The sequence below is a fragment of the Argiope bruennichi genome, chromosome 8 (assembly GCF_947563725.1).
Source record: "Argiope bruennichi chromosome 8, qqArgBrue1.1, whole genome shotgun sequence".
Lineage (NCBI taxonomy): Eukaryota > Metazoa > Arthropoda > Arachnida > Araneae > Araneidae > Argiope > Argiope bruennichi.
Genome location: NC_079158.1, coordinates 46,027,689 through 46,509,763, shown reverse-complemented (window position 1 = coordinate 46,509,763; position 482,075 = coordinate 46,027,689). Strand labels below are relative to the sequence as shown.

At 29.9% G+C, this 482,075-nt stretch overlaps 1 protein-coding gene across 2 annotated transcripts; it reads right to left on the bottom strand.

Annotated features, from left to right (window-relative positions):
* Window positions 1-152,339: 152,339 nt before the first annotated feature.
* LOC129981589 (LIM/homeobox protein Lhx5-like) lies at window positions 152,340-404,298 on the bottom strand. 2 transcript variants are annotated; one of them, XM_056092491.1, is made up of 6 exons: window positions 403,146-404,298; window positions 335,249-335,454; window positions 268,958-269,397; window positions 213,081-213,270; window positions 162,832-163,005; window positions 152,340-155,840 (listed from the first exon to the last, which is right to left on the bottom strand). In XM_056092491.1, exons 1-6 carry the CDS (start codon window positions 403,319-403,321, stop codon window positions 155,632-155,634), a joined length of 1,395 nt encoding a protein of 464 aa, XP_055948466.1. In that variant the 5' UTR covers window positions 403,322-404,298; the 3' UTR covers window positions 152,340-155,631. The 2 variants fall into 2 exon arrangements, with proteins under 2 accessions (XP_055948466.1, XP_055948467.1); XM_056092492.1 differs by having other exon boundaries at window positions 152,340-155,810.
* Between the last annotated feature and the right edge of the window lie 77,777 nt (window positions 404,299-482,075).

Here is a 482,075-nt window from a genome sequence, read left to right as displayed (position 1 = left end):
TAGTCACAAACTCGACTTAAATCGATGACTTCGTCAGCGGGTTTTCTATGACAAGTGCCATAAGTAACAACAACAAATTGTAAAGGCATGAGATTCACAGGGAAAAAATTATAGCTTATTCTGGAAAGCAAAAATGCATTAGAATTTTATGAATCAAAAACTTAAGCAGATAGATTTTTTTTCTTTAATTCTGTTTAGAATAGGAAGCGAGCTAACCAAGATCCTGGTTAGATTTTTTTTTCTATTATGATATAAAAAGACCATAATCCATAAATTAGAAATAAGCAGCTTTACTTTTAGTTTTGGTAATGAAAGAGCTGCTACAGGATGATAAGCTAACACTCCTTGAACCTCGCGTGAAATTTTAACGACCAATAGAGCGAACCATTTAATCAGAGATGACGAAAAAATACGTTATAAAACACTCATAAATAAGAAGACATTTTCAAAACATATTTACAATTGTAACATTTTTACCTTACAGAGTGGATGCTGGTTCTGTTACTGCACCTGCAACAATAACGATATCCAGAGGCATAACTTCATGTATGGCATAAAGACACACAGTAACGACAAGTATATATACTCTACTAATATTCAGTAGATATACATATCAGCTATGGTTGTCGTATGGTCAGAATTATATAGTTCCAATAGTTATGAATTTAATCAAGGGAAGAAACTAGCTTTAAACCCTTTTAAAGGCTATTTTTTTTCTAGTTGTGGTATATTAAAATATATTTAGGATTGGCTTAAGAAAGCATTCATGCCTTGAAATGCTTGGAGAATGGTTTAAGAAAAATGATTAATGTAGCTTATTAGATAAATTTAATTTGATTTATTATTTAATTTGATTAATTACTAACTAAGTAACAAATCAAGACACATCATTTTGTTTGAGATAAGAAATTGAAAGGTCCAGGATTCTGTCTTATATTTCGAAATTTGTGAGAATTTATACAACACGCATGGTTTTATTCAGTTTGATGAATTTCGTGGTAAGCTTACATCCGATGATCCTAGAAAGAGTTGGGGCCGCTGTGACCTGGTGGTAAGGTCTCGGTTTCGGAACCGGAGGGTTTCAAGTTTGTGACCCGATTCTACCGAAGCAACATCGTGTAAGCGGGTCTGGTACACGCTAAATCCGTCCGGGCCACACGTCTTCCCTCTGGTGTGGTGTGGAGAGGGAAGTGCCAGCTCAGGTGTCGTCCTCGACATCTGACAGCGGTTCAAAATTACGAGGTCCGTCCCAAAATAGCCCTAATGTTGTTTTAAAACGGGACGTTAATATAACGAAACCAAACCAAACCAAACCAAACCAAGTCGTCTTTGGTATATCTCCAGCCTAAGTTTGCATCGTGAAAAAGAATTCAATCTTTAAAAAATCTAGTTTCGTACATTTAAATTGTACTTCAAGGAAAATGTATCTAAGCTTGGAAGTATGAGTTTCTTGGAATGCGCCTTTGATATGCGTTTTGACATATTTGTTGAATAAATATTTTCCTTGAAACCAGTTCGTTCACACGTGATACAAGTCAAAATGCGCCACTCCAATTCTATTTTGGAATCTTTTATATAACTTGCTGGAGGAAAAAATCATAACCTGACAGCAGAGTCTAAGATAACGTGCAATAAAATATCAGAGCACATGCGCAGTTCCATTTGACACTTGGGAGGCAAACGTCCTCCCGCTGGTGTGGCGTGGAAGTTAAAGAGGGGATGTCAGCTCAAGTGTCGTCTTCGTCATCTGATCGCATTTCAAAATTACGAGGTCCGTCCCAAAACAGCCCTAGTGTTACTTTAAAACGGAACGTTAATATAAATAAACTGAAACTGAACCTAGAAAGAGTTAAGATGATGTAAAATTTCAAGGAAAGATTGCTTTAAATTATTGTAGAATCAACATGAATTAGGAAAGAATGCAGATTATTTTATAAGTTAAATACAATATTTCCTAACAAATCCGACTTATTATTCTCATTTAATATAAATTCTTATTTTATATATAGAAAATTGATCTATAATTTAATATCAGAAAAAAAAAAGATTAATCGAACAAATTGTGTTTCGAGAAAAAATTTAGCATAACTGGTGACAGGATATTAATCCACATGATAAAATACTTGAAAAATATTACTTAACAAATATATAAAACGAATGTTTTCCTATCTAGTGTATTAGAAAAATATTCTCTAATATTTTTTCAAAAACAGTTGTCCAAAATTTGTTTCAAAATTTAAAAAATATGTATATATTTGTGAATGAACAAATAAGCCCTCCAAACATCGTAAGAAAGTATTTTGTTTGCATTCAAGATGATGAAAACCGTACTTTCTTGTGTAAAAAAATGGATACGTATCACGCGATTGTAAAACGTCAACCATGTATATTAATGAGTTATATGTTTTTTCGACAAGAAAAAATAAATATATCTTTGAACGCAGATGTGAGGTATTCATTTTAGGCAGTTGTATATTCTGGAAACTGATTTAGTTGAAGGATTTCAAGTTCATTGTTGTGATTGTTTCTTGTATGGGTAGCTTCTATACAATTTGAATACATTTTTTATTTTGCACATATATTAGCTGTAATACGATAATTAAATTTGTAAATACGAAGCAATAGAAATTTTTCGATAGCATTTTTTGACAAATTTAGGCATTTTGATGGCATAACAAGATATTTGAAAAAGTGTTATTATTATTATATTTTATGAAGGTATTTACATTTTTTACAAATTTATTTACTACCAAGTTTAATAATTTTTTTTAACAGACCTGCCTGTGGTCCACATCAACCAAGCCGTTCTAGGCTTGGTTGATGGTTGTTTGAGACCAAACTAGTTTGCATAGCGGGAAATCCGAATTATGTAAAAGCGGTTATATCACAAGATGGGAATTTTCAGACACAATGAAGCCCCCATCAAACGCATTTCCATTTAATGAAGTTTTCAATTTTCTGCAGAATTCTCATTTTGAGTGAAATTTAAATGTTATTTACTTTTCACATGATAATTCATGTATAACTAAGTCCTAAAGCTTAAAATTTTTTGAATTACTTTTCTTGAAAATTTTTGTTTTTTATTTATTTATTATTATTTTTTAGGACATTTCGCGACGTACAAACAAAATCAACTAAATCGGCTCCTGCAAGATGACAGCATCTGAAAGACGAATAAGATGTTGAAAAAAAGTGTAGAGCTTTCCAATTTTCTCTATAGTGATAGACTTTATCATTGCTGCATATTATAATAGCAGGGTATATATATATTGAAAAATATCATGAAATGCAATGAAGACATAAGAATAAAGGATGAGGAAGATAAGGACAAGTTTATATAACCAAATTTTCAGAAAAATATGTGATAACAACGTTTGATACAGTAGGAAGGGATTTATAATTTCAAGAAAATGTTACAGATTATGTGCAACATTTTCTTTGCAAAAATGTGAAAAGTTTTATGAAAGACGTGTTCTGGAAAATGCAGGATTATAGCCTATTTTACAGTTTAGCATCTGTTTTAAACTCAATAAAATGAATATGTGGGTTTCAATCTTTTATTATTCTTTTGATATTAATTTGTAAATTTAGATTTAAGGAATTTTCTATGCAACAAAGCTTTTAAATGAAACAATAGGAAGTTAAATAAGACTCAATTGTATTTTTAATTAATAAGTGTTATAAGAAAAAAAAATTCCATTCAGTGAGGTTTATACCCTGAAATACGGTTTCTCTTATATTTCAATTAAAGAATCAGACATCACAATTACGAAACTCACATCGCCATATATGCCATCGAAAAGCATTTAATTTTATTCTGCATTATAATAACATATCTAACTTTATTTATTTTTTTTGCAAATGCGTACCAAATCGGACTTGATAGGACAGTTTGAATCCATTATACTTTTTTAATATTCAAATAAAGAAATAAAAGATGCATCTGACAAATTTTATAGAAAATAATTATATGTGTCAAGAATGAAATCAGTTAATATATATATATATAAATAAAAACTGCATGTTGTTGTTTCTTATGGCACTTGCCATGGACAAGCCAGCTGTTACGAAGACAGCGATTTAAGCCGGAGGGGGGAGCGTCTCTTGTTTTTATAGTAGCGCTAACTAGGGCCAAGAGTACGATTTTGCTACTCACGCATCACTCATTCGCTTGCACAATCACTTTTTACAGGAGGGCACATTCACACATCTCACAGATAGAACAACGGAAGAACAACCATGCCCAAACCGGGACTCGAACCCAGGACGAGTCCCGGTTTGGGCATGGTTGTTCTTCCTGGCATAGGGAAGGCGCGCTACCCCTATGCCAGGACGCCGGTACAAAACTGCATAATCATTTTACTGCTAAAAGTACTATGCATTACTTCCAAGCCATACCAATGGAGTGGCGGTACTTCACATCGGCTTCATTCCATCCCCTCGTTGAACGCATAGCTAAAATATACTGCAGCACTTTCCAAGCATCCCAAGCCATTTACTCAATACTCAACATTCAGCTTACGCATATTTTAAATGGCAATATATTGAGAGGAAATTAGAATAGGTTGAATATCCAAACTTCCAATCAAATTCTGGCAAATTTTTCTTACTTACAATAGATTTTGGAGGGCCCCACTCTATTATCGTGGAGTGGATTGATCATTAATATCGAGTTTTATGATGAGAATGTTCATGTTCTTTTTCCTTCTGCAAAATGGTAAATGGATAAAGTCACACTTACTCAAGCATTAAAACAACCTTAACAGGTGGTCAGGTACTCTGAGGGGAGGGTATTGGTGTTGGCCAATGGATTCCAAAATCATTTGATGTCATTGCATACCTTTATTCTAAGAAAAAAAAATAGAAGAAACATTTTATCATTTTATAAAGAATCAACTGTTTCGATATTTATGATTTTATATCCCTAGTGGATTGAATTTTTCATTTAAAGATATTTCATCTATCAGTTATGATTAATTTAACATTTTTATATAGATTATTTTTATGCTTCTTATATAAATGGAAAATATTCGATTGTATCACCTTTGAAGCATGAGAATGCTTTAAAAGTTTGAAGAACAGCATTTATTACGATACAGAGACACTAAATGCTTTATTTTTTGTGGAAGCAGTAAACACAGGCGTTTATACTAATGTTGTATTGTTTTTAAATTAAATTCTCATGCAAAGCGTTTCTCAAAACTCTGGTTTAATTTTCTGCTTCATATCGCCACCCAAATCTCACACTTCATAATTCCAATCGATTGTTACTTAGTGTTCCAGATTATTTGTATCGGATTATTGTTTTATCTGTAAAGCAATTTGGTCCAAGCTTATGCTTAATTGATAAGCAATATTTCGATGCGTATTGCTGTTTTATTGTGCCATTGATCACAAGATTGGAAGCAAATGCCGATTCAATCCTTTGGAAATCTGCTGTTTAATATACTTATTGAATGGAAAGTTAAATCCACTTCAGAGAAATGAGTAAGTTTTATCGGATGGTTTTATCAATAAGCAGGAAAATATTGCTACTAGTATGGTGAAACGTTAATATTTATTTTCTGGCTCTTTACTGTCTCGCTGAAGATTAATGAGTGGGCTTTAAGGAATTTAGATATTTGTGTTTAAAAAAGTTTTGATAGTATGTTCGATAAAAGAAACGATTGTTTGGTTCAATTTTATTCGAAACTGAATTATTTCGTTGAAATATTCAAGCATATGAAACTATGCAGTCGTTTGTTTTCGAACAATGTGAATGTTAATTTTTCTCATAGATTAAAAACAGTTAAATGAGCTATTTCTTGTGACGTCATAGTCAGATGACAAACGTAATTCTGCAAGTCTTCTGACATCTAACTGCACTATGACATATTCTGTGTTGCAAAAACACGACATTTTTTTTTGTTTTATTTGAACTTTTATGAAACGCAGTAAACCAATTTTTCTTTCTAATGAGGTTAAAATAAAACTTTTAGATCGTCACATGAAAATGTTATCTGGAATCTGTAGAATTTTATTCTAAAACAGAAGCTAAGAGTAATGTACGATCCATTAGCAAGTGGTTAACGGTTTCTAAGAATTTCTATTGTTCTAAAAAAAGACGAAATCGTTTATTTTTGTATTTAATTTAGATCCTCTCTTATGAGCAAAATCTATCTTTACTTTTGAACTCCAGTAGGTATGTATACATTTTTTGTGTCAACAATTTTTTCATCATTTGTTTAACAAAAACATTTTGTTCAATATACAGAAATTTTAATCGATATACAAAAACTGGTATTAAATTAAAAATTCAAGATTTCTGAAAAAGTTCGATGTGCAGGAATTTTCTATGTATAAAAGTTTGATGTATGAGATTATGTTGCATTTTTTCTTTTCTTTCCTTCTTCTTCTTCTTCTTTTTTTTTTTTTTGCTTTTCTTACTTTGAATGGGCATATACTACTTAACTTTCTACTAATTGGATTTTTTTAATAAACTTTTTTTCTTAATCATGTATGATAACATTTTTTATTGATTATTTTATCGTTTCCACATTTTCGTATTATATTTGTGTAAATTTCAATTTTTCACGGAAATTTTAGTGTATGAAAATTTAATGTAAGAGGCTGTATCGTATTCTTTGCATTTTTTTTTTCGCTCTGAAATAACATAAATCATTTTCCTTTATATCTAACTATATATTTCAGTAAAGTTTTTTTCTTTATCAGGTATGACAGCATTTTTTTATTGAATATTTTAACATTTTCTTACTTTTATATTATATTTTTAGTAAACTTTAATTTTCTCGAATTTTTAAATTTAAAATAAAATTAAAAATATTTTTTGGCACATTAAAAAAATTTCTCTGAAATTTTTATATCTACTACCGAAATTTTTTTAAGAATAAATCCCAGTGCCCCTCTGAATTGTTTTCTTTATTTGGTGGGAGATTTTCTATATTTCATTAAGAATTATTTTTTCATCAGTGCCAAGTAAAAAAAATATTTCAAGGGATTAAATTAAATTGTTCTATTTTATAATTCAGCACATTAAATTATTGTGTTATTCTGTAAATTAATTAAAATTATATAAACACTCAACTGGAACATTTTATTTAAAATTTCTGGGATTTAGTAGGACAGCGTCCAATAAAAAATATATTAATATTGAATTTAAATGCATATGCACAAAAAATACACTGAAAATTGTACTCTGAACAGTCTTAATTGTATTTGAAATCGCATAAAACTTTGATTTATGATTTAATAATTAATGTAAATGTAAGAAAAACAAGTAACTATTCGGAAAATATTGAACTCTAAGAAAACGTATTTAGATAATTGAGTAGTTTCAGTGTCAACATTTCAAGAGCTCTTTGGAGCTTAAAAGATGTGTGTGAATTGATTAAGTTTGAATAGACAGTAGATTAGAACATTTTATTTAAATTTATGAGCTTTAGAAGGCGAGCTTCCAATAAAAAAATATATTCATGCCTTTTTAAATGTATATGCACAAAAAAATACATTTAAAATTGTATACTGAACAGCCATAATTGTATTTTTTCATAGTATCATTTATAAAAGTATTAATTGTATTTGAACTCTAGATTGTAAAAGACTGTGAAGATTAAGAAAAATAACAGAAATAAAGTTTTATAAATCTGTAGTAATAATAAACCTTATATTCGAATATTATATCCGTCATCATATCTATAGACTATAACTTTCAGTCTAGAACTACTAAAAGGGTCATAAATATACTTTGAAAAACAGAAATACGCACCTAGGAGTAATTTGTTTTGAAATTTTGGTTAAATAAAAATTAATGGAGATGTAGGCGTTTTTCCGTGATAAATTTCAAAATATTATTGCATAAAAATTATGTTTACATTCTTTTCTCATTTGATAAGTAAAATATAACTTGCTGAGAGAATCATGGAACATGATGTTGTTTTTGAGACTCAATTTAAATATAATCAATTTTTCCGAAAGCATTTTAATTAATTAAATGAATGGAAGTTGTTTTAAAATATTTTCTTGAGAAAGTTCTCTTTTTTTTCTTTCTTTCTTTGTTTTTTGCAAAAACTGTGGCAATTTAAAGCTTAGTTGTGTTAATTTTAAGAGTTATTGATCGAATGTTGCTTTTCTGAGTTGCCACATTCTCATACAGATATACAGAATTCTAGAAAGTTTTTCTGAAGAAGGAAGCTTTAAGCGTAAATATAGACCCAAATTTATCTTAATAAACATTTTTTTGACAATAACAAAATTTGTTCCTGGATGCTACCTAAATAAGAAAGTAACAAGTTAATTTATAAGCAACTCGTAAAAATTTAATGAATAAAACTGAAAGTTTTAGGGGAAAGAAACTAAAACACAAAGTAATTAGATAATATTTTTAACATATAATAGAGCCTCCATTTAGAGAATTTTCATTTCATTAAATTTTCTAATAAGCGAAATTTTTTATGGAGATTTGAATTTGAATGACATTTGCATGTTATTTATTCTTCATTTTATGAAAAATAAATTTTACATAATGGCACCGTTCCATTTTTTTCCTGAAAAGTTTTGAATATTTCTTGGAACGTTCCATGATTTATTATTTACCAAATTTCCGACAAAATCAACCAAATCAATAACTTGGAAAAATGGCAAAGTTCATGTGAATTGTTGAAAGTATACAGATATTATAATTTCCTCTATATTCATGAAAACATGATTCCTGAACGTTCTATGGAGACTATATGTAATGAAGACTCTATAGTGAGTATTGAAGTGATTATTAAAAAAATATTCATAAATAAAAGTGCCGAAAGCGTTTGATAAAATTTGATAGATATTGCAGTTTCAAAAAAGCGTACAGAATACATATTTTTATCTTTATAAAAAATGTTACAAAAAGTTTCATTAAAAAATATTCTTTATGAATTATTTATGCAAGTTAAGATTGCAGTCATTTTTGCAGTTTAGGGCATGTATTAAAGTAATAAAGTGAATAGATAAGTTTAAAACTTTGCTTTTTCCCCCTCGTATTTATTATTTAATCAAAGAATTTCATTTTAATGAATTTTGTTTACAACGAAATTTCTAATCAGAGAGTTGATACTTCATTAAATATAAAATCTTCAGTATGATATCCTATTTCTAGTTCTAAATTTTTAAAATAATTGCCCATCTATAAGAAATAACCTGAATTCTATTGCTTTTAAAAAGCATATATTAAATACCCTTCAACAATCATATTTTTCCAACAAAAATGGACCCTTGTTTAAAGCTATCAAATCAATGCTGTTCAATTTTCGCATAAATCACTGCAGAAAATGAAACGCAAATCAACGAACTAAACATGCGCAATAACAATACTTCACCGGCAGCTCATTTACAGAAACAATGTAATAGATATACTTCAGACAACAATATGATTTTACATTCTACAGCCCAAATGCTATAATCATGAATAAAATTACCATGCTCAGTAAAAAAAATTGCTGGTAAAACACTGGATATTCGCAAAATTTGATTACGAATGATTTGAAATAGCGTGACACTCTAGTTATGATGGAAGCGAAACTCGCGTCTTGTTTTCGCAACGGCGTGACATAAAAAAGTCATGAGAATAGCTGGAAAATGGGAAAATAATTGTCAGTCTGGGCTTGTAAGATTATTTTGATATGACTTTCTGTAGTTCACAGACAGCTTAATGGTTAAAACTAAGAAAAAAAAAATAAAAAAAAATCGGTGAATGTATAAAGCATCAGATTCAGCAATCTTTTCGTTTCGGACACGTTGTTCGATTCTAAATATATTACAGTTCGAAACATGGCAGAAATGTTGATTAATCGTTTTCAGATTGTAAACGCCATTTTGAGATGAAATGAAAACATTGCTAGAAATCAAAATAACGTGACTGAATTTGCATTGCAATTGATGACATTCTGCGCCAAAAGTTTTCCCAAGTGTTTATAAATTCATAATTCAGTGATTGTGCGAGTAATAATATTAAAGAACTTTTGAAATTTGGGTAGCAGATAGAAAAGATATAATATAATTCCACAAATTGCTCGATATAAATGCGTATATTAAAGAAATTGCCTAGTTTTTTTAGAATATTTTCATTTGTGTAATTTTGTTTCAAAAATATGCTTATTCAAAATTTAATTTGGACTCAGATATATATTAAGGAACCATCTCTAAAAATATGCAAACCCTTATTGAAAATAAGGCTAATATTACAATTTAATTATTACTCAACTCAAATATTATACTCTTAGCTATCTCAGAAGCAATGAATTAGAATTGGTTCAATTTTGAATGAAAAATTACTGATTTGGGCACAGTTTTCAATATCTAATTCGCAATTCAGCGTCTCGATTAATTTTTGATAAGTTTGTCATCAAAAATAAACGAATTAAATATTAATCTTTATCTATCTATTTCTTTTCTGTTCCTTGTGCACAATTATTATTTTTCCATTTTCTATCTTAAAAATAAACCAGTATATTAAGCAATATTAATCCACTTTTATATTTTTCAAAAAAGCAGAGGAATAGTATTTTCAATGGCGGTAAGGCATAAATTGTGGGAAATAATTTATATTGACCAAGAAGGCTCAGAAAAAAAAATAATTTTCTAACAAAAGAATTTCTCTGCTACTTATAAAAAAAGAATATGTTTGTGCTAGCTCTTTATTAGACCATTAGATCTAGAGCTAACAAATTTGATACAAACATAGTTTGGAGGGTGAGAATGTTCAGTTCAAATTATTTTTTTTGAAATTTTAATTAGAATTTTAATTTATATAAAATTAATCGAGATGACATTTTCCCACAATAACTTTCGAAGGAATTTTTGAACAAAAATTATTTTTTACATGGTTTAAGAATTAAAGTTTTTCTTTTTAATTAAACCAATTTGTTTGAAGTTGTTCAAATCAATTTGTTTGTCGATATTATAAATTTTAACATTTTTTTTAATTATTTTTTTTTGAAAAAATATTTTCAAAATATTTCATTGTTGCAGTGAAATTCAAACTGTTTTAATTTATTCATTAGATATTAAAAAAAATGACTCCGTTTAATATTTGTCAGAGTGCATGAGGCAGAAAAAAAGTGAAACTATAATATAGCTAAATTTAAAAGACAGATGAACCGGGTAGCTATATATTAAATAACATTATGATGGCGCGGGATTTGGCTTTGTTTTGCAGGTTCAATTACACAATAAACAGAACAAATGTAAGGCTGTTAAAGTATGTGGGCTTCAACGTAAATTGAAGTTTAAAATAATTTTTTGTGGGAATCATGGGATGTAAAGCTATGCCTAAGAAATTTAAGGAAAATAAAACACAATCAATATTCCCAGAGAAACCAAACGGTCACCGAGGCCATCTAGATGTTTGATATTACAGAATGTTTCTTTCTAATTCTTTGTTCGTTGCTTCAAATAAATGTTCATTGTTAAATAATTATATATACTAACCTGCCTCTGCTCTACTTCTTACTTGCTGACTAGGAGAAGGATAGTTAAAATACTTTCTTTTTTTTTCTTTTGATTTGGTTATTAACAGTATGGGCAAGGAATTTCTTAAGATGTAATAAAAGCTCTTTATGCATAAAATATTACAATTTTTATAATTAATATTGAATTAACAATATTAATAAATACTTATTCCGGAGCGAAAATGTAATTATTGTAACTTTTCGGAATATGTAATCCAAGATGAATTTATGTTTGGGTCTCTTATTTCTTATGCCTTTTATTTGCTTTTCAAATTTATAAAAATTATAGAAATAACTTTCATATAAAAAGTATCACAAATTGCATCATGGGTAATTTTAAAAAAAATTCATTGGTGGTAACCAATTCACTTTGATTTTTTTTTCTCACTTGTTGTGCCTGACATAGTGTAAACGGCCAGAAGCGTAAATTTCATAAACTTAAATTTGAGAATTTCATTTCACAGTGAACGTATGTAATCTGAGGAGTCCAACAAAAAGTGTTCCAAGTGAGGTGAAAAGACTATAGATGAGAGAATAAAAGCAAGATCATACTGCATAAAATGAAAAGAAATAAAAAATGACGGTTATATTTTTTCTTTCTATACCTTTTCATATTTTAATAGCTGAATGAAAAACAGTATAACATGAGTTTTACAAATAAAAATGAGTAGCAAGCTATGAATAAAAGATAATGATTTTACTAGAAAATACTGAAATACAAATAGCATTGTAATGCTATATTTGATTTCATTATCTCTTAATTTAATATTTTGAAAATATTTAATAGCAGCTAGGGTTTCCATTTGATTCAACTTAACAATGGTTTTTGATATAGAATCAATCCATGGTCATGTGACTTTTGAGAAATACGGCCATCCAATTTAATTTTCGAATCCACATTTCATCTCTTTAGATAAGAAAATGAATGTGAATAGGGTTAGATGATGTCCAAATTTATCATCCTGTTATATCATCCGTGAGAAATCTATATTTTTGATATATCAATATATTATTATTTATTTTTTGGAATTATATGACTTACAAAACTTTTCAGAGCGCTGATTTAAAAAAAAAATTAATTTGAATTAGAATAATTTTAATTCCTCTTTCTTAGATTCATTTAATTTGACAAATCATTTCAGATTTTTTTCATTAAAATAAAAAATAATAAATTAATACTTCTAATAAGATGGACAAAATTGAAATTACATTTTATCTAAGGAAAGTCAGTACTTCAAAATTTACCAAAACTTTAAAATAGTATGTAAACTTTTAAAAACTTTTGCCATTACTTATGTCTTTATGTAAACTTTTGCCCTTATTTCTGAGAATGCTAACTTGAATTATAGGTATATGTAAAATTGCTGGTAAAATTAAAGAACAATACCCCAATTCCAACTACCAGACTGACTTGGCAACAGCAAACAAATCAAAATGATTTTTGCTCATTAAGCAGATATAATTTAAAATAATACTTTAACTTGTTATGTAAGACGTAATTTATCAAATATAGTTAATATGATTGAATTAATATTATAACTATAATGGGCGAAGGTAGATAATGAGATTTTGTTAGACAATATAAGTTTTTCTTATAATCAAAATGATCTTATTATAATTTTTTGTGAATATTTGATGAATCAAATCCTCTTCAGCCAATTTTGTTTCATATAAACTTATATTATTTATTGAAATACTTCAGTTATCACCGATAGATAATATTTGACAGATATGAACTCAATGAATTATAATACTTATAAGAAACACAATTGAAGTATCTTATGAATGACAAATGATTGTGAATTCATTATGAATTAACAAATTTGAACTAATGTGTAAACATTTTTCTTTTGCTATTAAATTTTTTAGGATCATTCGAATAAAATTCGTGCCTTTCAAATTGCTTCTAAGCTTTTTTTGGAATAGTGAAAGTGTAGCCATTCTGTTTTATTGAAGCTATACCGAAAAGTTTTCTATTTGAAGAAAACATTTTTATATGCTAAATGAAAAAATATTTTAATCAACCACTGTAATCAAGATGGTTTTTTTTTTCTCTCTCTCATCTTCTTTTTCCAACTTCATCAGTTAAGATATTCCTAAGTCATTAACGAAAATCAGATGGTCGAGATAGCTGAAAGGCAAGTGAAAATGCCGATTTTCTCTTCCAAGTTTCATAAAAAAAATTCTTTTAAATACCTCCTGTGTCTAAGGAAAGATTAAAAAAAATATATAAATAAAAAAAAAGATAAGATGAGAGAAAAGAAAGAGACAGAGAGAGAGGACGATAGAACGTTAAAGAAGATCTAACAAAAGAATTAAGAAAAAAAATTCCTTTTTCTTTAGAATGAGAAAAAAAGTAGAAAAAAAAAAGTAAAAGACAAACGATTTCCAAGTGAGTTTTACGTCTTCGTTCCGTTACACGCTGTTCCTCTTCTTCTCCAACGAAACGTATTAAAACTTTCACCACTGATCTTTAAGTAAAACGCCTTCTTCTTCTCTCTTCGCTTTTTACCTCACTTCGCTTCGCTTTACTCCTCACAAAAGCAGACGATAGAAAGAAAAGCGCGGGCTATTTTCTTTCGAAAGCCCGTTTAATTACGCAACTTTAATCAAGCGTGCTTGGTGGAGGATTCCGTTTATCTGTTTTTGAAACCGATCGCTTCTCCGTGGAACACAAACACACGCACACGTACATATCACGATTAAAAAGACATGAGAATATAAAGGGCTTCTTCTTTTTCTTCTTTATTTTTTTCTCTCTTTTCATTTTCTTTTTCTTCCTCGAGTTTGGGTTCTTTACGCTCTCCATCTTCGTTTGCAGCAGAGAAACATACAAAGGAATTAGAAAGCAGGAGGGAATATATATGTATAAACACACAGGCACACCGGTATTCTTCGTTTTCTTCTTTAAAAAACACTTTTTATCCGGAGGTAGGAGAAAAAAATATTGTGAGGTTTAATTTATGCAAGGGGTTGTTTTTCTCTCACCTGCAGCTGTGTGTATGCATTACAGCGCGCTAAATATTTGCATATCTAAAGATGGTATTTTCTGGTACCTAAATCTGTTGGAGAACTTTCCAAGGAAGTGTTCTTAGCAGAATGCTGGACTAAATGTTAATTTTAACCTTATTTTTTTTATCTCACATAGTAAATAAAAATAACTTACATTTGCATTTCGTGAACGTGGTTCGGAAACTTTTTGTTGGCATCTAAAAGAAGTATTTTTAATCAATTCTTTTACAACTGAGATGTTTTGGTCTAGAGACTGCATTTAATCAAAATATTGTTGAGTTGAAAACTGCTGTTACTTGAGGATAGAAGATGTTTGTCTGAAGTAAAATGAGTGAATTTTTTTTGAAAATAATTAAAATTGATTTTAATTGAAATTTTATATAAGGAATGAAATGATTCCACATTAAAAATTCTAAAGTCTAAAGAAAAAAAAAATAAAACGATTTTGGGGGTGCAAAATATGAGATGATTCAAAATTAATATTTTATTCAATTAAATTCAGATTTAAATCAATATTAATTGCAATGATTCGGATAATAATTTGACAAGATTATTTTCTATTTCTTGTATCTATAACTTTACAGATATAAAGAATTTTTTAATTTCAAGAATAGGATCATCTGTAGATCCACAAACTCCATTATATTAAAACAGGGAAAAAATATTTTTTTACTTTTCAAAATTACAATAAAATTGAACCAAACAAGCATTATTCAAATTCATTGTGATTATAAACGTCGAACAATCGTACACAATATATAGTGATGATTTTCCTGTTCGGTGAATTTTTTACTATCAAACTTGGTGAATTTAATCATTCATCATTTTTAAGTTTTCAACATATAGCGGAAGAAATTTTCCATCCTCATGTTTCAAAATTTTGAAAATCCATTGAGATTTCTTTAAACAAAATATTCTCAGATTCTTAATTTAACACAAATTATTTTTTTGGAATTCACATATTTTTTAAAAAAATCAGATTTACTTTATCTTAAGGATTTCTTAAACTTTACATTTAACTTTTGATAAATGTTTTCTGCGGCAAAATCAGAGCTGATTTTTGTGTCAAAATATTTTTTCTTGGAATAGTAAAGCAGAATGACAAGGCACAGACTAAATTATCTCAATAAAGGAATATAGGAACAGTAATTGTTATTTGAATATGATAGACTATTAAGAAAAGAAGAAAAAAATAATAGAAAGGAAAAAAAAAATAATTGTGGTATTTTTTTCTGTTTTATGAACAACAAATTCTTTTATTTCAGATTCAAAATAAATAAAAAATAATTTAATTTAATTCCAAAGTAAACTTTTTACGAAGTTTCATTGATTGGATCAAAGTCTCTTTAATTTTAGATAACTGATTTAACGAAATATATATATAAAAAAATATTACAAGATTTTGATTTGAAAAACAAATTCTTTCTCTTCTTTTTAAATAATCAAAATGTGAGATGTATAATATCTTTCGTATGGTAGTGAGGTTATCTTCTCTGAATAAGTACAATTGCACATTGATCAGAGGAAAGAAAGATTAGTTCCATTAATCAGGAGACGGAGTGAAATTCTAATTATTTTATGGTATAATAGCTTTATCAGCCCCTACTCATGAAGAAACTTTTTCTTGATTTATTCCGCATAATATAATCGATTAAATTACGGTTTCTGATTCCCAGTTGAACGACATATATAAATGTTTTTTCTCAGAAAAACACTAATATTTTATATTTTAAAGATATTTTATAATATAATACAAACTATCATGAACTGATATGCGTTATTGAAACTTTCTAATTAAATAAGTTGAAAACCTTTCTTGATTATTATGTATCATTTATTTGTATATTTTCTTACTGATATGTGTTCTTGAAATCATTTTGAAAAAAATTTCCTGAAAAAGGTTGCTGCGAATTTTTGAATCGGAAAACAGAATGCAAATGGAATATTTGAGAAAGCTATGACGTAAAAATCGTATGTTGTAAAAGAATTTTAGAAGAGTGATTTCTATTGTTATACGGGATGGCTTGTTAACCTAAAACACTCACATTTTCATTGTGTTTTCTCGTGAAAGTCGATTTTACTGTTAGGTTGCAGCGATTGCCGTGAAATATATCTTACAGTTTGGTAAAATAGGATTTATCTTCATTTTGAAGCATTTCAAGTCACTGGACTAAACTGCTTCGAAACGTTATTGTCAAAACATCTGCGCCACACCAACATGGAATATTTGAGAGCAGATTCAGAATTAATTCTACTCATATATAAGGTAAAGATTTGACAGAATCTCATCTTGAACCAACAGTCATCAGATTTCTAATTTGAATTTTTTATATCAACTGACCGTAGTTCAGCAGTAGTAGAGCAGCAATTGTGAGTAATAGATTGTAGAATAGTATATAATAAAATAATAACTGGAATAATTAGGGGGTTGGTAATTAGTAGATATTAGACCCAAAACATTTGACAGCAATGATAATAGTAAGTTAATTGAATTTAATAAGTGAGATAAATTGCGGATGTCAAATCAAGTGCCAATTATTCAATTCGATAGGTAATTCAGTGGCAGGCATCGAATATGAGATTAAACATAATGGACTAAATGTTTTGTCTTTCATTCTTATGCTTGACAATATCAATGATAAACTTTTGTTAACCCTTTAAAGGGCCATTTTTTTCTAGATAAAGCCATAGATAATTTAATTTCATTAATTAGTTATATTAGATAAATTTAATTTGTTTAATTAATTAATTTGGTTAATTAATAATTAAGTGACAAATCAAGACACATTATTTTGTGTGAGATAAAGAACTGAAGCATCGAAGTTTCTCTTTTTCTAAAAAAAAATTATCAGAATTTATACTAACCTACATAATTTCATACAAAGATTGATAAATTTGGGGGGGAAGCATACTTCCCACGGCCCTAGAAAGGAGTACATTTCATGATTAAATATACATTTCATGACAAATTTCTTTTCATTCGTTAATTAAAATGCTATGATTTCTGTAAAGGAAATGATTGTTTGATATACCAAAGTTAAAAGTTGTAGCATATTGAATAAAAAAATTTAGAAGATATTTAAGAGAAGAAGAAAAAAAATTTAGAAGAAGAAGAGGAAGTATATTTTCTAGTCCAGAACTTTTCAGCATGTTAGAGTTTTAGTCTCAAATCGTCAATCTTTATTTTATTTTTAAAATTTGCTCTTCATTTTATAGTAGCTGTAGTGTGCACAAAAATATATTTATTACTATTAAGTACCAAAATATAATTAATAATTAAACATTATTTTAAAAATTTACATTGGAGAAACAATTGAATTTTAAATTTTTATTTTTTTTGATAAAATTTTAAATTTTAAAATGATATAAGAAGGGTTTTTATGCAATAGTACGCTTTCGAGTTCATTAGAGAGAAAACTTCAAGGCTCCCCTTTATATTTAATTAAAAATGTATTTAAAATCTAATTGCTCATTATAAAAATATTTTTTTAGTGAGAAATCAGCATTTTTAAGAAATAACCCAGATACGCTGCAAAGCCTTATGAGAAATTTTTTTCGTCATGCCTGCCACATGACGTAGTTTGCAGATAATGTGTGCATCAGGTGCCTTGATACAAGTGATCACATTTTTTTTTGATAACACAAGTTTATTGCATCTTATGGATTAAATTATTGATGACAATTTACATATGTACAATTAAATTTCGATTTAAATCTAAAGTAATTTCTCGGAGTTCCCATTGGAGCTCCTACCAATACACACTCTTACCGGTGTCAGCCACACTCTTCCGCACAACTCTCCCACCGTCTCTTCACTTCATCTCCTTTAAGCCGCGGGGCCTGAACAGCTATGTGGAGGTTAGAGGTATGACAATGCTAATCTATTTATCATTTTAAAATGCAATTTATTCAATAATGCCATCAATTTTTTTAAAATTTCCATAATTTCCTTTAGTTTTTTTTCTTTTTTGATTATAACCAGGCTAACGCGCACTTTAATAAACGGAATAAATAAGATGAACAGCATTTTCCTCTGGATGTGATTGACAACAGGCAGATCAGTAATATAAACATAACTAAAATATTCTTTTAATATAAATGACAGTGAGTATGTTAGAATTTTTTTAGAAATAGGGTTCTTCCTAAAAAAAAATTGACACTAACTATAGTTCAGGTATAAGAATTACCAGCAAAATTATATAAATTTAATTGGTTGCCATTCGAATGAACATGATCAATTCACGTGGATCAGATATAAATTCAAACATGTCTGATTTTTTGGATACAGGTAGATGTAAAACTCGGAAATTCAAGAAAATCTTATATTCTTATTTTTTAGCAATTGTGATGTTTATTACGCAAATAAAAAATGAATTTGCTTTGGAAATGAAAGATAAGTTGTATAAGAGATTCTTTCAGACATCTGACAAAGAACTTTGATTAAGAATTAGAATTTGAGTAACACAAGAATATTCTTCGCTGCGTTCTTCTTCATACAATTCATGCCTATTCCAAAATATAGAAGCAAATCGTGGATGACTTCTGATGTTACCGAATGTTTTGTCTACCTCTCTTGAAATTTCGGAAAACGACGAAATTTCAGCAACACCTTTCGGAAGACTGAAGCAGCAGTGACTTACAACTTTCAAAAGAATGGCCGAGGAGCTGATCCACTCACTTCACTTTATCAAAACAGACGCCCCGAAAAAACAATGGGAGGAGTATTTATTGTGCAGTAATACGGTACAATATTCCGCCTTTCCTGTCTCTTTTATTGTTTTTTCATCTCACCTTCCTTCGCATCCGGGCCTTTCCATCCCCCCTACCCATCCCCGACCACCTTGCTCCACCCCAGCTCACTCCTGATCTTGACAGAGCCGAAATGAGGACCCGAGGGAGACAAGGTATTTTTCTTTTTCTTTTTTTTATTCCTTCTTTTTCTATTTTTTTATTATTATTTCCCTCTCTCCATCCTTTTTTCCCGCCTAGCTTCGGGCTTAAGCAATTCTATTGAGAATCTCCACCCCCTCCCTTGTTCCTCTCTCCATCCCCCCCAGAGAACTTTCCTAAGCCCATGGGTATTTTGTATTTGTATTTTTTTTCCTTCCCATTCTACCCTCTTCCCTTATCAAGCAACTTTTTATTTCAATCGTTTTTACTCGATCGTTTCCCTGTGCTTTTTGTTTAAATAGATTATTATTGGAATTCCCTTTTATTTCTGCCCCCCGGGTAATTATTGGTAATTAAAATTGTATATGCATGGAGAGAGATTACAACATTGTGTACGACGACGCCCTTTGCGAGTTTAATAATAATTATTCTCCTATAGGACGGGTGGTTTTTTTTTCTTCTTTATAATTCGTTTTTTTATCCGTCCGTCGGTGGTGTTTTGTAATTCCGAGAAATTTTTAAACGATTTTCTATACATTCGTTTAATTACCCTATTTCTGCTTTTACCGTCGAACAAAAGGCTCCCTTCTAGTCTTTGCTTTTTGAGAAGGTTCGATGCTTTCGATCGTTTTAATTATTTGCAATGAATGAAAAATGTTTTTGAGATTTAATTCGTCGGTGGAAGAAAAATGGCTGGAACTGAAGTAATTTCTTCTTTGTCTTTGAGTGGATTCCTTGGGACCTTCAAGACGACAAGCTTCAAAGTTTATTGTAATCCCTAAATTATAAAAAGGGAGAATTAATCGGATAAGGATTTAAAAAGGCGTTCTGCTTCGTTAACAAATATATATTAGCTTATACTGATTTCATCGCACACTGCATGATGTTGTGCGAAGGTAATCAAAAATTAGCTTTGAAGATTTTACGAAAATAATACTTTTGCCCAAATTTGTTAAACGCTTTTGTTTCATCATCCTTTTATTAACAAAAAATATTATAGTTATGCCATTCATTATAATGGATGAGTGTTTGAAAAACTATTTTCTCCCCTTATGAATTAAAACGAATAAAAAAAAACACCGTTCTTTGAGGCACATTATTTTGGGATACAATAATCAGAGTCAAAGTACATATTGTTAGTTTTATACAAAATCCACTAAGAAATGCTTGGAAACCTTGATATTTAACTATTAGCTGAAGTGGCTTTTGTATTTGAAAAGAAAAACGAAATTTTAAGGAAGGCTAAAACTCATAAAGAAATATACTATCACAATGATAAAATTCTAAATATATTAAAATAAAATTCCTAGTGTAGATATATTTTTCTTAATATAATGTTTCATTTAGTAGATAGATTATATGAAAACTAAACCCAATCTATAAACCAAAAGATTGGGGATTTTTATTTGAAAACTTTTTTAAATTTTGAACCGTGAAAGTGAACGGAAAAGTTTACCACTTGGCTGGTGTTTAGCCTGGATTGAGACTTACTTGCAGAGAATAAATTATACAGGAAAAGCCACTTTTAAAGAGCTGCTTCCCTTTGGTGTATGTTTAACAAAGGCGGCACATAACGAAGTGATAGGCAAACTCACAACTCATTTGTTAATTTTAATGAAAGATTAGTTTTATATTTATTATATATAAAGAGGGAATGAGAAGTTGATTGGAAATAGATGATTGCTTAAATATTTTCAACAATACATGAGGCTTTTATTTCGCCGAAAGCGACGCATAGAAAGAGAAACTATTGTGATTATCAAACACAAATGATGGAAATATTTTGATGAATCTAGCATTTCAGATTTTCCAGAATTTGAAAAATACATTTTTCAAAATATATTTCTTTGTCTGTGAATACAATAACTCGATGATGCTTTGAGGTTGGAGGATGAGATAAGGTAGATTTCTGTCAAATTTTGAACGAAATCCAATCAGAGGAAGATCATTTGTCTGGTTGTTAGAGTGCAGATGAATATGATAACTGCAAAATTTAAAGAGCTAGATATATAAGATTTGCGAGCTTAGCATATAAATTGTTTTAAGTTTCTAGCCAGTTTTGTTGAAAGTTTTAATGTCTATCGGTTTGTACTTTCTCATGCATTTAAACACAGCAACTCAAATATGGTTTCTTGACTAAATTTGCAATTTTGCGTCAGATTTTGTTTTCAGTCGAATGAGAAAAAGATGTACACAATACAGATTCAATTTCCGGATATTTGCTTACTAATCACATGCCAGAGATGAATCACCAAAGATAGAAAGATAGATTCAGTAAAAATGTTAGATTCACTACAAAGATTTCATATTGTTATTTCGTAACTATTGTTCGCCAATGCCATGAAAGGCATTAGCGTTGATTATCCACATGCCAATCATTCATAGCAAAATAAATAAATAAATAATTTTCAATGATCGCCCATTAGATCCATGCAAAAGATAGAGCTTACGTAATTATTATTCGCAAATGCCCAGTAATTGATACACAAGTATTAAATTTCTTTACTATGCTAAGAAGTATACAACTCTCGCAGGGAGGGGGAGGGTAAGCGACTGTAACACTTTTAACAGAAAGTATGCGAGAAAATTTCGGCGATATCTTTCCAATTGGTCATATTTTATTATAGCTTATAGAGTCCCTTTGTGCGGGGACCACAAGCATGCAGATGGGAAGTTAATGAATAAGTAAGCAGATTTCTGCTTCCAAACAGGATATAACAATGGTAATAAATCGTAGTGACCGCAGTTTGGAGACAAATCATGACTCCTTTGGAAAGGCTGGTGCAATGAGTGCCATTTGTTCCTTTTCCAAATACTTATTTGGAAGATTCTGTTAATTTGAGGAGTTATAAAATTCTTTTTTTTTTTTTTTTAGGCTCATGCACTTTTGGATGCCACTGATTATGCAGGCAAAATGGCATCAGACTGGCTGAGTAAGTTTAAGATTCAAAATTATTAAAAGTCGGTAATAAATTAATACAAAATAATATGTAAAAATTTATTTAATAAACTATAAATAATGAAACCAACCGGCATGATCTCCGTGAAACCTTCTCGAACACGCCTTAATACAGATATTTTTCTCTTATTTTTCATATAAAAATGGTATAACTTAGGTAAACTCGTACATAAGCTTTTTGTGCTTCAACGTACAGAGAAGAAAATTGAATACGTCTTTTGGACATCTTTTTTTGTAGTTTGATTGAAACCAAAATTTGTTACAAAAATACAGTTTTAGACAAATAATATACCAAATTTAATTTATCTAAGACGTTGCGTTTTTCAGTTATTGAGTTAGAATACATGCGAATTTAGAGACTATCAAATGGTCAACCCCTTGTCAGAATATAGATGACAGATGACAACCCCTTGAATTTAATATAGATCTACATTTTAGATGCTACAACTGTGTACCAAATGTTTTTGTTTCATTTTTTGAATTTGGTACTTATCGTGTGCACTTATACTCCTAATAAATAGAAAAATTTCATCTCTATGGATTTCGTCCAAAATTTAATAAAAATATACAAATTTCGATGTAAAGATCAAATATACTAGAAAGCAAAATGTATACAATTATTAAAATGATTTGTTGTAAAATACAGAAAAAATATTACGGCATTATTCAAGTTGAATGAACTGAAAAAGTTACCAAATTCGTGAGAATTCTTTAGCATATGAACCAAATTCACAATCAATTTAGCAAATAATTTTAATAAAGTTTTCACTTTTTAGTGACGGCTTTAACCTTTCACAGAATCAATTGCTTATTTAATTTCAAGTGTATATTAGATGCTTTAATATCAGCTTGTTAAAGTAGAAAAAATGAAGTTATTAATATAGAGTAAGAAAAATTACGTATTAAAATATACTCTCATAGATATATCAAGCTTAATATATTTCACTTTCTACATGATTAATATTTGTATGCAGATTTACACCCTTTGTAAAGGGCAGAATTCAGTTCTTTTCTGAAATTACATGTCCTATTTTTACATGCATATGGAAATATGGAAGGAAAAAAATGGAAAGGATAGGTAATTGACTTGTTTGCTTTAAAAAGTGTTATTCTGCAAATCACTATTTGATAATTCATACTATAATCAATATTTTATAAATAGCTTAAACTGTTGTAAAAAATCGTGACGAAAGAAATATGTTTTATTTAAATGCAGTGTAAATTGTTCCAAGAAAGTTTTTCATATATTTAAATACAAAAAATGCATTTCGTAGCATCTTTACCCTATTATCTTTTAACTTTGTGTCTCCTTTTGGTTTTTGATTCCCATGTTTACATGTTCTCCAAAGCGCATCCTTTACGCAATATGCTATACTAAATGCTTAATGTTTCCAATTTAATGTATTTTTCGTAAATTTATATTTAAAATTATATTATATTAATCAGAATCAAAATTACCCGCTTGAGAGTCTTTATCAGGATTTACAGTAACAGGATTAAATACATTTTTTATGTATTGTGAAGCAACATAATGGCTATCATCGGTTAGATCAAATAAGTTTGATCTTTGATCAGATAAGTTTGAACTTTGATCAGATGATACCTCAGTCGAGATTCGTGTCTCCGAACTCCGACTTGATATCAGACCCAGCATTAGGAGAATATTTGGAACGGACGATTTTTGCCTCAGATCCTGTTATTAGATAGTGGTTCACTGGTATAAATGGGTTTCGAATCTGCAACCCTCTAACACAGAAGCCGATATCTCAAAACCAAACCATCATGAGTTAAATAGTTGAAGCAAAAAAAAAGTGTATATTTTATTCACTATTTTATTATTTACATTTATATAAAAAAGTTTCTAAGCATTCATGAAAATAGCAAACTTACTTTTATTACTATGCCATAATGTAGAAACTATTTTTATTTTGATTATTTCTTAATCCATTATCATAAAATTTATGAAATCTTGAAATCAATTTTTCTGAAATTTACAAGCACGTGATGCCTCTCATACGGAAACAAATTCCCTTAAAACTGATCTATTAAATAATTTAGACTTGAAAATATTAGATTGGTGTGCCGTCGTCAAAAATGTACAAAATTACAAAACTCGAGTGCATCAGGAATGAAAAATCTGTTAGGAAATTCCCTGTTCGCACAAATGAAACAAGACAAAATTAAGAAAATCTAAGGAAAACAACTGCGAAAAACTCATTATTTAAAACTATTTTCCTTTCATTTGATATTGAGAAACAAAAAGCAATGTGTTTTTGAATTTTACTTCAAATTATAATTTTTATTAATTTCATAAACACTAATTAATATTTTTCTGATAATGAGTCATTTCAGTAAAGATAAATTATTTTCCAAACAACATTCATATTACAACTGGATTTTTTTTTTATTAAGTGGTACTATAAAGAGAGTTCTATCTTCCTGCCTTTTTTTAACGTTTATTTTTGGTCATCTTAAAAGAAATAAATTTCAAATTCATCAGGAAATTTTAAAATTAAAAATGTATTTTTTCCTAAAGATTTTTTTCCTGCATTTTTAACAAGAATGATAATCCGTACATTCAATTGAGCATTCTGCCATCAAAATAATTTTTTCTAAGAAATCATTAATAATATTTACTTTTTATGATGATAATAATATTATTTTACCTATAGAGATGGTATTCTTCCAAGATTTGAAATAGTAAATAATATTATTAAATAGTAAAATAGTAAATAATAGTAAATAATATTTAATTTTTATGTTATTGCTTTCTAGTAAATTATTTGAATTATTGATATCTGTGCAAGAATATATTTAAAGAAACTACTATAAATATATTCCAATACCGCTAATATAAAGATTTGATCTTTACATTTTTGCAAAAGGGGGTGTGAAGAGAAAGTATTTTGGAAAAAAAAATGCTATTATCTACAGGTCATAAACATGTTAATTAGTACATGTGATATATTATCAAAACTTTCTAGCATACTCTATAATAAACGTGTAATTCTTCTTTCTCTTCATAAAATTGTGGATCTTGATTCAAAACCATGAAGACTCAAAGTTATATTTTCAGAGTACCGCACATGAAAGTTCTATGCTTCAAATTATAGAAAAGAAAAATGATGCTTGTTAATTGCTTGCCATTGGCGACAAATATAATGAAAGCAACTTTTAGCAAGCAATCACCGTCAATTTTTTGGCGATTGATCTTTGGTATGTATGTAATACATAAGCACCATAAAATCAAATGCTTATTTCGGACACGAATTCATGATCACATTCCACATTTCATTTATTAGTCATTGTATTTTTATAGTTATTTCGTTTACATAATGTGAAAATACAAACCAACAGACGATTGACCCCTTTGACTATTTAATTCTAAATTTTATTAGATTCTACATTTTGGATGCTAAACCCTCTGATTAAATTTCATCTATCTAGCTTTTTAGATTTTGCAAATATTGTGTTCGCTTATGTTTGAACAACATGACAGTCAGATTTCCTTTGAATGAATTTTACACTAAATATCATAAGAATCTATAAATTTGGTGTAAAGACTACATATTGAATTTATCGTTTTTAGTGAACCTGTTCACAGATAGACAGACATAATTCCGAAAATGTTTTCAGATTTATGTCTGAAATGTGGAGATCGTCAAATTCTCGAGCTTGAATTCTTTGATGATTACAGTATTTTCTTTGTAAGTTTCATGTAAGAGAAAATAAGAAGACACCAAGCTGTGCTAAATTAGTGTAATGACATTTCTTAATTTTTGCTTGTCTTTCGGAGTAATTATTCTTATTTTGATCTCATAAGTTCACCCTTCTTTCATGAACTGAAGTAATGTAATTTCCTAGAACATCTGAAATGAATTTTAATGTAATTCTGTAATATGTAATTACATTCTTCAAAATTGTTAAGTTTTTTATACGAATTACAAGGTATTCATGATATTATCCGTACAGAAATAAGGCTATTAGTGGCTGTGATATCTTTATATTATTATCCTTCAAAATTTATGGGCATTTTTTTAATATAAATTCATATTCTTATCCATTTAAAGTGTTTTAACGATGGCTTCAACATTTTTATCCTTTTGAATTTTTTGATGATTTTGATTCTCGATTTAAAAGCTATGAATTTGTGTCTTTTTATCATCGATTTTTTGATTGATTAAATAAAATAATACAATAAAATACGGAATAGATTTATTAAGATAAAATAAGAAATAATGAATTACTTTTACTAAATACGTTATTATTATTTTTAAAAGGAATTTTGAGAAATTTTAAATTTTGAGTTGAAAATCTGAAGCAAAAATGAATATTCATTTAAAATACTTAAGAGGCTAGGCAGTGCTAATAACCACATGTTTTCTAGTTTTTAATTTCTCTTTTACATAGTATAAAGAAAATATAATAATCGTCAAAAAATTCGAATTGGACATTTTGAAGAATCTTTACTTTTTTTTTATCTCTCTGAGTTCCAAAAGCAGCTAGAAAATGTCCGTCTGTCTGTCTGTGACAAATATAACTCAAAACCGCTTTGAGCTAGATGGATGAAATTTGGTATATGGCTTTTAAATCAAATTTGCAGGTATCTATCAAATTTTGAGCGAAATCTGTTCAGAGGAAGTCCGTCTGTTCGAATATAAGTTAACAGGATAATTACAAAACGAAGAGAGCTAGATAAATGAAATTCGGTTCACAGATGTTAGCATCTATAGTGTAGACATCCATCATATTTTGAACGAAATCCGACAAGAGATTGATTGTCTCTCTGTCTGTATTTTCAGAAACTTATAAACGCATTAATTCAAAAACTCAATGACTTAAATATATTAAATTTGGTGTAGGATTTTGTTACTACAAGTGCCATTTTGTGTCAAATTTTTGTTTCAATCGGTCAAAAAAAACCCGCTTCTAAAGCATAAATTCGTTTTTTGAATACTATTAATGCATGGCAGGGATTAATCGCCAAATAATTCGCCAAGGGTGATATTACAGATTCAGTAAAAATGTTAAATTCAAGACAAAAGTTAGCTTCGTAACTAACACATGAACAGCATTTCAAACGGCATCCTGGCATAGGGGTAGCGCGTCTTCCCCATGATTTGGGCGTCTCGGGTTCGATTCCCGGTTTGTGCATGGTTGTTCTTCCATTGGTCTCTCTATGAGATGTGTGAATGTGCCCTCCTGTAAAAAGGGGTTGTGCAAGCGAATGAGTGATGTGTGCGTAGCAAATTCGTACTCTTGGTCCTAGTTGGCGCTACTACAAAAAGAAGAGACGCTCCCCTACAGGCTTAAATCGCTGTCTTTGTAACAGCGGGCTTGTCCATGGCAAGTGCTATAAGAAACAACAAGAACACAAACACGGCATTTCCCTGTAAGTCGTTCTCTGGCATGACAAGTTAATTAGAGAGTATGCGAGAAACTTTTGGAGAGACTATTCTCACTAGTTAGTATTACTACAAAACCATAATTTTAGTCTGAAATAAAAATAATTATACAACTCTCTCCTACCTTAATCGTAAAACAATTAGTTATATGAGAATTATACATTAATTTTTGAAATTATAGATAGAAAAAACCAAAATTACAAAATCCAAAAATAATTCTGGCAAAATATTAAAAGTAAAAGCAATTGCGAATATTATAGAGAATTTTTATGATGCTTTCGAGAATATTTAGAATGAATAACGCATTAACTTAATCATTTTTTTTACCTTTCTTTATTAAGGACATCATTATCTGGAATCGTACAAACATGTCGGATGGGAACACATCAGATATTTATATTTATTAGTTTAATCAAAATTAAAAGTAAGAATTTTTATGTATACCTTTAAATTTCTATCTATAATAATTTTAACTATATATAAATGGAAATGGATAGCAATTTATCGGTTGTCTATCATCAATGATTCTATTCAGAAAATAGAATATGCCTAATTTTGTTCTCCGATATATTCTGATGTATAATTTTCAGTAATTTTTGAGGTTCTCTAAAATTCATTGGGCGAAAATGTGATGCTTTATGTATCTGTAAATGAAATGAAATTAAGTTTTGAAATTATTATTATATAAATTTTATGGTCTCATTCATGAATTTTTAAAGAAACTATTTTATGTAATAAATAAAAATGATGTTTTTTGGTGATCATTTTTTCTCTGATTGCTCAAGGAAAATTTTCGTTTCAGAAACATGCTTTCATTTTAGATGAAAAATGTAGCAGTTTTATAATCATAATTTGAACCACTTTGCTTGTTTTTTCATTACAAGAAGGGAGTTGGTTAAAATACATATTTTGTTTTTAATGCGTTTTCGTAGATGGAGTTTGAAATCGGAGAATAAAATTACATATTGTTGAAATTCGAAAGCATTAAAAGCAATGAATATAAAGAATTTATTGGTCATTTTTTGTAATGGCAGTAGTAATGGATGCATTTTGAAAATATTAATCCATCGGGAAAATAAAATTATTCATAATATGTCTTTTCATTATTTAAGGACTCTAAATTGAACAAAATATTTAGAAATTTCAAATGATTTGGTAAGACAAAAAATATTCGTTTTATTTAAAGTCAAATACCGAATCGGCCATTTTGTTGACCAATTGTATGCAATTCTCTTTTAGATGCTAATAAAATGAAATAGGATTAGGAAATTTTTTTTAAAGTAAGCAGTTAAATTATAGAAACGAAATTAGATAATGTCAGCTGAAAAAAAATCCTAAATAGAAAAAGTAAGTTTTAAGGGCTTTATATGCGTGTTCCGTTCTAATAAAATATGATTAATAATCTCTGAATGTTGAAAACATTTGGTTAGGAAACATTTTGGTTAGGGAAAAATATTTTTTTTTTTGGAAGAAGCTTGGAATAAATAAATTTTAAATTATCAGAAAAGATTTTAATCATTTCATGAATAGTAAAATTTTCTATGCAGTTAGGTTACAGAGTAGTCATAACGTAAACTCTTTTAAGAATCAGTACAACAAAATTGTCTGTTAGAAAGACGAAAATCGAAAAACTAAGAATTATAAGATCGGGTGCAAGCGTTCGGCTTTTAAAAATTTTAGAGCAAAAGATTTTTGTTTAAAAAATGGCAACATAGTTATGCTACTGATATAAATATTGTAAACATAATTTTAGCTTTTAAAAACCTTTGAGTTATATCCTGAAATAGCTTTACATTTTAATAGGTGGCAAAATTTTCTAGTCACAGCTCATGAGAAACAAATTCGTCTACTTCCGAAATGACTAAAATATTAATCTAAAATATTTACCATGAAAAAAAATCTTCTTTTAATTCAAAATAAAAAATTTTCTTTTACATTAAGAAATACACTTACTTACAAATTACACTTTGCTGTTATATTCATATAATCGCGTAATAAGTAATTTTTAATCTAAACACATGAATGCTTTTCCTTATTTCTTATCTATTTATATTCAGTATTTTGATTTATTTCCATTGGAAATAAGTTTAATTGTGAGTTTCCTTTAATCAAAAGATATAAAAATATTCTTTCTAGTTTCGAAATTCAAATATTATTCCTATTGACATTTTTGGTACATACTTAAAATTTTTTTAAACTTTTTTTTAGTACCTGATTTTTTATTGAAAAAACTTTTACGTAAAGTATTAATGAAAAGATTTTAAAATATGGATCACAGCTTCTACAAGAAAAGTATTAAAAACAAATTTTTAAAGAAATTTTAGTTCCGGCATGCATATTTAGTTTCAGATATCTGTCTGTCATTTAACGTCAATACCATTCCATAGTTTTGAAAACAAAAGTAAATTGATATTTGTACATATTGCAGTGGGATGCGTTAGTTCAAAGGCCTACTGAGATAGCCGAACTTTTAGTATGCATAATAATTATAATAATAAACAAATATATTACAATATTTATAAACTATACAAAAATGACAGAAAAAACCGAAAGTAAGAATAATAAAAAGATTTACAAATAAATTCAGTTACCACTTGATATAAAAAGGTTTAACATGATGCAAAGTCACTCATAAGTAAATAACAATTAATGTTTAAAAAAATCGAATTGGTAAAAATCGTCATCCGCAATGCAAAAATATGTATGCTTCGAAACGACATGTAATTAAAGTGAATGAAAAAATGAAATAAAGAGCTTGAACTCAATAGAACAAATCATAAAGAGCTCAATAATGAAGTATTTCTCACTAGCTCACTCTCAATACGCATTTTTTTTTTTTTTTTTGCATACACTGGTACTCTGCTAGAAAGCTAGAAATACCGGAACAGTCCGAAGAGTTGTGCACTCTGTGTGGGAGTGGAAGAGTATTCTGTAATGATCATGAGTTCAACAAACCAATATCGATTGTCGAGATAAAACACAAATCAATTGCTTATTTTAAATACATATTTTTGTATATTGCACCTGCGATCGGCTAGAAAGCCATATATGCCGAAATGAAAAGAATCTAGTACGAAATCATTCTGCCACTAGTGTTGGGATGCAATCGTGCTTCTAAAAAGTTTCAGAGGAAAAATATTAAACACCAATAAGTGAAGGCTGCATAACTGGAAAGTTTCTGGCGAAACAAATTCCTTACTAAAGTACTGTTCCATTTGCTTTTGTTGAATGCAAATCACTATCGATTGAATGAGTAGACTGTCAAACATAACATTAGCTGACACATGGACCTTCTTAATATCACTTATAACGTTAAAATTTAGAAGAGAGAACTTTAGATTTCATCTTCCGCAAAATATAGCATAAAGTAAACTTTCAGAATAGGAAGCCTTGTTTTTTTCATCACATACAAAATATGCTACTGACAGCGCCTGGTTAGTAATTTGATTGTTTATCTATGATAAATCCAGATATTCTCAATTTACAACAAGTAAAATTCTCTAAAAAATCTAAAATGTGCAGTAGGAATTTGTCATTGACTTTTATTTCATAATTTTGATATTTAGAGGAGGATAAATTCGCCTCATTTTATCCACAATTTGTTAAAATCTCTTTAATTTAATTATTCGTTCTAATTTTATATTTTATTGAAGTTTCAAAGTTTGCGGATAACAATTTCTTTCATTAAATAAGAAACGAACTTTTTTTATTGATTACGGAATAGTTATTTTTCTTAGCGATATATTTTTAAAAAAATTTCATGAGAAGAAATTTATTAAACTAAATGTTCCAAAGGCTTTATATTAAACAGGAACTAGTATAATTTTAATACATTTAAATCCTACGAAATACACAGCAATTATTATCAAGTTACGGTAGAACAAATGTAAAAGAATAAGTAGTTTCAAATTTCGTCAATAGATGGCAGTACATACACTAGAAAGATTTTTCATGTCGAGCACATTGTTCCAGGCGATTAAAGGCACGGAAACTTTCAATCAAAAAATTTGAGAAAGCTTACTACTATAACCTATTATAAACAAGAATGCGGTTTTAGAATTTAAACAATTTTACAAATTTTAAAAAAAAATTATTTATACTTTTTCTGACTTTCTATGATATTTACAAGAAAAATAAATGAAAATTTGTTCCCCGTTAAAAAAAGTAATTTTGAAAAATAAATAGATTTATCAATAAAAGAAAAATCTTTTTAAACATTAGATATAAATTTTTTCGTATCAAATATCAGTGGCAAGAAATTTATACTTTCGGATAAGACAGAAATAATTTTGATGATAAATAATTAATATATAACGTTTCTGTTAATTGGTAGCGTTATTGATTAGTATTAAATTTTCTCTTTTCTCAAATTATTATTTTTATTTCATCCATTTATTCATCGAAACGATTATTGTCTCATTAATCAAATGAAATTATAATAGTAATTCGTATTCTAGAAATGTTTTGAATAACATTACAACTTAATAAGAGATTTCGAATTAGAAAAATGATGGTATTTTTGTATTTCAAAAGATACTATTTCATTTTCTCTCCGGAAAAGTTTCGACGCTTCATAGTAGGATTTTTTTTATAGAAGAAATCCGAGTTATCTTCTGTCATACAAAGGCGAAAATTTGGGGTTTTCCATAGAAAATTAAAATGAAACCATCCTACGCAGTAACGGGTACTTATCAATGCCACTTATTAAGATAATGAATATTTTTTATCAAAAATATTTTAACCTAAGCAGGGCTTCTTATATTATGAGTAGCGATTCTTAATGAGCAACGCAAAATAATGTCGGGGTCCCTCGCGTCCTCCAAATAAAGCAGGAGGCGATGATGTGATTGTGTTTGTCTGTGATACCAGACAAATTGATTCTGATCATCCTGTTTGAATTTGCGATTATGAGGCACTTAGTATAGAAGTAGATTTCCTGGCAACTACTTGTTAAGGTAAGCTTTCTTATTCATAATTGAAACAAATATTGAAACTATATTTTTGTATTAGAACAGGAAAAGTTGTGATAATTCAACTTAAAAATTGCCTTAAAAATTTAAAGAGTCTTTAAAGCGTTTTAAAAAGCTTCTATGTTTTACGATAAAAGATAAAGGGGAAATATTTTAATAGTGCATACAAGATCATGGATGTTTAATATTCAAACTTTCCAATTAAACATGTCGTTAAATTTTAAAAGAAATCTGCTCCTTTTGGTCTCAAACACTTCAAATAAAGGCTTTTAAAATATAAAAATATCTAAAAATTTGAAATATTTTTCGATAGGGTATACTTTATAAATTATTTAACTTTCAAATTGTTAAACCAATGAAGAAATAACTTTTAAATATTGAATAGCAAAAATTGATTTATGGCATAAAATCAGTCCGTTATCTTATTAAAGGTAGCATGCAGTGTCTTTTTTTATTTTCCAAATATATAATATGCAATGATTTAAAATATTGTGATTTCATTTTAAAAAACTTCAATCATTTACCTTGTTTGAAACTTTTAAATAAGGTTAATCACCATTAGTAAAGCTGTTTGTATTTAATTCATCAGAAAATCCTGCGCATGCATCAAGTTGCCTGAAAAATTAGACACTTTTTATTTATATATCAATATTGTTATGTTTCGTGTAAAGTATAAAAATATTTAGTTTTCCTGCTCTCCTCTAACAAAGGGAAAAAAAATTCCTAATTCGGGAAATTTTTTAGATAGTATATGATGTTTAATATGTATTAAAAAATGAAAAAAAAAACACCTCTCCATCTATTTTTAAATTTTTAAAAATGTCAGGTAATTAGATTCTAATATTGCCATTTAAATAATTTTGGTCATAGATTGAATGGTACTTAAAATACGGGTTCAAGTTTTAGAAAAGTTAGGGGTATTTTTTTGTATTGGTCATTATGCTATTTTCTGCATATACGTCATTAATTTAAACAAGAAACTAAATTATAATTTCTTATTTCAGTTTAGGGTAGCGGTGGCCTGGTGGTAAGGTCTCGGCTGCGGAACCGGAGGGTTTAGGACCGAGATCCGATTGTACCGAAGAACCATCGTGAAAGCAGGTCTGATGCAGAGCACACTTAATCCGTCGCGGCCAAACGTCCTCCCGCTGGTGTGGTGAGAAACTTTTGGAGAGGAAGGGGATGCCAGATCAGGTATCGCCCTCGTCATCTGACCCTTGTTCACAATTACGAGGTCTGTCCCAAAATAGCCCTAGTGTTGCTTTAAAATGGGACGTTAATAAAATGAAACTAAGCTAAACTTATTTCAGTTACCCCTAACTTTCATAAATTTCTGTTTAAATTACTGTTAGTAATAGCTCAAGTTGTTAACACAACAGAATTTCGATAATTTGGATTTCTATCAGCCCTCTGTTAAATCTATTTCTGGAAATTTTTATTAAAAAAATAGGTATTAGAAAATCGGATTTTTTTTTCAATCAAATCAAATAGTTTTCGAGAAAAGATGTCTAAGTTGGCAGTAAAGCAAATTTTTATGAAGAAAAATTTGTAAAAGACTTTTATCGGGAGGTGATCTTTTATAACTCAGGTAGTTTCTAGAGCTGAGGAAAGGAAACTCCATTCTTAAACACTTCAATACTGAGATGAGCGAATTCCATACATTTTCAAGGGGAAGAAATGGAACTGTAAATGAATTGGGTACATATTATTAGGCAAACTATATGTATCCGCAATATCCGTAGGATTATATCCATAAAGTAGAGAGTGTTTTTCATTTTCATTACATTTAAATTGTTGTTGTTGTTGTTTATAATGACACTTGCCATGGACAAGCTCGCTGAAGAAGTCAGCGATTTTAAGCCAAGGGAGCGTCTCTTGTTTTAGTAGCGCCAACTAGGGCCAAGAGTACGTCTTAGCTACTCACGCATCACATTCGTCTGCACAACCCCTTTTTACAGGGGGGCACATTCACACATCTCACAGATAGTACAGCTGAAAAACAACCATGCCCGAACCGGGATTCGAACCCAGGACGTCCACGTCACGGGGAAGACACGCTACCCTTATGCCAGGACGCCAGCACACTTAAATTGTTCTCTTATCAAGGATTCCGCATCTAGATTATTATTAATATGATAAGTGCTTAAGAACTATTCATATTGTCACGTAGGTTCTTTAGTGTAGAACTCAATGATCCACACACAAGAAGTAGAGCTAAACGATTTTATTAACTCAACTCTGAACTGAGAACACAATAACTGACACATCTCCTGCTTTTATACTAGCAGGGAAAGTTCCAGAACATTTTTCAGGAGACAATAAGAAAAGTCCAGAACACTTGTCTGGTAAACTAAAGAAATGTCCAGCATCTTCTGGAACATGAAATAAAGGAATACATAAAATCAAGAAATTAGATATTTAGACAGACTGTCATTCGCATTGTCTCCAGCGAGATACAAACTTACGATCTCTTGATTAAGAGACCATTGCTATGACCATTCGGCCATGGAGAGTCGACTGCCTGTTTTCAAGGCGGCAATATGGACGTTATATCATTTTAAAAAAATCCTAAATAGAATATTTTGGGGAGTCTTGTAGAACAAAGAGAAGTCATTAATTAAAATTTATGCTTTATTAATCGAGTTTTCGATAATCCGAGGAGATTACAGTCGCATTAAACTAGGTTAACATATATTTTATTATATAATTGTTGAGAGTGCATCATTATACTTAGTTAAATAAGCTTAGATAGAGCCCTAATATAATATTTAAAATAAATTTATGTATTCACAAGAATTTAAATCTATGTAACAGCAATCGATACCCAATCTAAGGAAAGTACATTCGAAACTAGATGCCTTAGCTGACCATTTGGTTCTGCTGGAATATTTATTCAATTTATTGAATTTTAATTAAATATGCTAATATTTTAATTTTTAAATATTTTAATTTGATATTCCTGATTCATTCAACAAAGTATTTTTGGTGTGAAAGAATTGTGGTAGACTTTAAAGTTGCATAATTTTTATAGCCTTACACTTGTTTTGTTTATTGGGGTTATTTTATTATGTTATTTTATTTGGGCTTGTTTTGTTACGTGGGCCGTTTTAATTGGGTCAAGTTCTATAACGTTCCAAGGCCATTAAAATTGTAACTTTTTTGGATGATCTGTCTTCTAATTACAATATTCTGTTTCGCAGTTTGCAACTTCACTTTCTGATTCCTCAAGTAACTCAGCAGATATTTGAAAAGAATATTTTCTTTTCTTTAGTCTTTTCAACTTAGACATCTTTTCTCAAAAATTACTTGATTTGGTTTATAAAAAAATAAAGATATATGTACACACACACACACACACACACACACACACACACACACACACACACACACACACACACACACACACACGATATTAAGCCTTTTAAATCCCTACAGCATATAGCAAAGAAAGTAACGTGTATATGTAGCAAAGTGGCTATGCTGAATTTATTGAGACAGTTTACAGAGCCTTTAGCGGCGACATAAGGAAACAGACACACCATTTTCTTCATTATCAGTAGAGATGACAATTGTCTAATTTCATATAATTCTTCTTACCGTTCAATGCCTCTTATAAATAAACAATACTTCGCTGCTGAATCAGTCAGTCACTCTGGCTTGTTAGGTTCTGTCAAATGAATTGACGATAAAGATCCGTTTATAGTCAGCAAAACTTTGATTGAAACGAAGAATTTTCATATCAGATGATTCATTCTAACGATATCAGTTCGGAAAAATAAGCGCAGTAAAACTTCGAACCTCAGGGCATTCAACTGGATATTCGAAAACTGCTAAGCAAATCGATATAAAAGAGGGAAATCTTTTTCTTTTTTTAAAAATATGGTAGCGATATTAGTATAAGTACGTTTGTGTTTGAAAATTTTTCTGAATAATTAGCTGTAAAAATTATCAGGTAATTAAAAAATATTATCCTAATATTAAGTATTATATAAATTTATTTAAGAACAATAAAAATGTCCATTACATGTTTCATACTATTCATTATGAGAGGCGTTTTATAAAATATTTGGGAAAATCATTAAAATTTAGGTTATAGAAAAAGAACTCAGACCAGTCACTACTTTTTTCCCAGCTTCTGTTAAAACAACTTACATACAGTAAAACGATTTATTTCGTTATAATATAATCAATACACGCAGACACGATGCCTAATAGGCATGAATTTTAGTTTAGATATACTAACAAACCGTTTGAAAGCAACTCTAAACTTATATTGGGGCGTAACTCGCAAATTTATCCCTCGTCAGATGATGAGGACGGCGCTTTGGCTGGCTCGCTCTTCTTCAAGTTTTTCTTCAACAGGAGGGCGTTTGGCCTATAATTTCGGATTTAGCGTGCAGCCTTATGTCCGAATGCATGCCGTAAACGGGTTTCGAATCTGGGGCCATAAAGGCTAGAAGGCGAGACTTTACCTTTAAGCAACTGCAAGTCTGAATTTAATTTAAGAATTTATTGCTGTTAAAACAACTAAGCCAACTAATTTATTGCTGTTAACTAACTTATCTAATAAGAGGGGAAAGGATATGATGTGACGGCTCAGCAAGACGCAAGGTTCAGTCATATGTTAGATATTATGTGTAATAAGGATTCGCATATAATTGTAAAGTGCAAACATAGAGGGGAGTTTTTCAAGTAAATTTAAGTATATTAACAAAGTAACATTGCATTTGCACTTATCTATTATATATATCTAAAATCATTTCAATAAACAAAAAAAAACAATAACAATTATGATTAGTTATATTGTCACATTGCGTATTCTCCTGTTTTTTTTAAATGACAGAAAAAAATCGTAAGTTTTTTAATATGTAAATTATGCATAATTACCTGTAAAAATTGTGATTACCTAAAAAGAGGGGGGGGGGGGGGTAAAAACACAACAAAATAAAAAAAAAACGTGCAACAAATTATGCCATGATGATTTGAAGGCTTCTATTACAGTTCAGAATGCACTAATGGCAGAAGATAAATGCTTTCATAGTGTTTTTTTCCAAAGAAAAAGCCTTGATGGGTATGAATTTAGGTGAGGTAGTTTCAGTCTACGGACAATTTATGACCGCACGGAAATAATTGATGAGTTAAAGTAGAGAATGAGGGGAAAAGAAAGGGGTCAAAAGTTTTTATTTTTTATTTTCCTTCTATTTATTACAAAAATAACAAACAGTCGTTTAGCTAAGGACTGTGAAAATGCTTGGATTTCTGAGAAGGCATCTATTTTAATATTATTATTTTTTCCTTAGTTGGAAAGTAGGCGCAGCTGTTTTAATTAGAATTGATTTCAAGCGACACGATTTGAGATCTGGTCAGGTTTGCTAATCATAACAAAGAATATTATATTTCTGGATCCTTTTTAATTTAGATATTGAATCATAAATAGGCTGTTTTCAATGAATTAGAGTTAGTTGGATTTTACATGACAGATCACACTCATTTAGTAACAATTTGCACCTCTGACCCCCCCCCCCCTCCTAGGACCAATAAGTGATTCCCTATAGAAAATATGTGTCTAATTCATATACTTAATACTACTATTACCCATTTAATATGTGATTCTCTAATTCTGTATTTTTAAAACATTTTTAACAATGATTTCGGTGGGGTGCAAATACGGTTTCCACACTTTTTTCTAAACAAAAAAAACTTCTCGGAACACAAAAAGTGAGGTACAAATAAATAATAAAAAGAAGAAACATTAAATGTAGCAATTTTCATGAAACTTGAAAATAATGATGATTTCCTTTTTATTGATTCGTTAATTACAATACAATTATTTATTCGTGTGAATGCTATCCTAATATTAATCGGGGTTACGATCGACGTTTCATTTCATTTCAGTACTAAAACATCAATTTTTTTTTCATTTGATGGAACTTAATAAGTGTTTCTAGATTCGAATACCTATGCTTTAAAATGATTTCTTAACATTCCCCATATAATGAATCTCTGTAGAGTATAATCTCCAAAGATTTTCCATTTCATCCGCTATGTAATTCATTTAGCGAAATTTTAAACAGTATCTTGATTCTCAGCTTTTATATATTATTTATACTTCATAATACAATGGATAAATTTCTATATAAATATGCTTTACCCACATCTTTGTTTCTCGCATATGAAGTATACAACGAGAAAACATAAGTTTTAAAAAAAATCGATTTCGAGATTTTGACGAATCGCCATGTTTGTAATCTTCCTGAGTCTGAAAAACACATTTTTGGAATTTTGTCAATCCATCCGTCTGTCTTTGAATACGATAACTCAAAACCGTTTTGAGCAAGACAGATGAAATTTAGTATGTGGAGTAATAAATCTATTCTGAAGATGTCTGTCCGTTTGAGTACCTGAATATAAGTAAATTCGATATTTTCATAATATAAAAAGCCAGATAAATAAAAGTTTGTGGATAGACTTAGGTTCTAAAATGTAAATTCTTATAAAATTTGAAACCAAATCTGTGAAAAGAGTTAACCGTCTGCTGATTTGTATTTTTTCGTACATGCACAGGAAATAACTCAAAAACACGATGACTTAAATGAATGAAATTCATTATATAATCTTGTGACTACAGCAGTAATTTTGTGCCAAATTTTGATTTCAGTTGCTGGAAAAAGAAGTGTTCAAAATGCATGCTCAATTTTCAGGAACTTGTATACTAAGCACATCCTAAGATTAAACGAAAAAAAAAGTCACTTAATGTTGCAAAATAGATCAATAAAAATTCTAGATACACGCCATTAGTTCTCATCAAAAATGTTGAGAGGTCATACCCATTGTTTCTTTTTTTTTCCAATTTTTTCCTCAGAAGTTTTGCGAATTTCTGTTCACCGTAATTCCAACAAAATCACCCAAATTGACAGCAGCAAAAATGGAAACATTCTGAAAGGCAGGGGAGGTCTGAGGGAAGGTACAGACATCCTAATATTCTTCATGCGGTCTAGATAATGTGACTATTAAATACTGAAAGTATCAGGCCGTACTGTGTACTATAACGAAGAGAACTTTCATGGAAGAAACGATAACAACATTTAATATTACACAAAAGAAAAGTAGATTTGCGTCAATATACTTCAATGTGACCTTCCTTTATAGATTGAACGATATCATGGAGGAAATCCAATTCTCGCCAAGTATTGTCCAGCATTTTTGCAAACACAAAAGACGCATCTGTGATCCTAACTTCGAGTGTATCAATATTTTCAACTGGTGTTGCAAACACTTTGTTTTTTATGTCACCCTATAATCGGCCTTGAAGAGTAAAGGGTCATTTGAATTCCGGGAATCAACGAATACATTGAATTTTTTTCCTCCGTTTTGATAACGATCGAATGTAAAATCATAAATGTTGCGCTATTTGTAGGATTACAAAAATTTAAAAACAAGACTATTCCTCATTGGAAATATTACAATATTATACTTAATGATTTTTTTGTAATAATATATTTTTAATCAGGGAAAGACTTTATCTCCACCATCTGTACAAAAATTTGAAAATTTTTAAGAATAACAAGTTTCTTAAATTAATTCTATATGGCGTAACACAGCAGAATTTCTCACATATGAAGTGGATAGGTTCGTTTCATTTCTTTCTCCTCATTTTTATAACTTAATTTGACAATTTTTACTTAATGAATTCTCTTTATGATGATGGTTTTAAATGGCGTCTGTACATTTACTGTCTGTCTATCACAAGAATAGCTCCCGCCAAGAAGTCTATCTAGTGGCGGTCGCTGTAGTAACAAGACTAGTTCATTTCTAATGGGGATTAAGCGTATAGGGAATTGGCGGAATTAAAGGTTACATCACGTCATTCGTCTTCTCGGATTTGAAAGAGTTGCACTCGTTACCTTACCCTTGTGTTTATTTTGGTTTTGCTTTTAAAATTATTTGTTCCTTACTGGTTTAATTGATTTTGCTATTTTGTTAAACCTGCAAGATGGTCTTTAAGTTAAGGAAGGGTGAAATTTTGAAATCGCAGGCACGTAAAATTGTATATAATGTTGCGGAATTTTGTTCCAATGAAGCTTCATCGAAATCTGCTTTAATTTCACTCCCACAAGCTCTGAAAAGGGCTTCTCAAGCAACTGGAATTTCTGAAGCTACAATAAAAAAAATAAGAAAGGAAGTTTCATCATCGGGCTCATCGACAGTTTTAAAATCACCCGGTAAATACCGTAAAAGACCTAGTGAGCGAAACTGTGAAATAGACGACTTTGACAAGTGTGTTATACCACAAACAATTCAAGACTTTTACATAAAAGAAAGGAAAGTACCATCCCTCAGAAAATTACTACCCGTGTTGAAAGAAAAAATTGGATTTTCGTGGCAAAAAGACACGTTGTGCAAAGTCTTACATTCAATGAATTTCCGATGGAAGAAGTGCTTGAATAATAGAAAAGTACTCATGGAAAGACCAGATATTGTTTTTGGAGACACAGATATTTGAGAGAAATGAGATGTCACAGGAAAGCTGGACGACCGATTGTCTATATTGATGAAACTTGGGTAGACAGCAATTTGACATTTAAGAAATGCTGGCAAGATGATACAGTTTTGGGAGCTACAGCAAATGTTAATTCGAAAAATAGACTTATAGTTGTTCATGCTGGGTCATCAATGGGTTTCCTTATGGGTGCTTTACTAGTATATAAAGCATCAACAAAAAGCGGCGACTATCACGGGCAAATAAACTATGAAAACTTTAAAAAATGGGTGTTGGAAAAACTTCTTCCAAATTTGCAACCAAACAGTGTCGTATGCATGGATAATGCATCGTATCATCCGACTATCGAAAACCCCACTCCAACGAAGTATTCTACAAAAAAAGTTATGATAGACTGGTTGAAAAACAACGGAATTACCCTGCGATCAAAAAATGCGAAAAGCGGAACTGTTCTCTCTTATAGACAGTAATCGTCCAAAGAAAATTGTCTATAAAATTGATAATTTAATAGAGAAAGAAGGACATGAAGTTATCCGACTACCCCCTTATCATTGCGATTTGAACGCAATCGAATTTGTGTGATCCTCTGTAAAAAGAATAATAAAGGAACGAAATGTTACTGGCGATTTAAGTTTGAACAATCTGAAATCTCTTCTTCAAACAGCTATCACTGAAGTTACTTCGGCAGAATGGGTAGCGCATTGCAAACACGTAGAAAAGCTTGAAAATAATTATTGGGAGAAAGATGGACTGTTAGAAGATTTAGTGGACGAACTGTCATTTCAAATTGATACCAATGATGATTCTGATTCAGAAGAAGCCGAAACTTGTGAGAGTGATTTAGAGGATTTTGAAATGCTTGAATGAACATTATTTTCGAAATATAGACGGTATTTTATTTTATTTTATTTTTAAAACTGTTTTGCCTTAGAAATTGTTGGAAAATACATGCTGAAAATTTAATAATCAACGAAGTTCTGTCATTTTATTAATAATCTAAAGTCCTTGATAATTATTAATAGTTATGAAAATATTAAACAATTATTAAAAAGTTAAATAATTACTTTTTTATTGTAATAATTTTCATCTTTATTGCATATTCATTAATATTTCATTTTTATGTCTAAAAGTTTAAATATTATTATATAATTAATATATTAAACAATTTTTTTTTCATTCTTTATAAATCAATTAAAAAAATCTCCAATACGTCATCAAGGCGATCAGTAAGCCAAAATGGATGCCTTTCTTTTTAAATCCCCTATTGAAAATAGAGTAGGTCTTGTTTCCACGGCAACAGACTATCGTAGACATATTGGCGGGAGCTATTCTTGAGGTAGACAAACAGTATTCTAAAAAACTTTTGAAAGGTTAATAAATCCATATTTTGTTAACCCAAAAATTTCCGATTTGAAATATTTATATTTCAATGGCATTTCAAGCGTATCCAATAGAAAACCATCCATCAGAAAACTGGACTTTTGTTATTCAAAATAAATACAGAGTGGACTTTAGCAAATCAGTTTAAATGAAAATGAATAAAAATTTTAACCTTTCGATGTATCATGTAGCCATTTGGCCACACCTTTTGATTTCCATTTATAAGTTTCATATGATTGTTTCAAAGGGCAAAAGAGTGATTGGAATTTTTTTTAAATTCGTTTTGATAAACATTTACAGATAACACAGATATATGGCAAAAACGGAATTTGAATTGGATTCTGTTATTCCCTTTTTTCTCCCCGTCACATTGATAATTCTATCATGAAAAATACAATATTATCAAAATATTTTATTTCCATTGTAAAAAATATATTGGTAAAAAGAGACTCATTTTTATTGCAGAATTGTTATAACGAGATTTATGTCACTGGGATATTGTTTAATTCATAATGTTGCCGATTGGCATGTTTTAATTGTTTTGTTAAAATTTCACCAGAAAAAATTAATTAAGTTTTTAAATAATTTTCCTAATTTATATGCAACTATTCAACACGTGTATTTTTTTTCGTAAAAAAATTTAAAGTTATGTATTCTAGGGTTAATTGCTAAAAATATGGAGATTTTTTTTAAAATTCTTAAGTTATGCTTCAGTTTAAATATCTTTTTCTTCCTTTTTTTTCAATGAATATAGCTAAATTTAGAACGAAATTTATCCAAGTAAACGAAATCAATGAGTCATAAAAATGAAGTTGGGAATGAGATCTGAAATGATGCGTGATTTAATATTTTTTCTCCGCGTCTACTTTTTTTTAATATTCTTTTCGAGACATTTTATGCAGTTTTAAAGTAAGCAAATCTTAATTAAAATCGTTTTGCATTAAAAACGGATAAAGTTTTAATTAAAAACTACTACTACTATCTTATTTCTCGCCATGCTGATGTAACTTCACTTAATCATTTAAAAATTCAAAAGTTGATACTTTCTTAAGAACTAATCGGGTTTAAAATTTCAATTGGTTATGAATGTAATTGTCTCCGAAAAAAATAAATTTACCTTTTTTTTTATACTCATTTACAGAGAAATAAATATAATATATATTTATTCTAGAACAATTTAGAAATAAATATAATATTTCAGAATGTCAAATTGTATGCTCAAGAAATTTTTTCTACGTGACTATCTTATTACATTTGAATTATTTTAGATTGTTTATTTTTATTATTCCTTATTTTCCGTTTCTTAATATCAGCAAGTTTGTTTTTAGATAATATTTTAATTTTTAATTTTAGTTTTCAAAGGAGACTTACTTTTTTATTAGAGAATAACAACAATTTCATTCTCGAATCAAACAAGAAATATAATCAATCATTCGAAAAATAATATTATTAGTTTTCGAAAAATAATAGGTTAAAGTCAATATTCAATAAGAAAAAATTTTATATTTCGCAATAAAATATAAATATTTAAAAGTTAGGATCGAGAAAAGTAATTGAGAATTAGAAATATTTGGAACTGTGTTTATAGATCGGACAAGCGAGATCTTAGCGAGTTGGGAAATGCATACTTTCTTTAACGCACTTCAAAAGAAGATATAAAAAATGTTTCCGCTTTTTTTATTTTCTCGTATACGTAGAAAAAAGTATAGAACTTGTCAAAAAATTCGAATTCGAGAACTTTACGAATATCCACGTTTTAGACCTAACTTAGTTCAAAAAACACATTTTTGAAAATGTCCGTCTGTCTTTCTGTAACAAAGATAACTCAAAAACGATTTGAGCTAGACAATTGAAATTTAGTATACGGTCTCAATACTAAATTTTCAGACTTCTATGGAATTTTGAGTAAAATATGTTCAGAAGAAGTCTGTCTGTTCGGTTGTTCGAATACAAGTTAACACGATAACGACAAAAAGATGAAAAATACATAGATAAGATTAGGTACACAGATTTAACATCTATAGTGTAGACGTCAAATTTTCAGTCAGATCTAACTACGGGTTGACTGTCTGTTGGTCTGCATTTTCAGAAATAAGTAAAACCGATAATTAAAAAACGCAATGACATTTGTGCAGTTCTATGTCCAATTTTTAGTTTCAGTCGATTGAGAAACACATGTCTAAACACAAATTTGACTTTTGTATATTATTAATGTATGCCAGGGATTAATCGCCAAATAACTCGCCAAGTATCATACGATAGATTCAGCAAAAAGGCAGAGTAAAATTCATGCCCAAAGTGAATATTTCTTAACTATTGTACTCCAGTGCTATGTAAGGCCGTTCTCTGGCATGACATATTTATTAGAGAATATGCAAGACAGTTTTGAGGAGCTGGTTTAAATAGTACTTCTTAACACTTTCTTATTTCAGTTGCAACCATATTTTAAAAAATGAGAAATCAAGACTTTGTTCATATCTTACTTTGCAAGTAAGTTATATGTTTCTTGGATATGTAGGATATATCATGGTTACTAGTAAATTCAACTTTATTTTTTGGATTTTCTGCTAAGAAATAGGATGGTGTTTTTAATCACCTTTGACAATTTTCATCTTGAATTAATTAGGAACATGCTTTTATTGCTTAAAAAAACTTCAATTTTTTCACTACGTAAATTTTTTCACGTAGTTGTAATAATTTATTGCACGAGTGGAAATCATATTAAATCTAATAACGCAGTAGTAACCGCCTTGCCAATAATGTTCATTATTTTATGCCAAATTAGCAACTGGAATTTTTAAAAAATATTCCACGTAACTTCCATACATACAACTTTTCATGCATGAAAATTTATTATTGTTATTAATTTGATGTTGTTTGATGATAAGTACGAAAAAGCAAGGAAAGCAGTCGTCGTAGAAAATACACGGTGCTGTGTAAGAAATCTGAAAACGATGAGTGTGGCTCGTTTTTTACACGAAATGGAAAGTGTGGCGATATAGGAGGTAATCTGTGATCCTCCATGGTGGACTTTAAACAAACGTTAATTTTGATCGATTATGTTGAATGCACCCAATTGAAAACCCATTATTCCTACGCCTGAGAGATTGATCTTGTTGAAAGTAGTTGAATGTTACGGGTTTGTTGAGCACCAATTTGACTAAATAAAAATCAGCTTCGATCGTTTATTATTGTTTGCAATTTTTGAAAGACAGACAAAAGTTATGCAACTAGATTCTATAAATGATGTATATTATTTCAGGTATCGTAAATGTATCAGGGAAGTAAGTTGAATAAAGGATTGAATTTTCTATTTGGAGTAGAGATTCTACTTTTTAATTCTAAACTGAACTACTTCTCTTTACTTATTTTAAAGTGTATTTACAAACCCTAGATATTTTTAACGTCTCATAATATTCCCTCATTGATGGTTTTATAAAGATTCGTTTTCAGATTCCCACCCCTCCAAAAAATATGAATAGGATATAAATTACATCAAAATGAAAGTATTAAATTATTGTCATAACTTACATGCATTAGTCTATGAAATAGAAAATATTTTTATAGAAAAACAATTAAAAATACTTTGGTGCTCTTGTAATGGCCAATAAAATAAATTTTTAACCAATAAACAATATTTTTTTTAATCATTTCAAACATATTGTTTTTAAATCCTTTCGTTTCTACAATATAACTAAAAGTCAAAACATGTGTTCCCCATTACCTCATACTCCCACATAGCCTGTGGGATAGCTAGAAAATTATGAATGCTGCGTAGCTGAGGCAAGCTAATTAATAAGTTAGTTTGGAAAGAAAGCACTGATTAATGAACCCTCTAGGACATGATTATGCAATCATATTAATTATATACTTAATTTTCATTTCATATGATCATTTTAAGCCGAAGAAAATGACTAGGTTTGAAAATTCGTACCCAGTGACCCTAACATTCTGTACTTAAATTAATCACAGACAATATTTTAATAATTGATATTTTTTCTTGTCCTTTATTGTAAATTATAGTTAAATGTGTATTTGAAAAATCTTAATTTTAAATAATTCATTGTCATAAAAGTTCATAAATTACTCATTTTCTACATTAGTCTAATAGTAAAAAAAGCAGATGTTATCTCTCCAGATAATTAATGTATATAATCCCTAATAAAAATGTAAACCTCTCTCATGAAATTTTGAAACTTTGACAAAGTTGTGAAGATCACCGGTGCTCAAGATTTTATTTTCAAAATTACATTTTCTTTATATTCGTAAGGAAATAGAATTTTTTAAAAAACGAGGAAACATTTTGGACGCGTTTTCTTTTTCATGATGTGAGAACATGATGTATTTTGAGGTTTTTGAAGCTTCAAAATGCGTAGGCAGACTATAAAGGGCATAGGTTGTAAGAAGTTATCGCCCGAAGAAGCACAAAGAAGAAAACGGGAATCAACACGAAACTGCGAGGAATTAAAAGGTATATATATATATATATATATATATATATATATATATATATATATATATATATATATATATATATATATATATAATGATGATAGAAATATAATTTTTTTTTCATTTTCAATTTTTCAAGCAAATTTTTCAATTTTTATCCAAAAAAAATGTTTGTTCTCGACACAGATTTTAAGAAGAAAAAAACCCCCATCGTTTTTCTAAATATCGATGCATGCGTAATCTGATAGTCCCGTGATTATTTCGAACCGGCTTAAACAGGTTAATGACTTAAATGAATTTAAATAAACAATTACTTAAAAATTAATAATGTTTTCACATAATAACTTGAAATTTGCGATAGCAGATTTCAATTTTATATTTTCACTTTCTAATAACAATAAAAGCGAAAGATTTATGCCCCAAAAGCGATAAATCACCAAATTTTCTCCTGTTATATATACAGGGTGTGTCAAAAACCTTGAAGGCTTTTATTCCTTAAATACTGATCGTAGACATACACTGTCAATGACAAAGTTGCTTAAAAAAAAGGATCAAAATGTTATGAAATCGATTACAGTTTTCAGGGGATTAAACATTAAAAAATACAAAATTTAAATTTTTATATGGACCCCGTACATAAAATTCCTAGTGAGAAAAATGTGCGCCATCCTCTAATAAAGTCATGTACAAAATTTCAGAATTTTATCATGCAAATTCTCAAAGATATGTTGAAACAAAGTTGGAGAAGGATCAATCACAAATTAAAATGTAAATGTTTACAGCTTTAGTGCAGATGAAGCGACGCAAGAATGCATTATAATAAAATTAAATATGTTTGATATCTTCTGTTTTAAATACAAATTTTAAGATCTATGCTTCCTGAAAAATACTTTAAAATTTTATATCATGAATTACAGAATATAACTTAAAAATAACACAGTCAGTGACCTTGCAAAAAATCTTATGTAATCTTTCGTTAAAGTAATCTTCTCTTATGTAATCTTTCCTTTAAGTTATTATTTCTACACAATTTCAATACTTTTGAACCAATAAATAGTAAAATTATTATTTATTTATTCAATCTTTTTTCATTTGTGTACGATCCCTAAAATACAAACATTCGACACGACTTTTTCTCTTTGCGAACTCATATTCAGGCATCAAAAAGTGATTTAAGTCAGCATTTATGTAGTTTCATATCTTTGAGACTTTTTGTGATAAAATGCTGAAATTTCGTACATGACCTTATTAGAGGATGCGGCATATTTTACTCACTGGGAATTTTTTGTACGGGACCCGTATAAAAATTTAAATTTTGTATTTTTTAAAGTTTAATCCTCTGAAAAATTTAATTGATTTCATAGCAATTTGCACCTTTTTTTACGCAACTTTGTAATTTACAGTATATATATCTACGATCAATATTTCAGGAATAAAAGTTGCGGTCATGGTTTTTGAGACACCCTGTATACATATATATATTGAATGAATGAAATCAAAATTTTACACAAAAATATGATGTTAACAAAAAAGATCACATAGAAAATTTTATTTTCTTAAATAATCGATTTTTTGAGTTATTGCGTTTACATACATGTGGGAATGTAAGGTGAGAGAGTCAATACCTTTCGGATTTGGTAGATGATATAGATCTCCACTCTAGATTTTATACTTCATACCTAATATTGTATGTATGTTGTAGTCTCTGTATTTTGTAGTCATTGTTTGCATTTGTATTCGAACAGCCAGCTTGGCTTTCTCTAACTGGATTTCGTTCAAAATCTGATAGATCGACAAATTTACTATAAAGACCACATACCAAATTTCAACCGACTAGATCAAAGCGGTTTTAAGTTATTGTATTCATAGATAGAGAGATAAAGTTCCAAAAATGATTTTTTCGAAGTCTGGAAACTCCACTGGAGTCCATTTGCTTCTGCTTTACACGCCTGTGCGTTACAGATCATACGTAATTGTAAAAAAACATCTATCTTATTAGATGAAACCTTCTCTACTATAGTTAAGATATAGAAAGAAGGGGTCATCTATCTATTAAACATCTATCTTATTAGATGAAACCTTCTCTACTATACATCTATCTTATTAGATGAAACCTTCTCTACATCTATCTTATTAGATGAATCTATCTATCTTATGAATACATCTATCTTATTAGATGAAACATCTATCTTATTAGATGAAACCTTCTCTACTATACATCTACCTTATTAGATGAAACCTTCTCTACATCTATCTTATTAGATGAATCTATCTATCTTATGAATACATCTATCTTATTAGATGAAACATCTATCTTATTAGATGAAACCTTCTCTACTATACATCTACCTTATTAGATGAAACCTTCTCTACATCTATCTTATTAGATGAATCTATCTATCTTATGAATACATCTATCTTATTAGATAAACATCTATCTTATTAGATGAAACCTTCTCTACTATACATCTATCTTATTAGATGAAACCTTCTCTACTATACATCTATCTTATTAGATGAAACCTTCTCTACATCTATCTTATTAGATGAATCTATTAACTATAGTAGAGAAGGTTTCATCTAATAAGATAGATTACATCTATCTTATTAGATGAAACCTTCTCTACTATAGTTAAGATATAGAAAGAAGGGGTCATCTAGCTATATAGATGGCCCGAATATCAAGCATGAGTCGTGGCAGAAAATGCGTTAAGAAGATCCTAGGCCAGAGTACTGCGTATTCTTGGACCAGTTCAGTGACTTAACTAAGATGTGGTGGTTAAAGCAAGTTCTCTGAGAATCGTAATCAGGTTAAATGAGAGATTGCATAATACTCTAATCGCTAACATTTTTGACTAGGAGATTTTGATGAATTTCCTCGTTTCATAGTTTTTTAAAATACCTTTTTAGAGTTGTATCAGATTGCCTATGAATGTAACAACTGAAAAAGGCAAAGGATATTTAATAGAAGATAACATCAAAACTGCTTCAAAAATTCCTTATCGAAATGCATATTTAAAAAGTCTTTCAATCTTTTTTTTTTTCGAGAGCATATATAATAACACAAAAATTCAAAGAATTGGTTTGATAATATTTAGAATATTATTTCATCATCCAATTTGCAGTAGCACAACAAATTTTGGGCAAATCTATCAGGACATGACTCATATTGGTTGGTCTATTCGAGGGTATATAACTACAAACTGGCTACTCTGACCCACTGGAAGGCACACAAAAAATCTGAATGACCTGGCCGCCGCAACAGCAACATTGGCGGAAACTATAGTTGTGTCCTAATGGCCATGACCAGCCATGGTACAACCCTTCCCTAAAGAAGTGCGTCCCGTCATCGATGGGAGGAGCTAGACCCCCCCCCTTTTTGTGTACCCACCAAGGTGGCGAGAATCAACCACCATACCGGAAGCTTCTTATCCTCAATAACGAGGTAACCTCCGTAGGACATTCGAGGGTATATAAATTCTATGACTCAAAGAAAAGCTACAAGATAGATAAATAAAATCTGGTACTTAATAGTATAACCAAAATTATAGATGGATTTCAATTTTAAAAAAAGGTTAAGGAAAACATATGAAATAGATGTTCTGCTTTCTTCTCTACAACTATGACACAAAGTCGCGTAATATTGTGCTTTGCAAAAAAATCGAAGGGAGAGCATTAACCTTGATTTAATTAGCTTATGTTTTTACATTTTTAAAAATTAAAAGAATAATGATAAGTGTTGTCACACTTCTCAATCGGTGTCAGAAAATGGAAATATTTCATTCGATCTACTGTTTTCTCATATTTTGTACTACCCCAGTTATATGATATTTATAATAAGACAATGGATTTAATGTACAAAATAGTCAGTGGCAATTCAAGCTAATGTACTTGCACATCAAACATAGTGGGTGCATTATTATGTTTAATTAAATATTTTTGAATATGATTAAAACTGATTTATTTACTAGAATAGAACTAATATATTAAATAACGATATTACTTTTTTCTCTAATACATTTCGATATTGCATGTTAAAGTTATTTGATTTCATTCAGTTTTTTTTTACAGGTACAAAAAGTGTAGAAACTGTAAAAGTGTAGAAAGAACGGGTTCAAAAAGTGCAGTGACGTCAGCTTGTATTGTCATCTACTATAAAAGGTCTTTAGTAATGCCAAACTGCATCAATGCTTTTTTTTATTTGGAAATGAACTTTACGAAATTTCACATACAATAATGATATTTTATAAAAAAAAATCCTAGTTTGGTTCGTTTAGAAAAAAGATCGTCTTCATGCTAAAAGTTTTAACGAATTAGTGATTGAAGATGCTTTAACGCTTAAGAAACAGTATAAGCCACCTTAATTGTGATTAGAGAAGCACTTGAGAATCATCTAAAAATAACTTGAATTGTGATCAATGCTTGAAAATTTTTAAGAATACATACAAGTGTTATCCATTTTAATCGTAAACAAATAGCTGATTTCCAAATCAATGGAGATAAAGAACCCTTAGAATTTTATCTCTAAAACATTAAATATAAAACTCCAACTGCTAAAATGTTTTTAATAATGAAAAGAATTATAATTTATGTGTTTCAGTTAATAAATGTACTGGTGGAAACATAATAAGATCTAGATTTTTTTTATAGTATCCAAGATTTATCTTAATATAAGTGAAAGTCATTGTGACTATCTATGTATGTTATATACCAAATGTATGTAACAAACCTATGTATGTTATATACCATATATACCAAATTTTGCTCACTTTTTATATAAGATAAGGGAAAAAATAATGTCAACTGAATAATGTTAAATGAATTAGAAAGTAACTGTAATTTTGTCTTTCTCGAAAGTGACTTTAAGGGAAATTATTTCAGAAGAATCATTTTTAGGTCATCGTAAAATTCAAAATTTTATCATTTCAATGATATCAGTTTCCTTTCTGTATAATATTTCTATCAACTGTTATTATTTTCTCAAAAAATTAAGCGCATCAAAATGAATGCTAATTTTGAACCATTTTAAGTCTATTATTTCTTTTATTTTAAAATTTCGCTCTTAAAAATGTAATTTAAATTTTTATTTTAATACATATCTTTTCCCCATGCTTTAATTTATTTCAAATTAGTGATTTAACAGTGCCTATAAACAGGAACAAGTCAATCTCTCAAATGGAGAAAGGAAAAGTAAAGTGCTTCAAAGCAAATGAAACAGATATTCGACAACAGCAGCGTTTTCAGATATTGAAAATTAAACCAATGTTTTATTTGTTTTCCACTGAAACCTAGTAAAATTTATTTTGACAAAAATTTAACTTGACAAATCTGACTTTTAAAAATTACATCAACTTAAAATGAAAAACATCACTTTTCCCACAAAATCGAATTTCATTTTTGTGTAATTTTTCTATCAATTGCTATTGACTCCTCAAATAATTTAATACAAATTATTTTGAAGTATGGAAATTTATAAGTGCTCCTTTGTTGTTCAATGTTAAGATTTTGAATTACTTTACTATTATTTTTAAATATTTTTTTATTTCAGTTCATGTCTTAAAAAGTGTGCTGTATATTGTGATATTTTATACAAAAGTAGTTTTTTTCATTAAGAAAATTAAGCATAAAACTATTCTTATCCTGAACAATGCTAAGTATATTATCTAGTTAGTCACATTTGTTAAATTATTCACCCTGACATTTTAAAAAAAGAAGTTCAAACAATTCTCTTTATAAATTCAAATCTTTATAAATTGGTTTCAAATTAAACCAATTTATAAAGATTTGAATTCATTAATTTAGATAAATCAATTTTTGTCACAGGAGGTGTCCATTGACGATATGGTCTTTTTTGAGCCAGCTGTTGAAATGGTGTAAATTAGTCTAAAATAGAGGTTTTAATATTTTACTATATATGACTTATAAGACTTGGTTACTATGTAAATAAAATTATTTCGAATCTTAGGTTTAAAATTACGGTTAAAGAATCAAGTTATTAGAATCCAATGAAATATATCATATGACGATAGTTTTTATTCAAAAAGCTAGCTTAACTATTAGTTTGTAAAAATATTCAATTATTTCTGAATTAATACAATATTTCAATGCCACAATAACACTGGTTGACTGCTGTTGATTTTAATGGGAAATGAGAAAAAAAATTAATTTTCATCGTGTTCTTTTTTTTTTTTTTTTTAATTCTCATAAAGAAATAAAAATTGATGTGAGTTTTGAAATTCATCATGCACATGGATAAGATACATTGAGTTTATGGTGTTCTTTTATATAATAACTTTAAAAGAATAGTTAATCAAATTTCTTTAAAGGAAAATTCTAAGCTCGTTTTTCAACCATATGTTGATAGTTGAAAAGTGAATTTTGAGTTTATAAAGCGAGGAGTTTAAAAAAGTTCGTTATTGGAATTCCATTTAAAATGAAGAAATGCAGTGGTCATAGCATATTGCAAAACAATTAAAAATAATATATTTTAAAAATTCGAAGGATAACTGGCATTAAAAAAATAGATTGTTTTCCATAACATCAATTAAAAAGATTTTTAACTAAAAGTAATGAACTTACAGAAGCAGAATTTGGAGGTCTTCAAAATTAGATTATGATGAATTTTATGCTTTAGGAATTTTTACCTTCTTCAAATCTGCTCTGTTAAAAAAATAACAATACTAAATAAAACAATAAAAAAAATATACTGGATTTACAAATCCCTTAGATATCATGTTTTTCCGTGATAACAGAAGATCATGTACATGCTTAATGATTCGTAAGAAAATTATTGGCATGGAATTGGGAAAAGATGTTACATTTCACACGATCCCCGATTTGGCACAGTCAGATTATCAGTTTATGCCATCGCACAACTGTTTAAATGGTAAAAGTTCCAATACACTGAAATTGCATTTGATTCAGTATTTTGCTCTTAAGTCTCGGTTATAAAGTTGATAAAAAAGATGAAAAACTATTATTACTTAAAATAAAAATGTTATTGTTAATAAATTTTTATTTATTGTTTCAAAATTAGCTCTATAGTAACACAAGGAGGAGGGAAGGAATACATTTTTAAGCAAATTTAATAATTCCAAAGCATTAGGATGTGAAAAAATATATTTGACTAGAAGTATATATATATATTTGTCGTTTATCTATGAAGTTTTGTTGTTTATCTATGAAAAATATAAGTATCCATATGAGCGGTATAATCTTGTAAAGGAATTCTGGTGATGAATTTCTTATAGATATATATAAGTCCTCATATTTTTGAGTTTTTTGTCATACTTTTAAAAATAATATTTAAAATACTTTTAATCATTGTAGTTATATTTTTAACAATAATGACTGTATACTATTTAATATTTATAATCCCTAATAAAAATTGTAATTAATTAAACTAGTTAAAAATTAATTTAAATAATAATTGTTTATAATTAAGAAGCTTTTAAATCATTAATTTTATTTTTATATCTTAAATCTGCGTATAGCAAAAAATTTGAATGGTTGCCTATATGAGAGAAAATTTAATTGATTCTGTCTTAACAAAAATATATAGCACGCTAATGTTGAATAAATAAACATTACTTTCTATAAAGCATTTAATGGTTGATAAAGCACAAATAAAGATATTATTGAATATGGAATATAGAAATATGAGAAAACATGAATGATTAAGAAAAGATAAATATTTTTGAAAATTCATTTCTTAGCCCTCTTTCAGTCCGATATCTCTGGTATGACTCAGTGCTCAATACTATCTTGTGTATACTCTATAACCCCGCCAAAAATGTTAATGGAACTAAACAATATATATTTTAAGGATAGTACTTGATTACAAAGAATTTTGATTATTGGTTTTTCAACTAACTTTTGCTCAAATTTGTCAATTATATTTAAGTATATAAGTATTAGGGATATTCAGGATTAAGAAACTAAGTCATGTCTCTCGTACTTGCCATTGATCATTGTCTGTCTTGATAGCAAATTAAAACAGACAGAATATTCTTCCCTCAAACTTCTTATATGTTTTCGCACTAAGGCATATTTGTGCTTATTTTCATCTTATGGGAAAAGAACCGAGTAAGCATTCCGAATCCCCCCCCCCTTTCAATGACTAGATGTAAAATGTGATGCAGATCTACAATTTTAGACAGCTTTATTTATTTAATGTTTTTTTTTTCTTCAAATAAACATAGCTAGACCAATAAAATTTGCCCTTTCATGGATTTCATCCGCAATAAGACAACTATCTATAAATTTGATGTAAAAATCACAATTCACCCAACTAGCTTGTTGCTTTTTTATGTAATAGTATCCATACATACATTTATAGACAGTTCAATAGGCAAAAATGAGTTGTTTAATGATTCTTGATCACAGTTTCGGTACAAAGATTAATCGTTTATCTGACATTGCGTTTATATGCATAGCGCCAAGGGCAGTTTTTCCGATAAAGAGTTAAATGGATAAAATTTGGTACATATATTTTAAGTCTATACTGTAGACACCAGTCAAATTCGATGCAAATCACTAATTTTGGTATAAAAATAACATTTGAAAATTCATTTGCCTAAATATTTGCGCATTTCAATATTTGCTTTTATAAAGAGATATGGACAGAGATAGCCTGGTTGGTAGGGTTTTGGATTCACGTCCCTTAGGTTGCGCGTTCAAACCCCGCCGGCCAAAGACTCTCGGTGGGTGTGGTGGCTGGTGCAAGTATTAATCTGTCGTGGTCACAGATTCCTCTATGTCGAGAGTAATACCACTGGGGGCACTGGATCAGAGGGGATTGTTTTCTGATTTAGGTTTAAATTACGATCTGTGGATGAGAGAATCAAAAGCATGAATGAAATCCGCCCCGTAAAAAGGACCGTAGCTAAGTCGTACACTTAACCCTAGATGGCACTGCTGAAAATCCGAGAGACGCACCCTTGGCTTAAAATCAATGACTTCTAAAGTCAGTGGGCTTGTCTGTGACAAGTGACATTAGAAACAACAACATAAACATATCTTGTCTATTTTTACATACAGGGAAGTCATAAACTTATATGTATAAAGCCATTTGTCGATTATAAGAGAATAGTCACAATTTTCTCTTCATTAAGTTTGAATTATTAAGCACATATCTCATATGATTGTGCTTACGAAATTCATTAAAATAATCTGACTCACAAATCAGCCGGAAGTCATTCACTAATTTTTCGAGAACAGAGAACTAAAAATACAAGAGTTAAACTTAACTAAGTCAGAATGACGGGTTAAAAGATCAGCTCGAATAGAAAGCGCCGCTCTTCATCACCCAAATTCCATCGCATTTTGTTACAAGAATCTCAGAACTGTGAAAGAAGGGGAAAAAAATAATAATAAAAGAAGGGAAAAAAAAAGAATCGAGGCTTTAATCTGTAATGCTTTTGCAGGGCCTTCTTCCGCCATGGTTGCCGCCCTCAGCTATGCGAGTTGAGAGAAAGACCCGAAGCTGCGAGAATGGTAAATATTTCATGAACTCAACGCAGCATTCGCTGTTCGGGCCTGTAAGAGAGAAAGAGAGAGAGAGAGTGGCGGAGGGGTGCTCGAACACTTCCATTCCTCCCCCCTCCCTTTCCTTCACCCCTGACGAGTGCTGGAGTGTCGTGTGCAGGTGACACGGGCTTTTGTCTCCCCTGATTGGCTGGCTGAACTCTCGGGTTTGTATTCTGTACATTCCGTGTTCATTTCGTCTAAGGACATATACAGCTGTCCTTCGCTAGATGGGGTTTGGGGGAGTGAGGAGGGGGGGAGGAAACCACTTCCCCCTTCCATCCAGAACATGTACCTTCCATCGGGTAGAGTAAAATGCATAAAGAAGAATAAAGATGGGGGTATAAAAAAAGAACAGAGAATAAAAATGAAGGAGAGAGAAAGAAAGAAAGAAAAAAATTCCCGCTGCCTCTTTGCATGAATAATATCGTCCTGGACCTATATCTGAGATAGGTCTGTCTGTTTCTGCAATAATGTGGTGCAAAGACAAAAGGGGGGAGGGGGATAAATATGTGCCTGGATGGAAGGTTGAGGGGGTAAAGGGGGGGGTGTTGTTCTCTAAGAAGGAGAAAGCGCGCCAAAAGAGAAAATAGAAGGCAAAAAATGAAAAAAAAAAAGTTTATATTTTAAGCAAAAGAACACCATAGCTTGTCATTGTTTTTGACACGTTCTTGCTTTCGCTCGTATGGAAATGGAGAAAGCGAGGTCTGTACGGAATAAAAGACAAGAAAGCGAAAAAAATATATCAAAAGAAACTGTACCCATGACGTTATGTTTCGCTTGTTTTTCTTGAATTCGTAATTCACGTTGTTAGTTTTTCTGCTCTGTGACTTCTGCTAGAATCACGTGTTTTTAAATGCGAAAACGTGACTTTTCTTTTTAGGATGAATAACCAAAATGGTTTTCACGTCCTCGTGTTTTGCTGTCTTATTTTATGTTGAAATATATTCTTAAGGCTTTATTTTATTTATTTTTATGGCTGTTTTAATATATGATAGGATAAACAGTCAGAACTATAAATTGCAATAAGATAATGCGACTATTATTTTGAAACTATTACGATTAGTCCGTTTTATGAAGTACAAAATGTCTCGACATATGATACAGATGGTGAAGTCGTTTCTACCATTTTTCATATCGAGCTAAATCAGTGCTCGCGACTTTGTAATATAATAAAATATTAAAGCAAATATCTATGTCATAAAATAATATTTTCAATTTGCTTAAAATGATGAACATTTAATTTTAAATATTTCAATTTATTCTTACAATTTTAACAGTTAAAGCTGAATGTGCTGTGAATTGAATTCTGAACAATTCAAAAACGTCTTGTAAATTATCCATGTAAAAAAGAAAATTAAGATTTTACAGTAGCATATCGAATTAAATTAGTTTAATAAACTTTCCTGTAATTGTAAAAATCTGCATTTTCTTATCTTCCAAAGTAGTAGTATCTCATTTTGATTGAGTAAATATACGCTTTTTTAATGTAGTTATTGGATTGAAGAAATGTTATGTATCCTTGAATTTGATTGGATTATGATGGTTTTTGAATAATATGCATGAATTTTTTTCAAAATATTTATGAGTTCTTGTATGAATTATAAAAGATTTTATCGATTAAAATGTAGAGAAATAAGGTATCCAGTCTTTTTAGTACCTAAATGTTCTTATTCTTTCAAAATCAATTAAAAAAATATTTATTTTTCTATTTTCTGTTGCATTTGATAGCTTGTATTCTTTTTCAAAATATTGGAATGTTTCAGTTTTTTTAAAAATTCTTTTTATTTATGTTTCAGCTTTTACAAATAGAAATAAATGAATTCTTTTCATGAAATTAAGGAATCGTTTTATCATTGCTTCTTTTGCTTTCAACATTGCACTTAAAAACAGCAACATGATTTTGGAATACGAGCGGCTATATCATCCTTGGATGCCTAATTAAAAATTCTAAGATGATGCGAAAAATAATTATATGTTCTGTTGAAAAACTGTATCAGTTTTCACGAAAATGTGATATCACTGCAATGACGATCATCCATCCACTTTTTTTATTTTAAAGTTTTATATTTTACATGAAGAAGATTTTTTCTAAACATGTTGAATTATTTTTTCTCATATTGGCATTTTGGAACATGAATTTACTGACAACGTAGCTGATATACATCCACTAACTCTCTAAATTTTTCTGCTTCTTTGAATGAATTTCCTTTATATATTAACATATAACTTGATAAGTGGCTTGTTTTTTACAGACAATATGAAGCTCCACAGATACATCTCTAAATAAATGATCAGATGAGGTGCAAAACATGTGATAACTTTTAATGTCCATTTTCTTGAATAGGCACCAGAGCTTGATGAATGCTGATTTACAATACAAAATTCAGTGCAAAACAAGAATATCTTATCATGAGATATTGCAGACAAACATCAGACAATGCGAGTGAGCCGTGTCTTGACAACAACAAATTCACTTGTCGACTACTACTAAACAGAAAAAAATATCGGCTTCAGATATTACGCAATTATTTGTAGAGAATGCACCAATACTGCTGAAACTTTATGCTTATTTCTGATACGAGTTAATTCTATCTCTTAGGGTCGGGCATTCACGATCCTTTCACGCCACTGAAGTGGAGCCATTCCGGACGCTCTATTTTTTCGTCCATCCATATAGGCCAGTCATTCATAAACACTCTACATCAATCTAATTCGTGAAAGTCCCGCTAAAGTATATTAGAAGCTGTCTCTACTACCCTACCTCTAAGTTACCTTAAACCTCTTTTCCCATCTGTAATCAATAAATATCGTTTCCATATAGCAGTTAAGATAGATTGGATATTCAACCTCCCATTCTACGTCATGCCAATTATGTCTGGTTTTTCACAATGACTACCGATTTTCGAGTGACATCATTCCACTGGAATGACATAAAATGATCAGAAAATCTTATTTCCTGTTACACGGCTATTCTAAGAGAAACTTCGAATTTCAATTAGGGTGATAAGGACGATCCCTGAGGCAGCACACCATCTTCAAATTTCTTCGTCATACCAGTGGGACAGCGTTAATCTTGGACGGTTTTCTCCATCAAGCCTGCTAACTGTGTGATTTCTTTGAGAAATGGGTGTTGTAATGTATACCCTTAATCCTTCGATACCGAAGATCAAATTACTTTACCTGACCACAGCATTAGTCTACATATTGAGACTAATGCTGTAAAAAAGCTAGTGAAAATATTAATAAAATGTTCTTTTTGTTCTTCGTCTGCTAGAAAGAAAAATAAAATTCCTCCCCATATAACTATCAAGAATTGTTAATCGAAATACTCTAATCAAGTCATTACATATTTCAACCCATTAATAACGCTTCTGGAAAAAAATATCCTAATAGAGTTATTGGAAAATCTTGTTACTAGCTGTACTCGCACTGCTTTTAATGAAAGAGAGCAGAACAACTAAATTGGTTGTTAATAGTTTTTATCCCTATTAACAACTTGACTGACTCTCTGCGGCTAAGCCGAAGGAATTACAACCCGTATCACGCAATCCTAGAAATTCACGGTTATCATCAACACAAAAAGTGCCTTTAGCCCCCCCCCTTACCTTCCTACCTCCCCCAAAAGAGTCTTCACGAAACGATACCTGTAAAAAATAAATAAAAGAAATAAAGCAACTCCGCTTTTCTTGAAGCCGTTGACTAAGATTGAATGGGTGCTTTGTGACCTCAACGGAATTTTTTTTTCTCGTTTTCTTTTTCCGTTTCTTCTATTAGACAGATAAATTACCACTGTTCTTGGGTCCTTTTTTTCATTAGGGACCTGACTGACTCGGGGCGTGAACACTGTTGTAAAACACTGGTACAGGAATTCCTAGCTTTGCTGCTTTTATTGATTTTTTTTTTCTTGGTCGAGATTCTTTCTCTTTATTTTTCTTTTCCTAGCGGTTTTTAAAATCCTTGGTTTAATGGTTTGACATATTCAGTTAATAACAACAATGCCTAGAAATGACTAATAATTATGATAATTATATTTCCCCGAAAGACTTAATGGAACGAGTAGAATGGTGATGGGCGATAAAGATAATTAATTGTTCGTTCATTACTTCGTAAACGCGTAAAATTTATTTCGAAGGAACCTGTCCGCATGATTTCACAATCATATGCCAAACGGAATGGGAATATCATTAATATTCAACTAAGCGTTATCTTATTCAATGCTTTGTCCTTCTGTGAGATATGTATTTCAACACTAACTTCCCGAGGTACTTTTGTTATTATTTCCATATAAGCACGGATTTAAATAATCTTAGCTATATTAATCTCCTCTTTTTGTTGAGAAACACAAGGTATTCAGAAGAATCCTTTAATTTAGAGTTGTGAACTGATGAAGAGGACGACTCTGAGCTGAAATCTCCGCCTTGAAAACTTCACGTCCTCTGCCAGCTGAAGGATACTTGATCGTCACTGTCAAATTTAACGTTCATCTGACCCACATATACGATGAAGCTTTGGCAGAATAGAGTTTCGAACCTGATTAAAGTAGGACGAACCTAAAATCAAATGTTTTCTTATTGGTGTAAATCGCAAGTTTTCATACATGTCACCTTCGTCATCTAGTCATGGGATTCGTCTCGAAACCAATCTCTAGGTGATTAATAGCATGATTTGAATAATATTTAATAAAACTAAGCTAAATATGCAATGATTGTAAACAGATACAAATACCTTTCTATCAAAATAAATTACTGTTTATTTTAGCTATAGTAATGTAATTCAATTCTTTAATATAATGATAATCTTCTAAGCAAATCCATAATAAAACTGCTCATAAAACAGTACTTATTAATTGAGAAGCTATTTCTAAGTTCATTGAAAAAGTGTTAAAATAGAATGGGAAAAATTTTAAAATTTTCTCCTTATGAGAAATTAGTTATATTTGCGTTGCTATAAAATATCATCAGTGCGCTTACAAGAATAAACAGGCAAACGAATGAATCAGTTTTCAGAATTCCAATCATTGGTCAGAAGCTCTAACAATTTTAATCATATTTTTGTCCAACATTGCTAATAAAAATAGAAAATTGAGGGCGTAAATGGATAATTTTTTTATTGTTTAATTAGTTAGATTAACATTCAATGCAACTATATCATACATCCGTACGTCAGACAGAGAAAAAAAATTGAAATACCAGTTTTTCGTGGTTAAAGGATTGGATTTAAGAGGCAAACAGAAAAATTTTAGTAATAGCTATTAAACAAAAAAAGAAAAAAGGCCGTAAGGGGTTAAGATAGCTTTATTAAGTAAGGAATATATATTTAAAAAAAATGCACATTTTGAAAATTTAATTACATAAGTATTATCAAGCAGAATTGCATTATTTAATGGATTTTATTAAAAATTATATGAGCAAAAAGTCTCTAATTTCTTTAAAGTATATGCTATATTGTAACGTATATATGATAAAAGTTTCAGATCAATATTTGCACTTCTAAAAAAGATAACTTTTCTAGATTAAAGAAAAGTCGACGAAAGATGCCGATAAATATAGTTCAATCTCGTGGAAAGGGGTGGAACGGAAAAAAAATCCTATTCTAAAATGTTGATTGACAGTTACAAACTGTGGTCGACTTCTATATGGTTGTTATTCTGGGAGAAAGTGATAAAAATTAACAATAATGTTTTTCTATATAGGCCAGTCTATGGTTTGTTTAAGTATACTGATAGAAAATAAACAAATAAACAAGAAAGAAAGAATCATAAAAATAATAAAGGTTTTAAAAATACGTGCTATTAGTGTATTACAAGTAGTAAAATGTTTATCAAAAATATGGATAAATTTATGTTAGAATGTTAGATTCGTTTTCAGTATTAATAATCCAATGCTTCCTATCAAAGTGTTTATATTATCTTATATACTAATTAAAAGTAAAGTTTTTGATTAAAAAATGCCTCATTTAGACTTCACTCATCTAGCATTCTGATTTGCAAATAGTGTTCGCAACTCTTAGAGGAGAAAATACCTAAATATTATTTAGTGACCTCTATTTGTGAGAAAAAAAATATTTCATTAAACATGAGTAATCAACAAGAACTGAAGTTTTTGACTATTGTTGAAGTAACAAAGTTATCCTTCTGTTAATCATGTTCAAGTCATAATTATGCTCATTACCATTAATGAACATCAAAGATAATTAATTATTATTATTATTATTTCATTGAGTTCATAGGCAAGTTCATTTCATTAAGATCATTAGGCATGCAAAGCATCAGCTGACATTGAAACCACTAAAGACTTTATGGTTCTTGCGTACCCTCTTCGATTATTTTCCTGCAGCGGGATAGGATCTAAACGATTTTAGTTCCACCCATTCTCCAATGGCGAAACCCATCCCATATTTTTGAAACAAAGAAATTTAGAGGAGATAAATTTCTTGAATGCACTTCAAAAACAGAAACAAAAGCTGTTAAATACAATATCCTGGAGGGCGGACACCTCCCTCCAGAAGCCAATTTCGCAATTCTTATCGCAAATCCTGAGTTATTAACATCGAAAAGCAAGACTCTAGGATGTGCCTCAACACACCCTGGGACGGTATTTAGACACTGGAGAGCACATTTCGAGGAAATTAAATTCCTCACATGGACCGACCAAACCCAGAGACGGGGCTAAAAAAATTCGCCTCACCCATTTCTTCAGATTCGTATAAATTACACGATAAAGCGATTTTATAGTCCACACAGCCGAATCGTTGGTTCGATAGAAACCCACCTGTTGGTTGGCAAAGGTTGGGTTCTACCGTGTCTTAGAACCGCCTACTATTAAGAAAAAATCCACCTTGGCATTTCTTCCCGACGAATGATTAGTGGATCTTTCAGGGTCGGCAGAAAGAACAAAACAAAAGCAACGGTGGAAGTTAAATAATGAAACTGGGTAGGGGGAACTGGTCTTCATTACATAAGGAGGCGTAGCTAAACCGTGCCCACACGTAATAAGCTGTGGGATGGTAAAAATGTGGGAATTGAAGGCGGGTGGGTGGGGGTGAGTGCATTGTGGCCGAAGAAGGGGCCAAAGGTAAGAGGAGGCTTAAAAGATAAGAATGAAGAATAACATTTCATGCTGTAGATTCGTGCTCACCGATTGTATTGTTTATTTACATTCAAAGGAATGCGTCTTGGCAAAGAATATTATGCATGCAATGATTTTAACAGCAATAATATTGCTTATTCTTTCACAATTAGAATTACGAAGTTATTTCCGTTCTTTAATTTTTATATTAATATTGGTCAATGGAATAGAAAGAAAAAAAATTGTAATCGCCAAAAAAATTCCAGATTTTGATTATTATCTATGCTTTAAATATTCTTGAATTCAAATTCAGTTAGATTTCTTGTATTTGAATTATGTTCGACTCTCTTTCAACCTGTGCGTTTATAAAAGCGATAACTCAAAAAAAAAAAAAAAAAAAAAAAGAACGAAGTATGTTGATGAAGTTCTGAATCTAGAATTATCACAAGAACTGGAGATATTTTTTAAAAATTGAAAGCAAAATTATTACTTTAAAGGGAAAATTATTAGTTCATCCATATATATTTTTATGGTTCATAAATACAACTATTTAGATAAATGATATTTCGATGTGTTCGTTATATAGAAAATGAAGATTTGTGCCAATTTCCGGACTCAATCGGCCAAAAGGGAGAAAAAATGTATGCTAAATTATCTTTATTGTATAACGAAGCTAACCATAAAATGCCCATATTGTGTGGTGGGGGGCACAATCTTAGTTATGACATCAAACTATAAAACGTAGAATTTTTTTAAAATTTGGAATATATATGTATTAGACAGCTTAAAAACCTATATAAATAAATAAATAATATAAATGCAAGAATATGATGCAACCAGGACTTTACTCTTTTTTGCTTGACAAATTTCTGGGAAAAAGAAGTAAACTATTGAGGAGATGCACAAAATCTTGCCATGTTAAAAAAAAATTGTTGAATTCACCAGAAATGTTGTAGGGTTTACTAACTGGGGATTCACTCAAATAAAAAAATCCTACCACAAGCATTTAAAGGAATCTAATTCGATTTTAGCTTCTGTTTTCATAGGAATAGAAATTAAGTCTTTTCCTGCAACGGGCCCAAATTGATATAGGACAGTGTATTAATTACTTAAAATTTAGAAATTGCAAAAGAGGGAAACAAATATGCTTTTCTTCTGCCTTTTAAAAAAAGATAGACAAATTGATAAAGAAATCATAGATATTTCTTTTTGTCACAGTGCGAAAACAGATTGTTCAATTAAGAACGGAAAAAGGGGCTTTTCCTACTCAACGAAAAAAAAATTACTATTGAAAAAATGTCAAGTTTCTTTGTGTCTGGCCTGTATCCAAGATTTTTACTAACATTTATTCAACACTCTGTATGGTATCTATGAGACATAACGGAATTCGAAATATTTTTATATATATCAAAGGACTTAAAATAGGGAAAATTTTGATGGGACGATTCTGTTGCAGTTATATTGATGTTGTTGTCAACAATGGCCTTAAATTAAGGATTCTTATAACTTTTATTCTCATTTTATTCAAATTTTATTATTTTTATGCCTGTTTTCTTTCTCAAAATTTTAGGTGAACTAAAAGATAAGTAATTAAATTCCCATTAGCAGTCCTCTGATTTGTGCCATTTTCGCTTTGAACCGGCTTGGAAAAATAAAATAAAAAATATTATTTAATTATTTGCAATATTTGATTCCAGTTTTTTTAAAAAATTCTGTAAGTAATGAATATGGTAATTGCAGCTGGGAAAGGTAATGGTATGTCACCTCATTCCACTATTCCCGTGCATTTACTATATTCTTTCTTCTATGATGCTATCCATATTATGCATTCCAAGGATGCGCTGACTTTCCTGATGGGTGAATTCTCACTAGAGTGTTTTTTAAATGTTATTAACTTGATTTTCATAAGGTGAATTTTTTTATAGGAACATTTTTAAAGCGCAAATTTTTCAATGATTTCATAAGAATGTGAGTCTAACAATTACATTTCCTTGCAAATGTCTCATGTTGAAAATTTTCACGTATTTGTATTTTTAACTTTTATAAAAAGAATACTAAAAGAAAAGAAAAGTAGAAATCTTTTTATTTTAATCATTAATGTTAGTTTTACAACCATGAATTGCTTTCTGTTGGAAAATCTCTTTTACAGAATCGATCTTTTCGACACTTGGGATAATTTACTGGAATGAAGGAGCAACAATTGGCTGAATAATTAAAAACAAAGAAATTTCATAGTTTAATCATTATGTCGAACTCTTAAGGAGAAAGATAAAAAGATTCTCATCTTTCAGAGATACTTCGATTCTAACTTCGAACGATAGGTATGAATAGATTCTGACTATTTAATATGTTTTTTTAAAGAAATATTAATTTTCTTTAAAATATTTGTAATGCAATAACTTAATTTTTGACATTTAAGTATCTGGGTCCCATGTTTCATAATATTTTCAATTTGTCACTTTTGAATGATTTTTATTCAAAAATAATTTTAGAATTTTATATCTGTTCGAAAATTTAATGTAAAGTTTCAGATATTGTCAGGTATCTCTTTTCAAGTATTTTTGAAGAATTTTTAAATTTCAAAGTAAGATTTTTTGACGAATTTTCAAATAGCAATAGAAAGCAATTAGACATTCAATGTACTACTAAATTCTTATAACTTTAGATGAGAAATTCTTGCATATATGTAAATTTATTTCGTGTATCTCAGTAACGTCTCTAACGATTTGGATCAAATTTTATATTTAGATAAGGTTTTGCTTTATAAGTAGGTGTATCTTTATCTATATAGGTGTGTTGCCAGACAAAAATTCGATTTTACATACACAAACACAAAATTTTTTATAACTGTTAGAATGAATAGATTCAACTTCCGCGTCAAAATGTGGGCAGTGCAGTGTAATAGTCCGAACATAAACGATGCGTGTACAATGGTATTTATTTTTAATATTTTGGCCTTTTCGGTTTATCTACATATCTATCTTTCCTAAACAAACGCTAAGTTACCCTCCCCCCCCCCAAAAAAAAATCACCTTTTTTTTAAAACTATTAGAGCCTTTTTTTTATCCTGTTGACAATGCTATATAACACTATCTCGGACCCGAATACAGCATGGTAAAATTGAACGTAAAATCAAAATATAAGTGATGATAGATGAACTGTAAAATGCATACTGTAATATAGCAGATTGTTTCGAATAACATTTAAACTAAGTGCATTCATGATTTTTTTTCTATTTAAATGACCAGTTTGCATGTAGGTAAGATTGAAATATATTAATATGTAATCAGTATGTGATTTGAATCTAAATATTTCCTCCAAACAAATTATTTTATAGATATAAAAAAAGTTCCGAGACAAGCTTGATCTTCGAGATTGGATATCAAGCTTGCTAAAAAAAATGTTACAAAGGATAATTATAAAGATAAACAAATGTAATGTAATTGTATTAAAAGAAAGACATTTTGATTTGAAGCATTTCTTTGTATTAGATAATTATGTTTGAAGTTTACTGGATTATTTAATCATCTGGTTATTAAATTTAAATAAAAATAATTTAATTCCCTATGATGAAATATATAAATATATTTCAACTATTCAGCGAACAAAGGAGGGGTTATTAAAAAAGCATGCAAATGAAAAAAAGAATACAAGAACAACGAAGAATAGTAGAAATAACTTAAAGAAGAGACACTTATTGATTAAAGCAATGCTGTGGTTTCACACCTGTTCAGGAAAAAATAAAACTAACTCACCATCTATTGAACAATATATATTCTCTCAGGATAACGAGAAATTTTTTCAGGCACATATCCGGCGCCGGAAGAAATTTTGAGAGGAAAGTTGATGTGTTTTGGATGCTTTAAATACTAGAGGAAGAAAAATTGGAATTTAGTTTCATTTTCTGGATTATGATAATACACTATCAAATTTTAATGCACAATTGTTTTCGTATTGAAGATGCACGTATCTTTCTATATCATCGAGATTAGTTATGGTATGATTTTGTGGCAGAAAAAATAGTTTTTCTGATCAAGTTATTTATCTCAATAATTCCGCGGATTTTTAAAATTTGTTCTTTATAAAAGAACCGTTTCTGTTATCAGTTTTCAGTTAGATATTTCAGTTTATTACAAAACGGAACAGGTGGCAGATCAAATCCCAGTCTCTCTCTCTCTCTCTCTCTCTTTGCGTGCGCGTGCACGCACGTACACACACACACACACACACACACACACACACACACACACACACACACACACACACACACACACACACACGATATTAAGCTTTTTAAATCCCCACAGCATATAGCAAAACGTGTATATATAGCAAAGTGACTATGCTGAATTTATTGAGACAGTTTATAGAGCCTTTAGCGGCGATATAAGGAAGTTAGAACAATATTGGAAAAATATAGGATATTGGCTGAAATGCTGATTTAGAATAATAAATGCATTCAATACTGTAATAAGAACACAAGAAAAAGCTTCTATCTATAAAATTGATATTTAAAGTTTAAAAAATTACGAACTTTCCATGATTTAAAAACGAGTTCATCCTAAAATTGAAAAATGCTTCCTCAGATCCCCCTCCGTATGCATTTTCAGATTCCTTTGCATTATTTTTGTTTACTTTCCACGTTGCTTAAATTTCTCTTTGCCGTTGCTTACTTCGGAAGAACAATACGAAATTAAGAAGAATTATCGGTCGATCTTCTTAATTATTTTGGATTTTTTTTTTTTGTAAATTTTTTATTACAACGCTAGATGCATTATAGCCTGTCTCAATAAATTCAGCATAGTCATTTTACTGCAAGTACATGTTATTTCCCTGACTATATGAGACTCCTTTTTGAATTTTACCTATGATCCTGTAAAAATGCATGTATATTATAATAGACTCATGTAAGCATGGAAAGGGATCGATAAATAAAACAAAGTACTTTAATATTTATTCAAATTTGTGAGAAATGAAAAGAAAGAAAATTTGTATTGTTTATTTAAAGTCAATCAAAATTTTGTCAGATATTTTTTTACAGACCTCCAATATACAAAGTCTTCAGAATTTACTTCTAATTTGTGTGATTTGAAAAGAAGTAATTTAATTTGTTGACTTTAAGTCAGCGAGCCCAATGAAAGAAAACAAATGGTTCTGCCGTTTAGGAATGAAAAGAAATTTTTCCCTTGGCAAAAACACAAGCATTAGAGAAAGAAGAAATAATAATCCTCCTGAATAAGAACAAAGAAGAAATCCATTTCCTCTTACCGGGTGAATCCAGATAATTAATTATTTCGAGCTGTTTTTGACACGGACAGTTTTATGCAAATCATGAAAGAGGAGAAATTCACATGAATATTTTTGTTTGGGTTGAATTTTTAATTCTGGAGGAACAGCTTGAAAAATAACAGTGTGATAGCTTTCTTTTGTAAATGCTTAAGAGATGTAGATGGAGTATTACTAAGTAAGGGGAATTTTTACTAAGCTTTGCCTTTAGATGCTTAAAACACGGTTCGAATACTTTTTTTTATTTTTAAAATCGATTTTTTTTTATTTTGAAATATTCACCAAGTAAAATAATTAAATTATTCAAGAAAATAAAACTGGTCCATTTTTTATGTACTGCTTTATAAAGTGATTTTGTTTGATTGTTTGGATTTCCCAATTTGTTTCTTTTCAAAAAGGCAAAATAGTAATAACCCAGTACGAAAATGGTGCCTCATTCATCATGCAGATAGGAAATATAAATTTAAAGATTTGTCACAATTCCCTTTATTTGAAATAATTTTTGCAAGGGTTCTCGAAATACATTTCAAACCAGCAGGAATGGTTTCCCCGAAACTTTCTCGCATACTCTCTAATGAACTTTCATGCACAGAGTGCCTTACATGGCATTGGCATACAATAGGTACGAAATATTAACTTTTGGCCAGAACTTAGCATTTCTACTAAATCTATCGTGTCACCCTTGACCTGTTGATTGGAAATTTATCCCTGGCAAGTGATTAAAAGCATCCGAAAAACAAATTTGTGTTTTTGATGTGTTTTTCTCAACCAATAAAAAAAACAAAACTTTTACACAAAATTACAGTAGTAGTCACAAAACCCCGTATACCAAATATGTTGTTGTTTTTTATGGCACTTGCCATGGACAAGACCGCTGTTCGAAAACAGCCGATTTAAGTTTGAGGGGGAGCGCCTCTTGTTTCAATAATAGCGCCATCTAGGGCCAAGAGTACGACTTAGCTACACACATGTCACAATCCTTTTTAGGGGCAGGACTTCAATTATGCATTTCATTCACTCAACCACAGATCGTAATTTAGACCTGAATCAGAGAACGATCCCCCCTGATCCAGTACCCCCAGTGGTATTACTCTCGACATGGAGGACCTTGTGACCACCACAGATTTAACAAGCGTCAACCGCAAGGCACGCGGGGAATCTTCGGCCGGCGGGGTTTGAACTTGCAACCTAAGGGACGTGAATCCGACGCTCTACCAAACAGGCTATCCGGGCTACCTATAGTAGTACTAATACCAAGTATAATATATTTAAGCCATTTCATTTTTGAATTACAGCGTTTACATGTTTTTGAAAGTACAGATAAATAGACAGTCAACCTATAGTAGTATTTGGCTCAAAATCTGTCAAGTGTCTACACTATAGAGCTTTAAATCTGTGCACCGAATTTCATCGATCAAGCTTTCTTCACTTTGCAGTTATTGTGTTAATTTATATTTGTACGGCCGAGCAATTGAATTTCTTCTATATAGATTTTACTCAAGATTTGATATAAATCTACAAATTTGGTATAAATATCATATATCAAATTTTTGACGATTACTATACTTTCTCTTATACATAGTATAAGGTACAGGGTTGTTATAACTAAACTTCCCCTATAAACGCACCCTACAATGCAAATGGATGAACAGAGTACAACGAAATTCGGTGTATGGACTATACAGGAGATGCGCTCACGAAAAATTGGAAAAAAAAAAGAAGTTCCAAAATGTCCACCAGAGCGCGCTTTTTTCAGAAAACATTAAATTTAACACAAAAAAAAATGACCCAAAAGGAATACGGAAACAATATTAACAATCCAAAACAAGAATTAAGAGCAATAAAATGTAAAACCAAGAAAAGCTAGCAATTCTAGGGGGAATGAATGTCGAGATTTGCATGCTTGCGAAGAAGAGGAACCTTTATGTAAAACAGATTAGAGTAAGGAACGTTTGCAGTCGTTGTCAGGTTTTATGTCGATGTTTCCGGCTGTAATGAGGACGTTATCTTGTTGCGAAGTTGAATGACCATAACGCTTCATGTGCGAAGCATCACAACTAATCAATTACGATCTGCTGTTGAACACATTGTCCATCGACTTCAAATTTTGTAGGTGAATGAGGGTGGTCACATGCAGCACCTTTCCTTACTTCATCGTGGACACTATTAACAACTGCTACTCTTATGCAATTACGTCCTAATCTGTTCTTGTTTTTGCAAACTGAATTTTTTTTTTTTCTCAAACAGCGTACTGTTATTTTTTCCTTATCTTTATTTAATGTGGTTCCATGACAAGGTGATCAGAAACTAGTCAATAAATGTTAATATTGTTTTCTGTATTCCGTTTTGTTCGTCTATTGTGATAAAATTAATGTTTTTCCGGAAAACACTCCCTCTAGTGGACATTTTGGAACTAATTTTTTTTTCAGAATTCCATGAGCGCATCTTCTGTATAGTCTATATACCAAATTCCGTTGCAATCCTTTCATTCGTTAGCGTGGTATGATGCTGTTTATAGGGGAAGTTTAATTATAACCATCCTGTATACTATACTTTCTCTACACAACGTATGTGAAAAAGTAAGAATGTTTTATGATTCAATGTTAAAGCTATTTTTACAACAAATGCATTCGCAGTATTATTTACCATGTTGGCAATTTTATGAATGACGAGCGTTCATATCAGAGATATCCCACCAGGTGGTTTAGAGATATATATCGTCAACGTGTAAAGCTTTGCATTTATCAATGCACTTTTCAATGATGGTTGAGTAATATCTGATTTTTTTTGTGAGATGACAGTCGACAGATAATTAATCACAGTATTGACTGATACTATAATGGGATGTGGTAAAATATTCTTGTAAAGTATTGGGTGATTGAAGCTTTGATTTCTATCAGTCATTGTACTATGATATCCATTTAAATAGAAAGTTAGTTTCATGCGTCTCGTATCGCCTCGTATCACCTTTTGCGATGAGCTACTAGTAGTTCATATTGCCTGATAGTAGGCTTTGCTATGAATTACCAGTTTTTCATGTCGCCACTTGGTTTTATTGAAAGGAGCTTGTTAATGTTTGATCATTATAAATTTATTTCGATTTGGGAGGGGTCACATTCGACAGCAAATTTTTGCAATAAAAAAAATCCCAAAACTTAATCTCCATAGCAAATAAAAAAAAACTCATTTCCGTCTCTTTCCTTGAAAGAAAAGGCTTTTCTTTTCAATCAGGTATGTTTTTGGGATTACATAGTTTGTTAAATCAATTTGTAAATATAAAAGTCTTAAATCTGCAGATGTAATCGTATGTGACTACTCCAATCCATCCTGAAGCATATTGAAAAAATGAATGACCGATGCGTCAGACCAGAATAAGTGGGAACTATGGTCGAGTCCTAAAGATCATCACCGGCCATAGTATAGCCCTTTCCACAAAAGGCACGCCCTCTCATTTATATCACACCACTTCTGTAACCACCAGGGTGGTAAGAACAAATCACCATGACGGAAGCTCCTCGTCTCCAAATCTGAGGGGCACTTGGGAAGGGAAGAGTTACTGCAACAATCATTGCTCGTTATTACCTATACTAACAAAACTTGAATTAATTTTCTTTTAGTATTGCCCAACCATTGAATGTTTTGGTTTTCCAGAACTCATGAATTTTGTAGTATTTTCTCCTGACATAGCTTTATGAATCATGAATGAAAGAATAAGCTTCGTCCTTTATCTGTAAATTTGAGGGAGGGTGAATAGAGTGCTTGAACTCAAGGGTTTCAACTTCCGGGTTTTAGAATTGAATGGATATATAACTTGGGAGTAATATTACTTAATAAAGGTGTTAATTCCTATGTTAGATAAAAAATTTCTACGCGAGGTATTGATAAAAGTCTTCATCTAAACTTATTCGAGAAAAACCATTTTTGAATAATTTACGGCATAATTTCTTACAACAGTAGGAAATTAATTATAATTTAACGATATTTTGTGAAAAAAGAAAACTGTACAGTTTATCATTCATTATCATGATAACCAATTTTATATTATATTATTTATATGATATATGATTATCTGTACCGAAAGTCCATAGATGAAACAATTTCGATGAGTCAGCTATATTGAAACATGCACAAATCAGAAGACTATTTACAGAGCAGTTATTGCTAAATAAGCTAAAAATATCTGCTATTTAGCAATAACTAAACAATTAATTAGTTAAGCTTGTTTTAGTATTTTCAATTTTTTCATTGCCAAATTTCCGAAGCATTTTATTCTGTTTAATGATCTTTCATCAAGAATTTCATTAAATTCAAATTAATTACCCGAAAAATTAAATGTCCAATCGAATTTCTTATGTTTCTTAAGAAACATTACTTTAATATAGTACGAAATTTTTGTAAACAGTTTATATTTGAATACCAAAAAGATTATAAATAGCAATTATTGCAAAGTTGTGCTAGTATTTTTGATATAACGAGAGATCAGAGATTTCTTACCTCTCTGATTACTAAATAACAACAAGAATTGTTGATTATGATTGGATTCCAGTCTTTAAAAGTGTTGTCATTAAAAGAGATCAAGTCATTAAAGAGATCCAGTCTTTAAAAGTGTGGTCTTTAAAAGAGATCAAGAAATATTTAATTCAGAAGAGAATATAATTTTTTGGAAAAACTATTATGAAAAGGGTAAGAAGACTCATGAAGTCAACCTTATACTTCTGCAAAACCATTCAAAAAATAGATATTATGTTTGTATTACATTAATATTCATCTGCATCAAAACTATAATAATAAGAATAATCTATTCCTGCTTTCATACACATTGCTTACAGGTTGTATCTAAACTGATTGGTAATTTTTCGTTAATATTTCCCCTGATATTCATATTAGATATTGAACATCATTATTAGATGAAATACTATCTCAGAAATGGAATCTTACCCATTCTAGAGGTTCATTTTGCAATTTTTATGACATGAATGCGTTCTAGCAATTTTGATCTCTACTCAGCTTCTGTATCATAACTTGAGAGATTTCGAATAAATCAATGGTTTTATCTCCCAGTATTGTCTTTATTTTTATTATTTGTTTATTCAGACTAGTTTTGTGATAATATTCTGATACCTCCTTTAGCCATTTAGACAAACGACTTTATTCTAGTCCTACGTTCTCTTTTACCCCCCAATATCCTCGATTGCCCACAACCATTTCTCAACATGCATCTCACTTTAGAGGCAAATCTTTAACCTCGCATTTCCGCTCCAACACATTCCCCATACATTATCCACGCTTATTCCCTTTTTTTGTTTTCACATTTCTTCTAAACACTCTAAAAAGGAAAAAAAAAAAAAGTCAGGCAAAGCAAGCAGCAGCAGTTGGTGTTCATTTCTCGGGAGCCCCCGTCGTTTGGCCCATCATCGCCGGCAGGGATCCCGCCCGGGACTCCCAACTGAGATCCATTCATCGACTGACAGACTACTGCTGGAAAATGAATCTCTCTGGTCCAGAAAGCGAAAACTCTACCTGCCCCATTCCGTTGGTAGTCATTTGCTTACCTTTATTTATTATTTTTTTCTTCAAACTTTTCACTGGACGTATTCGGTAATCATTAGAAGCAGTTGCTTAAACGGGATGATTTATTCGGAATGGTTTAAAGACAGAATGATATAGTGGTAAAAAATGAATCTGCTGAATGGAAAGTGCTGGGGTGCCGAAGGTGTGGGCTCGAAGGAAGATATTGGAGCTATAGAGGATCATTGGTTGTGGTTTTGGCATAAATTTTGTCCGGTGTTTAATTTGAACGTAAATTTGTTGCCAAAAACGCCCACTCGGTCTTTTTATGTGATAGAATGAATTAGGAGGAAATATATCAATTTAGTTATTTATTTCTGTAATTTTACTGGATTTTTTTATGGTGAAATTTGAGCTTATTGATCAGCTATAAAAAGGCAGAATGTTTCTTTCGTGAATTCAAGAATCAAAGAAAAATTATAGATGCTTTTCTTCTTTTACTTTTTCATTGAAATTAATATTTAAAAATATATACTGGCTGTCAAAAACTGTGACTAATGCTCGAAATATCTAATGTGTTTAGATGGAAAAATTAGTAATAAATTAGTGTCCACAAAAAAGCTCTTTAACTATTATTTTACTAACTATATTTTTATTTATTTCATTTGTAGAATTTCAAAGCAAGTTTTTTAAAACGTCATATCAACATCTTTCTTCATATTCTTTAAGTTAATTAAAAATTTTCTTCACATTTTTTTTTAAAATTAGGATTAAAAAAAACTTTGTACCACGTCTATAATTTGTACAATTACTCCTATCCTATTATTTCAAAAACCGAGTTTATTCAGTACCGGCATTATTCAACTCATAGATTTGAGAAAATGAAACAACTTTAATAGCTCTGAAATTAGCATAGATGAAAATATTTTCAGAAAATTCGACGTCGTACTAAATCTGCTAAGAAAATTAATTTTTTACAAAGGAGCAGAAAAATTAATTTTCATGACGTAGTAAATTCAATGTAGTAAATTCATGCACTCGTGGCAAGCAAAATGTACTGGAATGTATTCTGAAATCCATTTCACAACTTGCAATAGAGGAAAATTCCTAAATAGTCCAAATTTTTAAAAGAAGAAGTTTACTGATTTAATTGAGTTGGATTTGATATCCTTTTTAATTCATGAACCTTCATTCATCTATTAAGCCAACATTGGAATATTTTATTCAGGATTCCTTTTTTTATAAGTACACAACTTATTCATTATCTCATCACATTTTTTAATCTGCTGTAAAGGTGCAAATGCCTTTAAAAAACAATTTTTTATGCTGTCTTATAATAAAAACTGTTCGTTATTTCCGTTTATACAAAGTTTTAAGTTAGATATAATATTTATTTGAAAGAAATATTCTTTATTTTTATTATCCAAATGCAGGTGATTTTTCAGTATCGAGAGCGTCTCAATGCCTTGAAAAGAAGAATAATTTTTAAAAACAGATTGTGAATTATTTAATAATATTATAATTGATTTATTTTTCTCAAGAAAATTACTAGCCTTACTCTAAAACTAAGAAAATTGTGCATTTAGTGCAGGCGTTTAATCCCTTTTTAAACAATCAAATTACTATTAATGTCATCTTTTCTAATTTAATTTATGCTAATGTAAGAAAAACCATATAGTAAACTTTCAACTTTGCCCATATAATTTAAGTAATTTATATGAATAGACCTGAAGTATAGAAAGTAGCAATAAAACATTCTGGAAGATTTATAGAGTTTTTGAACAAAAAATTGCGGCGAAATGTTTTGACGGATAAATGGTTCAGTAAAATTTATGGGAATTTTATTTCTTTTGCTAATCAGAAGAGTAAAATAATGATAAATTATCCTTTTTTTCAGAAGTGAGATAATATCGTATTACTGTTCAGCCTTTAGCTGTCGGCAGTCATTGTGTATTCATGAGAGCAGGCGAATTTTTCAGACTAATTCTGTAAAGAGGTAGAAAACTGAAGCATGACTTAAACGAAAAGACTGGTTTTCGGAGTGGAGGATGCTTATCAGGACGAAATTGATTTAGTGATGATTTGTCGTTAAAGCTGTGATTATTGTCAGAAAAATTAATTATTCAGTAAAACGTCTTAAAAAGCACTAATTTGGGAAAAAATTTATACAGATTTTGAATATATTGCAAATATTAGTTTCATTAATATCAGTGCATGAAATAAAATAGGACGGCATAGATTTCATGTAATTGTCCTTATCATTTTAGCCGAAAAAGTCCATAGCCTCATTTATATAAGCGCAAAAAAGTAAAAATTATTTATTAGCCAGCAGCAGCAACAACAGCAACAAAAAATTGCTGAATATGTTTATTTTATAAATTGTTTCAAATTAGAACGATTTTCTAAGCCATTATATATATATATATATATATATATATATATATATATATATATATATATATTTAATTTTTACATAATAAAGACTCATATTGGTGCGAGTGTTTTCAACGTTTCTTGGTCTCCAACAATCAATTATTAGGTGCTTCATTAAATATCCGTTTGAAATAATAAATAGATAGTTTTATTTAAGAGTTGGAAAAAAACTAATTCAGGTAAGAAGTTGCAGAATGTATCAAACTAAATAATTGAAGTGTCTAGATGCAAATCAAAAATACCATAGAAAGTGAATGTAAATTGTCTACTTATTATAATAATTTCAGCATTTTATATTTGCTGTACACGACTTATATACTGTATAACTTTTTCTACAAACAACCTCAGAACGTATTTATATTTTAAACATCAATATAAACAATCCATCAATATGAGGCATTTTTAACGAAAAATAATTCCCTTGAGGATTGAACTCTTATGAATATTCAATTCAACAGAATGAAAAACTTCAAAGCACCATGGAATGTTTTAAAATTTCTTAAATTTTTCTTGTGTCAGTTTTAAAAACGGTTCAGTTAAAGATCTTGGAAAACACTTAGATAACGCATACCGCCACCATAACTCCCCCTTAATTGTTTAAGATTGAAATCACGTATACTCTTGAAAACATACAGTTCGGGAAAAAGGTCTAAATGAACTGTTCAGTCTTTTTTCAAAAAATATCTCGTTATATATATATATATATATATATATATATATATATATATATATATATATATATATATATATATATATATATATATATATATTGATTTTTAAACTTTTAATTTAAACCAAATTAATTTCCAAAGCTTATCTTAATTTAGGCCATAGTAATTTCATTCTCTTATTTCTTGATACAATTCCGCTTTCGGTTTAATTAATTCAACTAAAGCTGTGTAAAAAGTGCTGCACCATCAGTCTACGTATCGAGTGAAAGTGATACTTCCGTTGCCCTTCTCAAAGGTCAACACGTGTATTGAATTGGCGCGTGGCCAGAAATCCCATGTTATATAAGACTAGTGATCATTTGTTTCGTCCCTTCTCCGCTCTTTCTTACTTCTGCTTTTGTGCCGCGCTGCGTCTGCTTGTAAATTAATTGCTTTCCCGAGATGGATATTAAAGAGAGAATAAAACGAAATTAAAAATACAACGTCTTGTCTATGTCTTCAAACTTGCATTCTGCTGCAACCAAAATAATGTTACATATATATAAGAAATGAAATATATATTTTTTATATCATGAACATTTCAGAAAATCTACGGTTTTTAACACTGATTTCTCCACAAAAGTTTTATACTTTATCTTCTCGCTTCATATCAAATAATATTAAATATATTTCACTGATTTCTGAAGTATAATATCGATTACATAATTTTTCAGTTTGATTTTACTTCTTTACATAAAACTTCTTCCCCTCATAAAGAAGATTTTTGAACCCAAGTTTTATTTCTTTCAATGAAAGAGGTGCTTATTTTTGAAAGCTACTTTCAGAAATTATTCTTTTTATTAACATAATTTTGAAGATTTTAAAACATCCCTTTACAGTCACTGAAAGAAAAATAATGCCTTCAAAAATTTTATGCTTTTTTTTGATATATTATATCTGCTACACAATTTTGCTAGTCAAAGCAAACTAATTTAATCTAAACTAAAACCACCTTTACACGATTTATATACTTATCAAAGATTTTCTGAATATTCTTAGGGAGAGCATATAAATCATCATGGATCCTTAGGAAGAAAATGAAAATTATATAATATTATGGAGTTTCAGGTTTTCAGGCTTTACATAATATGAAACGGAGTATCTATGCATTCGATTCGTATAAATAAACAATCTTCAAAATCTCGAAACGCGCATAATGGGCTCCAAACATATGCTATCATACAGACACTCATTGTTAACTGTGAAAAAGGAATCAAAACCCCTAAGTAAATCAACAATGTAAAGAAACCATACAAGAGTTGATTAAAGAAAATGTGAAAAATAATGTTTTTCCAGTAAGGAAACATTTTTTGGATTAGTTCCTTATCTGAAATTTCTGAGTAAACTTAACTGTTAGCTATGAATGACTTTCTTACATCATTCGAATTTTCAAAAAGAATTTTTTTGTTTTGTTTTATTGCTCAATAATAAAATAAAATTTTAAATCACTGGCTGTCTATAATATTACAGGATATATCTAATGGCATGATCAATGGCCTCTTTTTACACTTCATCTTAAAATATCTACTATAGTGGCGCTCTATTTTTTTTTCTTTCTTATTTTGGGAGAGGAAATAAAAAAAAACATTGCGATGAAATATTGACATATAGCTTATAAAAATATAATAAAACATTATTGTTTTTCTTATAAAAATTATTGCTAGTTTTGCTCTCCTAAATAGCAAAATAGCAGCCTCAATTCCAGTATTTTACACTGTCTACACTTTATTATAAACATTTTTTAGAATTAAGTCTTATTTATTTATATAAAATAAATACTTCTGAAAAATTTGTAAATAAGTAATAAAAATTTCTAATTCCGCTGAAAAATGCTTTAAAATCTTTTATTTTCTATCAAAATTACTATTTTTCTGTGAAATAAATTTCTTATTTTACTCTTTTACTCTTCTGGTTCTACTTACATATAATTTTGTTTTTCACTTCCTTTTGATTTTAATTCAATAATATGCAATTCATACATGAAACAAAGAACACCAAGGATTTAACAGAAAATTCTTTATATACATGATCATCACCCCTTTTAATCTATTGCATAAATGAAAAAAAAAATATTCTAATTGAACAGAAGAACAAACAAACCCACGGATATTTCATCAGTTTTACTAGCTTCTGAAGACTAGGAAGGACGGGAAACTTAGATATTTGGATGATTGTAACTTTTATTTTATTTTAAAAGAAAAATAATGAAAATATGAAATGTTGAAAAAAAATGGGCCTGGTTATTTGCTAGGCAATTAGGTTCTAGTGCTGCTAAGACAATATAGTCACTATGCTAAAATGAGATGTTAATAGCGTTGTGAAAAAGGGATACTTTAGAGACTGGACAAGTAATTTGAACATAAATGAAACACAATTTTTTATTTGTTTACAATTTGTATCCTAAAAACATCTCCCAATTCAAAAACTATACAGTATATTAATATTTAATGGTCTTTCATAATCTATTGACATTTTTTTCACAATCAATATATGTAAAAAACTTGCAGTTCCATAGTAATATTTTACACAATCAAAAAGAGAATTGAAATCCGATTTTTATGAATTGGAAACTTTACATTAAATAAAGATTCTTCAAGTATGTTAGTACTATTAATAATTCTAAAGCACAAAGTTTCGTTACTAACTAGAATATTGGAATCAAAATTATATTAGTTTAAAAAAATGGAATAAGGCATTTCATAATCTAGGTAAAAAATTTCCAGTTTTTAAAAGTTTATTCTATACTGAGTGGGAATAATTGCGAAAGAAATTTCAAAATTAATCATATCATTCAAAATTAATCAATCATGTCGTTATATTAACGATATTTTTAACAAAGTAATTTTTAAGCAATAGTATTAATAAGTGTTTTTATTTCTGCTTTCTCAGCTTAATGAAAGTTATTTTTGTAAAAATTTGTCTGCTGATGAGTTTTTAAACAAATATTAAACATTTTGTATTCATAAATATTCTGTTTTTAAAAAAATCTGCTATAGATTAAAAAAATCTGCTATCTATAAATTATTTCGGAATAGGGTTTTAAGTTAAATTTTCAGCATAAAAACAGCTTTTAAATTAATTTGAGGGAAATTTTAAGCAAAAGCATAATTAGAATACTGAATGCTTTCTTCCCGTTTGGTATATAAATATTATTAGCAGCTATTCTTTTGGTATCAATGATAGGAAGTAGACTAATAAACAAAGCTTTGTTTTCTAACATTTTTGTTATATTTTTTATTGAATATATAATACTATTAAAATGATGAAAAGAAAAGGCGGCAAGATAAATTAATGAATACAGGGAGATAAATGCTATAACATTTGTTCCAAAAGAGAGTATTGCATTTATTCAACATTAGCAAAGAAAAATATTGGCTACATACGATTAAATATTGACTTAATACCATTCTTAAAAATTTTTATTGAGTCGATTTAGATAATAATTCAATGTATCTTCAGCTCTTTCTCTTCAAAATAAAAAAAAAAAGTTGAAACAATTAGACAAAAGATCTGAGGTGGAGAAAAACGGGCTTTTAAACTATATTATTTTCATTCCCAAATATAATAGACTGTTTAAGCACTTTCGCCCGTAATTCAAACCCCAATCCCTGCAGCACACAGCGGCTCTACCTCCATCTATCGCATAACATTCATTTCACCATCCTCCCTGCACATTTCCCCAACCACAAAACCCCAGCGCACCTCCTTCATCCACGAGGCAAAGTATAAATCAAGTAATAATTATCAAAACTTTCTCATGAGCGACAGTAACGTAATGAGCACTCCATACCTGAAACAATTCCATTTCGCTGGAACCCACATCATCTCGCTTCTCCCCCCCCCTCTCCGCAAAACTCTTCTTTCCTCCCCCCTCCCCTCAGACGTCGCTGACCTCCTTTCTGGGTCCGAAACTGGCCGGCAGATTTCCAACTCATTAGAAATCTGCCACAGTGATGAATGAGTCGACTATTCACACGTGTTTTGGTGTACGCCTCCCTGCAAATGACATGCTTCTTTGGCAGATATGGATGTCATGACCCCTGAACCAGCGCGCCTTTTCTCCATGCACCCCCCCCCCTTACCTTTTCCACAAAACATTCTGCTGCTGCACCCCCTCCCCCCCCCCCTTGTATTTTTCGTGTTTCATCATTTTTTTTTATCCCTTATCTTCCTTCATACATGTTTTCTCATTCGTGAACATGATTTTTTTCAGTTGGTTTGTGCGTGTGGCATCGTTTCTGTAAACTAAAAGAGGTATTACTTTGAAGTTGAAAGTGGGAGGGGTCCGTCATTTGAAATTTTAGAACAAATAAAAAATAAAATCTGTGGGGAGGGAGAAGAAAAAAAGAAAGAAATGTATTTTTTGAAGGTTGGGACACTCCCCATCGATTTGTTCAAGCTGAGAGAAGGTCAAGTGATTGTTGGATCTTAGTATCACTGATGAGTATGGTCAAGGCAAATTATCTGTGAAAATGGATTTAATCAGGGGGTGCAGCTTATTTTATTGAAAATTTTGTAAAATCATAATCTATAGTGAAGCCCATTTAGTTACTACGTGAAATATACTTAAGATTAGAAAGGCACACTTGTGCCAGATTTTTCATTCCTTGTAACAATACCCATCATCCAGTGTTTGTTAGTTTTCTTTTAGTCAGGAGAACAATTTTTCTAGGTTTGATATTAATTTTTAAAAGCTTCGCCCTTATTTAATGTTTCAAACAATGCTTGTCAGAGTAAAAATGATATGCATCATGTCGTAAAAGGAATACATCAGAAGCTCTATAGTAGTCATTGTTCGCAGCAAATTCAGATTATTATTAAATATTGGCAGAAAAAAAATCAATTGTTTAAGAAAAATGAAGGGAAAAAAACTTTATTAATTCCACCTTACTCGAGTAGCGGCTAAAATATACCACTAAATGCGAATATTATTTAATAAGGTTCTGATTAATGTTCAAAATAGAGAAATCATCTTTGCAAGTTAGAGAATAACGCAGTTTCCTATGAGAAGGGAACTGTTTCAAATTAAGAGGATTAACATATAATACATTTTTGTTTTTAAAGTCATTTAATTAAGAATTTTACTCTTTATTTCTGCAGTTTTCACTCCTTTTACTTTTAATTGTTGAAAATAAAATCAAAAATTGAATGAGATATTTTATGGTGTATTGAAAAACTTCCTTAAGTATTGATTTAGGACAAATATCTCTTTTGTTAAGATTCAATTTCCTGGTATTAACTTTTAAAAATAGGGCCCTGCTGCTTGCGTCAACAATTATAACATGTAATTTTACTAATGAACGCAAATTTGCATGCACAATAATGGAAAGAAGTTGAATTATCATCACTACTGAAACGTAGCACTGATTGACAGTAAGAAATGTTCCAATACATAGTGGGAAATTTTCAAAGGCTCTTCAGAAAGTACAGCCACTTCTACAATTCTACTGAATTCTCCCGTAATACTCAAAGATACTAGACGTTTGAAAGAACTGTGAGTAGAATTTCACCTCACAAGTTCCTAATCTGTTAGAAAAATTTTCAAATTATTGTCACGTAGGTACTTTAGTATGGAACTCAATGACACACACAAGAAGTAGAACTGAACCAATTTATTATCTCAACTCTGAACTCAGAACACAGTGACTGACACATCTTCTGCTTTTATACTAGCAGGGAAAGTTCCAGAATACTTTTCTGGAGACAGTAAGAAAAGTCCAGAACACTTGTCTGATAAACTAAAAAAATGTCCAGTATCTTCTGGAACATGAAATAAAGTAAAACATAAAATCAAGGGATTAAACATTTACACATACTATGAATCGCATTGTCTCCATCGGGATTTGAACCCACGGTCTCTCAATTATGAGATCAGTGCTATGAACATTCGGCCATGGAGATTCGACTGTTTATTTTCAATGTGACATTATTATCAAAGTTAATGTCTTGCGCCATACACTGGTTAATGCAAATGTAGATAAATATTTCCAGCATTTTCGTAGAAAATAAGGCATATTTAAAAGTTTTCATTGCAAAAAAAGATAATGGCCTAATAGTATAGAAAAATGAAATTTGCAATAAGATTAGTATATATATTTTTCTTTAGCTTTTTATATATTTTTATTTTTTCTATTTTTTTTTCCTTTAGCTTTCTTTATTCTTTTTATACAATATTTTTCTTTAGCTGCATAGATTATTTTCATAGTACGCCAATATTATTAACAAAGTAAAGAAAAAAAACTTTGTTTTAAACATCATTAACACTTACTCAGGTAAACTTCAAGTAATCAAATTTTTGATCAAAATAATCAACAGAATTGAATCTCACAAGAGAAGAATGCTGTACGGATTCATCTTTCCTTCAAACATCCCAGATGATTCGCCACAAAGCGTGCATTGTGTCTACGAGCGGCAGATTCGAATATTTTGACACCTCTCGTCGCATACTTGTCGATTCTCTCTCCGAACAAAAGCGGAGCGGGATTCGCGTGGAATGTGTCGTGGAACGCGTGTCTCGCGGGAACACACGTCACGTCCTCCCCAAGGATGGGTGCCCCCCCCCCGGCTAATCATTTCTACCTCTATCATTTCGAATAAAAGACCGCGGCTTTCTGAAGCGAGCGGTTGTGGTGGTTTTGGTTGAAGTGACTCATAAAATACCAATGAGGATTTTTCTCTTGAATTAAAGAAAGGGAGGAAAAGTTAATATAATGTAAGCAATATTTCATTAATTTTAACATACTTTAATGTAACAGATAAAAGTATTTACTAATCCAGATGAAAGTATTTCTTACTGTAAATCATATCAAGAAAATGGTATGAAGTTAAAACTTCTCAGATCCCTAGAATAATTATGGCATACATCGAGTACATAAATAATAGTATACATTGAGTTTTCATAGTTCAAATTAATTAATTATCATTGCTATTTATGAATTCATTAATAAAAATTATGAATACATTTTAAATTTATCTTGGAGGAATTCTGACGAGCACTTAGCAGACGAAGAGAAAGGAGCCAATTTCTCTCACTCTCCGGAAATGTTTCGGGAAGAATAAGCATTTTTAGGACTTGCTAATACCCTACTGGAAAGCACCTCAAAAATGATGAGAAGTTTCCGGTATGGTGGCTGGTTCTCACCCTGGTTAGGATAGAAAAAGATGGGGGATCGGGGGTTGGCTACCTCCCACATACTTCCCAACGGAAGGACCGGAAATTAAACTTTCTGGAGAATAATTCTCGAAATTACGAACGTAGATTTTCAAAAATGAATGCTACATACATACATATATACACGCACAGACACACACACACAAACACACGCATACATTCACACAACAGTTTTTGAGTAACATTCGTAAAAGGAAGCAACAAATAACAAATGCAAAAAACAAACCAAAGGGCGAAGTAACCCAATTTTTTTTGCATACTCTTCAATAAAGAACTTCTTCTCTTTCTGCGGCTTAAAATTGTGGATCCCTGGTAAGGACGTAATTACTTTGCACAGCATTGTCGTAAAGTTTTCGAGATATATTGTTTGATGTTAATCACTGTTACTGAATTTATCATGAGATTTTTGGCATCAACTACTTTGGCATTCTAATCGGGATCCAAAAGCTTATTTCTAAACTGTTAGTATTGGGCATATATACATATATATTATAAAAAGGAAGATGGTCTGACTGACAAGTATTATATTTTATGCAGCCAATAAACGTTGTGGTGAATTACGAATTTTAAATTTTCATACAGACTCAGTATGAATAAATTAATTTTAAGTCACTTACATTTTAAATTTAAAAAAAATATTTCACTCTTTTATAACTAAAACTGTCCTAGTTATGAACATTTGAATATTTTGTAAAAATGCAGTCCCCAATTGTCTCGTAAAAAAATCGTCAGTCAGTGTTCCGTTTTTTTTTTTTTTTTTTTTTTTTTTTTTGACTGCCGATTAGCCTAAAATAATGGTATTCAATGCTGCAGAACCAGGTCAGATTCGGTTGTAGTAGATTAAAACTTTTTTTTTATTTAAAAGTTGTAATACCAAGAATATTTTACTGAATATGATTTATAAGGCCAAAGAACCGTCTAAAATTTGTTCCTAATTCTTTCAGAAGTAAATGCATTGAATGAAACAAAATAAAATATTTTTATATACATCGTTTAGAGCGGGTTAGTGAATTTAAGTGAAATTTAAAAACAGAGATTGAATATTTCTTATATAAAGCAACTCAACTGAAATTAACATGCATTGGCATGATTAGAATATTAGTGCTGACGCGTCAATCTAGCGTTGTTTAAAGATATCCTCCCCCCCCCCTCCCGATTTTATTTCCACCCAAGAATTGTGAAACTTTCGCTTAAGCTACAACATGACTTATTTGTATTTAGATAAAGAGTTTTTTTTTTAACAGATAAGCGATGAATGTCAGAGTGAAAAAAAATTGTCTATAAATTAAATCTCTGCAAAGCAAGATTAAAGACTAATCATTATAACACAAAATGGTTTTTACATCATCTTAAAATTCAAAAGATTTTCATTTCAATAATTCTATTTAATTGTAGCTTAAAATTTTTAATCATTTTTTTAATTTAAAGAATATTTGAAAAGTATATAACTGCAATACACTATATATATATATATATATATATATATATATATATATATACAAAAGTATTAGAATCAAGTTAATAGGAAAAACAAAAATCAAATAAAAATTAAACCAAAAAAATTATTAAAAAATATTAAAAAAGAATCCGGCCTGAAGACTTTTTCAAGGGTCACCCTCAGGCAGGGATTCAAATAAAGGGATTTTTTCTGTGAGGACATACAGACATTAAGTCTAATAATGATTCCTCGTGACCCGAAAATCCCCCGAAATTATGCTCAAGAGACATACCATTTTAACAGAAAGGAAATACAAAATAACAAATTAGAAAAAACCACAAAGTAAAAATACAATAAAAACAAAAACAGCATTAAAATTAAAATTAAAATTAAAAACGAAAAGGCCAGAACATACCATCCAACAGTGAATGAAACTTTAAACAATCGATTGTGATTTCCTGTTTTTGAAAGTTAACGGTAAATTATGTAAACAGAGGTAGGCACCCAGCGCCATCTATTGAGTGATCCAATATGCAAGTAAATTTCTATTTTTATTTAAGCCAAAAGATTAATCCCAAACCATACCTTGTTTAATTAAAAAATTGACATTACAGTAATTTCTAGGAAAATCATTTTTAATTAAATTTTTAAGGAGGATATTTGATGCTTCAATATAAGAATTTTTATTATTGCAAACCCTTTTGATCCTGTTAACTTGTGAGAAAATTAGATTTTTGAAAATTTTAGAGTTTAGATTGGAATGGTAGTTACATAGTTTTGTTATTTTAAAGTTGAAATCATCCCTTTTATCGTATATACCAACTATTGTTTTATCATTAGCAATTTCGATTTTTAAATCCAGAAAGGTAGCCTCAAGTTGATTTATATTTGTATCTTTTAGAATTAAATCTTTTGGATAGCAGTTAGTAATAATATTAGTATTGTCGAAGTTAATCAAAAGTAGGTCATCAATATATCTCCACCCGTTTATTAAATTATATTTAATTATTTTTTTCTCATAGTAATGCAGGAAAATATTAGCTAAAGCACTTGAGAAAGCTGTCCCCATTGGAATGCCCTTGACTTGTTTATAAAAATTAATACCATTAAACACGTAATTTTCAGTAATATTATATATTATATATTCAGTAATATATATATATATATATATATATATATATATATATATGTTTAGTTCTTGTAAGAAATTAAATCATTTTCATTGTTGATACAAGTATTTCATCTTGGAGTTATCTTTCATGTTCAATATGAAAGTATCCAAGGTACAGAAATCCGACCAGAAGACATGGCTTATTATTTCATAATGAATAAGTTTCTGCTTAAATTCTCTTAATACCCTTTTTAAAATTTTGTTGCAATTACATCCTCAGTTTAATTTTACAAGTAAGCAATGAAGAAATGTTTTTAAAGTGCGTTCCTTATAAAAATTTTCTGTTCTATCCTGTAAAATAATTGGATGAATGAGAATATATTATTGTCCTTATAATTTGAAAATTGCTTTTTTACTGTAGCAAACTAAATATTAAGTTTGATAAGAGAAATTTTTATTGAATAATCATCTGATAAATTGCATAAATTGTAAACAAATAATCTGCAGTTCACATAAAACTTCAATGCTGAATGATTCTTTTTTTTTTGTTTTGTTTTTATATTAAAAAAAAGTTTGGTTTCAGCAGAAGAAAGCTTTTATATGGTTTGAATTTTAAACAATTAAAGTTCACATTTCAGGGGATATGACAGAAAATTAAGGAAATGCATGGTACAATGTACAGAAGAGCGGAAGGTTTCTAGAAAAGTCTGAAATGTATGACTACCAAAATCTGAAGTTTAAAAACTTTTACATAGGAAGTCATTAAAACCAAATTATATAAATTATTTAGAAAAAAGCCGAAAAGTTTAGCGGTCACTGATTTCAATGAACTAATCGATCTATCTCCGCTTCATATTCATTAAAAAAAGAAATAAAATATCTTGAACTTTATACCTTGCCTCCCACATTTTTAAAGTAAACTCTTAACCGGTCTTCATTTGAATTCTTCTCGTAACTTATACGAAAGAAATGGGAGTTACTAAGTATTTGTATTTTTAAATGATTCTCTTGAAGGCCTCATACACTTCAACGTAACCAGAATAACCTTGAGAAAAGCCAAAAACGGCTGCCACATTTAAACATCATTAGCACTTTAATGACTGAAAAAAATTTCATAAAAAATAAAAATACCTGAAGTAAAAAAAAAAAAATATCTTCTGAATTCTAGCCCAAAAACACCCTCTCTTCTCTAAATTCCATTGTAACTCAATGAAGCCAAAGCGACAATGAACATATTCGCCTTCAACAATAGGGCTAGAAGCGAACACCAACATATCTCTAAAGAATGCTTCTACAAGCTTTGAGTCTACTCTTTCCCATAGGTTTTATTTATTTACTTTTTGTCTGCCCCTTTATTGTTATTTTCTCCTCTCTTCCCCTTTGTGTCAGCTTTAGCCAAAAAAAAAAAAAAAAAAAAAAAAAAAAAAACACTGCTAGGAAGGCGATTGTAGAGGGGAGGGATCTGGATTCCAGAGCGTTTCCGGAACGCCTTCTGTTTAATGAAGTGTATCGTCTGATGGAAAGGCGCTTGGAACGATCTGCAAAGAATGTCCCGTCGCACAGAGGAACGTGCGGCCTCATCGTTTGAATATTTTACCGACGATTAGACTCACATTACATGCTAGTCACCTCTTTGTGTGAGGAGTTAAACTAACATTATTCTTGGATGGGAGGTTGGGGGAGGTATGTCGAATCGCCTTTCTCTTGTGAGGGGGACTTGTTTCGGAAGGTCTCTATATACCATTTGCCACTATGGGTTATGGGAAAGTTTATTTTGTTTTGTTCGAGAGTCTTGATGTCTTGATGAAGAGACAAGTTGTGAAAATTGAGGTGGAAATCAAATGCAAGATAAGATTTGAAACAAATGCCTTTCCCAGATGTCCTTAAAATCCATGTAGGATATGTTAAAAATGGCTGGAAATAAACTTTGAATTTAAATAAATCAAGATTCTGTCAAATGAAATTAATTTACAATTTATTTTTATTAATGGTTTTCAAGGGAAAAACTAATTACCTGAAGTTAAATGTATTGTAGCACTTTACTCTAATATTTATTTTGAAATTATTTGTTTAAGAGCATTGATAAGTTCAAATATGGTTATGGCAACGATTTAAGCGAAAGATATTTTGATATTAAATATTTTTAAAAATTAATTCCTAAATTCAATGAAGGAGAAATTCAACAAAGTCGATAGCGCTAGTGAAATTGATATAAAGATTTGTATCTTAGGATTAAAACTTTTGGGATCGCTGAATGGAACCAATCCATTTTAAATCATTGTCATGTGACAAATGTGACTGGATATGTCATCTAACACCTGTCTGCATGATATATTCTTCTTTTTTTTTCTAGACACATACACAAAGGATTCAAAAATTAAATGAATTATTATGGAGTATTTAACGCGCATGTTCCAGCTATAATTAATTATAATAAGCAGCAAATTATATAAGTACGGTGATTTTTATATTGCTGTATGGAAACAAAAAGTATTTTGCATTGAAAATTTATAAAGATTATTAGGAGCAGATTAAATAAGTTTGAATCATAATCATATGATCTGGAAAACAATTGCCATTTACCAGTTTGGGAGTGCTTAGCGACATATGCCTCACGCATTTGCTCCGGAAACATGGCAGAATTGACCTCAAAGTTGAAATTCCGTCATTAAGATATTTATATTTTTAGAAATAAACAGAATTGATTAGGATGGAATATCAGTATCACTATTAGCATTGTATTTGTTTCATTGGAAAAAAGGAGAAAAAAAGAACCACTGTGAAATTGAAAGAATAGGTGAAACACTTTAATGATGAAACTGAAAGAAAGAAAAAGATTTTTGCTATTGATGAAATGAAAATTTCCATGAACCATATTTATTTTTATTAAACGCATAGCTTGTATTATTCATTAAACGACTACATAAACTTTAAGCAAATTTTCTATGAGTGAGCAACTGCCATCATTAAGAAGAAATTGTGCAACTTTGTATAAATCATAATAAATATAAGGAGTTAATAATTATTACAAAATTACAACTAAATAATTATCATTGTTTAATTTAGACTTTTAATTATATTTCATCTACTTTAGTAAGTAAAACTTTAACAAATACATTCAAATTTAATATATTTCAGATACCAACTGGTTTTCTAAAATTTTGATGAATTAATTTATTTAATTAAATCAGTAATTTTTCTCTATGTGATACAGTTCTTAGAAAGACATAACACAGCAGAAAAAAATTGTAACAAATTTGAAAGAATTAATTATTTAATTGGAAACATGAGCAAATACATTCTATAATATTAAAATACAATTTCATCTTAAAAAATTGGTAAATGCAACCAAGTATCATATGCATATACAAAAAGTTTTTTTTTATATTAAATTCATTACAAACTCAATTTATGCTGAAAAGTCATTATACATCTAACTTTCCTTTTAGGAATTTTGGATTTTCAATAAACAGTTTCTGCACATTGAATCAAATTTCTATAGATCAAAAAGAAACTTTTGCATAAAAAAAATTAGGCATAATTATTGTAACTAAAGTGTGACAGCAGATTTTGTTTATAAGGAATATAAATAAAAAAAGAACACTTTAATTGATTTTTGCTGCAATAGCAATTTTTAGAATAAAAAATGAAAAACTTACGAAAAAGTAAAAAAACATTTTCCTATAAATCTTATGGCATAACAGGATTCGTAAAATAGAAGTTAATAAATACTTAGCTTCTATTTTACGAATTCCTGTTATATTTACCTTCTTATGAATATTTCTTTCACTCCTAACTTGATTTGAAAATTTGGTTTTGAAGTTAATGAAGCCTTATTTTTTTGTTGTAAGTATGGCTTCTTAACTGGAATCTTCACTTATTAAACAGAAGCTCAGCTTAATAAAAGACATAGAAAGCAATATAAAAATGTTATTATGGCAAAATTAAATAAAAAATAAAATTTCAACACGTATAATATCGATAACTTTCATAAGATATGATTAATTATTAGTTAAGTATGTTCAAGAATATATTTCATGGATAACTTAATACTTGAAAGGTTTCCTTTATCCTATAATATTAACGACTGTTAATTAATTTTATTAGAAAAATGATAGAAAATTTGTACAATATATTACATATATTGAAATTCCTATATATGGTGTCCTCCATTCCTCAAGAATTTTCAAGTTAGGTAAACAAATGTTCGACTATGTTTAATTCTTTTGCTCATTGAAGTAGAAAATGCAAAATTCAATAGAAGGCACTACAAAGGACACATTTTTACAATTTAAATAGAAAATTGAAAAGCTAAAACGAATGAGGTCAATCTGCGATGTACCAGAGACACATAACAAATGTGGCTGGACATTTCATTTATAGAGCATGCACTTTCTTCCGGATAAAGACAAAGAAAATACCAAAATCCAAATATTTGTGGGGTTCATCCCTTGACTTAAACATTAATTGTCTTCTTTAAATACATGGTACATGGGTTCGCTATTGATTCAAAATAATAACTAATCAGCCTGTGATTTTTATTCGATCTTCACACTGATATACAGTAAGCTAATAATGTTTCTCACTTCACTTCTTTCACAAAGTTCATAGGCGACTCTCGACCCAATAACAAGCATCCATTCCTCATATCTCTTGATCAAAAAGATAATTTCTCTTTTAACTCGCGCTTTCGGCACAGTCAAAACTCATTTCAAATAACTCTAGAATTGGCTTTCAGCGTTCTTCATGGATGCGTAAGAAGGCGAAAAAGCTTCAAATGAGTGTAATGTTTTTGATCTATTTGCGAGCGAAAAGACAAAAATAAAATTAAAAAAAAGTTTTCCATGGATTTCTAATTAGTATGGCGAACGCAGCGAAAAGAAAACATTAGAGAAAGTAGACCACTGAATGCTTGCTTCTAAAAGAGGTGGATAAAGGAAGAGGAGATGAAAAAAATAATCGTTTAAAATTTTCATTCCAAGCCAAAGCACATTTTTAAAGAGTCTTCGGCCCACATTTCTCAATTTCCTTTTCCTACCATTTTTCTTTGCCTATAACTTTCTCTCTCTTTCTCTTTCGCCTTGTTTTGAATTAATTACTCGTACCCCCCAACTTTTCGGACTCAATAACATCTGTGCGGAGATTGCTAAATTAAGATCTGCAGTAAAAGAGGGGAGGGAGCAGCAGAGGCAGAGAAAACTTCTGTAGCAAAACTGCAAAGAGAGAAAAGCGGCAAAAGAAAAAAGAGTAAAAAAATAAAAAAAAATGTATAAATAGAGCCGGACCATTTAAGAAACGATGATAATAATAAATCGAGAAAAAGCGGAAGGACTTTTCGAAGATATAAAAATAAAATGTATAAGACGGATAAAAAGAAATTGCCGCTGCTTTCTTATCGCTGATATATAGATAAACGCTCAGACACCGATGCAGTACGTTTATTTGAAAAGTGGTGTACAATTTTGTTCTGCTAGTTTTAGTGATGAATGATTTAAAATTCGCCCACAATTAGAAAATGGAAATTAGGCTGTCAAAAAAATTTATTTATTGGTTAACGACCGTTTTGAAAGAAAACAAAGACAATTTTAGAATGGACTTAGTAATATTAAGGCAGTTAGGTGCCGAAGACGATACCTGAGTTGGTAATCCATTCTCCAACTTCTACTTCAAATAAAGTGAAGTTATATGATCCGTGATTACAGACTTAACTCATAGCAGGTCTTCGTATTTAGTGAATTTGGACTTTAAATATTGATCCTGTTGTTCTAAAGGTCTGAAGATTTTAACTTCAGACCTTTACGAATTTATTAATTGGATTTTAAATGTTATTTTCACACATTTACAACGAATGAGGCCATAAAGTGATTCATATTGTATCGTGAAATTATATATCTTGATCTTATTATTTTTCAGTTTATTTAACCAATATAAACAATGAACGCCGATGTCTTATAAAAGAAAATAATATAATATCAGATAATAAGCATGAAAGAGATGAAACACTATCTGTAACATTATATCTATCTTCTTCTTTGACTTTACTTATAAGAAAGATGAATGTGTGTGTTGCTCTACAAGCTTGAGTACTGAAAATTTTAATACCATTATAACTGCACTTTTGACTGTTCCATTGATCATACACTAGTTATACACTAGATAACGCCCGATACACTAGAAGTGACGGGAGTTTCCCAAGGCTGATTGTCCTATATTCTGATTTTCTTCCTGAACACCGTCAAAATTGGTAGCAAAAAAATTTTAACCATTATTATTTTTTTTTTAAATTTGAAGTATTTAAAATAGTATTTCGCTGAATATAATTCATTTTCGAAGGATGTATAAACTATAGACATCATAATTTTTAGACTAAATTATTTTTAGACTAATTATTTTTAGACTAATTTTGGACTATTTATTGACTAAAAAAATAAAACACAGTCAAACCTCTTATAACAAGTGATTCACATAACAAAAACAAGCAAAAATGTTAAAAAAGTGACTTTCTAAAAGAGCCATGTTTCGCAGAACGAGAAGCAAGGAAACACCGTGATGTCATATTGGATCAGTCAGTGTCGAGCGCTTGTTTAAGAGATCCTTTATTTCTACCTCATGAGGTTATTTGACTTAATATGACTTACTTTTCACATTTAATTCAGATTTTTTTCCTATTAAGGTTCCAGAATATTCCAGACTAAGTAAAAGTGCACATGCACTGACATTCAAGAGAATGATCTAAGAGAGATTCACTCGAAACGTTTATTTCTACAGGAAAGAAATAAAGGTTTTGATCAAATAACGTTGTCGAAAGCGACTCAGTAGGCGATTCTGTGCACAGTACAAAGCTACGGAAGAGAGTTGGCTAGGAGAGGCGAAAATAAAGCTACAACTCTCCAGTGAAATAATCGAATTTATCGCATTATATGTCTAGAAGCATCATCGTAATTAGGCAGTAACGATTCAGAAATTCATTTTACATTAATGCCGTGATTCGTTTTCACCAAATTTTGAAGTGTCACAAAAAAAACTTTTTTTAGTCATTTTCCATTGTAATAAAAGTATGCATTATAAATAATAAATTACATTATTAAATCACTTTTGTGTACTTATTCGAAATGAAACGCATTGTCCTATTTTACATGGATACGTGAAAAATTGTTTCATTTAACGAATGTTTCGCATTACACGATTTGGGAATGAACTATGCAGTGAAGCGAGATTCCATTTTATTATTATATACACCGTTTGAATTCTTTTGAAAGTAAAACTTAATTTTATGATGAATCACTAAATTTTTTATTGAATAGTCCATTGAGTATTGCATGCATTATAAAAAATATTCTAATTTAGCACATATAAAAAGTCAATCTAATTTATTTAATTAATATTTTCTGATCTCGGAATTTTAAAGACATGTTTGGTTTCCAACAAAAAAATGTTTTCGTGTTAGTTAAAGATGAATCCTTTCCATTGCAAATTAAAGTACAAATTTTAGGGAAGATGACAGAAAATTAGGAAAATGCAAAGCACAATGTACAGAATGGTTTAAGGTTTTAGTACGAGTTATTTGACTATCGAAATTTGGAACTTAAAAATATTTTGCTGAAAGATCCATGAAGGCAAGTTACATAAAATATTTTATTTGAAATTTTTACGCCCTACAAATAAAGTTACGTTGTCAACCCATGATTCATATGACTTTGAAATTAAACTGTTCGCATCGTTTTTTAGACTACAGTAGCTAAATTATATAAGAATATTCAGAGGTACTTATAATTCTTTAATTGATAGCATTGGGATATAAACTGATAATGTTGATGCTTTGAGTTTCTGAAGTAAATTATTCCAAATATATGTAAAAACAGAAACATCACAGCATAGAAACTTGCATTTTCAATTTCTAATAAGGTATTTCATAACAAACGAGGTAAAAAATTAGATTGAAATTTTTAACAACTAAATCTTTTAATCTGTGGATATCTATTAATATTTAACAACACTTCGTCTTATGTTACTTTGTGATTGAAGCCTTTTCCCCCATCTAAGTGCCATACAATAGATTCTAAAATTGCATTGGCATGGCAGATTTGTTTTTGAGTATTTGAAAACTAAATCTCTCCAATCTTTCTTAATTTTTTTAAGAAAGATTTTTTTTCCCTTAAATCTTTAAGGAAAAAAATCTTTAAATCTTTCCTTAAAATTTTATTTTTAACCGTCAAAACAAGCTGCATATTCAATTGCAATATCATTTTTATTTGCAATTGAAGAAAATTTTTGTGGAAATAATTTACTTAACAACCTTTGCTGCATTTGTTCACAAATGAACAGATATTCTTTTAAGTTTCTGCTGGAAGAGGTAAACTGTCGAAAACCGTAAAAAAAAAAATAGCACAAAAATGTGTTTTTAAAATTAAAGGAGTTAGTTCGCTCATAATTTTTCTGGTAAAATCCTTAAATATGTTTTTATTGGTAAAACAATATTGACAATGGTTATTCAAATGTATATATCTCGTTGAATATTCAAGAACGTGTGTGGGTTGGCAGGCAAAGCGAGTAGAGGGCGGAATCTTCTAGTTTCCATGAAACTTCGTCATTTATTTCAATCTAAATGTACAAAGTGAAGCGAAAGTGTATACAGAATTACAAGAAATATCTTATATTCTTGAACAGAACTAACCGAGCAGTTGTCATACGTTGTGAGTAATGACTTCGCTTTTCGAAGAATTTTTTTTTGAAAAGTTTGCTTCCGAAGAAACGAAGAAGATTTGTTTGCTTTCAACCGCAATGGAAAATTAAAAAGAAGCGGCCGTCATTTCCGCGTAAATAATGTTCTTTCTCTTTCATTCAGAGGGAAATTCCTTTTATTGTTAAAGGAGTTGCAGACAGAAGATAGGGAATGTTGCGCAGTGGTTTTTACTACGCATCTATGAATTTACACGACTTTACACGTGTCACAAAATTAGAGATATAAATTTTTAATAGAATTATGGAAGTCGGTGTTTATATTTATTGGGCTGCTCCAATAAATGAAAAGAATCAATTCATATAGGTGATGTAGGTAAAATATGGTCGGGTTTTTTTGGGGGGGGGGGGCGGGGGGGGGGAGGATCCAATGGACATTTTGTAAGGATGTGTCGCATAGCAATTCATTTGTTCTTCGACATGCGAATTCACTTTTCACTTATCAAATTCTCATTGGCCGTGGTGTTTTTCAAAGTTCATTAATTCAAAATTTTTTGACAAATGTATACAAAATATGTATTTCTGTTCTCACTTCCCGAAATAGTGCATAAAGAGAAACCAAAAGAAATACCTTTAAAACAGATTACCTGATTAGAAAGGATATTTTTTGCTGCAATCATGTGAAACTTGCAGATGGGTTCATAAAATAATTGCGTGCATTATGATGACATTATCGTTGCTAATATTTCTCTCTCTCTTCATCTTTATTGAGTTTAAATACAAAAAAAAAGAAGAACATATACGTTTGTATGTGCGCGTGTGTTTATCTAGAATTAGACCAACCGAGTTTAATTGCTAAATTTATGCGATTTTCAATCCATAAAAGAGCAACATGAATATAGGATACAAAGCTAAAGTAAGAAATCACATTTCACCCAGAAATTGCAAGCATAAAGTAACTGGATAAATCAGCAATTATTTTGTTTGCTGTTTAGCGTGTTATAGTACCAATCTATCCAATGTACAACAAATGTATCTTGGAATAGTCACATAGCATAATCTTTTAAACTTAAGAATCTTTTAAAACGATTAAAGTCTATGGTGACTAGTTGAAAAATGATTCCTAAAAAAATTTATTAAATATTTTGAAATCCTTTTAATAGCTTCCTCTGCAAAGAAGTTTTTAACTTCAAATTTTAGTACTCATATAACTTACGCTATTTTTGAAGTATTAGGTCATTACGGTTATGATGCTCTGCATTTCTTTAATTTCTCTCTGTATCTTTTTGTACATTCAATTACGTCACAAGAAAGAATAGTAAATTTAATCTTAGTTTTAAATATCAAAAGTTTTCTTAGAATCATATTTTACATTGAAACTACTCAGCGCAAAAAACTCAATCTTATCTTCATATCTTGATCATCAGCAATGAAAAAAAAATTAGAATGAAATATGAATAGCAACACCGAAGTTGAGTTTGAGTTTCACTTTAATAATGAAATTATTGTTGTAAAGTACACTTAAAATAGTTTTTAGAATTTTGATTTAAAATAGAAAAAAATTATATGGCGAAACACATTGATATATTTAAAAGATAAATTTTGAATTTTAAGAAGATGTAAAAAAATATTTGTGCACAATAATATTTTCAAAAGTTTCCGCTGATAAATACCAACATTTCCTTCAATTTTTAATAAATAAAAATTTTAGAAAAAAAAATGCTTTTAAGCAGACATTCCTACTTTTCAAAGTTTGTGTCAAGCAAATTTGGCTTCTACAGATCATACGGTCGTGCTTGTAGAGTGAACAAACACACACACATTTGTCTCTATTATTAGTAGAGATTTTAAGTACAATATATACCTTGAAAGAAAAAAAGGATAAACAAAAAGGAAGTGGAGGGTGGAGCAATTACCATTGACTTGGAAAATACAATAAGTGTTTAAATAAGCCTGTAATTTATTGTTCGCTCTGAAATTTGTAATATGGACTATGTTTTCCAATTCCATTCTTCAGAATCATGCCAACCTCATCTAAAAAGCTATCTAAATGTGTTCGATTGAAAAATTTCGAGTATTTAAAATAAGTGATATTTACAAATACACCTGGTTTACAATACACCTGGCTACTCTTAATACCAGAGACGTTCTGAATGTTTCGTAACATGCAAATAACAGAAAGCACGTTATGAATAACTTTTTCCACTCAGGATTTCACTGCAGTTAAATGCGATATAACTATCCTATAATTTTTGATTAATTATAAGTATATTTCTTAGAATCTTAAATAAAGTAATAAAATCTTTTGAAATAATTTTAATGGAATATTTTAAGCATTGAATTATTATGCACACACACACACACACACACACACACACACACACACACACACACACACACACACACACACACACACACACACACACACATGTTCACAAGGTTTAGTTTATTGTGTTGAAAAATAGCTTAGCTTTCGGAAATTCTGAGTTAGGCGCCAGCAAGTCAGAACTTACTTTCGAAATGACATATCAAGTGAATCTAACCAGAACTTTGCATCTGTTCAAAGCTCTGAATTTTTAAGAATTTTTACAAAACTTGCGATTTTTATTTGGAATATTTTTCTAATATTTCTCTCAGACCCAATTTACTCATACTTTCAAATGGCGACTTAATTTCTTTCTCTTTAGAAGCGGTAAAAGAAAAAGCATTTCCACATCATCTGTTTGCTACCATTCAAATCCTTTTTCGCGGCAGACCGGTGTCAACAAATGAGGATATTATGCATGAAACCCCCAACAAATCTGGATTCGTTTCACTGTGCGTCTGAAGAGGAATATGTGGGATATCTCTAACCATCTTTCTATCTCTCTTTGCGACGACTTCAAAAAGAGAGAGCGAGGGAGAGAGAGAAAATTTGCGCTCAGCCCCCCCCCCCCTCCTTAGTCCTGTACAGAGGAAATAGAACCAAAAGGGGGGTATGATCAGAGACGAGTCGGCTTCAGATGAGAGAGAGAGAGGGAGGGAGTTAACGCTGGGGAGGGAGGAAGGCACTGGAAGAAGGTTCGGTTGCCATTCCGGGTGGCTAAGTTTTCTTTCGGTGCGGCTCGTTCCTCATTACTTTGACCAATGATGCGTGGATGTCAATTCCATTCGGCGGTGGCAACAGTCGGGACGTCACGTGCAAGGCGCGTACAGATGCCGTGTGCGCCCGCACACGCATCGATGCACGCACGAAAAGCTGGTAAAAGGGGGTCTTCGAGGGAAGTGGTGGGGGAGTTACTGACTTCGAATCTTCTCCTTCAGTCAATGCCTTCTCCTTCGCATCGACGACCTGTTGGAATTTACTTTCTTAGTTTGAGGGAATTATGGTTAAGGATGTAGTTATGAATCACCGAATATTGAAAGTCAATAATTTTTAGCTTCGTTGCAAGTGAGACACTGTAAGCTGGAAATAATGTCCAGGTTTTAGAGAGAGGTACAAAATGTTTATCCCAGAGTTTAGAGAACTTGATGGACTGGAAACTTGAAAAGAGAAGTAATAACTGATACTTCTTGCTTTTAAGTAAACAAACAAACAAACAAACAAAAAGATGAATGGTTGTAATGGATGTTTATAAAGGAAAGAATTGCAAACAAAAAGCAAATAAGTTTGAAAATATAAAGTATTGGCTCAGCTTTATTCATTGATAATACAGTGTTCGTTTACAGAAGCTTTTTATCATGCATAAATATATGACTTTTTTGAGATAAAGTTTATTTTGATGTATTTTATCAAACTGTGGATAGAAACTCTTAAAATAAATAAATTCAGTTGAAATTCATTTCAACGAACTTTGTTCAAACTGATGCTTTACAGCGATGAATAAGGATTTCTTGCCATTAACCATTAAATGGGCTATAATTGACTCATTCAGAATGTTTTTAATCTAGGTGTTAACTAATTCAGTGGCATTCGATTAAGCAAACAATATGTGAATGATTAAATTTTCATTTATTGTTACAAATGCTATATATAATACGAATTTATGAAAAATCCTGAAAAAAATTTGTATGTCAGAAATTTGGTACGAATCTGAGAATGAAATTTTGCAAATTATTTAAGTAATGATTTCAAAGATATTTGGAGATTTGTTTTTCACATAAATACATTCGTTTATACTTTTTGGAAAGGGAACTCATTAGAATTTGATTTATTCACTTTCATTTGATACATATCAAATAAGTGAAGTTATTCCATTTTGGATTTCATTTTGTATTTTGAAAGTTTGAAAAAGGACATGGTGTTGCAGCTTAAAGTAAGAAAAAGTGCAGTAAGATATTAGGTGGCACGTGCACATGTTTGATTCTTCCTGAATTGTTCATTTTAAACCAAATGATGCTAAATAACGATAATGCACTAGACAATACTAGATACATTGATATACCAAAAAAAATACTAGATAATAGTGGTTTTCACTTTTTAAGATTTTTTATTTAATTTTTTTTTTCAATTTTGGATTACGTGCTTGAAATCCGCAACAAAATTTTCAATAGTATTTCTAAAATTATGATATTTTGTATTGTTAAATGACATAGAAATTCTGAAGTTTCTTAAAGATGGAGAAAGAATATGAACATACTTTTCGAGTGACTTTTAACACGAATGTCAGAGATTTCTATAAATAATTAACAATTCTTTTTCTTTTAGTTCTTAAATCACATTTAAAAAGCCTTAAAGCGAAATTATAGTTTGTGTAACCTAGTGACCAAATAGTCATCTTTTGAACATTGGTCTTAAAATAATCATAAGTACTTTTGCGACCATCCATCGCTGTTATTCTTGTTATTGAAAAAAAAATATGAGAAAATCAACCAAAATTTTATGTTTCACATATGGCATATATAAATTTGAACTCTTACAGTACTGTAGTAAAAAAAACCTTTCCTGCTGTAAAAGATAAATGAGAAATTAATTTCTGAAGGTATCAAATTTTTTCTCTGTTGTTTTCATTTTCTTATAATTCCGAACAAAATTAATTTATTTTTGCTGAAAGACTCTCAAGCAGGAATGACTTTTCTTATTTTGCATGCAGTATAACTGGATGACATTGGAGCAAAATTTATGGTAAATAAAAACAGTTAACATTGACCAAATAAACAACTTTAATTTAGATTTTTCGCCCTTTCCACCTCTCATTTCATCAGGATTTAAGCATTGTGGATGAAAAAGGGTGACAGGGAAAGCAAAGGATGAGAGAATACAAGAGGTTGCTATAGTTTTAGGTTAAACAGTAAAAGAAGTTCAGAACTGAGAGTCACTTTTTAATCCTTTACTTCTAAGGAGTTACAGCTGTTAAAAAACGTCCGTTACATGATAATTTTTGACTTGAATTTTCTTTCTACTTTCAATCGTAATAGACTTACGGGAAAATGAAAATCTCACCATCCCATTATGTCCATTATCTTTCACCTGGACAACCCAATCTTGGAACTCAGCAGATATTTTCATTCCCCTTGTCACATATTACTCACCAGTTTCTTTCGAATCAAAATTATTCTAGTTATCTTGTTAAAAAGTATAGAACAGATGGCTATATGGCACCTCAAAGTATTTCACTGGTAAAATTCCAATATTTTTGATTATATGTCAATTTTTGTTAATTTAACAATACTATATCACAATATATGTACGACAAATTTTGAAACATCCTGCATAATTTAACTTAATGCATCAGAGCATTACATATTTAGCATTTACGTAAACGTAACTTTTGGATTTTATATAGTCAAATTATTAAATCAAAGTTATCTATGTAATCCAGGTTATTAACACTAACATGATTAGTTACATGAGTCGTTATCTATGTAATATATTTTCAAATAAAAGTATAAATAAGGAGACTAATTCTTTAAATGATAGCTTTATTCTTCTTCATCATGATTATAGAAAAGGTTCAATTTTTAGATACCTTTGAAAGATTTTTGTCAGTACCATGAACAGCTAATATCATTGCAACACATTGCAAGCCGAAAGCAAGAAACGAGAGTGTAGAAATGCATTTAAAGCTTACATTCCTTCAAAAGAAATTTTTCCATAATTCCAGCTATGTAAGTATTTTAGACGTTATTTTTTTCACATAATATTGCAGCTTCTTGCAATATAGAAGTTAGACCCGGAGAAACGCGGGAAAGCTCGATGCTTGTGCATCTCAAGCATTAAAGTCAAAGAAAAATTAGAATACAATTGATTATAGGGGAGATTGATAGGGAGATTTTATTGAAAATAAATCGATTGTTTTTTTTATAGTCAGCTCTGATTTTATTTTCATATTCTTTGTAACTAAAAATAGTTATGGAATTTGCAAAAGTAACGAAAATAATGTTTTTTTCGAAAATAGGTGTCCAGAAAAATTATCAGAAAAATATATATACCTCTTTATTCTAAAGTTTCAATCGATATTAATACAAATATTTTCATTGTACAGTACCTCTTATTTACAAATAAACAATTTATCGAAACTAGTTTATACAGCTGTGAAAAAAAAAAGCAAACGACTCCATGCCAGCATTTTTCTACAGAATAAAATCTATTTATCTATTTATACATTCGATACAATCCGAGAAAAGCTGTATAAAAATTACTGAAAAAAAAAGTAAAGGGGAACTTTACCACGCGGGAAAACACCCCTCTATTGTACTTCGAATCGGCTTATTTTGAGAGGATTAAAAAATAAATAAATGAATGGAAACTAAAAAAAAAAGAGCAGGCAAAGACTGCGCGGTCTGAATTTTAGATCGTTTTACAGCAGCAGACCTCTTTTGTTGGGGCAGCTTACAAAACCCAATACCATCGAGGAAGATTAACCAGCACAGAAAGGTCCGAGGAACTTTGTCCTGTTTTTGTAATTAAAGGTTCTTTTCCGAAGTTCTCTGCAAGAGAGGGAGGAGGGAGAGGATTACTGCTCAAAACTTTGGCAATAGTGAGGTCAAGTTTTCGAACTCGGTTTGCTTTTGTTGTACTCGGCTCTCCCCCCTTCTACGCTTTGTTGGACTAGTAGTTCTTAATGCTGCGGCTGGGGAATTGAAAATCCCTTTGGGATTTCTACGGGGCCAATTTTAATTCCATCAAAGTACTTTATACTGTTAAAATTTCATCGGGAAAAGACATCGAAGATTTTATTCTGCTGTGGTCTTCGTCTTCAATCTTGCGGATTCTTTTTCAATGATTCAGTATTACTTATTGAGTTTTAATTAATATCTAAGGTCTTAGGCTTTTTTGTTATTTATGAAGGAATACGAGCGTAATTAATTCGATAGAATTACAAAAGAGAGGAAGTGAAAGAAAGACAAAAACCCTTTTTTCTGAAACTGAATAAACCTATGGATTATTCTTCTGTTTTATACGAATTTTGGTAGTCTTTACAGATATAAAATAAAAGTATTAATTTTTGTTTTTAATTGAAATTACATTTTGATGGTACAATGTTTTGTTAAATATAATGTTCCTTTTTCAAAAAAATTGAAGAACGATTTTTCATACTGTTTCATTTTTTTGTAAGAGAGAATCGTTGAATAATCTGAATTTAATGAAATGAAAATTTTTCTTAATTGTATATAATTCTTAAAGTTGAAACGATTTTAGAATTATTACAGTGGTAATAATTTTAAAATCGTTTATATTAAAGCATAATAGTTATAAGTTTATGCTTTATAATAGTTTTCAATTTTGAAGATTGAAGCAAGCATTGTAAACAACGGTATATATATATATAATAATAATAATTGTAATAGGTAATCTTCCTATAATAATCACTCTGAAATAGAGAGAAATCAAGAAAATTGTGCCATGTTTTATTGAAGTCAATTTTCAGGTATAGAGATGCAGATAATCCCAATTAGAGACTGCTTCAAATAAGTATAGCAGTACAACTGAGAATTTAAAAAAAGATATAACATACTTTTCTTATAGTAATAATGCCTAAAATAAGTTTAATCCCAGAATATCAAAGATTATTATAAGTAACGGTAATCAATTGCTGGAAATTTAATTGCTTTTAAACGGTTTCACTGGTAGCAAAATAGCATTTCAAATTGAAAAAAAAAATGTTGAAAAAAAGAATATCGAGATTTTGAGACTAGCTTTTCAACAAAAATAATATTTTTTTTAATGCAAGGTTTCTGAAGTCTAAGAACTATTAAAAATTGCTTGGTGAAAATCAACGATTAATATATGTTCTGGAAAAAAGATACTACTGTTGTTAATAATTTATTGATTCAGATGACAATTTTTCAGCCCCTTTAATTTGAATACTATATAACATTTTAAATCTGACAATTTGAAAAATTGAAACAATTTTCATTAAATTATCATGGAATTATGCACATTATATGTTATTTGTCGTTAATAACTTTCAAAAAATTGCTTCATTTATCCGTTGTTCAGTAGGTTTATATTGATCTAATTTCAAATTGATAAATAAAGCAAATTACAGGATTCAACTATTTTATATAGTCTTATTAAACAAATTTGACACAATAATTTTTTTTAGAACCTTTAATTAATAGCAACTTGATTTTGTTTTATATAAAAATCATTCATTTAGCAAAATTATGTATCTATGTCTAATCACTAAATAAATTTAAATTTGTAATTGAATAATTAATTTAAAAAATAATTTTAAAGTTGCGTATTTGAAGATAATTAAATTTTTATTAAATTTTAACATTGATAAACATTTTATTTAAGAACATTGTAATTAATAATAAATTTATGGCGCTGATTGGTGCAATTTTAAAATTTATAAGGTTTACATTACACATAGATAAATTTTCTTTCTTTGCATATGCAATAAATTTTGATTCTATGAAAATAAATTCCATTGTTTTGAGTAGATTGATCAGCGCAGGCGCTACTTCACTACTTTTCACTTGCATAAACATTCTAAGAACTTGCTGCTCTGTGTAAATTCGATACGCAGCAGCCTTCTGGATAAGAAATCTCTATATTTTTTTAGTCAAATGTCTCTAGCCATCCTTAAAAAAAAGCTTTTACAAAATGTGAAAAGCGGAGGAAAAAAATATATCGTCCAAAGTTCTCTTCTTACACATTGAAGAAGTGCGTATTCAAAATGGACCTTCTATGAGGATTAGCTTGAATATATCTATATTGATTTTGCTTCTTTTTATTTGCCTTGGATCAACCTGTTTTGTCGCACTGGGTTATTTTTTTTTACTCTACTGGTTCCAATTTTTTTTTCTATCACCACGTGCCTCCGCTATCTAGCCTTGCACCCTTTTTCAAATAAAAAAAAAATTCTTCAGTTGACTAAAATCGTCTAAATTCACCCCCTTTTTTATTATTATTCTCTTTTTCGCATATATTCCATCAGCACCTTATTTCTGAGAGCTTTAACTCTTGTGAAAGCTTGCATATATTCAAGGGGGCCGTTCTATGAGAAGAAAGATCCGGTAGGCCCCACTGTGCAAAGTTTTATATGAAATATATATTTTTTTTTCTCACTCTTCTTTCGTCATCATCTTTTCCTCCTTCCCTTTTGCTTCAAAATTCCCTATTCAAAGTAGGGAAAAACTCTATTTCGCATAGACGTTATCCCCCCCTCCCATTTCAGACCCCCTCCCCTCTTATCTCATTTTGGGAAGCATTCGGAAAGGATAGAGACCCAGTTTACTTTTTTTTTCCTTTCGAACACAGAGAGGGGTAAGAAGAAACTTCGAATTTCCGAAATCTTCAGGGACCCAAAAAAGTGAGAAAAAATCGTTTTCTGTAGAATTTATATATATATAATATTACTTTTCTGGAGATATGGTTATATGCTTTATATTTCGTTCACACCTGACTTTAGGTAGCTGTCTGTGCATAAACATATACATATGTGTGATTTCTTGGTACAGTTAATGGATTTTTCTTCCGCATTTTATTCTGCCAGATTGAAGAGGTTTAAGAATGGAAAAATTTCACTATATATATTTTTTTACATTTTTATTTTCATACTCTTCTTTTAACTATATGCGTTGTGCATTTTGGGGATAACGGAAGTGACTATCCAATTTCTCATAGAAATTTATTTATTTGCTCAACTAAGATTTAAGATGGACAACTGAAAATTTTTTCATTTTATTTTGAAACTTTCTGAAATGGCATTTGAAGAGTGAAGAGAAACTGCACGGAATTATTTTTCTTTTCGTTTTCCATATTTATATTGGCAATCATTTCAGGTTATTGCATGTGTTTATCCTGGTAACTTTGCTCCAAAACCTTAACTAGAATTGAGTTTATAGGAAAGAATATTTTCGATTTAGATTTAACGGTTCGAAAATTTATATTTCATTTCTTAGCAATGATTGGATGCGTTCAATGAAAAGTAACTAAGTATCAAATCAAAACTTATCAAGGGCAGAATGTATTTCATTACTTCTTGACATTAGTGAGCAAAAATATTCATCTTATAGGGAGGTATGTTACAAAATAACTGGACTTTTTTTTTTCATAAGGGAGAAATGTTTTCATGAATTTCTTTAAATACAAATATTTAGATTCAAAACAACTGTGAAATATATTAGAAAAAAAATTTGATTTCGGGCTATTTCCTATATATCCAATACTAGAGTAGCCAATAAAATATGAACCTGTTGATATCAGAATTCATTAGTCTAAATACAGAATAGGGCTAAGAATGAACGTGAAATAGTTTTACTGAAATCAGATTTCCTTAAATTGTAGATATCTCTGACAGATGGAAAGCAAAAACCTGACAATGTTAATTTTTGTTAGAATATGAAATGATAATAAACACTGCTGAACACGAAAACTCAATATAAAACATTTAATTAGCTTATATATTTTAGTAATTTCCTGCATTTTTTATTAATTTCTTGCTTTGGATTGCACAAGTATAATGTTTGAAATATCCCACCAAGTTGGTTGGATTACGCTATTATGTACTGATTTCAATGATTTGCATTTTATTATTAATGATATGAATTACGATATGCATTTATAGCACTACATATAAATAACTATTCGTTTTATTTCAAAAGCATTTGTACATATTTGCGAATGTTTTATATAAATAATGATTCAAAATAGCTCTATGCTGGAGGGAATAAATACTATGTCTTTTTATTGGAAATCAACATGCATAGTTGGCATCATGATAACATTGTAAATGTGATTATGAAATTTTCAGAAGAAAAAACGAAGCTGTGGCATTGAAAAAATTAGTTCTATGATATAATGCTTGGCTTTTTTTTTAATCTTTTAGCAAATAGTGAATAAATCCATTTAAATTATTATACGAAGTTTTGAAGAATCACTTTTAAAAGTTCTTATTGTATTAAAAGACTTTATTTTTTAAAAAATAATTCAAATTATTCCTTAGAAATTTATTCAAATTCAAATTTATTAGAACTGATTCATTAAAGTTTTTTCTTTTAAGTGTAAAATGTAATAAGTACTTTCATCAATGAATTATTAAATTATTTAAATTTAACTAGAAAAAGTAATATATATATATAATAGGAATTTGAATTAAATTAATCGATAATTAAATAAATCAATGCAAAAAAATTAGAATAGTAGACGACAGGAAATTTCTTTTTTAAAGTTGCGTTGTTGGCGGAATTTTTTGTAAAATATTGGTATAAGAGTAAAAAGGAACTAAAAAAAAATAATATAATTTTTTTTAAAAGTCAATTCTTACTTTCGCAAGAATTGAACTCGCATTTTTCATTTTCACGCGAAAAATACTAAAATCTTTGCATTTTACCGATTGAGCTACAGCCTGTTGATATCAATTTTCCTTACAAACTGCTAAAACTGTATTTAAAGTATTAAAAATCAATTGAATTTAATCATTAATGAATTAATATTTGAAAAACTATATTAATATCAAGTGTCATCCCCTGCAAGTTTAAAAAAAATGCATTTGAACTTGATTGGATGAATAAAAAGTATTTTATTAACGATTGAAAATTTGAACAAGATATATAAATATATATGGGGAGAGTATGAACTAATGGTAGAAATTGAAAAAAGTCTGCTCAGTTTGAAATTCACTTAATGCTGATGTAAAAGCTGAAGAGAAAAGTTTTCCTATTTGAAACTAAATGAAATGTTTTGTTTTAAAAAAATGGTCCGTCTCGGCATCTATATTAATCGTTGTAAAAACACCTTCATTCACAAGTTGTAAAATTTGTGGATTCCTTTATTTACTTACTTAAGATGAGCATATTTTCTTTTTAAAGTATATATTTAATGAAAATAAAAATAAGGAAGTGTTAAGTTGAAGTTTTTCAAAGTTTTAATTATTTTTATACTTCCAGTAATTTTTAAATTAATTTTGTTATGATGCTAAGTAGTTTTTTATTTGGGATCTGCTTTAACTTTTGAAATTCAAGTAAAACGTTGTTAAGAAATTCTCACCGACCACATATTATGCCATGAATAAAACAAACAGAAAATTTTAAAAAGAATCTATTGTCGTAATAAGTCAATGATATCGATTAGGACTGGGAGTAGAACAGGATTTTAATAGTAATAGTTATTTCGAGCATTCTCAGATTTTTTTTAAATTAAAAAGTGACTAGAAGCTAGCAACAGTATCGAGCGAAATACAATATTTTTAATACAACAATTAACGAAAGGAATTATTGCATATAAAGACTGGATTTCGTTTAAGAGTGAAAAAATCTCAGAAACCTTAATCTTTTCGGATCGTATACAAATTTGGTGACCGTAATACCATCCTATGAAATAAAAAGAAGTTCACTATTGCTAAAAGCTTCGGCATCAGAGAGCTCTGCATTTATAAATGACACGCCTGGATTAAGAAACATTTTGTTTCTATTTCTTTTGAAGGCTTAAAGGAAAAACTTATGGGATAAAATAAATTAAACTAAGTGGGCAGAATCTATATATATATATTTTAGAAATAAAAAGTTATTCACTTTAAAGCTACAAGTATATCAAAGAATAAACTTTTTAAAACTTTTAATGTGGTCAATGCACTAACACAGGAAAAAAAAAATCTAAAAAATTTGAGATATTAAATTTGCAATTAGTGTAGAAGAAGAAACAATGCAAAATTTGTTAAATCCACAGTTTTTGAAGAGTTCATATAAGATAGGAGTAGACATTGCGTTCATCCTTTCGCAAAAGAGAGGAGCCTTCCACTATTAATCTTTTGAAACCAACCAGTCCACTCTCAAGGCAGTCTCCATTTCAAAATCTCAGCATAGGCAAGTCGGTAGCACTTAAAACTCCCGAATCCCGGATAGATATGATATCCCGATGCTTTCTCCCGGAGAAGCGATTCTAAATGGGAAAATGATAGCCAACAGTCTCGGAGGCGCCCTTAAAGCCCCGGCGCGTCCCCGGGGAACGGTGGGGCGGCGCCAGACAGATTCTGGGGAAAGCATTACGCCCTAAGTATTTACCTAATACTCCTTTCTGAAGGCAAGTAGGCCGTCAGAGCCGTGTCCTTTTATGCAAAATATTTCTTCTGGAAAGCTGTCAGCATTAGCTGATGGCATAAGCCTTCGCACATTGGATATGCATTTTGATACCGACGGATCTTTCTCCGGCTCGCTTGTCGAAATGAAACGATCTCGCTTAATCCCGTTTTTCCCCCCACGGAGGACCCGCTGGCTCATAACAGGAATTAGAAGGAAGAGGGGGAGGGATGACAGTCAGTCTTTGAAAAGCTAATACGGGACGCTAGTTCTGAAGCATGGCGCCGTGGACCGTCCCTGGCTTTAATAGATCCAGGCGCCCGGTGGACTTTGAGTTTGAAGAGTGGATTTCGAAGCTGAGATTTCGGTTGGAGGTGGAATTGGACGAATATTGTGTGTGACACGCGCGTGAAAGTAAAAACCCGGTATCTCAGCAGATATGTGGGTCTGAAAGGAGGAAGGAAAACATTTTGGAAGTACTTTCGTGCGGTGTCTGCTTCGCAAGAGTAGAGTTGGGTGAGAGGGAGTTAAGCTGCTCGAGAAGAGTGACCACAAAATGAATCCGTTTTCAAACCGTTTTCTGTTTGTTAAATTTATAAAGTATGAGTTTCCTGTGAGTTATGATTAATAACCACGAATAAATAAATTGATTAATTTTATAGAAATGTATAAATTATTAATGTACTTAAATTATTAAACGTCTTTTACAAAATTGCTATTAAAATTTCTCTTTTAAAGTTTCTTTTTCCTTTCAGGGCCTTTGATTTCACTTTTCCATCTAAAAAATGTTAAGTCATAGTGCATTTTGATTAGTAAAATATAAATTGTAGCTGCTGAATAATATTTAATTTTCTTACTGGTGAGATATTTTGTTGCAGGATAACTAAATAAATAGTTTTGAACAAAAATAGAATTCCTACCATGAGTTTTTTGCAGATGTGGAATTATTTCAATCACGTCTTTCTGTCGCATAGGATATTGCAATATACTATCACTCATGCTTGAAACTGTTACAGCTCCAAAAAATTTATTCAATCTTTCGAACCAAAATAATTAAATCGCTCTTTAATGATATGTTAAGCATTATATTCATTCTAACCTTAGCCATTATTGTTCAATTTAAAAACAATTAAGCAAGGAAATTCCGAAAATTCAATAAAATGTGTTCTTTTTTTTTTCGGGGGAGGGGTAAAATTTCTTTAAATTTTTTTCTCTTTTATATGTATTTAATTTGAAGAAGGTGGAGGTACCTTTCTGCATGTTTCGATTCTTCCTATTTTAGTTCTTAAAATTTACTGATTAAAAAACAGCAGAATAATGTAACAGCATGGCTGATAAGGATAATAATAAGGTTACAATTATCTGTTACAAAATAGAATATGATATTAACTCTAGAGTATCAAAGCTTTATTCGTCAACTAAAGTTTTTAACTATAAAGTTTTTAATATCTTGATATTCATAATTCTTTTTTTTTTCCCCTCAGACATTTCCAGATTTTTAGTGTGTGTATTGACTTTACAATTTGTTTTATCGCGGAACTGAAAATGTCAGTTGAAAATAAAAGTAATTAAACCACTCATTAGTTTCCGTAACAGCAGACATGCCTTATGAAATCGATACTAATTTCCAATAGGTCCTAAAGGTTGGGTCGAGAGGGGTCCCACTGTAACGTTGGTAACAATAGCCGTAACAAAGTCTCAAGCTCATATGCGCTGAATGGTAGAAGTGGAAAAAGCGAAGGGAAGTTCCGAAATCAAATATTTACGAATGTGGAAGGGAAAAAAAAAGCCAAGCGTCGAAAGAAAATCTCATGAAATATGCAGCACCGCCGCTGTGAAGCTCTCATTGCCAATTCATAGAAGACAGTCATCAGCAGTGAGGATGGATACCCCTTTTGTGGAGGCAAAGAAAGTGAGCTCTGGATTCACCGCAGCTCGTATTCGTTTTGAACTTTGTGTTTTGCCAAATTTGAGAATTCTCGAGGAATGGAGAGGACTTTAAGTGAGCGATGTTAATCACTAGAAATGTAAAAGTCTGAAACTAATCTCAATTCTTATACCTACAATATGATGTCTCTAGTGCAGTAATTGTCGCCTTTTAGGCTATCTGGGGTAAGTGAGAAAGAGGGAAGGGTGGTAATATAAGGGCAACATAAAGAAGAATGGTATAAAGGCTTTCTCCTAAAAATAAACAGACCTATTGTTCGAAATATTGTGGCCTAATAATGTTTGAGACTTTGATCATCTGTGGTTCTGTCCTCTCTTTAATTTGTTGTCTTATGAGTAATGATTTTTTTATATCATACAAGTTAACGAAGTTCTGCTATTTCTTTAAAGTATTTTTTTTTTCAGCAAATGATTTAGCATTACGCAAGTTACTGATGACATGGCCGCTTAAAAGCCTCATTTTTCTTATAGCTTAGATTATGTTCAAATTCGTACATTAGTTAATTGATTCCGATAAAAAAATAATGGGCAGTTGTTCGCTTAGAATTTAAATGACATCTTTAAAAAGCAGCAACATTTATCTGTATCACAAAAGGTATTTTTATATTAATCTTAATTTTTCATAATAGTTTAGCTATACTGAAGAAAGGATGCGGTTACAACTGGCACAAATATTTAGATCCTAAATACAAAATGATGGAGAAACGCTACTCTAGTGAACACAAAGTAAAATTTCCTTTTCCTTGCTAGGTTTCCATTTTTTTAAAAAAAGGAAGAATGAAATTTTAATTCGCATACATAATTTCAATAATTATAAAAAATGATTGTAACAAAATGAATGTTTGATTTATAAAAAAATAAGATTTGCATAAAAAAAATTATTTTATGGAACACTATTTAGAAAAATAGTTCCAAATGATGTGAATAAATGTTTTTGAATTGTTTTTGTTGATCCCTCAAAATTAATATGAATCCAACATATAAAAATAATAACTTTTGATTCATGCACTTTTTTCGGTTCATGAGAATAGAATAGTAGAAAAAAGACAAAAAATTACTCTAATAACTATTTTGTTCCCCAGTTTCACTAAATAAATGCAATATTTATTTATCTTTTCTTTAACTTCCCCTTAAAAAGACTTACGAAAAATTCAAATATCTATCCAGAAATATCATTGCGTTATAAAGTTAAATTTTGGTTGGTCGATATTTTATCCTTAAAATTGAATCACAATAATATAGGGATGTGAGGCAACTTGAACACACACGCACGCACACACACACGCACACGCACACACACACAAAGTTCGGAATTATAACTCCAATAACTAAAATAATGAAAATATTATTGTAAAATATATTTAAAAAATAGTTAATAGATTTTAACTGATTTAATTTTTTTAATCAGATTGAAATTGTACAGAAATAATATTGATATCACTGAAAAGCTTATTTTTGAATTTTATAATAAAGAAAAAAAAATGTTCAATAATATACTTCGACACTACTGTGGTAAATTGCTAAAATTTTTAATACCTGTAAATAAAATATCAACTGCATTTTGAGAAACCTTTCCATAGATTCTTTTCATCTATTCAAGAAATAACTGTATGCTAAATTTGGTTACTATTGGCTCTCAATGGGCCGATCTGTATAGCTTTTTGAATGCTTTTTTTTTTTTCTTTTACAAAGTATGTCGCTCCAAGCAATTTACAGACCCTTTAAAGGGCCATTTTTTTCTACTCATATTATGTTAAAATATTTTTAGAGTTGAAATTAGAAAAAGGAAAGGGATTCATTTAGCTTATTAGATAAATTTAATTTGATTAATTCATTAATTTAGTTAATTAATAATTAAGTAACAAATCAAGACACATCATTTTGTCTGAGATAAAGAACTGAAGCATCTAAGTTTCTGACTTACTAAAAAAATTTGCCAGAACTGATGCCAACCTACATAATTTCATACAAAGATTGATAAATTTGGTGGTAAGCATACTTCCCACTGCCCTAGAAAGGGTTAATTTGAAAACAGAACAAAAAGTTGGATAACAATATTTTAATTTCTTATTTATTTTTATTTGTTATATAAGTTTTAACGGGTTAAAGGGTTAAAACGCTACAGTATTACGATACGATTAACGCTACGATATACTAAAGGCATGCATGAAATATATCTGAGAAATGAGCTGGGGATGATTTCTTTAAATGACAGCTTTATTTTATACATGATTAATTAAATACAAAGCTTCAATTTTTAGACGCTTTTAGAAATTTTTGTTAAATCCGTGACCAAGATGGAAAGCACATACCACAGTAAAGAAGAAGAAAGAGGATAGAGGGAAAGTAAATAGCTTCAAAAGAAAATTTTCCCTAAATGTAGCTGAATATGCATCTATTTTAATCACGTGTGTTTTACTCGATATTGCAGCTTTATGCAAGATAATTAATGCTACAGAATTTAAACTCTCTGAAGCCTGGCAAAGACAAAGTGCGCGCGTCTCGGAAATTGAACTGAAGTTTGAATTCGAGTGATTAAAAAATGATTTATTTTAGGAATCAGAGAAATTAAATTTATTGCACCCATACAGTTAGAGTCGTTCTTAATAATGGTTTAAAATTTTAAAAATAAATATAGAATTTCAGGATCAGCTTCAAGTTGATGGTTTAAATGATGATCATTCGATTAGATGTTTTTTATGTTGCCATTTAAAAATGATCATATAGGTATTTAGCGTATTATTACCAACATAATAATTCAATTAAATATCATCAAAAATTCATGTTGGCACATGATAGCTTGAATTTGTATATGGTATATTTGTTTTAAATACTAACGATTAAATAAAATGGGTGATTAATGATTAAACATGATAAGTGAAATTTAAATGGAAAAATTTAAGAATTAAACTCTTTTAAATTTTTCCCCCAATTCAAAAATGAGTAAACATTTCCTGAAATTCATTAAATGTTTACTTAAATGATCCTAGCAGTTTCAATTGCAACTTTTCAAAGAAAGTTATGATGACTTTTTATTAAATTCTCGAAATATTCATTCAGATCAATCATCTGATATAGCCGATTGCATTCTATCAACGACGATCCATTTTGTCGATTTGGATGCATAATAGAAAGAATTAAAGATAATAATTAATCAATAAAATAGTAGAATTGAAATTTTAAGATGTTCTTGTTCAAAAACTAGAGAAAAAAAATAAGGAAACTGACAACCTTTAATGCACAACATCCTGATTTGTAAATGGATTAATTTAGATTCCAAAAACTTTGACTGATTGTGAAAAAAACAAGAGGTATTGAGTGTGATCCTGATTTGTAACATCCTGATTTGTAAATGGATTAATTTAGATTCCAAAAACTTTGACTGATTGTGAAAAAAAAAAGAGGTATTGAGTGTGAAGGGAAAAAACACTTTTGAAAATATCTATAAGATCTATATTTATAAAAGCCGAAAAATTTACTTACATGACACTAAGGCATAATTATTTTTAACCATTGGTTTAAAGTATGTAAGAAAATCTAGAGGAGAATATTCGTTATTTTTTTATTCCACTTCTTTGATGCTTTGATGATATTAATCGATTAATTGATATCATTCTATACTGAATAAGAGTTACATAAAAAAAAAATTAATGTACTTAATCTTTATCCACCGATAATAGATTTTAAAAGGAAAGAGACAAAGATCCCTTATAAGTAAGAAAGCGAAGTATTCTTTTCAAAAGTTAGCTGGAGTATACGGGTTCTCCGTCAAGACGGAGTTCGTTAAAACAGTTTTTGGATTGCATACGCCATGAAGAATCACATAGATCAAATAAGGGAGGGATTCTTTGTGTGCGGGTGAATAATTCTTATGACCACAAAGAATCAAATTTTTCTTCATTTTATTGCATCCGTGGGAAAAAGAATTTAGGTAGGTTTAATTTCATGAAGAAAGAGATTGTATCTATTGAGAAGTAAAAATGTGGAATGAATGTGAGATTATTACTTCAGAATGTGAGATTTAAACAAAAATGAGAGATAAATGTGAGAGTTTTACTAAAATAATGATTAAAATGTGAGATTTGTGAGATATTTACTAAATGTGTGATTTTTACTTCAGAATGAAATTTAAGAAATGATACCAAATCAAAATACGTAAATAAAAAAAAGTAAATAAATAAATCAAAATACGTAAAGAGAAAAAAGCATTCTCCAAAGATGACATAAATTTATTTGACTTTGAAAAAAATGTGTTTTGTCTGTTTCGGGAATTTTATCGACTAATTTCTTACACTGTCAATTCAGAAATTTATATGAGGAATAATTCTAATAATAATTTTATATATATATATATGGTTAGAATAATCCATTATTTTGATATCTGAAATTTTTCAAATAAATAAATATATATTTTTTTATTCTAATAATTAGATTTCCTTGTGAGAATAGCTTAAGCTTCAAAGGATCTTCCATGTTTCGAACTCGTTGTATTATGTTGCCGAAGCTTAGGTGGTCGCCACCTTACCACGGTCTCACATAACAAGATATGGAGGTGAATGAAATATTAAATTATTTCTTTTTTCCTTTATTTATTCTTTTTGTTTACTCATTAAGGTACAAGTCAGGTGTCTGATTAACATTGACATGTTGACTGCCTTTCGGAATTTCTCACGATGTATTTAATATGGCCCCGCTGGTCTCTGGTGACCCCCACGGAACTCAACATGCTAAAGTTCAAATACTCCTTTAAATATACTAATTGTAATAAACTCTTTCGACATTTAATGTTTGTATTTCTAATTTGATAATACATTCTATTGAAAATATTGTCATTTCAATCCATAAAAGAATATAAAGAATATCTGAGATATTCTAGTATATCTAAAAGAAATTGAACATTTTTCGGGACTTTGATTTAATTGAAATTTTATTTATCGAAAATTTTCTAAAAATTTTCTAGCAATAGATGCATTACAGGAAATGACAGGGTTAATTTATAAAAAAAAAAAATCATGAAATGTTTATGCTCACCACTTTTAACAATCTTAGTAACAGCAGCAAAATTCTTGTTCTATTCCCGCACAAAAACAAAAACTAGCGGAAACTGAAACTTTATTAAACAACATGGAAAGATATAACTCCGACATGGGAAAACTGAAAGTGAAGGTGTTAAAACAGTAAAAAAAAGAAGGGGAAAACCGCTTACATATGATGAAGGGTACAATATATAGATAAGCAAAATCGAATGAATAAAAAAAAGTATCGGAACTTTGCTGGTATCTCCCTTCAACCCTATCTTCACTTGACACGACCAACACAATGAACCCCATGCAAAGATGAAATAGGTGCTTTTCTAAATCATCGAACGCAAAACCCAATGACTTAATTACTACAAGCCTCGTTAAGAAGCGTCGGTACATAGGGCAGGTCGTAAATTTTTATGCTCCCTCCCGTTGCCATAGAAACCCGGCTGTCCCAGATCGTTTTCCAACAGTAAAAGTTGCAGTTTTTATCCTGAAAAAGGTGTTCTTTCTCAGATACGGACGAACGCCAAACAAAGTTTCTCTGCTGGAAAAAGAATGATGCCATTCGAAAGAAAACACAAAACTTCTATAAAAATATTTCTTGACCTACCCCTCTCTAATATATCGGGAACTGCATTAGACCCTCTTCCCTCTCACCCAGCTGCTTACCCCCTTTTCCCTAAACTGCTTAACGGTGGTATCGTAAAAGCTAGTGGTTTCTGGTGTTAAAATTATTACTCTTTCCAGCCGAAGATAAAGGAGTATTGGCAACCTAGAGAACTTAAAACTTTGGTAATGGCGAGATATTGACGGGGAATTTGCCGACATTTTTTTGTTCCTCTTTCCTTTAAGGTTTCCCCCTGTTTCACTTTATTTACTTATTTATGAAGCACACGTTTTCTAAAGTTTGGCAACGAAAATTAAACTTCGACGAAAACTCTTTATTTTTAATTCCGGCTGCTCCAGTTATTATAGTCTAATCTTGTTTATCAAGAACTTAGTTAAGGGAATAAAAAAAATTGGGGCGAAGTAATGGTCTATAGACTTGTCTCGTTGACTTTGTCTTTTCTTATCAGTTAAAACACGAATTCAGTGTCGTTTTAAAAATTCAAATACTGCTTTGCTGCCTTTGCTAAGCTTGCGACGTAAATGGAAAGTTAAGTTTATGAAACTATCAATAGAGTTCAGGAAAGTGACACTTTTCAAGGCTCAGGTGTGTCTTCCTTATGGGATATTTTATCGTGATAATGAGACATTAAAAGTGTTATAAATGATGAATAATGAAGTATTTTTCAGAATTATCTAAAACTAAGCATATAAGTCTTTCTATCGAATGAGGAAAGTATCAAAGAAAATTCTAATAGCACTAATGTATAAATAACATGAACATTCCAGCTATTTTCCATCAGTAAATTTTCAATTAAGAGGAATTCGAGGGAAATAATTTCGCTTATCGGCGCTTCATTATGAGATAAATTATTGAAAAAAATTAACTTTTATATGAAAGAATTAAAAAAATATATTCAAAATCCATAAAGGAAAACATTTCGATTTTGTGAATATCTAACCTGATACATCTGATTGTAATATGGCCAACCATGTTTGAAATTAAAATTTTGACGATTGTGATTGCATTGAATAAAACAAAAAACCTTACTATAATCTATTTTCTTTCTTAAGTATTTAAGAGCTTTTATTATTTATTTATATATTTTTATTCATTTATCTTCGTTCTTTCACTTAATTTTAAAATGCTTTAAAAAACTGACTTTTTTTCAGGTAATATGATCAGTAAAAAAAAATTCTGTTACTTTTTGGTTTTACTCATTCTATTTTTATTGTCTTTTTTTTCATCGAATCTGAGCAAAGCAAAGATAAAATGGCGTCATTATTTATTTGAAATAATTCAGATGCAAATGAAAAGAAGTGTCTGAAATTTCCCAAAAATGCAGAAAAATTCAAACTGCTTGAAATCATTATCAAGAGCAGCGTTAATCTGCATTGAGACAGAATAAGGGTTTAGATTAAAGTATCTTAAATTTTGAAGGAAAAAAAGCATGCATGTTCTTCAGCTCTTTTATAATTCATGCAAAGAATATAAAATTTTTTAAAAAATAATTGCACTTTATTGAAACCTATTAAACATTAAAAGCTTATCAAAACCCTTAAATTTAATAACTGTACGGAAAAAAAGAGTAAAAAAATTGAATTAAAAGTGACAAATCTAGAAGGTAAATATAGATTTCTTCATCCATCGGACAGATTTTACAACTAATTCAACTCGATCCCTTACTATAGCATTTTCTTAGCTTTCTTTTCAGAAGTGATATTTTTTTTTATTTTTTTTTGTAAAAGCTTAACTTAGTGTTAAAATCTCCTAAACCTCCAAGTGGTCGTATCAACCTGAGACCTCTTATATGAGATTATTATTTTTTTGTTTGTTCACAGGCATAGAAATACATATAAAAAAAAGTTAAATTGTTAAAACTTATCATATGCGTTTTTTTTAGACCCCCAATATTTTTCGTGTTTCCCCAATGTATTTCGTAAAACTTCAAAACTAATTTAATAACCTTAACGTAATAGGTAATAGTCTTAATGAGGATAGATACAGAAGCAGATAGATAAGAAATCTCTCAGATAAAATGCGATTGAAAGCAAAAATGTTTGTCGTCAGACTGTTTTTTTTTTTTTTTTTTCGTTTGATTTCCAAGCTAAAAGAAAAAATGTACACGTAGAATACATCACATCAATTTTATCTGGAATCTCATACAATCGGAAAAGAATAAAAGAAACGTGCATCTCACCACAGTGCAACAGATACACATATACACATGTTTGCCATGTGACCTTGAATTCGAATAAATTGACATCATGCTACAGAAGTTAAACGAAATAGCCCTAAGCCTTTGATATTAACTTGCCTCAAAGAAAAATCAAATTAAAAATCATTTCTTCATATTAATGTTTATTACTGATTTAATATATCTGGATTAAAAACTAAAAAATTAACATCACGTATAAAATATTGCACCCAAAGGGCAATATTGGTGAAATTAATACATTTACTATGAACTAATCCTTTGGTAGTAGCAACCTTTTCTTCAGCAAATCCTTTAGCAGTAGCAACCTTTTCTTTTGGGAGTGATCTCTCCGAAACTTTTTTCCCCTTCACCCCTTCGTCCCCGCATAAAATTGTGGACATTGGGGACCGTGAACACTACGAGTGCATGAATCTTATTTTCAAAGTCCTGCGCATAAGAGTTTTGTAATTTTAGTATAGTAAAGATAATCGATTGTATATTTTGGAAGGTCTTCTTTCGACTGACTGAAGCTAAAGTGAACATACAATTTCAATTTTAGTAACAAGAACACCTGCCATATTTCATTTATCTAAAACTTTGCGTTTTTGAATTATTGCATTTATATGCAAGCTAAAGCACAGACCGAAGTCGGTAAAACCCTTTGACGGATTTAATTCAAAATGTTACACACCCTTACATTTAAGATACTATATGATTGTATCAAATTTGTGTCCTTGAGTTATCATATTAAATGCATGAGAAAATATAAAATGGTACTCGTCAATTCCTTAATGGATTTGATTCAAAATTTGAAAAGGATTTAAATTTTTTTATTCTAAAACTGTGTGTCATATTTCATCTATTTAAGTCATTCCGTTTTATTATGCACAAGAAATACAAACAGACAAAGGACAGCCATTTGACAGATTTGGTTCATATTTTGATACAGATCCGCATGTCAAATATTCAATCTGTTAGTCAAAATTTATCGATAACTTTTTTTATATTTAGTAATTATCGGTTTTTTCCCCCCTTTTACACAGATCGACCGATAGATAGACTTTCTGTGAATGAATTTCTCTCAAAGTTTGATAGAAACTGCAAATCTGATGCGAAAACAACATACGAAATTTCATCTGTCTAGCTTAAAGCGTTTGTTAATAGTCAGACATGATTCCAAAAATGTTTTTATCAAAATTGGGGGGGGGGGTCAGAACAAAAACTTGAATATTTGTCAAAATCTCTATTCAAAATTTTTGACGATTAAAATGCTTTCGCTTTGTATACTTCATATATAAAAGACGGATTGCATGAATTTCAATTGTTTTCAAGATCAACAGTTCATGACACTAAGACGCAGTATGAAATATATTAAAATGAAGTAATGATTAAAGCTGTTCTCATGCGATTTTCATGACAACTATAGTTTATGTTTTATGCATTTTATGGTTTTGATTCAATGGTTAAAATGACTTTAGTTCAAATTTGGTAAAATACAGTTGATAGTAAATTTTGATTTACTTAGTAAATATGAGAGAATTTTATTTTAAAATAAACATTTCAACAAAAAGAAATCGATATATTCTGAAATGAGTTCACCTACAAGGGATGCAATGTTCTTTTGAGTGTATTTGATTATAGAATAATTACTTGTTTGACATATCATTACTTACATCAGCAAGGTTAAAAAATTATATGAACTCAGTATCAGTTATTTTAACAGCTTTGAAATAACAATAAGCTCTGTGAAAAAATTCCTCAAAGGTATATGCTGCTTTTTTAATAAAAATATGAATAAATGTACCATCTATAAAACCTATCCTAAGTTAAAATCACATTGGTTAATTCGATGAACAATTATTTCTACAACAACCTGCCTATCGTTCGAGTGAATTATATAATATCCCGATCTACTAGAATTCAGGCAATGTGGATTTATAATATCAACAAGAACAACAACAAAAAAAGCCTTCAGAACACCTTTAATTTCCTCAATTGTTTTTACTTAAGTCTAAGATAAGAACAAACATCAAGAGCACACACATATAAAAAATATAATATAAAATATAAAAGCTATAAAAAAATTTCGATCTCCCCCCCTCTTCTTTTAACCAATTCTTCCAGTTTTTTTTTTTTTTTTTTTTAATCTCCAAATACTTTTATCTCAAATTTAAAATATGTGTTAATTTAGTGTATTAAAATAAATGGAAAACAAGTGAAATCTTTAAAAATCAAAGTGAATTCAGTGTGTTCCATTTGCGCTTCAAGGAAAAAATTAAAAATTAGATCTTACAATATACACATAAAACTGGTTAATAGTCATTATAAAAATGTGTAAGTTAAATAATACGTATTAATTCTATCAATACAGTGAAAACAACTTGGAACGTTGCTATATAATTGCATGTTAAATAATAAAATGTATATTAGATTTTTAAATGTTGCTATAACTTAATAATGCTTTAATTATCAAATAACGGAACATGTGAGAGAATTTTCTTTCTCTTCCTTTCTTTCCATCAAAACTCTGACAAAATATGAACTATATTCATGTTTTGTCAGAGTTTGGATGATTCTTTAGACGAAATACATTAATAAATTGGGCACAAACTTTTAAAAATAAATTTCAAATATATATATACATAATATATGATACTTCTTAACATGAGGTAAAAAAAGAATGAGTAAAAGTTTTTAAAAAAAAGCACCGAATTTTGTTACCTATTTATAGAATAATATCAAATGCTTCAAAAATATACAACAGAATAAAATATTTTCATAATGTATACACAGCAAGTGATGTAATTTGAAGATCATTGCCTATTAGAAAAGTCACAGCAGACAATTTTAAAAAACTTTACAAAAAAAAAAGTATTATTATAGATGCAAGAATATTGGAAAACGAAATCATTTTTCATTCATAAAATTGTAACAAAATATAAATAAAGAGAAAATGAGGTTACTCTTTAAATTGATCTTTCCCAGTAATATCAAAATATATAATTAAAATAAAAATGCACATTTCAAGAGTATAAAAAGAGAAACAGAATTAACTGTTCCTTGCCGCACTATGAATGTGCGTAATAAAGAGTGCGTGGGTGAGTCGAAAGCGATAAGCAAAAGATTTTCGGCCACAGAGAGGGGGTAACAGCCCCCAAGTGGGCTGGGCGGTCACTTGAAGGCCCTCCCCAAAAGTACCGCTTCGAGACCGCAAACTCCCGTCCCACGTCGCTCGTCCCTTCACTCGCAACCTCACATAACTCGCGGGTTGCTGCAACCTTACTTTGGCGAAGCGTCTGCAACGCCAATAAGCGCCAAGAAAAGTTTCTAACTATATGGCGCCAATAATATAAATGTTCGTCGCTAAGAAAGCAATTATTCAAGCATTATCAGTAATCTAACATAAAAACATCAAGTTCTTTAAAATATGGTTTGAAGAATTTAATGAGAGGAAGAAACGTGTTTTTTCTGCATTTATAAAAAAATATGAAATTGGCCTTAATAACATTTTCTGCTTTGACTTATAAGTTCCACAATCAATTAAACAATTTATAATTTATGCATTTTTTTAATATTCAGATTATTTTAAAGTCATTGCAAAGCGCTTACGTGGCAGCTAACCTTTCTGCACAATTAGCTGTGTTAAAGTTTATATTATCTGTACTTCGAAAATTGTAAAACATAAATGGCTTTCGTTTCTTATTTAATGAAAGAAATGCGCTTATAGCAAAAGTTCGTGCGTTATATTTCTGAGATACGTTTTTCCATAGTTATCTTTGAATATTGCTGAGATCTTTAAGATAATTCCAAAAGAAGCGATTTGCATAGAGAAATAAGGCAACTGGGTGGTCATTTAAAATCGTTCAGTTATAATTATTAATTTTTTGTAACTTTTCATACTTTTTTGACTTTTATGAATTCTGAGAATGCAAATTCAACATTTTTGAAATGAACAATCACTAGCATTTGCCTATTTTACTACTAAGTCATGTGTTAAATATTGAATGACAGAAGTGCCACAGATAACGAAGTCGAGACACATGCAATATACGTAGATATCATTATTCAGGAGGTACATCCCGTTACTGAAGATAAGACTGAAGGGAACCAAGAATCTCATTATTTATTTGACAATCCATGAGCAAGTTCAACGCGCCCCCTCTCCCGGCAAATGAGAAAAATAATCATTAATTTGTTACTGATTAATGAAATGGTATTGGTACTTTATAGAACACTAGGATGTGTTCTGCTGGTAGTAGGAGTTTAACTATGAAGGGCAACACTAATTTTCTTCTTATGTAGATAATGTTTCAAAACACATTATAAAAGTGGTATACTTAAATTAACTATAAATAATCCGATTGTAACTCAAAATATGGAGCTTTATGAATTGGGGAAAATAATATTAGGCATAAATATAAACATTTTTTTATTAAAAGACGGATGCTAATGCCTGGCTGCTTTAGAGAAATTTAATTTATTGTTTTATAAATGAGATAAAGTAAAAATAATTTGAATAAATTAGACAGAAATACATGAAGTATTTTATTGTATTGCAAAACATCAGATATCAATTTCAATTCTAAGTAATATGAGACCTCTGAAAATAAAAATCTTAGGTTCTTTATGGCATTTAACTGACCATTGCAATCAGTTAGTATGTAACAATATATTTACAAATAGTTGATAATATAATAATATAATAGTTAGTAATATATAATAGTTGATAATATAATAGTTACAAATTACAATGAACGTTATCTACTATTAAGGTTTTGAATGTAAAACAAAAGTAGTTATACAATTAATACATAATATAACTTTGAGAATTCCGGATTTGTCAAGATATCTCTACTAAATTTACTGTTATTGTTGAGACTTTTGGCACTTCACAAATCCGCTAACCGTTATCTGTCAGCGATTTAAGCCAAGTCAGTGTCTCTTGTTTTTTCAGTAACGCCAACTAGGGCCAAGAGTACGACTTAGCTACTTCATGCTGACGCATTTGCTTGTACAACACCTTTTTACAGAGGGGCACATTCACACATCTCACAGATAGAACACAGAAGAAAAACAACCATGCCCGAACCGGGAGTCGAACCCGGGAAGCCCAGTTCACGGGAATCAAGCGACTAAATTTACTTTCAGTACTTGATTTATTATTCAAAGTCGAATCAAAATCTGTTTCAGAACCAATTACCAAGAAAATTGATTAATATTGGAAAAATAGACTCATTTTTTTCTGATATATTTTATAAAAGTAGCTATCAAGTTTCATAGAATCATGTGCTTGAATTAGTTAATTATTGCATTATTAAATCTTATACTGTTATTTTACAAATACACTTTTGATGATTCGATTTCATTTCGGAAATTCTTCAATTAAAAAGAATCTTACCTTTCGCTATCTTCTGCAAACTACGTCAATTGGGATGGTTTTAAAGTTATTTAGCAAGCCAGGAAGCTTTTTCATCGATAAACAAAGAATAATATTTTCTTCGTTCAAAATTTCAGAACGAATTTATTAGTTTATCAATAGAGAAACGATTAAGTGAGAATATCGTTGCAAATTCAAATTGCAGAAAATAAATTTTAACATTTTTTCAGTGGAGTTGAGATGTTCTCAATTGCTTTTAAAAGTGTGAAATAAGCAGGTATTTGAATGCTTTCAAAAGCGTAAATTCTCTTATGGTATTTGTTATGATTTTTTTAATATTAATAGTATTATACTGGTCGATAAAATTAATGTACCCTACTCTCGGGGAAAAAAGTTCGCTTCTTATTAAAAAAAAAGTTGTAAATGGAAACATCAGCTTTTATAGAAACTTAAATAACTTTAAAAATAAAAACTTTTGCTTCTTCTGTTATATCAATTCTTCATTAAAAGCAAACGATTATTGTATTTTATTTTCTTCTTCAGCATAAGGAATTTGAAAATTATTTTGTCATATCGATTCATTATAAAAATATATAATTTTCAGATAAAAAATTCTTAAAAATAATAAAAAATTTAGCAAACGATTTTTTTTTAACAAATAAAGTACAATTTTTTTTTTTTATTTCTAAAAAAAAAACTTCAAGGAAAGAATATTTATTTGTTTAGGTTAATTTTTTAAATTGATTTACTAAAATATATCATATTTGTTAAATTGTTAGAACAATTAATTTCAGATTACCGATTAATGAATTAAAAGACAAAATTTTGTGCAATCAAAAAAATTGGAAAAATTTATTTAACTGGTATGTTGGATTATTTTTCAGTTCTTTTTCTGTTGTAAGATTACCTTGAATTTTATTACCTTATAAATGTTCATTTCGAAAAGTTTCTATGATAATTTTTTATAGATTTAATTTTTGATACTTGAAGAAATAAAGAACTGTATTTAAATAAAGTGTAAAATATTGACGTATTTATCTCTGCATAACACACTAATATGCGTTCATATAATTCACGATTGTAGGATGTTTAATTAATTTTGAAAAAACTCATTGTTTAATCATTAAAATAGTTTATTTGTCAGTTAATAGTTTATAACCGATGAGACAAAAGTTAAATGAAAAATTTATTCCTTTCAGTAAATTAATAAGTCTTAGAAATCTGAACTGTAACTTAATTTTTAAAACTAATTTTACAGTATTTGTTTACATAAATATATATACATATATACATTAAATGTATAAATATATTTATTTATATAAATCTATATATTACTGCAATTGAAAAATGGAAAAATGCAATGTAGGATAAACATATATAGCAACTAAAACCTCGTTATTTCCTTTTTTTTTAATTACCGCTACAGCTCTTCAGGAAAAATATTGTTAATTAATTTCATGCATTTTAAAGTGCAGATGCAAAAGATTTATTACATAAATATTTATGTGTAATAAATTCTGATGTTGTAGTACAATATTGTAGAAATTCTTGAGAAATGTTTTCAAAGTTAAGAATTATACTTAGAGGAAACTAACTGTGCTGAATACTAAATAAAATCTTATTAAAACTGCTCAAATTAATAGGCCTAAATAAGAATTATAACTTTATTTGCAGAATAATAAAACAAGATTTTTCAATCAAGAAAAACATAAATACTTCAGTATGCTTTCTTTAATTGCATCAATTTATTAAATTCTTTGAGAAGTAAAATAATTTTGTTTCTTTATCTCCTGTGTTATTTATTTAATTTTCTTCTACTTTCACCATCAGGAATTATTGAAATTTTCAGGGTCCTGGAATATTTTTTAGACAAAAAGAAACGAATTTCTACAGTTTAAGAACCCTTTTTAAAAATTTATTTATAAATTTATGCAGAAAATTAAATTATTCACGAAAATTTCTGACATTTTACAAAATTGTTTGGATTTTTCTTTAATAAGTATATAAGTTAACTTAACTCTGTACCTAACTGTTATCTTCGTACACTCTATATTAATATTTGGTCGTCATAGAAAAAAAAATTCTTAAACTGCTATCAAGCTCTCTATTATTATATAACTAACGGATATTGAATAGTTATTTATTTTGCACAATAAAGTTTTTAAACTACTAATTTTTGATAGATTCCCTTAGATGTCTGTATAAGTATCGCTAATTGCAGATTTTCTTGTCAAATTTTAAAAAAATGTCGATAAAAAAAAGTAAATTTTGAACAAGTTATGCCCTTTTCTTTTCAATTATTATTATTTTTTTATATTTCAGCTGAAATAATTTCGATTTGCATATAAATAAGTCAAAGGAGTATTATAAAGATTTCAGCAGTTAGAATTAATATTCTCAATTTTAAAATAAAATGCATCGTTTAACAATTCAGTATCAGAACTTTTATTACTAGTTTGGCCACTGAAGATTTTAAGGGAAATTAAGGTGTATTATCATTCCTTTTTCAAAACAACATGGCTATTTTCTGGATAGAAATTGTTAATTTTTACACCTTGGTTGCTTGAAAAGGACGACACCTGAATGTTCACTCCCTGTCTTAAAACTTTACAGCAGGACTTTTCCTCTATATTTTAGATTTAGCTTGCAACATGCCTTTATAAATGATAGATCTTTTGGTGGAAACAGATATGGAATTCGGTTACCTTATCATCAGATTTTGTTTTCTTTGCCAGTCCTTCGGATTTAAAAAGTATGTTAAAGAATCCAAAACTTATTAATTAATCGATATTATGGCATTTAAAAAAGGATTTAGTCTTAAATAAAATTAAATAAATTGCAAACAAAGTTAGAACATTCTTTTTATTAAAAAAATATCAGTTATTGAAGACATGATCATATAGATGATACAAAAATATTTATTTTCATCTGTCCCGTTTTGCAATGCGTTTATCATTACTGTTTCTTTCTTGCTATTTCGGACTGTTTTCTACACTGAATTACTTTCAAGTAGTTGTAAAGAGTTTCACCGCATCAAGAGTTATAGCTTCATAAGAACCATGAATGTGAGTCTGCTGCTCTTGAAGTTGGTTGTTAGTCTCAATATTATAAGTAAATGGAATTACTTCGTAAAAACGAATTATATTTTTAAACCTTCAGAGCTACGGATGGAATTTTATGTCGGCCAGAAATATTCATTAACGACGATTCATTCTCTTATTATATTGTTACTGATTTTTAAAATCGTTATTGCAAAAGTTGTCAAAGACCTGGTATAGTGGCAATGAATGTGCTGAAATTAAGGTTTAGCATTATATTATTTATTCAAACTTTATTATTCGAGTGAAAAAAAAAAAAGAGTAAATACTTTTAAGGGGAAAAAAAAAAGCTTTTGGGGTGGAAGGAGAGGTCAGCGACAGAATCTTTTTCTTTGATCAAATATGTAGAATTCAACATTCTCAAAAAATGCAAATGGTTCTTAAATATATAATGCCCCCTGTGGCCTCCAAACAATGTCAAAATTTCCAAAAATGATTTTCAACATCTGATTATTCTACAATGATGTAGAATGACCAGACTTCGTATGTAATTAAAAGAGAGACTCTTTAGTCATCTTCTGCCGTCAGTGAACAATACAAATTAATAGTTGAATATCTTACCAAAACCTTAGAAATGACACTTGAGTCTTTTATATTTCTTAGTAAAAAAGTGTAAGAGACAAGGAGAGGAGAAACTCCAAGTAAAGCCGTGTTCCTACGACCTGTCTCCTGTAAACGGGGCACGTGTTCCCCCCTTTGACCCTCTCTTGCGGTTTTCTGGGGTGCTTTGATGTTTGTCCAGTTAACCGACATTTACTTCGAATTTTTCCTCTCCTTGTCTCTTACACTTTTTTACTAAGAAATATAAACACCTAAAAGCTTGCCCCGTCTGAAGAATCACGGGTCGTTGGAACACGGCTTAAGATTGACGAGTTAGGAAGTTGTGGACACAGGAAGAGGGTATGATCGAGCAATTTATTTTGAAAAGATGAGTTCGAATTAGAAATTAAATATGACCGAGTAATTTATTTTGAAAGGATGAGTTCGTATTAGAAAGTAAATATGTTGTATTTGTAAATAAGAGTAATAATATTGTGCTTAAAAATTTTAATATTAAAAAGTGTCCTGCCCTTTCGTGTTTTGTTCGCTATATTAACTATAGTTAATTTTACGAAAGAAATATACTAAGCCGCAGCCTCGCATTAGAAAAGCCTCAAAGTTTCAACAAGGTGCCCTTGGGCGAGAAGTCGCCAAAGGCAAGGCGCCCCTTTCTGCTCAAGATATTCTCCTCGACAAGCTCCCGCCAAGTAATTATTCCCAATCCGCATCCCGTTTTTCCTTTTACCCCTATATCCGCTACATTTTAATGCCCTCCGCACAGACAAGGAAGTATATGAGTGTTTGTTAACCAACCCGGGTTATGGGCTTCCCCCAGGAATCAAGCGGACCCCCAGGAATAGAGTAAATTTTACACCACCGACTCCTTGTTAGGCAGTCTAACTTTATTGCCCGCAGAGAAAAGGGATAGTACATCCTCAGCACTCGGGATATCTGGATTAGGAAATATTAAATGGAAATCGAGCCCCTTTCTGCACCATGGGCGGTAATGGAGGTTTAATGGAAATCGTAGCGAACGACAATGCAAATAACGCTGTCACTAGAGGTGTATATGGATTGCTTTTCGGCTACCAGGTGTTTGAAAGCAACTATTCCTTTGATTTATGACGAAACACTGTGGAAACTTGTCCACTCATAAGAGAACACTGTTTATAAATACTATATATATATATATATATATATATATATATATATATATATATATATATATATATATATATATATATATATATATATATATATATATATATATATATATATATATATATATATATATATATATATATATATATATATATATATATATATATATATATATATATATATATATATATAATTTCATTTCCTACATTCTGAATTCATATATTACGAATCTTCATAGAATTAAATGAGTTGATTTTAAGATCGGCTATTTTATTTACTCCGTTCCGGGTTTATGAACGAATACGGTTTGATAATTTATTAAATTATGTTTATTTTATTATTTGAGAATAGTTTTCTTTATCTGGAAGACTTATAAATAAATATAGATAAACTTGAAAAAAAGAAAAATTTAAATAATACATATTAAAAAGAATAAATTTTCTCCCCACTGAAATCGATTAACAATAACAAAAATTAATAACTAAAAAGTTTTGGATAAGAAATTAGAGGAAGCAATAGAAAATAAATCACTCAATTAAATAAAAAATAGAAAAATTGCTAATTTTTAATTTTTTCTGTAATAAGTAATGGGCGCCAAAGTTTTAAAAGTGACAATTTCTAATTTTCCTTTTGATAAGGTACATATCTATAAAGCTCTGCATTTCCTATTTGAACAACAAAATAGCGTTTCTTTTTGACTATACATCCATTCACCATGTACACTAACATGCGATTTCAGCTCAGGATCTAATAATTCAAATTTACAGCAACCTGAATGTGGTTGTTTTTTGAAATTTTTTGAAGTTGAAATTTTAAGGAACAGTAGCAACTTTGGCATTCAAATCACAGACTTGTAAACTAGAAATTTGATAGAAATTATATCCTTAATTACAGAAAGCCATCAAATCTTAGTAAGGAAAATAAATAAATGAGTTTTGATTACATGAAAACAGTCAATAATAACTGCAATGTCCGAGTTGCTATAAGTTAAGGTATAAATGATAGGCATTGGCACAGAATGCATCAGATATTGATACCATCTATAAAAATCTGCAAAATTCATTTTTAAGCTTTTAAACTTTTTCCAAGAAAAATAGATCAGCCATTTGATATTTTTATTTAATATATTCTGTTTTAAATCAAAGCTTGACCTTTTAATGATATTCATTGTAGTTTTCTCAACAGTTAGTTCAATTTTTCTGGGAAATTTTTTAGTAACCTTTATTTTAATTTTAAGAACAGAAATGGAATCCTTTGGAAGTCTACTTTCCGTGAATAAAAATGCAATTTTATGTTTTGCTTTATTTTTTCAATGTAATGTTTGTCAGTGTTTGCTTCAATGTCAAGGTTTGTTGTTAACTCAAATTACGGAATAACTCCAATTTCAGTACAAATAATTTTTTCTGTCTCCAGGTTACTACAGCAGTTAACTATTATTAGTATCAAAACATCAAAATAAGATTTTCAGATCCTGCACATATTTAATGCATCTGACGGTTTGATTTACGATACGTTCATACGGAGAATATTGGGATAGTTTAACACCCAGATACTGTCAATAATCAAACTGAATAATAAATATTTGAGCATTTTTTCTAGATTAAACGCCTGGCAAATGTTAAACAAAAGGAATTTGATGATGTAGATGATATTTCAGTTTATACTTTATCGCCTCTCTTCAGAAATTAAAACATCTTTCGATTTAATAACAACCTAGAAGAAGAGAAATAGTGGATAAAATTAATTGTGACCTTTAATTTTTAAGAAACTGTCTTATTTTTTATTCAATCGTAGTTTCCCTTTTTATTTGATTATTGAATTTTCCTTTGCAGCAATAATCCAGTTTTAAGTTTCACTTTATCTATATATACTAGGGTTCTTCTTCAGAGTTAATGATACTTATAGTGGTAGAAAAAACAAGTCAGCTCTTGCGTTAGTAAGAATATAAATGTTGTAATTATGTATTTCCAGAAGTATTATATCATTGCATTTCATTTTGCATGTTTCATACAAAAACATATACCACATAACTTTGGCTTTAGCATTAACCATTACCGAGAGAATTGAGTTGTATGTGAAACCACTAATGGTTGCAGAAAAACACAGCTTCCTTCACTCGAAACCTACAGAATAACATTCCACAATTAGGGAAACTGCTGCTCCAGAAGGTCGGGACCTTGCGTTTTCTTTTGCAACTTTTTTCCTCCCACAAAACCCCAAACTAAATGACTCTTTTTCGCTCCATTAAGCAAAGCGACCACTCAAAGGAGGGGGCAGGCAGGGCAAAAGAAAAATTCGAAGGACCAGTAGTCATCCAACCATATCCAAGACCACCGTACTCTTCTGTCTGAACTATTTATGAAAGAAGGTGGTTCTTAAACGGTCCATGACCAAAATCTGAAAAATGAAGACCCGTTCCTCGGGAAAAGAAAAAAGACGCGAAGGTCGCCTACTTCTTTAGGTCATCTTTCTTTTTGGTCATCTGTTTCTGATTAGGGAGTTTTCTTGTGAAACTTCATATCTCATTCTAAGAAAACACAAATGTTTGTCTAAAGTAATAATCGTACCCCTCCAACCCCATTTTTTTGTAGTTGGAAAGTGAATTGGTCTGAAAACAGCTTAAAGAAAGTATCTTGTGAAGCTCGATTTGATGATAACTATAACGGAAACTATAATTGTTTAAACGATTTCATTTCATGTTCCTGAGAAAGTAATTATAAACATAAATTAAACTCTGTTTAATTCTCCACTGCCATTAGGACGTATATTCTATCGAGATTTTATCCTGATAAAATCTGGTATACAACATTTATATTGTGGCATAAAAGGTAAGCAAAAAACAAAGAAACATTAAATTCCTTTACATGATATACTGTTGGATATACGGCCTTCAGATTTGGATGTATGACTATGAATTCTCACTAAAAATAGGAGACATCTTTTCTTAAATAATTTGGTTAAATTCGTTCACTCAGTTTTTCTTAAAAAATTTCGTCGTATACATTTACACAGAGATTTTTTTTATGTACTATTTTCAGTTTCAGAAAAACATGATTGGACATAACATTGGACACATAACTACAGTTTCAGATTCAAAATCCTGTATCAAAATTCACCCATTTAGATCGCTTTGCTTTTTAATTATGGCTTCATTATTTTTCAATAAATAGTATGACAGATAATTAACTCATTAACGAATCTGGTCAAAAATTTGATACATGTATGAAAATTTTAATGTAATGACCATGCTTCAAATTTTGTCTCATTCATTCAACTTTTGAATTATTGTATCCATAAACAATTATTTACAAGTCCAAATGATATATATATATATATTATGTATGTATATACATAATGTATATGTAACATAATTTTGGCAGATGCGTGGCAGAAAACAAAACAAATTTGGAATTCATTTTATTTTCCCATGGGAGAGCATGACACAAGTGGAAATTGTGTGAAGTTGTTCCCTCTGTGTTTTTACTAAGAGGTTCTGATAGGGATTTCTTTGACACATGTCGATTAGGAAAGAAAATTTTACGTATTTTTCAAAAGAATGCATTGATATTAAGTTTTTTTTTTTTTTTTTTATCTTTTCAGTTGTAAATGCTAACCAAAGAGTTAACATTTTTTTATAACGCCTCTTGTAAATAATTAAATAATAAAAGTAAGATTTGCTTTAAAAAAATGAGAGATTATTTTAGAATAAAGTAACATGGGCTAATTTAACATAAAAGTCAAGAAATTAATCAAGATATAAGTTAAGAGATACAATTCTTTGTACATTTAGCATTAAAAAAGTTTTAAAAAATCCTGAATTAAATTATACAAAAATGTAAGTTAGAAAATTCGAATAAGAAAATTTACTTCAATTAGAGCTTATATCTAATTCCTTTCTAGTCCCTTATATTTCCTATACATGATGTTAAAATATCATTTAAATTTCATTTTAAATAATTCTGCGTCAAGCCTAAAAATTGTAAAGAAGAAATTATTTATTTCTGAATTGTCTCCGGCAATTAAATATGTCTATATGTTGTACCCATAACAACTTTTTCATTTTTTGGCGTCAATCGAATAAATATTTATTTTTAAACTGTTGTATTCGTAATATTTCAAGTTGTTTATTTGTTAAACTAACTTATTCATGTATTAAATTATCCTTTTTTATAAAAAAATCTTTTTATTTTTTGTAACTATAATTTTATTTGTTAAAATGATTGATTACTTACTTACCAACAACACATAATTGATTAAAATGATCAAAGCTTAGTTAATAAATCTTTGTTACAATTCTTAAATTAAAAATTATCATATTTTCTTGTAATTCATAAACAATATAGATTTATTAATTGAGATAAAACAAGTTTTTAGTGTGATTCCAACAACCACAAATAACCCAAGCTCCATTGTACGTTAACAGTTAATAATGGAATCCATATAAGTAGCTTTCAAAAATTTAATGTAAATATTTTACTGTAAAAAATAAACTGACTTTTTCATTAACAACAGAGCTGAACTTTACCTTATAAATACTTTTGCTATTTTACAGTGAAATTTCCTTCGCAAATCAACCATCTAATTTTAAAAAAGGCAGGTCTATGTAGATAATAAGTATTTGAAAAAAAGAAAAAAGTGGCGACAGAACATGGCAAAACATTCCACTTTCCTGCCCCCTCTCTCTGCTATATCTAAACTAACCGGGCGACATGAAACCAAAACAAATGACGACTCATATTCAGGGTCGAGGGAGATAGAAGCTTGCAAGACGCAGGGGGGGTAAGAGGGGATCTTCTCCCCTTTCCCGAAACGGGAAAGCCTTATCTAGTAAAGGATCGGGAGAGGCTGAGGCCTTCCGGATTTTCCGGAAATAGGTACGTCGGAGGGACGGAAGAGAGGCGGGTGGAGTGGAGGGATCATGAATGGACTATAGGGCACCGTGTATCGTATGATGGAGCGGCACTGGAAATTTGTGAGGTGATAATGTGATGATGTATGCGCTTGGCAACACACTCCTCTGGAAGGTTTTCACACAGAAAATGACCCATGTTCAAGAATGTACACCGTTTAGATTTGGTTTCGCTTGATTCGAGAGCTCTACAAAGAAAACATTTTTGGATTTCATCTTTCCTTGGGTTCCTTTTTTTTTTCTTTTCAAGTATTTCTTTGCCTCTCATTGAATTTTAAGTTTATTTTTTTCACAATCAATATAAATTTTATTTCCTTTATTCGGTACATGAAAATTGAAATTTCATTACCTCTCTTTTTTCTTTGATTGGTTTTCCTTATGCAGACTAAGTATTGTCACCGTAGTAAATAATGGACAATTATTTGCAAATTGTATTCAATAAATAGTAAAATCATAAAAATTAACTACAGGCACAAAAACTAGAAACTTAAGGCAAAGTGAAGTTTCTTAAGAGTTAAGAAGGGAGTATTTGTTGTTTGATTGATTTAATTAAATTAACATTTCTTTTGAAGCTATGTAGAGATGCTCTCACCCAAACTTAGTTTTTCTGAACTATGACTTAATGAAAAAATGTAAGATTAACCAAGCACATCATGTTAACAATTTAAAATAGTAGAAACTCATTATGTGAATAAGGTATACATTTCAACATAAATAATTGAACTAAACTAACCGGGCGACATGAAACCAAAACAAATGACGACTCATATAACGAAATGTTTAAAATAATTTAGGAAATATTTCTAAAAATATGAAAATGCTGTATTCCAAAAGACTGCTGAAATAAAATCTTAGAGAGTCATTAAGTCTTTCCCTGATTGCAAAAAATTATTATAAAAGAGCAACTGAATATAATACTGCAGAATTTTTTTTATCATATAATTGTTGTGTTCTTAAATTTTTCTTTTACCTTTTGGTTTTGATAAATCTTGTAGAATTTTATAAAATTTTGAACTAAATCCATTCTCAGGATATCTGACTGTTCGAGTGCAATTGAACTCGATAACTTTAAAATGAACTCTTGGATAAAATTTGATACACTGGTTTAACATCTAAAATGTAAACACTTATCAAATTTGGACCAAATCTTTCAAAGGATTGACCATCTTTACTTTCATGCACTTTCGGTACTTTTTAGTATACCATCCGTACTTTCGCATGCATATAAACTCAATAAATCATAAACTCAACAATTTAAATCAATGCAACTCGATCTGTTAACTTGTGACTACAACTGTAATTTTGTATCAAAATTTCATGCCATTCCTCTTTCAAAAACGCTACCAAGATAAACATTTTAGCAATAGATTTTATAAAAATGCTAGATTTACACCCAACACTATATTTTTTAACTAATGTTCACCAATGCCGTGCAAAGTATTAGCGGCCTTTTTATACAGAGGAAAGGGAATAAGATTTTTATTAGAGAATATGCGAGAAAATTTTGGATTCCACTGGTTACAACAATATTTTTTTTAAATTAGGGAAAGATCTTGTGACCAACCTATATATATCAAAACTAAGATGAAACTATACATAAAATTTTTAAGAACGTAATGAATTATATGTATTGAACCAACAAGTTATAACAGTTTTTTATGCAAGTAATGAGATGGGCTAATTATTAACTTCTGAATTTCGCAGTAGCTGTAGTGAAATGCAAATGATTGCAGTTGAAGTCTAACTATTCAAATTACTTGAGATCAGAACCGTGCGGATAATCGAATGCCTAAATAATTGGATAATTGAAGAAAAAGTTATTTTTCGGAATAATATCGAAATTTAATTATAGTGGATTAATTTAATGATTTCAGTAACAATGTTGTTCATATTTTGAATAACTGATACTAGATTAAAATATTTCTGTTTGAATGCATCAATATTTTTTTTGAACTTTAATAACTCGATTTTATCCTCGTAAATTTTTGCTTCGGATTTCCTTTTTTCCCCATTTTCTCAGCAGGGACCGAGTAATTGGATTCGGATAACTGAATTTATATTGTAAGTACAAAGGAGTATAAATATGTAACGCACACCATTTTTCATACAATAATAAAAGATGATATGCATAGCAATATGAAATGGAATGAAATATTACTAATTTATTACTTTTCAGTGTAACTACAATCATGTAATACTTTCAATTCCATTTCATGTTGTCATACATATCATTTTTTATTATAGTGTGCATAATTAAGTGCATTTCTTATTGATATTCCTTCGTATATGTAATCTCCTATTCAAAAATGAATCAACTTCAACTCGTTACATAAAAGACTATACAAGTAATTGTGTTTTAAAGAACGCACAATCAGAATTTTATGCTGTTTGCTTACTTTGCTGTTTCAACAAATGCTGTTTCAAAAGGCTTACATTCAGGATTGTTGATTGCGTTGAATTTTCTTTTGAAACTAGAAATAAAAGAACAAAAATATCAACTTAAAATATTCTTTTATTATTTCCGGATAACAGACAAAATTATTTTTATGAATACACCATGATGAATTTTACGTCTACAAAAAAAATCATGAATTAAAATCTTTTTGTGTTTACAGTCAACAAGACTATCACCTAATTAGATATACGTTTGATTTTCACCTGCTAAATTTTTTTTTTTCGAAATTCCTCAGAAAATCTAATATTTTCTAAATAAAGTTTAATGGAAATTTGTATCAATTTTATGGTTCAACTTAAAAGTGTTTCATTATTTCATCTTTACTACTGATAAATTGAGATTGAGTCTGGAAGATGATAAAAAAGCTCAAAAGACTAATTATAAAGTTATAAATGAAAAAACGTAAAATCTATTTGCATAAAAAAGAAATTGAGTAATAAGGGGGAAAACTAGTCCACATGTACGGCTCGGCAATCTTTTTCTCTTAATAAAAAAGAGATTTTAAAAATATCTTTCTGGGAGAAAATCCAGGAAGTCCATCCTTTATTTTTTATAGAAATTTTTCATCAATCTCTACTATACAAACATGAGTTTTAACTCAAGTGCGATTGAATTCTGATTTTTAGTATTTGTTTAATTATAATTTTAAAGTTCTAAAGCAAAGAACTTACCGTTTTGTTAATTTCTTCTATGCATATCAGTTTCAAGCTGCAAGATGTTTTGTAAAATCTTTTCTCACTACCATAAAATCGTGAGTTTATCTCCACGTCGAAGGATATTTTATGTAATTTCTTTTCTGGTAAACTATATGTAATCATTTTCATAATTATTTTTCTACTGATATTGAATATGAAAGTATATATGATATTAACTGAAAGGGTAAATTTCTCTGTGAAATAATAATAAAAGCTCATTAACTACAGAAATAAAAGCATATTTGAGCTAAAGTGAACCAAATTAGCATTTTCATTGAACGGAGTTAGGCACCGTATTTTATAAACATTGGAGAAGCATTTAACAAGGGCTTCCATATATTAGAGGACAACTAAAAGTCTTAATTCGTTCTTGTTTGGAAAAAAAAAGTATACTTTTCCTTCAAGTATGATGATGGAAATAGTGGATTGGTACATTCAGACACTTAAAGCATCATTTACAAGTTTTAAATCTCAAGGATTTCAATGTATTATTTTATTTGAGAGATTTAATCATTGATTAAGTGCTTTTTTTATTGTTGAAGAATAAATGTCATTTAAAAAAATAAATAGCTAATTTTATAATTAAATTTTATTGTTCAGATCAGATAATCGTTCTGAGCTTTTGATATTTTATTTAACATATTTAGATTTCTGTGATAATTTTTAAAAATTATTAATTCTTTTAATGAATTTCTCCTTATTAATTTTTGGCACATGCAGGTTATTATACATTCTTTTTTGTGAAATAATATTATAATTTTCAGAAAATGTTACCTCGAGATTCTGTTAAATTTTAATGCTTTGTTTAATGACATCTATCTCTCTGTATTTTTTTTACTTGAGTTGAATTTTGAAATTCCATTTATCTAAAAAAAATTTAATTATAGTAAACCTAAAATAATCCATTAATTTCTATATAGAGAAAACAGCTTCATGAACTATGCTTTCTCGTCTGGATCACGGTCCTACAACATTTTAATTACAGTTAACGAGTCATCATTCAACCGATTGTCCTGATTTGGAGTTGCATGTATACATCATAGAAACATGCAAGATATAACATGATTTCTAGCACGCATAGACAATAAGAAAATCATAGTACCTTTCATAAGACGATGGAGAAACGATATGTTGTATTACTGGAATGAAGATTGTATTTCTGGGCATAATAATTTTAGATCAGAGAGAGAAATAGTAATTGTTTTCATAACTGGTATCTAAATTGACTTAAAGAGCGATGCTGGTCGACTTTCGAGAGAATAAAGAATTTATTGACAGTTCCGATGAAAAACTTTTCCTCAATTGATATGTTAACATTTAGAAACATATTTAAATAAATATTATGCTTCATTAATTATTATTCTTATAATTTTTTTAACTTTATCGCTATTTGCTTTTTCAATTCCATAATGCCCTTATGCTTTTTTACTTTCTCATATACGAAGTAGTGAGAAAATATTGTAACTGTCAAAAAATTCGAACTCGATATTTTTGCCAAATTTGCAAGTTTCTGTTCCTCGCTTAGTTAAAATAAACACATTTTTAATATTATATCTGTCTGAGAACACGACATTCAAAGACACTTTGAACTAGACAGATGAAATTTGGTGCAGGAATTCAAAAACTAAATTTGCTGATTAAAAAAAATATGAACAAAATTTCTTCAGTGGAAATCTGTCTGGTTGTTCGAATGCAAGTGAAATCAAAAACCACTAAATTTAAAAAGCCAAAAGTTTTAAAAACTGGTTTAACATCTAAAATGTAGATTTTTACCAAATTTCGAGCTAAATCTATCGAAAGGTTAACTATCTGTCGATCTTCTCTTTCGTATTCATGTAGACGCAATAACTTATAAATACAATGATTTAAATTAATGATATTCAGTACATGAAGTTGCGCTTCAAATATAGATCCTTATCACATTTTTGTTCCTATCACTCTGAAAAAAAAGCATTTAAAAATACATTTTCGAGCTATAGATTCAGTAAAAATTCTAGATTATCACCAATCATTCATATTTTGTAACTATTGTTAGATATATTATGCAAAGTGTTCACGGTCTTATCTAAGGTCCATAATTTTTTGCAAGGAAAAAGGAATAAGATCTTTATTTGAGAATATGTGAGATTCAGGGAGATCCTTCACATTGGTTTTCGTCATATTGCGACGTACATTTATAGAACATTTCTATTAGCTAAGGCAAATTCATTGAAATGAATTGGAACGCATACGTAACAATCTTTTAGTGTTTTAGTTTATCTTGTACCAATGTTTCTTGTCATTCACAAACCGGCTGAGAAAATTTAACCATAATAAAAAAATAGAAAAAAAGCATTTAGAATGAGATTGAGCTTGTTAGTATTAGTAACTAGGTGTTACTAATACTAACTAAGCTTCGACATGTAAAATGTAAATTTAGAAACGCAAGGTTTTAAAATACATTTCTTTGCCGAATTATCAAAACGGATTCTAAAGATTTATCATACTGTAACTGTTTTAAGACATGTTGATCACTATATTATTATATTAGAGAAAATAAATACGAAATTATTCTTGAAATTTGTTTAAACAGTTTTAAAATGGTAGAAAATGTTCTACTAATAATTTCATTTAAGGGGGTCTGGGACACAAAAATCGTCAAATTTTCGAAATTATTTTTTTAGCTGAAAAAATTCTGCATGCTTTTCTGCTTAAAATAACATTTAAATCATGTTTCTGCCTTAATTAGAACGAGAGATATCATAATTTTTGTTGACCACTGCTTTGAAATTCCAACTGTCAAACAGGTGTTGCCATGGCAACTTCATCTCTTTAAATGTAAACAGACATTTCCCGGCACTGTTTTAGCTTAATTCTTGATTTTTTTTTAAATAAATTTTTAAAGAATTTATTTTAAATCCTAGACTTAGTTTGTATACAACTCAACTCCTTCAATAATGAAGTGAAACGAAGAGATTCAGTGTTTATTAGAACCTCTATGTTTACATTTTATGAAACAACGTGCTTTTTAATTTTCTGCTCTAAAGTTTGTTTTCTTAATTGTAAATGTAAAATTAAATTAAAATAAACACTTGTGAGGAAAGGATGCGTCTCTTATGCATCTGGAAGCTTTTAAATGTATTTAAATAGTCTTAATTCTTATAAATTTTATTTTTAAACTTTAAACGCATTTTTAACCATGTTGCGTTTTTTCATTATTTGTTGTGATCAAATTGATATAAGTCCAGATCATATAAAGATAGAGGTCCGAAATTTGAAACACATACTTTTCAAACTGTTTGCCTTAATTTTGATTCAGCAAATTAAAAAAAAATTTTTACTTTTCAAGATATGAATTTTTTTTAAAAAAGTACCCAAGATTTTTTCAAAATTTTCATTCAAATATTTTTAATTTTTTTAAAAATTAATATTTTTTAAATTGCCGAATCAAAATGAAAGAATATATATTTGTGTTTGATTTAATGAAAAAATTTTGAAAATTGATCAAAAATATTTTGAGTTATATCGATTAAAAACAACGCCACTTTTTTAAAAAAAATTTAAATTTTAAGTTTTAAAAAAAAGTTTGAAAACTTTTGTGTTGTGATTTTGCTTATTAATAAGATGGTTGATTAGTACAAAAAATTTCAAAATTTTATATTAATTAATAAAAAAATTTTCAAAATGTGTCCCGGACCCCCTTAATATAGGAGGAAAAGTCCTCTGAACTGATAATGGGGTGAAATATTTAAGTATCTCATCTTACATTCAGTGTAAACAGCTAAATACGATAGAGTTAACTATTTTGAAGTGGACGGGCTTCACAATAAAAATAAGTACAGCTAAACGAAATGATAATTTTGAAGTTTAAAATGGCAGCAAAGATTTGATTTTACTATATAACATTTTTAATAAATAACTCGTAATTAAAAATACGCAACAAATAATTTTAACGCAGTTTAACCATTCAAAAATCATATCTAGCATCAATAATTTTTATTACGAGTAATTTTCATGAAGAAATTTTATGCAGCATTTTGAATACTATAGGCGCATAGTAAAACTTATTTATAAATATTTCAATTTACGTCTAACGTATTCACTTTTCATAAAGATGAAATTATTTTCGTTGCTGTTTTATTTGAATTAATTATTCGACTTATAGACGATATTTATGCCAATTAAAAAATTAAAATACAGAAAAACTCGAATCATCAAATAACTCAGATTTAGAATATTCGAATTTGTAATGATCTCCTATAATTAGCATTTGATTTTAACTGAAAATGCAAGCATATGTATACTATTACTCCTAAGGCCTTCCTCTCTTGCAACTAAATTTCTTAATTATTTCAATGAAATCACGGAGATTTGTTTGTACTATCTCATTTTTGAGACCCCTTTCTAGCGAAGAATTTCTATTTCTCTTTGAAGACCCAAGAATCTATTGTATATTGAATTTGTGGATTGGTAATATCGATAGTAACTTAGACGCTATTCTTTTTATACAATAACAATTCAAAATCAGGGTTCGTATAGAAATAATAATTAATAGTATTCATTGGCTCTCTAAAAATTATTAAATTTGTCGCATATATGTTTTGAAGGGTAGGGATGGGCACTTGGATCATTTTTAGGGACCTGATATAATTTAAATTAGATAGAAATCAAGTTAAATATTGCCGTTTTCTAATGGTTATCTTGTGGAAATAATATGTCACAGATTTTTGCCCCAACTTAAAATTTTAAAAATATATTCTTTTAACGATAACAAATCAATTATCGTATAATTTTTCTTTCTGAAATCTTTGCGTTTTACCTTAGATTTAAGAAAGTAATAGCATCGCATCAAATAACCTAAGTTAGATTATAGTGAAACTAGCATGGTTACGTTTCCTATGCAAATATTACGTCATTCAGTTGGACATTTTTTAGGGAATTTCATATATGTGCATATGAAATAACTAAATAAATGAGTTACTAAAATACTATTTTCTTAATGTCTATCACAACCTGAAGTATAAAAATACATTATTTTAGGTAGTAATGAATTTCTGATTAGGTATAACAGATGTAGTTGAAATCGAAAAATCTGATCAGTTTTTCCTAGGAAATCAGTTGATCCTTATAATTATATAACCCTATACTTCCAGTTTAGTAGATTGGAAAACAAATAAAATATATTTCACAAGTTAATAGGAATGACGCAAGTATTAATTAGAAAATCGCAGACCCGAAAGAAATACTTGTACTAGAGAACAACAATATTTGAAATAAAGAACGTTCTGCAACATATTGTGTGAAGATAGACGTGAAGTTGTCTAAAAAAGGTGACAACAAAGGTCATATATTTATGTATTCAAAATAGTATAGCTTGATATCGGATTATTGCTATAGACATTAGAAAAAAGGAATTTGTCAAGAATTATCTTAGGTATCTCTAATTTTGCTAGACACCGTAGTGGGCACAGCAGATTTTATTTTCTAGGACTTAGATTTTATGTTTCTACGTCAAGAAAATCATTTTTCTAAGGGAAAATGGGCTTTACAATGGTTAAATGCATCTGAAAAATTTGGGCCTACTAATATCCTGGTTTTGACGTCAAATTTGGAGAAAAATTACCAAATTTCAACTATCTTTGTCTCAGTTTTAGAAGATTTATACTAAATAAACCAATTAAGTCTTTGTTAGATCATAAAATCATTGTTTTTTTAGCTGGGTATTTCATAAAATTGTTTATCTGGTAAGGATTTTGCTTTGCGTTGCATTTGTAAAGAGATTCTTTAAAAACATTTCAATACAATTAATAAATAGAATCGATGAATCCAATTAATTAAGTAACATAAGAAAAATATTAAACACGTGAAGATACATTTCCTTGTTCTTTTATATTATAAGAAGTAAAATTTAATGATATTATGCTAATCTGAATTTCACTCTTACGTTGCTTACATAAAAAGTTATTAATAACATTGTTATCGTGACAAGACTAAAGACTTTTCACACAATGCAAGTACAGAATCAAAATTGAAATCCTCTGTATTTCCTGCCAACACCCAAATTTCCTCATTAAGTTTTTATCTACTCGGCAGGGATGCAGATTTTCATCGTCAAATTAATTATCACATACTACATTTTATTTCTATCACAAACATATAATTTCTAGTACTACTAACCTTGCCTTCATCAGGAATTATGATTTCTCTAGTCATTGTGCAAAAGAAAACCATATACATACTTCCTATGCCGCCCAAATCAAATTAGAAGATCCATAAAGGCCTGATATGTTTCATGGGCAGAATAATTACCATACCACATATTAACAAAATGTAGATCGTGGCTTTCTCACGATGTATTTCAAAGTTTAACATCACTGCTATTATCATTTTTACGGGGTCTTAAGTTCTTTTGTGTGAACTATTTAACAATGAAGCGTTGTATTAACGTTCATTATTCCTTTTTATTGAAATATAATTTGATTTCCAAACCAAACCCCAACTTAATCATGCTACTACAAATATTACAGCAGTATTTTGAAGTTTCTCAGTCTGTTCATAAATGAAATGCAAATAAGTGCTTGCCACGGTGGCAGTTTTATGAAATGAGAACGTTAGATTAATGATTGTGTTTAATACACACGTTATATCTTTTTAATTTTAAATTAACGCAAAGGATATGAAGAATACCAAATATTTGTTGTGTTTAATTTCCATGTATTCTAATTGACTATGTAATCTTTTGACCACAGCGTGATTCAATTTCATCTTCCTCTGTAGTTTATTTAAAAGCCTTGATAGGAGGGACCCTGATTTAGCTGCTGAGTAGGTCATTCAAAACAATAAAGTTAACCACTTCATCAGATGATTTGCATTTTCATTTAAAACTCATAATATTATCATGATTTTCCTATGCACTTCAGAACTTTTACGTTCTCACAGAATAAAGTGTGTATAGCGTTAAGGTATTAGAGATTTTAGACCCAAATGTACAATGTAAAGCTCTGAGTTCAAAGAAAACAGTTTTGGAACTATATTTGAGTGTTTACATACCTATATTAGAATACGATTGCTCAAAAATGCAATTTACTAGATCAATAAAATTCTGTATATCCTTACATCCAAATTGTAATTCTCAACAAATTTGAGATCATCTCTATTAACATTTAAAATAGTTAATTTCTAAACCCATTTATGATTTTCTTTTTTATATTTTGAACAAACAAACCATGGAAATGGTCTCCTCGAGACTTTTTTTACATAGACCTTAATAAAGTTGTTATTTCCCTTTTCTTCGCTTAAAAATTGTGGACGTTAGGCAAAGTAATGATCGCCAAAGGGCACAGGATTTTTATTTTCAAAGAGCGTTTCTTGCTTCAATAGTATAGAAAAGAAGACCGGGAATGCATTTTGGAAGACTCTTTTCCGACAAATTGAAATCAAATTCGGACAAAGAACTACAATTTTAGCACTATGATCAAATGCCAAATTTCATATATATTTAAAATATTAGATTTTTGAAAAATGGCGTTTAAACCATTGGAATGTACACACCAATAGATAGTCATCTCTTTGAATGATTTGTTTCAAAATGTAATACGGATCTATACTTTGATGGTAAATAGTGATAAATAGTGACACAAAACTTATCCATCCAGCTGTCTTAGTTTTGTAGTTCAAATTCATTTGTATTCGGACAGACAGATAGGCAAATTTCCTTCATATAGATACCGTTTACAATCTAATAGAAATCAGCAGATTTGGTCTAAAGATCACAGACTAAATTTTACCCTTCTTACTTGAAGCGATTTTTAGTAATGATGTTCACAGACATCAGAAATGTATTTTTCGGACTCGTTACTTCTTGAACATGCAAATTCATCAATATCTCCAGTTCGAGTTTTTTGACAATTACTATGTTTCTCTTTGTATTCCTCATGTGCTAAAGAGTAAAAAGTAGTATATTTGGAATCTTTTGTTTTGTTTTGTTTTGCTGTCCAAGTACAAGTGAACAGGACAATTAGAAATATAAAGACATATAAAATTTGATACCCAGGTTAAGCATCTAAAATGTAGATCTATATCAAATAAAAGACCGACTTCTTCAAAGAATCGACCTTTCGTCTTTTGTATTTATACATGTATATATAACACGATAACTCAAGAAAGTAATAGCTTAGGCTAATGAAATTTAGTTCACAGTTTTAGCATCAAAAGTTTTATAAAATGTTGTGCCGAATCTCTCAAAAGTCGACTCCTGTACTTCGTATGCATGTAAAAAGCAGTCACTCAAAACCACAATGACTTTTAAGTAAATGAAATTTGGTATGATCTAATGGCTACAACTGTTGCTCTATGTGAAATTTTGGTTTCAATCACTTCTGAAACAGGCGTCCAAAACACATTTGAAAAATACTTTATGGTACTTGTGTATTAATCCCCTGCTAGAGATTAATTGTCCCACAATTCGTCGATGATTAAAATTTCCTTATTATTGTTCCCCAGTGTTATCCATTTTATCCCAAGTGCAGATTTTCTGTACTATACCGAAGCACACAACTATATGTCAGCGTCTTTGAAAATAAATATCTGAGGAATCGTGCATAATTTTAAACGGGGACGACGGATAACACCTTTATTTTAGGAGTTTTAAATAAATTATAGTGAGATAACTCCCACTAATGCCTTTTTTTTACATGCGTATTATTAGTAAAGTTAAAAGGAAAATATATTATTTATTCATAAATTCTGCTATTATTTACTTCGCCATTTACACTCCATTCGTGTACATTTATGTTTTTATTGATATCTTCATAAATAGAAAATTTATTAAAATGTAATTTCTTATCATTTAAGCCTTTTTAAGTAAGAAAAATGTAAGATACTTTGGCAATTAGATGCTACATGTCTGGTGATGGTCTTTATTTGATCTAGCACATCTGGCCGAGTACTTGAGACAATGTTATATGTTCGCTATCATGAGTTAAAGTATGGCATCGCTTGTTCACTACAACGGCGTTGTGGCAACAAGATGTACCAGAGATAAAAGTTTGAATTCAATACAACTTGAGATAAAGCTGCATATCGAGAACTTCGGATTAAAAGTGCTCTGTTTCGAGTTTCGATTAGTGGAAAGTTAGAAAAGTTCGATAGCATTGAGTATTCCATTGTTAAAACACATCGGTCATTTATTTTAATAGTACCAGTTATAATAATCGGTTATTTTATTTTAATAATAACAATACCAGTTGAGAGAATTCAAAACACTGTTTCTCTGATTCCTGCCTCTCTGCCATGCGATGCTTCTATGTCTGTTACAAGCTCACTGTTAGGTTTGATGACATTATAATAGCATTTTTTTTATGTATTTTTGTCATTATAAATATCAATACCTTTTTAAAAAAGGAAAAAAAATACCATAACGATAAAATTGGCATCATTAATGAGGTAACTTTTAAATTATAATAAAATTACGGTTTTATTGAAAAATTGTTACGTAATCGGGAAACATTATAATTACGAAATCAAGAAAACAGCAGGTAAAAAATTATTATTGAAAAATGTTAATTTCGGTATATTAAAAAAATATGTATTTATACTCTTCGAGAAGGTTTGCATGCGTAATACATGAGTAAGATTTTTATTTCGGTTAAAATGACACTTTATTATCGAAATAAATGTATTAAAAGTTCAAAATTAAGTATAATTAAATTTAATCTTTTAGTTCCTTTACTGTTTTGATTCTTTGATTTGATTTTTAGTTTAGAATGTTTGTTTTTGTAAAGATTCAAGCTTACTTTAATTAATAACTTAAATTTTGAGCAACTCTTATTTTTTAAATGCAAGATGGAGAGTTTTATGCTTCTCATAAAATTCTCCCTTTTTTCGTTTATATTAATTTAAATTTAATTAAATTTTCCATTCTTTTGCTTTAATTTAATTTTGAAATCTATACTATGTTTTGCAAAAGATAAAGCAAAGAGAGCTTTCATTTTGATATAGATAGACGGTTTCTTTCGTAATGTGTCAATGATTTCATATGAATTGATTATTGTGTCTTACATTTTACTACTAATGATTAATGCTATAATTTTTAATAACATAATAATAATAATTTGGCTAGAAACTATTAGATTCATTCATTTTTAGGATTTTTGTACAATAGTGAAGATGCATTTATAAATTGCAAGCATATTTTTTAAAAATGGCTATATATTCTTTGAAATTTTAAATAAATCACAAATGTTACAATCTGTGATCAAAAATATATAATTTGGTTTCGAGCTTTTTGAGATTTAGAAATGTATTAGATATCAGTGTGGAATTTCAATTTTATTTCCAAAAGGAAATTCAATGCTTACCCCTTTAATTACCTATTTAACTATTTTTAGTTTATATTATTGGTATAGATACGTTGAATAGTTTTGAATATCTTGCAAAACCCAAGAAGTTTTTAACTGTTTAGTTGAGTGGCTTCTTTTAATATTTTTGCTTGAGTTCGTGAGTCTGAAATACCGAAAATCATCCCATTACATAATAAATGATTAAGTAAAAAATCATTTTTACAACTTAGAAGAGCCATGTTGGCAAATATTGAATGCATTTACCTTGAAAAGGCTATCTTATTTAGTGATATTAAATTATTTACAATCAAAATTATAAAAAAAAGGAAATAAAAATGAAATTCTTATGGCCCTTTTTTGCTTATCATTATTATATACTAAAGATTTTATATATAGTGCATTAAATTTAATTATTCAAAGTGATGAAAAAAGAGATGTGTGACAAATAATGATGGAAAAAGGTTTAAAAATTAATGGGAAAAGAAGAACAATTCTTAGCATGAATCTGTTTTATTTGCCGTCGCGTAAGAATTAAAGCAAAGTCGTGATGCATATTTTTGACAAAATTAAATGATTGAAAACGAACTATTGTCCTAAACACTCACATATCATTATCTAGCAATGTCATAAGTTCTTAAGCAAAAAACTGTGCTTTTTCATAATACGTTTTTTTTATTATTTTTTTATTATATTTTAACATATTTTTTGTGTTTCTTTAATTTTCCAATATTTCAAAAAGAAATATATCAGTGAAATTAGATGCTCATTTGACCATTAGTTTGTGTACAATAGCAAATAGGAGTATTTCATTCATGTAGTATAAAAAAATAAATATTAATAATGCATTTCGGGAAATGAATCATGTTGAATAGAAAATGTCAATCCGAATATAAAGTTCGCAGTCAAGCTGACAAATTTAGAATAAATGCTACTTTGATGCGTACTATTTTCTATGGTCACTGCTTCATTACTCAGTTCAGTTATATTGAGAACAAGATAAGCTATACTGGAAACTTCCGTTGTATGGAGGAACACGATGAATTGATTAAGAAGAATACGCTCACGATTGTTACCATTTAAAAGAAAACATTGATAGATGTTCTTACTGATTTATATCATTATCTTTCGTAAAATATGAACATCTTCCAATTATAATTTACAGAAATTTTAGAAGATGCACCATACTGGAATGTTTGTTTGACATTTTATATTGATTTTTTATTTGAATTCTTTCTTAAAAATTTTATAAAAAATGAGTGGAAGCTGTTCTCAATCATAAGTTTCTAGTGAGAGGCAGATGATATTAATTTGCCCAAATCATTTATTATATTATTAAGTTTTTTGGATATCCGAAACAAAAAGCTTAGTAATCAGTAAATAGCTAGTAGAAATGGTTTGTAATTATTTTACTTACTTAAAATAAAATGAAAATTACAATATGCATACTAAACATTTGACTAGATGCATCGAGTATTGATATCAAAAGAGTATGTTAATTCATCCTTTATTTTTTTTAATTTTTAATTATACTTATCTTGTTTAACCTTGAAGCAAAACGTATTTTGGGATCGTAATTCTGAATCATGATCGGATGACGATTTCTCAGCTGAAGCCAGGTTAGTGGCATTTGGGTAATTGCAATAAAAAAAAATAATATTTCTGTGAAATATTGGAAAATGTTTACCTTTGCATAACATTGATAATTAAAATTATAAAGAATTTCCATTTTTGACTGATTAGAATTATTTCACATATTTTAATGAAATTACATATGTATACTGATTGATATAATAGAAAAATTAATCAAGTCTTTATGTGTAAGATCCTTTAGTAAATGAGCGTATGGAAGATTCATTAATACAAATCTAAAACAGGAGCATTTGCTAAAAAACGGTTCATAGAGTATATACTGATTTCTAAAGTTCTCATATTTTGAATTCATAGATGAAAAGAGACAGTTTATTATGAGTGCTAGTACTACTCGGCTCCCTTTTTGGATGAATTTAAGGAAGGCGAAATGTGTATGATCCTTTAGTAAATGCCTGAGCGTATGGAAGATTCATTAATACAAATCTAAAACAGGAGCATTTGCTAAAAAACGGTTCATAGAGTATATACTGATTTCTAAAGTTCTCATATTTTGAATTCATAGATGAAAAGAGACAGTTTATTATGAGTTCTAGTACTACTCGGCTCCCTTTTTGGATGAATTTAAGGAAGGCGAAATGTGTATGATCCTTTAGTAAATGCCTGAGCGTATGGAAGATTCATTAATACAAATCTAAAACAGGAGCATTTGCTAAAAAACGGTTCATAGAGTATATACTGATTTCTAAAGTTCTCATATTTTGAATTCATAGATGAAAAGAGACAGTTTATTATGAGTTCTAGTACTACTCGGCTCCCTTTTTGGATGAATTTAAGGAAGGCGAAATGTGTATGATCCTTTAGTAAATGCCTGAGCGTATGGAAGATTCATTAATACAAATCTAAAACAGGAGCATTTGCTAAAAAACGGTTCATAGAGTATATACTGATTTCTAAAGTTCTCATATTTTGAATTCATAGATGAAAAGAGACAGTTTATTATGAGTTCTAGTACTACTCGGCTTCCTTTTTGGATGAATTTAAGGAAGGCGAAATGTGTGTGATCCTTTAGTAAATGCCTGAGCGTATGGAAGATTCATTAATACAAATCTAAAACAGGAGCATTTGCTAAAAAACGGTTCATAGAGTATATACTGATTTCTAAAGTTCTCATATTTTGAATTCATAGGTGAATAGAGACAGTTTATTATGAGTTCTAGTACTACTCGGTTCCCTTTTTGGATGAATTTAAGGAAGGTGAAATGAAACAGTCTTCGCAAAAGTTTATCATAATAGTATATGCTGAATAGGGCTTGGATTTAAAACTTAGGTTTAGGACTGGTGGCACTTTCTTTTTCCTGAAATATGTCGACTAAATTATCTATATGTTGTTTAGGCAGTATTTCATAATAAGAATAAAATAAAAATTAGGGTCAATATCATCTTTGAAAAGTGGACTTCAGTATGAAATATCGCATTGGGATGTAGGTATGATTTCAAAATTCTATACTTTCATCTCACAGCATCCACAAGTGTCCGAAAAAGACGGATTTCTGCGGGTTTACCACTTTTTAAAGATCGTTAATCTTTTCATTTATAATGTACTTTTTAAATGTTGGATAAGAAGTGTTTTAATAAATTAATCTGATCTCTATGAAGATCCATGAGAAAAGCAGAATAATTGTGAGTTCTGTTTTAGACTTTCCTTTGCTGATGAATCTTATGTATGATCAAACGAATCATGGTAATGTTGTATGATGGTTTTTATATTATATCCATCTATCTAGACCGCATATTTGCTTGGGAGTTTTTCTTATTAGATATTATATCAGTCTATGAATTCGCCAAATTTCATAAAAATATATTGTATTCATGAAAATATACTGTACTATCCAAAATAAAAGTTTGATTTTGTTATTAAGATTAACATAGTGCATCATCATTTCAACATTTTTTTTTTTTTTTTGCATTATTAGCGAATTTAGTAAATATGCATAAATATCTTGTTGATAATTACGCCGAAATAACATTTCTTTTTTAAATTTTAATTTGTCTCTTATTTGCTTATAATTTGCCTTATTTTCATTGTGGGATATTGATTCCAATCTATGGATCCTTCAACTTTGTTGTTGTTATATGTTTGATTTACTTATGAAAATGTAATGCTCAATGCTATATTGGAAATGATTTGGTGATATTCTTGACATTTATGAAAAAAACTATGATAAATTTCAGAATTTGCTGCTATAAAAATTTTATTTGGTTAATTAAATCAAAAATATTTCATTGATTTTTTAAAGTACTAATGAGTGTTGATTATAAGTGTTATATCGTTACATTATCTCCTCCAAAAAATAAATTAAAAATGTAATGAATAAAATCTACTTGTATATGGGAAAATAATCTGGTAAAGATAGTTTTCAATGAAATCTTACTATTCAATTTAATTCTTTGCTTCAAAATGCTGATGAACGCAAAAGAAAATATAGTGAATGATATGGTGATTATCAATGATAGTTCAAGATGACAGTACTTAAAATGCAAAGGGCGATTTTCTTTGTGTTTTATATTTGCAAGAAGATTTACTTGAAATTATAAAATTTAAATTATTGAATTTTCTTACATCGATAATGTTTAAATTGTAGAATATTATTAGCATCGATTCTATAATTTAAAAATATGTTGAATGAACTTAAAAAAATTATTACCTCGCTTATGTTTAAATTATAGAATTTTATTAACATGGATTGAGAATTTTTAAAATCAAATTTTTCTAAAATATATCAGTTATTTTTAAATACATGAAGCTAAATTCATATATATTTAACTGGATATAAATATGAATTTTAGAATTTTCACTGCATCACCACTTGAGTTGACACTGATTATAATGTATGTCATGATTAATGATTTGTTTCTATGTCATTCAGATAGTGCATGTATGTGTTACAAAACAAGGGACACAGATTCTTATATTGCATTATCATTTCAATATATTTGCACCAATAAAATTTACATAACTCTCAGAAACAACCATTACACTGCAGGATGGCAGGCAAAAACAGAAATGAGAGGGGAGAGAATAGAAAAAAAGAAAAAGAATATCCTTTTCTTCCATAGTTTAAAAATAATAACCAATGCACAAAGAGCCGTCGTGTCTTCTTCCTCCAAAGTTCTCTTTATAAATACATAACACCCAGGTCTCCTATTGGACGACGATAACACATTCATGGCAACGAAAAGGACTTTTTTCTTCATATATACAAAGGGGCAAGCAACTGTGCCACTTTTTAAATTCTTCTTTCACTTTGAACTGTCGAAGCACGAGAAGTTGCTTGAAAAATTGCACTAAAAAGTATCTGTGCTTGATTTTGTTTTTGTTTTTTTATGTTATCTCTTGTTTGCTGTGTTTCTTCAGGTTCATGTTTTTCTGAAACATAGGAAATGACTACTAGCAAGCAGTGAGGAGTAGTTCTGCATCGTGTGTAATATGTATCATGCCTTTCCAAGGTATAAATTTCAATAAAATGGTGTGTATTCATTGATTATGTGTCTTATGACAGCTTTGCTGTTTTCTGCCGGTAACTTATAAAAGTATAAAATACACTATGCAAGCGCTTTTTTTGGAGTTGGTTTTCATAAGCTCGCTCCTCCCCATTTAAAGCGAATGTCTTACAGATGTTATATTTATTTTCAAACTTTAAAAAAAAATCTTTAGTAATGGATTAAACACAAGACTGCACAGATAATGCTATTATCATAAATTATTTTTTGCTATATGGCAGTTATGCTATCAAATAATTTTCATGTTCTCACTGTTTTTATCTGATGTTAGAGATATTTCTGATACATAAGAATAAGTAATAACTTATAATAGTAGTATGAAAGGTGACGTGAATTTTATCTTTTTTTATCCTTAAATATAAATACACATAAATGGTTTCTTGTGAAATAAATTATTGAACAATTATGAAACAAATATTTTTGAGCATAGCATCAAAGATAGAATTTCCTGCTTAGTAGAAATAATTCTACCATCTAAAAATGCCTGATGGTGCATAATTTTTTATAATTTTTAGATTCTGACTCTAATTTTGATTCTTTTCTGTAATTCTGACTGCATTCGAATTAATTAGGATATTTTAATCATTTTATGTCATTTCAAATCATAATCTTAAAAATTTTTAATAATAACTCATTAAAATGTTAAATAAACGGATATTTTCCATGGCAAATTCATGTCTGCATGTTTAGTATCATATTAAGAAATTTCTAATTGTTTGTCTTTTAAGCTCCAATAGTTATGGAATGGCATTTCGTGATCACCTAATGAGATATAGAAGGCATGAAGAACGATTGGGGAAAAAATAAAAAAATAACTTAAAACGTTAACCGTTAAATAAGAGCGTGTGCATCAAATGCTCTTATAGAGTTTCGAGTCTTAGGGCCCATTTTTTTTCCTTCCTTTTTTTATTTATTTTTGAACGGCTAAAGGAACCATTATCAGAAACGTAAAATAAATAGAAAGAGAAGAGTAAAACAACAGTTAAAAGATAAAAAAAAAGAAGAAGGAACCACTCAAAAACTGAGAAAACAAAATAGAATAACTGGTGAAAATGAACTTTTTGAAATAAAATGGAACAAACCGAAGAAGTAGAAAAGGGGAAGGGGAGTGAAGGGGGTATGGAATCCACACGCACTTCTACTTACTTCCAACCCAAACTCCATCAATAGAAACGATGGGTAAATTTTATATGAACCGCAGGTGTACCCTTATTTCCTCTCTCTCTCTCTCTTTCTTGCAGATAAACCAAAAATGAGTGAAACAAAATCATAAAACACAACAGCAGCAGAAAAAAAAAGAAACCTTTTTTAAAAAAATAAAGAGAGAAAAAGACTTCTCTCCAGCGCTGCCTAGTTAGAAATCGGAACAGATGGTAAATATTTCCCTGCCATATCCTACAGTGCTGTACACCTACTCCCACAACGTACTGTACTGAATCTATATAAATGTATAGAGCATCCAAGTACTACAAAGTGGTAGGTTGTGAGGGTGTTTGTACAAATATAGATATATATAAGCCTGCGTGCACGCACCGACACACTGCCTCAGGTCAGCACCATTGGTACACCTGTTCTTTTTCTCATCCTTGATGAGCTATGCAGAGAGAGAATAATTTCGAACAGGGGGCCCTCTCCCACCCTCTTATTTTTCTCGTATCGCCTTTTGTTTTTCCAGGTTCGTCTGCCTTTGTTGCTTCAGCCTCCAACCTCTATCCCCCCCCCCATCTTCGTTTTAAAGCAGGAGGAAAATTTTCATTTGGTACAATCCGCCATTTTTCGCTGGAGAATGGTCCAGAGCCTCAGAAGGTTTGAACAAAAATAAGTAAAAAAAATGGAATAGAGGTAAATAAATAAATAATTAAAATAATTAGTAACTGAAGTTTAAGACCATTTGTCAAAGTTTTTTTTTATTTGATAAAAAAAAAAGGAGGGGAAGTTTGCCTTCTTATTACTATTGTTTCAGTGATGTTAGCCGGTTTTTGAAGCATGTCGTTAATTGTAATAGATAGAATAGATGATATTCGACAAATGTGAGCTAAAGAAAATAAATTAAAAAAAATTATAAATATTTTATTTTGACCTTAAAGTATAGTGTCGATATTTTTGGTTTTTTGAAATCGTGCATAGATTTAAGAATTTCGAAATATTATCATAAAAATAAATACATTTAAATGTTAGAAGAAAGCATTTATATGTATTCTGTGCGTTTTAATTTTCATCCTAAAATAAAGGATTTGCCTTTCATACTACTAGCGGGAAATAAGATTTTAAAGAACGAATTTATTAAAGAAAAAAAAGATTTGTTAAATGATATTAAGCGATCAGCATATCTTAACATTATGACTGTTCCAGAAAGTTTGAATTTTTCAAAATTGATAATTTTTTTCGCTAGATTTACTTTTTTTATATAAATCAACACTGACAAAAAGAGTTGCTCAAAAAAATGTAGAAATGTTGTCTGTAAAATCCTTTCAATTTTTCATCAGATTTATGTGTAGCATTTACAAACATGGTTTACAACGTTGAAAAATTTCTCCAAACGGATCGTGCTCTAGTGTGGATGCAGAATGCGTGTATTTGTGAATTGCACAGTTTGCCTCTCTGCCTGCTAGCTATTTCGAACTTAGTTTTCACCTTCTTCTGTCTTTTGTATACACATTGTTCCATGGTCACTGCGATTCGGAACCTATTGACACAGGGGGTGCCAAGTATGCGTGACGTCACCACACGGGAGTTTCGGACATAGGATGTCCTCCCGGGAACCCGGCGGATGATGACCGTGGCGGTCCGTAGGCGTCCGATGCAAGACTGAGGACACTGTCAGGACTGGACCTCTGAGACAGCAGGTGGTCACCGTGACTCGTCAGGTAGGGAGCGTCTGCCCCTAGGCTCACCGGACCTGGAAGGAGACAGGTGGTCAGAAGATGTCCTTTTGGAGGAAAAAGAAAGAACAGAGCATTTACACGCATGTCATAACGAACAGAAAAATATTTGCGTTCTTAATTAGATTATTTAATAAACTATTTCTAATCTAGGTGTAGTACTTTAACCTTTTCTTTACAAGCAGCTTGTTTGCTGGGCCCGACGATCCCCCCCCCCTACTTTACATACATCTTACTACAAAAGCGGGAATGATTTTATTTCCTTCTTAAAACTAACGTTTTGGAAGCTATAATAACTCTGTAGGAGAATTTTTTCTTGAATGTTTCTTTAACCGTAATTTTTAAGTTAATATTTATGACTGTACCATTCAGTCCACTATGTTTTAGTGATTTTACTGCATACGTTTTCAAAAATGATAACCCATATTTCAAAATCAGGTTTTTTTTTTATTTGGATTTCAGTCTTATAGTATCTATTCATAGTAAACAGAAGGTACTCGTTTTTTCATGATAGAATGGTTTCATAAATTCGCAGATTGTGCGCTAATTTTTAAATGAAACACATAAAATATTTAAAAAAGATGATTAATGCAAAAAAATATGAAAATTAAATAGATTTTTTTCCTTATCCATTATGCAATACACATACCCTCTTTATCTACACTCTCTTTTATCCAAGGTAGCCTCTTTAATTGAGTTCAATTGATACTTTTTTAAACCGTTATAGATAAGCATTTAGTTTTCGATTTGGAATAATGCTTTAAATAACCGAAATAATATAGTTGTTGCTCCAGTCGTACTCTTGGCCCACTAACATTTCAAAGGAAAAAACTTCCACAATTCTGCGAAAAATAAACCGAGTTTTTAATATCCTTATTTTACATAGTTTCAGAGGCAGCTTCAAGGAATATTATGCAATCAATAAATTCTGTTTCCTCGCGCTGACCGTTGACTGGACAAACATAATAAAATTTCAAGCTTTGTAACTTGGTCATTTTTGACTTCAGAAGAAGGGTTTTTTTTAACGTTAGTACCTAGAATATTCTTTTAAATATCATTGATTAATTCTATCAAGAAACTCATAAAAATTTAGTTTTTGTAATTTTTACCGAAATACATAAATTGCCTCTAGCAACATAAAATATAATTTTTTAAGTTATTTAAAGCATTTTTTTTATTTGGATGTAGCTGCCTATTTTAAAATTAACTAATAGATCACAATCATACCGGGCATTCTGTTCATCTGTATGCAAGGTTAATTTAAAAAAAAGATTCATTTGCTTGTATTTATTTTTGGATCATAACGCCTCGCTTGTAATTAATAATATGAGTTACTGTTAATTATATTTCATATAATTCTAAATGATCATAATCATTGACATTTCAACTTAAAAGCAGAGTAAATGGATCTTTATATGGTTCAAATATATATTAATAGACTATCTTTTGAATTGAACATAATTTTAATTAGGATATCGCTATTTTGCGCTAAAGCGTCTTAGGATTGAAAAGAAAGTATTATAATTCCACGGAGCTATTTTATAATTCTGAATATGTACTTTTTCACTTCTAATGTACCTACTCACAAATTTAATTTCCATTTCTATTGATTTCCGTAATGGTTTTTATTATTCTCAAATAAAATTTTCATTCTTAGATCTACTTTTTACTATTTCACTTCACTCCTACATATAGAAATCTGGTTATGAGTAATATGCTGAATAATATAATAGATTCCCTTCAAAGAACTTCTATTCAACGAAACTTTCTACAGAATAAAATTTTCGACTTCTTATTTATAAACTTATAACGAAATATACAATCGTAACCACAAGCGCCTTTATTCTATTTACAAAATGTAGAATTGGCAATTTTATCCACCTTGATGAAGTGTTTGTGACTGGGTATCTTAGGATACTCTACTACCGTAAAGTGTTAAGAAAAGTAATGAAGACAATTCAGCGAGTGATGAAGACAGTAATGAAGAGATTTTTAAAAAAATTATTAGAAGAAGGAATATTAATAAACAAAGCGAAGGAATAACAGTTTTAATAAAATTTTACAGATAAGGTGTTTTAATTTTTTCAGAAGTATAAAAAAATGCTACGGAAAATGTACAAGGTAGTTATAATTAAACTTCCCCTATAAACAGAATCCTACAACACAAGCGGATGAATGGATTGCAGTGAAATTTGATATATACACTATACACGAGAGGTGCTCACGGAATTTTGAAAACAAAAAAGTTCCAAAATGTCCACCAGAGGGAGCTTTTTCCGGAAAAACATTAAATTTAACACAAGAAACGATCAAAATGAAATACAGAAACAATATCAACAATCTAGAACAAGAAATGAGTAATTAAATGTTAAACCAGAAAAATCTGTCAGTTTTAGAAAAAAAATGTCGAGATTTGCATGTTTACGAAGCAGAGGAAGCTTTATGCGAAAAAGGTTAAGGTTAGAAACTTTTGCAGTCGTTGTCATGTTTTATGTCGATGTTTCCGGCTTAATTATGACGGTATCTTGTTGCGATGTTGAATGAATTAAAGAATTACATAACGCTTCATGTGTGGAGCATCACAATTGATCAATTACGATCTGCTATTGAACCCACTGTCCATCGATTTGAAATTTTGCAGGTGAATGAGGTAGTCATATAGAGCACCTTTCCCTATATCATCCTGGGCATGATTAACAACTGTTACTCTTGTGCAATTTCGTCCTAATCTATTCTTGTTTCAGCAAACTGAACTGCCCCGCCCCCCCTCAAACAGCGTATCGTTATTTTTTCCTAACCTTTATTTTGTGTGGTTCCATGACAAGGTGATTAAAAATTAGTCAATAAATGTTAATATTGTTTTTATATTCAATTTTGGTCATTTATTGTGTTAAAATTAATGTTTTTCCGGAAAAGGCGCCCTCTGGTGGACATTTTGGAACTTTTTTTTTTTTTTTTCGAAATTAAGTGAGCGCATCTCGTGTATAGTCTATATACCAAATTTCGTTGTAATCCGTTCACCCGTTTGTGCTGTTTGATGTTGTTTATAGAAGAAGTTTAATTATGACCACCTGTATTTCTTATATTAAACATTTAAAAGACAGGATTACAGATTTTTTCCCCCGCTTCGGATATATGTTAAAGGAAATAAAGAAGATAGGGTAACTTTAAAGTTTTGTTTTTTACTTATTTCGATAATTCTATTTTACGAATTTCCTTTATAGAGAAGTCTTAAGTGGAACAATGTAAGTTCGTTGAGTAAAGACTCAATTATATGCCCCAAAGTAATTCAGTTTGTTGAGAGTGATTCCATGTTAAAAAAAGAGTTGCTTTTTGTATCATGTATCTGGAGTTTCCGTATTAAACTAAGGCTTATGTAAAGAACGTAATTTTGTTTACCATTTACTAAGTTTTCTCGTATTTATTATTCTCATATAAATGTTTCATTAATTTTTCAGAAGTATAAAAAGGTTCATTCCTAAAACTCGAGGACAACTACAGCATAAAAAAGCAAGGATATTGCTATATCTATATTCTAAATTTTACTAAGCAGTCTTGGTATAAAATAAACTAGTCTTCAGAATCTCTCAATACTTGTTAAACTTATTTTTTACATAAGTCATACAGAAAGAAGATTCAAAATGAGAGAGAAAAGATAAATATAATATTCGATTAAATTCATATGCAATGTGGAGTCAAAATTCAAACTCGTAAGTCTATAGGAATATTTTATATATTTCGGAAGGGAAAAAAAACTATTTCATTTTTTTATATAGTTTTTTCATAACCGGCTTTGTTTACTTAAGTTTTTAATAGAACAAACTTCGAGGAACACTGTAAATTAAAAAGCAGAATAAGTTAAAAGTTTTGGTTACTTAGAGTTTTCTTAAAATCTTTGTTAAAGAAATGAAATTGGAGATAGCACCAAGAAAAGATCTGCCAGAAGAAAAATTCTGAAAATTATGAATTATATTCTTAGACAAATTAAAGAATATTCTCCAACATTCTAAATTAGTTTCACATTTCCTCACTTACAAATTATCATTTTAAGTTTCTGCATAATGAAGTCGGAAGGGAATGTTGTGATGTTCAATAAAAATTAGTTTTACTTACAAATCTCTGAATATATTTTTTTATGAATGTTCTTATCTCAAATTCTAATTATGTAATCATAATAAGATTGGTTGAAGAAATTGTTTCTTTCAGAAGATGAGTAATAGAAAAAAAACTTTGGAACTTTTCGAAAACTAATTTTAAAGTCGAAATACCATCTGCTAATATTAAATGACTTTTAAAAATTAAAGCAGCATCTTAAATTATTGAAGTTCATCGGAGAATTCTTCTTCTCTTGTATTAAGATTATCAAAGAGTTCTGATGTTAATAAGAGTTCCTTTGAAGTGATCTATAAAAAAAAAAGTATATAAAAAAATGAACGAAAAAGAAGGGGAAAAAAATTAAAAGTCATTTCGAGAAACGGCTCGTGTGACGATACCAGGTTGCTTTTTTCTCTCTCTCTCTCTCTTCCTTTCTTTTCTTCTTCCTTTTTTTTATTTTTTTAAAGAAAAATTTCGAATGTATTTTTCTTCTTCAGAAACAGAGCGCTAGTTTCAAATCACTGATAAAAAAATTCAATAATTCTTCGTTCTTGCTCAAAAAGGGAGAAGGGGAAAAAAAGAAGTCAGACGAGAATAATAAAAATGTAGGTATATGGAAGAGACATTTTCTGCAGAAATGAAATTTTTCCATATCTTCGAAACTATTTCATAGACGTTCAGGAAATATTCCAACTTAAGAAAAATGGGTAGCATACGCATTTGAATTAAAATCCTTCCTTCCTGTTCTTCGTCTTTCCTTGTATGTGAGAAAATTACTTTTTGGTTTCTGTTTAATTAAAAGATGCTAACCTCAGCCCCTGCACAAAAAAAAAAAAAAAAGTGCACGAAGATCTCTGTTACAATTTGGTGCTTTTATTATTTAGTGATAATGACAAAATAGCCATCTGGATATTTTGTGAGAAAAAAGAAATAAATATGCATTTCTGAAATTTTCAGATAGAATAGAAGAAATAATAATAAAAAAAAAGCACAAGCTCTCGTGAAACAATAGTCATGTTTTTCTTTTGAAACTGATGCTGCTCTGTATTGAAAATCAAGGCAGGGGGAAATTTTTCGATAATTACTGATCGATCAGAACTTGCATAAAAAACGAGGTGTCATTTGCACATTGATCAAAGCGAAGCACAGATTTAAAAAAAAATCCCTTCATAGACTTTTTCTAACTCATTTCTTAGGTGCTTCTTTTCGTTTTTCCGATATTGAGCGATTTTTCGATATCGGAATAGGCAGATGGGAGATATTTTTAGTTTAATTAAACTTGGTGACAAATTAGGGACTTTGGATTGAAGGACGTAGCGTTAAAAAGAAGTTTTTTTTCACCCTCTTCATCGACAATATGAATGCGAGTTTAGAGTTTCGCTTAAGTTGCTATTATTTTTTGCGTCTTACGCTTCTGTCGTCAAATTGACTTCGACGCGATGCCAGACAATAAAGTGACTTCTTAGAGAAGAACTTTGGTTCCTTTTACGTAGTTATTTGTAAATTCAGAGGGGGCGACAACATTGAGATTCAGTTTTGCAATAGAACATGTAGTAGCCTTTTTTGTGTGTCAGAAATGTACATTGCATAAAGCTGATAGGATATTTTACTTTATTAAGTTATATTTTTGCTTCAAATTGCTATTTTTTAAAGCTATATTTTTTATATAGAATTGAATTTCATTGTCACTTTATTTTATATAATAAATGCACTCATGAAACAAAAGTGGAAAATATACACAAATCCGATATATATTAAAATTTTACAATAAATTTTTGAAGGGATATAGTATTATTTCGTTATTTTAGCTGAATCAGTTAGCTATTTCATCGTTACATAATTTTACACAATGCATAAATGTTCCTCTTTTAAATTTATTTCATGTAATGGTGCAATGTACATCCCAAAGTTACTGAGGTGAATTTATGTATTATTATCTATATTTTTGAGCATATACATAGAACTAAATTTAAAGTCTTAATCTTAACAGAATTATTTAACTCTAATGCGCAAATGGAATTTTAGCCTAACATCGAGAAATAATTCATATTTGCAGCACTATTCTTAAAATATTTTTCATTGAAATTTAAATAATAAATGGTTGATATATAGAACTATTTGGTTGATATATAGAACTATCTCACCTTTTTTTTAGCTCTAAAATGTTTTTATCTAACATAAAATGTTCATAAGAAATTAATGTTTTTTTAAAATTAATGTTTATGTATTGCCAGTATTATTTATATATGTACAGTTTTTCTTACTTATGTAAAGTTTTCACAACTTTTGTAGAACATTTAAAATGCCATGTGAAATCAATTAAATAAAAATTGTTAGATCTAGTTACAGAAAAGAAAAACAGAATCCAGACTTATATACTTAAGTTCATTTATCCCAAAATAATAATATATTTTATAATTTGTTGAATCTTTTGTAATAAATATCTATAACTGAAACGATATTTTCAAAAACAGAGATCAACGTTCACAAAAAAAGGCAACATTAAAGAAAATCTCCATTTGTGTGGAGGTCAATTTCTGCTTAAAGTATTGTGATGTGAATAAATATTCTTAATTTTTAAATATTTCTGCACTATTATCTTTCATTCATCATAAATATGAAAAAAGGAAACATAAGTGCTTGTTTCTTAACAACAACATTAAAATGCGTTACCCTTCTCTGAAAGTAGGAAGTTTCATAATTCCGATAACGTTCAACAGGATGGCAGGTCATGTTACAACAATAAAAAGCAATAAAAACAAACATCAGCACATTTTATTTGGACTTTGAAGCTTACATAAATAATTAAGACTGTTGCAAATACGATAATGTATGATTTTAGGCATTAAAAGTTAATTTTATCAGTGAGCAATAACTGCTGGATGTGTTTTCAGATTCAGTAACTTCTACATGATGTGAAGCCGATTGCGGACGGATACTCACCAGGTCCTACAACTGCATTGAGGGGCTGCTCCATGCTAGTCGGAGGGGGAGGAACATTTTGACCAGGGCCGAGGACCCCGTGGTAGGCCATTCCATCCGGTGGGGGCTGCCCGGGAAAAAAGTCGTAGAACCCGGGCTGCGCTCCGTATCCAAAGTCACCGGGGCTGCCGGAATCTGCAAAAGAATAATGCAACTTTAAAAAGAGAAAGGACTCAGAAGTACTAATTCCTAGCATTTTTGAATGAAGTAAGATTTTATGTGGAGATTTCGAATATGTCTTTTGATATTCATTAATATGATTGATATACCGTGCAGTGACAAGTTGACAGTGTTGAAAAAGGTAGGAATGGTATGGAGGAAGGTATAGAATTTCTTCCAATGACCAGCAAAATAATCCATAAAGTTATTTTGAAAATTTCAAATTTATGTATATTTATATAATTTCATGTTAAGCGCGATATCAAATTACAGGAAGTCGATTCATTTTGAGGAGGTCTTTCTTTAAAGACAAAAAAACATGCATTGCTTTATATATTTTCAATTTTGGGCATAATTCACATTTTATGCATTGCCAATTAGTTTTGTCACTACTTTAAAATGCCTTTCCCGAGGTTCATATTTCTTCTCTGATTAAATTTATACTTATTACTTGGAATCACTAAATCAGCTTCTAATAAAACCTGAAGTTAAAAATCATCTCTTAAATCTAAGAAATCAAATATATTAAATTTATAAAAGAATTATTTGCAATATTTTTCTGCATTGTTTATTTCATTAGTTGATGATTACGATACAGAAATTTTATCATTGTGCCTAATTTGAACGTTCATTTACATTTAATAAAAAACAATATATTTAATATAATATAAAAAATTGTGTAAAAAAATTTCCAAATGAAATTTTTTAAAAATATATTGAGAATGATATAGTAATCTTTAGTTTTCATATAAAATTCAAATTTGAACAAATTCAATTATAAATTTTTAAAAAATATATTATCAATGATGTAGTAATCTTTAGTTTTCATATAAAATTCTAATTTGAACAAATTCAATTATAAATTTTTAAAAAATATATTATCAATGATGTAGTAATCTTTAGTTTTCATATAAAATTCTAATTTGAACAAGTTCAGTGGCTAAAAAAATTACTTGTAATAATTGAGTTATCCATTAATTTTTTTTATCTCTTTACTTTTAGTAAGGAATTCCCTAATAAATAAAGAAAAACAAGACTTGGATGGGAAAAGTGTAAAAGAGCAATAAAATGAATGATTTGGAACTTCATACTAAATTCATACAATAGATATAACAGAATTCTCTATTTTTCATTCATATTATATACACAAGGGTTTTTTGTATTTGAAGAGTATTTTAGTTAGATTTTTGCTCTTTATTTAACCTTCAGTAAATTTTTAGATTTCAGTTTTGAACAATAACTCATCTTAAATCACCATGCATGTCGACAACCTCGTTTCTGTTGCCTCGAAAAGAAATAAAGTTTTCGAGGCAACAGGGTCAGATAAAATGGCATTTCATCACTACTTTACAGATCAATATAATCTAAATCACTTTCGAAATTTACAATAATTGGAATGACGGATGGTTAAAAGAATTTGTGATAACACTGTGTGAGTAATTGAACATTTCATGAATATATTATTTTGATAGGATTTTGAACTAATCTTTAAATGGTTTTGTATCATTTATAAGAAATAAAACTGATTTCAAAGAGACAAAAATTCTTCCAGCTGAAACTTCAAACCTAAAATAAAACTCCATCTTGAATTCTAAATCACTGCTTAGGGCCTTTTCTAGATATTTTAAAAAGCAAAAAAAAAAAAAAAAAAATGATTTTGCAGGGTTTTTTTTTTCATAGAAAAATAATAACTGCCCTGCGTTGTAATATTTCCTTTCATAGCGCTACAAGAAAGGCGAAGAGATTTTGTTATTGCGAGTGACAGACGCTTAACCCTAACCGCCACAAAATAACGGCGCATCGAGTTACCCATTCCCGTCGTCATGACAACAAAAGGATCGAGGCCGGTATAGTTTAGGCTTCGAATATCCGCGAAATTCTATTCCAGATTAAATCGGAAGAGCTTTGGGTAAAACTTATAATCCTGCCTTCGCCTTATCGAAGACGGATGCATTTTGCGTGGCGATGGCCTTTTCAGCACTCGCCACTGAAACATCCATCATTTCCTCCCTTCCCTGCTTTGCCAATGATTTGTTTAATTTTGCAAATGAAGTGGCCGGTTGATAGCTATTTTACCTATCTTTCTGAATTCATTCTCTTTATACTTCGATGATTCTCCGGCAGTTTAATGTACGTCTTGGCAGAGGAAAGCAGTTTCTGATTATAAACTTAGGTAGATAAATTGGAAAACTCGAGGGCTGCGGGTATGTAGGATTCCTAACTTCTGATATTTTATAAGTGGATGAATTATTGAAAGAGGAAAAGACTTTACAGAATGGAAGTATTGAGAAGGAAATATGGAATTATAATGGGATTCTCAATGAAATCTGGCGAAGAAAATAATAAATTATGCGAAATGCACCTAAAAGAAACGAAAAAAGTTTAATAGAATGAAGTCTATTCAACTTTTTTTTCTATCGGGATACAGTTGAAAACATTTATGCGCGCTTCCCATCCTTTGACGTACAAATTAATTTGCATACATTTTTTTTTTTAGAAATGTGAGATGCGTAACTATGACCATTTAGCATCATAGCTATGTATTGTTTGTTTTCACTGTTATCCAATATGGCACATAATTAAGGAAAAAATCATGCTTGAAGCTCACCAAGTATGGCTCCATTTTCACGAAACATAAATTAATAGTAAAATAAAAGAAATTGAATATTGAATTGAATTGAAAAGAGATGAGTGTATATATATATATATATATAGAGAGAGAGAGAGAGAGAGAGAGAGAAATGCGAAAGATTAAACATTCAAACTTTATATTTTTGCAATCCAGCATTCATATTCAGCAGACACAAGAGAATAGATGCAAAGTTTTATAATACAGGTAGTGATTAATTTTTTTAAAGTATTCGTTAGTATTTTCTATGAACATAGGAGTTATAATAAAAAGCTTTCAAAACAGTATGAAATCACAATTTTGAAATAATCTATATTTTGTTTAAATGGGTACTTCAGTACAATAAAGATGCTACTGACTAATTATCATTATGTGTGAATGGTAAATAGATAAAATGAAAATGAGTATTAATTTTGCAAAGTTTTGATATTTGTCCATTTTCATCTGTCTTAAGGCTTGTATGGATTTAAAAATGTTTCAGCATTTATAGCAAGACAAATGAAGTGTGCTGCTAGTTTTATGTACGTGTGTAATCTAGCAAATATAAGTTAAATGATATACACAAATCACCCACTGTATTGAGTTCCGTTGCTATGGACTTCAGCATAAGTTTTCCTGAATTATGTTGGAAATAGATCGTTAATAAATAAACGGGGGGGAGGGGGTTAAAACAGGTTTTCAGCCATTCATAATTAAATGGCAGGTTTTAAGACAGAGCTGCGTACCAAATTGTATTAGAATAAGAACTAATATCATGAACATCGAAAGAGATAAATTATATCTATATATATATATATATATATATATATATATATATATATATATATATATATATATATATATATATATATATTTATATATATATATATATATATATATATATATATATATATATATATATATATATATATATATATATATATATATATATATATATATATATATATATATATATATATATAGTGCCTGCAGTAAAAAAGTTATTTCGATCAAATACTTTTATTTATTTCAAAGGGTGAAGTTATTTAAGATTTTCAGGAATATAAGAGTGCGGAATCAAACCAAAACATATTCGTTTTTATTCATGCCTTTAAGCATCCATTACTGAAATTGAAATATTATATAAACGATTGTTTATTCACGGTGACATTCTTATGTGGATAATGTATTTGATTTTTCTTTATAAACTTTTAACTCTGCTATTACAACTTTATAATGAAAATTTTCTCTTGAGTACAGGATTAAAATTTGTGAGAAAAAGGGAAACAGAAGTGATATCCGATTATTCATTTTCTGTCTGTGTGTGCGTAATAATGTATTTAAAAGATCATGTATAAACATCAAGTATAAAATTCATCACATGCGTCAAATGTGTTTTCTAATAGAATAGTTCACATTGCTTTGAATAATTTTGTATCTTTAATAAATTTTGAAGCTTACCTCTTTTACTGCTATTATATGGAAAATGAGTGCATTGTAAAAACTAAAAATATTTTTCAATGCACATTAATTTAATGTGTGAGAACACTACAAGCACGAAAATGATACATTACATGCCATAAGCCGCAAAAGATAAGGAGACCGAAATGAAGGCGTAAACTCCTGACAGGAATATGAAGAAACGTGAAATGCCCTTAAATAGCAGAAAGGCATCGACTTCGCCTTGTCGGAGATCGTGAATCGCACCGCATTACCAACTACTTCAGGAGCACATGTTGCATTCGGAAAAACAACACTCTACGCTCCAGAGAACTCACCCCCCCCTTCCCGTATTCTGTAGCAACATCATCCCCCCCCTCGAATCTACAAAACCTAATACACCGCGAGTTAGAGCACGCTCCTGCTCTCTCCATCCCCACTTCCCTCCTCGTTACCCCTGGGTCCCAAGTTGATGGCGAGAAGCTCTGGAGCGCGAAATTAAACGAGGCGTCCCGTCGTCCCTAGCGGCTCATCCAGCAGGCCCCTCGGCCACGTGACCCATGATGGACTACCCCCAACGTTTCGCACCCCAGCTGACATTCACCCAGGAGGGGGGGGGGCTCGGTTTCGCAAAATATCACCCGTCTACAAAAGCGCCCAGGAAAACCCCTTTTGCTGCATTTTGCACCATGTAAATGTGCTGGTGTCGAGGGTCGAACATCCCAATGATGTGTTCTGCTGCCTGATGCGTGTTCGTAATGTTGAGCGTTACAAACATGCAGGTGACCTAATTATTATGGTAACTTAATTAGGAAAGGACTGTATATGAGAGGGGTCTTAATAGTTTACAGAAGGGAAAGGGGAAATTGTTCTGAGGGCATTAGACAATGAAAATTCCGCTGATTTTTTTTGGTAGTGTGTAATCTGTACCTGTATGCTTTTGAGACCTTCCTTATCCGCAGATTTTAGATTAAATAAGTTTTAAGAATAAAAACGCTCAAGAAAATTATACGTTATCCAAATGTAATATAAATTTATGTAACGGATTCATACTATGATATGAATCCGTAATAAAAAAAAAAAAAAAAAAAAAATGAGCATTTGGGAAAAGAATTCAAGAAATTTATGACGATAAATAAGTGTTATGTATGATTAGCAATTATATGAAATAATAGGCTGTCAAAGTAACAATGTGCTTGCTATTCGAGAAAAATTGCTATTCGTGATTGATTCCAACAATTCGATGAAAAATTTGATGTAATTTTTAATTATCAAATAATAACACCATTCGAGATTTTTTTTGTATAATACCTTTTTCTGTAAAGATAAAAATAGCTATATGTTTCTGTATTCTATCAATAAAAGCACTATTGCATTATTTACTTTGTGAGAGGATACATATTCATAATCGAATTTTGTACCAAAATGTTTACATTTATTTTTATATTTGTTTTGCCAGAAATTGATATGACTTGATTTAAATTAAAATTATAGAAATAAACAGGAACATTGAATAAAAGCAAAAATATAAAATAGTCAGAATTAAAAATATTTCATTATTTATTTTTCAATACTCCAGAATAAAAAATCTACGAATTGAGAATTAAAGCAACTGCGCTTTTCTCCAGAATCTCCAGAAGAATATTTTCCACTACCTATACCACTGCGCTTCATTGCCACTTTCCTTCTAACACTACTTTATAAAAGTAATGATTGAAAGATATTACCAGAGTATCAAAGATAATCTATATGCTCTATTTGGCAATTCTTTTTCTGTAAATGTGTTTTTACAACAGCGCTAAACACATTGTTAAGAAGTTGTCTAGTTAAAATTTGTATGAATATCTGCCACAATTCAGTCTAACATTTGTAGAAGAAACTCCGCCATCATTATCTTACAATATGATGAATATGATTAAAACGAAAATGTATATTGTTACACTTGAATAAAATTATTAGCAGAATGAGCGAATATCCTGCGTTTTATTTTAAAAATTTCTGTTCTAAATAAAATTTATAAAAATATGCGTGATAAATTAATATAAATAATATTTATCCTTTTGGAATGGAAACTCGAGTGGAGAAGGTATATTTAGATGGATGAATAAATATGTGTATCTTCATTCACTTCATGGACAGCTAGTTTTCAGTTCTTTGATGAACCCCTACAAAATAATTATTGCTTACAATTTCATGTATTTCTACATTAATGAAAAGCATATGTACGGTTGCGAATCTAATAAGGAATACAAGTTTGATTTTAAGTCAAATGTATGCATCGATCATGCTACAAATTTGTGTCACTTGAAGATATTGGGAAAATAAATGTTCAAGAATCTTTTAAGATCGAAAAGTTTCTGAATCAAATAGCAAATGCTTCAGTTAAACTTATTCTGTCTAGTATTTCTTTGAAATTGAAACAAATTTCTTAGTTTGGAAAGTCTTAAAAATAAATTTATCCGTTTAAAATATTATTAATCGTTTTTAAGAAATAAGAAATAAATTTCTTAGTCCGTTTTAAAATCATAAACATTTATATTGCACAAATATTTACAAGAGCAGTTTAACCACAAAAATACATCAACGTCTTTTTCTATTTCTATTTCATGTCTTTTTTCCACTAAAAATAATTTCGAGTCTCTTTCCAATGGATAAAACATTACATGCGTATATTTTAACATAGTGAAACAGAGACTGGTTCTCTTCGATTAAGTTTCACACAAGTTTGATAGTGGTGCTCTATAAAGTGTCATTTTTTATTTATTTATTTTTTATTCATTGAGGTGTAATTTATCCCCAAAACATACGGCATAGGACGAAAATGGTATATTATTAAACAAAATTAGATTTGTGTTTATTCTTTAATGGGGAGAAAATCTGAAAAAGAGGAAATACAAAATAGTCTTCTGTAAATTTAAAAGCATAATCAGTTGAGGAACATTATGCACAATGATACAATATGGCATCGAATTCGTACTTGACTAGATGTTGGTGAAATGTTTCAAGACTTTTTTTCTTAAACCAAACATTTAAAATTTTGCAAATCAAAATTAAAACTGGTGATTTATTTAAAAATGTGAAGCTATCTCTAGTAACCTTATAAGTTTTTACTTCCTTTTTTTTTTCAAATTCACCTATTTTGATAGAAACTTATTGTAAACGAGTTTCCAAGGCTGTAAAAAATACAAGGAAATACTGCCTTTTCTATTTACATTTAGTAAAAGACCCGTATCCATCTGCTGCTGGTGAAGTTTCAAAGGGAAGGAAGTTCAACGTCAACAATTCATCAATATTTGCGAGTGAATTGCACTTTCCCATTTTCTCTCCGCGTTAGAAAATTGGCTAGTCAAAGAACATTAAAAGCTGGTGAATATTTAAGGCACAGCGGCGGTTGCAGTTAGTTGAAATTTGATTGATGATTAACCGAATACTTCTTTGTTGGGAATCGGTCCATCTGAGCCAAAACTAATGGCAAACTCGGCCGCAGCCATTGGTTTGTGTTGCTGCTGCCGGATTCAAATCGGAGGGCGCTTCGCATAAAGAGAGAAAATAATTGATTGCACACCATTAGAAGAGCATTTTTGCGCGTTTAAGCACCGAGGAGGATTTGTTGTTCGAAACCGACCGATGGATTAGTTTCGATGCAATGTTGTGGAAAATAACATTGTATTACGAGATGAGTATCCGGAGATGCTTTTTGCATCTGAATAATTATTTAAATAAGCTGTTTATGTAGAATTAGAATCTATTTATAAATTTAATAAAAATGAAAAGAATTAATAATAAGGAGTTGTTAAAATATTTTTAAAAAATGAATCAAAATACTCATCGTCTGGTGAAACGTCTGATTACAAATAATTTAGCTATACTAAAAATAATTGATAATCTTGACAGAATTTATTTTAAAAACAGGCAAATCGAAGTCCTTTACTGCTGTAATAAAACAAATAATTATGTCCAGGAAAAATTATTAAAGATATCGACAACTTTATTAAACAAAATAATTTTCTTTTCACAATATAAAGTTCTTTTCATCCCGTTTATAAAGTGTAATCAATTAACAACATCCTTTGAAATTAAAAATAACTATGTTCCATCGCTGTTTCTTCCGTAGCAAGTATAAAAACATCCAGATATAGCTCTACACACCATTTCTCAAAAGTGGATTATAAGTTAATCAAGAAGCATGTCGGACAGTAAATATAATTCCGAATGAATTATTTTAAAACAACGTCTTAAGGAATAACCAGCAAATAATAGAATTATATTTATATGTTTCCCATGAAAATATATGTCCTTTCATACTTATTTCAGAAAAGATCACCATTAAAAAATATATTTGCCCAGTTTACAAGTGACATAGGAAATATACAATGAACATACGCAGGCATTTTTCATTGAATATAACAATTTTATTTATTTATACAAATTCACCTAAAATTTTAGAGTTAGTTAAATTTCCATATTTAGCAATCAAGAAAAATATATTTTTTCTCATACATTGATTAAATTTTTTTTTTTAATTCTAATGTGCTTCATGTCGAAATAGTTTTTAATTGTCACAGTAATATAGTATAGAAAAATTAAAAGTAATAGTTTTTTAGTAAACAATTTTATATATTACTGCTGTTAATTTACTTTAAAATATTTCATTTTTGAAACTGAGTCCATAGTAAATACGTATAAATAAAAGTCTTTATTTTTCATTTTAAGTAGTTCTCGATTTTGGAAACATGAGTAATCAAATATATCTTATAAAACTAAATATATCTTAAAGTTTAGCGAATCAAAAAATTAAATAGAACTATTCCTAAATAGTTATTAGTTTATAAATATGTTGCTAAAAATTAGATCATTACTATAAATGACATTCAGACATAAAGTATTTCAGCGAAAAATTCACATAATATCTGGTGTGTTTCATATTTAGGATTTATGCTAAAAATCGTCCTTTACTTTACTCTTTGGGTAATTCAATTTTCGATTTTTATTATAGTGATTGAAACATTAAATTTATTCTTAGCATTAAGGCATTTTTCTATAAAGATTAATTTATGAACTGAAATCTGAATATTCTAAATTATGAAAAGAAAAATGTTATAAATTACGAAAAAAAAGAGTTTTACCCTCATTTTTTCATAATTTAAGGAAAGATGATTTTCAAATACTTATACGCTGAAAACAAAATTGCTAACAATTTTCCTTTAGAGAAGATAGATGGTCCAATATTGCAATTCATTCTCAAATCAAGTAATAATAAATGGGATTTCATAAATAACATCAAATTTCTACTTGTTCAAGTATTTTATTTTTATACTATAAAATATGTTATAGCTAATCTTTCAGTATTTCCGTACCGTGGCATACGTAGGGGTAAAATCCGCTTGTTTCTTCATACTTTTCTTTACAAAATGAAATTAATTCGCAGCATCCCTTAAGAATAGTACCTAGAACGTGTACATTCCCTTCCTTTCCGTATTCTCCGGTCTCTATGTCGTTGTTTTAAAAGGAATAATTTTATTATGATGAATCTAAGAATATTTTATCATCCATTTCTGAAACCATCAATGTCATAAGTAATCAGTGATTAATCACGTCGTACACTACAAATGATTTAAAACAGATCAAAACTCATTCGAAACCGATACCAAAATCACAGTTAAGTACCCAAAACATTCTTTGGCACGAACGTGGATAAAATATCAGAAAACCCCATTCCATCTGGGGCAATACACAACAACAGACGCACCAGCGCCAAGCCTATTCGCCTCCTCCTTCCCCCTATCCTTTGAAAAATTACTCTTCCATCTTTTAAAAGTACGAATGATAAATTCCTTACACTTAATGATCTTCTTCTCTTTGCCGGGGCATTTGCATACACACACACATACCCCTAATGTAAGTATGTCCGACAACTCGGCGGGCATCTGCGAATGTCGTACGCATTCCCACAAACTTTAAAGACGGGCGGCGAGGGAGGGGACCAGCGAGGGGTGCTTCTCTTAAACGCGTTTTTGATGAAGTTAATTCTGGAGAAAAGTTCCCGCTAATGGTTCGATTACAGTAATGAGGAATTCTTTCAATTTGCCTTAAATGAACTGAGAGAAGTGGTTTAAATAGATTTCCATTCTGGTAAGGGTTGCTTGTGAGAAGAAGGGATTGTGTGGCAGTCCTTTTAAAGTCTTAATATATCCCGTCGCCCTCGGACCCATGTCCTCCTCTTATTTTAAAGAAGAGATTGAGATTTTCGTCTTCCACCCTCCTCTTTCTCTGTGAATGATGTATGGCAATTCATTGCTAACGACGGTTTCTTTTAATTAATCGGTCGGAGGGACGAATATTTTATGCGCTGCTTTTGGTTTCCCTTGATGGGGTTTCGGGAAGACTTTAGCCTCTTAATGAAAGACTGTCTGGTTTCAGAGTTGTTTGAAGTTTTGTCTAAACAATCAAATGGAGGGATTGGAAGGTCCAATCATTTTGCTAGTGCTCACTAGTTCGTTTATTTTACTTTTGTATCTATTTGTTTAAAATAGATTTTATGATTTTGAAATAACTAGCCATCATGCACACAAAATAATTTATTCATTGTTTTCGATAGTTGAAACAGTTTAACTCTACTAGAAGAGCATTCACTACAGAAAATATTTGGTTCGAATAAATGAACAGTGAATGATTTCAGCTCACTAAAAAGAAACAAAGATTGTATTTATTTGGAGTCATTTATCTTCCAAACCTAAAAATATACATTTTTAATCAAATATTCAAACCATATTCAATGTCATTTTGTTAAATCGGTACCTCGACCATTTTTGAAAGATCTTTCACCCTAAAAGAAACATTAAGTAATTCTTGATGAAATATGCTAATATTCTATTTTTATTGTGCATCCTAATAGACTTATATGATGAAACATGTTATAAGTCTATTAGGATGTACACTAATATCGATACATCCAGCACTTCCAGTACAGTAAACTCCAGTACACTTTATTTTACTTTACTCCAGTCCAGTAAAGTAAAATAAAGTGTTATGATCCTCTATTGAATATTTAGATTTTAGGATGGATATTCGTTTAGGTTTTCTCTAAGAGTAACGAGTATAAGTCAGAACATCCGCTAAATTTTTATTTTCATTAGAATCTGAAATAGAATTCTTAAATTATGGAATCATTTATGTTCACGAAAATTGATAATAGGCCAAATATTTGACACAACGCCAGCTTCTGCAAAAACAGCTGCTCAAAACGAGTGGTGGCGATTCTTAGAAAAGTGGTCGGTCTTTTTTGTGTGCGAGAATGAAATCGTCATTTTATTTTAATCGCTTAAAGTTAAGATAAGCAGAAATTTTCTTCCTCAGTTTGCACAGACAGCATCCAAAATTTACCATTTTGCACATAAATTTTATTTTTTAATATCATCCATACTTTCCATTACTTCGCTCACATTTCCAATCATCACTATTGGCGGAAGCACAGAAAATCATTCTAATATAAAAAAAATTCAGCTGAAATTTCAGAAATAAATATTTATTTCCTGCTGTTTATCACTTACTAATACTTCCATTTTTTTCTTCATATTTGTATATATTTTTAAGAAGACTTTTTGTAAATGTAAACGCCAAAATGTGTGGTTGCGCAATTGGAATAAAGATTGGATGAAGTTTATGAAATCCTGATTTATCAGACTAATTCAAGTAAATAATGTTATCTTTAATAATATTTGTGTAATCATAAATTTTCTCTGGTTTTATACATAAAAAAAGTTACATAAATAATGCTTTTTGTTCTCTAAAATTGTTAAACGCTGAATGCGAATATTATTTGGAACATCGCGAAGTTATTTCTTCACTGCAGAGAAAGCAAAAAAGAAGGGGAAAAAAAAGAAAGTGGAAATAATTTAGGTTACTAACATTTCTCAATCAATCACGGCGTAGCTTCGCGTTTGTGTTAAAGAACCTTAATAATTTTTTTTTCTTCCATGTGTCATTAGATAAATGTCTTCATTCCGCAGAGAAAATTCTCTGAGAAAAGCTTGCGTTAAATTTATTTATTAATTTCATCTCTGCGCGATTTTAATCTCGCCGCTTTTTGCGCTATGCAATGTAATGAGGCACGTCTGAAAATAAATGAATTTTTTACCCGCTCCATCCCATACGCTGTTTTCCACGTGGAGAAAAATTAGTTGCATTTAGCGTTCGGGGTGAAAGAAAGCATTGGGCACGAAAAAAAAAATCCACTCTCTTCTTTAATAGCGTTTTATACCAATTTTTCTTCATATACAGTGGGAAAGTTTTTTTCCTGCCACCGAACTATTTGCTTATGAGTTAAGCTCTTTTTGCACTGTAATTTCTCCTCTCTGTATTTACGTGTTTATTAAGAAGAAATACATTTTTTCACCCCAAAGAAGCCACAAAGAACAAATTCGAGCGGAGCAAAGGTGCCACAACGCACATATACATTCCATTCCCCTTTTTGAAGGCACCGCCGTCGTACATAAAAATTCTACTACTTGAAAGAAAACGTAATAATCTTTGAGGGAAAACACGAGGGAGGGTGGAAAAAAAAATCAGCGCCTCTGTCCCATTCTTTATTTAATCAGTGGGTTTTGACTCTCAGTTCGAATAAGACATCAACACTTTTGGTAATTTCCATGTAAATTGCGCCGGTTATGAAACCATCAAGGCATGAAATTACACCTGGACTCTGCAAAAAACGTACCCCGCCTTGAAGAAAGGGAGGGTAAAAAAAAAGTTCGTATAAATAAGTGTGAAGTAATAATGAAAACGGTGGCAAACCAAATTAAATCTTTTAGAGTAAACGGAAAACCTCCAGAAGAGGAATCATCATCTTTAGTTTCCTAATCACCACGCTTGAAAAAGTGAATCATAAATAGCATTAATTTCTCTAAGGTGGGCCTCGTATTATGCAGTTCTCATTTACGCACTTTTCCTTTTTATTCTCTTTCCTCTTCTTCTTCTTTTTTTTCTTTCCTGTTTCTTTCTTAACTATTTCCGAGAGAGATTCCTCTTTCCATAGAATTCTTCACGTGTGAATCTTTTGGCACCAAGGATCTTAAGGTTCTTGGGGAAAAAAATTGTAATGAAGGAGCTTCACGTAATTGGAAAGTAGAAGAAGACGTGATTTCATGCGTAGGGATGAATGAGACTTTTCATTGGTCCCCTAACTTCACACATCAGGAAATACTGCTGGCGCATTTTTCTGAAAATTCCTTCTATTTTACCAGAGCATTATTTTAAAATAAATATGTTAGTAATATGCAACTATTTTTATTTTTAACATCTATTGAAACGTTAAAATGGATTAATCGAAACGTTGCTTTCCATAATTTTCTAAGCAGTTAATAAAGTATTTAAATAGATTTTTTCACAATCACAAACAAATTATATCATTAATAATAAATAGTTTATTATTTAAAATTTGACGCCTATATATTTATAACTGCTTTACAGATTTCCAAAAGTAGGCAAACGCATAAAAATGGTTTTGGTTAATCCCTTGTCGAATTTTTAATGTAACAAAGAAACGATTTGAATCAAACTTTTATTGCTACACAGATCAAATAAAATCTTTTTCAATCAGTACGATGAAATTTACATAAATTCTCTTAAGTTCATCGTTTGTCTGGAAGGAAATTCAACCAGAATGGCTTCCGATTCAATTCACATATTTTGATGTGTTCCCGATTCATAATCAAGGAACAAATATTTTATAATAATCCTTTAAGATGATAGTTATTTGAAGTAACAGATTAAATGCAAAAGTGTCTATGCAAAATGATATTATTTCATTTAGTACCGCTTCTTAAAATATATTTTGAATAAGCAGGTTTTATAAATCTACTTAATAGTATCGATAACTATTTCAACCTCAGCTTAACTAATTTTATTTAGTTTCTCATTAAGGCATTTGATTCAGCCGCTGCAACATCTCAGAAAGTCTTCAAAAACAATTAAATCAAGAGAACTACGCTATTTACTAACAACATTCAGAAATGAACTTTCTTATTTCTTAGCAAACTAACAGTTTTTCTTAGCGATTTCTTTTCATTTGTATGATATGACGAATTTATTTTCACGGTGTAGTTAATTTGAGAAAATTCAAAATAACTCTGTCGATTATTTGATTTGCTGGTGGCATCACATTGCCACATATGTTATAAACATATTTATTAGAACTGATCAATAACAGGAAAGTGATCGAAGGAAAGGGATTTTTTTTTCTCCGAATATCTTGAAAATGACGAATATGATAGTCTCTTGAAAAGAGCACTTCATTGCTTTCTCGTTGAAATCTCCGTTTAGATAGGATATTTGAAGATATCGTGCAGCCTTCAAACTAAGGTTAAATCTTGCAATTATAAACTAGAGAAAATCGCATGAATCATCTTAATATGGTGTTTTGATTAAGGTTCACTCCTTCTTATCAAGTAAAAAGGAAAAAGAAAAATCTATAGATTTCTCAATCACTATGGAATTATTATTCTCTTATTCAATTAATAACAATAAATCTAGCGAGCAACATATGACAATTGAACAGACCTTGGGAGTAAAACAATTAACTGTGTTATTAAAACAAGGACAGCTTTACACTACAGGGGAAAATAAATGTGAATCATTTAATTGCGTTGCAAATGCTCCATCTCGTAAGGGAAGATAAAATATATGCTGGTATAACTTTACTATCATTAAAGGAAAAGTTAATATATCCGCATTTGTAGCTTGAAATATGAAATAGGAGCTGCTCGAAAAATATGTAGTGTTCCAAAACCGCTTTAACATATTTAAAATGAAATCATTATGAATTAAGTATACAATATTCTTGGAAATATTTCAGAAACTAATATTTGATCCTTCTCTTGGCGCAGGCTTCCTTGGCAGGGTCTCTTGGCGCGAATTTCCTGTATCCATAGAGCAAGTTCATGATGAACCTGCCTTAACATTAGCGAGCCATTGCTTATTCACAAAAGCGCTACTCCTCCCGGTCGCTTGTAAACCATTATAGTCATCGAGGGGGGCTCCGACCCCCTGAAGAGATGGCTCACCCACCCACCCTCTTGGCTAGATTTACGAGCCGTGTTTTACGGTATAGGAAAGAGTTGTAAGGACGGGGGGAGGGAGAGAGGACCCCTTTTGATTTACGGGACAGTTCTGAAGCTGCAGAATTTCGAGGGCGTGTTTATGGTACCACATGAGACAAACGAAACCAATAAACAAGTCCTTTTTAACGCTACCGCTCCGTTTAGAGTTCTCAGGTGCCATCCTGGCTACTATTTTCATGATATACTTCCAGCGAGGAAAGTTTTAGTGCGATTTAGGTTGCGCAGCACGGAACAGTTGGAATCAGATGTTGAAATAGTAGCGAGAGAGTGGGTGGAATGTTATAAGGCCCGGATTTTTACTGTTTTATGTGCGTGCGTGTATTTATCTGGAAATTCTTCGAGTTGTTGTGTGTGCGTAAAATAAAGCTTGATAAAATGCATCGTGTTAAAGCAAGCGCGTGGGTCCAAAACAATGTTGTGTTTCTTTTGTTTTTCAGATTTGTGAATCTTCAGAAAAAACCCTTTTTGACAAAAGATATTTCGTATGTAAGTAAAAACTGGCAATGAGAATCCGATTTTTATTTCATTCTTATGTGAGAATTATACATTATTTCAGGAATTTGGTAAATAGCCTGGTCGATACCTAAAATATATTTGCTGTTATCATCAAAATATCAGTAGAGGGGGCGAATGAGAGAAAAGGCTACTAGGCTGCTTGCTCTGGAATATAAAAAGCCTTTACAGGCGATGAAGAGTTAGCGATCTTTTGTCAATTTTTAAAAGCAAACATTACGAAGGAGGGAATAAATATAATTTCCCAAGCACCATTTCTGTTTACTAAGATAATTAATAGAAATTAGAGAAAAATAAATAATCCTTGAACCTTGCTATACCACTGATTTTCATTATGTATATCATTTTCTATTTATTTAATTCGACTTTTTTTTATCGGTGAATAAATATTAGAAGTATAAATTGAAGCATTTTGCAAGGTCGCTTCAAAATTGAATTTTTATATTAGCTTCATTGTTTTTATTTTATTAAGATATGGCAAGGACTTCTGACGCTAGGAACAGCCGGTTTCATGTAGTTTACTTCATTTATTCAATTTAATATTTTCATATATAGCTATATAATATAGACAAGCATAGCATAAAAGTGAAAAGATTGCTTTGAGCAATATTATCAACTATACGATACGAATTTGAACGGAAACACTACAAGATTAAACAAATCAAGTTGACTGAAAGATAAAATAATTTTATAGACAATTCTAGTGCTGAAACAAAAAATCTTGACTTTTAAAACTATCAGATGAATGGAACTAATTTTGAGTCAATAAAACATCTGTGTTGACTGAGGATAACCTTAAATCCTTCCATTTCTACCCATTTATATAGCATTACAAGTTACTATTATCTAAAACGGACATAGAAATTTTTAAAGACAAATAAATGAGTAAAAACAAAGATATTATCAATCTTTATAATATTCTAAAAAAAGAAGAAAAAAGGGAGGAAAAAGCTACCATTAGATAGATAATATTGACATGTGTAAAGCAAATTTCAAGCATGGCCTTTGGATTTCTTCATGAACCGAGGATAATGTTTTAAAATAGATTGAATAAAGAGAAAAAATTAGAAAAATTGAATTTCATTGAATCTTGAAAAGTGAGAATAATCCTAAACAAAGGATTCTAATAAGCCAACTCACATACCAGCTTTAGGAATTTATTATAAATATCTTCCAAATGAGAATTGCGCATTCATTTTTGCCACCATTGTGATGTTTTGATCTTTCACTACAGTTTCTTTGAACGTGCTGTCTTTGAAATGAACATTCCTAAAACTCTGTTATTTAGATTAGGAGTACGGAATTGCTTTCATTTTAGAGGTTCTGAATGTCCATTAAAAATTCTGAATTAAATTTCAAAGAGGTATATATTACTTGTAAAATATCTGATTTTGACTCCTTTTCACAAACGTTTCAATAATTGTTTGTAAAATACAATGTTTCATATTTTGTTCTAAGCCTTTTTTCATTTCTCATAATTTAAAAGTAGGAAAGAAGTGTATACAATTTAATTATTTATACTATTACATTATTTTATGTTTTTCAAGGGAAGAAAAATAGCAACAATTATTTTCTATTCAAACGTTATAGAAAAGTACACGATTATTGACTCTCTTTCAGGGGAAAGAAAAGAACTATTCGTACGAATAAATAACGTCCACAGCACATACTGAGTGTTTGAAATCTCGCGGAGTATAATTTTTTAACACGAATTATCTTTTATTTTTCCAAAATTTTCTATGAGCACACTAATAGCCGAATCCCCCACCCCCATCATGTTAGGCAAACGCCATTTCTCCCCCACCTGAACGTGAGGAAGGCCAAAGCGTTTTGTCCCAACCAACCAATCAAATCCTTCCCCAAAGTTATGAAGGATGAGGAGGGGGGATGTTTTGTTCGGGCAAAGTGGCCCGACAGTGACCGATGATCGTCCGGGGCTATCGCTGACCGTCTGTCGGTCTTCTCCTCCCTTGCGGTAAGGAAAGGGCTTTTGTTCCAGAGGGGGTGTGGGGAATGCGGATGTGATCCTTTCCTCCCTCCCTCCCACTTTCGAAATGCAACAACTTGTTTTTGTGTTTCTAAAAAGATAAACAATCAACAACATCATTAACCGAGATTTCGCCATTCTTTGAAAGTTCTGAGAGAGATGCACAAAATGGGCAGGAGGCCAAAAATATGCGATGTTATGTAATATGAAAGATATCTTACGTATGCGGAAAAGTTGATGTAATTTATTCAAAAATCTGAGTAAGGGAGAAGTAAGAAAAAGAATGCTACAAATGAAGAAAGTTTAGATATTTTCAATACAAAAGAATATATTCTGTTATGAAAATTTAAAGGAAAATGCATAATATATATATAAATAAATATATATATATATCTTTAATTACAGTTTTAAAATTTGTTTATTTAAATTTTGTACAATATTTTCTTTCATAAACTTTCACTGCTGTTTTAAATATGAACAGTCTGCATCTCTGCTAAAAAATAATATAGGATAGGGATAGTTGTCAATTAATATTTTGTTTTACTTAAAAATAAAAAAATATTCCCGAATAAGTCTCTTAAAAATATTTTTTGAAGTTATATACATACATTGTTTGCAAGAAATTAGACCTTAAATGTTTGATTTGTATACCTTCATACTTTTGTTCCAAATTACATAAAAAAAGAATATCATATTTCTAAACTTTAATTTAAAAAATTAAACTACATTGCTTAAAATTTCACTAAAATGCTACCAAGATTTAGTTTTTGTTAATGCTGAAATAAATAATCTATTAAATATTACTTCTCAGTTTATATTAGAATCCAAGTTAAATAATTACAGAGACTAACAAAAAGATTTTCTTGTTCAGTATATGTTTTTTTAAATTGATTTTGACTATTATAAGGAATGTTTTGTTTAAACTATGAAAACAGGTTTTTTTTTTTTTTTTTTTCCTATCAGCTGCATCTTTTTGAGATCCAGTGTAGCTAAATTATGAAACATTTAAAACATAGATAAATTACTAAAAATTTTAAAAGAAAATAAAGACTATTGAATCTAATTGTATACAACAAACCATATAATAATAATAATAAATATGATATCATAGCTATGATCATGGCAAAGAATATTTTTCAAGATTCTGTTAGTGGGCAGTTTGCGTGGACTTGGAAATAACTCTTTTTCAGCTAGAAGAAGTGGAGGTGGGGTATACGAAATGCCTTTGCTTTTGATACCTATGGCCTAGCTGAATTAAGGCATGATGGCATCGTAGAAGAAATGGCGATGATAGTCTCCCAGATAGGTAAATCAGTTATGTTTAAGGTAATATTTATAAGTAAAATATAATGTTTATTTTAAATTAAAATGGTTAATTTCCAAACCTTTTATATAAAGTTATTTTAAAATTAATATTTTGGGAATTCGTTTCGCATGCAAATTAGGTAGTGAATAATTTCTGTAAATTTTTAGCTATTTTCTGGTATTATGATATCTAAAAAAAAACGTGTAGTAAGAAATTTTAAACATTACATAAGAGCAATTTATTATATAAAAAATTAATGTATATATCCATTGAATGTTGCAAAATAATTTATTTCACATTTTTCATATTTAACAGCGAATTTAATGTTTTAGAGTGCAAAAAAAGACATGAAAAAATTATTAATATCACTCATTCTAAATTCAAAAATGAGAATAAAACCAATTGAAACACCGGCAAAAAAAATTTCCACACAAGTACCATTTTCCGTTAAAGTTATTAATTTAACGGCAGAAACTTCCATAGCACAGTCAAGAGGGGTAGGTGACGATAATAACAATAAAAAAAGGGGACACCCTTTTCCCAAATCGCCCAAAATTAAACGTTAAGATAAAACTGATGGACGAATCATTATTTTGACGATTCCCTAATTTCATTGCTGCATCCTCCTCCCCAGCTCTTAAAAAAATACAGAAAACATCAATATAATCTCCGCCACAGATATATAAAAAAGAAGACTATCTTTCCAGCGGAAAAATAACCATAAGGCGCAAACAGATAAAAAAAATAATGCAAACTGCTTCAAAAACGGCTACCATGGAGCTGCTCCGATGCCGTAATGATAGTGAGGTTGTAAAGACCCAATGATTTAGATGCTAAACGCGTTAAATTGTTCGGTTTCTAACTTCCACCGTGGATCCCCCTCATCAGCTGAGCGAGGAGGACTCCTTTTTGCTGCAACCTGTAATCATCTTGTTGGGATTCTAACTGATGTGGCAGATAGAGACAGCAGGGAAAGTACACATTCATAGATGGATATTTTCCTTCCAATAAGTAAGTTCTCAAACACGAGAGACCGTTTTCAGGTTGCGATCTCAAACCTGTGATTTAAAGGGAGCGAGTTAAATTTAAGAGCCGTTGGATTGTTTGTTAGATTACATGGTTGGTTGATCTCTGAATCCTTGAGGGGAAAGGGGGGGGGAGTCACAAGTGGGGACGAGTGACATGTCAATAGGATATGAACATTTTAAACGGAGTAACAGAATAGATATTGAGCAAGAAAATTATTGATACATTGCGATTTTTATTAGTATTGGCTTAAATGACTCGCTTAAAGGAGAAGAGTAGATAATGTGGGTGCCTTAGTAAAGGAAAATAACATGAGTGTCTTAAAGATAAAATTCTTAATAATTTTCAAATTCTAAATAATTTTTTGCATTCCTAACATAAATTTATATACATTTGCAAGATTATTATTATTATTTAAATTGTGCTAAATAGGATTAATAATTTGATTTTGGAATATTTATCGGTTTGGCATATAATAAACATAAAAATTGTGAGTAAAAAAATTCATTTTTTGTCTGTTTAAAATGATTTTGAATATCTGCTATTACATTGTTTAATGTGTAGACTCTTAAATAAAACAGTGATGCCAACAGTTTTTTCAATCGTTATCAGGAATATCCTACGCATCTATATCAAGATTTCACGAATAGACAGCATTTAATGTCGTCTCACTGTTTGAAATTCATTCCCTTGACAAAAGAAATTTTACGTTTCAAGTGCACGTAGAGAAAAAAAAATAATTCCATAACTGAAATACAATTACTTGAGAAGATATCGCAATTATATCCTTATTACGAGTTACAATTATCCTTATTACGAGTCCTCAAATGTGATGAATGCTTATTTTTGCAATTCTTAAGTTATCAATTAAATTTTGTATAGTTTTGCAGAACCCATTTTTAATTAGCAATTTTTTAATTAACTTGCGCGAGTGCGATTGATAAAATTTATATACTGTCTCCCTTTCAAGAAATTTGGCTTGTATTAAATAAAATGGAATTCATAAAATTTCAATTCTTAATAAAGTTAGATTATTTAAAGTTTACTATTATAATAATTTAGTATTTTCTACTGTGGGTATTTTGTATATACAGAAAAAAAATTGACAGGAAAGAAGCGGTATGGTTTACACATAAACATATAGAAAACACATGAAATACGAAATATTTGATTTTTCCTACATTCTTTTTAAAAAGTTTATTTCACTAATTTTAGAGATTTTTCATTTACTTGCATGCACTTTACAATTATGAACAAAAACAAACAAAAAAAAATAGGTATGAAGGAAATATCAAAATGCATTTTTATTTACTTTTACAAAACACGTAGCAGCCAAATGTAGATGGAAATTCCTTTCCAATAAAAAAATAATATAAAAGGAAAATAAAAAAAAAGCGAAGTGCTAAATAAAAAAAAGAACCTGTAACTTCATTCAACAAAAACAGCAAAATAAAAAAAAACACTAAAAAGTAGCAAATATTTAAATTCACAGACATGCCACGTTTTAAGCATTCGTAGCAACCAAGTGCAAAATATTCCATTCCTTTAGTAAAAAAAAAAAAAAAAAAAAAATCTTTAAAAGAAAATTATATAAATACATAAATCTTACTAAAACCTTTCAAGATGAAAAGCTTTGAAAAGGGTTTATAAAAGTAAAAAAAGAAGAGGAAGTTGAAATAAATAAAGCATTCGCTCACACACTCTTACGTTTGGACACGAGCACACTATTTTTCTAATGCTATTTACGTTCCAATTGCCTCGAAACAGGGCATGGGAAGTTTTGCTTCGATTTTGTCATAAAGGGAAGGGGGAGAAAATATTTTTAATGCGTTTAAAAGAGGGGGAGGGAGAGCGATGGAAGTGAAAAAAGGGAAGGATAAAAGAGAAATTGAGAGATGGTGTGTAGTGGAATGGAACAACATTAAGCTACAGTTTCCACCGAGGGAAACTTTCTTCGAAGGTGGAGGGGGAAAAAAATAATAAGTTTGTAGAAGCTGTTTGAACTTAGCCGCTGTAGTAAACGTTTCGGAAAGCTCGAAGATGTTTACTCGCTGTAGTTATTTTACACTGAAAAAGTTTATTTTGTAGCTCATAACGGTGTAGAGGAATTTGCCGCTATTTCATAACTGCAGATATTCTAAAAAACGAATTTTTTTTATGTTCATTAATTTAAATTTTTGTCTGAGTTTGTTTATTAGTAAATATAGCAGCCTTACTGGTAATTTCTTTCGTAAAATCGCACTAAAACTGAATGGACCAAAGAAATATTTAATCAATAATCAAATTATTTTTTTAAAAAAAAGATTCCAAATTTGAATGACTAAATAAACTTTATTTGCTGAAAATATTTCTTATTTTAATGCACCTCACTTTTAAAAATATGCATAAAACAGAAAAAGAAATGCACTTGATATAAATTGACAAAGAATTAAGATTTCGTCAACGAATTGTTTCTGAATATTGTAGATCAATTCAGAGACTTCCGTTGCTATTTTCGCTAACTAAATTTCATTCATTTGTTTCATATTTATGTTATAATAATTTACAATAAATTATTGTGTTTTTTAAAGGATTTTTATACAGGTAAATCTTTAAAATTTTATACGAGTAACCATTAATTTGCTTTTAACATAATATATAATTTTAAGCGGTTAGTCTTTGAAATAAATTTTGACATTAAAATGCGTTTTAATAATTACTCTCTCTTGTTCTTTCACAATTCTAAAGAAATGCATGCGCGAATGAATATGCAGAGAATAAAATTTTGGAAGATATAAATTGATGAGATTCCTGGAAGAAATAATTTGTTTAAGATATTAAGTACAGATTTTAGTTCCTATATTTCTTATATACAGATAAATACTCTGAAAGATGTATCGATCAGATATGAAAATATAAATTGGGAATTTTTATAGAATTGTATTCCCAAATTGGAATATTTCAAGATTTGCCTTTTACATGTATCAAAAATCGTAGGTATGAGAATTTGTGATAAATAACCTTTTTGTGTATTAAGAGTATTGATTTAAGAGTAAAGATTCTAAGAGATTTAAGTCACAGTTCAAAGCAAAGACAGCGTCAAGGCCATTGATTACTTTCTTAGTTTCATTTCTTCACATTAGATGGCACCACGAAAACTTATTTGACCATTTTAAAAGCCAGTCTAAGAAATAAACTTTCTAAGATTTTATATCAACTGTGAAACTGTTCGTTCGCCTGCTACGAAAAATAATGATAGAAATATTATTATTTTGATATATTGCCATACATGCAATATCAATACATTAAATAATAAAATAAACATGGGGACTTTCAAGAAACGAAAGGCATTCTAAAAATTAATTATGTATTCCAGGATTAGAATTTTATAAAATGATGAAAAAATAGCAAAGAAAATGCCATGGTTGCATTAATATATTACTAGAATAAAATGTAACTAAAATATGTAAAATTATGAAATGAATAAATGAAATTTAGAGAATTCAGCTACATTTCAATATTTTTCTACTTTTCTTCGTTTGATAATTTTCAACCCAATTAAGTTTAACTTCAATGCAACAGCTTTTTTTTTTAATAATTATAAAGTCACCACAAAAGAAACAAGCAAAAAGACTGGTCTTGTGGTTGCTCACTTTCGCGTATGCCGTTCAACAAACAGACGATCATGTCACGTGCTGTTCGATGTGATCGACGATAAAAGACCCCCCTGTCGGTTCATTAGGCAGTACTTGGGGTCGTCCCGGCACCACCGGCAGTCAGCACTTCCGGAGATCACGTGCCGCGCGCGATTTCCGTGTCACGCAAAAACCCGAGGACCGGGAATCCCGCCCGAACACGGGGGGCTTTCCTCACCGCAGGATACCTCTATTTCAAGGTCAAGAAGCCTTTAAGACACATTCAGCTTTCGATATAGGTGACATAGAAAAAGCTCTCATGAAAGTTACATAAAGTAATGTAAAATTTAAATTTACGATTATTTTGTTAATGGATAGGAGTAAATCCTATTAAGAGAAATATAAGACATTTATATTCTTCTCAAAGCAAGATTCTTATATGAAGCTTAGTCAAAATTTATTATGTAGAGCTCACATAAAGACATTATTACTGTTTTAATTATTTCATTAATTCTATTTTTTCTAAAGAGAAGATTTTAGTAATAACATAATTTTGTGAATTCAAATCAGATGTCTCTTTCGCTTTATAAAGCATCTTAATTTTTCAACCTCACCAAGAGGTTTCAACTGAAGCGCATTAATCAATTGCTCTTATTATTACTAAGTATATATTTCTGAAGCGCATTACTCTCTTGAAGTGTGACAAATTTACTCATAATAAAAACGTATTCGCTAGTTTAGATTGGGATGTAAACTTTTAACTGACACCAATTCTAAATATTTCAAAGGTAAATTTTTATTTTAATTGTGATTCCGATAAGAATTTTACGAATGAAAAGATAATATGCATTTAATGATCTGATTTCCTTGTGCTACAATAAAAAATATTAATAAAAAGAAAAACTGCAAAATGAAATGTTGATGCAGATTCTTTTTCTAATCGTCTAAGAGAAATCATTGCTGCGATTTATTTTATTTTAATCTTTTGTGAGGTGTTTGAAAGTAATGACAAAGAACACTAGCAGATTTCGTAAGCATTTTTTTTTTTTTTTTTGTAAATTACTTAAAATGAGTAAATAAAATCTAATAACTAGAAACTATGAAATAATATATATCAGAACAATGTCACAATAAGAAATTGCCATTGAATGAATTTATATTAAATAAGATGATAGCCTTTCTATCTTTAAAACCCTCTCCCAGAATATTTTTCATTTGCTTATCTTATTTTTCCATATGGGTGCACGATTTTATTTTTGCGCATTTGTGCCCGTATATCTTAATAAAACTCGAATTTTTATAGCGGGAAAAGATCAGATTTTTAGAAAATTTTAGAAGTAATTCTGTCGTATAGAACTTCTAAATCTTCTGATCCTTCCACCGGTGATTATTGTATGAAGAAATTTACTGAATGAAAAAATAGGAATAGCTTCTGCAACCGTCTAAATTTATTACAATGTTAGATAAAAAATTTTAAATAATATTTCCTTAATTCTTTTAATACAATTTTACAAATAAATATAGTTAACTAAATTTCTTTTTGAGCATTATCCATTAATATTTCATTTTCCTGTTTCGGTTTTATATCCATATTCACCATGAAGAAGATGTTCGTTTAAAAATGATTTAGAGCAATATTTTTGCCCCCGAAATAGAGATAACAGTAGAAGATGTAGGAAAATTCTTGTCCTAATAGATACACTGCTTTAACGATAATGCTATCAACATGCATTGCGTTAATGATATGAAACAAATTTGCAGCTTGTGTTAAAACAGTTCAGAAAATAACTAATGGAAAAATTTTCCTCTTAGTGCCAAAAAAGGATCTATCGAACACTAAACACCCATTACATTCACGCTTCCGAGGTACTTTTTTTTTACATAACCAAATTCCATGGATGGCCCCTGATGTTTGATGGGTCCACGGGGTGACGTTATAATGAAAGACTCACACACAAGCCCCTCCCTAATGAATACGGCTCCCAAAGATTTGCCCCGTGCTTGTGTTCTTTATTTTAGCTAGTTACTTTTTTCCTTTTCCCCCCCTCGTCTGGTATCCGGGTTAAGGGGTGGAGAGAAGGGTGGGCGAGGGAGGCGCTCGCTCTCGTACCAGAGCATGTGTTCTTCTAATTGCTCCCGTTTCGCGCTCGGCAGAAAAAGCGATTGCGAATACTTTTGCGAAAGGGACGATTTCGAATGTCGGGGTGGGAAGAGGGAGGGTTGTGAAACCTCGTCTGGTTTTTGTTAGTATTTCTAGAGCCAAGTTGGCATGAGGTGTTTATCATAAATCCTTCATAAAATCTGGTATTATATTTGTTTTATTGCCAGCTTTTTTTGTTGTTTTTTTCTACACAATTTTGAAAAAAAAATTCTTGTTTTTTATATATAATAAATATCTTGTGATATTTTTCACTTATTCTATGGTGCTCGGAAAGTTCAAAATAGTCATAAAAAAATCTGAATCAGATAAGTTATTTTAACACGTTTTGGTGCAAAATAGTAAAGAGAAACTTTTAAAAACTTTATAGAAAAACGGTAAATGCGAAAAAAAAATTATTTTTAGCCTTGCTTCAAAATATTGCTGAAAGTATTTTGCATTCCATATATATATATATATATATATATATATATATATATATATATATATATTCATCATCGAGGAGAGAGGAAATAAGAATTTTTATTTTATTTTCAGTTACTGTTCGATAAATTTGATATATTATTATTCATTTGGTCTTCTTTTTAAATGTGTCCATTATATGTCACATTTAAAATGTAGTGTAATGATTATATCACAGTATAATTATTATGATATAATTATTACACTGTTACATTTTTTTTAATTAAAAAAAACTATTTTGAAACTGAGGCGTTTTATATTCAGAATACGAATAGAGAAAAGATATATATGATTATGAATGACGAAATAAAAAAAAAATATTTTTATGCTAATTTATAGACAAATACTCGTGCCAAAATCATAAAATATTCATTGTTTGAAAAAAAAAAAAGTTTTATTTTTTTTATTTTCCAAAGAATATTTTGGAATAAGAATTAAAGATTTTATCGACATTTTCTCTCAAATTTCCATTACGAATTCTGAAGTATTGCATTTTTGTATAGAATATAGAGTTTCCTTAATCCTGCATAAACATGCACTTGAAATATTTTTAAATTTGAAAGATAAATTCCTTCTTTTAAGGATTTCATGTGCAAAAAAGTTCAATATGTTGAGTACTTGAAACAGTTTATGCTGAAAAAAAGTAATATCTTGAAGCTTGTGAATAGGGATTGCAATACCGGTATACCGGGACACCGAATACCGGTATTTTGAGCCATTTGCACAATTTTGTAATACCGGTATTCACAAGTTTAAATACCGGTTTTTCGGTATTTACTAGAAATTTTTAAAATTTCTCCACTATATGTTCAGGGATCGCGCACATAGCAAAATAGTATACGTTTTTGTTTTTATGTCTCCATAACGGGCGAAATTAATTAACTAATTAACGGCTTAATTAATTGCTTAAATCTAAATTAGAGAAACATGGATTATACCTGAAAGAAAATATTGTATCCTTAACGACTGATGAAGCAACAATTATGAAAAAAGTTGGAAAGTTGATTGGTGCAAATCAGCAGTTGTTCTATGCACATGGAATTCAATTAGGAGTAATAGATGTATTATACCAAAAAAATAAAGAACAGAAGAATCCAAATACTGTGGATATAGAAATTTCGGATTCCAACTTTGAAAAGAGTAAGAGTGAGAGTGATATTGACAATTAAGATAATGACAATGTAATTGTTGAAGAAGATATTGCCAATGAGGATGAAATATTAACCTATCAAGAATTGCTTCCTATAATTTATAAAGTTCGAAAAATTGTTAAGATATTTAAACGTTCCCCTATAAAAAGGATATTTTACTAAAATATATACTAACTGAAAATAAAACAGAATATATGTTAATATTAGATTCTAAAACACGTTGGAATAGTTTACTCCTAATGATGGAACGATTTTTGAAACTGAGAAATCCAATCCAAAAAGCAATAATCGACTTAAACCTGTAAATTAATTTCTCAGATAGTGAATTCGACTTAATATCCAGAACTATATCGGCTCTACTTCCAATAAAACTGACTATTGAGGCATTATGTCGGAGAGATTTTAACTTATTAACAGCTAATGCAACAATAAATTTCATGTTGCAGTCACTGAAAGAACAGCACACATCAGTATCTGAAGAATTATATATTACATTGAAAAATCGCACAGAAGAAAGGCATACCGAAATAGAAAATGTCTTATGGTATTTACATAATTCTAATGATTTTAAAAATGAAAATTAAAAGAAGAAAAGAAAATAACCAATTCAAATGTGATTAAGTTAGAGTAAAGTTTCTTAAAAAATTTTTCCCACAAACCTATCCACATTCAGAATTCGGTTCAATTATTGAATATGATGTCACTACTGTTGATAGTGAAAAGGAATTGTCTCTTGAACAAAAATTAGAATTAGCGATAAATAAGAAAATTTCAACGAATCAAAATACAATACAGAAATCAGCTATATCCAAAACCATCTGACGAGAAATCAATTTATTTGAAGATGAGGGATTTAGAGGTAAATACATGGAAAAAATATATTGCGCATTGCTAACAGTACCACCAACTAGCGTAGATGCTGAAAGAGCGTTTTCGACAGCTGGTCATTTTTACACAAAATTACTTTTAAGGCTTAATGACAGTACAATCGATGCATTATGTTTTTTAAGATCACATTTCAAAAAGTTGTAATTTGTACCCCAGACTGAATAGTGATATTTACACTTTTTTGTGATTTAAATAAATAAGATGTTTCTTTACTTTTTTTGTGATTATATACTATTATAATTTATAAGTGACAAATTATTTTTTGTAATATTTACACTCTCTAACAAAACTGGCAAATAAAACAAAGAAACACCTGTGTTTTCTTTCTTTTTCTAAAATTTCTAATACCGGTATTAAAACCGGTATCCCGGTATTGAGATTTAAAAAATACCGAATACCGGTATTGAACTTTTGGTCCGGTATTGCAATCCCTACTTGTGAACAAAAGCTCATTTCGTATTTTTTTAAAAATAATTTTATAGCGTTTGAGAAAAAAGTTTACGCATTTGTAAAATACATCTAACCACTTCTGGAAATTCGTATTTAATTTTCAACTTTCAGGCTGATATAATAGATGTCGAAAAAAACCCAAATACTTATTTTCAAACTTTAATACATCTAACATCAATGTTTCTGTTTAAGGTAGAAAGAACTAAGATAAGTATCAAGAAAATTAATTAGATATATTAAAGTTTACCCAAAAACAATTATCTACATTACTAACACTTCTCATATCTTTCCTTCTGTAAATTTTAGGGAAAAAAAATTGAAAGAGCATTGTTTCATGAATTTACACGAGACAATATTAGAAATATATATATATATATATATATATATAAAGCTCTGACAACTTATTGTCACTCGTATAGTTCTTTAAATTCTATCGCTTAATTTAATGAAGTAAACAAAAATGAAATGAATATTTTATTTTTGATAAAATGTCTATTATTGCAAAAAATATCCATTTAAACATTGTATAAAAATCCTATTTTCTACCATAAAATTTGAAACTGAACGGAATGTGGAGAAAATATATATTTCTTATGTTTATATTAACAATAATATATAAAATTATGACTTTTATTTAAATTATGGATGACAAACTGAAACATGAATACTGAAGCAATGTAGAAATAGAAATTCATTTAGATTAATTATTTTAATACGATTTTCCAAATTTTATGTATGTCTACGCAATCAGGCATATTTTAGCAATTTGTAGATTTTTCAGTACTGCCTCACAGATAATAAATTTTTTTTTTAACGCAAGATTCAAAAGTATATTAAGAATTTGAAATCAATTGATATTGAAACTTACAGAATTACTTAAGCATTCAGAAAAATAATTCGATTTCTCGTCTAGCATTGAATTTAGCTTCATTTTATCTAGCTAATGTCAAACATAATATAATTGATAGCTATAATGATGAATGCTGCTAAACCGAATTTGATAAACAATAAAACTCCAACAATTTTTCAAAGTTTAACTTTTTTTCATTTTCAGATATTAAAATTATTATATTTTTATAATTGTATCTGACCCTTCAATCGTTAGGTAAAAGTATCCGGATCAAAAGTAAAAATATAAAGGCTCACGTACAAGAAGAGAAATATATATATATGTATAAAATCGGAAAGCTCACACCTATAAATAAAGCAAAAAAGAAAGCAAGGGAAAAAAAGATTTTATAGTTCGGCAGTCGTGGTCTGGAGCCCAGAGGTATAAAAGTACCTCGTAGCACATCCCTCCACACCAGTATAATCCTGAACACCCGTGGGAAAATATTTATACCGTAGGGTAGAATAGAAACTGGCAGGAGTAAGGCGAGAGAGAGGGGGGAGGGAAAGCAAAATAATCCACTGTGCCGTCCCTCCCTCCTCCCGAGCGAGCCACCAATCGGAAATCGATGTTTCTGGTTGGGAAGGGGAAAAGCGACCTGAGACAAGGATTGGAGAAAACTCCAGAATAGGAAGAACGATGAAGAAACCTGAAGAGAGGTAGGGTAGCCGACATTTGGCGACTTATCGGCTTCGAAAAGAATTTTTTTTATTCCACTTTTCTTTTTTTATTCTCTCTCTTTCCGCCCACTTCCCCTATGGCTTTTCAGTTGGCAGACTCGCCCAGTGGAACGCTGAGCTTTTCAAAATGTGCAAGGAGGAAGAATGGGGTTCGATGAAGTTAAAGCGAAATTGGGCGAACGTCTAAGTATCTGCTGTTATTGAAAAATAGTTCTTAAAATGTCTTCTATGCTCCTCAACTTTCTTTTCAACGAAAACTAATTTTTGCCCTTCTCCCTCTGTGCAGGTGTTAGATACCCCTTTTAGCGCCATCAATCATTGTGTTTTCTTGCTTAATTGGAATCACGGAGCTTCGGAAGTCAACTTCTTCTATATAGAGTAGACTAGGTATTTAAAAGACCGAAAATGACTTAAAAAGATGTCAAGCATTGGTCGTAATGCTCATACTCGTTGCTTGAAAGAAACATAAGGCAAAATAACGCGCTGTGCTTAATAACGCACGTGCTATTAATAATTCATTTATTCCCTTCTCTTCTTTTTTCAGTACTTTGTTGTGACTAATAAAATAGAAAAGCAATCATTTTTATGAAATATTTTTTTTCCCCCAACCTTCCTCTTCTCTCCAAACAAAAGCATATGTGCTGCATTCTGCGTCGCAGAAAGCTCTATTGAAAATTTTATACGCACATTCTATTTCTTCAAAATGCTTTAATCGTCAGTATTTCGTATTCTATTCTAATTTTTTTATGGTGAAATAAAACTGTTCCAATCTACAAAATTATCGAAACTATAAAGCATCAAAATTAAAGCATTATTAAATCATTTATTTTATAAAGGAACTTGTCTAATTTCTCGTAATTTTCTTGAGGATTTTTTTAGAAGTTTTAGGTACCACATTCATTTCCAAAATTTGCTTATTATTTTATTTTTATGATATCAATATGAATTAAAAATTATGTGTATGATTTGCATACATATTACTAGCAAATATATTTATCTGTAAATAATATTATGGGGATTTTCAATAGTTTTCCAAACAATCATATTGCCAACATTGTTTTGCTATAAACTTTCCAAAAGATAAAAGAACAGATGATTTATTAAGGAGAAAAAGTAAATTATTATGCATAAAGTCTCATCTAACAAATCACTTAGGATAACGCCATTTTATAAGTAATCACATTAGATACATGTGTCAGAAGTTATTAAGCTGTGAATGTCATCTTGTAAGGTCACCAGAAACGAAAATTTTTCAATACATGCCATGTGAAATAATAACAAATACCAAATTTCCAAAAGTCTTTGGCTGGTTCTCGACAAGTTTATTTTATTTATTTATTTTTATGCATTATCCATATTTTCTAAACGTTCCAATATTTAATTATCGAATTCCTTCTCATATTAACAACAACAACAAAATGCCAGAGCAGAACTATCATGCTAAGAACTGTGGATGCAGAATTATATAATTTATAAATCAGAGCATCGTGATGTTTTTACTTCAGTGGATCCCTTTAGAACCGAAAACAAGAATTATCCCTCACTTAGTTTCAGAAAATGTTTTGTCTAAAAGTAGGAAACTAAGCGGGTAAGTAAAATATTAATAATTTTTAAGTGGGAATTCTTAAAAGATGATAACAATAAACTGTAATAAAAGGAATTTTAAAAAATTAAGAAACGGTGATGATTTTCGTCATCGTTTTTTTATTGTAAATACTGAAAAATCTGACAGAAAAGAATGTGGGTTTTTCGCGATGGTAATCGCACTTTAACACGTTGATGGACAAAAACGCCCTTAAGTGTAAAGCTCATGAAAATGATACGACAGAACACCTTATGACGTAAACAAACTTATTCCGTTCTGTCATGTCATATAATTTTATAATTATGCGCTACGCCTATAATCAATGTATGATATTTAGTAGTGTCTCATCAAGCACTGCTACCAAGGTTGTACTGTCCATCAAAGTGTTAAGAAGCTCTGATAGAATTGAGAGCACTCACTTGACTTCTAAAAAGAAAAATTTTACATTTTGCAATTCGAAATCAAACTTGCGACAAAACTTTTGAATGAACATTTCATTATTATCTCATAAAATTTAAAGTTTCAAAATTAATTTCTTCATTATTTTCTATCTTATTTTCTGAAATTCTTTTCTGATTATGTTAGGAAATTCTTAATATCTAACTAGCAATTTCACGGGCTGACATAACTGGCAGGCAGCCTCTTTTACCTCTCAGATCACTGAAAAATCTATACCCATCCGAAGCAAAAGTGCTGATACGCAGTGATTAGTTCCCACAATAATTACTGCTCCCCAACATTTAGAAAGAGAGAACTTGAGGGGAGGGGGCGAGAATTCCTTTTCGAAGCATGGATATTAGGAAGTAATTAAATTACCGATATATGTGCGGACATGTTATTTGCAACCGTAACGGGTGTCACTGAACGTGGGAGCTGTTTAAGTAAGGAAGGCGAGGCGGATGAAGACGTTACCAAAATCCGGGCGAAGAAAACATCCGTTAATGAAGATTAAAGGAGCCGTCAAGTTCGAGGGCCCATCATCTTCAGAGATGGATGAAGTTCCAACATCGAGGAAATTCCGCACGGACGAAAAGAGCGGGACTTCGATGGAATTGAATGGAGGTAAAATAAATTTAAGTTATTTGAGAGATGCCGCCCGCTTCGAATCGGATCATTTGGTCCGTCTCGATAGAGAGAAATGTGTTACGACAGAAAACGTATATCATTGTTTCTGATTTCCGTAAGAGGAATTTTAAAATAAGATGCCCATTGGAAGTTCGGCTAAAAGGACAGTAATGAAACAGGGAGATATTTAGGACACGAGATGATATTCAATTGAAAAGTTGTAATGATGTTGAGTTAAATTAGATTGAGTCATATTACATTAAACACACTCTGAAAAGATAAGTTTTAAGTTAATCTCATTTTATACAAGTGATCAATGTCTCATTAGGATGGACCTTTTTGTTTGTTATCCCAAAACTATCATAGTGAATATTGCAAACTTTTGCAACAAGCGAAAAGGAGAACATTTAATTCACGATGCAGATTTAACGTGCCTCAAACTCTAGTACAAACGCGGATAAACTATCGAACCCACCATCTTACTGTTAGATCATCAAAGCTCAATTGCAGCAGAGTTGAATAGTATATTTAATAGAGTTTGTAAATAGATGAAATATTAATACCTTAATAGAAGATAACTTATAGTAGAACAGTAAATAGAAAAGTTTTTAGTGATAAAAGAAGGGTAGAAGTAGCGATAAATACAAGAATTTGCTGATTTTTTTTTTAATTCGATATAAACTAATAAAGATTTTACACTAATTATGTTGTGTTCTCCTATGTCTTGGTAATAACATACTTATATTGTTGTACTATTTGAAGCAGTTTTTTATTGCAAAACTGACTTTAATTTTAAAGCACAGTGGGATTGGAACTCCGTTCAGCAGTCTTATTTATGCCAATTTCAGTTGGGTTATAAAATCAAAGCAGAAATTTGCATAGATTTTAAAGATAACTTCTGACTAGTAATATATCCGATTTCCTGACTGTTAAATTTGCCTTCGTAAAGCAGGTCGAATTATAGACGAGAAATCACTTTCTACAATGTAATATTTGAGAACAGTATTAAAAATATCGCTTTTATGGAATGTAAAGTATTTGCTGAAGATAAGCAATAGCAATAAATATTTAGCCATTTTTCTCCCAAAACATTTTTGAAACAATTATTTTAAGATATTAGATACAGCGAAATAAGAAAATATGTACTAAGTTTTACTGGCCAAAGTTACTCGTGCGGCTGAGGGAGAAAGGTCTTGAAGACATTTCATTAGGTTTATAGAAGAGAATTTTTAACAAATTAAAAATAAATTAATAAAGTTTCGTTACTTCGTCCACTGATTGTGTTTTTCAAAATTTCATACATTATTCCATGCAAGCCAAATCAAAGATTTTTCATGAGTTCATTTCGCGACTTAATCTTATAATTCTTTTTTTTTTTTTTTTGTCTTATTCCAGTCTCCAAATGAGGTTTAATTCAGAAGAGGTTCTTAATTTTATCAGATTTAAGAAAACTTTCATTTAAAAAAATGAATTAAAAAGGAAGATTTAACGAAAAAAATTTATCAGTCATGGCAATTAAATATGATTTTTATTCTGCTTAGTCGAAATCTAAACAATTTTTGCTGATCAAAAATCAAAATTTTAGAACTAATCCTACAGTTAAACTTTATCTCTTACCTATCAAAGTAGGAAATCATATTTGACTTCCTCATTATTTTGTGTAAACACTTGTGGCTGCATGGTACAGTATTCTGAGAAAAAGTACTCATGGTCTTTTCTGCATTTGCGAAAATTTATAATTGCAACAAGCCAAAAAGAAATAAATCATCTAGTGTTCCTTCAAATTTGGTTACCAATTACCATGAAAAATCCAAATTTTCATTTTGGAGTTATAAAACGTATTCTTTTCAATGATAAAAGAAATGAAATATATTTTATCTCAATCTAAAACCCATTGACAAAAGTATGCAATCTAAGGGGTGAAAAAACATAATGGGTTACTTTATCTCGAACTAAAATGTAATTATGGAATATTGTGAAAAAACCTGTTTAATGCATTTATCATAGAACAAATATGAATGATATGTTAAGAATGAATATTCAAAAGAAATCTTTATGATAAATGAGTTACTTTCAAGGTTTTCCACACAGTGGATCGTATGCTTGCCATACCAGAAAAGAAGTATAACTTTTCGTTTTAAAAAGCTCCATTTACTTAAAATAAGTGACTGCATTAAAAAGCTGATTTTTTTTTTTTTTTTTTTGGAAAAAATATCGAAAATATTTTTAATCTTTTAAAAGTTTTCTTTATAAAACCATTTGAGTTTTGATTCTAAATTCAATCTTTGGAAAGTTTACATTTTAGATGCTATTTATTCAAATTTTAAATTTTGGTAATATCTTCGTGCGAGAAACCTCATCAATTCAAATTTCATGCTTATTTTTGTTTAAATTTTGTATACGATTTTCTTTAGTTCCTGAACTATTAAAAAAATATTTTGCAGTTTTTTTAATGCTTCATGATATAGAAAAAAAAAATAGTGATTTTTTTTTTCTTGTTTATCATTTGAACTCCAATATGTAAAGAATGGTTAAAAATGCGGCCTATTTCTTAATTCAGGAACTAGATAATACGTATTTTAAGATATTTGAAAGGTTTAGAATAAATCTTTTTAACACCTCTTTTTTTAGCAAAAAAAAAAAAAAAAAAGTATTTCTTTTAATTTCTAAAACCTTTTTGGCATTTTAATAATAATTTTTTTTTTTTGTTGATTCACAGATTTTTTTTCTTTGCAATTTTTCAGAAGTAAAGTATTTTACAAGACTTTTTCAAAAATATATCTCAAACATTGTCACATATCTTAAGAGACTTTATCGTAGAGCCATATCTTAAGAAGCCATATAAAAAGAGATGTGATAATGCATTAATATTTTGCTATGAATAGCTACAATAAATATTACAATTTGATACTAATATTCATAAAGAAAAAAATATGAACTATCAGTATTTTCAGAAATAAAAAAAAAGAGATTTTTTTATACATTACTATTTGTTAGAAGCTCAACAGTAGACTGATTATAAATATCATCCTCTTAAATTATTGTTAATGAATCAACAACTATTAATTTGAAACAAAAAAATTACATCAGCTGCGGGAGAGCAGAGATGTATTGGCGAAAAAAAAATAAATAACAATACCTTAACCACTTCTTAACCCCGAACAGAAAACCTTTAATGAGGTCAAGAAGCTGTATATTAAGTCCCAATAACAGTAAGGAGGGGGAAAGCTTCTCACCAAGCCGAATGGAAAGTCCTCAATTACCCGCAATGAATTCTTTTTTGTCACCATAAATTACCTACGGAGGAGTCAACACCTCTGTAAAATGAAGAAAGGTTGGCGACACCGGTTCTCATATTTCATGCAGATAACGGCCAACAGGAGCGTCCAACTGTGCCAGATTTGTCAATGGCGAACCGATTGCAAATGGTTCTTGGCGGGGTGGCCACCGGCATAACAAGCAGGTTCAAAGGGGCCCACTGAATAGGCGTTTTATGAGTGCCCAATGTAAACAGAGTTTTTTACGCCGCCGTAAAACGTCTGCCCCGTTCGAGAAAAGATGGGAGTAGCTCGCAGCGCAAGGAAGATTTGTGGTCGGAAAGTCTCGACGGTTCCCAGACCTCATGGGGTTCTCGAGAAATTTGTTCTTTGGCGTGTAAGCGAGAATGTTGGGATTTCATTCATTGAGCATTTATTTATTTTTTATTCCTTGCTTTCTTTCTTATGCATTAGTAAAAACAGGTAGGACATTAAATGTTCTATCCCCCTCCTTCCCGTATAAACTAACCCTCGGGATCTGAAACCTTACTTTGATTCAAGATCGCTTCTGCAAAATAATTTTTGGATATAAATTATTTAGAGAAAATTATTTGTACCTTTTTGTGAGTAATAAAGGGGGGGGAGGACATTAATCTACAGGGTGTCTCAAAAATTCCTTTAAAAACTTCAAATGTTCGACAAGCATGCAGGGACATACAATTTTCATAGTAGGTCATGGGAAATGAAACACAAAGGGAACAGTTGTCAGCGTATTTAATGAAATAAAAAGATACACAAGATAAAATGCATAACACAAATTTAAGGAAATAAAAATTTAAAATAGCTTAACAATTGACTTGTATAAATAATGAGAAACAATGCACGTATCGTTTCGAAAGACAAGTCCTTTGAACAGTTACTTAAAATACTCCAAAGATTCGTTCTTGATATTAAGTCTTATTTGCCATTATTCTAGCAACTGGTTTATTGTGCAATAGTAAGCTTTTGTTTCATTTATATTTATGTAATATATTTTATCTGGAGTTTCCTTTTCTTCCATTTAATTCATTGACAATGAACATCCTACAGCAAGACTCAATTTGAGTCCCCCCCCCCCCAATACAATGGCAAAAATGAATTGTCTCAGTATGTCGTACTTACAAGCATTAACCTACTGTCAAAAATTAATCTCAGTATGTCTTACATACAAATAATTAAAACAAATTACATAGATCCTTTGGAAATGACATTTTGAAAGCCCTTTTATAGAATAAAATATGATGATCATGGATTAGTCTGTCACAAGAATTCCGTTGAAATGGTAAAAATATTCATAGATTTCATAGTAAGTTGTAATTTTATTTTATAACTTTTCTTTTATCAGAATATATATATATATATTAATGAACATTTTAATCGTCATTTAGCACTTGATCGAATAAGATTAAAATGAGCTAAGGTGCATACTTTGTAAACTGAATCTTCTATTAGCGATTATTTTGCCTTTAGTATTTTATTAAAATGTTCGCATTTTTAAGTTAAGAAACTTCTGAAAGACATTTTAAAATTTTATCTCCGATTTTTAATAATTCAGCAAAATAATTATAAGAAACTACATTTTGCAAAAATACGGAAAAAAAAATCACATGTTTGAAGACTCATCATTTTGTCTTTCATGGAAATTGGCGTTAAATGATTTCCGATGTCATTAACCCTTTCGCCGTCCTCTTCTGTGCGCGAAAATATCTGTTTTTCCTCTGTTTTCCGCCGCATTAGAACAAACAAAAATAAAAACTCAAACAAGTATACATTTACAAAGCGTTTTAAATGTTTAAAACTTTTAAAATGTAGAAAAAGCACTTGGAGCATTTTACGGCTGACAAAGAGGTTAAATTAAAAAGCTGAATTTTACTATACCATTTTTTCTCCGCTTTGTGTTTCCAGATTCCTACTAAAATATGAAATAAGGACATACGAGGTACTTTAAGAGAATTTTTCAAAGTATCTGATAATATATTCGAGTCGGAAGCTTTTCGTATACTCTCATCGCGTAGTAGGCTAAGCGAATATATACATTTTATTTCTGAAATAAAAATATGATTAAAAAACAAACAAACAAACTCCCTATTATAGATGGTACAAAACAAGAGGTTGATGAGAAACGCTTTACAAATAGCAAACTGCTAAACCACCATTCCTTATCCACTTGATCGAAATTAAGGCCATGACATTTATTCACTCATACAAAATAATTCATTATTAAAATTATCTTTATATGCAAATTTTTCAATATCCTCTTGAGTTAATTTTACGCATATCATTAATTATAATATTGAAATGCAGGAAGAAGAGGAACAATTACGAGGAAGAAAACAAAGCTTGACTCTGAAGGCAAGGTAAAACCCAAACCCATTCATATATCTCTGGTTGGTCATCACTCCACACAAAGAATTTCAGCACTATTAAATATTACAATAACACTAGAAACACCATAGATTAATTAAAAAACTCTATCATGGAAGTAATCAACAACACATTTTTAGTCTGTTGATTTGTTTATACGTAAGAATGCGTAGATACATTTGCATGCATATTAAGATTGCCAAATAAGGTCGACTTTAATGAAGTGGGAGGTAAGCATAGGAGAAATTTATGATCTTCAAATTGAGCAAAACGAGAGATTATTAAGTCTACTTCATTCGGGCATAAAACACACATATGTATATACTTGAAATAGATAGATATACTTAAAATTAGATACTGTAGATATAATTGAAAGAAATATCAATCTTTATAAATATATAATTTAAATAAATTAAATACGTTCATTTAATTATAAAGTTCCCTTTATTCTAAAATGTTTCAAAGTATCTGTTTTCAATCAAACAGTTTTAAATTAGAGTATATAAGCACTTTGATACAATAAAATATGATTCTGAGAAGACGAAAAACTTCTTGATAAGATTTTACGCATATCATTAATTATAATATTGAAGAAATAAAGAAATAAAATAAGAAATAAAGTAAATAAATTTATATGAAAGCATTCTAATAAATCTTCTTAGATATTTAAAGCGCAAGTAAAAATTTCTTATTTAAATTGCAATTAAATATTTGAATATCATCACTGTTTATTATAGTAACGCAAGTTAACACTTTCGCCGTCCTCTCCGTCCGCGAATTTTTCCCCCCTCTGTTTTTCGCCGCATTAGAACAAACAAAAATAAAACCTCAAAAAAGTAAACATTTACAAAGCGTTTTAAATGTTTAAAAGTTTTAAAACGTAGAAGAAGCACTTGAAGCATGTTACGACCGCCCTGCAAGAATTTCACTTAAACGCGCTAGACGCTTTACGGACGACGAAGAGGTTAATGACATGATATTTAAAAATATTTTCCTGCCAAACAACGACAAAGCAAATCACAGTTTAGAATTAGAGAACCCATCAGATTAAATCTTTCTTTGAAGTTGTTTTATAAATGATACATTTGCATATAGTCTTTCAATTATAGATTCAATTTCTGCAGTGGCGGAAATCACGATCACATGCGCGAAAAAATATATATATTTTGATAAAAAAATATTTTATTAATAAACAAATTATTTTAGTACGCTAATGATGTCTACATTCAATATTCTAATATTGTTTGATTTGTTTAATTTTTATTATTTTATACTTTTTTATCTTTATTATTGTTTTCAAGATAGTACCTATCATGTGGAATTAAAATTTTCTGATTAGTTGTTAATTAATCTATTAAATAACAACTAATCAGTTTTTAAAATCTTGAAATATAGTGTAATCATCAGGAATATGCAAGAGCAAATAAAACTTTCAGAATAGTACGTCAAGAAAGAAGAGAAAAATCGATTACAAAATTCCATCATTACAAAGCTAAATGCAAATGAAGTAGCATATAATACAAACATATGACTGAATCTATAGTTTTAACATTCTAAAGCAGCGATAATAAATACAAATAGAAATAATTTGGATGAAGATACCAGAATGCCATTTTCAAAGATGGGATATAATTATTTCTACTTAAATTTTGAATATTCTTCGTCTCGTAATTCTTTATTTATAATCTCCATTAAGAAGATATCCTGCTTTAGTTAGCGAGTTTGTCCAGAATCTTGGCCAAAATGACCGCTGAAATGAATGAATGAAGCCTCACCATTTTCAGAAACCGATTCAGGCTATTACAGCATCCGAATCTTTTCCCTCTTTACACTGCGATCATCCTGTTGGGAGGAGGGGGAGAGAGTCGTGGAGGAAAATTCTCCGGCGATCAGGATAAAATAGAACCCTCTGGGGGTGCTTGGAGTGCGGTCGAACCTAACCTCCCAAGCGTATTCGAACGCTGGCGGGGGCGGCGGAAGATTAATGCATTGTGTTGAGAAAGGGATTAATCTGCATGAGCATATAACTATCCGATTGGAAACACTTGTGTGTCTTAGGGGGTGACGGCCGGGTGACAACGGCAGCAGCGTTTTGTCCCCCACCCTGGCCCGGTGGGGTCCATGAATATGCATGGGGAAGAGGTTTTATTCGGATGGGATGGTAAAAATCGGAATGCCTCCTGGCGAAACGCAGATAGGAGGGAGCGGGCCGTGAATGTGTCAGATTGTGGCCGCGATACTAAATTCAGGACGTCCATCGTCGTGGTGATATCATATTTAACACGATTGCTGAGCGTAGAACAGGATGTCAAAATTTCCAAAGCTAAACGTTGTTATGACCTCAGATGAGGTACTCCTATGCAAAATTCTAGTTGTTATTCATGATGCAAAAGAAGAAAGCGAACGTTATCTGCATGAAAATTGGAATTCATATTCAGGAAACTTAAACAATTCCATACTATATTAACGGCTAATATTATTTCAATGGTGCAGATGTATGTAAAATTGCATAATCTGAAGATAAATAATCTATTGTGTCGGTAATATTTCAGAAAGCTGTAGTACAAGGTTTCTAAAATTGAATGAAAGCAAATACATAATTATAATATTTGTAAAAAAAACCAAATAATAAATTCAATTTGATATACCAGTGCATTAGTAGACAGCGCATTCGCCAGCCCGATTAAATGATCATGAAGAAGACGCATTTACTCGGACAATAGGCTTCGCTAGAATTTAATTGTATACACCAATAATAAGTACTCCGTGCAGTAAAGTTTTATATTTAAAGCAAAATTTTGTTTAATTACATTAAGGATTTCTGCAGCTCTACATTCGTCGAAACACATACTACATAATTCACGAAAGTAGCAGTCGATCGAAATTTTTTTCAAATATTAGCCTGAATGATCCTTTACCGTAATTCAACAAGATTAAGAAAAGAGAAGATGGCAGCACAAATATGCTCGGACTTATTCAGTACATAATTTGTTTGGTAATAATTTTTTTCCCTTTTTTTTTAGTTTAGTAGATGTCATTTTTCCATTTTTTTAAAAATTCTATGTAAGGAAAAAACAACAAAAAAAAATTAAATTTAATCTCTTATTAAATTATTTTTTTGTATAAAAATATCTATTTCGTAACAACCAATTGCGGTCATTTATTATTTTCTAAAAAAGCTCTGTATTGCCTTTTTCTTGTACTGAGTATTTAAAGCAAATATTTCTAAAAAATAAATTCTGAAAAGTTAGAAATTTATTCCGTTTTGTTAATAGTTCCGAAATTCGGTAACAATTACATAGAAAATAATGAACCGAGAGATATGTCCACTGACAACTCAGAGTTACGTTAATGAGACCGAAAATTAATTATATTTTTTAAAAAATGTGTAAAAATAAGTTCACGCAAAGATTGTTTAAATTTCGAAACATTAAATAAAAAGGGAAAATAATATCTTTTTTTTACCTATAGAATTAAATAAAAGTATTTGTAAATATTTTTGCAAATTCTTGAAGAAAACTATATAATTAAAGTTCATTACATTTAATATGTACAATTGTGATGAATGGTTATTATAATCAGCAAACGTTTTAATTTATATATATTTTGAAAAATGTAGAGATAAACAGTAAGCATTCCATTATTAAAAAAGGCGAATCTATTTTGCGATGTATTTTATATTTCAAAAGATCCTAATATTAATTTCATGCAGCATTATATGAAAAAACAATTAATTTTTAAAAATATGCAATAGAAAGTGTATTAAAATTCTGAACAGGAATAGATCTTACATGTAAAAATTAAATTGTTCTTGAAATATAAAATTTTAAAAAATATTATCACTAAAACTAATAGCCAAATATTTACAAAATAATATCTTGAAGTAAACTAAATGCTTTACAAATATTTTTTTAGTAATATGTAATGTAACATAAATTTTGGCACATTTTTAAAAATAGTAAATTCAAAACCAGCACGGAATGTTATTCAAAGCTGGCTTTCTTAATAGGAGTTAATAAAACAGAAATACAATAAAAGGAAGTTTGCTACGATATTGAATTGCAAGAAAAAAAATTTAAGAATGTAAGTAAATATTTTAAAAAAAGAACAACTTTATCCCCAATATTTCAATCATAAAAATAACACATAAATTAAAAGTTGAATATTGTTCCTGAAAATATATTTATTTTCATGAAGAGCAACTAACATATATATCTGAAGAATCCTTTATTTTGAGTTGGTATATTTTCGATATCGATAACTATACTTTTCATCGTACCGACTCTATTTCCAAGCTGCTCTTAATAGTTCGACTAGGCCAGGCAGCCATCAGATTCACATGACGGGTAGATCGAGTCCAAAATCGTTCTAAAAACTATTAAAACTGCCCGCTGAAACCCAGCAGAGCTATTTTCAAAGATCGCTCTTAACTCAAACTGATTAATAATACCCAGTTCTTCTAATCGAAAGAGACAATCACGGCTTCGAATCTGTGCCGGCATACTTCACGATTAACTTTCAATTAAAAAACGATTTGTCGGTTAATCGTTTAATCGATGGTGGGGTTTGGGAGCGCTCTAATCGATTTATCGCTGCCTTTCTGTAATCGGTTAATTGCTTCCAGTTTACTGGGAGAATCGTCGGAAGCTATACGAGGATGAAAGGTAACTTTTAATATGCGGATCATTATAAAGCACTTAAATTCTTAAGAATTTTCCTGGATCAAATGATTCGAACACAAAGAAGGGGATGTCATTGTGTTCCAAGAAGGAATACACTCTAATGGAGGTGTTATGAAAGATTTTGTTCAATAATAATTAATAAACTCGATGAATTGTTGTCTTCTCTTTGTAAATTAGATGGGAACTTTGCGTAGCAAAATTTATTTTGCTTCAGTTCTGTAAATCCCAAGGAAATGCGATGTAGATCTGACGATGAGCAGTCGTTAATTTGTAAGGCTTCTTTTTGTTTTAATTGCTCTGTAAGCAGTTTGCATATCAATTAATTTTTCTAATTTTCAGTTATTAGAATGCAAAATCGTCTCTCTCTCTTATATAAACATTGAATTTAATCTCTATCAATGAAGAAGAGATAAAGGATAGTATAATTTGAGCAAAACATTTCTAAAAGGATTGGCGAATACTGGTTGAACAATTTGTGATACCTCACAGCAAATGATCCATAAATATCATATCATAAGGTGAATAGGGTTTTTAAGATTTTTTCCCCTTGAAAAATTTAAAAGTCATTTCAATGTTCGTCATCCATTGTTCCAATTCATAAATTCAATGACTAATTGAAGATTAACAATTCCTAATTAGTATAAACAATTCACTTCACAGCAAAACCAAAATGTCCACAATTGGGCTTTAATGGCTGCTTCTGGCTTGGTAAAAAATATTCTTTTGTTTGTTCTAATGATATAAAATATTAATATAGACTTTACGTACAAACACTTTATGCAAAGCATTTGTGCTACAAAGTAAGGAACCTGGAAAAATCACATAGAATATTTGTTATTTGAAACTAGTTACGTAATTAAAATAGTTTATAGATAGTTTAGTTTAAAAATTCTTTAATAAATTTAATTTATGTTTAAAATTCCCAATAATTAAAAACAAACATCATTCCCATAATTAAAACAAAATTAATCTAGCCTCAGAGTCCTTATATAACCTTGAGTATACTTTTCAGATTAAATTTCTTTCTTTCTTTTTAAAATAATTCTTGTAATTTAAATGTTGGTCTGAAACGCCAATGACTGAATTACAACTTAGGCACTAAGCAACTGAAATAATATTGATAGTATTTTCCCCATCGAAATCCAAGAATCATAGATAGAAAAGAATACTATGGAATCATAAAAATTTTGTTGAATTTATTAAATTTAACATGTTTGTATGCTAAATGTAAACGAGAATTTTCATCGATGCCAAACTTAATTTCTAAAACTGTCTAGATATGGTTGCATATCTAGATACGGCTGGAAGGAAGACGATCAGAGAACTCGAGCACTCAGTTGCCCTACCCTTAGTTTTTATAGAAGCAGTGGGAGGTGGAGAGCGAATCGATGTTCGAAAATATAAGAGGCCACTCTTCTGGGTTATACAGAGAGGGGATCTGAGCGTTTACACACACACCGGGGGGTACAGTTGTGTAGTGTTTTTGCATGTAGTCCGATATTTCTCTTAACCTTCCCTTCCACCTCCTCCCCTCCACTTTTCTCCAATGTCTCCTCCTTTTAAAACGCCCAGATCGGAGGTTCACCGCTCGGTCATATGACCCACCCCCATCACTTAACTTGTAATGAAGCGAAATATGTAGTACATTAATGGCTTTTAAGGGAGTCACCGTGTTTGTCTTGTGCGCGTGATATGTTTGATTTGCAATGTGTTGCGCCATTGTGTGGACCTTCCCCTCCAACCCCCGCGCCTTTGTTGCGAGTGAGAAAAGTGCTGAGTACGGTCTTTTCTTCTCCCGAAAGCAGAGTTCAGTTCTTTTCAGCGGAAATTTTCTAATGTTTTTTGACGCTCTTTCATACACAAGATATTGTTTTTGAATCTTTTCCGAGCGGAGAACAAAAGATCCTCCGAAGCGAGGATATGGATCAGATCAGAACTTTTATTTCAAATATTTTTCGGAAAATTCTGAGCCGCTGAGGGGTTCTGATATGCTTGAGAAATTACAAAAACTGTCTGTGAGAGAATAAAATTTCTTCTTTATAATTAGTTAAGTTTTGAGAAGAGGTTATCACTCGATAAAAATATTAACTAGCTAAATATCGATTAGTATCGATTTGTTTACAGATGGAGAAGCATGACACAGTTCCGGTTACGAAGAGATAATATTAATCAACTTTTAATTGACTTTATATTATAAATTACTATAAAACAGAACAATGAACTCGAATTTGTTATAAAATAATAAATATTCTTAGTTGGAAACATTTGCAAGTATGTTTGAAATTGTGGTTGTTTTTAAGTTAGTGTAACCATCGGTGGTTTGATGGGGCAAGGCATGGCGAGGTGGAGGAACATGAAAGTTAACTTAATTAGAAATTTTCCATTCCAAATGAAGATGGGTTATAGGCTTTATCTACTAGCTTTGCTTTTGATCATCATCTTTCAATATGGTAGTAATGAAGTTGTTTCTGCTGTCTAATTTGCTTCCAGTGATCTTAATTGGAACAAAAAACAAATGTGGATTAATTTTTTCTAAAAGGTCTTCTAAAAATACCATGACTTTTTATAAAGAGGAGCAAAGTAAACCTCAGTTTTTGAAAATGTGATACTTCCGTTTTATCGTGAATCCTAGATCAATAAATTTAGCTATAAATGTTAGATCAAATATGATTACAAGCACTAAGTCTTAACCTTATGAAGGATTGTGTTATTCAAACATTTCCTCTTTATTTAAAATTAGAATTCACAGTTCAAGAAATCTTGGTCTAGTTAACAATATTTATATTTTCTGGATTGTATTAACAATATTTATATTTTGTTGATTATGATCTCATTTTAGAATTCATTCGCTATATCAATGATAAAGAAAAATATCTACCAACTTGTTTTATATTAATTATCTTTAATATAAAAGATTAATTGTAACAAATTCAATAAACAGTAAGATGTTGTTAAGACGTGAAATTCAATATATGCCTTCATATTAAACTCACTAAAGTGATTTGGATTTTAACATATTCCATTCTTTCTTTTTAATATTATTAGAATAAAAATGAAGTAAAAGATATATGCAGATTTCTTTTGTTTTAAGCTTATTGAGCAGAATTTCTGTATAAATATCATAGATGCACAAAGAGAGATTAAAGATATTATTAAGTCAAAAGTGTTTAAGAAATTAACTTAAATACTAAATTCAAGTTAAAAGAATTAACTCAGCATTTATTTAAATAGTTTGCATATGTTTTATAAAAGAATTTCATATCAGAGCTTTGCTGTTATACACTATTCATTGTTCTCCTGAAACAAGAATAAAGTCTTAAATAACAGATGAAATTATTTTTTGAAACTGAGAAAAAAGTTTTTGTAACATAATTTTATTTTTCGTTTTAAACGACGTTATTTTAGTCTTCCACTATAAAAAAATACTCTGAAATTTATGGCTTAATGCTATAAGAAACGGCCATAACTAAATAATATTAATTAAATATCAAATTACGTTTATTTTTAAAATTTTCTTTTGGTTTTGGTAAATTGCAATCTTAATTATGTCATGATCAGATATATTCGTCATATCATCGGACAGAAAAAAAGAACTTTCCGATGCTTTGATACAGTCGAGAGATGAACAGAAAGAAGACATTTACTTAAATGAGATACGCATCGTCTTTTGAAGCTTTAAGATGCCTTTTGGAAAAGACGAGGGTTGTATTTGATCCAGCGCACTTTCCAAACTTCCATTCCACATCAATAACGAAGAGTACGCTCGGTTTAAAGCCTCCAAATCATGGGTTGTTTTTAAGAGGGGAATTTGAAACTATCAGATGACTGTGAACAATGGGCTGCATAAATAAAATTAATGTCCCCTAAAATTTATTATTATAATATGTTTATTTCCATGAATTATAAGCATTATTTTCAAATTTTATCTACTTGCTATGTGGAAATAATTTTTAGAATCATAATCCCCCCCCCCTTTTTTTTCTTTCTCTTTTACAAAGATAGAGGAAGTAATGCAATCGTCAAAAAATTAGAATACAATAATTTGAAGAATCTCCATGTTTCAGACCACTCTGAGTTCGAATAACGCATTTTTGGCATGACACGATAATTCAGAAATGCTCAGCTAGGATGAAAAAATTTGGTATATGGTCTTGCGACCAAATTTGTAGATTTCTTTCAAAGTTTGAACGAAAATAGGAAATTTATATATATGGCTGTTTCAACAGAAGTGAAATCGATAACCACAAAACGCAAAGAATTAAACAGATAAAATTTGGCAGCACTGATTTAGTATCTAAAATATATAATTTTGAACAAATCTGCCAAAGAGCTTTCTGTCGGTCTTTATTTTCACATGCATGTAAATACAAGGATTTAAATCAATGAATTTCGATATATTATCTGTATCTGGCTACAACTGTAGTTACGTACCAAATTTTGGTTTCAATCGATTGGCAAAAAAGGCTTCCAAAATATATATTCGAGGATTCACTAAAAATTCTATATCCTGGCCAACGCTATATATATCGTAATTATGGTTCACCAATGCCATTTGCAAGGCATTCGCGTCCTATCCCACAATTTTATGCGGAGAAAAAGGGATAAGACCTTTATTGAAGAGCAAATTTATGCGGAGAAAAATTGATAAGACCTTTATTGAAAAGCAAATTTATGCGGAGAAAAAGGGATAAGACCTTTATTGAAGGGCAAATTTATGCGGAGAAAAAGGGATAAGGCCTTTATTGAAGAGCAAATTTTATGCGGAGAAAAAGGGATAAGACCTTTATTGAAGAGCAAATTTCTGGGGAGTTCACTCTAATGCCGTCAAAAATAAAGTTTTATCAGTGCATTTTGCGCGATTTTGTTATATTTCGCATTTGCTGCGTTAAAAATTAACTCGAAACTCCACCTACTTAAGATACATGCGAACATGTAATACTATAAATTTATTCCAATCGATTTCAATGTCATAATTTTTAATCTGACATGCCATTTATGTTCATAACATGAACTCGGTTAAGATTTAGCATTCAGGAAATATTCTATCTATAGATTTAAAAAAAGTGAAGACTTCCTTCTACTATAAGTGTTTTTCTTTCAAAGTGAGCAAAAGAAAAGCAGAACTGACGTTTGGCTATCATGAACCTTAATAATAATAATAAACGAAGAACTAAATCCTGAAACCAAGAAAGAAACGTCTTCTTACTGTTAACAAGGCAAACAAACACAAAACCCGGGTCTCACGCATGATGTCCCGTGCGCCACCCAACACTTAGATTCGGAAGCTTAGGGTGGCCCACTCGAGGAGGGGGCTTCCAGTGGAAGAAATTAATGACTAGTGACTCACAAAAGGGATTCCTGGCTGGAAGATAACCTTCCGTTTAAAAAGACAATGCTTGGCTTTTTCTTCGCGAGGAATAAGTCAATTGCTTGTGTTTATCTTGCCCACGGAGCGTGAAACGTCGACAACCGTAATTAACGATCCTAACGACCGTTTTGTCATCGCTCTTTTGATCACGTGAGTGACAATTCACCAAATAGACGACAATTTCGGGGGTGTGGCGGCCGAAAATGGATCTTGGCTCTGTTTTGTCTTGTATGGCTTTGGATAATATCGTAAATATTTCTGTTCAGCGGCTACCTGCTTTTTCTTTTAAAAAATTTTTTGAACGGTATTCATGCACAGGAAATTTGCTTTTTTTTTCTATCAGTTCGAATGCAAAACTAAAGATTTAAATGAATAAAATATGGTACACAATTTAAGTATCTAAAAAAAAATCTCATCATATTTTGAATCCAACCTGTTAAAGGGTTGACTATTTTCAGTTTGTAAATTTTTATGGTAAAAGAGATAATTAAAAAAAGAAGCATTTGTTGTATTTTTTCATCAAGAAGCTGGAATTTATCATATGTATTATTATTTTTATAAATAATTTTAAGCCTCGTAGTCGAATATAAAGCTACCAAAATCAAAATTAATCTAAATGCATCATCATTTATTACTTTTAAAAGAGTTTCATTAAAAAAACAAAACAAAAAAAACTTTTTAAAAATAAAATTTAGTTGAAATTAACAAACTAGTCTCGATAATTTCTCCAGTTTCTTTAAAAAAGTTGATTAAAAATAATCTTAGGGTTATTTCCTAAGTACCAAAGCAGGTGTCAGTATCAATGTAAAATTAAAACGCATTATTGCTTTTAAAAAGCATTAACAACAAAAATATCTGGATTCCCGATGTATTGTGCTTTATTAAAAACATTTTTTAATAATAAATCTGAGTTGAATACCTTTTAGGAAAACACAGAATCTATATTTTTATAAATAACTTCATCCGGAAGCACTTGATAATGTTAAATAAAAGTGTTATCAAAATTTGTTTTAATGAGAAAATAACGTCCATTAAATCAATTTTTGTGCATTGAACCAAAAATGGAATAAAATCAGCGACTTCTTTTTGGCTGTAAACATTCTCTTTTTCATAACTTATTATTTTTAATATCTATGGATCTTTGAAATAGGATACGTATCGTCTTTCAGTTTGATGTATCTATATTAATTTTTAATTCACTGAATGAGTTCAGACTATGTAGAGTGGACTCAACCAAACTGTAGACTTATGTAGACACGAATCATGTATAGTGGACTCAACCAAACTGTAGACTTATGTAGACAGGAATCATGTATGGTGGACTCAACCAAACTGTATGTAGACTTATGTAAACAGGAATCATGTATGGTGGACTCAACCGAATGCGAAAGAAATGTCTTACCTGAGAAATAGGTGTATCCGGAATTGGGACCGGATACCATATCCGGGCTGTCGTCGAGGCCGTCTGGAGACATGCCCGGCCTGAGGGGTCGCATCGCTCTTCTGGGGCTGCGGAAAAAATGCCTCCTCGCACCCATCGAGCTCAGCTGCTTCATCCTCCTTTCTTTAGATCGCCGGTTCTGGAACCACACCTATAGAAATAAACAAAAGTAATTAGCCATGTTCAGATGTAAAAACCACAACTGAGGAATCTGAAAGTGTGAAGGACGAATTGAGCTCGTTCCCAATCCCATCCAATGGTTTTATTGCCACATGGAATCCTCCGGTTTTTTTTCCAATTTTTTGATCAACAAGGTGCTATGTTGCGATACTCTTCGCCCTTATTTCCCTTCATGAAAAATGTAACTTAAAGTAGACTGATTTTCATTTCTTGAATTGAAGAAATAGCTTGGATAACAAAATAATGACTCCAGACTAATGAAGAACTTTAAACGAATGTTAAGGCCATCTCACATTATTGTAGTCATCGCCTTTTGAAGGAGAGATAGGGAAACGGATCTACCAATGTAACAAATGCTTAAATAATTATTTTAGGTAAAAAAAATTTAACTATGATTGTATATACTTTTGGGTAAAAAAGTTTATTTTAATTTTAACTATTTCTTATGGTCCATAGGAGTTTGACAGGGAAAAAAATGGTCTTCGTATTTAACTAATATTCTGAGTTTCATGTAATTTCTAATATTACATGAAAGCCTGTTAAGTCTTTTTTTAGGGGGGGGGGGGAAGAGGAGGTTGTAACAGAAAAACGAATCGCATCTTTCAAGTAAAGACATTATTTCGTTTATCCTTTTTGGTCTGTTGTTCTAACGATGAAAAAAAAAAAAAAAAAAAAAAAAACCTTTGAAAACGTGATTATAGAGAGTATATGTGCGCTTTATGAAATCATAAATTTTCGAATTCGCTATGAATTCTGAATGCACGGCAATGGTTTTATTTTACATTTTATGAAGTGTATGTGAAAAAAGTGAGAAAATTGATTTTAAAATGAAACATTCAGTAAAATCTGCTTGCTTTGAGAGTATAAATACTTGAATTCCATCATGCTTTAAAGATATTTTGATGACTGATATGTTCGGATTATTTCAAATATCTTTTATCAGTTTTTTTCCCTGTAGATGTATCTAGTAATACGGTCGGAATAAAATCGATGTAAACAAATTTACAGGGAGCAAAATAGGAGAAAAAATAAAAACAAAATTAAAAATCTATTTTAAAATTAATTAATTTTTTTCAATGAAATATCTTGCTGTCTAAAAATCATACTAAGCAACTAATTCTTACAAAAAAATATTTTGTAATAATCATCATAACTTATACATTAGTGGAATTATTTTATTATTCAAATCATTGACAAATACACAGAGTCTGAAAAATATTCACTTAAGAGACATATTCACTGTATTGAAATGGAGTGATCTAAGTATAAAATCAACTGATAAATTTTTTCAGTTTTGATTACAAAAGAGCTACTGTGCTTTAAATTTTTTCAAAAAAACTGTTCTTATTTATGCAGCAATGAATTTAAGACAAATTCTTAAAAAAAATCTAAATAATACAAAAAATATTTTCTATTAAGAAAAATTCCACACAAGGCTTTAAAAGTGAACGCATAAATAACATTCGTTATTTTTTTCAGTTATCTCCTGAATTTTGAATAACAGAAATATATTTTTTAAAAAGGGAAATATAGAATAGAGGTAGAAAAAAAAAATGTAAGCACGGGAAAAATAAAAATTGAAAAGAAATCCCAGGATTACTCATGATATTAAAAGCTACCTTCTTGCCCCTACCCGATAAATAAATAAATCACCGGATTTACAATCTAAGCTCTTTAATGGCTTAAAGTAAACATTTAAATCTCTAGAACAGCAGGAGAAAAAAATTCCTTCAATTTCTTTTCAAGCTTCCACATACAACAAAAAAGACATCCTTAGAAAATTCTTTTTCTTGATTTTTATACCAAACTTTTCCACTGATAAAAAAAAAAAAATCCAAAAAACGCGTTTCCAAACTGTGGTTTACCGTTTCAAACCAAATGGCGACAGAACTAAGGAAAAAGTGCGACGTTCACACCGTGGTAGAGTCCTGCAAGACAGAACAGGGCCACTGTATGTGTGTGTGTATGTATATATCTATGTGTACCGAAGTCTTATCAGAGTAGAGCAGGCATGAGAGGAACTCCAGCTTGTGGTATTAATCCACGGAAAGCCCTACTCTTAGTCCCTTTATCAGAGGAGCTACGCACAAAATTCGCGCATAAAAACTCCCGCTCTCGCCAAACCCCTCTTCTTTCCCCTTTCAACCATTCTTCCTCCTCCTCCGCCTTTGGAGGCAGTAGCCGGGATCCTTTGCGGGAAAACAATCCCTCCTCCGCCTCCTGTAAAAGTTTCCCAATCCTCTGGCATCACTTTTCACCGCTGATACTTTCTGGCCACTACCTTCTGTCTATTCGCATTGTTTCCAACTCTTCTTTTGTTCTTAAGTTTTGCCGCCAAAACCTTTTCCTTCTGAAATCCTTAAAACTTTGGGAGGAGATTACCAAAGCCACTGACAAGTTTTCTGTGGATGGGGTTATGGGAGTGAAGATTTTTTTTCTTCTTCTTTTCTCTTTTCTTTCTCTTTCCTTCTTATTCTTTAAGTTCGTCGTCTTCTCTCTGCTGTCGTCGTCGCCGTCTTCTCTCTCTGCTTCTGTTTGTTGTTCAGCTGCTGAAAACGCTGCGCTAATATTTTTAGTTTTTATTTTCGGTTGTTCAGTGAGTGAGTTTACGCACAGTTCTCACAGCCGGGATATATCTCGGACTTAAATGAAATCTGTGCGTAAAAGAATTGACGCTGGGATGATAAGGAGTTAGTGAAAGAGCGAAAGAGTGAGAGAGAAGGGATTTAAAACGTACAAAACGCGCGGATATTTCTTAAATAAAAGTTTGAAAAGGAAAATTTAGTTCTGCCGTAGCAGTTTGAGGTACAAACCTTAGATAAATGGATAAATTCTTAGACCACTTTCTTAATTATTGTTGCAGGGATCTTAGCAGGAAGGAACTTAGGAAACTTATTTTTAATTGAAGGAGGGATCACAAACAGGTTGTCTTTATAGAATATTACGTATACTTTGAATAACAAACAAATACTTCAGTTTGAGAAGAGGGGGAAATGCATTTTTCTAGCTAAGGAGTGACATACAACATTTTATTGCAGTTTAATGGTCTTCTGCATAATATCTAACGTTTCGATTGTTACTGAGTAAAAAGTTATATTTCGTCTCTGAAAGTGTAATTTGTTGCAAATTTGCTTAAATTCAGAAAAAGATCATGATATTTCTATAATATATGGAGTCCACTTTAATCGGAGACCAATAGCTAATTTATAATGATTAGAGCTATGTATGTAATTACCATTAGAAAATAATGTTTTACATAATTTAATGAGTTATGTTCTTGTTGTTTCACTCAGCTAATGTTGAAAAAAAAAATTTCAAATTCAAATTATTTTACAGTCCACAGGTTCTGTTTGTTTTATTTAGTAAAATTCTTGGCACTCTAACATTTTCATTTCAAAACCCACTCTTCTGTAGCAAGCACTCACCAAGTTATGAAGTTTTCATTATCTCTAGATCAGTGAGGAAAATAACACGACTAATAGAATCCCTTTCTTCAAAAAAGTCATTAATTGGTTTAAAATAATGAATTTCATAGTTTCGTGACTAGGTGAAAAGCCTAGACCGAGAAAAATAATTTTTAGTTATAAAATTTTTTAGAAATTATAATTGAAGAATCTTTAAATTGTAACAAAATTCTGATTTGGTAATTTTTCCAACAATTAATTTAATGACTCAAACAACATAAAAAGTAGGTTTTTTTAAGCAATAATTAAAGCATTACCAATCTGAACTATACACTTTCTTCTTATAGTTTAGATACAAAGGGGTATCAATAGGAACACAATAATAATAACAAAAAAAAAGCAATTCGTGACAATACAAAATGGGAAGAAAGTATTACTAATTTATTACTTTTCAAGTAATTACCATTCCATGTTGAGGATTTGTCTCAGGTCTGGTTGAGAATCTCGTCCTCAGTGAATATTGTCGACCCATTCGTGAAAATTTGTGAGGATTCGTCTGGTTGGAAAGTTTTGGAGTACCTACCACACGGCATTAGATTTGATGTTTTTAAATTTGCATCTGTTTGGATCCATGAATTCTTCGTAGGTCAAAATTTTGGTTTTTAAAACAACTTCATACGGGCCGGGCCTACTGTGTTCTATGCGACCGGAATTTTCAAACTGACCCGTGAATGGGACAAATGTTTCAACATGAATGACAGTTATGCCGGAAAGTAATAAATTGGCAATACTTTTAAATAGTTATGCATTGCATTTTCATTATTGTGCTCAAAAATACGTGCCTTTATTGACTGATACTTCCTCGTATTAATTATTGTTCCAAGATTAGAGGAGATATCCTACATATAAAAAAAGTAAAAATCGTAATTTTTAAAAAAAAATTTTTTTTCATCTTAATTTTGATCTCATTATTCAAAGAAATAAATTCTGTAATTATACTCATAAAGCTATACTGATATTGTGTAATATTTACATATGTCTACTCATCTTCAACTTACAAAAGATTCGCATGCTTACGCCAACGTCTAAACATTTTATATACTTATTAATTATTCGCGTAATTTATAAAATGCGAATTATATTCAATATCATGTAACTGACTATGAACCATCGAAGAAATGGGCTTTACAAGAGACATGCATAGCAACGAGAATAATTGTTTCTCGTGATTATTCCAAATGAAATAAAAATCTTTGTTTGATAAAGTAAATAGTTACTTTGCTACTCGCTGCTTTTCTATAGTCTTCTACTGTTAAATATTACTTTTAAAAATCATATATGCCTTATTATATAATTTTCTTGATGTGTTGATGACTTCTTTGGTCCATATAAGGATAGGGAAAACTTTATTCGGTTTTCCAAATATACGAGAGAACGAAGACTGAACGAGTTCCTTTGCTTCAATGACTTGTTATTCGGAAGTAAAGTTAAGGCAATTAACTCTATAAAGAATTGATATAATTTGCAATCATTCATTAAGTCAAACAGAAATCTTGACAACGAGGTATGATTTTAGGAGTATTATTTTTCAACATTTTATAATAATAAAATTAACAGTTAATTAATTGGAAAAAATACAAAAAATAACCACAATATGTTAAATTTATACTAATATTACCTTCTTCGTAAAAGGATCTAGAAAACAGCAAAGTAAATTAGAGATAGAAATTTCAGCTTGAAGCAATAAAATTTATAAAGATTGTTCAAAGAATTCCCGTAAAAAATAAAATCACTTCTATTCGTAATTGTAGAAGTTTTTTTTTTTTTTTTTTTTTTTTTTTTTTTTTTTTTATCTGAGTGGATTTTTTCCCCCAGCAAATACAAAAATTCAAATCTGCCACTTCAATAGAAAACATGGTTGTATTCCAGAAATACAAAACTATACGAAATTTAAAATTAGCCTCGCCACCAACAACAAAGGACAATTTAACAGCAGAAAGAAGAAAAGAAGTTGCATCATCGACCTAAAATAATTCATAAATCTTTCGATGCATTAAAACAGTTTGATGAAAGGAACCAAAAATATTTCAACAAGAAATAAAATCATTTCTATTCGCAAATGTAGAATAATTATTACCTTAGTGATGCTTGTCAGCAAATACAAAAATTGAAAGCTGTTATTTGAATAGAAGTCACATTTGCGTTCAAGAAATACTAAACATATAAGAAATTCAAAATTTGCCTTAAATAACTCCAACAGCAAGCAATTTAATGGCAATAAGAAGAAAATAAGATGCCTTACCGATTTGAAATATTTCATAGACCCTACAATACAAGACACATTATAGATTCTTTTCATTGGCCTCCTTCGTAAATTTTTAAAGAGATCCCTTTATATCAATTCTTTTCTTATCAGATATTATAACGCAGGTCTCCGGATGACAGTAAGGAGGTAACGGAAACAGGAAACTGGTTAGTGAGTTGCGAACAGTGAAAGCTGGGCAACAAAGAGTTAAAAAAATCGCTTAAAATGTGCACATTGGTAGACCGTAGAAAAAAAGAGAAAGAAAAGAGAAGAGAGAGTTAAAAAAAAAGAAGAAGAAAAAAGAAGGGGCACACAGAATAAAGAAGAGAAAATTCCGCAAGAAAAGGAGGAGCGAGAGCGTACGGTCGGTTGGAGAAAAGAAGCGCAAGAGCATCAAGGATCGGGAGAGGCAGGGAACCGCGAGAAAAGACCACTCAGCCTTCAAATGCGCTTCTGCTGCCAGATAAGGTCGTTTCTGTGATTGTTGTGTTTACATGGCCTTAAGGCTGCTCGTCGGTCTGCGCTCGAGAAAAATATTACCATTATGTAACCCCCTTTCCAACAATGAGGACGCTTGTGGTTGAATAAAGAGTTTTTACGCGAACATCCTGTGTAAAAGAAAGTTTATTTGTTAAGTAAATAGCGGTATCGGTTCAATAGAGTATGAAGTGAGCGGCAACGTCTTTTTTTCTTTCTTTCTTTGCTCCGAGTGAAGCCGAAATTAAATAAGAGCAAATCATTAGAGGTCTTCGGGAGTTTTGAATTTTATTGTTTGGAATGACTCTTTCTATGTCCTAGAGCGTTGGAATTTTTTGGCCCTAGCTTTCAGAGATGTCCGTGCTTTTTACAAGAAAGAATTCAGTAGCAAGACAATAGCACTTGTTTGTTCATCAATTAATATGATTTGAATTGACCATTATTTCCAGTTTAATGCAAAGAAAATTCATTATCTGTTTAATTATAATATTTATAATTGTTTTAACTTATACTTTTGAGAATGAACTGGTGTGAAATTTTTTACATGAAAGGAAATGAGTTACTTAGATATATTTGTTGATACTTTAGTTTCGCTTAGTTGTCATAATGAAATAAAAAATATTTACATAGAAATCGTAGATATCGAATCATAAATAATAAAATTGTATAATCATAATCGTAGAATCATAGATATTGAAATTTTAGTAGGGTATCTCATGAACTTGTCTACATGCAAGTGTTTTAAATTTTGTTTGTTTAAACATTTTAAGAAATAATATTTTTTTAAGATAATACTTCTTTTTTGCATACAACATTTCCAGATATTTTAATCTGTGATAAAATATTTTTTTTGTAAAATTATCTACCAAATCAACAAATAATACTATTATAAAAAAATGGATAAAATCGGATATAGTAAAATTTTGTGAATTTCAATATATTTTCCATATTTTTTTAACATATTTATATAATTTTACACATTTTAAGAAATATTTTATTATTTCGCATGTTTTTATTACAAAAATATAAATGATTTTATTAGAATAGAATGAATACTAACTAAAACTTTCTTACGAATGATCTTATAATCGAAGTCATGTTAAGAATTAGCTAAATCACCCCTCCCAAGACAACTTCAAAATTTTTTTATCCAGAATAAGAGAAAGAAAAAAGATAACAATTAAAAAAATCAGTGCATCAATTTATCCTGAAATTTTTTATTCAAACAAAAGAGCTAATAAAATTTTAGAATAAACCTTTTTTATTTCTACAATTTTAACTCATCTATTGCTTAAAAACGATTGCATTCCAGAAATTGTTTTGATAGAAAAAATTAAAAACCATATTGACTATAATGCTGATGTTAATTTTCGAAAAGAGAGTTGGAACACTGCAGGGAAAAAAGATGAAAAGGAAAACAGAAGAATAAGAAAAGATTTAAGAAGTCACTATGCAATGAAGACCGAATAATTTAGTTTTAAAAAGCAATACTTCGATATCTGTGTGAGGCGGAGGGGGGGGGATTGTGTGCGAATGTGTGTAAATATATATATAGTTAACTTTTACAAAAAAGTGCTAACAATATTTTCCAGTTTTTAAAAATAAACTTTCCCTTTATTAATTCTAAAAATAAGCCACGTTAATAGATTATCAGATCTACAAATTATCAGAAATAAATACTTATTAATCATAATATAGATAATCATTAGAGAATGTTACCAGGAGACATGATTATATTAATTTGTTAAACAACTAATTATAAAGCTTTTTACTTGAGTAACTGTCGCTTTTGAAACAAAACCCAGATTGAAATGAAATAATGCGTTGGAATACTAATATTATTGTCAAACTTTGTATATCTGAAATAGGAGAGATAAGAAGTACGATGATGGAAGAGCATAAATGAATGCCAGAGTGAAAAAGATTTGAAATTAATCTCTGTGTAATGATATAAAAGATTTTGTAGGGCGTTTACAACTAATATTTTTTATTGAAAAAGAAATAACGTATATATATATATATATATATATATATATATATATATATATATATATATATATATATATATATATATATATATATATATATATATATATATATATATATATATATATATATATATATATATATATATATATATACTTAAAATTGTTTTATGTTCTAAAAACACATTTAAGTAAATGAATATAAAACCTGAATTTGTTCTACCACATTTATTCTATGATAAAATTCTTCATTTTATTTGATCATTGTAAATATTTATGAACACCTGTTGTAGCTTCCTTCAAATAGCACAAGTGGTATGTCATCTATCTGGCAACATTAAGACATACATTTAAAATTAGAGAGGCAATTTCTTGCTTTTGGCATGCTGGTTTTTAGTTACCTTCCTCAATGAATGCTAATTATCATTTTCCCTTATCTGTCCAGACAAAACATCCTTTAGCTTAAACACAAGCAAGCAGACCTCAACACACTTCAGCACCCATTGCTGTTGCCTTAACATCCATCCCAATACTGAAACCAACTCTGCCTGTAGGGTCTTTATTTTTCTCTTTCCTTTTTTCTTTTTCTGCCACCTCCCTCAACCCCTTTCCTCCTTTCTTTCTTCTGGAGAGCTCCCCTTGTCCCTTCTTTAAATTTCATTCGGATCGATGGCTCGATGCCATTGGATGGTAGTGGCGATGCGCAAACCTTGATGCTCAATACATCATTCTTTGGAGTGACTTGTGGCTATGGCGAGGGGGCGGGGTTTAGGCCTGTCACTAGAGAGATTTCTTCTTATTCTCTCTCTTTATAGAATAGGCACCCTTTTTTTTTATTCCTCACCCCCACCCCATGGGCTTTTTTTTTGTACTTGATTCTGTCGTGTCTTTCTTTCTTTTTAAATTCAGTTATCTCCTCTCCTTAAAGCTCCGTTATTAGTTATTTTTTTATAGACACTTGAATTTTTTAAAGGCAACATTTTATTTTGAAAAGAATAGGCATAGTACAAATAATCATAATGGTAATAATAATGTTTGCTAGTATGGGATACGAATAGCAAATGTTGAAGAGCTTGCGATATGTGTTTTATTATTCATCTATACATGATAATTCTTTGCTTTTCTGTTGTGTGGTGATGGTATATTTGTTTCATGGATTCAAATTCCATTTTTGAGTGGCTTCATAGATTCGGAACTCTGATACACCAGTTAATAACATGAAATGACATTTCAAATTTCAGCTTTACAGTTTTTAGAGAAAAAGCTTTCTGATTTATTTTGCTTTTATAATGAAATTATTTATTTTTGATTCATATATTTATCTTATTAAGTTTTTTTATCAAATAAAAAAGTTTATTTTTTTTACTGAACATTTTTTTTAATTTTTCAAATTTAATATCATTTTTTAGTTAGTAAGAAATACATTCAATAAAAAATTGAAGCTAAAAAGTATTCTATTATAACTATAAAATAAACTAATAAATACGTTTTTTTGATTTTTAATTTTATTTTTAAAAATTCTAAGACTTTCTTGAAAAAGAAATCACAATGCCTTTTCAAGAACTAATTTTATCAAAAGAATTGTTATTTCAGGTATGAAAGCTGAATCGAGTTTAAAAAAAGCTGAACAGAAAAAGTGGGGGGGGGGATTGAAATAATTTCTTATTAAATTCTTTCCAGTTATCCTGTGAATCTTTATAAGCGAAATATTCTTTTATCTTAAAAGAAATGAAAACTTATGAGAAATGAAAACTTATGAAAGAATTATTCATTATTATAGGTCTTTCAGGATGCTTTCTAACCTAAAATGTTACAAGCAAAAAAGTGACGTATTACATTTCTTCCTACGTTATATAATATCTTTAATTGATGTATTAATTTCCATTCTTCTTTCTCGAGAGAGATATGAAAGAAAGATGAAGGAAATGCAATAGTCTTTGTTTTAAAAAGGTGGTTTATATGAGATTGGAAATTATAAAGTTATAATAACCGGGTCTGATATATTAGAGATATAGCAAAATCTCGATTATCGAAGTTTTTTTAATTGCTCATTTATCCAGTATCAAAGAATTAAATAATACTTTTTCTGGCTTTTTTTTTCAATAAAGACTATCAATGTTTTAGGGGGGGGGAGTGGCCACTAACTCAGATTTTTGATCATTTTCAACATGCTAAGTCTTTTAAAATGTCATAATCAAAAGGGAATATAACTCCAAACTTTATTTTATGGAAAAGAAACAGTTTCATTCCTAAATGCTTCAATAGAGATATCAGAAAATTTCCTACGAATATAATGAAAAGTTTCGCTTTGCTGAGGGGAGAAATTATTCTTCAGAGAGCTCCCCTAAACAATGATTGAGAAAAACAAAAAGAAACAGCAAAAATCGGCACACTCTCAAATCCTCTTAAGTGATTCGTCTTTGAGTTTATATAATTTCTGTTATAGATATATTTGAATTTTTTTTTTATGATTCCAAATAAAAAAGTTTAAGAAACCTCCTTAAAAGAAAAGAAGGTATATAATTTAGAATTTATTATCGATTCACTGAGTTTTCGATTACACGAAGTGATTATGTTCCCAGTAGGTTAAAAAAACCTAAATTCTACTGCAAAGCTAACATTTTCCTAATAATTGCAGTTAAATTATTAATAATTACTCATCAATTATATTCTTTCTCTAAATTGCTTTTTGCGATGATCTTTCAATCTGATTATGAGGATATTTCATTCTTTCATTTTACTAAAGTTGTCAGCACGTTGACTTGCTGAGAAATATTTACTATCTGATTATATGTAGGAAAATGCTTTATAATCATTAATTAATTATTATATTAATTAATGATTTATTATATTAATTAATGATTTATTATATTAATTAATGATTTATTATATTAATTAATGTTAATTTAATAATAATTATTATCATTAATTAATTATTATTAAAAATAAGAATTTCATTTAATACGAATTATTTTAAAAATTTCCAAATTTGCCGCAATGAATTAAAAAATTCAAATAAACCTATTTTCTTGGATTATCGATGTAATTTTTCTAGAAACTATATATCAAATATTTGGTGATTTCTCAAGAAAATGTTGAAGTTAATAAGCAATCTATTCTTATCAATTTATTTTTTTTATTTTTATTGATTATTCTTTCATAAAATGCATTTTGCATAAATTTTAGGAAGAAAAAAAAAAATCCGTTATGCAATGAGCCTTCAATACTTTAACATCAATTTGAAAATAAATTTGTATTTATTTTGTAACTCTAAGACCTAATTACCAACCCGTTGATAATTTTTTTACATCAACAAGAACGAATTACCCAAACCAGTACGAATTAAATTTCACAAAAAAGCCCATACAATCTGACATTATATATGACTGCTATAAAAGATCCATTTATTTTCAATACACTAGATATTTAAAAGTATTACACTTACAAATATAAGTAATATATGAAAGTAACTGCAAACTCAAGAGATTTATTACACGCTTTACAAATGTTCATGCACATTGTCACATGTCACATCCAGATAGTAATTGTACTTGTTCCATTCATTTGTAGCGTCATCCCGCCAATGACCATCATTGCAGCATTCATTCCTTCCCTGAGTTCTTCTAATTTTTTTTTTTTTAACGTAAGGGTACATAAATAAAGTTTTTAATGTGAACTTGAAGGTTTCAATGACGATATAGTACTTCTAATTTAGAGACAATCAACCGATAGCGGAAACAACAATGATTTTAAATATCCGAGCAACTTGTTTTATGCTTAGTCTTCTTATAGAAAAATGGCCCATATGTCTTTGTGAAAATTCATTAAAAAAACGTGGGTTTATCTTATTAAACTGTCACAAATACACGTGAAGTTTCAGTGCCCCACAACTGCACTACAAACAAGATTCAGCTACGAAATTTGTAATTAAAAATTCATCTTCCGCCATTGGCGCGTGCCGTGTGAATCAGAGACAGCACGCGGAACATTTATTGAGAGTGCAGAAAAGTTGGTCAGTTATTTTCATATGTCAATCATATTTGTGCCCCTGAACATAAGCGTTTTAAAAGCGAAAGATTATTTTATATTATCACCTTTATAACCAATCCTTTGTATTTTCCATGCATTCTTAGATGAATTGATTCCTTAATATTTTAAATCCTAAACAGTCATATCCGTGTGACATACGCGCATCTAATTATCTCTTATCAAACTTAAAATTAAAATAACACCATTCTAATACGTTGCAAAATTTACAGGTAATCCACAAACCCCTCAAGTAATCTACGGATTCTTAATTGAATAAAAAAAGACATTATATTCTCTGCATAGTAATGATGAAAAAAGCGTTAGAAGTTAATGCAAATTGCTGAACTTCATAAGTTGAGGGCCAATAACTTAAAATAAAATTATATTCATTACGCCAGAATCTCTTCTCTGAAACAATATGAATAAATTTGATACAGAATTTTATTATGTAATTCATATATTAAAATGTATAAGTTTTTGAAATAAAAAAAACCGAGAAATTTGTCATAAAGAAAAGTGGTGGAAAAATTTGAACTAAAAGTTAAAAAAATAATTACGACTGATACATCGCTCACATAAAATTTGACAGAGAAATATGATGCTTCAAAGTGGGTCATCCCCCAACCCCAACTATGCTTGCTGCATAATTTCAGCCCAAAAATGGAGTTACGTAAAGAATAATGTATTTTCTACTGTACCGAGCGCAGAGTACTGCCGCGTAGGGATTAGTCATTACACTTCACTACGGAGGCGTATTCAATCAAAGGCAATGAAATATCGGCTGAGTTCGAGAGAGTAAGAACGGGAGAGAGAGGTAGCAAAAATGAAGAACAACATATATAAAAAAAATCTAGACTATGAATGCGGTGGTACAAAGGGCCCAACACAGAAGAAAAACTGAAAAAAAAAAGTTGGAGATTTATGCTGATTTTTGCATCTTTCGAAACCCGGGGTATACATTAAAGTCAAAAAATTTCCGGAAGGCACCGCAGAAAATGATAACACCAATAAACAAAATGGAAAAGGGGAGGGGAAAGAGCAAGGTAGAGCGTGTGGGGGGGGGTGAGAGAAGAAAGTCTTGGAATATTCCTGCCTGCAAAGAAATGAAGAAAATAAAATTACCAAATAATAATAACTAGAAGAAAAAGAAAAAAAAAAGTAGGAAAAGCTAAAAAATAATAATAAAATAAAATAAAAATGGGGAAAACTGAAAACTTCGCTGTAGTCCCCTGAAGGCTGAAATATACAAGAAAAGAAGGGAGGGAAGAAAGAAAAAAAAAAAAAAAAAATGCAGCACGAGGGAAAAGTAATAAAATAAAACCAGAAAAGAGTGAAGGAAGAGAGTAATTTCAAAGTCCGTTTGGCATGTTCTGCTCTGCCATTAATTGTTTGGCCTTCTCCTTCCTACTGGGATGCTGCAGGTAGAGAGAGAGAGAGAGAGAGAGAGAGAGGGAGAGAGAGAGGGAGAAAGATTCCTCTCCATCCTCTTAACGTGAAGGGTTACCATGGTGATTGCCTTCCTGATAATCATCGGCGAGTTCGCAGACAGGCTCATCAAGAAAGGCTACGGGGCATTATCTGTTAACACCTCGCTGTAGTCCTGTGTTCCTCTGTGTACATATACCGAGGTACAGCAGAATCTCAAGGAGTGTGATACGTAAAGACCTTCACGAAAAGAAGTTACACAAGCATTGCGCCGACATCCCTTAAAGTTTGGGCTTTGTGTAGAAAGGGATTCTTTTCATTATTTCATCTTATTTTATTTTCCTTGGTACGTCTCATTTGGAATGGTTGTAAAATTGCTTCTAAAAAGAACGATTCAGAAGGCATGAAACTGTACTAAGCTATGCTAAGTATACTTTCTGGTGGCTTCTTTTTTTTTAATGTATGTTCACATAGATTTAATGTTAAACCTCTGAAATTCATATTTGTATACACCAGAAGAGCAAAACTCGAAAAAATAGAAATGCAAAGCTTAATTTCAATTTTATTACAGTTTTTACAAATAAAAAGAGTTCACCAAAAAGAAAAAAGTATTCTGGAGATTTTGAAGATTTAAGAAATATTTTACTTTATTTAAGCATGGAGAGAACAATAAAAAGTATAAAAACTCATTCGGGCAATATCTAGATGTATCTAAATAGTTAAAATATTTAAATTATAAGTCGGAAAGGAAAAATTACCTAAGAAGCTAAAACAGAAGATTACGGAATCGAAAGTTTTTGTAAATAATTGTATACAGGTCATGAATTATCGTTCACCACTTTCTGCATGCATTACAAGTTTCAAATTTTTATAAGGTAAAAAAATTATTATAAAAAATTTAACTGTCTTAAAATCTGGGTGGGCATTAAATATATATGCATTATTATGTCACATTATAACTAAAACAAACATCATTTTTTAATTTTTGAAATTCATTTTCATTGAATCAAAAATCACATTTATGACATCAGAGATATATCCTACTCCGATGCAGATATTTTACTCGAACATGCTGTAACATTTTTCTTATAAAAAATTATTTGCTATAAGGGAATGAAATTCCAAAATGAGCATACTTTTTTTTCTCTTTTTTCCCCCTACCGATTAGCTAAAAAATTAACAAGGAAGTCTTTTTTAATTAAATATTAAGTGAAGAAAATTAATAACAGATTATCTAAAATTAATTAATAGGCTACTCAAAAACAAAAAAAATGTAAACAAGTTAATTATTCTTGTATTTTGAAATTCATCACACAGCGTCACTAGAATTTTACAACAAATAAATTTTGTTTGATTTATTTTTTATTTAGATATAATCGTAACATCAAATACTAAAATAAAGCACTGTAATAAGTGTATTGGTCTTATATCTATATTCTCTACTAAATTTTTAAAATTAATTTCAAAATTGAAAATATCTATTTATTAGGAAATTTGATTTGTAATTTGATACAGTTTTTAGGCAGAATAATGAAAATATTTAAATGAACTGAGAACTTAGAAGTCTAAATTATTAAAGGATAATAAAGAGCAATTTAAAGAAGCTGAGTATTAAAGAAGCAGTTTAGGCCTTTATACATTTTAAGATATATTTTTGTATCATTCCTTTTATTTTCTAATTTTTTTTCTTTTTTTCCAAGTTTTTATTCTTTTTTTCTCTTTTTTTTTTTCTAGTTCTTTTTTTTTCTTCTTTCTAATTTCTTTCTTTATTTCTAATTTTTTTCTTTATTTCTAATTTTTTTTCCTAATTTCTTTATTTATTTCTATTTTTTTTTTCCTAATTTCTTTCTTTAAAAAAATTTTTTTTCCTAATTTCTTTTTTTTTTTAAATTTTTTTTTCCTAATTTTTTAAAAAATTTCTTTCTTTTTGATGATAAATAATCAAACTTTCTTTCAAATCAAAACTAAAATTGAAGATAAAATTATTGTTATTATTACTTATGAAGATTTTTTAAATGATTGTTTACGTTTTAATTTAATAGTTTTTTTAGATAGAAGATGTTTAAGTGCTTGCATTTTTTCTAATTTATAGGTTAATTATTTTGAAGTCTGATGAATTAATTTTTTGATTCAATGCCAACATGAATGTGATTTTGAGATAAACAACACATCCTTTATTTCTTCCTTCTGAAAGAATTCTACTAAGCATGTCCCATGAAACACAAATTAATAAATAAAAAATAAAATAGAAATAGAAAAGAGTATTTTCTTAAAAAATCAATTTCACAACAAAAATAGTTTCGTAACAAGATTTCAATTCATAAAAGCAATAATAACATAAAAGCAAATTAAGAAAACAAATAACAAAGAATATTGTTATTATGAAAGAGAATTCTTACACCTAGATAAACAAATATTAGCAGCAGAAAAGTATAAAACGGACTAAAACAAAAAAGTTTGTACCAGACTAAAATTTTTTAAAAAATATTTAGTTACAAATTCTTTTTTTATTTCATAACTCTCTTTTGTACATATCTAGATTCAAGACTATATATAAGAAAATTTCGAGCAAGAAGGATTCTCAATCTTATTTTGTCTACGTTTTTCCAGTCTTTCCAATCAGAAATTTTTACTATTTTCAATTATATCAAGAAACGAAGTGTATATTGATAAACAGTGTTGAAATTTTAAATTCGTTTCTTTATGTGTCGAAGCTTGTTTTGAAGTATAAAGCAACATGCAAAACTTATTTTGTTAAACCAAGCGTTAACTTATATTATTTGTTACTTTCTTTCTCGGTTATGAAATTTCAGAACACAAAGTATTACTATCATCAAAAATTTCTATCTCATGAGTTACCAAATCTCTACATGTCTGTGCGTCTAGAAGATCATTTTGATAATTATTAGACTGTCATGCTATGAATATATTAATTTAAATGTTCGATAAACTAGACAATTGGAATTTGGTGTGTGATCTCAACGTACATTACAATTTTTAATCTCAATCGAATTTCGAATGAAATATATCAGCAGAAAATCTGCACTGTCTTTGTGTGCATGAGTACGTGATGATTCGAATGCAAAGTGAGCAAATATATTGAAGTATGGCACACATTTTTACCATTAAAATTATAGATGCTTCTCAAATTTTGAGAAACTTTTAAGTTGGTTTGCCTCTTCGAGCATATATGAGCACAGTAATTCACATACATGCTATATAAAGAAATTATAGCATGGGAGTTTTATACTATAATTGCTGTTCTGAATCTTGTTTTAGTATAAAAATATAACATATAATTTAGATCTAATCCATTGAACGAACAGTTTGTAATTGATTTGGATCATCTGTGATAAACTGTTTATCAGTCTCTGCATATACGTGTAGGATAATATATGTCTACTACATTTTGGATCAAATACGTGTTTTATTCTCTGTCGGTCGGTCTGCCCGTTCATGAATGAACACTATAACTCAAAAACGCACGCCTGATACATAAGTCTTAATAAGGAGCTTTTACTCCACAATTTCAAATCTATATGAAATTGTGAGGAAAAATTACGTAATCTATAAAATTTGAACCAAATTCGTTGAATGGTAAAATGTTTGTTTGTCTGCTCATATATAAGCGGAAATGAAACGTGTATCTACTTGATAAATCAAATTTGATATGCCATTTCTTCTGCATTTTTTGTAAAGTTTACTTGTAACCTCAACCCCCCGGGGGGCACCTCGAAATGAGGATGAGATGCTTCCGGCATGGTGGTTGGATCTCGCCACCCTGGAGGGTACACTAATAGGTGGGGGATCTGACTCCTCCCATCGATGACGGGACGTACTTCTTTCAGGGAGGGTTGTACCGTGGCCGGTGACGGCCCTTAGGACTCAACCACAGTTCCCGCCAATGTTGCTGTTGCGGTGGTCCGGTCATTCAGTTTTATGGTTTAAATCTGTGTGCCTTCATTTCGGGTCGGAGAGTTAGATGGTTGACTTACTTGTAACCTCACCTTGAGATGGCATTACTAGTTCGTTATTACAGTGATTGTTGCTTAATGGTATTTCTTTGGGACTGAAGATTTTTGATAACATTAGTCGAATCTAATAACAATAATTGAACTGGGTAAAATCAATCATGTTTTGGAAAAGGAAAGGAACGAAAAGAATTAAAATTCTGGAATTCAAAAAATAACAGAATTTATTAATTGTTAGTTGTCGACAATTGTTCCTTAACAGTGGACATATACTATATTTTCCATTCTTTTATTGCTTTCTAAAATTTGTTGAATGATGTTGCATTCCATGTTTCAAAATATCAAAAGCTTGACCTAGTTCGGTGTTCGTTGGAGTGTTTCTTTTTACACATTTGTCTCCGTCAGAATCATCAATCTATATTGTTTAGTCTTTCTCGCAAAAAGCGAACACACTTTCAAAATTTTGCAACGAGAAAGCCGCGAAATTTTTATCTGTTCCAATGTATCGCGTTAACTCATTTTAAATAAACTTTTATACTTGTTAGGCGTCTTTAATACTTAAACAACTCTTTTATTAAATCGAGTTTGCTTTCGATTTTTGTAATTCACTGGAAGTTAGTAGAGATTTATGATGGTTCGGATTTTAATCCAAAGCTGGCAGCGTGACTGTTCATTTAGACCAAACCAGACTGCTCTAGTCTATATAAAAGAATTAGAATCGCATATAAAAAATAACTAAAAAAAAGCGAGAAATTTCAAGAATGTCAATCATTAAATTTGATTGAAACGACGCCTCATTGGTATCTCTAATAACCAATTGCAAATCTGTTTTTAATTTTGGATTAAATTGGTTAGCAGTAGTTTATTTTAGTTTAGTTATAGGTACAATTTTAAACTAGCATTAGGGCAATTTTTGGATGGACCTCGCAATTTTGTTAAACACAGTCAGATGCCGAGGACGAAAACTGAGCAGTAAAGCAGTAAGTCAATTAACAGTAAAATGTCTAAAAATATATTCTCAATTCTCTTTACTATTCAACGAAACCGAATATAAAATGCATTTGTTAAAAAAGAAATTCGAGGTGCGAATAAACTCGTTTAATTAAATGCAGGAACTCTGAACTATAGAAGCTTACACGATTAAAATTAAAGGAATAAACAGGTATCGATGTTATGGAATCGTAGCACACTATTTATAAAAGCAAAGGACAGGGAGTGAGTGAGGGGAATCTATCCCCCACAAAACCATGAACGTTTTCTTCCGGAGTCCTTGCTAATCCAATTAAAAATCCTGAGTCCATTTCTGCACGACGTCGGACAAGTTCTCGTCTTCCTTCCATATTTTGCTCCTCGCACCTTGTTAGGCAGGTGACAGGGACAGGCCCGCTGAGTGACAGGTGAGGGATTCCACCGGGACGGGAGGGGTGGGCGACGAGTCATTAAGAGGAGTCTGGGTGCCCGTACGTGATCATCAAACGACTCGACGGTGCGTGAATACGGCTAATCCCAATTTTTAGCGCAAAACTTCCACCCGAAGATCGATCCCTCTTTTGCATGAAGAAATGGGAAAAGGGGATGGCTGGCATCGATCTTGGGCGGATATTGATAGAGATGTTATGTCATAGTCATTCACAGTTAGAAATATTCATTCAGTCGGGCCCTTTTACGTTTTTGCTCTCAATCATCTTGTCAAGGACGCTGGGAGATCATGCTGTGTATCTGTAACCTAAAAGTAGGAAACTTTGGATCTTGAAGGTAATAGTTACCCAAGAATGATGAAAATTTTTTAGATTCGAAACTCAAACCTGAAATATTATAGCCCGATAACATTTTAGGCCTACATCATATTTCTTTATTTTATTTTTAAAAATTGCTCTTAATCACTAAAAAATTTAAAAATAACACAAAAAATATAGTAATGCATTGTATGATAATATGTTTTGATTTTAGAGTAAAATGTTAAAATTTTGATTAATTTTCAATTGAAAATTGTAAGATCCTTAATTACCATCTACTACCATAGGAATAATTTAATAGTACAATAACGATAACGCTCATACTACAAAAGATTTACTGCCGTTGCAGTGCTTCTGAATATAAATGTGGTTATAAAATGTTGAAAAATATTGCTGTAAAATTTGCTTAGAATATTTTTACTAATTTGTTGAAATTACAGAAAAATTTATCGAAATTTAATTGATAACACTGAAAAACTTTAAAATTTTAAAAGTGATGTAAAAATGTTTTAGTGCTTCAATTTTATAGAGAACAAATGATTACTTTAATTAATTTTAAATGATTAATAACATTTTGATTAATTTTTAATTAAAAATCCAAATATAAAAACTGAAAGACAATTTATTAGTTTAGTACCGACTACTAAAGAATTAATAGTAGATTCTGCCATGGATTTGCCCTGTGGAGCGTTTTGGCGATTTTTAATTATGCGCGTTATCAGTACAATTTATAAATATTTAACACCTTATAAACATTATCGTGTTAAAAAAAACTAAAAATTAAAAATATGATTCAGAATTTCTAACAAAAAAAAAAAAAAACTAGAAGCAATCTTATCTCAAGTCAATATTACAGATAATAAACATGCTGATTCAAACGATAATTTTGATTTATATCTTTAAGTTGGTAGATATTTTTTTAAAAATTAAGTAGTGATAATTCTCAATCATTTGATTACTTAAAGTTTAACTGGTTTTTTTTTTCCAAATATTTTTAGCTAAATAATCCAAATTTACTCGTATTACTTTAAAAAATAAAAACGTAATGATTTTTAAGAATTTCTAAGGTCATTTTTAGAAACAATTAAAAAACAGTTGCTGAATTTTTAGAAACCTAGTTGTATAAAACTTTTTAATGGCTGTAAAACTTTCCTACAAATCATTACTATGTCCAATGAAATTAGCTGCTAATTTTACAACTATTTTCTTTTTATTTGAATTCATTGGAAATAGCTAAAGTTATTAAGAATTGGAAAATCATTATTAAAAAAACATCATTACCCCTCCATCTTTTTCTTCTATTTTCTAAAATACAATTGTGTCTCAAAGTAATTAATATCGTGCAAAATAAATACTAATGCCTTACAACTTATTAAAAACAAGTGTTACTATTTAAAAGTCTTGCAGATGAAAATTTATTCCCCCCCCCCCTCTCAAATCTTAATGAGTAAATTATATCAACCTTTCGCTGTCTGAAGTTGACATTTCCCCATTTAAATTTAACTTTTACTGTAGCAACTCTTTTCAATTTGAATATAATTTAAAAAAATTACCGTTTATTGCGAATAAGATGATGAAAATTAGGAATAAGATTATGATTATGGTACAAAATACTTAATGATGTACATCAATGGAACTTTAGTTAATTTCATAAAGTTTCACAGTTAACACTTTCCACAAAGGGCTGCGGGTGTAAATGTTAATATTTAACATTTAAATGATAATGAACGAATTTATCCAATATACACCGTATACAAAATACTTTAATAACAGCCCCTGTTGATAATCAATCTATTCATACACGAAACTGCTTAATTCACGTTAAATATTTGTAGTCTGCCTGCCAACTACCGCCTGCTATTTGCATTGCAGCAGTTCCATGTACAAATTTGATTTTTAGGACGTGCATTCTTAAAATGGTTGTAAATATAGCATACAGGTCTCACTTAATTAGTGCAAATGACTATTAAAATGTTTCGATATTATCTATTACGATATTTATTAATGATTTTATTTTTAAATTATAAAGCACGTGAAGTGTAAAAGTGCAAAGAAAAATTCAAACTTTCTACAATGAAACACCATAGCAAAGCAATATTTTTTTTCCTTCGTCTGACACTATATTATTTTTATAAAATTATTTTTACTTACAACAACGTATTTGCTTATGAACAATTATTTAATGTTGCTGCAACGTCTGTGATTACTAATTCGATAAATAAAACAATGAAAAGTATTGTGCTAAACGATATTTAAAAAATAGAAAATATGGACAGAAATAAAACTATCATCATCGGAAAGATAATTTGCTAAATTTCCACGATACAAATTTGATTCTTATGCGATAATGCTTTCCAAAATTATAGAGAGAAAAATAATAATATCCTCGATATATTTCATTAAAAATCTAATTAAAATTGCGCTGCCCGCTTTCTTAATGAGACCCCCCCCTTTGATATTTAAAATTCACAATGTGGAAAAGTATCGTTTAATAAATGCGTGCCAAATTTAGTAGCTTTCGGTACAACATTGTTTATAGAGCTTTCGCATCATGCAAATTGGCAATTTACAGATAGTATCCAGCTTGTAAATATTGTCTTGTTTTTTAACAAGTTTTATGTAATAACTCTTTTTTTTTTATATTCACTCTTACTGCAAATTGATTTATTATTTATGAGGTATTTAACGTCTCGGGCTAATATTTCTTTACTACTTCTTTTTACTTCCCCGTATTCGAAATATAGAGAAAGTACTGTTATTGCCAATAATAATAATAATAATCAAACTCGAAATTTTGTGGAATCTCCGTAATTCAGACCTTCCAAAAGCCAAGTTCAAAAAACACACTTTGATCAAAACGAAAACACAGAAATGCCTTGAACAAGAGGGACTAAATTTAGTTACATTAAATTTATAGATTTCTAACCAATTTTGAGCGAATTCTATTATGAGGAAATCTGTCTGTTTGGCTCTCCATATATAAATTCACACGGTAACTATAAAACGAGGAGAGTGAGATAGATAAAATTTGGTGCACAGATTTAACATATAAACTGTAGATGAGTATTAAATTTGGAACAAATATGTCGAGGGTTTGATCGTCTGTCGGTGTGTACTTACATAAAAACGCGATAACTCAAAAACATGATTGTTTAAATATATGAAATTTGGCAGGGGATTTCGTGTCTAATGTTGTAATCGTGTTCCTAAATTTGGTTTCAATTGGTTGGAAAAAACGAATCTAATGCACAAGTTTGATTTTTGGGTCCTATTAACCACATGCCAGGGATTATTCACCAAAAAAATCGTTAAAGATCACATGTTAGATTGAGTAAAAATCTTAAATTCGAGCCAAACATAAATTTTTCGTAACGCAATTTATTAGACAGTATGCAAGAAAGGGGTTTTTTTTTTTTGTACTCTTTGTTATTTTGAAATTTTGAAGTAGGTTATATGAAGCTAACAATACTAAATTACAAGCTAGTATCGAAAGTTATCCTGTTTAAGTAATTGACTGTTAAATTAAAATTATCCGCAGTTGCAGCTAGAGATATTAATTCAGGTAAATTCTGTAACCCGAAACATTTTTTTAAGACAATATTATATTAAATACTGTGAAAAGTGAAAAAAGTAGAAACAAAAAATTTATCTCTTGTAACACAATTAAACAAATGTAACGATAAAAATGGGACCCATTAATGCCATGTGATTGAAAGCAAGTGCACCCGGCAGATTCAGTTTTCGAATCAATTGAACATTTTACAAAAGGAACAAAATACTGAGGTAATAGCGCTGCGTAAGATCATATCACTGATGAAATTTTCAGTACAATTTACCAAGTTTCTTTGCTAGTAGTTGAACAGATTTCTTTGTACTACAAATTACCGAAATTTCCATCAAATGGTAGACTTAATAGTTAATTTAAATACAATAATAATTTAAAAAATAATTATATGATGTGCGAGAGCAGTATCTTTGGTTGATTTGTTGATTAAAAATTTGAATCTTAAAATTAATCTTAAATTAAATTAAAGAATCAAACCTCTAATATGATTCAAACAGAGTAAGAAACTTTAACTTTTATTTATTATATTTTTTTTACTGCAAAAAATTATCATTTTTTAAATAAGTATTAAAATAAATACACATTATTAATTAAAATAATTTTTAAGATAAGCAAGTAATGATAAATGTTATACAAAGATATGGGAAATGCTGGTTTTCGCATCAAGAAAACAGACTATTATTTGTCTACCAGTTTATGTGAATTTCTGACAGCAGTATGTGAAACTCTGAAGAACATGCGATAGTTACGAGTGACATTAAATTATTTCTACTAGATGTTATCAGATTTTTTCCCCCAAACAGATCAAAGAGTGATAATTTAAGGAAATTTTAAGGGGAAACGTGATATTATGAAATAAGAGACATTAATTGATTATGTCACCGTAACGTCTCTCATATTAAAAAATAAAAAAAAATTAGATCTTTTAGATTTTTATTGCAGTGCTTTTAAATAGAAAAATATTTATAAATATCTCTTTTTGCTTAAATATAAAGCTCGGATTTCTTTGTCATGTTATAGATTACCATATTGCAGAGGTTAATGGCTGCAGCTTTATTCTTATAGGTTTTTAGCCCTTCCTCTCTGTCGCTGGCTGTAATGTAAATATTACATCATTGCTGATATTATTTTTAATTTATTTCATTTCGATTGAAATTTTCAAAAAAAACTATTAATATTCGTATATTTTTACGTCTTATTTGGCAAATGGTTGAAAATTCTAGCTTTACTCTTTCGAAGCATAATTTTAATTTTATGCCACAATAGCAGGTTTTGACAAGTGAAAACACATATAAAATCTTCTTTTCATAAAAGAAAATACAAGACTTTAATACAAGAAGAGGAGAAAAAAAAAAAGGCGGAATCGGATTGAAAGTATTTGAAAAGAATCCTTTCAAGAGGAGGTAAAGTAAAAGTTTTCTAATGAACCGAGAAAGAGAAAGTCGGAATTATATTTTATGGTGTGCGAAAATCCCAGGGCACACTAAAACTTTGGAGCAGCGCAATGGATGAGCCGTTATCTAAATTTGCCCGACTAACAGCAACAAATAAAAACTCCCCGATCTTATTATAACCTAGAGGAGAACAGTTCTGCGTTGTTTTCGGTATATCCCTCCAAAAACCCATAGGTAGGCAGGAGAGAAAAGTAATTCTCCGGTTGATGAGGGCTGCGCTGCAAAACTTTGTTTCTTCTAGAAACAACACGGGGAGGGGGCGCAAAAACAACAACAATGCGTCTATAGCCCTTCGCTCTTATAAGGGCTGTCCATGGACGAAGGCGAAATAGCCGGCAAAGAAAAAAACTTTTACGATTTTTACTCGGGCAGCCCGAAACTGCGATCATCTGGCCCGGTGTCACGTCCCAGACCAAACGACTTTTTGCGAGCTACTGAGGGTGGAATAGGAAGAAGAAGAAGGAAAGAATTAGGGTCGTTCCGAGGGGGAGGTCGTATTGTTGGTGGAAGGATCGTGACTTTAGGGAAAGGGTCGGCCAAACGAGAGTTGGGGGAGTTTCTATGATGGCAATACTTTCTTGTGTGCCCCGCGACTAATTACAGAGAAAACTGGGAGTACGGGAAAAGGGGGGTTTAAGGCCGGGATTTTCTTGCGTTACTTTGTTTTTACCCGGCCTTTTATGGGCTTCTTTGGTTTATTTGTTTGGCTGTGTGTTTGCCTCTTTATATGGCTTTGTTTCTTTGCAGGCTAAGCCCATGAAAGTTAATATGGAAGGGTGGTGTATCGAAGGTTGGCTTAGAACGGGTTCTGGAGGCGAGGAGAATAGGAAATCCATACAAGGTAAATGTGTCTATTTGGAGAGGTAAAGAGGAATTCTTCAAAGATGCTAAGAATGCTTATATCTTAATCTTTTGTAGAAAAGAAATTATAGTTTTTGTATCCTAAGAGTGAAACGAAAAGAAAGAAATGATTTTTATACTTCCAACCTTCTTATAATAAAATCCATTCGTGTTTCACAGAAAAAAACAAAACAGTAATGTTCATGGGGTAAGAAAATGCAAATATTTTTATAACACGTTATCTAAAAATTCATTGACAGATTGTTGTGTTTTAAGAGGGTTGCCTTAGATTTTGATAAATATTATATAGAAGCAATATTCGATCAGAATACTGTATTATGGGAAGATCGGTATATTGATATTCACTATATTCCAAAGCTCATTTTTGTATTACAACGACATAATGAGATTGCCGTTTTGTAGGAGGGTCGATTATAAATATTTTGATATTCGATATACTTGAAAAGAATATGATTATTAAATTTTCTACTACCTAATTTACATTACTCTAAGAAATGTAATTTAATAACTATACAAATACATAAGTCAAAACCCTATTCAAAAAAGGAAATGAAAGGTAAAGACTTTAAGACTAAAAATACAAAGAGGGAGGAGGAGGCCCTATTCTTAAAACTAAAAAGAGTAAGATTGATTGAGGACTTCTAGGTTAATAAAGAAAAAGAAGGGGAATGAGGGAGAAAGCAATATCTGACAATCAAAATTCTTCATTTAAAATTAGGAATAATTCTTTTAGAATTTTAATTCTAAATATCACTACAATTTAAATTTTATTTTAACTATCGTATCAAGAAAGAAGTTCAAATTAATTTACACTAATTTAGAGAATGGTAAATATTTGAAATAACTTTAAGACTTTTAATCGTATTTATATTCTATTCAGGGTGAAGTAATTCTATTAATAGAATTCTTTTCACAAATGTTTTTTTACACTGGATGTTTCCTACTCAGTCTGTATAATACTATTCTTATCAGTTTTATAGAAATTGAGAATACTGCTATAAATAATGAAAAGATTAATTAATTATGATACTTGTTATTACCAAAGATACGAAAATGGTTGTTATTATATTACTGATTACTATATGTAACATATGGATTATAGATATTGCAAGAGTTAAAAAGAATGCTATAGAACAAAAGAAGAACTGAATTTCATTGCTATGTATGTGCATTCAATCATAATTAAGAAATATTTTCTTTTTCTTTGAATGTGTAGATAAAAGAAATTTATTCAAGTATTCAGAATACTGTTGCAAAATGTGTTGACTTCCATTAACAGCTTTTAAAGAAAAAATACTATTACATTTACAAACATAAATTAAATTCTAATAGTTTTAGCAATTTAAAATCCAATAAAATGAAAGCATTTATTTGAATGAATAATTTTAAGCTTACTTTATTGAATTTAATTTTAAACCAATCATTAGAATTTTATAGCCTATGTGTGATCGAATAATAATGAAAATAATAATAAAAAAAGATAGATAAACATCTCTTATGCATTTTAGATGTCGTGAAAAAAAAAAAAAACTCATGAACAAAACGGGTCTTCCCCCTCCCTCACCCACATGTCTGCCTTTCGAAACTAAATATTCACAATGAAATCCCACCCAAAACCCCTTGGAGAAAAGGGATAGGAAGAGATGAAAAACCTCCACAAATCCCACTTTTTTCTCATCTGTTTAGACCTTCGAACGGAGTCAACTTTTTTCCTTCTCCTGTCAGGACCAATCAGAAAGACTCCGGATGAGATATGCGCCCGCCCGTGCTCACACTCCGAAAAGCCCCGTGGCAGCAGCGACCAAAAAATGTCCACCAATAAATATCCAAACGCACTGCTAAAATGTCACTACCCCAAAACTGTCAAAGCGAACGCCCAAGTAAAAATGAAAGATGCCCCACTGTTCCCTCCAACAGAACTCCATTTATAATGTTCTATATTTTTTTCCTGCCTTTCTATCTTTCTCTCTCTCTCTCTTCCTATTCCTTCTTTTCTTTGATGCCAGTGTGTGAGTGTGTGTGTGTATGTATATATATATACATTTCTTCTTTATATATTCGTTCTTTCGCGACGCGGTTCAGTCCCCCGGAGACTTTAGAGATTGTGACACGAGGAGATTCTGGAGAGGCCGAATCTCTTCAGGAGACACGTGAGTCAAGTCAAGGGGTTTGAAATTTGTTGGGCTTTTATGGAGTCCAAAAGTTGGCCTACCATCAGATAATGATGAGTTCGAGAAATGCTGGTGATAATACAATGGATTATACAAGGATACATTCATTTATCTTACGCTGCAGATTATCTTCATTTGAGGATTGGACACAGATATTTTATTGCTTTTCTGTAACTTATTCTGGATATGTGTTTCATTGCTGCAGTTTAATACACAATATTAATACAACTTCATGGAAGTAAATTTTCAATACAGTTTAAAGGGTAGTTTTCGTAGGGTTAACTGTATTTTCATCTAAAAATATCAAATTTAATTATTTAATCAATACATTTCAATAATTCCAGATAGTAAAAATTTTAATACAGTTTGCCTGAATATCGATGGAAGTTTTTAAAAAGTTAAGAAGGAATAATAGTTTTCTGAAGGATGGTAAAATGGATTTTTTTATCCGAATGACTACTCAAAAAAGTAAATAATTAGTGACGTAGGCATATCTAATAAAGAAACTTTCTGTTAATAAACTTGGAATTCTTTATTACCTGATGAATTTATTTTTAAAAAATGAAGTTGAAACTAAATTATCGATATCTTTTTATCAATTATTTGTCAAGAATAGATTGTCTTTTTCAGTTAAATCAAACAGAAAAAAATTATCTGATTATTTTTCCAGACATTTTAGGTTGATTGAAAATTGATTATTCATTTATAAATCAATGTATTTCATTGTTCTAAAAAAATCTAGCTAGTTAATCAAGTCCTATTACTTAGATTTGATGAAAACAGTTTATTGGAAAATCTCAAATTATACTTGTTTTCAGAATAATTTCACTTTTATAAATAAAAATATAATTTATAAATAATAATTATATTTTACATGTTACCTAAATGTGCAATTATAAATTTAAATATTTCTTCTTACATTTCTTCTATTTGCATTTGCCCTAAGGAAGAACTAAAAATTACAGTACTTTTATTTAAGCACTTAAGTAGCACATAAGATCGCAACTTCACAAAGTCAAACAGTGTTGAAAAGGTAATAGCTGTCAACACTGTTTGAAAAGCAACGGCTATTTTTTTTATTATTATGATTAGGATTGAATATCCTGACAAAATTAAAACAACAACGAATTTGGTGCATTTTTTGCTTGCGATGGAGAACAAAAGAAACATGAAAAAGGTGAAGATCATTGGGAAACTCAGCTCTAATTTAATTAAAAATGACTTCATTTGATAATTGGAAAGTGCTGCAATAGAAAAAATCCTGCACACCCAGCTCGTAAGAGAAGAAAAAAATAATTTTAAAAATCAAGAAATCTTTCAGCTATATGTTTTATTATTTAACCATATGTTATTAAGGAACCACATATATATTGCATCCAACATGAATAAAAACCTTTATTTATGAGTTTTTATTAAACTTTATTATGATCAAAATATTATTGCTTTATATCTCAGTTGAAAACCAAATTTATACTTCCTCATTTAAAAGCTCTCATTTACTAAAGAAATGTAAAGCTGATAGCATATATTGGATTATTTAGAAATCAACTGTAAATATTTTAAACTCGCTGAAGGTTTGAGATAAAGTCATAAATTTAACAGAATGAATGATTATTATAGAAGTGAATAGCCTTGGGAATTTTCGCCTACAATAATATGAAAATTAATTTATTGCCCTGCCTTATTTCACTGGAAAACAGCTTCAAGTAAGGTAACTATCAATTTCCACTGAAAATACAGTTTTATTTTCTTTTCGGTGAGGGAAGAGGTGTGAACTTAACACATTCTTCATTTTGAATTTGCTATAAGACAGATGAGAAAAAAAAAGAGAATTTCTTAAGAGTCTTGAAGAATAAGAACATAAATAAGACTACAGAATATAAAGCCACATTTTATATTATTAGGCAGCAAATTTAAATAAATTAAATAAATGCTAAAAATATTTTATATATAAATTAAAAGTTGCTTTTGAGATTTGAGGCTTGAACCTGCGAATTCTTTGCACAAAAGTAATTTTGTGAGGGAATATACCTTAAAAACCAGAATATAAAACCACATTTTATATTATTAGGTAGCAAATTTAAATAAATTAAATAAATGCTAAAAATATTTTATATATAAATTAAAAGTTGCTTTTGAGATTTGAGGCTTGAATCTGTGAATTCTTTGCACAAAAGTAATTTTGTGAGAGAATATACCTTAAAAACCAAGAAATAATCAAAGGTAATTTATGAAAATCCTAATTTTGAAAAAAAAGGTATTTTTTAATATAATTTTATTTTTTAAAAAAATGCTTTGCAGAATTTTTTTTAATAACATCATTTTTTCCTTTATTTAAATTAAATTTACAAGTTTACAGTAAAATAAACAACAAAAAAAAATTAAAAGCAATCCTTTACTTTTTTTCAATTATGCTTTATTATCAATAAAGCAAACATGCAATGTAAAAACAATAAAAAATGAAATAGCCCTCTTCTACCTTTTGTACAACAGAGCAGATCTCAAGGAAAAATCCTTGCATGACGAACATTATGCTAGGGAATGCTTGCACAAATATGGGACAAGATAAAAATCTGAACAATTTATCAAAACTATCAACTTTGAAATCTTAATCAACATGGCTGGAGAAACTCACGATACTCTCAAGGATACTTTTAAAGAATCGACATTTAAATTAATGGAGGCTGTGAGAAGAAACGAGAACGGCGTGTGACATGTTTCTGATAAGATTTAGTTAGGTAGATGGGCGTGTTGAAACCACATTGACTAATAGTTGCGATCTAATATTTTTGTGCTGAAAGACTGCGAATGACGTGAAAGTGTCTTTAGTTGAAGATTTCAATCTGAGATATGAAAAAGTTGGTCGCTGCTAAAGCAAAAACCTTTTTTTTAATTGAATTTATAATTAAGTAAAACTTTTTGAAATGCGTAAATAAAATATCATCACATTTAAATATAAATCGTTTTAAACTATTTTCTGTACATTAGAATGATCACAAAAATACTGGAATAAGAATGAAGTTGTAATTGCCGAAATATTAAAGGAACATGCTTACAATTTTAAGAATGTTCGAACATGGCAATTCAATATATTAATGTCTAACATGGAAACACTTATAGAATGGCAATTACGTGTGAAACATTTCGCGTTACATGCATGATACAATCAGCATGGTTCAAACATGTTTCAAGATGTTATTTAGAACTGGCAGTTGTAACTAGATTAACCAATTTTGGTGAGTAGTTACTTATTAGGCTGCAAATGCTCATCAAGTAAGGAATTTCTTCAAAACAATTTCTTTAACTAAAAATTAATCAAAATATTCTTTAATATTTTCGAAAGTTTCCAAAAAAATTTAACATCATTTTTAAATTTAAAAAAAATAGCTTTCCATTAGGACTAATTTTATTTCCGAATGAATTCTTTTTTTTTCTGATTTTAATAAATAATAAAATAATTTTAAGCATAATTTCTAAAAATACTTTTTATTGCTTTAGTTATTACGCTTACGCAAATGCGAATTACAATGATATTTAATGCATATTTTGCATAAGCGTTAATTATTATTTTACTTAAGACAAAAAATTTCAAAGACAGTCGCAGGAATCAGGCATAAAATATGATCAAACATTGACATTCCAGATTAGGATTCGAATCTTTAAATTTTTAAGAATCCATTTTTAATTTAAAAAAAAATATCATTGTTTATATTCATATAAATATTTCTTTTAAAAACGCAGTTTTTGCAACTGATTTTAAAAGAATTATCGTATATATATATATATATAATATCGAAGCAACTAACGAATCTTCATAATGAATTTATAAATATTTATTAAAGGGATTATGCATCATATTTTGATTGCTTTATCTAAAAAAACACAGCAATTCTGTATGATTAATCTGATGAAGAAATGGCATAAATTTATAATTCATTAGAAATAAGATTTTGTATTATTGCAGATTTATACATGTGATTTCATCAGAAGAACGAAATAATCTTAAAATATAAAATACACAATGGTCAATGGTATTACCATGTCATACCATAAGAGGATAAGTATTTCAAAAAAGTTTTACTGTCCTGAAAAAGTTAGGTACACCACTGTCGCCAGAATCTGCTAAGGTATATATACACTTTGATCGATCAATCAGAACTTCCAGTATCCGCTGCATTGTCACTTCGCTTTTTGCCCACATCTCTTGGGGAGGTATCTGTACAAGAAATGATGACAAGTTTCTTTTGATCGAAACGCTGTTACGACTTTCGTCCCCCCCCCCACTTTGTCTCCTTCCCCCTCTCTTATCCATAGGCTATCGAAAAGGGAGAAAAAAAATAAAGAGAAAGAAACCTTAAGGGGGGAGAGGTATTCAGAAATAGTCTGCCTCCCCCTATCCTGCGTGAGAAATATTTGTTTAAATGGACAGTTTAATGCTGCATTTTGGAGCGAAATAGTTCTTTCCTAGTAGGAATATTCCATAAATAATTTTTAAATTGTAGAAATCGAAATTTTTAGAGAACATGTCATTTCACCCTTTTATAAATTTACATTTATTACGAATTCTCAGAGATAAATTATAAATATCACTTGTATTCCAATTTTTTTAACTATTAATTAAATAAAATTATTTATTCTGAGAAATTTATATAAAAAAACTAAATTAATTTATTGTCGGCCTTCACATTCTCAGTTATCTTCTGAATAAATAAAAAGATAACTGACATTATGAAAAGACTTTCAGATAGTTCTTCATCATTTTCTTTTTTCGAAGGTAGGCAGAATAATTAAGTAGACTTTTATAAATTATTATAACATACATCTAAATTCTACAATTTGCTTTTGTCTTATAGTCTCAAAAACTGAAAAACCAAGCGAAAGTTAAGTAAAATTATAAAAAACAATTTTTATTTAGGGCTGTAATAAATTTTCTTTAGTATATGAAAAATACGCATTAAAGCAAAAATGCAATTTTTTTCTTAAAAAGTTTATAAATAGTTAAAATTTTTCTTTTTGTCTAATCATCTTGGCACTTTATAAATAACATGATTGCGTATGCAAATTTATTTTATCGATTGTTTCCTCGCTATCTATTGGGCAAGACAGAATTAATCTTTAAATTAGTTCTGAATTGAAATGATTGCTTGATAATTCAAATAGGATATATTGAAAAATTGAAGTTAAAATGTGAGTAAAAAATAAGTTAAACGCTTAAAGCAAAGCACCATATATTATTCATTCTGCATAAATACTTTTAATCTTAAGATATGAGTCTCCCTTTGGAGTATTTTTTAACTGATAAAATTTTACTGACATAAACCAATTTTTGATTTCAATGAAGATTAAAATTTAAAATTCAAGTGAAATCTCAGGGGAAATTTTATTAACCTTGTAAATACAGGAAATTATGAGATACAATTTAGTAAAATTTTGCAGTTATGTAACAATAATTTTGCAATAACTATAACAAATTCTTATAAATATATTTTAATTAGTTTTACGCCACATCTAATTAATATATTAAACTGTTTTATGAACTAAAATAGGGGGCGTAGTGTGAAATGGATGCAAAAATGAAGCACTTTTAAACACCTTAGCGAAGAAAATTAAGCACTTTTTTACATGCATGAATACATAAACTCAAGAATTTTTTACTCATAGAATTTTTTTGTCTTATAATAAATTATAGTTTTAATAGAAAAATAAAAAAAAAAATATCTATTTAAAAGAAAATTAATCTTTTATTAAAAAACAACTTTTTAAATTTCAATCGATGTTTATATATTGAATACAGCCTCATCTTTTATTTAAATTGGCAACATTATCTTCAACGATAATTAATACAAAGAAACTGAAAATTTGAATTAAGAGCAAATTGAATCGAATCAATATATGTTACAAACATTAAAGATTCAAATAAATGGCAAATTCGACAAAAATGGGTTTACAAAATTATTTTCACAAGACATCGGACAAAAAAAAATTATGCTAATTATACGAAAAAAACTATAATTAATTACGTATTAGTTCAGAAAATTTAATTTCTTAATACTAAATAATGCTGACAGATTTTTATCAAAATAATTTTAAATTTAAATTTAAATTTTTTTCTAAAAATCAGAATAAAAAAATATAATTAAATAACTTCCAATTCTTAATAATTTATATTTTTTTTATGTGTACAATTTAAAAAAATTTGCACATAAAAAGTAATTAACTGTTTTCCTCTCCTAATTTTTAAAATACTGAACTCAAATTTTATCATGAAAATGACAAAAATCTGACAGTATTATTTCTTATTAATAAATTAAATTAACTAATACATACATACAGCTTTTATTTTAACCTTATTTTTATATAAAAAAATTGATTATATGAGACATTTTCTATTCATACAAATATTTATATGAATAGAAATAATAAGCATAGAAACAAGAGCACTATTATTACAGCTAATTAGGTTGGTTAGTAGAGAAATATTATTATTACAGGTAATTCCTTGAGAATTTCGAATTCTATATCTTATAAAATATTTTTTTTTTTCTATCCTTCTTCTTCTTTGAATGTTGTAGCACTCCACTAGGAGTAAAAAAAAAACTTTGTTTCATTAGTTTTCCTTGACAGTTCTTTAAGTTCTACAGTGTATAATATATGTGGGTTGCTGAATATATTCACGGGAAATTGTTCACAAACGGATTTTTGCATCAGGTTTCTTTATTGGAAATGAATTCTAACCATATGTACTAACGATGAATTTGCTTCTTTCTTTCTAAAAAATGAGTTTACAAAGGAGAGAGGTAAGAATTTATTGATGGAGTGCGAATGACTATTTTTTTTCTGAAGCTTTAAATGAGGACGAAATCCATCAAAATATTATAGGAGAAGGTCAGATTTAAAGCTGTTGATGGGAAAATCCTACCAATAGTATTACAGTAAATGCAAGCCCTCCAAGGCCATCAAAATAAATTAGAAGTAACAAGTGGTAACGAAATTCACGGAAGAATATCGGAAAATATTATATGAACTCCTTTAAAGAAGGCATAAAAATAAATTTTGTACCATAATGTTAGGTGGGAAGCACGTTAGAATTTTAACTTTTAAATTGAATTTCTAATTAAAATTTTACAAAATCCATCCTTAGTGAGCGTCTAAACATTCAAAAAGTATTTGCCCACTAAATTTCACGTCCCTATTTCAGTGATCATCAGTATTAGTCATGCAAATCTTTATATACCGAGTAAGAAAAATTTCGTTGGTAAACAAAAATTCGAGTAAAAGTTACAAAAAGAGAGAGAGAGATAAAAAAAAACCTCTTTAAAAATGAAATAACCTAAATCATAAAGTTCCCTTAAAACTTTTTTATTTCTTTGAAATTTTAAGTGTCAGACTTAGCAGAATTTTTTAAAACTAAAAACTAACATTTGACAAAATTGGTTCAACAAATGATAATTTCCAAAGGAACAGAGACATTTAAAAACGTACACAGCAACAAAAAAAAAAAAAACAAACAAAAAAAAAAAAACTTATGTCTTCAAATTAAAATTTTATTTCACTGAATTTTAAGCAGTTATCTAAAGTAATTACAATTACAATAAATAATTGTACAGTAAAATTTCTTTCGTAGTCGTTCAAAAGATCGCTCAAAACAACATATTAACAAGAATGATGATTGAATATCTATAATGAGAATTCATGGTAATCAGAATAAAAGCAGTTAAATATAAATATTTTTCATGTACACCTTTAAATAACTTCTCCCATCTCTGAGGTATCTATTTCTTTTACGCACTATACTGTATTCTTATTTTTCATCGATCGGTGCTAATCTACGTAGTCTTTACGAACACATAAAGATTTGAACATAAAATTACCAGGCATAATTAAAATAAATTATTCTCTATTTAGAACACTGACTGTGAAAGAAGTTCAAATGTTTTTCCGAGTTGCAACCAGTTCGTCATTTTCCGTATTTTGTTCTTTCGGACCATTCCTATATTTCAATATACGCCGATGCCCGCAATAGAGAAAAAAGTTCATTAAGTATTTTCTTAACATAGTTGAAATTCATGTATCCCTTCACCGATTGCTTCTCATTCGTCGGTTTTCTTTTTTTATATGTCCAGTAAACAAAGATTTATGAATGTTTTCAATTTATCACATTCATCGTATACGGAAACAAAAAGGAATATCTTCTTAGCACTTCTCGAGAAAATTAAGCACTAAGCATTAAGGATCTTTTATCCAAAATTAAGCACTTTGAAGGTGCTTAAAAATGGTTTTCAGATTTAAGCACTTTTTAAGGATTTTTCATGATGCTATGCACCCTGTAAAACATTTCAAATTATTCCAAAAGTTTCGAAAGTATATTCGATTTTGTAAGAAATTATTTTTAAAAAAATATTAAATTTTTTTACTAAAAGATGAATGAAATAAATAAGTACGAACCGGGAAAAAACAAAGCTAAAATCAAATAAAACATTTTGGGATTTTTTTTTCTTTAATATCTTAAAAAAAAACATTTTTTAAAAAGCTGTTTACCGCAAAGGAAAATAACGAAAAACAGATTTTTCCAGAAAACGCTTTCATATAAGTGCAAAAGAATTTTGAAATCATTGCAGGATGTTAAACCTCGCTATATTTGTTGAACAAACTCTCTTTTTCTTGATTTTAAACCGATTTTATTTTCTCTTTTAGCTTTAAACATTATTTTTGAATAGAATTGTAGTAAGTACTGACTAATGTCTCTAGCTTTCAAGCAATGGTGAATTAGTTGATATTTCTAAATACTTGAGAATGGGTTATATTTTAAAGTGAAAATACTGCAACATGCTTATTTTGGTTTCTTTGTTTGTTTGTTCTAAGCTAAAGCTTTTCAGGAAAAAATAATCTATTGGAGGTGCTTAAAACTTTCGGTATTGTTCTGTAAGCGCATATAAATATTTCTGAGTATTCTGAGAGTTATTTGTTATAAGTTGCCTATGTAATTTTTAAGTATAAGTTACTCAATTGGTATTTCTAAATGCTTGAGAATGGATTATACATTTAAAAACAACATTAATTAAATAAAAGTGCTATAATATGTGCTTCTTAACATTATTACCTTAACTTAAAATTCATTTGGGTAAAATAATCCGTCGGAGGTTATTAAAATTAGTAGTATATGTTTTCGCTGGGTAATATGAGACGTAGTTGATATTTATTAAGTACTGATCATATAAACCATACTTCTGGTGATGAATATCATTATATATTCATTTTTAAGTATAGCGATTTATAGTCTTAGTCTAAATTACTAAATAATTGAAAGTAAAACACCATGGGCATGAACCTCATACAAAAGTTAAAGTGGTCTATGAAGCCTCAACTATTTCATGTTTCGAAAATGTGACTGAATTTGCAGGTTGGTAGCAAGCTGGAGAAGGGAGGGGAGACGGGCTGAAAAATCAAACGTCTGCGATAAGTGCTTGGAGTAATTTTTTACTTTTTCGTTCCAAGACGATTCCGCTTCAAATTAAGCTAAATTGTGGAGAATAAGGCTGAAAATTATTTCCCAAAAATAACGCATATTTATATGTATATGTATATGTGTATTATATGCATATTAATATGTATATACATAAAACACCTATTTAATGCGTATATGCAAAAACACATTTAATATAAAACGCATATTTCCCCAAAGCGTGTATTTTGCGACCTAACAAGAGGTCTCTCATTGTCAGCGCTGCTATGTACGAAATTGCAAGGCTAGGCTCACAATTCAGTCTTACGAAAGAATGCAAGAATATAGAGTGCATGAAAAGGTTCTGTAAAATGTGTTGAAAGAAACAAACATACAATATAATTATAAAATAAGTGAACGAAGACTGCTTATTAATATTTAAAAATCGAAAAAAATGGGAAAATACTTTCAATTTTTTCAAAAAGAAGAAGGAAACATATCTTTTTATTCAAAAAAGAAAAAAAATATAGTATTACATTTTTTTTTTAAATTCCAGATATCCCAACCAAGCCCATCAACTAATATATGTAAACCATCCGGAAAAATATATGAGAAATCTATTTTCTTGGAAACTTTCTAGAGCTTTTAATGTTTTGAGTTAAATGTAAACAAAAAGAACATTTCAAAAATGCTTCGATTATATTAGACCTGTTATATTTGTCTTCTATTTATTTAATTTTTAAGATCTCTAAGAGCAATTATAGTTAGGACGATTAAAAAAATGTTTAATTTTTAATCTCATAGATTGCTTTCATTTTCTCATTCATTATTTGAAATAAAGACTGTTCTTAGATCTGATTTTTGGTATTTCTGTCTTTCTCTACAGTTTTTGTTAATAAACTGTTTAGACAGAAAAAAATCTAGGCATTATAATTAAATAATGTTATGGTTTATTTTGATATTTCGCGTGTTGCATTCAAGAATATTTCTTAGAATTTTTCTAAACCACAGCTTTTCTTAAAATATCTATTCTTTTAATACAGCATTTATAGATATCATGGTGATTGTTGAAATATATATTCGTTTAAGACAATACAGAAAATGCTTTCCCAGATATATTTTATTTTAAAAAGCAGATCATACTACAAAGGCTTTTAAAACAATTAATATCTAAGAAATTTACCACAATATAATTTTGCTTAACACAATTTTTAAATAAAAATTTTTAATAAAAAGTTAAATAAAAATTTCTACATACTAGGTCAATAAAAAACTTTTATTTATTTTTTAAAACTTTATTTTTAACATCTGACCATTTATTTATTTGTAAGTTGATAAAATGCATTCATTATACTTTATCCGCTTCACTCTTTTTTTTTCTAAGACAATCGAATGAATAATAATTAGAATTATAACTAACGCTACGTCTCATCACTTTCCAATTGTTTAATGGATTAAGACATAGACATTTTTAAGGAAATATATATTAGAATAATTTCTTATATCTATCTATTTTCCGGATATATTGATTCAAGTTGGTATATTCCAGATTAAGGCACAAGGTTTGATTTTTTTTAATGAAAGCAATGATATAGTACTTCAGATTTCAAATCTTATTTATTCTTCCTCATGCTATCAATATTAGTTACCTTATGTTCATATGGTAATGAAAAGGAAGAAGATTATTCAAAATAGATAAAAATGCTTAAGAAAACCGTTTCTTGTTATTTTGTTTCATAGTTTTACATAACACCAATTTCATATTCGTACTTTTATCAGAAATTATAGTTTTAACTTAATCTTATTATCTAGCTTATTATAATTACAGATTTATGGCTTTTTACATTGCATTCGAAATTCAATTTTTTTTTTATCAATAAAGGATGGCATCGGAAGTTTTGTTTTTTTCTCAACTTTTCGATTTTCAAAATAGATTAATCGGAAAAGAAAAAAATATACCGAAAAAAATGAATTCAAATATTATTACAGTCAATTAAATTGGCAATCGAATTGCCGTCATATTTCTAAAATATTTGTTCTTATTGTAGCATGGACGTATTTGCTTTCAAAATATCGATAATAGAACTTACTGCTTACTCACTTTCTTTTTAGATAAGGCTAAAGAATTTAAACTCCCCTTTGATTAAGCAATTGTTTCATTTTAAAATATCAGTTGTAATATATATTGATTCGACTACATACAAATCCTAATTAATAAATACATAAGTATATGCCATTGGGAAAAATTTCGGTTGATGTATGAAGTATTTCAGTTGTTCCAATGGATCTGTCTTCGCATATTGTCCTTGTTTTAGTTGCCAATGTCACTTTTTTATTACTATGTTAACCCCGTTCATGGAAATTTTACACTAATTTAATGGAACATTTCTTCTTTCTCAAAGATTCTTAGTGTAAAAATTTTCAGCTTTCCCTCATGCTTTTGAATTCGTTTTGCATAATGTTACATCAATTGTTTTTATTGTAAAACTATGACACACGTAGTATACTTGTAATTTTTTAATACTCTTAGATTTTAATTGTGTAGAAGTTACTGTATTTTGCACTTGATGCTGTTTCCAGTGCCACTAATATAATTTACATTGAATATAAACAAAATTAATTGCTATTTATTAACATTAAAGAACTATTTCAAGTGACTGAACATTTTTGAAAGGTTCAAATTCATTCTATTCTTTTATTAGCTTATTTTCGTTAAATGTTTTATTTTCCATGCTCAGAGTCATACACAGTCAGGACGATTTCAATCTATACGAAGTCTCTCCTGCAAACGGCTATTTGTACGATTCACTTCAGCTGGAGTGGCACTGATGTCGATGCACTTCCCAAACAATTATATTCACCTGCCCTAATAGCTCTTGAAAATGGGCCGATTCCGAGACCATAAACTACACACACACATGCAGATATATATCCATCCTTCTCTCTCAGACCCAAAACTAAAGCAACAAGAGCACACAGAACGACCGAAAAAATACATAATAATAAATAAAAAGAAAAGAAAAAGTAAAAGCCTGGTGGAAGGGAGGGGGTTAGAGAAATCTGGAAACTTTCGGAAACACGAGAGTGGAGGGAGGGAGGTAGAAGACTATCGTGAAGAGATGGGGAGCGGGTGGGGGTGGATTAGATCTATCCATCACCCCAACCCGTGTGGGAAAAGGGAAGGCTTTGAGGCAGGGATCGGGAGGGAGGTAGATAGGGGGCCGCCCCAAACGACGCTCGGCCGCCCCAGATAAGCCCCTCCGTCTGCTAGTGATTGGAGCCCGGGGTTCGGGTATTGGAAAACGATTCTGCTCCTCAACTTCTTCCTTCCCTTTAATGCTGCCAACCGTCATCGCTACCCCAGGAAATAGGATGGTGGCATCATGTGCCGTAGGGGGGGGATCTCCTCCCTGCCTCCCTCCTCCAATGGTCGAGACGTGTCTCTGGTAGGGTATGGAAGTCTTTTTCCTCCTCCTCCTACTCCTTTCTAGAAAAATCATTTCTCTTCTTTTCTAGCTTCCTCCTCTTTTTCTTGCCTGCTTCTCTCCTGTTGTTCATCTCTTCGTTCTTTACCTCTTCCTTCTTTTAGTTCCACGTTGTCGTTTTTGTTGTTATGTGCAGCGTTTTTTTTTATTCTCTCCTTTTTTTTCCCCCTCCTGCTGTTCGTAGTCTCGCCTTGTTTGTTTGCAGTGCGATTTTTTTTTATTTGTCTGTGTTCGTGTTTATTCTGTTCTGTCGGTTGCTGCCTGCTTGCTTTGTTTCCTTAGGCTTCCAGTTTTTGTCGCATTTTGTCACATCCGGCGTTTTCCGGAATGTGTGTTTGTGTGAGTGAAGGATTCTTTCTCTGTCCTACCTTCCCTCCTCTTTTTGATCACCTTTGTTTAACTCTCTGTTCTCTTTCTATCAATCGCTCGCCGCGTTCTGTTGCAATGTGAAGATCTTCACACACACACCCGTCTCTTCTCGTCCCCAGAGACGCAGGGTGTTCATGGTAGGAAGTGCAGGAAAGATGTGATACGAGAGGATTACTTTCCTTCTACAAACAAGGTTGGATGCTCAATATGTAATTACATAGGCGTGTTTAGATGGTATTTATTAAAATAGAAAGAATATAGAAGAGATAAGTGAGATATAATGTATTTTCTAATATTAATCCTTCAGCCCTTGAAGGATGTCTTTAAAAGAGAAAACAAGATTTCCGAAATTCAAAAGAAGGGTGAGGTTTATGCACAATTTACTATATTTATTTATTGTTTAGACTTGTAACATTGATTCCACTTTGTGCAAATTAGTCTTTAATCCAACTGTTTACATCCATTTAAAGTAGGCATTAAATTTAGTTTTTGTTTGTTTCAATAAAAAGGTTTATTTTTTCACACAAATGTCTCAATATAAAAGTCTGTTTATTTAATTCAGTATTTTTTCCCTCCCCAGTATTTACGTGAATAAATTTCTGTTTCTTTTTCGTCTAGTAAAAAAATTACAAATATCAGCTAAGCATATTTCTTCGATAATAAAAACATGAATGCATGAATTATTATTACTTTTCATTACTATCCAAACGTTATTTTCGCACTAAGTTGACTTCTAAGAATATTTGTTGAAACACATCATCATCTTAAAATGCAACTAACTCTTCTAAAGGAATTTCGGAATCTTACATTTCATTGAAAAATATGGAATAGAAGTAAGAAAAAAAATCCCACATTTGGCATTATATTTTTTGATTTCTTGTTTTTGAAGTTTAAATAGGTACAGACCATTTATTAAGTCTTTTTTATCAACTTTTACTTGCTGTTCTTAATCTCTTGGGTGTAAATTTTAAATCAAAGATTTTTTTCTGCAAAGATATAATGCAAACATTTGTTACACGTTCGGAAACATTTTACGTTGAAAAATAATCGTACTGAAAATCGGCAATAAATAGTATTCTTTTCAAGATCTAATTTCTGCATTTTTATTCTTCTCACCTCCTTTGGCAATTAGCTTATTCTCTAAGAATATTGACTTTTCTTGCTGTTAAACCATTAATATGGAAAACAGTTTTGTAATTTAATAAGATTGAAACATATAAATTAAAAGGTATTAGTCTACAACAAATTGCTACTCTTCAAAATTAAAATATGTGTATATTGCCATTAAAGTATAAAATTAATTTATAGAATTCTTAATTATTTCAAGAAATATTCATAAAGATTCACCATTTCTTGAAATACTGTTAAATTTCAATAACAATATGATAAGTTATCCATTTAATTTAGATTGATTTATATACAACGTACGTTAGTTATAGATAAATATTCGCATAAAATGTAAGTTAAAAATAAATTTATATAATTCAAATTTTTATACTGCATTATTTTAACAATAAGCGGCCATTTGAAAATATAAAAATAATATTAATGATGCTATTGAATCAAGAATTTTGTAAAATAAACTAGATATTTATTCATAAACACAATGATACATTACAGCAGTTTCCTTTAATTATGATCTTTGTAAATGTGCAGCTTCACATTATAAAATTTTGCTTAAAAGCCTTCAAAAACTTATTTAGTCATTTCAAATTCAGCAATTTAAAATTTAATATTATACTAAAATCTTAAATTTGATCAACCGTCAAAATTTTTGTCATTATTCTAGTAATACGCGATTATTTATTTTTCAACTTCGAAATGAAAGTATATTATTCGGTGTATACTGCAATAATTCAATTTGTGATCTAAAGTTTTAACTTAAAAGTTGAGTATTTTCAAAAGTTGAGAAAACCGGATTCTTGTGAAGAGATTGTTGTTTTCAACGTCTAATAGCACATTCAAACGCAGTAGCGCTATAATGAAATAAAAATATGCGGGGCAAAAAAAGTTCTTTCAAAAATGTGAAAATAAAGCATAATTTACCCAAGAAATGTCACAGAATAAAAAAATTATTTTAAATACAAAATAGTTCAAATACTGGAAACTGGTAATACAATTATTAAATTAATGCTTTATAACTGATTCTTTATTTAATTATAAAGCAAATTAAAAGGCTTTTAGTTTTTGTTTTAATCCTTCTTTTTATCGAAAAATTTCCTTGCGGATATAAACAGAACATTTTTTCAATATCATTAAGGAAAAATTTTTGAAGATATTTGAATGTTCAGCCTTATTATCGGTTTAATCTTGCTAATTTTTCTTCATTATTCCAATTTTTCAAAAAAATCTGCATATTCACTATTTTGACATAAAAATAACAATTTAATTAAGTATTCTAGCAAGAGAACTAAATGAAAAGCAAACTACAATAAATTAAAAATAGCATTTAAAAAGGCTCTTTGATATTACAAATTTAAGCAAGATTCGGGATCTGAACATTCATTCATAAGCTTAATATTCCTTACGAAATCCCATAAAAACAATCTGTATAATAAGTAAACCATTTTCCGTTTTAAATGCTCTTCCTTTTCACAATTGAATTCATTCGTTAATCTCTCATTCCACGCGTCAACCCTGATGCGCTTTATGCCATAAATAATTGTGTTTAATTTTAATTCGCCGCGACCCGCAACAACCGCTAATTGCCTGTAAACCCTTAACAAACTGATTAATAAAAAAATCCCTCGACGACTTTTAGCAAACACATATTAGCACCAAAAGCCTCGAGTTAATTTTTTTTTTGTACTCTATTCTCCCCCCAGTAAAAAGAGCATTCGCATATGCATACCCCTTTTTTTCCTCCCTTTCTTTTTGCTACATAAAGTAGTAAGAAATTGTGTAGTGTTTTAACGCCAAATAAAACAGATGATTATAATCACATAAAAACAGGAGAGGGTTGGCTGCTAGCTGCTTTATTTTTTAAATTCTTACTTAGGTAAAAGATAAAAAGTGAATTTTTTTTGTGCCAGAAAGGGGTAGGAGGACAAGAGGAAGGATGAGTAAAAGCACTAAAACCGCAAAAGAAATGCGAACCGCTAATGATAATAACACGTAAGGGAAAACGATGGAAAAAAAAAAGAGCACAGGAGTTAAAAAAATAATAATACATAAATAAAAATGCGTTGGTAAAAGAAAAAAAAAATAACAGAAGCGTTACTGTGCAAAGAGTGGAAGGTTTTTACCTTCTTAAAAGGCAATTAGCCCGCTTTATTTTAGTGAACAAACACCACCGCTGTGGTGTTGAAAAAAATTGCTATCTATTACGTTGCTAATTGAGTGAAAATTACATAATTCAACTGTAATTGCCCTGCTTGGCTCTCACATGAGAGAAAACAAATTAATTACCTTGTATATATTAGGTATGAATGTCAAGGATAATAAATTTTCATTTGTAGTCTTTGAAGGAGGAATTAAACTTGGATTTCGCTGATACTCGGGTCTTTTTTTTTTTTTATTCCTTCCTTCATGTCTCTACTTCCAAGTGTGGAATCGTTAAAGCAGAAAAGAAAGCAAAGCGTGAAGAGAGGCGGAAAAAAAAAATCAATACTCGTGTTAGATAATTACGTCTCAAGTCCAAGTTTACTCCTGAACTTCTTGATAAATGCTTTTATGTATCACAAATAATTTTTTTCTTAATTGATTGATGAATGGTTTTGTTAACAAATTATGTAATTTTGTAAAGATTAATTTAATATTGAGATTACAGAAAAAGAAATTCATATTTAAAAATAATTATAAAATGATGAATCGTAATTTATAATAGTATTTATTGCTATTAAAAATTAAATAATAAATAACCAATCGATCTCATTATGATATCATAAATTACTAACAGATGTTCAAAGAATTCTTTTTTTCAGACATAATTTTGAAATTATATAAATTATACGTCCTTTCATTCAGGGATTTAACTACTACTTTTGTAAAATTCTTCTTCTATACCAATGTTTATATAATAAATAATATAACTTAATTAATAAAATAAATAATTTCCTTATCTAAACTCAACCCATTCGTACTTTCATAGAGAAAAAAAACACATAATTTAATTTTAAAATCCTCATCACTTAATGTTCACCATCTCAAATAAAGCATAAGAAGAAGTCATAACATAGTACAAGACGAAGTGTACGCTTACATTTGACACGTAATGCGACTTCACTCTAACTGCCTTAGTTACATATCAAAGAATTAAGATTAAGATTTTAAACAGGGATTTTTAAAACTTTTATATCAGATATCGATTGAAGCATTAAAAATTCATTCTATGTTAACAAAAGCCACTAATTTCATAGATTTTCAATTTAATACGATTGAAAATAAAAAACAACTACTTGATTGCTTGAAGATAATCTTGTATTTATCTAGATAATTTAATATTAAAAATATTTATATTTAATATTAAATTATAAACATATTAGTAAGAAATTCTGGAAATTGTGTCTCTCTATTCATAAATATAATAACATTTCACTAAAAACCTTTATAATTCTTAAAATTATATTTTCAGTATCTATATCCAGTCATTTGTATCTTTAAATTATCCTATTCCCGTCTATGGATTACATTTAACCTGTAAAATAACCATTTTAAAATTATTCCATATAATTGACAAAAGTTGCGTGTCAAAATATTTCTGTGACCCAGAGAAAATGCACCGAAATCTACATGATGAATAAAAATAGCGTGAAAAGAGAACGGGTTAATTTATATTATTATTATTATTAGAATAAAAAAAAATGCTCACATAGAAATCCATTTTTTTTCTTCAAATGCCATTTGGTTTTTAATGGCATTTTTCCACTGAAAAACTTTTGCTTCACGAAAACTAAAAAATGATTTTTTTCATAAAAGACTATGCGTATACAAAGGAATTCGAAATAAGCGGTAGTTTTTTAAGGAAATAATAATTACTTAGTAGTTAAAGTTACACAGGAATAATACTTTGAATTATCTCCTATTTATGCAAAATGAATGTTGCTCCAGAAAGAAAAGGTAATTACTAAAAAAGTGATCCAAATTTACCTTATTTTTTATTAAAGAACATTTGGATCTCAATGATGATGGTTAACACATACTTTAATGCCTATTTTCTATGCTAAACCTGCAAAAGCCGCAAACACGCATCTGCTCTTTTCGGCTAAAAGTCCACCCCTTTTTCGGCATTAAACATAGCACCAAATGGACTTTAAGAATCATTAAATAACACTTCATTCCAGTTTACATCATTAATAGCTTTTTCTTTATTTTTTTGTTTCCTGAGAGCAGTCAAAGTCCTGTCCTCTTCACAACAAACAAAAGGGGGCAGCGAAGCCTTCAGCCCGTGACGAACCCATTAGGGCGGAAAAACCATTTTTATATAGTATCTTGTCCACTCGCACCTTATCATTATGACACCGAAAGGCTAGGCATCGTTTGCACACGTCGTATGCTCGCTGTGTGGTCCCTCGAAGATAATTGGTCTGGAAGGAAAAACTCACAGCCACTGAGAAAAAAAAATATTCTATCGAATTCGCATTTTCCGATCGACCAGAGCTTTAATAATTCCATATGTTTTACTCATGAATGGGCATGGAAAAATAAAAACCATATTGACTTGGCGGATCAATGCCAAAAGATTCGAATTAGGTGTGATAACATAATATGTTTAGAACAAAAATGTCCATATTATTTTAATACATTATAATGTAGAAAAAAAGGAGACATTCTAAACATTTTAGGCACATATCTTGCAATTGCCTAAAGATTCGAATTAGATGTGATAACGTAATATGTCTAGAACAAAAATGTCCATATTATTTTAATGCATTGTAATGTAGAAAAAGAGGAGACATTCTAAAATATTCTTTTGAAAGTTTGTTCATAAGATCTCATTTCTTAGGGTTTACTAATTTTAAATATTTTTTTAATAAATCCAAAGGAGGAAAGAAGTATATTTCATGGACAAATAAACTGAAATATCCCACTTGAAACTATATCGTAAATTTTTTATAAATAATAGTGGAGACAAATAAAATGTAGCACCAATAATATAAGCAAAATAATGATACTTTTAAAAGCTTTATAATAATTTCTTCTTCTTCTATACTTTTATAATATTTTTTTTTCCTTTTATAAATTAATGCTTTTTTAAAAACTTTTTCATAAAATCTCAAAATGTAGTACGTTGTAAATTGAAGTTTAATATTTCAATTCTTTTATTATCAAAAAGGGGAAGAGGAATTGAAATTTTGAAATGATATGTAAAGCTGTAAAAATAAAACCTGGTGTTTTAAATTTTTCTTATACTAAGACAGAAATTTGGAATCATTCAGAGGGGAAAAAAGAATAAATAAATAAGTAAACAAATGGAAATTTTAAAAAAAGTTTGTAACGAATTTTTTTTTTAAATATCCACTATTTGTACCTTTATAACATGAAATAATAATAATAACAACTTGTAGAACTCTAATGGCTTGCGAATACAATTAGTCAAACGCGGAACGAACTTAATGATCAACATTCATAGTTATTTTGTTTTCAATGTTTTGAGAAAACCTGAAATTTGATAAAACTTTTGATCTGTAGATAATTTTTTCTGATAAAATGAGAAATTTTTTTAAAAAAAAATATGAAATGGTTAACTATATCTTTTATTTGTCTTCCATTTCATTCGAAGAAAATTTCTTAATTGTAAGTTAGAAACTTATCTTTAATTTACAGCCTGTCTCTGGCGACTATTCTGGAATTTTAAACAAATGAAACATTAATACAATTTGACGTGTAAGCAAAGGAATTTTAATAATGATATCATAAAATGAATTATGCTGGGATCATTTTGTAGAATTGCAATAGATATTTTTCCAATTTCATATTTACGAATTCAAATCTTTAAATTCATCAAAGACAAATTAAGGATAGTTCTTAAATTAACAACGATATCCGAATTAAATATTCTTTTAAACTTATTTATATTTTTACATTGAAATTCACTGCTTCTTTCTCAAGTTTATATATTTTTTTAAAAAAATTGTAAACAGAAAGTTTAGCTAAGTTTTGAAAACTGTGCTTAAAACACAATGAATCTAAAAGCTCTTTTCTGTTAGTTTGCAAGATGTGTTTCCTGTTATTATTATTTTTTTCTTCCAGAGAACTATTTTTCCATTACTTTTGTGTTTATTTTTTCCGTGTGCAGTTCTTTTTTCTCGATTCACGCAGATAGGTTATTTTAAAACGTAACCAAAGTAAAACAACATCTTCCGAGTAAAGTATCAATCCTGATATTCAACAATAGCAAAGGTAGAAAAGAAAACAGAATAAAACAAAAGAACGAAATGCTCTCTCCAGAAATAAAACGGCGAAATCATCAACTCTGTAACCAAACTCACAGAGAGAGGGAAGAAATGGGAGACAGAAAGAAAAATAAAAAAAGAAAGGTGCAGAAAAGAAATAATAAAAAAAGAAGAGAAATGGACTAAAAAATTTCCAGCTTGGTATCTGAGAAACCACTGATTAGGAGGGCGGGTCTGGAACAGGGCATTCAACTGAGAAAATACCTTCCCCATTCTAATAACCAGTCTACTCTGACTGCCTTTCTCGTCACTGAGGTCAGTCAGCAGCAACTTGTGGTCGGTCAACCTCTGTCAGCAGGACAATACTCACTTCATAACAATGCCGCTTTTCTGTCAACGCTTCTTCGCCAAACGTTGCCCGGAACAGAAAATGCGGACGAAATTATAGCCCAGTCGCGTCACTCAGTCCGGGACCTGGTTTTAATTTGGGTTATTTTCTTCACATTTCTTTAACAGCAGATCGAGATGAGATATGTTCTGTCATTTTGGTATAGAGTAGACACTCCAACGATGGATCTGTCTTCCTCGAATTTTGACTCTGAATTTGAATACATTTAAAGGGGAATTTTTGAAAAGCAAAATAAAACTTCTAGAAATTTGGATTTTAATTAGATGTTTTCAAATTTAATTTTCCATATCAGTTTTAATAAGTCTGCTGCAAATTATTTTTGTCATTACCTTTAATAAGAAAATGGCATGTTTTAAGAGACTCATTCATTCGGTTATATTTAAAGAAGACATCGAATATTAGTGCTAACATAATGAATCTTTAACAGTATTATTCTCTTTTATTTCCTTGTCTTTGACATTCTTTATTATAGAGTTGCAAAAACAATGCACAATCTTATTTTTAAAATGTAAATTAAAATTCTTCGAAAGCGTTATTATTTAGTAATAGTTCGGGAGATTTTCCGACTGGGAACACTCCAAAAATTTAAAGCCACTCACCAAAATCAATTTTGTGCGTATGATTTCTTTATGAATGTATCTGTATGATTAATTCAATTTCTTTAAGAGTATATTATGTTCATTGTCAATAGATTATTTTCCTTTTTTTTTTATTTTCTCCTATATGAAGTGTACAAACAGAAAGTTTTATAATAATTATCAAAATTTAAATGTAATGTTCCAAATCTACACGTTTCAGATCTCCCTGAATCCGTAAAAAAAAAAATTAATTAATTATTCCCGTCTATATGCTTGTGAGCGCTATAACTCAAAAACGCTTTGAATTAAATGAATGAAATTTGGCACTGTATATTTCCCAAATACATTCAGAGAAAGCATGCCTATCTGATGCCTAACCCGATAACAACAACATGAAGAGAGCTAGATAGATGAAATTGTACGGACACAGATTAGCATTTAATATGTGGACTATATTAAATTAACCTGTATTAAATTATGAACAAACCTATATTAAATTGACCTATATTAAATTTTGAAGAAATATATTAGGGCCGCGGTGGCCTAGTGGTAAGGTCTCGGCTTCGGAACCGCAGGGTTTCAGGTTCGAGACCCGATTCCACTGAAGAACCGTCGTGTAAGGGGGTCAGTTGCACTTTAAATCCGTCTTGACCAAACGTCCTCCCGTTGGTGTGGTGCGGAGAGGTGGGTGTCAGCTCAGGTGTCGTCCCCGTCGTCTGACCACAGTTTAAAATTACGAGGTCCGTCCCAAAATAGTCCTAGTGTTGCTTCAAACGGGACGTTACTATAACTAAACTAAACTGAAAAAATATATTAAAGGGTTGACCATCTGTCAGTCGGTACTTCATCTCGCATTTAATATATGAAATTTGATATGTAACTACAATGTTATTCTGAGTCAAATTTTGGCTTCAATCGGTTGGCGGTAAAAGGCGCCCAAAATGGACATTCAGTTTTCGGGTCCTATTGTATTAACAGTATTCCACTGATCAATCACCAAAGATCTCACCCTGATAGACTCATCTGTAAATATTGATCACTAATGGCATACGGTTAATAAATCACAAGTATAATTAATAAAGAATAGGTAAAAACGTTTTGGAGAGACCACTATCGCTTGTTCCTATGTGAAGTTATTATTTTTGTTCAATTCTTATCAAAGAGTGAAAATTTAGCCAACAGATTTAAAACTGGCTATCATTTAAAATTCTTTTGTAATCATTATTCAAAAATGGAACTTAATAGTATATGATATTTATGTCATGTATGTTACTAATAACGAGGGAAAATTATAATAGCGAATGAATGATGCAAATCCTAGTAAAAATTTAGGGCAAAGTTTTCATTTTTATTGCAAAATCTACTTTATTTCAATAAAACATATAATATATTACGTTTCATTAATTTTAAAATCCATTTTGAAAAAAATAATTATTGAAATATAAATCACTTTGTAATATAAAATACCATAGTCCACATTCAATCCTTTTCAATAAATTCTTTCATTTTTTATTTTTATTTTTATTTATTATTATTATTTTTTTTTGTAAAAGAATTGCAAGTATAGTGTTTGAAGAAACACTATTAATTAATAATTGAAATCATTTATTTCATTAAATCAGTCAGGAAAGTAAAACTCATGATGCAGAACGAATTTTTTTAGAAATAAATTAATTTAAAATAGAATGATAAAAATATTCTGAAATTGTCTATGAAATTTAATTTTGATTTTTCTATATTTTATAAAAGATAGAAATATAAAATAGGGAAATATAAGCTGAAGTAAAATACTTTAAGCAAAAAAAAAAAAAAAAAACCTTGAATAAATTTAGCAGATTGACTGCATGCAGTTACACAGTCGGAAGGCACATACTTTATCATGGATTTCAGAAGTATCACTGCAAGCAGACTTTGGTAAAATCACCATTAGTAATATTTCAATCTATAGATTACTTTTAATACATCTTTCTCTAGATTACTTTTAATATATAATTTAATTTTTGAAATTTTTCTGTGTTTTTTCATTGTGTAAACATAACTAAATCTCAATACGCTCATATTGGTATTGATTTCCTATTGTTTAATTGCATCGAATTAAAAATGTGATTACCTTTCGTCAGCGATCAAATGTTTGGTTTAATATCAAGAGTTAAAAAAATGATACAAATTTCCCATCCATGACTATCACATTTTCTCAAAATCTCACAAAATACAAATCTCATAATTATCATCAATTTACTTAATTCCTTCTAATTACTGTTATCGAATGAAATTCATAAACCCCTCTTTAAAAGAATCGCAAGTGATTGTAATAAAAAGGCTCTACACAGTATCCTCCCTCTACCACACCCCCAATAACTAACTCCAGGCAGGGTAGCATGGAAAAATCACTCCCCAAAAGAAAGTATTTACGATCAAATAAGTACTATTTGAGGATCCTTTCATTACAGAGACCTATACAATTTTTTTGATCCTCTCCCTTTTTTTTTCTTTTAACCCTCAATTTCCTCATTCATTCAATGCATATCATCTTCCGCACATATTTCCCTACTTCCCTCCCCCCATGTCCCATGGAATATTTCCATATCTCTCTATAATTCGCAAGGTTCGCGTGAGTCGTATCATTTTCCGCCCTGGTGCTCGCGCCCCTGTAATTTTCGGCGGTGAGAGTGGTAATTGCCACTTGCTGCTACCGCCCTTTCCAACACCCCAAGTGTCACTCCTAATCTGCAGTTTCTTCTCTGAAGGCCCTGGCTGCTTGTTTCTTTTTTTCTCCTTTAAGGATGTTCCTTCAACAGTTGAGTTGCTTCTGAGTGACAGCGGAAAATATAATATTGGAGTTTTGTGCTTCTGCGGTAGCACTCGTCAAAAGGGGACACTTCTTTTTATTATCCACCCTGCGAGGGCTTCTGTGCGTTTAATCCAGTGTGCCGAGTGGACTATAATAATTTTATCAATCTTTAGGTAAATGGAAAGTAATTATTGTGTTACCTGGTACCGGATTTAGATCGTCGGGAAAGAGTGGAACTGGTATTTATCTCTGATTGTGACACTATTCGTTCGATTGTTAGAAAATATTAAGGGTGGGGATGTTCTTTTTCAACGAAATATATTCTGATACACGCTGTTTTATTTCATAACCGCCTCTACGAGCACATTTGTCATATATATTTTCGCTTTCGGAGAATTTGAATGATAGAAATTTCTCTAAGCATTTAAATAATAATAATTATGGTTTCTAAAGCTGCCCCTAATATTATTAAAAAACAAATTAAAAAAAAGAAAAGAAAAGAATTCACCATAAAATGTTAAATTAAAGATATAAAAAAATTATGAAAAAATAAATTCGCACTACAGAGATTATTAGTGCCATTTAAGTATATCAACCGTGGCATTAATTAACCAGTGCCGAGTTCGTACGTTAAATAGGTTCTAGCATATATATATATATATATATATATATATATATATATATATATATATAATGCATTTTACTTTAAAATTTGTACAACTACAAATTTATTTGAATGTTTATGTTACGATGTGTAGAAACTGTAATTAATTTATAAAACCGAAACAGAACGCCAATACATTATTTAAATTCAAAATAGTATAATGTATAAGTATGTAATAGTATAATTTATATACGTATACGTATAGAGAATAATGAATAGTATGTAAGAGTATAACATAATGTAAGGAATTCAACGTATAAGTCTTTTCGAGTTTATACGTTGCATTTTGATTATATTAAAAAAAATTAATTGCTTGTAATTGAACAAATGTCGTCACTATTTCTCTCGAAATAATTTGTTTTCTCTACAATTTAAATAATTTCCTCATAATTATTATAATAATAGTCCCCGCATCTGTTGAAGACTTTCATAAAATATAAGTCAAATAGTTTGAATATATATATTTTTAAATTTTTGACAACAATCACTAAATAACAGATTCATGTTGATATTGATTTTCGGAAATGGGAAAGAACTTCTAATTTAATCACTGATTTTTTAATTTCTAACTTTCCTTTATAATAATAAATAAGTTGGCATTATTTTGTTTTTCTTTTTTTAACTATCTATGTCCAATTTCTTCCATAGAAAGGTCCATTTTTTCCCAAGAGGATTATTATGTCTACATCATGTAATACCCCCAAACTCCAATTTATACCTTTTCAATCAATGATCTCATTCAAATTCCCATCAGAAATTTTAATCCATGCATCTTTCCAACGAAAACAGCAAGCACGAACACAGTCAGCCCGCCCCCTCTCTCAAACTTATCTGATGCCTCCAGGGATAGATCCTAAGATACCGCGCTCCACTTAACCACAAAATCAATAGTCAAGAAATATCACAACGTCGCATTATACAATTCACATCTATACAATCGCGTTTCTAAAAAGCGCACCGCTGTTCAACGCTGAAATCGAATGACTGTAGTCTCATATCGCTCTCTCTAGATCTCCAACTGAACCAGTGCCAGGACTCGCGACTCCCCTACCACAGCGTGGCATCAAATGACTCAGGATATCGAATTGAATATCCGAATTCAATGCTCTGGAAAGAGGTGGAGGGTGGGCGGAGAGCACGACAATCCGCTACGGAATGCCTGGTTCGCAGCGTGTGAACCGTAACTCTGTAACGTGACAAATAATCCGCTCGATTCAGCTACCAGAATGTTTGTTCGAAAGGCCTCTCCATAGACGAGGCTGCATAACGCGGCATCTATAAGCTGGTATTATGCGTTGGTTATATATAAGCGAGGTGTATATAGACGTGCCTTTCCATCACGAGGCTACTATGGTAGCTTCACAGGGATGGAATGGATAGTTGTACAATGTACCATACGGTTAGAAGCGAATCGGATCGTGGAAAGCAAGCTCTGGATTGAATGTTCATATAAATGCAATGCGTAGCCGAGGGGATACCTTGCAACCGGGTATAAAGTTTTAATAGGAAATTCTCATTAGATTAGGGATGGGTTTTAGTGAATCAGGTTTCTGCTTGAAAATGTGTTCTATTTTTAGGTTTTTGGTTTAAAATCAACTTAAAATGGATATTTAACTTCTTACTCAAAGAATGAGTGGACTTAATTAAAAATTTTAAACTATGAAGAAAAGCTCATAGATAAATTTAGAAAATCGAGTAGAAAAAAATGTCAGGAATTAATTAAAAATATTCAGTTTCTAAAGTGAGTCTATATGTTGCATATAATATAATGTTAATTGATAAAGTTTTGCGAAATGAAGTCAAAATTTGAGAAAATTATAAAATCTCTTATTAAAATATATAAAGACAAGATATTCACTTTTCTTTATGTATATATTTTAGCATCTTTCATTTTTATAGATTTACAATCATTAGGAAATGATTCGATGCCACATCTTAATTCAAAATAAAAAAAGAAAGTTCAGAGACTAAGAAATGACCAAGAAGGCTGATTAACGAAAAAGGTATTCATTTACCAATATCGTAAAATAATACGTACACAATTAGAGATAGTAGGAAAGGCTCAAATGAATATTGTACAAGCACACTGAATATTTAAAAAAAAATTATTTATCGAATCAAATTCTTACATTTTCATTAAAAAACAAATGTCCTCAAAAAGTTTAGGAATTGTTCTGTTGTCTCAAGTTAAACCTGTCGGATGACAAAATAACAATCCCTGAAAATGGCTGAAAAGTGCTGAACGATTTTGATTCGATTTGTTTCAGTTTATTGGCCTCATAATACTATTCTTAGCGATAACATTTTTGTTTATCGCTAAATTTAAGGAAAGAAGAAAGTCATTTTAAGATCTTGGTAAAAAAATTCTGTCCTAGGGAATGACTTGCATAGTTTGCATACACACACACATACAAAAAATGTCTGACCACAGAAGAAAAATACAAGTTTGAAACATGTTAGTGAAATTAGATATAATAGGATAAAAAAAAATCACAATGAAAGAAAAAAGAAGGGAAACGGGGGACTTTATGAAGGATATCTTTATAGGAAGAATTAAAGAAATGGGTAATAATTAAAATTCGACCATTCTATTAGAATGCGGGGAACAGGCATTGAGCATTGGCACACTATATACCGAGGAGCGCGTTCCTCCAACAATAAATGCTTATGTGCGAGAGGCCAATTCTTATACAGGCAAAAATGGTATGCAGAGTTTTTAAATTGATTATTGCCAGTTATTGATCATTGGCGATAGACAATTAGATATTTAGTTAAGTGATATTTATTTGTACCATTAAACTTATAAAAAAATTGCCACTTTGAGTCGAGGCTAGTTTTGTCGCTTCTTTTTTATGCATTAAATGGGGCACGATAGTTTAAACTATAAGTGGAGATATATTTTTATTATAAACCATTTAACTACCAGATTTATATTGATACTGAAGGGAACTCAGTAAAACACGATAGAATTTTCTCTTTGTAATAGAAGGTTCCTAAAGAGTAATGTTTAGAATAAATACAGGTTTGTAATTCCGCAAGAATAAAGTATATCACGATGCCGATCTTCCAATTTGATTTGGCAAGAAGTTGGTAAGAAGTTTCGAACTTTTCTCAATTTTGGTTTCATTAATCATTCTGAAATCCAAAATCCTTTCGGATCTTGGTGGCTCATTAATCGGAAGTAAATATACGGTTGCACCAACCTGAATGACCCTCATGTTGAGGCCCGTCTCTTGCGCCAGCTGTTCCCTGATGTGCCTGGTGGGCTTGGGGGTGGCCGCGAAGGCTGCCTTTAGGGTCTCCAGTTGCTTGGCCTTGATGGTGGTGCGCGGTCCACGACGTTTCGTTCCCGGCGTGTTCTCATCGTTCTGTGCCGCCGAAGTGGACGAATTGGTGGTCTCGCTGCTGCTGTTGTTGCCATTGGGATTTGCAGGGTTGGGTCCATTGGGTGGAACGCTACCGGGCATATGTAAATTAGGGCTACTGACCGTGGACGCACCACCATTCAAGCCATTGTGACCGCCGGCATCTCGCTCCACACTGGACTCCCTCTCGCTCAGTTGTCCGTCCGGGTCCATCCCCAGACCGTCACCGAGGTCGTCCAGGTCGTTGCCATCGGATGGTGAACTGGCAGCCAATACACCTGCGAAAAAACAAGACATGCTATTAACAACTTATATGGAATATGATGCTTCTCCAATGTTCATCTGCCAAAGGACAATAATGTTCTAATTATTGGTATCTAGAAAATTACCGAACTTTACTTGAATACATGAAATTAATGCATAATTAAGGAAGCGGAATATTGGCAACTTTGATTCCCTAATATTCTGAAATTTCGTATTTCAAACTTTTTTTTTTTTTCAATTCTTTTTATTATTATTACAAGACTTCACTTATTCAGTACGAAAGAGAAAAAAAGAAGAACCAAATGAACTAAAGAGGAAGAAAGGCGCAGTAATAAAAGAATAAAATAAGTTTGAAGTCTGCTGTTATTTCTCATAGATTATATTGTAATGTAAATATTACTGTATTTCAGATAAATTACTGATTTATATGCATGTTAATTATAATATGCATCATTATTATGCAGCTTAAGATTTCACAATTTATATAAGAGTAATTCTTAAGTATCAGAATAAAATTTGATGAAATGTTTAAACAATTCATTTCAATTAATTTTCCTTAGCAAAATTTTTCCGTGATTTTCCAGAGAAGAGAAATTTTAAAACTTTTCATGTTTTCAAAAATTATTTTTATGGAAAAAAAATTAGTTTCTTTATTATGAATCAATCGAAAGATCTTTTCCAAATTTAAAATTCTCGTTTCAAATGGTAGCAACAATACATGGAACAATTACCATTTTGCACGAAACAATAAAATAAAAAGGAATTCGCACTGATATTATTCTAATCATTATATTATTCGAATTCATTCGGAAAATAGTTCGTGTTCAGGCCCATATACTTCTCCCTTCGCTCAAGGTCTAGATAGCCATCCATCCCGCCTAGAAGTTTTTTTTTCCATGGCCAACCCTCCCCACAAAAGCGGGTCCTCCTACATTATTCATAGCTGCATAGATCCCCCGACGCAGATGGTATTTAAACTGCACATTGCCTGCGCTTCCTCCCCTGCGAACGTGTATTGCCGATATAGACCCGAGAATTACATCATTTACTTTGATTGTCCACCCCCATTCCCATTGCACCTTACCCCCCTGCTGGTATTGTTTAATAGCTGGAGAAGAGTGTGATAAGGGAGGGTTGTTGAGAACATAGATAACGGGTGTCAGAATAGCACGTGGACACATTTTATTTGGCGACCTCTGACTTGGCGGCGTAGATTCCCCCCCCCCCCGGGAACAGATCTCTGATTGCGGAATAGATTGGGAGGTGTGGAATACCAGGCCATGACAGGAAATGTAATAAAAAAAATGTCAAACAATTGATAGAATTTAGATCTGAACGTTTGAGAAAATTTAAGTTCATCGCTCGGATTCGTGCCAAAGAAGAACGAGGGAAAAAATGTTGGACAAACATTTGTTCAGATCATTTAGACTAATTGGTAAGGTGTCACCAATTTATTGAAATATGTCGATATTGTGCAAAAGATCTTACCTCCTTAATATAATTATACTTAGACAGTTTAATGCAAATTAATTCATCGGATTAGGTTGTCCCATATTTCTACGAATATTAAAGATGAATGAGCATATGTGTGTCCTCGTTGGAGCTCTGCAAACCGTGCATCTACCAAATGCGGAACATGTATACAATACTTTCGTACAATATAGACATATTTCAATAAATTGGTGACACCATACCATGTTGAAAGTGCACCTTGGAGGGCTTTTCTTAAAATTTTAATTTGCACTTTAATAAATTAAAAAAATAAGCTGAATTTTGCTGTTTTTCCACGATAAATTCCAAATTAATTACTGCATATAAAGGAGTTTTAAACAGTTTCCAAATTTAAAAAATTAGTTTTTTCATGTTGTCAATTTAATTGATGTGCAAGTTTTTTGCTTCTGATTTTTGACAATTTTTTTAAAAAAGTTTTTGTTTAATTTCCGTTAATAGATTACATCATTGCTCTGACATTCAAATCATTTTCGTTGCTTAATCTGATATTTAATTGCATGATTTTCTTCCATTGATGAAAGCCAACGAAGTAGAGTTCTGTTTAATATCTGTATAATGTGTATAATTTGTAAAGATACATAACGGTGAAATTCAAAAAATCGTTGAAACAGACGTTTCCATTTTTAATAGCACTACGATAGCATGGAATCTGCCGCCATCCGAAAAGTTTATGTATACAGTGAATAAAATGTACATAAGACAATTAAAATAATATGGCTTCAGTGTCTGACAATTCGACGGAACAAAGGCGACTAGTTACTCATAAAGGCTCATTCAAAGTTTACAAAAACAGATAGTCTTGAAAACTCTGAATGAATCTTTTAGATTTATAGATTTAGATTTAAATTTAGATTTAGATTTAGAAATGTTATGCCTTTTAAAGACAGTAAGGAGGTTTCCTTTGTTATATTCTGGTTCAGTTTAAATGATTCATTTTATTTTGTTGATTTTTATGATCTTTGAATAAAACTTCATTTTTATATAATATTTGTTGATATAATTTCAATGGGCAGTTAAGAATAATGTAGTTTATAATCTAACAGATGTTATCGAAATAAAAAATAAAAGCATAAATTATCATAATATCTGGAATCAGAAACATAAATATACTACGATACATCCATGTTAAAACTCAAAACCATCTCACTATAACAACAACCAAAAATCCTCTTCAAACTCACGTTTAATTTGAAATGTATTTCATCTATATAAGATTTCATGACCTATGGTTAAATGTTGGGCTTTGAAAGTATTTTCTTAAAAATGAGCATATTTGCCGCGTAACTCTCTTTATAAACAAACAATAACAAATACTCCATTTTGTATTTAATTATTCTGAGCAATTTTTTGAGCAATAAAAATTTATTTTTTAAAAAAAAATATTAATGCTTATGGCTCTGCATTCAGGATAAAAAAAATAGATCAAAAATATTAAATCCAATTATCATATTATGAAATGGAAATTTAATGGACTATTGGTCATTACCAGAAACAAAGATTCGTAATTTTCAAAGATTCTGACGCATATATATATATATGGTGAAAAAAAGGAAACAGTTTACTGTAAAGTCGTTATTACATAAGCAGTCGAATCGAAATAAAGCTTGTTTTTTTTTTTTTTTTTTTTTTGCTTTTAGAAAATTTGTTTTATGGCAAAGATGTCAAATAATGTTCATCTGCTGCTCAAATGTGCCGACTTTTGGAATGGATTCTACGTATTGCAGATAGGAAAAGAAGGTTACGTCTTAGCGATGCACACGATAACATGGAGATGGAAGTTAAATGACATGCGTGGTTAGTTTTTGATTGAAGATTGAAATGAGCAGTTTAAAATCAAATCAATCCTGAGTTGTTATTCAAAACGTTTCTTGTTAGAAAAATCTTCAGGTGATTTACTGAATTATAAACTGTAAAATAAGGGAGTAATTTGTCGATATTTCGTTATGATCAAAGCCAACAGCGACTTCAATCTGTGATTTCTCAACTAGAAATAAATTTCTTAATCCCGTTGGTCAGACAGGCAAATCGTAAGATAGGAAACAAACAAATATAAAGGGTTCTAGATTGATTGAATTTTATTTGTTGTATAACAAGTCTTCAAGCAATGAAATGGAAAATAACATAGAAGGTCATTGAATTTAGTCAAAAATACCGCTGTCGTGTATAGAAATCCCTAAAAGCAGTCATGGTTATCAAATGAAATTAGACATATTTTCATTTTTTTTAATATTGGACTATTGGATCTTTCGGCTTTGTTTGTTACACAAGACAACAGAAAAAGAATTTTCAACAGGCATGTTTACTATTAACTCTATAATAAAGAGAAATTTTTTGCAACTCAATATGCTATATTTTCTAGTAGTTTCCCTTGGTAATAATAACTGGCAATAGCTAAGTTCATTGCTATTGGTGTAAGTAAATATATAGTGTTTTTCTTTTTTACATTCTACAGTTTTTGTGGCAACTACAGTACAAACTGTGCCTTCATAGTCGTAATTCATTCTCTAGTAGCTTTTTTTTCTCAATTTTCTTCTATATTACAATTTGTCTATTGTTTCTTAGTCAATGCTAAAATTGCATTGTAAAATTGACTGTTGCTGCGAAGTCATTAAAACTGTTTTCAATTGCATTTGGAAATGACTAAATTCCTAAGAATTTAACAGCTTAAGAAAAAGAAAGGAGACAACTATAAAAATGTAACAGTTTTTAATCTCATAGAATCTGACTTTTCAAATTTTCCTATGAGTTTGTAACACACATTGTCAGCAAAACGCAAATGAATTCTCCATTATGAAAAATATTCAAAACTTCTTTGAATTGCCTGTAAAGTAAAGAAAAGGTATAAAAATCATACTTTTAAGCCCAACATCAGTTATTGTTCCAATATATACTATTCATTTTTTCTTCGGTAAAAGTATTCCCAGCCAATTACTGAGCAAAGATTTATAACATTTCATACACACAATAAAATGTTTTTGTTATTGAAATATTTTTATTAGTCAGATCACTTGTTTTCACTTTTATATAGCTGTTCAATCTTTACGTTTCATGCCAAAAAAGAGTCTTTAAAAAGTAGAAGTGATTATATTTTAAAACAAATTTCTAAAAACTTTTATTTATATAAAAGTATCAATGTACTCGCGGTATTTTTTTTTCTACAAACACAAACTCAAGTACGAACGAAATTCTGACTATTATGAGCTAAAAAAAAGTTGTTAGTGAAAAAAAAAATAACCTGGAGTTAAATTCACGCTGAAGTGACAACCGGGAAAGGAATATTCTGCTCTATGACCCTTTCATCCATATTTAATAAATCTATTTTCACGCTCGTCCTAGCATAACGAATCGAATGGAGAAGGAAAAAAAAAGAAGAGGAAAGCCACATCGGACCAAAAATTTGGCGGAACGGAAACCCAATACGGTCTATTCTTACCATATTAGTTCCCCTTCTGCACCAAAAAAAATAAATAAAAATTCTCGGAAGCATTACTCGATATGTTTCTTCGCTTTAATTTGTTTCTTTTTCACAGAAATTTTGAGTGACTCGTTTTTTCCTCCCTCATCTTGAAAGAAAAGTAAATAACTTATTCCTTCTTAGCGTTTCACACTTTCTGAAGAATTTCGGCTTTTTTACAGTTGCTCGAAGATTCGAATATAACTCTTTTTATATAAAGCGATGGAATATTCAGCAGATTACAGCTTGATGTGCTGCAAAAATGTTTACAGCAGAGTAAACTGGGAAGTATACAACAATACAAAAGCACAACAAAGCCTTTTTTTAAAAAAAAAAAATAATAGGTATAGGTTCTTGCAATATAATAGTTTAGGAATTGGATTATTTGTGAAATTCTATTCTCAAATTTAAAAAAGTGCTGCTGCATTAGAATTATGAGAGCAATTAACATAATGTAAGTATTGAAATGTATCAGTTATATATATCACCATATATACCAACCAATATATCATCATATTATATATATAATATATATTTGTGGTGTAAATATGGTGATGAATGGAAGGAGTATATTTATAAAGCTTTTATACAGCTGCAAGTATTTCTTTTCATTGAAAGTAGTGTAATGCATAAGAATTCCGTTTATTATATACAACCGAGAGGAATTTCAATAATTTTTTAAAAATTTTGTTTAGTTATGTTTATTTATAATTGACTATTTAAATATATATATATTAAAAAAGGGTCAGTTAATCTAATTTAATAATTATATGAGTCTAATAATATTCAATATAACTGTTGCAATACTTTGTGCTGCTTTCTGATGGATGAAAAAATTCCATACAACATAAGCAGTACAAAAAAGATCGCAGCAACAATTTTAGTTGCCTAATATAAAGCGAAAATAAAATTCTAATTCGATGATCATTGCCTTTTTGTTTAGATCCCACAGTATAATCGGAAAAATGTTTATTGCAATTAAAAAGATATTTAAACGAAATTTAAATTTAAAAATATAGCACAGTAACAAATAATATTAAATAAAATACTAAATATATTAATATGCATTCATTTTTTTATATAAATGATATTTTTTTTTTCTAGAACAAATGCAGTACTCCATAATCTAAAAAGTTTTTTATTTTATAAAATAATTTGTTAGATTTGCAATAAAAATTTCTTTGAAAGATGTATTTTTCTTTTTGAAATCCCCGCCACCGACATGTCCAAACGAAATTTCAGTGAATTCATAAATCTCATCAGAAATAAAATCGGAAGATTTTTCCCTTAATCCTAAGCCAGAAACAAAAGGAAAAGTAATTCCTTTTCCCTCCCACTCTCTGAATCTCTCCAGATGCATTGTTTCCTCTAACTCTAATCAATGCCCTCCTCCCATTCGTTCAACCCCCCTTCAGGAATCCCCCCTATCATGGACTTCTTCAGCCCTCCTACGACACCTGCAAGAGCCCCTCCCCTTCTCATCCCTATCGATTATTGTATACCCCATCGATATGAACGCAAAAGCAAGCACGCAAGAAAATAGTTTCAATTTTTTTAAAGCAGTTTTCTCATGGAGAATAAAGATTTTTTTTCTAAAGTTCCTCTTTTCATTCTCCTCTCTTTCGCTTGATTCGAAGCATATGAAATGTTAGTGAAAAAAGGCGAAAAGTCGAGATATCAATCGCCAATTTTTAAGCGAAATGAAAGGTTTTCGAAATGTCTTAATACTGATGATACTGTTTTTATTTAAATCTCTTCATTACAGAGGTTAGTATAGTGGTTGCAGTATTTTTATTATCATTCCTGGGAGTATAAATGTGCTATTTAGCTCTCTATTATTTGTTTTTCTTTGAAACTTTTAAACTACAATATGCATCCATTTAGTAACCTAGGGGAAAAGTGGAGAGTTCAAAGTATAGTATTATTTTTCCAGCCTCCTCATTATATTTCCAACAAGGAGAAACTCTCAAAAGTTTCAGAATTTATTTTCGTGGTTCATTTTAGTGCCATCTGCAAAATTGGAGTCAATGGTACTGATCATTGTCTTGCTGTGTCATTGCTTCTATCCAGTATTTAAATAAAATTTTAATAAAAGAAAGAACTCGCATTTATTTTGTATATTAATTTTCCCCCAACTAATTATAGATTTTAAAATAATCAAAATTCATAAATAAGATTCTTTTCTATAAAATTGTTCTACTTATAAACTTATTAACACCAAACGTTTTATAAAATGTATAATTCTCGCTAAATACATCCATACTGTTTTTAAAAAATGCATCGACGCTGTCAAATATTTTTCTATTTTATTTTAATCAAAGTTAAAGATATTCAGGAATGTAAATCTTCAATTTCGAAAGCCATTGCCCTCCCTTCCCCCCTACAGAATAATAAATAACTTTAAAAAAGGTTATGTCGTCTGACGTTTCTTCTAATTGAGATTCTGTAAATGCTGCTTCTCTGTTGAAGATGTCCTGTAAGTAGGAAAACAACAACAAGTATATGCCTGTCCATGAATTGTGTGATAGTGCGAATTTACTTTTGGTATGCATTGTGTCCTTTTAAAATATTTTGTGCTTTTTGAAAGCTATGCAGTTATTAAGAAATAAATAAATTACCAAACATAAAGATAAAAAATAAAAGAATGAATGAAAAAACTTCAGTGGAACGCATAGATAAATTGTTTCGGCTACTTATCTATTGTCGTTAGGTTTCGTTCCAGAATTAAAAGACATGATACATTTCATTAATTTCTTGAGAGATAAACAAAATGATAAAAGTAGACAAATTTCACTCACGGAAAATACCAAAAATGTTAATTTAATTATTATTCATTCTCATATTAAAATTTCAAATACATGATTTGTAAATAAAGCAACTGCCTTTCAAATTTCATTGAAAAATCTTAAACACTAGTTCATTTTCCGCCTAATAATTCTGTTATATACATTTCATTCTCAGCACATGTTTTTAACAAATCCGTTCATTGAAATACACTTAAAACGTGCCCCGAAAGAAATTACTCGCTCGAGTCGAGGAATTCATTCTTTCGCGCGAATAAAATCGACACAACGTTAAGGAAAACCCTACCATTCTCAACCCCTCCGTTCACAATTAGCGCACACTTCACCCGGCCTTTATAATCGCTCAATAAAAATCAAAACTAAATCAGTGGTCTTCATTCTTAAACTCGCAGGAACATGTGAAGCGACTGAAGAAAGGGAGAGAGAGAGAAAGAGAGAGAGAGAATCCCAGTTATCACCTTCGAACCAGCGACCAAAAACTCCTTTTCTACGTTAGAGATATCTATAAGTTTTCCCTCTTCTTCCCTAGGTTTATTTTTTTATTATTATTATTTCCCTCTCTTTTATCCAAGAAAGCGGGCTTAAATGCTGCTCTTGGATCATTCAGTTGAGTTTGCACAGGGGTGGGCGGGTGGAGTACAGAGAGGGGGGGATAAGAGCTTGTTGACAGTTGGGATTAGTAAGGAAGATGTGCAGAACAGAATTCTTCTTGGCTAGCCGAGTAACGGGATTACAACGGTAGGGGAAGGTTGAGAGGGGTTTTCTAAATTCCCGACCGACCCCACCCTCCGCCGATATCGGTTGGGCTGGTTTGGTTTCGGGAAACTCCGGGAAATAGTTCAGTTTTTAGAGATAGTTGTTTAAGTCTGGAAGGATAAAGACGGGAAAAGTAGTTAATTTGAGATGGGCTGTATGTGAATAGAATGTAAAGAGCAATATGATTTGAAAAAAAATTGTGGATACTTGGTAAGAGTTTCAGGATATGGAAGTCATCAATGGAAGTGTTGGATTTAATGCATTTTAGTAAAAAAGGTGACAATTAGGAAAATTTATGTATAAAGAAATTAAGGCGCAGAAATAATATGTCATTTTTTTAAATTTATTTCCAAGCAACGTAAAAGAAATATAATAAATTTATTTGAGTCAATGAAAAATAAAATTAAGGTATCACTGGCTTTTAAAAAATTAAATTTATTAAATAGACAGAAGACCTTATATTTTCTCTAAATTTCTTTGATATATTTTAAGTGCATTTTAATTTCCTATTACTATTACAGGAAAAATGGAAGCTTCTGCTTATATTTAGATTTTAATTAAGTTGTATTTAACATGTGTGAATAATTATTATATTACATATGTTATTTCTTTCAATAATATTATTTTAAAATCTTAGCTGCATCTATTATTTAAATGAAACTAATTCTAAAATATTTTAATTTTTTTAGCTATTAAATTGGCTTCTTAGTTGAAATAGAAAATCCGATTATATTACTCAGCTTAATTTACGCTTACAAAGCTAAAGATTAGACCCTGTAAAGATTTTGATTTTAATACAAGCTAAAAAGAGCTTAAACTATGTTAGAACTTTAACATGAATATAAAAATTCGATTCCTTTGGACATTATTCTTATGTTTTGAAACATTTCAAAATAAGTGTGAAAATCACCTAATTTATGTATATTTTCACGCAATTTAAAACGCATTTACTGCCGAATGCTCATTTTAAAGCTTGAATGAATTTAAACTTCGTTATTAACTTTCCATAAAAATGTAATAGCCCTGGATTGAAAAGAATAGAAGCAATGAAGTCCATTTTTTAATGTTCTCCTGTATTTTTCAATAGTGATGCTAATGATATAAGACTATGAGTTTGAAATCTAATGTTTTGCAAGTTCCGACTTTAATTGAAATTAGTTGACCAATTATATTACAGATAGTAAAACAGTATAATTTTTGTCCATCATTCAAATTTAAAGTTACTTTTTTTGGCGTATACGGATTATGAATTTTGAATAATCTTTTATTAAAACAAGATACAAATTTCCTTTATGGGAAGAGATATATTAAAGAATACATATATAATTGCAATTATACTCTAGTTGCTCAAATGTGCATTCCCAAAAATTAAAAGAAGCTTTTTTAACGTCCTATACTTTGAACAATATTTTCTACACAAACACAGACATACCTTATTTATCAAGATATTAACAAGCACAATGCTGTTCGTGCAAAACCCTCACTTAAAACAAGCCGAAATTAATAATAGCTGCAATTAACAAATGCAAGCATAATTTGAAGTAATAAACTGAAATACGATCATCCACAAGAGGAAAGCAACGATTCATTACCGCGCTTAAGCGAGTGATAAATCAGAGAGCGAAATCTAAAATTATTTTCAATTAACCACGAAGAAAACAAAAATCACAAACACAGCACCTCTTACCTATTCCTATGGGCACGTATCTCCAATCCCGAGCACACAGTTCCCGAATAACAAAGTTCGCCAACATCAGCAGACGCCCCAGTGGAAAAGGAAACAAAGAGTTAATAACAAGAGAGGAGAAAAAATGCCAACATTCCCCCTAGACTGCAAACACAGACTATGGCCAATTAATCCTACTGGAGAAGGAGAGGTAGCGTTAAAACAAGCCTCTGAAGAGAGAGAGGTATAGTCGGGCTATAATCCCTTCTGCAAACATTAAAGTGATACTTGGAAGAATTCCCCTTCAACTGCATGCCAGAACTAGTAAGAGAGGAATAAAAAAAATATCTGCTTCCCACTTCGCGTAACAATACGCGTCTAGCTCTTCGGGTTCCATATTCCATGGGCACAGCAGCTCGGGTGTTTCCCATGAGTTGGATTACGGCTGCATAAGCGAAAGAGGGACGTATTTATGCGCAGTCTTTAATTTCTGATTTACGGCACTGGATAGTTCAGGAACCTTTTTCATCTACAAGTTTTCTCCCAAAGCATCGTGGAACTTGTTCTTTTTAGAGGTGTGTTTGATGACATAGGTTTTCCGGCGGGAGTTACGGTGTTACGTTAATGGCGAGGCGTGTTATCACCTTTTTAAAGCGTGTAATCTGATGAGATTGTCTCGATTACCCGCTCAGAGAGATGAGGCTCCAAGATTATGTCTCTTGGAGAAGAAATTAAAAGGAAAGACTCGGAGGCATCAAGCAATAGGTTAAATTTAATTACTCAAGTAGTGAAGTATAATTAATATAAACTTTTCCATTTCCAACTTCAAAATGTGTGAAGTTGCTGTTTAGAATTGTATGCATCATTTTTTTGTTTTGTTAAATAGTAATATTTTATTAAACTATAAACATTTGTTGGTTTAGAAACTTTCTTTGGTATTTATGCCAATTCATAGAATTACTTTCCTTTTTTTAACCGATATGTAATAAGCTTCTGATTGTGAAATCATTGGAATTTAAATTAGGAAGTCTTAATATTACAATAAAAACCAGTACCACATTTTTTTAAAAATAAAATGTTGAGAGATTCAAAAAAATATGAAATACTATAATACAAAAAGATGACTTTTTTTCCCCTCTTAACAATAAAACTTACATGGGGCACACAGTAAAATAAAAATTAAAAACAAAGAAATGCTTTTTAATTCATTATTTATAACTAATACGTAAAATTAGGCTTCGCCTTTCTCCCCCCCCCCATTTTATACATTTGATAGAAAAAAATTTCTGTGAAAAATAAATATTCCAGTATTCTGAAGTTAGTACTAAATTATATATTATGAGTTTAATAAAAATATTAAGATCCAGCATGAAAAAAATACAAAGAAGATATATGATGAATCATTTTTAAACATTAAAGTTAGGTATACCTTTTTAACATAAAGTTAGGTAAATTATACAGGAGCATATAAAACCGAGAAGAGAATTATATTGTAATATGAGTTATATAATTTGAAACCCCATGTTAAAATACAATTATCTTATGAAAATTTGTGCTTTATTTTATTATAATTAAAATAACAGTAATTTAAGACCATTTACGAGATTCCAGAATATTTTCTACTCTATTATTTACGTAATGGAATGAAAATAACATAACCTTGAAAGTAACGAAATTTTTAAAAATGAGGGAAATCTTAAGTATTTTTACATTTATTTGAATTCTTTTGATATAAGCAAAGCCACTGCAATCCAGGATGTTCTATAATTGCGAGGGAACAATTCTAAATGATACTCTTACTCGGACAATTAATACCAACAAACCTATTAATATTCACTGTCGACACCTGATGCTGAAAACCTTCTCTTCCACCTGCGTGACTTCCCTCGTACTTTGTTACCGAATTACATTTAATGAGACACACTTTTATGCCAAACGCAACTCCCTCCCCCTCTAAGAATCGATCCCTTGGGGAGAACTACCATGCTATAAACCTCCCCTCTTTAGCCGAACGCCCCTTGCGAATGTCCAGAACGAATAATGCCCGTCAAATGCACGAGATGACTGAGGTACACAGAACGTCGCGCGATATCAAATCCCGATTCATAGTGGGGTGGGCCGGTTATCTCAACTGCCTCCTCTCCCCCCCCCCCTCTGACAGTCGCAAACGTCCGCTCGCGTCTGCACTTGTCAGCTTTAAGAGTCCCGCTGATAGGAAACGCAAAGTGTCACTCATGCAGATTTCATCTTTGTCACAACTCGTGCGCATCAGTGATTTGGGATTTCCAGAGATGCGTCGGTATAAGAGCGCCAGATTGAGCTACAGCCACAAAGAGGCACTTCGTTACCATTTATGTTGGTTGGGGGGGGGGGGAGCGGTTGGTGTTAATAGGTGAGAACTTGAAATACGGCAATGAGTGAAATTTTATGTAGAGTCATGAGCTGAAGTTTTTATTAAAATGTTTGACATGTGTGCTACATGCTTGGCCTCTCTGACCGTCATGGCTTCAGCAATGAGGAAAAAAATTTCAGTTTTTATTAAATTTTTCTTAATATTTTTAACAATTATAACTTTGCTTAATTTAAACGATCTGGAGCTATTAGAAAACAAAGGAGGGAAATTCTTAATTTCACTTGATGCTGAGAGACTAAACATGGTCGAAAGAAAAAAAAATTAGAAAGATTTGAAATATTAAAATTTGACAAAATTGAGAAAAAAAGTCTGCTCTCCGCAGAATAAAAAATATTTCAACATACTGAAACTGTCAAAACAGAGTTCAGCAGAAAAATAGTTGCTAAAATCTTGGGGAAGGCAACTATGTTAACAAAAATGCCGATTGTGCTATTGCGACTGCTATGATCACAACTATTTGAGCTTTTAATGATCATTGAAGCATTATCTTTTATCTATAAAGTATTTTTTATATCAAACGAAAGGAACTTTAAAATGACTTATTTTGACTTAATCCCATATTTTATTATACCATATATATGTTTTTAATAAATTAGAATACAGAATGTTAATAAATTTTTGAAAATATACTAATGATTAAAAAAAAAATAAGGGCAAAAGGTACAAATGACATTGAATATTACATATAAAAGTATCAGACGTTTAGAAATATATTTCTGGGACGCATTATTTAAATTACTTAAAATATTTAAGATATAAACAGGAAAACTTGTAGTAATCAATACAAGGGTAGTTATGAAGGATTCTAAATAGTATTCATTATGTTTCTAGCTTGCAGTTTTGAATAAACATACGTAATTTAAGTAAAATTGTTCTTATTATAGCATAAGGATTGAAATAAAAATTGGTGGATCTCCCCCCCCCCTCCACTTCTTCTTCGCTTCGAAATTAAAAACTTTTCGAAGATGGCGGATAGGTTCTACCTCTAAAAGAAAAATTATTATTGGAAAAAATAGTCTGCTAATGAATCGGAATAAATAATAGCTAGTGAATAGAACATAGACTATTCTAAAAAGACTGAATATTCTGTCAACAATCAATAGCCTTTCTTAACCTTAAGCTTATTTCACAACAATTCACTTTTAGAATATTTATAGAGTATTCACTTCAACAGAGTATTTCGGAACCTAATTGCATGGAACAATATCTCCCTCCCCCCTGCAATTTCGACTCCTCAACAAGATCTTAAACAATTTTTCAGTAAATTCAGAATCTTCCTCGTCCGCGTGAAATATTTCAAGACTTCGGAAGCAATTTGGCAACAAAGGGTCAGTGCCCAATATCGAGCAAGTCCCGAGATGAATTTATTTGCCATTGGTGGACGGCGCAGTGCCATCCGAATCAACAATCGAAGCCTCTTATGTGCCTCGCGGTCATAAAACGCCCCAAGTCCAGAACCAAGTTACCGACTTTTCAGAGGAGAGGGGGAGTTGGGAATGTGAGTGGGAGGGGTGGGGATCATAAACTCAACCCGAGAGTATGTCATTCTCCGAAGACTGGGACCCGGATCCGTTCGATAACGGAGCCGGGACCCTGGGACATTACGTCCCAGTTCTGATGCGTCGCGTTGCTGGCGATTACAGCCAGAGATAACGTTCTGCCGTGCTAGGAAATGAAGCATAAAATTTTGTGGATAAGCTGCGCCGTCGTTGGGAGAACTGTCCTATCCTTTAATGTTGTCCCTGGACTATGTCTGTCGAGAAAGTTTGGAAATATTATTTGCAAGGGTGCGTCATTGTGTCTGACACGACGAGAAGAGATCAGATTTTAAGTCGCGTTTTGTCTGCCAAGCGTTGTATTATTTACCATGGAAGGTTTTGTATTATTCCTTTTTTAAAGAAAGGAAAAGAATTGCTTTCTTACAAAGAATAATAGAGGATGTGAATATAAAAAAATGAATAAATATAATACAATCCCAATTAACTGAACTAAAAAAATGTAAAGCCTTTTCGGAATGCTATTTTTTTTAACTGTGACAGGAATATATATTATCATTTTTGTTTCTAATAACAATATGCAGTTCTTAAATATTATTTATGTTTCAAATGCTCTTTAGATTACCTTTATGTCCATAAAGTTAAAAAGACATTTTTTTAAGGATTTCAGCATATAAATTAATATTTATTTAATAATAGTTTATAGCAAAAAATTAATCACTTATAAAGCTCAGCAATTTTCGTTTGTTTCTTGCCAAATTTTCAGGCAATTTTTTACAATCTTCTGCTTAAAAGGATTTCATCAGCCTTAATTTGCTACTGTTTTCAATAAATCTTAGAACAAACTAAAATAACGATTATTCTCGTGTGATTTTAAAACACGTGTTTTTGTGATTTGAGATTTTTGAGATCCAAATTTCGGTTTATTTGAATTCGATTAACCGAGTTTTTAATATAAATATCTCAAAAAATTATTTTAATAGTGAATTAAATTTACTTATTTCTAATTACCTCTGGCGACCAGTTAAGTCACCATAGATATTGAGTGAATTGTAATTTCATTTAAATCCATGTATTATGCATAACTTCATGCCCCTGATTCCGTTAATAAATTATTTTTAAGCATCCAATTGTCTTACTTATACTCTATTTATTATGCATATGAACCTTTCTATTGATAATCATTTTCATGAATTCATAGCTTCATGGTAATAAGTGTCGTTCCACATATTCTAACTTTAAAAGTTCTGCAACTTCACGCTTTTTATTTATCATATAAGTAGCACAGATATTAAACAGAATCTTTCTTTCTTAAATTTAAATAATATAAAAAAATCACGTAATTAAATATTTGATGAAGCAATGAAAACATATGATTCTCAATGCAATTTATCTGAATGATGAAAATACATTTATTTGTAAATAAATAATAACAAGAACTAAATAAAACCACAAACGAATATAATTGTAGCCTTATGTGAATGCTTAAAGAATAAAGATTTCAATTTAAAACACGATTCAGTTTTAAAGATTTTAAAACTTGTTAGCATAAAAAATACTTTAATAAATCTTGATTTTTCACTTGTTGAATGATTAATTTGTTAGACCAAAGAAAAAAAAACTCTCTTTAAATATAAAAACCCTTGATTCTCTTAAACTGTGAAGTTTTTAATACATATTTTTTATTGTTTCTGGAATAGCTAGAGATTTTTTTTTTTACTTAACAATCTAAAAACTTCTAAAAACAAGATATGTCATTTAAATTTCCTGCTGATGCACATCATTGGTGGACATCGGCCTTGACTTAGAAATGAACTTTAAATTTTTGTCGAATCTTTTATGCTGGTTATTTGATGGACATACGAGCTTGTCAAATACGTCAGCTCCTTGTTTAAGAGCTATCTAGGCATATAACTTGTTTGCTGCTTGTGAGACGTGTAAGCTTCAAATTTTGTAGTTAAAAAAGAAAATTGAGGAATGTCATCAATTTTTTCAGAAATACACGGCTAAACAATGATGGCCTAAGTAATGGGCAATGGATACAGAAAAGAGTGATTCTTTAAAATTTAGATTGTCTTTGAATGAAAAGGAGTCTCAAGTCGATATAAAGGTTTAAGTGAGTTTAGACTTTGTTTTTTTACAAATCAAAGTGAAGTATTTAAATGAACTCTCATATTTTGTGTATTTAAAATTTCGTAAGGAAGTCTGCTTGGAAGATTGTTTTAATAGTTCTGCAGAAATGAATCATAAAAAAGACTTATGATGCAATAATGTTATGAATGAATGATGAGTTATTGAATGTTTGAAAAAGTAACTGCTGCAATCTCATAATACACAAATGCCTATATTTTTTAGAAGTTATTATAGCTATGATTTTTTAAAAATCTGCTTCAAAATCTTGAAAATGTATTAAGTAATTTTGATTATTTAAAACTATTTCAAAATTATGAAAATATGTCTCCATTATATTGTTGATGATTCACTTATTTTAACGAGAAAAAAAAGCTAGGAATTCTTTATTGAAGTCATTATTAATCTGGTTTTTCTGAATAAATTTAAAAAAATAAAAATAAAAAAATAAACACTTTTTTTTTTTTTTTTTTTTTTGGCTTTTTAGCCATATTACCATGGAGAATATAAAAGCTACCGTCCAAACTGGTGGGTTGTTGTTAAAATTTGTAATTCATACTCATTTTAAGCAATAATCTATACTTATAATAAAGCTCAATGTGTGTGTGTGTGTGTTGGCGCTCTACAGGCCAGACCGTTTCACCTACAGCTGCCAAATTTGGTACATGTATACCTTGGAGGTTGGGAATGTGCACCTGGGGTTCCTTTTTTCGAATTTTTAATTAGAATTTTAATTATTAATTAAAAACTAACTTTCCCGCCAAAAAAATCTTCCATTTTTCCCATCGCCAACTTTTCCGCCAAAAATATCTTCCATTTTTCCCACCGCCAAATGAGAAAGGCTTCAGTTTTTTTTCTCCCAACAGTAATAAGGCTAGGGTTAAAATTTTTCGGCGGATTATTTCAATCGACTCTGTTTATTTTATTAATGTTTGATGCATTTAAAATTAAACATTGTTAATGAATCGATCCTTCAGTTTCATTCTGAAGTACTTTTGAATTAAAATAAAACAGAATAAAGGAAATTAAAAATTTTCTAATCCGCATAGCGTTACCCCAACTGGCATAGAAAAAATCACGTATTTGCGTTACGTAACTGGCGAAGAAAATTCACGCATGCGCATTCTGTTCTGATTGTTGCCATGACAACCATTATCAATGGATGATTTAAATTATTTTTGGGTTAGTTGCATGCTTTTGTAAGTAAATTGTACTTATGTTATATATTTTTTGTATATGCTTATAGTTTTAAGTGCATCGTTTTTTAAGTAGTTTTTTTAAAACCTGTTTTCAACCGTTTATTTTAAACGATTCGTTTTATTTTCTTAGTGTTTGATGCATTTAAATTTAAACATTGTTAATGAATCGATCTGCTCATAATGAATCTAAGAAAATTTTGTTGACAAACTCTTGAGATATTACATAAATTAAAAAAGATATTCTTTAGTGCCCATAAAGTTTAAACGCTCAGTGACTCAGTAATCATATTATTAAAAAAAAATGCTTTGTTTCAGTAAAAAATATTATTATATTAATTGAAGATTAATTCTTTCCACTTTAATTTAAAGCATAAATTCTACGGGTGCTAACAGAAAATTAGAGAGATACATATTACGTTATGACTGAAGGCCTTTATAATATTATGAATGAATTATATGACAATCAAAATTTGAAGTTTTAATATATTTTGATGAAGAAGCTATTAAAGTAGGAATTGTATAAAATATTTAATTATTAAAATTTTAACGAACATTAAGATTGGCGAACCGGCTGGTCGCCAAAGGAGGCTAGTTCGTCTATAATACATATTTTGCAATAAATCTAAAACTTCCTCTAATAGCACAAAATTCAAAATATTAAAATGTAATGAGATTTCGTACCATATTTTCTGCTAATAGAATTACAATTTTGATAGCCTTTGGATCAAAAATAGGTAGAGAAATATTCATAATTACTTACCTATTAAATAAAATTCATGCCGATATATTTTAAATTTAATCACATCTCGTTAAGTTTTACTGACTTTCTAAAAGTAAAATCATCAGGAAATACGAATATTTCATAAAACTATTAATATAATATCACTCGACGAAAATAACTATATTGCATTTTAAAACTAAAGCAAGTAAAAACATGAAACACTGGTGGGAATATCTGATGGAAGGAGAAAAAAAAAGACACTGCCCTAAGGAACCTATAATAATGAATTTAATTTTTTATGAACAACACACACACACAAAAAAAAAATTCTTCGTACCGCTCCAAAAACAGAGATAACTCTCACACGGTGGTGGAGAAAAACCGACAAGAAAACTTTTCTATCTTCCTCTCAAGATAACGCACGTGCCACCCCTCCCAAATCTAAAAAAGAACAAGAGAAAAAAGAGAGAGAGAGAGAAAGAAAGAAAGAGACAATTTCGACAACATTGCGAATGCATTTCCTTTGCTCCAGGTCTTGATACTCTTTCCCCTTTTGTTTGAAGCTACAACAGTGCCTCTTTTAATCGTCTTTTGTTTAGACGAAAAAATTCCCAGAGTGTGCTGCTGATAATGTTTCGGTTGCCTCTCTTTTTTTTTAAAGAGAGGGCAACTTTTCTCTCTCTCTTCTTTTTCAAATATATATATATATATCTTTTTTTTTTTCAGAGTGAAGGCGCATGAAAATTTCTTTGACTTGCCGAAATGGGTGGGCTTTTCAATGCGATGGGACGGCTGTTGCAGTTGTTTTGTTTGGATGCAATTTATGCTCTTTTGCTTTTTTTTAATTCCTTGTCGCTTCCATGTTCTTTGTTTAAAGATCTGGGAGCGGTTGTGAAGTTCTTTTGTTTCCTGTGTTTTATTCCACCTAGAGATTTTTTTTTTTAAATAAGGGGGCGGGTGCCAGCATTTATGTCCTTTAAAGAATCTTTTGAACTTAACTTTTATCATCTTTCATTGTTCCCGGTTTCAAAAGAGGTTTTTGCTTTATATAAATACATGGAAAAAAAAGAATTAAAAATACTCTTTTATCATTTTTTTATATGTATATTTTCAAAATTGGGTTTCAAAAAAATGTAAAGACTCCTCTCCATGTAAAATGTTATTAAATGTCCTTAGTACAATGATGCAACTTAACAAAAAACGATAAATGCTGGTTTAAATAACTTCATCATCGAATCAACTGAAGTAAGTGATAAAAACTTTAATGAAAGATTTTAAAGCTTAAATTCTGGAAATAGAGAAAAAAAATAGAAATTTTTATTTAAATGATTTGCTTATTCTCAGTGTTTAGACTATTGGAGAAAGTAATGAGAAATTTCCCCCCCCCTTACAGTTTAGCTTAATTATGCATTTCCTGGTAAGCTTAATAAAAGTTTCAAAAAGTCAAATTTTTTTAAAAAAATATTATACATAAATAGTCTTTTTTACTGTTTTAATGCGCTTTGACCGATTTTTCTCTGATATTTCATCAAGTTCATTTCTATCATCTTGACAATATGTTATTGTATATTATATTCGTGCTAAAGAATGACAAAAAGCTGCAGTTAAGAAAATAAACGTTTAAATTTCTATAAGATATTTTTTTTAAAGATATAATTGTTTTATAAGAAGATAAATGTTTTCCATATTTATAATAGCCACATCATTTAAAAGTGAGAAACTCAAGAAACTTCATCAAACTTCTTAAACTTTTCTTCTTTGAAACATTTCTATATTGTTTGTTGATATTAGTTAATAGTGTTATTGCAATTTTTTGATGAAGCGAGATAGAAATGGAATTTCAAATTAAATCGTAACTATTAAATATCAAGTGTTTTATTTTGCCTGTCCTAATTTCAAACAAAATTAAATAGCAGCTCCATTTCAAGAATATGTTTACTACTTATTCCGAATTAGCTTTTATCGCGATATATTCATAATAAATTAATTTGAAATATTGAAAATAGTTATTATGCCTTGAAAGAGCAAATTAAATGAAATATCCCCCATGAAAAATATTTTTAGCAATATACATTAAATTATAATACAAAAGTAATCATTTTTTAAAATTTAATAAAGATTAAGTTGATATATTGATTAAATTTTGAATCATTATTTATTGCTTTGAAGAAATCTGCATATCAGTGGAAATTTTTTGAGGAAAATTGAGGCAAACTTATAAGTGATATTGAAATTATCATATAGTGAAATTACTTAAATACCATAACAATTTAATTAGACATTTCAACTCAATGAGAATGTTGTTAATTTAAATACTAAGTTGAAAATAACTGGAGTAGTTAGGCTATGTTTGTAAATTGAAGACTAATTTTGGAAAAATGATGTAGTGTAGCATTTTAAGTAGATTTATATTTAACGAAAACAATTTATTATCTCTTTTAACTAAAAAAAAATGTGAAGTTTTTTAAATATTCACTTACAGATTAGTTTATATGATAAAAAAAAATTCATAAAACTAAAAAAAAAAAAGTTTTGCAAAAGTAATAAAGTTATAATTGTTTCTTTCTTTTATTTAAAAAAAAGAAAAAGAAACGGTTCATTACGGAATTCAAATGATATTTCAAAATAAGAAAATTTCTATTGCAAAGAAACGTCTGTTTTACGAAATTGTATAAAAGAGAATTTTTTGTTATTTAGCATTTGACTAGATAACCTAAAATCATTTTTGTTTTAATAATTATAGTAATTGAGAATTGGGTTCTTTTAAAGTGCTGATGGTATCATGTTATTTTTTTAAAATAATGTAAATATATAATTTTAAATTAACGAGAAATTACGAAATATTTTCCTTCAGTGAATGTTTAACTAATCAAATTTCAAATATAATTTAATTTCCCAATAAAAAAAAAAGGGTTTTTTTTTTCAATAATCTTCGATGTTCGTTTCAAGTCTAAAAATAAAATAAATAAATGTGGCAAGCTGCAAATAAACCACTGTTTATTTTATTATTCAATATTACTGATCAATTAAAAATAAGAAATGCCACTTTCGCGGAATTTAAAATGGTAGTTTAAACACGCTCTCATGTAAACCGAAATCTAAGCACCCAATAAAATATTGGAAGAATTTAAATGTTTCACTATTCTGTAAAAATTTCAGAGGGGCCAGCGTAGAAAATATCTAAAATGAAAGATGTCGGAATTTTCAATTTTTTTTTATATATATAATTTATAAATGTGTAAAATGTACTACAATTACAGAATATAATGCTCTAAATTGGAGCTTCTTAACTCTTTTTAACCCATGTCCATCAGACTAACTTTTTTAAATTAGTTTCAATACTTCTTAGCAACTTAAAAATCATTTGTAAACAAAAACAAAAAAAGTAAAACAAATTTGTCTGGAAATTCAAAACCTATTCTCTTCACTTGTATATAAAATAAAGATTAAATTTAAAAAAAATTGAAGTCAAAGACATAAACTTTAAATTGCAACTTTAACTAGAGTCACTCAAAAATGTCAGTTTCTATTTATTTTACTGAAATTTTTGTTAGTAACAAAAGTTAAAAGCTTTGACTTGAAAGATTTCATTAAAATTTACTAAATGATTTTTCTTGATTGTTAAAATTATTTACTTTCAGTTAGTTCAGATCCTTTTTATTATTATTATTTATTATTTTTCAATGTTGAGCTCGCTTCGAAAATGTTTTCTTACAGAAATGGATTTACCAAAATTTTTCCACCATAAAACTGTCGGAGATGGAAAACTGTGAGAAGTTATACTTTAAATGACAAATCCACTTTTTAAAGATCCAAGTGTTTTATAAGTCATTCTGCTGCTGAAGAATAGATAATGGACTAAATGAGGAGTTTGTAGGCAAGCATAAAAATATACCCATCTCTACTGCTTCTACAATCAGAGGTTCCTCGCCTTCTTGAACTTCGGGCAGTAATTTAACCCCTTTTCTAGGCGAAGAAGAAAATTCTCATCACACTACTCATTTGCAAACAACCAGGTGCAGTACAGCGAAATTTAGAAAGACCACCTACTAAATTTCTCTCTATATCCTTGCTCCTCCGCCCTCCTGTGGTGGATTTTTCCTTGGCGACGTTTTCCTGCGTTCGAAGAAATGATAGGTTTGGGCCGAAAAGGGGTTGGCGCGGTTGGCAAAAAGCTGCAATTACTGTGACAGGATAATCACAGAGTAAACGGTGGCAATGAGTAATCTGCATTTGCTACTTCCTCTCAGCATGTGTTTTTGGAGGATCGAGGGTTTCGCTTTTGTTCAAGAGAGGGAAAAATTTTAGGTTTCGGCCGTGTGAACTTTTCGTGAAGAATTTAAATATTTAAAAGCTGGGAAATGATCTGACGGACTTCAGATTACCGATCGGGGTTGTTATTATTATATCCGGTTGGAGTGATAATACATATTATCTCGGTTTTAGCCTGACTGTTAATCTATGCGCCTGTTTTAAGAAGGAATCAACAGTTTATTGATTTTTTTTTTAGGAAGTCTCTGCTTATGAGTTGAGGAACTATGATAATTTCAAGATTAAATGAATTTTTTTTAAGGAATGCATAAAATCCGTTTAAATATTAGATGCAGAATACTATAAGATGAATATAAATAAATTTTCATTCTCGCAAAAAGATATCGATACTACAAATTTAATTATAAAAGAGTATAAAACACTCTGAGGACAAACAAGAAAACAACGATTAGCATTATAATATTAACTTAAATAAGAATTTTCGGAAATGCGTCGAGATTCTAATTTAAATCATGCAAAATTTCTCATATATGTTTATTTTTTTTTTATTTCATGTAAATTTAAATAGATTTTACTAGGCAAAAGATTATTTGCCATTTTTTTTTTAATTCTAAATATTTAAACCGTCGTTTTTCTTTCCCTTTCTAAATGTTTTAATGGATGGAACAATGCACTACATTTCTAAATTTTTTTCATAATCTGACGTAACTTTAAATTACATTAATTCCTTATATTTCTTTTCACAGTTTCAAATCTTTAAATTACCATTTTTATAGTGATAAAATTATTATAATCAGTCTAATATCATTAGTATTATTAAGGTTTTTTTTTTTTTTTCCTTTTTCATGTATTCTTAATAAAATACCAAATCACATAAAACACTTACAAGTTAGAAATTTAGATTTTTTTTTTTTTTAAATCCTGAAACAGACATTTTTCTCCTTTGCAGACAAAAATTGAACTACGCTTAATTTTTTTTTTTTTTTTTTTAAATACAGCACAATGAATGACTCAGAAATTGAATTACTTTCAATTGGAAGGCACACAAGAGCGATAACAACTACAGCAATACAAAATATTTATTTTTAAAAGGCGAAATGAACAGGGAAGTAGTGACTGTGTGATGTCACACATTCTCCCTCCTACCGCTCAAATAATAACGGGAAAACTCAATAACCGGAGATTTCCCTCTTCATCGCTGATAAAAATAGAAACAACGAACATGTACTATAAGAAAGGAAGAAAAAAAAAATCGTAGTAACGCAATCATGGAATGAAAGCGGTCGGCACCACTGTGGTGTGTAAAAGGTGTGGTCATCCGATTTTTATCAAAAACTTGTCCCACAAAAGCCACAGCAAATTCGATTCCGCGACGTTCTCTTGACTTCCTAATTTTATTTTCAGCTTTCGCACGCTCTCCGAATCCAGCCCCATCCGCAATCGTGCCCAAATCGTTCCTGTCTTTACCCCATTCTTCCCCCTGAAATGAAGCAAGAATGCCTGCCCTTTCGGTAAAGTGGATTTGAAAATTTGTGTAATGAAATTATGCTTCAACAAACAAATTTGAAAGAGGAAAGAGTGTTTCAGGAAGAGCTTTATAAATAAGTGCATTCTCTGAATTTTTTTAATGCGTTTATGTTTTGAAAGTGAGGGAAAGATATTTAAGAGTAATCGGACATTAAAAAAAATTTCCAAATTTGTGCTTGCCCAAGTGTTATTTGGTTTAGTATTTGGTATATGGATTAGCACTTTATCTATGTCTACGATAACCTTTACAATCTTTTAAACTTCTCAAAAAAAAAAAAAAAAAAAAAAAGCAGATGGAATTTTGAATCAATGAACGACTTTTTGCAGTGCGGAAGATTTAGAAGAAAAAAAAATTCCATTCTGTTTTTAAAAACATTGCAGTGATTTGATTCATTTAATTTCAATTACTGTAACAATATTTTAAATCTTAATAGATATATGATATATGTAACCTGACTAGATAATATTTACAATTAAAGAATCTTCATCAAAATCTTAAATGAAAATTGGAGCATAAAATTAATTTTCCCCGCGAATGAGAACAGCAAAATAAAAAGCATGAATTTTTTTTTAAAAAAAATCCAATGTTATACGTACAGAAATTTTTAATTCAAAATTTGTGAAAAAAAAACTCTTAACAAATTATAATATTCCATACTGTAACCTGTAATAACAAATATAAAATAAAACTTAAGCAGCATTTTCAAAAATCTTACATTTGGCAAAAATAGAATATTTTTTATTGAGTATTGAAAACTTACGATACGATCAGCCTCATCTGTTGTATTGCATTTTCACGTACTACGTGCCAAGTTAAAACCAGGCAAGAGAATTTAAAATCAACATGCTTGATCTGAAATTTATAGTTTACTAGAGATTATTCTTTGAAACAAAAGCTTCTCAAAGACAAGAATCTCAGTTTCCGAAATCAAAGAAAGAGGTGAACTGTATATTTGAACTTATTTAAATTTAAAAAAGAAAGCAAATTCAATGGTTTATTATTTGCAACTTTTAACTCCTGATATAGCCTGTTTTCTCAATTTCTCCACTTTTAGTTTGGACGAAAGGATGATATGGTTTATAATATTTTTAACTTCCAATCTGCACTTAAAAAAAATTCACCTTTATTTTTATGAATAAAACAAAAATGTTACTTTTATAATAAAGTTTTCTTTTACTCTTTAACGGAAGTGAATCAGTTGATCCACTCGAAAGCATTAGGGAGGGGGATTTACGCAGAAATTTTTAACCCCTTTACGCTTGGCGTTGAAAGATGAAACCATAAGCAACTTTATCGAAAGTAGAAACCTTCTCCTTCCAGCGAAACGAAACCCAAATACACTCTTACTCCAAAACAAAGTATAAAACTTGAACCGTCTTGACCAAACGATAAACAAGAGAACGCAGCAGCACAAAAGAGAAAGGACGAATGAAAGAATGAAAGAAACAAAAGAAACCTACCAAAACAAGAAATGAAATACCCACGAGAAAAAAAAACTAAAACTATCAAAGCGAAAGAGAAATAGAGAATCCAGTAAAAACTCTGATGACTTGACAGAATTTGAACAGAAGCAAGGAAAATCAATGCGATCTCTAAAAATAGAAAGAAGCATGGAAACAGTGCCCAAAGAATTTCAGGATTTAAGCGAATTTCTTCACTGGGAAAGGGGGGGGGAGGTGGGAGGGAGGTTTATGGCTGTGTATGGATATATAAGCCATAAGTAAAACACAGCAGCCATTTATCACCAAATCCTCCAGTTTATCCGACAAGTAGCCCGGGACAAGTTAGAAGAGCGAGCCCAGTCCATCGTCATCGCTCAAAAATGATCGCTTAAAGACTCCCTGGGAAACCCATAACTTTGGAGAGGAACAATAATCCTCGAAAAGAACAATGGTCGAGCCCATTGTGGTTAATGCGCGTTTAAATCGCCATCATTTACTGTAACGACGTGGCCCACCTTTCGACAACACGCTAATTATCCGCCACTCCTTACCACCTTCAACTCTGCTTCCTCACTTTATGGGCTGATGATGGTAATTGTATTTTAATGTGCCCTCACAATGACAGCAACCTTTCATTGCAGCCGCTTCGAGTGGAGGGGTCGTTTTTGGTTTTTGGAATCGGTCTCTGTCGAAGAGGAAGTTCGTGATTCAGTCGCTAGCCCGGCACGCAGGGAAGCCCAGAAGATTCATCTGTAGAAAAAAGGAGGCACGAGCCTGTCGTGAAAGAAGAGGAAAAAAAAAACAAAAAAAAAAGGTAATGGTGTTATTTTTATTTATTTTTGCACAAAAAGAAACGAATCGCTTTAAGAGAAGGTTCAGCGACTCAAAGCTGCTATTAGGGAATTTCACTATTACGAAAGGGTAAAGTAGTAAGTTTTATGAACGTCGATGTTGATGATTTCTTTTATCAGAGAAGAATGAATAATTTCTTAAATGATTGGCATTATACTAATGCTGATCGCATTGTCACGAAACAAATGCTATGTACAAGGGCTGGTAAAAACCATGTGCTTAAGCAACAGCATTAAGGAAAAGGCGTTTAATGATCGTTATATGAGAAAAGCAATAAAAATAAGAATGGGTCTTTAAAAAATATAGGCGAAACTTTGTGGTTTTATGATAGCTTTAAATATTCTTTAAATTTTTTTAAAAAAACCTATTGAAGTAACATTCTAAGTTTAATTTTAAAATGTCTCAAATATAGGGAAATCACCCTTATACAGGCACTGTGTAATTGAGAGAGTAGTAATATGAATGATATTAATAAATATAATTTCATCCCTTTCCAAAAAAATAAAATTAAAAAAAAAATGCTTCAGTTGAAAAAGGAAAATTTATTCAGGATTTTTTTTTTTCCAATGAAGGCATTTCCCAATGCCTTATGCATGTTTAGTAATAAATCAGCCATCACGCCCACCGATGGTGATCTTTAATAATAATTATATATTAAAAAAAAAAAACCTAAGCCCCTTTTTTACAAAGTGCCATCTGCATTAATACGGAATAATAATAATTTAAAGGAGCAATATTAGATGAAGAAGGCAAGTGAAAAAATTAAGCTCCTTTGACTGACTTTGCATCAAGGAGTGATCATTGTTAAATGGAAAAATGTGTGTGTGTGTGTGTGTGTGTGTGTGTGTGTGTGTGTGTGTGTGTGTGTGTGTGTGTGTGTGTGTGTGTGTGTGTGTGTGTGTGTGTGTGTGTGTGTGTGTGTGTGTGTGTGTGTGTGTGCCTTAAAGCATAGTCTGGATATTTTTGTTTCAATTGCTTTATTTTTGATTTTTTTTTCTTCGGCATGGATCTCAAAAGAATAATACTTCAGAGTAATTTAATTTAATCAAATAAAAGTCAAGTGTCGTTTTTAAACATTGTTCTAACAACATTGATAAAATTATTTGGTTAAAGTTTTGGAAATTTTATATTACGTTCTTTTATAACTCTAAAAATATATGCTATTTTATACTTTTTTAAAAATGGTTAATTAAAAAAATTAAAAATTATTTACTAAAAAGTTGCGCTTTTTTAATTTATTTTGGTTAAAATCTTATAAATTTTGATTTCAAATTATTCTATGAATAAGATAATGAAACCAATTCGATTGAAAAAGGACCCAGAATGAAATATTTTGTTAAATTAATTTGTCGCATTGTGATGTTTAAAACTCTTTATATAGGGATTAGAATCAAAATGAATTTTTAAAAAATGGTTCAGCAAGTTTGACAAAGAAAGAAAAGGAGTGAACTAGAAACTTACATTATTTAAGGACCCATAGGGATTCAAATCTGGTCCTAATTTCATACCGAATTTAGCCGCCATTCCTTTTATTAAGAATATCCTAGATGATATATAAATTTATTAACTTGGTTTGGATAAGCCAAATCAATCCAATGACATTTAATCTTTTAATACGCACCATTATATTTAATATCCACCTTTCCCATACTGTAATAATCCGGCTTGTAAATTCGTAATTCCTTTAGAAGATTGTATTCTTTGCTATCCGAATAAAAAGCAATTCAATTAATTAATTATTGTCAAATTTTTGTTGTTTTAATGACCTGGAATCGTTAAACCGAAGTATGTGATGAAGAAAACCATGCCATCCCATCTTTGAAAACTAGAAAAAAAAAAAAGAACTGATTTTTATTTTTGATTAATCAAAATTTAATGTTGCTTTACTGACTGATTTGTCTAGATTTTAATAATAAACGTTTTTATTCATCCTTCTTAGTTCTAAAATAAGGTTATAAAACTAATTGGTTCTAAAATAAATTATTTCATATCAAGTGCCATCATTCTAGTTGCCCTTATAAATATATAAAGGCGATTCTCAGTCTTAAATAAAATTTATTTTTCCATTTTCCAAATTTATTTCAAATTATATCTGACAAACGTTTCAAATATGGAATTCTTCAGGAAAATTTACTCCTAAAATTCGCAACGAATGAATGATATTTTATTCCGCCTCTTCATATTAGAGATTCCGAATATCCCATTTCAAAATACTTTCTTCTTTCAACTATATAATGAAATCTCTTTTTAACTTGAAATGCCCACTCTAAGGTCACATTAGGGAATTTTAAGAATTCATTAAAACTGAACCCATCCTCAATGTTAAATCTTTTTCCTGTGATGTCAAACCAACGGCAAAAATAAGATATTGACTACGGAGTACAAATTTCAAGCAGCTCCTGTGTATTATCTGTATTTCTAAAGAAAAATAGAGAAATATTTTTTGGAACTTAATGGAATAAAACATTCAAAGCTGGTCTGAAAAGACATCTTGCCTTACTGTTTAATGACAGAAGAACGAAGACGAATGATCCGAAGCTCGGTCTTTCGCTCCTTCATTTATATATCTCTTTCTATCGTTATTATTTTTACTTTCAAAGTTCTTTTTTTTTTGCCGTTTTTTATTTTAGTTTTGCTGAGACGTCTTTGACGTGTATAGATCGCCTCTGGACACGTATGGGGATAGCGTATTTTTCTATTTTTTCCTTCTGAAAAAAAAAAGGGGGGGGGATTGAATAGAAGAAGTGTAAAAAAATATATTTCGTAAAATATACCAGAAAATAGCTTAAAATAGTGCGGAGAAAAAAAAGTTAAGCAGTAGAATGTTTTTCAGTCGTTTTAGGGGTTGTTTTATATTTTTTTCTAGGCCAATCCTTGTATATTTAAGTTTTTTTTTATTTAAATGAAGGGACACAGGAATGCAGATTTTAGTTTGATGTTTGATGAAAGGACAAAACTTTAACATATTAAAAAAAGAGAGAATAAAATTAGAACAGTTTTAGAAAAATGACAGATTTTAAATTGCACAAAAATTGTTTTTCTTCTGTTTATTTGAAGAAGAAATAAGTCTTATAATGCAGTAGGACTGGGCATATCAATTCCGATTTAAAATGACAAAAAGGAATTAGCTTTGAATTAAAAATTAGTAAGATAAAAATCTATCATAGGATTTTAAAATATTTTGTCCCCGATTCAGCATTCGGATACCGAAAGGGGGGGGGTTCAATTATAACCTTAAATGAACAGATTTATATAAAAAAAACATATTGAAAAAACTTTAGAGAGATTATATAAGTGAAAAAGATAATAAATATGTAGATTAAAGTTGTTTTAGTTTGATTTTAATTCATTGAAAGACAGGCTTTCGTAAGCTTTAGTTACACTTCTGCCATTTAAATTCAAGTTTAAAACACTATGTAAATAATGTTATATATATATATATATATATATATATATATATATACACACATACACACAGGGTGTCTCAAAAACCTTGAACGCGGCTTTTATTCCTTAAATATTGATCGCAGACATATACTGTAAATTACAAAGTTGCGTACAAAAAGGTTCAAAATGTTATGAAATCGATTAAAATTTTCACTTGATTAAAGTTTAATAAATACCAAATTTAAATTTTTGTACTGTTCACGTACATAAAAATTCCCAATGAATAAAATGTGCCCCATCCTCTAATAAGGTCATGTACAAAATTTCTGAATTTTACTATGAAAACTTTCAAAGATACGTTAAAACAAATTTGGTGAAGGGTCAATCACAAATTAAAATGCAAATGTTTACAGCTTCAGTGCAGATGACGCGACACAGGAAATAAAATATGCTTCATATCTTTAGTTTCAAATACAAATTTTAAAATCTATGCTTCCTGAAAAATACTTTAAAATTTTATATCATGAATTACAGAATATAACTTAAAAATAGCACAATCAATGAATTTGTGAAAAAAAAAACTTATGTAATATTTCCTTTAAGTAATGCAATCTTTCCTTTAAGTTATTATTTCTACAAATTTTTAATAATTGTGAACCAATAAACAGCAAAAAAGAAAGAAAAGTTAGAAATCACTGAAGATCTTTATTTATTCAATCACTAGCCGCCTTTGGCGACCAGCCGGTTCGCCAATCTTAATGTTCGTTAAAATTTTAATAATTAAATATTTTATGCAATTTCTACTTTAATAGCTTCTTTATCAAAATATTTTAAAACTTCAAATTTTGATTATCATATAATTCATTCATAATATTATAAAGGCCTTCAGTCATAACGTAATATGTATCTCTCTCATTTTCTGTTAGCACCCGGTAGAATTTATGCTTTAAATTAAAGTGGAAAGAATTTATCTTCAATTAATATAATAATATTTTTTACTGAAACAAAGCATTTTTTTTAATCTGATTACTGAAAATAGAGTCACTCAGCGTTTAAACTTTATGGGCACTAAATAATATCTTTTTTAATTTATGTAATATCTCAAGAGTTGGTCAACAAAATTTTCTTAGATTCATTATGAGCAGATCGATTAATTAACAATGTTTAAATTTAAATGCATCAAACACTAAGAAAATAAAACGAATCGTTTAAAATAAATGGTTGAAAACAGGTTTTAAAAAAACTACTTAAAAAACGATGTACTTAAAACTATAAGCATATACAAAAAATATATAACTAACATAAATACAATTTACTTACAAAAGCATGCAACTAACCCAAAAATAATTTAAATCATCCATTATAACGTTGTCATGGCAACAATCAGAACAGAATGCGCATGCGTGAATTTTCTTCGCCGGTTACGTAACGCAAATACGTGATTTTTTCTACGCCAGTTGGGGTAACGCTATGCGGATTAGAAATTTTTAATTTCCTTTATTCTGTTTTATTTTAATTCAAAAGTACTTCTGAATGAATCTGAAAGATTGATTCATTAACAATGTTTAATTTTAAATGCATCAAACATTAAGAAAATAAACAGAACCGATTGAAATAATCCGCCGAAAAATTTTAACCCTAGCCTCATTACTGTTGGGAGAAAAAAAAAACTGAAGCCTTTCTCGTTTGGCGCTGGGGATAATGGAAGATTTTTTTTGCGGAAAAGTTGGCGGTGGGGAAAATGGAAGATTTTTTTGGCGGGAAAGTTAGTTTTTAATTAATAATTAAAATTCTAATTAAAAATTCGAAAAAAGAAACCCCAGGTGCACATTCCCAACCTCCAAGGTATACATGTACCAAATTTGGTAGCTGTATGTCAAACGGTCTGGCCTGTAGAGCGCCAACACACACACACACATTGAGCTTTATTATAAGTATAGAAGATTACTTTCTTTGTTAATTTGTGCACAACCTCTATGACACTAAGATCCGACATGATTTTTCCTCTTTGCGAACTCATATCCAGGCATAGAGAAATGGTTTAAGTGAGCATTTATGTAGTTTCATATCTTTGAGACTTTTTGTGATAAATTGCTGAAATTTGTACTTGACCTTATTAGAGGATGGGGCACATTTTACTTATTGGGAAATGTTTTGTACGGGGTCCGTATAAAAATTTAAATTTTATATTTTTTGAAGTTTAATCCCCTGAAAATTTTAATAGATTTCACAACATTTTACACCTTTTTTTACGCAACTTTGTAATTTACAGTATATGTCTATGATCAATATTTAAGGAATAAAAGCCGCGGTCAAGGCGTTTTAGACACCCTGTATATATATATATATATATATATATATATATTGTCCATTATCTAATTTCATCATGTTTCGAGAAATTCTTAAATAATCAATGAATAGCCAGTCACATAAATGAACTATAGAAAAATCATGACAAAAAAAAAAACAAAAAAACTCTAATTTATGATTATGAATAGCTTTAAAGATTAATTAAGAAATAATTTTATATGATTTTTTTAATAGGGTCTATTTGATGGACAGGAACCCGATTAAAAAAGATGATATAAATGAGACATTTCTTAAGAAAACTTCGCCAAATGGCGCAAATATAGAAAGCCAAGACTAACGAAATGCTCAGCCACTGTCTTTGATGACCCCGATTCAATATGTTGCAATTATAAATAGACATGATTAGTATTTTAAAAATTAAAAATAATAAATTAATTTGAGGTAATTATTGAGACAAGAGAGCTAACAATAAGCTATTCACCATCTTTTGGCTGAAATATTGGAGTTTAAGAAAATAATAGAATTTTATTGAAATTAAGATTGGTTATAATCGGTTTTGAATTAATGATTATATAATAGTTGATCTCTTTGTATTGGTAATATTCAAAAATTATAGAAATCGTAACAATTATATAAAAATATTTAATAAATTCCGAATTCCTAAATTATGAAATCTTTTAAAATCAATTGTATTATAAAGAGCGATTAAGTGTATCAAAAAAATGAAGAGCGCTTATAATTAGTGATAGCAATGTTTAATTTTCAATGGAACCATCTCCAAACATTTAAGAATAAGGACCTCATGCTGCCGAGGATGTTCCGCAGTTGACTTCTATTTAGAAAGGAAGTTCCAAGAAAACACACAAGGTTCCCCGAATCGTTCTTCACATACATCCTCCTCGGAAGATGCACGATCTCTTTCAATAGCCAGCGTCTAAGGCATTCAGTGTGTGTACCCATCGACAAAGCCATAAGCCTCCCTCCGTAAGTGTGAAACAATGCCACTAAATTAAATCAGTCTTCATCCAAGTACTATGCATCCTTAATGGAGGGAAAACCGGACAAGTTAAACGGGTTCGTGATTTTTAAGGGTACTGCAAGGTCCTCTTACAAACAGAACATCATTTATATTCCGAGCAGGGAAGGGCGGCACGCGAACAGGGCACTCTGGTCGTGTTAAGAGGTGCAGGATCTCGACAGCGTGTTGGCAAACACACTCGTGAGAATTTGTTGATGACACAAAAGATGCTGGAAGTATGACATCGTGTGTTTGTAGAGAGCGGCCTATACGCCATCTGTGATGTGCGGAGGGGGATTCAGGATGAAGTCCCTAGTCAAGTTGGTTGTGTGGGGTGGGTTCTATTGTGTGTATCCCAGGGGGAGGGCGTATTGAGGATGGGGGGTGGACCACGCCCAGGGCATTGATTCGATCGGCACGAGTGTCATCTGGAGGTTGGCGGGTATTGAGAAGCAGTGAAATTTGACTGACTGCCTACAAGTGGGGCCTTTTCTGACCTATCTACCCCCCCCCCCAACAAGTGAGTTGGGTTCATTAATGGCTGAGTCAAGTCCAGATCACCAATTTTGTTTGAAAGTCGATAACATGAAGCAAATTGTTTGTTAAAAATGTAGAATAGTTAAGAAATATAATCGGCAGATAATAAATGCCAGTTTAAATATTCAAAGGATAAGCTAGATTTAAATAAAAAAATACGCTTCAAATGAGTTAAAGTTTCCTTCTGAATATTTAATTTCGTTTCTTTATACCATCCATCTTTCAGAAATTTATGTTGTCAAAAAGTTTCTTTTCCCTGTTTTACTTTATATTTTAATACGCTGGTAACAATTCACAACGTGTCAGAGAAATACATTCAGAATAAAACATCTACTTTATAATAAAATTCTTATCATTATCTGACAAATTCCACTTTGTACTGAATGAGAAATTACTTTTCATGTTTATTTAGAATACTGAATAATTCGTAATCAAAGTTCAACGATGCTGGACATCAAGTCATCTTTACATAATGGTTGCAATGCTGACATTTTAGTTTTAGTCTTACGCAGACAATCGAGACTCAGCACTGTGGAAATAAGTTCTATTATCAAATTGTGAAATGCTTTAAAAATTATTTGCTTTATTATTCACCGATTTAATCACAGATGTTTGTGAAATTCTTCAGAGGCATAGCACTACAATAACATGGTTAAAACAGTCTGTTTTTTTGGGGGGGGGGAGGAATATTTCTCAAACGATATTCTAGAATTTTTTTTTTTTTAATTTTATCTTTTTTATTTTTCAACAAGAGGCATTCTTATTCTAAGTTTATTTTTGTATTTCTTATCAATGTCTTTGTGTTAAACGGCAAAGAAGCACAGCATCCATTACTGTTTTATTTTACAAAATCGGTTTGAATGCTGTCCTTATATTTATATTATTTGTTATCGCATTTTCTTGTCGTATTCAAATCAGATGAAATATTCTTTTCAAATGTCTATAAGTTTTAAGTACTGGAAAAATCATTAAAAAAAAACATTTCATAAAAGATGGTAGTATGTCAAATCCAAATATTCTAGAGAAAATAAGCATAGTAAGTGGGAAATGATTTCTTTCCTCCTTTCTTTATAATTGTTATACCTGATGTATCGAAACATTGATTCCTAATTTTTACTTTTTCATATACGAAATATAAAAACCGAAAGTATTTAATCGTCAGAAAATACACATTCGAGATTTTGACTAATCTCCACTTTTCAAACTTTCTCCATCTTCGAAAAACGTATTTTTAGAATTATATCTGTTTGTTTATAAGAAATATAATTCAAAACCACCTTAATCTAGATTAATGAAATTTAGTATATGAATTTAACACTAAACTAGAATTTTACTATTAAATTTTGAATAAATTCATTCGAAGAAAGTTTGTCTGGCTCATTATCGGAATATATCGGTTAATACGATAACTACAATATAATGAGAATTAAACCGATAAAATTTCTTGCGCAGATTTATCATCTAAAACGTAGATATGTAATAACGAATTTGAAACCAAATCTGTAAAAGAGTACCCATCTATAGGTCAATACTTTCAGAAGTATGTAAATAAAAAGACTCAAAAACGAAATGACTTAAATATATGAAATTTGGTATGTGATTTTATAATTGCAATTGTAGTTCTGTGTTAAATTTTGTTATTAATCGGTCGGAAAATAGTCATCCAAAATATACTATCATTTTACCGGTATTTATGCATCAACAATATTGCAGCGATTAATCGATGAAAAAATTACTTAAAATCGTATGCGTAAGAAACTCTTTCGAAGTACTGCCCGCCAATATCTTACGATTAAAAACATAAAAGAATATTTATTAAAGAAAATGCGAGAACGTTTCGGGAAGTCCATCCCACTGCTGAATGAGCCATATGACAGCAATTAATCTCCAAAAAAATTACCAAAAATCTCACATTAGTTTCACGCCAAAAATCGAGATTCCGTAACTATAATTCGTCACTGTCATGCAAACAATATTCAACTATCAGTTTTCCTTACTATACTACGAAACCCACAACAATCATGTACGAAAATAAAAACCTGGTCATATGTCGCATTCAAGGCCTTGTCTGAAGTCCAGAATTTCATCCGGGGAGAGAGGATGATAACACCTTTATTAGAGAGTATGTAAAAAAGTCTTGGTTTAACATCATACTTAGTTACAGAAATATGTAATTTTTAATTTAATTATTCATAAAATGTTTGAAAAACAAATTTTAAAATATCCGATCTTTACCGAGTTCCGGTAATATTTGTCACATATATACAAATATTAATGGCATATGGTGAAGATCGGATACTTGGATTAATGGGTACTTGGTCTCGTAACCATTTGAAAGCATCCGTTTCTAAGTTCGAAATTTCGAAGCAAAGTTAATTAAGATCAGTATTTGAAAACAATTAGTACCGAAAAAGGAACTAAAAGAGGCTCGGGAACATTTACTTTTTGTTTATTCGAGACAGCAATTTTCTCCAAGATGAAATTAGATATTTTTTCTGAGATTGGTTATTTCATATTTTCACATGATACTGCATATCAAATTTCGATAGTTAAATTTATAATAATTATATCGTGAGAGAAGTGTGAAAAATCGGAAACCCGCACAGTTCAGAAGTATTAAAGAAGAAATATTTAAAGAACAACAATTTTCCTTATAAATAAGTAAAAATCAAAATTATCGCACACATATATCTACTTTTCTTTGCAAAATTCCTTTAAATACTAAGAATTTAGATATGCTTTAATTAAACCGAAGTTACACAAAAGCTTTTGAACATTTTTATTCTTTGTATTAAGAAGGAAATAAAGTGAATATACAAGTTAATTATGACAATATAATTCTGAAAATAATAATAATTATTATTATTGTTATTGATCATTTAATGAAAAAAAAAACCCCTCTTCCTAATAACAGGTTGTTGTAATAATAATGTGCTGCATTTTTGGAAAACTGCAAAATATATCTGCTAAAGTCCAACATGGGAGATAAGGATATACAGAAATAAAAATTATTCATAAAACGTTCTTTAGAATACATAGAATCAGAAATTAGTACTGATTTTAACATTGGAAAATGATACAAATTACAACTATGATTTTGTTAACACATGCATACTTTTTTAGGTACTTTAAACCTTACTTGACATTTAATAGCTTCTAAAAAAATCGTTATGACAAGATCCACAATACCACTCCCCCCCCCCCGCGCAAAAAAAAAAGCATATATAAAAACATTTCCTTCCTTCTCACGTAAAGTCAAAACAAACGACCAAAATGAGAAGATTAGTGTCAGATGCTTCATGTCACATTCATGTACTTTGCTAAAACTGCGTTACATAGACGCCATTGTCTTCTGTAAAATTCGGTGGGTGGCTCTCTTAAAGAAAAGAAAGCGACAAGCACAAGTTGCTGGAACTCCAGCGGCCAGAACGAGGGCAGGCCAGTCTCATATTTTTGGCGCATACAAGCCGTTATGTGTCACCCGATTGGGCTCCCGTGCGGTTTAGGTATGTATGTGTGTGTTTTATGTACATTTGGCGAGGTTGGAAGTCTAAATTTACGAACAAAGGTCAACCTTAGGTTTAACTCTGGTCTTAAATATCCTATGTTTGGTTTTGTCCCTTTTGGCGAAAGTCTTTGAGTAGAAGTTGTAGAAGACGTAGGTGAGATCCAGACAGTTTCGTAACATGTAGACAAGTGTTTTTGGTACTGTGGAGAAATTGTCTAAGTGGCATACCATGGCCTTGCAAGGTTTATGTTTGAAAAACTTAAACTTGTTTCACTTAGTACAGACGCAGCTGTTTGCTACCAGGGGATGTTCGAAAATTTAAATAAAATACCTCAGTAAAACTTAAGTTACAATTATGGAATAAAAGTAACTGAAAATTGGTCTTTATAATTCCTTTGATACATTTTGGAAAATCTTTTATTTGTTTTATGTAAAAATGAAAAACGATATGATCCTGCATATACAGTATCCTCCTAACATTTTTATTTTGCGATCATTTGCCATATTTTTTATCGATGAAAGTAGAAGAGAAAATCTGTTACGTAAATAATTTTTGTGCTCTTTTTATTGTAATAAATTTCTTTAAATATTTGAAATAAAAAAAAACTCGGCCATGATTATGATATTTATACATTTTATACAAAATATTTATATGACTTCTGTAAATCATTGAAAACCATTTAAAAATACATATAATTTGTTTTAAAATATTAATAAATTTAATTTATTCTCCACTAAAAATATCTTAATTATCAATGAATCAAGATATAAAAATTAGTATGTCTAAAATTCTGTCTTACCTTCTTTTTTTAATGCTCCATATAGTACATATTTAATGATTTCAACATAAAAATATTATATTGCCGAAAATATGACGATATTTAAATGTTATTTTGTTATTATTATTTACAAAATTTCTATTATAGTAAAATGCATAATTGTACTGCAGATATTTCTATGCTTGATACTTACTTTCTAAAGCATAAATATTAACCGATCGTTTGCTACATATTGTTGCTGCTTTTTAAGAAACGAGATAACTGTTTATGTTCTCTTTATTGTATTGCAATGATTTCAATATATTCACTTAATTAGATATTAGATATACATTAGATTATTTTCAAATCATGAAGCAGTCTAGTTAAATAAAGAGGGATGAAATTATAAAACATTCTTTGGCGATTGCCGTGGCACTGAAACGAACCACGAGGCTGGAAAAACTTGGCATTCCGTAAATAGAAAAGCAAAAAAAAAAAAAAAAAAAAAAGTAGAGAGAAAAAAAAAAGCTGGCAGCGAGAAGTTATCGACAAGCCGAGTGTTCCTGCGGATGCGCAGCGGGGTGTTCCGTGGAGGGGCGCAACAGTTTGAGAGGTAAGGGCTTCCCGCTGGGGGGTCAAAACGTTGCATTTCCTATTCAACCACAATACGCCCCGCTGTACGTGTCGCACATAATACATTGAGTGGATTTGTAGCTTTCGAAGATGGACCGGATACTAAGTTTCCAAGTTGGCCTCTTTGGCAATTTGTGATTATTGTTCATATATTTTGTAGGCGACAGAAAAGAAAATAGACTGAAAATTTATTTAGAAGAAATTTTATAATTAATTCATCTGATATCAGGAATTTTAACTAATATAATAGTATAAAATTCGTGCAACTTTAGCTATAAATCTCACAAAATTCGGTAAAAATCATCATTGGCCACCACTTAGCGGAGGTATTCATAAAAACTAAATCCCATCTATATATGAGAATAAGAATTTATGGATATATGGAAGAATGGGATTTTCACTTTATCATTCTATTCCAGGATAATAAAGATATAATGAAATTCTCAAAAGTTTTTAAATGACTAACAATGCATTATTTCATTATCCAAAAGCGATTCACTCCCAGTCACAATTAGCACACAGGCAATCTATCAAATCCAAAGAAGCACTGTGATGTATACAATAATATGAAATAATACTTACTATATGAATAAATTGAGAATGATTTGAAAAATATACCAACTAAAAATCGTTTTTAACAAAAGCATCTGATAAATAAATCATTTATTGCAATACAATTCCCAAAGCTAAAGGTGTTACTTGCATATCCAATATGCATTAATCGGTTCTCTATCTCGAGTATCTCTCTTGGATATTTACGAGAGCACAGTGTTAAAGAAACATATTTAGAGAAAGGGTAGAATGAAAAGCAATGAAGGTATATTAGATGAAATATTAAAAATCACCCTGTGGATATTAGTCTACAAGTATTACTATGGTCTATGACTATGCGAAATGTGCTTTGGACAGTATAGTAGACATGTCTTGAGAAATACACTAATAGTCTTATTCCTCACAAGACACTCACGGACTGCTGCACAAGAGACATATACATCTAATGATAAATGTGAGCATGAGCAAGTAGTTAAAGTTAACAAAATAATGATTTACATATAACCGATACCAAAAACTATGATAATGGTTGTAAAGCAGTTACAACTGGTTACCGGAGCTTTATTCGTTAGTAACTGTTTTGAAACCACATGGTGCCGTAAAACGACGAAGAAACAATTTTTTTCATTTATGTAATCAAAATTGAAATTTAAATTATTAAGAATTTTGAAGGTTGAAAATGAATAATGTTGACTGCAAAGCAAACTGGTTTCTATTTTTCTGTTATTATAGCTAATTATAATTTATGATATTACATAATAATTCCTCTGATGTTCGTAATTTTTTATTTCAAATTAAAAATAAAGGTTAATTACTCTCTAAAATGGCGCAGTTATGTAAAACAAAGGAGTAAAAAATAGTTTTCGAATGCTCTTAACGTGGTAGACTTGCTTCAAAATTCATACAAATTTAATGAATTTTCTTATCATTTTACTTAGAAAAAAAATCCTTAATAAGGAGATGCAATGTGAAAGACTTGAAAACAAAATCAATGTGAATAATAAGAAAATAAGGCGGGGGGGGGGAGGAATAAGAAAATGAGAAAAAGAAAATATGATTTTATTTTTTAATATATAAATTAGCGTCCAACTTCTTGTTGAAATAGCCTATTCTATGCAACTTATTGGACTCTTTTTGATGTAGAAGTCAAGTTTAATTGAGTTATAATAAAGTCCCGTTTTAAAGCAACACTAGGGCTATTTTAGGACGAATCTCGTAATTTTGAACTGCGGTCAGATGACGGATGTAGAAGTCAAATCGAACCAAACAATGCCATTGAAATCCAAAATTTCTAATTAATTTAACAATCAAACTCGTTCATATTTATGCTTTTTTCAAGATTATAACCACTAATTAACATTATAATATTAATATTTCCTCCAAAATATTGATCTCAAACCATGCATGTCGAAATTTGGCTAAATGTTAAAGATTTTTATATTTGATCTTATACAGAAGAATCTTGAATGTTCAAGTTTCTAATAATCAAAGCCGATACCAGAAAATCAACATATATTTCTCATTTTCCTATAATGTCACCAAATTTTTCAGAAAGAAATATTAATTAGAGTGCATTAGAGTCGATTTTCACAATACGAAGGTTTGTAAAATAGCCATTATTATGAAATGATGATAATGACTTTTGTTTTATAATTCAAGAAGTTATTTAATAAATAATAATAATAATAATAATCACACTTTCCATTCTTCAATAATAATGTGACTAAACTCCACGCATTTTCATGGAAAAATCGTGTTATAAATGTGTCCGCTCTATTATGCGGGTTGAGAGAATTCTTTGAAAGCACTCTTCAAAGATCCTTGAGAAAGTGCACAGGAAACAATGCAAATCATTATAGTTTTGTTGATGTTATGAGGAGTATATTAACTAATAAAAGAATTTGTTAAAATGATAATACGTTGGGTACTTGGGTTAGTTATAGTATTTACAAATCAAATTTCTAGTACTTCATTATTTTTAAGCACAATAAAACCGACGTAACAAAGTTTAATCTCAAAAGCATTAAATTTTAAAAGAACTTAAAATGAAAACAATAGATTAATATTGCACTTTAAATGAATAATAATGCATAATTTCATTTTTATGCCAACTTAGAGATATCCTTTATTTTCATACATATTTTTTAAATTAATAAATGTAAACTAATTTTATAATTAAATTCTGTTTCGCTATAACATACTTGAGCTGATTCAACAGAAATACAATACTAAAACACATAACGAAAGAGCAAAATTAAAAGGAAAAAAGCTTCTTGCAAAGGACATATGAAGAGAAGATTCTGGATTCCACAAACGATGTACTTTTAAATGCTTGGAAGTTTGCCATTGATCAGCACATGATAGTCATTTAACATAATTCGGTCATACCAATGTCATCATGCTTATAAGAATAAAACAAAGAAAACAAAACAGAACCAGGAACAACTTCATTCAGTCTCATGAAAAATGAAGGTCCCCCCCCCCCCCAACAGGATAAGCACATCCACGAGAAGTCTGTCTCATCATCTTGTAATCATCCGCAACCAAACAACTTTTCTGTAGCCTACTTCGGGCCAGCGAGAGGGGAGTCAAAGGTGCTGATACATACTGAAAACATGTTCGCCCATAAATCAAATGGAACTTTTTCCTGGCTGTCGAGCGAAACATGAAAGGGGGACATAACAATGCCAGTTACATACCGATATTGGCGCGTTTCTGTCTATGCCAAGGGTCAGATGTGATAAGGAGTCAAGGTGTGTCAGATTGTGTGCATAGATCTGTTTGGCGATACGTGTTCTCAAGAAGGGAAGGTGTATAAATGAAATGGCACTGGGGCGCGATGGCTCGCTTCTTCAATTAGCCGACCGTGAAACAGAGGTGAATTATCTCTCGTCGTGTCAGAAACAGAAAGAGAGCGGTTGATTTGGTTTCAAATGGTAACTCGATTTTTGTCCTGATAGAGTTCTGAAAGACCAACCGGCTTTAAGAGACTACATCAATGTTTCTGCCTGATATGCACATATCATTTACAGTTAAGCTATATTTGATTCAATAATAAGATGATTCGATAAGAAAGTTATATGTCTCAATTTTCAATAAAGTTGTTGTTGTTTTTAAATTTTATAATCGAAGCAGCATAGAGTATTTAATCAAATATAAATAACAGGTAAATTCTACATTACAATTACTAAAAATACACTACTTTATGATCTTTATGGAGATAGTTTTCGTAAATACATAATTCTAATCGTCAATACTTGAGTGATAACAGTAACAAATTATATTTAATTTAGAAGGGGAAAAGTAACCCAAAAAGATTTTTATAAATTTTGTGGATTCTAATAATTACTCCTCACTGAACTGACAAAACGTCAGATGTTTGAAGTAAATGAGAAGTTCTTTTCAATTCTTATATTATTATTACTAGCCGCCTTTGGCGACCAGCCGGTTCGCCAATCTTAATGTTCGTTAAAATTTTAATAATTAAATATTTTATGCAATTTCTACTTTAATAGCTTCTTCATCAAAATATTTTAAAACTTCAAATTTTGATTATCATATAATTCATTCATAATATTATAAAGGCCTTCAGTCATAACGTAATATGTATCTCTCTCATTTTCTGTTAGCACCCGTAGAATTTATGCTTTAAATTAAAGTGGAAAGAATTTATCTTCAATTAATATAATAATATTTTTTTACTGAAACAAAGCATTTTTTTATAATCTGATTACTGAAAATAGAGTCACTCAGCGTTTAAACTTTATGGGCACTAAAGAATATTTTTTTAAATTTATGTAATATCTCAAGAGTTGGTCAACAAAATTTTCTTAGATTCATTATGAGCAGATCGATTCATTAACAATGTTTAAATTTAAATGCATCAAACACTAAGAAAATAAAACGAATCGTTTAAAATAAACGGTTGAAAACAGGTTTTAAAAAAACTACTTAAAAAACGTTGTACTTAAAACTATAAGCATATACATGTTGTCATGGCAACAATCAGAACAGAATGCGCATGCGTGAATTTTCTTCGCCGGTTACGTAACGCAAATACGTGATTTTTTCTACGCCAGTTGGGGTAACGCTATGCGGATTAGAAATTTTTAATTTCCTTTATTCTGTTTTATTTTAATTCAAAAGTACTTCAGAATGAATCTGAAAGATTGATTCATTAACAATGTTTAATTTTAAATGCATCAAACATTAAGAAAATAAGCAGAACCGATTGAAATAATCCGCCGAAAAATTTTAACCCTAGCCTCATTACTGTTGGGAGAAAAAAACAACGGAAGCCTTTCTCGTTTGGCGCTGGGGATAATGGAAGATTTTTTTGGCGGAAAAGTTGGCGGTGGGGAAAATGGAAGATTCTTTTGGCGGGAAAGTTATTTTTTAATTAATAATTAAAATTTCAAAAAAAGGGACCCCAGGTGCACATTCCCGACCTCCAAGGTATACATGTACCAAATTTGATAGCTGTATGTCAAATGACCTGGCCTGTAGAGCGCCAACACACACACACACACACATTGAGCTTTATTATAAGTATAGATTATTGAATTGGGATAGACAATAGATATCTGACGCATAATTTAATACATTCATTTCAATACATGAGAAATAACATGAATGTTATAACATTCAGACTTAAACCTATATTATTGTGCATTTATTTTATAGGTTTGAAATTTAATAAATTGTATTACGTTTTAATGTAATGTCTAACTACTACATTGAGAATTTTCATTCCAGTTTGCCTTTTCTTTCTCTACTTATGAATTTCTTTCTTATATATACAATTCCAGGCTATGCTTGAATATAAAAATATAAAAAGTGCGATTTGATGATGAATTTTATTTAAAAAAAATTCTATGATAAGCTAAATCTAAAACAATTTTGTCATCTACAGCACAAGGACAAATATATCTAGAGTAAATAATAAACGATTTTGAATAAACAAATAAAAACCAAACAAAACTTTTGACTCACTTCGTGCTTTTCTAAATACTTTGCCCTTATCGTAGAACAAATCGGAATGAAATTTTAAACTTCTTGTTTGTGGAAACCGAGCCATTACCAAAATGCGCAGTTGAGTTCATAATAGAAGGTTAAAGTACACTTATTTTGAAATTGCATCCAAAAACCAGTAGCCGTCTGTCTTCCTGTTTTTCTTCTAGCCTTATATATGCAAGCGAATATTTACTTGTCTTTTTTCTTTCTTTCTTTCTGACTCTGTTTGTTTATTTTGACGTTAGCTTGATCGACAAGTAAAATTAGGTTAAAAATTTAGTTTTATTTCTCAGGCTCCGATTAATTACAGACTTAGGCTATTCTTTCTCAATTTTATAAACCACAACCCCAAATAAAAATAATAATAAAATAATCGATAATATCAAGTAGTATCAATGCCCTGCTTTTGTATTTAGTAGAGATTTTTCTCTGTAAGTTGCTCTAATTTTTCTAGGGAAATGCAATTCACGAGTGTTGCAATCTATTTCTGAGATTTCCTAATTTACAATTATGCTCGCAGGTACTTTGAATTCCATTTTATTATTTAAAAAGTACAAAAAAAATTAAAGATACTCCTTTTATCAGCTTAAACAATGAATCATTCCTTTTAAGAAAACATTCTGTGTAGATTCATTAAAGAGTTACTTCCAGTAATAATATTTTTTATGTAATAATTAGTTTTCACTATTTTTATTATTATAATTTTATTTCCAGTGAATGGCAGATATTCAGTGTAATTTTCACTCTCTTGTTTCATCTTAAAAATCATTTAACCCTTTCTAGGGCCGTGGGAAGTATGCTTCCCACCAAATTTATCAATCTTTGTATGAATTTATGTAAGTTGGCATCAGTTCTGACAAATTTTTTTAGAAAGGCAGAAACTTAGATGCTTCAGTTCTTTATCTTACACAAAATGATGTGTCTTGATTTGTTACTTAATTATTAATTAACAAAATTATTTAATTAAAATTAAATTTATCTAATAAGGTAAATGAATCCCTTTTCTTATTCTAATTTCAAGCCTAAAAATATTTTAACATAATATGATTTTTAAAAAATGGCCCTTTAAAGGGTTAATAAACATACGAAATAAAAGGGCAATATTTCACTTGAAATTCTACATCAAGCTTATCCTATGTAGAAAACTGATTTCATTCCATATCAAATACTATTGTGATCCACAATGTAGACATAATAATAATAGATTACAAATATTTCGTACGTTTTTTACAAAATTCGATATGTACTTAATTATTAATATTTTTATATGAAATTAAATCTTAACAAAAGTAGACAAGAAAAAGTTCGGATCTTAAAATTAAATTTGAAATAATATTTTAAGCATGTAAGGAAAAAAATGTCTGGATAAAAGTGAATAAAAATAAATGAATTTTTCTTATAATCGCAATATCACGGTACTCGCAAACCAATGGCTATAATTCTCAGAAATAAACATATACAAACTGGAAAAAGCTTTAAATGACAAACAGTTATATTTTATGTTTGAGTCGATGCATGAGCTGATAAAAAACTATAATTAAATATTTAATAAAGAGTTAATTGAAATTTTTCCGAGTTACCCTTTATTCTCATTAGTTAAGATTGATTAAATATTCTTGTCACATTGATATTTTAAACAAACAAGTTTTATTGTTCAGCGATTGAAACTGATTGGATTATGAAGCTTTGAGTTTCATTATATCAAATCAAGTGCCATCCTTCGCGTATCTAAAATCGTCTAAATTTGCGATATTCAATGCTTCATTAATCAATCAGTTTTTGCAATAGAAATGTTGAACTTTTTTTTGCTTAAATTGATAGTGTGTCAAGAATATTTTACTAAGTGCGATTGATTTCGATTGGTAATTATATAAAAATTAAGACTTGCCATTTTTTTTCTCCTGTTACTATTTTATTAAATCAAACAAAATTAATTATAACGTTTTGTTACATTTAAAGTATTTCGAAATTGGAAGTAGAAACTTATCACTACGGTTTAGAAATTAGCTATTGGATCATGTTTAGAGAAGACATCTGGTATAAAAGAATATTATTCAAAGTGCATTACCAATTAGATTTCAAATCGAAATTTAGTAAAAGCTGGGATTCATAAGTTTTGCAAAATTTATTTGTTTCTATAATTGAAAAAACAAACAAACTTTGAAATCTTATTTGATTTACAAAAGTTCTACAAAATTGTGCGGTCAGCTTTAAAAATACCTGAAAATTCGCTTATTGTTTCCATATTTTGAAGTACTTATTAATACAAAAATTATTCTCACATAAGAAATGAAGACGATATTTCTTGAGTTCGCAAACATAAGTATTATAAACAAGTGTTCGTTGTATTTTATAGAAATTGGTAAATTTTATGCAACAGAATAACTGCAAAATCATCAGGATGACTGACTATTTAGATAAAGGTGTGAAATAAATATTAAGTCTGAAAATTATTATTTTGTTTTCAAGCATGACTAAAGGAATAAAAATGAATAAATTTTCAGAATGGCTCGAAAGAAAAATGAAGCAACACAAACAGTATAAGAGAGGAATGGAAAAAAAAAAAAAAAAAAAAAAAAAGAATTTCCGAGTATCAGAATGAATGAATGAATGCACATTTCAAGTAATTTTATTTGTTCTTGAATGCGTAATTTAAATCCAAAAAAATATCTCTTTCTCCCTTATCTGTTTTATTTTACTGTCTTCTCTCACAAATTTCAGATTAAAATTTTGTTGAATTACTATTATTCTTCTATATACATACTTTGTTGTTGTTTTAAAATTTAAGTTTTTTTTTTTTTTTTTTTTTTCTGAAAAAATTTGGAATAGGGGTCATACAGATTGACACTTTTTTACAAATGGAAGCAAAAATTACAATCTATAATCCAAAAAAAAAAAAATTATTTTACATTATTATTTGACATAATTATTATAAAATTTATTTATTTACATAATTTGTAAAAATTATTTTACAAATTACAATCTATAATCAATCAAATATGACATTTGCAAGCTCCATTATTGCCGACTTCACATTAAGACAATTTTTAAAGTAATCCCCTCTTATAAGATTGCCCACAAAGTAATATATTAACAAGTAATATATATATAAAAAAAATTAAGTCAATTCCTACTTAGGTCAACAAGGAAAATTTTTCTTTTAGTTACTTTTTGTTAAATAATTGCAATTAATATATATTTGTATATACATATTACAGAATCACAATATTAAATGGCAAAAGAGAAAGCGAATTTCCTTGCAATTGATCATTTTCTTGTCTGTATATGGTGTTGGACTATTATTTTTGTTTGTTACTATTTATTCGCTTTCTAGTTGTTTTCGTTTCTAATTTATGAAGTTGATTGTGGTCTATAATTTCTCATTCTATCCATCTCTTGTAATGCTTCATTATTGCAAGCAACCTCTCCAGTGAGTTTCGAGCAGTCCAGTTCTTCAATTAATAGTCCATCTAATGATTTCACACGACTCAAAGGGATATATGCTTGACCTCCTTCGAAGAGTTTTCGTCCTAGATATATTAATGCATAATCTACAGTGCTATCTTGCATCTTATGTACTGTTGATGCCCATGATAGTATTAAAGGTAGCATTCTTCGTTCAGCAGTACCGTAGCTGCTTTTGGCGGGGAATTGCACTGATATTGGCTCGATTCTAATCCAGTTTCTTTGTTTAGTTTATTGCTTTCATTCAATTAAATTTAATAAATGAATTAATATTTGAAAAAACTGTATTAACATAAAGTGTCATCCAATACAAGTTTTAAAAAATGTATTTGAACTTAAGTGAATAAATAAAAAGTATTTTATTAACGACTGAAAATTTGAACAAGATATATAAATATATATAGGGAGAGTGTTAACGAATAGTAGGAATTGAAATATATATAGAGAGAGTGTGAATTAATAGTAGCAATTGAAAAAAGAAAGGAAACTAATTATCAAAGATACTGAATTTCCATCATAATATATATTTTTTGCATTAATTTTGTATTTAACTTGTATTTAAAACCTTTTTGGTGTTACTATATATCTTTTCAAATAAGAAAAGTTGAAATCAACCATTCCATTAAAACCATATCAAAAAAATCACTGAAAGATTTTCGTATTCATCATCAATTATTGCCACATTGGCTTGAATTTATTTTTTTTATTATTCTATAGTCAAAGCATTTTCCATAAAAGTTTGTAGTCCCCCCCCCCCAAAAAAAATAGGCGGTTTAAAAAAATTGAAAAGCATTGTGAAAGGAGTAAATTTAATACTCTTTTATTGTGCTTTCATGATTACTACTTATAGCTATGCGTATTTGGAAGATGTATTGTATATGGAAACAAGAAGATAAAATCATGTAGGAGGTTTAACTATGCTCCAGAAGATAGCCTTGTAATTGTTTCTAAAAACGAAAAACAGATGCAAGAACGAAGTAACTTTTACTACTCTTTCTTAGTGTAATATCTCAAATCATGTTATATATTTATATATTTTTCACTCCTTCTCTTTCTTGTGAACGTAAAAGTAAAATATAGACACGCTTTAAATATAATTCGATTTGGAATTTCTCAAAAATAAAATGCAAAATTGAAAATAACAGCTTCTTGAAATAAATTATAAGCATTGATCAAACTTTCAAATGAGTGTCAAATTCAATCGTGTTGAAAGAATTCATTTTAAATCTGAATTCTTCTAAGAGTGCAATATATTGAAATTTTTTTTTCTCCATCATGCCTAAATATAATTCGAATACTGATTTACTTCATTAAAAAAAACTACACTCTCTTTGAACAGTGAATCATCTGTTTTTAATCACTACTGTAATAATTTATGTGATGCAACTAGAAATGGAGGGTGTCGAATGTTCCCGCCCCGTTAAAAATCAGAGGTGTATGTAGCAAACAAAACTGGCGGGGGAAAAGTATAATTTTTTTTTCTTTTCATCAGTATGTTTAGCAATAAAAGAGCGAGATATAAGAAAATACATATTTTTCCTACAATATTTTTGAATTTTATAACATATTATTTTATTTAGAAACTGAATTTAAGAATCGGCATGGAAGTGATGGACCCTATTCCAATCTTATATTCCTCGGGCTTTTTTTTTTTTTTTTCCTCCTCTCAATAAATAGGAAAGGTATCCAATCTTTTGAAAATAAAAGATGTAAGCATGAACAGAAATCCTCACCATAATTTTCATGATCCAATATTCTCAAGAGAATACTAATTCTGATTTATTTTTTTTTAACTTTGAAATTTTTTATTTTACATTCCGAATGTAATATTCGAATAAGTTACTATTTGTTTTAAATTTAAAAGACTCATTTTTTTATATTAGTTAATGGAAATATTTATAATAAAAAAGTGATAATATCTGAAGAATTGATACTTAGTTTTTAGACAATTTCACCATCTTCGGAGTTTAAGTTATTTTTTTTCACTTATTATTTTAGCTTTCTTTCACATTGTCCTGTAAAATATTGATGATTTTTTAAAAATTGCTCATGATTTGACATAGTTTCCTTTCCAATACTATGGTTAGTTTGGCAATTTATTATTGTAATTTGTCTATTTATATTCATAAATTGATATTTTCCTCTTTTCCAATACGTATTTTAAACTCCCTAGGTAGTTCGAATAAAGTCTGAGTGGAAGGAGAGAGACAAACATTCGATATCAAACAGTGCAGCAATGTCTGATTTCTTTTTACTTGATTCTTTCTATTGTGATTCGATACGTGAAAGCGATGCCATCCGTGAACCGACAAACAGTGCATGCATCATTTGGACACATTCCCGTTACCACCCACGGACCGGACACAAAGCGTAACATATACCCAGCGATATACACCATTCAACTCTTCTCGTTATGTCTGCTGACAGGCCCCTCTTGTTCACGGCACCGCCCCCTTTCGCAGAAATCTCGATTGACAGTTTTTGCTGGCCTCCGCATTTCCACCTGGGCCATCCCCTTCCACACGTCACGATAGGTCACGAGCGGACCGACCATTGTTTCAAGGCGCGTGAGTTCTGAATTTTCTTCTTTGTTGTGCTTTCCCGCCATTTCCTATTTTCTCAAAGAGTTCGTGTTGTTATGAAGAAAAGCGATAAGCCCTTTGCTTTCAACTACTGCCTCTTGAAGCGTGCTGCTGCCGGACTTTTTTTTTTACTTTGCCTTTTGCTCACTTTCTTGCTTTTTTCCCCTCGTGTTTAATGGTGCATGAAAATGGCAAGGTAACATTTCGAGAAGTTTATTTTTCGGTTCCATTTTCTAAGATGGTTGATCCTGCATCGAAGTCATTTTGGATGCATTTGAAAGATTTTTAGAATAACCAGGAAATTATTAAACGATATTGAGAATCGAAATATGTAACTAAAACGTTGGAAATACGAAGAATACAGGTGGTCTTTCAGGAACTCGTTGATTGTTTACAAGAACCATCGATATGACGGAGAGCCAATACAAACAAAACATGGAACTGGCCATCCTATTGAACTTTGCCGTAGGGTTAAGAAACATTTCTGCAAGCTACCTCATTTCCAGTATGTTCAAAATATAAATATATTTAACTTTCGTTTTGTCTTCCAATTCCAACTTTCGAGCTGTTTTGGCAGTAAGAAGTCATTGATCCTTTGAATTATTTTTCTCATTGAGAATATCTTAAAAACAATACGATTTTTTTTTTCCTTTGGGGCCGAGAAAGCAAGGAAAGCAATGCTTTCTACTTCATCAAATTCCCAGCATGTTTGAATTATTTTATTTAGAATACATTTGAAGGAGTTGAATTTTTACAACTGATGTTGAGGTATAAAAAATATAGACAAATGAGTTGTATACTTATATCATTCTAAAAGGAAATTTATAAACCAAAAGTAAACAATATAAATAACTATCTTATTCATTTCTGTTATTATATAAATTTATACCAGTTAAAATTCTTTGAAGTGATATTTAACACTTTTTTTATTTATTTTTGAGACTAATATAAAAAAAAATGTTTATTTTGAAAGGAAGGATAGAAAGCGGAAGAAAAATTTATTATTTCGTCTTTCATTCTTTCCTTTAATTCCCAACTTTTTCTAAGAAATACATTTATTCATGAAAATGCGCAATTTAATCTAAAAATTAGGCATATATAGGCTATGATGATCATGTCGGTGCCAAAATCATAAAAAGGAACTTTTAGTTAGATAAATATTTGAACTTACACGAAGGCTAGTTTAGGACTGATGTTGCTGTTTAAAAATAGTCGCGTAATAAACACGAAATCTAAGCTGATCGTATTTCTATGCAAGTTCTTGCATCAAAAGTGATTAAATGATGTTGGAACATTACTATTTTGGCATGTATTAAGTTTGCTCTTGCGACAGATATTTGGGGAATTGAATCTTACACACTTAAGTCTTTGCTTTCAAAGTTAAGATTCTGTCTGTCTACCGTGATCTAAAAAAAAAAAAAAAAAAAAAAAAAAAAAGATTTTTTTTTTTTTCCTTTGAAAGAACATAATCTAACTTTATTGCCACGTCTCTAAGAAAATTTTTGAATGGAAAAATATTATTATTTTGCTAATAATATGACATTCTTTGAATTAAAAGACAATCCAGCTTTCAACAAAACTATGAGACACTGATCTTAAAATATTAAAGTACCTTAATTAGGCTGGAGTTTTACATTCAAAATATCATCATAGCATGTTAAACACAATATATGCCATGCCAGGATTTTACCTGAGGATTTTTGAAGGAAATGGATTTTGACGTTGGGTTCCTGTAAGTTAGTCTATCACTGTCCAAATTACTCATATAATAATAATAATAATAAATGACTGTACTTTTTACACCGTTATTCTCTAGTAGAGAAAAAACATTCAGTGATGTTGCTAATATTCTATAGCATGTTTAAAGCTATAGTAAGACGTGTGAACTGGAGAATGTAAATATCCAATCAACAACCTCAAAAACAAAGCATTCATTGTTGTTTGAAAGATCCATACTCATAATTCGCCCAGCACGACCGCGCGGGCACTTATTTCCCTTCCCCTACACTCCTCCCCTACGTGCTTAAGCAAGATCTCCACTCAGAATTAAAGTGGACAGGCATGTAGTGCACGACTTCCGAAATAATGACTTCGGTAAATAAGCAAACAAGAAAGAATATTAAAAAAGAAAAACAAAAAAAAAAGCATTCAAGAGAGGAGAGAGTTAAGGGGTCGACTTTCCAGCTCCCTTTTTTTTTTCTGTTTGCTTTGTTTTCTTTTAATTCTTCAACCTGCGAAGGGAAATTTAAATGGGGCAAGGACACCTTCACGAAAGAACGTGATGTATAGCCGGGGGTTGAAGCATTTCCGAGACGAAACTAGTAATTTTGGAGGGCCCGAATCATCCTACTTCTTATTTAAGGCAGGGTTGCAGTACAAGATTTCGATCGCCAACTCTTTCTACACAAATTATTCGTTCTCTACAGCCATCGTCTTTCGCTCGATTATGATTTTTCTAAATTAGGAATATTTAGATTTATAATAAATTACTTCTTAAATAAATATGGTGACAGAAGAGCAATTAAAACTTCCGGTGACGAATATATTGAACTGAAATGGGTATAACATAAATAAGTTGTGTCTCGTATTCTGTTATTCCATTATCCACTTTTGTCCAATGAAAAAAAAATTAATTACCTGATTTTCCTGAGAAAAATATTTTTACGAACTCAGCAATAAGAAAAAAGTTAAAAAACCACATAAACAAATAAAGGATTTATAAACTTACAACAAAATGTAATTTAACAAACTGACATCATTTGATTTATTAAAAAAATAATAAGATTTAAATTGATTTGTATCACTAAGTGATGTTAGATAAGGTAAATAAATATTTGCTTTTCAAATTTTGCGTCCTTTTTTTAGGTATTATTCCAAAAAGTTATTAAAAAAAGTAGGTAGATATTTATTTAAATGTATCTGGAATTTAAAACATGTTTTATAACTAGAGTTAAAAACAATTTTTAAAGCTACATTCGAAATTTGATAAAAATGATGTTTGTTTTTCTTTCCGCATAAACGTAAAAGAAATAAAAGCACATTTTTTCGCTTAAATTTTTTAAATAGATTATCACAACTGAAAATTGAATACTTTTGAAATGAAATTATTGATACAGCATTGATAAATTGACTGCTATACAACATAACAATTTACAACATAAATCTTTTAATTATTTGCGACTTAAATTTTACAATTTTTTAAAAATATAAAATGAATTTTTTTAATTAAAAAACTTATACCAACTCTCAACATAAATGCTAAAACTGTCAAAATCTTTTCATCGCTGTGTGCTAGTTTCGAAAAGCGATAACTTGCCAAGTTATGGTAATCGTTCATTTCAACTTCGTGCATGCAAAGTTGAGGTTGACCCATCTCTCTCAGTTCGCTTACAACACCTCTACAGTTAACCTTACAGTAGATAGTAATAGCAGGTGTAAGGTATGCTGAAAGTAGGCCGTTTCCTATATGCTAAGTCTAACCACTCGTTTGGATAGCATACTGCTTTCTCACACCGAAAATCAAAATTGCAGTATTTGAATTTCAAATTGCGCAACTGTTACTAGCTTTCTTTGTCATCTTTGCCATGCCGTTCTTGATGGGACTAAGAGATAAATTCGTTTCGTGGTTTATGAAAGATATGCAATGCCTTATGGGGGTTTTGCAAATGCAATTTAGTAATGGAACCCGGTGCTTATATTGGTATAAATTTGATATTATCAGTATCATGTTAAGAGATCGGCAAAGGGAAATATGACTTACCCAGAATAAATTTGCTTTATAAGTTGTTCATAAGTTCGTAAGCTGTGAAGTGAATTTTGGAAAACTCTTGAGCGAAAGCATGTGTTGCAACAAGTTGGGAAGAGAATTCAGTTTGATTTAAATGGCAGTTTACTCCTATAATTTAGAAACCGCTGAATATAGATCTGAAGAAATCTGCAGATCGTTGGCTATCCTCACTTTTCATAAGCACATTTTTACCATACTTTAATAATAATAATGATAAATAAATAAAAGAAGTCCTTATCCAGTAACTAATATTTGCTATGAAAATTACACGTTCAACATTTGTCTATTTCTAACCCCCCTCCCCCAATTCACATTCTATATATTAGTACCACAAGTTTTTTAAAAAAAATGTCTTTGTTGTTTAAAATACGTTCTTTCGAAATGAAGTTTGAATTATTACGTTATAGTAAGTAAAATTAAAAACTGCAATTTTCTCGATAGCGACTTGATTGACAATATTGTTTGAAAGACAGATAAATTCTTTTGTCATTTGTCTTATACATCCTATATGACGTTTTAAATAAGGGAAATATTATCAATTTAAAAGTCACAAGTGTACTAGAACAGTAGAACAGAGAGGATTTCTGAAGATTAATTTCAAGTTTATTCATTTATTGGTTTGAATTGCTTACCTAATGAACTGCTTACCTCAAAATTTCCTATCTAGTAGTATATGAACTAAAGATGACTAGAAAAAGTTCTTTCTATGCTGTTAAATAAAATTTTGTTGTCGTATCGCTGACGTTGAGTAGTTGAATAAAGAGTGATTACAGATGCTCAAAAGTGTATTCCTGGGAAGTAGCATGGTTTGACAAGATGCAAGCAAATTAATTTTAATATCATATTATAATATTATTTATGGCTCTGAAAGTCATCAGTGAGTTTATTAAATCCAATGGCTAATAATGATCATTAATCATTCGAGGAATAATGCTTCTTTAAACCCCGTTTGAGCATTAAAAAATTTCACTTAAATAATTTCACAATAATTTTCATCAAATCTCTTAATTAGTAATTTCATATGTTATAGATAGCTCAGCAAAAGGTTTGAAACATTTTATTAAAAGTTTTGAGCAGCTAAATATAAAGATAAGAAGATATTCTGCCTCAGGTTTCATTTTACCTTCTCTACACAGGTATATGCAATACTAATTCAACGGATGAAATAACAAATGATGTAATAAAAGAATACTGTATTTAAATTAAAGGAAATATTAAGCGAATTGATATAAAATTTCTCATTTTATCAATAAGATTACAATTGTGCTTCTAAACTGGTCAAGGTGTGCAAAGAACATAAATCATTCAGTGGCACGCAAATATTTCGTACGGCGGAGTAGCAATCAGCGCAGGTGTCGGCAAAGGGAGGTCCTTAAATGATTCATACGAATCCATAATCCGGAATCCAAACTCATCGATTTGTTGTATAGTCATGCTGAACTAGAGAAGTTAAGCAGCAGCACCAAGTCGATCGGGAAAGTTCCTCAGCTTATGATGGAAAGGCTACAAGAGAACTTCCGTCGACACGCACCCATTTCGCCAGCTGTGCTGACGAGTTTGACCTTCACATGCTGAATTACTAAGTAAGGGGCTTGGACGAAAACTGACCTATCCACTCTGTTAAAATAACCATGCTATTTATTTACAGGAGAGGGTGTCATTTTCACGAGGATTTCTCATTTGCATGCATAAACTAATAAAATAAAATGGAAAATATGTAATTAACACATGCAAAAAAAAAAAAAAATCCCCATTATTTTTGAAAAATAGTTATGAAAAACTGATACCAAAAACTTCGGTTGAATCAATTCATGAGGGAATAATATGCAAGTTAATAACAAAGTTCAGCTGATTAAGTTTTTTCTTTTACCTTGTTTTTTTCTGACACGTAGACACAAAGAGAAAGTGATATAATCAACAAAAAATTCGATATTATAGAACGAATCTAAGTTTTTTAAAAACCTTTATAACTAATATAAATATATATTATTATTATATATTAAAAATATATTATTTGGAATTGCGTCTGTTTGTAAACATAATAACTAAAAAAAAAATATTGTGCTAGGTGAATAAAAGTTGGTTTATAGGTTATTATTTATAGGCCATTCTGAGAAAATCTGTCTATCCGGCTGTCAAAGCAGAACAGGATAGCTACAAAATGTAAAGAGTCAGATAGATACAATTTTAAAGAGATGTAGCATCTAAAATGTAAATCCGTATTCATTCGAAGGATTTGACCGTCTATCAATCTGTGCTTTTGTATATCATACAAGCATGAAAACTCGAAAACTCAGGAACGTGAATAAATATAAGGTATGTGGTCTTGTGACTGAAATTCTAATTTTGGTTCTAGTATGTTAGGAAAAAAGGTGTTTGAAATAAATATCCGATGTCCTATTATTTTTGTATTAAAACATAATCCCAGCGATTAATCGCCAAAGTTTGCACTTAATAAATTCTTTCACAACTATCGTTAGCCAATGGTATGGGATGAATGCACAAGTGCCGGTTTTCTTTACTTTACTACGAAGTATACAACTCCCACATGCGAAACACTAAAGATAAAAATATGAGCCCTCGTTGTTTCCGCGGCTTAGCCCAAGATCCATAATTTTATACCGAGAAAAAGAGAAAAGGCATTTATTAAACGATAGGAGAGAAAGTCTTGGGAATACTACACCTCCTCAGGTTTTATTTTTATTTTCTGAGTTTTTATCCGTTAAAAGATATAAAAATGATCCTGATATGGAAATAAGTTTTAGAATGAATGCAAAAGTTTTTAAATTCAAAAACGGATAATTTCTATCAGTATATTGCCGTCTTTTGTCTTTTTGAAAATCTGATTAAATCTCAATAATTTCAGAAAATGTGATAACTCGAATTTTTTTCTTTGTAAATTCTAAGAAATTTAGTAATAATGATTATAAGATAGCTCTTAAGCATTCATAAGCTCTACTGTAAAGTTCATTATATCTACAAATAAATCTTAATTTGAGGCTATTTTAAGAAATCAAAATATACAAATCAAGAATAATTTCCTTTAATTATTTTTTAAATCTTTCTTTCAGTTTCCCCAATCAATTATTCTTGCATCAGTTTTGTTTTATTAAAGTTAAAAATGGAAATAAGCGCCATTAAAGAATATTGCAGTTCACAACCATGTATGCTTTCTCCTTTCAAAAATCTCTTTCGGGTTGAATACAGAAAAAATAAAGTTTCAAGTTACTTTCATGTTATATTACGATATCGAAAGATAAAATGTTGAACACTCTGAGCAAAACCATCCATGAATGAATATGCATCTTAAGGAACACACTTGACTGATTGACTACCTGTTAAACTACGATTCTGAAATAACCTGTTGAATGCTGAAATGAATGCAGTGAAAGTCCATTATATAAAGTATTTTTTATAAAGAAAATCTCCCTCGCTCAAGCAGAACAATGAGATAGTGTTAAAGTTAAATACAAAGAGTAAAATAAGATTATAATCAGTACAAATTTAGAAAATCTTCGCCTTAGTGCTGATTTAAAAATTGATGACGAGAATGATCCATTTTCAGCAATAAATTACCTCACAAGAAGCACAAAAACAAATATTTTTGATTATTAATATAACATATTTAATAATACATATATTTTTCCTTCGTCATCTCCGCAGTATAATATATTTTTCGCGCATTAAAATCTCCTCCATGTAACCTCCTCCTAATTACTTCATGGGTGTTACATATAGCATACTACTAGCATTACTAATAGTGTGTTATATGTGTATGCAATCTTATCTCACTGGGCGTTACTAGAAGCATACCGCTACAGTATACAGTTTTTTTAAAGGGAATAAATGTGGAGATATTACAACATACTTACTCTCATTAGAAATAAACTTTGATGACTTATTTATGAGGATAATAATAATAATAGTGTGTAGACACTGATTAAGATGCGATGCCATGGATTGAAGAGGCAGATGGTGGAGACTGTTGTGCCTGACAGCAAGTTACCAACATAAAGCTTAGTTTATTAACATTAACGTCTTGTTTTGAAGCTACTCAGGCTTTATTTGAGAATGATATTATAAATATGATCCATGGTCAGATGACGGCGACGATATTTGAGTCAATACCCCCCTTCCTTCTCCATCCAAATTAGATATCCGATGTAGAACGAAATCGATGAATAATAATGTGCACTAGGTTATCCTAGACGAATATAATGCGCACTAGAACCTTAAATTCAACAATCGCTCTATGGGATCAAGCATCGAACTTCCGATTCCTCTTCAAAAAGCAGAAACTTTTGCCTCGAGTTTTCTTAATATTTGTAAGAAAATTCAGTTGCATTAAAAAACCCATAATTAATTCCTCCACACTGTCATTTTCCAGCGATTCTAACCAATTAATTCTATTTTTCATCGTCTTTTACTTTTTGCTTAGAGCATTTAAATCAATAAATAATTCCTAAAAATTTATTTTCTATAAATTTTTGTGAGATACTAAATAAGTAGAAAGGTAAGAGCTAATTAAGTTCACAAATTTGATAGGATTCCACCGAGCTTTTAACCTCTTGATAAATTTCCTAGTTAGATAATACATCCTCTTTTAAATATTTATTAATATTTAAATTTTTATAATAATATAAGGGACATTTCAGATTTTGAAGTATTTCTAAATGATTTTTGTATTTTAAACTATTTAATATTTCACATATTTCGACACCTATAGTTAAAAATTCAGTAATTGGGTACATGTGTCAGACACATCCAAAAGATTAAATCAGACTTCATAAAACTTCATTTATCTTATAACAATATTATGCATTCGGACTTCGTGTGAGGTCGCGAAAACATCCAGAGGAATGTTTTCAATAGTTTCTTCGATTTAAACAAATAAACACAGTTCAAAAACAAGCCTTCTTCTAGAAGAAATAGAGTAGCGAATGAAAAAAGTACAAGAATTTCCGCTATGAAACAAGAACTTCTTCAGAAAAAAAAAAAGTTAATTACTATTTCTCTGTTGCCAAAAATAATATATATCTACCAACAGATCTACTTTCAAGATATTTCGTATATATTAATAGCCGTTTAAGCAGTCAAAGTCGATGCACTTATTATTATCTTTTTCTGTCCCAACTAAATACTCTTATCCTCTATTCTGATCGAAGTAATATTGAAAAATATTCTCTTATCATCCGCTGCTCGGTGGGAGATACGCTCTCTTTCTTCTTTTCTACTTGGAGGCCAATGTTTGGTTCCACGTACACGCTTTCTGTCACGTTCTGTTGTTCATCGTGACTCGTACTCTAAGCGCTTCATGCAAAGTGCTGCGTGATATCACCACCTTCTAAACTGTACACTGGTCTTCGTTAATTGCTCATAATCACGGGTTCGGGACTTCATCGCCCGCGTGCCCATTGACTCGTTATAACTTCATCTTTTACTCGGGAAAGGAATGCCCAAGATAAACAGAGATAATTCACCATTGCTTTCGTGAGTCTGTAGAGAAGAATTAACGCAATCGACTGTGCCGTATTAAATAATTTTGAATCGGTGGAAGATATTATTTAAAGCTGGGTTTTTTTTTATGTGTCTGTAATAAAGGCAGTGATGCTTTTGAAAGGATTGAAAAAAAATTCATTTCAAGAAGTGTGGGTTTCCTAAAACTAGAACATTTGAAAAAGGTAAAGCTTTTAAAATAGCTCCCTCAATCCATCACCTTGCCACATTATTGGTTATATTTTACTTAAATTAAATCGGACTTGCATAATTTGATGTTCAATAAAGGAGGAGTTTATTTAATGACATTAAAATTTTCACAACTTATTTAATTGCAATCGCATTACATTATACTACTGTTAGAAAGTTAAATGTCTGAGTAATATATTTCAAAGTGCACTTATCGTTAGCAGTAATGTTTTTTTCATTTTCTGAGTCGTAATGTAAATTATTCAGCTAAATCACTAAATTTTCCCTTTCGAAGCTGTAAAATTGGAGAAAATCCTTCTATCAAATATCTGATGAAATTATGAAAATAGGTTAACTTTTATTATTATAGAGAAAGCTATTGTTATAATTTATGCAAAAAAAAGTATTTTTAGAAAATTGTCATAATTCAGGTAAATATTGTATGGCATTTATAATAGTACAGATAAAAGGATAATTTATTAACATTTTGAAATGGTATAAAATTAAAATTAGTATTTTAATATTTTTTGAAAGTTACGGAGGAAAAACGGATCAAAATTTCCTTTAATTTTAATTCATTAAACTTCCATCAAATTCTCTGCTAGGAACACATTCTCGCCTTCTAAAGTATGTAGTGCCGATTTCAACAGCTATAGGTCTAGCAGTCTGTTCAGTAGAGCGTCGAAATGCATAAAAACTCAAAAATAAGCTAACACTTCTTTTTAATAATTATTGGGAAAAGCGTGTTGTTAAAAGAATGCTAAAATACTGTTTAAAAGTATTAGTAATATTGTTACAATGGTTATTATTATTTAGTTTCAACTGACGCTTATTCTAGACGGACATTAGAAGAACCCACCACAGAATCCATTGTTTGGTACATGTTGACGGTAGTGATTGGATGTTATAAAATGTATAATGATTTAAATGCAGTGCTATGAAAATTTGAAGAGTCAAATCAGTCATCTTCACACATCACTTGCAAACAAAATATAGCTATTATGTATTTTCCAAGTGAGTCATACATTTAATATTTATGTTTAAAAATTTTGAATTTCTAGTTTCAGAAAAAAAAATATATTATTTGAAATATTTATTTCTTATCTTAATGATTTTTTTAACATCTGATTATGAGAAAGTATCCATCTTAAATTTTCTTTTGAACGCTTAAATCATTTTTTCTGTTTCGAAATGGAAAGATAGCGTTTATATATTCTTACAGCGTTTTTATACCCTTTTTTTAAAGATTATATAGCTCGATATAACGTATTATACACATTTACATTACATTTTAATTTAAACCTTAAAAGCGATAAAATATCATTCAAAGTTTGTTAGTGGCAACGAAATAATTTGAAAAGTTGAATTATGTGCCTTTTGATGATTGTAAATGAATTTTAAAATGGTTAACTTTCTCAGCTGACGAATTTGTTATAAAATCCTTAGATATTTTGAGATAACATTCAAATGAAAAAATTTTACTTCTTAAAATCTAGATTAATTTTAAAAGTGTGGATAGCAGGGTTTTTATTTATTTATTTTAATGCCCTTTCAAAGCCATGGTTATCACTTTTGAAAAACAGCGATAGAATTTGTATTAGTCATAATTTTCTACTTTAAAGTCCAAATTTTATACTAATTTTAGCTCAAATTCTTGATTATTATAAAAAAAATAACACCAAAATAGACTATTATAAATTAAGTGAAAAAGAAACTGGCACATAGAAATAAATAATTTTAAACATTTTAAGCAAAATTATTCCTTTTTTATATTGTATTTCCCACTGAAAAATTAACAAATAAAAGTATGGAAATCTATCCGACTGGCTGTAATGAAACGAATTTTTACCAATATATATATTTTGTTTTCATTCTTTCTTTTCCCAAGCTATTGAATTATTAAAAAGTCTTCCTACAACTCATAAGCTGACGCATAAATGAGAGGGGAAAAAAATAAACACCGAGTGGTCAAAAAAGAACATTTAATCAAGCGAAACAAAAAAGAAACCATGACAAGCTCTCGAGTTCTTTCCGCGCGTCGTATCATGATTTATGACTCACAGAAAAGAAACATCCATCTCTCATAAACTTCTCTAGCGCAAGCAAAACTAATAACAAAAATAGCCTCTACTATGGTCAGTAGAAGTCCGGCAAGCAGCGAACCAGAAGGGGAAAAAATGATAACAGGCCGCAAACGAGGACAATAACAAAAAGCCACCTTTCCGTGCCGGATATCCATGCCGGGAAAAAACGCACCTGCTTTAGAACACCAACCCCCGGCTTCACAAACGTCTTTCCCTCATGAAATCTTGATCCGAAATCCCTTCGTAGATCGCGTGCTCCCTCCCCTCTCCTCAGACGCTCGCCGCCCCTTCTGAATTATTTACGCCCCTGAGCCGCAATTGTTTTGTCGTGGGGCGCGTTGCTATGGAATCGTGGTTACCCAGCTGGGGGGGGGGCAGTGTGTCCCCCCTGTGACCCGCACGTGGCCTTTCCCAGACCCCCACGCGACTCTTAATTACCCCGACACCCCGGGTATTAATCAATGGATCGTGTGAACTGCCCCTGCGATCACGCGAATGGGTCGCTTCGAACCTGTCGGCGGGGTTAGAGGGAATTCTGGGACAAAATTGGTCAAAAGTTGTTGAGAAAAGCGGAGTCTAATTCATTCATTAAAGCCATCTCGGTGCAGTCATTAGCAGCCTAACGGCTTCATTGAATAATGTGGAGGCAGGAAGTCACGATTGCCTCTCGTGTGGTTTTGGGGTAAAAAAAGTATATATATCAAGGTTATAAATCAACCCTGAAGAATCAATTGCACAGATGACTACCATGCTTGTATAACACTAATGAAATATTAATTTAAATATTTGTTAAATTAGGGTTCATTAGGAAAAAGACATTTTTTTTAAAACGAATGAATATTTGATCTCCCTGAAAATCCTTTCAACCATTTCTTTGAATAGTTAATTAATTGATGAATTTTCTTAATTCAAAAATTTTCTTCAAATAATATAAAGCTTTATAATAATAATATAAAGCTTTTCAGTGAAAAATTCAAAAACTTTATATAAGACTCTTTTTAAAGGGCAGTATAAATTATCTGATAATTCAAAGGCTATATTAATAAAATTTTAAGAATTTATAATTAACAAAAATGATTTCATCAATAAACTGAAAATAGGTGGAAGAAAAAGGAGAAAATCATGTATATATTTTTATAATTATTTGGATATTAAATGTTTTTAAAAATTAAAGAATGTTGTCATCGTCCCCCGCCCCATCTTATCTAAAATGCGTTACCTGACATGCAGTTTATAACTTGAATTAAAAGTACAATTTGATCTTGTTTACAGCTGCAATTTTCAGATGCCTGACTGCCAATTTGGAATTATTCATATTTGCTACAAATGGCCAAATAACTGAGAAACGTGAATGATATTTAACGTGTCACCACGAAATGCCATGCAAGAAAAATGAAAGCATTTAATATTCTACAAAAATAATTCTGACTTTTAGTGGAATCGGAACTGAAATCAATGATCTTCTATAACCCCCTCCAATTCTAATTAAGATTTGGAACAAACGGCCATTCTCTAATGAATAATGAGTAGGAATTCAGTGATCTAAGCATAACATCGAAAATGGAATTAATTTCGGATGAAGTTTTCATAAGAATAAATCTGCCATTTTGTCATGCATGAACTAGAAAAGAGTTTTGTATGCTTATCAGAATATTATTTCCATTCAGCCAGTATTAGTTTTAAAATGTCAGTAGAAACAACCATCTTCAAGAATATGTAACTTTTTGGTCTAAAATGAATTGAGCACTTTTCATGTGGTTTTACTTGCCGAACAGCCCAATATGATTATTCAGTTCCAGTAATTTATAGATTTCTTTAGTGTAAGATTTGCATTAAAGCAAGATAGTTTTCAAAAATTTATGTAAAACAAATTAAATTCCAAATTTTTTCTCTAATTATTTTGAGTTCTAATTATTTTTCCTCTAATTATTTAAGTGAATCATCAATTATCTGTTAGGTGCTATAACAATGATACAGCGTAGTAAAAGATAATTTCAAAAATCGCTATACATCGTTATTCAGTTCCTCGTTACCTAATGCATTAACTTAATTTATTCAATAACGTAAATAGCCATTCTAGAAACGCACAAACATTATAAGTGTTGAATAAAAATACACCAATATTGAATTGTGGAAATAAGAAATATTTAATAGCACATTATATTATATTAGCCCGTTTGCATAAATAATGCTTTTATATTAAATTGGACATTTGTAGTTCTCGAATAATTTCATTATTATCAAATTCTTAAAATATAACAAGACCAAATCCTCATTACTGCATATAGAAGTACGGACAGAAGACATTATAAAACCCAATATTAAGACGGACACTTCAAAACAAAGAGCCAAACAACAAAAAAAAAAAACAATACTATGAAGAGAAATAATAAGGAATGGTTAAGAAAATACTGCAGGGGTTTGGGTATAAAAAGATGCATCGAACGATTTTGAGGGACCCTAATGAGCCAGCAATGGCAACCGAGCCCTCCAGAGTCATTTAAATCGACTTCAGGTTGAGTGTACCCGAATCTCCGCCCCTCCCTTCAGAAAATCCAACACTCCTGGATTGGGAAACAGGTTGCGACTGAAAAATACAATTATATACGCTAGAGAACAATGCTGGGTTAGCCGAGGGTAAGTATTCAGGGCAGGCAAGGCTATTAAGCCTAATGGACAGTGAGTGCATTTGGTTCCGGAGGGTCATCTCAGTTCATAGAGGAGAATATCACTCGCTTGCACAAACTGCGGACACAAAGAAAACAGATTCTCGGAAAAAGAAGAATCCTACAAAAGCAAGCAAACAGAAACTAGAATTCATGCGGATTAGTAGATCAAGCGATTTCGGAAAAAAGAAAGAAGTGTAAATCAAACTCGTTTGGGAAAATGAATTGTCCATCTGTGTCACTTTGATGGATATGGGTGCAATTTTCCATTCATTTTAAATAATTCAATGCTGTTTTATTTCTTTCTTCGAATATCGTGCAGGATGCCTTTTCCTCAACTAATCAAAAATATTTGTCCAGTTTGAAAAAGGATAATGAACACCAAAAATTAAGAAACAGCTTAATAGAAAGCAAATGTGAATTAGTATTAAGCTTGATACCTAAGAGATAAATCAATAGTTTTTGTTTTTAATAAAAGTAAGTTAAATCCGATTTAATCTAAAAAAAAAGGAAAGGTGAAAACGATACCTGGATTTAATTAGAGATTTATTCCATTATCTACTATATCGCTTGAAGTTTACAAGGAAATTTATCATGTAGAAATATCATGATTTACAGGGAATAAAAGGCACAAAATGATAGTAAATTCTTTTTTTTAATAAATAATTTCTGATATTGGGTCTATATAAAAATTTAATTAATTTTTATTCTAAGAGTAAGATTTATTTAAGAGAAAAGTCTGATTAAAAATTTACTATGATCAAACATTCGTTGCTTCTGGCAGGTGAGGGAATGCCGAAAACGGAATTACATGATTAGAATCAATATCAGAGAAAGATCTTTTTTTTTTTTTTTTTTTTTTTTTTTTTGAAAATCGGAATTTACTAATTTTCCATTTTCTAAAAATTCCTGTCAACATAAATAGTTTTATTTTTATTTGAAAATGAATAAAAGCAAATCAACATTTGAAAAACCCTTTTCTTCTACTAATTTCATTAATAATGACAAACTTCTTTAAACGAATCACCACTAGTATCCAATATGAACTAGAAAAAGGCTCATTTTATTTATGAAAAAATATATAATGTTTTGATAATTTGAACATAATTTAAATATTTGTTGAATTGCTTACTTCAGATTAAAGTGGTCCAAAAGATAGGAACAAAGTTTAATGCTCATTTTCGGTCAAAAATGTTTAAGACTCATTAATTTGGTTGAAGAAATTCCTTGACGGCTTCTGGATATAATCTTCAATTTTATTATTTTCAAGTTGCTATACATGACATACATGACATGGAGAATTTTCTTGTGTAGAAGTCGAATATTTTCGATAACTTTTGAGATTCGGATTACATATGTCAAAATTGGAAGAAATATTTAATGGTATCCCTGGACATTCTTTTAATAAGAGCAGAGAACCTCTGACAATGAAGGAAATGATTTAATTAGCAAAATTACCTAAAATTATTTCACGTAATTCTGGTATTTATTAATGTAGGAAAAGCATGATTTAAAATATCAGAAGCTGAAATTCATTCAGTTTACATTCTTTTTTATTAATCATATATATATTTTTAAAGATTTTATTCTTGGTCTATTTTGGGATATAAACGTTGAAAAAGAAATATTACTTACTTTGACTATTCCTGCTACTGAGATAATCATCTTTGCAGATGAACCTGTTCTCATCTAGGACATAGAGTTCTTCTCCTGTGGACAGTTGCTTTCTGCACACTAGGCAGGTGAAGCATTTCAGGTGGAACACTTTGTTCCGCGCCCTTCGTACCAAGTCTGTGGGGGAGATGCCCTGCGAGCAACCAGAACATTTTGTGCCGAAACGCCTAAAAAAGGAGAGGAAAAAAAAAGTTATTTTTCAGGATTGAATCAAAGAAGACAAATTTAAATGTAGAAATTAAATGCATTTAATATTTTTATTTTTTTTAAACTTTTGTGCTAATTCCATTTTTTATTAAACAGATATGGATATCACTTATCCAAACAAAGCACTAAATTATATTATTTTATTTACTTTTTGCAAAAGGAATAGTATTTATTTAAGTTAAAAAAGTAGTGATTACTTTAAATACCAAGCGTTCTTTTGAAATTAAAACAACAATCAACTTATTGGTGGTAGAAATAAATAGTCCAATTTAGTAATTTTCGTTTAAACCTGTTTTAAAGCAACATGAGCATTATTTCAGAACGAACAACGTAATTTAATCGCGATCACTGAACAGCAATCAGACAACACTTAAGCTGGTGCCACTTCTCCAAATCTCCGCACCATACCAGGGAGAAGATATTTAATCTTGATGCATTTAAACATGCACCAGATTAGTTTCCAGGGGGTTCTTCGATCGATGAGCACCTCAGCTCGAAGCCAAGAACCTTACAAAAAAACAATAGCAATAAAAAAAAAAAAACCATGAGAAAATGAAAAAGTTAAGATGTTTTCTAAAACGAAGAATTTTATGAAAAGAAATAAATTATATATATATATATATATATATATATATATATATATAACTCAAATTCAAATTTTTAAACGCTTTTTTTAGAAGAATTCGTGTGTATTTACCCATGTTTCCAATTTTCTTTTTCCAGATTCGTCCTTTCAAGTTTAGAATGTGAAAACTAAGATTATAATGCATGCAAGTAATAAAATAATGGGAAAAAAAATACCAATATTAGATTACAAATACCAAAGCACTTCCAAATTTGATGATGAATGCATACCTTTCTAAACCAAAGAACAATATTAATAGAACGCATTTATCAAAAGCAGCGAGTCTCTTTTAATAAGGGGAAATTTTCAGGATCTAACTCTGGTAAAGCACGCCTCTCTTCGAGAGATGTGACTAAGGGTTGGTTGTGTCTTGGATTCAACCCTCGACCTTCTTGAAAGTGGTCACGCGAAAGAGACGTCTCATGAATAAATTTACGCTAATGAAGAAACTTCTCTAACAAGCTGTTAAAATGATACAAAGAAACGCAGATGGAATCTACAAATCCATCTATGGATTTGCACCAAGGAACCTGTAGAGTCGAAAAATCACGATTTGCAGCAACAAATTAATCAGGTGAATAGAAATATAGCGAGCATTTATAGCTTTAGTTTTTGATTTTATATCATTTTCATGTGATATTGCGCTACTGCAGTTTTAATAGCTTACACATTTTCACAGGGGCTTTATATTTGCAACATAAATATTATAGTCTGTGTATTTTCTGTAGACGGTTCAAGGTCACATTTTCTACCTCGTTACTGGTTGTCTGCCTCGCAACGCTGAGGCAATTAACAGCGCCACTCTTTTTTTTTTTTCTTTTTTTTTTTTGACACAGCTTTTAAGGTATTTCGAAGGTAAGGCATTCCCGAAACGTACTGGCGTGGGAAAAAAACAAGCTTTGTCGAAACCAGGGTAAAGGAGAAGGAGAAAGAGTGAAGACTAGGAAAAACGAGTGTCTTTGAAACGCCTACAGAAATTACACAAACTATAATGCAATCGAAGCTCCATAATCATTTTTTTAAAGTTTCTAACAAGAATTGTGTTGCGCATTTTGTCTTTTATTTCTTCCACAGTAAAGTTCAAATATCTGACTTTTTCTTTTTCTACTAAAGCAAAAAAAAAAAAAAAAAAAGTCCAGCCTATTTTTATTCAAATAAAAAAAATTATGCGCAGCCAAGAATAAAAAGATACACTCACTATACTCCAGAAATAGAGAATTATGCCTTAAAATGCTGCATTCCTATAATTTCTTCAAATATTTAAATAAATTATTGTTAGTTATAGTTATAACAATTTATTAGTGACAGTTATAAATGATATCTTCTAACATTTTGATATTATATATATATATCAGGTTATATTAATTTATTTCATGAATTATTGAAAAGTAAATCAAAACGCCGTAAAAAGCAAATAAAAAGTAAATAAAAACGCCGTCGTTAAGTTAATTAAAAGAAAATTGAACTTTAGTAGTTTTTATGAATAATAATTGGTTCAGAAGCGTATGTAAACTATTTGCATTTTTTAATAACTATTTCATATTCCGTAATGGTAAGTAAAATTGTGGTTTTGTATATATATATATATATATATATATATATATTTCTTGAGGAATCAATGGGATATATAATCCTATAGGAAATCAACATATCTTAAAACGATATTCTTCTAATTTGTTAACTTTGATGCAGATTTTGAATTTCGCAAAATATGTTATTTAAAATTTAAAGGATTTAAAATCTACGCAATCTTTTTTTTTTCCTTTCATTTTCTTTTAAATTAATATAATACAAAGATGAATGAAAAACGAATTTTGATTAAATAAAATAGCAATATGTGCTTTTTTTTTTTTTTTTTTGCGCATTAAATAATAACGTTCTGAATAGGTGAGTTCGATTATTGGCGATTTTCACAATGCATATCAAATGAAAACTAAACAAAGATACAAGAAATGGAAGAAAGATTTAAGGTTTCAAATCTAAAATTTTGATCTAAAATACAGCGAAACTTTAGTTCTTCAACCTTTATAAAGATTACTGATTTACAGAGCTTAGGCAACTGTAAGGGTCCTGTATTGGTCAGTTTATTTAGTTCACATTATGAATTAATAAATATGATTTGTTAAATTAACGGATTTTTTCAAAATAATAAAAATTCATTTAGAAACAAATTTTGTTATTTTCAATCATGGTCAACACCAGATTATACTACACTTTTCAAATTCCTATATTACACCAACAGTATGCCAGGTCCTCTAATCAGGATGAGTGGGTGAATTAGATCTAAGGCGCAATCAAGTTTAGAATTAAAGTTCAATCAATTAAAAGTTATCATAATTCAATCTGTATATTGTGATGTCAGTTTTCTAATAAGTATGTTGAGGAAAGAAAGGTTCCTTCGAAACCCAAAAAAACAGTATCCTGTATGACTGCTGAAATCGGAATAAGTTTTGCATTTTTTGACTTGAATTCCTGCAAGAAAGAAGATGCCGGAAATCTCATCTTTCATTCTAAATATACATTGGCTTAAAAGAAACATGGAAAAGAAAAAGAATCCATCACGCCGACCCGCAGGCCTCTGAATCCGAAAGCAATCTTTTCACATGCTGAAATAAATCATGCAACAGTTAAAAGAATTATTAAAAGAAAGAAGAATTGAATATAAAATTTATTTCTTAAAGTGGTCATTCTCTACTTCAGAAAACAGAAATTGAAAAAAAAAAAAGTATCGGTCCGCGAAGGGGTTAAATTTATGCTCCCATTAAAGGCAGACCTTCACGCATGCAAATGATTCCGATCGTGGGTGTTGTCAGCAGCAGAAGGGTCGTTGATTTGACCCCTGACACCGCATCAATGTCGCGCCCACAGAAAAGGCCTCATGAATATGCAGGCAGCGATCACCTGCAGCCGAAGACGAGCGACAGGTCCGGAGATGGACGAACAGAACGGATACCTACGATGACCCCGCCTACTTAGAACTGTTTCTTTCCTTTTTTGTTTTTCCTTCTCAAGCGAAAGAGTGAGCTGAATGTATAATAGAAAGGAAAAGTTTTTAAATAAATTCTTGTGGAACTACGAACTCCCATGCCGAGAGGTATCGATGAAAGATTTTTTTTTATTTATTAAATAAAAAATAAACAAATGAAAAGCGATGACCTTAAGCTTTGATTTACCTGATATTCCCTCTTTTGCAGTTCTATTGCTCGTCTGGAGCTTTACGCAAATCCGCAGATGGATAAGCACATAGCAATTCCGGGAACACAAATTCTGGCAATGGCATTTTGGTAATTCTTTAATATTTAAAATTATAATAAAAAACAGCTACTTTAAGGGATTTTAACAATATTTAACAATCTGTATTACTTTTTCATTAATACTCATAATCATTTATTGCCTTTAACTAGTTTTTTATTATGAATTTTATGGATTTCGAGTAAAAAAGATTATGGATGGTTTTCTCTTCAATTCCGTCAACAACAAAATTTAAATTTTTCAAGCAATGGAATGATACTTAAACAAATAATAATAGACACATTTCATGATCATATTTAATTTTTTCAATTAAATTTCGGTGGTTTTTTGAAAATTTCAATCTTGAAATTATGTACACTCTTTTTTTTAGTTAAAAGATATATATTGAATTTCTTTAAAATTAACCAGTTTACGGATTTGGAAGATAAAATATTCATTTTCATTAATCATCACAATATTATGGCATCGAATTTTGAAAAACCTTAGGCTTACAGTTATTCTTCTCATTATTATTTAGTATAAAATTTTTGATACAAAAAGGGAAGTTAAATACTGTGAGAGTACAACTAGATGATCGAATCTTAATTTTTAATCAAAAAAAAAATAAATAAATAAGAAAAAAACGTTCGAAACAATATTTAATAATAAATTTAAATACCAGCCATGTCAATTTAGTTATCAAATATGGCTTTTTTTCCCAGCATGATTTTACTTCACTTGGAAAAACATTAGTGACTTTTATATTTAACTGATATTTATTCAATATATATATATATATTTCATAATTATATTTAGGAAGAATAATTATTAATATTATGAGATTTAGACATAATATAAGCATGTTATGGCTTCAGTATTTCATTTGATTGTTTTGATATTTTTCTAAAACGTTTCTTTTCGCATTCTGTAATATATTAAAAGCAATTATTGAATAGTACATGTTATCATGGTATAGCATTAATAAATAAAATAATGAAGGTATAAACCAACATAAATTATGAAAAGAAAATTAACAAGATATAAAAATATCTCAACTATTCTCTGCTGTAAAAGCAGCCTTTGCACAAACATCGAAATGAATAATAATGAACTTATTTATTTTTTATCAAGACATGCATTCGGATAGGAAGTTGCTGACTTTCAAAACATGCTTTGCTTCAGCGCTCACATTTGCATTATTCGAAAACATTTCGCAGCATATTAAATTTCTGAAACTCAGCGTTCCCCTAATGCGATAACCCAACGACTGGCATGAAAAGGGCTTATAATAACAATTACTTTGGCGCCAACAAGAAGAAATTAAATTTTAATATTGATTTCATCGTGAATTTGACATCTGCATAACTTAGTAACAATTGCACACCTTAACACATTTTATCGCTTTTTCATGGCTTGCGATTCTTAAAACAAAGATACGCAAATGAATAAATATATGAATGGGTGGCCGCACAATTTTTTTGTTCTTTTGGTGTCTGTCTCCCCCTAAAAGACGAGAAAGAAGAAGTTTCTCCTCGCAGAAGCTTTAGGATATGAATAAAATTTAGATTATCGTACCCTTCTATCGCACCCCTGTTTTTTACGAGCATTATAAAATTCGAAGCCCACGGAAGGGGAAAAATATAGAAGCAAAAGATTCGCATAAAACTGAGCCTCGCCGTCATTATGTCGTAACCGAGCTACGACCCATAAACCAAGAACCTCACTGCATGACAGGCATAAAGTTGAAAACAACACGCAGGAAAGGCACAAAGAGTAAAAAAGAAAGTAAAGAAAAAAAGCAACCTAAAAGCCAGCCTTAGTAACACTGCGAGACGCGTGTGTTTATATAAATATACGCCTGTAAGTGCGTATGTATTATCTGGAGCTCATATGAAAAGAGGAACTGTTGTCAAAAATCGGCTGGCTCAACCAATTGTTTCTGCCCGCCTTCATCTTAAAACGGGAGCCTCCCATTTTTACTCCTTCCCTGTATCGTTACCATGGAAACAGGTATCTTGTGAGCCATTCCCCGACTCCTTATATCCCCATCTTCCTTCAGCTGATTAACGAAGGCCCGACATCAGTTCTCTCAGAAACAAAAGAGGCACCCTGCAAGATGCACGGTGGTGCCGTTTTTTCCTTGCCCTCCCCCTGCCTACGCACTTCTTTCATTTTGTTTTCAATTTTTATTCTAGATTTTGCTTCTGCTGCTCTTGTTATCGTTTCGAGTCACAGTGTTTTCCGACTTTCTTTTTAGAAAGAGAACAGATTTTATTTATGTTTATTCTCTTGCCGAAACAAATTTTTATCTGCTTGTGTTTCTTCCTAAGTCTATCATTCTCATTTAGAGAACTAACAAAGGTTTTTAAGGAGGGTGCTCGTCTTCATAATATTTAAAAAAAATCCCCAATATTAGTCGAAGAATATGGATTGAAGGGAAAAAAAATGATGAATATTTCGGTTAACAATATGTAGCATCAAAGACAGATTTTGGTAATCCTTTATACCTTCTATTCCTAACAATTTCAAAATTAAAAGTTAAAACCTTTGACAAAGAAACAAAATGAGTTAAGTGAAATATTCAATGGAAAAATAAAAATTAAATTAATAATAAAAACTTGAAATTATTTAAAATATTTCATGAGGTTATAATTTTAAAAAGTCATACTTCGGCTTTTAAATAATATTATCTTGATTTATAATCTTATATCTTGGTACTATAGATATTGTACTGTCCTATGATCCTTGAGACTCGTGAGTCGCTTTTTTTGTTGTTCTGCATTCTTACTATTTTCAGTGACGGTTAAAACCTAATATAACTGATTAATATCTGCATTCTTTAGCTCCGAATCAAACCTCCCTTAAACATAATTTTCAAGCTTCTGCTATTTGGAACATTTAACTGTAATCTTTCAAAACTTAAATTCCTTTTTATTTCAATGATTAAGCACATATGTATTGATTTAATGTGTAATAAAATTTTGTAAATCTTTTCCTCAATTCTGAATTGAGATAAAGTTAAGTACAAAATATACTATTCAAGATAATTCTTCAGTCTTTGGATATAAATTGAGTTTTTTTAAAAACTGCTTATCCGATTTTCTTATGCTTTCGCCGATGCAGAACCAAAAACAATAAAATCACTCATTCATCTTCATATGTTAGATATTTCTGCTCTCATAACGTCTTCCAAGTCAAACAAACTTAAAACTCTTCCTCGCCACTGACTGAGCCTTATCCTCTCGGGTCTTCAGCGGTTAAAAATGGAGTGCAAAATTACGCATTCACACGCTAACGAACATTCCTGCCCTCTCCAATCCATCTGTCCTCCAAGTGGCGTGGTTTACTTTCACTTCAGGTGGCATCAGGTCGTTAGCGTAGCCTGGTGTTTTATTGCGGATGTCGTGCCGAGGGGACGTTTCGCGTGATCCCCGTGTGGTGGTCGTGTCAGACGGACACACTCGAGTCGCGTGTGCCCGAAACAAATGAAAACAACGTAGCGACCGCTTGGCACGTAAAATGGCCCCCAACAAAGAAATTCTGGACAGCGATGAATAATCGCCAGTCGCCGCGGCGTGTATTTTTATGGGCAGGCGAAGTGACGGCTTGGAGGAAGTGGGATATTGTGGTCGGAGTCCTGGTGTCAGGCGTATGCTAATTAATGATAGGAAAAATTGTGTTTATGGCTTGCTCTCTTCCTTTTGGCTTTGCCTTCTCTCCACTTTGTCGATGGTTCCTTGAATTCAAACGTTGCTCAGGTACTGCAGAGGATGTCAAACTACTTCCAGTTGCTCTTCAAATATACATACAATATGCTATGAAGCACTGATCGATGAAAAACTGATATCTAATTTAGCTAAATTCATTTGTTTAGAAAATTCCAATGAAATAATCACAAATACTTTATTAGATAAATTATTAGTATTTCTTTTATTTATAATGTTGAAGAATCAAGCGAATAAATGCTCTAGAATTCAAAGATTTTTAAAACCTCAAAGTCTGAGAAATGATCTGTCATGGAAATCAGAACGCTTTATAAGGTTTACAATAGTTTATTCTTGTACGGTTTGTGAAGCTCTGATGCATTACATGAGAGCCACATTGATTCCTGGGGTTGGTAAGATCTAACAATTTAAGACCACTTCAAGAACAATGATAAAGAATTGTGGAAATTAGAGACCTATAAATAATGTTGCTCTGTTTGCAAAGCCAACAAAAGTTGAAAGTATTAGTTTCAAACTAATTTATTGCCAATCTCTCAAGTGACAAAATATTTTTAAATATATCAGAAGTTTTTTTTTTTTTTTTTTTTTTTTTGTCAAGAACCTAAGGGGGAAGGAACCCTACACTGAAATTTATTCTAGATTATTTTGGTAAATTTCTTCTGAACCAATCTTAAGTTGGCTTTTCTAGTATATATACTTTTTTTAACCCTTTGCCCACAGAATTTAGCATCAGTCTTTACGAAATTCCTAATCTTAACTTACATGATTATTTACAATGTATCACCATTAGTCAAGCAATGTCCCTCCCCCCCAAAAGAAATTAACAATATACGAATGCGTATCATCTTTATCAATATAAGAGATCGAAATGATATTCTGTCCCTCCTACTGTGCTATTAGGAAAAGGTTAAATATTGGAAAAACTTGAATTGAAGATGCAATTACAGTCCAAATAAGAAATGAAAAATTATTTTTAAAATTTACAGACTATAAAACGTGCAGCAAGATGATATTTATAATTAATAGTTATTCTCATCACAAGAAAGGGAAAGAAATAATCATGTATGAATTTTTTGTTTGGGACTTTTAATTAAAAAAAAAAAAAAATCCCACACTCCGTTTCATGAAAATGTAGCTTTAAGTTACATAACAGACCTTCATGCTTTAAGTTACATAATAGACTTTCATTACAAGAATAACATCAAGATTGATTTTGAAAATTCAGATCGGTTTGAGGATTATTTTCCATTGTTTTGAAAAATGGCAGTTTTTGTATTCAATATAATCAATTTAAAACTATCAATATGTTGAATAGAAATGGCACAAGGTGACTTTTATTTAAAAGAACTCAAAATAAAAATTCTGGAATTACTACATATAGTTATTCATCTACTAAAAATTTAGTAAAAAATATTGTTTCAATATTATTATTTACGTTTTCCTTCTATTGAATTGAATGATTAAATCACTAAAACTCAACGTAAGAAATAAAGAAAAATGTTATATTTTTTTAACATTCTTTGTTTGATGCGATTGAAGCCTTAAGTTAAGATTTTAATTTTTAAAAAAGATTTGCAATCGATGAAACTTTTTAGTTAAGCAGATAGATATGATGATAAACTAGTGCCAATGAACCGAATCTATGCCAGCCGTTTGAGTTTTTTTTTAGATGAAGTGAAAAGAAAAGATACAGAACAGGAAAGGTACATGATACTTGAGGAAGTCCGAATATATCTGTCGTATTTATCCTGGCATTATACAACAAGAAACTTTCATTTTTAATTTCTGAAAAAGTGATTGAAATATAAGATTTTAGAGTTGTTCGAATTGCGTCACATTGGATTAAAGAAAAATCTATGTAAGAATTTATCATAATAACTGCATTTCATAAGAAAATCATAATGCAACTTGAAAAGTAAATACATTTTAATATATATTTTTTAATATATTTGAAAAATCACAGATTCTATTTGGGCGGAAATGAAAACAGAATTAACATTCATTAGTATTTGCTGCTAGTCGATTAAAAAAAGTTATATAAAATCGGCGGCTATTAAATTTCATTTAAATCACAGTGCGAATAAATCCTATCATTCAAAAGCTCATACAGCAAATAATTTACATTGTTATGCGCTTATTCTTGTATAACAAAATAGATTGCATTGCCTATATTTAACTTATATTTTTATTGTTTTAACCCAATACAATTTTGCAGATTTCCAGTAAAAAAGACTGAATCATTGAAGAAAACTTTGAGGACTAGAAGTTAATGGTTTTAGAAGCATACAAGCTTGGAAAAAATCGCTGTCATTTAACACTAGAGTATTTAATTTAATTTTACAACAAATTTAAATTCCTCCGAAAAAAGTAATTAGGATGGTTTCAAAACAATAATCTTCTTGAGATTTGTTTCTGCAAAATAAAATAAAAATTGCATCACGCTTACCACATAAATTGCTTAAATAATCACATCAATATAATATTCAAGTGAAATAAAAGTAGATCCTTTTAGTTTTTCTTTCAAACATGAGCAACATTTCTAAAAAAAATCTCTCAATGGGCAGAGATTAACACCTGATGGATTCTGTGAAAAATATGTTTAAGAATTCTTAAGCATTTTTTAATTTAAAGCCGAAGAGAGAACGATTTAAAACTCTAGGTTCAAATACGGAAAACTGTATCATGAAAATGTTTTAGAATTAAATTATCTATCTTTATGTTATTTTTAAATGTAACTATTTATTATAATAGCGATAACAAGTTCTCAAAAAAAAATATTTTATACTATTGCAATTAGGGATTGCAATATCTGACCAAAATTTCAATACCGGTATTGGAAATTTTAGAAAAAGAAAGAAAACACAGGTTTCCTTTGTTTTATTTGCCAGATTTATTAGAGAGTGTAAATATCACAAAAAATAATTTGTAACTTATAAATTATAACAGTATATAAAGAATCACAAAAATGTAAAGGAATATCTTATTTATTAAAATCGCAAAGAAAGTGTAAATATCACTATTCAGTCTTGGTACTATTACAAATTCTTGAAATGTGATCTTAAAAAACATAATGCATCAATTGTACTGTCCTTAAACCTGAAAAGTAATTTTGTGTAAAAATTACCAGCTGTCGAAAACGCTCTTTCGGCATCTACGCTAGTTGATGGTACTGTTAGCAATGCGTGATACAGTACTTTTTCCATGTATTTACTTTTAAATCCCTCACCTTCAAATAAATCGATTCCTCGTCGGATGGTTTTGGATATAGCTGATTTCTGTATTGTATATTGGTTTGTTGAAATTTTTTTTTATTTATCGCTAATTCTAATTTTTGTTCAAGAGAATTCCTTTTCATTATCGACATTTGTGTCATCCTAATCTTCGATAACATAACCGAATTCTTCTGAATGTGGATAGGTTTGAAGGTAAAAAATTTTAAGAAAATTTACTCTAAACTTAATCAGATTTGAATTGACTATTTTCTTTTCTTCTTTTTCATTTTCATTTTTAAAATCATTATAATTATGTAAATACCATAAGACATTTTCTATTTCGGTATGCCTTTCTTCTGTGCGATTTTTCAATGTAATATATAATTCTTCAGATAGTCATGTGTGCTTTACTTTCAGTGACTGCAAAATGAAATTTATTGTTGCATTAGCTGTTAATAAATTAGAATCTCTCCGACATAATGCCTCAAATGTCAGTTTTATTGGAAGTAGAGCTGATATAGTTCTGGATATTAAGTCGAATTCACTCTCTGAAAAATTAATTTACAGGTTTAAGTCGATTATTGCTTTTTGAATTGAATTTCTCAGTTTCAAAAATCGTTCCATCATTAGGAGTAAACTGTTCCAATGTATTTTATAATCTAATATTAATGTATATTCTGTTTTATTTTCAGTTAGTATATATTTTAGTAATATATCATTTTTTGTAGGGAAACGTTTAAATATCTTAACAATCTTTCGAACTTTATAAATTATAGGAAGTAATTCTTGATGAGTTAATATTTCATCCTCATTAGCGATTTCTTCTTCAACAATTGCATTGTCATTATCTTCATTGTCAATATCACTCTCACGGTCTTCAAAGTTGGAATCCGAAGTTTCTACATCCACAGTATTTGGATTCTTCTGTTCTTTATTTTTTTGGTATAATACATCTATTACTCCTAACTGAATTCCATGTGCATAACTGTTGCTCCATCAGTCATTATGGATACAATATCTTCTTTCGGAATAATCCATGTTTCGCTAATTTAGATTTAAGCAATTAATTAAGCCATTAATTTCGCCCGTTAAGGAGACATAAAAACAAAAAAGTATACTATTTTGCTACGTTCGCGATCCCTGAACATATAGCGGAGACAATTTTAAAAATTTAGTAAATACCGAAAAACCGGTATTTAAACTTGTGAATACCGGTATTACAAAATTGTACAAATGGCTCAAAATACCGGTATTCGGTATCCCGGTATACCGGTATTGCAATCCCTAATTGCAACATGCATGCCCCTAATTTGCATTTAATAAAACAAAAAAAAAGCATCATTACAAATATACCCAAAAATGAAAGATGCACAAAAACTTGCAAGAAAAAATGACAAAGAAATAGGATTGGTACCACTAAAAGGCTATTTTTTTTATATATTTTTTTTAATAGGACAAAAAAAAATCCCTTCTTTTTTGTAGAAGAATACCGAAGAAAAATATTAAAACTTTAATTAATTTTTAATAAAAAAAATATTACAATTTTACGCATTTTGTTTGAAAGCATTTAGTAGTTAAGAAATAACTATCTTCAAATCTAGCAGTTCTGAATTCAACTACATACCCTGTCAATAAGGCAATATACCGCATCTACATTAATATAAATTAGTAACTACAAAAAGGATTAATAAAAACCCTTTTAACAATTTTAACGACAAGACTAATGAGAATTTATTTCCTTTTAATATATTTTGTAATAAATACTGATAAATACATTTTCTTTAAAAAGTATTTTTATATTTTGTCTTATTTAAAAAAAATTATCATTTTTTTCAACATTTTAAATGCAAAATAATTTTTAAAGTTTGAATTGTCTAAAGAAGAGATACAAATGTGAGACAGCTACTCAATATAATGCTATTTCGGAAGAAATTTTTAATGTATTACGTAAAATTTCAAAGTGAATATCACAAAAAGAAAATCTGGAAAAGTCAATTATATTTTTCTTAATGCTTCCGTTATTATGCTTTCTGCTAAAATATAAATATCTAAAAATTGTAACGTTTAAAAGATATATTGTAACGTTTAAAAATATTTATTAAAATATTTTTGCAGCTATCTTTAAAGTATTACAAACCAGCAAAAAAATATCAAAATTTTCGAATGTTTCCTATTAAAAAAAATAATTAAATTGAATTTTGTATGTGTTTAAATCAAGCCGCCTGCTTTGTTTGTGACCAAATTAGTTATGTTTTATGACACGAGCTTAAAATAACTTCTGAACTGATATTTCATATTTAAATAGCAGAGACACCCTGTATATTATTATAACAGGTTGTCAAAACAACCTGTATATACACGTTTTTATATAACTACCAAACACTTCAAAATCTTTTGTGTGATAAAGCAAGACGAATGGCAGTATGGAGACCACCTGCAAAAGGTGACACCGGAAATTCTAAGAAAAGTAAAGAAATCTTCCTTCCCTATTTCATACACCACTTACCCGTAACAAGCCAGGCTTTTCGAAGGATTAGCTGGTCTTGTACCTCCAATGCAGGGATTAAGTGTCCACTCTAAAGGATGCCTTTGAAAAGGGGTAAAATGGCTTTGTCGAGTGGCTCACACATTCGGTGGCAACTGTCAAGAGGCTGTTTTCAAGGCAAGGTTTTGTGAAATTCAAAGCTTCCGCTCGGCTGAAGGCGCGTTATTTATTTTCAGAGCGTAGTTAAATATACTAACATCTGCGAAAGGATTGGTATCAAAAGAACTTAAACCCCCCAAAGAGACTAGTGAATGCGCTTCTGGGTGTTCCAGTAGCTTTGAATGAAGATGTCAAGTTTGCTGCTACTATGGTAGTTGGTTTGAATCTAGCTTTTGGTAGTTGCAGATAGAGATATTAGATTTCCAGAGTCGCCGTTTTCGTCTATTTACAAAATTACTATAACGAAACTGTACTTCAGTTGATCCATTCGTCCTATAATTTTTGAGTTTTACAATAGAGAATTATAAAATAATCAGGAAAAGAATATATTCTTTTCAGTTCCTTAAATAAAAATTGAGGATAAGTAACAGAATTTCGAAAATTCGTTTAAAAAATAAAATAATTATTTTTTAAATTCATGTGACAGTACTGGAGCATTTGTGAAGAACCTCAGAATGGTAGCTAAGTGGATGTTTTCATACATTCCTTACTTCCTACAAGATCCATTTAATTCCAAAAAAAATTAAACTCGGCGTATTTGATGTTTATTACATAAACAAAGATTGACTTCATTATGATGTATTAATAATAAATAATTTGACAAAATAATATGCTGCCAAATCATACGTGCGATTTATACGATGTTTTCCCCGAACAGAATTAGCAGAAATTTTACATACCTCAAGAAATCAATATTATAAAATTGTTTTGTTAATACCATGCAATTATTAAAGGTTAATTTTATCATTACACTCTATTTTTTTAATTAACTCGCGATTGCAAAGTAAATAGTTTTTAATATGTCGGATTAAAAAATAATAAACTAACCAATTAATGTTTAACTAGAAGTTTATATGGAAGATTTTTAATTAAATGCTCCCATGTTCAACGATATCATGGGAATACATCTTGGAAAATTATTCATCTGATAACGGAGCATTAAATTTGTTTCATGAAAATATTAATTTCTTTCGAAAAGTTGAATGGTATTTAAAAACTTATTGTGTTAAAATTAATAGTAAGTAACCACCTAATAATTTTCCGAAATTATGAAACGCTTCTGTTTAATCAACAAATTTAAAATAATTACTTATTAAAATTTACTGCTGAAAAAAATCCTCTTCTCAAATCAAACATCAATAATTAAAAAAATTCATCCCAGCATTTTGCGCCACTTGGAACAAAAATTAATGAATTATTAAATGTTTCACCTTATAATGAAATGTGTGCGGAAGAAGGTAGTATGTGAGTAAAGAATTTAGCACATTCTATTACTTGGACATTTAGTTTCTAGACATTTTACTTATATTATAAATATATCCTAAGGAAAGCAATTCGACGAAATGTAGAGCAGTAGAAATATAGAGAAGGAGAGCGTTCAAGTAATCTGTGACTTCCGTACCTTGCTCCATTTTTAAATAGTGTTTTATTAAAGTCCTTAGAAAATAACGCTTGCCGACAAGAAACTAAATCTGAAGCAATTTGTTAAAAAAGTTATGTTTTTAGAATAGAGTGTTTAGATTATTTCAATATTAGAGTGATTAGATTATATGCAACTTGTAAAAAATGTTAAAATATTTCTTAAATCACACCATATATAATCGGGTTGACGGTTATTGACAATCAGTTTTACGACATAAAACAGACAAGCGAGTTAGTCTTGACGTGGGCTAGATGTCTTCACTCGACAGCTTCAGGTCATAATCCGCTGCAGCGTAAATACTGTTTCCGTTGACCTTTTGTTACATTTACGTCCATCAGTACTTGACAAGGACACATTCCCTTTGATAAGATTAGCCTCCCACGTACTTTCTCCCCACCTCGGAATATGTAGGGTAGGGGAAACTTTTCCTCCTTTTTTTAATCCCTTGCTCTTTCTTTAAGCCTGGTTTTAAAATATCCAGCTATGCATGAGAACTCCCTAAAGGGCAACTTTTTTTTAAGTCTCTGTTTGATGGGTGGTCTCCTGTGAATAGAAGATTTAGTCCGGAAGACAGTTTCTATGCAGGTTACAAGTTCCCGTTCAGTAAGAATATTTTGAAAAGTAATTTTTGAAAGTATGTTTGTATCATTTTAATAAGCAGCATCGAAAATATAAGAATTTAGTCACACAAAATTTACGAATAAAAAAAGGGGTTTTGAGAGTTACAGTGTCATGCTAAATTTCAAAAATTTTATTTTGAAATTTACTTGTGAAAACTTCACATCCACAAATGTACAAATAATAATAAACAGTTCCTATATGAAATATTTCCAATAAATGAAAGTTCCTTCGTCAGAAAACAATTATTTATAAAATAAAAGTGTTATGAAATTGTCCTTATCATAAAATCAAATCATTTAATTTTGGCTTAGATTTTATAAATTGTTTAATAATCATATCAGGATAACACGAATTCCCCCTCCCCCCATAGAACAGCTGGAATCATGACTTGTAAGATATATCAGTAATATGCACAAACTGGTGATTCATATAAAATCGTATTATTATAGCAGTTTTGAGAACCGCTAAATTTTTCTAAATTAAAAAAAAATAAAAAACGGACAAAGTTAGATAAGCTAGTTTATGATGATGGTGTCGTGTCCACGTTACCACTGAAAGGGGGTGCAGTAGCTTCTGAGAGTAAAGACCCTAGGCCACCCCAGGGCTGAAGTCTGACTTCTAGCTTGTGAAACACACACACATTCGCTAACACAATCCCTTTTTATGGGGGGCACATTCACACGCCTCACAGATAGAACACAGATGAAGAACAACCCATGCCCGAACCAGAACTCGAACCCGGGAGGCCCAGATCATGGGGAAGATGCACGAACCCTATGCCAGGAAGCCGGCAGACAAGCTAGTTAAATATGATAAATAATGAAATTTTTCATATTGATTACTTTGGTATTATTAAATTACTTTTTTTTCTGTGAGATTCTAAACTGCATATGATTACTAATAGAAAAACGATCCAATGGGTGACTTTATTAAGCAAACGTAACTATCTATAGTACCAATAACAGAAAAACTAATTTCAAATAAATTATTTCAAATCAACGTCATTAAATATGATTTATCATGTCGGACAACATTCGCATGCCTTCATATATGCAACATCATGTTTATCGGGATTTTTGAACAAATAGGGCTACTAATATAAGTTTGTAAAATTCCATAAAGCGTGAAACATAGTTTTGATCCTCTTTACTAAATACAATTATTCAGAATAGTATCACCAAATACTTTAAACGCACGCAATCAATTTCCTATATTTCTTTTAAGTTTTTAAAATACTTAACTGGCAGATATAATTTACTTCTGATTAACTTAACTTTTGTTATTTGAACTCTTAACATCACAATTCAATTCATAAATAATTTTTTAAACCAAAGCTATGAAAGGGACAGAATCAATTATTAAATAATAGATATTTCTATGCGAAAATCTTTTATTTAGGTGCTGCAACATCAGTTTTAATCGAACAGTAACGAACTTTTTGAAAAATTTCTGCGAAACATTGATGCTAGTTAAAATCATCACATTTCTTTCACTTTCCAAACTCATTTCAGAAATTCCCCAGTAGAAAATTTCTATAATTTTCAGGCAAATTAAAAGTGTCATCTGTCATTTTTCTCGCCATATTTCGAAGAAAAAAATTATTCTCATGGGGGAATTGACTTCATTTTCTTATACATAATTTTTTGTTATTTACACCATACTTACAACCTCGTATACTGACTCGTTACTTTGAAGCAAAAGCAAATGAGGAATTAAAAATTTAAATTTCTTATTAGGTTTTCTTTAGTTTTAACGGAAAACCTTCTTCGAGTTTAGCTTCGAAAACATCGCTCAATGCTTCAGTTTTAATGACAACTTAATTTTTTTTCTCTCTCTCTCGTCTCATCTCCCGTTGAGGAAACAGTGTTTCCAACAAATTAAGGCCACAAAAAGTTTCTTTTTTTGGAAAACTTATAATTGCGCGCTCTTAGAAAACATTACATAAATTGTGATATTACTTAGGTAAAGAAATATGGACATAATTGAACTGGCAGATTAGATAGAAAGAAAAAAATATATAGCAGAAGCCTTATTTTAGTAAAGGAGCGCTTTAATGAGAACTGACAATACCCGAAATGAGAGAAAATATTTATTGTGAAAATACGGAGCAATGAGTCTTAAGATAAAGAATAAAATATTCATAATATTCTAATGTAGTTTTTCTTCGAAGACGACTTTTGAACGCACTCGTTGTGTCTTTTGATGAAAAGAACTAAAAAGAATGAATTTTAATCTAGTTTAGAACGTCTTGTAAAGGTAGAGAGAAGATATAAAAAAGGGCGAAAGAGAAAGAAAAGACGAAGATTACTTTTATTGATTTTGCAGAGTGAGATTTTCTGATGCGGAGAAAGATAAAGGACTGAGTTTGGAAATACTCTAGTGTTAAATGACAGCGAAATTTTTTTTCAAGTTTGTATGATTCTAAAACCGTTAACTTTTAGTCCTCAGAGTTTTCTTCAATGATCCAGTCTTTTTTACTGGAACTCTTTAAAAATGTATTGGGTTAAAACAATAAAAATATAAGTCTTAAATATAGGCAACGCAATCTATTTTAAGTTATATAGCGCATAAGAATGTAAGTTATTTTCTGTATGAGCTTTTGAATGATAGGATTTATTCTCACTGTGGTTTAAAAGAAATTTAATAGCCGCCGATTTTATATAACTTTTTTGAATCGACTAGCAGCTAATACTAATGAATGTCACTTCTTTTTTCATTTCTGCCCAAATCGAATCTATGATTTTCATTTTAATCCATAAATGCTGGTGTAGCTTTTATCTCTAAATGTCGAGGAAGTGAATTATAGGAATTATTATAATTAAAGGAATTAGAAAAAAAAATGATATACATAAAATTTTCACTAAAATATTTTTCATGTACACATCTCCAAACTAAATTATGGATCTAATACATAATTAAAAGATATATATTAAAATGTATTTACTTTTCACGTTGTATTATGAATTTCTTATGAAATGCAGTTATTAAAACGAGGCAACGATTATAATATTAATACATGTAATAAGTGCAACCGGGAAAAGAAGAAAAATAAGGATGTATTATTTTACTAGCCTACAGAGAATGTAATTCTTTTAGTTATTTAATTTTTGTAATTCTTGAATCAGAATTTGTCATTTCAAGGTTTGAGATTCCATGAGTTGAAAAAATTCATGACTGCCAAACTTTATTAAATATGAAAGAAAAAATATCACAAGAATTACATGGAAACTAATTTTCGGTATGAATATTTTTTAAACATATAATATTTCTTTGAAAATCACTCAATATCGGCATGACCTGTAAAAACAATTAAATGTATAAATAAAAGCCAAATACTCATAAGAAAGAAAGGGAAAAAATTGGAACAAAAAAGTTATTTCATATTTTTTTTTTTAATAAGTAATATGAGTCAAGCGACGAAGAAGGAACATATTTCCACATTAAGAAAAAAAAGGAATTCATTTTTGCATGCATTCCTTTTCAATTTCTTATTTTTAGCAAAAATTAAGAGTCTTAAATTATATATTTTTATTTAAAGATGAAGGATTACAGTTCAAAGAATTTTTCGTTGTGATAGAAATCAATAAAATCGAGTTTGGAAAACAAGAACTTTGAAAATTCTTAACCGTTAACCGTTTAACTATTATTTAATAATTTTTCATTTAAAAAAAATAGTTTTATGAATAATAATTTCTTTCTTTAAACTCTTTCACTTTAAGTAAAATTTACAAACTACATCAAGAGAAATGCTCATCGTAAATTATGCTGATCGGAACCAAAAAAAAAAGTTATATTTCTATACCTTTCTGTAAATATAAGAGGGATGGAGAATGAATTCTACTGAGTCATTAACATTATGTAGTATACGATACTTAACGCATAATGGGCCTTTCGTAATGAGCACAGTTTTAGCTTTAAGTATTTCTTCTTTGATCAGTGTCTTAGAAAAGTCAATATTTTTAATTGAATTAAAAATTCTGAAGAAAGAATTATGTTTTAACTAGCCGCCTTTGTCAACCAGTTGTTAGGGAACCATAGTAATAAGTATTAATTTAGTCATGTCAACTGATTTTGATGAATAAATCTTATCACAAGGAATTTAAAATTAAACTTTACTAACAACAACAGAGTATTCTGATTATTAGCGATGATCGTAAGTTAGCGGAATCAGTCCAGTTATCTGAGATCTCTATTTTACGGTATCTTTAGGGATTTCGGCACGGGGGAGTTAGTTAAGGGACGAGTGACCATTTCATAATGCATGAAGAGAGAATACACTTTCACATAAAATGAAAATTTTCGAAATCGTAACTGTAGCTGTTTGTGAGGAACTTTATTGTGGTTTAACTTCATAAAGAAAATAAATGAAAGTACATTTTGTAATGTAATGGAATATAAAAAACGTTCATGAATGTAATGTTTTGAAACTTCTCTCAAATACTGCCGGTGAAGGAAGGCAGAAATTCGATGATGACATATTTGAAGGTCTGAACTTCCACTGGAAATAAAAATCAGAATACAGTTGCAGGACTGAGTGATTGGTCCAGCTTGTTATTTTAAATATATGGCTGATTTTTTTTAAATCCCATCAATTGAACACTTTGTCCCCTCAGTGTTTAAGATAGTTTAGCTTCCTTTATACCCTCTCGTATCTTTAAAAAATGTATTGATGTGATTGAAAATATTTTTATATCGTTCGACATACAGACGGGATTTCAAGTAAAGAAAATAACTGCATGTTTGTTTTGGTCAGTTTGATTTTTCTATGACGAAGAATCGTAAATTGTAAACATGATTCTTCGTTGTATTTCAAGTTCATGCATGATGTTGCATTTTCAAAACTCAACATAATAAGCTTTACAAACAAAGGCCGTTTATATTACAAGATTTGTGAGTACAGTTCTTGTAAAAAATCTAACCATTCTCACTTTTCATAAAAAAAAAAAAGAAAGAAAATAAAGAAAAAAATCTTCCTAAGAATACTAACAGTTTCCTTCCAAAATCTCAGAATCTGAAACATGAGTGGATTTATATGATTCGCTCCAGTTACAGGAAATTTAAGTGAAATAAAACGAATTTCTCACTTCGAGGAAAGGAAAAATTCCGAAACAGTTATTTCACTTTATTTCCGGGAGAAATTCTGACGTTTTGATCCCGAAATACAATACAAAATCCTCCCGCTGTCAGGACATATATAATAACCCACATTCTAAGCCCGTTGCCAAAACTTGGCAAGAACATTTTTTAGCGCCCCTCATGCTGGCTTATCGAACTGCTTTGTATGCAAGAAGCGGAGCTCGCTGCTTCCTGGATTTTCTCGAATTTTATTTAGACTGAAAGTGACACGTATTTCTAATATATAAATATGTGCGAGTGTATGTATGTGTTATGCCGAATGTATATGAGAGCGCATGCCGGAAAATTCAAAAATCCAGATAAATAACGAAATAAGTAAAAATAACAATACAAGTGATAGGATCAAAGGATATGTATAAATTTAAGTATAAGTTGAAAATTACATTTTATAAGTTTATTTTGAATTCTTTTCTAATGAAATGCTGCTTTATAATGAGTTATAATTAGATACAAATCTTATGAATCCTGACATTAACTCTCTGAGGACCAAATTATTTGTATATCACAGTTTTAAAATGTGTTTTAACTTGTATAAAGTTTTTAAAGTAAATAAAAGAAAGGTTTTGCAAAAAAAGCAAAATAAATATTAAAATGAATGCATTTATTACCCAAATCTTTGATATAATAAGAGTTATTTTAACTAGGGAATTTTAAGATTATATATATATATATCACTTAGAGGGTTAATAAAAAAATAATTTATTCTATAAAAAAAGCTTTGGAAAATTTAATATTAAGATTAAAAAGTTATAAATCATTAAAAAAAAATCCTAAAATTTTCAGAGCACAGGAAATTTTGATATGTGGTAAATAGAACAGAGAATTTAGTCATAAAAATGTATTGAGTTCTCATTAAAACTACAGATAAACAAAATAATAATGCATTTTTGTATGTTTTAGACAGAATTCGTTAATTCGTAAGTTGCACCGTTTCATGAAGAAGTCAAATTAATTATTCTGAACATATGAAATGCTTATTCCTAATTTTTTTCTTATATAAATTTCATAAGCTCTAACAGATTTTATACGTGGATAATATGTTTCTTTGTCGAACAATGAATAACAAAATAAATAAATAAAAAAAAAAAATAACAGTCAAGAATTTTTAATTTTAGTTGAAAGCAGCTTCAAATTCAAACCCAATAATTAGTTCTATTCATAAAAATTAAAGTAAAATCACTAATATGGATTAGGACAAGACAAAGAAAAAATATCTAAAAATCAAAATTTTTTGATTATATCATGGAAAAATATTTATTTTAACACTATACTTACAAAATAATAGAAACAGGTAAATAAATTAAACTAATCTGAAACAAAAACACCCATTTTGAAGGAAGAATTACGGTTTAATTATTTATCAGATATCTAAAAACAAGCAAAAGGATAATTTGAATATGAATACCACAAACTTATTCATATGCTAATATTTGAATAATATTTAAACATAAATACTAATATTCGAGATACTTTGCAGTTAATTTTGCTTAATTTTTTTTAAAGAATTTCCCATTTTCACACTGAAAGATATTATTTATACCCTTTTATTTACTATCAAACATATCTTTTGAAAGGCATAGAAACGAATTTTCAATAACATTTCATTAGCGAATACTTATCAGATGTAATCGATATATATTTATACTTATACTTATCAGATGCAGATCTGTCATATTATGGTTTTATGCATCGATTAATTCATCTTTAGCAAAGCAATAGTTGATGTTTTACATTTCTTGTTTCGCATTTTAATAAACATTTTTGAAGACACTTTCTTTTATTGACTTTAGTCTTTTATTAGCATAATTGCAAGATTTTCAAAACTACTATATTTGGAGAGACGATTTCGTGCTTAATATAGAGATTTACAAGCAAATTTTTCAAATATTCAATTGTTAAAATTCAACAAAGAAAAAAAAATCAAAATCAAATTAGTTTTACATGCTGCTTTTTTACGTATTATATGAAATCTAAGTAGTCGTGCATCAAATTTACAACCAATGGAAGTAATACAAATTACATTATTCAATTTTGAAAACACTTTTCGATAAATTAAGATGAAACATATGTAGGGCTATAAGTTACCATAAGATTAAAAAAGTTATTTGTGATAAAGCACTTTCCCACCTCTATGCTTAAAAAATTCAGGTCATCTTCAAAATTCTTCCATTTACATAAGCACATGTCAAGTATGTATAGGAAGGCAGAAATATGAATAATTTGAGATGAAAATTACGAATGAAATTTCTCAATAAAGACTAGCAAATGAAGAAACGAAACAGAATTTTTAAAAAAATTGCAAGAAAAAAAAAGAGTAAAAAAAAAAAAATTAGAAAAGTTCTCTCATTCCGGAAGGATGAAACAAAACACCAAAATTTGAATCGAGGAAAGAATTCCTTCGCAATAGGAAGGGAATTTTTCCCTCCGATTTTATTTCTCCTTCTTCCAGACGATCTACATACGAGTCTGTCAACCCACTTTCATCTCCCCCCTCCCCTCTCCCCTTGACAGAAACGCATCTCAGATTTCTCCTGAATGGAAAATGCGAAGAGTTTTCTCCACAATGGGCATAGACACTAGCCTCGACGGTCTCCCAAGCCATGCATGCGAAAATACCCCCGGGAATGGACAATGGGATGTTCCCACTGGATGGGGGCTTACACACCTAATTCTTCGCCTCAGCATCCTCCCACCCCTTTTTACCGTGACGTCACATTCTTATGCTAATGCAAAAAGGCGCTTTTCTTTCTCCAATTCTCAGTTTGTATACGAGATTTGATTTTTTTCCCCCTTCATTCGGAACTTTTAGTGAAATTTTGCTCCGAATTTGTGGTTCTCTTTCATGGAAGTTTTTTTAAAAACCCTTATTCGTTTTCGTTATGCTTTTTTTTCTAAGAAAAAAATTATGTTCTTCAATGAAGAAATTTAAATATGGGAACAAAATTTACAGAGATTTTGTTTCAAACGACTGTCGCTCTTCTTTTTCCTGGAACTCGAAATTCATTTCATATTCAGATAAAGTCACAAATGATTTTGTCATTACAACTAGAAAGAGGAATTCATAAATTTCATACATTACTGTAACGAGACAATGTCAAATTACCCAAGAACAAAATATCTTAAATAAATTACATTAATAAATAGCTATAAAAATGAATAAATTTCCTTGAAAGTTTTTTCCATACTCAACGATTTCTAATCGATCTTTGTGATTTCCATGATGAGGTATTGTTTGCCTCAAACTCATTTTGTCGTGATTTTGAGGTGAGATAAAGCAACTTTGAATATCTTTATTATAAAATTTCTCAGTTTGATAAAATGAATTGAAGTTTTTCTTAATGAAAATATTTCAAAAATACGTAAGCATTTATATTAGAAACAATTCTTAGTTGTTTTCCCTAAACCATATATTCTTGCTTGCACCAAAAAAAATGATTATGATTAATTTTTTTCTTTTTTTGAGTATTTTTATGCTTTTAAAATATAATCAAAGGCTTTTTTTTATTAACAAAATTGAATTTTAAATGTATCAAAGGAGCATATAAGATTATTTTTTGTGGGACAGAACTCGTGGTCTGAATTGAAAACATTGAAATTATGCAATGAAGCATTCTTTAAGAGTTTCTCTTAGCAAATGAAATAAATGTAGCGTTAATCAGTAAAATTGTAATATCAAACAACAGAAAAATGATTCGGTGAAAATAAATAAATCCTCATCATAAATGTGTTAAAACTTAACGTGATAGTCCGGCTACTTCAATTACAGCAATATCAATAAAATCTTTGAAATTCCGTAAGTAATAATGTAATATTTACTTAGTTTTCTGTACAAGAATGAAGAATTTTATTAACTTTCCAATTAGCTTATTTACTTTCAAATATTTGTAAGCTGTTCTCTCTCTCTCCACCCTATTTACAAAGAGAAAAATTACTATTTTACTTTTAACGGCAGTTTCCGAATTCAATTCTGAAGAGCGATTGATATCTTCAAAGGGAATAGGACTACTTCATTCGGGCTTTTATTCAATAAATTCTCGTCGTTTCACTTAAAAAAATTCCTTTATGATGAAAACTTGTTACATAGGAATTTATAAATTATGATGTTAAGAATTAAGTTATTGAGATTCATAAATTAAAATAAATCAGAATTAGCGAAACAGAAAACACATTTGAATTTATATATCTCTTTATCGATTTTAACTCGCATTCTAAACTTAAAAAGTTTTGTGATGCAATAAAAAAAAACCCGATTTAATATTTTTTTAAAAATTATAAAAATGCTCACATTTTTGTAAGGATTAAAGTACATTATCTGTATTGTATTCTATAAATTGTAGTCACTTTCATATTGTTTCAAATGATATAAAATTTTTACTTGTAAATTTTTTAATAATATTTTTATTATCAGTTAGTTTTATTAATCATTGCATTCTCATTATTACTTTTCGTTTCATTTTCCCTACACTATTCGGCCTTGGAATTTAGGCAAATGAAAAGTTACAAAACGTTGCAAAAATGTCGGGAAAACTAGTTAAATAGAAATGGTTTTCCGTAATATATGGGGCATAAATACTCTGCTAATGTTATTCAAATAGAAATTCAGCAGAAAATTTCCTTAAATGTAATTAACAAAACTCTACAGAAATTAAGTCCCGTTGAATGCAGACGCTCCTCTTTATCTTTATATTTTATTTTTTCTCATAAATAAAATGGTATCATAATTATTTGTATTGTTTATTTATTTAATTATCATTCAATGAATGACAGCTAGACTTAAGAAATTATTGTTTCGTCGGCGTAATAAACTTTTAAATGATATCCGATAATTCTCCATTCTTGCGTGAAATCTACTGAAATTATGTTTTTATTCAATAATCTGTAATTTTAAATAAACAGTACAGCTTCTAACTTTATTTCATTACGTATACATATTCTAATCACCATTATCAGCCTAACGCCGAAATTTATATGCATGTTGTTCTATCACCACAAAAGAAAGTGAACTGTGAAAGATGCTCTAAAAACCGATATACCTTTCTTTTTCGAAAGAGAAAAAAACCTAGAAAGGAAATACTGTACTCCTTTGAAGTGAAGGTGACAACGCAAGTGGATGTATGTGCGTGTGTTTAGTGATCTAGATGTGTGTTCGCCTGTTAGGTGGTGTGACACGCTATGTTGTTACAGATGGCAGATCAAGAAGAAATTGTGCAAAAGAGGACTTTAAAAGGAAAACTGAACTTCTTGTTATGTTGTCCGCATCCGTTACTATAGCCATATCTCAAACTTTGTATTATCCCTTTGATCTTTGCAAAGAGGATGTCCTGATTTTGCTTTTGAACCAGCCAGATTTCTTTTAAAAAGTAGAACTTTGTACTAATGTCTTCGGCAACTGATTCTTATTTATGATACACTTCGGAGAATCTAACTTAAGATCTTCATGCAGATAGACTTTGATGGTACTACCCTTCAGAAAAACTAAAATATATGAAAAAAAAACCCATCACTGCTTGGTTCTTTCCAATATATGGCATTTCTTAAATCTATTAAGCATATTAACCTTACTAAATTTTACTGATTCCAGAAGTATTCAATGTTAATAATAGAAATAAATAATGTAAAACATTTTTAATGAAAAAATTAAGATCGAGAAGAATGATTTCGGCTGGCATTTAAAATTCTATACTGAATTGACATTTCTTTAATCTGACTAGAAACTGATTTCAACTCTGAATAGAAGCTGATTTCAATTGCCGCTCATACTAGAATAACCTTTTTTTTTAAATGAAAAATACTGGAGACACACATATTTTAGTATATTTGTTCAAATGCAGGAATATATATATATATATATATATATATATATATATATATATATATATATATATATATATATATATATATATATATATATATATATATATATATATATATATATATATATATATATATATATATATATATATATATATATATCGAGACAATTACGCATTTATGTTCGATAATGCTTGTACATAACATTTAAAATCATATTTACTCGCAAACTCATTTACTTTGAGAAACGTAAGTTCTTTTTCAATTGGAATCAAAAATTTAAAAAAAAATGTTAGATACATTTCATAAATGAGAAATGCACGGTGTTCTGATTTCTGTATTTAAAAAAGTTACATGAGTTAAAATTCTTGTATATACATTTCAGAAAAGAACTCCGAATTCAAATATCCTGCAGCTAAATTATCATTTCAATAAAAATAAGAGTCATGACTAGTACAGATTTACATTTACTATATGCCAATACTATGTGTATATAAAAATTAAAAACCAATATATTTCTTTTTTTAAAAACCCTTAAGCATACATCCAATTTGTCCAGTCCCCTATCTTCCCCTCTTTCACGGCTGTAAAATTATATTCTAATTATTTACCCGAAACACTTCGGGAGTCTAAAGCAAACACAAACAGGGATCTATCAAAGGCACATCCCCATTCCCCTGAAGGTAAACCTCTAAAACGAATTCTAAAATAATTAAAATTAGTCTAAATTTTCTTGCTAACAAATGACGATTTTCCACCCTAAATGCACAAAACAGGGGCGGCTGCGGCATCGCACCCGTCAAGCAAACTGCCGATACACACCTTTTCTCCGCGAGAGAAAGAGAGGAGGTTAGATATCATTGATGTCTGAGACACCCTTCGAAAAGAATTTTATTAGTCTCTTCTGCCGTCGCCATCGCTTTTGAAGCGTTATCCCGTCGTCTTGTTTGGGCCTTTATTCATTGTACAGAGAGCGAGCTTATGCAAATTACACAAATTCCCATCCCTTTCTCCTTCATTGAGTCGAGGGGCGATAATAAAATGTGCATTCTTAGAAGCTTTTCAACGAGTTCCTTTTGATTTCTCTGCAGCAGCAGCACACTCGCTTTTCCCTCTCCCTCCCCGCGTCCCATCCCTTTTGGAAAGGGGTGGGCCAGAGATGCAAACGTTATATTCCAAGAGAATTCCTTGCCTGCCTTCCGCCCCCCCCCCCTTCATCTTCGTATCTCCGAGCGTTTCGCTTTTAAAACGCAGTTTCCTTGGCGAAGACTTAATACGAAAGCGATGCGCGAGGCTTGTTCTTGACTGGCCATGTTTAAAGCGCCCAGGCGTGTCGCCGAAAGTGCTTTTGTCTGTGCTTCAGGGAGACATTTTCGGGCCTTCGTATGTGGTACTTGCTCAGAGGACTAATGGGACAACACGATTCTTTCTCCTCGCTGCAGCTGAGTTTTCCATCACAGGTATTATGCAGTTGGTTGAGCAGAGGAAGAGGAGAAAAAAAAATGGGAACATTGTATCCTGGCGTATTGACTTTTTGGAATTAATTCTGAGCAGCTGAAGAAACTGGAGAATTTTTCGAAGATCACGATGCTGAACTGTTTTGAAAATAGTCAAGAAAGAATCTGTGTCAAGTGTTGTATTATTTCTCTCTTTCTGTCTCTCTCTCTTGCCATTTTTAATTTTGTGGTTTCTCGTTCTTATGATATTTTGTCAAAAAATCGAGATACTCTTCAAAAAAAAGTTTCATTCAGTGATAGTATATTGGAAAATAACAATTGAAGAATTCAGTTAACATTATAAACTGAAAAGTAATTCTTAGGGGGGGGGAGATACCCATTTCACATCGCAATATGAAGATTGAACTGACCACAAATTAAATATTTAATTTTAACGCCTATTATACTGTTTATTAAGAATTCTTTAAGACAAAAACTAAAGCGAAAATGATATTAACAACTTGCTTTAAGTTACATTTAATTTTTGTGAAGAAATTTTTACGTAATATAAATATCCATTCTCAAATATTTACTAATTGCTAGATCAATTCATTGTTCTCTTTACTTCGTATGATGCATAAATAAAAACTTGCTCGTGCGAATATAATAAGGAGAGTTAGATATTAAAGACTATTTGAAAGAATGTCTTGTCCCATTGATATAATTATATGGAAATTAAAAGAAAGGTTATTAAATGACATGGTATCTGTTTTAGGAGATGTCATAAAAACATCTCCTAAAACATCTCCTCTCTCTAAGACATCTCTTATAGTGCTCTTATTTTACGTTCTAGAGCTAAATGTAACGAAATGTCTAAAGAATGATATCATATATTATGGATCGTCTACTTTCTCTAAGTCTCTGATAACGACTGGGAGCGAAAGTTCTTATTATATTCCAGATGCCATTTACCGTATCTAGTCAGTCGTCTCGCACACAAAATGTAACAAGGCAAATGGAATAAAAAAGTTTATTGATGAGATTTATGGTATCATTTCTTTTTTGTAAATAAAAAGATTTATTTCACCTGAAAATCTAAAAAATACCATTGTAACCTGCGCCCAAATAATACGAAATGTGAATAATATCGATACTGCACTATCCTTCGTTAACAAAAATTATTTGAAACAGCAAAATAAATCATCCTCAAAATGAACAACGATAGTTACGACGACGAAAATATAATGAACACCAGCTAGATTTATATGATAAAATTATGACATATAGTAACTTAGCTAATATCTGAATAATAATTTTTTGAAAAAAATTCATTTCCTTGAGTGCAATATGTTAGATAGTATAAAATTTATGAATCTAGCTTTATTAATTCAAATAAATAAAATAAAATGTGCTAATTTAAATTTATCAAATAAAGTTATTAAATTAAAATTAATAAAGTAACAAAACATTAATTCTAGTGAAGGACAATAGTGAAATACAATAAAAAAAACCCATCATCCTGCTTGTGTAAGTGCGCGTATTGCACTTGATTTAAAGAATATTTTAGAAATAATTTATCAAATGAATATTTATATTATTACAAGATATATCTGCAGTATCCTTTATTTCAATATATAGAAATTTTTTTTTGAAAATATCTAGCCATTGCAGCGGTAATTTCTATATTTTAAAATTTACTTTCAATATTTCCATACCATTAGAAATCTCACAATTCCTGTAATTGATTATCGGTAAATCTGTGCTCCTTTAATAAATTCTGAATTTTTACATAATTATTAAATTACATTTTACGTTATGTATACATTTATTTATATTCTTTAAGCGATAATTTATTGTAATAATAGAATCCTTCTCTCTTTATTTTGACTTCAATTATTAGTTGAGTTTTTTCCCCCCCAAGTTTTGTCCTTATATCTTATGCCTTGATTCTTCTATTCTTCGACAGTTCTTTTCCCACTTTGGGAATGCATCCTATAGTGTGAGAATCGATGCAGTAATTTGATTTTTTTTTTCTTTCGTTCGGCATGTTAGAAACCCTTATAATATTTTTGAAAAGTAATTTTGAGCCGAAGCTAAAATTTTAAAGAACCTTATTATCGAAGCATACACTAGAAAGCCTTTTTAAAAAAATTGAAACCTTTCTTAACATTTAAAAACTATTGCTTCTTTCTATTTTATTCCGTCTATTTTTTTTTTTTTTTCATAACAAAATTTATAAAAGAAAAATGAATTTTGAAAATCTTAAATGGATTTTAAATAATATATGCAGTTTGAAACAGGTATTTTCAAAACAAGACTTTAAAATAATTTAATAATAACTGATGAACGCTGAGCGCATAGCTTCTATAAATAACGACTGAAATCAACGGAAATGAGCAAAATAAGCGATACATCAATATAGCTGATTACATAGTCACGAAAACTGTTAATATTCAAAGTAACTGATTTAGAAGAACTGAATAGAAGTTCTTTCTAAATATCAGTAACCGATATTTTGTATAAACGAACGCACTTAAAATAAAAGTTTTTCAATTTCGTCAAATTTATATGCATTTATATTTGTGGAGAAGTAAGTAGCACATAATTCACAAATACAAAAATCTTACATACTGAAGCAGATACAATGTTTTGACGAATAAATTTGAAAGTCTTCAATGTTTTCTTAAATTTTCCTTTATAGTTCACATATTTAAAAAAATTCTAAATTTTAAATCTCTTATTACTTAATGGAAATTAAAATTCAAGTTTATTAATAGTTACATAATGAAAGAAAATTTGACTAACTTTTCTCTTTTTAATTAAAATTTTTATATTTTTGTAAAATTTAATAAGAGAGTACTAGTAAGTTTAATAAGAAAGTTTATTTATAGATTTGGATATGTAAAAAATAATGAATAAAGGCATTATTATTCACACTCTACATTATTATTACAATTTTAAACTTCTTGATCAATAACAAAACGAGGACTTCGATAAACGCTATTCATTTCATATAAAGAAATTCTTATACACACTTTAGGAAACTAAACTATAAGTAATTTATTTTAATTGCATTTATTTGTAAAGTGTAAGTGGAAAATCCTCAATTCAATATCGGACTTTAGAAATTTAAGATTCTTTAAAGATAAAATACGCTATCTGTTTATTAAGTATTATTAGAATGATTCAAAACTGATATATTTGGTTCTGTTTTACTGATATATTCATGATAGTACTTATAAAAACCCTATTTTGTCTGTGTGTGTTTCGAAATACCTTTATGGAAGCTGAATTTCCATAAATATCTGGATTTTTTTTATTGATATTGTTATTATTTAGCTGATACTTGACTGTTTGAAAAAAAAAACACTCTAAAAGGCAGAGAAAATTTAAATAATCTGTTAAGAAACAAAAAGAAAAACATGGAAAAACTTGAATAACTAGACCGCCGCAACAGTAACTGGCGGGAGTGGTTGAGTCCTAAGGGTCATCACCGGCCACGGTACAACTTTTACCAAAAGACTTCCTCCTGTCATCTATGGGATGTCATCGTAGTCAACTCCACCCCCCCCCCCCCTTTTCGCATATCTACATGGGTGATGAGAATCAACCACCATGCTGGAAGCTTCTCATCTTCAATTACGAAGTGCCCCCCGTTGGACTAATTGCTTGATGATAAAAAAATACAATTTTTCACACAACAAAAGGATAACATATAAAACCATAAACTTTAGTTAGAATTAAGGAACACACACAAAAAAAGAAAATTGTATGTAAAATTTTGTCTTCAGAATGAACGGTAAACTTGTTAACAATAAATTCTTTTGGGGAAGTTAGGTGACTCATGGTTTAATAAATTTTGCTGTGAGACTGACGTTCAATACGCAAAAGGCAGTTGTGCATTTTAAGACCAAGGAACTGTTAATGCCTGATAGACAGCAGTGACCCATTCAATCAGGAAGAATAAACTGTATAAGACTCTTTGTGTAATATGTGGCATTAATTCGATAAAGGATAAGGAATAAAAAAATAACTTCTAGCTCTTCTTGGAATAAATCTGTAGTTTGACATTTCAAACAATATTCGCTTTATGCACATAAATTTTCGAAGAAGCTAATAGCTTTTCAAAGGGGAAGGCAGACGACACAAATTCCCCTTTGTCAAGTATTTTTCCTTTTAGCTTTATTGAAGAATTGACAGCATGGAGCCCTTAAACTTGTATCTGTCAGCTGAGTGTTTATTGCTGGACATTGTGTGCCATTTTGCAAAAGTTCAAGCCTTTAAAATATACTTAGAAATCTTTTCACCGTATGTGTTCCCAAATTCTTCCATTTCAAAACTGCTTAGGAATAACAAAGCTGCGTCTTAACCTGGCCGTTACAGATGCGAGTCATTTGAAACCTCTTCAGGGGCAGGTCGCATTACACCACTTTAACCGTGACGCAAGCCTCCAGATAACTAGAGGGAAACGAACAGCCATGTCGACGGATCCGCTGAAAAGAAAATATTTACTAAGACTTAGAAAGACTTACCAGAAAATATTTGTCGCCGTGTCTCGACGCGGTGTGGAATTTCCTCCCTTGCCTTTAACATGTACTCGGGACGAGATTAATGGGAGATGGAAGGAGGCGCGGTCCGAGAGTTTTGCAGTTTTATTTGTCAAAACTTAGGATTCGAAGGAAAAGAATGAGGTGGCTGTGTCGCCAGCATCCGCATTATCCGCAATCGACGGCCCCTGTTCCGAGGAGGGGGAGGCACATAACTCGTGGCAATTTTAGTTGAGGTTGCTCTGGAGAACAAGGAGGTTATGCAGAATAGTTGTGGATTATCTTTCCACGGAGGGTTGGAACTTTACGATGCAGTTCGGTGTTTCATACAGCATTTGATTCCTCTCTGGAATGAGGAACTTGGCACGATTTCTTGTCTTGCTTTTAAAGCGGTTACAGGAAGCAGAGGAAAGATTCTTTGCAGTTTTAGTTAAACTTAAGACGCACAAATGCCTCCTGTATCGGTGACAATATCCTGTTATTTTTTCTTAGTCGCCCTGATGAAACCAAGGACGTCTTTCTTTAAACATTAGCAATACGTTTCGGTAGAAATATATATTGTAATAATATTCATTACTGAATATTTATATTAAAAAAAAAAGAGTATTCTCAAAATTTGATGAAAAATATTGAAGCTCTCATTCTTATTACAAATTAATTTTGCACCACATTTTTTTATATTCACTAAAATTTAGTGAGGCTAGTCAGCTACACAGCTCACAAAAAAAATTGCTTTTTTTATTAAGATAATGAATGGAGTTAATTCAAGGGAAATCTTAGTCATAGAAAAATGATAATACATACATAATTTAATATTTAACTACACATCATCATGTACCATATTGAGACTAAATTCTTTTAATTCCTGCAAGACACCCAATGCATCCTGAAATGAATTCATAATCGGAAAATGTTAGATAAATTTATTGTGCTGTTTTAGATACATATCCTTCCTTATATGTTTTACTTTTTTTTAATTTCATTGTTGAAAGAATATCGAAATTAGTTTTTGGCATAAGAGTGCTACCTGTTTTAAATAATAGCGTTTTATTTATCAACCGTTAAACAGACACTAAACATTCGTTGCCATGACTTGCATAAACATTTCCAAAAAATAATAATAATAATAATAAATAAATAGAGAAAAATAAAACCTGCTTAATACTTTGACTTCCCAGTTCTTTCTTACTTTCTGCCCAAAAACGTTGCTTAAGTTGGACACTTTACAAACAAAGCAAGGTATAAAGGAACTTGTTTAGTTATCCGTTTCTACATTTAACACAATGCTCAGAAAATACCGGTTGTCAAGTGAAAAGGTAAAAACAAATGTGTTATTATGTGCTTTTAGATATAGGGCAAAATTGTGCAAGAAGGAAACTTTCTCATCTTTAGTCTAAACAAAAATCGAGCAATAAACAAAAATCGAGTGAATTTTAAAAAAAATATTATGGCCGAGATAATTTGGAAACTAGCTCTAAATTCAAGCTTAATGTGACAGTGAAAGCAATTAAAATGACACATGTTTTTTAATGTTTTTTGAATAATTAAATAAAATATTTCATTAATAAAATAAATATATTTTAATTCTGAAATAAGAGAATATACCATTATATTTAGAAGAGATTAATACTGTAAATCAACCTTTTTAAAAATAATATCAGCAAATGCAAATATTATCACGTGAACAATAAAAGATTAATGAAAATTCTTACTAAATCGTCTTTCAGATTCTTTAAATATTAAAAGCAAATTAAATAGCCTTTTAATAACGAGCATTTATAAATTTGAATTCCTTTTCGGACATCTTGAATTAGGTATTAATGACATTCTCTTTCCAATCATATTCTCCGACATGAACTTTAGGGTTGGAGCAGTATATTTTTAAGAGAAATGAAATTCTTTGCAATCAAAAAAGGAATGAGCATTTAATGTATAAAAATCACTTTTCTAACAGAAAATATATATATATATATATTATTTCAACCTTTTAATATGTAACAACAAGTAATTTGATTGAGTTTCATTGCAAATATACATTTAAACAAATAAAAATTATTGCCATTTTTTATAGTTTGTTTCATGAAATGAATTTAATAATTGCTTTATTAATTTATATTTTAATAAAATTCTATGATTAAAAATGATTTTATCAGAATTTAAATTTTTAACGGATTTTTTTATCTTGTCTTGTCGAAGAATGAAAACTTTTTTTTTTTTTTTTTGCCAAACGAAAAAGATCCCCCCGTTCTCCCTTGCGAAAAACACGTCAGCAGAGAAATAAATAATTAAAAAAAGAAAAAGGGAAGGAAAACAGGAAAAGCAACGAAAAAGGAAAGGAAGAAAATAAGAACTAAAAAAAGCGGCGCAAGAAGAAGAAAACCGATCGGAAACTGACCAGAGGAGGAACACTTCACTGACCGAAACGTAAATCACGTCTCCGATGGAAACCGATAAGATTAACTGCCCCCGATAAATGACAGTCCCCGCTCTGCGGAAAGGTGTGGACATCAAACGAAAGTGAAATGAGATATGGGATCACTTGGAAGTGAAGAGGGAAAAAGAAACAAAACTGAGTGAAGGCTCTTGTAAGTCATGCGAATCATTACGGATCGTTGAAGACGCGTGTTTAGGGATAAGGGAAGCAAAAAAGATCAAAACAACAGGATGCCATGCGGAACTACGTAAGCATGGCCTACATCGAAGTGGATGGACGGGACAGGAATCACTTTCGCTGCTGAGGTTTCTTCGGGGACGAGAGGGAAAAGATGAACCCGAGGGTTGGATCTAAAAATTGTATTGAAAACTAATCGATACAATAACTAACAGATCAATTGAAAACAATTTCCCCCTTTTTTTGTTAGCGAATATTCAATTTTCTCATCATTTTTCCAACATAATTTTTTTGTAATAATTGCGTAAAGAAAATAATCATTATAAGCATTAGGCCAATTTCAATTTTTATGACCGATGTTAGGGACAAACATATATAAAAAAAAGAGATTTGTTATAAGTGAATTTATTCTGCCATTGCTGCTTTTGTTAATTATGTTATGAGCGCACCCATTTCATTATACACGAATAGATTTTATAATATATATTTTATAAAGACAATAGAGCCACATAATAAATTAGAAGGTAATTTGGCATTTATATGAAAAATCTCAAATTTTTCTCTAAAATAAATCACATAGTTTGTTATTTAGAGTTGAATGAATGCGCATTAAGCAAAATGCACAGTATATATTAACTAAATATTTATTGATCTTATTTTGCGATTAATAAGTAAGCATTGGATATATTTCGTTTCCGAAACATATAATAATTTTATTTTTCCGAATCGTCATCGACATAAATATATAAAAACAATTCATCCTCCTTTTTTATTTTTCAATATAAAATTCAATTAATATAAATATTTTTAAGATATAGTTTGTGTTATATCATAACATCTCTTATTAGATAATAATAAGTAATAAATTTCCTAAAACAGGTATTTTTTCTATACGGAAATTTAAATTTTTTATCTTATATAGTTACAAGAAAAATTTATTAAGCACACAGGATTTTTCTTCTGCAGACATTTCCAAAAAGAAAAAAAATCTAATGCACTAACTTGAAATTATATGAATATTTGATGAGAAATTGATTATTGAACTATGTCTTCTTTAATGTACTTCTTTAAAGTAATTGTGGTTAAAAGTTAGTATTGCATCAATACCATCTGCTATTTTTTGAAGTTTGAAAAATAAAACAACGTCTCAGATTCTTATCACATACCAGCAAACTAAAATTTAACGATTATTCGTTATTAATCAATAAAAGAAATGAAAAACACAATAATTTTATAAGCTCTTTAATGCAGAAGTAAACTGATGATTGTCTTAATTAATATCAGATTGGCCTAATTGAAAGAAAAGACATTAATTTATAGAAATATTCATTTGGGGAATTTGTTATTATCTTATTTATATTCATGGTAACATTCATATCATCAACTCCAGTTAAAATAAAAAATTGTTGTAGCAATTTCAATTTCTTAAAATATTTTATCCAAAATATTACTTCTCTAAAGTTTTTTAATATATTTTTTAATCATTACAACCTCTGTATTTAAACTAACCTTTACCAATTTGCATTTGAAAAGTTTAAGGTACAGAATATATATATAAAAAAAAACATATCCATTAGTTCTGAAAATATTAAAATAATAAGGAAAATTCTCCTAAATAACAATTTAAACCTTTTGGCATTGCCAAAGATAATATTAATTGAAATATATTTTTAAAAAACGTATTCATATTAATCGAAAACCTTTAAAGACAAAATGCAGCAAGTTGAAATATTATCGCTTCACGGTAGAGACGAAAATTGTATTTTCCAAAAAGTGAACACTCATCGATAGAGAGGACAATACGGCGTCAAAACCCAGACCAATAAATTTTTCATAAGAGATACTAAGTTAAGAAGTAACATGCAGTTATCTCACAATACCCGAACTGGTGGTTAAAACTGTTTGTTTTTTCGAGCAGATGCATTCAAGAATATAACCAGTCCAATAAATTTCTGTGAATACAAACCTTTTGCAGGCCGAATATTTTACACTAAGGCTCGAAAAGAGTGGTGTCAACTCGAAACTAGTTTTTATTCCTTTTAAGCAGTACGGAAACTTCAGTGAAAAGAGTCGGCAAATTTGGGAGAAAAGAAAAACAGATTAAAGAAATGCTTTAGTTTCAGACTCGGAGTGCCATCAAAAGCGCCGCTGCAGAAAGTCATCGTACTTTTAGGTTAAGCTAGAAGGCAACTTGGCAAGCAGACATATTCAGCTTCGCAAAAGGAGAAAACTTCTTGATGAAGTTTGTGGTTTGTAGCTTGAGAATGCACAGCAAAATTTTTCGTAGCTTCTTTAAAGAAAACACAGACTTTTTTTTTTTTTTTTTTTTTTGTTCTTTGCAAAGAATAGAGCAGTCATTTATAAACTCGCGTGTGGAAACTTAGGTTGATTTTTGTAAAATATTTCTATTCTCCCTTGTTGTTCATCCAACAAATTTGAACCATCCAGTTCATTTCCTTGGATAGTTTTTAATATAATGGTGTTTTTTTCCCCTCTTTCATAAAACAATTGTATGAACCAAATAAATAACATCTTATCTTAATGTCAGAAAAGTGACACAGATTTGAATTATTTATAATATCTTATAAAGCAGATTATTTATAAACATGTCATAATGCAGTTTCTTCCTATAATTTTGTAGTAGAAAGTGAAAAAGAATGTAATGAAAAATGACAACTATTTCTGGGAATTAATAACTTTATAAGTAGCATTAAAAGTCTTTTGACGGTATTACCATGCTTGGATGGATACAAACATTTATTTTATGATTCCTACTTCCACAGCTTTTTTTATTTAGTGCATTATATTTAAAATGAAATATTTCAAATTTTACACTGAATATTTTTTTATTGTATCAAATAATTTATAATTTTAATTAGAATTTAAATATTACATTTAACGATATCATCTTTATATATTATGTATTTAAAATTTTTTTTTCATTAATTATAGTTAAGTAATATTGTATTCAATTGCAATTTTATTAAGTATTCAATTGTAATTTAATTGTATTCAAGTTTTTTAACTATCCAAACTTTAAAAGGAAAAAGCACTGATATTTGGATATTTGATAAATTGTCTTTACTTAGTCCGTCATTGTATGTCAATTATTTTGTAAAAGTACCAAAAAATTTCCTTATATAAAAATGGCGCCGTGATTTCCAATTTGAATACGGAACCTACAAGAGTACGATTTTTTAACATTCCCAAATGAGTTCAAACATTTAAAATTAATTAAAAATTATTTAATGTTGTTGCTTCTCACAAATCCTAAGGAAGTTTCTGATCAATGATCATCTCAAATGTATTCGGTCTGCTTAGTCATGTATGTTCTTCGAATCTCACTCTGGACTTTGAACTATAATTATTCATAGAACTGGAATCAATGGTTCAATAGACTTCCGAATTCCTGTCATTCCAAAGCATAAGCCAGTTCTTTTACTTTACAAATTGGTTAAATCTATTCTTAATTTACTAATTGCATAAATCAAAAATGAATCTGAAGTACAGTAGACTCCCGATTATCCGCGGGCGGTTTATCCACGGAGCGGATTATCCGCGCCTGCTGCACTAAGTTTTTATTTTGCTTCCAAGCAAAATAAAACTTCCAAAGCAACAAGCAAACACAAATAAATGACTGATTCCTTCAAAAAAGTGTAGTTTGATAGTTATGCTTTTGTAATTACATAATACATTACAGTATTAAAACAGTACATATGTATTCATTTTTCTGTGTGTCCTTGACGCCTCTCGTAAGTACAAAGCACTTTTCTGTTTTCATTAACAAAATGCATTTTAGGTTCGTTTTGAGTGATATACTAAAATATTAAGCATTAGTGAAACATTTCCCTCTGTTTATTTTACGTTTTATTGTACATAAAACGATTTTTCAAAGTTGGAATGACTGTTTTCTCTTTTGCTATACCCGTTTTTAGCTTTTTTCGGATTATCCGCGATTTTTGTTATACGCGGCGGCCATGCCACCCAATTACGCGGATAATCGGGAGTGTACTGTAATTGGAAATAACTTTAAAGCAGAAAAATTAGTGAAATATTTTTGTTAATATTAAAGATGAAATATAAAAAAAAAAGTGACGAGAGAATAATATAAAAATAATATTTAATGTAAAAAAGTCATTTAATTGTATTGAAAAGAAACTTCAAAGTAGCCAATTATTGAAGACGCATTTTTGATAATAAAAAAAAAAAGAAGTTGCTTGTTTTTTCAATAACGTTTTTTATTCTTTGCCTCAAGCTAAATTTTGGCTTTTTAAAAATTCATCACTCTAATTCAACAAAAGCGTAATACCCAGCGAAGAAAAAATGCCGACATTTAAAAGAATTCCATGCATCACACCTATATTATAAGATATAATACCATAAGTTATTTTATCGTTTTTAGCATATACCCTCTTCATTCTGTACGTAAGACAGGATCCACTCAATGTCGAGCCCACAAACGCGTTCCCAACGCTGAGAGGACACCGGTCAATAGCTTTACCCACAGGAGGGCTTTGCACTTCAAACTTTACCTCGAAGGAAGTTATTTAGAACAGATATCCTTACACAAGATCTCAGACTGCTATTACATAAAATGGAGCACTCTCCTCTGTCCCCCCTCCCTCCCTTTCGTTTCTTTCTTTTTCTTTTTCCTTAATTTCTTACGTTCTCTGTTCCCTTTTCCCGCTTTTTTCCCCCCTCCCTCCCGATTGCGCAGCACTCGCTTTTTGTGTGCACACTTGTTTTGGTGGGCCGCCGATGACGGTAGCCGAAGCAGTGTAATAGCGTATGATTAACTCGCCCAGTTTTCCCCCCATTCATTGCAAGACGAAAAGAAAAAGCAAGCATAAATAAATAAAAACCAAGACTGCTGCTGTTTTCTGCAACTCTGATGTACTGACTTCGGCGTGCTATGACGGGGAAATGAATAAATAAATACCTTATACAGAAGAGAAACGCCATTCGGTTTATTTTGTTGTTTTGATTTTGTTTCTAGTTTTGTTTTCGAGTAGAACACCGACTTCAGTCCAATCCTATCGACTGCCGCGGTTCATCAAACGGATGTCTTCACGCTTTATCAGTCATTTTCTATCTTTCTTTCTTTTTACTTTAGTAGAAAAGTTTTTTTTTTTTAATTGTTGCGGCTAACCTTTTCATGTGCATCTGAGATTATTTCTCACATTCAAGAAGGGAGTCACGTTGTACCAGGAATTACAAAATCCATTCTTGACATTTTGCACGATTCCGGTGATTTCGAAATCGTTTGGGAAACAAAATTAATATTCATGAATTACCCTTTTTCTTTTTCTTATTGAATAACAATCATTTTTTCGGTTTTTTTTTAACTTTTTTTTTGACCATCCATCGGATAAGCCAAATAAAATAGATTATTTAAACGATTCTAAAGCACCGGGCCTGAAAATATTCTTTGAAATATCCCAACTGGAGATCATAATTGAAGAGGTTTTCATTTAGTTTCATTGCATTTAAGTCTCGTTTTGAAACAACAAGAGAACTTATTTGAAGCGGAACTGGTAGTCAAATGTCATTCTGTTGAAGAACCAGAACTTCCTGGGGCGTCTTCTCCAAAATTCGTCACCAGATCAAAAAGAAGGTATTTTGTCTCCAGCAGATGTAATATGCATCCAATCAATGTCAGATTTGTGATGAAATCAATACTAGAATTAAGACGTAACCGAGAAAACTTTAATAACTTTTTTTTTTTTTAATTTTCGTATATGAAGTATAGAGAAAGTATTTTAATCGTCACAAAAATTTGAACTCGAGATCTGAACATGCTTCTGACTACTCACAAAAAGACTAGATAGATAAAATTTGGTAAACAGGTTTAGCATCTAATATGACTACTCTTATCAAATTTTGAACCAAATCTATCAAATGGTTGACCGTCTCTTGGTCTTCATTTTCAAAAGCATGTAAATGCAATTACTCACTAGTGCAGTGCTTAAATGAATGAAATTCAGTATGTGGCCTTTTAAGTATAACTATAGTTCCATGTCCAATTTTTGTTTCAGTCGTGTTGGAATTTTTTTTTTTTTTTTTTTTTTTTTTCTAAAATACCTAATAGCTTGGTAGATTTAGTTTAAATGTTAGGTTCCCGCCGGAGATACATATTTTGGAATTATTATCCGCTAGTACTTTGCAAAGCATGATGGCCTTACCCAAGATACTAAATTTTATACGACGGAGGGGGAAGAGACTTAATTGAAACATTTATGAGAAAGATTCAAGGAGACCACTCCAGATGTTTTTTTTATCATTAAAATATGCAAAAATTACTTTTGCAAGTCAATTATTTTGTCATCCTTTGTAGTCATATGCATGCTATTCCTTCGAGGTAGGTGGGTAGATTTCGTTAATATAGGACAATTATGAGTAGATTCTGTTAAATAATTAGGATAGAAAGCTCTTGATTAATTCGTTCGTTCGTTCATTCTGAATAATTGTCTTTGCTACAGCAGAAGGAAAAAAAATCGTTTCGTGCCACAGCAAAGATAATTGGCGACCGCGCTTTACATAACTTTACATAGCCTTCATCAATGACTCAGTAAGAATATAACTCTCTATGGAATGGTATAATTTTTCCCCAGTCATCGTATTTGATTTTGAGAAGTGATACAAACGTACTAACATAGTGGCTCCCCTAAAACTGGTATCTGGGAACCTATATTCCTCCTCTTTTTCAGTTTTTTACGTATTGGAACTGAACTTAGAATCCTAGGGTCCACGACTGAAGCAAGAGTAATATTCATTGGCGAAGGCCCAACCTCTCTCATTGGAGGTATGTCTCGTTATGGGAATGGATGAATTCAAACTCAAAACGCTGTTATACCTACCAGCGAATTGTACGAAAGTGATCAAAAATTAATAAAGAACAACTAACTCATAAAGAAAGAATTATACGTAGCATATATCATGATTAAGACCAAGATTTCCAGCTTCGTAAGAAATGAATTAAAATAATAAATATCGAACAAATATCAGTGCTTCTTAAAGGATATCAATACGAGTATTTAAATAGTGTAGAAAGCCTTTACAAATAAAACGATATTTTAAATCCCTGAAGCTATAAAGAAAAGACATTTATATTAATATTTACAGCAATGAAAAATTAAAATTAATAAAGGCATTCATTTGTATTAAGTTCTCGTCTGTGTATTCTAATAAAACATATTTTGACAAATTAGATATTTTCCCTTTCATTTCTTTGGAAACAATCGAGTTAAATACAATTCAAATTGGAGATAGGTCTCTTTAAGAATAAAAGGTATAACGTACAAGCAGATAATTAACTAAAAGTATTAATGATTTGAGACACGCATCAAAAGGAGAAGCTTCTAACTCTGTTAATTAAATGAATGCGTGCAATAAACTTTCTTGCAGTGGATCCTTAAGAGTGCTTCTGCATAGCAAAACATTCTAGAACTGATCATTCTTTAGAATATATGCGTTTGTCTTTGACAAAAATAATTAAAGATTAAAGATTTCGGGTATAAAGAAAGACTGTATTGCTTTACACAAAAAATATATATCTATGAAAACGGAAATTTGTTCAAATATTCATCTTTCTGGATTTTGCAAGTAATTATGCGATTCTCTTTGAAAATACAAAAAGCTATATTCAATGTGTTTTTTAAATGGACGCTATCTTAACAAGTGAAAGCCGACGTTTTAAAGTTTACATTAAAAATTATTTCTGTATCAGATAATGTTAAAGTAAAAATAATTTCTTATAATGACTCCCATTATGAGTCGGAACTAGCAAGAAAAAAATATAATTTACCAAGACCTGTAAAATTATGTATTAAAAAAATAAAAATAATAAAAATAATCAGACATTTTTGAAATGCCGTCGAGGAAAGTAAACTTACTAATTAAATTAATAGCTATACTTGTAAAAAAAAGCATTTGGATATTATGTGTAAACAGCACATTGCATCTATATTTACAATTCTAAGCTTTTCATTTTCAGACTACACAAAAGATGACTTATACGTAACTGTTCTTCTTGTATTTTACTGTCAATGAAATATAATACGAAACTAGGAAAAAATCAGTTTATAAAAAGTAGCATATATTATTTCAACAAGTTATTGCTTTTTTAAAACGAAATAAATTAGCTATTAATTAATCCTAAAAAGCGCATAGTTGCCAAATCTTTTAAAAGTGGTTTTATCGATTTTTTCTGGGAGGGGGAGGGGTAAGGGATCATAGTGGCCTGTTGGTTAGGTATGGTTTCGCGGCTTTAGGGTTCTCGATTTGTAACCTGCTTCCATTAAAGATCCATCATCATGTATGTGAGCCAAGTGCAAATTAAATCTGAGATCATAGATGAAACATTCTTCCTAAGATGACGACAAGGTGGATGCTTGATTCTTGGTGTCGGTAATGTGGTGTAGAAGTTTGAAGAGAGGGTGTTATTTTCACCTATTATACTCTTCAGTTGATTGAAAACCACGAAGTCGGTCCTAAAATCTCATTATATTTCTTTAAAAAGGAGCGTAATAATTAAGCTAATTTTTATCTACCACGCATTTTTTAATGCTAAATGCTTTGAAATCGTACTAAATATTAGATAATAAATGCAATATTTTGTAAGAATTATTATTATTATTTTTCTATTAATAATATAAAAAAATTAATTAAATAATTTAATTTTAAAACTTGTCAACTTTTTTTATAATCTACAGCATCTAAATCAAAAATTTTTAAGACGAAATTCAAGGGTTAAGTACTACATAAGAAATTTTAACAAAAATTATGTAAAAATGTAATAAAAATATGATGAATACCATACAACACATAAATAAAGTAAACATAATTTGGGTATGTATGTCACAGCGACATTTTAGAGAGTCACATGAAAGAAAAAAGGAGAAGGCTCGGAACTTTAAAATACTTCTGAAGATATTTACTGAAATATTTATCCCAGATCAAAACACTTCTAAGAATCATTGAACTTATAAACGATTGGAAACTACAAAATAATAATAAAATTAAAAATATGAGACTGAGACGGGAAAGGGGGAGGGAGGAGATATTTTCAAAGCAATCGCTCATCATTTTTGCTCCTCACACATAAATATATTTTCTTTCCCCATATGTAAATGTTTTCCCTTTTTACATAAATAATATTTCACTATTTATGTTTGTACACATGAATTTCAAAAATATTTGTTCGAAAAACAAACATTTGCTTCAAGATGCGATATTATTTTTTTATTTTTTCAAACAAACTTTTTTTCAAAAACCTGCTATACTTCTGATAATTTTTCCCTCTTTTATTTTGGCATACGATTCCGGTCTACCAGGCACCCTAACTGCCATACTCTCACACACACGCGCAGCTACCTATACCTACCATTGGGCCATAATTACAGATCATGCAAACACAGCGAGCACGTTGGAGCAGCTGATGTTTTTCCGCGACCCCGTACCTTCCGTACCACCCCCGTTTGCGAAAGAGGGGGGAGGGCGTCGCAGCTACCCGCCCAACTTACACCGTCTTTTTCGAGCCTGATATGTGTGTGACTGACCTTTGTGGTTGGTCTTGCTGCTCTCTTTTTGTTCATTTCGACATGACTTTGTTCTGGTGATTGTGCATAGATCTCTGTCCAGGATTGATTAGAAAGGAGATTCTTTAGTTTCCGGAAGCATGTATTTATAACATTATTTGATTTATCGTATCAAGTAATAAAAGGGTTAGTCAAAAGTAGAAGGATGGTGAAAAACGAATTTTAAATTTCGAACTAGAATCGAGCTAAGTAGAATTATTATAAGGTGTTCTTTTGTTTTTAATTTATAGGCCAAGGAATTTAATTGAATGAAAATCTGTTTTCTTCAAATGAATAATTATTTTACTCAAAATTATACCCCTTTTTAGATCACCTTTTAAAATTTTTTTTATACATTCAAAATCATAATTTCCAATTTATTAGTTAAAAGTTCGCCTATTTTTAAAGGCAAAGGTTAATACTTGGCTCTCGACCCAAACTCAGCTTAATATATGAAATCAAACACAGGCTTTATTTTAAATCTCCTTTTGGAAATTTGCAGAATAATTCAGACATTATCAATCTAGTGAATGGATTATGCCAGTATCTTAATCCTTTTAAGTACAGTAGCCTTTATTGTATTTTATTTCAGATGCGATAAATATAATTTTCTATAATCTGCTATAATAGAGACTTTCAATTTTCAACAAATATTTTTTGGTCAAATTCATTAATATTGAAATTTTATGTAAGCATATAAATCATTATAAAAATATGATCGGATTTTAAAATATTTAATGAAATTTAAATAATTTCGGCAACAAATCTCTTCAGGCCAGAATTTTAAAATACCAAGCCAGGCACAAACTATATAATCTTGTTTACTTTAGGAGAAATTATATCAGAAAAATTGCTTCTAAACTTTGTACAGCAAAAATTTTAAAGAAATTATTAGAGATTATTCAAAGAAATTTTAAGACCTTAAGTAAAACACTAGCATCTAAGAATTTTCATTTACTATAATGAATCTTATGGTAAGTCTAAATAAAAAAAGTATTTTATTAGTAAATGGAAAATATATGCCCAGAGTTGAGCGATACGAAGCAATCATCTGCCTGTATTCCGAGAACCGAACCTTTGTCTGCACGTCCATATCGCTTCGAATATTTAAATCTTTCTTCTAATTTACCCCTATCCGAAATGAATATCTTACCATTTCTGACTAACAGATCGGCGGCTGTATTCGGCAAAACGGACAGCGACATCAAAACACAAAGCATCGCAAACTTTTTTCCCTCTGAGATGAAACAGGTCCTCTTGCCAAAACCTCACCCTCATTTGAAATCGTGATTTGAGAGGATGCGATGAAATGACCTCACCCGGAGAGGAGGTTAGTCTAATGGTTTGGTGGGAGGGGTAGATCGGCCGGTAAGGATAGGTGTATGGGAGTCCTCGAATAAAGGATATAATCACGATCGGGCTACCGAGCCTCTTTAAGTCTGGAGGTCAGAAACCTCCAGAGTCCACTACCGGGATCGCCTTGTTTATTCCTTGCCTTTTTTTTTCTTTGGACCTCCCGATTCGCATGCATAGTGGAAGGATAATTTAGGTTGGAATTCAAAACTCTGATGCTATTCTTAGACGAGATTCCTAAATATGCCCCCCTCCCCTCCTCCTTTTTTCATTCAATGTTAACCTCGCCGGCAAACAGTTGAAAATTTCGATTTCAGCTTATTTTGTTATGAGTTATTGGACCTTGAAGAAAAAGTTTCGGTTTCCTCTGGGTGGATTTTTTATCAAATATCGATTTCCATCTTCCTCCCCCCTCTCCCCCCTCATGTTTAACAATCTGATTCTTTCAACCAATGATGACGAAAATTATGCTTTTGAATTATTTCAGAATTTTTTTATTTTTTTTTTTCATAAATCTTTTATATTATTGCCCAAACCTGGGCAAAGGGAAAAAAATCGCCATAATAATTTTTTCATTTGTGAAAACAATACATATCAAAATAACTCACATATATCAAAATATACTTCATACATGTCATAATTAGCAGGCAAACAATAACCATTAGTATGTTGAGATCTATAAAAAAAGTTAATCATTTATCAAATATTAAATAACTTCTTATGGTATACAAATAAAAGGAAAACATTTTTCATTACGGAAAGTAATATTTCTAAAAGTCTTTTGTCTCGTAGAAGAATTAATTTTCGAAAATACTGTGATTTAAATCCTTTCCACTTTCATTTTTAAAGCTGATATAAAATTTTCAACTGGTAATTCTTTATTTTTTAAAAATTGCTCTAGGGTAAAATTCATCTGATATAAAAAAAAAAGTAATCTGAACAAGTAAATAAATAGTAATTTTAAAAAAAAACTTAATAGACTTGAATGTATTTCCTTCAGCTCTATACATTTTCACAAATTATTTACCGCATTCTCACAGTATTCTTACAATTTCTCGTATTTAGCATGACCACATTCTAAAAATGATTAAAATAGAAAATGCATTTGGGAAAATTAATTATAAAAAAACATAAATATGATAAATTCTAATTTTAAATCTTACAGTTTCTAAAGCTTTCATTCCCATGTCTTTCGAAAATAATATTTTGTTTGTTTGTTTTCAGTATTACAATTACGATTCACAAATCTACTTCAAAATATTTATAATGCTTAGAATAAATTTTATTATGCCGTATGCACAATTAAGTTTTCAAAATATGACAGGCCACAATGAATTTAAACAATTGTTTAACGATGTGATGTTTTCAAATACAGTCGAACAAAATACATTTCTAAAAGTATATTCATCTTTTACTAAATAAAAAGTTAAATGAAATGTTGTCAAATAAGATTATTTGCAATCATTTTCTTTACAAAAAATTCACTAATGACCTTTTTGAAGAAAAAAAAATATTTTAGGATAGGAAAAAAAGGAGAATATACTTTAATTATGCTTTTACAAGAGCAATAAAGGTCTATTTGTTGAATTTGGGGAAATATGTTTTCAAAAATATGATTTTTGGAAGTATAATGGAACGGTTTAGAAAGTAATAAGATTTTTGGAATATATTTGTAGCACTTCAGTTTCATTTTGTCATCATAACTGATATGCATTTGAAAGAATTTCTCAGTTTTTCTGAATCTTCAAATTACTCGAATATAATGAATATAGTATAATTTTTGCTTATTTGAATGGCTATTTCCTGAAAGGGAACATGTTTAAAATTTCCGAAATTATCATTCTGTTGAAAACTTGAGAATTGACCCATCATTTACTGTAGAAAATGAACATGAATGGAAATGAAGCTTGTAATTGTTCTATATCTACAATAAAAATGCAATTCTTACAACAAAAATTATTTTTTCATATTGGCAAAATAAATATCATTGAAATCAATGTGATTTTATAAGTAATTCTTCTTTTCCTTTCATATTTATACAAGATATTTGTTATTTTAGATAGCTGACAGTTAATGCGTTTAGCTTTTATATTCTAAGTACTGAGAAGAGGTTTTTCAATAAATCAGTAGTACAATCAAAATAAAATTGTTGAAAATGTCGAAAAATTAATTCGAAAATTGGTATCCTGGTTTTTAAAAAAATGCATGGCGCATTATTTCATTTATAGGAACGAATAGTTTAATGAAATTAGGTGTTTTTAATTATAGTCAATCTTTGATGTCAAGGACTTCAGAATTAGAAAATAAGAAACATACTATATTCTTAGTAAAGTTTGTAAATAAAATTTTTTTCCACAGTTTACTTCTTGATGACCTAAGTACTAGAAACAACTTGAGTTAAGAAATACATTTCATGAAACGATTGCATGTACCAAGAAACCAGAAAAGAATCTAAATTATCTATCTATATTATACCTTATTCTCCTTTAGAGGTAAAAAATAAAATTAGTAGTAATGGCTTTATGCTTGATTTATTCGTTGCAAAAGTACTGAAACTTCAACTTGTTTAATACAATTAAAACATAATAGTCGAAAATCCTTATAAATTCTTTGATAATAGATGATTTAAAAAAAAAAAAAACTTTTGATTTACATTCCAGATGTTGCAATGAATTTTTTTTAGGACTAATTTTAAGTACTGGCATATGATGTCTTCAGCAAGCATTGAATAATTCAACTTCCCATTTCAGCAATTGCAGTAATTTTTTATTACATTTTTCTCAGTTCTTTCAACGTCATTTTTTGTTTTGAGGTATTATTTTTCTATTAAAAAATTCTATGTTTATAAAAACTACATTTATTACAAAATAGAAATTTGTCCAAGGGAAAAATTGGTTTATGAAATCCTACACTAAAATGCAATAAAATTTAATTTTTAGAAAATTTTAAATTTTGTTTTATCAGAAACAATAATAAATAATTTTTTGTGCTTCTTATGGAATTTGAATTTTGTAATACGCTCGCATTTTACAATTATCACCTAAACATTTAATTTTTTTCCGCTTTTATTTCTAATTAAATCTTAAAGATTTCATTTAAGATTTAATTGCTTTTATTTCTAATTCCTAAAACAATGTTATTTCACTAAAACAAAACAAGGATCTTGCAAACATTGTGCAATTCATAAAATTTAAAATACGTTTGTTCCCCCCCATCCGAAATTGCAAGGCGATGACCTCAAACCAACATCTTGTTTTTCCTTTTGATAGAAGGTACCATTTTCGTTTTCCGTCCCACATCCATCGCAAGAAACATTCGGCCAGCAAACGCGAGATCACCTTTAATTCCTATAATTTTCGTAAGCGCGTCCATGTTTACGTACCTGACAAAAACGCCGAACAAGAAAAAGCACAAAAACCCACGCATGCAGAGGCCGCCGAGGAGCCAAAATCAAAGAAAACGAACAACAAACAACCGGGCTGATGTAAATATGCAAATAAATAAGATAGCGAACGGCTGCAAACCCTGTATTTTGGAGCTACATGCTACCGTATTGCGTTGTCCACTACAAAGCTATCGCCAAAAAACTGCCATTTAACTTTAATAATTATTTTGAAAGCGTTACGCCCAAAATATATGTCTGACCAGCAACACATATATATTAAAAGATTTTCATAAGTGAAATCACCTGATACTGGTTGCTGCTGCGGTCATTCAAAAAACAAAACTGAAAGGGATAAGGGGAGAGGGGGAGAAAGGGAAGGCTGAACGATTCTTCGCTTATGTCAGAATTCATATTTGCTTCTGCTGATGTTGTTGTTGAATATCTACTTTAAAATTCCGCTTATTTTCTTCCACTTTTCCTATAGGAAGGCTCACGATTCCTACTAGACGACCGGTTATTTGAGACCATAGAGTCCGCTTAATGAACTAGCTAAGTATCATTAGGGCAGGAAAGGGGTTGGAGCGTACCAGCAGTCGTGAAGAAATTTTGTTTATTTTATTCCTTGATGCTAGTCTTTTCCCGACGGAGATTTTAACATCCTTAAACGATGCTCTTCTTAGATGGTCTGTTCTCTCTTTGTGTGAGAGCAGTGGATTTTTCGTGATGGACAGCTCTAAACCTGTAGTTATTTATAAATCGTGTTAGGCTAGTTTTTCGTTCATTTTTTTTTATGCACATACACACTGCTCCCTACCCCATATGAATTACAGGTAATGATCCAAGCTTCTTATTTGAGAAAATATCATGTTTAGTGCAAATAGCTGCTATATGTTTTCGCAATAAATCTTATCTGTGTCAGATCGATTGGAGTTTTAGAGATATTTAGTAAGTGAAGCTTTGGTATTTAGATAAATGTATGATAATCGAGTTCAATAGCATTTTAAAAGCTAGCACATTTTATAAATATCATAATAATAATCAAACTTTTATTATTATTTTAATATCATTTAACTGCTAATTATATCAAAACTATTTTTGTTACTTCGTTCCTTTATTTATTATTTGGAATGCTTTCAAAATTTAGATCTTCTTTTAGATATTAGTTAAAAATATTTTGTAATTTTCAAGAGATTTGAAATACTAAAGAAGTTATTAGATATTTCATCAAAAGTTAGGAAATTAAGAAACGTGTCATTGCAAAGTTACACAAATTTCGCCTAACGATCACAATCCAGCCTATGTGACCCATGTATCACACGACAAGATGTAACTGCATATGCAGACTTATTGCAAGTTTTCTTACATGACGTGTCTTATTTACTCTGTGTGCAATAGACTTCCAAAATTAAATTGAAGCATCGTATATGGATATATAATATGAGCATAAAATGACTCACTTAGGAAAGTATTTTCTAGATAAGGTGATGAATTTTAGATGGATAAGTGGTTATTTTATTCTTTAATTGATTCAAATAATTTTCGCCGGATTTTACTTCCAGGATTTATTAAAATTCTACCTAAGCTCATTTTTTATATTATTCTGAATTCTTTCAATTTTTAATTCAGGTGAAATCCTAAGAAATTATTTGAAATAAAACTTAAGATTTAATAAAATGAAATAAGCATTTATATATTATCTGCACTCCAATAAAATGTACCATGTGTTATTAAAATCAAAAGGGATTTTTTTTTCTTTTTCACTGAAATTCCAGTTTTTAATTAAAAAAATTGGAATATTTTTGCAATTTATATAAAAATTTGAAATATTGTATAAAAAATTCTTTTTTTATGCTAAATTCTTTAACTAACTTAAGATAATATCAATAGTTGAAGCAATATTATTAAATTCTATAACGATTTGATGTGTCAAATTCTATAGTAATTAGCAACTACAGCACACGTAATTAAGGAAAATGCACTCTTATTTTTACTCCAGCGCATGCGAAGAATAGAAAAAGAAGTCATTGTAATCGTCAAACAATTCGGCCTCGAGACGAACTTCCACATTTCAGATCTTTCTAACTCCGAGAAAAAACTTTTTGGAATAATGTCTGTCTGTCCGTGAACACCATAATTTAAGAAGAAGAAAAAAGATTTAATCTAGATGAATGATGATATGAGACTGTTACGTTAAATTTATAAGTTCCTATCCAATTTTGAACGAAATCCATGAACAGGAAATTTGTCTGCTCTCCTGTCAGCGTATAAATAAAACAATAACTACAAAGAACTAGATAAACGAATTTTGATTCTCAATTAATACATACAAAATGCAAATCCATTTCAAATTTTGAACTACATCTGTCAAAAGGTTGGCTGTCTGTTGCTTTGCACATTTACAAACAGTAACTCATAAATGCAAAAAATTTAACTTAGTATATGGCCCTGCTATTAAAATTTTAGTTCTGTTCCAAATATTGTCAATTGGTTAGAATTAAAGATCTGACCAATCTTGGTGTCCAAGAACTTACCCAAGGCTCCTAAATTTTATTCGAATAGAGGAGCAGAAATAACAATTTTATAAAGGAATATGAGAGAAAATTTTGGGGTGACTACTAATTCGGCTCAAAATTGTGAAGTTCTTCTCAAATAACACTTTTGCAATGTCAAAGTTATAATAAATAAATTAAGTTAGTTATAATAAATTAATTATAAGCATAAATATAATTAATCAATACATCATTGTTCACCATGAGAACCTTAAAACCGGTATTACGATTCCAAATAAGAAGCGCGAATTTCAAAGAATCTCTGAGTGGAGTTTCACAGTGTTTATTACTACTACTATTGTTATTGAATGCTGAGTTTCTGTAATCATACTATGCATAATGATATTTTACTATTCTATTCTTAAAGTTTTAATTTCCTATTTCTCAAGACCTTCATTTACTTTGATTGAAAAGGATACATATTAGAAACAATGAAATCTTATAAAGCACAATTGAAATCCCAAATGTGGGTATTGCATGGATATAGATCAATAATCTTATTAGAAATTAGGGCTTCTTTTTTTCCCCCTATATCTTAACACCAAATTTAGTTTAAATAGCATAATTTTGATATTTCATGGGCTTGGATAAAAAGGTAGTTTTATTTATCTGAGAAAAATAATATGTCTTGAATTTCTTTCTCGACTCTTTTATTTCATTAAAATTATCACAATGGGTTTCTCTTTAATCAGAGCAAAGAATTATATAAACAATTTTTCAAGTAAATTTTAGTAAATGGTATTTAATTAAGTAATTAAGCTTCTCTAATTTGTTTAAAATAACAAAAACTTATAGCTGCGAAGAGAAATTTTTCGTGTTCAGTTTAGGGTTCTACTAATTTTTTTTTCTATTTAAAAATAATTCAAGAAAGGAATTCGTTTTAATAAAGTAATAGATTGGTTCAATGTAGATCGTAATAAGTCCCTTTTAATAGAGAAATTCCATTTCATCATTATACAGAAACTAAGTATTGTCTATAAAAAATGACAGCCCCTTTCCTGAATTCAAAACCTGAAAATTTTTATTTCTGTTATCCAAATGTGAAGTTTTAAGAAAAGTTTAAAATCACATAGAAGATAGAAATAAAAAAAAAAAATCCAGTTCAACTTTCTTCGCTTTTGTAAAATAAATATAGAGCCCAGATACGATATTTTTAATGAAGGGAAATTCTAGTTCCCACATTACTGGTATTATTTTAAAGGTTTTAAACCAAACTGGAACAAGAAAATAGAGCGTGTGAGTATTTGAGGTCAGTTACTTTGGTGGTTATATAAAAGTAAGGTGGGCCTTTAAAAATAACAATGATCAAAGCTCTGAGTCCCTAATTTTTCTCCACTAGTATCTCGCTATTCATTTTCTTGGAAACCGTGGGAAATTATCAATTTTAGTGGAATGAAGTTCTTGCTCTTTCCTTTTTATTATGTTTTTATGGTATTCTAAAGATAGTTTTAAATGTAAAAAGAAAAATGCTTTAAAGCTTTATTTTTGGAATTATTTGGAGGCTTATAGTTTAACGCGCTTTAAACTGTGAACAAATTTATTGTCTAAACTAAAATCTTGCGTAATATTCATTCATTTCAATTGTGTAGTATTCATTAAAATAGAGAGCTATGATATTTTGTTCTCTTAATTTTAAAATCAATAATAACTTCTTGGATAAATGTTCAACGTAGAACAACTGAGAAGATGTTTTAGAATATGCCCTTGGGTAGTTAAAATAAAAATAACTATTTTAACCGCTATCAAATTTGGGATACGAGAGTTTAGACGTTATAATATAAGCAGTTACAAAAAGAAGATAGTATCTTATGGGTCCCTATTATAACTTAAAAAAAAAAAGAGATTATAAATATAATATAATTCTGTGTAAGAAATATGAGCGTTATCCTAAGTCGTGAAATGTTTTATATGGTATTTTAAAGGAATAAGAATACTGTTGCACAATTTATATGGCACTGCATTTCATTATTAATGTTAAAAAATTTGAATTGAAACTAATCGACCAATGTAAAGAACTAAGAGGAAATGAAATGAAAGACGCACAAAAGAAGTTTAAAATTTAGTAATAGAAAACTTATTATTTATAGTTTCATTGGAAATTCTCAAAAAAATTCCGCGATGATTCTTATTTCAAAATTACTTAGTTTTATGTAATAATCGGTAAAAATTCAGAGAATACAGAAATTTTTATCATTAAGTAATTTTTATTAAATAATATACTAACATAATTTTTAAAAACAAGTTTACAATATATAAATATTTACAAATTTTAGGACTATCATATAAGATCATAATATAAAGTTACTTGACTAGGATATATGTTAGAAGTATTATTTTTATAAAGCTTTTAGTTTAGTATTTTAAATTGGCTTATTTCAAATTATATAGATATATGAAAAGTCTAGACACTTACTATGAAGTTGGAATAAATCTCTAAATTTTTATTCATAATTAAAATAAAATAACTGTCTTGGTTAGTCTGTGATTATTGGAAAAAAAGATAGAAAAATCCCTATTGAATTGAATACATTCTAAATGGAACATAAAAACGTCCTCCAATGAATCCTGACCATTTGCATACAAAATACTACAAAAATATATATCCTTTTCGGTATTCTAAAAAAGTAGAATTTATTACAATGCGTTATAAAGCACTAAATCTAATATCAAAAGTCTATTTTTTCCCCTCATCCATGGAAAATTGATTAGATTTCAAAGTTGTAATTTCTGAACTGAGCATTTATTAATTTACGTTTTGAATTCGATTACTACTGTAGAAAACACTGCGCAGCAGTGGAATAAAAATAAAAAACGCCCCTCCCCCTTGGGATGAGTGAAATACCTGCTTTCATTTGGAAGCATTGGAATGCTTCCCCTGGTATAAATGCTCCGATGAGAGATGGGGTGGTAGTAAAAGTGTCACACGGAAATGAGCCCCTTGGGCACAATAGAGCACTTCGGTGACCGTCGTCACCTGGCAAATAGTGGCCCTGGTGCCATTTCTCTTTCCCTTGCATAGATCTGTCGGGTGTATAAGTACATAAAAACATATCCCTCTTACATTGCATCGATGGCATTACAGTTTTTGTTGTTTTGTGTCGGTCACGGAACTAGTAAAAAAAGTAACATTTTTTTGTTGTTGTTGTTGCTGTTGTTTATGAAAAATTTTTAATCTCTTATGAAGAGTATATTCTCGATATTTTTCTCAAATAAAACTCATTCGTCTGCTCTCTCAACAATTTTGGTGATATTCGTTTATTAGAAGGAACTTCATCATTGCAGGCCAAACATTTTTTATCAAAAAAAAAGTTTGATACTTTTTTAAGGTAAAAATTTAAATAAATATTAAATTAGCGTAAAAACATATAAGGAATAAGAGCAATTCATGTTCAAATGCACTTTAAACGCGCAGGATTAATATATTATTGGAGCCATAGGCGAATTTTGTGCGAGGGGGGGGGAATGCATGTCGCAGTAAAACCATGAGTGCCATCTGAATATAATTCACGTGATGTAATTCAATGAATGTATAGCTTTCCTTCAGCGAAATATTAGAATAGTACATTGATACTATTCGAGTTATTCGAAATGTATGCAGGAAAGGAAAATTTATGACTATTCAGATATTTATGTTTAATATATATGGATAAATAAATTATGAAGAATATGCAATTTTTATACAATGTAAAAAAAAGATGAAATATAGATTATTTCCAGTGATTCTAAATCAAATCCCAGTTCAGCCTTAAAGGATTAAAGGATAGCTGTGTGATATGAATATCAATCAGAGACAAACGATTATAATTATTCCTGAGTTAATAGTATACTAAGTATTTAGTAAAAATAGTAATAAAAACAAACAACGTCTATAAACATTTGGAACAAATGTAAAGCCATTCCACAAAATATTACTTATAAAATATGATATTGAATTTTAAATAAAGACTATGTGTATTCAAAAAGTCAGTTTATATAAAGACACGGTAGAACTGCACGTGTTCTAATTCTATGGTGGACATTTTATTATCAGCTAGAGGAACTTTGAATAATTGTTTCTCTGTTAAACTACGCAAGCTTAAAAAAAGAATATGATGTAGGTAATTTAAGAATTTAAAAAAGAATCACAAAAACAGCAAGTGCGAGGTTAACAGGCAATAGAGCCATAATATATCTTTTTTTTTTTTTTTTTTTGCACTTACTCGTCATTAGTAATTTAGTAAATGTGAATAAAGGTTGGAACGGGATTTTTTTTAAACCCATTCATGATATTTCATTAAAAAAATGATATAAATGCATTATTCTGTATTATTAGTGCATTATACCCTCTTCTCCCTGGCGTCATTACGCCTTTGCATTAAATATTCTGTTTTTGGCTTAAATTTCATGTTTTTACCGTTACTGATGTATTAGTTTACTAGTGTATACTAAGTCAATCGCCACATAGTTTTCCATGCATGAATTTAATATAAAAAAAAGGAAATAAAAAATTTTTCGTGAAAGCATATTTAAAAATATGAATATACTAAAAATAATTATAATTTCATGAATTAATCACAATAAAATATTAAACTAAAGTACTTAAAAACATAGATATTTTTTTCAAGACGTAAAAAAGATTTTGGGATCTCAGTGCGGAAACATGTTTTCAAAATTGAAATCTTATGTTTTTCTGAACAAAAAATTGGTGATTAATAACGACCTATTTTTATTGGTTGCAGCAAAATTACTTTTTATCTTCTTAAAAAGAAAAGAAGTATTTGTTGCGTAAAAGTATGCCTCAATGTTATTTGAGTGAAAAACCATTCTGTATTTTAAAGCATACTTTTTTTTTTACTTATTATTTATTTATCTGTTATGAATACGCTTCCTGTCAAGGGTATATTATTTTGTATTATAAAAAAAATATTGACTAGCTTTTTTAGGATAAATAACAAAGGAGAATTTCAGAAGGGAATCTTGCCATTTCGATCAAGGATCGCTTAACTAATTTCATCAACTGTGATGTGATATTATTCTTTGAATTTCTATGTAACAAAGTAAAAACGTTTCAACGTATCGTCACTGAAGTAAATTGTTTGCTCAGGTGGGATTCAAACACATTACATAAACTTGAACACTTTAAATTTGCCTCCTGGTTGTAGCTTCTAGCACATCCTACAATATCAAAATTTAAAAATGAAACAGTAATTAAGATTAGTTTTCATATTCACAGAAATTTTGTGGAAAAATGAAACTCAAATCTGTTTCAATAACTGAGAAGTTTAAACTCTATTCGCAACTATTTTTCCAAACATCCCATAATGATTAGTAACTGGTGTCTAAAGAGGGAAAGATGAAATGAGTTATTTTCTGGTATTATCATATGCATATGGTATGGTTTTCATCAGCAAATCATTTCAATACAATTAAAAAAAAATTTAAGTTCCTTTTCTCTTTCCTTCACATGAAATAGATTTATTAAATTAAAAATGTGTGTAAGAAAAATTTTAGAATCTATTCTGTGATTATTTTCGCTATCCGTTATTAAAAAAGAAAAACGACAAAAAAAAACAACAATTGATTTGAATAACAATAAAATTTTGGTTACAATTTTAATAACCAACTTATTGATGTTATAAATGAATGCAAGAATACGTTTTTCAAGTCACAATGTTATGCTAGCATGATTCTGTTTATTTCAGATGATTCTTAAGTATTCTCTGGATTTTTTTTTTCTTATTTTACAAATCAAAATTCTGAGAAGGGATATTTCTAAAAATAAGAAGGAACTAACATAAAATTCAGGTTTTTAAAAGAAATTGTCTGGTATGACTTTTCAGCATTACTACAACAAATTGATCATATAAACTAGGTATATTTTATATCCCGTTTCAGGAATTTTCTTAGATTAAAGAAACAAAATTCGAACCACAGAGTGTTAGGGAACAAAACGAACAAGTCTTATTCAATATTTTTCGAACAGCGAATTCCTTTTGATCAAACCTCGGCCTTTTTGGACGCATCAGTCGTCCACTACAAACGCAAAAAGTCTCCTGTTAGTTGTTGATGCTCCAAGATGGAAGAAAACCGATGCTTCAGACGTAGCATCAGACAGAAAAATCCTTCAAGGTGCAGGGAAAAAATAAAATCTGCAGCGTCCACTTCTGATATTGACATGAAAGGTGTTTTCAAAAAAAAAAAAAAAAAAAAAAAAATCTTTGCTCACCTTCTAGGTATATGTAGTTCGGATATTTTATTTACCGCTGTGAAACGAAATGTTTAGGAAGAATCCCGTGAAAATTCCGTGACGCTTTTCTAACTTTACTCTAGAGTAAACACATCTTTCAAGGTGCATATTCTTGGGGCAACAAAATTTTATTTCAAGCGCTATACCTTTTCAGTGCAATAGACCATTTCCTTTTTAATGCAATGAATTAATATTACTCCGCTTGCACTATATTTTATAGGCATTTGTTTATTTTTGATTTTAATCATTAGATTATACTTGATGATAAATTTGTTTCAACGGTTAATAAAACGATTTCAGAGATTAATAAAAAGAAACTATTTCAATGAGAATTACAAATGACAATTTTGTCAGACGATTTAGAAAAAAAAAAAAAAAAAAAAAAGATGGAAAAATTTATCTAATACTATTAAGAATATAGAGAGAATAGTTTAAAACAATGTTCACATTTTGCTACTTAAAGGAAAATAAAAAATATTCAACAAGTGTTGCTTATCTTCTACAATTTCAGCAATTTTCGATTGATTAAAAGATGATGACGAGAAAAATATTTTAATAAAATATATAACTGAATATTAATACTTAAACCTGCTTTGATGCAGAATTTATAAATGTTTGCTCCCATTCTTATACTCATAAATGAAAGAAAAAAAAAGCATTTAAATAAATATTGCGTTTAAATCGTTGAGGTAAAAAAAATTAATAATAATAAAATCATATTACCTTGTATCTGAATAATTCTTAAAACAGTTCAATTTTTTCTAAAAATTAATAATTCAAATATATTTTTAGCTAGTTTTTGTGTTGCCATCCTTTCTTTGAATAAATAGCCCCAGAAATATTCAGAATGCTTTAATACGCATTATTTTGTTGGCAGAAATTATTTTAATTTTTTCCACTTTATAAAATACAATAATACAAAGTTTCTAAAGCATCATTATTTCAAAGAAAAATTTTGAAATATTTTCACTTTTCTTGAGAAACAATTATTGTTTTTAAAAGCTTTGAATTCCTTCTTGATAAAATAACTCGATTTCAAAGAAATTTCCAATAAGCAGTTTCCTTTGAAAACTATTTTGATTGATAAAAGAGGTATTCTATCTTTAATCTTCGTTAAAACAGCTTATTTTTAATTAGCTATTTTTAGTAATTTGACTGTTGTTTTTAATAAAATTGTTTTATGCACAGAATCCAAGGTTATAATACAGTGATTTATCACCGTCAAAAAATTTAGTTTGAAAGATAATAAAAACTTTTTTATAAAAAAATATATATAATATGCCTTTTAAAACTCACTGTATTGCTACGAGTATTAAATAGAATCAATGAAATATTTAAAATTTAAATTACTACACTTTGCATTTAAAAGATAAAGAACTTGGGAAATATTGATAAAAATTTTATCCCGACTTGCTATTTCTTACTAAGGAAATGAATTAAAATACCTCTCATTAAAAAAACGAACAAATGAATTGATATACCTGCATGAGAAACATTTAAAAAAATACAATATAGGCTTGTTCCTAATAACAATGAAAATATTTTTAGTGAATATTTTGTGTACAATAATTCACAAAACATGGCAATTTTTACAAAATTTTTGACGGTTAATTTCGAAGAATATTATTTATGAAATTTCGTTTCAATATTTCCAGCATAATCATCAAACAGAAGAAGATGAGAAAATTATAATTTAAGAACAATTATTCTTAATTATTAAAGTTCTGTACAATTCAAATCAATTTATTTTTTCATCACAGCTATAGAACACATGAAAAGCAGTAACTTAGAGAAATTACCTGCAGTAGCTTAGAGTAATTACATGCATAACTTAGATAGTAATTACCTGCATTCGTTTTATATCTAATATTTGGCAGGATTCCTTTATTCAAAATTTTATATGAGGTACGGTTATATGTTAATTATAAATGTAGAATAAATGCAAGCTTTATCTTTTTTAAATGTAGAATTTCACATAAAATATCTATCGAATTGTCACAAAGAATTAAACAAAAACTAAACAGTAGCCTGAAATACAAAATATATCTTACCTTTCAACATAAAGAAATTATAAAAATGCCAGAATATTGTCTTATATTCTCCATATTGAATATTTTCCAAATTTTCTAGAATATTCTTCAATTTATTGCGTCATTTTTATGGATTAAAAAAGTATTGAAACTATTTTAGCATATAAATTATGTTCCATATATTCAAAATTTTATAATCTTAGCAACAAAAATATCTTTAATGTTGATTTAATTAAAATTCCAAATAAACCTTCTACATAAGGAGAAATTTTTTAAACAGCAAAATGATGCCACTTCTTGGAAAAAAGTATTTATTCATTTATTTATAAATGAAAGTTCTAGCAAACGATTTTGAAGAAATACCGAGTAGTTTTCATTTCGATTAAATAAAAATCATGTCATGTAAATAAAATAAACTCCTATTTTAAAAACTCAAATCTTAGCAAACGATTTAGAGGAAAGTTGGAATATTTTTTTCTTTTTATTGATTTCAATTATTTATTTTTTCTGTATCAACTATTAGCCCATAAGTAAAATAATGTTTATTAATTGATAAAACATAAAGGAATTTAAGTCAAAGAAATCAAGTGCTTTTATTTTTATTTTCGTAAGATTTACAATTAGATATGTGATACATTCCGTAAACACGATTTTCCTTTCACGAATCCTATAAATAGCGCTTTTCGAATGACTTCCTCATCTGAGTGAACATTAACGACTTCTAACTCCGATTCGAGAGCGGGGAGACAGCGGAAAAGGCAGGGGGTAATAACGGGCCCTCTATTATATGTATTTCACTGATAATTAACATAATCAGACGCTATTACCGTAACCCCAACCGTATTCACACACGCCCTGTCTACGGCCGCGCTAGCAGCTCAGCCGCGCCGCTGACTGATGGGTTTATAAGCGGTGAACCAGGCGAAGTTGGCAACGGCACGCGACAACGCAACTAGCCGCTACAGCGGCGGAGGAAATGCGGCGATGGCTTCGCGGTGGCTGCAATTATTTTTTCTTTTTTAATTTTCAACTGTGCTCTCTTCAGGTGTTGTGGAGCCATTTTTTTTCTTCTTTTTTACAAAGGGAGAGTTTTAAACATTAATAAGTGATTAGCAAATAAATTCAGAACTCAAAATCCGCCTCATGGTTTAGTTTAAAAAGAAATAATTTGTTTTGGCTTCCAATTTAGTTTCTAGATAATCAATGTGATAGGTTAAGTTGTGTTTCAATTGTATGAATGTCCACCTCTTCTGAGGCAATAGAAAATTTTGTTGATTTTTTTTTTCTTCTTTTTTTGCAATTTTTTAAAAAATTTTTGTAAATAACAAATTTTGATATTTCATGCGTAATACAAATAAACATTTTCTCTGACTGTAAATCGATATTAGATATACTGTTTACTATATAAATAGTAATCTTTTTGAATCTTGGAAATATGAATTTCAAATAAAATATATTAATATTCTAAACCTGCCGCATTATTTAAATAAAAAAAAATATTGGCCATTTTTTTTTTTTTTTTTGCAACACTAAAAATCGATTTTCTCTGGAAGTTATTGTATGTGATGAGATATCAACATGCATAATTGGCAGGAAATAAATTTCTGATAACAATACATATTCTTTGCCATTCGTTTTCAAGGTAACCATTAAAATCGTTATGGTTTTAAAAAGGTAAAGGGAAATGATACATTTTACTTTGCTTGTTATAACATTATTATGAAAACAATTTGTTGCTTTTTGAAATAAAATAAAAAAAAAACATTTTATTAAAAATAGTATTGCTATAAAATGTTTTGCAAACGATTTTTCTTTACATAAAATCGATTTTTTTTAATGGTTTTCTTATACTAAATAAAAAAATATTATATTTCAAATATGCAATTTTAATAGAAAAGAATTTTTTAAATTAATCTTTACAAAAAGTGGTTGGCATTTTTTTTCTCTCTTTACTTTCCTTCCTTTTCTTAGACATTTAAAATATAATTTTTTTTTTGGGGGGGGGATATTATGAGAGTGATAGTTGTGAGATTTTTAAATGATTGTTTATATCATTTCAAAAAATCATATGGACATTTTAAAATTAATTACTATTAGTTAATTGAAGGAAATATCTTATCGTTCTGTGAATAATAGGGTGCTAAAAAAATACTCAAGTAGGTTTAAAATTCTTTGCAAATCTATATAAGAAATTATCTTATTCTTCGAAATTTTTTCACAATTTGTTTAAAAAAACTAAATGTCTAGACTGACATTTCAGAAATCTCTATGTTAATATCCGTTATATAAATAGTTAAATTTATTGAGTTTTTATTATATCATATATCTATATATATAGTATATCTATATTAATAAGAGCTTGTTTATTTTTATCTGAGTAGAAACGGAAACAAACGATTTTTTTATTGAGTAATAGCTTATGTTTAATATATCTTATTTAATAGATTTTCAATAATTAATGGTGGATACAAAATCTGTTTCGACAGTTCGCTCTAAGTACTACATTTTCTCCCCTTCCAAATAATGTTAAAAAAAATCCTCTATTTTTTTCCACTGTCTTTTTTTTTTTTTTTTTTCTACTCCTCTCAAAAACATGTCACGACTCTTAGCGTAAAATTATTCACACATCAGGTATTGGCAACATGTCATTTGATCTTCCGTGAACGGTAAGTTATTCTTACGATATTTAAATTTTGCTCGCTTCCTACTCAAATGTCTTCCTGAATCAGCTTCAATCCAAAATCTAATTTATTCTCGACTTCAGCGGAAAATATTTTTTTTTTATCTTTAATTAAAAATTTCTGTTAAATTAAAGGTAAGTTAATTTAAGACCTTTTATGTTCCTAGAAACATTATAACGATACTTCAAATTGAAAATATCTTCCATGTCCATGTTTTTAATTTAAACTTCAATAGTGTCTGATTTTGTCTCTTGGTTTTTGTCTCTCTCTTTTTTTTTAACTTTATAGTTTTTGTTGGTTCAATGATAAAATCTTAAATATACAATATAAATTTAATAATATGAATAGTTTAATTCTTAAAAAAGTATTGTAAATTCTTAGTAATTATTGCAACGAAATTTGAAGTGTAAATTTTATATGAATTGTTCTATAATACAGACTATAAGCATTAGGAGTTTGATGCGACATTAACAGTCTTGTACTGCATTAAAATATATCAGTACTCATATCCAAACATTAAAATTGTCGTTTGTATTTCCTTTTTTCATATAAAATACAATTTAACCTATATTTCAAAAGTTCTACTAATGGCACTCTTTTATTTGATTTTATTGTTTGAAAAAGCCTTCATTGCGATTGAAAAATGCGAAATAAATAAATTATGAAAGTATTGACAAGAATTTTACTGTAGTTTTTAAAAAATTTAAATATGCTCAGAAATAAAATAGACAGAAATCGAATTAATTCAGATATTATCAACCTTATAATTTCAGTTTTCGCTACAGGATATTCTTTCTATTATTTTTGTGCATATTTAATGACATAAGCAAACACGTCTTTTTTACTGTTTACACAACTTCAAATTAAACACTTTGGGGTGTCAAATATGTTAAGATAATTTTGTTTTACTTTTGAATGATTAAATTAATATCCTTTTTAATTGCATGCAAATATTTTAGGAAACTTTCTTAAATATTAAAATTAAAGTATGTGCTAACATTTAGTTTAGTTTTACATTTTTATTATTATTGATGCAAGTGTGCATCAGTTTCCTCTCCCCCTTCCCCCCCAAAAAAATATTAAAAGAGTGTTCAATTTCTCAAACAAAAAGTGTGATAATAATTAAATAATTTTTTAAAGTTGTTCATTTCGTTTATAGAAAAATTAGATTCTCTGACGATTTTGGCAGAATTTTTATGCACTACCAAAAATTTATTAATGACTAGGTTATTGCTCATTTTTGAGTTTTCAAAAATACTATAATCCTGTTAACCCTGAAAAATGTTAGTTGTTATAACATGCAATTGCGTATTTAACAGATCGATTTATTTTGAACTGTTTTATGGGCTTTCTTTTTTCAATCCAAACCATGCATCCAATTTTAATTATGAATTGAGCTGGCATATATTTTCTTTGAAAAAATAAGTTAAAGCTACTAATAAATTAAAATTTATAGTAACTTTGACATTATCGTTGAAAACCTGGAGATTCTTAACATCGATACAATACAAAATTTGATTGTTACATTTAAATTCAAACTATAACTGAATATAAAAGAAATTAAAAGGATTTTATTAAGTCTTTTAATAGATTCCTTATATTAAATACAAATGAAAAAGATATAATCGTTCAGTTAATAAACTAATTGCGGAGAATAATAGAAAGCGCATTTTAATTGTGTAGTATTTTAAGTTTCATATTCAGTTGTATCATAAATGTCGATATAATTTCTAGCAAAGAAAGCTTTTGGAAAATAAATAACATGCTTTTTCTCTTTAATAAAACCTCTAACTTTTAATTGTTCTTTTCCGTAGTTTAAAACAAAAGAAATAAAATCCATTCGTTTATTTTTTTTAAACATTACAAAACAGTATATCTAAAGTAAATAAAATTCCATATTCTCGAAAAATTTAAAACATCCTTTTGCACAAGAGACGGAACTCAAAAGCCAAAATACGGCTTTCTCTGAACAGCAATTTAAAATACAAAGAATAGAAGAAAAGAAATCGAAATCGAATTTAGAAATTTATAATGAAGCTAAATAAATAATGGAGGTGAATCAGTGCGGAGCTCAGAGCCGTCCTGAATTATTAATCTCTAATTCCCAATCGAGAAAGATGAGTGACATTCCAAATATGTGCTCAGCTCGCCTCATAATTTAATCATCGGCTTTGCGCTGTTTAATCTCTCCTTCTTCAAAACTCGTAAATCACTTTATGAATTAGTCTCAATTACTCAAAATGCGACGCATACATTTCACTTAAGTCGCCTCACAAGAAATCTCGAAAAACATACATTAATGTAACTTTCGGATTTGTTTCGTTTCAATCATGAATTAAAGGGCAAGGTAAAAGTAAAGTGCTATTAAGGTTTCATTTCATTTAATTCATTTCTGTTCAGAAAGCAGTTCTGCAGTTACATCAAAGAGGTAAGCGTTATTAAATGCTAAATAATTGTTTGATTTTGATTTGCTCCTTTGATAATATTAAAGTTGAATATTTGATAGAATCGTTTGCAATAGTTTATTTTCGCAATTTTAATGTCTTATGTATTGCTGGTAGCTATTTTATGTAAAAAAATTAATTCTTTTTCAAAAAAATATATCGTTTGTATTTCTAGTAATCGCATTTATTTATTTATTTACTTTAGTTCAGTATAAAAATGTTCTTTATTTTTAATACGGAACTTGCTTGTGACAGTTATTATGTATCTAGAAGTTTCGAATGCGTTTATGTTTAAATTATAAATTTATAGAAATGTAAATATTTTTATTATGAGCAAGGTACTAATGGACATTTATTCAGTTATCAGCACGGAAGAAAGATAAATATATTCATGAAATACAGAATAAAATAAATCATATATTCTTAATCAGGGAGTATAGAATTAAAACGATCACATAAAGTTGTGATTAAAATTAAAAATATTTTTTTATTTTGAATAAAATATTTAGGTCGATTAAACAGAAAAGAAACAGGAGTCAAGTAATATTATCTCTAAATGCTTGATTAATTTTCCATAACTCTGTTTTCTTAATGGTTGTAAAGTAATTTAAGCTTTATGACTAATTAATTTCATTACTTTCATTAATTTCATTTTTTTTTCTATGATCAGTCAAGATTTTATTTTTGAGGATTTTGTAAAAGGTTTATTTTAATCTTCATTTTTTTTTTTTTAAACTACTAAGTAAAGCTTTCGAAAGCTTGATAAGGAAAGTAATACTTAAAAATTTTTGAGGTTTTATAAAAATGATTTTCTTTATTTATTCGATTGAATTTATTGTTAATAACTTAACAATCAACCAGCAATTCATTTTTTTTTTTTTTTTTGGATTGAAAAGATTCTCAAATGCTTTTCATACCATATTTACAAATACGCAAATGTCAATTAAAGAATTATTTCTAAAAACTGAAAAACTATAAAGGCAATACGAAGAAAATTTAGAAATTGTAACATCAAGTTTTGATTTTAATAGGAAATTTATAGACATTATTTTTATTGTATGCAGTGGAAAATTCATGCTTTCTTTGTTTTCACAGAAAAACAAAAACTATTTTTCCATCTACGAATATAAAGCAAAGAAAAATTCACCACAAACAGTATTTAATATGAAAAAAAAATTATACGCAACTGCAGTAAATGTAATTAAATATATTTTGCAATTTTCAAAATAAAAATAGTATACCAAATTTTCATAAGCAGACTTTCAACCGTCAAGTATAAATACATGCAATTAAAACTGTATTCATTATTTACGCTTTGCTTCTAAAAACTTGTTAAATAAACCAATACCAACAAATACTTTATTTTTTATTCCATTGGTTGATGTTTTGATGAAAAGAAAGGAAACTTCAAGAAATTTCTTTGAATATGATATGTCAAAAATTGTTTTCAACGGGCAAAAAAAATGTTATATTTGAAAAATGTCATTACTTTATTTCGTTCTGGAAAAGTACTTTTCTTATTTCACTGAATTTCTTTTTTTAATATAAAAATAAACAAATCAGATAAACGCATTTTGCAGGAAGTTATTCACAAGATTTTATGAATTAGGGCATACTCTGTACAGTTTCTATCCTTTTTTAAGCACAGACATTTATGTAAATTCAGTGAAATTTTCAAAGCTAATACTTTTTATTTTGCAGACATAATTGTCACTGGATTTTCATATTTTTCATCTTTATAAAAAATTAAAAAATGTTTCAATGACACCGAGGAAAATTAAAATAAATATTTAAAAAAAATCAAATTTTTTTAAATAAACTGATTTAATGATAAATTTATGAGACTTAAATTGAGCTTTCTAAACCAAAATAATCTGGCGCTAAATTGCATTCAAATAAGCCTGTAGCAACACGGTTGCTTCAAAATAATTTATAGATATTCATAAATATGACAAAAAAGATATCATTATTCCAACTTATATACTTAGTTATCATAATGTTTTTATAATATGAATGTTTAATTTCCTAACAAACTTTTATATCACTAAATTTTTATTTATTTTTTAAAAGACACATGTTTTAAAGATTCTAATGGGGTCGGCGATTCTATCTTGTAAATCGAATTTGAGATGAAATCCTCATATTAACAAGATGTGTATTTATTTACTTATGCAATAACATGTCTCTTGCGGGTTTTTTGAATACGAGTTTTATTACAAGAATTTCTGTTCCTAGTTTCATATGTTTAAAAGTTGAACACTTTCTTTATTCATAACATTGGAACAAATGTTGAACTTTCGAGGTTGAAACAAATGTTGGTACTTACTTGAAGAAGTCGTTCCGGCAATAGAGCTTTCCTTCCCTGGAGAAGCACTTTTCTTGGAGTGTACATTTGCACTCGCAGCATAAGACACATTTTGCATGCCAAGATCTGTCCAGGACGCTGCACAGGTATCTGTCCATGATGGGCCTGTCGCATCCGGCGCATTGCACCATCTTCATGTCGTCGGTCCGTATCAAGGGCAGGGTTCGGCCCCCTCGCCCTCGCCAGCCGCCCAGGGTGTCCACTTTCGAGGACCTCAGCGGCTCATAGGACAAGCCCAGGGCTGTCAACTCGCTCACCAGAGACACTTTGGAATCCACCTTGTAGGAATTCAGCGAGCAGTTGGGCAGCACCTGGGTGGCCACTTTTAATCAAGAGTACCGCTCGATCGGCGGAAGTCGGTGGTTGTCTTCTCAAAAGACCTTTTAGAAGGTCTTCAGTAAGAAAATTCTTTTGGTGTCTATTGGCACCAAAATTTAACAACTGCAAGTAGGTGCTTACTTGCAGAAAAGTCAAGTCGCTGTCTTTAGTTAGCTACTATAGTTTCGTCCAGTTTCAGAATAATTACTATTACAATCTCGTGAATTGTTAATGACGAAAGTCCAAGTATGGCTAATGCAATGAGTTGATATCTATGGAAAGAAAACAAAGACCAGTTGTTCTGAAAAGAGCTGGATAAGTCCATAAAGTGAGTATGAGCTATTGAATCGTTTGGCCAAGAACAATATCTATCTTTTTTACCACCAGTTAAAATTACGGTCATGAAGAACTTGCAATCACATGGCTACATGCCATTATAGTTAAAGCCAAAATCAAACTCTGACAATTCAACGAACTATTTGCCTCAAGTCACTTCTTCAAGAATATACGATTCTTTTCTATGTCCACTTGCATAAGAAAAACATTTGCAAAGAAAGCGAGTTTTCAACCAATACTTGGCGTAATTCTTCACAGCAGAACGATAGGAAACTCGATGATGGGGAAATAGAAGTAAGTGTCCGGTGAAAAGAGGTAAACAACGTCTGCCGACCTCTCGTGACCAGTTCCACGGCGAAAATGGGACGTTGGGCACCCCGCGTGCGTTCAGTATAACCGTCTGTCCCAGACTAGCTTTTTCTTCTACCACCACTGGCAGGCGCGGCGTGTTTTACCACCACGTCCCCTCCGCTGGCTTCTTTGGTACCTCGGATGGAAGGCGGAGTCACGGTCTGTCAGTCAACATCACAGTTGCCAAGGAGACGAGATTTGGGAACGTCCTTTCTCCCGTCACGTGGTTTTGCATTACGAAGTTAAAATTTTGAATCCAAAGAAGACAACCATTTGTTCGGCCTGACGGATTACGAAATGGAGGGAGACACAGCAATAAGAGACCCCCCTTTTTTACCCATTTAACACATGTGGTGAGAAATCACTTCCTGTTTTCCTAATCTTACTTTTTTCCTATGTCATTTAATTTTAAAAATTCATAATTTATTCAGCAAAATTTTTATGACAAAGATTATTCTAATTTTCTATATTCAGTATGCGTATTTTTATACCAGAAAATGTACTCAAATTAAAATATAAAGATGAACAAACTTAAATTTCGGAGATGAATTCTGGCAATCCAAATTTAAAAGGCATGCGAATTTTTTGAAACAGCGTATTTATTTATTTCGAATTTAGCTATTTATTTCAATGCTTTTAGGCATCGTTCCTATTAATCAAATTTTACCAAGCTATACGTATTAGGGATGAAACTATTCAAATGAAAACGTTTCGGGGAAAAGGGGGGGGATGGCTGGGAATGTCTTCCCCCTTTCGCATGCCTTTTAACTTAACACAAGCGACTGAGATAAACCATAAATCCAATAATCTGATGAAAACAATTATTTTTTAAATCAATTATTCATCATTTTTCAACATATAAATGAGCAATCCAAAAAAAAAACATAATTTTTTTCTTTCATTAAATTTTATTATTAACAGTTAAAAATAACTACAATTATTTTATTTTTATATCTATTATTTTATATTTTTAATAAATCGCATTATTTTACAAACATAACTATTATTAAAGTTTTTCAGTTAATTAAAATTTATGCTTTAAAGTTAAAACATTAAAAAAAAAATACTCAGAATAATTTTCTTTTATAGAAAATCTCAGAAATTAAGTCATTATTGAAAATTATTCGAATTTAAATACAAAAATCAACAGGAATACTTAATTTACAAATATTTATAAAAATATTTTACAGTAAATCTCATTTGAACAATAAGCGACTTGAAACTAAACACATTTTTAATTAAAATCACTAAACTAATTTTTTTCTTTTTTAAAAAATAAAATTTGCTTCTGTCTAAAATTTTAAACTTTGAAAATAAATTTTAAGCGTTGAGTTAAAAAAAAAAAAAAAAAAAAAAAAATAGATTTTCCTCCCACATATACACACGCACAAAAAAAATTCCAGAGGGTATTCCGGACATAAATAAACCTACTTTGAAGTCTAATGTTATTAACCCGCCAGTGGTAGCTTCATTCTGTTACAGAACTTATCGTATGTCAGTCTATTATATTCTATAGCAAATTCGTGGAATTTTTGGCGTGAAAAGAAGTTTGAGAAGATAATGTGGTATTCTCAAGCGAAGCATAATGATTCCTTTCGCCATAAAAGGAAGAATCTTATCCAGTTTGTATCCTGTCTTGTTCTTCTTTCGCTTATCTCCCGCATTTTTGCTTACTGTGATTGATCATTGACACTTAACTGTTTCCCTTTCCCTCTCAAATGAAGTTCAAAGGTTATGTGGCCAGAGCGGACAGTGGCTACAGCGGACACGTGAGAGAAGCTGGGTGGACAGAGCGGACATTTTTTGCACCTATTGTGTTGTTTCCCTAATCAGTCATATGTCATCTATTGTGTAGTTTCTAGCTTTGCACCTGCTGTAGAGATAAGCCGATATTTTTGAGAGAGAAGGCCTTGCTCAAAATATGCCCATTAAAGTATGGAATGTATATGGGCAGCGTCATAGGACAAATAATTCTGTTGAAGGGTGAAATTCCACATGAAATGCAATCACTAGCAGAAACCAGCCTAATGTTCACTTATTAGTTAAAATACTAAAAGAAAAAACACAAAAAGTGTCTTTTAATTTGAAATCCAGAGAGTTAGGCGACCCTGGAATAAAAAGGAAAAAAAAAAAAAACATATGTAAAATTGGATGAAAGAATTGAAAACATCCTAAAAGAGTTCGAAACATCAAACAATTTAGAAAAATGTCTAAAATCTTTAAGTTTTGTAACTAGGTTGGACTAAATTCTACGGTAAATGATATTTATGCCTTTATAATAAAGGTCAGTTAATATTTATTTACTTGTGTTTATTTTTCTTTTATTTACTTGTATCTGTTTTATATATTTTACTTTTAGTATTTACATTTACTTACATTAATGAAACTAATTAATTTTATGGCAATTGCACCTTTCTAATATTTATTTGACTCTAAAATATAGTTTTCCACAAAATCCCTGAAATTCGTTCATACCCTTCATTATACTGTTACTATTAATTCTTAAATATTTCTCTGAAAGTTTTTATTTTTATTACATTTCGCTATGTTTAAAATGCATTCGCACTATAATATAATATAAATAATTAAATTTGATCGGCAAAAATGTATTTATCCTTGTAATTCGATAATCGAGTGCAAAAACAGAAAACTTCGGTAAAAGAGAAAAAAAAAAAAAAAAAAAAAAAAAAAAAAAAAAAAAAACGTTATCCCACGTGAAAGAGATTTGCCACTTAAAATACTGTTTTAAATTATATTTCTGATTTTTAAAAGTATTTATTTACTTATTTATCTGTTCTAAGATGGGGGGAAAATGTGTCCGCTCTAACCACGATGAGTTTCTTAGTGTCCGTTCTGACCACGAAATCTTATGTGTCCGCTATAGCCACGTCCGATACTCAAACAGCTGCTTCATCTGTATATATTAATCTTGTTGCCCCCAAAACAACAATAAAAAAAAATACAAAATCGAATTTTTAGAATCATCACTAATTTTATCACTCAGCCCGATCTGGCAATGGCATCAATGAAAGACTGCATCACGAATTGCTCAAGAAATCTTTCCTAAGACAGATTAAATCATTAAAATAATATAATATTATCTCTGCGGTTTTTTTCTTCTTTTTTTTTTGCCTATAACAATAATAAACATCCTTCAATAGTAAAGTCAGGTTACTTTTAGAACAGATTTCGTTAAATCTCGTTAGTTTTGATTATTCTCCAATAATGTATTTATTTATTTATACTTCTACTTATAAATAAAGTGTATTCAAATTTTCCCCGCCTCCGGTTGAAAAAATTTCGAAAAAAAAAAAAAAAAAACAACCTAGGACTAGCATATACAAGTAATATTTTGATTATTTACAGTTTATATTTTGTGGTCAGAAACGTTTCTAATTTCGACAAATATATAAATATTATTTTATATATATATATCTTAAATTAATGTTTCAACATATATGTTTCTGTAGTGAAATATTTTTGAGAAAGTAAATTTAATTTTCACTGGGTTTCAAAATAAATGCAATGTGGTTAAGAATTTATAGTTTCTAAGATTTCATATATTATATATTTAAAAAAAAAAAATCCCGATTTAATCTTTAAAAATATTTTTAGTTTCCTATTTAATATATTCTTATAAATTTATATTCAAATGCCTCAATCTCTATTTATCGCATTTAAAATTTCATAGATTTGAAATTATAGATAAGATTTGATCGAGAAAATATAAAATAAAAATTTTAAAATTCGTGTTAGAATGTATTCAAAATGATGACAAAAACAAAAACAACAACAACAAAAAATATGGCTGTGAAAATTAGCTACTTTTTCCCGTATAGGAGACATTCATAAATAAAATAGCAGAAAATAAAGTAACCCAAACCTACCCCACCCCCTAAAAATTCACATGCGACGATGAATTTCCATGTTTTAAATCTCGTATCTCTCCACAAAAATCTAATTACATGTGTCTATCTGTGCGCAAATAAATGTCCCAAAATCCTAGAAATAAATGAACGAATCTTGCAGGCTTTAATTTAAAAACTAACGATTTGTATTACATTTTTGTCCGGATGCGTGTTGCCCTTTACAGTGGATAAAAATTATTTTACTCCGAACTTATAAGCGATTTGAAGTGTACCGAGGACAAATTTAAATGTATTTATTTGTGTACCCACTATTCAGAAACTAATTTATAAAATGTTTTTGAGATTCGAAAAAGAAAATCTGGTGCGACAAACGAATTAGAATTATTGAATAAATTAAAAGAAAATTTTTAGAGGCATAAAAATTGGTTTCATGATTATCACCATAAATTATCAAATTGGAAATAAAAATAATTATTACACAATACGTGAATTGAATAAAAGATAATATTTTATGCTTTTCTGGGGCAAAAAGAGTTTTTTTTTTTTAACGCTAATTGGCGGCACTCGATTGCTTAACATATGAACTCAAAGATTTAAATTAACATGCTCAGAAATGTCACAATGTCACCTCTAATGGAACGCTAATGATAGTTTGCTAACGGCTTCGTATTTTTTCTGTTTATATGTACATAATATAGATGCAGAAAAATACCTTTATATTGAAATGTCATATATGGATGCTGACACTAAAGCCTCAATGATTGATGGTGCCAAATAACGCTCATACACTTTTTTCGTCCCCGTTATAATTGAAATTTTCAAGTCATTAATGATTCACCGTTTCGCTAACTATACTGGGCTACGCGTGTTTGGAAAATACAAGCCGGAAGAAATAGGCTATTAACTGATAACTACAGACAGCTGAGAAGTGATAGTGTTCGTTTAACAAGAATCTGAAAACTGATAGCACTGATGGATATTTAATGATCTTTCGAAGCCATAAAAGTTCTTAAATACAGATTCTAAGAATTTGTCTTTGCCCTAAGTGCAGTTCAAACCGGACATAATTAAGCAGAGGAATCCACTGGACGTTTGAGGACCCTCAAGAACTTCTGCCCTGAATGTTGCCCGAACTGAATCCTCTCGCAGCGAAACTCGTCTGACATTTAACCCTTAACTGGGGACGTGAGGTCTGTGAGACCGATGGATTTTCAGCTCAATTGAATGGATTGACCCTGTAGCTTCCTGTTTTGTGACCTTCAATACACATGCACCTTTTCAACCAATTTCATCAGATGCTTTTAAAATAATTCAGTTATCTCTTCGAGCGCGGTCTCTAAGACCGCATCTCCCTGTTAGTGTCCCAGATGGCGCTAAAACTTGGGCCCGAAATATCATCCAGTTTACTGATCCTGTTATGAAACAGTGCTCCAGACACTTTTAAATGAAGCATAAAGTGATTTTAGTGGTAGGGATAATTATACAGAAGAGTTTTTCGATGAAAGTTCGCATTCAACTGATTTTGATATGTATGTTCAAATATAATTAATTTTCTAGTGATAATGTATTTTGAAAAATTTATAAAATATATTAATATACCAAGAGATATATATACAGAATTTATAGGTTGATTTTTATACTAGTTCTTTACCTGTATGTTTAAAATGCCCTAGAAAACCGTGCTATGAAAATCACACAAGCCGATAAAAAAAGGGCCAATTGTCATTTTTTTTATTTTTCATATAAATGTTGAATTTTACATTATATTGTCTTCTATATACCTTCATATACTGCAAAAATAGATATGATTTAAAAAGTAAAATGTAATATGCCTTTCCAAGAATATTATTTATTGTAACATGTAATTTGAGAATAAAATGTTTGTTCCAAAGCATTTACTTTTTTCAATGATAATATATTTTGAAAAATTTTTGAAACATATCTATATATCAAGAAAAATATCTGCACAATATATTGGCAGTTTTTCATACTAATACATTCATTGGAAAATTTAATTTGAGTGTAAATGAAATGCGGTCTCGTAGATCGCACCTCTCCAGTTAAGTCCTAAAATTTCACCTCCCCAGTTAAGGGTTAAAATCATCTGTGCAAATTTCCTGAATTTACGATTATACCATTAATTAGCAGTTCTGAATTTCTGCACGTAATTATAAGAAAATAATAATTCATATTAGATTCTGAACTACAGCATATTGCAATGAATATACATTGTGAAGAGACAGGAAATTCTATCGTAAATTTCATGTTCATTTTCATTTATATTTTCAAATCTAAATATTATTTCCCCAGCTGAAAAAAAAAGTCCACAACCATCTTTTTTTTTAAAAAAAAAATCATTTTTGTTTTATTAAGTGCTTAAATCATGTAACATTCCGCGTACATTTTTCTTGATTTTTATTGCGGAAGTAATTCTTAAAAAAGTAGTAATGAAGTATGTTCTATTTTCCTGACAATACAAAGAAAATTTATTGATCGTTTGGTAAGATATGTACAATGCCTTTAAAAACACCGCTTCATGCAAAAGCTGAAATATGTGGGCGTACTTGTTTCGGTGAATTCATTTTTAAAAAGAACATGCGTAAATCTCTCATTAAAAATGTGAGCGAAGAGTTTTATCCTCTAGATGTGACCACAACTATAAATCAAGACGTCTGTTTACTTCATTTCCTCCTACTATGAATAAAGAAAGATTGATTTTTCAAAAGGAAAAAGCAATATTTTTTAAAAATTGAAAAAGTTGAAATACTACATTTTGCTGGTTCAATCCAAAAATATTTTTTTTTTTTTTTTGCATGCAAAGAAAAAATATTATATACAAAACACACACAAAAAAAAGTCCAACCAACAAAAAAATTAGAGCAAGAAATTTTAATGAATCTCTACATTTCAAACTTATCTCTCTCCAATATTTATATATAGAGATAGATAGATATAGATATCGATATAAATGTAGATATAGATATGAAAATATGTCTCTCTATTGTTCTATCTGTCTTTGAACAGTAAAAATAAACTAAACTATATAGCTGAAATTTGGCATATGGAAATAACTTCAGATTTATAGATTTCTATTATATTTTGGCAAAATCCATATAGATGAGTCTGTCAGTCCATCTGTTCGAGTGTAAGTGAATTATAACTGTAAAACGTAAAGAGCTAAATCATTACGATTTGGTACACTGGTTTAGTTTCTAAAACACACTTGAGCCAATTTTGGAATCAAATCCGCCTAGAGGTTGACCGTCTGTCAATCTGTACTTTTATATGAATGTCAATGTGATAATTCAAAAATACAGCATCTTAGAAAAATGAAATTCAGATTATAATTTTATGATCTAAAATATAGAATTTTTATCAAATTTTTAAGATTGTCTATAAAAAGATTGACCATTTGCCAATCTATATATTCCCATCATGCATGTAAATGTGAAAACTCAAAAACGGAACCTATTAAACAAACGTCATGTGAACTCATTGTAAAAATTGTTATTTTGTGTCAAATTTGCTCAAAGATCACAATTTTATTCACAAGGATGAAGATAACACTCCCCCCCCCCCCTTTTTTTAAAATGAATATGAGATGAAAGGTTTGAGGAACTTAGCTCCAATGTTTTTCTCTCTCTCTCTCTTCTAGTTCTAAAAGTATAATTAACATTGAATGTTCACTCTCTTTTTAAAGCGTCATGATAAAACGGATGAAATGCATGAAAGTTGATTAAAATATGAATATATCTAAGAAAAGTATTTACATATATATTCATGTAAAGAATATGTTAATATAGTGAATAAAGGATAATGAATATTTCTAAGGAAATAACTCATTATCATGTGTGAAAATGAATTTCTTCATTTGAAAATCTCAAATTCAGTAAAAGTCATTTTAAAGAATATGTTAATAAAGTGAATAAAGGATAATGAATATTTCTAAGGAAATAACTCATTATCCTGTGTGAAAATGAATTTCTTCATTTGAAAATCTCAAATTCAGTAAAAGTCATTTTAAAGAATATGTTAATAAAGTGAATAAAGGATAATGAATATTTCTAAGGAAATAACTCATTATCCTGTGTGAAAATGAATTTCTTCATTTGAAAATCTCAAATTCAGTAAAAGTCATTTTAAAGAATATGTTAATAAAGTGAATAAAGGATAATGAATATTTCTAAGGAAATAATCATTATCCTGTGTGAAAATGAATTTCTTCATTTGAAAATCTCAAATTCAGTAAAAGTCATTTTAAAGAAATTTATAAAAGAAACAGAATAAACCTATGACTTGCTAAGTGACAGAATTTATATCCTGAAAGTTTTATAATGTACATATCATAAAGTTATAACATGTGCTTTTCTAAAACTATTTAATTAAAAAAACTATTGATTATAAATTCAAAAGAGATAAATAAAATTAATTTCAGGACCATGAAAATTATTACAATTTCTCTTTTATTTACAGTATTTTCATTTCAGAATTTCACGCTACCTGACTGTTTTGAATTTAATTCTGTTTATTATGATTAATTAAAGCTTCATTTTCTTATTTGTTTTCTGTTTTTTTTCTAATAAAAGAAAAAATTTTAATGCAGAAAAAGCGATATGGGAAGTAAAAAATGATGAATGTATTTTTATAACATATCAACCCATAAATCAATACTGTGATATCAGTCATTTCAATCAATATCGATATACAGGGAATTCCAAAATAAGTGGAACTAGCGCTTAATCTCCTAAATATTGCTCTTAGAGATATAATTCAGATTATAAAATTTCATTAAATAAAATAGAGAAATGTAAGAAAGCATTTTAGTTGAGTGGATATTGATAGTAAAAAGTTAAGAAATAAATTTTTATACCATCGTCGTTGTGTAAAAGTGTCAATTAATAAAATGTTTCTAATTCTTTTATGCAATCATAAATTAACCAATGTATACACAAAGTTTCACGCTTCGATTTGCAAATTTGCTAAGATATGCTTATTTTTTTAATTTAAAGGGTCACAAATTTAGATGTAAAGAGTTATCATATTCAAATTTCAGTATAACCATATAAACATTTATTATATTGAAAATTAAGAAATTGTATATTTAAGGCGTTTTAGTGAAGTAATTGAATATCCAAAAAGAAAAGAAGATTCTTTGCTTGCAATTGAATGTGATATATTGAAACTCCAGAAAAATGCTATATTTCAATGGCGAGTAACTTTTGAAATGTTGATAATTTACAAGTGCCTAGGATCTTTTTAGAAAATATATTTACATAACGACTTAGTGAAGTAATTGAATATCCGAAAAGAAAAGAAGACTCTTTGCTTGCAATTGAATGTGATATATTGAAACTCCAGAAAAATGCTATATTTCAATGGCGAGTAACTTTTGAAATGTTGATAATTTACAAGTGCCTAGGATCTTTTTAGAAAATATATTTACATAACGACTTAGTGAAGTAATTGAATATCCGAAAAGAAAAGAAGACTCTTTGCTTGCAATTGAATGTGATATATTGAAACTCCAGAAAAATGCTATATTTCAATGGCGAGTAACTTTTGAAATGTTGATAATTTACAAGTGCCTAGGATCTTTTTAGAAAATATATTTACATAACGACTTAGTGAAGTAATTGAATATCCGAAAAGAAAAGAAGATTCTTTGCTTGCAATTGAATGTGATATATTGAAACTCCAGAAAAATGCTATATTTCAATGGCGAGTAACTTTTGAAATGTTGATAATTTACAAGTGCCTAGGATCTTTTTAGAAAATATATTTACATAACGACTTAGTGAAGTAATTGAATATCCGAAAAGAAAAGAAGACTCTTTGCTTGCAATTGAATGTGATATATTGAAACTCCAGAAAAATGCTATATTTCAATAGCGAGTAACTTTTGAAATGTTGATAATTTACAAGTGCCTAGGATCTTTTTAGAAAATATATTTACATAACGACTTAGCCATTGCAAATCCCAGGATTTTTACTTTCCCAGGGGGTGAGAATAAGTTATACAAACTGAAATTTTGGCTTATTTATTTTTCAAATTCCACCTCATGTTTGTGTACAAGCAGTCAATTGCGAATTCATCATTCCAAAAAAGACAGTACAGATAAAATTTCAAAATAATTACTGCCATCGATATGACATTCATGGACTCCTTGGACAGACTTTAAAGATCGTAATCATCTTAGGGTTTTACAACTGAACCCCACTTCATACGTGTATATGTGCGTATAACAGTTATGTCATTATATGGAAAGGATATCCATCAGTTTCCTATGATTGAATTAAGATTCTTTTCTTTGAAAACAAAAAGTAACTCTTTTTATATGAGATGTGTTATTAAATTCAGGCTAAAGCAAACATATTATACGTTGACAAGCCCTTTTTAAAAATTTTTAATGGATTATTAATTTACGGAAATTATGTAGCTTGGACCAATAGTATAAAACAAATTTTTGCAAAGTTCGTCAATATCTACAACTTAAAATAATCATGGAAACTATTTTAGCTTATTTACTTCGTTCATTTAAATAAAAATAAATAATGAATTATGGATTTCCGTTTCCTTTTATCATTTTTCTTTGCTTATTAGTTTTATTCTAAAATCTTACGCACATCTTGGATACCAAAAACCATTTTCAGCCAATACAGAAAAGTTTCTGTATCGAACAAGAATAATGCGTAATCCAGATAATCCCATAAGGCCACAGGTAAGCAAAAACTACAGCAGCAAATACTTGTCCTATATAAATAAACACATACTATTACTCATTCTTTCTACTGATGCGTGATCTTTCTGGAATCACATAGTTGTACAACACTATCCCAACTATTGCGTCGTAATAAAAAATCGCAACTCATGATCAAGTGACACCAATGAAATAGTGGCAGGTAATTGTTGTCATCGTTATAAAGGTGGGTTTCACACGAGGCCAACTATTGCGCGCAGTTGTTGTCTGTCTACTTTTGTCCCTGTATTTTCTTCGTGTGAACAGGTGAGACAACCATTTGCCATTGTCCCATTGCTGTCACATGATTCTTCTGAAGTAGGCGTGAACCTTCTATTGTGCGCAATAGTTGGCCTCGTGTGAAACCACATTAATTTTTAGCCGCTGTCCCCATAACGTTGTCTGAACTGTTCATATTGGATCAATGTCGGGATAACAACAAAAAGACAGCTGTGGCAAGCAATAATTGACCTCTTGTGTATGCTGCCTATAGTTATAAAATTCTAGAAAGATCACGAATGCGCAGGAAGAAGATTACACATGCGCTGAAAGAACTGACAGTAGTATATGTTTGCCTCGATGGGACAAGTACATGTTGTTGTACAGTTTCTACTCATGCGTTATTTTACTAGATTGAATGGAACTTGCTGAATATAAATCATCTTCAAAGTATTCTTAACCTTAAAGTTTTCATTAGTATTACAAAATTCTCAATTCGGACGTTTCCTTTAAGTTGCCCATCTTCATTTTTTTCCCTTCAATTCAAGACACTCTTACGTTACAAGTGCATAATTAAAATATTTTTATATCCCTAGTCATCCTATATATAAACAAGCCCCATTCCCTTATATATGGAATCCTTATTCTTGCATTTGCTCATAGGAGTTTCTCTATACATTGAATTAGTGTGGTTTCCGAATTAGTCTCCTTATATCTAAGATCCATTTTTCATTTAAGTTGCACTATAAAAATCCTTTCAAATATTTTATTAAATTTTGCACAGTTTGATTAGTTCTCAATGCATAATGACAATATTCTTTTTTTAATTTTGTGCAGAAATTTTAATTTTGTCATGAATTTAATATCAGATTAATCTCACTATTTGAAAACATAATCAGTATTAAGTTTCTGGTGCTGAAACTTCAGTGATATTAAGGTAGAAAAATTAATTTAATAAAATTATTTATTGTTTCGATCAATTACTCTGATAATCGTCAGAAAAATTCGAGCTCGAGATTTTCATGCATCTCCTCGTTTCTGACCTATCTGAGTAGATAGAAAGATACATTGTTGGAATTATATTTGACTGTTTCTCTGCAAACACGATAACTCAAAAACACTTTGAGCTATACTGATGAAATTTGGCATGTAGTCGTTACACCAAATTGGAAGATTTCTTTAAAATTTTGAATGAAATCCGTTCATTCAAAATGTCCGATTGTCGGAATATAAGGTAGCATTGTAAGTATAAAACGAGGGAAGCTAGATGGATAAAATTAGTACACAAACTTAACATCTAAATTTTTACAAGTATTGTAATTTTATGAGTGCAGTTATTGTTCTGTGTCAAACTTTTGTTTCATTTGACCAGAAAAAAAAAGAGGCCCAAAATTAACATTCAATTTTCTATTGCTTGTTTATTAAGTGTATCCCAGTGATTAACGCCCAAAAATCGTACTCTAATAGTTCCTTTCGTAACTTTTGTTCGCCAACAGTATACAATTAATAATGCATAAGTATATGTATTAGATATATACCAGAAAGCATCCGGGAAATTATTACCTCTGATTCTTCCTTAATATGTATAGATATCCGAGTTGGAAGTTCGACTTAGCTACTATTTTAGGAAAGTCATACATCTGACTCTCCGACCCGCCCGAAGGAACACTGATAAAAATACTTATGAACGGACCGCCGCAACAGCAACACTGGTGAGAACTATGGTTGAATCCTAAGGGCCATCACCGGCCCCGGTACAACTCTTCCCGAAGGAAGTACGCCCTGTCATCGATGGGAGGAGCCAGATCCCCTACCTTTTTTGTACCCTCCAGAGTGGCGAGATCCACCCACTGTACCGGAAGCATCTCATCTTCATATCGAGGTGCCCCCTAGGGGATTTACTATTTTAGGAAAGTATTTGGAGAGAATATTGACCCTCATTTGTGTTTCACTAATCCAGAAAAACTTCAAAACCATTCTGGTATCAGTGGACAATTTAGTCTACCATTCTTAAAAGAAAAGCATATTTTAGTCATAACGACCTTTCTCCAATCCATATTTCTCTGTCATATTATCCAAAATCCGTTGGTGAGCATAGACCGTAACTAATTTTAAGAAAACCACAAAGATGCATTCTCAACTCTATGTTTACTGAAAAGTCATAAACCCACATTCATAACAACTTACTTCTGGTTTTCAGATTTTATTTTCTAAAATAAACAACAATAGTAGATAATTCAAAATTATTATAAATCATATAAAAATGATATAAAGTGTATAAATTGTTTATTTAAATAGCATAAATATTGTCATGTAGATGCTATAGTATAAAACTGAATGGCACACGCAAGAGGTAGAGCTAAACCAATTTATTAACTGAACTCTGAATGCAGTAACTGACAAATCTTCTGCTTTTATACAAGCAAAGAAAGTTCCAGAATACTCTTCTGGAGACAGTAAGAAAAGTCCAGAACACTTGTCTGGTAAACTAAAGAAATGTCCAGTATCTTCTGGAACATGAAATAAAGGAATGCATAAAATCGAGGAATTAAGTATTTACATATACCATTAATCGCACTGTCTCTAGCGCGATTCGAACCCAGGTCTCTTGATTATGAGACCAGTGCCATGACCATTCGGTCATAAAGATTCGACTGTCTTTCTTCAATGTGGCAATATTATTCCATCCTTACATTACAGCTTAAGGTATCCGAACATATTCGGAGAACTTTTTTAGAAAAACTCGGTGTAGACACACTTTAACCATATTTCTGGGCTTAGGACTAATCAAAATTAGCAATAGGATTTCAACATTTAAAATAAATATTAATACTTTTCAAAAAGTGGCATTTAATAGCATAAATTTAAGCAAATTCTTAAAAAATTTCAAATTGGTTACACAAAAGCTATTTCCCTCATCAGAACAAAACTTATACCAAAACAAACTGCATAGTTTTTTCTAGGGAATGAACAACAAGTGTATCGTTATAATAATAAATAAAAATTTTACATCAAGTCGAAGATTTATCATGAAATTTTTAGTAAATTTATGACATTCTTATTCAAAAATTAGGCTGTAAATTAAAAAAATATTCACACAATCTAAATTCTTTTAGTCCACCAAATTTCATTGTAATATGATAATTATATTTTGAGTTATTTGATTTGAAGTGAGCAAAAAATAAGTAAAAATCAATTTTGAGAAAAATGCATTTAAAGTATACAGTAACATGTTTTAATTATAAATTATGTGTGTACATACTTAAAATTCTCAACATTTATGGGTTATACCTTCTTCCTCATCAACCTTTAATAACGAATGCCGCCTAGATTCATTTATTGTGTCTTTGTCGAGCTGAGCAAATGTTCTAACTGCATTTAAACTAGGATACACTCCAATAACCTTAAGGATATTCAGTAATCCTATACAACCTTCGTTAAAATGTATTACAGATATAAATGCCCCTAATCTGAGGGTTTAGAGCTCAACAAAAACATCTTTAGGTATAAATTTCCACAAAACACCGTTGAAAGTCTCATTGGCATTTTGCATTTTGCAGTGTAAAAAAGTTTCCGCATTTAAAACTAAATTTGGGTTTACACAATTTTTTAAACATGTTTTTGGTTCTTTAAATCGGTATTTCCGGTTATTTAAATGTCCACTTCCGGTTTAAAAGATCATTACGAAAATATAAACATCTTGATTTCTAATTAACATAGAGACAAGACAAAAGTAAACCTGTTTAGGATAGCTCAAAGACTGGTCTATCCAATAAAAGAATTTTTTTAAAGTTATTTTTAGCGAAAATCGATCTTTTCAACGTGTTCGGATACCTTAAAAACAACGAAATGTTTATTTGTTTAAAAAGAGCATTTGTGACAAAACACTGGGCCCGGAAATTGCCCAATTTATTTTATAAAATCGTACACAATGAAATACTTTTGAAATATTGTTTTCTAATGAGGCATAGCCTTATTTTGCTATCAAAACATACATTCTTACCAATTTACAATAATGCACGTTAAAGTTGATTTCCTGTTACTGAATTTTTCTTTGTTTAGTCAAAAAGTCACTTGGTATATGGCCTTTAGCTTAATACAATGGGAGGGAAGATTTCATGTAATTAAATTCATCTTTGAAAACAAAAATTCTTTCCTTGCGTGTGAATAATTCACACGGTGTCCGCTAATATCTTGAAAGACCTGGACTTGATTTTCTGAAACGATGTCATTCACCTCGGTAGCTTATTCAGCTCGGCTTCAGTATTCAGATTTGAAAATCTTTGAGAAAATTCACTTTTTCTTTTCAGTATTCAGATTTATTTATTCATTTGGAAATCGATGAGGAAGGTCACTTTCTTTTCTGTTTATAGATTTTTGTTTGTTGATTTCTTTTATCAGATGTTTCCAAAGTATGACTCATGATGATAGCACTTCATTTCATTTTCGTTCAATTTAAGGAAATGAGATTTTATAGTTTAAGAGATGATTTCGCTTTCAACTTTAAAAGAAATTCGCATCTTTCGATTGTAATAGCATTATAACATTTTAGTACAATTCGCATATCTTTATATCATTTTTAAAAGTTTACTCTTACTTACATCGGGGAGCGGTGGCCTGGTGATAAGGTCACGGCTTTGGAACCGGAGGGCTTTAGGTTCGAGACCCGATTCTACAGAAGAACCGTCGTGTAAGCGGGCTTATAGCACGTCAAATTCGCCCTACCATTGGTGGGGCTTGGAGAGGGTGTCCCAGTTCTGGTGTCGTCCACGTCATCTGACCACGGTTCAAAATTACCAGGTCTGTCCCAAAATAGCCCTTGTGTTGCTTTAAAACGGGACGTTAATATAAGTAAACGTAAAACTTAATTATTGCACCGAAAATTCACAAAGCACATTTAATATCACCATAATACCCTTGAATTTTAATCCAGGATCTAAAACAATGAATGTCCAGTTTCCAATATCGTTTACTATATCGATCTTAAATATACGTACCCAATTTTACCCATCTAGCTGTATTCATTTTGCAATTATTATGTTAACATATATTTGAACAGCCGGGCAGAAAGACCTCTTCTGAACGGATTTAGCACAAAATCTGATAGACATCTACATATTTGAAGTTAAGTCCATGCACCAAATTCATTCGTCCAGCTGAAACTTTATTGAGCTATCTTTGTCACATACAGACAAGCCTACATTTTCCTAAAGTGTATTTTTAGAACTCAAGGTGTTCTAGCATGTGGAGATTCATAAAAATCAGGAGTTCGAATTTTTTGGATGTCACTATGCATTCCCTATATTACGTACACGAGAAAGTAAAAATGTATTTTAACATAAATTGAGTGTGCTGTGTCAAAAGATGATATGCACAAGGACACATGAACAGATTAACACTATCCATTAGTAAGTTTCATCCATCTTTTGACTTAAAAAATATAAATTTAGGACTTAAAACTCTTAGGACTCTTAGGACTCCTCATCATTCATTATTAGATTTCATTGATATACAGGTGGTTATCAAAATAATAGAAACACCTTAGATTTATAAATAACCCTTTATAAGTATGATGTAGGACCTCCTTTGGCGTGTAATACAGGTTGGATTCGTCTAGAAATCGATTCATACAAGTGTTGAATAGTGCTTAGAGGAATATTGTACCATTCTTCCTGGTGATATTAGGAAAGGTCTGGGAGAGATGCCGGTGGAGGATATCGATTGCATATTGAATGCTCTAAAAGGGACCATAACGGTTCAATTATATTGAGGTCGGATGACTGTGCGGGCCAAGGCAGATGCTTAACTTCATCCTCGTGTTCGTCAAACCATGATTGGACAAGTCTCGCTGCATGGATAGGCGCATTATTATCCTGGAAAATTCCATATCTTGCAGGAAACAAAGTTTGCATCATAGGATGGACATGGTCAGCTAAATTTTCTCTATTCTTCTCCCCAGTGACCCTTCCTTTCAGGGTTACGATTGGTCCAGCATAAAACCACGACATGGTTGCCCGTATCATGACAGATCCACCTCCATGTTTGACAGATGGAAGGAGACAATCACGATCATACGCTGCTGCAGGTGTCCTCCAACGCTTGTATACACGTGTTGTAGGGAAAAGTGTGAAATAGGATTCATAAGACCATATTACATTCTTCCATTTATCAATCGACCAGGTTTCGTGAGTGTGACTTCACTGTAGACGACGTTTACCATTAACATTTGTGACAAGTGGCTTGGGAATTGCTGCTCTGCCATAAATGTTCTGTTTATGAAGGTGCCTTCTTACTGTAATTAGTAACCCTGAAGAATTCAGATGGGTATTGAGCTCAGCGGTCACTTTTGCTGCAGTTGTTCGCTTTTTAGACATTAAAATCCTTGTCTAGCCTCGCTGTGAGTATGTTGTCATGACTTTAGACAACATACCTCCAGAAACGCCTAAAAGTTGGGATGTTTCGGTCACACTTGCTTCAGCTAGATGGACTCCTACAATTTGGCCTCTCTGAAAATCTGAGAGGTCCGACATTATACTCTTTTGAAAAAAAAGCCAAGAATTACAAAACTTTAATAAAGCTAACACACACTACCAGAAGATGTACATTAAATAAAAAAAACAACTGGTGGCTGTTATTATATTTTAATGCTTACGAAGCGCTTCAAAAATGTCACTTTTATTCACATGTTTCCATTATTTTGATAACCACCTGTAGCTTGTTGCATTTGCGAGTTATTGTGTTCACAGGTCGAAAAAGCAGATATGATTTTTAAAATATGTTCTGTGGACTCAAGGAGGACTAAAATTTGCAGATACATTTCTCAAATCTGCCAGACGAATGTTTTTCCTGATCAAAATATGCTATATGTTTTCTTTATTTACTTCATCTGTTATCTTCATTTACTTCGAATTCGAGAAAATTTTCTCAGATTTTTCTTTCCACATTCAATAAAAAATCTTCGGAAAAAATCGTAATGATTTTAGATTCATGGCATGAAGTGATGTAACATCATATCCGTCTGAATAAGGAACCCAAGAATCAATCGAATATATCTGCTTGTGGTGAATTTTTTAAACTTTCAATATATACAGAAAAGGTGCGTAAAGGCAAAAGCAAAACTCTGTATTCAAAACAAAAAACTTTAGTAAAAGTGTAGCTTTACAAATAAAAATTTCCGTATCACAGCCTATGTTTTAGGGCATATGGTTCCACAAAACACGCACAAAAGATTACAAAGAAAAGAAGAAAATGATTTTTTTTTTAAAAAAAAAGAAGAGCAGCGAAAAAATAACTTCTTTTCTAAAGAACAGTGGTTACGATCTTTTCATGGTCGACTTCACCGGGAAAAACAAACGCGTGTATCGTTTAGGCACAAACAATGGCGAACGGCAAGTCTTCGACACTGTGCTTTTTAAGTACTCTCGCAGAGCAGCCATGCATGCAAATACATCAGCTATTCAAAACAAATGGGAATCATAAGCAAATAAGTTTCGAATGAATCGGTCGGGTGTGGGACAAGAGCAGGCGGGTGGCTTCAAACGCTTGTGTTTATCTATTAAAAAGTCATTTTGAAACGTTGAAGGGAAAGGCATGAATAAAGATTTCTTTTCTTTTGTTTGCGGAACGCATGAACAATGGATGTTTGTGTTGCGTTTTGCATTTGTTGCGTATGATATCTTTACTGCTAGAAATTTAGACTTTATGAAATGAAATGAAAAAAAATAATAATAATATTCATGCAGGTGTGCGTGCATGTATGGGTAAGTTCTTAATATGCCTCGTCATTTGAATTTTGTTTGAAAACCAATGAATCGTCATTATTTGGACGTGTAAACATATCGAGTGTTTAAGCTAAGTGAAATGCTACAATGACAAATCGCATTCATAGATATTCTAAACACTTAACATGAACTATTGATATTTCCAGTTGAATGGGGGTTTATGGAATAAACAAGGGGAAAAAATGAGAATATTTAAAAATAAAACAATCAGAAAATGTATCTAAATTACATGTCTCCTTCAAATGAATAAACGCAGAAAGAAAAATACTTTTATTTTGAAATTTTTCTTTTCAGCTTTGTCGATTAATACACGACAAATGTGTGGAGCTTATTTGATCTTAAAATACATTGCGCTTCGTGCAAGAATAAAATGAACAAGAAGTTACGTCACAGTTTAGTTTAGTTTAGTTTAGCTTACCTAACTTGCGGTACATTTGAGACATTTTATTTGTGATTTTGAAAAGAACCTCATCAATTCATTTTCATAACATTCACGACAAATGTGTGAAACTTATTTGATTTTAAAATTCATTGCATTTCATGCATGAGTTAAAAATAGATTGAAGTTACCTCACAGTTTAATTTAGTTCAACCAGCTTTCGAACATTTCGAATTTAGACATTTGCAGCACATGTCTGTCTGTGCATATGGCAGATATTTAACAGAATAGGGTTTCAGTCCCGGAAGTTTCGAACGCCGTAGTCCAGAGGAAGGCATCACGCAATTGAAAGTTATATAATATTAGTGGTGTATGGAAGGCATTTTGCAAACCCTCATAGTTCAGTGCACGTTATGCACGTAATTTTAATAATATTTTATTAATAGAATTACAATTTTTTGAAAATTAATTCACTTGGGGAAATTAGATTAATAACATTTTTTTAAATACTGCAACCTTTCTTTATTCATCAATCAAAAACATTTATTTATCCGGAAATCTGCCACTGTGTAATTTGCACATATTGTCATATGACTCTGACGTCATGTGAATTGTTTCCATAAAATTTCATAAGAAAAGCGCTTCAAAAAGCACTGCGATTCTGTTACCGAGTTCTTTCGGATAAAAAATAATATATATAATATATACACTGCGTAAAAAAAGTAGAAGGACACTTGTTTTTGTAACAATAAGCGAAAAATATTTTATTTTTACTAAAATTTTTTATTAGAAACATTTAACAAATATTTCAAAAATACAATTTTAACATCAGAATTATGATGTTCAAACATAAAATATTAATGTTTCTCAATAAAAATAGTTTCTCTTTTTTGAAACTTTGTAAAAAAAGTAGAAGGACAGCATTATAATGAATGAAAAAATAGTGACTTTAATAAGGAATGGTCTTCCCATTGGCCTTTATAACTTCAAATATTCTGTTTGGAAGTGAATTGTATAGAGTTTGAATTTCAGTTTGACGAAAATTGTCCCACGAGTCATTCAATGCTTCTCGAAGCTGAGTTTGCGAATCAAATTGCCTTCCATCAGCATAAACTCGACGAACTAGCATTGCCCAGATGTTTTCCACTATATTAAGGTCAGGACTTTTGGCTGGCCACGGTAAAACATCCACATTATTTGTTAGGAACCAATTTTTGACTCCAGTCGCGGTGTGAATGGAAGCTCCGTCTTGCTGAAACTTCCACTCTTCACCACCCATGTCAGAGGCATAAGGAAGAAGCTCGGAATTCAGCACTTGAATGTAGTCTGTATGTTTTTACCTACCATTTAAGAAAACCAGACTTGTCCTTCCTCCGTATCCAACAGCCAACCAAACCATTAAACTCCCTCCTCCCATTTGTCGTGTTGAATAGTATTCGCCTTCAGTTCCCAGACAATGCCAGTAGTGCTGATATCCGTCTGAACCGTCTAAGTTAAATTTCTTTTCATTGGAAAATATCACAGAAGTCCATTCTGTAGTTCAGGACATGTGCTCCTTAGCCCACGCTAAACGGTTATCAATGTGATCTTGTTTACACTCAGAATGATGTTTCCGTTTTTTGAAAATGAATTTTTTAGATCTTTTAATATAGTTGTAAACTGTTTGTTTCGTCACATGATTAAGTCCTGCTTGATTTCTTGCCTTTGAAACACTTCCTTCGTTCTTCTTCAGCACACGAGCAAGTTTTCTTTCATCACGTGATGTTAACTTCTTCGGTCTACCAGTCTTCTTTTTATTTCCATTTTTATAAGGATTTCTGATAAAGTTTGAAATTGTATTGGGGCTCACCTGCAACAATCGAGCAATCTCTCTGACACCTTTACCATCATTTTGATATGCGGAAATTTGCCCTTTTTGCAAATCGTTCAAAGGTATTCCTTTAGGCATTTCTGAGAACGGAGAAACAGCGTAACTTTTAAACAAATTAGATTTTTTTGACAGAAAAGGATAAACAAAGTACAAAATTACTATTTACATAAAGAACAACTCACTAAATTAAATATATTAGCAAGTGTCCTTCTACTTTTTTTACCCATTGGAAATTATATATACTAATTTTCTTAATAATATTAGTGGTAGATGTTTAATTTTTGCCTAAAATGAAAACAAGGGTCATTAAACTAAATCTGCATAAATATCTGGTAGTAAGGAGAAAATAAGAGATATTAATTGGCAAAAAGACACTGTCCTTCTACTTTTTTTATGCAGTGTATGTAATATATAATATATATAATTGTTTTATATTGAATATTTCCGAAAAATTAAACTACATCTTTCTATCCTTATGCAGGTAATTTCGACAATCAAAAGTAAAAAATAAATAAATACAATTTGAAAATGATACAACGTCTTGAATAATACCAAAGTCATCCGTGTGCGAAAGTTTAAACACGATGAAAAAATATTTATTAAGTTCTACTTCCTTCTAGAAAAAGAATTTAAAACTGTTATACTTATGGAAAAATGATCTGTAGCCTATACTTCAAAAATAAAATATTTAATTTTAAATGAACATCTTATGATCAGATGGTATGTCGTAGTATACCTGATTGTCCACGTATGTAGGTTAACAAATATTGACTTGAATTTTATGAAGACTGGAAAAACTCTTTACTCACAAGTTTATATTTGGAACAAACAAAAAATACGGGAAGTACTCATGCTCACTTTATTTAAGAGCGAAGAGCTTCACCTATTTTCTATCAAATAGAATTTTAATTTTTTAAGTTGTGATATATTAAATAATTTATAAGTAATTGTTATAAACTGCAACCGAATAATTAGTTTATTTAGTAAATTACAAGCGACAAATTGAAAATATAAATTAAATGCAATGAAACAATACCTTACTGAATCACACGTGATGGCAGTATAGCTCTGAAACCTTCCGCCGTCACATAGCTTAGAGACTTTTAAAAAAAAAATAGTTACACAGAAAGAAAAAAAAATAAAGTATTCACTTTCAGCATCATATTTCTTTCTTAACCCTTTAAAGGGCCATTTTTTTCTATTCATATTATGTTAAGATATTTTTAGGCTTGAAATTAAAATAAGAAAAGGGATTCATTTAGATTATTAACTAAATTTCATTTGATTCATTAATTAATTTGGTTAATTAATAATTAAGTAACAAGTCAAGTCACATCATTTTGTGTAAGATAAAGAACTGAAGCATCTAAGTTTCTGTATTTGTAAAAAAAATTGCCAGAACTTATGCCAACCTACATAATTTCATACAAATATTAATAAATTTGGTGGGAAGCATACTTCCCACAGCCCTAGAAAGGGTTAAAATAAATTTTTAAGAACTAAACTTTCCTGAAAATCGAAGAAGTGTGTGACTCAATAATATCTTTGTGGTCATAAATGCAAGATGCGTGTTTTAAAGAAAATCATTGGCTCAGGTGAAGAAATATGATGAATTAGTTCTTTTCTACGATTAGTGTCATGTTTTGAAGGCAAATATTCGCATTTAAATCACTTAGCTTGTAAACTGTTAAAGTTGATGATCTGTTAAGAACCACAGGAAAGGATTACTTCACATATTTCTATCGAAATTCAGAAGTCGCGTAGTGTATTACTAAAGAAGCATCATGCTATGCACGGATAGAATTTATTTCAATGTGGTTGACCACAAATATAACAAGATGGACTCCCCACTGAGTGTCTCTTTAGAATAAGAGCATCAAATCTGGAGGTATTACTGTAAAAGTGAGGATCTTTTTGATTGATGCTATAATAGTATTATAAGAGATTATAGCAACCCTAGGCATTCCAAGTTCGTGGACCTGTAAAGAGGTGATAGATGATATGACTTTCGGGGTATAGTTGCAATAGACAGAGTTCTTTTGTTATTGACAGTTGTAGCATATGATATATTCAAATCACTAACTCGGTACAGTCAAGATGAGGACTAGAGGCAATCGCTTATCTTAACCCTTTGTAAGGCAATGGGAAGTATGCTTCCCACCAAATTCATTATCTTTGGGAGAAGTTATGTAGATTGGCTTAAATTCTGACAAATTTTTCAGTAAGACAGAAACTTAGGTGCTACAGTTCCCTTGTCTCACACAAAATGGTGTATTATGATTTGTTTCTTAATTATTCATTAACACAATAAATTAATTAATCAAATTAAATTTATCTGATACGTTAAATGAATCATTTTCCTTAAGTCAGTCTCATTCCTAAAAATATTTTACTATATTATGACTAGAAAAAAAATGGTCTTTTAAAGGGTTAACATATGTTATATTACACAACGAATTCGCAAAAACTTGCCTGTCAACTATTAAAATGAAAGAACTCTTAAAAAGGGTTACGGTAAAGGATTATTTTCTACTTTTCCTAGAGACCACCGGAAATCAGAAACCTGATTATAGAATAGTACTCATTAAATTTGTCAGAGGATCACAGATAAAAAAGTGTGCATAATGTTGGCATTCAAAAGATTAGACCGTTTCACTTACAGCTATCAAATTTGGCAAATATATATTTTGGGGGGTGGGAATGTGCACATTTGAAGCGATTTTTTTCCTAGAAATTTTGATTAGAATTGTAATTAAAAATTCAGCTGATTTTCGGTATTTTTTTACGGTAACTTTTGAAAATAGCATTGCCCAAAAAGGAGTTTTACACCGCATCATAATTTAAAATGTTTTAAATAATATCAATTTAATAGTCATGAAAATTTTCTCCGAATTTTGAGAATTTTTTTAAATGTTTTTTTACATAAAATATATTGAATATTATTATATGAAATATTTTTGTTTTCAAAAGACACTCAAATCATTTAAAAAGTCTTTCAAATATTTAATCGCTTAATTTTTTTCCCATTGTGAAAGCTAAGGAAGAAGGATTCATTTTAATACCTAGTTTTAAGCTGAATAAAAGAATGGAGTTAAGAGTACCGCGAAATTTAGAAGGTATATAAACAGCAAGAACATTTGCCTTTTTAATAGCAAAAAAAATCTGAAACAATTATTTTTAATGTATCAGAAGATTCGAAAATATCATTTATGGTATCTCTTCGTGATAACTATTCTCCTTTAAAAAGTATAGGTAGTATAAGGGGAAAGTTTTAACTTTACTTTACTTTAGGATTGAATTTTAGATAGAAATATCAGTGTTAATTTGACATCACATTTTTTTTTCTTCATTGAAATAGTAGGTTCTTTTTTCGCTGTTTTCCTTCCAATGACGGTAAATTATGGTATAAAATACAAACGAAGGAATCTTTTTTATTTTAATTATTTCATTATTTCCTAAAAGAAATAAAAAATGCATTGCAAATACATTATCATTCTGTTCCAAAAGAAAAAAAAAAAATTTCATAAAATCAGTATCTAATCAGCTTTGAAATTTTCAAAAAAATTAATATTATTAAAAGGATTAAAAAATGTTGCAATAAAGTATTCATTGATGCTAAAATTTACAATAAAACGTTTTTTTTAGCATTAAACCATCCATAACATTAAATTTGATAAATAACATTTTATTTTTGTTTTTTCCGGAGGAGGGAGAATGTGTTTCTTTTATTTAAAGACAATACACAGTCAAAAGATACTTTAAAAAGCATCGACGAACATACAAATTACTGAAATTTTTATAAAATAAAGCTTTGAAAAAGTATTTTTTTTATATCCCTGTTTCAAAACTTAATTTTGTAAATGGAAAAAAAAAAAAAAAGGTTTAAGCACAAAAACACTTACATTTCTTCAACTATTTTTTTAAGGATATAAAAACTGAAAACTGTTCAGGTAATTTTATCTATTAACATTGTATAAAATATTATCCAATTATAAACAAAAAATAATTTTTAGCTATTTTAATATGAAAATAATTCACCATTTTTAAATTTCAATACGAATATTTATTTTGATTTATCATTTATAAGGTATGATTTTTTTTTTTTATAAAAAATGTTTTTATTTTCCCCAAATTTTTTCAAATTTTTATGTGTTAAGTAGTATTTTAATTTTAAATAAATTAATTAGATAAATTTATAGAAAAAGGTATTTTATTTCAAAATTTTTTGCTCATGATGCAATGACACGTAACCCCCCCCCCTACGCAAAAAAAAAAAAACTTTTATCTGAAATCCTGTATTGAAAAGAAAAAAAAGTGCTGGATCATGTTTTATTGTGCGTGTTTTTTTTAATATACTTGATATCAAATATCACTGATAATCATTATATTTTATTATCAAATATAATTATTTTACCACCGAATTACCAAATTTTTTAATCATTAGTAACAAATGAATTACTTATTTGAGTTACACGATTTACTAATCCTGTACTCAGATACGTGATAGTGATACTCAGATTCACCTTGTCAAAAAAAAAAATTCTTCCTTCTCTTGCAACTATTTATTCATGAAATTTTAGATATAGAATTAAGACTTTGAAAACTATTGCAAGATATACATCCTAGTCTCCTTTAAAAGTTAGCTTAAATATATCTAACTAATAAAATTTGTTTAAATCTCTTTAAGAAGAAATTGAACCGTGATCGAGGATGAATGCTTATGGAGATATTTAAGCCTCGAATATCTAAGCACGGTGGAAGAAACTCTGTTCTTTTAATTATTAATATAGTACAACTTAGAAAAATCTAATAATTAATAACAATGCTATTATTACTAACTTAGTTAACAAATTAAACAAAACTCTTTAAAAAATTATTATTTACGTGCTTTATTTTAAATAGTTTATTTTAATTAATTTTTTTTAATTTTCGAATATAAAATTTAAATTCATTATTATTAATATTCTTAATTTTGAAATATTTTTTTTTCCTTCACTTGTGAGAAAATCTAATTGAAATTAAACTTTATTAAATGAACTGATTCACTGATATTTAAATTTTTAAAAATATTAAAATATTATATTGTCGTTGAGAGTACTGAATATAAAAAAGCTTCATGAAACCAGCCCACTAGTAAATGTGTAAAAAATAAATCCATTACGAAATTCTATCTTAACAAACATCGTACTCACTAATTTAACCCTTTAAAGGGCCATTTTTTTTTCTAGCCATATAATGTTAAAATATTTTTAGGTTTGAAATTAGAATAAGAAAAGGGATTCATTTAGATTATTAGATAAATTTAATTTGATGAATTAATTAATTTGGTTAATTAATAATTAAGTAAAAAATCAAGACACATCATTTTGTGTGAGATAAAGAAATGAAGCATCTAAGTTTCTGTCTTTCTAAAAAAAATTCTCAGAACTTATGCCAACTTACATAATTTCATACAAAGATTGATATATTTGGTGGGAAGTATACTTCCCACGGCCCTAGAAAGGGTTAAATTACAGTGTATAAAATATAACTACAATGATTTAAAATTTAAGAAATTATATTGTTTTAAAACATAAATAAGAAAGTTGAAATAAACAAGTTCTTCTGAGTAGTACTTTTAATGGTCCTCTTTAAATTCTGTAGCAAAAGGATTTGCAGTTTTATTTGCAGGATACTGCAATTGCTGTGCCACTAACCCATTTAGAACTTACTCATCCCAAGCAACTAATTTATATATCCTTTAATCACTCTGCAGATAGTTTTGCTCCCATGGCTATTTGCGATTATTTGCCGAATGGTATCATTGATTTCACTTACAATATTGTCAAAATAAATGACAAATCTCCACTTTTCAACTACAAATTTTTTCTTCCTCTCCCAAAATTCATCATTAGTTCCGTTTTGTAACTATTGTATTATCAATATAAGATATGGGTTCAATGATATGGTGATATGTGTGATGTTACGCGTGCTCATCGACTAACGTTTTCATTAATTAATTTCCACCGTTTCATTTTTTTTAAATTAAAATTTTTCTTTTCCTAAATTTTAACATCAATGTCATTTTTTTTTTTTTTTGCTTCTAAATTTTTTTTTAATATAGACATAGTTTTTGACGATTTTATAGACGCTGGGCTCAATGATTTGGTGCGAAATAGTGATGCAACTGATTACTTTAATGATTGACAAGTCTGCATTAATAAATTTTGCTTTCATTTACTTCCCGATATTTGTTGACCTCCTTTTCTATATATTTTTATAGGCTCATTTTCATCTTTTTTTAAATTGTAATGCAGAAACTGCTTTCTTTTTTCACTTTTTTTTATACGCAATGTAAAGAAAGTATAATAATTGCTAAAAAAATTTGAACTGAAGATTTTGAATTTTTTTTTTTTTTTTTTTTGAATTTTTAGGTTTTTCTGAGTTTGAAAAACATATTTTTTTAGAAAATTTCAATCTGTCTCTCTGTCTGTGGCAAAGATAACTAAAAAACGTTTTGAGCTAGACAGTTGAAATTTGGTATATGGCCTTTACGCCAAATTTGCAGATTTCTATCAAATTTTTAGTAATATCTGTTTAGAAGACGTCTTGCTGTCCAGCTGTTTGAATATAAGCTAACACGATAATTGTAAAACGAAACGAGATAGAGAGGTAAAATTCGATACACATATTTAACATCTATAGTGTCCACCCATCAAATTTTGAGCCTAATCCAGCTACATGTTGACTATTTATTTGTCTTTATTTTCAGAAATATCTAAACGTGATAATTCAAAAATGTAATGACTTAAATATATCAAATTTGATGTGGGATATTTTGAGAATGAGTGCAGTTTTGTGTCAAATTTTTGTTTTAATCGGTTAAAAAAAACTTTTCTAAAACACAAATTCAATTTTTGGATACTATTGACGCATGCCAGGGATTAATCGCCAAATAACTCGCCCTGATTGGCAAGACAGATTTATTAAAAATGCTAAATTCACGCCAAAAATTAATATTCTTAACTATTGTACGCCAATGCCATGTAAGGCGTTATACGACAAGTTTAATAGAGAATGCGCCAGAAAGATTTTGGGTGACTATTCCCAGTGGTTTCTTTTCTAAATTGTTAACAATCTTTCTGTTTGTAAATGCTTTTATATGCATCTTTTATTCCTCAAATTTCTGGACGAAACAGCATGCCTTTTCTAACTTTTTTATTGTGGTTAATAAAAATATTAATTGTTATTTTATATTTTAATATGATACATTTTATTTATTTATTATGTCTCCACGTTATTAATATTATGTTTTTATATTATTATTATGGTTGTTTTAAAATTTGTTTCTGTATTTTAATATTCATTATTTTTTTTACTCAGAAGAAATTTTTCTTCCTATATTCTGGTTACAAGCATTGCGTCCTTTAGGTGAGTTAGATCAGCGTGTGAAAAAAATAATACAGGGTACTTTAAATCTTTTTTCTTGCGAACTGTCTCATCTGGACATAACCCCACTCTAGTTGACTCAGCACCCTTTGCAATTATTAAACTCATTCATTGATGACAATCCAAGATAGCTACTTTTCCGCAGAATGAAAAAAAAAAAAAATTGTTTTGGCAGAGACATAAACCAGAGTCTTGATTCCAACCATGTGACACCCCGTCTCACTTTCCTCGCCGCCACAAACACCCTGTCAGCAGCATTTGCACAGCGGCGAGGAATGTTCGAAAAGGCAGTGGCGTCATCCCTCCAGATAGGAATCAACAGCCATAAAAATGCACGCGGGCAATCAAATTTTAATTGAAAGTTGACAAAAGGGGAGCGGATGAGGAACTCTGTCCTTTCATGCAGGTTTCATCTGAAAAATCTACAGGTGCAGTTCGATCTTGTGGCAGGGCCAGGCAACCGTTTTGTCAACACGGCAAAAGTGAACGGGAGGGGTTGGCGTGCGTGGAATGGTCTAAATCGATTTTGATAAAGTAAATACAAGGTTATGTGCTCCGTGTACTTGTGTCATCAGAAAGTGTTTGTGCAGGCTGCCTAGATTAAATAAATAAAAGACTTGAGTTGGATTTTCGGTTAATATGATTTTCCGATGAATTCGTGTCTTTTCTCTTCTTTTCCGATCAGCTTTTGTTCCCAAATGTGAGCTTTTTATTTTTTACCGGTTTTGTTTCCAATTTTTTTCATATTTTATTGAAAAATTAATAATTATAAGATTCAGATAGGATTTGAACGTTATTCTCTTCCCATTAGATTATAGTTATTTAGATTTTTTTTATTTTTATTTTCGTTTCCGTTTTATCAGGAGAAATCAATTTCCGTTCTGTACATAGAATTTTTTTTTTCGTGACTATAAAAATTAAAACTTTGAATAAGCTGGGATATCCCTTTCCTCTCGATTTTTCTCATATAATACGACACGTTTTGTCTTTTATTTAGTCGTGTAGTGAAAAAAAATCAGGACATGCATTTACAACGTATATTTTTTGTTGTAGATTTTAAGTTTTGGAACCTACACCGAAATTTTTTTTATCTCGCTTGTTGTGTTTTTGCTTTATTCTATAATACATATACTTTAACAGAAAAAGAAGCCGATAATCTAATCGTTAAGGGATTCAGTTCAAAACTGAACTCTGATCTTCGATTTTGATGCAATGATCTTTTATTAAAAGTCAGCCTTCTAGTTCGTTATGTTTTTAAATTAGTCCAATAACGGAGACAACCGTCAACAGATTTGGTTATTTAATGCAGATTGAAGCCAGTTATAGTAATAAAAATCTTCAGCTATCAACTATTCAACACTTATTCGTTGTGTTTTTGGTTTGTAGTATTCACATGTATACGAACAGATACATTAAAAGACTCTCTATAGAAGATTTTCGTAAAAAAAAAAAAAAAAAGTGAAAAGATTTGTAAATTTGACGAAAAGATCCCATATTAAATTTCATACATGCAGCTATTGCATTTTTGAACCCTCACATTTAGTGAAAGATAGCTAGTATTTCAAAACATTATTTTTCCGATCTCAGACAGAAAATTTCATTAAAATCTCGGAATCGAATTCTTTTGACTATCGCCATATTTTCTTGCTGTAAGCTGGAATAAAAGCAAAAGGCATCGTTGAGATGTTAATTTATTGTAAACCAAAAAAAAAAGTCATTCAAATTCTTTTTTAATTCTAATTATATATTTCAAATGAAGAAGTTTTTTTTTTCTTCATATGATTGGTTTAACAAATGAAATTAATATATTTAATAGTAGTTGGCATTTCCATTATTTATTTGGTGCCAATAGTAACTGGAACCCGTATTTTAAACATCGCTGTTCTTTTTGCAGTAAACGAGTAAAAATGTAAATCGGAAAGAGAAATTTTTTTTCTGAAGTTATGAATGAAGTCATAAATTTCTTAATATTTTAATGTAATAATACTTATAGGAACGGCACGATGCTGTTCGTAAATTGCGTGAAACGGCATGAAAGAGACAAAAATTCTATAAGGTCAAAATATTCTATAAGGTAAACTGTTAGTTCTAAAGCTATCAGTTGTAGCACGAAATTACTTCTTGGATAGTAGGCTTTGAAAAAAAGTCCACTAACATTTCAATTAAAAACTTAATTTGAATTTTGCTGTTTTTTCTCAATAACTTCAAGGCATATTATTGCCCAACATTATTTTCGTTCTATTTTAAAGCAGAAAGACTAAATTTTAGGCGCTATAAGTCTTTTTACCTTACAGTTTTTTTTTCTCTAAGTTTAATAAATTTTTCAAAATATCCTTAAGTATATCTTCCAACCATACTTTCCATTGTTTCAGAAACTGCTCTTATACATAGGTGCGTTGCTGCGATATTACATACCTTTTATTTATTTATTTCATTATTTTACTTTCTCGACGTATATAAAGAGAAAATATTGTAATCATCAATAAGCGAATTTGAGCGATTGGGTTTTGAGAGATTTTATACTACGATATACTGAGTTAAAAAATTAAAACTTTAATCAGTTTTTAAATAAAAATCCAATTTAAAAGCTTAATTTTTTTTTCTTACTAAGTCTTCAATATTTAACAAGAAACTGAGGGTAAAAGCTGCGTAGGAAAGCATTCTACCTTCCCTAGAGAGTTCTGTGCGATTTTTACATTATGTACAATGCCACAATTTATAGATATTATCGAGCTAAAAAATATTATCGCATTAACTACTTAAATTATAGTTTCATATGTTGCACATATGTCGACCTCATATTTCGAAAATGATGAAATTTTAGTCATGTATAGACGTTATAATATGATACAACATTCTTGACTGGGCCGGGATAGCCTAATTGGTAGGGCGTTGGATTCGCGTTCCGGTTGCGAGATTGAACCCCGCCGGCAGAAGACTTTCCATGTGTGTGTGTGTGTGGTGGCTGGCGCAAGTATAAATCTGTCGTGATCACAAAGTCCTCCATGTCGAGAGTAATACCACTGATAGTGGATACTGAACCGCTGATCTTGGATACTGGATCAGGGGTGATCGTTCTCTGATTCAGGTCTAAATTACGATCTGTGGATGAGTGAATGAAATGCATGAATGAAGTCCTGCCCGTAAAAAGGGTTGTGACGTGTGTATATCTAAGTCGTATTATTAGCCCTAGATGGCGCTATTGAAAAAACAAGAGACGTACATTTGGCTTAAAATCTCTGGCATCTAAAGTCAGTGGTCTTGTATATGACAAGTGCCATTAGAAACAACAACAACATTTGCGACTAATTTAAATATTTCTGGTATTCAATGGAATCTGAGTTAAATAAGAAAAGACAACACATTTTTAAATCAAAAAGTGCCATCTTGTTAGATACTTAAGGAAATTAATCCATTAAAAATTTAATCCCGTTACTGTTTTGTTTTATCTATTATTTCATTAGAAAATATCTGATGATTTGAAAATTATGTGTCATAAATATTCAACTATGTGTATATAAAGCATTTGATACATCCACATCATTTTCGCGTTGAGTTATAGAGTCTAAAAATATCTGCACTTACAAGATTTTTTTAAAAAAATACTGTAATTAGATGCATGAATATCACATGGGAGAGTCAGTCAAAGATTTCTAATATTTTTTAATTCCGATTTTAAATTTCATATATAGTCGCGAAGTGGAAAAAAAATCAACAAATAGAATATAAGTTTAAAAAATCTGCCAAAGTTTGATTTCGTTTCGTAACATAATATACAGCTTAAAGTTTTATAAAAATTATTTTTTAACAGATTGATTAATTTTGAACCACTGTTGGATGCCGAGGATGATACCTGGGCATTCCAAAGTTCCGTATCACACAAACATAAAACATTAGGTACCAATGTGTTTAGAATGCACATGTCCCATGGTTCTTTGAAAGAATCAAATGTCAACCTTTGAATCCAAGACCTTACCACCATGCCACCGTGAACCCTACAAATTAACGAAGTGGATTTCTTAAAATAGGTATCAACTTTTGGTGTTCGAAAGATTTCATATTTCACCGCCATTTTGTATTTTAATGACACTCTGAGTGGTTTCGCTAACATGATACATGGCCTTGCAATATGTCTGCTGCAAATATGTTTTTCGTATGTCTAAAACCTACCTTGATATGGAAAATTTTCTTATATTTCTTTTTGTTCACAACTTTTTCATCCATAATCTGACCGCTTTTCAATTTTACGGCGTTCTTTCTCAAAACTTTTGCTTATTTCTGCAAATGGTAAGTAAATTTAAAAAATCATTTATTTTTTGCTGATATCCTTTTATTCCGTTAAATCATTGATGCAATTTTATTCCGTAAGTTAATTTGTTTTTTCGGATACTGATGTTTAAATCGAAATGATGATTACAAATTGTTATTATAATGGATTTTAATGATATGGAACAATTATCAATATTTTAAGCCGGACTGAGAAGATGTATATATAAGAAAATGTAAGGATTTAAAAAAATACAACCAAATTCATTTCCTGGTTTATCGATTCTCTCTAATAGTTCTAAATTATTCTATGTTTTGTATTTCGCTTCAACGCATAATTAAGAAATTATTACAAATTTTAACCCTCTTTTGTATAACCAATTCAAGTATAAAATTTAATATTTATATGCAGCTATGATTTCACAAATTTTTTAGATTAGACCAAATTCTATTTAGTCAGTCTGTTGAGCTTTCGATTTATTGATATATAATACACACAGATATTGATTATTATATATTGTTATTATATATTTTATTATTGTTATATATAGTTAGTGATATTATAATTATAATATATTGAAACATCATATATACAAGAAAAACAATTTAACAACACATGAATATTTCCAAAATTTGATGCAGATCTAAATTTTGAGGTGAAAATCACATATTAGAATTCTCTGATCTAGGTCATTGTGTTTTTGAGTTAATGCATTCATTCATTCAAAAATAAATTTATCAACAGAATTATCAACTGATTGATGAATTAAATACATTCTACAGATCTTTTTTTAAAATGATTGTTTTCATATATGCATGGATGAACAAATTTTTTTTTCATAGATTTTGAGCAGAATTGAGCATCTACTTGCAATTTTGGTATAAAAACGATGTATCAAATTTCACTTTAATAATTCATTCTTTTCTTGAATTATTGTGTTAATAAAAATGCATAATTGCATAAATGCTTTTGATAATAAGGAAAATGTAATGATTCTTTAAAACTTTGGATCGAATTTTTCAACGATCTTAAAAAAGATTTTATTTTGCATCTTCGTGTAAGAAAATATTACGTAAGAAAAAAAAAATGTTCACTAAACGTTATGATGTCTATACAGCTTAAAAATAGCATGAGTACATAAAATGAAATACAGTAACACCTGAGCAAAATTTACACATTCTGATTATGCGTGTGAGCATTTATCTCTGTATACTTATCATAATTGATTGTTTGTTTTTGTTGTTATTTATCAAAGATGGCCCAATTTTGTTAGACCATCTCCACGAAACCTAAAACTCAATGAATAAAATCGGTTTCTTTAAAACGTTGGCTTTAATAAAACCCAAACAGTCAAAAATATGGGGAAGAGATGCCTGGTCAGCATTCGACCCTTTCAAAAGTAAGAATATTGATGTTTCAGCTAATGAACTGTCAAAGAGTCGTATACTGTTTTCTGTTTTATTTCATACGAGCTTATAATATATCTTCAAGTATATATTCCGATTCTAAGCAATATCATGGCTTTTGTATGATATTGTTTACAATCAGAAAGTACATGATGAATAGTGTTGACCCCTAAGACTATTGGGGCAATATTTCAAACTAACGGCAAATATTGCTATCAATTTTTTTAAAATTTTTATAAAAAATATTTAATAAAATTGTTTTTATTTTTTCATTAATGAGCTAAGAAGTGGAATTATTTTATAATTAATTTTTGCTTTTTGACCTTTATTTTATAATTCATTAATTATGTGCCATTGTCAACCAGGTTGTTTATCAAAGCCACTTATTTGCCAAAGGATTTTATGGTTAATATGGATAATATGAATTATGGTTAATATGGATAATATGAATTATGGTTAATATGGATAATATGAATTATGGTTAATGTGGATAATATGAATTATGGTTAATGTGGATAATATGAATTATGGTTAATGTGGATAATATGAATTATGGTTAATGTGGATAATATGAATTATGGTTAATGTGGATAATATGAATTATGGTTGTGGATAATATGAATTATGGTTATGGTTGATATGAATTATGGTTGATATGAATAATATGAATTATGGTTGATATGAATAATATGAATTATGGTTGATATGAAATGTATTTCTTAAATTTTGCCTTTTATAATATCCATTTATTGCAATATCCATTTATTGCATTCATTCTACCACATATTATTTCCTATGCAAATTAAACAAAAAATTATTACTTTGAAATGAAATTGGAAATGCTACTTACAAATTAATGCCCAAAGAAAATATTTGTTTTAATATTAACATTAGCGATTAAATAATTTTATGGAAAAAATAAAATTGGTTTAAATTTTATCGTAACAATAAAAACATTATTGCAGATTGATTTTAAAGTTAAATTTAAAAAATATATTAAAACTAAGGAAAAAATTATAAGGAAATGAAATTGAAATAATTCAAAATTATTGTTTTCAATTTTAAAATGACGTTAAATTTTTTTGAGAGGCATAATTGGGAAACATCAAAAAGCATGCCATCTTTTACAAAGATGTATTAAATTGAGGTTTGGATTATCTTAATTAAAATTTTTAAAAAATCGACAGTAATTTTACTCTTGCATTGAAAATTATAGATTTGTTTATAAACTTTGTATACATAAATAATTTAAATATGGAAATTTAAATATTTTTTTCCGAATTTGCTATCAAATAAAGGCAAAAGTATGAGATTAAAATTTAATTAAGTTATTCGACGATTTGATATTGCATTTATGAAATCATATTGTCAACAAAAACTTACATATGTGAAAAATTACAAAAATTTAGTTCACCAGGAAATGTTTCAAGCTTTATTTTTGAAATTCCCTACAAACATGAAATGGTCGTATTAAATAAAAATATGTATAAAAAATTAATGAAAAATTATTTATTCGAAGCATCTCATTATAATTTTTTTGTATAATCATTAGATTCCTTTTGATCATGTTTAATCAAAAGTTCATTATACGATTTAATTTTCTTATTGATATTTAAGTAATTTCCTAGTCATCGCCATCTTTATTCCAACAAAACAGAATTGCCGCGTTTTGTATATTTCTGTCAAAAAGGATTTGCCAATGGAAAAAAAAAAATTAAATTCTAGTTGTATTACTATTTTCCTTCCTCAAACTGCCCATTTATTATGTTTCATATATTTTAAGATTGGCGAATTACTCATTTTTCTGCCTTTAATTATTAGAATTTAACTTTCAATATATATTTAAAACAGAGATTATGTCCTAAAATTTAACTTTTTGCAAATAAAGAAAAAATTGTTTCCACATCCGCGCAAAAAATTTATAAAAACTTTAAACGAAAATTACATATTTTACGAGGCAACCAAAAAAAAGTAAATAAAGCTAAAATTTGCTACAACGGCAAAAGTCATGGCATTTTCAAACCACTGAAAAACCAAAAGTTTATTGTTTTTAGTAAAAGAATGGAAGCTACTGGATTGCTAAAACCAATAAGCATTTCCAGAGGATAATAGTTTAGGTTTCAGATGTCTCTGACCTTTCCAAGCGAATGATTCACAAAATGAAGAAATTTTATATGAATTCTCTTGACCTCCCTTAGTTTGTATTATGATTTGAATAAATGTATTATATTCTGTCTTAATTGTAAATCTTTAATTTATTGCTAATGAAATAAATTAATACTTAAATTTGAGCAACGATAATTTTGATTTGAGATGAAATGGGATTATAATTTTGTAAATGTATTCTGTTTTTTTTTTTCAATGAATCAATTAACTTAATTAAGAAATGTCTTATTTTAAATTAAAATAGATATTTAAAACAAAAATATCAAATTAAATCATTCATTACAAAACAATTCGATAAAAATTGTTCCATCCTTTAAAATTCTAAATAAGGCCTAAAATACTCATTGATTTTAGCAATATTTTATTATTATTATTATTAACCACTTAACTGCTTTTGACGAGTATACTAATCATGGAAAAAGTATACATTTTGAATTATAACGAGTTTATTCGTCAAAAGTAAAAATTAGCATTTTTTGCATATTTTTTTCATTTATATGCAAAAAATGTATGTTAGTTTAAGTAACTTTATAAATTTGATTATTGAAATAAAACAATAAAGGTAATTTCATCACAACATAATTTCATATTAAACATACTCTATGTTTGACGAGTATACTCGTCATCGCTGAATTTTGGCGACACAAATTAGATACGTATTTTCCGAAGAGATCAAAATAGTTAACTGGTTAATAATAATGATTCGAATATTTTATTATATGGTTAATAATAATGACTCGAAAATTTCGTATATTATATAGACACTTTTTATATATAGACATTATGCATTTTTTATATTATATAGACATTTATTCGTTTGTAGAAGTTTTATTTCAGATTGTTTTTTCCCCTAATATGATAAGATTTAATTATGGTTATATAAATAGAGTGTTTATGGTTATATAAATGCCATAACTACCTCTTATAACTACCAAATATTTTCTGTATTTTTTTAAGTACATACTGACATCTAGTGGGTATGATCGATGAAGTTTATAAACTTTAGGTCACAATTGACATTCAAATTCCCTCCCCGTCGCGTTATTGGAATAATGATATTCTAAGATTATACTCAATTTGGAAAACCAACTAGAATCGGCATATCATAAACTGGAAAGTTAAATATCCAACCCCTCCTAATTTCCTTTCAGCACATTGCCGTTTAGATTCAGCGCTCTCGAACTGCGGGTTGGTAAATAAAAACTTTGAGTGCGTGGTGATATACTCTAATAAGGCATTTATCAAGAGGGAAGCTGGTTATGAATGCTCGTGAGTGACATGCTATAAATGGATGGCAGAAAAAAATGGAATGGTGTAGAATGCTCGTGAGTGTTATGCTATAAATGGATGACAGAAAAAAATGGAATGGTGTAGAATGCTGGTGAGCGTTATGCTATAAATGGATGGCAGAAAAAAATGGAATGGTGTAGAATGCTCATGAGTGACATGCTATAAATGGATGGCAGAAAAAAAATGGAATATTATAGAATGCTGGTGAGTGTTATGCTATAAATGGATGGCAGAAAAAAAAATGGAATGGTGTAGAATGCTCGTGAGTGTTATACTATAAATGGATGGCAGAAAAAAAAATGGAATGGTGTGGAATGCTCGTGAATTACTAGCTTAAATGATTGGCAGAACAAATGGAATGAGCTGGAGTGCTAGTAAATGATCCGCCTTGGTGGAATGGTGTGGGAAGCTCTTGAATGACCAGTTTGAAGGGAATGGCGTGGCGTGCTTGTGAATGAACAACCTAAATGTTGAGCAGAAAGAATGGTATCAAATGGAATAATTGTGAATAGTCAACCTAAATGGGCAGTAAAAAGAAATGAATGATGTGGTATGCTCATGAATGATCAGCTAATATAGATGAAATGCTATGGCGTAGAGTGCGCCTGAATGGTCAACCTAAATAGTTGATAAACAAATGGAATTGCATGATGTACGTTTGAATGACCCACCTAGATAGAATAGATTGGAATATTCGTAAATGACAAGCCCAAATGGATTGAAGAAAGAATGGCGATTGCAAATTACCATTACGAGCAATTTTTTTGCTATTAAATTAGTTGTATTGAAGGGGAAAAAATGGAATGGAGTAGGATGCTCGTGAATGACCAGCTTAAAGAGAGGAAATGCTATGGGTAAATTGCTCGTGAATGACCAGCTTAAAGAGATGAAATGCTATGGGTAAATTGCTCGTGAATGACCAGCTTGAAATGCTATGGGTAAATTGCTCGTGAATGACCAGCTTGAAATGCTATGGGTAAATTGCTCGTGAATGACCAGCTTGAAATGCTATGGGTAAATTGCTCGTGAATGACCAACCTGACGGTCAACAGAAAAAAAAAATAGACTGATGTGGAGTGATCCTCATTCACCGTATTAAGTTTCAGTTTTAATCGGCTGATTTTTTTTGCTGATTTCGACGATATTTCTAATTAGCTCTTTGCACCAGATTCAGGACAATCCCATTTAGAGGAAAAGAGTACTTGAAAAAGAACTCGTTTGCTATTTTTAAGGCTTTTTTTTATTGTAATAAAAATACATGTATAGTATTAACCTCTTCTGAAAACGAAATATAAATTTTCCAGGCTGTCATGCTATTAACATGGAATGCAGTTATTTAAAATTATAATTTGTTATGTCAGAAATATATGAATTTATGAAATTAATCGTCCTAGTAAGAATTAGTAAGTATTCAAATGAAAACGTTTTCAAATGTGGCCATGTACTATAAAATAAAGACGGAAATCCAAAGGAAATAATTTTTATATTTTAATTTTAACATTGGAAAAAGTTCGAAGCTGAGTGGTTTGATGGGAAAATGCAGTTGTTTAAATTTCATTATAACAATACAAACATTGTTATTAATTAGACATGAAATGAAATTTTTAAAAATTATTAAAAATAAAGAAATAAGATAGTAAATAATGAAATCGGTACCATAAAATTTTTTTTGAGCTGTAAGAAAATGGATATAAAATCTTTGTGAGATATTTTTTCAGAAGGATATATCTGAAAAACTTATATTTTAATGAATTTTTAGATTTTGGAATATTGAATTTGACAATTCTCTCACTTTTAAGAGCATTTGTTCTAAATTTTTTCAAGATCGAACAAAATTTTAATTTTGTATACAAGTCATTCAATCAAATACTTATCTGTATATAAATTAATATTATTTTAATGTAACTGAAGGGTATACAATTTCAATTATTGTTACAGCTTTCACGCATCATTAAGTCCAATCTTCCAAACAGAAGATCCCTTGTTTAAATTCCTCAGGTGTTTTTCAAAAAGCATATAATAAAAATATACTGACTGGAAACAGCTTACAAACAAGAATGCGGAAACAATAACGATACGCGCACAACTAAGTTTTAAAAAATTGAGCAAATAAAGAATTGTTTGTGTTTGTTTTCAGTCTTTGGTATTTCTTTAACATTACATCTTTAAAACAGGAAGCGGTGTTTAAGTTAAAAATTTAGAAAATTTTTAGAAAGATATCAAAATATTGTATTATTAGATTTGTTATAGATACATTGAACATATTGGGATTTCTAAAATACATTTATTTTTGTTTTTAGTTTAGATAAATTTTCTCTGAAACATTGTCGAATCATTTTTCTTTTTAAAAGGACTTTATTTCAAAAATAAATTTCTAAATATCGTTATCTCGGAATGACACATCTTGTGAAAAGAGTTTTTTCTTAGAAACATTTGAGGATAACTTTTAACGCTAGCTATTTCTTAAATTTATTGTTAATTATCATATATTGTCAAGCATCAATTTGATAATTGATGTTTGAATTTTGTATAGTAAATTAACATTTTAAATAAAATTTGCAATAGAAACAGGGAAATAAATATGAATTGACATTTATGTTTGGGAAAAATTAACGATTAGAATATTAAATTTTTTTTTGTTGTTTCTTATATCACTTGCTATAGACAAGCCCGCTGTTATGAAGACAGTGATAAACTTTTTAAAGAAAATCGTTACTGAATTTTTCAATGAATTCTTTATTGACAATATATATATTTGCAACTCTGTACAAACGATTTTAAAATATATATTCTTGTATTCTTAAATTTCTAAATATTTGTCAAATATGAAATAATTAAAATACAAAAAAAAAAAGAAAAGAAAAAGAAACGGAAAATCTATTAGTGTTTTATTAGTAAAAAAAATCGCATATATATCATTTATACATGTAAAAGTGTCCCAAAATTAATGCAAGATTTGATTTGCCACCATTAGTGCAGTAAAGTGTTGTGAATCTTATTAAAAAAAACCCCATTTGATAGCTGATAGTTTAGGCTTAATAAAAATGGTGCATTATAAGATAAAACAACTTGTTAACGTAAGATTTGAATTAAATAAAAACAGTTTTTTTTCCTTGAAATTGTTTATGTTTTCATTGAATCGTAAAGTACATAGGATAGGGTTATGTAAGGAATAACACATAGGGCAAATGTCTTCCACGGCTTTGCTGACACATTCGCACTCTTTTGTCGAAATTTTCCATGATCGTTTTGAATTAAATGTGGCTTAATTTCTTTGACGCAGCGTTGTATTTCCTCCTTCAATGAAAGCGTGCTTGTGGCCTTTTCGGTATAGAACGCTTACTTCAAATAATCCATAAAAAGAAATAAAATGGTGTTACACGATCTAGAGGGCCAATTCTTAAAATTCGAAACGTGGTTTCCGGACTTCCATTTTTGAAATATGGTTCAAAAATAAAAACACGTTGTACTATCATTTAACGCTCTATTTTTACTAACCCTAAACTATCAGCTGTCAAATGGTTTTTTTAATGGAGTTGTCAACACTTTACTGCACAAATGGTTGCAAAGTCAAATCTTGCATTAATTTTTGAGACATCTACTGTAATACATATTTTTACATTATACACATGTAAGATAAAAAAACATTCATGATAAAAATATGTGAAACACAAATGATTCTCTAAAGTCTTGCACCTTAACTTCTGTTACAATAACCAAAGTATTTTATATGAAAACATTCTGCCCATAATAAACATTGTATTCCCACTTCCCCTCTGGTATCTTCAAGAAATTTCTCAGAAAAAAAAATAATAAAAAAGGCCTGGTAAAGCATTTTGTGAGTTTTTTTCTTTAAACATCTTGGAGCATCAGATTTATTTTAAAATGCATTCTCAGCTCATTTTTTTCACATAATAAGCACTGTGCACATGCTGCTCCTCTGATGTCAGTCAGAAAGTTTTCATTACAAAAATGACACAAAATGCTCCTTTGATACCTCGAATTTTTGTTTTAGAGATCCTCAGTGTGTCAGGTTCATCTTAAAAGCTGTAAATACCCCGCATTTGATCCTTTTTGCAACTCTGTTTTCTTTATTGCTTTTCATATTTTATATAGAATTGCTTCATGTCATCACGTTTCTTATATTCCATATTTAATGTTTACTGAGCATTTGTTTTGAGGGATTATAAATATGGATCCAAGAATCAAATATCTTTACTCTAAGGAAAAGTAAATCTCTAAATGTGCTCCAGAAATCCCCAAAAATATCGTAAACAACAAAATAAAAGTTAATTGTGAAACTAGTTAGGATATTTTACTTACAGAAGTTTGCACTTTCTGGAAAAAAAATTATAAAAAGACAAAATAAAAATGTAGTGATTGATCAACATACTAGCTAAAAAGGAAAAGTTTCACCTTGTTTCTACTAAATTTCAGTCAGCAGCAAAATATAAACCAACTCGCTTCGTATTTATAATCTTATTCCATATTTGAATAAAATACCATAAAATGTTATTCTGAAATTTATATATGGCGTAATTGCATGGAAATATAAATTGACAAATAGTAATTTTTGATTAATCATTATCACTTTTCCGTAGACGATGCATATACAGAAAAAAGTAATCATCATTGAAAAATTCGATGATAACTTTTCATCGATTCTCTAGATTTTGATGAATTTTTAAAATCACTATTTAGATGCGATAAAAATAAAGGTGCAATATCTTATTGCTATTACAAATAAGTTCAAATATTTTTCAAACAAAGTGAACTGATACTATATGTTACACGTTAATAATGATATAATACAAATCTGTAAGCGTAAAAATAAATACTCTAAACTGCGAAAAACGCGGGATGCAATAGAAAATGGACTGATCGCCAGTCAGCGGAAATCGTGGGATAAGTAAGCAACTGGAGGGTTAATATTTCAGAAATCCTCGATTGGTAACAGCACATTTTTAGAATTACTTCTGTCTGTGTGTCTGTATAGGGTAGATGAACAAAAAAGAAAATTGAAGCATGCTAAGAGAAAACACTTCTTTAATTGTTGAAAAATTGCATTACATACATGTAAAAGTTTTCTCGGCATCCTGAATATAAGCGCTGATATGTTAGTTGGAAATACAGAAATGATGATAAGTAATAAGACTTCTGATTAATCTACATCAAAGGCTGCTGCACATAGGCTGAAGTAGTGTTTACTTTAATCGACCAGTCTTGTTATGGCTGCGAGATCACACATTGACGGAAAAAGTAAAAACATACAGGGAAAAATAGAAAACAGCGTACAGCTGTTGAGACAAGTGCTTGCCAGTGGCCGCTCTTTCTGCATAGGCATGACCTAACTGGCGCGACAACATTGGCTTCATGTAAACATTCCTTTACGGATACTACAGATGATAGGTGATATCGCATTTTGATGGATGGTCTCACAGACCGTCTTATTTGAGGCTATTTTGCAGCGAAATGCAATGCATGATCCTAACTTGTCTAACGTAATAGTTATCAAAGATCAAACTTTGGCATGGATTTATGAGATTTTGGGCAATATTTTTACTATTATTGACTGACATATGGTTAAATTATTAAATAAACTGATACTAAATTCCTTTCATGTATTAGTTTAAATAAACTTTCATTGTGAATTTTTTTTAATTTGAAAATATCAGAAAAATTAAACTCTGAAAATCAATCGAGCATCAATTTATATATTTTTCATCTTCAGCTGACACACAAAATTATGTAAATAATCATTTATGTGGATATTGATTAAAAGAATCGAAATTACAAAATAAGAAATTATGAGTGACACAGATCAGGACTGATATAATTTGCGAATGCTTTTATTAAAAAGAATTTTATTAATGCTAGTCCAAAAGAAAACTAGACAAAAATATTTTTCACTCTAAGCTGTAAATGACAGGCTGTGTGAGAGTATAAAAAGAAGTCGAAAGATGGCGGGTGCATTTTTGACTTTTCATTTACTTTTATTTCGTATATTCTTTTCTTTTTCTACTTTCTCGTGTACGAAGTATGCAAAGGGAAAATATTATGCATTGATAAAAAAAAAACTTGATGTTTCGACGAACGTTTCAGTTCACTCCGAGTTCGGAAGGCACATTTTTTAAATAAAGTCTGTCTAATTATGAACGCTATCTTTCAGCTAGACGAATGAAAATTAACACATGCTTTTTACATTAAATTTATCGGGTTTTTTTTTTAAATTTTGAATTAAAAATCATGCAGAGAAAATCTGTCAGTTATGTGTCTATTAACACAATAATTACAAAACAAAGAGATTTCAATGAATGAATGAATGAAATGTGTTACATAGATTTATCATTTAAAGTGGAGATGGGTACAAAATTTTGAATCAAATCCGTCTAAGAATGGGTAGTCTGCCGATCTCTATATACTTTTGCGCGCATGTAAACACTATAACTTAAGGTGTATGTACACACTTGAAACTTCGAAAATCGTTCAAAATATCAAGTATTTTTTTTATTGCTTAATAATGTTCTCTGATCCTTTAGCTTTCAAATGATACAAAAATGTTGTCAATATTCAAATATTTCTCGAGTTATAATTATTTTTCTTGAGGTGCTTTCATTAAAATCTCTAGTTACGGTTTTTTTAAACTCATTTTATGAAGAATGATATTTTTCCACTATGTTGCTTCATTCAAACAATCATAACTCAACAAGAAATGAACCAAATACAGTTATTTCTATATCAAAATAATCTGTATGAAACAGCGGATGTTTTGAGCTTCAATCACAGTTATATTTATAGAAATAAATTTTTAATAGCTCTTTAAAAGTTAAAATTACTGAAAAAATCTCGTTTTTTCTATTTACCGTTGATGAAACAAATTGTTAAAAAAAACTGTTTTTGTAACTTGATTGAGGCAGATAACATGAAGACTAATATTAGGCATATTTTCCAACTAGAATTGTGTGTCTGTACAAATTAGAATTTAAGATATCATGTTTCAAAAAATAGGCTAATTAGCTTATTAAATATTATTTAATTAATTCATAATAAGTGTAATTTGCTTTTTTCTCACTGAAATGAGTTTCAACATATATTAATGAACTACTGTGAAAAAACTGGATTTTTAAAGTTAAAATTTAAAAAAAAATCTTCTTGTGTGTACGTACACCTTAAAAATGGATTAAATATATGATATTTGGTATGTGATTTTATATTTACAGTTTTAGATTTTTGTTAAATTTTTGTTTCAATCGGTAGGAGAGAAAAAAAGCTACCGAAATGGATACTCTGTTACTCGTATATCAACGGTACCGCAGCGATTAATTGTCTACGGTCGTAATCTCTTTCGTAATTATTGTTCGGCAATGACATACAATTAATAATGCGCAAGTACAACTATTTGAGAATAAATAAAAAAAACTTGAGAAAACTAATCTTTTTCAACCTTGATACAGTTTATATCTAGGACGGCTAAGTCAATCCTATTACTCTAATTTCTTCTATGAAAATCAATCCTTTTTCCCAATACATGTGATACTATCTGGATTTCCGTACCTGGTCTATCCAAACATAACTCTGCTTTTTCTGAGAATGTGAGCACGGACATGTATCACACAGTTCCGGTTAGAAGAGAATCTGCTCTGCATCGTTTCAGGGAAAAAAAGAATTGGAAAAGATCCAAGTTGTTTTTTTATATTGTATATTCAAAATGACCGAAATGGAAGTGCGATTATAAATTGCAACAAAATCTTTATTTTTTTTTATATAAATTTCTGACATCAGGGAATCAGTTTGAATTAAAGTTTCATTATAAAAAATAAATTCAACTTCATTTCATACCAAGTTATTTTATATATTTTTTATATTCAAATTTATTAAAATATAGTTATTATTTTATATATAATGGGTATATTAAAACACTGAAGTTAAATCGGATGTTTAAATAAAAGATAATTATTATTCACATTGTTTTTTAATTATATTTTAATAAATTTGATAAAGTAATTTTTGAAATCAACTTTTTATTGTGTTCTGAAAAGAAATATTTTTGTCTTAATTAATGTCTTTTTTTATATGCAATTTATAATTCATTATTATAAATATTATTGAAATTTTGAATCCTTTTTTTTTCTCGCATATAAAGTACAGAGAAAGTGTTTTATTCATCAAAAAATTCCAACTGAGATTTTGTCGAATTTTTACGTTTTAGACTTCCCTGTGTTCGAAAAGCACATTTTGTAAAATGTCTATCTATAATAAGTCAGCCATCTAACTCTCCGACCCGCCACGAAGGCACACGGATTTAAACCATAAAAACTGAATGACCGGACCGCGGCAACAGCAACATTGGCGGGAACTGTGGCTAAGTCCTAAGGGCCAACACCGGCCATGGTACAACCCTCCGTGAAGGAAGTACGTCCCGTCATCGATGGGAGGAGTCAGATCCCCCACCTATTAGTGTACCCTCCAGGGTGTCGATATCCAACCACCAAGCCGGAAGCATCTCATCCTCATTTCGAGGTGCCCCCGAGGGTTTCTATCTATAATAAGGATAACTTAAAAACGCTTTCAGATAAAAGGATGGAATTTCTTATACGGCTTTACACCAATTTGTAGATTTTTATCACATTTTGAGCAAAATCTTCAGAGGAAATTTTTTTACCCGGCTATTTACTATAAGTTAATGTAACTACGAAAGAGCTTGTTGGATGAAATGCAGTATGCCAATTTAAGATCTATGGTATAGACATGTCACATTTTGAGAAATCCAACTAGGATTAATATCTGCCGGTCTGTACTTTCAGAAACATGTAAACGCGATAACTAAAAGACGTGTGGTGAAAGCTTATTAGCAAGTTAACAACTACGCTACACGAGCAATTGCTTTTGTATAGTGGTCATGTTAGTGGGCAGCGAACCACAAGATCGCAGGTTCTATCCTCGCTCATCGCAACCACCACAGACGCATTGACATAAATATATCGAATTTGGTATGGGATTTCAAGTATAGTTCTGTGCCAAATTTTTGTTTCAATTGGTTCCAAAATTCAAATTCAAAAAACCATTTAAAACACAAATTTGATTTTTGGATATTATTAACCGCATACCAGAGATGAATCGCCAAAAAAGCACTCGATAAATGGAGCAAAAATGCTAAATTCATGCCAAAAGTTAATATTTCGTGATTATTGCACACTTAATGCTATGCAAAGCATTCTTTGCAGGTACTTCTCTTCACACGTTCACTAGAGAGAATGCGAGGAAGTTTTTGGTTCATTTCTCATCCATTAGAGTTGTTACCGCTCGTAAGGAACGATGACTTAATTAAATCGATTGTATGATAATTAAGCTCTTGAAATATTAATTAGTCTATCATCAAAGACAAAAGTATGCAAAATTTCAAAACCCTAGATCATTTGGGACTGATTGAAAAATCACAAAATTCCATCTTTACGAACTTGAAACAAATTCAATCTAAATGTTTAAAGATTAGAAATCGTACGATGGGTAAATAGACCATTTATTGAATAAATGCGGCTGCGTTGCTGGGCGCATTTGTCTTTTGAGTATAAAAGACTATCCCAGTTATTTGAGTACGAATTTCTAATTAGGATAGATAGATAAAAACAGGGCCGAGATAGCCTGGTTGGTAGGGCGCTGGATTCGCATCTCTTAGGTTGCGAGTTCGAACCTCGCCGACCGAAGACTCGAGAGTAACACCACTGGTTTACTGGATCAGGGGTGATAATTCTCTGATTCAGGTCTAAAATGCGATCTGTGAATGAAATGCATGAATGAAGTCTGCTACGTGAAAAGGGTTGTGACGCGTGTGTAGTTAAGTCGTATTCTTGGCTCTAGATGGCGCTACTGAATAAAAAAGAGACTCCCCCTTGGCTTAAATCACTGACTTCTGAAATCAGTGGGCTTCTCTATGACAAGTGCCATTAGAAACAGCAACAATAGAAATAACCGTAATAGGATTTAATGTCAGTGTATAACTTTGTACGTGCTATTCTTATAGTTTTATTATAATTAAGGTTACTGGCCGTTAATTGATTCTATTAAAATATGTCCACCAATATCGAAGTTTCGCAACTTGTCGATAGTTTGAAATTAAAAAAAAAAAAATACTGCAGCTTATGCGATTGAAACAAATGATTGTGGGAGTATGAAGTAGACAACTTGGCTTAATCTCATCTTTCACCTATTATACTCATGATAATTTTTGCCTGCCAAAATTTTGTTGATGTGGCGCATAGTGACTATTTCTGCGTAGCAAAGTGATAACGAAAAAAACAATGTATAGGAACTAAACACGATAGCTGAATAAAGAATGGATGGATCCAGATTATAATTTGGATCCATCCATACAAGAATAGGATTGAATGACATCGATGGAAAGTATGTGTAGACTCTCTTAAACGGATAGAATTCAAATGTCACTGGCCACATTAAGGCGCTTCTCTTGATATTAGTATCCATTTTATTCTTCAGTTTTGAACGTTGTTAAATTTTAGACAAGTATTAATGTCATTAGTTGATATATAACTTCTAGCTGGTCATTTTTGTTGTCATCAAAATTAAAATCATTATTTTTTTTTACAATCAAGTCAATTTTTTAGTATTGTTTATCAGCTATTTAAATATTTTCTTAGCTGAAATTCATGTATGTTATTTTTTTATTTTAAGTTTCATTTCAGAAATACCCCGCCACCATTACAGGATTTCTGAATTGATTTAATTGATTAATAATCTATTTTGAAACTACAATATAGACGAGGATTATTACTGAGCTAGACAGATAAACATATGTCTATAACTGTTTTGTCCAGTTCCTTGGTACACCATCTTGCAAGGTATTTAATGTATGAATTTTTACCAGTTTCTGTATTATTTTGCAGAAAGATAAAATTACATAAATCGATAAAAATAATTCAGAAAATAACCATCTAAAAGTTTTAAATTTGCCCAGCACACTAAATAAATTTATCATTAAATTAATCAGAATATTATTAGTATATATTTTTTATTTTATTATAGAGTTGGGTTTCTTTTTTATATCCAAACATTTTTGAAACTGGTAAATCTAAAACCTTAATTAGAAGATCAAGAAAATGGAATCAAGAGAGAATTGAAAGTACATGAATTAAAAAATGTAAAGGAATTCTAGATTAAAGGTAGTAAATTCAACACTTATAAATTTATTTTCGAGTTTAGCAAATTTGTTATAAAAATATTTTCTGATTGAAATAATTTTCAGTTTCAATTGACTGAAATATCTCATTTTTAATATTTTAAATTTTAATGCTTCAGTTCTTACATTTCGCTTAAGACACCCTAATATTTTTTAAAATTAAAATGAAAAAAAAAATTACTTTAAAATTTTAGCTCTAATCATTCTTTGATTTTAAAAAAAACTGACGCTACTAGAAAAAAAAATCAAGATTCATTTCAGAATAAGAATATTAATAACGAATTTTATAAAAGTTGGAAGAAATTTTCGACGATTTTGAAGATGAATTCTATAAAACAATTTCGGTCTAAAATGAAGGAACTTAAATTGTATTTTTATAAGACCATGTAATTAGCCATGATTACACATAAAGTAATCATCTCTTCAAGATTTTGTTTACAGTACTACTTGTATATTCAGACTTTAAACGTCGTCAGTCGATTAAGTTTGTTGTAATATCAGACTTCTCTGCAACGCAGTGGATTTCACTTTCCATCACTGTTTTCAAAATAAATCTTAAATTGTTGTTCATGATTATGGCAACGGTCATTTCCTGGGGGATATTAAAATACACAGCCGATAATATATCATAGGTCAAGAACTCGTATGTGCTGCCAATTTCAGGAGAGTAATATGCAAGTTATTTTGCGCTCTTAAGAAACGAATTTTACCAAACTTAACAATAGAATGGAATAGAATTTTTACTAGTAATATATTCAATTTAAAAAAAATTCCTTATTTCATCTCCTTTTTCTAAAATTCCGATGAAATAAATTTTATGTTTTCAACATTTTGATATCGTTTGCAATGGAATGAACCTTTGTGAGGATAGTCATCGAAGAGTAATTGCCTCCATTTTTCATTGTTTGAATTTCCTTAGTTTTGCGAGTTTCCATTTCCCAAATCATAAAACATTTCAAAGAAGGTCAATATACTTGTTTTTAGAAGAAGAAATATACTCGAAAAACATAATAGACATTGGATTTCATTTTTGTTTTCATAATCTAGAACTATAAGTGCTTGAACTTAAATATGGTATTGCATTTGAATACGATTTTTAAAAAAAATCATTGAGATGATTCATTGCTAGTGAGTTTTAAAAGCGACATTTTCAAATATTAAAAAAAAAATCTTCAACAAACTTCAGAGTAACCTAATTGTTATGTCAACTAATTATTTGGGAAACTAATATTTACTATACTCATGAAAACAACTAGAAATTCACATATCAAAATCCGACAATCAGGAATTTAAATTACAAATCAAATTCACAACAATTGATATTATTCGAATAATGAAGTTCCTCCAAACAAATGCAAAACTTGATATAAGAGAGAAAATTAAATTACTTTAATAATTATTAAAATACAGTAGACTCCTGATTATCCGCACCTGTCTCACTAAGTTTTTTTTTTTTTTTTTTTTGCTTCTAAGAAAAGAGAAAATGCTTCCAAAGCAAGAAACAAACACAAATGACTGATATCTTCAAAAAGGTGTCGTTTTACAGTTATGCTTTTGTAATTACACAATACATTACAGTATTGAAACAGTACATATGTATTAATTTTTCTGTGTATCCTTGACGCCTCTCGTAAGTACAAAGCACTTTTCTGTTTTCATTAACAAAATGCAATTTAGGTTAGTTTTGAGTGATATACTAAAATATTAAGCGTTAGTGAAACATTTCCTGCTGTTTATGTTACGTTTTATTGTACATAAAACGATTTTTCAAAGTTGGAATGAGTGTTTTCTCTTTTGCTATACCCGTTTTTAGCTTTTCTCGGATTTTCCGCGATTTTTATTATCCGCGGCAGCCACGCCACCCAATTCCGCAGATAATTAGGAGTGTACTGTATTTAATTATTATTAATCAGAAATTTATAATAATTTAATTACAAATTAATTAATTAAATTATTATAATGAATAACTAAATAATCAATAATTAAATAATAATTACCAATAATCGCGATGTAGTATTCTATTTATTTCTCCCAATTTCTTCTATCATCTAATTGGGTCATAATTCTTAATTTTCTTATATCCTGGCCAACGCGTTTATCCCCTTAAGGTAAAACATGTTTTACTTCGTCCAAACATAGCCTCCTATTACCTTAAAAAGCATTATTTATTCCCACTCCGTTGGCATGGTTAAAAAATGCAAATCTTGTGTAATAACGCTTAATAACTTAATGGAACATGGCACTAGAAGCTTAACTGCTGCTCAAAATGCAATGAATTTATTAAGTACTTATGAATATTGCATTATAGTGATGCAATCAATCGGAGTTCATGTTGAAATGTTTGATGGTGAAAGCTGCATTGGACTCCAGGCCAGGTTTGCACACAATAAATTTATTTATCACATTAGAAAAAATAAAACAATATTAAGGTTTCCAAGTTGCACCTAGATGAGTGTGAATACACATTCCAGTATTAGAAATCTGGATTAGTATCTGAATTCTAGGGAAGAAAAGTCAAGTTCTTAATTAGAAGATAGATTCAATTGATTCTTCAAGTTCTTAATTTGAAGATGGATGATAGCGCCTCATTGTTGCGTCATAATCAGCTATGGCGAGGTTAATACTACTAAGGCGTATTCGAATCGTAGCTACCATTCGTTATAGTAAACTTTTGCAAAGTTTTAACAGATATTTAAACATTATTTGGTCCCATGTCACGATTCAAAATTGTTCAAAACTTTCATGCTGGAAAATAATTTTTTTTTTTATTGGACTGGAGACCTGCTTAAATCAAATACAGTAGACTCCCGATTATCCGCCGGCGGGTTATCCGCGCCTGCCGCACAAAGTTTTTTTTTTTTGCTTCCAAGAAAAGAGAAAATACTTCCAAAGCAAGAAGCAAATACAAATGACTGATTTCTTCAAAAAGGTGTAGTTTTACAGTTATGCTTTTGTGATTACATAATACATTACAGTATTAAAACAGTACATATGTATTAATTTTTCTGTGTATCCTTGACGCCTCTCGTAAGTACAAAGCACTTTTCTGTTTTCATTAACAAAATGCAATTTAGGTTAGTTTTGAGTGATATACTAAAATATTAAGCGTTAGTGAAACATTTCCTGCTGTTTATGTTACGTTTTATTGTACATAAAACGATTTTTCAAAGTTGGAATGACTGTTTTCTCTTTTGCTATACCCGTTTTTAGCTTTTTTCGGATTATCCGCGATTTTTATTATCCGCGGCAGCCGCGCCACCCAGTTCCTCGGATAATCGGGAGTGTACTGTAGATAATTTGTGAAATATTCCGAAGATAAAATAAAAGGGAGTAAGTAACCAGATAATGAAAGATTAAAAAAATTTGTTTCATTGTGATAAAGTCAATGCTGTGTGTAATGTATAAGCAGAGTCAATGTTAAAACAAATTCAAGGACAGATTCCTCTAAAGAAGGACATACTTCACATAAATAGAGGTATTTATCTGTGTGTGTGTTTGGATGTGTGTATATATATATATATATATATATATATATAATAAGGCCATAATTTTCAAAAAGAATTCCCATTTTATTTTGTCGCAGTTAATTTGAACAGTATAGAAGAACCGAGTTTCTTTTATTCTTTAGAGTAATACTTAATTACGAATTTAGTTCATCAATGTAATCTCACGAATATAATTTTTTAATGGAGATTTCTTTTGAATATTTAATAACATTATTTCAATTTTTTAGTATAATTTTCCGAAACATTGTCAAATCAAGAAACAGTGCTCTTGTCTGAGAAAATGATGGTATTTTAATCAAATGGTTTTTGCCACAAATTATTTAACTCTGCAAATTCAACATTTTATTTTATTATTCTTTTTGCCAAGAGCGTAAATTTTCTAGAGTTCTAAAATGAATGACAGAATTCCTTTGCATATTCATATATTTCAGTTTGAAGCACATTTCTTTCTTTCTTTTTTAATTTTCATCTCCCATTTTTCCTTCTAAAATTCTTCCTCTCAAACCATGCTCTCCCATTGGTAAAAATGTCAAACAAATGAAAAATATTTCCCTCTTGGTTTTCGAGTATTCGAACTTTCGTGCGCATAAGAACTATGAACAAGGGTTCCTTTTCGGAAAATTTATTCCAAAAGAGAATAATGATAAAAAAGAAAAAGAACGAAAAGAAATAGAACAACAACAATAATAACAAACAAGCCACTAGAAAAGAGGGCCCAAAGAAACATCGGAATAAATAATCGAACCGAAGAAACACAAGAAAAGTGTCAAACTCTGGCGTTTCAAGAATATAAAAAACAAAAGAAAGAAAAGTTGAAGGGGGTGGGTAAGAAGAGATGAGGGGGCAACATCTCCCGTGTGCAGGTGTCTATTCTTACCCGGATGTAAGGTTCGTACCTGCCAAAAGAAAGGGAAACGTTAGTCCCGCTGTTTCGCACCAAATCCTTCTTCTCTCTCAGAAAAAGGGTTACCATGCGGGATTGGGGTTTGGCGAAAAGTAAGCGTGCGAGAAGCGCGCCAAGGTGAAAGGGTTAAAAAGCCGGATCCAAAAGGGTACTTTAAAAACAACTCATAAATTAGACGCCACTTTCACTCCACGGCTGTGTTTTATCGCAATGACAAAGAGAAACAGTCATTTATTCATTTTATTGCTGTGTATATCAATATCTGTTGTGGCGAGATGAGCACTTATATTTGTACTTTTTTTTTTCATATTTTACACCTCCTGGTGTCTACAGAAGTGTGATTTATTTCAAAGGAAATTTAGATTTGGCATATGATCTTTAAAAATCAAAATGTGTTGAACTTTTTTATATAATTGAATATTGCAATAATTTTCTTGGTGTCGGAGTCGTGTTGATTTATTCAAAAGTTAGACTTATTTCGTTGTTATTTATTTCTGTATTGGTTGTTTTAAAACTGCATATAGTTTCAGAATATGAGTGACCATTCTTTTAGGTAAGGACAGACAGTGGAAGAAATAAATAAAAGATATTTTTGCCATTTTTTATTTCTGTGAAAACTAAACGTGTAACTGAGATGTGTTTCTAATGAAAGAAGAAAAAAAAAAATAGTCAATATTATAACATTAAGCCGAACTCGTGTCCTGATGTATTACTGACCTGTTTGCTGTAATTGTTATGACTAAATTCAAAAGATTTTACTTATCAAAAGTCACAAACTAACTCTGAGTTGAAATATTTGCTTTCTTATATACAAAGTATAGAAGAAAAATTATAGTAAAAAAAAATTAAACTCGAGTTTCTGACGAATCGCTACGTTTTAAACCTCACTGGGTCCGGAAAATACATTTTTGATATTATGGTTCTCTGCATATTAATTAACTGTGACCGCGATTGTTCATAAACGCTTTGGTTTAGTTTAGTTATATTAACATCCCGTTGTAAAGCAACACTAGGGCTATTTTGGGACGGACCTCGTAATTTTGAACCGCGGTCAGATGACGAGGACGACACTTGAGCTGGCACCCCCTCTCCATACCGCACCACACCAGCGGGAGGACGTTTGGCCCTGACGGATTTAAAGTGCAACAGACCCCCTTATACGACGGTTCTTCGGTGGAATCGGGTCTCGAACCTGAAACCCTTCAGCTCACAAGCCGAGACTTTACCACCAGGCCACCGTGGCCAAAACGCTTTGGAGTAGGCGATTACAATTTGATATGCAAAATTACAACACATTTGTAGCTTTTTATCAATCATTGAAAAAAAATTCATTTGCAAGAAGTATATATCTGCCTGTCTGGATGAAAGTGAACTCTATAACTAAAAAACGCAAAAAGGAGAGATAGATAAAGTTTGGTATGCAGGTATAACATTAAAAATATTACGTACGAAATTTCGAACCACATCCATCAAACGGATAATCGTCTGTCTGTCGGTACAGTTACATGCATATAAGTGGAATAACTCATAAAAGCAATGATTTAAATCAATAAAATTCGGTATGTTATGTTGTAACTATAATTTCATGTCAAATTTTGGTGTTTATAGACAGGCAAAAACGGAGTACAAAATGTATATTCAGTAAAATGCTAGATTCGCCCCAAACATTCGTATTTCGTAACTTTCGTTCACTACTACCAGGCAAGGAAGTTATTTACAACTTCACCGTTCAGTTTTTTGTGGAGGATGACCAATGTTGGAGAGTATGCGAGGAAGTTTAGAGAAAGTTTTTCTTTTCTTTAGCCTCCTTCTGGTTTTCTTTTAGCTTTTCCCCAAATTAACTTTATAGAAAAGGAATGCTAAAAGACACTTTCAAATCCCCTAATTTTATAAAAATATCATCGATACTGTTGATAACGATATATTTTTAACTTTCTAGTGTACAATTAATTGATAGATGAAATTTTGAAAAAGATTTTATATTTAGGATTGTAGCCTACATCAAATTTCGGACCAAATTCGTAATCACACTGAATGCATCTCCGAGTACTGGTGGAGAGTAAATAACTTAAAACTGCAGGAAACAAGATGGGTAAATTTTAATGATATTTGCATCAAAGTTGTATATCTGTGCTTATTTCTTTTGATTATGACGAATTGCAAGGATGAAATGTTTCGAATTGTTTTGTAAGAATAATCAGTTTTGAATACAAATGAATGTTTTATTTGTGTACCGCCCGATACATATTTTATCCTTATTAATGCGACAAATTTATTTAAGAGAACCAAGAGTTTGCGTTTTGCATTGAAAAAGCATTAATTATTTCTTAGTAATAATATGATGTATGCAATTTCTTCTAATGCTTTAAATCAAATCTGACAATATCAACCCATTTGATAAATACAGGAATTAAATTTAAATAAAAAAGCGGATTAAGATTATTTATAATACTAAATAAACATTCTATGACAAAAATACTACATTATTTTATAATATTTTTGGAAACAAAATTATATTTTAAATCATTTTAGATTGCAGTATTAATGTAAAAGTTCAAATTAATCTATTGTTTCTAATGGCACTTGTCATAGACAAGCCCACTGACTTTAGAAATCAGTGATTTTAAGCCAAGGGTGCGTCTCTTGTTCTTTCAGTTGCGCCATCTAGGGCCAAGAGTACGACTTAGAGACACACACGTCACAAACCTTTTTACGGAGCGGACTTCATTCATGCATTTCCTTCACTCATTCATAGATCGTAATTTAGACCTGAATCAGAGAACGATCACTTCTGAAACAGTACCCTTAGTAGTATTACTCTCAACATGGAGGCCTTTGTGACCACGGCAGATTTATACGTGCGCCAGCCACCACACACACGAAGAGTCTTCGAACTCACAATCAACGAGCGAGTCCAACGCCCTACCAACCAGGCTATTCGGCCCTAGTACTCTAATGTTAAGCTTAAATCAAAACGCAATTGATCAAACTGTTATAGCAAAATAAATACGAAAACTGGAAAGAAAGTAAATGATCTTTTTTAATGACGCAGGATATAAAAGAATTATTTTTTTAATATCCAGAGCTATTTTAAGTCGCTCACATATCGCTTTGCTTGGATTTCTTGTTGTTGTACTTATATTTTAACAAGAATTTGGATTTTAGATTGACTGAATGTGAAATTAATGTAATTAAATCATATATCATATAAATTATTTTAAGTTCTAGTTTATTTAACACGTATACATATAGTTTATAATACACGTATCTTCAAAGGAGCCATTATTTCAATACTGCTAGTCAATTTGATTTTTGATACAAGATATTTTTTTTTACATTCATTTTCAGCAAACAGAAATGAGGATCTGCTATTTGCCTTTGCTCCTGTATAACGCCAACCATAGTGCATTATAGATTCGTTCCATAACTGAATTGCATAAAATGCTGAGAAAATAACATTTTCTGATAGAAGCAATTTCTAGATAAATAAATAATAAATGTCCCGCTAAATTTATGATTTTTGAATATAATAAATATCTACTCTTAAATAATGTGATTTTTATATGACAGTGTTTATGCACAATATAATTTAATTGTGCTTTTGTCTGTATTGACAACTCTACATCAAATAAAATATGATTTCCATTTATCTGAAACAATTTAAAAAACGATTAACCCTTCCCCCCCCTTTCTGTCCAAGATAACCATTTGTTTTTAGTCCCTTTTATATGAAGTATAAAAAGAAGAAAGTATTTTAAGCCTAAAAAAAATTCAGTCTCGATATTTTCGATGAATTTCCAATTATCAATTGGTTTCTTAAATAACATTTTTTGAAATATGTCTATTTGTAGACGTAATTCATAAATGGGAAAACAAAACTAATGAAAAATGATATTTGGTTTCTTGATCAAAATTGTAGATTTGAACTTAATTTCGGACTAACTCCACACTGCTGTAACGAGACGTAATGAGCGAGGATAGAACCTGGGACCTTGTGGTTCGCAGCCGAGTAACATGACCACAATACAAAAGTAATTGCTCGTGTAGTGCAGCTGTTAACTGGCTTATAAGCTTTCACCACAATGCAAAGTCAACCTGTCTATGTATGAGTGAATACAATAAAACTACATGAACGAAATTTGGAATGATTTGATATTATATATTAAATCTGTATCATGTTGCCAACGTCCACATAGTTCTTCTGAATCCGTTCCCTATAGAAGTGAAATGAAGAACAATTGTGCAAGAAATGAGAGGTGCATACCAATGGTTGCACGACTTGGAGGTTCAAAAGGAACTCCGAAATATGAATTTTAATGGTACATTTGAAAATAGTCACCATTTACTCGATAAAATATAATAAATTCAGAGTGCCAAGTAAAGTGTAATCACACATGTCATGTGACAAAGTTTCAAATTTTAGATCAAATATCTTTTGTCTGAAGTTTGTGGTCTATTTTCTGTCTGTATATGTCTACTGTCTGTCTGAATACCATCACTTAAGAAGGCAATGAGCTAGTTAAGTAAGATTTGGTATGGGGTATTGACAATAAAATAATGGATCACTATCAGAATCTGGTCCATTTAGTGGAGGTAAGAAATCGAATGTTCATTCTCGAGTTTTTTTTTATTATACTTCGAAACGAAATGTTTAACTCTTAATATTAGGAAGCAAGCATCTTATTTGCAAGGAACTTCTTTGCTGGTTATTGATTTTTCCAGTTGCATTTTTTTTTTTTAAATATAATGTTATCAAGTATTTTTTTTTTTAAAACGAAAGATCATGGAGAAATTGGAATTTAAAAATGTAAACCTAAATACATAAATGAAAACATATTTAAACTATGCATAGTAAACAGAAACATCACGTGAATATTGAAAGAAAATAATTAAACTGTTTTCTTTATCTTTATTTTTTTAAGAATTAATAGTTTATAAAATGGGGTATAAGTAGAAATGGAAGACTCCTTCTTGAATCTTTAAGATGGATTGAGAAACAGCTCCATGGTTGAATTGATCTGTAGTTCTGAAGAAAATTACAGATTTCTCAACCAAATTGCAATTATAAGATGTGATTAACAAATTTATTTTAGACTTCTTCATTGTCATAACATTTGGGTAAAGAAATTTAGTGCGAGAAGAAGCGCTATCATCATCCAGCGTTTGATTTTAAAAAACAGTATTAAATAATCAAACTTATTAATTGATATTTAATAAAAAACATTAACCTTACCTTTCAATTTCAAAGTTTCATTTTCATTGTGAATTATTTTATGTTTTCGCAAAACATTTAGGATCGCATAACGTAAAACAAATATTTTCCTATTGATATTTCTATTCAAAATAAAAAAATATTCTCCTATTCTATTCTATTCAAAACCTTCAACGTAAAACAAATATTCTCCTATTGAAATTTCTATTCAAAACGTTAAACGTAAAAAATTTTTCTCTATTCTATTCAAAACGTTAAACGTAAAAAAATATTCTCTATTCTATTCAAAACGTCAAAAGTAAAAAAATATTCTCTATTCTATTCAAAACCTTAAACGTAAAAAAATATTCTCCTGTTATATTCTGTTCAAAAAATTAAACAATATTCAAAACCCAATTTAAAATATTAGGAATATTATAGAGCCTTACGCAATCCTTTCATAGCAGATTTAATTCTCCTGCTGTGATTCGAAATAATACACAAATGAATGCATCCAATAGGATCTGATTTAGCAGCAGCTTTGAACAGGACATATTTGGTGATATTTTCCTTTTATTTAAGCATTTTGATATGCATTATTCTACAATAATTTAGATAGAATTTTATTTTCCGACAAAAAAAAATATACACATTTTAAAAATAATTGATTCATAAGGATCTCTTAAGAAACGATATATGATTAAAAAAATAACCCTTTTTTTTAAATCTGTTTTTCAATTTTTTTACTTTTTCGTATGCGAAGTATAGAGAAATTTATCGCCAAAGAAAAATAATAATCGCCAAAACATTCGAACTTGATATTTTTGACGAATCAACTCGTTTCATACATCCCTGAGATCAATACACACATTTTTGGAAAATATCAGCTTGTCTGTCTGTGACAAAGATAACTCAAAATGTTTTGAGCTAGACGGATGAAATTTGGAATATGGTCTTTACCCCAAAATTTGTACATTTTTGTCAAATTTTGGGCAAAATCCGCTTAAAAGAAGTTTAGCTATTCGTATATAAGTTTGTACGATAATTACAAAACGAAGTGCGCAAAATAGATAAAAATTCGTCACACAGATTTAGCATCTGTAGATTAGATACTTGTCAAATTTTTACTTAAATTCAGGGAGGGGTAGACCGTCTATCGGTCTCTACTTTCAGAAGCAAATAAATGTGATAGTTCAAAAACGCAATGAATAAATATCGTGTATAAAATTTAATATATTTTTTTTTTATTACAGTTGTAGTTTTGTATCCCATTTAGTGTTGTGACTTATGGCACTTTACAAGCCCGCTAACAGTTTTGTCAGCGATTTAAGCCGGGTGAGCGTCTCTTATTTCTTTCAGTAGCGCCAACTAGGGCCAAGAGTACAACTTAGCTACTTCATGCTTCACATTCGCTTGCACAACCTCTTTTTACAGAGGGGCACATTCACACACCTCACAGACAGAACACAGAAGAACAACAACCATGCCCGAACCGGGACACGAACCTGGGGAGCCGAGATTCACGGGAAAGATGCGCAACCTGAATGCCGGCATCCCATTTTTGTTTCAATCGACTGGGAAAAATGCATTTAAAAAAAGGATTCGATTTTCGGATGCTATTGATCACATGCCAGGGCTTGATCGCCAAATCACTCGACAAGGACGAAACAATAGATTCAGTATGAATGCTCTATTCACTCCCAAGATTAATATTTCGAAATTATTGTATGCCAGTGCCAGTGTTTGCAAGGCGTTCTCTGGTGTGGCACCTTAATTAACGAGTATACGAAAAAATTTTGGAGAGAAATTTGCCATTGGTTTGAATAATATGGTTTCCTTTTTTTTTTTTTTTTTTTTTTTTTTTATTCAATCTCTTTGAGCATTTATTTACAATATACCAAGGATCATCCGTCTCCATCACTACTGCTATCGTTTCCTATCCAAGCGAAATCCTAAAACAGATTTTATTTATTTTCAGCTTTATTTATTAGTATAATTTTACATGTTATATTTTAATAATCTCCTATGAATCTCTTACATATGCTGGATGTCCACTTTAATTGCAGTCGAATAGCTAATTTCTAAACAGTTACGTATAAATTAATCTGGTTTTCTTTGTATTCGTCATTTTTCATGTATCTTAATTGTATCATTAAATGGTCTGGCATTACGCAAAAAAGTTCATTTAATAATACAAAACCTAGTACATAGAAAAATCATGTAATTCACCCCATACGTAGCATAATATTGCAATTAATCTTAATTGCAATATATGGTCAATGGTTTATAGTATACCAGAGATGCTCTGCTTCCGTCACGCGTACTGCTGCCGTTTCCTGCCTTCTCATGCGAAACAGTACACGCGAAATTAACACGCTATACACTGTATATGTAGAATTTACAGTAGCAACTGCAACATGGAAGTAACAAAAGCAGAACTTAGGAAAATATTTCTCTTAGACATTTTTTAAAAAACGGAAATTTTACGCAATGAACTAATATAATAGAAAAAAAATATTCGCAGATAGTTGTAGATCCTTTTCTGCAACATATTAATAATAGTATTTAATTTCAACTTTATGTATTACTATATTCTTTTGTATTATATCTTAAAATCTATTGAATAATTAGGTTTAAATTTAATCGCTTCAGATGCTACAATCTACTTTGGAAATCATTTTAAAGGATTTTTTTTCATCATGTATGCCACATGGCGCAATTTACAAATTGTATACCAACCTATATACGTCGTGTTAACTATTAAGTAAAATTTCATTATTGTTTATTTCACTTTTCCAAAATATTTACACTATTTTCTTTTCTTTATTTTCCGTAGAAATGGCATATCAAACTTTTAGTATTAGTTAAAATCTTCTCGAATCATTGACATCATATCAACTCTTTCTATTTGTGTTGTATATTTGTATATAGCATCTGTAATACAAGTTATATGTGCTAAGCCTATAATAAATAGATGCTAATAAAGGTTCCCGCCATTCATTTAACAAAATACTTGGCTTCTTTGTACCATAGTTTCAACAATTACTTTATTAAATGATAACAATGCTTCCATTATTCCATCTTTAACAAATGATTACAAAAAGTTTTTAATTAATTTCATTCGTAAATTTATTACCAAAAAACCTAAAACTCATTATCAGTTTGAAATAAGAGTGGTAAATAGCTATCTGTACAATATTATTTTTTTAAATGAATTTTCAATTTTTTTGTACTGAATTTGAAAGCTGCCTGAATTCATTCTATTTTATTGTACCAATTTAATATACTGTTTAAAAATTCTGAATTATAAGTTTGATAATCTCTCTCTCTCTCTCTCTCTCTCTATATATATATATATATATATATATATATATATATAGTTGCGTGACCGAATAAAAGAAACTTTTGAAATTTTCAATCTTCTATTTATTTCATCATATTAGGCATAAATTACGTACAAAGAATAAGAGGTAAGAAATCCGTCAGTCTACATCGCGACAAAAGAGCAGAAGACCGAAAGAGACAGCAATTTTTCCTTTATTGGTTTTATAATGAGATTTTGATAGATTTCTTTTGCACGTATAGTCTTAGGAAAGGGAAATTTAAATATTTTTAAAAGAAAGTGATAAAAATTAAGACATTTTATTCCTTTACTCGGACCGTGAGAAAATGCTGAAGTGAGCAGTTTTATAGAGCGCATGTTGAATTAATTGAATAAAAAAATGGGAATTAGATCTGGAAATAAGAGAACATTTTAGAATAAAGTTAACATGAGCTGAATTAAGATCAAAATTTGGAAATTGAGATTTAAATTAGATTAAGAGATATCATTACGAGATATATATACAGGAGCGGAGCAAGAAATGCCATTCTATCAAAGAATTTTCGAAATAAAGTTTGATTTGAAGCAGACTGAAATTTAAAAGCCAATGCCGATGTGTTTTTCTTCAACCTGAGTACAAAGAAAGATCTTGTAAGATAAATAACGAAAATTTAACTGAAGAGCATTTAGACAGTTTACAAAAATCGCTTCTCGTAGGTTAGAAGTCTGTTGGTCAAAATGCAAAGAGGTCTGTAATTGGAAGATAAAACTGCAATTTCCCCAAATAATCATGATTCTTAACAGCTTATAATTAAGTTTATTACAAATAATCTAGTCAAATTCTGATAAATAAAAATATTCAATGTTCTAATTGTAGTCACACAGAAGATTAACTAGTTCGAGAAATCAATACCCTCTAAAAATTTATAAATAATACGGAAATGATTAGTTCTGATAATAAAGCGCTGAATTAATACATAATAGATATTATGTTGGGTGGAATTTCATTGTTTCTAAGCCATGAATTATTTATCAGAATTGCCAATTTTTTTTAAACGTGTCCTATTCAAGTGGAAAAAATTTCTGTAATTCTATATTAGTTCGAATATGTATATAATGACCCGGATCGAAAAATGAATAAAATTAAATGTTAATTGAACTTGCGGAAAGGGTCTCCCCAAAGGGTCTTCAATAAAAGTGTTATCCCAGAAAATCCCTTGCATGGCATTTGCGTATAATAGTTACGAAATATTAACTTTTGGCATGAATTTAGCCTTTTTATTAAATATATCATGTCATTCTTGGCGAGTTTTTTGGCGACTTATTCTCGGGATGCAGTTAATATTACCTGAAAATCGTACTTGTGTTTTAGACGCTCTTTTACCAACCGTTTGAAAAAAATAGTCACAAAATCACCTACCAGATTTGATAGAGTTAAGTCATTTTGCTTTTGAGTTATCTCGTTTACATGCTTCTAAAAGTACAGATCGACAGATGGTCAACCCTTTGTTGGATTTAGCCCAAAATTTAATAAATGTATAAATTATAAATGTTAAATCTGTGTACCGAATTTTATCTGTTTAGCTTTCTTCGTTTTGCATTTATTGCGTAAAATTATATTCGGACAAATGGCAGACAAACATTCTTTGAATGGATTTTGCTCAAAATTAGATAGAAATCCAAACTTGATTTAAAGATCATGTACCAAATTTCAACGATCTAGCTCAAAGAGTTGTTGAATTATCTTTGTTACAGATAGGCATACGGATGGACATTTTTCAAAAATGTCTTTTTCGAATTCAGAGAGGTGTAAAAAGTGGAGATTCGACAAAATCTAGAGCTCTAATTTTTTTTAACAATTACAACACTTTCTCTATACTACTTATACGAGAAAGTAAAAATATTCTTAAACCGATTGGCGAATTAAAATACTAGTCTCCCAGACTCAACTTTGTTGCCAATTTTATATTTCATATGAAAATTCACGACCCGTAAATCAATGATCACCTGTCTTTCATGCTTTACATTTTACCAGATATACTGGGTGTTCATTAATTATTGTCGGGGTTTCCGTACCTCATAACTTTCGAATAAAAAATATTACGCAAAAACCGATTACGTATTCGTAAATTACAACTCAAAGAATTTTATTAATGATATTAAAGTGTAAAGCTTGCACAATTTTCACTTTGTAGACATTCAGTTGAAGGCGATTATGTATTCGTAAATTACAACTCAAAGAATTATGTATTCGTAAATTACAACTCAAAGAATTATGTATTCGTAAATTACAACTCAAAGAATTATGTATTCGTAAAGTACAACTCAAAGAATCGCCTTCAGCTGAATACCTACAAAGTGCAAACTGTGCAAGCTTTACACTTTAATATCATTAATAAAATTCTTTGAGTTGTAATTTACGAATACGTAATCGGTTTTTGCGTAATATTTTTTATTCGAAAGTTATGAGGTACGGAAACCCCGACAATAATTAATGAACACCCTGTATAACAGGATAAAACATTTACAGAATCTCCCAGCCTCAACAGCTGAAACTGAGTTTGCCGATTCATCTCGTAAATTTATATTTTTCAGACTTATCAAAGAAGGAGGGTAAAATTTTAATTAGTCATATATTCCGAATTACAAATCACACAACCAAGAAAACAAATATTCTGAACAGACAAGCCTACATACCGAATTCGGCTAGTGATAAATTAAAAGAAATCAAATATCAGAAAAAGATTTAGCCAGTTTAAGTCAATGATTTTCATAATCAAGTTACTTCTCTTAACGATCTAGATAGCAAATGCTGAAAAAAGTGAACCTGAAATTTTATGGAAAATTACCTTTATGTCAACATTATTTTATATAGCCCACATTGAATAGGATGGGATACAACCCTTGCTTTAAGATGCTAGTGTCTTCATTTTATGCTTGTTTATCTTAAATATAAAAAAAATAATGTGACATAGAAGCATGCAATTTTTCCTCATATGTGTTACTGAATAAGCACTACTTTGATGCTATGGTATAGATAAAGAATTAATAACTTTTCACGAATAAGTCCCTCCCATACGCAGTATAAACAAATAAGAGAAATTCTAAGTATAGGGTTTTATAAAACCTAATCATATATTTAAAATCAACATACATAAGGGAATGAAGGAATGGGATTTAAAAAGAATGGGTAAATAAGGTAAAAAATAAATCTTTCAAATTCATAGGATTTTTTTTCTTTAACATGAAGGGAGAAAAAAATATCTGCCCCTTCTGTGATATCTACAGATCTGTATCCCAAGGATTATTGGAACACAGCGCCAGCTTCATTCGTTTCCTCGATATATATTTTTTTTATTCTGATGAGAAAAAAATTAATTAATTGGAGCAGGCCAGAGATAGAAAAAGTAATTTCGAATTATAGCCAGTTCCCAGTAGAATTATCAGTTGGGGAAAAAAACTAAAAATAAAGAAAGATATCGGAGGAGTGAAATGTTTTTACGACTTCAATGTTTTATTTTGCTAATGAGTTGGAATGCTATTTCAGGGTGTATGGCTTTGAAATTTTAAATAGAAAATACCTTTAGAAATCTCTGGAAAAAATAGAGAGGGAAAAAAAAAATCAGACAGAACTAGGTTCTTTTTCAACATTATCTGAAGATAATTATTTTCCTTCGTCCATGTCTTGATCTCTTTGTTAATGAAAAGTCAGGTGAAAAAAAAATTACAACTGTATAATAATTTTCTTGGAAATATTCGATATATTTCTTTATATTTTTTCAGTATTATATAGAATTTTTTTACAAAAAGGAATTCAAATATTGAATTAGCAGATTTCTATTTCAAGTCTTTATAAACCTAATTATCAAATCATTAGGTTGTTTATGTCTTGATGAAAACATGTTTTTGTCCTTCTTATTCCTTTGATTTGATAAGATATCACAGTACAATGAAAACTTTCTTGGAACAAAAATAAGACATTACAGCAAAATAGTTTTCATATGTTTTATTGCAATTCTACGAAGTTTGTTCAAATCAGTATGCTATTAATAATCCTTGAAATGTTGATGAAGTTTTGAGAAAACAATGCAAAAAACGAAAATATTTCTGGGAAATCATGCATGCAGTATTAACTTTTTTTTTTAATAATTCGTACAGTGTGTCTCAAACCGGCGGGAAAAATTTCGCTTGATACTGATACTTGATATCTGTTTCAGTACAGATATACGACATGATACATTCTATATTAAGCTTCACAGTATTAAAACCAGTGAGTGGTCACTCCAAAACTATCTCGCATACTCACTAATAAAGGTGTTATCTCAGAGAATGCCTTGCATGGTACTGGCGTTCAACAGTTATGAAACATTAATCCTTGGCGAGAATCTAGCATTTTTATTGAATCTATCGTGCCAACTTCGGCGAGTTATTTGGCGATTAATCCTGGCATGCGGATAATAGCATCTGAAAATCATATTTGTGATTAAGATGCGTTTTTCCAAATTGATCGAAACCAAAACTTGACAGAAAAACTACGCTTGTAGTTACAAAATCCCATGCCATATTTAATTGAACTCATTGCGTTTTTGAGTTAAAGAGTTTATATGTTTCTGGACGTAGAGACCGATAGACAGTCAACCTCTCATTGGATTTGGTTCAAAATTGGATGGGTGACTACACTATAGATATTAAATCTGTGTACCGAATCTAATCTATCTAGCTCACTCCGTTTTGTAGTTATTTACTTCAATTATATTTGAACAGCAAATACAGATAGATTTCCTTTGAACGAATTTTGCTCAAAATTTGACAAATCTACCAATTTAGTGCAAAGATCGCATATCAAATTTTATTTTTCTAACTCAAAGCGTTTTTGAGCTATCATTGTCCCAAATAGACAATGAGACAGACGGACATTTTCCAAAAATGTGTTATTCAAGCTCAGGGAGGTCTAAAAGGTGGAGGTTCGGCAAAACCTCAAGTTCGAATTTTTTGACGATTACTATATTTTCCCTATACTATGTATACTAGAAAGTGATACAGCGAATCTAGTATGCATTTTGTAACCTTGTCTTGGATCGATTGAATTGAAAATTTAATACCTATTTATAATTTAGGTTCCTAGGCCGTATATAGGATTTCATGAATAGATAGTTGCTACATTTTTCCAGTTTTCGCATTTCATAAGTATATTTAGACAGCTTATAGACAATCAATCCTTTTATGGATTCGATGCCAATATATTATTCTAGAGAGAAAATCACCTACCAAACCTTATTCGTGTATTCTTTCCGGTTTTTTTTAGTAACGTGCTTACCGACAGACAAGCAAATATAATTCTAAAAATGGTATTGAGAGTTGAGGAAGTTCTGAAGTATGGAATTTCATTGTTGTCTTGAGGTCGTATTGCTTGAAGATTACAATACTTTCTTTTTGAACGCTTCATATTATACCGGCTTCTTTGCATAGGGTAGCGCATCTCCCCCTGATCTGGGCGTCCCAGGTTCGAATCCCGGTTCAAGCATGGTTGTTCTTCTGTGTTCTATCTGTGAGGTGTGTGAATGTGCCCCCTCCCCAGTAAAATGGGGTTGTGCAAGAGAATGTGTGAGTTTCATCATATGAGCTAGAAGTCAGACTTCTGCCTCGGGTGCTCAGGGGTCTTTACCCTTAGAAGCTGCTGCGCCCCCTTTCTGTGGTAACGCGGACACGACATTATCAGTAGTAAAGTAAATGAGTTTTATTTTATATTAGCCACCCTTAGCTGTTAGATGCCTTATCAGTAATGTTGTATTTAATTTCGGTTAAGTCACTTATGCGTATTGACATCTGATTCCCTTAAAAAAATGTTTTTAAGTATCGAATTGTAGAAAACATTAAAGCCAGATTATTTTAATTATTTTAATGCTCTGTTTATTGTGTACATGAATTTGTTTTTTATTCATTTAACATCTTAGAACTATTTAAAATGTAACTGTTAGTTTCATCTATCATTTTTTTTTTGTATTCAATTTTATATTCCACATGCAAATGATACAGATATAATCAATTTCTTTCATTCTCTGCTTTCAACATTCGAAGAAAATCGAGTCATTTATTATTTTATGAAACCAAAATTGTTTGAAAGTCAGCGCAAAAATAAAATCATGTAAAAAAAAAAAAAACACTTAAAAAATTAAACTACATGGCAACTAAATGATTAGTATTAAAAAGACATTAAAAAATTTAAAATGATGTAAAAATAGTTGTGTAAGAAACTTCTTGAAAGTTATCGCTGAAAAACATCAAAATGATATATATAACTTCAAATGATGCTTGCTCTGAAAACTATTCTAATAATGGTACATCAGGTGTGAGTGGGCTTAAATTTTTTTTTAATTTAACGATGTGTTTGTAAGTAACTACTTTATTAATATCTCAGTTAATTTGGTTAAGGTTATTCCTCTTTATCATGTCTTGTTATCTTAATTATCTATGTTCGGAAATTATCTGAACTATCCTTAACATTCCTAGTATACTTTTAGACCTGGTGTGGTGGGGGGGGGGTGCCAGCTCAAGTGTCGTCCTCGTCATCTGACCACGGTTCAAAATGACGAGGTCCAAAATAGCCCTAGTGTTGCTTCAAACGTGACGTTAATATAAATAAACTATACTTTTAGAAAGCAAGTGCATCGCAATATGACAGTCATTTAAATAAGGAAGTTTAGAAATATAAAAAGATTTTAATCCTAATGCTAGAAATATAGTTCAATCTTGACCTCTTCCTGCTCCTACAGAGGTGTCGATACTTTTCAATTTCGTCGTTCCAAGCCTTTCACGCACTCAATAGTTTTTACTATCCTAACATATCCGGAATTTATATATCTTTATAAAGTTCTTACTCATGAGATAATTGTTTATTAATGTTCTCCAACGATATAATGCACACTTTTCCCTGTAAACTGGTCTGTCGATCTTCATTAGTGGGAAAAATCATTGTTATATTTCAATCCAGAACCACTTAATTCATATTCTATAGTCTGTGTATTTTCTGTAGGCGGTTCCAGGTCACATTTTCTACCTCGTTATTGGTTGTCTGGTTCAGTAACACGGTAGAAAATGTGACCTTGAACCGCCTACAGAAGAATACACAGACTTAACTTTGATACATAAACTTATCCAACGCTATGACTTGTATGGTCCTGCCATATATAATTAGACTTCAAACACTAGAAGTATTAAAATATTGCTATTACAATATTCGGAATATATATATATATATATAAACAAATTATACAATTTTTTCATTTTGAATTGATTTGCGCAAGAAATTAAAATTTTTGTAAACTTATTAAAACCACGCAATATTTATTCATTATTCGGCGTTTTTGCAAATAATTGGTTTTTCTGGTTATTAAACTACTTATATAGAACTCGTGTATTGTTATTGGATAAATCTAAAAAAATCTGAATTTTATGGGATGAGTCTGCTATAAATGCAAACACAAAATGTGTATTCTTCGAAATCAAAATCATGAAACTGTTTTTTTTTTTATAAACGAATTTCGAATTCAAGGAATCTTGAACGGCCCGAAGAAGCAATCAAATTCGTTTGTATTTCATCACAACAAAAAAAAAACTTTGTCACAAATTGCGAATCAAATTAATTCATTAAAAAAATATGAAAATTAGAGTGAAGATAGAATGGAAATAAAATAGGTATCATTAAAAAAGAGATTTTAGTTTTATAATGAAATAAAAGTCATTATTGTTTGATAATATTTTCTGAAGAAATAGTTGAAAAGCAACAAAAATTTGCTCTGTTTTTAATTAAGTGTTCCATTGGAATGAAAAAATTGACAGTTCCATTCTCTTGTTATTATATTATGTAAAAGATATATGTAATGATATTTTTAAAATTTAATTTCAAACTTAATTAATTCCTAATTTTTAGCTCTGTTTAGCCCATATTAACTTCATTGTAGAATATTCTCTTAATTCCAGATCCCATTCCCCTTTTTCTATCTAATTGTATTGCTTTGTATAGTTGCTGAATCGGCTAAAAGCTTAAACGCTCCCACACTCCGAGTGAAAGGACAAATTCTTCTAAAAGATCCCTGTGTTCGCCTTGCTTTTTGATTGACATGCGATGGAAGTCCTTATTAAAACATCACAGTATATAAGACCAGGGATAAAAAGTTTATCAGTTTTTCCTTCATTTTCTTTCTGTATTGAGTGTGTGCTCGCCGCTCCTACTTATATATAATGCGTGCTTCTCCGAGATGAAATAAAACGACTCCAAGAAACCGAAAGTCTCTTCAAAACTGCCTTCTGATTAAAAAATATATAATATTATTTCATGAATCACATCAATGAAGGTACCAAACTTCTTTAAAATAGGACAAAAACTGTAGATTTCGTAAAAGTCCAGCGAACAATTTATGTTTAGATGTATCTTTTTTTACATCGAGACGTAACAGCAGTATAACAATAATTTAAGGAATTTCAAGAAATAGCAAGTTAGATCTAGAGCTTACTGAGAAAAAATTGGACGAATAGAAATTCCGATGTAGAAAAATGCAGGTTGCAAATTTTTCATGATTTTATCTAAAAAAAACAATGCATAAATTTTTTGGATAATAAAAATTGTGTAAAAGAATTGAACAAATAAAGACATTTATTAAAAATCTATTTTGACAAATGATTCATACTTTACCAATGTGTTGAAATTATGCGTTTTTATAAGTAACGTTATTTTTCTATTCTCCTTTTCTATGTCTTTGTTCAGCTGAGCTTCTCTTCCTCTTTTAAAGTTTTGAATTCAAGGATCAATAAAAATAAATCTAAAGCTAGTTGTTTTTTTTTCGTCATTACCTTTTTAGGTGAGTTTATTTGTTTCAAAAATCTGCTGATCTATAGATTCAATTAATAATCCATTGAATACTCGAGGTGTTGTTGATGATGCGTAATTTTTGGTTCAAATCTTAGTGTCTTCGACTGATTTTATTTAAATTTATAGGCCTGAGGACATAATTTGATCTCGTATAAAATACGTACACAGCGGTAAGAAAGCTAAGTGCTTCTACGTATATACACTAAGTAGATATGTAATTTTTTTATCTAATAAATGACTACTTTGTACTACGTTTGACGTTTATATGCGCTATCACTTGACTTTGAAAAGGTCAATTTCAAGGACTTTAACCAATTAACAGCGGAATTTATTTTTTAAAGACCACATTCAAATAAAGAGCGAGAAGTGTGCATGCTTAGAGTAGGTAGTGATTAAGAATTTCATATTATTCACCGACAAGTGTTTAATACTTTTTATTAATTTCTCTGATTTTTCGAGAATTTGTATTACGATCAATGAACAAGGTTTTTATTATTATTATTATTTATGTTCCTTTTCATGAACTAAATACATTGTCACTTTTTTTCTTCAATGGATATATAGAAAGTTTTTATGCGGTAATTTTCACGCATTATATAGAAATTCTGATTGATGCACAGAAACTGTTTTCTTATTGAAAAATCAAAGAAAATTCGATGTATTGAGATTTTTGATGTATAGAAATACGATAAATAGGGATTCAACTGCATTTAAGAAATCAGTAATGGTTCATTGTACAAATTTCATATACAAAGACGAAACTTTTCATAAAAGAAAGTGTTTGCAGTTCGATTTGTGTTATTGTGAAGCAAAAATAAAATTCTGCGACAAATTTAAATATTTTCAACACATAAAAGATTAAAATTATTGGAGAAAATATTCTTTATATTTTGAGATTTGAATCTCCAAACCAATTCAGAAGGTTTGATATATTTCGGTATTGGCATCAAAATCCATGTTGTTAAGTCAGAGTTAAACATTCCACAAAACATAATAAGAAACGATTTATGGAAACTACACAATTTCAGTAAAATACATATACAACTCTTGATAAAACACAAAAACAGCCAAATGCAGCGAGGAAGCGCCAACTATGGCGGCCCTTTTCTCTCTGGTGTGCGTGTTTCGCTCGGTCTGTCGGCCAAGCCTATCCGCACGCTGTGAGGCATGGCGGCTGATCTGGTGCACGGGACATACTCGAGTCGCGTGCCTCTGTCCGACCATCCGGAACGCCCGGACTGTCCCCTAATTACTTTCGCGGCAGATTGCATGCTCAACCCGCCGGATCATATCGGTCTGTCCGTTAGACAACGGAATAATCTTGTAATGCTACAATTCCAAACTCAGAATGAAAAAAGAAAAGATTAATAAATAGATAGATTTTAAAACTTCAGCATTAATGAGTTATTTTGGAAAGCATAAATAATTCAGAAACTCCAACATATTACAATATATCGAAGCAATCGCTGTTTATAATGGTCACAAGGATATTCAAATCATGCTATTGTAGTAATGGACAAAACACACGCATACAAATTCAACCTTTAATTTTTGTTAAATATATCATTTATAACTATCGAAATCCTTTTTCATTTCTTACCTGATGACTCAAAGGTTTCATGGAAACCGTTGAGATTTTTTCGTCATGGTTAAGAAACAAATATTTTGCTTAGAAGAGTTGAAATATCCAAAATCGTTTTCGATGGGTGAAAAAAAAAGTAAATATGGATAATCTCTGTTTTCATCCTTTGAGTTTCTCGCCATTTTTGTTTTTGAGATCAAGAGCTGTAGAAGTCCTTTTTTAAGCCATATTGCTTTTGACTCAATAAGCTTTGAGTTAAAATATATACAATATATTTTACAATATATACAATATATTTACAATACAAGTTTTGAGTTACAATATATTTTGACGTGATTAGTTGGAACCCGGATGACAAATTGTGCTTAACAATAATTCTGCATATGATGCTGGTCGTGATGGTTTGGTGGTAAGGTTTCTGGGTTAGATTCTGTGGGTCCCAGGTTCAAGACCCGATTCCAATGTAAGCGTGTCTGATGCACGTTAAATGCATCAAGACCAAATGTCCTTCCACTGGTATAGTGCTAATGTTTGGAAAAGGAGATGCCAACTCAAGTGTCGTTCTTTTCACCTGACTGCGATTCAGATTTACAAGATCCATCCCAAAATAACCCTAATGTTGCTTTAGAATGGGACGTTAATATAACTAAACCAACTGCATGAAGTATTCAGTAATATCATCCAAACTGCGTTCTGTAATGACTAGTTTTCTTCTCATTTATCCTATAGACAGTAAAATTTTTCGCTCTAACTCAAAATCCGTAGTACAAGTAATTTCTCAATTATCTGAAGATTTCAAAATATTTCAGTATAATGTTTATGCATTCGGAAACCATAAAAGAGCCAAACTCAAAGGCTGGTTTCAGCCTAATTTTTTTTCTATTGCTTTTCAAATTATTTCGAACGTTTTCAAAAATTTAAGTAATGTTGCATTTATTTGTTCCATGAATCATTGGTTTTAGAGGAGTATAATCCAAAACGCAGATAACAAATACTGAAAGACAAAGCAGTTTCCAAAACTTGTATTCTGACAAGTGGCGATTTTTGTTTACATGAAGAGTACGCAACTTTTATTTCCACCCAGGCTTCTCAGTTTTTTTTTTAATGTAGAAAATTTTATCAATGAATTTTAAAATTTTGGTTAGATGCAAAGTGAAATGACTCGAATTAACTCAATAACGTTAGTAGGATTTATTTTGATTTTATATTTCTTCCACTGTTTTTTTTTTCTTTTTCGTGTATGAAGTATAAAAGCAGAAAGTAGTGTGATAATAATAATAAAATCTCTCGAACTCTAGATTTTGATGAACCTTTATATTTCTGATCTTTTTGAACCCAAAAGCACATTATTGAAATTATATTTGTCGATCAAGACGATGAGTCATAAATATTTTGAAGATCGCATTTCGTCAGTTCTATGTCTCCACATGCATGGCACGTTGAATAGAATGAGAGTTTCGTTACCCGAGTAAAGGTGAAAAAACACTATGATGAATATGAATCCTGTATTACTCAGATAGGCTCAAAACAGAAAACTATTCTATTTATAGACAGATTTAGACATTTCGCAACCTTACTCAATTCGCAATATTCGCTCTTTGAATAAACTTACGAATTCGCTTCACATTTTAACTTATTCAAAAGGTTATTGACTTATCTTGGGTTCATATTTTATTTCAATGTCTTTGTGAAAATATATTTATTATAAACCACGACTGAACGATATCCATATTTGTACACAATGTTATTAAAATAACCGCTCATTGTTTAAAAACGCTGTAAAAATAAAGTGAAAGTAATGGAACATTAGGAACATTACTAAATATTATCCTAATATTTATTATTTCAAAAAAATTGTATTTACAGAAAGATTTATTTAGTTGGGTGTTGATAACAGCACTTTAATCCATGTGCCTACAATCTTCCTCAGTGTAGCTGTCTTAGTTAATTTCCTAGTCTGCTTAGTTAAAATCCATCATTGATTCTACTAAATTAGAACTAAAATTCGTGCCCGCTTTCAGATAAAGAAGCGATTTACCTTTTCTAACCATTATATTGAAATATTTTCTATTCATTTGCACACGTGTATATTTTTATTATTTTAATTCTATATAGACTCTTTACTAAATATTATATAGAAAGAAATTATTTTCATTTGCCTATGGATATACAAAATTTCTATCCGTTTTAAAAAATGAAAAAAATATCTTTGCATTTGTCAGTTGTCAGTCGACTTTATTTTAACCGAAATAAGGCGAAATAAAAGAAAATAAGTAAAAGAAAAAGGAAGAATTTATTTACTTTTCATAAAGTATTGTAAAGAAATACTTTTCTTTGTTCATGGGCTGTAAATTTCGGTGGTATTAAAAATATTACAAATGATATATAATATAAGCATAATTTTTGAAGCAAAAGGCAGTTTCGAAAACAGGGAAGACATTTTGAATTTTTTAAGTTCGCTTTATTTCAACCCGGGAGGCACGAATTATGTACAAGCAAAAGCGACGAACGCAACACAGAACGAGACATCATGAAATGAGGAAACGGTGATGAAAATTTTATCCCTGTGAAAATATATTGTGATATTTTAATAGGAATTTCTAACACCTGTCAATCACAAGTAAGGGAATCAATTGCTTAGCTAAACAGTATTTTATCCTTTCACTCGGAGTGTGGGAACCGTTGGCTAAAGCATTTTCACAGAGCTTTTGTTGCATTAATTAACTAGAAAAAGTGGAATGGGATCAGGAAATAAGAGAATATTTTAGAATGAAGTTAATATGAGTTAATTTAAGACAAAAATTTGGAAATTAATTAAATGAGATTTTAAAACATCATTACATATTTTACCTTATATATTACCTTTGAATATTTAAGAAGCGCTCTTCTTTCTCATAGTATATATCACCCTTCTAAAAAGTAAAGCCATCCAACAAATGATAGGCGATACTGTCTCTGAAAAGAACAGAAACAAATGTTACATCATTTTGATGAACTAATTCATATTTCGGTGACATTTTAATTGGAATAAAGTATATATTAGATTGTAATTTTACTTTATATCATGCATTTTATAATTAAACAAAAGGTTTTGTAATTATATAATCTTTAATATGTTATAAATATTATATCCAAGAAAAACTACTTAATAAACTTCTCTAATGCTACTCAGTTTTCTTTTATCATGCAAAATTGTCCAACTCAATGTCCAAATAATGCCCAACTCAAACCCAAATGAATTTAGTACTTCATTTTGTGACAGTAGAAAATGATATAATTCACAAATAATTTTTATTTGTAAATTCTTATCGATATGTCAGTTTTCGATTAGATATACATTATGAAACTAAAACCGTTAGCTTTTGTGAGAAAAAACAATTTCATTTCGGATCCCAACAGACATAGAAGTTTTTATTGAAATATCTCATTAACAATTCTCGACATCAACTGTTCCTTCGAAGATGTTTAAACTTCCGTCTAGACTGTTTTATTACTCTCGGAATAACGTACATTTTCGTTGCTTTGTCTTTGAAATGACTCAAATGGTCTTTAAATTTCGTATACTTTCAACCTAAAGAAATAACACCATATCGATTTATGACTCTTGTAATGTTACATAAAAAATAAAAATGAAAGCATTTTTTTTTCTATTTTTTTTCCCAATCAAATCGCTTGTTAGAATGTTTAAATTTTATAACTGCTACATGATTGTTTAACATGACAATAGAAGATATATGAAGAATATATCTTTATAATAAAATAACAGTATGAAAAGTCATTGCTGATATAAAAAATGAGAATATAAGGTTTGAGAATTAGATAAAATAATCAATGCATACAAATATAAATAAGAAAGACTGTATACGGTTTACCAATTTAATGGTAGAATAAAAAATAAAGAATTTCTACAGATTCTTATGGTTTTTCTATTTTTCAGTTTCATAAAATTATCTTTTAATATTCCATTTACAAAACCATTAATCATAACGTAGATATAATCAGATAGAAAGGAAACATTAATTATTATTGATTTAAATAATTTATTTCATTAGTTTTTGCAAATGTGATGAATGAATCTGTTAAATGTGACATCATAATTACATGGCAGTCGTAAATCTTCTTGTCATGTAAACATGCAAGTAAAAATAAAAATAGAAAAAAAAATTTCCATTGTTGTGTAATATATTTTTTAAAAACACATTTTCATACATGTACTAAACGTAATGAATATTTTTATACAAATATTTAGTTACGGTTTGGGAAATATTTTTTACATTAATATTATAAAATATTTTCAACTAATTTTTTTCTTTTTAATGTTGAAATAAACTGTTTCTCAAGTTCGCTATCAGATGAGGCCTAGAACAAATTCAAAATTCAACTTCATTCATTATTAGCTGATTATTAAGTTTTATAAATGATAAAATAGTATATTCTCATCGAAAACATGTAGATGTAAGAATTTCAAAAGACAAGGGCGTAAGGAAGGAAGTGAAAAACTTATTACAAAATCGTGTCTTTAGAAAAATGAAACAACTCAAGTTAAAGTGTATTAATAGAATCGTACTAACAGCTTATTACTTTTTTGTCTTAAATAATTTATTACCGATTGAATAATTTTTTTTAAATAAAATTTTTGCACATCTCATAATTTTTTAAAATTTTTACCTTTATCTTTAATACTAAATATTTATTGTTCGGTTTTCATATTTCTTAGCATCTTTATAATTCATATATATGTTCATATTGTTTTTAAAAGTAAAGTATTTAATAAAAATAAATTATTTCACTTTTTGATAAAATGATTATATGGATTTTGAATGAACACCAATTCTCTCTCTCTCTCTCTCTTTCTCTCGAATCTTAATTTAGCCCATATAAGAGTCATTCAAAAATGTATTCTTATTTCCTGTTCCAATTTCACTTTTTAATTATTCTTAATACGCGCTCTAGAAAACTGATGCTTTAAACAGTTTATTGTAAGATGGTTTTTCTCGAGCTCCGAGCGAAGGGATAAAAAATCTCTAATGCTCTCAACATTCTTTTAAAGTTACCTAAGATTCCTTTTCCTAAGTCTACACGTATTACAGAAATCTGTATCAATATTTTCTAGTAAAATAACTGAAGGGAAAAATTTCTGTCACTATTCTCTTAGATGGTGATGTTAACCAATGTCAGTTTTATCATTGCCTCTTTCCTAATTAGGCCTTCCCTATTGATATAAATCGAAATTAAAAATTTCAAAAAGTTTCTTTTTCGTGGCTATGCATTTGCAATATGTATATAACTGCGAAGAGTGTTTTCTTTTTTTTTCTCGCGTTATTAACTGTTTTGATTTTTTCTCCTTGACCTATTGAATTTAAAATTGGATGCTGATCTACAATTTTGCTGTAGGAAACTCACAATTTTTTTCTCATTTGGCTTGTTGCAAATTTGCTTACCGTACAGGAGTTCTCATACACGCGGTTCAATAAACCGACGACAAAATATGCAATATAAATATTTGGTATAAAAATTGATGCAGATCTATATTTGACTCGTGGTGATAAATCAATCTTGATTTCATTCAAGTAGTTTGTGATGAACAGACAGATGGTGTTTCTTGAACGAATTTTATAAAGGTATACAAATTAGGACCATGTACTAAATTAAAACCATCTTATTTGTTTCACTTTTGAGTTATCCAATTTTCAGACGGGCAAACTTTTTATATACAAGATCTAAACCCCCGGCCAAATCGAAGCCAGACGAAAAAAAATGGCCTGTCTGGAAACAACCCATCAGTTCGAAAAGCACCAAGACCGGCTGCCAATTTATTTAATATCGAACTCTTCTTGAATATTAAATGATGGAAACAAAATGAAAAATAGCAAAAATAGAAAAGAAGAAAGAAAAAAATGTTAGAA

Coding starts and splice junctions, on each gene's coding strand:
- LOC129981589 (XM_056092491.1), bottom strand. CDS start 403,321: ATGAAGATGGTGCAATGCGCCGGATGCGACAGGCCCATCATGGACAGA. Junction 335,455..403,145: donor TGCCGGAACGACTTCTTCAA/GTAAGTACCAAC, acceptor CTCCTTTTTTAG/GCGTTTCGGCACAAAATGTT. Junction 155,841..162,831: donor CAATGCAGTTGTAGGACCTG/GTGAGTATCCGT, acceptor TTCCTCCAAAAG/GACATCTTCTGACCACCTGT.